The sequence below is a fragment of the Orcinus orca genome, chromosome X (assembly GCF_937001465.1).
Source record: "Orcinus orca chromosome X, mOrcOrc1.1, whole genome shotgun sequence".
NCBI classification, from domain to species: domain Eukaryota; kingdom Metazoa; phylum Chordata; class Mammalia; order Artiodactyla; family Delphinidae; genus Orcinus; species Orcinus orca.
The window spans coordinates 66,458,310-66,933,890 of record NC_064580.1 but is presented as its reverse complement, the minus strand read 5'-3'; the positions used below and the strand labels follow the sequence as shown (position 1 = coordinate 66,933,890).

The 475,581-nt window shown below is 38.0% G+C and overlaps 3 protein-coding genes, 1 long non-coding RNA gene and 3 pseudogenes across 20 annotated transcripts; 3 read left to right on the top strand and 4 right to left on the bottom strand.

Moving 5' to 3' along the window:
• The first annotated feature begins 4,841 nt into the window (after positions 1–4,841).
• On the top strand, positions 4,842–53,886 carry MAGT1 (magnesium transporter 1). Of its 2 annotated transcripts, XM_033406905.2 has the most exons (11): positions 4,982–5,127; positions 15,655–15,777; positions 21,333–21,502; positions 24,250–24,367; positions 37,538–37,678; positions 38,439–38,579; positions 39,093–39,182; positions 39,838–39,901; positions 48,020–48,094; positions 50,482–50,572; positions 51,855–53,886. In XM_033406905.2, the coding sequence occupies exons 3-11, from the start codon at positions 21,333–21,335 to the stop codon at positions 51,868–51,870; spliced, it is 906 nt and encodes a 301-aa protein (XP_033262796.1). In that variant the 5' UTR covers positions 4,982–5,127; positions 15,655–15,777; the 3' UTR covers positions 51,871–53,886. The 2 variants fall into 2 exon arrangements, with proteins under 2 accessions (XP_004280487.1, XP_033262796.1); XM_004280439.3 differs by lacking the exon at positions 15,655–15,777 and having other exon boundaries at positions 4,842–5,127.
• LOC105748557 (general transcription factor IIE subunit 2-like) lies at positions 27,848–28,672 on the bottom strand (annotated as a pseudogene).
• Positions 53,887–69,627: 15,741 nt separating the features above from the next.
• Positions 69,628–319,142, top strand: ATRX (ATRX chromatin remodeler). Of its 16 annotated transcripts, none has more exons than XM_033406896.2 (38): positions 69,628–69,864; positions 76,870–76,933; positions 91,259–91,317; positions 115,566–115,596; positions 122,599–122,711; positions 144,357–144,412; positions 145,316–145,368; positions 146,254–146,378; positions 149,413–149,526; positions 153,691–153,800; positions 155,452–155,519; positions 155,823–158,905; positions 162,189–162,261; positions 180,737–180,870; positions 181,325–181,501; positions 186,785–186,878; positions 193,403–193,505; positions 195,146–195,364; positions 216,123–216,264; positions 217,426–217,535; positions 218,570–218,716; positions 218,873–219,050; positions 225,086–225,223; positions 226,774–226,949; positions 228,320–228,437; positions 234,282–234,412; positions 236,358–236,446; positions 236,577–236,749; positions 255,538–255,691; positions 258,416–258,522; positions 264,380–264,488; positions 280,640–280,817; positions 281,435–281,629; positions 312,636–312,785; positions 313,628–313,753; positions 314,494–314,589; positions 315,103–315,231; positions 316,261–319,142. In XM_033406896.2, the coding sequence occupies exons 3-38, from the start codon at positions 91,308–91,310 to the stop codon at positions 316,537–316,539; spliced, it is 7,488 nt and encodes a 2,495-aa protein (XP_033262787.1). In that variant the 5' UTR covers positions 69,628–69,864; positions 76,870–76,933; positions 91,259–91,307; the 3' UTR covers positions 316,540–319,142. The 16 variants fall into 16 exon arrangements, with proteins under 16 accessions (XP_033262787.1, XP_033262788.1, XP_033262786.1 ...); XM_033406897.2 differs by lacking the exon at positions 91,259–91,317 and having other exon boundaries at positions 76,844–76,933; positions 155,823–156,874; positions 156,962–158,905; XM_033406895.2 differs by lacking the exon at positions 76,870–76,933.
• LOC117196834 (translation machinery-associated protein 7-like) lies at positions 163,574–164,521 on the bottom strand (annotated as a pseudogene).
• LOC105748556 (60S ribosomal protein L10-like) lies at positions 243,604–255,249 on the bottom strand (annotated as a pseudogene).
• Positions 319,143–339,085: 19,943 nt separating the features above from the next.
• Positions 339,086–347,542, bottom strand: FGF16 (fibroblast growth factor 16). The gene is made up of 3 exons (XM_004280436.3): positions 346,970–347,542; positions 340,861–340,964; positions 339,086–339,502 (listed from the first exon to the last, which is right to left on the bottom strand). The coding sequence occupies exons 1-3, from the start codon at positions 347,241–347,243 to the stop codon at positions 339,257–339,259; spliced, it is 624 nt and encodes a 207-aa protein (XP_004280484.1). The 5' UTR covers positions 347,244–347,542; the 3' UTR covers positions 339,086–339,256.
• Positions 347,543–397,873: 50,331 nt separating this feature from the next.
• Positions 397,874–413,048, top strand: LOC125963141 (uncharacterized). The gene is made up of 3 exons (XR_007474960.1): positions 397,874–397,972; positions 407,947–408,040; positions 412,944–413,048. It is a non-coding gene; the product is annotated as an uncharacterized LOC125963141 (long non-coding RNA).
• Positions 413,049–475,581: the final 62,533 nt, after the last annotated feature.

Genomic DNA, 475,581 nt, shown 5'->3' with positions numbered 1-475,581 from the left:
AAGAATTATTAATATGTAGATAAATATGTGATAAAGCAAATTTAACAAATTGTTGATTGTAGAATCTTGGCGGTGTGTGTTCAGAGTACAATTCTTTCACTTTGTATATTTGGATATTTTCATAATAAAATATTGGGGGAGGGAGACTTCCTGTACACCCATTACCAAGGTACACCACTTGGTAATATTTTGCCACATGTTTTCTTTGTGTGTGTGATTAAATACATGTACATAAAAGATGTATATATAAATGCATCTCTTTTTTTCTGAACCATTTGAGAATAACTTGCATACGTCATGTGTTTTTACCTGTTAATACTTCAGGGTTCATTTCCTAAGAGTAAGCTATTCTCTTACATAACCACAGTACAGTTATTAAATTCAGAAATTTTAATATTGAGACAGTACAGCTCATATTCCAATTTCACCAATTACCCCAATATCTCTATCCAGAATTCAATCCAGTTCCCTGTATTGAATTTAATTATGTCTTTTTTTTAAACATCTTTATTGGAGTATAATTGCTCCACAATGGTGTGTTAGCTTCTGCTTTATAACAAAGTGAATCAGCTATACATATACACACATCCTCATGTCTCCTGCCTCTTGCGTCTCCCTCCCACCCTCTCTATCCCACCCCTCTAGGTGCTCACAAACCACCGAGCTGATCTCCCTGTGCTATGCAGCTGCTTCCCACTAGCTATCGGTTTTACATTTGGTAGTGTATATATGTCCATGCCACTCTCTCACTTCGACCCAGCTTACCCTTTCTCCTCCCCGTGTCCTCAAGTGCATTCTCTACGTCTGCGTCTTTATTCCTGTCCTGCCCCTAGGTTCTTCAGAACCTTTTTGTTTTTTTAGATTCCATATATATGTGTTAGCATAAGGTATTTGTTTTTCTCTTTCAGACTTACTTCACTCTGTATGACAGACTCTAGGTCCAGCCACCTCATTACATGTAAGTTATGTCTTTAGTCTCCTAGAAAATCAAACAGTTCCTCGGCCTTTCTTTGGCTTTCACGGCACTAATTTTTTTCTTACTAAGGTAAACTTTATACTCTCAAGCTTACATATGAAGGAAGTGAGGTGCAGAATCAAGATTAGGCAATTGTAAGTGACAACTGGTAACGGACCTTCTGACTCCACAGGTCTGTGCTCCGTAATATATTTGAAGAGTACAGGCCAGTTATTTTGTAAAAGTTCCCTCAAATTTTGTGTGCTTGACATTTTCTCCTAATTAGATTCAGTTAATGCACTTCTGACAGGAATACTACATGACAGATATGTCTTCTTAGGGCATCTTATCAGGAAGCCTATAATATTAGCTTGTCCCATTATTGATAATGCCAACTTTAATCATTTGATCAAAAGGGTGACCTCCAAGTTCCTATAGTATAAAGTTACTGTTTTTCCCTTTGTCATTAATAAGTAACGTGAGGAATACATTCAGACTATGTATATATCCTGTTCTTTATCAAACTTCCACCCACTAGTTTTTGTATCCATTGATGATTTTTGCCTAAAAGAATTATTAGTATGAAAGTTGCAAAATGGTGATTTTCTAACTCTATCATTCCTTCCATATTTAATACTGAGTGTTCTACTATAAAGAGGAGTTTGATCTTCTCCCCTATTTATTTGTTCACTATCAGTGTGGATCCATGGATTCCATAGGTTATAATCCATTGCTATCATGATTTATTTTAATGCTCAATAGTCTCAGATGTTGTCAGTAGGATTCCCTTCAAGCTGGCTTATATGTCTTTTTTTGACGTCGCCATCATTTTTTTTGAGCACATCTTTATTTTCTGACACAAGGCTCATCTTGTACTTTCCCTGCCCCAGCACTGGAATCAACCATTTCCCTAAGGAGCCCCAATTTATTTCAGGGATGGCATTTAGCAACCTAGATTTGGCACTAGGTTTGCTCATTGATATTGGAGTGTCATTGCTTCTAGTCCTTCCTGTGAATAGAGCTAGGAATATATATCATGAATGATAAATTTATACAAATACTTCCAATTCCAGTCCAACCCCCAAAAGTTCTCTTTTACTTTCCCTCATTTCATATTTGTATCTCCCTTCTTACACAGTGAGAATCCTGGCTCTCAACATCAGTGTTTTTACATATTACATTATACACAATATATTTTCAGAATTGCTTTGCTCATATCACTATGAAAAAGAAATCTACCTAGTAGAGTTTAAGATTTGCTTGTAGTTGTGTTTTTTTCTTTAGACTAATGGTATGTAATCAAGGTACTGTGTTCATAAATTTTTCAGATTAGTTATTTTTTTTTTAGTGTGGTTTTTTTTCATTTGAAATAGAGCTGTGCTCCCTTTTTTCTGTTTGTATTCAATTTCAGTTTTTTAACCCATTCTTACTGATGTGATTTTTAAATGTTTAACTTATTTTTTAAATTGTGGTAAAATATACATAACATAAAATTTAGCATTTTAACCATTTTAAAGTGTATAGTTCAGTGGTATTAAGTACATTCACATTGTTGTACAACTATCACCACCATCCATCTCCAGAACTTTTTTCATCTTGCAAAACCATATGATTTGCTTTTATATTTTATTTTTAAAATATTAACATTATTTCAAAAGTCAAAACTATACAAACTGGTGTACTTAGAGAAGTGTCATTCCCTCATAACTTTTCTACTCCATTTTCTTCACCTTCTGTAGGTAACCAATTTCATTAGTTTCTGATTTAAGCTTTCTGTGTTTCCTTTTGCAAAATGGGCAAACATATATTTTCTTATTTCCTCTTCTATTTTACACAAATGTAGCATAATATGTATGTACTTTTGCACTTGGTTTTTTCACTTTAACAATAGATCTTGAAAATCCATATCATTTACAGAGCTCTTCCTCATTCCTTTTCTTTACAGCTGTGAAATACTCCATGGTATTTATGTACCATAGTATATTCAATCATTCTCCTATATTTGAACATTTAGGTGGTTTTGAGAATATTTCAATTACAAATAGTGCTGAAATGAACAAATTTGTGAGCATATATTTTCTTATTGTTGGAGTAGATTCCTAGAAGTGGGATTGCTGAATCAAAGGATAAATGCATTAGATATTAAGTTATCCTCCATTTTTCATTCCCACCAGCAATGTATGAGGGTGCCTGTTTCCCCACAGACTCAATGACATCATGTATTGAATTTTTGCCAAAATGATAGGTGAGATTTTTGTGTACTTAAAAAACTTACCTTAATTTTTTATTTGTTAAATTTACATGCAGTAAAATTCACTCTTTTTTAGTGTAGTCTTCTGAGTTTTGACAAATGCAAGCAGTGTGTAACCACCCCAATAATTAAGGAGAGAAAGGCTGTATCCTCACAAAAAATCTCCTTGTGTGGCCCCTTTGTAGTCAGTCCCTCTCCCCACCTCCAGCCCCTGATAGTCACTGATCTGTTCTCTACCTTTCTAGAATGTCATATAAATGGAATCATATGGCATGTCTCAGTGTCCTTTTTTAAAAAATTTCTTACTACGAGTGTCTGTAAACGTTTTAATTTTTTACATATCTCTAGATCACATCTCTTCAGAAGCAACTATTTTCCCTTCCATACCCATCTCTTTGTCTCTCCAACTTAATGAAATTATTTTCCTCTCCGTGTGTTTCTCAGCAGGGCCTAAAAGAATGGTCATATGATATTCCACAGCATCAAAATAAATCCAAATTACATGCAATTGGTTTTGTTGGTGTTTTCCCTCTTGAGTATATTATTCTTCTCTATTATCCCAGTTTTACAACCCACAATGGTAAACAGAACTGGGCCAAATAAGTGGAAAGTTCTGCTATGTAGGATTTTTATTATTTTTTAGATAAGGGAACTGGATATTTAAGAAAACCGATTATGACACAAAAACTTTAAAAAGACAGAAGTGCTTTCTTACAACCTTAGTGCTGCGTCCATCCCTCAAACAAAAGAACGGCAAGTAAAAAAAAAAATTTGCTGTCTATAACAGAAATTTAAGTACTTGTTGGTGCCTACCTAATAAACCTAAAGGTTTGCCATGAATAAACACTTTAGAATATAACTTTTGATGTCTGTTGTGTTCAGCACATGTGGCACAGTTCCTGGGACACACAAGGTATTCAACAAGCTCTTGTTCATTCACCTTTTAAAATATCCCTCAGTAACACTGTTTTTGCTTTCCTGCTTTTACCTATTTTTTGGCTGTGTTGGGTCTTCCTTGCTGTGTGCGGGCTTTCGCTAGTTGCGGTGAGCCTGGGCTACTCTTCGCTGCAGTGCGCAGGCTTCTCATTGTCCTGGCTTCTCTTGTTGCAGGGCACGGGCTCTAAGTGCGCAGGCTTCAGTATTTGTGGCTCGCGGGCTCAAGAGCTCAGGCTCAGTAGTTGTGGCACACGGGCTTAGTTGCTCCACGGCATGTGGGATCGTCCCCGCCCAGGGCTCGAACCCGTGTTCTCTTCATTGGCAGGCGGATTCTTAACCACTGCCACCAGGGAAGCCCCAACTTTCTTTTTATTTTTTTATTTGAAATACTTTGGAGGCCAAATAAGGGACTTGGATAGCTCCTATCAATCACGTGGCTAGGTCCAATTTTTCTAGAATATACACGAAAGAGGTGTTCAAAGAGTTCTAAAGAGTCTCCGGGAAAAAGTTTCTGTCGTAACAACCCTAAGCCAGCTTGGACGCTGAAAAGCCGCAATGCTTCACAACTGCGCACGCGTATTTGAAGAACCGCTAAGCCTGCCATCTTTACGTTTAATGAAAGGGGCGGTCCCTCATCCTTAGCGGACCAATGTAAAACCTCCAGATTGTCATTTTTCTATTGGCTAACAGAGACCAATTAGAAGTGAAACGTCTTTTAGCGGGCGTCTGGCTGTACAGCGCCCTGACGTAATGTGAGGGGACTACGGGCAGGGTTGAGCTGGACCAATGAGGAGGCGCGAGGGGGCTGGTTTGCCTGTTCTCACGCCCAACCCTCAGACCCAGCCCCAGGAAAGTTTCCCTTCTAGGAAGGAGAGAAGCGAACATGGCAGCGCGTTGGTGGCTTTGGTGCGTCTCTGCGACCGTAGCGGTGGCACTGCTGCTCGTTTACGGGGTTCCCTCAGCCTCTGCCCAGAGAAAGAAGGAGGTGAGGACGCTGTTTCCAGCAACACGGGCTTCTCCCAACGAGTGGGGCTTGAGAGGGTCTGTTTTGTCCTTCCCGATCCCTTTTCCCCGCCGATTCTGTACCTTTGGCGGCTCCAATTCCGCCGTTTTTGGAATTGTGGGGTTCGCGAGAGAAGAAACTGTAATACCTTGTCTTCTGGGACTGTAGAGTCTGAGAGTGGGGTGGGGTAGGTGACAAGCTGGCTTCTATAGGCCTGTGGATGTACATAGCTACGAGTTTTGACACTTCTTTGAGTATGGGCCCCATCAGGTGGTGGCGGGAAGTTCGACTTTAGGTCCAAGGGGTAGAATATCTGAGTCCTTCTTCTGTCAGTAGATGTAACTCCCTTTTAGACGTGTGAGAACTATATATTTTGTAGCATTTTCACTTCAGGAATGAGAGGAGTAAACAGAAGAGCGGAGCTATGCCAAATTTATTTCATTGTCCAAATAATTGATTCAAAGCAAGTTACCGGAGTGAAGCTCTTAAACCATTTGCAATGGTTTACCAAATATCAAGCGCGCCAGGCGCTGTTGTGAGAAGCTTAGTGTATATAAGTGAACAAAACTAAGATTCCTCCTCGTGGAATTTACTGACTTTGGCAAGTGGAGGAGATACAGTATTCTTTACTCACCATTAAGCAATCCAAGCTGAGGAATTTTAACATTGTTGTTTTGAAACATGTGTAGAGCCGTATGCTCTTAGAGCTTTACAGATTACTAGCAATTCTTTATGCTCTCTAATTTTATAAATAAGGAAACCCAAGTCCTAAACTTACACAGTTAACTGTTGCAGAACAAGGACTGAAATCCTAGGTCAGTCCGTCTTATGCTATTTCCTGTACATTCTGTGCCTCCTTTAGTACACGATACCTGTACAGGCACTTTTAAAATGCCATTTAAACATCTCCGATGCTTGTCAACTTGAGCTGAATTTAAGAGAACCTACCTTCTCTGTTTTTGAATATGTGTACTATTCCATAAGAAAAAAAATAAGCTAGCATATTAAAACGAGTTAATTAATAGATTGGCAAAAAGTAAAATTAAAAATATACAATTTTCAAAGTAATGGTGAAATGAGCAGGCTCATACACTGGAACTAGAAATCTATGTGCTTTTTTAGGAGGGTTCCAAGCCATTTTTACGTAGAAAACAAGATGTAAAGCAATACATAGTTTTATATTCTAGAAGCCTTTTATGTTTATATATATATATATATATATATATATATATAAAAGTGTATATATATAGAGAGAGAAACCTTTGTAAGGATATACAACAGTGGATATCTCTGGGTAGTTGGGATTGTTCATTAGGGGAACACTGTAACTTTTTACCTTATATGTTGGTATTGTCTAAATTTCTACAACCACCATTTTTTAATAAAACAGTGAAAAATGTTAAAAACTAGTATTTCTACCAGTTAAATTATTTATTCATTTAACCTCTCACTAAACTAGAAGCAGAAGAGCCTAGCAGGGGATAGATTACTTTCAAAAGGAATTAGCAATGAATTATGTACTTGATTTTTTATTTTTTAAACATCTTTATTGGAGTATAATTGCTTTACAATGGTGTGTTAGTTTCTGCTTTATACCAAAGTGAATCAGTTATACATATGACCCCATATCTCTTCCCTCTTGCATCTCCCTCCCTCCCACCCTCCCTATCCTACCCCTCTAGGTGGTCACAAAGCACCTAGCTGATCTCCCTGTGCTATGTGGCTGTTTCCCACTAGCTATCTATTTTACGTTTGGTAGTGTATATATGTCCATGCCACTCTCTCACTTTGTCCCAGCTTACCCTTCCCCCTCCCCGTGTCCTCAAGTCCATTCTCTAGGAGGTCTGTGTCTTTGTTCCCGTCTTGCCCCTAGGTTCTTCATGACCTTTTTGGTTTTTTTAGATTCCATATATATGTGTTAGCATATGGTATTTGTTTTTCTCTTTCTGACTTACTTCACTCTGTATGACAGACTCTAGGTCCATCCACCTCAGTACAGATAACTCAATTTTGTTTCTTTTTTATGGCTGAGTAATATTCCATTGTATATATGTGCCACATCTTCTTTATCCATTCATCTGTTGATGGACACTTAGGTTGCTTCCATGTCCTGGCTATTGTAAATAGTGCTGCAGTGAACATTGTGGTACATGAGTCTTTTTGAATTATGGTTTTCTCAGGGTATATGCTCAGTAGTGGGATTGCTGGGTCATATGGTAGTTCTATTTGTAGTTTTTTAAGGAACCTCCATACTGTTCTCCATAGTGGCTGTATCAATTTACATTCCCACCAACAGTGCAAGAGGGTTCCCTTTTCTCCACACCCTCTCTTGCAATTATTGTTTGTAAATTTTTTGATGATGGCCATTCTGACCAGTGTGAGATGATATCTCATTGTAGTTTTGATTTGTATTTCTCTAATGATTAATAATGTTTTATGTACTTTAAAATTGTTAACACGGTGGATTTTATGTTACGTGCATTTTATCTCAATAAAAAAATGTTTTTAAGGAATCAGATTCTAACTCCCTTCCCATCATGCCACTGTTCAAGACCCTTATCGCTCTTGCAAATCTCTTGCCATAACTGCCTAACTGGTCATCCTTGAACTCATCCTTCATAGTGTTGCCAGAGATGCTAAGGTAAAAAACTGACAACCGAAAGGTTAAAATAACCTATTTTGCAAAGTATAAAAGGACTCCTGTGGTCTGTCCCTGGTCTGCTTTTTCCAGGCTCATCTCAATTCAAGCTCCGCCCTCTACTGGCCGCATGGCTTGCGGGATCTTAGTTCTCCCACCAGGGATTGAACCCTTGCCCTGGCAGTGAGAGTGCCGAGTCCTAACCACTGGACTGCCAGGGAATTCCTGCCTTGATCTTTCTATACTCTCTTGCAAGTATCTATACTTGCTGGAGTATCTCCCTTCTTCTCCCTCACCCCACTCCCTCATTCACCTGAGGGTTCCTACTCTTCAACTCTTAGCTCAAACATTACCTTCCTTTTCAACTAAGCTTTTCCTGGTTCCCCTAGGTGAATTGAGATGAATTCAGCACATTGTATTGTCATTGTTTATATACCAGTCTTTCCCATTAGACTGTGAGCATCTTGAATACAGACACTTTTGTTTAACTGAGGTATAGTTGATTTACAATATTATATGAGTTTCAAGTGTACAACATGGCTATTCACCATTTTTAAAGATTATACTCCATTTATAGTTATTATAAAATATTGGTTATGAATACAGACACTTTTAAATTAATTCTTTTCACACCTAGCAGTATCTGTCAATAAACATCTAATTAATTAATTAATTAACTGTGTACATATAAAGTCAGCAATCTGTTCTTTCACTTGAGGGTTTGTTTAGGTTTCACAATCTAAAATTGGATTTTCTCATCAGTAAACAAGGAACAAACATAGGCTGGTAAAGTTGGTTTCGTTTTTATACCTTTCCCCTGTAACTGAGCATGTTTTGGACTTTTAAATAATGAGATTACTGTGATACTACTTAGAGACAGTTTAAAAATATAGACGTTCTGTTGCAAAATGCTTACAATTTTTGAAAACATTATTTTTAAAAAATCCCAGGTCTATCCACCATAGTAGATTTGACTTTAAATGGTAGGATAATGTATGATCTTATAATCTAAGTATTATGTTTTAAAAGACACCTCTCCTGTATAACTGAGTCACTTTGCTGTACAGCAGTAATTAGCACAACTTTGTAAATCAACTACACTTCAATTAAAAAAAATAGAGGGCTTCCCTGGAGGCGCAGTGGTTAAGAATCTGCCTGCCAATGCAGGGGACACAGGTTTGAGCTCTGGTCCGGGAAGATCCCACATGCCGCGGAGCAACTAAGCCTGTGGACCACAACTACTGAGCCTGAGCTCTAGAGCCTGAGAGCCGCAACTACTGAGCCTGTGTGCCTAGAGCCCGTGCTCCGCAACAAGAGAAACCACCAAAATGAGAAGCCCAAGCACCGCAACGGAGAGTAGCCCCTGCTTGCCACAACTAGAGAAAGCCTGCGTGCAGCAATGAAGACCCAATGCAGCCAAAAATAAATAAATTAAATAAATAAATTTATTTAAAAAAATAGAGAAGAACAACAAAAAAAGACACCTCTCCTAAATGAATATAATTAAAAATCACTCAAGTTCTTCATAGTTGTCTGTTGTTAAATGAAATGCTACCCTACTTATCGGATTACTTACACTCGTAACAGTGTTTTCACTGGAACATTGACTTATTCTCTAATATTTATTCAATGCCTTCTACATGTCATGCACTATGGTTTACATGCATTATCTCTAATCCTCACAATAACCCTGCAGAGTATTAGCCCTTTTTGAAAGGTGAGGAAACTGACACTGAGCAAGAGAGACGTTGGGGGTTTGCCTAAAGAAGCACAGCTGTAGAGGCTGAGCTGGGATTCTACCCCTTGTCTGACTCCAAATCGTATGCTCTCTGCTAGGCCACAAAGGCTTATTTTGCAGTGACTTATTTTATTTTTATGGTGAATTATTTCCCCCTCTGGTAGAAAGAAAGTTGCTTATTCTTGCAACTGGTGTCATTTTAGGGAGGCAGCATGATAAAAATGAAAAGGCATGGTCTTTGACAAAATTATCCATATCTCAAGACTTCCCTGGTGGTCCAGTGGGTAAGACTCTGAGCTCCCAATGGAGGGGGCCTGAGTTCGATCCCTCGTCGGGGAACTAGATCCCGCATGCATGCCGCAACTAAGAGTCCGCATGCCACAACTAAAGATCCCACATGATGCAAGGAAGATCCTGCATGCTGCAACTAAGACACGGTACAGCGAAAATAAATATTTAAAAAAAATAATAATTGACAATTCTTCACTTGTAAAAAATTATCCATATTTCTTGATCTACTTCTGGGAATCTGTAATAGAAAAATAATATGGAATATGGAAAAGAGTGTCGTTTTTTTTCTTTTCTTTGGCCACACTGTGTGGCTTGTGGGATATTAGTTCCCTGACCAGGGATCGAACCTGGGCCCTGTGAGTGAAAGCCCTGAGTCCAAACCACCAGACAGCCAGGGAATTCCCTGGAAAAGAATGAATGCACAAAGCATACTGAAACATTAAAAAATGGTCTTAATAATGCTAGGGTGGCAGATAGTTTTCCTCTCGTTTGCTCAGTTTTCAAAAAATTGTGTAAAATTTTAAAGATCATGTATGTTAATGCAACCCAAGTGATCTTTAGCAAGTTACTCTGAGTCTCATTTTCCTTATCAGTAGAATGGGAAAATGCCTATCTTCTTTTGTATTGTGAGAATTAAAGGAGATGAGGGCTGTAAAGTGCCTAATGCAGTACCTGGTATGTAGAAGACATTAGATGAATATTATTGATAGAAAATAAAATAAGCTTGTGTTCCTCTGCAGTATAAAATATTTTTCAATTGATCTTTTTATATTGTTTTTATGAAGCTTATTCAGAAAATAAAATTATCTGCATATTTTGACAAGGCAGGCAATTATTGGAAAAAACTTCTGTATTCTTTGACATTGCTTTGAGAAGTGATGCATGAAAGTATCACATGCGCAAAACCCCAGCAATTACTTAGAAAATACCTTATTACCAAGAACAAAAGGCTCAGTAGCATTGCAAAACAAACAAATTGAGACATCCTCCAAAAATAAACATCAAGGAGAGGGGACAGTGGTATATTTTAGCCCTGTGCAAGAAGTATGTGAACTGAGAATGGAGCAGATAGCATTTAAGGATTACAGATACTCTCTTCTCTGTTCACTGTCTTTCTCCTTCAGTCATTATCTGCCAATTATGTTTCCAGGTCTGTTCAGTCTCACTTGTAATTTAAGGATGGAGTTGAAAATTTATTCCTTAACCAGGAATTTTTTAAACTAACATTTGTAGGCTAGTGGATTATTAAGAAAGCTAAAAATATCAAGAATTTTTATGAATAAACCCTGATGGTCTAGAACACAGATATAATGAAATAAGTTTTGGGGGAAAGGGAGGTGCATTTTAGAGGAATTCAGACTGTTGATGCTTAGCTTTATTACTTCTGAAATTCAAAAGTAATCTTAATGGCAGCATCAGAATTTAGATTTAAATTATAGTGGATTCCTATATACCAGGGGTCCCCAACCCCCGGGCCACAGACTGGTACCGGTCCGTGGCCTGTTAGGAACCGGGACTCACAGCAGGGGCTGAGCGGCGGGCCGCCGGGCGGGCGAGCGAAATACAACCGCTCCTGATTGCTCGCATTACCGCCAGAGCTCCACCTCCTGTCAGATCAGCGGGGGCATTAGATTCTCATAGGAGTGCGAACCCTACTGTGAACCGCGCATGCAAGGGAGCTAGGTTGCGCACACCTTATGAGAATCTAATGCCTGATGATCTGAGGTGGAGCTGAGGCGTTGATGCTCTGCAAATACAGATTATCATTAGCAGAGAGCTTTGACTGTACGGAGACCATAATAAATCAATTGCTTGCAAACTCATATCAAAACCCTATCAGTGAGTGGCAAGGGAAAACAAGCTCAGGGCTCCCACTGATTCTGCATTATGGTGAGCTGTATAATTATTTCATTATATATTACAATGTAATAATAATAGAAATAAAGTGCACAATAAATGTAATGCACTTAAATCATCCCGAAACCATCCCCCGCCACCCCGTCCATGGAAAAACTGTTCCACGAAACCAGTCCCCGGTGCCGAAAAGATTGGGGACCACTGACTGCTATATGCTATCTTTGCTGAGTGATATTTAGTGATAATAGGAAAATTTGTAGTTGTTAAGGCTTAATCTATTTTGCTAGAGCTAATTGGGATACATATTATGCAAGCAAGTAGAATAAAGTTAAATTAGTGCAGTGTTGTGTTACTGCACTTTCTTGGTCCTCTTAATCCCTTGTAGTCCTAAAATTTTCATCGTACTTGATTATTACTAACAGAATTAGAGATATTAATTGACTTCCTGTTAGTGGGATTATTTTGTGGCCATAATAATTTAAAAGCTTCAAGAGAAGAGAAAGACTTTAAGCTTACTTAACTTTGTTGGTAAGCATTATATTTTAATTGTGAATATTATTACTCTTCTTTTTGTTTTATTTAAATAGTTGAAAGTAGAGTAATGTACTCCAAGAAGGGGAGATATCAATTGATTGTGAAAGTCTTTGCTTATAAATTTAATGTTTTTTCATAGTAAACTTTTATTTTGTTTTAAATAAATATATCCAGTGCAAATTTTAAGACTGGATGGGTATATTTTCTCAAATGTTTTTTAAAACTGTAGTGGAAAAAGTATTTGCAGTAGGAGTTGTTTCCAAATCAATTACTTTTTTGAGTTGAGCTCACTTGATAAACCTCCTACCTTTATGTACTATAGTCCCTGGAAAATATCTTTCCTACTAACAACTTTAAAGTATTAAATAGTAAATAGAAGGGCCTGAAGGTCACAGGTGATATATTAATCCTTTACTTCTGAAGGTTATGACTTTGGAAGATAAAGGAATATTTAGAGAGTGAATAGTGGGACTTAGTGTAGAGCCTATAGAGAAACAAAATTTTTATTTCTAAGGCATAGCTTTCAGTACCCAAACAATGGGCTCTTGACAACGAATAAGAGGCATCCTAAGGAAGAAGGTTCTTCAGTACTAGCGATTTACTCCGATCAAGAAAACTTTTAACTCAAATGTGAAAAAAGAGAAATTCCTTTATAAAATCATATAACAGAAGAGACAAAAGAAGACTAGTGAAAGAAGTGTCTAGGAATTATTAAGGTGTTTTATATATATATATATATATTTAACATCTTTATTGGAGTATAATTGCTTTACAATGGTGTGTTAGTTTCTGCTTTATAACAAAGTGAATCAGTTATACATATACATATGTTCCCATATCTCTTCCCCCTTGGATCTCCCACCCTCCCACCCTCCCTATCCCACTCCTCTAGGTGTCACAAAGCACCGAGCTGATCTCCCTGTGCTATGCGGCTGCTTCCCACTAGCTATCTATTTTAAGTTTCATAGTGTATATATGTCCATGCCACTCTCTCACTTTGTCCCAGCTTACCCTTCCCCCTCCCCATATCTTCAAGTCCATTCTCTAGTAGGTCTGTGTCTTTATTCCCATCTTGCCCCTAGGTTCTTCATGACCTTTTTTTTCCCCTTAGATTTCATATATATGTGTTAGCATATGGTATTTGTTTTTCTCTTTCTGACTTACTTTGTATGACAGACTCTAGGTCCATCCACCTCAGTACAAATAACTCAATTTTGTTTCTTTTTTATGGCTGAGTAATATTCCATTGTATATATGTGCCGCATCTTCTTTATCCATTCATCTGTTGATGGACACTTAGGTTGCTTACATGTCCTGACTATTGTAAATAGTGCTGCAATGAACATTGTGGTACATGACTCTTCTTGAATTATGGTGTTCTCAGGGTATATGCCCAGTAGTGAGATTGCTGGGTCATATGGTAGTTCTATTTTTAGTTTTTTAAGGAACCTCTGTACTGTTCTCCATAGTGGCTGTATCAATTTACATTCCCACCAACAGTGCAAGAGGGTTCCCTTTTCTCCACACCCTCTCCAGCATTTATTGTTTCTAGATTCTTTGATGATGGCCATTCTGACGGGTGTGAGATGATACCTCATTGTAGTTTTGATTTGCATTTCTCTAATGATTAATGATGTTGAGCATTCTTTCATGTGTTTGTTGGCAATCTGTATATCTTCTTTGGAGAAATGTCTATTTAGGTCTTCTGCCCATTTTTGGATTGGGTTGTTTGTTTTTTTGATATTGAGCTGCATGAGCTGCTTGTAAATTCTGGAGATTAATCCTTTGTCAGTTACTTCATTTGCAAATATTTTCGCCCCTTCTGAGGGTTGTCTTTTGGTCTTCTTTATGGTTTCCTTTGCTGTGCAAAAGCTTTTAAGTTTTATTAAGTCCCATTTGTTTACTTTTGTTTTTATTTCCATTTCTCTAGGAGGTGGGTCAAAAAGGATCTTGCTGTGATTTATGTCATAGAGTGTTCTGCCTATGTTTTCCTCTAAGAGTTTGATAGTGTCTGGCCTTACATTTAGGTCTTTAATCCATTTTGAGCTTATTTTGGTGTATGGTGTTAGGGAGTGTTCTAATTTCACACTTTTCCATGTAGCTGTCCAGTTTTCCCAGCACCACTTACTGAAGAGGCTGTCTTTTCTCCACTGTATATTCTTGCCTCCTTTATCAAAGATAAGGTGACCATATGTGCGTGGGTTTATCTCTGGGCTTTCTATCCTGTTGCATTGATCTATATTTCTGTTTTTGTGCCAGTGCCATTACTGTCTTGATTACTGTAGCTTTGTAGTATAGTCTGAAGTCAGGGAGCCTGATTCCTCCAGCTCCATTTTTCTTTCTCAAGATTGCTTTGACTATTTGGGGTCTTTTGCGTTTCCATAAAATTGTGAATTTTTTTGTTCTAGTTCTGTGAAAAATGCCAGTGGTAGTTTGATAGGGATTGCATTGAATCTGTAGATTGCTTTGGGTATTAGAGTCAATTTCACAATGTTGATTCTTCCAATCCAAGAACATGGTATATCTCTCCATCTATTTGTGTCATCTTTAATTTCTTTCATCAGTGTCTTATAATTTTCCGCTTACAGGTCTTTTGTCTCCTTAGGTAGGTTTATTCCTAGATAAGGTGTTATATTTGAGTTATCTAGAATATATCACATTCTTCAACCATTTCAGGAAGATCAGGTGGTGGTTTATTTTTAGGAATGGTGTATTTTTTCCTGTTGTGTATAATTTGAATTGCTTAATGTTTATTTAATTTCCCTGTGTAATTGCATAGAAATTATATAAGACGTAGTCCTTACCCATAAGAATTAAAATGTAGAGCAGTAGTACTCAAACTTCAGTGTATAAAGAATCACTTGGGGAACTCCCCTGGTGGTGCAGTGGTTAAGAATCCACCTACCAACGCAGGGGACATGGGTTTGATCCCTGATCTGGGAAGATCCCACGAGTCGTGGAGCAACTAAGCCTGTGTGCCACAACTACCGAGCCTGCGCTCTAGAGCCTGCGAGCCACAACTACTGAGCCCGCGCACCACGACTACTGAAGTCCGTGCACCTAGAACCCGTGCTCCGCAGCAAGAGAAGCCACCGCAATGAGAAGCCCATGCACGTGGCCCCCGCTCACCACAACTAGGGAAAGCCTGCGCACAGCAACAAAGACCCAATGCAGCCAAAAATAAATAAATAAAATAAATAAATTTTTAAAAAAGGAATCACTTGGGGTACATGTTAAAATTCCATATTCCTGGAATCCACCAGAAGCTAAAGAGCCCACCAGGAAGAGAAAGGGAAATCACAGCCTTGATTAAAGATTTAAAGGCATCAGAGGTGGTAAGTGATGCAGTATCTCACAACAACAGCCCTCAATGGCCAGTGAAAAAAGACTAACAGGAACTGAAGCCTTATAGCAGATTATTACCAACTGATTTCAATTGTTTTTCCCATAGCCCAGGCTGTTCCAGACATTGCGACTGCAACTGAATCTATTACACAGACTGATGACAAGTGGTATGCAGTCTTAGACATCACTAACACCTTCTGTGCCATCTTACTGATATTTGAGGATCAAGGTCAGTTCATTTTCAGGTAGCAAGGTCTCCTATATATGTTTATAGTATTCTCTAGGGGTACCTAAGGTCCCGTGCCATTTGCTACCAGTTGGTGAGTCAGGATTTAGCATAAGTTCCTCTACCCTTCCATGTTTAAAGCTTTCACTATATGGATGATGCCTTGTTGGCAAGTAAAAGCCTCAGCCTCAATGACCTTGGTGGTGGTGCTCTCATACTACAGAGGTAGCCAGGAGCAGTAGCTGATAAACCCGACGAAATCCAAGGGCCTGCTCACCAAGCAAAGTTCCTTGGGACTAAGGGAATGGATTTATAATGCTCAATTCCTGTCGTGGTCATGGAAAAACGGCTGTCTCTTTGGCCCACCAAACCAAACAGGAAACCCAGCACCTTATTGGACAGTTTTGGGTATTGGAGACAGTATGTGGCTCACTCAGGCATGCTGCTTGGTCTTTTTTATCAGCTAACCCTGCTAATCAGCATCCTTTGAGTAAGGCTTATGTAGATCTACTGAATCAAATTTACTGGAGGATGAAACCTAGAAGTCTGCACTTTTAACAGGCTCCTTTATACTAGCCACACTTTGAGAAACATGGACCTAGTAAGTGTATTATCCATTATGCTAAGGGCTTGCTCTGGGAAGTTTTGATTTACTTTATCACCAAGTCTTTCTTTTACATTGTGTTCCGATCGGTAATTAATAAAAATAGTTTTGAATACATAATAAGATTATAAAAGCTTAAATCAGACTGTGAAAATCCTTTTCAGTTTAGAACAGTGGTTCTCAAGAGGGAGTGGGGAATTTTACTTCCCAAGGGTTATCTGGCAATGTCTGGAGACATTTTTGGTTATTGCCAGCTGGTGATGCTACTGGCATCTAATAGGTAGAGGTCAGGGATGCTGCTCAACATGCAATGTGCAGGACAGCTCCCCACAAAAGAATTATCTGGCCCAAGATGTCAGTTACCCTGCTGCTGAGAAACCTTGGTTTAGAATGATCTGTTTGAATCCTAGCTCTGTGTCTTACTATGGCACTTTGGCCAAGTTGCTTAACCTCTCTGATCCTGTTTACTCAACATTTAAATGAACTAAAAATAGAGTATTTAACCTCATAGTGTTGTTCTGAGGATTGAATTAAATACTCATTCTATAAGGAGAGAAGTTGCTGCCTGACACATACGTACTAAGCATTCCAAATAGTAACTGCTATTTTCTCCATAAAATCAAGATGGGCTTACTTTAATATATATTAAAATGTTAAAAGATTAGGTCATTGTGAATAAGGATTATAGCTTCTAATTATCATGTCCCAAGCTATGTTCATGTACTTTTATTGTAAAAGTTTAAAACTAGTTCATTTTAAAAAAAATGAACTGAGAAAGTAACCTAATTAATTGCCTCGGTAATAAGCAGTCTTTTGAGGTAATAATCCCATTTATAAGAGCTTTAAAGAGAATTTGTAATTCCTTTGAACTAATTTCTTCTACTTGATAAGTTATTTGGGGATTGTATAGGCAGAAATCTGGTCTTTCCAGTCTGTTAATAAACAAGAAGAGGAATATAATACATTTTTTACATAGACCTATTCAAGACTTTGTTTAAGAAGACTCCACATGTTTACCACTAATTCAAAGCACATACATTTGTTTTATTGGAATGATCATATATCTATGTGGTTGAATAGAGATAGACTATTTGAAACTATACCTGTTACTGCTTTACATTTTTTTTTCTAAAAGAGCCCGAAATAGTATCTGTAGCCATGGTGAATAAAATAGGCAAATTATGTTTGAATTTGCTGGTAACTGTCAAATTTAATTTGAAAGTATAACAGAATTAATGACTGCTTTAGAATATAGAATGCATATTTTCTGTGAACTAATATTGTTCTCTTAGCCAAGAGGATCATTAAGTCTGTATCAAATAATAAGAATTCATTTTTTAGAAAAACTGAGTTTAATTTATGCAGCCTTATTTTAAATCAAATATCCCTATTCTTGACAATTTTTGGTAACTAATTCTACTGCTAAAGATGAACTAGCCTCCACCCCTTGTTCCTTGTCCTATCTGCCTTCTAGTTCACTCTCTTCCACTGCCTTTACCACCAACCTGTTTCCTTTTTTTTAAAATTGAAGTATAGTTGATGTACAATGTTGTGTTAGTTTTAGATGTACAGCACAGTGATTCAGTTATACACATATGTATTCTTTTTCAGATTCTTTTCCCTTGTAGTTTATTACAAAATATTGAGTATAGTTCCCTGTGCTATACAGTAGGTCCTTGTTGGTTATCTGTTTTATATATAGTACTGTGTATATGTTAATCCCAAATTCCTAATTTATCCCTCCCCCAACAACCTGTTTCCTATCATTCATTGTTCCACAAGTGTTGTTAATTATTTGTTATACCAGTCTTCTGCGAGTGTATATATTTCTCTGTGGGCTTATTTAGAGACTATATTCATTTTTCCATGTGTAGCATATTCATTTTGTGGCTGTTACTGGAATTACTTTATATCTGCTACAAAACTATTTTTTATGCCATCTTTCTCTATTGTTCATAGAAGTGTACTCAGGAAGTAAAATTTTTTTCAGTATTGCCTGAATTCAGGCATGCTTTAAAGGTAAGTCATGCATTTTTAGAATCCATGTTATTGTTGCCTTCCTGAAATTAAAAAAAAATCCCATTTCTATTAAGTGTTTATGTGTGTAATCGTCTTTTTTTCCTTATATGTTAATGATGCAAGTGAGTCCATTCCCAGCTGGGTTCTGTTAAATAGAAATTCAGTACACACTAACTGAATGCCTACTATATGGTAAAGTACTATGTGTGTCTGCTTTCTAGTAGCTAATAATCTAGAGAAGGAAACAGATATCAAATTGTCTTAGAATGATAAGTGCTATAACACAGGTAAAAAGTGTTGTGAAACATCTAGCAGGGGTGGGGGGATTAATATGCTTGTGTCCTGGTTCCTTGACCACCTAGGAAAACCATTTAGGGTCATTCAATTAAAACCCACTAAACCCACTAGACGTGCATTCTTTGAGAATTTTGTTGGGATGACTAAAGCCACAGAAGCCATTCTTATTGGTTCCAGGGATTATTTTTCTTAGCCTAAGTCTGAGGCAACTCATTTGCATTACTGACACCTATCTTTCAAAGAGTGCTATCTTTCTATTAGGTTCCTGATCCACTTCCCAACTGAAAAGGCACATCCTAACATCTGTTCTTTGATGATTGAATTTAATGAGAAGGAACTATTTTTAAAGTTTGAATGCCAGTGCCCTGGCCAAACTTCAGTGTAAGTAATGGGAAATGTAATTGGTCAAATGCTTCTGAATAGTGAACCACTCCATGATTTCCCAGCCCTTTACAAACATATCCCTGTAAAGAAGAACAAAACCATAAATTAGCATTAACTCTGCATTGAGATTCTTCTGCACTTCTTTTTTTTTATCTTTTCCCATCTTCTTACTACTCTTGCAAAGTTTGAACATAAGGGTAGAGGTGAGGGGAAGGATAAATGAATATGATTGCGTTTATTTCAAACTGAAATTCTCATTGACTAACCATGCTTCTCTTCCATTGCCTCATTGATGACTGGCTTTTAAAAAGAAACAAACAAAATGTAGCTCTTTCTTTGTGTAGACGTAAATTTTCATTTCTCCGAGTTAAATGTTTGGGAGTGCAGTTGCTGGATTGTATGGTTAGTGTATATTTTACTTAATTTTTTTTAACATCTTTGTTGGAGTATAATTGCTTTACAATGGTGTGCTTGCTTAATTTTTTTTTTGTTTTTTTGTTTTGTTTTGTTTTGTTTTGTTTTGCGGTACGCGGGCCTCTCACTGTTGTGGCCTCTCCTGTTGCGGAGCACAGGCTCCAGACACGCAGGCTCAGCGGCCATGGCTCAAGGGCCCAGCCGCTCCGCGGCATGTAGGATCTTCCCGGACTGGGGCACGAACCCGTGTCCCCTTCATCGGCAGGCGGACTCTCAACCACTGCGCCACCAGGGAAGCCCTGCTTGCTTAATTTTTTAAAGAAACTGCCAAACTGTTTTCCGGAGTGACTGTACCATGGTACATTCCCACCAAAAATGTATGAGAGACCCAGTTTCTCTACGTCCTCGCCAGAATTTGGTACTGTCGCTATATTTTGTTTTAGTAATGGGTGTGTAGTGATAGCTCATTGTGCTCTTAATTTGCATTTCTGTAACGGCTGATGATGTTGAACATCTTTTTGTGTGTTTCTTTGTCATCAGTAGATCATCTTCGATGAAATCTTTTCATGTCTTGCCTATTTTGTTTGTTTTACTGTTGAGTTTTGATAGTTTTAAAAAATATATTCTAGCTACTAATCCTTTTTAGATGTGTGGTTTGTAAATATTTTCTCCCACTCTGTAGCTTGTCTTCACATCCTCATAACAGGGTCTTTCACAGAGCAAAAGTTTTTAATTTTGATGAGGTCCAGTTTACCTTTTTTTTTTCTTTTTTATGAATCGTGCTTTTGGTGTCAGGTCTAAGAACTCTTTGCCTACCCCTTGATCCTGAACATTTTCTCCCATATTTTTTTCCTAATTTTTAAATAGTTTTCATTTTTACATTTAGGTATGTGATCCATTTTTAATTAATTTTTAAAATAAATTTATTTATTTTATTTTATGTATGTATTTTTGGCTGTGTTGGGTCTTCGTTGCTTTGTGCAGGCTTTATCTCTAGTTGTGGCGAGCAGGGGCTACTCTTTGTTGCGGTGAGCCGGCTTCTCATTGTGGTGGCTTTCTCTTGTTGTGGAGCACAGGCTTTAGGCACGAGGGCTTCAGTAGTTGTGGCAGGCAAGCTCAGTAGTTGTGGCTCGTGGGCTCTAGAGTGCAAGCTCAGTAGTTGTGGCACACGGGGTTAGTTGCTCCTCGGTATGTGGGATCTTCCCGGACCAGGGCTCGAACCCGTGTCCCCTGCATTGGTAGGCGGATTCTTAACCACTGCACCACCAGGGAAACCCCTTTAATTAATTTTTGTATAAGGTGTGAAGTTTAGTTTGAGGTTCGTATTTTTGACTATGGATGTCCAGTTGCTCCAGCACCATTTATTGAAAAGGCCGTCCTTTCTGTACTGAGTTGATTTTGCACCTTTGTGAAATATCAGTTAGCTATACTTGTGTAGGTCTGTTTCTGGCTCTTGTTTCTGTTCCATTGATCTATATGTATCTATCCTTTTATGTAGCTATATAATAAACCTTAAAATCAGGTAGAGTGGCTTTTCTCACTTTCTTTGGAATCTTTAGCCAATGAAAGGTTTTTTGATTTTATCTTATTTATTAAGAAATAAGTAATTCACAAAAAATGTGGTATTGCAATATACATTTAAATCTCATCATGAAATAATGTAATTTTAAGAATAATTATCATCATCAGGCACAAGTACTAAATTTAATTTTTAGTTCTTTCACATTTTTTATGTACCTCTGCTTATTAGTCTTGGTTTTAAGTAAGTTATCTAGCTAAAAGAAATTTTAAATGCCAAGTTGAGAGTATTAATGGCATGCTGTCTTTGTCTTTTTTTTAGATGGTGTTATCTGAAAAGGTTAGTCAACTGATGGAATGGACCAATAAAAGGCCTGTAATAAGAATGAATGGAGACAAGTTCCGTCGCCTTGTTAAAGCCCCACCGAGAAACTACTCCGTTATTGTCATGTTCACTGCTCTCCAACTTCATAGACAATGTGTCGTGTGCAAGTATGAACTTTCAACTACACTTTAAAAATTAAATAACTCATAAGATTTTAACCATATCTCAACCCCAGAAGAATGAAATTAGTTCAGTGGGTACATAAACAATTAATGTATATACGTTACTTAGAGTGTCTGTAGTAACACATAATAGTACTACTCTTTTATAGTCTTTTCTTGATGGTCCATATTATTGGGGGAGGGACAAAGAGCAAGGATAAAGTTTCATGGTAACCATCCTAGAAATAACATAAAAAAATCTAACAATCATCTTATAAATTGGTATCAACTTATATAAATGCGTGTCAATAGCATTGATGTAGTGTTTTTTTTTTTTTTTTTTTTTTTTTCCGCGGTACGTGGGCCTCTCACTGTTGTGGCCTCTCCCGTTGCGGAGCACAGGCTCAGCAGCCATGGCTCACGGGCCAGCCGCTCCGCGGCATGTGGGATCTTCCTAGACTGGGGCACGAACCCATGTCCCCTGCATCGGCAGGCGGACTCTCAACCACTGCGCCACCAGGGAAGCCCTGATGTAGTGTTTTATTATTTGTGTGTGCTTTCAACTTCATACTCTTGTTTTATCACAACAACCCCAGAAGGTACATAAAGCAAATATTCTCTCATTTTTGGAAGAAACAGGTTCCAATATGTTAACTGGTCTACCCAAAGCTATAGATATTTATTAATGCAATAATGGTGGCTACATCCAAAATTTGGAATTACAAGAGAACTTTTTTAGAAAACAAAGATGCATGATTTAGAGGTGTTTCTTTTTTCTAGATTATTTTGTAGTAATTTTAAACCTTAGAAATCGAGACTAATCTCACTTAAAATTTCATCAAACAATGGTTTGTTGATTTTATTTTACTATTTCTGAATGATCTTAGGAAAAAAGACATTTCTTTAAACAAAAGCACTATAGATAATTAAAAATAGTGGATACTAAAAAATAAAATCGCTTTTGCTTTTTGTTGTTTATTTACTTATATTTTTAGATCAGTATTGTGATCTGGGAATTCACTTTAAATGAAACGACAAAGTTAGCCTGTGAAAAACTAATTTAGTAAAATCTTGGAGGCTTTCCAAATTCTGATAGCCTGAGCCCATGTGAAGGAATAGACAGCCTTCTTTCAGAATAGTGTGTTATGCTACCCCAAGCCTTTCTAACTCTTTTTAAAGGATTTTCTCCTCAGAGGTAGGAGATAGTCAAGGGATTTGGTACCAGAGTGCTTTTTTTTTTTTTTTTAGGGATGGCTGTTATGCTGAGTATAAATTAAAAGTAAGTAGAAGAAGGAAAAACAATAGTAGGTATTAACTGTGAATAAACTTAAACTCTGGAATTACTCTATAATTCAGTCAGTTTACTCACTAGCAATCATGAGTATACAAAAATGTCAGGGAATGAACAAAGTCCTTCATAATTCTGTATTAAATGCAAATTAATGGAGTTCTTAATAACTAAAGTTTTTAATACTGTCTTACTTTTTACAAGACCAAATTGTAAATTAGCACATTTTCCTAAACTCATTCAAATAATTAAAACTAAGCAACAGCGATGTGTGTAATACTATATATTTGGTGCTATCAGGATGAAAAGTATAAGAAAGATATGCTATCCTTATCATCCGGCTAGGGAAATCAGTTCCACATATGAAAATTTAGCTGGCAATATAAGACAATTTATGATTAAGTACCAAATGAATTGTGTACATAATAAATGCTATAAAATTTCAGGAAGGACATATAAGAGGAGTGGTTAGGGTTGGCCTAATGGAGAAGATAGGACTTGTACTAGGGCTAGACAGATGGATCAGATTTACATAGCAGTAGGATATTCTGATTAGAAGCAATGATGTGTGCAAGGGTACAGAGATAGGCATAAAGTGCTGGAATTAAGAGATCCTGTTTGAGGTTGAGTTGTAGTAAGGCTATGTAAAAGCTAGATGCATTATTTGGAAATAGATGATAAAGAACTTTGAATAACCAGTGAAAGAGCTTGGAGACTGTTCTGAAGGTAATAGAAAAGCAACAATGGTTTCTGAGACGAGGAGGAGTATCAGGAAAGTAGTCATTTAGGAAGACTGATATATATTGCAATGTAAGAAGGATTGGAGGAGGAGAAAGTAGAGTTAGGGTTTTAATGTTCTAATTTCAGATATTAAGGATCTGACTTTAGATGATAACAATGAAAATAAATGGGGAAGGATAGAGTTAAAAGATAATCAGAAATGAAAAATTGTCAGATCTTAGAAACTGAAAGCATATGGGAGATCAGGGAAAAGTAAAATATGGCCTGAGGTTTCAATTAATCTCAATTCCTTAGATTCTTCTTCTTTTTCACTGTAATAATTCATCAGACTGTATTCTTACTAAGTAGCGTTTTGTACTTTAGATTTCTTAAATAGATTAATATTATAGTCTAATTTCTCTGGGAAGTACTTCAACCTTGTCTTTGAACTCTTAGAAGTAATTTAGGGTATTAAAAATTGGTATAGAAACAATCTAGTTAGACTTTCTTCCAGCGAATGTTGAAGGAACTTTGAGATAAGGAGTAGGCACAAAGTATGAAGCAGAGTCAAGTAATCACTACTTCATGGTGAAATCCCCAACACTTGGTATAAGGCTTCTCTTATGCCAAAACAGTGGCAGTGTTTTCCAAGGTTTGTCCTAACCCTGTCAGCAGAGCCTGACTTGCATTAGATTGCTTTAAAAAATGTTTTATATGTTATCTTCACAAATCCGATTGCATCCAGGCAAGCTGATGAAGAATTCCAGATCCTGGCAAACTCCTGGCGATATTCCAGTGCATTTACCAACAGGATATTTTTTGCTATGGTGGATTTTGATGAAGGCTCTGATGTATTTCAGATGGTAAGCTATTTGGTTTATTCTATTAAATAGAAATAGATAACGTATGGCTAATATGGAATACCTTTATTTCAATGGCTGCAAGAAGTTAAATAAGATTTGTCTTACCTAAGATCTAGAGTAGTTAATGAGATAAAAGCTAAACTTAAGCTAAACATGAAATGTAGTGGTCAATACTAGCCTATTAGAATATGGAAATTGGGTAGAAATCAAGTAACTTTTATGTATTTTTTATTGTGGTAAAATATAATAAAAATTACCACTTTATTTTTTTTTAAATAAATGTATTTATTTATTTATTTCTGGCTGTGTTGGGTCTTCGTTGCAGTGCATGGGCTTCTCATTGCGGTGGCTTCTTTTGTTGCAGAGCACGGGCTCTAAGCACGTGGCCTCCAGTAGTTGTGGCTCACAGGCTCTAGAGTAGTTGTGGCACATGGGCTTAGTTGCTCCGTGGCATGTGGGATCTTCCCGGACCAGGGCTTGAACCCGTGTCCCCTGCATTGGCAGGTGGATTCTTAGCCACTGTGCCACCAGGGAAGTCCCCCCTCTTTCATTTCTGATATTAGTAATTTGTGTCTTCTCTCTTTTTTCTTAGTTAGCTTGGCCTAGAGGCTTATTGATTTTACTGATCTTTTCAAAGAACAAGCTTTTGGTTTCATTGATTTTTCTCTATTGCTTTTCTACCTTCAGTTTCATTACTTTCTTCTCTAATTTTTATTATTTCTCTTCATTTACCTTTGGATTTAATTTGCTCTTTTGTTGGTTTCCTAAGATGGAAACTTAAATTATTGAGTTTAGACCTTTCTTTTTTTGCCGTATATGCATTCAGTGTTGTAAATCTCCCTGTAACCATTGCTTTTGCTGTATTCCACAGATTTGGATAAGTTCTGTTTCCATTTTCATTTAATTCAAAATACTTTTTAAGTTTTTTTTTTTTTTTTTTTTTTTTTTGGTGTTTGACCTTTCATTTCTCCAGTATCCCACCCGCATCAAATAAAGAAAAATACTTTTTAAAATTTACGAATATTTCATTGTTGTAAAGTTAAAGCCATAAAAATAATCAAATGGCCTACTATCATACCGTTAGAAGAAAAAAAAAAAGGTGTTCATGAGAGTTCCATATTAGAATACAAGTTTTCCTTAGGCACCTGTTTATGTATGCTATTCTGCTCTTTACAATAAATAATTAAATTTAAAAGACTTAATTCCTCACTTATAAGACCTTATTAGTTTACAAATTACATATTGACCTATGCTAAATTTTATACCGACCCATGCTAATGAATTCAGTACAGAAAACAAAAAACACTGCACTCAAGCAAACTACATATATATATATATATATATAACTTATATGAGAATTGCTACTCCAGCTTTCTTTTGGTTTCCATTTGCATGAAATACCTTTTTCCATCCCCTTACTTTCAGTCTGTATGTGTCTCTAGGTCTGAAGTGGGTCTCTTGTAGACAGCAAATATATGGGTCTTGTTTTTGTATCCATTCAGCCAATCTGTGTCTTTTGGTGGGAGCATTTAGTCCATTTACATTTAAGGTAATTATCGATATGTGTGTTCCCATTCCCATTTTCTTAATTGTTTTGGGTTTGTTATTGTAGGTCTTTTCCTTCTTTTGTGTTTCTTGCCTAGGGAAGTTCCTTTAGCAGTTGTTGTAGAGCTGGTTTCGTGGTGCTGAACTCTCTCAGCTTTTGCTTGTCTGTAAAGGTTTTAATTTCTCCATCAAATTTGAATGAGATCCTTGCTGGGTAGAGTAATCTTGGTTGCAGGTTTTTCTCCTTCAACACTTTCAATATGTCCTGCCACTCCCTTCTGGCTTGCAGAGTTTCTGCTGAAAGATCAGCTGTTAACCTTATGGGGATTCCCTTGTGTGTTATTTGTTGTTTTTCCCTTGCTGCTTTTAATATGTTTTCTTTGTATTTAATTTTTGACAGTTTGATTAATATGTGTCTTGGCGTATTTCTCCTTGTATTTATCTTGTATGGGACTCTCTGTGCTTCCTGGACTTGATTAACTATTTCCTTTCCCATATTAGGGAAGTTTTCAACTATAATCTCTTCAAATATTTTCTCAGTCCCTTTCTTTTTCTCTTCTTCTTCTGGAACCCCTATAATTCGAATGTTGGTGCGTTTAATGTTGTCCCAGAGGTCTCTGAGACTGTCCTCAGTTCTTTTCATTCTTTTTTCTTTATTCTGCTCTGCAGTAGTTATTTCCACTATTTTATCTTCCAGGTCACTTATCCGTTCTTCTGCCTCAGTTATTCTGCTATTGATCCCATCTAGAGTACTTTTAATTTCATTTATTGTGTTGTTCATCGTTGCTTGTTTCATCTTTAGTTCTTCTAGGTCCTTGTTAACTGATTCTTGCATTTTGTCCATTCTATTGTCCATTCTATCTCCAAGATTTCGGATCAACCTTACTATCATTATTCTGAATTCTTTTTCCGGTAGACTGCCTATTTCCTCTTCATTTGTTAGGTCTGGTGATTAGGTCTTGAGATTTCTTCTTTGACCTATGTGTTAATTAGAATTGTGCTGTTTAGTTTCCATGTATTTTGGAATTTTCCAGTTATCTTTCTGTTATTGGTGTCCAGTTTAATTCCATTGTGGTCTGAGGGCAGACATTGTGTGATTTCTGTTCTTTAAATTTGTTATGGTGTGTTTTATGGCCCAGAATGTGGTCTTGCTTGGCAAATTCTGTTGTTTTGGATGAAGTCTATAGATGTCAGTTATATCCAGTTGTTTAGATGGTGTTATTGAGTTCAGCTATGTCCTTACTGATTTTTTGCCTGCTGGATCTGTCCATTGGGTCTTGAAGTCTCCAACTACGATAGTAGATTTATCTATTTCTTCTTGCAGTTCTATTAGTTTTTGCCTCACATAGTTTGACACTATGTTGTTAGGCACATACATGTTAAGGATTGTATCTCTTCTTGGAGAATTGACCCCTTTTTCATCACGTAATGCCCTTTTTTATCCCTAATATCTTTCCTTGTTTTGAAGTCTGCTCTATCTGAAATGAATATAACTACTCTTGCTTTCTTTTGATTAGTGTTAGCATCGTATATTTCTTCCAGTTACTTTTTTTTCCTTCTACAATGATTTTATTATAAATATGTTCTTTTGAAATAAACAAATATTGCATTCAAGACTATCAGCAAACTTGTTCTAAGGTAATAAAAGAGGGAAAATGGAACCAGGAACCACTTAGAAGTAGAGATAAATAGCAAAGACACCTGCATGCCATGCTGACTGCCTTTCCCCCAAGAAGTAACAGGAGGTTAATGGGGACATCACATTTCTCATTAGCGCATTAATGAAAATGAGCTTCAAGTATGGTAATTTGCACTAGTTCTGTAAACTGAACTGCTCCTCTCCTTGGTCCTAAGAACTAGAATGGGAATACAGTCAGTCTTCGGATCCCAGCATCAACAACGAAGATCTTGACTTTGTAACTCTTTGCTCTCAGACAAAACTGTTCACTACTTGCCAGGAGCGATGTCAGAGTAGTCCTTCAGCACCCAGGCCAAGTGCTCATTGTGAGGCTTAAACCATCGCTTTTTCTGTGAAGCAGGCTTTTTCTTTCTCTGAATAGGGGCCACTTTCTTTGGTCCAGATTCCTGCATGGAAGAAATACCCTGTCACTTTAGATATTCTTCAGTTTTCTCCTCATCCATTGAATCCACGGTGACACTCCTTCACAGTTTCTGAAACTTCTCATCCACAGAAAACTGACAGCTCTTATCATTGAAGAAAAGAATTTTCTTCTTATCAGGAAGGTTTACAAATGGTATCTGGTTCCCTGAATCCTTAACTGCTTTCTGGGAATTGGGCAGTCCTTCCCCAATGTCTTCTAAAAGAATTCCTCCTAAGCCTTGCTGATCATGCTTATTTAAGAGCCTAAGTAGGACCTTCTTATCTTTCAAGTTGTACTTGGGCTTGAAGGCATACTTTCCATCTATTACTTCAGTTTTGGGATTACTGACTATTGCCTCAGTCATTAGCCATTGTTTCTGCTTGAGTCCAATATCTAAATGTTGTGTTTCATCCAAAATTTTAGTAAGAGGATGTGTATCTCGTTGCTAATGCCATGTTTTCATGTAATTCAAAATCTTAGCAAGAACGCCAAACTTATATCCAGAGTGTTCTGATAGAACTTTCGAGTTAAATGATCCATTGCTATGATCAGAATTTTGTTTAGAGCTTGATGATCCTCCATGTTCTAGCTTTGCTTTCTTCTTCTTTGATGATGATCATAATGACTCAGAAGATACAGCATGGTATGTTTCCTCCATCTATTTACTTTTAATCTATATATGTGTCTATTTTAATGTGGGTTTCTTGAAGACAACATATACTTGGGTCTTGTTTTTTGAACCACTCTAACAATTTCTATCTTTTAATTGGTGCATTTAGACCATTGATATTCAAGTTGATTATTGATATAGTTGGATTACCATCTGCCATATTCATGAGTGTTTTCTGTTTTTTGCCCTTTGTTCCTATTTTTGTCTTCCAATCTTTTTCTGCCTTTTGTGGCTTTAATTGATCATTTTATATGATTCCATTTTTCTCTCCTTTTTTAGTATATTAGTTATACTTTTTTTTTTTTGCTTTTCTTAGTTGTTGCCCTAGAGTTGGCAGAATACATTTACAGCTAATTAAAGCCCACTTTCAAATAACACTATACCACTTCATGGGTATCAAGAATACCTTATAATAACAAAATAATCCTAATCCCCCCTTCCATCCCTTGTATCATTTCTGTCATTCATTTCACTTATATATAGGCACATACACACACACACAATTGAATATATTGCTGGTGTTATTTTGAACAAACTGTTATGTGTTAGATTAATTAAGAATAAGAAAAACAAAAGTTTTTATTTTACCTTCACTTATTCCCTCTTCAGTCCCTCCCTTAATATATGTAGATCCAAGTTTCCAACCTACCTTATTTTCCTTTTCTCTAAAGAACTTCTTTTAACATTTCCTGCCTGGAATTCCCTCAATTTTTCTTTGTCTGAAAAAGTCTTTATTTCTCCTTCACTTTTGAAGAATAATTTCACAGGGTACAGGATTCTCTAAGTTGGTGTTGTTTTTTCCTCTCAACACTTTAAATATTTCACTCCACTCTCTTCTTGTTTGCATGGTTTCTGAAGAAGCATTGGATGTAATTCTTGTATCTCTTCCTCTATAGGTAAGAGGAAGAGAGATTCCTCTGACTTCTTTCAGAGGTTTTTTTTTTTTTTTAGATGTTGGGGGTAGGAGTTAATTAGCTTATTTATTTATTTTTGTTGTGTTGGGTCTTCGTTTCTGTGCGAGGGCTTTCTCTAGTTGTGGCAAGCGGGGGCCACTCTTCATCGCGGTGCGCGGGCCTCTCGCTATCGCGGCCTCTCTTGTTGCGGAGCACAGGCTCCAGACGCGCAGGCTCAGTAGTTGTGGCTCACGGGCCTAGTTGCTCCGCGGCATGTGGGATCCTCCCAGACCAGGGCTCGAACCCGTGTCCCCTGCATTAGTAGGCAGATTCTCAACCACTGCGCCACCAGGGAAGCCCCAGAGCTTTTTTTTTATCTTTGGTTTATTTGAGTTAAATTATATGCCTGGGCATAGTTTTATTGGCATTCATCCTGCTTCATGTTCTTAGAGCTTCCTGGATCTGTGATTTGGAGTCTGACGTTATTTTGGGTTATTCTCAGTCATTAAATATTTCTTCTATTCCTTTCTCTTTCTTCTGGTATTCCCATTATGTGTATGTTACACCTTTTGTAATTGGCCCACAGTCCTTGGATATTCTGTTCTGTTTTAGTTTCCTTTTTTTTTTTGTCTTTGTTCTCTTTGCTTTTCAGTTTTTGAGGATTCTATTGATAGATCTTCTAGCTCAGAGATTCCTCAGACATGTCCAGTGTACTAAGTCCATTAAAGGCATTCTTCATTTCTGTTACAGTGGTTTTCATCACCAACATTTCTTTTTGGTTCTTTTTAGGATTTCCATCTCTCTGCTTACATTAACCATCTGTTTTTGCATGTTGTCTACTTTATCCATTAGAGATATTAGTATATTAGTCAGTTTTGTTTAAAATTCCTGGTATGATAATTCCAACATCCCTTCCAAGTCTGGTTCTGATACTTGCTCTGTTTCTTCAAATTGTGTTTTTTTGACTTTTGATATCCCTTGTAATTTTTTTCTTCATAGCCAGACATGATGTACTAGATGAAAGGAACTGCTGTAAAGTGGCCTTTAGTAATGTGGTGTGAGGGGAGAGGGATGTTTTATAGTCCTATAATTAGATCTCAGTCTTTTAGTGAGCATATGCCTCTGGACTGTGAGCTTCACAAGAGTTTCTTAGTTTTTTTCCTCCCCTCTTAGAGGACAGGATGGCTGGAGTGAACTAGAGTTCGGTATTTCCCTTCTTCCAGGTCAGTTAGGCTCTGATAATACCCCAGCAGGTTAGGCTGTGGTTAACTAGTTTCCTCTGAGGACAGACCTTGTTAAGAAGAGCAGAGTTCTTTGGGGTATTTCAAAATGTTTTATTTTCCCCTCACCCTGACAGTAGCATGAGGTGATTTTTCTCCAGTATTTACTGTGGGAACCTAGTCAAGCTCCTGGAGGTAAATCTCACAATATTTTTACCCCCCTCCCCAAAACTGTGTGCTTTTGGAGTTTTTAACTCTCAGAGTTGTCCACACTGAGCCTCCAGTAATTTGTCAGTTACAGATCAGGTTTTCCTACTCTGGCAATGTTCCTGAGGCGGTTTCCACTTGTTGGTCTCTGCTCAGATAAGCCGTGACTCCCTGTATTTGCCTGTCTGTCTCTCCAATCTTGGGGGCAGTCGTTTGCCCTGTGTCTTCCTCTCTCTTAGGGAATCCCAGAAGAGTTGTCTGCTTTTCAGTTTGTTCAGGTTTTTACTTGTTAATATGATAGAGTAGCGACTTCCAAGCTCCTTACATGCAGAACTGGAAATCATAACTTTCAACTGTATTTTTAACTTCAGCATCTGTACTAGTTTTTTTTTTTTTAATTTATTTTTGGCTGTGTTGGGTTTTTGTTGCTACACGTGGGCTTTCTCTGGTTGTGGCGAGCGGGGGCTACTCTTCGTTGCGGTACGTGGGCTTCTCATTGCGGTGGCTTTTCTTGTTGCGGAGCACAGGCTCTAGGCGCGCGGGCTTCAGTAGTTGTGGCTCGTGGGCTCCGTAGTTGTGGCTCGTGGGCTCTAGAGTGCAGGCTCAGTAGTTGTGGTGCACGGGCTTAGTTGCTCCGCGGCATGTGGGATCTTCCCAGACCAGAGCTCGAACCCATGTCCCCTGCCTTGGCAGGCAGATTCTTAACCACTGTGCCACCAGGGAAGCCCTGTAGTAGTTCTTTCCCCTTTGCGTATAAGGGGACATAGATGCAATCAGTAGATTCAAGGACATAGATTGAGTTTTGTCTGTTTATAAATCTGTCTAACTCATATATTTGGACATATTTTACTCAACAATTGTATAAAACAGGAAAGGAAAGATTTGCGTATAACTTCTTGTTGTACACCTTTATATGAATGACTTCCCAATCCAAAAATTCATTATGTCCCAAATAAAACTCCTGTCTCTCCCACTTCCACTCAAACCCAGTCCTCTTGGGTTCTGTATCATTGGTGACACTTCTTTGTCATTCCTCTTTTTCTACAACATCCATCATCCTTTACTTCCAAGGCCTTCATCTTCTTTCATTTGAACTTACCATCCATATAATACTCTCTCGATATTGCCTGCCGTAACAGTTCCTAGAGGTTTTTTTCTAGAGGGTATTAATAAGAAAACTTGGGGGAAAATAAAATTTGGGAAACCTTAATTTAAACAAAATTAAATTTTATTTTTTACTTCAGGGTATCAAGAACTATGAAGGGTCTTGAGGTTTTATTCTACTTGCAAGCTAACAAGTGACCCTGCCACAGTTTCATAGATGCTCACAGATGACATGACACTCCTGGGTTGGAGTTAAAGGACTTTATTACTCACAACAACAAAATCCAAAGTATCAACACTTCATTGCGCTGGTTCCCTAAGCCCCACTTCCCATAGGACAATGCAAGGAAAACGAGTGGGTTGCATTATGGAAGAGGAACTCTAAGCTTTGGGAACCCAAATCTTCTATAAAGGCCAGTAAGCATGCATGCCCATTGCTTTGGAGGGAGACTCTGTTACTATCTTCTAAGGCTGTACAAACATCCTTGAGAAGATCATCCAGAACAAAGGCAGTCAGTGCCTCTGCTCACAAGACATGCATAAACATGAGAAACTGTTTTCCAACACAGGACTTCTCATAGACTTCAACATGCTGAAATGTGTTATTCCTTCCATTCTAATAGTGAGCTGTAATATGCAGAATTTCCCCAAGTATTGGACCACTTAATGGAGCATTTTAGTTGTATTCTATGGAACACACTTTTGGAAATAGTGGCATATAGACTAAAGCCAAAATTCCTTAGTCCTCCTCACTTCATGCCCTCTTTACTCCAAACACATAACCACCTTTCCCATATTAATATTATGTCATTGTTTTATTTCAACATTGTTGATCATTTCCTTCAACATAAAGTATCTTTTCTCTCTTGCTCCCTTTCTCTCCACTTTCAAAGTTCTGTTTACCCTTTAAGCCTCATTTCAGATATTCCCCTGAAGCCTTTTCAAATCCTCAAATATGAGTCAACCCTTTTTTTATATTGTCACACTACTTTCCTTATATTTCTATTTTATATATATATATATATATATATATATATCTCCAGATTCTATCTTATAGTAGAATTAACCCTAGAGTTGTTTGACAGTCCCTCTTAGAATATACTTACTTATGGGCAGAGCCAACATCCTGTAGCTATTAGTGCTAAGCACATAATAGATGTTCAGTAAATGTCAAACGGATGGATTAATGTTCCATTTTACAGTATGTCATCGTGCTGGTCATATTCTAGTCTCACACAGCTCCATAAATCAAAATCAGTATATTCATAAAACATGCTATAGCCTAAAAGGTTAGTGCATTTAGGCCTTTTTAGACCAAAGGAAACAATTTCTAAAGTTTAAGAACTGCTTTCTCATTCTCTACTATTAAAGCAAGGACTGTTTTGGAAATTAAAAATTGTAATTCCATTTATTTGAACAAGATACACATAAAGAATTTCTATTAGTGATTTGTAAAAATACAAAACCAATTTTCTTCTACGTCAAATACCTTTTAATATCAATGTTCATTTTAGAGCTATATTTAGAATTAGTGGTATAAGGATGGCAGTGTGTCCATCTGTGGAAGAAATTCAAACCTTTCTCCAAAGAACAATGTCATATGCCACAGTATACAAAAGCTAAGCATGGATGAAAAGTGGTACCTACCAAAACCAGTACATCTTATTTTGGTTCTTTAACATCTAAGGATTTTCAAAGCCTACAAGACTTTAAAAAATTTTTAAATTGAGAAAATAGGCATAACATGAAATGTACTATCTTAACCATTCTTAAATGTGGTTCAGTAATGTTCACTACATTCAGGTTGTTGTACAACCAATCTCCAGAACTCTTTTCACCTCGTAAAACTGAAACTCTTTACACATTAAATAATTCCTTATTCCCTCTTCCTCCAGCCCCTGGCAACTATCATTCTACTTTGTCTCTATGAATTTGACTCCTGTTGGTACCTCATATAAGTGGAATCATACAGTATTTGTCTTTTTGTGACTGGCTTATTTCACTTAGGATAATGTCCTCAAAGTTTATCCATGTTGTAGCATGCATCAAAATTTCCTTGCTTCTTAAGGCTGAATAATGTTGCACTGAATGTATATACCACGTTTTATTTATCCATTCATCTGTTGATGGACACTTGGGTTGCTTCCACCTTTTGGCTATTGTGAATAATGCTGCTATCAGCATAGGTATACAAATATCTCTTCAAGACCCTGCTTTCAGTTGTTTTAGATTTATACCCAGAAGTAGAATTCCTAGGTCATATGGTAGTTCCATTTATTATTTTTTTAGTAGCTTCCATATTGTTTTCCATAGTTTCTGTACCATTTTGCATTATTTTTGATTTTTTGATAGTAGTTGTCCTAATGAGTGTGAGATGGTGTCGCATTGTGGTTTTGACTTGTAATTCTTTAATGATTAGTGATGTAGAACATCTTTTCATGTGCTTGTTGGCAATTTGTATATCTTTTTTGAGAAATGTCTATCCATATCCTTTGCCCAGTTTTTAATCAGTTTGTTTGGTTTTTAGTTGTAGGATTTCTTTATGTATTCTGGATATTAGCCCCTTATCAGACATATGATTTGTAGATATTTCTCCCATTCCATTGATTGCTTTTTCACTCTGTTGATTGTATCTGTAGCCTACAAGATATTTTTACAAAGCTGATTTGGTATAAAGATGTTATACTAGTAATCATGGAAATACAAATTACAATAATGGTGATACACAATATTCATCCATTAGATCAGCTTTTGGCAAGAATGTGGGGAAACAGATACCTTCCTATGTCTCTGGGTAGGAGTGTAAATTGGTACAGCCACTTCTGAAGGCGAGTTGGCTCTATCCATTTTAATTTAAGATGTTTCTGCCCCATGAACTAATTATTCCATTTCTAGAGAAACACTCTCAGATGTATACAGGGAGATATGTACATGGCTGTTCATTACAACATCATTTTTAATTGGAAAAAAAGAACTAAAATACCAACAATAGCATAATTACTTAATAAACTGTGAGAGTGAGGTCAATATATATATACATACTGTCATGGATAGATCTCTCAAACATGGTTGAATAATAAAAAGCAAATTGAAGAATATTACAGTTAATGTGATACCATTTGTGTTAAAATAAAGCACATACAAAGCAATATTTTATGTTTTCTGTTGGTACATACACATGTATATGAATAAATTCAGAAAGGTCTAGAAATGGTAATAGTGGCTGCCAGAATGGACTGGAGTTGGTCCTCATAACCCTGTAATTTTTTATTTTTAATTTCATAAGGGAAATGGATTTCATATATTACCTAGTTCTTTTAGATGCATATATATATTTTAAATCCAAAGGAGGTACAATAGTCCCCTCTATCTACAGGGGATACATTCTAAGACCCTGAAACTGCAGACAATACCAAACCCTATATGTAACTGTATTTTTTCTTATACATGCATACATACCTATGATAAAGTTTAATTTATAAATTAGTACAGTAAGAGATTAGCAACAATAATAATAAAATGGAAGAATTAAAACAATATACTGTAATAAATTTATGTGAATGTGGTCTCTCTCAAAATATTTTGTTGTACAAATTTATCTTTTCCATCTTACCTTTTCTATCTTAATTAAGCACTTATCATTTACTGTGGCTGTAATTTTTGCAGTTGAGGTGGAACAGCAAAGTCAGCATGAATTTATCTTCCTTCTTCACAATTTCATGAAGATTCACTCTTACCATAGGTCTTAGCAACCTCAGCATATGATTTTTTTTCTTTCCTTATTAAGTTGAGAACTTTCACCTTTTCACTTAAAGGAAGCACTTTACAGCTTCTTTTGGGATATCTGAATTGCCAGCATCACTACTCTTGTGTTTGGGGCCATTATTAAGTAAAATAAGGGTTACTTGAACATAAACATTGTGGTACGAGGACAGTTGATCTGATAACCAACACTAAGTGACTAATGGGTGGGATATGCTGGACAAAGGGATGATTCACATCCTGGGTGGTATGGCGAGAGATTTCATCACACTGCTCAGAATGGCTGCAATTTAAAATTTTTGAATTGTTTATTTCTGGAATTTTCCGTTTAGTATTTTCAGACTGAAGTTGCCCATGGGTAACTGAAACTCTGGAAAGTGAAACTGCAGACAAGTGGGAACTGCTGTATAGCTAAACAAATACTGAAGAGTTTGGCCTAAAGTTTGGGCAGCAGTTTGGTGGCGTGAACACTATCCAGGGTGTGGTTCTTAAGTTTTGCAGACTCAAATTGAATTTTTAACAGTGTAGCCAGAATTTATCTAGCTCTGCAGACTTTGTATATACTCACCAAACCATAAAAATCCATGGACATTGGTAACCAAAGACCTAATCTTTTAATTCACCAATTCACCATATTTTACTGCCAAGGAGACCAAAATAATCATGTCCACTATCGGTATACCCTCTCCCCTTATGAGAATATCTAAAAATATTACTGTTAGAAGGGTTACTGTAATAAGTATAGAATCAAAGCAAGGGAGTGGGTTATTTTATTGGTTGATGTCTTAAGTTATAATTGTTTTATACAAGCCAATCTCCATTAAAGGATTACCTGCTGAGGGGACCTGAATGCTTGCATCCGTTGGTCAACATCTTTTCCCTGGACTTAGACTTTATTTTCCACAAGTATAGTTATATCACGTCAGGAAAGATATAATGCGGATGAGTAGGTCATAGATTCTTTACCTTAGCAATTCCAGTGTTATCTTCTTAAGAGTACCATGGTCTCATGACAGAGAACAGAGAAACGTGATGCTTATCACTAAACATTTATGAACCTTTTAGAATTGACTATTTCTCATATTGGTTATCATTTCGTATTGGTTTTCACTACAATAGAGCACTCTTTTATCCTGATCTTGTTTCCTCCAAATTGAGAATGTGCTCTAGGGACTTCCCTGGCAGTCCAGTGGTTAAGACACTGCACTTCCACTGCAGGGGGTGCAGGTTCCATCCCTGGTCAGGGAACTAAGGTCCCACGTGTGCCACATGTCACGGCCAAAAAAAAAATAGAGAGTGTGCTCTATTTGGAGCTTACCTAAGCTACATGAGACAATTTTAGTTCTCATAAATGTATTATGTTTTGCATAATCTCTGAACAGATTAAAGTGATTGCAGTATGGGAAATTTTCCATTCTAAAGGAGTAAAATGTTGGTTTCTTAGCTAGGAATTTATATTTGGTAAGTAAAGTGTGCTAGTTAAGGTCACAAGCAGCCTTCGGTTTGAATCCTGTCTCCATCACTTACCACCTTCCTTAGGCAAATCACTTAACCTACCTAAACTTGGGCTTCCTCATCTTTGTAAAATGCCTAAATTTCAAGATAATATTTGCTGTTAAGATTATTTTCTTGGTAATTTATATTTTAACGCAATACTTTTTATTCAGCTAAACATGAATTCAGCCCCAACTTTCATCAACTTTCCTGCAAAAGGGAAACCCAAACGGGGTGATACATATGAGTTGCAGGTGCGTGGATTTTCAGCTGAGCAGATTGCCCGGTGGATTGCTGACAGAACTGATGTCAATGTAAGTTTCCTTGCTTTGTACAGTAGAAAGTTACTTTGTCATTATCCACTTTGAATCTTTATGGGAGGTCCTAATTGGTCTTGTCCCCATATCACTGAGGTAGTGATAGTTTGTCAGTCCCTTCATAAGTAGCATTTAAGAGAATCATCCTGATGAAAGACTGACATTACAAAACATCCTCTATTACGTAGTCAATTCAGCATGGAAACCACTCTTTTGTTCTTGTTAAGCCCATGGACTATCTAGTTGTACTTAGCAAATTCTTCTTAATCTAAAAGATGTTATGTTGTGGAAAAAAATGGCTTTCAAAAAGCAAAAATAGGGCTTCCCTGGTGGCGCAGGGGTTGGGAGTCTGCCTGCTGATGCAGGGGACGCGGGTTCGTGCCCCAGTCCGGGAGGATCCCACGTGCCGCGGAGCGGCTGGGCCCGTGGGCCATGGCCACTGGGCCTGCGCGTCCGGAGCCTGTGCTCCGCGGCGGGAGAGGCCGCAAAGGTGAGAGGCCCGCGTGACACGAAAAAAAAAAAGCAAAAATAAATAAATAGATAAATAAAAGATGTTATGTTGTGGTTAAAGAGAATATTGTATCCATCCCATTTTCGGGTACATTGTAGACTTTTTCATTAGGATGAAAAGAAAAAGTGTAATTTTTCTTGAAAATGACCACACTAATTTTGATTGCTTTCATTTCAAAGTATTTTGAACTGTATAATTAATGGATAAAATTCATACTTTAAAGTGTTTTTCTCTCCTTTCCATTAGATTAGAGTAATTAGACCCCCAAATTATGCTGGCCCCCTTATGTTGGGATTGCTTTTGGCTGTTATTGGTGGACTTGTATATCTTCGAAGAAGCAATATGGAATTTCTCTTTAATAAAACTGGATGGGCTTTTGCGGCTCTGGTAAGTGAATTTTAGAAGAAAAATTGCTTGAATAAAACTAATATTACATTGTTAGGTGGCATTTTGTTTATTTCTTACCTGTGGGAAAAGATTTGATATATTTTTATTTTATACCTTAAAATCAGTTTGTTTCCTCCATTATCTCATTAGGATGGACAGAGCTTGAAGGAACTCATTGTACCCAGTTTTTATTCAACCTGAAAGACTGTCACCCCTACAAAAATCTCCAGTTCTTTTGAAAATATTCTTCTAAAACGGTTTTCAATATTCAATTTTAAACTTGTGTCAGTTTATTTATAATGTTAAAACAGTGTTTTCCTTTCAAAGTAAATATTATTGATTCTTGTGATCCTTGTGATGAAATATAAGCCTTTTATCTTTTATCGTTTATCTGAAAAAATTTATTTCATATATTACTTGAGAGGGTGCACTTTTCATACACCTATGAGTCTAATCAAGGTGGGAACAGCTATACCATGTTATATGAGTATTTCATTACTTTTTGTTTCCTAGTGTTTTGTGCTTGCTATGACATCTGGTCAAATGTGGAACCATATAAGAGGACCACCATATGCTCATAAGAATCCCCACACAGGACATGTGGTAAGGGAAAGTCCAGGATTTCTTTTCATCTTATACCAAAGTTAATCTTAATTATTATTATCCTGTGAGATCAGTGCCAGAGTATGAAGGAACTAGATTTAGTTTTGACTTTTCAATCTCTTTGTATTAATGAACTTCAATTGCTAAAAAGCTGTGCAGTACTCTTAAAAGTGGGAAGTTCCTTATCCCTTTTGGTAGTTCTTTTGAGTAAGGTGGCTAAGAATGAAAGTTAGCCTTCAACTAAATAGAATAATAGATGATCAAGTACTTGAGCATCTATCCTTTCTAGGCACTGTACTAGGTATTACTAGGTATAGTGATAAGAAAAACATAGTCCCTGTTTTCATGGAGTTTATTTTACTGTACCTCATGGTCTTCTACACTGAAAAACTAGTTTTCTCATATATTCTGTTGTTGAAAACACAGTATAAGTACAGTGAATAAGTACAAATAAATATAAGTACAAATAATAATAAATAACAGAAATAGCTTTCATTTTAATCAAACTTTTTACTGATGAATGCTACAGATCCAATGCTTACATACATCAGGTAAATTATTAATCTCATAGTGTTTGAAAGTAGTCAATTTTAGGATTAAATCACCAAAATTTACTGTATATTTAAAGATTAAATTTTGTCCTTTTTTCCCCCAGAATTATATCCATGGAAGCAGCCAAGCCCAGTTTGTAGCTGAAACACACATTGTTCTTCTGTTTAGTATCCTCTTTACAATAAGTTCTTGGTGCCACATTTTAATTTGTCTGTTTTCTTACATTCTTACATTCTGGGAAACCCAGAAACGCCTTTTTTAAAGCTCTGTACTTTGGTTGTAAATTGAGGCTACTTAGAAATTGTACTTGTAAATTGAGTAACTTAGATCCTCCAGTCCAGAATGGAATGTTTCCTTCTTACTGATATAATTTGAATCAGTCTACGATTTTAGAGAACAAGGTTCCTCATTGAGTAAGAAAACTGTAGTTACTCAAAGACAGGGTTTATTTTGACATTTTACAGCTGCAGCATGCCCTACGGAGAAATATTATTTCCTGTAAACTGTGCAGCTACTTTATATGTGTGTTGGCCCATCCTCTTGAATGGCAGGGCAGATTTTTACTTTCTCACATCTGAAAATTGATGTCTCTGTAAGCTGAAGAATGGGTAACAGTGATATCAGATAGGTAGCAGTCTACATTTCTTAGTATTACTGATCATAGTTTACCCACCTGAATGCATAAACAGTGACTCTGCGGAGCAAATCAACAAGGGGAATAAATGTAATGTTCCTAGAGTTGCGCTTCTCAGCCAAGGGGTCCTAACATTGACATACAGGAATCAATTGTAGCCCAGGCTGTTAGAGTATCTGCCCAGTGACTTGGTGGTAGTGTCATTTGCCCTGCCTTGTCATCCCATCATCTAGATGACTAAGAGGAGTTCCATTTTTTATAGTTATAGACATACTTCACACACAGTTTGGTTTTTTAATGTATTATAAGCATTTAATAAATTGTATATGGCCTTCAAAGTTACAAAAGTGCATGAGAATTACAGAGCAATAAGAAAATATTGGCAAGGAAAAGGAAAAATAGTCATCATTATCAATGTCTTTATAATGGATATATCATAATTCAATTATTCTCCTATTGGTGAATATTGGAAAGAATGTTTTCTTGGGTATAAAAATAATTGACAGCATTCCCTGGTGGTCCAGTGGTTAGGATTCCAGGCTTTCACTGCTGGGGGCCCAGGTTCGATCCCTGGTCAGGGAAATAAGATCCTGCAAGACACGCGGCACAGCCAAAAATAATAATAATAATTGGCATATCTCTGAATTTCCAGAAGTATGAAACAGAGTGTGTAAATCTGTCTATTGCTCTTCGTGTTTTGTCCAAATTGTTTTCCAAAAGGCTTTTGCTTAAATTTAAGGGTAGGAGGGACTTCCCTTGGCGGTCCAGTGGTTAAGATTCTGTGCTTCCAGTGCAGGGGGTGTGGGTTCAATCCCTGGTCAGGGAACTAAGATCCCACATAGCACGCAGTGTGGCCAAAAAAAAAAGGCGGTGGGGTAGGGAGGTTTGCTGCCAGAAATATATATGTGCCCTGCTTTCCCTGGCAAGTCCTAACCATCGTTATGTATTATTTTTTTAAACTGCTAATTCAGTAGGCAAAGAAATTGTTTAAATGTAGCTTGGACAATAATAATCAAAGTAACAAACATTTTTCCGCAATTCTATACTTATGCTTCCTTTTATACAAATATCTTTGCCTTCATCGTATATAATGTACTTTCTTCTACTGGCTCTTTTATTTTTTTATTGAAGTGTAGTTGATTTACAATATTTGTGTTAGTTTCAGGTGTACAACATACTGATTCAGTTTTTTTCAGATTATATTCCATTATAGGTTATTACAAGATATTGAATATAATTCCCTGTGCTATACAGTAAATCCTTGTTGCTTATCTATTTTATGTATAGTAGTTTGTGTTTGTTAATCCCATAACCCTAATTTGTCCCTCCCTCCCTCTCCTCTTTCATAATCATAAGTTTGTTTTCTATGTCTATGAGTCTGTTTCTGTTTTGTACATAGATTCATATATATTGGGTTGGCCAAAAAGTGCCTTCGGTTTTTAAGTAAAAATAAAAGACATTTTTCATTTTCACCAAGAACTTTATTGAACAAAATCTTCACCCTTTTGTTCCACTACTTTCTGCCATTTTTCAGGCAACTTCATAATTCCATCCTCCCAAAACTTTTTATCTTTTTGAGCAAAGAACTGTTCCAGGTGCCTTTTACAGTCTTCCAGGGAATTGAAATTTTTTCCATTAAGAGAATTTTGTAAAGACTGAAATAAATGGAAATCCGAAGGTGCAATGTCTGGTGAATAAGGAGGATGAATCAGAACTTCCCAGCCAAGTTGTAACACTTTTTGCCTGGTCATCAAAGAAACATGCGGTCTAGCGTTATCCTGATGGAAGATTATGCGTTTTCTGTTGACTAATTCTGGACGCTTTTCATCGAGTTCCGCTTTCAGTTGGTCTAATTGGGAGCAGTACTTGTTGGAATTAATCGTTTGGTTTTCCGGAAGGAGCTCATAATAGAGGACTCCCTTCCAATCCCACCATATACACAACATCACCTTCTTTGGATGAAGACTGGTCTTTGGTGTGGTTGGTGGTGGATCATTTTGCTTGACCCAAGATCTCTTCTGTTCCACATTGTTGTACAGTGTCCACTTTTCATTGCCTGTCACAATTTTTCTTAAAGACGGAACGTTTTCGTTACTTTTCAGTAGAGGATCACATGTGGAAATACGGTCAAGAACGTTTTTTTTGCTTAACTTATGTGGAACCCAAACATCAAAGCGATTCATATAACTAAGCTGGTGCAAATGATTTTCAGCACTTGTTTTGGATATTTTGAGTATGTCGGCTATCTCCCACGTGGTATAACGTTGATTGTTCTCAATTAATGTCTCGATTTGATTGTTATCAACTTAAACTGGTCTACCTGACCGTGGCACATCGTCCAGCGATAAATCTCCAGCACAAAACTTTGCAAATCACTTTTTTTGTTTTTATAAATTTATTTATTTTATTTTTGGCTACATTGGGTGTTCGTTGCTGCACACGGGCTTTCTCTAGTGGCAGCGAGTGGGGGCTACTCTTCATTGCGCTTCACGTGCTTCTCATTGAGATGGCTTCTCTTGTTGCAGAGCACGGGCTCTAGGGAGCACGGGCTCAGTAAATTGTGGCTTGTGGGCTCTAGAGCACAGGCTCAGTAGTTGTGGTACACAGGCTTAGTTGCTCCATGGCATGTGGGATCTTCCCAGACCAGGGCTTGAACCCGTGTCCCCTGCATGGGCAGGCGGATTCTTAGCCACTGCACCACCAGGGAAGCCCCGCAAACAACTTTTGACATGTTCGATCAGTCACAGCACCTTCTCCATACACTGCACAAACCGTTTTTTGCATTTCAGTTGCGTTTTTACCTTTCTTGAAATAATAAAGCATAATATGCTGAAAATGTTGCTATTTCCCCCATCTTCAGTATTAAAATGGCTACACAAAAATTCACCAATTTTGATTAGTTTTTTTTAAATGCATGCTGATATGACAGCTGTCACATACAGTCTAACAAAATTGTTTCAAATGAATAAAGACAACTAAGTGCTACTAGAGCCATCTTACGGAAAAAACCGAACGAACCTTTCAGCCTACCATATATATATATATATATATATATATATATATATATATATATATTCATTTATATGCATATACTCCCCTCCCCCACATTCTGTGATTTTGGTGTCCTGTTTTACATCTTCATGCTTAACCTTTTACTGTTTATTGTAGTTACAGTCACTTTTAAAATTTTTTAAATTGTTTTTTAAATCTATGTACTGGTTTATTATTATTTTATTTTATTTTATTTTTTTGCTGTACGCGGGCCTCTCACTGTTGTGGCCTCTCCCATTGTGGAGCACAGGCTCCAGACGCACAGGTTCAGCGGCCATGGCTCACGGGCCCAGCCGCTCCACGGCATGTGGGATCTTCCCGGACCGGGGCACGAACCCGTGTCCCCTGCATCGGCAGGCGGACTCTCAACCACTGCGCCACCAGGGAAGCCCTGTACTGGTTTATTTAAGTGATCTTAAACCCTTTTATATATTTGCCTTTCCTCTTGTGGTTTTCCCTTTCCTATAGATCCTTGCTTCTTTTCTATTTAGAGAAGACACTTCAATATTTCTTTTAGGGTAGGTTTAGTATTGCTGAATTCTTTTAGTTTTTGCTTGTCTGAGAAATTCTTTCTCTCTCCTTCTATTCTAAATGATAATCTTGCTGGCTATCCTGATTTCAGGTTTTACCCTTACAGGACTTTGAATATATCATGCCACTCCCTTCTGGCCTGCAAAGTTTCTGCAGAGAAATCAGCTGATAGCCTTATGGAGGTTCCCTTGTAACTGACTGTTTTTCTCTTGCTGCCTTTGGAATCCTTTCTTTATCTAGTTCCTTGTTATAATGATCTGCATTTCTATCGATAATCTTTCTTAATTCAGTTATTTTTATTACCACCTTTTTGAACTTGGGGTCTACTAGACTGGTGAGCTCTGTTTCATTATTTGTTTTCTCTGGGGATTTCTCTTGTTCTTTTTTTTTTTTGTGGTAGGCGGGCCTCTCACTGTTGTGGCCTCTTCCATTGCGCAGCACAGGCTCCGGTCGCATAGGCTCAGCGGCCATGGCTCACGGGCCTAGCCGTTACGTGGCATGTGGGATCTTCCCGGACCGGGGCACGAACCCATGTCCCCTGCATCGGCAGGCGGACTCTCAACCACTGCACCATCAGGGAAGCCCTCTCTTGTTCTTTAATTGGGAGTAGTTCTTCTGCCTTTTCATTTTACTTAACATTCTCTGTCTCTATGATTTCAGGAGAAACAGTTATCTTCTGTGGTCTTAAAGGGGTGTTTTTAAGTGGGAGCATCCCGGTGTAGACTATGTGTGTCCAACGTTTTTGCTGCGAGGGTGATTTTGGTGTGGATACCAGCCACGTCTTTCCTCAGGGTGTGCTGGTCATTATCCCCTTGATGGGGGTTTTGGTTGGTGTTGGAGTATCTAGAGACTATGCAAGATATGAGGTGGGCTTCCTCTCTGCTCCATGGCTATCCCTACCCTGTTAGGGGCAGGGTCTGCTCCCCAGTTCTTGGAATAGAAGCCCTGAGGGTCGGGTTCAATCAGGCTCCACTGCCCTTGAATGTGTGCCCTGCCCCATCGGAGGTGATTGCTGAAGCAAGTGAGGCCTATGCAGTCACAGAGGACTTATGTGCTGCCTGTGTAGCTATCCACAGTTCCGCTCAGAAGCAGTCCAAGGTTGCGTCCCTTTGTTGTGTTTGTCCCAGATCTAGTGCAAGGCTGTGGGGGTTGGAGCATTGTGGCTGCAGGAATTGAGGTGGCTGCACTGCCATGAGAGATCTGGGCTGCCTCTGTGGCAGTCTTCTCCCAGGACCTGTCTGTCCCATATCTAGAGCTAAGCTAGGGTGTGGAGTTGGCAGAGCCTAGGTGCCACTGCGATAGGAACGACTGTGTACACCTGGACCACACCCCAGGCCCTCCAGGCAGTCTTTGCATAGCTAGATGAGTCCTCTCCCAGGGCCTGTCTTCCTGAGATTTCAGCGCTTAGCTGCTGCATGTTCTTGTGGTACCACCCTAAGCAACCTGGTCTGTCTCTGCATAGCTAGACCAAGTCTTTGCCCAGATCTCGCGCCAGGCTGTAGGGTGGAGTGAGCACAGCCGGGGTGTCCGCCCCTTCCGGTTGGGGTTGTGGTGTGGTGACAGACATCAGTGCAGGGCTCACTCTGCCCTGATGGTTAGTAAGCCATCACTCGTGTGCTCCTTGCAAGTAGAGTCTAAGCTTCTGTAGCCCTTTTGTCTGTCCCAGCAAATTTCCTAGCAGGCAAGGACTGGGATGCCCAGACTGTGACATGACCTGCTCACTCCCCAGGGTGAGGATCCACCCATGCGGACCTTCTCTTCCTTACAGATCCCTCCAGGAGGAGTAGGTCCTGACCCAACGCCTTTTTTTTTCCTGACCTACCCGGTTAAGTGGAGATCTTCCTTTCAGTTTTGGTTGTATAGGATTTCTTCTGCCAGTGTCTAGTTATGTTTCCATGAGAATTATTCCACATTTAGATGTATTTTTGATATGTTTGTTGGGGGAGGTGAGCTCACATCCTCCTACTCTGCCATCGTGAACCCCAAACCTACTAGCTCATTTATTTCTTTTATTTAATTTTTTTAATTAATTTTTTTCAATTTATTTTTGGCTGCGTTGGGTCTTTGTTGCTGCATGCAGGCTTTCTCTAGTTGTGGTGAGCGGAGGCTACTCTTCATTGCGGTGCAGGGGCTTCTCATTGTTGTGGCTTCTCTTGTTGCAGAGCACAGGCTCTAAGTGTGCGGGCTTCAGTAGTTGCAGCACATGGGCTCAGTAGTTGCAGCACGTGGGCTCAGTAGTTGTGGCACGTGGGCTCAATAGTTGTGGGTCGCGGGCTCTAGGGCATGCGGGCTTCAGTAGTTGTGGTGCGTGAGCTCTAGAGCACAGGCTCAGTAGTTGTGGAGCACGGGCTTAGTTGCTCTGTGGCATGTGGGATCTTCCCGGACCAGGGATCAAACCTGTGTCCCCTGCATTGGCAGGCAGATTCTTAACCACTGCACCAGCAGGGAAGTCCCCCTAGTAGCTCGTTTAGTAGCCTAGTTCCTGTATGTTATGTAATACCACCTCCTCTCTTTTCTATTTAGTTCTCTCAGGGTAACATGTCATCATGATTATGTAATTATTTATTATTTATTGCTTGTATCCCCCCACTAGAGTGTAAACTTGTCCAAGGAATGGTCTGTATTTCCTCTAACTTTGTGACTCCAACTAATAGTGCCTCCCTATAATAGGCAGTAAAAGTATAATAGTAAAAGTTTAAAGAGTCTATAAATGAAATGAAACAATACATATGGAAGTGCACCATAGCTCTTGATAGCTGGACCTTGGTGGTATACTGTAAGATGGAAAGCTCATAGACCATGATACAGAAGCAAACCATTCCAAAAACAAAAGTCTCAACCATTAATCAGAGTACCTATAGCCAAAGCCTATAGAAATGATCAGTCTTTATGCTTACATGCATACAAAGAACCCCAGTAAGAAAAAAAATAATCACTGGAGAAGACAACTTGGCTAAAAAACAAAAAACATGAATGAGTTTATGCCCCTTTCTGTTTAATTATACCCACATGAGGTAGCATACAATATGCATGTGTATATGCATAATTAATATGAGCATTTTAAACTGCTGTTTGTATTCACCAAACTGCAGGGTGAGTCTCTCTTTTCTACTAGAACACATTCTCTTTGTTTCAAAATGTGCTTTTTCTTATTTTACTGTTCTGCCATGCCATGTGTTACCTTTTGCACGAGTAAGTCTATTTTGTATTTATATAGCTTCTATATTAAGCTGAATAAAAGTGAGGTTATGGCTCGCAGGATTTTCTCTTTTTATTAGAATAGGACAATTTAGGTAGTTTAGTAGTAATTTGTGCTTTAAAGGTTAATTATTGAAATTCTGGAAAATTTTGATAAGTTATTTTTCAAATAAAAATTAGTTGCTATTCTTTTTTTTTTTTTTTTTGCGGTACGCGGGCCTCTCACTGTTGTGGCCTCTCCCGTTGCGGAGCACAGGCTCCGGACGCGCAGGCTCAGCAGCCATGGCTCATGGGCCCAGCCGCTCCATGGCATGTGGGATCCTCCTGGACCGGGGCACGAACCCCTGCATCGGCAGGTGGACTCTCAACCACCGCGCCACCAGGGAAGCCCAGTTGCTATTCTTTAAATGGTGTACGTTTCAAGTGTGTTCTTTTTTGGAGGGTGGTTGAAATATTCAAAATGGCTATTTAACTTTTTTAAATGTGTATGAGATTGACGCAATAGTTGGAAGAATGTTCCAGAAGTTTATTTCAAAGTACAATTTTAGAGGAAAACTCATATTTCATCTGTGAGTTTAAATATCAGTTTTAAATACTGATATCAGACAGTATTTAAAAACAAATATCAGACATTTGTTTAAAATATCAGTTTTTATTTGTGCAAATAAAGTAATTTTCTAACCTTAATTTTTTATTTTATCTTCATAGTAAATAATTGTCATACTATGTAGACACCAGATTATGTAGTTATAATTTTTTATAATTGAGAGTAGAAGGTTTATATATTTATTCATTCTATATTATTCTAGAAATATTAAAGTTGTATGTTATTTTTGTCTGTGTGAATTTCTCCTTAAACAATTTTTCTAAGATGGTGGGGTTACCTTAGGGATGGTGCTTTTATGTGAAGCTGCTACATCTGACATGGATATTGGAAAGCGAAAGAGTAAGTCATATCATATGCCAAAATGTAGCAATTCTGCCTTTAATACAGAAAAAAGAATGTCCTTTTAATCACTTCCCCTCTTAGTTATATTATTTTACTTCTATATGATTATAAAAATAATATGTGCTCATTGTAGAAAATGTGGGGGAAAATAGGAGAATGAAACATTTCGGGGGAGAGTTACCCATTGTTCCACCATTGAAAAGCTAATAATTTTAACGTAATATAAGTTCCTTCCATTTATAAAAACATCTTTTCAACTGTATGTATAATACTTTGAATCTTATACCACCCCTTTTTAACCAGAGTTAAAATATTTCACTAATACTTTCCCATACATAATTTTTAATTTATAGTCTATACTGTAATTTACTTAACCAATCTGATTTTGTTAAGTGTTTACTTTTTTCCTAACTTTCATTATAATACTTATTTAGTGACTATTATGGTGCATATTAAACTTTATCCTCTTTCATATTAATTCCTTAAAGTAGAATGACTGTGTGGTCCTGTGTATGAGTATTTTCAATTATCTTGATGTTTTAAGCTGACGATGCCTAATTCTTTCCCCAAATATTTTAATAATTTAGATTCCTACCAGTGGTATTTCAGAATGCTTGTTTCACTGTAACTTTATCAACATTAGATAACCTCATTAAAAATGTGTATGTGTATATTTGCTAATCAGATAAGGGGGAAATACATTATTTTGTACTTCTTTGGTTATTAGTATAGTTGAATATTTTCTTAGATGTTTATTAGCTGTTTGTGTTTTCCCTTCTGTAAAATGTCTTTTGCCATTTACGTATTAGAGTCTTATTCCTTTTCCTATTGGTTTGCATAGACTTTTTATATATTAGAATATTCACACACTGATATTTGTTACAAAGAAATGCAAACAATGTAATTTATGTCTAAGAGTTTTACATGAAATCAGTCTAAGAGTTTTCTTTTTATGGTTAAAGAGTTAAATGTCATCAAAATTAACCTAGGTTAATAAATCTATTTACTTTTTCTTCTAGAAAAAAGATGATGACATTGGATTTTAAATTTGGGAGATATGTATTTTGCTGAATTGAAATGAATTTTTACATATTAGAAAAATAGAACTAATGTAACAATTTTTTATCTAGTCAATATACATCCTTTCATTCCTGACTTTTGAAAAATTGCCTATTTCAGTATTCATTATTGGGGAAAGGCCATCTGGGTACTACACTGCTGGCATGAATTTAAATTGTAAAACATTTTGGTGACATATATTAAAATAGTCACAATTTGATCTACTTCTAAGATTCTAACTTAATGAAATAGTCACAAATAGTAATAATATATATTTCTTTAGTGCCTATTATGTACCAAGAACTACCTGAAGCACTCTTAGATACGTGAAAAAAGTAGAGTACAAATATATATTCAGAGTGAAACTTTATATATACATGTATGTGTGCATTTGATTAGGGAAAAAAAAGACTTCTCCAAAGAGCATGTGTTAATACTCAGATATAATATATTTAACATTTACATTTTGGCCCCTAATCATATTGTGTGAAAATTTTAAAAGGAAAAAGAATTATTCTCTAAGTATAACAAAACTAAAAGTTGTTTTTGGTATCGGCCAATAAATATGGAGCTCCAGTTTCCCTGGAGCTTCCATTGCTGTAGCACACATGCTTTCCCACACCCCTCTCTCTATGCTTCTTAGCCAGTCTTAGTCCAGGGACTCAAAGAGCCTCATGTTATGGGAATCATACTTGAGCATTGTAGGGTCAGCATCTAGAGTTAAGGTTGGTAACTGCTATGCTAAACCAGAGCATGTGGGATTAATGGAGAGAGCTATGAATTTAGGACTAGGAATCTGGGCGGGTTTTTTCCCCTCATAATTCAAATGAGGAATCCATGTTGAAGGAGTTCCTCATACAAGCAGTGTAGTTACCAGTGAATGAATAAAATACTTTCAAGTAAGGCTTTCACAATGATATTGCCAGATGTCTTTAGGTGAATATTTATCAATAATAAATAAGATCATACTAAGAATTTAAAAGAAGTTTAATAACTGAGTGAGTTATTTTCTTGTCAGTCATAAAACAGTGTATTTAACACTAAATTCTTGACTGTGATGGCTTTAATGAAATTCATTATTTCATACAATTAAATTACACAAGTATGTAAATGGAACTATTCTATTATATTGTAATGGAGCAAATTAAAGGAGAAGGCAGACTGCTGAAGATATAAGAATGGGGATGAACTTCGTTGTACAGTTTAGATTTACCAGTAAATTAAAGCCCTTGCTTTTTACTCTTGGAAGTATAGCCTACAAGTTATGCTCTTGCTCTTTATTATGCTTAACATGCTCATTTTACTGTCCTTTTATTTTTCTGCAGTAATGTGTGTGGCTGGTATTGGACTCGTTGTATTATTCTTCAGTTGGATGCTCTCTATTTTCAGATCTAAATATCATGGATATCCATATAGGTATGATTATTTTTCATTTATATAGTGATTATCTATACTTACAATGATTAGAGTTGATGTTGCTTTATAGTATTTTTGACTGTATTGCCAAATTACTCTAGCTTCTAAAGCAAAGAGGTAGGCTTTAATTTAGGTATGTTGCATATAGAAATTAAAATAATTATGATACAATGAACAATAGCATGTGATTTCTCAGGAACATCATTCAGGGTTATTCTGACATCTCCTAATTTAACCTAGAAATCTATCAAACACATAATGATTAGGACATTTTATACCCTGTCTACTCATACAGTTCCTTATCTGCATACTTTACGTGTTTTTGAGGACAGAATTATTTTTCTAATGTTTTTTAAAACTTCTCACTCTACTTTTCAGGCTCTTTAGCTGGCATAAACAGAACATTTGATTAGAATCCAGTTTGTAGAGTGTATAATAAGAAAGAGTGTTTAAGAAGGTCTAATTGGCTTATAATGTTCATAGAGATCTCTAAGGCTCAGGGAAGACATTATTCTCCTGGTTATAAGTTCTTGGTTTTATTCTGTTACTAGCCAAAATAAATGTACCAGTACACAATGGGGAATGTTGTAAGTTAGTTTTATAATCTGAGTGCCATTTACTATAATTCCTATTCTTTTAATACAACATTGTCCTGTTGTATAAACGACTATGAACACTAAAGGTAAAGTATATCAAGTGATATTTTTGAGACACATTCATTCTTCGTATTTTTAACACAAGTTTTTAGTAGGTAATTTTGAAACACTCCCTGATCAGTTCATTATATTGTCACATTCCTAAATGCATTTTGATTAGTGAACAACTTAATCTTCTTTTGCATTTTCTGCAGAGTTACTTAATTTTAAGACCAAAACCTACTAGAACTTTGATCCTTGACTTATAATCCTCTAGCTTTATACTTTTATTCTTCTGTGTATGTACATTTTAAAATAATTTATCCCCTATAGAATACTAGCTGAGATACAAGGGTAATCTTCTGCTCCCCAGAAGCTGGGACTTCTGTTACGTATTTGATCACCGTGGTTGATTCAGTTATTAATTGGTGTCTCCAGGAGATATTTTAATTCGAAGTTATTTCTATTTCCTTTTCTCCTAAGACTACCTCAATATCTCAGTGTTTCTCACTTTTTGTGATTGATACTCAAAGTTTATTATACATGTACCCAAACATTCTTTGATCTGAAAAAATCAAGATATTTATTAGAAGTAAAGACTACTTTTCTTTCAGAGACTAATAGATTGGTATATATTTTTGTTTCAGCTTTCTGATGAGTTAAAAAGGATTCCAGAGATATGTAGACACTGGAGTAATGGAAATTGAAAAATGAAAAACGTGTGTGTGAAAAGAAGAATGCAATTTGTGTATTTTGTATTACCTCTTTTTTTCAAGTGATTAAAATAGTTAATCATTTAACCAAAGAAGATGTATAGTGCCTTAAGAAGCAATTTTCCATCAAAATCATGAAGTATTTGGATATGATTCTCCTCTTAACCTTCCCTTCCCAGTAAACTTTGTGGAATATTTAATTTAGTGGAATTAAATATTTTTTAAAAATTTTAAAGCTACTACTTCATTTTAGTTACAACAAGGTTCAAAACTGCTTTAGTTAACTTTTGACCATCTGATTTTTTATTATCTTATCCAAAGGTGTGGGGGGCAGTTCTGATAACAACATCAAGAATCCATTCTTAACTTTTCCATCTTTGCATGTATGTGTATACTTTGCACATCTTTCCTTTTGGGCAGAGAAATCATATGTGCTATGTGTCTTCTGAAAATGGAACACCATTCTTCAGAGTACATGTCTAGACTTTAGAAAAAAAGACTAGCCAGTCCTCCTCCATCTTTCCTCCTGAAATGCAGTGCAAACTATGCTTCTTGGTAGCTGTAGACATTAAGAAATATCTCTAAATGCAGGATTATGATTTCTGCATGAGTGTGGTATTAACTACCTGTATTTGGAAAGATTTCAGGCTCATTCTGTCTCCCTAGTTTTCTTTTATTTAAGGTGGGCGCCTTTCTAATAAAAATGTAGCTTAGTGCTAAAATCAGTGTAAATTTTAAATGGTCTAAAACGTTTCTGCAAATTAGAGCTCATCACTTATTTCATTTGTACCTAAGAGAAAAAGCTAGGTTCATCTGGTTAAGTTGATATCTGTATTACAGTTGCAACATATATAATTAACCCTTGTGTTTAGGAAAAGGACTCCCCTAGATTGGGAAAATAAAATCATGAAATATTAAGCTGTTGCCTGTGAATAGAAAGTAAATGTTTCTTGAAAGCTGTTCTGGTTTTTGCTATTATTTTAGCCTTCATTTTCTCACTTTAAGTGGAGAACAAAGTAATCATTTGAAGAAGTTTTGAGTTTTATCTTTTTTCTGTCAGTGAAAATAACCGTATGTGCTAACCAAATTTCTGTGAAGAATGGAAGTTGATGGTTATCATTAGATCTAGCTATAACCTCCCGCATAGTCATAAAGAGTATCCAGAAATGCCACTGTTAATGGAAATATGAGAATTCTGATAATGAAAAAAATGTTTAATAAATCTTAGAAGTATTATTACATTAAAATAATACTGTGACTGCCTGCTACTATTTACCATCTAATAACTCTCCCACGTGGTCTGGAAGTCTTATATAATAGAGGTTTGAAGAAAGAGATGGATATAATTGCCTAAGAAGAAATGTTGTATGTGGGGGTTTTGTTTTTGTTTTTGTTAGTAGATTTGGTGGGTGAGGGGATATTTACTCTCTAGTGGAGCCTGTTTTTGTTACTCCACTGTAAATTGTATGATTCTGGATTCCTTATCTGCTGTTCTTGTACTTGTCTCAGGCCAAGTAAATTTATGCTGTGATTCTTATGAGACTTGTATGAATATACCCTGATTTGTACATACTAACCGGGGGAATATTACTGCCATGTAAAATGTATAGCTCCAGATAATTTGCAACGAACATTGAAAGAATGACAGTTTTTTTGGTATTTGTTTTGTCTCTTAAGAGCACATTGTTCTTCTTTAAGGAGAGAAGTTGCATTCTGGCTAAAATCTGTAGAAAGCAGATTTACTACACTTAGAATAGTGTTACTTTTGTGGAAATGTTGAAATTAGCTTTCATCTGAAGTGCCTTAAGTAGACTCTTAATTAACTTTTCTAGCAATTGTTTAAATATTATTTGTTATGCATTTAAAAATACTATTTAAAATGACACATTGTAGTGACAAAGATAACCAAATGTCTGGCTGTTTGCTTTTTGATCATATCAATAAACTTTTACAATCTAAATTCTGAGTTTCTGGTTAACATCTAAGGAGAGGTGACTTTAAAACACTAAACTAGAATTGTAATATTAGGACGTACCATTTTGAAATTATAGTTAAATTTCTTATTGTCCTAATGACAGTGAATTTGATAGGCCAATTTACTTAGGTATTTCTGGACTGAGATACATTCTTCCAGGATTCCATACATTATCCTTCATTAATGCTGTCACCCATTAGATTAGTCAAAACAACCAAGATAAGTAAATGAATGACTGTTTTCAATGGTTCATTACATTTTGCCCTAGTCAGTGAATGCTGTGACTAGGTAATTCCCTTTTGGCACTAATTAATTTGAAACAGTTACCCAGACAGATTATCAAGTTATATAAGACTGGGCAGCAGTAAATTTGCAAATATGGAGTAGAAACACTGGATAGGAAGTAAAGAAATCTGGCTTTTAAACAGCTTTTGGTCCTTACTTTGTTTCTGTCTAGCTATGTGACCATAGGCAAATCAGTGAACCCCTCTGGACCTGTTTCTTTATTCTAATGTGAGTGCATTGGATTAAACCACCTCAGTGTTCCTTTCAGCACTACTGTTCTATGATGTAAAATATTAAAGATGTATTTCAATTTTGAATGGATATCATTTATGATATTCAGCTTTGGTGTTGAATTAGATCAATTGAAATGCAGGGTGTTTTGTAGTCAGATTTCGGAAGAAGCTATGAAATGCTTGTGGAAGCCATTATAGCTGAAAATTGTTTAATAATATGCATTGAAATATTTTTTTAGAAAGAATACACTTGAAACAATTATGTTAATATCAGATCTTGATTTAAGTGGGTTCTGCCCAATTTTGAGCAAGGATGAGATGAATAACTGTAATAGTATGCTAATATTATAGAAAGTCAAAACCAAAGGGACCTTAGATACCATTTAATCACTCCCTTCGTTTTGACTGCTAAAGAAAACCTGCCCTAGAGAGGTGAAGCAATTTACTGAAGGTTATTCCAAGGAAATTCCTACAGGTTTCCTATTTAGCTGCAAATTTCCTATGGATTAGGTTTCACTTCAGGATACAAATTACTCCCTGGAGAAATGGAAACCATAGTTAGTCTGTCTTGATTGCTTCCTGATATCTAGATTGCAGGGACTTAGGGAAAGGGGAATGGGGAGTTGTTGCTTATAATTAGAGTTTCAGTTTTGCAAGATGAAAATAATTCTGGAGGTTGGTTGCACAACAGTGTGAATGAACTTAACAGTACTGAACTATACGTTTAAAAATGGTAAAGAAAGTATATTTTATGTATATTTTACCACAACTCAAAATTAAGACAAATACTATTGCCTTGGCACCAACCCCATATTAGCATATCCTTACTGACACCACTTTGTATTTGATCATTGTCCTGAAAATGATTACAGCTGAATAGAGTATGACTCATGGTGGGAATGTTGGAGTATGGTCTTCAGGCTCTTTGGGTGACAATTTAAGAACATGCAGATAAACCCTGCCTTCAGAATCAGTGATGAGTATATTCCTATGAGTGCTTTATAAATAATGACTTCCAGCTGAAAAAAAGAAAAACAAACTAAGATGTGCTGGCTCCACCAAATACCCAGACTCAGAAATGATGCATTTGGTCTGAACCTTCCAGTTTATAATGCCTGGCTGTGGCTCTGTGGCTAGCAGTTGTACCTAGAGAACTTTGGGTCTGAAGTTCTTTTTATGATCATCAAATAAAATAAATGCAATATTTTCTCTCCCTCCAAACACAGCTTGAATATTATAGTTTCCTGGAAGCTTTCCTGACCTCCCAGTTTGGGTTTTATACCCTTCCTCTCTTCTTCGATGCATCTCTGTTATCCTATCTTGTAATTGCCCTGTCCCTCCCATAAACTGTAAATTCCTTGGGAACAGAGACATTGTCTTACTCATCTCTGTATACTCCTTTTCTAAAATGCATGCATAGTACACACTCAGTAAATTTTCACTGATTGAACAAAGAAAAAAGTCTTTACTCTCAAGTTGCAGTCTTGTGGTGGAAACAAACATGTAAACAAATGCAATCCTAGTGAGAAAATATGTTTTATATCATGGATACAGAGGAGGGTTTGATCACTTTCTTGAGGTTGGGTGGGAGGGGAAAGGAGAGGTTTCTGTGATGGGAAATGAAATTTTAAAGGATGATTGATTAGTTCACAAGATACATTTTTAAAGTACTGAAATGCCAAATTACTCTTATCAGTATAGTATCATTTTAGTACTTTTAAGAAAATCTCGTCAGAGTCATTTACATCCCAAATAATACCCAAAGAGTTACATGGTATGTGACAATTTCTAAATGAACAAAAATGCACTACTTTAAAAATATTCTTACCATTCTTATCCCTCTGCCTGTTTTACAAAGTCTTCTGAGGGATCTCATTTTAATGACCAATTCTCAAGTTATTAGTAACTCTGAACATCTTTTCTCTTATTTCTTAGTCATTTGTATATCCCTTAGAACCAATTTGGGCCTTCGTCTAATTCCAAAGGTCTTCCATAGTCTTCTTAGAATTGAGGTAGAGAAACTTTATGGAAACAGAAAGAGAAGATAGGGACTTCCTGGTGGCACAGTGGTTAAGAATTCGCCTGCCAATGCAGGGGTCACGGGTTCAATCCCTGGCCCGGGAAGGTCCCACATGCTGCGGAGCAACTAAGCCTGTGCACCACAACTACTGAACCTGCAAGAGCTCACACACCAGAACTACTGAGACTGCTTGCTGCAACTGCTGAAGCCCGTGCGCCTAGAGCCTGTGCTCCGCAAAAGAGAAGACACTGCAATGACGAGCCCATACACCACAACAAAGAGTAGCCCCCACTGGCCGCAACTAGAGAAAGCCCATGTGCAGCAATGAAGACCCAACACAGCCAAAAACTTAAAAAAAAAAAAAAGAAAGCAAAAGAGAAGATAGTAGTGAAATTTGAGGTAAAAAAGAAAAAAGATGGAGGCAGGTTTCCAGGACCCCTGAAACCCAAATGCTTCTCTTCCTCCATGGTTAGATTTCCTCCTCTTACCTCTCTTTCTTTCCCTCAAAGGTCAAATTCATTCTCACAAGTCTGACCCCTCCTCACCTCTTTTAATCAAGATTTTCTTCCTTATTCATTCTATTTGGAAAGCCAGACATACAAGGGATCCTTAATCCTAGTTCCTGGTCCTTTTGCAGGTGTAACAACATTTGAGGACATGTAGATGACTATGACAATTTTATCTCAGATTTTAATAAAATACCAATGTTTTGATAATATACAAAATACTAAAATATTAGTACAACCATTTTGCTCTAGTATCATACATATTATTGACAGATTCAAGTTCCAACAGCTTAGCAGAAGAAAGGAAGATGGAATTCCCTGATAGTGACTAGCTAGTTCTATCAAATGTTAATTCAAATTAAGATACTATCAGGAATAAATGTAATAAAAGATGTGCAAGACATATTGACTGGAAACTACAAAACATTGTTGAGAGAAATTAAAGAACACAAATAGGAACTTCCCTGGCAGTCCAGTGGTTAAGACTCCGCACTTCCACTGCAGGGGGCACAGGTTTGATCCCTGATCAGGGAACCCAGATCCCACATGCCACGTGGCATGGCTGAAATAAATAAATAAAGAACACAAATAAGGGATATACCCTGTTCATAGTTTGTGTGTGTGTGTGTGTGTGTGTGTGTCACACGGGCCTCTCACTGTTGTGGTCTCTCCCATTGCAGAGCACAGGCTCCAGACGCGCAGGCTCAGCGGCCATGGCTCACAGGCCCAGCCGCTCTGCGGCATGTGGGATCTTCCCAGACCGGGGCATGAACCCGTGTCCCCTGCATCGGCAGGCAGACTCTCAACCACTGCGCCACCAGGGAAGCCCCTGTTCACAGATTTTAAAATTCAATGTTCAGCTATACTCCAATAAAAATTCTTTAAAAATTTTTTTAAACTTTTAAGGAAATAAAAGAATTCTTTCAGTTGAAATGTGTATGAACCTTGAACAATAATAACCCTTTACAAGTTACTTCCTACAATTATAACACTAAGTAACATCAAAAATGAAATATGCTAAACTTTCTCAAAAAAATACAATTTAATGTTGTAAAGCTCTCAATTTTCATATCAACTCCAATAAAAATTATAGCATATTTTTGTGTGTGTGTGAAGGTTGAAGTTTATATGGAAACGTGAAGGGCCAAAAATAGCTAAGATAAATATTACTCAGCCATAAAAAGGACGAAATAATGGCATTTGCAGTGACATGGATGGACCTAGAGACTGTCATACTGAGTGAAGTAAGTCAGAGAAAGACAAATATCACATGATATCACTTATATGTGGAAGCAAATAAAAGGTACAAATGAACCTATTTACAAATCAGAAATAGAATCACAGATGTAGAAGACAAACTTACAGTTACCAAGGGGAAAGGGGGGAGGGGAGGGATAAATTGGGAGATTGGGATTGACATATGCACACTACTATATATAAAATAGATCACTAATAAGAACCTACTGTATAGCACAGGGAACTCTACTCAATACTCTGTAATGACCTATATGGGAACAGAATCTAAAAAAGAGTGGATATATGTATAACTGATTCACTTTGCTGTACAGCAGAAACTAACACAACATTGTAAATCAACTATACTCTAATAAAAATTAATTAAAAATAAAATGTTGCATAACAATCAAAAAACAAAACAAAACAAACAAAAAAAATAGCTAAGATAGAAAAATGACAGAGTAAACAGTTCAGAGGGCCCATCCCTCCGCAGAAACACTGAAAAAGATGTAAAGACTGCCAGAATCAACTTTGTTGTAACTCTGGAAAATAGGCAAAGGTTTGAAACAACAAAGTGAATGCTAAATCAGAAAAAGTTTCCTTTAGAAAAAGGAAACTTAAGCATGGTAGGAGAACTTTGTGGTGTTTTAGCCTCGCCCTGTCTCCCCATGTAGGTGTGGCAGAGTTTTGAAGATGGCATTCTGTGTTTCCAGTTTGGGTAGCTGGTCCCAAAGAGAGCAGAGCAGACCTTGTTTCCAAGAAATTGTGTTTGTCTGTTTTGACCTGTCTGTGGGTTCCCTAAGAAATGACACAAGAGACTTACCTCAGTTTTGCCCAGCTCAGAAATCATTCAGGACCGAAAAGCAGCTATCCTCAAAAATGTTAAAAGACAAATGAACAAGCCACTGCTGCCTGAGGCAAAACATTGCTGTTGTGGCAATCAATAGATGTGTCAAAAGTCTAGGAGTAAAAGCTGAGAAGAGACTTACTTTGGGAAACAGGATGCATGCTCAGAATAGACTTAACAGGATGCATGCTCAGAATAGACTTAATAGTTCTCTAAGCTTTTACCTCTGACTAATCTTTATGCTCAATGCAAGCAGGAAGTGAAAACTAAGGCAGAGTTGTAAACAGACTGGCTAAGTGTTGAAGGACTGTACCAAGACAGGGCCAATCTGCGAAGATTGAAAGAGGGTTTTTGTTTTGTTTTTTTGCCTCCAGATGTTTAAGGAAATCACTCTCATATCACTAGATGACCACTAAGCTAGTGAAACAGAGACTTCAGTGTCGACATATGACAAAGAATACAGTCTTTACACAAATAGTTTAGGAAGTTCACTAAGCAAAAACTATAACCTACAACATGCAGAAACAACAACTAATGGGAAAGGAGGAGAATATGATTTCCAGAGTTACCACATTATAATATTCAAAATGTCCAGTTTTCAACAAAAAATGATGCAGCACATGAAGGAATAAGAAAATATAGCTCATTCACAGTGGAAACATGGAAATTAACAGAAACTATACCTCAGGAAGCCCAGACATTGGACTTACTAGAAAAAGATTTTAAATCAGCTATTTAAAATATGTTCAGAGAGCTAAAGGAAATCATACCCCAAAAATAAAGGAAACGAGGTAAACTATGTATCACCAAACAGAGGATATCAATAAAGAAAGAGAATAACAACAGAATGGTAATTATATGAGGTAAAGGATGTGTTAAGTAACCCTATTGTGGTAAACATTTCACAATATATATGTGTATGAAATCATCATGTTGTGCACCTTAAACTTACACAATGTTATCTGTCGATTATATCTCAATAAAGCTGGATAAAAGTAAAACACATTACTCATGGGGAGAAAAAAGAGATATAAAAAAATAGAAATTCTTGATCTGAAAGATACATTAGTGAAAAAAGTTTACTAGAGGGCTTCAAAAACATATTTGAGCAGACAGAAGAAATAAATAGTGAGCATGAAGATGAGTTGATTACAATTATCCAATTGGAGAAGCAGGGAAAAAAAAAGAATGAAGAAAATTAACAGAACCTAAGAGACCTGGGGGACAGCATCAAACACACCAATATACAAATAATGAGAGTCCCAGCAGAAGAGTAGAGAGAGAAAAGACAGAAAGAAAAAATGAAGAAATAATAGCTGAAACCTTCCCAAATTTGATGGAAGATATGAGTCTACGCATCAAGAAGCTCATCGAACTCTAAGTAAAATAAACACGGAGATCCACACCAAGACAGACAGACAAAGAATTTTGAAAGTACCAAGACAAAAATGATTTTTCACTTTGAAGAGATGCTCAGTAAGACTAACAGAAAGGAATACACTCCAAAAAATCAATTAAACACAAAAGTAAGCAGTAATGGAGGAACCAAAGAACAGAGTATATATGACATAGAAATCAAATAGCAAAATAGCAAAAGTAAGTCCTTCCTTATCACTAATTACTTAAATGTAAATGGGTTAAATTCTCCAATAAGAAGATAGAGAACGGCAAAATGGATTTTTAAAAAACCCCACCATCCAACTATAGGCTGTCTACAAGAGACTCACTTTCATTTTTTTCTATTTTCTTTATTGAAGTATGGTTGCTGTACAATATTATATAAGTTGCAGGTGTACAATACAGTGATTCACAATTTTCAAAGGTTATACTCCATTTATAGCTCTTGTAAAATATTTGCTATATTCCCCGTGTTGTACAATATATCTTTGTAGCTTATTTTATTTATTTATTTATTATTATTTATTTAATTTTATTATTTAGTTTTGGCTGCATTGGGTCTCTGTTGCTGCACGCAGGCTTTCTCTAGTTGCGGCGAGCGGGGGCTCCTCTTCGTTGCAGTGTGCAAGCTTCTCATTGCAGTGGCTTCTCTTGTTGTGGAGCACAGGCTCTAGGCATGCAGACTTCAGTAGTTTTGGTGTATGGGCTCAGTAGTTGTGGCTTGTGGGCTCTAGAGCGCAGGCTCAGTAGTTGTGGCACACGGGCTTAGTTGCTCCGTGGCATGTGGGATCTTCCCAGACCCATGTCTCCTGCATTGGCAGGCGGATTCTTAACCACTATGCCACCAGGGAAGTCCCCTGTAGCTTATTTTATACCTAACAGTTTGTACCTCTTAATCCCCTAACCCTGTATTGTCCCTCCCCTCTTCTTTCTCCCCACTGGTAACCACCTGTTTGTTCTCTATATCTGTGAGAAGAGACTCACTTTAGATGTAGACACAAATAGATAAAAAATGAACGGATGGAAAAAGATATTCCATGTAAATAGTAACCAAAGAGAGCTGGGGTAGCTATACTAATATCAGAAAAAATAGACTTTAAGTCAAAAATTGTTACAAAAGACAATAAAGACATTATATATTGATAAAAGGGTCAATCCGTCAAGAGAATATGATAATTATAAACATATGCACCTAACAATATTGCCCCAAAATATATGAAGAAAATATTGATAGACTTGATGGGAGAAACAATTCTACAATAATAGTTGGAGACTTCAGTACTCCACTTTTAATAATGAGTAGAACAAGCAGAAAGGAGATCATTAAGGAAACAGAGTCCTTGGACAACACTATAAACCAACTAGACTGACAGACTTACACAGAACACTTCACCTAACAAAGGCAGAATTCACACTTTTATCATATGCACATGGAACATTCTCCAGGTTAGACTATATATTAGGCCACAAACAAGAATCAGTAAATTTTAAAAGACTAAAATCATACTAAATATCTTCCATGATTACAATGGAACACAACCAGAAATCAATAACAAGAAAATTTGGAAAATTCATAAATATGTGGAAATTAAACAGTATAATCTGAAACAATCAATAGGTCAAAGAAGAAACCACAAAGGAAATTAGAAAATATTTTGAGATGAGTGAAAACAAGAATATATCATACAAAAACACAGAATGTAGTGAAAGCATTGCTCAGGGAAAATTATACCTGTAAATGTCTACATTAAAAAGAAAAAAATCTCAAATCAATAACCTAACATTACAGCTTAACTAGGAAAGAAGAAACTATAGGTATAGAAGAAACTAGATATAGAAGATATGTAGAAGAAATTACACCCAAAGCTAGCAGACGGAAGGAAATACTAAAGATTAGATTAGAATGGAGATACACAAAATAGAGAATAGAAAAACAACAGAGAAAATCAACAAATGAAATATTGGCTTTTTGAAAATAGCAACAAATTATTAGGTTGCCTTAGGTTTAGACTCTTCAAAAATATTGCATAATTTATTAAACTCCCACTGGTTTATGAGAAGGAAACATTATTTCATTTGGAGCTATAAGATTAATCTCATTTGGTGTACTTTTTAAAATTGAGGTATAATTGACATATGATATTATATTAGTTTCAGGTGTACAATATAATGATTAAATATTTGTGGATATTGCAAAATGATCACCACAATAAGTCTAGTTAACATTCATCAACATATGTAGTTACCATTTCTTTTCATGTGATGAGAACTTTTAAGATTTATTCTTAGCAAGTTTCAAATATGCAATGCAGTATTATCAACTATAGTCACCATGGTGTACATTATATCCCCATGACTTATTTATTTTATAACTGGAAGTTTGTACCTGGTTTACTTTTAAATATTCTGTTCTCCCCCATAATTTTCATAAAGTGAATGGAGAGGTCGTTTTAATATATTTTTTATGTTAAAAAACCTAAACAGACCTATGAGGAAAAGTGAATTATTTTATGATTTTTAATTATATTCATTTTAAATGGACTTTATTTTTCGAGAAGTTTTAGTTTTATAGGAAAATTGAGCAAGGAGTACAGATCTTTCTCATATGCCGCCTAACCACCCCTCCAGTTTTCTCTATTATTTTATTTATTTATTTATTGGCTGCATTGGTTCTTCGTTGCTGCTCGCGGGCTTTCTCTAGTTTCAGCGAGTGGGGGCTACTCTTTGTTGCGGTGTGTGGGCTTCTCATTTCAGTGGCTTCTCTTGTTGTGGAGCACGGGCTCTGGGCACATGGGCTCTAGAGCGCAGGCTCAGTAGTTGTGGAGCAGGGGCTTAGTTGCTCCACATCATGTGGGATCTTCCCGGACCAGGGCTGGAACCCGTGTCCCCTGCATTGGCAGGTGGACTCTTAACCACTGCACCATCAGCGAAGCCCCTGTGTCAGGTCTTAGCTGCGGCACGCAGGATCTTTTTGTTGCAGCACTTGGACTCTCTTGTTGAGACGCGTGAACTCAGTAGTTGTGGCGTGCAGGCTTAGTTGCCCCGTGGTATGTGGGATCTTAGTTCCCTGACCAGGGATCGAACCCACGTCCCCTGCATTGGAAGGCGGATTCTTAACCACTGGATCACCAGGGAAGTCCCTCCCCTATTATTAATTACTTAAATTAGTGTGGTATATTTGTGACAATTGATGAACCTACATTGATACATCATTATCACCCAGAATCCGTAGTTTACATTAGGGTTCACTCTTGGTGTTGTACATTCTGTGGGTTTGGACAAATGTATAACGACAAGTATCTACTATTATAGTACCATACAAAATAGTTTCACTGCTGTAAAAATCCTCTGTGCTCTTCTTCATCGATCCTTCCCCCAACAACCCCTGACAACCACTGATCTTTTTATTGTCTCCATAGATTTGCCTTTTTCAGAATATCAGATAGTTGGAATCATACAGTATATAGCTTTTTAGATTGGCTTCTTTCCCTTAGTAATAGGCATTTAAGTTTCCTCCATGTATTTTCATGGCTTGATATCTAATTTCTTTTAGGACTGAATAACATACCACTGTCTGGCTGCACCACAGTTTATTTATCCATTCACCTACTGAAGGACATCTTGGTTGCTTCCAGGTTTTGGAAACTATGAATAAAGTTGGTATAAACATCTGTGTGCAGGTTTTGGTGTGGATGTCATTTTCCAATTCATTCGTGCATTCATTCCTGCAAGTGTGGGATCATATGGTAAAAGTATGTTTAGCCTTAGGCTTGGTAAGAAACTTTCCAAAGTGTCTGTACCATTTTCCATTCCTACCAGCAATGAATGAGAGTTCCTGTTGTTCCACGTTCTCATTGGCGTTTGTTGTTGTCAGTGTTTTGGATTAGCCATTCTAATAGTTGTGTAGTGGTATATCATTGTTCTTTTAATTTGCAATTCCCCAGTGACATGTGATGTTGAGCATTTTTTCATAAGCTTATTTGCTATCAGTATATCTTCTTTGATGAGGTGTGTCTTTGATTCTTTTGCCCAAGAAGAACCCAATCTTAAAACTGGGCTTTTGTTTTCTTATTGTTGAGTTGTAAGAGTTCTTTGTTTATTTTGGACATCAGTCCTTTATCAGATATGTTTTGCAAAGATTTTCTCCCAATCTGTGGCTAATCTTTTCATTATCTTAGTAGTGTCTTTTGCTAGCACCATTTGTTGAAGACCTTCCTTTCCCCGTTGAATTGCCTTTGGTCCTTTGCCTCAGATCAATTGACTCTGTTTGTGTGGGATTATTTCTGGCCTCTCTGTTCTTCCATTGATCTATTTGTCTGTTCTTTCACCAATATCAAACTGTCTTAATTTTAAATTCACATTCATTTTTTGAACAGGAAATACACCCACATGTATTTATAAAATATAAAAGGTGCAAAGAGTATATAGTGTAGTGAAGTTTCCTCCTGCCCTGGTCCCCCCACTCCCAGGTTATCTTCTCCAGGTAATCACTATTATTAAATATAATTTTCATTCTTTCAGAGTTATTTTATTTCTTATCCTCTCTCTTTCTCATTCTCACTCTGGCTCTTACTCTTGCTCTTCCTCTCTCCCCAACACAAATATTAAAATACAGTGTTATGCAACTTGCTTTGTTTTTTCATTTAACAATATAACTAGAAAAACATCTCATATATGTACATCTATACCTGCCTTTTTAAAAAAGTTTTTAGGGCTTCCTTGGTGGCGCAGTGGTTGAGAGTCCGCCTGCTGATGCAGGGGACACGGGTTCGTGCCTCGGTCCGGGAAGATCTCACCAGCCCAAGCGGCTGGACCCGTGAGCCATGGCCGCTGAGCCTGTGCGTCCGGAGCCTGTGCTCTGCAACGGGAGAGGCTGCAACAGTGAGAGGCCCGTGTACCGCAAAAAAAAAAAAAAAAAGTTTTTATTTGGTAAAAAAGCATGTAATATTAAATTTACCATTTTAACCATTTTAAGTGTACAGTTCAGCAGTGTTATGTATATTTAGATTGTTGTGATCTCTAGGACTATTTAATCTTGAAAAACTGAAACTTTATACCCATTAAAAACTAATGCCCTCTCCTTTACCCATCTCCCCAGTCCTTGTCAACCACTTTCTACTTTCCATTTATAGGATTTTGACTATTTAAAATACTTCATATGAGTGTAACCATACAGTATTTGTCCTTTTGTGAGTAACATTTTGCTTAGCATAATATCCTCAATGTTCATCCATGTTGTAGCGTACGAAAGGATTTCCTTCTTTGTTAAGGCTGCATAATATTCCATTTTCTTTATTTGTTCATCTGCCAATCGACATTTGGGTTGCTTCCACCTCCTGACTATTGTGAATAATGCTACAATGAACATCAGTGGGCAATTATCTCTTCAAGATCCTGCTTTCAGTTCTCTTGGTTATATACCCAGAAGTGGAATTGTTGGATCATATGGTAATTCTCTTTTTAACTTTTTGAGGAACCTCCATACTGTTTTCAATAGCAGCTTCACCATTTTATATTCCCAGCAACAGTGCACAAGGATTCCCTTTTTACCGTGTCCTTGCCAGCATTTCTTTTTTTTAAAAAAAAATTTATTTATTTATTTATTTTTGGTTGCCTTGGGTCTTTGTTGCTGTACATGGGTGTTCTCTAGTTGCCGCGAGCGGGGGCTACTCTTCATTGCGGTGCGCGGGCTCCTCATTGTGGTGGCTTCTTTTGTTGCAGAGCATGGGCTCTAGGCACGCAGGCTTCACTAGTTGTGGCATGCAGGCTCAGTAGTTGTGGCACATGGGCTTAGTTGCTCTGTGGCATGTGGGATCTTCCCAGACAAGGGGTCGAACCCATGTCCCCTGCATTGGCAGGCAGATTCTTAACCACTGTGCCACCAGGGAAATCCCTTGCCAACATTTCTTATCTCTTGTCTTTCTGATGATAGTCATTCCAACAGCCTGAAATAATACCTCATTGAGATTTTGATTTGAATTTCTCTTATGATTAGTGGCGTTGAGCATCTTTTCATATGTTTGTTGGCCATTCGTATATCTTCTTTAGAGAACTGCCTATTCAATTCCTTTGTCCATTTTTTATTCTTTATTTGTCATTGCTGCTAATTGTAGAAGTTCCTTATATATTCTGGATATTAACCCCTTATCACATATAGGATTTGCAAATATTTTCTCCCATTCTGTAAGTTGCCTTTTTACACTGTTGATAGTTTCCTTTGATGTGCATAAGTTTTAAAATCTGATATAGTCCCATTTATCTTTTTTAGTTTCATTGCTTGTGCTTTTGCTGTCACATCCAAGAAACCAGTTGCCAAATTAAATGACCTAAAGCTTTCCCCCTATGTTTTCTTCTAAGAATGTTACAGGTTTAGGTCTTTAAGCCATTTTGAGGTAATCTTTGTATATGGTATAAGTTAAGGGTACTACTTCACTCCTTTGCAGCTGGATATCCTATTTTCCCAACACCATTTATTGAAGAGACTATCCTTTCCCCATTGTGTAGTCTTGGCACCTTAGCTGAAAATCATTTGGCCATATATGCAAGGGTTTATTTCTGGGCTCTCTTTTCTGTTCCATTTTCTATATATTATGCCAATACCACACAATCTTGATTACTGTTGCTTGGTAGTATATTTTGAAATCGGGAAGAGTATGGTCTCCAATTTTGCTCTTCTTTTTCAAGACTGAGTTGGATATTAAGGTCCCTTGAGCTTCCATGTTAATTTTGGGATTTTTTTTCTATTTCTTCAAAGAATGCCACTGGGATTTTAATACAGACTTCATTAAATCTGTAGGTCTTTTTAGCTAGTAGGACATTTTAACAACAGTCAGTCTTGCAGTCCATGAGCATGAGATGTCTTTCCATTCTTTTTGTCTTTCTCTGATTTCTTTTAGCAATGCTTTATAGACTTCAGTGTGCAAGTCTTTCACAGCCTTTGTTAAGTTTATTCCTAAGTATTTTATCCCTTTTGATGCCATAGAAAATGAGATTGTTTTCTTAATTTCCTTTTTGGATTGGTTGTTGTTAGTGCATAGAAACACAAGTGATTTTTGAAAAATTTTTATATTAAGGACTTATGTGGTATTATGTTATATGGATAGCATAGTTTATTTCACCAGTCCTCTATTGAGGAACATCTACGTTGTTTCTAAATCTTTGATGTTACAATGTTGCAATGAATAGTCTTGTGAACAACTCATTTTTCACATGTAGAGTTTATCTGTTAGATAAATTCCTAGAAGTTAAATTTCTGGATTAAAGGATATATACGTTCAAAAATTTCATGATTATCACCAAAGCATTATGATTTTGACATAAGATAGTCAGAATTTGTGATGCTGTTTATTTAAAATTATGAGAGTACTTTTTCTTCTAACTTGCACTTTAAAGGTAATTTACCTTGTCTTTCTTCCAAAGCAAATAAATAGATTCACAAATCACACATTTATGTTCAAGAGTCCAAGAAAGGGGTCTGTGTTGATTTCTGTGGCAACTTGATGAAAAATGTGAAAGTGATGTGTACCAGTGAATTTTTTCTAAAATACAGCTGAAGGAAAGTATTTGAAAATTATATGTTGAAAGTGATCCCCCTATAAATACATCAGTAAAACTTTGTTAGTCATCCTTTAATGGCAAAGATATTCTTTATGATTCACAAATAGTGAGTTATTTTATACTTTTAAAATTGTGTGATTATAATTTTGTTATTAAGATGTTTTTCTATTTGTGGAATTTGCCATTTAAATCTGCTTAGTGTTGAGTCTTGTCCCCAAGAGCTCGTTTGAAAGTTGTGTGACGTCTTCTAATGGAGTGGATCTCCTTTCAAATTAACTGCATTTACTAACCAGGAAAACATAACTTCTGTAAATTGTATGTTTAAGTAATATTTAATGTATAAAAGACAAGAAGAAAATCAGTATTCCAGATACAGAAGGCTGGTTTCTACAGTTGGCAATGGTACTTCAGTATCTGAAAGATGACTTGAAATGTGTACAGGCTTCTCTTGATTAAAAAGTTGCCCAAGTCTATCAGATTATCAAAGTGTTCCATTCAAAAAATGCTCATCGCTTGCTATTCCAGTAGAAAGTAGCAACCTTGTCACCTAAACACAACAGGAGCTCTTGTAGATTTCAGGAAAAAGCAAGTAGAATGAACTTTATTTATGGCAGAATAAATTTAAAAATAAAACTTGAAACTATTTGATTTTAGAGAAGTGATTTGTGACTTGCAGAGATTACCAATAGACAATTAAATTATAGAACGTGAAAACTGGACAGGCTTTTATTCTATTTTTATTTATTTACTCTGGCCACGCTGCACAGCTTGTGGGACCTTAGTTCCTCGACCAGGGATTGAACCCTGGCCCTCAGCAGTGAAAGCGCAGAGCCCTAACCACTGGATGGCCAGGGAATTCCCTGGAAAGCCTTTTAGAGATGATACAGCCAAACCTCTGTAATGAGGTGGAAATAGACCTAGATTGGTTAGTTTGTGAGCCAAACATCACATCAGACTGGGGAAATGGTCCACGTGTGTGTTCCAAGCGGCAATTTATTAATATTGAAAAAATTGTGTGCAGATCTCAAGTTGGTCTTATGTTTTATATTTATAATATATATATATATATGTAAGCATGCTGGAATGATTAATATTATATATAAATCATCTAGGAAAGTAAAGAACTTGATGATAACCTGGAATATAGGAAAGAAAATGTATAGGATGGCCACGTAGATTAGTGGTTAAGAGTGTGGTGTCTGATCGGAATCTTGGCTCCACTACTGTGTGACTTTGTGTTTTGGTTTCCTCGTCTAGAAAATGTAGGTAACAAGCGGCTGTCTGACTCAAAGGGTATAAGGATTACATGAGACAATCTGGATAAAGGATTAGTATAGTGCTGGGTATATAGTAAACTCTCAATAAATGTAAATTGCTGTTCTTGTTTTGTCAGTATGTCAAAGAAAAGAGGACGGATTAAAAAGCATTTTCAGAATAAAGTCAAAATACGTCACTAGTACTTTCAGGTCAATGGGACTGAATTGGACCCCCTATGAAAAGGTGGAGGGGATCAAATGACGTAGACCGCCTTAGCAACAGGCCCCCAAAGAAGGTGAATTTCTGTACCCAATAGGCATCTGCGCTGCCGAGAAGGCAGCCAATGGATGATGGAAGGAGGAAGAGGGAGGACGCGCCAATTCTGCTGCCTGAGCCTCGGCCCAACAAAATGGCGGCGGCGGCGGCGTCGCTTTGTTTCCGCGGCTCCTGCGGAGGTGGCAGCGGTGGCGGCCTTTGAGCTGTGGGGAGGATCCAGCGCCAGCTGTAGTGACGACTAAGAGTCCAGTGCATTTCTATCGTAACTGGGCACCGGGGAGCGCAGAGTGGCGCCCTACGGTCGCTGAAGCCGACAAGGCGTTGAAGCGAAAACATGACTGCTGAGCCCATGAGGTAAAACACAACCCCGTCTCACGGATCCCAGTGGTTTCGGCCTACGCGCCTTCTGAGCCGGGTGTTTGGGAAAGCTTTGGCTTGGTGGGTTAGGCCTGTGTTTTGCTGAGCGGAAAGAGGCATCGTTTTCTCCTTAGGTGAGGAGGGTTTCGGGGTTTCGGCGGTAGGCTCCAACCCGGGGTGGGGGTGGGGGGCGCGGCCTGGCGTGTCGGGCGCTTTCTCCAGCCTCCCCGAACCGCGGAGCTTAGTTGGTCTCCTCTGTTTATTCTTTGGTGCTTGTGGAATTGAGACCCTGAAGTGGGAGGCGGTTTTTGGTATCCCGGTCTTTCTTCCTAATCTTTGGGCCTAGAGACTGCTAGGGGAAGAAGGGGTGGGGGTGAGGGGTGGGAAGAGGGGGAGGGGCGGTCGTGAGGATGTGAGATCCTGGGACGACTTAGTGGCGTTTGGACTGCTGAAGACGGGAAGTACCCCGTCCTTGCGGAATTTTATTTTTTTTTCTGCAGCCCCTGGGGACAAGCCCATTTTGTGGGGTGAACGGGTGGGTCTTGCCAGTATTCCTTATCTATCCCAGACCCTGAGGGGTATCCTTGGATTTACCTCTAGGCAAAGGGATACTAACGCAGGGTTTTGCTTCCAGAGGACCCCAGTATACTACTTTTTGTGTAGTCCAGCTTTAAATGGGTGGTAAGGCAGTCCTTAGATATTTCTCCAATTTATGGGCAAATTTTGAGCAAAAGTAATTAGACCTTATTTTTGTTTATTTATTTATATATTCCAAGAGGGGTGGGGAGCACGTTAACATGGGTTGATGGGAAGTAAGATCTATTGCAAGGAAGTAGTGCCTGGCAGGCCACCTCTTACCAATCAAGCACGTTTATATTAGGTTGAGGCTGCTTTTCTCTTGTGCTTCTGATTTGCCTCTTGATAGTGTCTAAAAATAATGGGTTGTTAATAAGAAATGTATACCACTTTTACACAGGTGGCTGGCTTGCTTTTCAGACAGTTTGACATTTGACTTTTCATCCCTTGTGAATTAAGTAATTTTTCTGCTCTGAGATGGATCCTTGGTGCCTAGTGGCAAAGTAAAATTACAGGGATCATAGATCACAATTGCATTCGTAGTTGGCAAAATATGCTTTTGAGTAACTATTAGGATGGTGTATATATGTGTGTGTGTGTGTGTGTGTGTGTGTGTGTGTGTGTGTGTGTATATGTACACATCATCTTAATAGTATATAGGTATATATGTTTTTAGAGCACTTTACCTAGTGTATAGAATTTGGGAATGAACCTATGATATTTATTGTGCCTATTTTTCTGCATTAACAAGCAGTAGATGGAAGATGTTTTCCTTCCTTTGAGGAAAAAAAATGCACTTTAGTTCTTAGATTATAGATCCCTAGTTGTGTAAGGATTGTGGCCTTGGTTTTTGAATTTGTGTTAATTGGTCAAAGTGCAATAAGCCTTTACGTAAGGGGTATTGGGCACATAAGAGGTACCCAGTACAACTTGTTGGTTAGTTATTATCAGGTGCCCATGTTCCTGTACATGAAGGGTGTACCTTACAGTTAAATATGACCTCTAGATTTTACTAAATCTCACAAAGTCTGCCTCTAAAACTGTAGCTTGAACTTGGATTTTCTCCCTTTCTTTAGGGTGAGCAAATTAATTATGTATAGACTTTCTGAATAGAATTATTCATTTTATGCCAGGGTCAGTTTTCCTTATGAGCCTTGAATTTTTGTTGATCTTAGTGGTAAAAGTAATAATCATAGCTAAAATTGAGTGCTTACTGTTGACTTTTACCTGTGTAATCGTGATTAATTCTCAGAACAACTCTATGGGTAGGTACTTGGTCTTCCCCTTTTTACAGATAAGGAGGAAACTGAGGCATAGAGAGATCAAAGAACTTGATCAAAGTTATATAGTTTGTAATTGGTGGAGCTGGAATTGAACCCAGTCTTGACTCCAGAGCTTATGTTCTTAACCACAGGCATTAATACCTCCTTGAGCTGCCAGATATAATGTGATTATGACCATTTTAATTTAGCCTAAGTATTACAATGGAAGAAGTTCATGTTAGCTACTATTGTCATTTGTTGTAGGTCTTTTGAGTTTGTAGGTGTTTATAATATTTTGTCTTTTATGTTCATATGAGATAGTAAGATAACTGAAGCATTTAATTCCAGGAGAATCTTAAGCTACGTGAAAACCCCCTTGCAAAGAACACATGTATAAATGTGAAGAATTAATTTAAAAAAGTGTGATGCTGATTATTTACTATGAAAGTGCTCCAAGTGGGTGTTCAGAAGAACTGTCTCAGTCTGAAGTGTCATTCATCTCAAGCCATAATTGTAGTTAAAGGATAATCTGACAGGTAATGCTTGAGTGAGTTGAACCCACAATACCAAATCACTCTTGATTCTCTTCTAATGTGAGGCAGAAATAATATGAACAATTCTATGAATTGTCATTAATTTTATTTTACACAATTGTTCCAGATTTTTTCTTTATCAGATCTTCTGTCCAGCACTTAAAAATAGGAGCAAAGATTAGTTTCTAATTTTTACTTACATTTATAAAAAAAGAACATTCCTAGGATTCTGTGGTAAAAAAATAGCCAAAAGGCAAGAGGGAGGAAAATAAATTGATGATTTGGCTAAATCATACAGTTGGCTCTGTGTTCCTCCACTCAGTACCAAGGATTTCAATCTGTGGTTGATTGAATCCGAGGATGCGGAACTGCTGATATGGAGGGCTGACTATGGGACTTGAGCATCTTCAGATTTTGGTATCTGTGGTGGGTCCTGGAACCAACTCCCCTCAGATACCGAGGGACAAATATACACTGAAAAATCAGTGGCTCAGTTTTCAAAGGTTTTGTTATTTTTTTTTTTTTTTTTTTGCGGTACGCGGGCCTCTCACTGTTGTGGCCTCTCCCGTCGTGGAGCACAGGCTCTGGACGCGCTGGCTCAGCAGCCATGGCTCACGGGCCCAGCCGCTCCGCGGCATGTGGGATCTTCCCGTACTGGGGCACGAACCCGTGTCCCCTGCATCGGCAGGCGGACTCTCAACCACTGCGCCACCAGGGAAGCCCTGTTATTGTTTTTAAAGAGTTTTTTGTTATTTATTTTGTTTTAAATAAGATTATTTCTTCAGTTTTTTGGCCTGAAAGATCAGCCTCTGATTGACAGGTAAACTTTCATTTATTTATTTATTTATTATTATTTTTTTGCGGTACACGGGCCTCTCACTGTTGTGGCCTCTCCCGTTGCGGAGCACAGCCTCTGGACGCTCAGGCTCAGCGGCCATGGCTCACGGGCCCAGCCGCTCCGTGGCATGTGGGACCTTCCCGGACCCGGGCACGAACCCGTGTCCCCTGCATCGGCAGGCGGACTCTCAACCACTGCTCCACCAGGGAAGCCCTCATTTATTTTTATATAAAGATCTTGGAGATTTGATGGAACTTGTCATTCTACTCCTTATGGCAATTGATTACTTGAAAAGCTGAAAGCAATATAACCAGTTATTGGTCTTAAATTTTTAAAGGTAGAAGTGGTCCTACTTGAGAGATGTTTGGAAAATGTCTTAGAAAATGTCTGTTATTGTGGTAGTTCACAATCAGTTGCATACTAATCTATTTTTGAAAAATGTTATCTGTGAAATATGTGCATTCCCACTGTGTGGAAATTATTAAGCCAGGCCTGTGGCAGCGGAGTACATGCAAATTTTACAAAGGGTTTTGAAAATATTCAAATGCCAGCTGTTTCCTTATGTTATTGGTGGGGATGAAAAGAAAGACATTTGTGATTTTAATTGTGATCAGGCCAGTTCTCATTATTGGCAACCCTTGGTATAGTTGACCATGAGCCTTCACTTTTATATTGTATTTCTAGGGATAAGATAAATGTAGTACTTAAAGGTATTTGTATATAGATTTAGGTGTGTGAAATATTTTTTTCTGTAAGAAATTGTGTGTATTTATGTGCCTATTTCACTTTTGAAATCTGAATAAATTTACGGATTGGGCGACAGAATACAGGCAATTCTTGGGTTTACATGAAGTCTTTTTCCTCCAGAGCTTGAATGTTCTCTTGGACATTGGCAGAAGCTGTTAAAATGGGTTAAGCCATTGGAAAATGATGTATAGCTCTTCCTTTAGGAATGTTGAATATAGCAGGGCAGTAAAAGGAGTGTCTAAGTAGGATCTCTCTGTACATGTATCCTAATGCTTGTCTTATTGGCTTGATAGCTGACATGCAGGATGATTAATCTCCATAGCTCTTCATCTGTAAAATAGGAGTAAGTTTAAAAGATACTGATAAAGCCTGCAGTTCTGGAGGAGATAACATGGTTATAACAGCGGTTCTTAAAAGACAGTAAACTAAAAGCTCTTTGGGGGTCTTTGTTAATTTTTAAGTGTTTTAGGAGTGTAAAGAGGTCCTGAGACTAGAAGTTTGAGAACTGCTGGTTGTAGAGGAATGAATGCTTAACTCGAGGCAAACCTGGGTGTTCTAGTTACAGCTCTGTTGCTCAACTGATTGTTGTGGACAAATCATTCATCTTTCTAGGCCTCTGCTTTGTCATTTACAGAATGAACTTGTACTAGATAGTCTACAAAGTTATTAAAAACATAATCCTGGTTATGTTAGTGTCGATCATTTTTTGACTTTGTTTGCCTTTTTGGGGGTAGGGAGAAGAAGTGATGAGGGAAAGTTTCTTTATTCAATGTATGCATATCTTTTTTGCCTTGAAGCGTACATGGTTAGGATACAGGTGTTTTGTTGCTAATATAATCTCATATACTGTCACATACACAGACATTTATTAGAACGGAAAAACTTTGCTGGGAAGTTCGTTAATAATTATTACGGCTCAGGATATGTTCTGTTTTGAAAAATTACTATATGCAGTGTATTTCTGCTCTTTTATGATTGGAGATGATACTTCTGAAAAGACGTATATTCTAGCTGATTGTGATTTTTGCCCTGGGAAAAGGTTCTGTGAATTTTGCTCTCTAGCCACTGTTTTCAGATCCTGTCTCTGAGACTTTGTCTCTGAGTTTTGGCTTGAAGTAGCCATTCTTGGTATCAATAGTCCAGCTTTCTTGTGAACTGTTACATAAAATATTTGTTTAAGAAATTTATTGGTATGGTAGTGGTGTTCATGTGTATATAGCCTATACTCCATATTTTGGAGGAATGCTTTATTAGTTGATCAAATACTTGAGTACCAACTAGGTGCCAGGCATTGTACTAGCGTATGCAAAGGGTAAAAGACAAAATTCCTGCCTCCTTAAAGCATTCTTAATCTAAGGAGGGAAATTGTAAGTAAATAAGCAGTTACAAAGCAGTGCTAAAATGGAGGTATATTGGTTGTGCTAGGGATCAGAATGAATGAAAGCCTAATTTGGGGGATGTTTAGGAAAGTTTTGCAGAGGAGATGGTATCTGTATTGGGTCTTGAAGGTAAGTTAGCAGTTAAGGGTTGGCTGTGATAAAGGGCAGTCCAGCAGAGGGATTAGTATGGCTAAAGATTAGGCTTATTTTCCACACAGCAGAGGAAATAAGACATGTTCACAAATAAATTTGAAGCAGGATATAAAGTGCTACATGCTGTGTTGGGTAAAAAGTGACTTGCTATCGGAGTTTAGAGTAGGAAGACATTTCTGATGGGGTCCAGGGAAGGCTTATAGAGAGGTAGCATTTGGATGTGACCCTTGGAGGATGCATCTGCTTTTAACAAAGAAGACTGGGGGAGGATTTCAGATGTGAGTTATAGCAGCCTGAGCAAAGAAATGTTGTATATATTAGTGTTTTCTAATTGAAAGGAGGTCAACTTAGACTTTTTAACTTTTTAACTCAGTTCCTGGGCAAATATTGTATAACCATGTATAACCATGTGCAATTAGTATTTTTCCAGGATATGAGATATAATTGACATATAGCATTGTGTAAGTTTAAGGTGTACAATGTGATGATTTGATATGTGTATATATTTTGAAATGACTGTCACAGTAATTACCTTTTTTTGTTATTGTTGTGGAGAGAACTTTTAAGATCTACTCTCTAGCAACTTTCAAGGATATAATACAGTATTGTTAACTATAGTCACCATGCTGTATGCTGTACATCAGATCTTCAGAACTTATCTTACAGTGCAGTTCATATGTTAACTTTGATTGCTCGATGATCTTGTAAAAGCCACATGTGCCCTTGTGACTGAGCCCGATAATTTTATGCTATCAAAAGCATAACCCATTTTCCTTGAAGATTGTGTAGAATTTAATGCACAGATTTTGAATGACTATGAGTGTTCAAAATGTACCATTAGTTGTCTTTATTTTGGTCATTTGTCAGTTGACTTTTGGGTGACATTTGATTTATAAAATCCAAAATCAAAAATAGTTTATTTTTGAGTAATACTGGATTTATTTTGCTTATTTGAATTATATCAGTTATTTTTTGGTTTACTTGATAGCATTCTAAACTTAGTTCTGCTATAAAACTTGTTTTGAAAAGTGAATTTGTTCCAACAAGATGGATGTATCGGGGGACAATTTGAGCATAAGACAAAATTTTCATTTGCTTATTTAGGATTTTGTCTGCAAGTTCAGGGCTCAGCAAACTATGGCCACCAAACAGTGCCCTATTTTTGTAAATAAAGTTTTGTTGGAACACACCCAAGCCCATTTGTTTACTTTGTCCTGTGGCTGCTTTTGTAGCACAGTCTCAGAGAGTTGAATAGTTGCAACAGAGACCTAATGGCCCACAAAGCCTAAAATATTTACTATCTGGCCCTTTATAGAAAGTTTGCCCTGGGTGAATGCAGGAAACTGCATCCAGCTGAACTGAGTTACATTAAAATACACGCATATATAGGCACATACCTCAGATATCTACCACATACCTCAGTTCACCCCTTGTGTTATGAACCACACCCATCCACACCTATTGTTACAATTTTCCATCCGATTTCAGATAACTCTCCTTCCATCACTTCACAGTAATTCATGAGCTGCAACCCTTCTGATGCCCACTTCCACAAGCAAACTTCAGGTCTTTTTCAAGGTAACGTGCCATATTTGTTGTTGTGCTTGTGTATTTCTTAATCACTTAATATGTGTAAACTGTGTAAAATTGTGCTACCATTTCTATTAGGTTTCTGTCTTTTTTTAAAAAATGTGTCACTGATGAAGTTTTTTCGGTGTTGTGCTTTTAACCCCGTTTTTCCCGTGAATCCTATGGTGTTCATTGCACAATTTTGCATTACCTGGTGATTTTTAGGAACTCATGTTATATTATTGCAGAACTGACTGTAATTGTCATACTGCAAAAAGTATTGATTCATTCAGCAAACATTTCTTGGGTTGTGTGAAGACTAAATGAGTTAATGGACACAAAACACTTAGGTAAGTGTGACATAATAATTACTCAAGTATTAGTTGTTACTAATTACTATTACCATTGCCAAGAACTGTTCTAAGTACTGCTTAGGTGAACAAGACAAATTAAATTAAGGCTCCCCATGGAGCTTACATTATACTTTACACTATACTTAAAAAAATCGGTACTAATTTACATTTTGGCTAGTAACTCTGTTCCCCCACAACAACAAAAAAAGATGTTTTGGTGTTTTTATAAATGATACTTAAAAAATGTCTATCCATGAGACCTTCAAGATGGTGGAAGTGTAAGAGGTGGAGATCACCTTCCTCCCCACAAATACACCAGAAATACATCTACATGTGGAACAACTCCCACAGAACACCTACTGAACTCTGGCAGAAGACCTCAGACCTCCCAAAAGGCAAGAAACTCCCCACATACCTGGGTAGGGCAAAAGAAAAAAGAAAAAATAGAGACAAAAGAATAGGGATGGGACCTGCACCAGTGGGAAGGAGCTGTGAAGGAGGAAAAGTTTCTACACACTAGGAAGCCCCTGTACTGGTGGAGATAGGGGGTGGCGGCGGGGAAGCTTCGGAGCCACGGAGGAGAGTGCAGCAACAGGGGTGCAGAGGGCAAAGCGGAGAGATCCCTGCACAGAGGATTGGTGCTGACCAGGACTCACCAGCCCAAGAGGCTTGTCTGCTCCCCCTCCGGGGCGGGTGGGGGCTGGGAGCTGAGGCTCGGGCTTTGGAGGTCGGATCCCAGGGAGAGGGCAGGGCTTGGCGTGAACACAGCCTGAAGGGGGCTAGTGTGCCACAGCTAGTCTGGAGGGAGTCTGGGAAAAAGTCTAGAACTGCTGAAGAGGCAAGAGACAATTGTTTCGGGGTGCACGACAAGAGGGGATTCAGAGAACCACCTAAATGAGCTCCAGAGACGGGCATGAGCCATGGCTATCAGAGAGACACCAGAGACGGGCATGAAACGCTAAAGCTGCTGCTGCAGCCACCAAGAAGCCTGTGTGCCAGCACAGGTCACTATCCACACCTCCCCTCCAGGGAGCCTGTATAGCCTGCCACTGCCAGGGTCCTGTGATCCAGGGACAACTTCCCCGGGAGAACACACGGTGCACCTCAGGCTGTTGCAACATCACGCTGCCCTCTGCCTCCGCAGGCTCACCCTGCATTCCGTACCTCTCCCTCCCCCGGGCTTGAGTGAGCCAGAGCCCTCTAATCAGCTGCTACTTTAACCCCGTCCTGTCTGAGCGAAAAACACATGCCCTCCGGCGACCTACACACAAAGGCGGGGCCAAATCCAAAGCTGAACCCCAGGAGCTGTGCGAACAAAGAAGAGAAAGGGAAATCTTTCCCAGCAGCCTCAGGAGCAGTGGATTAAATCTCCACAATCAACTTGATGTACCCTGCATCTGTGGAATACCTGAATAGACAACGAATCATCCCAAATTGAGGCGGTTGACATTGGGAGCAACGATATATATATTTTTTCCTTTTTCTATTTTTGTGAGTGTGTATGTATATGCTTCTGTGTGTAACTTTGTATAGCTTTGCTTTTACCATTTGTCCTAGGGTTCTGTCGGCCCCCCCCATTTTTTTTCTTTCTTAGTGTAGTTTTTAGCGCTTCTTATCATTGGTGGATTTGATTTTTGGTTTGGTTGCTCTCTTTCTCTTTTTTTCTTTTTTAAAATTTTTATTAATTTTTTATTTTAAATTTTAATAACTTTATTTTATTTTATTTTTCTTTCTTTCTTTCTTTCTTTCTCCCTTTTATTCTGAGCCGTGTGGATGACAGGATCTTGGTGCTCTGGTCGGGTGTCAGGCCTGTGCCTCTGTGGTGGGAGAGCCGAGTTCAGGACATTGGTCCACTAGAGACCTCCCAGTGCCACATAATATCAAATGGCAAAAATCTCCCAGAGATCTCCATCTGAACACCAAGACCCAGCTCCACTCAATGACCAGCAAGCTACATTACTGCACACCCTATGCCAAACAACTAGCAAGACAGGAACACAACCCCACCCACTAGCAGAAAGCCTGACTAAAATCATAATAAGGTCACAGACACCCCAAATCACACCACCAGATGCAGACCTGCCCACCAGAAAGGCAAGATCCAGCCTCATCCACCAGAACACAGGCACCAGTCTCCTCCACCAGGCAGCCTACACAACCCACTGAATCAACCTTAGCCACTGGCGGCAGACACCAAAAACAACACGAACTACAAACCTGCAGCCTGTGAAAAGGAGACCCCAAACACAGTAAATTAAGCAAAATGAGAAGACAGAAAAACACAGAGCAGATGAAGGAGCAAGGTAAAAACCCACCACACCAAACAAATGAAGAGGAAATAAGCAGTCTACCTGAAAAAAGCTTCAGAGTAATGATAGTACAGATGATCGAAAATCTTGGAAATAGAATAGAGAAAATGCAGGAAACGTTTAACAAGGACCTTGAAGAACTAAAGAGCAAACAATGATGAACAACACAATAAATGAAATTAAAAATTCTCTAGAAGGAATCAATAGCAGAATAACTGAGGCAGAAGAATGGATACGTGACCTGGAAGCTAAAATAGTGGAAATAATTAATGCAGAGCAGAATAAAGAAAAAAGAATGAAAATAATTGAGGACAGTCTCAGAGACCTGTGGGACAATATTAAATACACCAACATTCGAATTATAGGGGTCCCAGAAGAAGAGAAAAAGAAAGGGACTGAGAAAATATTTTAAGAGATTATAGTTGAAAACTTCCCTAATATGTGAAAGGAAATAGTCAAGTAGAGGAAGTTCAGGGAGTCCCATACAGGATAAATCCAAGGAGAAACACAACAAGACACATATTAATCAAACTATCAAATATTAAATACAAAGAAAAAGTATTAAAAGCAGCAAGGGAAAAACAACAAATAACATACAAGGGAATGCCAAAAAGGTTAACATCTGATCTTTCAGCAGAAACTCTGCAAGCCAGAAGGGACTGGCAGGACATATTTAAAGTGATGAAAGGGAAAAACCTGCAACCAAGACTATACTATCTAGCAGGGATATCATTCAGATTTGACGGAGAAATTAAAACCTTTACAGACAGGCAGAAGCTAAGAGAATTCAGCACCACCAAACCAGCTTTACAACAAATGCCAAAGGAACTTCCCTAGGCAGGAAACACAAGAGAAGGAAAAGACCTACAATAACAAACACAAAACAATTAAAAAATGGGAATAGGAACATACATATCGATAATTACCTTAAATGTAAATGGATTAAACGCTCCAACCAAAAGACAGACGGGCTTAATGGATACAACAACAAGACCCCTATATATGCTGATATGCTGGCTAAAAGAGACCCGCTTCAGAGCTAGGGACACATACAAACTGAAAGTGAGAAGATGGAAAAAGATATTCCATGCATATGTAAATCAAAAGAAAGCTGGAGTAGCAATTCTCATATCAGACAAAATAGAGTTTAAAATAAAGACTATTAGAAGAGACAAAGAAGGACACTACATAATGATCAAGGGATTGATCCAAGAAGAAGATATAACAATTGTAAATATTTATGCACCCAACATAGGAGCACCTCAATACATAAGGCAAATGCTAACAGCCATAAAAGGGGAAATCGACAGTAGAATCATAGTAAGGGACTTTAACACCCCACTTTCACCAATGGACAGATCATCTAAAATGAAAATGAATAAGGAAACACAAGCTTTAAATGATACATTAAACAAGATGGACTTAATTGATATTTATAGCACATTCCATTCAAAAACAACAGAATACACTTTCTTCTTAAGTGCTCATGGAACATTCTCCAGGATAGATCATATCTTGGGTCACAAATCAAGCTTTGGTAAATTTAAGAAAATTGAAATCGTGTCAAGTATCTTTTCCAACCACAACACGGTGAGGCTAGATATCAATAACAGGAAAAAGTCTGTAAAAAATACAAACACATGTAGGCTAAACAACACACTGCTTAATAACCAAGAGTTCACTGAAGAAATCAGACGAAATCAAAAAATACCTAGAAACAAATAACAATGAAAACAGGACGACCCAAAACCTATGGGATGCAGCAAAAGCTGTCCTAAGAGGGAAGTTTATAGCAATACGGTCCTACCTTAAGAAACAAGAAACATATTAAGTAAACAACCTGACCTTACACCTGAAGCAATTACACAAAGAGAATAAAAAAACCCCAAAGTTAGAAGAAGGAAAGAAATCATAAAGATCAGATCAGAAATAAATGAAAAAGAAATGAAGGAAACAATAGCAAAGATCAGTAAAACTAAAAGCTGATTCTTTGAGAAGAGAAACAAAATTTATAAATTTACTTATTTAATTTTATTTTTGGCTGCATTGGGTCTTCATTGATGCGCATGGGCTTTCTCTAGCTGTGGCGAGCGGGGGCTACTCTTCGTTGCGGTGCGCAGGCTTCTCATTGCGGTGGCTTCGCTTGTTGCGGAGCACGGTCTCTAGGCGCGCGGGCTTCAGTAGTTGTGGCCCATGGGCTCAGTAGTCGTGGCTCGTGAGCTCTAGAGCGCAGGCTCAGTAGCTGTGGTGCACGGGTGTAGTTGCTCCACGGCATGTGAGATCTTCCCGGACCAGGGCTCGAACCTGTGTCCCCTGCATTGGCAGGCAGATTCTCAACCACTGCGCCACCAGGGAAGCCCGAGAAACAAAATTTATAAACCATTAGCCAGACTCATCACGAAAAAAAGGGAGAAGACTCAGATGAATAGAATTAGAAATGAAAAAGAAGTAACAACTGACACTGCAGAAATACAAAGGATCATGAGAGATTACTACAAGCAGTGATATGCTAATAAAATGGACAACCTGGAAGAAATGGACACATTCTTAGGAAAGCACAACCTTCCGAGACTGAACCAGCAAGAAATAGAAAATATAAATAGACCAATCACAAGCACTGAAATTGACATTCTGATTAAAAATCTTCCAGCAAACAAAAGCCCACAACCAGATGGCTTCACAGGCGAATTCCAGCAAACATTTAGAGAAGAGCTCACACCTATCCTTCTCAAGCTCTTCCAAAATACAGCAGAGGGAGGAACACTCCCAAACTCATTCTACGAGCCACCATCACCCTGATATCAAAACCAGACAAAGATGTAACAAAGAAAGAAAACTACAGGCCACTAACACTGATGAACATAGATACAAAAATCCTCAACAGAATACTAGCAGACAGAATCGAACAGCACATTAAAAGGATCATACACCATGATCAAGTGAGGTTTCTCTCAGGAATGCAAGGATTCTTCAATATATGCAAATCAATCAATGTGATACACTTATTAACAAATTGAAGAATAAAAACCATATGATCATCTCAATAGATGCAGAAAAAGCTTTCAACAAAATTCAACACCCATTTAATGATAAAAACTCTGCAGAAAGTAGGCATAGAGGGAACTTACCTCAACATAATAAACCCATATATGACTAACCCACAGCTAACACCATCCTCAGTGGTGAAGAACTGAAACCATTTCAACTAAGATCAGGAACAAGACAAGGTTGTTCACTCTCACTACTATTATTCAACATAGTTTTGGAAGTTTTAGCCACAGCAATCAGAGCAGAAAAGGAAATAAAAGGAATCCAAATCGGTAAAGAAGAAATAAAGCTGTCAACTGTTTGTAGATGACATGATACTATACATATAGAATCCTAATGATGCTTACTAGAAAAGTACTAGAGCTAATCAATGAATTTGGTAAAGTAGCAAGATACAAAATTAATGCACACAAACCTCTTGCATTCCTATACACTAATGATGAAAAATCTGAAAGAGAAATTAAGGGAACACTCCCATTTACCATTGGAACAAAAAGAGTAAAATACCTAGGAATAAACCTACCTAAGGAGACAAAAGACCTGTATGCAGAAAACTGTAAGACACTGATGAAAGAAATTAAATATGATACAAATAGATGGAGAGATATACCATGTTCTTAGATTGGAAGAATCAACATTGTGAAAATGACTCTACTACCCAAAGCAATCTACAGATTCAATGCAATCCCTATCAAACTACCACTGGCATTTTTCACAGAACTAGAACAATAAATTTCACAATTTGTATGGAAACACAAAAGACCCTGAATAGCCAAAGCAATCTTGAGAAAGAAAAATGGAGCTGGAGGAATCAGGGTCCGTGACTTCAGACTATACTACAGAGCTACAGTACTCACGACAGTATGAGTACTGACACAAAAACAGAGATATAGATCAGTGGAACAGGATAGAAAGCCCAGAGATAAACCCACACACATATGGTCACCTTATCTTTGATAAAGGAGGCAAGAATATACAGTGGAGAAAAGACAGCCTCTTCAGTAAGTGGTGCTCGGAAAACTGAACAGCTACATGTAAAAGAATGAAATTAGAACACTCTGTAACTCCATACACAAAAATAAACTCAAAATGGATGAAAGACCTAAATGTAAGGCCAGACACTATCAAACTCTTAGAGGAAAACATAGGCAGAACACTCTATGACATAAATCACAGCAAGTTCCTTTTTGACCCACTTCCTAGAGAAATGGAAATAAAAACAAAAATAAACAAATGGGACTTCACGAAACTTAAAAGCTTTTGCACAGCAAAGGAAACCATAAACAAGATGAAAAGACAACCCTCAGAATGGGAAAAAATATTTGCAAATGAGGCAACTGACAAAGGATTAATCTCCAGAATTTACAAGCAGCTCATGAAGCTTAATATCTAAAAAACAAACAGTGTGCTCCAAAAATGGGCAAAAGACCTAAATAGCCATTTCTCCAAAGAAATACAGATTGCAAACAAACACATGAAAAGCTGCTCAACATCACTAATCATTAGAGAATTGCTGATCAAAATTACAATAAGGTATCGCCTTACACCAGTGAGAATGGCCATCATCGAAAAATCAACAAACAATAAATGCTGGAGAGGATGTGCAGAAAATGGAACCCTCTTGCACTGTTGGTGGGAATGTAAATTGATAAAGCCACTATGGAGATCAGTATGGAGGTTCCTTAAAAAACTAAAAATAGAACTACCAAACAACCCAGCAATTCCAGTACTGGGCATATACTCTGAGCAAAGCATAATTCAAGAAGAGTCATGTACCACAATGTTCATTGCAGCTCTGTTTACAATAGCCAGGACACGGAAGCAACCTAAGTGTCCATCGACAGATGAATGGTTAAAGAAGATGTGGCACATATATTCAATGGAATATTACTCAGCCATAAAAAGAAACGAAATTGAGTTATTTGTAGTGAGGTGGATGGACCTAGAGTCTGTCATACAGAGTGAAGTAAGTCAGAAAGAGAAAAACAAATACTGTATGGTAACATATATATGGAACCTAAAAAAAAAAATTGTTATGAAGAACCTAGTGGGGGACGGGAATAGTATGCAGACATAGTAGAGAATGGACTTGAGTATATGGGGAGGGGGAAGGGAGAGCTGGGAGAAAGTGAGAGAGTGGCATGGACATATATACACTACCAAATGTAAAATTGATAGCTAGTGGGAAGCTGCCGCATAGCAAAGGGAAATCAGCTCGGTGCTTTGTGACCTCCTAGAGGGGTGGGATAGGGAGGGTGGGAGGGAGGGAGACGCAAGAGGGATGAGATATGGGGATATATATATATGTATAGCTGATTCACTTTGTTATAATGCAGAAACTAGCACAGCATTGTAAAGCAATTATACTCCAATAAAGATGTTAAAAAAAAGTCTCTCAACAGATCGAAGATACTTCCTTAAGTTTCTAGTCGATGTCTCATTCATCTCATGTACTATTTTATTGAATGATTTTTTTGTGAATGTTTTTTATAACTGTAACCTCAGGAGGTGAACGTGATCCTACCTTCAGGGAGATAAAGAATAATCATCTCCTGGGACTCCCCTGGCAGGCCAGTGATTAAGACTCTGCACTTCCACTGCAGCAGGAGGGGGTTAGATCCCTGGTCTGGGAAATAAGATTCCACATGCTGTGTGTGGTGTGGCCAAAAAAAGAAAAAAGAATATCTCCTTTTTACTATATTTCAAAATTAAAAGTTTCCCGAGGGACCTCCCTTGGTGGCGTGGTGGTTACGAATCCGACTGACAGTGCAGGGAACATGGGTTCAAGCCCTGGTCCGGGAAGTTCCCACGTGCCGCGGAGCAACTACTAAGCCTGTGTGCCACAACTACTGAAGCCCACGCGCCTAGAGCACGTGCTCTGCAACAAGAGAAACCACTGAAGCCTGTGCACCGCAACAAAGAGTAGCCACTGCTTGTCTCAACTAGAGAAAGCCCGCACAGCAGCGAAGACCCAACGCAGCCAAAAAAAAAAAAAAAGTTTCCCCAAAATGGGAATATTGTCTTATATAACGTCAATATAGTTAGCAAATTTAGAAATTAACCTTGATACAGTACTGTTTCTAATCTACAGACCTTATTTACATTTTGCCAATTGATTCATAATGTCCTTCATAGCGAAAGACTAAAATATCATTTTTTCTGGTCCAGGATCCAGTTCTGGAATATGCATTGCATTTTATTTTCATGTCTGTTTAATCTTCTTTAATCTGGAGCAGTTCACCGTGCCTTTTTTTTGCCTTCCGTTTTTTGAAGAACACAGGCCAGTTAATTTGGGTTTGTCTGGTGTTTCCTTGTGTTTATGTATTTTGCTAGGGATAGTATGAAGTGATACGCCTTTTTGAGCACATTTTATCAGGAGGCACATCTTTGCTTTTACTATACTTTATTTTATTATTATTTTGTAAAAATATTTATTTATTTGGCTGTGTCGGGTCTTTAGTTGTGGCATGCGGGATCTTTAGTTGTGGTGCATGGGCTCTTCATTGTGGCATGCGGGCTCCTCTCTAGTTTTGGCGTGCGGGCTCCTGGGCACATGGGTTCAGTAGCAGCACGTGGGCTCTAGAGTGCTCGGGCTTAGTTGCCCCGTGGCATGTGGGCTCTTAGTTCCCCGACCAGGGCTCGAATCCCTGTCTGCTGCATTGGAAGGTGGACTCTTAGCCACTGGACCACCAGGGAAGTCCCTAGTATATTTTAAAAATGGTTTTACTTTTAATACTAATATTATCAGCCCACTTTAGAGATTTTGAAGCTAGGCTTGGTTAATTTCTGTAGAGTTAGAGAGAATTTGCCCACCTCTTATTTTTCTTGCCTTTCCCCTTTCCTCAGATACCCCCAACATTCAAAATCAAAACACCCTATTTATGAATTTTCATTGTGTTTTCTGAGTATCTCCTAAAAATAGAGAACTAAGAGTAAATGTTTCATATTACAGTGACTGGACCTGTTACTGTTAAGTATATGAAATAATGCATTTCTTTCGAAGGCTGCCTGTAGAGCATCCAACACAGCTTATTGAATATTTCAATTTAGAGATAGAAGGGAAAATATTTGATTGTACTAAATGACTTCAGGGCTTTTAAAAAATGCTCAACAAATCAACACTCTTTTCTCTTAAGGAATCCCTGAGCAGGCATTATCTTTATCTTAATAAACATTTAGTATTCCTCTGTTCAAGGAAATTTGTTATTTCTCACATGGGAAAAAGAGGTGAACTCAGACCAGTTTCCTCCTTTGAGGCGTTTACACTCCAGTAGGGAGTACTCTTGAGTTTTAAACAAGGAACTATAAGCTGAATGTGTTGCTCTTAAAGAGAAGTAAAACAATATTCAGTGGGTGAAGAGGGGAAAGAGAACCTTCTTTGAGCTTAGAGTTGTGGTCAGATGAGATTGGAAAGTCATCTGTGAATTATTTTGCAGAGACCTTCAAATTCTTGCTTAGGATTTTTAAAAATATGTATTTATTTATTTTGGCTGTGCCAGGTCTCAGTTGTCGCACGTGGGATGTTCATTGCGGCATGTTTAGTTGCAGCATGTGGGCTCTTAGTTGCGGCATGCTTGGGGGATCTACTTCCCTGACCAGGGATCTAACCCTGATTCCCTGCATTGGGAGCATGGAGTGTTACCCACTGGACCACCAGGGCAGTCTCTCTTGCTTAGGCATTTGCACTTTATCCTTATTTATAAACATGGGAAGCCCCTGGATGTTTTGAGCATGGGCGTGACAGATATTTGAGTCTGCTCAACTATACCAAATATACTGGATTCTGCATCCGTGGATTTAACCAAACTCGATTGAAAATATTTGGGGAAAAAAGTTCCAGAAAGCAAAACTTGAATTTGCTGCACATAGGCAACTATTTATTTACTTATTTATTTATTTTGGTTGTGTTGGGTCTTCATTGCTGCGTGCAGGCTTTCTCTAGTTGCGGCGAGTGGGGGCTACTCTTTTTTTGGGGGGGTGGCTACTCTTCGTTGTGGTGCACAGGCTTCTCATTGCGGGGTGGCTACTCTTCGTTGTGGTGCACAGGTTTCTCATTGCGGTGGCTTCTCTTATTGCAGAGCATGGGCTCTAGGCACGCGGGCTTCAGTAGTTGCAGTGCATGGGCCCAGTAGTTGTGGCTTGTGGGCTCTAGAGTGCAGGCTCAGTAGTTGTGACGCACGGGCTTAGTTGCTCCGCGGTATGTGGGATCTTCCTGGACCAGGGCTCGAACCTGTGTCCCCTGCATTGGCAGACGGATTCTTAACAACTGCGCCACCAGGGAAGTCCCCTGCTTTCTTGATCTTGCCACGTTCTTTGCCTCCTTTCTCCATTTGAAGCCTCTGCGTTTGGGTGGGGATGGGGTGTGGCATATTGATGAAATGAACTGTATTTAATCAGTGTGCCAAATAGAATGAAACATTTCTTGAAGTTCCTACTGGGAATTACTGATTTGGCCCATGTGAACATGGTGACTGTTATTGCAATTAAAAAATTCTGAATGTTACGCAGAGATCACTATTTATACATAAGGTAAAATGTAGGTCTTATTCAAATGTTGCTGCTTTATTACTCAAACTTGCATCTTTTTACCTGCATTAGAGCACTTATATCTTTGTATTCAAAACAGTAGACTGGAATTTGTTCAGTCCTCCATTGTTTCTTCATTGTTTTGGAAAGTTTGACGTTTTCTGACAAATTCTGAATAGTGTTTATTTGCTAAAGTAGGTACTGTTGGTACTGAGTCTAATAAAACCAGAAATACCTAGGTTCTGCCCTTAAGTGCTTTTAGAATAAAACTAAGCTAATAACACAAGACAAGAAGATATTTAGTGAATTGTATAAACATATTTTTCTGGCAACAAATATGGAGATAGGTTATACATGCACACTTATGAACTATCAATATAGATTTTTTTTTTTTGGTTGTGTTGGGTCTTCGTTGCTGTGTGCAGGCTTTCTCTACTTGCTGCGAGCAGGGGCTACTCTTCGTTACGGTGCGTGGGCTTCTCGTTGCGGTGGCTTCTCTTGTAGAGCACAGGCTCTAGGCACATAGCTTCAGTAGTTGTGGCACATGGGCTCAGTAGTTGTGGCCCACGGGCTCTAGAACGCAGGCTCAGTAGTTGTGGCACATGGGTTTAGTTGCTCCGCGGCATGTGGGATCTCCCCGGACCAGGGCTCGAACCCGTGTCCCCTGCCTTGGCAGGCAGATTCTTAACCACTGTGCCAACAGGAAAGTCCCAATACAGATTTTTTTTTTCTTTGCGGTACGCGGGCCTCTCACTGTTGTGGCCTCTCCCGTTGCGGAGTACAGGCTCCAGACGCGCAGGCTCAGTGGCCATGGCTCACGGGCCCAGCCGCTCCGCGGCATGTGGGATCTTCCCGGACCAGGGCATGAACCCGTGTCCGCTGCATCGGCAGGCGGACTCTCAAGCACTGCGCCACCAGGGAAGCCCCCAATACAGATTTTTAAAAAAATTATTTATTTTATTTTTGGCTGCATTGGGTCTTTGTTGCTGCACGTGGGCTTTCTCTAGTTGCGGTGAGCGGGGGCTACTCTTCGTTACGGTGCACAGGCTTCTCATTCCGGTGGCTTCTCTTGTTGTGGAGCATGGGCTCTAGGCACACGGGCTTCAGTAGTTGTGGCCCACGGGCTCAGTAGTTGTGGCCCATGGGCTCTAGAGTGCAGGCTCAGTAGTTGTGGTGCACGGGCTTAATTGCTCCGCGGCATGTGGGATCTTCTCGGACCAGGGCTAGAACCTGTGTCCCCTGCATTGGCAGGCGGATTCTTAATCACTGTGCCACCAGGGAAGTTCCCAGAGACATAATTTAGAAGTTTTTTAGTTTTATAAGTTTATTTAAGTGATGCCATATAATACATATGATTTTGCAACTTCCTTTTTCGGTTCAGTATTGTTCTGGGGATTTTGAGGTAACTTTAGATCTGCACTGTTCAATATAATAGCCATTAACTATCTGTGGCTGTTGAGCACCTGAAATGTGGCCAGTGTGAATTAAGATGTGCTGGAAGTGTATTTGCTCAGAGGATTTCAAAGACTTAGTACAAAAAAAATGTAAAATATCTTATTACTAATTATTTTATATTAATTACATATTGAAATGATTTGCATATATTGGGTTAAATAAGATTAAAATTAATTTCACCTGCTTTTTCTTTTTTCAAAATGTTTCTAGAAATTTTTAAATTATATTCGTGGCTTACATTATATCTCTGTTGAACAAACTGATCTGGAATGCTCACTTTTCATTTTATTAGTTTTGAGTTGAATGTGTATACTACAATTCATCTGTCTACCATTGGTGGGTATTTAGAATTTTTTCTAATTTGATGCTATTAAAAAGTGTTAGAACATTCTTAAATGTGTCTCCTTTGCACATATGCTGGAGTTTCTTTAGGAGGTCAATTTTATTTTTTATTGTAAGATGATTGCCAAATTGATCTCCATAATGGTTTTACTAATTTACACTTCCAGTGGCAGTTTGAGAATTTTCTTATTCTATAGTTGTTCACCCTGGCCAATGTGGTTTTGTAGACAACTATAACTTAACAGCTGAAGCAAGCATTGGTAATTCTTTAAGTGTGTCAGCTTATTTCTCTTTGTGAATCTTTTGTAATAGTCAGTGCACATAGCCCTTTTTTTCTGCACTATTTATGTTCTGAATAAATAAAAATTGATTTTAAAATTTAGCAGCCATGCTACAGATCCTAATAGGAGGCAGCTGCAATTCCTGCAACAAAAGCATATCTGTCGTTAAGTGCTGTTAGCGTGAGAAAAAACTTCTGGCATCTTTACATGATGGAATACTATACTGCCATTAAAAATTGTTTTAGGAAAATAACGATGCAGGAAAATATTCACTGTGTATTAACAGAGGGAAGAGGTTACAAAGCAGTAAAGTAACCATTCGATTTTGTTAAAAACAATGAAAATGCGTGCTAACATTTTCCCCTATGATTATCTCTGCATGGTGGGATTTTACCTGACATTTTATTTTGTACTTCACACTTTTCTTTATATTGCACTTTCTATAGTGGACTTATTAGGGAAGGAGGATGTGGAGGGAGTCCTTAGCAACAATCAGCTAAAACTTCCACATCTGGAATATTATTATAGGCAAGGGAGAGTAAATGAGCTGTAATTGTTCCCATTCTAGATATTAAATATCAGGCTTTCCTTAAGATACAAATGGACCCAACTATATTATTCTATACCCATTGTTTTTCCAGTATTACAGGAAGTTTTCCAAGAATTAGGGATTGTCATTTAACTTCAGTAAGAAGGCCATTTGCATTTGATGTGTTCTACTCTTGGGGAAAAGAAATAGTGGAAAAATGGATTATTCTCCAGTCCTTTGGAATAAAATTCAGACAGTTTGAGCTCCGGTCTCAACTTGCTTTCATTTGGAATTACCTCATGTATGGCTAGATTTGGGTTCAAATCCAGTTCTCTTTGTAACCTTTGGAACGTTACCCAACTTTTGCGTTGTTCTTTTATCTATGCAGTGGAGACAGTAATACCTAAATGAAAATCTTTATGAGCTGTATAGCATAGTGTAAGCGCTTAACAAAATTGAGTTGCTTTATCTCCTCCTTTTCTATTTTTCAGAGTGGATGCACTTAATAGCTGGAGACAGAACTGATTAGGTATCAATTTCATGAAAAGAGGTATGAGTAGCTCTGATGTACATATCAAAAAGTAGAGAAGTTACTTATAAGTTGATTCTGATTTTTCATACCTTCCCCCTCAGGTTTCTATCACCTGGAGCATTGAGTTCACTAGATTCTAAAGATAAACCAAACACTGTATTTTCAAAGATTATCTAATCTGTTTATATATCTTTTCCCCTTGGAATGATGGTTTTGTTGCTCTTGTAAAAACATTAATACTATCTCAGACCTTAATCAGCAGTTATCAAAACTCCATTTAGCTAGTGATTGCATTGCAGACTTTATCTGATTCCGTTTTTATTGATTAGGGACGTAAGCTTTATTTTTATCTGGAGAGATTTGCTTTTTATAACTCCCTCAAAATTGAGTAGGAGTCCACAAATTAAATGATTAGCTCAATGGCTTGTAGATGGGCTTCGTTAAAGCACTGAATGCTTAGCTATAGATATAGGAATTATGTGACTTTGTCTTCTCTCAGAAAACCTAGATTTTGTTTTTCTCCCCTTTCCTCTTTACCAAAAGAGAAATGAGAATCTTATTTAAATTGGATTTCAGTACTCTTTGCATTACAATATATAGGTATATAGATTCACTCTGATTCAAGTTGTAGAAGAAAATTGATTTTCTTACAATGGGCAAAGTAAAATTGCATTTCTGCTTCATCTGAGGATAGTTTGTTTTTTAACCTATTTAAAACTAAGTTCATTCCCTTTGAGCTAAAATGTACTTCATCCCAATAAAAACTTTCCAAAGGTTTCTTTTTTTGAGGGAACTTAGTATGCTTTTGTTAGAAAATAAAGATAGTGATATAATACTTGCACTTATTAATTTTTGTGTTAAAGTGAATAGAATATATTGAATTTAGATAGATGTGCCTCGAATGGAATAAATCTAAGTTTTTCAAATATTTATGCATATTTCTCACCCTCAACTGATTTTTATTTTCTCTTGATTCTGTATAAAACCATTACACCTTTCTCTTTTAATACAGGGAATATCCGTGGTTCAGTGTTTGCTTTCCCAAGGTATTCTTCAGGAAATTCCTGATTCTCTAGCAAACTTTGCTTTTTAAAATGGAGGTTAGCAGGTGTTGGAAATAAGGTTAAGAGTTTTAACCCTAAAGGAAACTGTATAAAAATTAGATGAAAAAAATTACATGTATGAGAGATTTAAAAGCATTAGGAAATTCACAGTTATAAGGATGGTTCCCCTTTCTTCCCTAGATTATTCCTGGGATACTTAACAGCCTTTCTTTACCATTAGATTGTGAGTTCCTTAGGGTCAGGTATTATGTATTTATTTTTTATTGCAATACTACGTACTCACAATATATTCAGCATTTGGTAAATATTGTAAAATGAATAAGTGAATCTTACTCCTCATGAATAAAAAGTGAAATCTGACTGACTTACGGTTAAAACTCTTAGGTCAGTTTGGGAAGAGTTTAAATGGAAGTTTTTCAGGCAAGTGATATTTGTGAAGCTGACCTGAATTGCCTTTGTTTTGAAATTTTAATGCTTTACAGATGCTTTAAAGGATTTTCCAAAAAGCTTGAACAATTAGAGAGTTATATCTCAACAAAGTTATATCTCTTAAATTAACAAGTATCTGATTTGCTTATATTATAACGTCTGGATTATAGCTCATCTTTCCACTGAGGCATCAGCCCACTGAAAGAAAGAGATTGATATGACTTTCAGATGTTAAAGTCGGACTGGAAAATTAGAAACTCAGGATGTTAGCCTTTTCTGAATCTCTTTTATTTAGTCTTGCGGAATGATAAGAAAATCATTTAATAGTTAAAGAAGATACGATATTTACCATTTATTATTTACGATAATACCATTCTGATAGCTGATATTAGTTTAAAATTTCCAGGATTGGATCCATCAACTGAAAGAAATGAATGAGGAAGTTTAACCAGAGGGACAAGGAATGATTTGTAGTTTTGGGTGGTAAGACTGTCATAGAGTTAGGTTACACATACAGCACAAGATACTCAGATGTTAGCATGAGTACACACAGACTAGGAGTGCTAGTCGTCTTGAGATAGGAGGATTAGAGTTGATGTTGAACAGGTTTGTTTGGTTATTTTCTACTCATCTATCAGAATGTAGAACTTACTGATTTTCTCTTGTTTCTTCTTAGTTGAGTCCTTTCTTCATGCTAATCTTCATATAACTTTAATATCTAAGCATTGTTTATATAATTAGTTCGCTTCTGATCAACTCCTTTTGGATTATTCTGTTTACTTCTATAAAGGGATGTTTTCTACAAAATTTAGAACGACTGTTCTGCTTTTTAACTCAAATAAGTTAGATCCAAGTTTTTGTGAAAAAAGAGATTGCCTCCTTTTTGCTTTTAGAGAAATGTTCAATGGTACTCAAGAGATTTTTAGTGGCTCTTTGTATTCAGTATACTTATTTATGAAAGACTAACTTTTAATATATCTTCTTGTTTTGGGACTCAAAGAAAAGGTCTTATATTTTAGTAGTGCCTTGTTTGTTGTGGTAAATTTTGGATTCTGTTTTCAGAAAAATAAAATTTATCTTCTAAGATGATTATTCTATGGTGCCCATGCTGGATATGCCCTGTCATCTCATATACTTAATTTTTATGTCCTTAGATGGCTAAGAGGCCTGAATGATTTTTTGAGATGATGTAAAAGAGATACCAGTGTTATTTCCTGTTTCAGTATTTTTTTTGTTCCCCTCCCTTTTCTTCTTTTTGTAAAGGAACAAAAATTTGTTGTATTCCCAGAAATTCTTCAAGTATAAGATGTTAATAACATTTCCCAAGGGTCAAGAGAAGCATGTGGCTTTAAAAAGTCTAGGTCTTTTAGAGGATACCTAGAGGAATCTCTGAAGAATTTAGAGGGTAGATACCATTTAACTTCCCTTATTTGCGGCACAAGTTTTATACCAGACTGTGTGGTACATTGATCCTTCCTATGTCCCACTATAAAATTACTGTTAAACAATTAATGTTAAATAGAAAGAATATTACAATAATAAGATTCAGGTAGAGTTGAAGGCTGGAAAAGTCTTATTGTAGATAACAAATTGTAAAACCATATTGTAAAACCTTGTGCTCTTGTGAACATGAAGTGTGGACACTTGATTCTTTTTTTTTTTTCCTCCGGTACGCGGGCTTCTCACTGTTGTGGCCTCTCCCGTTGCGGAGTACAGGCTCCGGACGCGCAGGCTCAGTGGCCATGGCTCACGGACCTAGCCGCTCCGCGGCATGTGGGATCTTCCCGGACCGGGACACGAACCCATGTCCCCTGCATCGGCAGGCGGACTCTCAACCACTGCGCCACCAGGGAAGCCCTTGATTCTTTTTTTTAATACTGAATGTGGAATTTTTCAGAAGCAGAGCTTCATGAAAGGCTTGATATCCTACGGTGAGATCCTGGGTAGAAGAAACTTGTGCTTTTTCTACATCATTTTTAATATCGTCAATCAGTGTTCACTGCTACTTGGCCTCCAAAGCACCAAAGTAGCTATCTAGTTTGACAGATGAGTTTTAAAAAGATATAGATAACAGATTTATTTTAATTTCTGTTTCTATTCCGTAGTTTTATAATCTGTGCTGAACCAAAAAATTCAAGCAGTATAGCAGATCGATTACTTCCTATTCACTGCTTTTAAAGCTAAAGATATTCAAGTAATATCCTCAGATCTTGTTAAAACTTTTAGTTTGAGTCAGTTTTTCCCCTAACTCTTGTTCAGGGTAGAAATTGTATGAAAGGTCTAAATTCTAGTGCAATTGCTGTCAAAAGATCTCTGAACAACTCAGCTAATGTCCAAGTCATTTTCTAAAAATTAACAACTTTATTGATGTAAATCACATACCACAGTCTATCCATTTAAAGGGTACAATTTTGTGGTTTTAGTATACTCACAAATCTGTACAGCCATCAACAGAATATTCATCGCTCCAACAAGAAAGCCTATACCAATTAGTGGTTACTCCTCATTTTCCCCCATATCCCTACCCCAGATCCTGACAACCACTATTTTATTTTCTATCTCTATGGATTTGCATATTTTGAACATTTCCTGTAAAAGGAATCATACAGTATGTGATCTTTTGTGATTGGCTACATTCATTTAGCATATTTTCAGGGTACATCCATGTTGTAGGATGACTCAGAACTTTACTCCTTTTTATTGCTGAAAAATATACATTCATCATTTCATGGATATTTGGTTTGTTTCTACTTTTTGGTTATTATGAATCATTGCTGCTGTGAACATTTGTGTATAAATTTTTGTGTGGGCATTTATTTTCATTTCTTTTTGGAATCCTGGGTCATATGGAAACTCTATGTTTAACTTTTTGTGCAACTGTCAAAACTGTTTTTCAGTTTTGTATTATTTTACAAATAGTAAAGTGTGCTTTTTTTTTTTTTTTTTTTTTTGTTGTGGTACACGGGCCTCTCACTGTTGTGGCCTCTCCTGTTGCGGAGCATCTGGACGCGCAGGCTCAGCGGCCATGGCTCATGGGCCCAGCCGCTCCGCGGCATATGCGATCTTCCCGGACCCGGGCACAAACCCTCGTCCCCTGCATCGGCAGGCGGACTCTCAACCACTGCACCACCTGGGAATCCCCAAAGTGTGCTATTTTATGTTCACATCAGCAGTGTATGAGGGTTCCAATTTTTCCACATCCTCACTAATACCTCCTGTTGACCATCTTTTAAATTATACCCATTCTGGTGGGTATGAAGTAATATCTTGTGTTTATTTTTACTGTGATAAAATATACATAACATAATATTTATCACTTTAACCATTTGTAAATGTGCAGTTCAGTGGCATTAAGTACATTCACAATATGTAACAGTCACCACCATGTGTACCCAAAACTCTTTGATCATCCCCAACAAAAAACTCTGTACCCATCTTGATAGTCTCTTTAATAAATGGTGCTGTGTCAATTGGATATCTACATGTGAAAGAAGGTTGGACCCATACTTTACACCATATACAACTAAAAATACCTAAATTTCAGAGCTAAAAGTATAAAACTCTTAGGAGAATACATAAGGACCTTGGATTTGTCAGTGGTCTCTAAATAAGATGGAAACAACACAGGCAAGAAGAGAAAAATATAGATAATACAGACTTCATTAAAATAAAAAATGTGTGTGTTAAAGGACACTATCAAGAGAGTGAAGACAACCCACAGAAATAGAAGAAAATGTATGCAAATCATATATCTGATAAAGATTTAATATCCAGAATATATAAAGAAGTTTTGCAACTCAGCACCAAAAGGACAACTCAGAAAGTGTACAAAGGACTTGAATAGAAATCCCTTTACTTTTTAAAAAAAAATTGTGATAAAATAACATAACATAAACCTTTTGAAGGTGTACATTTCAATAATGTTAAGTACATTTTTATATTGTTGTGCAACCAATCTCCAGAACTTTTTCATCTTGGAAAACTGAAACTCTGGGGACTTCCCTGGTGGTCCAGTGGCTAAGACTCCACGTTCCCAGTGCAGGGGGCCTGGGTTCAATCCCTGGTCAGGGAACCAGATCCTACATGCTGCAACTAAGAGTTCACATGCCGCAGCTAAAAAGATCCCGCATGCCGCAACTAAGACCTGGCACAGCCAAATAAATAAATATTTTAAAAGAAAAAATAACACAAACTCTACACCCTATAAACAACAACTCCCCATTTCCCTTGGCTTCCCTTTACTTATAATCATTGTCTTTATATTTAAAGTGGATTTCTTGTAGACAGCATATATTTGGGTCTTGGTTTTAGTCCTCTCTGACATCTGACTGTATCCACCTCACACTCTGACACACTCTCTTAGTTGGTGTACTTAGATTATTCACATTTTAAGTGAATTTTGATATAGTTGGTTTAATATCTACCATGTTTGTAACTTTTCTCTTCATTGTACTTGTTTTTTATCTTCTCCTTTTTTGTCTTTTTTAAAAATATTTATTTATTTATTTTATTTTTGGCTGCATCAGGTCTTAGTTGCAGGATCTTTGTTGTGGCATGTGGGATCTTCCGTTGCGGCGCATGGGCTTCTCTCTAGTTGCTGTGTGCGGGCTTCTCTCTAGTTGTGGCGCATGGGCTCAGTAGTTGCAGCGCGGGGGCTTAGTTGCCCCGTGGCATGTGGGATCTTAGTTTCCCGACCAGGGATGGAACCCACGTTGCCTGCATTGGAAGGCGGATTCTTAACCACTGGTCCACCAGGGAAGTCCCTTTGCCTTTTTTTTTTTTAAGTCTTTATTGAATTTGTTACAATGTTGCTTCTGTTTTATGTTTTGGTTTTTGGCTGGGAGGACCAGGGATCGAATCCACACCCCTTGCGTTGAAAGGCAAAGCCTCAACCACTGGACCGCCAGGGAAGTCCCTGCCTTTGTTTTGTTTTGTTTTTTTTTAACATCTTTATTAGAGTATAATTGCTTTACAATGTTGTGTTAGTTTCTGCTGTATAACAAAGTGAATCAGCTATCCTGCCTTTGCTTTTAATTGAACATTTATATGATTTCATTTTCCTTCCTCTTTTAACTTATAAATTATACTTCTTTAAACATTTTATTGGTTGCCTTATAGTTTGCAATATGCATTTATAACTAGTCTAAGTCCATTTTTAAATGACACTGTACCACTTCACAAGTACTGTAGATAGCTTATAGTAGTATTCCCAATTCCTCTCCTTATCCATAAGCTATAATTATCCAATGCATTTTTGCTGTTATTAGTTTGGACAGTTAACTATTAGGTCAGTTAAGAATAAGAAACATAGGGGCTTCCCTGGTGGTGCAGTGGTTGAGAGTCCGCCTGCCAATGCAGGGGACACAGGTTCGTGCCCCGGTCTGGGAAGATCCCACATGCCGTGGAGCGGCTAGGCCCGTGAGCCATGGCCGCTGAGCCTGCGCATCTGGAGCCTGTGCTCCACAATGGGAGAGGCCGCAACAGTGAGAGGCCCGCGTACCACGCACAAAAAAAAAACAACAAAAGAATAAGAAACATAAAAGATGTTATTTTACCCTCATTTATTCCTTCTCTAACGCTCTTCCTTACTTTATGTAGATGCATGTTTCTGCCCTATATAATTTTTTTTTATTATTATTTTTTGACCACGCCCTGCAGCATGCAGAATCTTAGTTCCCTGACTAGGGATCAAACCCGTGCCCCCTGCATTGGGAGTGTGGAGTCTTAACCACTGGACCACCAGGGAAGTCCCATATAATTTTTTTCTCTCTAAAGAACTTCTTTCAACATTTCTTGCAAGGAAAGTCTGCTGGCAACAAATGCCTTTGGTTTTTGTTTGTCTGAGAAAGTATTTTTCTTTTACCTTTGAAGAATCATTTTGCTGGGTACATTATTCTAGCTTGGTGGGGTTTTTTTTCCCCAACACTTTAAATAATTCATTCTACTGTCTTCCTGCTTGCATAGTTTCTGACAACACATAAGATGGAATGCTTATCCTTGTTCCTCTATAGATAAGATGTTTTGTTTTTTTTTCTCCTGGCTTTTTAAAAGATTTTTCTCTCTGTCTTTGGTTTTCTGCTGTTTGCATATGACATAGCTAGGTGTAGATATTTGCTATTTACCCTGCTTGGTATCCTGCTTCTGTGGTATCTGTCATTGATTTTGGAAGTATTTCCACCATTCTTTTATTTCAAACATTTCTTCTCTTTTCCTTCTTCTCCTTTGTATTCCCATGACATGTATGTTACAACTTTTGTAATTATTCTACAGTTATAGTTTTTCTGTTCCCTTTTATTTGTTCTTTTTTCTCTTTGCATTTCAGTTTGGAAAGTTTCTATTGACATGTCCTCAGCCTCACTGATTCTTTCCTCTTCAGTCTCATTGATCCTTTCCTTGACTATGTCCATTCTGTTGATGAACCCATCAAAGGCATTCTTTATTTCTTTTACAGTGTGTTGGATTTGTAGCATTTTATTTTATTTATTTGAGTTTTCATCTCTCTGCTTACAGTACCCAATTACTCTTGCACACTGCCTACTTTATCTATTGAGTCCTTATCATTCTAGTCATAGTTATTTTAAATTTCCCTGTCTGATAATTCCAAAAATCTGTGTCTTCTCTGAGTCTGGTTCTCATGCTCTCTTTGTGTCTTTAGATTGTGTTTTTTCTTGCCTTTTAGCAGGACTTGTAATTTTTTTGAAAGCTCTATGTGATATTTCTGGTAATAGGAAATCAAACTTTTAGTGTGAGATTTTATGCTAATCTGGCTAGGAATGGGGCTGTGTTTAATGTGTGCTGTAGCTGTAGGTGCTACAGCACACATTAAACACATTATTTCTTCTAGTTCCCTTGTCCTAGTTTTTTTTTTCCTTCCCTTTTGTCTTTGGGATTCCTTAAGAATTCCTTTTTTTTTTTTTTGTTGCGGTACGCGGGCCTCTCACTGTTGTGGCCTCTCCTGTCGCGGAGCACAGGCTCGGGACGCACAGGCTCAGCGGCCATGGCTCACAGGCCCAGCCGCTCCGCCGCATGTGGGATCTTCCCGGACCGGGGCACGAACCCGTGTCCCCTGCATCGGCAGGCGGACTCTCAACCACTGAGCCACCAGGGAAGCCCAAGAATTCCTTCTCAAACAGAGTCTGTATCTTGTAGCTTTCTCATTTATAATTCAATGTTACCATATTGGATCCCAGGAGTTGGAGAGGGAAAGTGATCTGTAATCTTATGAATTACATCTTTCTTTTTTAAGTGGTCCCTGGGCTGTGACCTTCAGAAATGTTTCTTAGCCTTTCCCCCTGCAACACTACTTAGGTGAGACAGGAAACCTCCAGGAGGCTGAGGTTGTCTAATTGCTCTTCCTCCAGGTACATAATGCTCTGGTAAAGTAGTTTACCTTGAGAGCATGACTTTGTTAAAAAGAGAATGCTCTGGGTGAGTTTTAATATGTTTACTTTTCCCTCCTCCTGCTCAAGGCACAAGAGGATTTTTTCCCCTCAGGTCTTCCTCATGAATACCTGAAAAGCTTGTGGCACTCCTGGAGGTAAAACCCAGGAAAGTGTGCCCAGCTGGGACACCAGGATTTTTTAACACTCAAGTTAATCTGTATTTGGCCTCCAATAATTCGTCAGTTACTATTGAAGTGTTTGCACTTCAGATAAAATGTGATTCTCTGTATCTGCCTGTCTCTCCTTTTTTTTTTTTCTTTTTGGTGATTTGTCCTGTGACCTCAGTTCTCTAATGGATCTAAGATAACTTACTGATTTTCAATTTGTTTATCTTTTTTCTTGTTGTGAGCATAGGAGTGAGGACTTCTAAGCTCCTTACCTTTTGTAGCTGACTGGTTAGTTTTTTTGTTTGTTTTTGACTTTTTAAAATAAATGAACCTATGTGAGATGACATAGCTATCTGTGGCTTTTTGGGGGTGCTCTCCTTTGTTTGTTACATCTTTCAGGTCTTGGTCTTTGTGAGGATCAGGTTCCAATTTCAGTTGGAAGTTTTAGGAATTGATTTTAAGATGATTTGTCTTATTGTTAACACCTTATGTTTAGTTACTGCTGCATTCAAATAAGGATAGTGTGGTAAGCTCAGTGGATTAAGCATGCACAGTAAAACTAGAGAACTTACGTAATTTAAAGCATTCATATAGTGTTTTTATTAAAAATTAAAGGAAAAATCAATGAGTGTATTCAAAATGATAACAAAGATAGCAATGAACAAAGATGAAAAACTTTGGAAAAGTATGCTGTAGTAACTGAAGGCACTTTGTGGACATCTTAGTTTATCCTTAGTCCTTTGAAGTGTTCTGACTTTTGAGGATTATCTACTAGTGTGATAACTACTTTTCTGTTCATTAAGTTATATTAGTCACTGTGCCTTGAGTTTTCTTAAGGGATGTGGTATAGGGTGGGCTTTGGTTAGAGACAGAATTCCTGATTTTCCAACGCAAGTGCAAATTATTTAATTCCCTTGCTGTATTTAGCAAATAAGTGCCTTTCTGAGCCTCAGTTCTCTGTAATAAGGAGGGAGGTTTCATGAGGTTTAAATCAGGCCAGCGTGTATAAAATGCATGTTAAAATTTGTCATGGTTATGTAAGGAAACCCAAGGCAGCGTAGACTCACTAAGAAAAATTCCACCTTTTACCCTAACACTTGATCTTCCAGTGGTTGATATTCATTGGCATAGTAGAAACCTGTATGGACCTTTATCACATTTGGGAGTAAAATTAAGGCATAAAAAGTTTATAGGGAATTAGGCTTTATATTATATGCTTACATAGTTAATATTGGGCAGCTGTTAAAAGGATTTCTTATAATTTTACTTGAATAAGGACATAAGTTAGAAGATTTTAAACACTTATATGAATACTAAACTTGTGGTAAATAAAGGAAGTGTAGAAAATCTGTTGGATTAGTGAAAAGCCAATTGTGAATTACTAGTTAATTTATAAGTGAAATTACAGATACTAAGAAATAAATGAACTGTATATTTTATAATGCATTATAAACACATATGATAATTTTAAACCTAAAAAAACACATGCACTTAGGAGTAATGCAGTGAATTTATGTCACAAAAAAACATTGTTTTTTTGAGGAAGGCTTGTATCGCTATGAACTTCCCATTTCTTTTCCTTTGGTTGATTTCTAGTTTCATGCCTTTGTGGTCAGAGAAGTTGCTTGAAATAATTTCTATAGTCTTAAATTTGTTGAGGTTAGTTTTGTGCCGTAGCATGTGGTCAATCCTAGAGAATGTTCATGTGCACTTGAAAAGAATGTGTATTCTGTCTTTTTTTTTGGATGTAATGTCCTGAAAATGTCAATTAAGTCTAAGTGTTCTATTGTATCATTTAGCATCTCTGTTGCCTTATTGATTTTCTGTCTAGAAGATCTGTCCATCGATGTGAGTGGGGTGTTAAAGTCTCCTACCATAATTGTATTCCCATCAATTTCTCCCTTGATGTCTGTTAGTATTTGTTTTATGTATTTGGGTGCTCCTATATTAGGTGCATATATGTTGATGAGTGTAAAATCCTCCTCTTGTTTTGATCCTTTTATCGTTATATAGTGTCCGTCTTTATCTTTCTTTACAGCCTTTGCTTTAAACTCTATTTTATCTGATACGAGTATTGCAACGCTCACTTTCTCTTCATTTCCATTTCCATGAAATATCTTTTTCCATCCCCTCACTTTCAATCTATGTGTGTCCTTTGCCATAAGGTGGGTCTCTTGTAGGCAGCATATTGTAGGCTCTTGTTTCTTTATCCAGTCTGCCGCTCTCTGTCTTTTGATCGGAGCATTGACATTTAAAGTAATTATTGATACATATGTATTTATTGCCATATTAAACCTTGTTTTCCAGTTGATTCTTTGTTTCTTCCCTGATCCTTTCATTTTCTTTTTGTGGCTTGATGATTTCCTTTTATTTTATGCTTGTGTGTTCTCCTTTTTGTTTTTTGTGAATGTATTGTGTGTTTTTGATTTGTGTTTGTTCTGTTTTTCAAGTATCTTAACCCCTTCCTCTGTCTGCTTGCTTTAGATACATAGGCTCAAACACATTCTTAAAAAAAAAACATGGGCTTCCCTGGTGGCGCAGTGGTTGAGAGTCTGCCTGCTGATGCAGGGGATGTGGGTTTGTGCCCTGGTCTGGGAGGATTCCACATGCTGCGGAGCAGCTGGGCTTGTGGGCCATGGCCGCTGGGCCTGTGCGTCCGGAGCCTGTGCTCCGCAACGGGAGAGGCCACAGCAGTGAGAGGCCCACGTACCGCAAAAAAAAAAAAAAAAAAACAGGAAAAAAACCAAAAACAAACAAACAAACAAAAAAAACAAAAGGAGCTGCATTTTCTTACTCTCCTTCCCCACATTTTGTGATTTTGATGTCCTTTTTTACATCTTCGTGTTTATCCTTTTGCTGTTCCTGGTGTTTATTATCAATTTCACAAATAGGTTTTTTTTTCTCTTTCTCTTTTTGATCTGTTTACTGGCTAATTAAAGTGATTTACTTTCAAATTTTGAATTCCTCCTTCCTATATCTTCTTGCTTCTTTAATATTTAGAGAAGATCTATCAATATTTCTTTTAGGATAGGTTTAGTATTGCTGTATTCTTTTAGTTTTTGCTTTTCTGAGAAGTTCTTTATTTCTCCTACTATTCTAAATGATAATCTTGCTGGGTAGGGTATTCTAGGTTACAGATTTTTCCCTTTCAAGACTTTGGATATATTTTTCCACTGCCTTCTGGCCTGTGGTGTTTCTGTTGAGCAATCAGCTGATAGCCTTATGGGGCTTCCCTTTTAATTAATTCTTTGTTTTTCTCTTGCTGCCTTTAGAATTCTCTCTTTATCTTTAACTTTTGCTATCTTTATTATAATATGTCTTGGTGTAGGTCTGCTTGGGTTCATCTTGTTTGGGACTCTCTGTGCTTCCTGTATCTGGATATGTTTTTCCTTCTTTAGGCTTGGGAACTTTTCAGCTGTAATTTATTCAAATACATTTTCAGTTCCCTTTTCTCTTTCTTCTCCTTCTGGAATCCCTATTAGTAGATTGGGATGCTATGTATTATCCCCTAGGTCTCATACTGCTTTCTTTTATTTTTCATTTGGTTTTCTGTCTGCTGTTTTGCTTCAGTAAATTCCATTATTCTATCTTCCAGATCGCTTATTCTTTTTTCTGCATTATTCATTCTGCTTTTCATTGCCTTTAGATCGGCTTTCGTCTTGGCAAATGAATTTTCTAATTTTTCTTGTCTCCTCCTTATAGTTTCTAGTTCCTTTTTACAATAATCTGCATTTCTGCCAATAACCTTTCTTAATTCCTTCAGTATTTTCATTACCTCCTCTTTGAAGTCGGTGTCTGTTAGACGGAAAAGGTCTGTTTCATTGTTTGTTTCTTCGGGGGAATTCTCTTGGTTTTTTAACTGGGAGTGGTTCCTCTGCTTCTTCACTTTGCTTATGTTTATCTTATTCTGTGAGTTTAGGAGAAACAATTATATCCTGTAGTCTTGGAGCCCTATTTATATGCGGGAGCATTCCTGCATAGGTCATATGGGTTTAATGATTTTTGGCATGAGGGCTGTTTTTGATTTGGATCCTTGCAGTCTCTTTCCTCAGTGTTTGCTGGCCATTATCCCCTTGATAGGGGGTGTGCAGGTGCGTGGCTTGTGCACGCTCCAAGTAAGGCGGGGGCAGTAGTTGGTTCCCAGTCGCGGGACCCTCAGCAGTGGCAGTGGTCTGTGCCCGCCTCTGGAGTCTGAGATGGCAGCGGCAGCTCATGCCCGCCCCCACAGCTCATGTAGGCAGTGCCTGAGAGTGTGTGTGGAGAAGGATGCTCCTATGGAGGCATGCCCCCCAACAATGTCGCCTTGCCTCTCTGGTGGGCCCAGACCTTCCACACCACACCCTAGCCCCTTCAGGCTGTCTCCATGCAGCCAACCCCAGTCCTCTCCTCTGTGTCTGACCTCCAAATCCCGAGGTTCAGCGCCCAGTCCCCACCTTCCCCAGTGGATGAGCATCTCAGACTGGGGAGTGCTGGGCAGCACTGTCTGTGCAGGTCTCTCTTTGCTTTGCCCTCTGTAAACCAGTTGCTGTGTTCTTCTTCGAGGCTCTGAATCTCGCCCTTTGTCCTGTCTGATCTCCCCACCAGTGAGGGAGCTTCCTAGTCTTCAGAGACCTTTCCTCTTTCACAGTTCCCTCCCAGGGGCACAGGTCCTGTCCCGATTCCTTTCTCTCTTCTTTTCTGCTTTCTTCTTTTGCCCTACCCAGTTACATGGAGATTTTCTTGCCTTTTTGGAAGTCTGAGGCCTTCTGCCAGTGTTTGGTAGATGTTTTGTGAGAATTGTTCCACAGGTAGATGGGTTTTTTTTTGATGTATTTGTGGGAGAAGGTGAGCTCCACATTCTACTCCTCTGCCATCTTGATCTGATCTCTGATTCTAATGTTTTAATTGAAGTATAGTTGATTTACAATATTAATGTCAGGTGTACAACATAATAATCCAATATTTTTGTAGGTTATACTCCATTTAAAGTTATTATAAAATATTGGCTGTATTCCTTGTGCTGTACAATATACCCTTGTAGCTTAATTATTTTATGTATAGTAGTTTCTACTTCTTAATCCCCTATTCCTATTTTGCTCCTCCCCTTTCCCTCTGGTAACTACTAATTTGTTCTCTATGTCTGTGAAACTGTTTCTGTTTTGTTGCATTCATTCATTTTATTTTTTGGATTCTACATATAAGTGACAACATGAAGTGTTTGTCTTTCTCTGAGTTATTTCACTAAGCATAATACCCTCCAGGTCCATCCATGTTTTTGCACATGGCAAAATCTTCATTTTTTATGGCTGAGTAGTATTCCATTGTGTATATATACCACATCTTCCTTATCCACTCATCTGTTTATGGAAATTCGGTTGCTTCCGTATCTTGGCTATTGTAAGTAATACTGCTCTGAACACTGGGGTACATGTATCCTTTCAAATTCGTGTTTTTGTTTTCTTTGGATATATACCCAGGATTGGAATTGCTGGATGATATGGCAGTTCTACATTTAGTTTTCTGCGGGATCTCCATACTGCTTTTTATAGTGGCTACACCAATTTACATTCCCACCAACAGTGTACTAGGGTCCCCTTTCTTCTGCATCCTCTCCAACATGGGTTATTTGTAGATGTTTTCATGATAGCCATTCTACAGGTACGAGGTGACATCTCACTGTGGGTTTTTTTAAAAAAAAATTATTTATTTGTGGCTGCGTTGGGTCTTCGCTGCTGCATGTGGGCTTTCTCTAGTTGCGGCAAGTGGGGGCTACTCTTCATTGCGGTGCATGGGCTTCTGATTGTCGTGGCTTCTCTTGTTGCAGAGCACGGACTCTAAACACGTGTGTTTCAGTAGTTGTGGCTTGTGGGCTCAGTAGTTGTGGCTCATGTGCTCTAGAGTGCAGGCTCAGTAGTTGTGGCTGTCAGGCTTAGCTGCTCCATAGCACGTGGGATCTTCCCAGACCAGGGATTGAACCCGTGTCCTTTGCATTGGCAGGCAGATTCTTAACCACTGCGCCACCAGGGAGGTCCCTCACTGTGGTTTTGATTTGCATTTCTCTGGTGACTAGTTATGTTGAGCATCTTTTCATGTTCCTGTTTGTCATCTGTATATCTTTGGAAAAATGGCTATTCAGGTTTCCTACCCATTTTTTATCTTTTTTGGTTTTTTTCTAATATTGAGTTATATGAGCTGTTTATATATTTTGGATATTTACCCCTTATCAGTCATATCATTTGAAAATATTTTCTCCCATTCTGTAAGTTGTCTTTTCATTTTTTTGATGGTTTCCTTTGTTGTGCAAAAGCTTTTAAGTTTAATTAGGTACGATTTGTTTATTTTTGCTTTTGTTTCCTTTGCCTTAAGAGACAGATCCAAAAAAAATTGCTATGATTTATGTCAAAGAATCTTCTGTCTTCTAGGAGTTTTATGTTTTCCACTGTTATATTTAGGTTTTTAATCCATTTTACGTTTTTTTTGTATATGTTGTGAGAATATGTTCTGATTCTGTTCTTTTACATGTAGCTGTCCAGTTTTCTTGCACCACTTACTGAAGAGACTCTCTTTTTTCCATTGTATATTCTTGTCTCTTTTGTGATAGGTTAATTGATCATAAGTGCATGGGTTTACTTCTGGGCTCTTTATTCTATTCCACTGATCAATGTGTCTGTTTCTGTGCTGTTACCATAATGTTTTGATTGCTGTAGCTTTGTAGTATAGTTTTAAGTCAGGGAGTGTGATACCTCCAGCTCTGTTCTTCTTTCTGAAGATTGCTTTGGCTATTCCGGGTCTTTTGTATTTACATACAAATTTTAGAATTATTTGTTCTAGTTCTGTGAAAAATGCCATTGGTATTTTGGTAGGGATTTCATTGGCTCTCTAGATTGTCTTGGGTAGTATGGTCATTTTAACAATATTAATTCTTCCAACCCATGAACATGGTATATCTTTCCATCTGCTTGTTGTCATGTTCATTTTCTTTCATCAGTGTCTTACAGTTTTCTGAGTATAGGTTTTTTACCTCCTTAGTGAGATTTATTTCTAGGTGTTTTATTCTTTGTTATGTGATGGTAAATGGGATTGTTTTCTTAATCTCCTTTTCTGATAGTTCATTGTTATTTTATGAAATGCAACAGATTACTGTATATTGATTTTGTATCCAACATCTTCACCAAATTAATGAGCTCTAGTAGTGTTTTTTGGTGGCACCTTTAGGATTTTCTATGTTGGGATGATCCTAATTAAGTCAATGCTTGGAAATAGTTGCATGCAAATTATGTGTGATAGAGATAATAGAATACAGTAATGAAAAAAAGAAGTATTGTGAAGATTTGCCCATTGAACTGAGATTGTTTAACAAGCTAGTTCCTCTCTAAAGTGATGTTGCAATTTTTATGATACCTTTTCATAATCCTAGTACAGGTTACATTGTTCATAATGCATTGTCAGTTGAAGACAATCTGAGTTTTTCTACCAACAGCTGTAGTTTCTTCAAACTTCTCTTCCAGTTTTCAAGAAAACTGTGTTTTCAAGGTGCTTTCAGTTTTTATGGTGAGAGATTTGCTGTCAGAAGTGATGACACAGTCTGGCTTGGCCATTGCATCCATTTTTCACAGTGCCAATCCCACTCCTCTTGCCTTCATGTATTCCTCAAAGTCTTTACTCTTCCTTCATATATTCATCAAAGCCATTTTCCTATTAGCTGCTGAAAGGTAGCCATGGTTGGCCTTGGGAACAGTGTCTTGTGTGGGAAGCAGGGCACTTGGTCCTGGGAGGGGTGCTTTGCCTTACCCCTTCTAACCCCTGACCCCCATTCTCCTGAGCCAGGAGGTGCAAACTAGCTCCGCTCAGGACTCCTCAGGTACTTCCTGCAAACTAAGTTGCTTTATTATTAAAATAATATGCTAGTTAAAATTAATTACATTTCCTTCAGACTTTAAGTTATTAGAATATTGTAGCTAAAGCTTAAGTTCCATTTGAACTATTTTCTGATGTATCTATATTGATACATATGGCTCTAGTTCATTCATTTAATTCATATATGGTCATCCATCATGTGAATGTATAATCTGTCTATCCTGTTTTTTATGGATAATTAGGTTATTTTCAAATTTTCTCTAGTACAAACAGTACTGCAGTTTGTACATGTCTTCATTCATAGCTTTAGTGGCCACATACAGCACGAGCTTTCTTTTAATATTTGCCTGATATATCAAATATCTTTTAAAAATTTACTCTTTTAATCATTTTTAAGGGTACAGTTCAGTGGCATTAACTACATTGGCAGTCCTTTGTAACCGTCCACACTCTCCATTTCCAGATCTTTTTCATCATCTCCAAAACAGAAACTCTGTACCCATTAAACAATAACTCTGCATTCCCTCCCCCCTCCAGCCCTCTATTGTGCTTTCTGTCTCTGTGCATTTGACTACTCTAGGACCCTCATCTAAGTGGAATTATACAATGTTTCTCCTTCTGTTGTGCCTGGTTTATTTTAGCTAGTATAATGTTTTCAAAGTTCATCTGTGGTGTAGCATGTATCAGAATTTCATTCTTTTTTAGCTAATATCATTCCTTTTATACCATGTGTATTGGGTTGGCCCAAAGATTTGTTCAGTTTTTTCCATAAGATGGCTCTAGTAGCACTTAGTTGTCTTTAACTTCATTCGAAACAATTTTATTAGATTGTATTGTGACAGCTGTCATGTTAGCATGCATTCAAAAAAGGATATCAAAATTGGTGAATTTTTTGGTAGCCATTTTAATATTGAATATGGATTAAAAAAAGCATTTTTTGCATAATATGCTTTATTATTTCAAGAAAGGTAAAAATGCAACTGAAATGCACAAAAAGATACGTTCCGTGTATGGAGAAGGTGCTGTGACTGAAAAAATGTGTCAAAAGTGATTTACGAAGTTTCGTGCTAGAGATTTCTTGCTGGATGATGCTCCCCGGTCAGGTAGTCCAGTTGAAGTTGACAGCGATCAAATCGAGATATTAATTGAGAACAATCAACGTTTCACCACATGGGAGATAGCCGACATACTCAAAATGTCCAAATCAAGCATTGAAAATCATTTGCACCAGCTTGGTTATGTGAATTGCTTTCACGTTTGGATTCTACATAACTTAAGCAAAAAAAAAAACCTTGACTGTTTCCACGTGCGATTCTCTACTTAAATGTAACAAAAATGTTCCATTTTTAAAACAAATTGTGACAGACCATGAAAAGTAGATACTGTATAGTAATGTGGAACGGAAGAGATTGCGGGGCAAGCGAAATGAACCACCACCAACCACATCAAAGGTCAGTCTTCATCCAAAGAAGGTGATGTTGTGTATATGGTGGGATTGGAAGAGAGTCCTGTATTATGAGCTCCTTCCGGAAAACCAAACAATTAATTCCAACAAGTTCTGCTTCCAGTTAGACCAACTGAAAGCGGCACTCGACAAAAAGTGTCCAGAATTAGTCAACAGAAAACGCATAATCTTCCATCAGGATAACGCAAGCCAGCATGTTTCTTTGATTACCAGACAAAAACTGTTACAGCTTGGTTGGGAAGTTCTGATTCATCTGCTGCATTCACCAGATATTGCACCTTCGGATTTCCATTTATTTCGATCTTTACAAAATTCTCTTAATGGAAAAAAATTCAGTTCTCTGGAAGACTGTAAAAGGCACGTGGAACAGTTCTTTGCTCAAAAAGATAAAAAGTTTTAGGAAGATGGAATTATAAGGTTGCCTGAAAAATGTCAGAAGGTAGTGGAACAAAATGGTGACTACGTTGTTCAATAAAGTTCTTGGTGAAAATGAAAAATATGTCTTTTATTTTTCCTTAAAAAACCGAAGGCACTTTTTGGCCCACCCAGTATATTAAATTTTACTTATCCTTTCATCTGTTGTTGATGGATGTATTGGTTGTTTTCCCTTTTTGCCACTTGTGAATAATGCTGTTATGAACATTGATGTATAAGTATCTGTTTGTGTCCCAGCTTTCATTTCTTTTGGTATATACTTAGAAGTAGAATTACTGGATCATATGGCAGTTCTATGTTTATCTTTTTGAGGTACTGCTATACTGTTTTTCCACAGTGGGTGCGCCATTTTATATTCCTAACAGCATCACACTCAGGGTTCCAGTTTCTCCACATCCTCACCAACACTTGTTATTTTCTTTACTCTTTTTTTTTGTGTGGGTGGGGGTTAATAGCCTCTTAACGGGTGTGAAGTGTTATCTCATTATGGTTCTAATTTGTATTTCCCTAATGACTAGTGATGTAGAACATCCTTTTGTGTGTTTATTGGATATCTGTATGTCTTCTTTGGAGAAATGTCTATTCAAGTCCTTTGCCCATTAAATTTTTTTTTGTTTAGCTGCATATTTTTATTTTTTATTGAAGTATGTTGATTTAAAATATTGTGCTACTTTCAGGTGTACAGAAAAGTGATTCCGTTTTACATATACATACATATATATACATACACATATATATGTGTGTATATAATGGGTTGCCCAAAATGTTCCTTCAGTTTTTAAGTAAAAATAAAAGACACATTTTTCATTTTCACCGAGAACTGTATTGAACAACGTAGTCACCGTTTTGTTCCACTACCGTCTGCCATTTTTCAGGCAACTTCATAATTCCATCTTCCCAAAACTTTTAATCTTTTTGAGCAAAGAACTGTTCCACGTGCCTTTTACAGTCTTCCAGGGAACTGAAATTATTTCCATTAAGAGGATTTTGTAAAGACCGAAATAAATGGAAATCTGAAGATTCAATATCCGGTGAATGCAGCAGATGAATCAGAACTTCCCAACCAAACTGTAACAGTTTTTGCCTGGTCATCAAAGAAACATGCTGGCTTGCGTTATCCTGATGGAAGATTATGCGTTTGCTGTTGACTAATTCTGGGTGCTTTTCGTCGAGTGCCACTTTCAGTTGGTCTAATTGGGAGCAGAACTTGTTGGAATTAATCGTTTGGTTTTCTGGAAGGAGGTCATAATAGAGGACTCCCTTCCAATCCCACCATATACACATCACCTTCTTCGGCTGAAGACTGACCTTTGGTATGGCTAGTGGTGGTTCATTTCGCTTGCCCCACAACCTCTTCTGTTCCACATTGTTGTACAGTATCTACTTTTCATCGCCTGTCACAATTTGTTTTAAAGATGGAACATTTTCATTACGTTTAAGTAGAGAATCGCATGTGGAAACACCATCAAGAAGGTTTTTTTTGCTTAAGTTATGTGGAACCCAAACATGAAAGCAATTCACATAACCAAGCTGGTGCAAATGATTTTCAGCGCTTGATTTGGACATTTTGAGTATGTTGCCTATCTCCCACGTGGTATAATGTTGATTGTTCTCAATTAGTGTCTTGATTGCTATCAACTTCAACTGGCCTACCCGATCGTGGAGCATCATCCAGCAAGAAATCTCTAGCACGAAACTTCGTAAATCACTTTTGACACATTTTTTCAGTCACAGCACCTTCTCCATACACGGAACATATCTTTTTGTGCATTTCAGTTGCATTTTTACCTTTCTTGAAATAATAAAGCATATTATGCAAAAAATGTTGCTTTTTTAATCCATGTTCGATATTAAAATGGCTACACAAAAATTCACTAATTTTAGTAAGTCTTTTTTAAAATGCATGCTGATATGACAGCTGTCACAATACAGTCTAACAAAATTGTTTCGAATGAAGTTAAAGATGACAGTGCTACTAGAGCCATCTTATGCAAAAAACAGAACGAACTCTTTGGCCAACCCCATATGTGTACATGTGTATGTATATGTGTATTATTTTTCAGATTCTTTTCCATTATAGGTTATTACAAGATATTCAGTATTGTTCCCTGTGCTATACAGTAAATCCTTGTTGTTTGTTTTATATATAGTGGTATGTATCTCATAATCCCATACTCCTAATTTATCCCTCCCCATTACCCTTTGGTAACCATAAGTTTGTTTTCTATGTCTGTGAGTTTGTTTCTATTTTATATTTAGATTCATTGTATTATTTTTTAGATTTCACACATAGTATTATATAATATTAGCCTTTTTCTGTCTCCGTATGATAATCTGTAGCTCCATCCATGTTGCTGCAAATGGCATTATTTCATTCCTTTTTTATGGCTGAGTAATATACCATTGTGTATATATACCACATGTTCTTTATCCATTCATCTGTTGATGGACAATTAGGTTGCTTCCATGTCTTGGCTATTGTAAATCGTCCTTTTATGAACATTGTGCTGCATGTATGTTTTTGAATTAGAGTTTTTGTCTTTTCTAGATATATGCCCAGGAGTGGGATTTCTGGATTGTATGGTAACTGTAGTTTTCATTTTTGAAGGAACCTCCATACTGTTTTTTATAGTGGCTGCACCGGTTTACATTCGCACCATCAGTATAGGAAAGTTCCTTTTTCTCCACATCCTCTCCAGCATTTACTATTTGTAGACTTTTGCTGATGGCCATTCTGACTGGTGTGAGGTGATACCTCATTGTAGTTTTGATTTGCTTTTCTCTAATAATTAGCAACGTTGAGCATCTTTTCATGTGCCTGTTGTCCATTTGTTTTTTGGAGAAATGTTTGTGTAGGTCTTCTGCTCATTTTTTGATTGGGTTGTTTTTGTTTTTTTTCTATTGAGTTGTATGAGCTGTTTATATGTTTTTGACATTAATCCCTTGTTGGTCGCATCACATGCACATATTTTTTCTGAGTCCGTAGGTTTTCTTTTTACTTTGTTCATGGTTTCCTTTGTTGTGTAAAAGGTTTTAAGTTTGATTAGGTCCCATTTTATTACTTTTGTTTTTATTTCTATTGCCTTGGCAGACTGACCTAAGAAAACATTGGTATGATTTATGTCAGAGAATGTTTTACCTATGCTCTCTTCTAGGAGTTTTATGGTGTCATGTCTCATGTTTAGGTCTTTATTTTACGTTTTTTTGTTGTATATGGTACGAGGGAATGTTCTAACTTCATTGATTTACATGAGGTTGTCCAGCTTTCCCAACACAACTGTTGAAGAGACTGTCTTTTCCCCATTGTATATTCTTGCCTCCTTTGTTGAAGGTTGATTGACCCTAGGTGTGTGGGTTTATTTCTGGGCTCTCTATTGTGTCACATTGATCTGTATGTCTGTTTTTGTGCCAATACCACACTGTTTTTATTACTGTAGCTTTATAGTATTGTTTGAAATTTGGGAGAGTTATGCCTCCAGCTTTGTTCTTTTCCCTTAGGATTGCTTTGGCAATTCCAGGTCTTTTGTGGTTCCCTGTTACTTTTAGGATTATGTGGTCTAGTCCTGTGAAGAATGTCATGGGTAATTTTATAAGGATCGTATTAAATCTGTAGATTGCTTTGGATAGTATGGCCGTTTTACCAATATTTATTTTTCCAAACCAAGAGCATGGAATATCTTTCCATTTCTTTGAGTCAACTTCAGTTTCCTTTTTCCTAGTTCTCAGTTTCCTTTTTCCATGTTTTATAGTTCTCAGGGTATAGGTCTTTCACCTCCTAGGTTTTTTTCCTAGGTATTTTATTTTTTTGTGTGCTGTTGTATCATATTATTTATTTTTAAAAATTATCTTAATTTTAAGTTTTGTTTATTTCTTTGGCTGCACCGTTCAGTTTGCAGGATCTTAGTTTCAGAACAACGATTGAACCCAGGCCATGGCAGTGAAAGCACTGAGTCCTAACCACTGGATCGCTTGGGAACTCCTTGGATGCTATTTTAAATCGGATTTTTTTTACTTTCTCTTTCTGATATTTCATTGTTAGTGTAAAGAAGTGCAACAGATTTCTTTTTTCTTTTTTTTAAAAAAATTATTTGTTTATTTGGCTGCATTGGGTCTTAGTTGCAGCACATGGGATCTTCATTGCTGTGTGCGAGATCTTCGTTGTGGCATGCAGGATCTTTAGTTGCGGCATGCGGGATCTTTTTAGTTGTGGCATGTGGGATCTAGTTCCCTGACCAGTGATCGAACCAGGGCCCCCTGCATTGGGAGCACAGAGTCTTAGCCACTGGACCACCATGGAAGTCCCCAGAAATGCAATAGCTATCTGTATATTAATCTTGTATCTTTCTACCTTGCTCAAGTCATTTATTAGTTCTAATAGTTTTTTTGTGGCCTCTTTAGGAATATTTGTATAGGGTATCATGTCATCTGCATATATTCACAATTTTACCTCTTCTCTTACAATTCAGATACCTTTTATTTCTTTTTCTTATCTGATTGCTGTGCCTTTGCCCATTTTTGTATTTGGTTGTTTGGTTTTTTTGGAGTTGAGTTATAGGATTTCTTTATGTTTTCTGGTTATCAATACCATTTCAGATATATGATTCAGAAATACTTTCTCCCATTTTGTGGATTGTCTTTTCTTCTCTTGATAGTGACCTTTGATGCACAAAAGTTTTTCATTTTGATGAAATCCAGTTTATTTTTTGTTGTTGTCTGTGCTTTTGGTATCATATTCAAGAAAGCATGACGAAATCCAATGTCATGAAGATTCCCCCTCTATTTTCTTTAAAGAGTTTCATAGTTTTAGCTACTATTTTTAGGTCTTTGATGCATTTTGAGTTAATTTTTGTATGTGGTGTGAAGCAGGCATCCACTTTATTCTTTTGCATTTGGTTATTCATTTTTTCCAACACCCCATGTTGAAAAGACTGTCGTTTTCCCATTGAATGTTGTTGATACCCTTCTTGAAAATCAGTTGACCACATATATGCAAGGCTTTATTTCTGGGTTCTCTATTCCATTGTTCTATATGATTGTCCTTTTGCCAGTACCATACTGTTTTGATTATTTTAGCTCTGCAGTTAGTTTTGTTTTTTTAATTTAAGTATAGTTGATTTACCATATTGTGTTAGTTTCAGGTTTACAGGAAGGTAGTTCAGTTTATATATATATATATATATATATTCAGATTATTTTCCATTATAGGTTATTACATGATATTGAATGTAGTTCTCTGTGTTATACAGTAAATCCTTGTTGCTTTTGCAGTTAGTTTTGAAGTCAGGAATTGTGAGTTCTTTAATTTTGTTGTATTTCACAACTGTTTTGGCTGTTCAAGATTCCTTGAGATTCATCATGAATTTTAGGATGGAATTTACTGTGTCTGTGAAAAAAACTGTTGGAATTTTGATAGGAGTTGAATCTCTAGATCACTTTGGGTAGTATTGTCATCTTAACAATATTTATTTGTGTCTTTAATTTCTTTCAGCAGTGAAAGTTTTCCTGTTTTGCGGCTTTCCGTAAGTCTTTCAATTCCTTGGTTAAATTTATTCTTAAATACTTAATTCTTCTTGATGCTATTGTAAATGGCATTGTTTTTTTTAATTTCCTTTTTGGATTGTTCATTGTTAGTTTGGAAAAATGCAGCTGATTTTTGCGTGTGAATTTTGTATCCACCAACTTTACTGAATTTGTGTATTAACTGTTAAGAATTTTTTGTGGTATCTTTAAGATTTTGTACATGTAAGATGTCATCTGTGGACAAAGATAAGTTTACTCTTCTTTTCCAGTTTGGATTATAATATGCTATTTTAAACAGTTGTTAAGTGAACAAAAATGTAAAGTTAATTACCAATGATTTGTTTGTAAAAAAGACCATTTTTGGTCAGTATACTCATGAACATATGTCCAAATTTTAGAGACTCTATATGGTCCATTGCTAGAAGACAGCCACCCATCTGTGTGAGCAGGTAGATGAATGGGGGAAAATGAAAAATAGTTTTTGTTTTGTTTTTGTTTGGCCATGCCGTGAGGCTCGTGGGATATTAGTTCCCCAAACAGGGATTGAACTTGCGCCCACAGTAGTGAAAGCGCTGTGTCCTAACCACTGGCCAACCAGGGAATTCCCGAAAAATAGTTTAGGATGTTACCATTGTGGAAGACTGGGTAATGCATACACAGGATCTTTCTTACAACTGCATGTGAATCTACGATTATCTCAAAATGAAAAGTTTAATTTAAAAAAGGCTAGCTCCTTTACACATATACTTCTCCAAATAATGCAAAAGAGGTGAAACACTAGTAATTTTTAGAACTCCACATTTCTCATGGAAGAAATGTTGTAAAACATTCAGGGTGAAGAAAATGGCCCATAGTTAAAAACACTGACATTAGTACTTAAAACTTGTCTGAAATCCAGTCATTTATGATATGGTTAGCTTACATTAGGAATTTAGAATTTTTTTGGTTCTCTTGAAGATAGGTAGATTAGATGTCATTGGTCATTTACATCAAGCCCATGTTGTAATTGTGTGTTTGTGAGTATGAAGGCTGATCAGATTCTTCTTCAATCAAGATTTTTAACTAATCTTAAGGATCATTTTAAGGACTTGTACCTAGAACCTAGAATTAAGTAATGTATAGTACTGGTGGAGTAAACGTCACATTTTGGTGGAGGAGGAAGAGAGTGACAGCCACGTCTGGATTTAATAAAAATAACTTAGAATAGTTCACAATTATAAAACTGATAAGTTAATGTGTGCAGTTTTGCCTTAGGAAAAGATCCTTCAATTTACAAAAGGGTTGATAAGTGTTGTCTTTCAAACAGTTTATTTGGTGTGTTTAAAATATCATTTCCACAAATAAGACTTAATTCCAAGGACCATCTCCAATGTATGACTCTAGAAATGAGGCAGATTTTAAAAGCTGACATCAGAGCTTTTATAAATGAATGAATATTTCCCTTCTAAATAGTCACCCTTTGAGGCCATACTGAAACCAATGATGATGTCATTCCTGAGGATACTTCAAGAACTCTCCTTTTGTAACCAATTTAGAAGACATGCAAGAAATTAAGTCTTCAGGAATACTTTGAATTTTGGCAAAAACTATTTTTAATGCACCTGATAATCTTTCATTATTCACCATACTTGACTCTAAATGACATTTGGCTATTTCCAAATATCACATCTGCCCTTAGAGAAGATTTTTCAAATGAGTGGGCAAATTTTTTAAGTATCAATTTTTTTTCACCATTGGACTTATAGCTGGTCTCATAATATATAATATTACACAAATATGTTCATTCCTAAGAATGCTGTCCTTCAGAGAACAAAAAAATTCTGATTGTATCCTCTTGTTTTAATTTTTTCATATTGAGGTACTATTAATGGGCTGCATTGATTTATCCATAGTCTTGACCTTGTTCAGCTACAGTATGAATTCATGTGATAGCTGGCTTTGTGGTTGGATTGCTGTGAATTCTAGGAATGAGTGCAATAATCATTATGCTGGTTTGCTGTGCTCTTTCATTTCTAAAGTACAGCGCTTTTGCTGTTTGGTAATCTGTTGATGAAACAAGATGTAGAATGACATCGTCCATTCTTATTTTTAGATTTTGGTTACCAGGAATATTGTGTGCCATTGGTTGACATGTAGCGTCTTTTCCTCTGGTTCCATTCTCTAATTGAAAATTAAGGATACTGAGTGACTTGATGATAATTTTTTTGTACATCTGGTTCATTTCCAAAGGAAGGTTATGGCAAAAAGTAGAAACCATACCCTCTTGGTACCTATATTCTAGAGTCAAGTTTGTTTTAAGATTATTTAAAACAACCCTCTCCACCAAAACAACCAAAATCCCACACACAATGTCTAGTTGCAGTATGCCTGTTAATTTCATTTCTTTTTCGTTCACTAAATATCTTGGGATCTTCCTAACCAAACGTAGAAAAATGGTACAGAGGGGCCACTGGGTTTGGAGCCCAGCACCCTGCTTGAATCAGGGTGGTATCTGGCCCATGAAGGCCTGACTGAGATGTTACCTGTTTCCTAATTTTTTTTTTTTTTTTTTTTTTTGCGGTATGCGGGCCTCTCACTGTTGTGGCCTCTCCCTTTGCGGAGCACAGGCTCCGGACGTACAGGCTCAGTGGCCATGGCTCAGGGGCCTAGCCGCTCCGCGGCATGTGGGATCTTCCCGGACTGGGGCACGAACCCGTGTCCCCTGCATCAGCAGGCGGACTCTCAACCACTGTGCCACCAGGGAAGCCCCTAATGTTTTAATGTGCATTCTTTTGATGATTAGTGAGGTCGGTGTGCTTTTTCTCCCATTTTTTTTGGTTACACAGTTATATTCCCTTTTTAAAAAATTTTTTGTCTTTTATTCATTTATCTACTGGGAATTTAGTATTGTTATTATTTTTTGGCCATGCCACATGGCATGCAGGATCTTAGTTCGCCCACCAGGGGTCAAACCCGTGTCCTCTGCAGTGGAAGCATGGAGTCCTAACCACTTGACTGCCAGGGAATTCCCAGTATTATTTAGTATAATAAGAATCTTTCTCTCTTTATTTTCAGATGAGTTTGCCTATTAAATTTTGGTTATTTTTTTGGAGGTTGCATGCAGAAGTTTTATTTCTTATGTAAAGTTTTATTACTTACATACATTCTTTTTTTTTTTTTTTTTTGCGGTACACGGGCCTCTCATTGTGGCCTCTCCCGTTGCGGAGCACAGGCTCCGGATGCGCAGGCTCAGTGGCCATGGCTCACGGGCCCATCCGCTCCGCGGCATGTGGAATCTTCCCGGACCGGGGCACCAACCCGTGTCCCCTGCATCGGCAGGCGGACTGTCAAACACTGCGTCACCAGGGAAGCCCTACTTACATACATTCTTGAATTCCTTTCTCTATTTTGCATTTTCCGTTGAGGTGAAATTCACATAAAATAAAATTAACCATTTAAACCATTTTAGTATATAATTTAGTTTTTAAAGTTTTTACTAAATTCACAATATTGTACAATTGTCACCACTTTCTAATTCTAGAATATTTTTATTGCCCCCAAAAGATAACTTATACCACCCAATTTCCCCCTTCCTTTATCCCCTGGCACCCACTAATCTACTTTCTGCCTCTGTGGATTTGCCTACTTGGACATTTTACGTATATAAATGGAATCATCCAATATGTAGGAATTTGTGTCTGCATTTTTTTTTTTCAGTATGCAAGCCTCTCACTGTTGTGGCCTCTCCCGTTGCGGAGTACAGGCTCCAGACGCACAGGCTCAGTGGCCATGGCTCACGGGCCCAGCTGCTTTGCGGCATGTGGGATCTTCCTGGACCGGGGCACGAACCCCTGTCCCCTGCATCGGCAGGCGGACTCTCAACCACTGTGCCACCAGGGAAGCCCTGTGTCTGCATTGTTTAGCACAAAGTTTACAATGTTCATCCGTGCTTAGTATAGATGAATATTTCATTCCTTTTAATTGGGGTATAATATCCCATTGTCTCTTCATCAGTTGATGGATATTTGGGTACTTTTCACTTTTTGGCTGTTATGAATATTGCTGCTATGAACTTTTGTGTTTAGTTTTTTGAGTGTGGGCATATGTTTTCATTCTCTTGGGTATATATCTAGGAGTCGAATTGCTGGGTTATTTGGTAACTCTGTGTTTAACTTTTTGAATTACTACTAAAATGTTTTTCATACTGACTCCCATTTTACATTCCCACCAGCAGCGTACGTAAGTTCCAATTTCTTTCCATCCTTGCCAACCCTTATTTTTTAAAAAATTATTATCATATCCATTCTAAAGAGTGTAAAATAGTATCTCATTGTGGTTTTGATTTATATTTTGCTCTAATGATTAATAATCTTGAGCATTTTTTCATGTGCTTCCTATTTGTGTATATTCTTAGAATTGTATATCTAACTTCTGTTTTTTATCGAGGTATAGTTGACTTACAAAGTTGTGTTGATTTCTGCTGCACAGCAAAGTGATTCAGTTATAAATATATATACATTCTTTTTTAAAAATATTCTTTTCCATTATGGTCTGTCATAGGATATTGAATATAGTTCTCTGTGCTATATAGTAGGACCTTGTTATTTATTCATTCTATATATAAAATCTTACATCTGCTACCCCCAACCTCCCATGCTATCCCTCCCCCAACCCCCTCCCCCTTGACAACCACCAGTCTGCTCTCTATGTCTATGATTCTGTTTTTGTTTCATACATAGGTTCATTTATGTCATATTTTAGATTCCACATATGTGATATCATGTGGTATTTGTCTTTCTCTTCCTGAGTTACTTCACTTAGTATGGTGATCTATAGTTGCATGCGTGTTGCTGCAAATGGCATGATTTTGTTCTTTTTATGGCTAAGTAGTATTTCATTGTATATATGTACCACATCTTCTTTATCCATTCATCTGTCAGTGGACATTTAGGTTGTTTCCATGTTTTGGCTATTCTGAATAGTGCTGCTATGAACATAGGGGTGCATGTATCTTTTTGAATTATTGTTTTGTCTGGATATATGCCCAAGAGTAGGATTGCTGGATCATATGGTAATTCTGTTTTGGCTTTCTGAGGAACCTCCATACTGTTTTCCACAGTGGCTACACCAACTTATATTCCTACCAACAGTGTAGGAGGGTTCCCTTTTCTCCACACCCTCTCCATCATTTGTTATTTGTAGACTTTTTAATGGTGGCCATGCTGACTGGTATGAGGTGGTACTGCATTGTAGTTTTGATTTACATTTCTCTAATAATTAGCGATGTTGAGCATCTTTTCATGTGCCTGCTGGCCATCTGTATGTCTTCTTTAGAGAAATGTCTATTTAGGTCTTCTGCCCGTTTTTCAGTTGGGTTGTTTGGTGTTTTGTTGTTGAGTTATTGTATATCTAAGTTGTTTAAAACCCATTTCAAATTGGATTTGCCGTTTTACTGTTTAATTGTAAGAATTTTTTACATTATTAAAAGGGTATATATTTTATAAAAGGATTATTTTATTATTTTTTATTTTTTTTTATTTTTTTGCGGTACACGGGCCTCTCACTGTTGTGGCTTCTCCCGTTGCGGAGCACAGGCTCCGGACGCGCAGGCTCAGCGGCCGTGGCTCACGGGCCCAGCTGCTCTGCGGCAAGTGGGATCTTCCCGGACCGGGGCACGAACCCGTGTCCCCTGCATCGGCAGGCGGACTCTCAACCACTGTGCCATCAGGGAAGCCCTATAAAAGGATTATTAATGCTTTTTCAGATATATGATTTGAAAATAGTTGTCATCAGCTATGTGGGTTGTCTCTTCACTTTCTTGATGGTATCTTTTCATACACAGAAGTTTTGAATTCCAATGAAATAAGTTTTATCTGTTTTCTTTCTTGCTTTTCAGTTTAGGAAATCTTTTATTAGAAATGGGGTATATGTTTATTTTCTGCATTTTAAACTTTTAAGTTTTTTTTTTTTTGCGGTACATGGGCCTCTCACTGTTGTGGCCTCTCCTGTTGCAGAGCACAGGCTCCAGATGCGCAGGCTCAGCGGCCATGGCTCATGGGCCCAGCCGCTCCGTGGCATGTGGGATCTTCCTGGACTGGGGCACAAACCCGTGTCTCCTGCATTGGCAGGCGGACTCTCAACCACTGCGCCACCAGGGAAGCCCTAAATTTTAACTTTTTATAACCCTGTTTGTTGGATTACAGATACACTTATTACATAACTTAATAGGATATGCTGTGATAATTTAGTTATATAAATATTTCCATGGGAATCTGTGAGCTCTTCTAGGTCCTGTTCTATTCATCTTAGTGTTGGTCATTTATACATTTATTCTGTTCTAAGCAGAAAATAGAATAATAAACAAAAGAACTACTGAAGGCTTCCAGAGACTAAGTGCTCAGGAAATATATTTGATACATTACTGGATTATTATTTTAAATGATGTAAAGCAAAATCTCATACTACCAGCATTTTCCTTGAATAGTACTTTTTAATGTTTTAATTTATTTTATTTAAGTATAGTTATTTTACAGTGTTGTGTTAATTTCTGTTGTATAGCAAAGTGATTCAGTTATACATATATGTATATAGATGCATTCTTTTTCGTATTCTTTTCTATTATGGTTTATCACAGTCCTTGAATTATACTTTTTTAAAAAAAATTAATTTTGTATTGGAGCATCGTTGATTAACAATGTGTTAGTTTCAGGTGTACAGCAAAGTGATTCAGGTATACATATATGCATATATATACATTCTTTTTCATATTCTTTTCCATTATGGTTTATCACAGTCCTTGAATTATACTTTGATTGTAGATAAGTGTACAGGTAGATTTTGTTACTCATGTTTTCATATCCTCAGTGAAATAAAGAAAATTCATTTTCTTTAATTCTTATTTTAAGTATGCATTCTTTCAGACCACTTACAGTGTAGATATATTTTCAGTTTGTTAAACTTTATATTTAATTTAATATATGACCTGGTAAGTTAGGATATTCTTAAAATTTTTATTTTGACAGTGAAAGCAAGTTGAATACATTGGTGCAGAAGCTTCATGACTTTCTGGCACACTCATCAGAAGAATCTGAAGAAACAAGTTCTCCTCCAAGACTTGTGATGAACCAAAGCACAGGTAAATTGAAAAAGGATGTGTAACATCTTCTAGTCTATTTTCCATTTATTTTTGAGCAGGTGCAGTTATTAAAGTCTTTAATAGCCCCTGTGTATCTAGTAGTTAGATAATATCTGATACTTGAGATTTTAATTCAGATAAGTAAAAAGTATAAGGTTTTATGGTTATAGGTGCTTAGAGAAGCATATACTTAGGGTTTTGTGTGTAATAGAAATGCTTTATAGAGGTGGGTGATGAGGTTATCTGTTTAAAATAGTATTAGAAGTTGTAGGAATAGTACAGAAATATATTATCCTAGAAGTTATGCATGTATTACGAGTTACATTTTTATATTGTTTGATAACTTCTTTGAGTAGATTTGGTACATAAATTTGTTTTTAATAAAAAACAACATCTCCTCTCTACCTCCATTTTTCCTTTTTAAAAGTATCTTGTATCATATATGATGATTACCATCATTTGTTTTGAGGTTTTTAAGGGTAGCCACATATATAAGAGGTGAATACACACACACACACACACACACGCACACACGCACACACGCACACACACGTACTTGCACACAAACACAATATGTACAAAAAGGGTGAAGAGTGGTAGATCACAGTGAAAAGTTCAGCCATATGTGTAATTAGAGTACCAGAAGGAGAAAAGAGAGAATGGGTCAGAAGCTGAATTTGATGAGATATTCACTGAGCATTTTCTTTTTTTTGTTTAAAGATTTATTTATTTATTTATTTTATTTATTTTTGGCTGTGTCGGGACTTAGTTGTGGTGTGCCGTCTCTTTCATTGTGGTGCTCAGGCTTCTTTCTAGCTGTGGCGTGAGGATTTTCTCTTCTCTAGTTGTGGCGCGCAGACTCCAGGGCTCTGTAGTTTGCAGCATGCAGGCTCTCTTGTTGAGGTGCGCAGGCTCTCTTGTTGAGGTGCACAAGCTCAGTAGTTGTGGCGCACAGGCTTAGTTGCCCCATGGCATGTGGGATCTTAGCTCCCTGACCAGGGATCGAACCTGCATCCCCTGCATTGTAAGGCGGGTTCTTTACCACCAGACCACCAGAGAAGTCCCTCGCTGAGCATTTTATAAAAGTGAAGAAAGACATCAAGCTGTAGATTCATGAAACACTATGAACCCCACGCAGGATAAATAGAAAACTACAACTATGAATATCATAATTAAACTCCTAAAGAACGAAAACAAAGAGAACAATCTTAGGAGCAGCCAGAGGAAAAATGTCTTTGCTTTTTGAATGTTGAATGTTCTGAACAACAGTAACACTGATAGCTCATTTGACGACAGGAATTTTAGAAGCTGGATGATGAAGAAATGATTTATTTAAAGTGAGAAATGAAAATAATTGCCAGAGTCAAAGTTTTCTCAGTGAAAACATCTTTGAAAAGTGAAGGTGGAGTAAAGATAAAAAGTGAGAACTTGATGTCAGCACACCGACACTAGAGGAAATAGTAAAGGGTTTTCTTAAATGAGAAGGAAAATAATTCGAAATGGTGACACCAAAATACAGGAAGTTACAAATAACAATGGGAGGGATAAATAGGTGAATAAAATGAAATATGTACTTTTATCTAATCCACAGTCCGTAGTCTTAATTCATAAATTGCCCCAACAGTGTTTTCATAGGTAACTTCTCGCCCCGCAAGTCCAGGATCCAGTTGAAGATGCCACATTGTAAATAGTTATTTGGTCTTTAGCCTTTTCATATCTGAAACAAGCTGGAACCATAACATTTATCAAATGTACAGATATATTATTTTGGTGGTTGTCCCTCAATGTGGATTTGTCTGATTAGTTATAATTAGATTGGGATTTTTAATTTTTGGCAGGATTGCCATGTAAGTGGCATTATGTTCTTGTCCATGCATCATATCACAAGGTACGTGATGTAATCTCCCCGTTTATTGGTGATGTTAACTTAGGTTACTTGGTTATGGTTGTTTTTCTGGGTTAAGCCACTGTAAAGGTATGATTTATTCCTTTGTAACTAATTTGTTGAAGATTACTTTGAAATTAACTTAGGTTTTTTTTTTTTTTTTTTTTTTTTTTTTTTTTTTTTTTTTGCGGCACGCAGGCCTCTCACTGCTGTGGCCTCTCCCGTTGCGGAGCACAGGCTCCGGATGCGCAGGCTCAGCGGCCATGGCTCACAGGCCCAGCCACTCCGCGGCATGTGGGATCCTCCCAGACCGGGGCACAAACCCGTGTCCCCTGCATCGGCAGGCAGACCCTCAACCACTGCGCCACCAGGGAAGCCCCCTTAGGTATTCTTTTCATCATCAGAAGTGAGCTTTTATGGTTTCTTACTGCAAATTACCACAAACTTGGCATCTTAAAACAACCCGGATTATTTATTTATTTATGGCTGCATTGGGTCTTCGTTGCTCCACGTGGGCTTTCTCCAGTTGTGGCAAGCGGGGTCTACTCTTCGTTGTGGTGTGCAGGCTTCTCATTGCAGTGGCTTCCCTTGTTGCGGAGCACGGACTCTAGGACTCTAGGTGTGCGGACTTCACTAGTTGTGGCATGTGGGCTCAGTTGTTGTGGCTTGCGGACTCTAGAGCGCAGGTTGAGTAGTTGTGGCACGTGGGCTTAGTTGCTCTGCAGCATGTGGGGTCTTCCTGGAACAGGGATCAAACCTGCATCCTCCACATTGGCAGGTGGATTCTTAACCACTGCACCACCAGGGAAGTCCCAACCCAAATTTATTATCTCATAGTTCTGTAGGTTTGGAGTCTAGGTGGATTTTGATGAGCTCTGCTAAGGGAATCACAAGGTCTAAGTCAAAGTGACAGTAAGACTATGTTCCTTTCTGGAGACTCTGTGGAAAAATCCATTTCCATGCTCATTCAGGTTGTTGGCAGAATTCAGTTCATTGTGGTTGTAGGCCTGAGGTCCCCATTTCTTGCTGACTATTGGCCAGGATCCTCTCAGCTCCTTAATTTCCTCTCACATGGCCCCCGCCATCTACAAAGACATCAAAAACATGTGTCTTCCTCATGCTTTGAATTTCTCTGACTTATCCTTTTGCTTCTCTGCACCTTCTGCACGAGCTGGAGTCATTTTTCTACTTTAAAGGTCTCATGTGATTAGACTAGACCCCCTCATTCTCACCACTTCCCAGTGAGCTCCCATTTTTAAGGTCAACTGTGCCATTTTACATAGCAAAACCATGGGAGTGTTATTTCCTCACGTTCACAGGTTCTGAAGATTCGGGATCATGAAATCTTGGGGACCATTCCTAGAAATTCTGCCTACACCACATCCATTCACGATTCTTGTGGCTCAATTATATGTTACTATGATGGGTTCAAAATCATGATGTTCTGATCTATCATTCCTCCTATGTTTTAGTTGGCATATTACTATAAGGGAGAAGTTTACATTTCTATGCTCTGTATTCATTTGTTTATATTAGTATATACTAATTTTTTTCTTTTTCCATGAACATTTTCTTACTGTCATTATTTTAATATCCAAATTGTACCAGTATTGGCTAGTGGGAACCCCTTTTGTATGGCTCCTGCAGACCTTTTCACAAGTCTTCATCAACCTTGAGCACTTTCTTACTTTCTGCTCTCACAAGATGTTCATTATTTACTTTGCACTGTCCCTTCCCCAGCCATGGAATCAGTTATTTCTCCAAGGAGTTCTGATTCCTTTTAGAGGGATATGGTATTTAGAAAGCAATATCTGGGTGTATGATGTGCTCATTGCCGCCAGGATGTCTGCTTCCAGGCCCTTTAGCAGAGAAAGCCAGTATATGTGTTATGTTTTCATGCACTGATATTGATACTTTTAATTTTACTTTGGACTACAGACATCATTCTAGTCTTCCTCTTTTTGTATTTTAACTTCTTACTGCAACAGAAAGATGGCTCCCATTATCCTCAGTTTATGTACTCAGTTTATCAGTCTTCATTGTATCCACGTGGTTTCAAATTTGCAAACCAAATCATCACAATAAAGAAACCTAACTAGTGTTAAATATTTGTTTTAAGTTCCTTTTGTCTTTAGAATGAAATCATAGTGTCACAGTTCTATATTCAGTAGTTAGTTGGGGAGTTCTGCTTCTGGTAGTGGCAGAGTAGCTCTTTATGGATAAACAGATATCTCTCACAGATACCAATTATTAATTCTGGCCAAAATACTGAACACAATGATGTGAGGAAACTGAACAGTGACACAAAGCAGACACAAATTGGAGTAGGGTCAACCCATGGAAGAAAGAAGTATTAATGGCTGAATTCCCAATTGTTAAGCCTTTTTTCCTTAGGAAAGGTGCCAGTTAGCTCCATCAGTGGAATTTAAGACTTGGATAGCTCTGTCCTTCTGGATATGCTGTTTGAGCTTGCAACCCCACTACTTCTGATAGCCTTCTTGCGACTAAGGTTGAACCAGCATAAAACTCAGCATTTGGTCCAAGGTGGTGGTGTAGGAAGACCCTGATCTCACCCCTCCCCACAGACACACCGAATTTACAGCTACGTAAAGAGTGATGCCTCTTGCAGAAGAACTGAGGTCTGATTAAACAGCTTCTCCACAACAAATGATACAAGGACCACATAGAGATTGGTAGGAGACACAGAGAGAGAGTATTGATGGGAGCCCCACTTCAGTGTGGTGTACTGCCGTGGCGAGGGATATCACTAAGGGGCCTGTGTACAGACCTGCCTCCCCTGGGGCACAGAGAAAAAACAGTGGTTTAAAGGAGATCTAGACTGTACATGAAGGAAATCCACTTACTAACCCTAGAGTGTCTGCTAAATGGGCAGGGAACTGCTGGAACTATCTCCAATGTTGAAGGTGCTAGAGAGCACCATTTTTTGTGTTCCTCCTTTACCTTGATAGCACAAGTGGGAACATAGTCCACGTTCTCTAGCTGGCCTTCCAAGGCCACCTCAGCATACCTCTGGCCCACACAAGCTATAGGCGTCCTACCAAGGCAGCCTGAGTATACAGTGCCCCAGGACCCCCTGGCTCATGACTTATTAGGCTCCAGCCGGCTTGCCAAAGCTGCCTGGCACACACAGACTACACAGGGGATGCTCTTAACTGAGGTTATGCCTTCAAGACCGGGAGAGGTACCTGTTTTGCCTGATGTATAGAAAGAAACACAAAGTCAAACAAAATGGGGACAGAGGAATATGTTCCAAGTGAAAGAACAAGGTAAAACTGCAGAAAAAAATCTTAATGAAATGGAGATAAGTAATTTACCTGATAAAGAATTCAAAGAAATGGTCATACAGATGCTTACCAAACTAGGTAGAAGAATGGAGGAACACAGTGAGAACTTCAACAAAGAGAAAATATAAAAAAGAAACAGTCAGAACTGAAGAACACAATATTGGAAAATACAGTAGAGGAAATTATAGTTGATACAGTAGAACACATCAGTGATTTGGAAGACAGAATAGTGGAAACCACCCAATCAGAACAGAAAAAAAGAAGAATTTTAGAAAGTGAGAGTTTAAGGGATCTCTGGGGGGCTTCCCTGGTGGCGCAGTGGTTGAGAGTCTGCCTGCCGATGCAGGGGACGCGGGTTTGTGCCCCGGTCTGGGAGGATCCCACATGCCGTGGAGCGGCTGGGCCCGTGAGCCATGGCCACTGAGCCTGTGCGTCCAGAGCCTGTGTTCCGCAACGGGAGAGGCCACAACAGTGAGAGGCCCGCATACTGCAAAAAAAAAAAAAAAAAAAAAAAAAGGGGGATCTCTGGGACATCAGGAGTACTAACATTCTCATAGTAGGGGTAGGGGTCTCGGATGGAGAAGAGAGAGAGAAAGGGACAAAAAATTTACTTAAAGAAATAATGTCTGAAAACTTCCCTAGTCTGGGAGAGGAAACAGACATCTAGGTACAAGAATCACAGAGTTCCAAACAAGGTGAACCCAAGGAGATCCACACCAAACATGTAAGTAAAATGGCAAAAGATAAAGTGAGAATTTTATGGGCAGCAGGAGAAAAACAACTAATCATATACAAGGAAAATCCCATAAAATTATTAGCTGATTTTTCAGCAGAAACTCTGCAAGCCAGAAGGGGGGGGGTGGCATGATATATTTAAAGTACTGAAAGTAAAAAAACTTCCAACCAAGAATACTCTACCTGGCAAGGTTATCATTCAGAATTGAAGGAGAGATGGAGTTTCCCAGACAAGCAAAACCTAAAGGAGTTCAGCACCACTAAAATGGCCTTACAAGAAATGTTAAAACGTATTCTTAGGTGGAAAAGAAAAGGCAATAGTTAGAAATAAGAAAATATATGAAAGAAAAAAATCTCACTGGTAAAGGTAAATATATAGTAAATCAGCCACTTACAAAGCTAGTAGGAAGGTTAAAAGACAAAAAGTAGTAAAATCAACTATAACTACAATAAGTAGCTAAGGGATACACAAAGTATAAAGTTGTAAAATATCATGTCAGAAACAAAATGTTGGGGGGGGTAGTAAAAATGTAGTACTTTCAGAATATATTTGAACTTAAGCAACTGTCAGCCTAAATTAAATCAGTGTGTGTGTGTGTATGTGTGCGCACGTATCAACCTGATGGTAGCTGCAAACCCAAAACCTGCAATAGATAAACAAAAAATAAAGGAGCCCAAACATAAAGAAAATCATCAAACTACAAGGGAAGAGACTTCCCTGGTGGTCCAGTGTTTAAGAATCTGCCTTCCAACGCAGGGGACGTGGGTTTGATCCCTGGTCAGGGAACTAAGCTGCCACATGCCACGGGGCAGCTAAGTCTGCGTGCTGCAACTACTGAGCCTGTGTGCCGCAACTAGAGAGCCCACACGCCACAACTAGAGAGAAGCCCGTGCGCCGCAGCTAAGACCCAAGGCAGCCAAAAAATAAATTAATAAAATATTTTAAAAAAAACTACAAGGGAAGAAACCAAGAGAAGAAAGGAATAGAGAATAACTATAAAAACAAGCAGAAAATAATTAACAAAATGGCAATAGGTAAATCCTTATCAATAACCAGTTTAAATATAAATTGACTAAATGCTCCAATCAAAATAGAGATGGCTGAATGGATTAAAAAGCAAGACCCATTTATATGCTGCCTACAAGAGACTCACTTCAGATCTAAAGACAAACAGTTGATACTGAAGGGATTGAAAAAGGTATTCAATGCAAAAGGAAACGAAAAGAAAGCAGGGGTACTAAACAAAATGCTACAAAACCAATGCATCAACGAAGAAATCAAAGAGGAAATTTAAAAATACCTTGAGACACATGAAAATGGAAACACAACTTTCCAGAATCTATGGGATGCAGCAAAAGCAGTTCCAAGAGGGAAGATTATAGTGATACAGGCCAACTTCAAGAAAAAAGAAAAATCTCAAATTTAAAAAAATGTAGCTTTACATTTAAAGGGACTAGAAAAAGAAGACCAGAACAAGTCCTGACTTAGTAAAAGGAAAGAAATACTAAAGGTCAGATTGGAAATAATGCAACTGATAGCTCGTCTTCTTCCTCTTAACAGGGTCTTTTGCAGAGTGAAAGTTTTAAATTTTGAGGAAGTCTAATTTATAGATTTCCTTTTGAGGATCATGCTTTTCTTACATATAAAGGAGCTAGAAAAAGAAGAGCAAACAAAACCCAAAGTTAGTAGAAGGAAATAAACCATAAAGATCAGGGCAGAAATAAATGAAATAGAGACTAAAAAATAATAGAAAAGATCAATGAAACTACGAACTAGTTTTCTTTTTGAAAATGTAAACAAAATTGAAAAATCTTAAGTCAGACTCATCGTGAAAAAAAGAGAGTCCAAATAAATAAAATGAGAAAGGAAAGAGGAAAAGTAACAACTTATACCACATCAATGCAATGAATCCTAAGAGACTATTGTGCCAACAAATTGGACAACATCGAAGAAGTGGATAAATTCCTAGAAACTTACAATTTTCAAGACTGAATCATGGAGAAATACAAAATCTAAACAGACTGATTACTAATGAAATTCAATTAGTGATCAAAAAACTTCCAACAAACAAAAGTTGAAGAGCAGTTGGCTTCATAGGTGAATTCTATCAAACATTTAAAGAAAAATTAATAGTTATAACTTAGTATGGTGACAGATGATAACTAGACTTGTAGGGGTGGTCATTTTATAACGTATAAAATATTGAATCACTATGTTGTGCACCTAAAACTAATATATTAAGTTAATTATTTTTCAATTAAAAGAGTTGAATGGAAACCTGCATTCTTGATGAGGCATAAAGGAATTTAGGGAGACCACAGTAGGTTTAGTAAAATGAGAGGGGAGATCCCACCTAGAAGAGAGCTACAGTTTGGGAGCTCTGGAACCTGCAAAAACTCTTGCCATATCTGGTTGATTCACAAGTGCAGCCCAGATTCTAGGTAGCCCAGTTAGGGCTAAAAGAACAGAATAAAGCTTTCAGCTGCTTACACTAGAGGGTATATATTTTGGGGTTTGATTTCAGGTAAGTTGACTATCCGCTATTAACAAAAATAACAACTGTAACAGCATGCAGTGTTTTCACTGTATCTTTAAAAATGTCCAGTACCCAATCTGAAATAAAAAGAGGAAATTGTGACTCATGTTCAAAAGGAAAGGCAAGCAGTAGAGACAATCCACATATGTCTCAAATGTTGAAATTAGCAAGCAAGAATATTAAAGCAGCTATTGCAACTATGCTTTAGTATAATAAAGCAAATACATTTATGTTGAATGGACAGGTAAGAAATCTCAGTACAAACATAGAAAATGTAAAAAAGAACCAATTTGAAATTCTAGAACTGAAAAATAAATTTCTGAATAACAAATCATTGTTTGTACTTAACAGGAGATTAGAGATAGCTGTAGTAGTGTCAGTAAATTTGATGATAGTCTAATAGAAATTATCCAAAATGAGAATAGAAAACATTGAAAAATAAAAAGTGTGCAGAACACTTGCTCTTCAGATCCTTTCCCCAATAAATCTGTGTAGTTATCCACCAAATACATGTAAAGAATAGGAATGTTTAATGATAGAGAAAAAAATGTTGATAGAAACTCTCAGTTGGCCCAGTGTTTTGTAGTTAGCTGTATACTAATCTTGCATATACTTTGATACATTTTTACCTTCTTACTTCATTTTTGTGGTGCTATTTTAAATTCCCTGGTTTTTAAATTTCAGATTCCAATTGTTCATTGCAGGAATTCACTTATGTTTTTTATGTCGACCTTGTATCCTGTGAACTTGCTCTAGGTAGCTTCTTTTTCATCTTTTAGATTTATTGGAATTTTCTACCTAATCTGGTTGTCTGCAAATAGGGTCACGTTTATTTCTTCCGTTCCATCTCTTTGCCTTTTAATTCCTTTTCTTGCCTCATTATGCTGGGTAGGACTTTCTGTATTTTCCATTATTATGTTGAAGAAGAATGATGATAGCAGACATCTTGGTGTTTCTGATGTTAGTAGGAAAGCGTTCAGCTCTTTCACCATTAAGTATGATGGTTACTGTATAAGATTTTTGTAAATATTCTGTCAAGTTGAGGAAGTTCCCCTCCCCTAGTTTTCTGAGTTTTTTCCCTAAAGTGGTATTTTTATTGAGATGGATGTAGATTCATATGCAGTTGTAACACACACACAGCTCTTACACACTTTTCCCAGTTTCTCACAATAGCAACATTCTACAGAAGTATAACATATTGTCGGTTAACCACGTTATTGATATCTACCAATCTGATTTAGATTTCCTCAGTTTTACGTGTACTTTTGTGTTTTTGTTAAGTTCTATACAGTTTGATTACCTTGAGTTGATTCATGCATCCACCACCACAGTCAACATGCAGATTCCTTATCTTGCCCTTTTATAATCATGCTCAGCTCCCTACCTCTACTCCTACCTGTGCCTAACACCTGGAAATCACTAATTTGTCCTCCATTTCTAAATTGTTTTTCATTTTAAACATGTTCTATAAATGGAATCCTATAGTATATGACATTTGGGGATTGGGTTTTTTCACTTAGCATAATTCCCTTGGGATTCAGCCAGGTTGTTGCATGTGTCAATAGTTCTCTCCTTTTTATTGCAATGTGTAGTTTTCTATGGTATGGATGTACCACAGTTTAACCATTTACCCATTAAGGGACATCTGGGATGATCCCAGATTTGGGCTGTTACAAATAAAGCTGCTGGTAAACATTAGTGTACAGGTTTTTGTGTCAACATAAGTTTTCATTTCTCTGGGATAAATACCCAGGAGTGCAGTTGGTGTGTCATAGGATGGTTGCATGTTTTTTTTTTTTTAAGGACACTCCTAAATTGTTTTCCAGAGTGGCTATACCATTTTATATTCTCACAGCAATGTATGAAGGATCAATTTCTCTGCATCCTCTCCAGCATTTGGTTTTACCACTATTTTAAAAAAAATTTAGACATTCTGATAGATACCTAATGATATCTCAGTGTGGTTTTAATTTGCATTTCCCTAATGACTACTAAAACTTTTAACACCATTATTGAGATATAATTTACTTACAATACAATTCACCAGTTTAAAGTGTACAATTCAGTAGTTTTTAGTATGTTCACAAATACATGCAGCCGTCACCACAGTAAATTTTATAATGTTATTATCACTTGAAAATGAAACTCTGTACTCTTTAGATATCACCCCCTACCGCCAGCCTTAAGCAACCACTAATCTACTTCCTTGTCTTTATAGATTTCCCTATTTCAGACTTTCTTATGAATGGCATTCTATTACATGTGGTTCTTTGTGACTGGCTTCTTTCACTTAGTATAATGTGTTTAAGGTGTATTTATGTTGTAGTGCATATTAGTACTTCATTTCTTTTTATGACCAAATAACATTCCTTTATATGGATATACCACATTTGTTTGTTGATGGACAATAACATCTTGTTTCTACCTTTTGGCTATTATGAATAATGCTACTATAACATTTGTGAACAAGTTTGTGTGTGGCCATATATTTTCATTTCTCTTAGGAGTGGAATTGCTGAGTTATATGGTAACTCTGTTAAATCCTTTGAGGAAATATCAAACTGTTTCCCAAAGTGGCTACACCATTGCACATTCCCCCCAGCAGTGTATGAGGATTCTGATTTCTCTGCATCCTTGCCAACAGTAGTTGTTATCTGACTTTTTAATTTTAGCCATCGTAGTACATGTGAAGTCGTGTCTTATTATGGTTTTGGTTTTCATTTTGCCTAATGGTTAATGATGTTGAGCATCTCTTCATGTGCTTATTGGTAGTTTGTATATATTCCTTAGAGAATTATCTATTTAGATCCTTTGCTCATTTTTAATTGGGTGTTTGTCTTTTTATCATTGATTTATAAGAATTCTTTATATATTCTAGACTTTTATTATGATAAAACTACACAATATAAAATTCACTATTTTAACCAATTTTAAGTATACAGTTCTATGGCATTAAGTACATTCACACTGTTGTGTAACCATCACTACCATCCATCTCCAGAACTTTTTCGTCTTCTCTACCTGAAACTCTGTACCCATTAAAATCACTAACTTCCCAATCCCCTTTACCCCCAGTCCCTGGCAACCACTATTCTACGTTCTTTCTCTATGAATATGACTACTTTAGGAACCTCATATAAGTGGGGTCATACGGTATTTGTCCTTTTGTGTCTGGCTTATTTTACTTGGCATAATGTCTTCAAGGTTAATCAGTGTTGTAGCATGTATCAAAATTTTCTTCCCTTTTAAGGCTGAATAGCATTCTGTTGTGTATATGTATGTATTTCTTTAATTTTCTTGATGATGTCCTTTGAAGCACAAATGTTTTTAGTTTTGATAAAGTCCAGCGTATCTATTTTTATTCTTGTTGCTCATACTTATGATGTCATGTCTAAGGATCTATTTCTAAATCTGGGGTCACAAAGATTTACCCCAATATTTTCTTGAAAGAGTTTTATAGTTTAGGCTCTTATGTTTAGGTTTTTAATGATGCATTTAGAGTTAATTTTTGTATGTGGTGTAAGGCAGGTCTCCAACTTAACTTTTTGCGTGTGGATACACAGTTGTGCCATACTGTTTGTTGAAAAGATTATTCTCTCCCTTCTGAATGGTCTTGGCATGCTGTTGGAAATCAGTTGACCATAGATATATGGGTTTATTTCTGAACTTTCATTTCTTTTTGACTGATTTTTATATCTGTTCTTTTGCCTGTAGTACACTGTACTGATTATAGTTGTTTTACACTAAGTTTTAGAATCTTGAAGTGCGAGTCTTCCTATTTTGTTTTTCCTTTTGAAGGTTGTTTTGACTATTCTGGGTCCATTTTAATTCTACATGAATTTTAGAATGAGCTTGTCAATTTCTACAAAGAAGTCGAGTGAGATTCTGACAGGGATTGCCTTTTTTTAAAAATTGTAGATCAATTTGTGGAGTATTACCATCTTAATGTTGTCTTCTATTTCATGACCATGCAGTGTTTTACCACTGATTTAAGTCTTTAATTTCTTTCAATGATGTTTTGTAGTTTTCAGAGTATAAGTTTTTAACTTCTCTTGTTAAATTTATTCCTAAGCATTTTATTCTTTTTGATGGTATTATAAATGGATTGTTTTATTTTCAGATCATTCTTTGCAAGTGTACAGAAATACAGTTGACTTCTGTATATTGTTCTCACATCCTTCAACCTTTCTGAACTCATTTACTAGTTGTAATATTTTAATGGATTTCTTGAGACTTTCTCTATTCAAGATAATGTCTCCAAAGACAGTTTTACTTCTTCCTTTTCAGTCTGGCTGCCTTTTATTTCTTTTCTCTTGCTTACTTGCTCTGGCTAGAATCTCCATTACAATGTTAAATGGAAGTGGCAGGAGAGGATTTCCTTCTCGTATTCTGATCTTAGAGCAAAAGCATTCAGTCTTTTACCATTAAGTAAAATACCATTGGGTATTTTGTAGCTTGCTGTGGAAGTTTCCTTTATTAAGAGTTTAAAAAAATAAATTATATTCTTTAGAGCAGTTTTAGGTACACAGAAAAATTGAGTGGAACGTACAGAAATTTCCTATTATGTGTCCACACACATGCACAGCCTCCCCCACAACCACAGTTGTACATCTGTTACAGTTGATGAACCTACAGTGAGTGACAAGTCATTATCATCTAAAACCCATAGCTTGCATTGGATTTCACTCTTGATGTTGTACATTCTAGGGATTTTGACAAATGTGTAATGACATCTATCTATCATTATAGTATCATACAGGTTAGTTTCACTGTGAAACTGTACACCTCAGATTGGGACTTGAACTCAGTCCCACCTCAGATGGGACTAAAACCCAGTTGTGCCTCAGATGGGACTTGAACGTGCAACCTCTGGCTTAGGAGGGGACTCAAACCCTCCCAAGCTGAAACCGCACACCTGGTCTCAGGACTCAGTGAAGCTCAGATTTTTATGTCTCAGCACAGAAGGAATTCAGCGAGAGGCAAAGTGACAGGCAAGAAGTAGATTTATTAATGTAAGATGCATGTGAAGTATACAAGCAGGCAGGCAAGAGGGCTGTGCCCTGAGAACTAAGTTGGCTACATTTTTACAATCAAAGGAAAAGTGGGAAAGGAGAGAAGACCACCTTCTTCCTCTTCCTTTGTAAAGATGTTGCAGGAAAATGGGGTGCAAGAGGATGGTCATGTTCCAGGTCTCGGGTGAGTTCCTGGGATGTGCTGCCAAGTGAAGGTCCCTGGCTTCGTGCAGGAAAGAATTCAAGAGCGAGCCATAGTGAAGTGAAAGTAGGTTTATTGAGCGAGATACACGTTCCGTAGGCAGAATGCAGTTCATCTCAGAAGGTGAGAGAGCAGCCCTGGGAGCTACACAATCCATAAGGTGTGGGCCACCTCAGAAGTAGAGAGGCCCTGGGGTGTGGGGGGTGTTTATTTTTTATGGGTTTGGTAATTTCATAGGCTAATGAGTAAGAGGTTTATTCCAACTATTTTGGGGAAGGGGCGGGGATTTCCAGGAATTGAGTCACTGCCTACTTTTTGGCCTTTTATGATTAGCCTAGGAACTGTCATGGTGCCTTGTGGGTGTGTCATTTAGCATGCTAATGTATTACAGTGAGTGTATAACAAGGCTCAAGGTCTACTGGAAGTCGAATCTTCCACCATCTTGGGCCTACTTGGTTCTAACCAGTTTTTGTCATATCCTCAATGGCTCTCATTCTTTTAATGGTTGTGCCCTGCCACCCTCCCTCCTGTCTCAAGTGCACTAAAAATCCTCTGTTCCATCTATCCATCCTTCCCCCTGTCCCCGCCCCCAAATCCATGGCAACCATTGATCTTTTTCTGTCTCCGTAGTTTTGTCTTTTCCAGAACGTCATATAGTTGGAATCGTACAGTATGTAATCTTTTCAGATTGGCTTTTTTCACATAGTAATATACAATACATTTAAACTTCCTTCATGTCTTCTCATGGCTTGGTAGCTCATTTCTTTTTAGAGCTGAATATTATTCCATTGATTGGATGTAACACAGTTTATCCAATTCACCTTTTGAAGGATATCTTGGTTGCTTCCAAATTTTGACAATTATGGGAAAAAAGCTACTTACGAAGGTGTTTTCTTTTTTTTTTTAAGGTTTTCAAAATAACATTTATTTCTTAAAAGTTAACATGTGCGTAATAGGAAACCAAAGAACACAAGAAGCAAAAAACAAAGTCATCCTCCATCACAAGCAGTTTACCATTTGATGTGTCCTTCTAGGTCTCGTTTGTGTATTTAAACACAACTAAGCATCCATTTTTATGTAATTAAGATCATACAGTTATGTATCATGCTTTTTCACACATCATGAATATTTACCATTTCAAAGTCCCAAAGTTATGAGTATTTTGATAACCAAAAATACACTATACCAACTCAATCTGGAAGGAAAAAAAATGTAATCCTTTTTTGGTGACAAAAACTTCAGAAAAGACAAAAATGGCAACAGGCCTCTAGATAAAGATATTGGCAGAGTTATGATTAAAATACTACATTCCCTTAACGTTCAATTAAAAATGAGACATAAAGCAACAGCGTACCCAAAGTATAATGCTTTTAAGAGGATTCATTATCTGATCTAAACTATTAAAGTATTAGCAAGGAGGTATGTTTCCACTGAATTACTTAACAATGTATTCCTATAGTACAGCTAAGAGATGCACACACATCAATGGTTATCATCAAAATATAAAAAGGAACACATCCACGTACTTCCCTCCCTTTTATACTGCCTTCTGCCCCTCTGCTGCCAACCTAATGAACAAGTCCTGGTGTACATTTCTCAGATGGTTTAACAATTCCATGTCCAAGATGCTACTTTTTTACCAATTATAACAAAGATACTTACAAATTGGTTAATTCACTAGCTCTACTTTTTATCATACATTGTCACCTCAGGACTCCTAAAAAGCCTAGATGTTGCAAAATAATGAATGAACCTTGTCCATAGTAAGCATTGGTACTTTACAAAAATGCACATTTAGACCTATGGTTATAACCTAAAACTGTCTTCTAGATATGGAGATATTAGCTAAGAGCCCTTCCCTTCACCCTTCCTCTTACCCCTCCTCCAGCATATCAGCAACTAAGTACAGGACTATATCTAGCTCCAAGAGGTGGATTAACATAGACGCTCCCAGAAGACACAGCCCTTCCTAAAAACCAACAAAAGGGCATTTATTAAGGGGTTATTTTACTACCTCTACTTTTAATATACTTTGGGCATTAGGACTTGCTTATTCTTTGATACACAGCAATATTAACTAAAACACACAAATAGAACACTGGTTAGACAATCTGAACTTGTCTAAAGACTCATGGGCACAGATCCCTTCTCTGTACTTCCTTCCTGTCTGCTCCCGCCTCCCCACCACCCAGTGAATAGTCAGCTTACTCTACAAGACTCAAGTTTAACAATTTCCACTCCCCAATACAACCATTCCTATGAATTAACAGGAAAAAAAAACTTAAAAGGTGTTACTTTTAACTCTCTATTTTCAACATATGTTGTGTACTTTTACACATCTAGAAAGATTAGATGTTTCAAATACAGATTTAACTTTGTCCACTATGTATACACGTAGTAGCACTGAAGAAACTGCACACAAAGGCTATAGTCACAAAATGTCTCCTAAACAGGAACACTCTGGCCTAGAAGCTTCCCCTTCTCATCTCTATCAACCCAGTGGACAAGAATAATAAGCAACTGTAATGCTTAGAGGGGATTTTAACAATTTTACTTCCTCCAGTTGTTTTCAGAAGTCTTTCCTATGAATTTTAACACGAAGTGTACACAATGTATTTATCGGCTATTTTTGTCATACACTGGCAACCTCTTTAACATCTAGGAAGACTAGATGTTGTAAATTTGGACCCTCTGTCCTTTATGTACACTATGTACACAGCCAAGTAAAACAAAATGCAGAGACACACCAGACAATGGTTAGTCTTGGTATAAAGCCCTTTACACTTTCTTCTTTCTCCCTGAACCAGCACAAATAAAATAATGTGTACTGCTCAGAGATGTGGTTTGATCATTTTGATCACTCCATTTCTAAAAGACAGTATTTCATATGAATTTTAACAAAAGGATATATCTACAAAATATGTTACTTCACTACCTCTACTTTTAACATACTTTGTGCACTTCTAAACATCTAGAAAGACTAGATGTTTCAAATAAGGACTAAAGTTTGTCCACTATATACACAGTAGTGTTGAATAAACTACACACATGTAACAATGGTTAGGTCTGAAAGTGTCTTCTACATAGGAACATTCTAATCTAGAACACTTCATTTCTCCCAGTACCTCCTTTCTGCCATCCATCCAACATTGGGCAAGTACAGGCACAAGTGTCACTTAGATGTGATTTACAATTTCACTTCCAAAGGCCCTTTTCAATGAATTCAATGAAGACGGCCTTTCAATGAATTTTAACACAAAGTGTACAAAATGTGTTAGTTTACTAACTCTACTTTTGTCATACATTGGCAACCTCTTTAATATCTAGAGACTAGATATTATAAAATTGGGACCCATTGGTCCAGTATATACAAAATATATACAGTAAAGTTAAACAAAATGCATGTAACATATAGAGCAATGGATAAGTTGAAATGTTCTAGTACCTGCTAGCAAAACATCTTTTGCAGTCTTCCCTCCCACCTCCCTAAACCCAATGAACAAGCACAGAGTATACTGTTCAGAGAGGAGGTTTAACAATTCCATTTCCAAAGACAGTGTTTCCCATCAGTTTTTAAAAGCTATTTACAGGAAGCATTATTCTACTAAAACTACTTTTAAATACATCAAGCACTTCTAAACATCTAGAAAGAATAGATATTTCATATAAGAACTTACTTGTCCACTATGTACACAGCACTGTTAAATAAAATTGCACACATGTAACAATGGTTATAATCTGAGGTATCTTCTAAATATGACCATTTGGCCTGAACCATTTCCTCCCTCACTTCCTTCTCTCCACCGCCAATCCAGTGGACAAGTACATGCATATGTAATGCTTAGAGGTGGCTGAACAAATTCATATCCAAAAGTCATTTACAGAAGACAAGCTTTCCTATGAATTTCAATAAAGTATACAAAATGTGCTAATACACTGGCAACCCCTTTAACATCTAGAGACTAGATGTTGCAAAACTGGGACTCAATTTGTCCATTATATACACTATATACACAGCAAAACAAAATGAACATACAATAAATGGTTTTGTCTGAAAATGTCCTGGTATGAACACACTAGCATATTACCTTTTGCAATTCTTTCCCTCCCTCCTCCAAACCACTGAACAAGTATAGACAATAGTATACTGCTCAGACAGGTGGTTTAACTTCCCAAAGACAGTACTTCCTGTGAATTTTAGCAAAAAGATATTTACAAAGTGATATTTTACTACCTCTACATTTAACATACGTTGGGCACTTGTAAACATCTAGGTGGACTAGATGTTTCAAATAAGGACTTAATTTGTCCACTATATACAGAGCAGTACTGAATGAACTGCACACATGTAACAGTTATAATCTGAAACTGTCTTCAAAATACCAGCATTCTAGCCATTCTAAGACCAACCCCCTTCTCTCTCTCCCCCCCACCAACCCAGAGGGCTATCATGCTCAAATTTTCAGAAGACAATCCTTCCTAGAAATTTTAACACAAAATGTACAAAATGTATTATTTACTATTTTTGTCATACACTGCCAACCTCTTTAACATCTAGAAAGACTAGATGTTGTAAATTAGGACTCATTTGTCCATTATATACACTATATACACAGCAAAGTGAAACAAAATGCAGGAACATAAAAAAGACAATGGTTAACCTTGCCTCACTATAAACACACTGGCACAGAGCTCTTTGCACTTCCTTCTCCTCCCCGCGACCTTGAACCAGTGCACAAACAAACACAGTGCATACTGCGTACTGTTCAAAAAGGTGGTTTGGCCCCCCCTCCCCCCACAAAACAACATTTCATACGAATTTTAACAAAAAGATATTTACAAAATGTCTTTTTACTACCTCTACTTTGAACATATATCAGGCACTTTAGAAGATCTAGAAAGACTAGATATTTCAAAAAAGTACTTATGGTCAACTACACATACAGTAGTAAGGAGTAAAATGCACACACAAAACAATGGTTCTAATATGCAAATGTTTTCTGTGACCAGTCTGGCACAGAACCTTCTTTTCTTCCTCCTCAACGTCTTCCATTCCATGTCCTCTAACCCACTGAACAAACGTGGACCTCTGTGGCTCCTGATGTTGCCTCTAGAGGTGGTCAAACAACTCCATTTCGAAAAGTCATTTCCAGAAGACATTTCTTTTCTACGGTTTTTTTTTAAAGAAACAAATGGGCATTTACAAGACATGTGACTTTAACTCTATAATACGTCGGCAACCTCTTCACATCTAGAAGGCCTATATGTAGAGAAAAGTTTTCTTTCCAAAGGTTGGGGGGAAAGTTGAGAGCAGCTTTTTCATATTATATACACAGGCCTTCTATAAACGGCCAGTAAATCTTCCCAAAGGGTGGCTGGCACTTCCTGTTGGCCGCGTGTGGTACGTTATAATACCATTTCTATCTTCCGACATCGAGGTCTTGGTAGAACGATGACCAACTGCCCGATGACCCGCTAACGTTCCACCCATTGTCGACCGGGGCTCCGCTCACCTTCCGGGCCTGTTAAGGCCTTTGTCTGTCATTGTCCGGACGATGTGAGGTCTCGTCCAACTGGGGCAGAGAGGTCACCTCAGTTCCCGGATATGCGTGGGCTCCAAGGCCGAAGGGTGGCTGAGCTGGCGTCCACATAGAGCCCCCTTCCCGGGCCCTCGAAGCTCTAATGGCCCTCCGCACTGTTCCAGTGGCCGCTATTTTTCTCACCCTGCCACGCCCAACGCCCAAAGGCGCGACGTCCTCCGTGGCGTGACGGCGTGACGGAGGCTTGCCTAACCCCTGCAGCGTGGGGTCAAGAGACCCGGCGGTGGGTGGGATCTGGGCTCCGAGGGGCCGCCGCCATTAGGTCGCGGAAGTGGCGGTGCGGGAGCAGTTTGTTGCTGCTTCCAGGCTCGGGCCCTGCCAGTGGGCGGCTGCGGCGAGGGCTCTGGGGCTCGGTAAGACACAGCCTGAGCTTGTCCCGGGGGCCCCCCAGTTCACCTGCCGACCAGAGGCCGGAGGGCCTGGAGGGCCCTGGAGGGCCCCGGGCTAGAAGGCCGCGATCCGCTTCTCACCGCGCTCTCTGCCGGAACTCGAAGGTGTTTATATAAGTAAAAATATTTAAAACCATCTGTGTGCAGTCCATCTGAGTGGACTTTATTTTCAACTTATTTGGGTAAATATCAAGGAGTGTGATTGTTGGATCATGTGGTAAGAGTTTGGTTAATTTTGTAAGATATTGCCAAAAGTTGCTGGACCATTTTGCATTTTTTTGAGCGGTGAATGAGAGTTCCTATTTCTTCACATCCTTACCAGCATTTTGTGTTTTCAGTGTTCTGCATTTTGTCCATTGTAATAGGTATATAGTGTTATCTTATTTTTTAAATTTCCAATTCCCGAATGACATATGATGTGGAGCATTTTTTCATATGCTCATTTTCCATTTGCATATATTTGGTAAAATGTCTTCAGATCTTTTGCCTGCTTTTAATCATGTTGTTTATATTATTATTGTTGAGTTTTGGGTTTTTTATATATTTTAGATAATAGTTCTTTATTAGATATGTCTTTTGCAAGTATTTTCTCGCAGTCTGTAGCAGAAAGACATGTCTTCCATTCTTTTGAAGTTTGCTAGTATTTTATTAAGGACTTTTACATCTGTATTCATAAGTGATGTTGGTCTTTTTGTGGTATCTTTTCTGGTTTGGTACGATACTGGTCTCATTGAATGAGTTGGGATGTGTTCCCTCCTTTTTTACTAGAAGAGTTTGTGAAAAATTGGTGTTAATGCTTTTTTTCTTTTTGAACGTTTGGTGTAATTTGGTGGTGAAACCATCTGGACCTTTGCTTTTCTTTGTGGGTAGTTTTTTGATTACCAATTCAGTCTTTTCAGTTATAGGTCTATTCACATTGTCTCTTTATTCTTGTGTCAACTTCAGTAGTTTGTGTGTGTTTAGGAATTTGTCCATTTCATTTAGGTTATCTAATTTTTTGGCATACAGTTGTTCATGATATTTCTTTATAATCCTTTTATTTCTTTAAGGTAAGTAGTGGCATCCTCTCTTTAATTTTTCATTCTAGTAATTTGAGTCTTGTCTCCTTTTTTTCTTGGTCCATCTAGCCTAAGTTTTTTTTTTTCAGTTTTATTCATCTTTCCAAAGAACTTATTTTGGTTTTGTTGATTTTTCTCTATTGTTTTCTATTCCCTGTTTCATTAATTTCTATTCTAATCTTTATTATTTCCTTCCCTCTGCTTCCTTTAGGAAGTTGTTTTTCTTTTTTTAGTGTCTTATGGTAAAGGAAAATACAGTTAATGTGATTTTATTTTTAGTAGAAGATGGAACTTAAATGTTCTCCTAAGAGAAAAACCTTGAACAATTACAGTAGGAAATATTTTGATTACAAACTGCTCTTTTCAGAAATGCTGTTTCAGAAGGGATTAGCGTGTCAAAAGAGAGTGATTTTAATCAGAAAACTCTTTTTTTTTGGTTTTTTACATGAATTTCTTTTTAACATCTTTATTGGAGTATAATTGCTTTACAATGGTGTGTTAGTTTCTGCTTTATAACAAAGTGAATCAGTTATACGTATACATATGTTCCCATATCTCTTCCCTCTTGCGTCTCCCTCCCTCCCACCCTCCCTGTCCCACCCCTCTAGGTGTTCACAAACCACCGAGCTGATCTCCCTGTGCTATGTGGCTGCTTCCCACTAGCTATCTATTTTACGTTTGGTAGTGTATATATGTCCATGCCACTCAGAAAACTCTTTTTTAACCAAAGCAATATTATTTAAAAAAAAATTTATTGGAGTATAGTTGATAGAAAACTCTTATATTTTAATGTGAGTAAAGTACTACCAATACTGCCATACTACATAGTTTGAAAAATAGGTTCATGGAATCGTAGGTATTGGTGTTCTATTTGATAATGCACCAAAGAGATAAATAATGTTTTTACTTCTTCTCTTTTAAGATAAAGTCAGTGGTTCTGGAAATAACTCTGATATGATGGAAAACAGCAAGGAAGAGGTAAGAATAATTTGAAGCATTTAAAAGATATTTATTAATTAATGCTAATCAACTAGAGTATGTCATCAGGTTGCTTTTATTTAATACATGCATGTGTTTGAGTTTACTGTTATACCCAAGTATTATTACAGTACTTCATTTTGGGTCGTTGTCCACTTTTTGATGGTGTTCATTGTTTTTGTTATTGTTGTGGCTTGCTTCAGCTGTATAGCTAAAGTCAGACAACTGAAGGCTTGCTAACAGATAGGTATTTGAGTGTTATTATATTGCAACAGTGGTGCCCAAGGTGGTTGTTATGGGCATGACCCCATGGTTCTGAGATCTTTCAAAACTGAGTATTTTAGAGTCTCTTAAGCAGTATTATTGGAACCCATCCTGAGGTCCTTCACCTGATACCCCAGCCTACACTACAGTTTTAGGATTCTTCCCACCTAGTGTAAAAAATTGAATCCAATAAAATATACTGATTATATTGGCAAAACCAAGGTAAATTTAGTATCTCAAAGGAAATCGTGGAAGGTATTCTGTGCCATATGTTAGGATAGAGAAAGTGACACATGTTTAGATCCTTAAAACTCTCTGCCCCTGTTGGGATCTGATTACCTCTACACCTTTGTTTTGTCTTTGTTGGCTTAGGCCGAGATCATGATATAGCAGTGTATCATCTTCTGTACCTCAAAATTCAACAGTAACAATTTAATGAAAAAAATTAATCTTAAATCAAGGAAACTTGAGAGTAAATTAGAATTAGTTTTTGAAGTTCCTTTTAGAAAAATACTTTAGGCATAAAAATTATATCTCATTCTATCACTATATTAGACATCTTGGTATAGGGAAACAGTTAATTGTAGGGATGTTTCTCTGAGAGTTTTACTCACCTTTGTATTTATTTCTCGCATTTAGGGAGCTAGCTCTTCAGAAAAATCCAAATCATCAGGATCATCACGATCAAAGAGGTTGGTTGATGTTGAAGGGAAAAATGTTACTTTCTTTTTCAGGTTGTTTTATTTTCTTTTTCTTAGAATAATCTTTTTTTCTAAACTTAAAGCACTCTGTTCTCAGTAAACTATTTTATACAAACATATATATTTTTAAAAGGGCAGTATAGTATAATGAATCTCTTGTATCCATCACTTGACTTTTAATTTTAATTAAAAATTTCCCAGGAGGGGATTTATTATATATTAGTGGCCCTGGCAATATGTAGATAATTTGTCAGATAATATATGTGCTTTAAAAACAAGGAGAAAAGGGGAAATGAAATGTTGAATGCCTCATGAGGCAATCTGAGTTTTTTAGGGTTATATGAAATTGTCTAGGATGGGGACTGGTAGCCATCATAGTTATGAGGAAGTTATAAGAAGATCAAAGAGTGGTTCAAATACTTGTCTGTGTTAAATTGTCAAAGTGAATTGTACGTAACAACTGAAACTACTTCAAAGCATAATGTAATGCATAATATAACTGTGGAGTGTAGTTTGTATTAGAAGTTTGCAATTTATTCTATTGGACTTTTACTTTTTTGAACCAGTGGAAATGTCTCTTAATAATCACAGCTTGCTTGTTATTAACTTATTCCCTAAAGTAGTGATTCTTAAATAGGAGTTCCCTTTAAAATCTTCCTCATAGCTTTTTCAGAATGCACATGCTCTGATCCTCCCAAGACCTACTAAATCATAATATTCAGTTATATGGTATAGAGATGTATGCTTCCCTAGGTGATTCTGAAATGTATCCCTGGTTAAGAGCCACTGCTTAATCTAAACATGTTATTTATGTTACTTGGGTGTTTTTCCAATAGCAGAAATGTCCATAATTCTGTGGACTTAATTCTCTCATAGGAAACCTTCAATTGTAACAAAGTATGTAGAATCTGATGATGAAAAACCTTTGGATGAAACTGTAAATGAAGATGCTTCTAATGAAAATTCAGAAAATGATATTACTATGCAAAGCTTGCCAAAAGGTAAAGTGTATTAATTTTTCATATGAAGTTAAAGTTGAAATGCATTTTTAAATGTCATTACTATAAAATTGGAACTTGATTACTTTAAGCTGTGTGTGAAGGACCAAACCTAATATTTTGATAGTGATGGTTTGGAAATGTATTAGTATGGTAATGATAATGTGTGTTACTGAGGTTCAAAATTTAGAATATTCAGTCAGGTTTGATAAGAAGAAGACTTATTTTCTCTTTCCATTGGGTTTTAGAAAAGGGATTTTATTTTCCAAATTATACTTGAATGTGGAAGTTGGTTTAAAAATTTAGTATATTAAGTTTTGGTTCAGTAAATTTTAATGTGTTTGCTTTATAGAAAAACATAATGAATACTCTGAAAACTTCTTAAGAAAACATTTAAAGTCTAGTTTAGTCTTACTGCATTCTTAAATTCCCTAAGACGCAAAGCTGAAGTTACCTATTAAATTTGACTTAGGTATATTTCTTGTAATTATCTTTTTAAAAATGCCTTGTTACATTTCCTCTCAACCGTTGCATTTCTAACATTAAAAGTGCATTGATTAGATTGGGGCCTGGGCAGGGGTGGGGAGGGGGAAGCCAAATGAAAATCTTGGACTTTTCATAGCCCAAGCCTGAGAGCAGTGTGATTACATGATGAGAGAATGACAAGGGTCTTGGTAATTTCATAGTGTTTCAGAAATCAACAGTTTAGATTTTTCTCTTTATTGAATAATATGTTTAAAGGCTCTTAGCAGATTTTTCAAATTTATTCTCACAGATCATTTACAGCAGTGTTTACTACTTTATTCTCTTTCTCTACTTATGCTTATGTGACACATTTTTTGATTATGGAAATTTAAAAAAATGATGAGTTAGGAGAATAATACATTGCTTTACTAGGACAAATTGGGAGTTTTAATAGATGAGAAATGAAATGAGGAAAAGAAATGAATGAGAGAAAGAAGAGAGAAGGAAAATTGATGGGCCTACCATTTACTTGGCTTTGAAAATCATCTGTGACAATTTTATGTAATGGTTTTGGTGGCCTACGGCAGAAACAACTAACATGGGAGTCTGAGTCCCATAGGCAGTGACTCACTTTGGATTATTACATTCTCAGTGGTTGTCACTGGGAGTCCTTATGATGGCCACTGGGTGAGCTAAGAACTAGGAATTCCAGTCTTTGTTTTAATGATATTGTGGAAGAGAGTTAGTATGGGATGTTACGAACCTGAACTAAGTGTAATTGTCTCCCACCAAACCAAAAATAGACCTGTTTCATAAGGTTAAATTTGATTGATTATAATTATTGTTATCATACTATATTGAGTATGTGTAAGTACCAGACTCTTAAAAAGTTAACTTATTTAATCCTCAAAACAATGCTGTAAGGTAGTTACTGTTTCTATTTGTAGAGATGAAAGAACAAATTCAGAGCTCAAGGAACTTTTTCAGCTTTAAATTGAGAAGCTAAGATTTGAACCCAGGTCTGCCTGAATCCAAAGCTAGTGAGTGCTCTTTCCACTCTGCTGCTTTGCTTCCATTTAGAGAAGAATCTTCAGAAAGAAATCTGGTTTTTTTTGGTTAACTATAAATCTTTAGCTTTTTTCAAATGCCAGGGCTTCTCTGAGAGTATATATGTGAAATGGTTGTTGTGAATAAAGATTTTTTCTGTGTGTGGAGATTATTTATATTTACCAGTTTGTAAAAACTCAATCCTCTGTGCCCTATTTCCCCCCTTTTTTCAGAGACTCAGAAGTTCATTTAAGTAGGTGCTATACCTTGCTAAAACTTGCTCGCTAAATAACATAGACCCATGTTTCAGGGAGACAGCCCCTGACAACTACCAGATTTTACAGTTGGCCCTCCGTATCCGTGGGTTCCGCATCTGCATATTCAGTCAACTGCAGATCAGAAATATTTGGGGAAAAAAATTCTGGAAAGTTCCAAAATGCAAAACTTGAGTTTGTTGTTGGCTGGCAACTATTAACATAGTGTTTACATTGTATTAGGTATTATAAGTAATCTAGAGATGATTTAAAGTATACAGGACGATGTACGTAGGTTATATATGCAAATACTATGCCATTTTATTTAAGGGACTTGAGCATCCACGGATTTTGGTATCCAAGGGGTCCTGGAACAAATCTCCCATGGATACTGAGGGATGACTGTACTTTCTTAATTGTTGTCAGTAATGCCCAATTACTAAGCCCAGCAATGTAGGTAAATGTGAGACCTGGACCCTTTTTACTATGCCCCTGCTTTATTTGCTCTTGAGAGATTAAAATGAAAACTTAAATTAGCAACCTCTCTCCTCAGTTCACATGTTTTATAGCTAAGAAAATACATTCTTTCTAAAAGATTTCCATAGGGACCAACAATTGATCTCATTCTGCAATTTATTGTCATAGCACTTGAGCTTAAGTATCTTAAGGCAGTCTTTGTTTAAAACTCTTTAAGGACTTTGCAGGGTACTGAAACTTGGATGTATTATTTGGGAAATGCCACAGAATAGGTATAGCAGTAATAGCAGAATTAACTTCTCACATTGTCCCCCACTATCCTCCCCCAAAGCAATATAAAACAACCCCTTAAAAATCTTTTTCTGCATTTATGATTTGGCTTATGAGAAGAATAGGATGTCTTTTTAAAATTTTCTCTTCTGATCCTTTTGTTTTTTTAAACTGTGGAACTTAGCATGGATGTTCATATTCAGAACAGCTTTTGTGATAGGCAGTATAAAATTCAGAACTGGGCTAAGGCTTTATACTTTATTCACACATTTCTGTTATGAATCAGTACATAATACTGCCCCCCCCCATTTTTATGAACTATATTCCAAAAAGTAATCTGTTGACACCTGGCCCTTTTACTATTTCCCTGTTTTATTTATTCTTGAGAGGTCCTTATACAAATACTGAAAACTTGAAAGAAACAAAACTATGTACCAGCAATGTTGGCTTTATCTGAACTGAAGTCTTGTACTTCACTTGCACATTTAATATGTGTAATGGTTTTTTAAATGAAATCATTCTAGGTACAGTGATTGTACAACCAGAGCCAGTGCTGAATGAAGACAAAGATGATTTTAAAGGGCCTGAATTTAGAAGCAGAAGTAAAATGAAAACTGAAAATCTCAAAAAACGCGGAGGTAAATACAAGTGAAAATGAAAACATGAGTTTAAAGTGCTGTTTATGACCATATTGGAAAATCTGATGTGCTTACTAAAAATACCTCCACTTTTCTGCCCATTGTTTTTTAAAAGCACTACTTAAAAATAACTTCTGTTTCTTTCTGAGCTCTGAAGCAGAAAAGGTTAAACACCATTTATCAAAATGCCTTTGCCTTCAGTGGCTATTAAGTTATCTCAAGAAGCTTACTATTTCCTTCTTACACATGTTAGTTCTGTAATGCTTATATGCCAGAATACCATGTGTTCCCTCTCACCCTGAAAGAATTTTAGATTTGGATAAAATCTTGCCTGTGGCCTTCAGGTAACTTTATACATATCTAAAACATTGTTTCACAGAGTGATGGACATCTGCATTAGTGTCACCTGGGGTGCTTATTAAAAATGCAAGTCCCTTGACTCCACTCATAACAATTTAGAATTTCTGAGGATGATGTCAAGACTCTGCCCCAGTTTGTTCTTATGTGCGTTCAAGTCAGAGATCTATTGATCTAAGGATATCAGTGCAGAGATGAGTAGGAAGGAGATGGGAACTAGAGCTAGTAACCTTCCCTCCATCTGTCTGAGCCGCCTTTCCCTTTGTATGTCTACCCTCACTTATACACACAACCATTGGCTAATCATCTGTAGAAAGTTAGCATAAGGAGGATTCATTTAAAAATTTACGACAGTGGAGTATGTGTCCCACTTGTTTGTGTGTGTTTAAAATAGTACCTGTATGTATTTTTTGGGCAGATTAAGAGAGTCAGAATCCATTACTGTAGGAAGAATGAATCTCTAAAAGATAGAACATGACACTAAGTTTCTAAATAGAAGTGTAATGGAAGCGTGTCTGTTACATATTTATCATGTACATTGTGAAATTATAGCATAGTTCTTGGTGAAATTTTGTGAAGATTTTAATTTCAGTGCTATGTGATATCTTGATGGTACTAGTAAAATATATCTGTGTTTATAGTATATATACACATATGTGTATATACACATATATGTATATATATGTGTGTGTATGTGTATGTGTGTATATATATATATATATATATATAGGTTTTCAGATTCAATAATTCATTAGATTGTTAGAGAAAATCAAGGAAATGTTGTTTAGTCTTTTGTCCACAAGGGGGTGTTCTACCCCTCTCAAGCATAAGGAAGATTCATTGAGAATCTAATTCATAGTAAGGAAACTGCCATTGCAACAACAGAGCTCACCAAAGCTAAGTAGTATTTAAAATAAGAGAATCTGCAAGTAGAAGGTGATGATAAGGACCAGTAGTAAGAGTTTCTTCTTTTTATTTCTGATTATGGGTCCTCTAGGGAAGACAGATAACTAAGTGTATTGTGTCAAAATTAATATCTAATTGGTGGCTTTTGGGGAGGGACTCTGGAGCAGTCAGTGTCTCAAATGTGGATAACAGCTAAAAGGAGAATAAAAAAGAACCACAGTCATTGGGGAGGGTGTTTTTAGTGACACTTTACTATGCTGCTGGTATTTGGTCTGAGCTGATATGTCTCTGGAACATTTTATTGAGTGTTCTGTGTAAGAATGTTTATATTGTGCTTAAGGGAAAATGTATGTTTATAGCCATATAATAGCACTTAAAATCTTTCATGTTAATTTTTGTCTTAATGATTTTCTACATCTTTAAGCTGTCGGAAATCACACAGGAAATTTAACTATGTTTACTCATGTACACATGTACGAATAAACTAGTGATCTGAGGTACTGAATTGCTAGTTAATATTCAAACTTCCTAGGAAAGTTAGTTCTAAAATTGAATTCTAATATAGGAAACTGTCAAGAAGGTAAACTTTATACATAAAATAATCTTATAATGATTTGAAACAAAATTAAACACAAAGATATTGATCATTTCAGGAGCCATTGTTTTTTAAATACCATAGCCTATTTTGATATCCTTTCCCTAGTTTAATTGTTAGAAAACATATTTTACACCTAATTTTTCTATATGGCAGAATAATTTTGTTCTTTCTTTAAAACTGATAAAATGTATTGAGCTCAGAATTGAAAATGCCTCTTTTCCATTTATATACTATATATATTATAATCATGAAGATATTTCATAGCTAAAAATAAAAATTTAAAACATGCATGCATAGAAACAAGTATGTATACTAAAGTACCACTTGAGCATTTTACAATATTTGTTTCAGATCTCACTTAAATAAGATCTCACTTAAACTAATTGGTTTAGTCCTACTCTCATCTATATATCCTTCCTTTCACACCTCAGGTTGTGATTATTTGACGTTTGTATGCATGTGTGGTGTTTCCATGCATGTTTTTATATTTTTCTTTACATATTTTTATTCTTACAGCATTTATTTTTCATTTAAAAGTATACAAAGTAGTATCTTGTATATATCCTTTTGTAGCATTTCTCATCCAATATTGATTTTGACATCTATTCATATCAGTAAATGTACAATCTAGTTTTTTTACTTTTTGCTCTTCTGTAGAATTTAGTTGTATGAGTAAACCACTATCCATTTTCCAAATGTGAAATTATTTCTAATTTTCATTTTCAGATTTTTCAAATTTGCTAATTAACACTGCAATGAATATCCTTTATATGAGTCATTGTGCACAGATGGGAGAAAGTCTCCAATGGATCACCTAGTTTTTTTAAATTCTTGAGTGATATATGTGCAAAAGCACATAGAAGATACTTAATATTATCTAACAGTGGATGAGCATTCAAACTCTAGCTTTTTGTTACCTTGTTTATATGAATGCAATCATTATTTGACATGAAAAAGCACACTGTATATTTATTTATGTTAAAAGAAATACAGAATATATGAATACTCAAGATCAAAACTAATGGAGGAGAATATGATTTAAAGGAAAATATTAGCAGCTTATATAGTAGGTCTTCAAATTCTCTGTATTTTCTGGAAAAGTATCATGGTGCCCTTATACCTTGGTTAAACTTTTTTAACTTATGCAAATAAAGATATTTGTGATAATGCTTGGGTCCATGGTGCTTTGGATCTTAAAACTAAGAAAAACACAAAATAGAAAATTAAAAGGTGAGAAATGTATTTATTGTTTTGTCTTTTATTTAGGGATAGAGACAGTTTTTTTTTCTTTTTTTAAGTCATTCACCTTTTTTTTTTTTGGTGAATGCAGGCATTTTCACTGGCCTCTTTTGAATCATAATCTACCATCTTATTTGGATCAAGGTCTTGGTTGCACATCAGAGTCATCTGTAAAACTTAAAAAAGAAAAAAGTGTCCAGGAGATCCCCATTCAGTGGGTTAGGGGTGGGAATGGCTGTCCCTGTTTTTAAAAGATTCTTTGGCTGATTCTAATGTTCAGCTCAGATTGTGAAGCACCGTGCAGAACTATGGACGAGAGTGAGGCAGGAGAGGTCCCCTTTATTCTTGTGTAGGTTATCTTCCATCTGTTTTTCTGCAGAAACTGTGGAATGGGGCTCTGTCAAAACGCAGCCATTCTGAAGTTTTGCTGTCAAGATAGATATACCTGCAAATCTTATTTGTCGTTATTTGGAAATAATAGACAGTGCCGATATGGAATAGACATAGAAAAAAGGCAGGTTAATGGGGATTGTGGATAGTATTGAAGGGACTCTTAGGAAGGAAATTGGTAATATAAAGTTAGCAGGTTTTCACATAATATTGAAAGGATCTGTGTAGACAATTCCATTTTGAGAATAAAAACTTTATGGCATACCTAACTTAAGTACAGGGTTACAAAAGAATCTATTCCATATATTTCACTTCCCCATTCTTTAAGAACTGATCCTGAATTTCTTTGTGAAGCAGTAGCAAAATGAAAAAGAGCTCTTGACCCCTATTTTTAGAACTTTTTTATAGAGTCTCTTCATGTTATATCAAGTTGTTGTAAGAAACAGGGTTTGTATCTGTAAAAGGGAGCAAATTAGCTCTGCAATTTGTCAAGGTTGTCATTTTTTTAGTAAGTCTGTAAAATTATTAACCTTTGTATTTGTGTCCAAAATGTCATTTTCTCAAGGATTATGAGGTATTTAATTTTCAATTCGAATGTTGGGAAATGCTGACTAAAGTATATATCTTTTTGTACGTGTGTATATGTGTGAATAATGGTCACTCCTTTCTCCTAGAAGATGGGCTTCATGGGATTGTGAGCTGTACCGCTTGTGGACAACAGGTCAATCATTTTCAAAAAGATTCCATTTATAGACATCCTTCACTGCAAGTACTTATTTGTAAGGTATGTAATGATCTGTTGATAATTAATTCCACAAATATTTGAATGCTTAACATGTGTCAGACTTTTGATGCACAGTGATGAAGACGGAAATGGTCTCTGCCATTGGAGGACATATAATGTAGTGGGGAAGACAGACATGAAAGGCCCAATAAGTGCTATGATAGGGGAGTTACTGTGTACTTTGGGAACACACAGGAAGCTTTTGTAATTTGGAGTTGGGTGGTGGGGGGCTTTATAATGGAGATGATGTAGGTGGTACCTGAAATATAAATAGGAATTAGCTTGGCAAAGTGGGATTGGTTCAGCATATTCTAGGCTAGAGGCAACATGGTATTCAAAGGCTCAGAGGTGAGGGAGAGTGTGGTGTCTTGGGAAACTGCAGAGTATATATGTGTGCACACATATGTTTTACAACATTCCCTCTTACATAGCCTAATTACCCAAATCTGAACTCTCCATGTGGAGCAGGGTTTTGACATAATTTGGAGATAATAGAATTAAAAATGTTTCATATGTATTGAAGATAGTTTTAACAGTCTGTGTAAACTTTTTTTACAAGTAATACCTTGGAATTAATTTTAAATATCTATAATATCAAGGTTATCATTTCCCTAACTCATATTACTGCTAAAATTAATCCTTTGTTAGTTTGCTTCCCAATAAAACGCCTCCTTGAATTACAGGGGCAGACCAGACTTTCCTTAATTAGAGTTCCAGTTCTAGATCTTGTATGAATTTTTGGTAGATGTAGACCTCCTTAAATGTACTAAATTTACTCCATCTTTTAGTAATTTGTGTCCTCCTTTCCTTGAATTCATTTCAGCCAGGAGCCTGTTTAGGGTACATGTTGTAGCTTCTAGTTTTAAATTGTGACAGCTGAATTTTATATTGTTGGGTTTGTAATGTGCATTGCTTTTCTCTTTTCTTACATACGTGATTGGTTTTTTTTTTTAAGGGCCAGTCTGTTGTGCCTAGCCCATTTCAGTAATCAGTAGTTTTCATCAGTGGGCATGGAACCTTCCCTTTTCTCCAGTCCCAGTGAAAAAGAATTTAAAGTCATTCAGACTTGGATTTGAATACCAGTTTTGCCTCTTCCAGTTGTATAACTTCAGGAGATTTAGTTACATATTAATGAACCAAAGCCTTTTCTCTCAAATTGGGCTGTAATACCTCCTACCTTGCACAGTAGGTATTTGAGATTTAAAGATAATATGGGTTAATGTAGGATACTGTTGCTCAGCTCTATACATAGTAGCTGTTTATATATGATGACTAGTAAATTATTATTAACTAATAGCAACATCTAATACATTTTTATGTAGATCTTTGGTAGCTAGTCATATGAGATCAGAAATTTGCTTTACCAAAATCCTTTATCAACTTTTATGTAAGGAAAAGTGGTACTTGATGATATGGAAATCTATTTCAAGGAGTTAATTTCTTGAGCTATTCCTGTGTCTGGAAAGTACTCGTAGGGGTAATACAGTGTTATTGCTTTGATTCTCTAAAACACACACAAACACACACACACACACACACACACACACACATTCCCTGTACTTTTTTAATGACTTAAAAAATAAAGTTTTTCTCCTTTATGAATGTTAACAGTTTTGAATAAATTTCCCCTTTCCCTTTTCTTTTTTAATAGAATTGCTTTAAATATTACATGAGTGATGATATTAGCCGTGACTCAGATGGAATGGATGAACAGTGTAGGTAGGTAATAAATCAAGATGAACTAAAATTCAGTGTTGTCTGCTTTTTGAGGCGAAATTCTTACATAGTCTGTTACTAGATCTATTTTTTATAGTATCATCATTGATATCTTTCGTGAAAGGTTGTTCTTTTCCATGAAGTCCTTGGTTTATGTCTTTTAATTTTCTAATAAAGAATAAGTAAATGACCAAAATTACTTTGCTATTAAAATTGCTGCCAGGAAATTTTAAATTGCTTTAATACTGTAAAGGTTTAAAATGTGTTTCATTTCAGAATAATATTTTAATCTTTAAATAATTTCAGATGGTGTGCAGAAGGTGGAAACTTGATTTGTTGTGACTTTTGCCATAATGCCTTCTGCAAGAAATGCATTCTACGCAACCTTGGTCGAAAGGAGCTGTCTACAATAATGGATGAAAACAACCAATGGTATTGCTACATTTGTCACCCGGAGCCTTTGCTGGATTTGGTCACAGCATGTAACAGCGTATTTGAAAACTTAGAACAGTTGTTGCAACAAAATAAGAAGAAGATAAAAGTTGACAATGAAAAGAGTAGTAAAGTATATGACCATACACCCAGATTTTCTCCAAAGAAAAACAGTTCAAATTGTAATGGAGAAGAAAAGAAATTAGATGATTCATGTTCTGGTTCTGTAACCTACTCTTATTCAGCACTAATTGTGCCCAAGGAGATGATTAAGAAGGCAAAGAAACTGATTGAGACTACTGCCAACATGAACTCCAGTTACGTTAAGTTTTTGAAGCAGGCAACGGATAATTCAGAAATCAATTCTGCTACAAAGTTACGTCAGCTTAAGGCTTTTAAATCTGTGTTGGCTGATATTAAGAAAGCTCATCTTGCGTTAGAAGAAGATTTGAATTCAGAGATTCGAGCTTTGGATGCTGTAAACAAAGAGAAAAATACCAAAGAGCATAAAGTCATAGATGCTAAGTCTGAAACAAAAGTACGAAAAGGGGAAAAACCCTGTGCTTTGGAAAGGAAGGATTTTTCAAAATCAGAAGCTAAACTGTCAAGAAAGCAGGTAGATGGTGAGCGTGTGGATCAGAGTGTTGCAGTAGAGGAACAAAGAGCAAATAAAAATCCCAGTGGTGAACATAAAAAATCTGATAAAAAAGAAGAACCTCAGTATGAACCTGCTAACACTTCTGAAGACTTAGACATGGATATTGTGTCTGTTCCTTCCTCAGTTCCAGAAGACATTTTTGAGAATCTTGAGACTGCTATGGAAGTTCAGAGTTCAGCAGATTATCAGGGAGATGGCAACAGTGGAACTGAGCAAGAACTGGAGAGTTCTGTAAAATTAAATATTACTTCAAAAGACAACAGAGGAGGTATTAAATCAAAAACAACAGCTAAAGTAACAAAAGAATTATATGTTAAACTCACCCCTGTTTCCCTTTCTAATTCCCCAATTAAAGGTGCTGATTGTCAGGAAGTTCCACAAGATAAAGATAGCTATAGAAGTTCTTGTCTGAACCCCAAGCTGGAGAACTGTGGACTTGAACAGGAAAAGAATGATAATGAGCATTTGGTTGAAAGTGAAGTTCCATTACTTTCAGAAGAATCTGATCTTCGAAGATCCCCACGTGTAAAGACTACACCCTTGAGGCGACAGACAGAAACCAACCCTACAACATTTAATTCAGATGAAGAAAATAATGACACCGTTAAGGAGAAACAAAAACTATCAGTTTCAATGAGAAAAAAGGATAAGCGGAATTCTTCTGACAGTGCTATAGATAATCCTAAACCTAATAAATTGCCTAAATCTAAGCAGTCAGAGACTGTGGATCAAAATTCAGATTCTGATGAAATGCTAGCAATCCTCAAAGAAGTATCCAGGATGAGTCACAGTTCTTCTTCAGATACTGATATTAATGAACCTCATACAAATCATGAGAAGACTTTGTATGATGTAAAGACTCAAACAGGAAAAGATGATAAAGGAAAAAGGAAACGAAAAAGTTCTACTTCTGGCTCAGATTTTGATATTAAAAAAGGCAAATCAGCTAAAAGGTCTATAATTTCTAAAAAGAAACGACAAAACCAGTCTGAATCTTCTAATTATGACTCAGAATTAGAAAAGGAGATAAAGAGTATGAGTAAAATCGGGACTGCCAGAACAACAACAAAAAGAGTTCCAAATAAAGAAGATTATGATTCTTCTGAAGATGAAAAACACAGCAAAAAAGGAATGGATAATCAAGGTCAGAAAAGTTTGAGGACTGCCCAGGAAGGATCATCTGATGATGCTGAAAGGAAAGAAGAGAGAGAGAATTTCTCTTCAGCAGAAGGCATAGTTGATAACGACAAGACTCTCATGGAATTGAGAGATCGACTCTCTAAGAAGCAGCAGCCAAGTGTTTCCTCAGATGGTGCTGATAAGCTTTCTTCTGGGAAAGAGGAGAGTTTTAATTCTCCAGAAGACAAAAAGGTTGCTGAAACTAAAGAAAAGAGTAAGTATCTGAAAACCAAAATGTGTAAGAAAGTACAAGGTGGCTTATCTGATGTTGCTGAGAAGTTCCCAAAGAAAGAACAGAGTGATGAATCCTCTGAAGATGATAACAAGCAGAGCAAAAAGGGAACTGAAGAAAAAGAAAAGAAAACTACAGACTTGAAGAAAAAAGTAATTAAGATGGAACAACAGTATGAATCATCATCTGATAGCACTGAGAAATTACCCGAAGGAGAAGAAATTTGTCATTTTCCTAAAGGCATAAAACAAAGTAAGAATGACACAACTGATGGGGAAAAGAAGAGTAAAAAAATAAAAGATAAAACTTCTAAAAAGAAGGATGAATTATCTGATAATGCTGAGAAGTTACCAGGGAAAAGAGATAGTTGTGATTCTTCCGAAGATAAGAGGAGTAAGAATGGAACATCCAGTCGAGAGAAGAAAAGGTGCAACTTACCTGAAAAGAGTTCAAGGAAGAGACAAGATTGTTCATCATCTGATACTGAGAAATATTCCATGAAAGAAGATGGTTGTGATTCTTCTGATAAGAGACCAAAAAGAATCGAATTAAGGGAAAGAAGAAATTTAAATTCAAAGAGAAATACCAAGGAAGTACAAAATGGCTCATCATCTTCTGATGTTGAGGAGAGTTCCGAAGATAATAAAAAGCTGAAGAAACAAAGAGCTTCAGCTAAAAAGAAGGCAGGCAATATGAAGGAGAAAATGAGAAACTCCCTAAGAACAAGCACTAAAAGGAAGCAGGCTGACATTTCTTCCTCATCTTCTTCTGATATAGGAGATGATGATCAGAATTCTGTAGGTGAGGGGAGCAGTGATGAGCAGAAAATAAAGCCTGTGACTGAAAATTTAGTGCTGTCTTCACATACTGGATTTTGTCAATCTTCAGGTATGAGAAAATAAATAGAAAATTTGTACTTTCTCCCTCTTGAATAACTACATTGTTTAATTTTCTCTGAAGTCAATCAAACGCAAGGTTACTTACTGTTTAGGAAAACACCATTTAAAAATTCTTTATAGAGATTTACTAGAAACTCTTTCTCCATTTTTTGGTCATCATTGGGAGGTATTTGCAGCATTGTTAGTATTCTGTATCAGTTATACCAAGTGTGTTGGGTAAATTTATCAATGTTTAATGCTTTTATTTGGAGTAATGAAAAGTAATTTATGAAGGAAGATCAGACTGGTGCTAGTAGTTCAGTAGATATTTATTCAAGTAATGGAGATGAGTGCTTGGTATGGATATAATGTGTGTGAAAGTTTTAACTGCTTTGCCATTCATCTGACTTTTTAAATTGGGCAGAGTAACTTTGTGTCCTATGAAATCCTCAGAAAAATTTAAGTTTATTTATTGAAACCCTTTGCTTATGCTCATCAATTTTTTTCTAATGACATGAAAAGATATTTCCATTTTTAACACTAACAAAATAGAGGAAGAAAGAAATCCAGAAAGTAGGTGGATTACCCTACCCTGATGAGATAGAGCACTAGGACAATTAGGGTTTGGGTCAACCGGTCAATAATATGCCCCCCCCAAAAAAAAATTAAAAATATTTATCATTATGGCAGTTCTTTAAAAAAAATCAGTTGTATAGTAAATGTACACTTGTTGGTCATATTGTCTTTTTTTTTAAGTCAGTAAAACCCATCAGTTAACCAGGGACACTTAAAATTAATTTTAAAATACAAAGTAGATTTCTTATGTAACTGTTTTCCCAGCACAAGCAAAATGTTAAAAATTTTTCCTTTCTTTCCTTTTGTTGTGATTTTCCATTTATCCCAGTTGGATTTTAGTGGAATTCACTTGAATCTTGATTTTTAGTAAAACTTTAAATCCCTTTTTTGGAGCTCCAGTGAGTTGGTTTGAAAACCAAGTGGGATATGCATGGTATACTCATTTTAATGCTCTGCTATATCAGATACCTAGATGGAGTTCTGCTTGTATGGCTGTTTTAACTACAGGTCCGCAGTCCCTGATATTCTTGGGGCTTAATGTATTTCAGGATTTTCAACTTTTTTGTTTTTAGGAAGGTAATACAGAGTAGTTATCATATATTATATAGTAGCCCCAGTACGTCCTGAGGCCCCATAATCAAACACATTAGTATTTCTGCAGCAAAACATATGAACGTTTACATGTAAGAGGAATAAACAGTTCAGATTAGATTTTGCTGCCAAATGAACTTTGGCACCACCTTACAAAACTTTAAATTTTGAGAACTTTTTGGATTTTCAAATTGTGTATGAGATTGTGGACTTGTATTCAAAACATAATATAATAGTTGCTAAATTTATTTATTCTCCCAATATGTCCAACTTAATTTAGGTGACAGTTTTTATGAGCTCTTAAAAAGCCTCCCCTGCTCCCATGAATTTAGAGGATTCCAATTTATTCAGCAATAGTTGGGTATCCTGTTACAGGGTACAACATTTTCCTAGAAATTGTGGCATGGCATGACCAACCAAGATGAAGAACACGATCCTAGGAGGTTATAGTCCAATGAGCAAGATAGACATAGATAAGTCATTTTTAAAAAAAAATACCAGAAGAAAGATATAAAACTAAAATGGGGCTGTGTGATAAATAGCAAGTGAGCCACTTAATATAAACATTGGAGGAAGACTTAAAAGAACGGGTAGCATTTGAACTTGACTTTGAAGGATGGGTAACATTTTCAAAGGTGTAGTAAAGAGGAACAATGGTAATATCACTAGTAATATTTCATTTGAAGATTGGTCTGTTTGAATGAGGTATTTATTGTGAGTTTGCTAAGATATTGTGAGATTTATTATTGCCTTTCTATATTTAGCATATTTCTATCCTGAACCTGTAGGTGTCTGTGTTCCTTATGGGATTTTTTTTCTCCAATATTTTCCCCCAGTATTTTATTATGAAAAAATATTAAATATGCAGAAAAGTTTCTACAGTTAACATTGTACTGTATTTGCTTTATCACATACTTATCTGTATATCCTATGTATCCATCAGTGTACCTAACTTTTCCCCCCTTTTAACTGTTTATTTTGAAATAATTATAAATTCACAGGAAGTTGCAAGAAAATGTACAGGGAGGTTTTGTATGCCTTTCATTAATTTCCCTCCAATGGTAACATCTTTCATAATTATAGTGCAATCTCAGAACCAGGAAACTGAAGATTTATTCAGATTTCACCAGTTTTACATGTACTCCTTCATTTGTGTGTGTGTGTGTAAGTATAGTTCTGTGCAAAATTTGTATCACGTGTAGCTTTGTAAATATAACCACCACAGACAACCAACATACTGAACTTTCATTACCACAAGTTCCTTTGTGCTACCCCTTATGCACACTCCCTAGCATATCTCTATTCTTAACCTGTGGCAATTGTTAATCTGATTTCCATCTCTGTAATTTTGTTATTTTGAGATGGAATCATGAAGTGTGTAACCTTTTGAAATTGTCTTTTTTCACTCAGTGTAATGCCCTTGAAATCTTTGATGCATTTGAAAGTAAATGGTAAACATTAACATAATTCTCCCTGGTTACTTCAGCGTATATAGTGTTAACTAGAGTACAGTGTTTAAGTTTGTTTTTGAGGCAAAATTTACATACAATGAAATGCACAAATCTTAATCTCTTTATAGTTTTAATCAAAGGATAGAAACGTTGCTTTTTGTAAGGAAGTAAGTTTTACTGTACTTGAATATATCTCTGGATGATTCTACTCCTGGATACCATACAAATTCAGGTATATTTTAAAATTATTTGGTACTACCAAGTATTAATAGCATTTTAAAAAGTTCTTCAATGATACAGGAAAAATTAGACATCTGTTAACTTTAAACTTAAAATGGATCACTACAAAGCTTATTTTAGCCACAAACTTATGCTAATATGGTGGTGAATGATAAAAGATTTGTTACTGCGAAGGATGAGTTTTAAAATTCTTGTGCTCTGGGAAGGAACTTTGAAATATGTAACATCCAACTATTTATTATTTTGCTGCTGACACTTCTTAAATTCCCCATTGTACTTTCCTTATAAATCCTTTTTATTCATGTTTTGGATCCCAGAGTATACTTTAGAACTCACTAGTTGTTTTAAAGTTTTTGGCTTTCAGTTTTATTTTACATGGTTTTACTTATAAAGATAATTTAAAGCTAATTTTAAGTACACTTTTGTTCCTTCAAGGAGATGAAGCCTTATCTAAATCAATGCCTGTCACAGTGGATGATGACGACGATGACAATGATCCTGAGAATAGGTATGAATCCATCTGTAAGGACTTTAAAAAGATTATAACACACCCTAGGTGTGGGCACAAACAGCAGCAAGGGAACCACAAGCAGGTTTAAAAACCAGGAGTGCCTGCCTTAGAAAGACTCGCTCACAGTCTTCCTGCAAGTTTGAAAGAAAGGCCAGAAAATGGGCTAAAACTCAGAAACCTTAAAAGAAATATAAATAGTAACACACCTAGCATAGGGTGTGTTATAAATACAGCACTGTCAATTTTTATGTTTCCCTGTAATTTAGTGATAGTTTTTTGAGAATATTTTAATTTTGACAGATTATTTTATTGGTAAAAGTAAATCATATCTCAATAAATTGGTGACAACAGACATCTCTCTCCTCAATATTTGATTATTGTTTTAAATTGCCATCCAGTGTGGTGGTCCTATTCATTAAAACCTGTTCAAAGTGAAAAAGAGACTGCTAAGATGTTTAAGATTAAGAAATTGCTTTCAAAATAAGTATGAATTTGCAAAGTATCTAGACTGATTTAGATTTTAACAGTTTGTCAAATAAAATAGAAGTAGACAGTATGATAGTATTAATTTTAATACTTAATAGGTTTATATGGGAACAGTGTAGCCTGTACAGATTGACTTAACTAAGGAATAGCTGGGAGAAGAAAAAAAATAAAGATACACCCATATTCTAGCAATGAGGAATAAAGAAAACAAAGGTATTAAAGAGTATAACCATAATGTTTTTACATATTTTTTAAACCCTTCCTGGACTATAGGATCCCCCACACTCATAATCTTCAACGAGAAGACAGTGTGGTATAGTGGATGGAATTTTGGAATAATGGGGATAAGAATATCTGACTTCTAGTTCTAACCTTTCTGTGTGATCGTGGGCAAGTGACTTAACTACTCTTTGCCAAAATTTTCTGTTCTTTAAAACAAAAGGGTTGGATGAAATGTTTTCTGATTAATTCTAGCACCAAAAAATCTATAATAGACTTGAGGTTTTACTACATAGTACTGTATTAACCATCCATTTATTCCTAATAGTAAACTCTAATAATTAAGAAAACATGAAGATAAACATGTAATTTTTGTGTCATAATTTTGTAAGGAATTAACTTTGAGTTGGTAAATACTGTGGGGCCAGCTGTCACTCTAGCTGTTTTATATCTTGCTGGTGCTGATAGATTTTTCTGTTTCAAAGATCAGCATTCTCCTAATTAACAGGAGGGCGTTTTTATTAAGGTGAATGAACAATTTTATTTTGCACTTTTGAATAGAGCTTAATCACAGATGCAAAGACTCAGATGCTGCTTTACCTACTTATTTTTTTTTTTTTACAAAAGTTTATTCTTAAATGTACAATAGGTTCCAAGACAACACTTCATTCTAGCTATAGGTGGCAACAGATGTTATGGCAGGGAATCCAGATGTTTAATCCAGATGTTTAAACAGGAATGGAACTAAGGATCATCATTGCCTCAGGCACAAGGAACAGCTTACTTTTTGCCATATTTCTTAATTCCGCCTGTTGCCAGGGGGCCTTTCCCCGCGGCCTTCGCTTTTAGCTCCTCGAGTTTCTTTTGCTCCTCCTTCTGTTTCTGCTTGAATGCCTTATCTTGTCCATCTCCTTGGCTTGCTTCTTGGGCTGTTTCAGGGGCTTCTTCTTGCCACCTGCATGCGACACGAGCACGCTCAGCCTGGCCCCCGCCGGGTCCCGTCCCTCTCCGCCCCCTACCTACTTATTTTTTAATTAAAAATATATATCCAATTATTTTGTGGGATCGGGGTCGGGTCCATAATGGAATGGTGAAGGCATACATTTTATTCATCAGGCATTTTATATAGTATATGATATGATCACAGTGAGATTATGAAAGCATTTAAAATTTTTTTCTCTTTTAAAATGCTTTAATTCCTCTTCATTTATTTATGCTACCATTTGCTTTCTTGTAAATCTTAAGGCCTCAAATGTTATTGAAAGGCTAATAATGTTTAAAACATGCTATATCCTAATTTACTTATGAGTTAGAATCTTAATTTCGTATTTAAACACCAAATGAGTGTCATTAAGGTATGATAATTTTTTATTTGTGTTAGAGCTTGTCAAAATATAAATATCATTTTTATCTTTTAAGCTACTTGATCATATCTCTCTGTAACTGGCAATTATTTTATTGAAAGGTATCTTTAATTCCATCTTGCATTTGTGATTAAAAAATACAGCCCTGTTGAGTACTTTTGAGAAGAATTGAATTTTACCTTGAGCATGTTTTTCTTTATATTCAGTTTAGTGTGCTTTTATAAAATATGCCATTAATAACTTGTTTCATATCCAATATACCAATGAGGTATCTAATACCCATGGGTTATCTAATGATGGGGATACAAATACCTTCTTGAATTATTTTGGTATAGACAGCGTACTTGAGCATATTTGAATATGCACTAAGCAACTTTTAAAAATTTGTTTTCAGATCATGATAAAGTCTTGGAATTATTTTTACCTTTCACATTTTTGAGTAGGATGGATGTATTTTGGTAGACAGCATATTGTAATTGTGTATAAATTTGTACACAATTGTGTAATTGTGTATAAATTTCATATGCTTTGCCTTTTTAGCAGTATTGTAATACATTTTCAGTGTTAATGTTTATGGAGAGGTAAATAGTGTATTAATGCAAATGGTTAACTATTTGGATGCAATAAATTTCTGTAAAACTTTTTGCTTGTTCAAGCATTTAATTTTAATTATAATCCATCTTTTCATGAGAGTTGAAAGAATTTGATTGAACCAAGCTATGTAGGCTAGTTTGTAGCCAAAGAAGTTTTGATATTTCTAAAATTGACGAAGTAATAATTCCCAAAACATATGTACTTATATATGACATATTTACTTATATATGTGTGTGAAAGTTTTACAACAGATTTCACCATTATTTATCTTTTCTGTTTTAAAGTTATAATAGCTTTTGAGGTCATTTAAAGAACTTAGTCATGTCCTGAATATTTCAGTAGGTGTGAATAAATAAGTTTATGTTATTTTAGTGTATTTAGTCTATTATGTATTTAGTCTATTATGTAGTATCATTCATATTTGAAAGTAAATGTATGCTGTTGTGAGATAGAGTGGTCTAACTTGTAAAGTAATTTCTATTTAATTGCATTTATTTAATAAACAATGACAAGAATTATAGGTTGAATAACAGGTTAACTTTTACGATTTTTTGACTGAGCTTTTTAGAAAAAATTAAATAGTGGACGAACTTCATACTTTCAATTTTGTATAACTGAGAATTTACTTCAAATTTTATAGCTTAGACTTTATGTACTTTTTGAAAGGGAGAATAATAATATAAAACAGTTTGTCAGGTTATTTAAATTATACCCGTAATTTTAAAGTCATTTATTTGAATGTGCCATTATGTTAATGTTGCCTTTCAAATACCTGTTAGTTATGTTTGAAATTGGTTCTTTCATTGAAAGGATATTTAATGTCCTATATTTTAATACCTGCACTGTGAATTAGCCTCAGTCATAAGATGGTAGTGTATTCAAGTTCAACAGTGATAGTGTTGAGGATTATTAAACCAGGCTTTGCTTTAGGGGTTGCATACTAAAACAGTCACTGAAGAATCCATTCCTCCCAAAAAAGAAATATTTTAAGAATATTCTTCATTTGTATTTTTACAGGGCGTGGAAAATATTTAAAACTGAGCTTTTAAGAGGAGAAAACTAGATTGCTACATTTTTTTCTAAATCAGCATTCTTTTTTTTTAATTCCAATTTTGTTTAAAAGCTGAGGTTTGTATATGGATACCCTCTCCTGCCACACAGATACATGTATTTACTTTGTAGTTGAAAAATGCTTAGTTGGGTCTACAAATACCGCATAATTTTTCTCATAATTTCTCTCTCAGTGGGACTAAATGATTTTTTTTTCATTGAAGCAAAATTTGATTTAGAGATTGCTTGAAGAAATTACCCAATGTTAATAGAAGTTCTGTTTTTTTTTTTATAAATTTATTTATTTATTTATTTTTGGCTGTGTTGGGTCTTCGTTTCTGTGCGAGGGCTTTCTCTAGTTGCGGCGAGTGGGGGCCACTCTTCATCGCGGTGCGCAGGCCTCTCACTGTCGTGGCCTTCTCTTGTTGCAGAGCACAGGCTCCAGTCGCGCAGGCTCAGTAGCTGTGGCGCACGGGCTTAGTTGCTCCGTGGCATGTGGGATCTTCCCAGACCAGGGCTCGAACCCGTGTCCCCTGCATTGGCAGGCAGATTCTCAACCACTGCGCCACCAGGGAAGCCCAAGAAGTTCTGTTTAATTATTGTGGGACTACACCGTAGCCTTCAAATTTTCCAAGTATTTTATCATTTGGTAATACTTTGCTTTTCAGACTGGAAAACATGCAAATGATTATTTTTTTTCCCTACTAGCTCGGTGTAGGTATTCTTTTATTTTTAATTTAATTTAATTTTTTAAACATCTTTATTGGAGTATAATTGCTTTACAATGGTGTGATAGTTTCTGCTTTACAACAAAATGAATCAGCTATATATATATACAAATGTTCCCATATCTCTTCCCTCTTGCGTCTCCCTCCCTCCCACCCTCCCTATCCCACCACTCCAGGCGGTCACAGAGCACCGAGCTGATCTCCCTGTGCTAGGTGGCTGCTTCCCACTAGCTATCTACCTTACGTTTGGTAGTGTATATATGTCCATGCCTCTCTCTCGCTTTGTCACAGCTTACCCTTGCCCCTCCCCATATCCACAAGTCCATTCTCTAGTAGGTCTGTGTCTTTATTCCTGTTTTACTCCTAGGTTCTTCATGACATTTTTTTTCTTAAATTCCATATATATGTGTTAGCATGCAGTATTTGTCTCTCTCTTACTGACTTACTTCACTCTGTATGGCAGATTCTAGGTCTATCCAACTCATTATAAATAGCTCAATTTCGTTTCTTTTTATGGCTGAGTAATATTCCATTGTATATATGTGCCACATCTTCTTTATCCATTCATCCGATGATGGGCACTTAGGTTGTTTCCATCTCTGGGCTATTGTAAATAGAGCTGCAATGAACATTTTGGTACATGACTCTTTCTGAATTATGGTTTTCTCAGGGTATATGCCCAATAGTGGGATTGCTGGGTCATATGGTCGTTCTATTTGTAGTTTTTTAAGGAACCACCTTACTGTTCTCCACAGTGGCTGTATCAATTTACATTCCCACCAACAGTGCAAGAGGGTTCCCTTTTCTCCACACCCTCTCCAGCATTTATTGTTTCTAGATTCTTTGATGATGGCCATTCTGACGGGTGTGAGGTGATATCTCATTGTAGTTTTGATGTGCATTTCTCTAATGATTAATGATGTTGAGCATTCTTTCATGTGTTTGTTGGCAGTCTGTATATCTTCTTTGGAGAAATGTCTATTTAGATCTTCTGCCCATTTTTGAATTGGGTTGGTTGTTTTTTTGTTATTAAGCTGCATGAGCTGCTTATAAATTTTGGAGATTAATCCTTTGTCGGTTGCTTCATTTGCAAATATTTTCTCCCATTCTGAGGGTTGTCTTTTGGTCTTGTTTATGGTTTCCTTTGATATGCAAAAGCTTTGAAGTTTCATTAAGTCCCATTTGTTTATTTTTGTTTTATTTCCATTTCTCTAGGAGGTGGGTCAAAAAGAATCTTGCTGTGATTTACCTCATAGAGTGTCCTGCCTATGTTTTCCTCTAAGAGTTTGATAGTTTCTGGCCTTACATTTAGGTATTTAATCCATTTTGAGCTTATTTTTGTTTATGGTGTTAGGGAGTGATCTAATCTCATACTTTTACATGTACCTGTCTAGTTTTCCCAGCACCACTTATTGAAGAGGCTGTCCTTTCTCCACTGTACATTCCTGCCTCCATTATCAAAGATAAGGTGACCATATGTGCGTGGGTTTATCTCTGGGCTTTCTATCCTGTTCCATTGATGTATCTTTCTGTTTTTGTGCCAGTACCATACTGTCTTGATTACTGTAGCTTTGTAGTATAGTCTGAAGTCAGGGGGCCTGATTCCTCCAGCTCCGTTTTTCGTTCTCAAGATTGCTTTGGCTATTCGGGGTCTTTTGTGTTTCCATACAAATTGTGAAATTTTTTGTTCTAGTTCTGTGAAAAATGCCAGTGGTAGTTTGATAGGGATTGCACTGAATCTGTAGATTGCTTTGGGTAGTAGAGTCATTTTCACAATGTTGATTCTTCCAATCCAAGAACATGGTATATCTCTCCATCTATTTGTATCATCTTTAATTTCTTTCATCAGTGTCTTATAATTTTCTGCATACAGGTCTTTTGTCTCCTTAGGTAGGTTTATTCCTAGATATTTTATTCTTTTTGTTGCAGTGGTAAATGGGAGTGTTTTCTTGATTTCACTTTCAGATTTTTCATCATTAGTGTATAGGAATGCCAGAGATTTCTGTGCATTAATTTTGTATCCTGCTACTTTACCAAAGTCATTGATTAGCTCTAGTAGTTTTCTGGTAGCATCTTTAGGATTCTCTATGTATAGTATCATGTCATCTACAAATAGTGACAGATTTACTTCTTCTTTTCCGATTTGGATTCCTTTTATTTCCTTTTCTTTGATTGCTGTGGCTAAAACTTCCAAAACTGTTGAATAAGAGTGGTGAGAGTGGGCAACCTTGTCTTGTTCCTGATCTTAGTGGGAATGCTTTCAGCTTTTCACCATTGAGGACGATGTTGGCTGTGGGTTTGTCATATATGGCCTTTATTATGTTGAGGAAAGTTCCCTCTATGCCTACTTTCTGCAGGGTTTTTATCATAAATGGATGTTGAATTTTGTCAAAAGCTTTCTCTGCATCTATTGAGATGATCATATGGTTTTTATCCTTCCATTTGTGAATATGGTGTATCACAATGATTGATTTGCATATGTTGAAGAATCCTTGCATTCCTGGAATAAACCCCACTTGATCATGGTGTATGATCTGTTTAATGTGCTGTTGGATTCTGTTTGCTAGTATTTTGTTGAGGAGTTTTGCATCTATGTTCATCAGTGATATTGCCCTGTAGTTTTCTTTCTTTGTGACATCCTTGTCTGGTTTTGGTATCAGGGTGATGGTGGTCTCGTAGAAGGAGTTTGGGAGTGTTCCTCCCTCTGTTATATTTTGGAAGAGTTTGAGAAGGATAGGTGTTAGCTCTTCTCTAAATGTTTGATAGAATTCGCCTGTGAATCCATCTGGTCCTGGGCTTTTGTTTGTTGGAAGATTTTAAATCACAGTTTCAATTTCAGTGCTTGTGATTGGTCTGTTCATATTTTCTGTTTCTTCCTGATTCAGTCTTGGCAGGTTGTGCATTTCTAAGAATTTGTCCGTTTCTTCCAGGTTGTCCATTTTATTGGCATAGAGTTGCTTGTAGTAATCTCTCATGAGCCTTTGTATTTCTGAAGTATCACTTGTTACTTCTCCGTTTTCATTTTTAATTCTATTGAGTCTTCTCCCTTTTTTCCTTGATGAGTCTGGCTAATGGTTTATCTATTTTGTTTATCTTCTCAGAGAACCAGCTTTTAGTTTTATTGATCTTTGCTGTCGTTTCCTTCATTTCTTTTTCATTTATTTTTGATCTGAGTTTTATGATTTCTTTCCTTCTGCTAGCTTTGGGGTTTTTTTGTTCTTCTTTCTCTAATTGCTTGAGGTGCAAGGTTAGGTTGTTTATTCGAGATGTTTCCTGTTTCTTAAGGTGGGCTTGTATTGCTATAAACTTCCCTCTTAGGAGTGCTTTTGCTGCATCCCATAGGTTTTGGGTCGTCGTGTCTCCATTGTCACTTGTTTCTAGGTATTTTTTTGATTTCCTCTTTGATTTCTTCAGTGATCACTTCGTTATTAAGTAGTGTATTGTTTAGCCTCCATGTGTTGGTATTTTTTACAGATCTTTTCCTGTAATTGGTATCTTGTCTAATAGCGTTGTGGTCGGAAAAGGTACTTGATACAATTTCAATTTTCTTAAATTTACCAAGGCTTGATTTGTGACCCAAGATATGATCTATCCTGGAGAATGTTCCATGAGCACTTGAGAAAAATGTGTATTCTGTTGTTTTTGGACGGAGTGTCTTATAAATATCAATTAAGTCCATCTTGTTTAATGTATCATTTAAAGCTTGTGTTTCCTTATTTATTTTCATTTTGGATGATCTGTCCATTGGTGAAAGTGGGGTGTTAAAGTCCACTACTCTGAATGTGTTACTGTCGATTTCCCCTTTTATGACTTTTAGTATTTGCCTTATGTATTGAGGTGCTCCTATGTTGGGTGCATAAATATTTACAATTGTTATATCTTCTTCTTGGATCAATCCCTTGATCATTATGTAGTGTCCTTCTTTGTCTCTTCTAATAGTCCTTATTTTAAAGTCTATTTTGTCTGATATGAGAATTGCTACTCCAGCTTTCTTCTGGTTTCCATTTGCATGGAATATGTTTTTCCATCCCCTTGCTTTCAGTCTGTATGTGTCTGTAGGTCTGAAGTGGGTCTCTTTTAGACAGCATATATATGGGTCTTGTTTTTGTATCCATTCAGGCAACCTCTGTCTTTTGGTGGGAGCATTTAGTCCATTTACATTTAAGGTAATTATCAATATGCATGTTCCTATTCCCATTTTCTTAATTGTTTTGGGTTCGTTATTGTAGGTCTTTTCCTTCTCTTGTGTTTCTTGCCTAGAGAAGTTCCCTTAGCATTTGTTGTTAAGCTGGTTTGGTGGTGCTGAACTCTCTCAGCTTTTGCTTCTCTGTAAAGATTTCAATTTCTCCATCAAATCTGAATTAGATCCTTGCTGGGTATAGTAATCTTGGTTGCAGGTTTTTCTCCTTCATCACTTTAAATATGTCCTGCCAGTCCCTTCTGGCTTGCAGAGTTTCTGCTGAGAGATCAGCTGTTAACCTTATGGGGATTCCCTTGTGTGTTATTTGTTGTTTTTCCCTTGCTGCTTTTAATATGTTTTCTTTGTATTTAATTTTTGACAATTTGATTAATATGTGTCTTGGCGTATTTCTCCTTGGATTTATCCTGCATGGGACTCTCTGTGCTCCCTGGACTTGATTAACTATTTCCTTTCCCATATTTGGGAAGTGTTCAAGTACAATCTCTTCAAATATTCTCTCAGTCCCTTTCTTTTTCTCTTCTTCTTCTGGAACCCCTATAATTCGAATGTTGGTGCATTTAATGTTGTCCCAGAGGTCTCTGAGACTGTCCTCAGTTCTTTTCATTCTTTTTTCTTTATTCTGCTCTGCAGTAGTTATTTCCACTATTTTATCTTCCAGGTCACTTATCCGTTCTTCTGCCTCAGTTATTCTGCTATTGATCCCATCTAGAGTATTTTTAATTTCATTTATTGTGGTGTTCATTGTTTTTTGTTTCATCTTTAGTTCTTCTAGGTCCTTGTGAAATGTTTCTTCCGTTTTGTCCATTCTATTTCCAAGATTTTGGATCATCTTTACTATCATTATTCGGAATTCTTTTTCAGGTAGACTGCCTATTTCCTCTTCATTTGTTAGGTCTGGTTGGTTTTTATCTTGCTCCTTCAACTGCAGTGTGTTTTTATGTCTTCTTATTTTGCTTATCTTACTGTGTTTGGACGTCTCCTTTTTGTACGCTGCAAGTTGGTAGTTCGCCTTATTTTTGGTTTCTGTCCCCAGTGGCTAAGTTTGGTTCAGTGGGTAGTGTATGCTTCCTGGTGGAGGGGACTAGTGCCTGTGTTCTGGTGGATGAGGCTGGATCTTGTCTCTCTGGTGGGAAGGTTCACGTCCGGTGGTGTGTTTTGGGGTGTCTGAGGACTTATTATGATTTTAGGCAGCCTGTCTGCTAATGGGTGGGGTTGTGTTCCTGTTTTGCTAGTTGTTTGGCATAGGGTGTCCAGCACTGTCGCTTGCTGGTCGTTGAGTGAAGCTGGGTGCTGGCTTTGAGATGGAGATCTCTGGGAGATTTTCGCCATTCGATATTATGTGGAGCTGGTAGGTCTCTTGTGGACCAGTGTCCTGAAGTTGGCTGTCTCACCTCAGAGGCACAGCACTGACTCCTGGCTGTGGCATCAAGAGCCTTTCATCCACACGGCTCAGAATAAAAGGGAGAAAAAGTAGAGAGAAAGAATTAGTAGAACTAGGAAGAAAGAAAGGAAGGAAGGAAGGAAGGTAGGAAGGAAGGAAGAAAGAAAGAAAAGAAGGAGAGAAGGAAAGGAGGGAGGGAGCGGGATGGTGGGAGGAAGGAAGGAAGGAGGGAAGGAAGGAAAAAAGAAAAGATAAAGTAAAATATAATAAACTAAAATATAGTAAAGTTATTAAATTAAAAATAATTATTAAGAAATAAATTTAAAAAAAACAAAAACGGACGGATAGAACTTTAGGACAAATGGTGGAAGCAAAGCTATAGAGATAAAATCTCATACAGAAGCATAGACATACACATTTACCAAAAGAGGAAAAGGGGAAAAAATCATAAATCTTGCTCTCGAAGTCCACCTCCTCAATTTGGGACGATTCACTGTCTAAAGGAGGGAAGGAAGGATAGAAAGAAAAAAGAACGAAAGAGAGAAGATAAAGTAAAATAAAATAAAGTTATTAAAATTAATTATTAAGAAAAAAAATTAAAAACAAAAACGGATGGATAGAACCCTACGACAAATGGTGGAAGCAAAGCTATACATAACAAAATCTCACACAGAAGCATACACATACACACTCACTAAAACAGGAAAAGGGGAAAAAATCATAAATCTTGCTCTCAAAGTCCACCTCCTCAATTTGGGATGATTCGTTGTCTGACATTCATATATTCCACAGATGCAGGGTACATCAAGTTGATTGTGGAGCTTTAATCCACTGCTTCTGAGGCTGCTGGGAGAGATTTCCCTTTCTCTTCTTTGTTCTCACAGCTCACAGGGGCTCAGCTTTGGATTTGGCCCTGCCTCTGCGTGTAGGTCACTGGAAGTCGTCTGTTGTTCGCTCAGACAGGACGGGGTTAAAGGAGCCGCTGATTCGGGGATTCTGGCTCACTTGGGCTGGGGGGAGGGAAGGGCATGGAGTGCGGGACGGGCCTGCGGCGGCAGAGGCTGGCGTGACCTTGCACCAGCCTGAGGCTCGCCTTGCGTTCTCGCGGGTAAATTGTCCCTGGATCCCAGGAACCTGGCAGTGACAGGCTGCACAGGCTCTCCGGAAGAGGGGTGTGGATAGTGACCTGTGCTTGCACCCAGGCTTCTTGGTGGCGGCCGCAGCAGCCTTAGCGTCTCATGCCCGTGTCTGGGGTCCACGGTTTTAGCCACGGCTCGCGCCCGTCTCTGGAGCTCCTTTAAGCAGTGTTCTTAATCCCTTCTCCTCACGCACCAGGAAACACAGAGGGAAGAAAAAGTCTCTTGCCTCTTCGGCAGGTCCAGACTTTTCCCAGGACTCCCTCCCGGCCAGCCGTGGTGCACTAACCCCTTCAGGCTATGTTCAAGCCGCCAACCCCAGTCCTCTCCCTGCGCTCCGACCGAAGCCCGAGCCTGAGCTCGCGGCCCCGCCCGCCCCGTCGTGTGAGCAGAGAAGCCTGTCGGGCTGGTGAGTGCCGGTCCACACCAATCCTCTGTGCAGGAATCTCTCCGCTTTGCCCCCCGTAACCCTGTTGCTGTGCCTCCCCCTTGGCTCCGAAGCTTCCCCCTCCGCCACCCACAGTCTCCGCCCACGAAGGGGCTTCCTAGTGTGTGGAAACCTTTCCTCCTTCACAGCTCCTTCCCACTGGTGCAGGTCCCTTCCCTATCTTTTTGTCTCTGTTTATTCTTTTTTCTTTTTCCCTACCCAGGTACGTGGGGGCTTTGTTGCCTTTTGGGAGGTCTGAGGTCTTCTGCCAGCGTTCAGTAGGTGTTCTGTAGGAGTTGTTCCACGTGTAGATGTATTTCTGGTGTATCTGTGGGGAGGAAGATGATCTCCATGTCTTAGTCTTCCGCCACCTTCCCGGAAGTCATAGGTATTTTTTTGATGCAGGGTCTGTGCTGTTAATCCAGCATATTTTTGGAAGTGATTAATGATTCCTGGATATTGTTCATGCTAATAAAGATATTTGATGATTGTTTACCTGATTTCAGCAAAGATTAATGGCATGAGTATATCTCACGTTCCTTTGACATATGACTTTGGTTTCTATTTTAAACACTTTTCCAAATGTTCATCTTCTATACATGACTTTATCTGTTCTCTATACAAATTTGCTGAATCTGGAATAATTTTTTTCTGTGAATTTTCTTTCATGATGGTCCTATTTGGTTAGCAAAATTGCTTTAGTTCTCCTTTATTGGGTTTGAAAAACAAAGGTAGCTTTTTAAATGAGTATTTTACTTGTTTCATGTTTGAGTAAGGGTTTTAAATGTCTGGCAATTTTAAGGTAATTCTTGTTCAATTTATTTTGTCTTTATAGTGCAGGTAAGTATTGTAACTCAAGTATAATACAGGTGTCTAGACACTGGATAGGATCTATTTTTAGATATCTAAACTGGTTACAGTTGCCACCAGCTCTCTCTTTTATGCTAGAATTCCCAGCAATGAAAGAAATATGGTCATTAGTGGTGATCTCTCTGCTTAAGATGTAAATATTATGTTCAGCCTTCTGTTCCTATTCTCTATTCTTTGGTGATACTGTAATGGGACTTTTAGATGAGAAAAGCACCCCCGCCCAAAAGGAGAGTTTGGATTTTTCTAGTGTTAGCAAAAAAGGTTCATTTTTCTGACTGTATTGTCTTTGTCTTTTAGTTTGATTTTTTTTTTTTTTTTTTTTTTTTGGTACGCGGGCCTCTCACTGTTGTGGCCGCTTCCGTTGCGGAGCACAGGCTCTGGACGCGCAGGCTCAGCGGCCATGGCTCACCGGCCCAGCCGCTCCACAGCATGTGGGATCTGCCCGGACCGGGGCACGAACCCGTGTCCCCTGCATCAGCAGGCGTACTCTCAACCACTGCGCCACCAGGGAAGCCCTTTTACTTTGAATTTTAAAAATAAAATTGAGACACATAAGTCTTTGTTTTTACTTTTCAGTTATAAAAATATTGAACTATTTAGTATGATCTTTAGTATGATCAAATTTTCTAAATTTATATCAATGTTAATAAATTTTTTCTTGTTAAAATTTCCTCTAAAGCTGACTTAGATTTTTACATAAAATCAGGGAATACACATTTTGTAATTTGAGCCCATGTATAAATTCTTAATAAACTGTGGGTTCTTGATTTCATACAGCTTTTATTTTTGTACTCCTAAGACTTTTTTTAAAAGTTATTTGATATTAATTTTACGAAAACAGTGATGTTTTTCATTAACTGCAAACATTGTAGAACATGTGACTTAAAAAATAGTTTCATACTGTTGTTCAGCTTTTTGGTTATTTAGTGACGTCATCATTGTTTCATGAATAGCACTGTCTTTAGGTGCAGATCATTATGCCTTGGTTATAGTTTTTCATAGAACGGTTTATATCAAGGTACTAATTTGGGGAAATCCCTGGCGGTCCAGTGGTTAGGACTTCATGCTTCCACTGCAGGAGGCCCAGGTTTGATCCCGCAAGCTGAGTGGTGCTGTCAAAAAAAAAAAAAAAGAATAATTTTGAACCAAGGAGTTAAAAAATCACTAATACAGATTTTGAAGATGAGGAATTCCATTGTAATTCTGTGATTGATTTTTTTTTTTTTTTTTTTTTTTTTGCTGTGCTGTGCGGCATGTGGGATCTTAGTTCCCTGACCAGGGATTGAACCCGTGCCCCCTGCATTGGGAGTGCAGAGTCATAACCACTGGACCACCAGGGAAGTCCCCGAAATGTTTTAATTCTCAACCTGAAGTATGTAGCATTTGTTAAAACAAAGCCTCCCTCCCTACTAGAAGAACGTGTGTTCCTCACAAAAAATATTCAACGATTTTTGGACTGTAGTCATTTGAATTGTTTTACATATCAACCTTTTATATATGGTATGATGTTTTAGTACTACATTTACTTACACAGTTTTTTTTATCTCGAAACTTATAATCTTATTCAGAATTCTCTGTTTTAACTATTGTGATATTGTGCACAGAATGTAAAAAGAAATTTAAAATTTTGTCACCTGTGTGTATGGGTGCACAGTATTTTGGCCTTCTAAAAATGTATTTTTCATTTAGCAATTTTCTTCAAGCCTGTTTTCAGAACCTCTTAAAAGATAAAGCAGTAGATTGTAGGATATATTCAAGATGACCTGTCAGTACATTTTAGAGATGGTGCATACTGGCCGAAAGATGTTTAGAACTCTTTCAAAAAAAATTTTTTTAATCAAAACTTGAATTCTTTCATTTCTAAATCAGTGAAATACAGATAACTTTAAGAATGTGACCTTAGTCTATTGCCCCAAGCACTCATTAGCACGGTAGTAGTGAATTAGTAGAGAATATAGCACTGGCATAGTAAAATTAGTAGCAGATTGGGGTTCAGGATCTTAGGTACTACTCCTGGCTTTGACACTAACTAGCTTTGTTTCTTTGGCCAAGTCATTTCCCCTCTTTAAGCCTGTTTCCTCATCTGTAAAATGACAGAGTTGGACTCTAAGGTCCCTTCTTCTAGCTCTAACATTTTGTGTTGCTTTTGTAATGGCTGTTTCTCTACAATTCCCTGGTGCAAGAGATCTTTCTCTTGATCACTCCTTTCTTAGAAACTCAGTGTTTTGAATTCTTGATTTACCTACCAGCAAGAGGCAGTTTACTTTCTTTTCCTGTTTGAGCGCTTAAACAAGAGGCATTACTGATTTCCTTTCTAGATAGGATCAGAATTACTAAAGGCTTTCTTGGCTCGCTCGCTCACTCGTGCTCTCTCTCTCTCTCTCTCTCTCTCTCTCTCTCTCTCTCTCTCATTGCTTGTCTGTCTTTGCATTGTTGGGCTCATTCCTTATTTTAGTTTTGCTTTATTTTAGTAGACAAAGGTGGAAGGTGTAATAAGGCATTATCGTATCTTGGTATTCATTATGTGATTTAGAAGACTTAGCTTGTTCGAGTTTTGCAATTCTTTTATTTATTCTTTCATGCACCAGTTCCGATCATTGTTTGTTTGTGGGTTTTTACCCTCCCTCCCATATTGTTTTGCTTTCTTCCCCTCTCCCTTCCCTCCCTTTCAGGAAAATGGAGGACTGGCTCCATTACTTCCAGCTCTGCCCAGGTTTTCTGCCACAAGAGTGGCACAGCCTGTGCCTCTAATGCTTCTGATAGAGTCGTGACTGCTTTGGATGCTACACCTGCCCCAAGATGTAATGTTGAGCTTTGAGATTCCAGGGGCAGTACCTTGTTGCTTGGATGATTTTCTCAGAAACAGAATCAACTAGGGATCATGACTATACATCCATCACATGCATACCAGCACGGGTCCAGCCGAGGCCTCCAAAATGATGCTTTGCCAGCCTCAGCTGGTTCTCAAGTGATGATGTCCTTGAAGTCTCTGTGGCCTGTGACTCAAGAGTTAAGGTAGTGGAGTTTCCCTTAAAGCATCTCACAGCAGGCTCTGTAGATGGGACACATCTCACCTCAACATGTTTGCTGAATACTCAGGTTGAAGGTCAGCCTCAGCCCTTACTTAGGTCCTTCAAATTAAGTTCTAACTTTGAGGTGTTGGCTATGCGATAGGCTAGGTGTGTGATACAGTAGGTCTTTGACATATTGGACATGAGCCATCAGCCATAATTTATGCAAAATAATTTAACTTTATTATTCTTTTTAGGGCTTAATGTATATGGCTGTACATTAGGCTTTCCTTTGCTCAAAAGGTGTTAGAGGGGAAATTTAAAACATCTTAGTGAGGTAAAGCTTAGGGAGTCTCTATCACTCTGTATAACTGTCAGTTTGGAGAAAAATGGGCATTCTCTGAAGTTTGTAAATTTTTTTTTGCTTCTAAAGTATCTGTGATTGTTCTATATATTATGGTCTTACTGAAGGTTGTTGCTAAATCAATTAATTCTTCATTATGTGGATCTCATTTTATTTTCCATGACTTATGTGATTATTTTAAGTTGGTATAGAATCTTATTGTTTTATATATTTCATAGTTCTTCATGACAGTCTAGAACTTTAGTATTTGTAGGTTTACATATTTTGACTTTCCATTTAGTAGACATATTAGGAGTCTAGAGTTTGAAAGAAGAAATATTATGTGGTTTGTTAAAGTTAACAACCAAGTCTTTACAGATTATACAGAATTTAAGACATTTTTTGAACTTGTAAATACAAACTGAAATCAGGTGATTGAACTAAACTTTAGAGTAACTAAATTAATAATTGTATTTTTGTTGGCTATTATTGTACCACCCAAATGGGTATATAAGATCTTGTAACTGCAAGTAAACTATGTTTTCCTATTTGTAACCTATTATCCAGTGCTTCATATTATATGCACACTCGAGCACGCACACACATTTATTCATTCCAAAACAGTGTTTTTACTCAAACTGGCTTGAGAAAGTTCTTCCTTGTTCATGGGAAATGATAATGTGGTGTGTATTAAATATGATTTTAGAGTTTTTCCAGAAAGATGCTTTTAATAAATTTAAAGAACCACTGTTTATTTTGAAACTGTTTCCTAATTTGTGGAGGGTGTGTTTGTTTGTTTTATAAAATGATAAAAATAAATGATATTTGGGTTTAAATTTTTTTCTTGACGAAATGAAAAGTTGGCAACCCTATATTAGTCCCCATTTTTAAAATGTTTACCGTGTGCAACCGAAGTCAGCAAACCACTGATGTAGAAGTTTAAGAGCAACGAAGACTTAATTGCTCAACTCGAGTAGGGTTTTTTTTTTTAATTTTTAAAATTTTTGATGTGGACCATTATTAAAGTCTTTTATTGAATTTGTTACATTATTGCTTCTGTTTTATGTTTTGGTTTTTTTGGCCGTGAGGCATGTGGGATCTTAGCTCCCTGACCAGGGATTGAACCCGCACCCCCTGCATTGGAAGGCGAAGTCCCAACCACTGGAACACCAAGGAAGTCCCCAACTCCAGTAGGATTTAAATTGGAGTGATCTAATTTTAGCAAATCAAGTTGGAAACCCTCAGAAAAGCTAACTCATCTGTGGTTTCCTCTTGCAATTGGTAACTCTCCACGTTGTGTAAATATTCCTTATCTATCTGGTTAGGGGGGAAGTACCAAAGGGCATATAACAAGCATTTATGGAAGTGATTAGCTATTTTGTTTGCTTCAGTCTGTTTAGGTGCCTTTGCTATATATCTTTGAGTATAAATAGCAATGAACAATGTATCAAATAAAGTTAAGGCATTAACATGCATTGGCATCTCCTACCATTGAATGTATTCTTGATTTAAATGTGAGTGCTTGTTAAGAAATAAAAAGAGGAGTTTCAAATCCAAAAATAACAAAAGTTTCATAATTCCAGTTGCAAGTTTTTGACTGAGCTAGAGTTATTCTTGATTGCAGAGTAGATGTTTATCCACATAGAAGTTAGTCCATGGAAAACCAAGAATCATGTCAACTTTTGAGCCTTTCTGTAAGGTATTCCTTTGTTAACTGTGATTTATGAATTTATATCAAAAGCTGCAAAACACTTCGTCTTGCACAAAAACTGCTTTTATCGTACACTTTCAGATATCTTCCTTTAGTGCAAATATGGAGATTTTTTAGGAATATATTTTATTTTAACATAAGATGGTATTAAAGAATTATTTTCTCATGCTTTTAGCAGTTGATTTTTTCATTAGCAAATTGGTCTTTGAGGAGCATCTTGAAAAATTTTGATATGTTTGAGGCTAATGCACTATCTACTTCTTTGGAAAGTGGAAACTCATTTATGGTAGTTTTTGTTCTTTTAACTATGTATGTGGTTAATAGCACTCTTGCCCCTTCTCTGCCCTAGTTTGAATATTATTAGGGATTTTTGATTGCTTCACTACTTATGTGTTGTATTCTTTCATTTGGTTAGAAGAATTTATGAAGCAAATTGAAATTTAAGGGCCAAAATATTATCCACTAGTTTGAGGTACTGTTTCACAATAAAGTGGTTTATTACACACTGATTTTATAAGAAAATGTTTTGCTGTTGAATAAATCCTCTCATGTGGAGTTCAGTGTTGGAATGCCATTTGTCTGAATGAATTGATTTACCTTTGTGGGCCTGTCTTGATATTGTAGTTGTTGGATGGTGGCAGCAGAGCAAGTGTCGGATTGGAAAGTTATCCAGCATGAAGTTGGAATTGGTCAAAATAGTTAGTAGAAATGTCCCTGAGATTTTTCACTATATTGCAGAATTGTATAGAACTGGGAGAAAATCAGTGCTAAGAGCATTTTCAAAACTTTTGGTTGGTAGTTTAGGTTAAAATATGGTTTTGATAGCCTTTTCTTTATAATAAAATATCTATTGACACATTTATTTCTATTTTGATACACATAATTCTTTTTGTTTTTAATTTGTTACACTTCACCACCAAATATATAGTTTTTATTGTCTTTTTACTCAAGAATTGCCAAGAAGATGCTTTTAGAAGAAATTAAAGCCAATCTTTCCTCTGATGAGGATGGATCTTCAGATGATGAATCAGAAGAAGGGAAAAAAAGAAGTGGAAAACACAATGAAGAAAACCCTGGAGATGAGGGTGAGCTCCCCAAAGAGAAGTATAGGATGTCATAATTATTTGACCAATTCAGGCGTTGAAGACTGTCTGACCATGAAATCTCTTAACACATGCATTTGAAGTTTATTAAAATGTTGAAAACTTTACTACCTTTACTCCGTTTGAATATCTGGTAATAATTGTGCAAGTTTTGTCAGTTACTGCCAATAAACAGATGATTTTAAAGGAAAATATTTTTTATCTTTTAAAAAAATCTATAAATGTATACTGGTGATATTTAATCAATATTTAATAATAGTAATAGATCAAGTTTGATGTATGAGATAGCCTGTTATCACCAATGCAAGCCAGATAAGTACACAGCTCTGATCAGTTCCATAAATCATGATAATTGTCAACAAACAAAATATGTAGTTTTACAACATTTTAAAGGAAAAAAGGCTGAAGGTTTTACTGATTTGTTTTCTCCATTTAGAAGCAAAAAATCAAGTCAATTCTGAATCAGATTCAGATTCTGAAGAATCTAAGAAGCCGAGATACAGACATAGGCTTTTGAGGCACAAGCTGACTGTGAGTGATGGAGAATCTGGAGAAGAAAAAAAGACGAAGCCTAAAGAGCACAAAGAAGCCAAAGGCAGAAATAGAAGGAAGGGTAAGACATTTTAATTCTGATAGCAAGGAACATACTGGTTTTATAAACTAAGTATAGTTGTGAAATTTAAGTATATTGGCTCCAACAGTTGACCACCTATATTAGGTGAGTATCAGCACACTGACAACAACTATTCTGAGAGTGAAATAAAGAATTTAGAGTGGGAAGATAACCCAGAAACTTGAGAGATGACACAAAGACTATTTTTGACCTTTAGTAGTCATATACATTTAGATTAAAAAGACAAAGAAATATGACAATAAATAAAATATGCATTAAAGTTATGTAGAAAATTTAAGACTGCCTGTAAGTGCAGGAAGAAATAATGAGGAAAGATAGAACATACAATTAATTTGGATAGATTTATGCAAGTTTATATGTAAAACTTTAGCCAGATTAAATTTTTATTACATTAAAAGTCTGAGACCTTCTGCACTGAGTTACTTACCTGTTTCCAGCATCATGGTAAACATCGAGGATACAAAATGAATAAGGAAATCATTGTCTTATGTGATGGTTTTCAACCTGACTACACATGCAGTTAACTTGGATTTAAAAATATACCTATGGCAGGGCTGCACCCCAAGCCAATTACAGCATAATTGGTGGTGGTGGGACCTATGTATCCATATGTTTTAAGAGCATCTCTGATATGATTTGGCAGTCATTGGTTTAATAAGAATTATTGACATTAATATTATACGAAATTATAGTACCATGAGGGTTGTCTTGTATAACAGAGGTATTATAAAGTGTGGCACTGAGAGGATTTCTTTAGCTTCTTGGGGGCTAGGGGTTATCACCAGAGAAGACTTCACAAAGATGAAGAATTTCACCCAGCAGATCAAGTTCTAAATGGGGAGCAGGTAGATGCGTTGTGAAGATGTATAATATAAGCAGGGAAAAAATTATAAAAGCCTCTGCAAATTGTTTAGCACATGGTGGAGGGGATGCAATTGATGTGGTATAGTTGGAGTATAGGAGGGAGTAGGGAAAGGAACAGCAGGAAATTAGGCTGGGCCAATAAGACAGAGACCAGATACTAGAGACCTTTGTAAGCCTGTGTTTCTCAAACTGAAGTACTTGGCAGTGGACTCATGGGTATATCAGGCTATAGAGTAAACATGGTACATCTCTTTGGTGTGTTCATTTTACTTGAGAGTTGGTGGAGAGCATTCTTATATTAAGTAATCACATATATTGAGGAATTAAATGTGAACTTTTCCTGAGAATTTCGGCTAACAAGAAGTTTAAAGAAAGTTTTTTCTTCTTTGGGGCAGATTCTGAAGACTTTACTAGCCAATTCCTGTCGGGCAGATTAACTCTTCTTTGCCACTAGGAATAAGAAAGCATTTTTGGAAGTGTCTGAGAAGTATAGTAGGCTCTATAGGATGGAGAGCCATTGAAAGGTTTAAATTTTTTTTAATTTTAAAAATTATTTTTATATCATAGCTATATTGAGACATAATTCACGAACCATACAGTTTACCAGTTTAGTGTATAATTTGTTTTTAGTGTAGTCACAGAGGAGTGCCACCACTTTTTAAAAAACTTTTTATTTAAGGTATATATACAGAAAAGTGTGCATTTCATAAGTGGATAGCTTGATGAACATGTATGGCACCTCAAGACACAGGACATTCGTTACCAGCACTCAAGAATCACAACTTCAGCACAACCACTCATTTTTTCCATTGAAAGATTTCAACCAAGGTTGTAATACGTTCAGATTAGTTGCCTGTTATTCTGTGAGACTGAAGGCTTTGAATCCATTTGAAGGATATTGCCATAGTTGATGTCAAGTGTGGTTGTTCTGGTATAAGTGTAATAGTGAGATTACCCAGTGGAGCTGTAATGTTGTGCAAATAGAGGGCTAAGGAAAGAATCTTGGAATCCTGAACATTTAAAGGGCTAAAGAGCAGCAGCTATCCATTAAAGAAGAGGAGGAAGGTACCCCCCCCACCCACACATATACTTAATATTTCATGGATATTTTCATGTAGACAAATAAATAATAGTACCTCATTTTGTGAATGCTTTTCTCATAAATTTCTTTGCAGCCTGAGTACAAGCCAGTCTTTCAGATTCTATAAAGGAACTGAGTGATTTAGCATTCTATAAAGGAACTGAGTGATTTAGCATAACAACATGATTTCCTGTGCATCTTCAACAAAAGGAGAAATACTGATTTTGCCTCTGAGGCTTAGCTCAGGAATATAGAGTCCTTTAGTGGGCCAAATACATTTGAAATGCTTTATTGAAACCCAAGTTTTCTGTGACCTGTGTTTCCATTGTCTTCTTCTGTGGGTAACTTATTACCCAGCTGTTTTGTTTTTTTTTTTTGGTTCGTTTGTGTAGAAGGGAGTAAACTAAAATCCCATCATATTAATTTTTCTAATGTAGGTTATGATCATAGTGATTGATACTACATTTGGAGTTGCATGATTTTCCAAGTTTTGCAAACTCTGGTGTCCCTGTATTGTCTGGAAACTTAATGTTGGGTAATGGGGAGAAATCAAAAGCTAATAGCTGAATTATAATATTAAATCAAGTGTAGTATGTGGATTTCAATTTTCACCTAAATTTTTAAAAAGTTATAAAAGTTATTTTGGTGATAATTTCAAAAGTGTAGTTATTGATTGCCTTTATAGTATATGATATTAAAATTGATGTTATTTTTCTCATGCATTATAGTGGTATTTAGTTATGTAGGACAGTGTCCTTATGCTTAAGGGTTAACTGTCATGATATCAGCACTTAATTTCAAATAGTTCAGTGCAAAAAAGGGTGTGTATATGTTTAGGGAGAGATAAAGCAAATGTGCTAAACTTAACAGTAAGTGAATTTAGGAGAAAGGATACATTCAAAAATTCTTTAAAACTTTTGGTAGGTTTGAAAATTTTTAAAATAAAATGTTTGATGAAAAATGAATACTAGACTTAAAATTGTATTTAATTACAGGAGAAGTTTGTGTGTGCATGTGGACACCTGTGTTCTCCCAAATTCCCAGTTGCTTAGCAGTTCTTTTTTACTATTGTTTTTTTTTATTGTGGTAAAATATACATAACATAAAATTTTAACCATTTTTAAGTTTTTGAATTAATTCAGTAGCATTAATATATTCACATTGTTGTGCAACCATTAACACTATCTGTCTCCAGAATTCTTTCATCATCCCAAGCTGAAACTCACTAAACACTAATTCCTCATTCCCTTCTTCTCCCATAGCAAGTCTTTATATTATTTATGCCTGCCTATGTTTTTTTTAGATAGAATAGACTTTTGATTCTGAGGTCAGCTCATGATATTCTAAAAATATTTTATTTTGACATAATTTTAGATTTATAGAAATGTCAGAAAAATAGTGTGGAGTTCCTATATACCCTTCACCCAGCTTCCCTAATTTAATACCTTACACTTACTACAGCACAACAATCAAAACCAGGAAATTAACATTGATGCAATACTATTAGTTCAACCAGGGTTTGACAGACTACACCTGTAGGCTAAATCTGACCTTCTGCCTTTTTTTATAAGTAAAGGTTTATTGGGGCACTGTTATACTTATTCAGTTACTGCTTTCATGTGTTTACAGTGTCAAAGTTGTGTAGAGATGAGTGGTTGCAACAGAGACCATATAGCCTACAAAGTTGAAAATACTTACCGTCAGACCTCTGACCTCTGATGTAAACTATAGATTTTATTTGGTTATCATTATTTTTCCCACTGATGTTCTTTTACCACTTTGGAATCCATTCTAGGATCCCACATTGCATTCACTTGTCTCCTTAATCTACTCCAATCTGTGACAGTTCCTTTGTCTTTTCTTTCATGACCTTGACACTTTTGAAGTCTGTTATCAATTATTTTCTAGACTGTCCATCTATATGTATTTGTCTAGTGTCTTCTCATGGTTAGATTTAGGTTATTAGGCATTTTGACAACAGTACTACAAAAGTGATATTGAATCTTTCTCTGTATCATACCAAAGGTGTATGATGACAATATGTCTTATTACTGGTAATGCTAACCTGATTTAAGTTGCTTAAGTTGGTGTCTGCTGGATTTTTCCACTGTTAAAAGAAAAACTATTTTTCTGTTCATATTTAATATCTTGTGGGGAGATACTTTGAGACAATGCAAATATCCTGTTTCTCATCCATACTTATGCCCACTAATTTTAGCATCCAACTGCCTGAGCAGTTTTTACTGTGATGTATGTGTAAGTGGTGATTTTCAGTTTCTTTCATTACTTCTAGGAAGAGTTGTTTCCCCGTTTATTTATTTATTGCATTGCTTATATTAATATGGACTTATAGATAGATACTTATTTTATTCTATGAGTTATAATCCAGTTGTTCATTTTGTTGCTCACATTGTTCCAGCTTTGCTTATTGGGAGCTTCTCAAGTTGGATCCTGTGTCCTTTGAATATATCCCCATCATTTTTTGAGCACTGCTTTACTTTCTGGCACCACAAGATAGTCCAGGCTCATCTTATATTTTCCCTGCCTGGCTTCCTCTGGCCAGAAAGATATGGGTATTCTCCTGGGGTTTCAGATGCCTGTGTCTTAGTGGCAGTTTTGGTACAGAAAAATAAAATTTTGGAGAGAAAAAATAAAATTGGGAATTCACCTTATATTCTTGTGATATGCAGGGCTCTGCTCCTTTTCCCAGTGCTGTGGCTAGAAATGCAGTCCTCCCAGAGTTTTGCTGTCAGCACCCTCTGCATAGTTTTGGAATTCAGCCGGCCTTCCTGTCAAAACCAGGAAAGAACGGAGGAAAAAATAAAACACATGACATTCACATCCCTCCACAATTTTATGGGGATCATTATTCAGGTTTTGATTTCAGTCCCTAGTCTGCCTGCTCTTGTTTCCTTTTCACAGTTCTTAGGTTGTTATTTTATGTATTCTGTCTATAGTTTTCAGTTGTCATAAATGGCAGAGGGTCTGTAATCGCCCTTATTCCACCTTGGCCAGCCTACTTTGCTTGTTTTAAATAACCAGAATTCTTTTATTGACAGGCAATTTCTCATTTTGTCAATTCGTATGCAATTAATACTTACATTTTAATGTAGAATCATAATTTTATAACCATAGTTGGATTTTACTTGATTTTTTTATAAATACCATTTGTGTCATTAACTGGTCTAATCTATATGACATAATATGTACTACAGATATTATTCTCATAATACTCTAAGTTTTAATGTGAAGTTACTGACAAATTGCATTTCTATTGGGAAGTATTTAATAACTTTTAATATATATTTTTATTCAAGTGAGCAGTGAAGATTCTGAAGATTCTGATTTTCAGGAATCAGGAGTTAGTGAAGAAGTTAGTGAATCTGAAGATGAACAACGGCCAAGAACACGGTAAATATATAGTATTTTCTAAAATTTTAGGAATTAATCTGAATAACCATGCTTCAAATTATTTGTAGAAAGTTTGCTGTTACTAATAAAGTAAAATATTTAACATTTTGATTTGAAACTAATTATTAAAATTATTAATTTAAAAATAGTATGTATAAACATGCTATATATACTTGAATTGTATGTTCTAAATTAGGTGGACTTTCAGTGTGCAAAAACACGCTTAACTGTAATTTTTCGTTGTTGTGGTGAGAAGTTGTGGTAGGTAAGAGGCTCTGTAGACAAACTACTGCACTCTAACTCCTGGCTTTACTACTTCCTGTTTGTATGAATACTCTGTGCTTCAGTTTCCTCATCTGTAAAATGGGGGATTACATTATTATTTACCTTATTGATTATTGTGGGCATTAAATGAGATGGTGCATGTAAAGGACTTATAATAGTGCCTATTTGGTAATTAGTAAGTGCTCCATGAATGCTAATTATTGCTGTTTGTAGTACTACTAGTATTATAGTAATTAAGATGTGTTTGTTCTCTCAATACACATAGCTACTGATCTAGATTACAAGTTATTTAAAATTTTGCTTCCTTCTTAGCATAGTATTTTAGATAATAATAACCGTTCTAAGAAATTTTTATTTCCTCCAGAATAATATGATACTTCTATCAACTTACCAATTTGTGTTTGTGTGAGTGTATATATGTATATCTACATAGCTGTTTGCACTTGTAAATTTTAAAATATTTGAGGTTGTTTTAGATTAATACCAGGTTGTGCCTGGAGTATAGTAACATACTGTACTTCAGGGAAATATAAAATAACAATAGGATACAATGAGAATTTTAAAGCACTGAGATGGAATTCATATAGCACAAAATTCACTATTTTAAAGAGTAGAATACAGGGATTTTTAGAATATTCACAAAGTTGTGCATCTACTACCACTATCTAATTTCAGAACATTTCCATCATCCCAGAAAGAAATCCTGTACCCCTTAGCTGTCATTTCCCATTCTTCCTGCTTCTCATCCCCTGGCAAAAACTAATCTATTTGTTTATGGATTTACTTATTCTGAACATTTCATATGAATAGATTCGTAAATATGTGTCTTTTTTATGAATGGATTTTCTCAGTTAGCATAATGTTTTCAATGTTTATCCAGGGCTGTAGCTTGTTTCAGTACTTTATTCCTTTTTTAAAAAGTATTTTATTGAAGTATAGTTGATTTACAATGTTGTGTTAATTTCTGCTATATAGCAAAGTGATTCAGTTATACATATTTATATTCTTTTTTGTATTATTTTCCATTATGGTTTATCACAGGATATTGAATATAGTTCCCTGTGGAACTTGAGTATAGTTCAAGTAGGACCTTGTTGTTTATCCATCCAATATATAATAGTTTGTGTCTGTTAATCACAAACTCCCAAGTCCTTCCCTCCTTCACCCCCTCACTCCCCCTTGGCAGCCACAAGTCTGTTCTCTACGTCTGTGAGTTTGTTTCTGTTTCATAGATATGTTCATTTGTGTCCTATTCTAGATTCCACATATAAGGGATATCATATGGTATTTGTCTTTCTCTTTCTGACTTACTTCACTTAGTATGGTAATCTCTAGGTCCATCCAAGTTGCTGCAAATGGCATTGTTTCACTTTTTTGACGACTGAGTGATATTCCATTGTGTGTATATGTGTGTGTGTGTGTGTGTGTGTGTGTGTGTGTGTATGTACACACACACCCACCACATCTTTATCCATTCATCTGTAGACGGACATTTTAGGTTGTTTCCATGTCTTGGCTATGGTAAATAGTGCTGCTAGGAACATAGGGGTACATGTATCTTTTTGAATTATAGTTTTATCTGGGTATATGCCCAGGAATGGAATTGCTAGATCATATGGTAACTCTAATTTTAGTTTTTTGAGGACACTCTATACTGTTTTCCATAGCAGCTGCACCAATTTACATTCCCACCACCAGTGTAAGAGGGTTCCCTTTTCTGCACACCCTCTCCAGCATTTATTATTTGTGGACTTTTTAATGATGGCCATTCTGAATGGTGTGAGGTGGTACCTCATTGTAGTTTTGATTTGCATTTCTCTAATAATTAGTGATGATGAGCATCTTTTCATGTGCTTTCTGGACATCTGTATGTATTCTTTGGAAAAATGTCTATTTAGATCTTCTGTCCATATTTTTGATGGGGATTTTTTGTTATTTTTATTGAGCCGCATGAGCTATTTGTATATTTTGGAGTTTAATTCCTTGTCAGTCGCATTGTTTGCAAATATTTTCTCTCATTCTGTGGGTTATCTTCTCCTTTTGTTTGTAGTTTCCTTCACTGTGCTAAAGCTTTTAGGTTTAATTAGATCCCATTTGTTTATTTTGGTTTTATTTTCATTATTCTAGGAGGTGGATCTGAAAAGATGTTGCTGCAAGTTATGTCGAAGAGTGTTCTGCCTATGTTTTTCTCTAAGAGTTTTATAGTATCTGATCTTACATTTAGGTCTTTAATCCATTTGAGTTTATTTTTGTGTACGGTGTTATAGAATGTTGTAATTTCATTCTTTTACATGTAACTGTCCAGTTTTCCCAGCACCACTTATTGAAGAGATTGTCTTTTCTCCATTGTATATTTTTGCCTCCTTTGTTGTAGATTAATTGACCATAGGTGCATGGGTTTATTTCTGGGCTTTCTATACTGTTCAAATGATCAATATTTCTGTTTGTGTGTCAGTACCATACTGCTTTGATTACTCTAGCTTTGTAGTATAGTCTGAAGTCAGGGAGCCTGATTCCTCCAGCTTTGTTTTTCTTTCTCAGGATTGCTTTGGCTATTCAGGGTCTTTTGTGTCTCCATATAAGTTTAAAAAATTTTTTGTTCTAGTTCTGTGAAAAATGACATTGGTAATTTGATAGGGATTGACTTGAACCTGTAGATTGCCTTGGGTAGTACAATCATTTTGACAATATTCATTCTTCCAATCCAGGAACATGGTATATCTTTCCATCTGTTTTTGTCATTTTTGATTTCTTTTATCAGTGTCTCTTGTGATTTGATGACACTCTTTAGTGTTGTGTTTGGATTGCTTTTTCTTTTGTGTGTGTGTATCTATTGTAGATTTTTGGTTTGCAGTTACCATGAGGTTCTGATATAACAGTCCATATATATACAAGATTGTTCTAAGTTGCTGGTCTCTTAGTTTCCAGAGCATTTCCAATATCCTGCATTTGTACTCTTCTCACGATTGCTGATTTTGACATCATATTTGTGTGTGGTTGACTTCCTACCTTCACTGTATGTTTGCCTTTACCAGTGAGCTCTTCCATTCATAATTTTCTTGTTTCTAGTTGTGGCCTTTTCTGCCTAGAGAAGTTGCTTTAGCATTTGCTATAAAGGTGGGTTTTGTTGTATTGAATTCTCTTAGCTTTTGCTTGTCTGTAAAGCTTTTGATTTCTCTGTTGAATGTGAATGAGAGCCTTGCTGGGTAAAGTATTCTTGGTTGTAGGTTTTACCCTTTCATTACTTTAAATATATCATGCCACTCCCTTCTGGCCTGCAGCGTTACTGCTGAAAAATCAGCTGATAACATTATGGGGATTCCGTTGTATGTTTTTTGTTGCTTTTCCCTTGTTGCCTTTAATATTTTCTCTTTGTCTTTAATTTTTGTCAATTTGATTAATATGTGTCTTGGCATGTTCCTCCTTGGGTTTATCCTGTGTTGGACTCTGCACTTCCTGGACTTGAGTGTTTCCTTTCCCATGTTAGGGGAATTTTAAGCTCTTATCTCTTCAAATATTTTCTCAGGCCCTTTCTCTCTCTTCTCCTTCTGGGCCCCCTATAATTTGAAAGTTGGTGCATTTAATGTTTTCCCTGAGGTCTCAGACTGTCCTCCTTTCTTTTCATTCTTTTTTCTTCATTTTGTTCTGTAGCAGTGATTTACAGGAATCTGTCTTCCAGCTTATTCATTCTTCTGCCTTATTTATTCTGCTATGTTTTAAAATATATATATATATATATTTATTTATTTTTGGCTGTGTTGGGTCTTTGTTGCTGCACGCAGGCTTTCTCTAGTTGCAGTGAATGGGGGCTACTCTTTGTTGCGGTGCTTGGCCTTCTCATTCCAGTGGCTTCTCTCATTGCGGAGCATGGGCTCTAGGTGTGTGGGCTTCAGTAGTTGCAGCGTGTTGGCTTAGTAGCTGTGGCTCACGGGCTCTAGAGTGCAGGCTCTGTAGTTGTGGCGCATGGGCTTAGTTGCTCCGCGGCATGTGGGATCTTCCCAGACCAGGGCTTGAACCCATGTCCCCTGCATTGGCAGGTGGATTCTTAACCACTGTGCCACCAGGGAAGTCCTTATTCTGCTATTGATTACTTGTAGTGTATTTTTCATTTCAGTTATTGTGTTGTTCATCTCTGTTTGCTCGTTCTTTAAATCTCCTAGCTTTTTGTTAAACTTATTTCTTGTATCTTCTCAATCTGTGCCTCCATTCTTTTTCTGAGATCTTGGATCATCCTTACTATCATTAACTGAATTCTTTTTCAGGCAGATTGCCTATCTCCACTTCACTTAGTTGTTCTTCTGGGGTTTTATCTTGTTCCTTCGTCTGGAAAATGTTTCTCTGCCATCTCATTTTGTCTGTCTGTGTTAGTGTTCTCTGTTCCGCAGACTGCAGGATTGTAGTTTGTCTTGCTTCTGGTGTCTGCCCTTTGGTGGGTGAGATTGATCCAGGGACTTGTGCAGGCTTCCTGTTGGAAGGGACTGGTGCCTGCCCACTGGTGGGTGGAGCTGGGTCTTGTCCCTCTGATGGGCAGGGCCATGTCAAGGGGGTGTGTTTAGAGTCGGCTGTGGGCTCAGGGGGACTTTAGGCAGCCTATCTGCTGATGGGTGGGGCTGTGTTCCCACTCTGTTGTTTGTTTGGCCTGAGGCATCCTAGCCCTGGAGCCTGCAGGCTGTTGGGTGGGGCCCGGTCTTGTTGCCAAAATGGTGACCTCTGGGAGAGCTCTTGCTGATGAATATTCCTTGGGGCCTCCGCCACCGGTGTCCTTGCCCCCCATAGTGAGCCATAACTGACCTCCACCTCCCCAGGCGACCCTCCAAGACCCACAGGTTCATCTGATCCAGTCTCCTATGGAGTCACTGCTTTGCCCTGTGGCCCAGTGCACATGAAACCTTGTGTGCGCCCTCCAAGAGTGAAGTCTCTGTTTCCCCCAGTCCTGTGGAGCTCCTGCTCTCATGCCCCGCTGGCCTTCAAAGCCAGATCCTCTGGGGTCTTCTCTTACTGATGTCAGATCCCCAGGCTGGTGAGCTTGATGTGGAGCTCAGAAGTCTCACTCCTGTCAGAGAACATCTGTGATATAATTATTTTCCTGTTTGCCGGTCACCCTCCCAGCCAGTATGGGATTTGATTGTGTGGTGAAAACACCCCTCCTCCTGTCTCAATTGTAGCTTCTTTGGATGTAGAACATCTTTTTTGGTAGTTTCCAGTTTTTCTTGTTGATGGTTGTTCAGCAGTTAGCTGTGATTTTGATGTTTCTGTGAGAGGAGGTGAGCTCAAGTCCTTCTACTCTGCCATCTTCTCTCTTCCCTCATACCTAAATCCTAGAGTAAATTTCTAAAAGTGACATTGTTGGGTTAAAGTTTTGCAATTTTAGGACTTTTCATATATATTTTCACGCTATCTTATAGAAGTCAGTTTTTTCATCTCCCAGCAGAGTATGTAAATAGCCATTTCCTCATTCTTTCAACAATAAAACAATGAGCAGTCTATTAACTAGAACGTATATCTTAGGGGAACTACAATCCATTTTGAGTTAATTTTTCTGTATGGTGTAAGATAGGGGTCCAGATTCATCCTTTCGCATGTAGATACCCAGTTGTCTGAGCACCGTTTGTGAAAAGACTGTTTTCCGTATTGCATTGTCTTGACCTCCTTGTGGAAAATCAATTGACCATAAACATAAAGTTTTATTTCTGGACTCTCATTTCTCTTCCATTGATCTGCATATCTATCCTTTATGCCAGGAACGTACTGTCTTGATTAATGTAACTTAGTATACCAATTCCTAAGCGCAAAAATACATTACTCACCACAAATTGTTGTTACTGTTTTTGTTTTAATTTGTGTGAGCTGGTATGAAGAAAATCATATCTAAGTTTTGTAATCTGTTTTTTTTTTTAATTTAAAGAGATGGTGAATATTTTTCATGTGTATATTGACCATTTATATTTCTAAAGGCCCTCCATCCATCTTATTACTCATATGCTAAACCTCCCCCTTGAATAAATTAAAATGTCGACTGGATTTCTGTTTGATTTTTTTTAACTTTATTTTTTTGATCACTGGATTTCAAATTAAGGGTTCTCCTTTTTGAACCTAGTGAAGGTTTTTTTGGCTCTTTGATTTTTCCTTTATCTTTTTTAGGAATGTACACACAGGTAAAGCAGTTCTAAAATAGTTCATAATTTACTTAAGGAAATTCATCGTGAAGTATTTTATTTTGCATTTTAAATATTCTTTAGGTCTGCAAAGAAAGCAGAGTTGGAAGAAAATCAGCGAAGTTATAAACAGAAAAAGAAAAGGCGACGCATCAAGGTTCAAGAAGATTCATCCAGTGAAAACAAGGTAGTAAATAATGAGATTTACTGTGTGCGCTTGGAATTATAACTGGTACAGTAGACCATTGTAAATATGTTATTACATCTTCTGCATTCCATTCATTAATTAAATTCTCATTTATTTTTTTTTATTTATTTTCTTTTTTTAACATCTTTATTGGGGTATAATTGCTTTACAATGGTGTGTTAGTTTCTGCTTTATAACAAAGTGAATCAGTTATACATATACATATGTTCCCATATGTCTTCCCTCTTGCATCTCCCTCCCTCCCACCCCCCCATCCCACCCCTCCAGGCTGTCACAAAGCACCGAGCCAATATCCCTGTGCCATGCGGCTGCTTCCCACTAGCTGTCCACCTTACTACGTTTGTTAGTGTGTATATATCCATAACTCTCTCTCGCCCTGTCTACTCATTTATTTACATTTTAAATTTTGTGGAAGAATTGACTTACTGAAAGTATAAATATGCAGAAGTATTAACTTTGATATATTATCAATATTTTTCTTTTCCTTAACTGAATCTAATGGAAGTTTTAAGCTGTTCTAATTCATTATTTCCATTCTTAGGGCTATAGACTTGATGTGAAGTATTCTGTCTGAAGACATAAAACATAATGACTCATGTGATTGAATTTCTTTTACCAGTGAAGTCAGTCAATTTAAGTTTCTTGTACAATATATAAGCAGAATTATTTAGAGTACAAGTTCTCTGTAATGTTTTGTCAATCCTGTTCTCTTTTGTGGGGAGTTCATTTTTTTAATGAACCTTTTAACCATTTCTAACGTGCAATTCAGTGGCCTTAATTACATTCATAATTGGGAACTCTGTACCCCTTAAACGGTAACTCCGATTCCCACCTATCTGCAGCCCCTCATAACATCTAATTCTAATTTCTGTGTCTATGAATTTACCTGTTTTAGGTATTTCATACAAATGGAATCACACAGTATTTGTCCTTTTCTGTCAGGCTTCTTTCATTGACATAATGTTTTCATGGTTCATCCACGTTGTGGCATATGTCAGAATTTCCTTTCTTTTTAAGGCTGGATAATATTCCACTGTATGTATATATCACTTTGTGTTTATCCATTCATCTATTGATGGATGTTTGGGTTGTTTATACCTTTGGCTATTTTGAATAATGCTGCTGTGAATGCAGGCGAGTCCCTGCTTTTAATTCTTTTGGTTATAATCTGAGAAGTGGAATTGCTGGATCATATGGTAATTCTGTGTTCAACTTTTTGAGGAACTGTCACACTGTTTTCCCAATGCACCAGCCTTCCAGTTTTTCTACATCCTCACCAACACTTTTTATTTTCTGTTTTTTTTTTAATAGCCATGCTAATGGGTGTGAGTTAGTATCTCATTTGTGGTTTTGATTTAAATTTCCCTAATGACAAGTGATGTTGAATATCTTTTTATGTGCTTATTGGACATTTCTGTGTCTCCTTTGGAGAAAGGTCTGTTCAGTCCTTTGTCCCCTTTTTAGGGTTGTTTTATTAATACTCTTCTGTATTACAAAGTGTAATTCTGAAGCTTTTCAGTACGTTTTCTTCCACCTTTTCTTGGTATGTTAATTGGAATTTCAAGTGGACAAATTAGAAAACTTTATAGTATTAACCTTTGATCGTTTAAATTCCATAGAGTAATTCTGAAGAAGATGATAAAGAAGAAGATGAAGAAGAAGAAGAAGAAGAAGATGAAAATGATGATTCCAAGTCTCCTGGAAAAGGCAGAAAGAAAATTCGAAAGATTCTTAAAGATGATAAACTACGAACAGAAACACAAAATGCTCTTAAGGAAGAGGAAGAGAGGCGAAAGCGTATTGCTGAGCGGGAACGTGAGCGAGAGAAATTGAGAGAGGTAAACCAATTTTTATTTATGATTTTTTAAATATATGACCTTCATAGATATACTTTAGTATTTCAAGAATAGGATGTTGTAATCAACCACAGATTTTTAGTTACAGTTACTTTTTCCTATTAGCAATATTTTATGCAACTTATAAATCTTCATTAGATTATATGAATTGGGTACAGAAAAGAGTTGAGATTCTTGATCACCAGAGTGATTGTGTTTTATTTGGAGTAGAAAACTGTTAAGAGGTTATTGCTTAAATCCATAAAGCATTTCAATTTTTTGAATAAACTTTTTCTTGTAAAAAATTTTAAGCACAGGTACAGGCAGAAGGAATAGTGTTATAAATCTCCATGTATCCATTACCCAGCTCCAATAATTACTAACACGTGGCCAGTTTTGTTTAACCTATTCTTTTGCCTTCAGATTATTTTGGAGAAGTCTCAGAAATCATATAATTTTGTTTATATATAGTTCAGAATATATTGTTGAAAGATAAGGACTTTTTAAACATTACCATTAGTGCCATTATTACACTTAAACTTTAACAGTAATTCCATAATATCATCAAATATCCAGTTAAAATTCAAAATAATTTCATTTTCCTCACAAACATGATAGTGGTTTTGAAAATAGTTGGTGTGAATCAGGATCCCAAGAAAGTCTCACTACATATTGTGTTGCATTTGGATACTTATGTTTATGTTTATCCTTAAGCTAATACCACACTGTCTTGATTACTGTAACCTTATAGTAAGTCTTGAAATCCGATACTGTAACTTCTACAACTTTGTTCTACTTTTTTATTTATTTTTTTAAATTTTATTTATTTATTTATTTATGGCTGCGTTGGGTCTTCATTGCTGTGCGCGGGCTTTCTCTAGTTGCAGTGAGCGGGGGTTACTCTTCGTTGCAGTAAGTAGGCTTCTCGTTGTGGTGGCTTCTCTCATTGCGGAGCAGGGGCTCTAGGCGTGCGGGCTTCAGTAGTTGTGGCACATGGGCTCCGTAGTCGTGGCTCACGGGCTCTAGAGCACAGGCTCAGTAGTTGTGGAGCATGGGCTTAGTTGCTCCGCAGCGTGTGGGATCTTCCTGGACCAGGGCTCAAATTGTGTCCCCTGCGTTGGCAGGCGGATTCTTAACCACTGCTCCACCAGGGAAGCCCTGTTCTACTTTTTTAGAGTTGTTTTGGCTCTACTCAATTATTTGCATATGGTTTAGTATCCTCTTGTCAATTTTTAACAAGAATCTTCCTGGAACTTTTATTGGGATTGTGTTGGATATTTAGATTAGTGACATCTTAACAGTATTTTGTTTACTGTTACATAAATATAGTATATTTCTCCATTTATTTCGTGCTCCTTTTATTTCTCTTAGCAATGTTTTATGCTTTTCATTGTACAAACCTAGCACATATTTTGCTAAATTTATCCCTAAGTAATTTATATTTTCTGATGTCATGGTAAATGAAATTTTAAGTGATTTAAAGACCTTGTGTTCTGTGACCTTGCCAAATTCTCTTATGAGTTCTAGTAGCTTTTTTTGTAGATTCCTGAAGATTTTCTACATATTCAGTCATGTTGTCTATACACAGAAACCATTTTATTAATTTCTTTCAAATTTATGGTTCATTTCTGTTTTTAAATTATAAAAGGATAGTTAATTTTTTCAAATGCTTTTCTTTTTATAAATTTCTTTCTTTCTTTTTGGCTGCGTTGGGTCTTCGTTGCTGCGTACAGGCTTTCTCTAGTTGCAGTGAGTGGGGGCTACTCTTTGTTGTGGTGTGCGGGCTTCTCATTTTGGTGGCTTCTCTTGTTCTGGAGCACAGGGTCTAGGGCACGTGGGCTCAGTAGTTGTGGCTCGCAGGCCCTAGAGCGCAGGCTCAGTAATTGTGGCCCATGGGCTTAGTTGCTCTGTAGCATGTGGGATCTTCCCAGACCAGGGCTTAACCTGTGTCCCCTGCATTGACAGGCAGATTCATAACCACTGTGCCACCAAGGAAGCTGTCAAATGCTTTTAAATGTATCTGGTGATCTAGAAAATTAGTCTTGAATTGCTAGAATAAGCCTTGCTTGGTCATGGTATATTACTCTTTTTATATATTGTTGTATTTCTTTTGCTATATTGTTTCAACAGGAGTTTTACCTCACTGTTAAGGAGACATGTTGGTTTGTAAATTCCTTTTCTTGTAATATCTTTCTGTTTTTGCTATCACAGTAATACTGTTCTCATGTAAAATGAGTAGGGAAGTGCTCTATCTCCTCTTCTTTTTTTTTTTTTTTTTGCGGTACACGGGCCTCTCACTGTTGTGGCCTCTCCCATTGCGGAGCACAGGCTCCGGATGCGCAGGCTCAGTGGCCATGGCTCATGGGCCTACCTGCTCCACGGCATGTGGGATCTTCCTGGACCGGGGCACGAACCCGTGTCCCCTGCATTGGCAGGCGGACTCTCAACCACTGTGCCACCAGGGAAGCCCTCCTCTGTCTTCTTAAAAGAATGTTTGTAAGATAGATATTATTTCATTCTTAAATGTTTGATAGAATTCTCCAGTGAAGCTATTGGTCTGATGTTTTCTGAGTTTTTAGAAAATTTTAAACAGATTCAGTTACTTTAATAAATGTTGGGCTATTTAGACTTATCTGTTTCTCCTTAGGCCTGTTTTGGTCAATTTTGTCTTTAAGGAATTTGTCCATTTCATTTATGTAGTCTAATTTATTGATGTAAATTTGTTCACACTATTCCGTTATTAAGTTTTTTGTTTTTTGTAGACACTGTCATGATATCTCATCTTTCATTTGTGTTATTGATAATTTGTCTTTTTTTTTTCTTGATTAGTCTCTCTAGAGGTTTAGCAATTTTACTATCTTTTCAAAAACACCAGCTTTGGATTTAATTTCCTCTATTGTTTTCACCTTTTTCTAATTCATTGGTTTCCATTCTATTTTTATGTTATCACTCTTTCTTTGGGTTTAATTTGCTTTTTTACCAGCTACTTAAGGTGAATTTTGGATCTTGCTCCTTTTTTAATATATACATTTAAAGGTATAAAGTTCCCCACTCTGCATACTGTTTTAAATGCTGCAGTGTATGAATTTTGATGTTTTCCTTTTACTCTGTTCAGATCTTTTCTATTTTTCTTATGACCCAGAAAATGATGTATCTTTCTGAATGTTCCATGTATATATTCTGCCATTGTGGGGTGAAATAGTCTATAAATTTCAATTAGGTTATGATGGTTTATTACATTCAGGTCCTGTGTATCCTTTTTTTTTTTAAGTTAACACTTAAAAAAGTGTTTATTTAGGCTGCTCCAGGTCTCAGTTGTGGCATGTGGGATCTTTTTTTTTTTTTTCTAGTTGCAGCATGCGGACTCTCAATTTGCAGCATGTGGACTTCTTAGTTATGGTATGCAGAGTCTTAGTTGCAGCAGGCGAACTCTTAGTTGTAGCATGCATGTGGGATCTACTTCCCCGACCAGGGGTCAAACCCGGGCCCTCTGCATTGGGAGCATGGAATCTTATCCACTGGACCACCAGGGAAGTCCCAGGTCCTGTTTATCCTTAATGATATTTTGTCTCATATTGAGAGAGCAGTGTTGAGGTCTCCAACTATAATTGTCAATTTGTCATTTTCTCATTGCTCTTCTCTCAGTTTTTGCTTATAGTTTGTTATTAGGTACATGTACATGTATGATTGTTATGCCTTTCTTGTGAATTGACCCATTATCAATGAGTAATGTCCCCTTTTACCTCTGGTGATTTTTCACCATCTGAAATCTACTCTATGTGATGATAGTATATAGTATAGTCACACCATCTTTCTTTTCAAGCATTTTACTATGAAAAGTTCCAACATACTGCAAGGTTTACAGAATTTCACAGTGATTTCCCATAAACTCAGGTCCTAGATTTTCTGTTAACATTTTACTATACTTGGTTTGTTACATTCCTATTTATCTACTAATCTCTCTATCCATCATTATATTTTTTATGCATTTCAATGTCAATTGCAGACATCATTTCACTTAACCTTAATGCTTTAGCTTGCATGTCATTAGCTAGAATTCATATTTATTTAAAATTTTTATGTAAAATTTATTTTGAGTGAAATGTACCAATTTTAAGTGTACATTTGCTTTTGACATACCATGGAATGCACACATCTACTGTATGTATTTTTGTGTTTTTCTTCAGCTTGCTTTTTTTCCTTTTACTTAATGTTTCGAGAGTGTTCTGTCCTCTCTAGGTTGTGTCTGCTCTTGACTGTGAAACAGCTTATCTGTTGAATGGATGTACCACTGTCAATCCTCCCCTCCCCAAATCTTCTTTTGAGGTACAGTTAGGTTATTCCAACGTTTTCACTAAATTGGAGTATCCTGTTACATATTGGCATGACTTCTTTTGTTTGTGCTTCTTTGGGTTTTTTAAAAAAATTTCTTACTATTTTAACTATTTTTAAGTACACAGTTCAGTGAAATACATGTTGTGTAACCATCATCACCATCCTTTTTCATGACTTTTTTATCATCCTAAGCAGAAACTGTGTACCCATTTAACAATAAATTCCCATTCCCCCTTCTCCCTAGTCTCTTGTAACCTCTCTTCTACTTTCTGTCTCTATGAATTTGGCTATTCTAGGTACCTCGTATGAGTGGAATCATTCAGTATTTGTCCTTTTCTGTCTGTCTTATTTCACATGGCAGAATGTTTTCAAGATTCATTCATGTTATATCAACTATCAGAATTTAATTTCTTTTTAAGGATGAACAGTATATTCTATGCATATACAACATTTTGTTTATTCATTTATCTGTTGATGGATACTTAGGTTTCTTCCACTTTTTGGCTATTGTGAATAATGGTGCTTTGAACATGGATGTACAAGTATCTCTTCAAGTTCCTGCTTTCCAGTCTTCTGGGTATATATACAGAAGTGGAATGGTGGAAGATATGGTAATTCTTGATGTATTTTTTGAGGAATCACCACAGTGTTTTCCACAACAGCTGCACCATTTTATATTTCCACCAGCAATGCATACAGGTTCCAATTTCTCTACATCTTTACAATATTTCTTTTCTTTTTCTTTCTTTTCTCTTCTTTCTTCTCTGCCTCTCCCGTCTTTTGTAATAGCCAACCTAATGATTGTGAAGTGGTATTTCATTATGGTTTTTTTTTTTTTTTTTTTTTTTTTGCGGTACGCGGGCCTATCACTGCTGTGGCCTCTCCTGCCACAGAGCACAGGCTCCGGACGCACAGGCTCAGCGGCCATGGCTCACAGGCCCAGCCGCTCTGTGGCATGTGGGATCCTCCCGGACCGGGGCACGAACCTGTGTCCCCTGCATCGGCAGGCAGACTCTCAACCACTGCGCCACCAGGGAAGCCCTCATTGTGGTTTTGATTTGCATTTCCTTAATGACTAATGATGTTGATCATCTTTTCATGTGCATATTGACCATTTGTATATTTTTGGAGAAATGTCTATTCAAATCCTTAGCACATTTTAAAATTGTGCTTTTTTCGTTATTGTTGTATTGTAGGGGTTCTTTATATATTCTGGATATCAGTCTCTTATCATATATGTAATTTGCAAATATATTCCCCCATTTTGTGGATTATCTTTAATTCTATTGATAAGTATCCTTTGCATAAAAGTTTGAAATTTTGATGAAGTCCAGTTTATCAATATTTTTCATTGCCTGTGCTATTGATGTTTTATTTAAGACATCATTGCCAAATCCTTTGTCATGACAGTTTCTTTCTTTGCCATTTTGTATAATCCTGTTAATATGCTATTGAATTTGGTTTGCTAGTACTTTGTTGAGGAGTTTTGAATCTATATTAATAGAGAATCTGTAGTTTTCATATAGTTTATTTGTCTGAATTTTGAATCAGGGTAATGCTGGTCTCATTGAATGAATTAGAAAATATTCCCTCATCTTCAGTTTTCTAGAAGAGTTTGAGAAAAATTGTCATTATTTTTTAAATGTTTGGTAAAATTCACCAGGGAAGCCCATCTGGCCCTAGGCTTTGTTCTTTGTTGGAAGTTTGATTACTGATTCAGTGTTCTTAACTAGTTTAGCAGTCTGTTCAGATTTTGTTTTTTTCATGGGTCTGATCTGGTGGTTTGTGTTTCTAAGAATTTTTCCATTTCATCTATGTTATCCATTTTGTTGTATAGTTGTTCATAGTATTCTTTCATAATTATTTTTATTTCTGTAAAATTGCTAGTAATGTCATCACCTTTATTTCAGATTTTAATAATTTGAATCCTCTGTCTTTTTGTCTTACTCATTCTAACTAAAGATTTGTGAATTTTATTCTTTTCAAAGAACCAACTTTTGATTTTGTTGATTTTCTCTTTTTCTAGTGTCTGTTTTATTTCTGTCTGCTCTAATCCATATTATTTCCTTCCACCTGCTAGCTTGGGTTTAGTTTGCTCCTCTTTTTCTACTTCTTTAAGGTGTAAAGTTAAGTTATCAATTTGTGATCTTATTTCCTTTCTAATGTGTGTGTTTACCACTATACATTCCCCACTTAGCACTTCTTTTGCTGAATCCCACAGGTTTTAGTATTTTGTGTTTTCATTTTAATTTGTCTGAAGGTATTTTCTAATGTCCCTTGTGGTTTCTTATTTGACCTATTGGTTATTTAAGAGTATCTTGTTTAATTTATGCATATTTGCATTTTTCCCATTGTCCTTTTGTTATTGATTTCTAGTTTCATTCCACTGTGATTGGAGAAGATAGTTTTTTATGATTTTATTTATTTACTTATTTTTAAGTGGTCAGTAAAACCTTTCATTTTATTTATTTTTTTATTGAAGTATAGTTGATTTTTATGATTTTAATCTTCTAAAATTTATTAAGGCTTGTTTTGTGCCCTAACATGTGGTCTGTCCTTGAGAAGTTCCATGTGCACTTGAGAAAATTCGTACTCTGCTGTTGTTGAGCAGAGTGTTCTGTGTGTTAGGGCTAATTGGTTTACAGGGTTGTTCAAGTTCTGTGTTTCCCTGTTGATCTTTAGTTGGCTTGTTCTATGCATTATTGAAAGTAGGGTGTGATGTCTCCAAACTATTATTGTAGAACAGCCTATTTCTCCTTTCAATTCTGTCAGTGTTTGCTTCATATAATGTGGGACTCTGTTTTGGGTGCATTTATGTTTATGATTGTTATATCTTTTTGATTAATTTACTCATCTGTTAATATATATATATTTTGCCTTTTGTAATTGTTTTTGACTTAAAGTCTATTTGTCTGATGTTTATATAGCCATCCCAGCCTTCTTAGTTGCTGTTTACATGGAATATCTTTTACCATTCTTTCATTTTCAACCTATTTGTGTCTTTTGATCTAAAGTGAGTCTTTTGTAGACAACCAATATTTGGATCATTTTTTAATGAATTTTAGCATTCTGTACCTTTTGATTGGCGGTTTAATCCGTTATATTTTAAGTAAGTACTGATGAGTAAGGATTTACTTCTTCCATTATGCTATATTTTATATGTCTTACTGCTTTTTTGCTCATCATTTCCTCCATTGCTTCCCTTTTTTTTGTTTGTTTATTTCATTTTTTGCAGTGACACATTTTGATTCCCATCTCATTTTCTTTTGTGTATCATATGTAGATATTTTCTTTGTGGTTAACATGGGATTACATATAACATCCTAACATCATAATGATGTAGTTTAAATTGAATGAACTTGACCTCAGTCATGCACATAAATCGTAGTCTTTTAGAGCCCCATTCCCCCCTGTATATAATTCATGTCACAGATTTTGTTTTTATACATTTTATGCCCCAATAATATATATTTATAATTACTTTTTATGGTTTTGTCTTTTAAATCCTATAGAAAGTAAACCTGGAGTTACAAACCAAAATTACAATAATACTGGGTTTTATATTTGACTGTGTATCTTTTCCATACATCTCTAGTTCTTTATACATCTTTGAGTTACTATATAGCATTTTTTTCATTTCAACCTGAAGGCTTCCCTTTAGTATTTCTTGTAGGGTAGGTCTATTTTTAACGAACTCTCTCAGTTTAGGAATGTCTTGATTTCTCCCTCTATTTTGAAGGATACTTTTGTTTGATATAAAATTCTCAGCTGACAGTTGTTTTCTTTCAATACTTTAAAATATATTATTGCACTGCCTTTTGGCCTTCAAGTTTCTGATGAGAAATAAGCTGATCATATTATTTATGATCCCTGTATGTGACAAGTCACTTCTCTTTTGCTACTTTCAAGATTCTCTCTTTCTTTGTACTTTGAAGTTCTGATTATAATGTGCTTAGTCTGGGTCTCTTAGTTTATCTCACTTCAAGTTTGTTGTGCTTCTTGGATTTCTAGATCCTGGTTTTTACTCAAATTTGGGGAGTTTTGGCCATTATTTCCTCAAATAACCTTTCTGCCCCTATTTTTCTTCTCCTTCTTAGACTCTCATAATGTATATATTGATCTGCTTGATGATGTCCTACAAGTCCCTTGGTCTCTCAGTTTTCTCAATTCTTTTTTCTTTCTGCTCCTTAGACTTGATAATTTCAGTTGACATCTTCATGTTTGATAATTTTCTGCCTGCTCATATCTGAATCCTTTTTGAATTTTTAATTTTACTTATTGCCTTTTTCAGTTCTTTTGACTCCTTTTTATAATTTCTACTGCTTTGTTGATAGTCCCATTTTGTGCCTACATTGTTTTCCTGATTTCCTTTAGATTGTCCACAGTTTCCTTTGGGTTTTTGAACATATTTTAAGACAGTTACTTTAATGTCTTTGTCTAATAAGTCCATTGTGGGGGACTTATCAGGGATGGTTTCTGTTGTCTTATTTTGTTTTTTTGAACGGGCCATGTTTTCCTGTTTCATTGTTTGGTTTGTGGGTTTTTTTTAATTGCATTTTGGGCATTTGGCTATTATAATGCAGTAACTCTGGAAATTAAGTTCTCTCCCTTCCCAAGGATTTGCTGTATTTCTTTTCTTTAGTTGTCATAGTCTGATTGATATGAGACTCTCCCCATTTATTTTTGCAAAGTTTGTTTATTGTTTTGCATCATTACTGAATGCTCTTTTCCTTTCACTAATGTTCTGTTAATGTTTTGAAAGAGATTTCCTTGAATGCCTGATCTTTTCCAGTCTTTGTAGATTGGCTCTGTACTGGGGCACTCCTTCAGTACTTAACAAGACTTGCAATGAAGCTAAAGGATCACTCTGAGGTTAAAACTTAAGGGCTTTTCAGGTATTTTCTGAGCATGTTTCTTACCTGGGCATACACTTGGTTTTATAATTCTTCTGTCTATTTTGCTGGTTTTGAATGTCCTAAATTCCAAGAGTCTCATCCTAGCTTCGTCTCTGGGCCTTAGGTGGTCAGTTACATGTCTCCACCTATAATGTCTTGGCCCTGACAACTGTGGGTTTATAGTTGCCTTGTAGCTTTTTTTTTTTAAGCATTTTTTTCTGCTTTTTCCCATCAGAATTTCAACTTAGGTGAAACAATGGTAAGAGTTTTATGTCATTCCTTTGGTTATCCCCAGGCAGGTTATAATAGATATACACCATAATTTGCAAATAATTTCTGCTGTGCTCCCTCTATTTTGAGGGAGGAAACTGTCAACCAGGCTGCTGCTGCTTCAAGAATAAGACCATCACCTCACTAGGAGGTAGTGGGATAAGGGCAAGTAAAAATACCATAAAACTTTCCTACCATTTTAAAGATGGCCTATCTCTGGTCTCTACTGAATGCCCTGTGTTATGCATGAAGAGTATACTCTACCTTGTTTGAAATTGAATGCCTTCCAGACCTATATGATAATTGGGAACTATTTAGCTCACAACTTCTTGGTCACACTTTGTCTGACTTTGTGGAGTTTTACTCCTCATGTGCATTTTAATATTCAGTTAAGACAGTGACTCCCATTTTGATTTCTGGAGGTCTTTTTGTATAGTCCTTTTCTCTCTGTAGTTCTATGTAGTTTCTCTCTGTAGTTTTTCTAGCCATCTCAGCTTGACTTCTGTCTCCCCAGCTCAGCACAACTCCAGTGTTCTGCTTTGGATACCCTCGATTCTGGAATGTGCCTTCAGGCAGCAGTCAAGGGGGAATAGGGCCCTCCTTATTGGTTTTGCTTCTCTCAGGTATCAGTGTCCTGCTGGTGCCTGTTATTCAAAGTCCAAAAATGTTAGTTTTGTATATTTTGTCTACTTTCCTAATTGATTACAGCAGGAGGGTAAATTTGGTCTCTAGTACTCCATCTTGCATTGTGATCCTGAATCTCCATCAGCAGAAATGGGGCTCAGCCTTTTCAGTATGTTGCTTAAATGGTTCTGCTTTCATTTTTTCTTTTCCTTTTTCAATTCAGACATGGGATACATTTCATGTCCTTATTTATTATTCTTTGCTATAGCTTAATTTATCATTTCTCCTAAATTCTCCCATTTCATTACTATTATTAGTTATATAAACTTTACTTAAATTGTACCTTGAGTGCATAAACACATGCACTTAGTCACTAATAAGTAGACAGTTTTTTTATAAGTTGTCTTCTCCTCCATTCAGGATGAAGATTCACTAATCTCCAATCCTGAAGATAGTGCTTAATAGCTAAAATATCACTTATGAATATATGGTTCGAAATTCTTAAAGCCTTGTATATTAGTTTACTACTGTGCATTAAAAAATACCACAAGCTTAGCTTAAAACAAGACAAAGTTATTATCTCACAGTTCTATAAGTCAGGAATTTGAGAGTGGCTTAGCTGAGCCTGGTCTACTGGGTCGTCTGCTCAGTGTCTCACCAAGTTGAAATTAAGATGTTAGCCAGAGCTGCAATTTTCATCTAAGACTTTGTTGTTTTCTAGCTCACATATTGGCAGAATCCAGTTCCTTGTGATTGTATCAGTGAGGTCCTTAGCTACTAGAGACTTCTCACAGTATGGCAGTGTGCTTGTCTTGGAGACCAGAAGAGAGCATCTCTTACCCTTCGGTCTTTTAAAGAGCTTACCTTGATCAGGTCTGGCTCACCTAGGAGAATGTCCCTTTTGATTAAACCAAACCCAGCTGATTAGTGGCCCAATTATGGGGATGATATCTCATCATAGTTACAGATCTCAGTCACACTCAAGGGGATGGGATTATACCAGAGGGTGGGAATCTTGGAGGCCATTTTAGGATTCTGCCTACCACACCTTGCAAATAGGACAAGACATTCAGAGAATTTTACATTTTGGCTAAAGGCTTTGCCCCAGCAATATGAAGCTGGGACACATCCAAGCTAGAAAACAATAAAAATTTAGTGAATACTTAGTCTATGCCTAATACTTTTTATTCTCTGCCTTATTTAATCTCTGCAACAACCCCATGTGGGTTATTTATAATCTTTCCTAATTTGCGCATGGAGAAACTGAAGCTAAGAGGGTTTAAGTAACTTGTTGAAATGGAGCTGGGATCTAAATGGCTTGTGCTATTTATACTCCACCACACTTTATCCTAGTATTAATCTTGATTTGTATATAATTTCAGTTTTATATAAGTGAAGTATCTATCCAGGTGATTTATTACAAATTTGTGACTTATTTAACATTTTTTACATGCAATAATGGTACTGTAGTTATGATTTTAAAAAGAGAGTGTCGTTTTTTTTAGAAGACTACTATTTAGCTTCATTTATTGACTTTTTAATTTAATTTTATTTTTTACATCTTTATTGGAGTATAATTGCTTTACAATGGTGTGTTAGTTTCTGCTTTATAACAAAGTGAATCAGTTATACATATACATATGTTGCCATAACTCTTCCCTCTTGCATCTCCCTCCCTCCCACCCTCCCTATCCCACCCCTCCAGGCAGTCACAAAGCACCGAGCTGATCTCCCTGTGCTATGCAGCTGCTTCCCACTAGCTATCTACCTTACGTTTGGTAGTGTATATATGTCCATGCCTCTCTCTCGTTTTCTCACAGCTTACCCTTCCCCCTCCCCATATCCTCAAGTCCATTCTCTAGTAGGTCTGTGTGTCTTTATTCCTGTCTTACCCCTAGGTTCTTCATGACATTTATTTTTTCTTAAATTCCATATATATGTGTTAGCATACGGAATTTGTCTTTCTCTTTCTGACTTACTTCACTCTCTATGACAGACTCTAGGTCTATCTACCTCATTACAAATAGCTCAATTTCGTATCTTTTTATGGCTGAGTAATATTCCATTGTATATATGTGCCACATCTTCTTTATCCGTTCATCCGATGATGGACACTTAGGTTGTTTCCATCTCCAGGCTATTGTAAATAGAGCTGCAATGAACATTTTGATACATGACTCTTTTTGAATTATGGTTTTCTCAGGGTATATGCCCAGTAGTGGGATTGCTGGGTCATATGGTAGTTCTATTTGTAGTTTTTTAAGGAACCTCCATACTGTTCTCCATAGTGGCTGTATCAATTTACATTCCCACCAGCAGTGCAAGAGTGTTCCCTTTTCTCCACACCCTCTCCAGCATTTGTTTCCAGATATATTTTTTAACATCTTTCTTGGGGTATAATTCCTTTACAATGGTGTGTTAACTTCTGCTTTATAACAAAGTGAATCAGTTATACATATACATTTGTTCCCATATCTCTTCCCTCTTGCTTCTCTCTCCCTCCCACCCTCCCTATCCCACCCCACCAGGCGGTCACAAAGCCCCGAGCTGATATCCCTGTGCTATGCGGCTGCTTAACACTAGCTATCTACCTTACGTTTGGTACTGTATGTATGTCCATGCCTCTCTCTTGCTTTGTCACAGCTCCCCCTCCCCCCTCCCCATATCCTCAAGTCCGTTCTCTAGTAGGTCTGTGTCTTTATTCCTGTCTTACCCCTAGGTTCTTCATGACATTTTTTTTTCTTAAATTCCATATATACGTGTTAGTATACAGTATTTGTTTCTCTATTTCTGACTTACTTCACTTTGTATGACAGACTCTAGGTCTATCCACCTCATTACAAATAGCTCAATTTCGTTTCTTTTTATGGCTGAGTAATATTCCATTGTATATATGTGCCACATCTTCTTTATCCATTCATCCGATGATGGGCACTTAGGTTGTCTCCATCTCCGGGCTATCATAAATAGAGCTGCAATGAACATTTTGGTACATGACTCTTTTTGAATTATGGTTTTCTCAGGGTATATGCCCAGTAGTGGGATTGCTGGGTCATATGGTAGTTGTATTTGTAGTTTTTTAAGGGACCTCCATACTGTTCTCCATAGTGGCTGTACCAATTCACATTCCCACCAGCAGTGCAGGAGTGTTCCCTTTTCTCCACACCCTCTCCAGCATTTATTGTTTCTAGATTTTTTGATGATGGGCATTCTGACCAGTGTGAGATGATAGCTCATTGTACTTATTTTTTTATTTTTTTTAACATCTTTATTGGGGCACAATTGCTCTACAATGGTGTGTCAGTCTCTGCTTCACAACAAAGTGAATCAGTCACACATAAACACATGTTCCCATATGTCCTCCCTCTTGCGTCTCCCTCCCTCCCACCCTCCCTATCCCACCCCTCCAGGCCGTCACAAAGCACCGAGCCAATATCCCTGTGCCATGCAGCTGCTTCCCACTAGCTATCTACCTTACTACGTTTGTTAGTATGTATATGCCCATGACTCTCTCTCGCCCTGTCACAGCTCACCCTTCCCCCTCCCCATAACCTCAAGTCCGTTCTCTAGGAGGTCTGCATCTTTATTCCTGCCTTACCCCTAGGTTCTTCATGACATTTTTTTTCTGAAATTCCATATATATGTGTTAGCATACGGTATTTGTCTTTTTCTTTCTGACTTACTTCACTCTGTATGACAGACTCTAGGTCTATCCACCTCATTACAAATAGCTCAATTTTGTTTCTTTTTATGGCTGAGTAATATTCCATTGTATATATGTGCCACATCTTCTTTATCCATTCATCCGATGATGGGCACTTAGGTTGTTTCCATCTCCTGGCTATTGTAAATAGAGCTGAAATGAACATTTTGGTACATGACTCTTTTTGAATTTTGGTTTTCTCAGGGTATATGCCCAGTAGTGGGATTGCTGGGGCATATGGTAGTTCTATTTGTAGTTTTTTAAGGAACCTCCATACTGTTCTCCATAGTGGCTGAACCAATTCACATTCCCACCAGCAGTGCACGAGTGTTCCCTTTTCTCCACACCCTCTCCAGCATTTATTGTTTCTAGATATTTTGATGATGGCCATTCTGACTGGTGTGAGATGATATCTCATTGTACTTTTGATTTGCATTTCTCTAATGATTAATGATGTTGAGCATTCTTTCATGTGTTTGTTGGCAGTCTGTATATCTTCTTTGGAGAAATGTCTGTTTAGGTCTTCTGCCCATTTTTGGATTGGTTTGTTTGTTTTCTTGTTATTGAGCTGCATGAGCTGCTTATAAATTTTGGAGATTAATCCTTTGTCGGTTGCTTCATTTGCAAATATTTTCTCCCATTCTGAGGGTTGTGTTTTGGTCTTGTTTATGGTTTCCTTTGCTGTGCAAAAGCTTTGAAGTTTCATTAGGTCCCATTTGTTTATTTTTGTTTTTATTTCCATTAATCTAGGAGGTGGGTCAGAAAGGATCTTCCTGTGATTTATGTCATAGAGTGTTCTGCCTATGTTTTCCTCTAAGAGTTTGATAGTTTCTGGCCTTACATTTAGGTCTTTAATCCATTTTGAGCTTATTTTTGTGTATGGTGTTAGGGAGTGATCTAATCTCATACTTTTACATGTACCTGTCCAGTTTTCCCAGCACCACTTATTGAAGAAGCTGTCCTTTCTCCACTGTACATTACTGCCACCTTTATCAAAGATAAGGTGTCCATATGTGCATGGGTTTATCTCTGGGCTTTCTATCCTGTTCCATTGATCTATCTTTCTGTTTTTGTGCCAGTACCATACCGTCTTGATAACTGTAGCTTTGTAGTATAGTCTGAAGTCAGGGAGCCTGATTCCTCCAGTTCCTTCTTTCGTTCTCAAGATTGCTTTGGCTATTCGGGGTCTTTTGTGTTTCCATACAAATTGCAAAATTTTTTGTTCTAGTTCTGTGAAAAATGCCAGTGGTAGTTTGATAGGGATTGCATTGAATCTATAGATTGCTTTGGGTAGTAGAGTCATTTTCACAATGTTGATTCTTCCAATCCAAGAACATGGTATATCTCTCCATCTATTTGTATCATCTTTAATTTCTTTCATCAGTGTCTTATAATTTTCTGCATACAGGTCTTTTGTCTCCTTAGGTAGGTTTATTCCTAGATATTTTATTCTTTTTGTTGCAGTGGTAAATGGGAGTGTTTTCTTGATTTCACTTTCAGATTTTTCATCATTAGTATATAGGAATGCCAGAGATTTCTGTGCATTAATTTCGTATCCTGCCACTTTACCAAATTCATTGATTACCTCTAGTAGTTTTCTGGTAGCATCTTTAGGGTTCTCTATGTATAGGATCATGTCATCTGCAAACAGTGACAGCTTTACTTCTTCTTTTCCGATTTGGATTCCTTTTATTTCCTTTTCTTCTCTGATTGCTGTGGCTAAAACTTCCAAAACTATGTTGAATAAGAGTGGTGAGAGTGGGCAACCTTGTCTTGTTCCTGATCTTAGTGGAAATGCTTTCAGTTTTTTACCATTGAGGATGATATTTGCTGTGGGTTTGTCATATATGGCCTTTATTATGTTGAGGAAAGTTCCGTCTGTGCCTGCTTTCTGCAGGGTTTTTGTCATAAATGGTGTTGAATTTTGTCGAAAGCTTTCTCTGCATCTATTGGGATGATCATATGGTTTTTCTCCTTCAGTTTGTTAATGTGGTTTATCACATTGATTGATTTGCGTATATTGAAGAATCCTTGCAATCCTGGAATAAACCCCACTTGATCATGGTGTATGATCCTTTTAATGTGCTGTTGGATTCTGTTTGCTAGTATTTTGTTGAGGATTTTTGTATCTATGTTCATCAGTGATATTGGCCTGTAGTTTTCTTTCTTTGTTACCTCCTTGACTGGTTTTGGTATCAAGGTGATGGTGGCCTCGTAGAATGAATTTGGGAGTGTTCCTCCCTCTGCTATGTTTTGGAAGAGTTTGAGAAGGATAGGTGTTAGCGCTTCTCTAAATGTTTGATAGAATTCGCCTGTGAAGCCATCTGGTCCTGGGCTTTTGTTTGTTGGAAGATTTTTAATCACAGTTTCAATTTCCTTGCTTGTGATTGGTCTGTTCATATTTTCTATTTCTTCCTGATTCAGTCTTCGCAGGTTGTGCATTTCTAAGGATTTGTCCATTTTTCCAGGTTGTCAATTTTATTGGCATAGAGTTGCTTGTAGTAATCTCTCATGATCTTTTGTATTTCTGCAGTGTCAGTTGTTACTTCTCCTTTTTCATTTCTAATTCTATTGATTTGAGTCTTCTCCCTTTTTTTCGTGATGAGTCTGGCTAATGGTTTATCTATTTTGTTTATCTTCTCAAAGAACCAGCTTTTCGTTTTATTGATCTTTGCTCTCGTTTCCTTCATTTCTTTTTCATTTATTTCTGATCTGATTTTTATGATTTCTTTCCTTCTGCTAGCTTTGGGGTTTTTTTGTTCTTCTTTCTCTAATTGCTTGAGGTGCAAGGTTAGGTTGTTTATTCGAGATGTTTCCTGTTTCTTCAGGTAGGATTGTATTGCTATAAACTTCCCTCTTATAACTGCTTTTGCTGCATCCCATAGATTTTGGGTCGTCGTGTCTCCATTGTCATTTGTTTCTAGGTATTTTTCGATTTCCTCTTTGATTTCTTCAGTGATCACTTCGTTATTAAGTAGTGTATTGTTTAGCCTCCATGTGTTTGTATTTTTTACAGATCTTTTTCTGTGAGTGGTATCTAGTCTCATAGTGTTGTGGTCGGAAAAGATACTTGATACAATTTCAGTTTTCTTAAATTTACCAAGGCTTGTTTTGTGACCCAAGGTATGATCTATCCTGGAGAATGTTCCATGAGCACTTGAGAAAAATGTATATTCTGGTTATTTTGGATGGAATGTCCTATAAATATCTATTAAAACCATCTTGTTTAATGTATCATTTAAAGCTTGTGTTTTCTTATTTATTTTCATTTTGGATGATCTGTCCATTGGTGAAAGTGGGGCGTTAAAGTCCCCTACTATGAATGTGTTAATGTCGATTTCCCCTTTTTTGGTTGTTAGTATTTGCCTTATGTATTGAGGTGCTCCTATGTTGGGTGCATAAATATTTACAGTTGTTATATCTTCTTCTGGATCAATCCCTTGATCATTATGTAGTGTCCTTCTTTGTCTCTTCTAATAGTCTTTAAAGTCTATTTTGTCTGATATGAGAATTGCTACTTCAGCTTTCTTTTGGTTTCCATTTGCATGGAATATATTTTTCCATCCCCTTGCTTTCAGTCTGTATGTGTCTGTAGGTCTGAAGTGGGTCTCTTTTAGACAGCGTATATATGGGTCTTGTTTTTGTATCCATTCAACCAATCTGTGTCTTTTGGTGGGAGCATTTAGTCCATTTACATTTAAGGTAATTATCGATATGTATGTTCCTAGTCCCATTTTCTTAATTGTTTTGGGTTCGTTATTGTAGGTCTTTTCCTTTTCTTGTGTTTCTTGCCTAGAGAAGTTCCTTTAGCAGTTGTTGTAAAGCTGGTTTGGTGGTGCTGAACTCTCTCAGCTATTGCTTGTCTGTAAATGTTTTAATTTCTCCATCAAATCTGAATGAGATCCTTGCTGGGTAGAGTAATCTTGGTTGCAGGTGTTTCTCCTTCATCACTTTAAATATGTCCTGCCAGTCCCTTCTGGCTTGCAGAGTTTCTGCTGAGAGATCAGCTGTTAACCTTATGGGGATTCCGTTTTGTGTTATTTTTCCCTTGTTGCTTTTAATATGTTTTGTTTGTATTTAATTTTTGACAGTTTGATTAATATGTGTCTTGGCGTATTTCTCCTTGGATTTATCCTGCATGGGACTCTCTGTGCTTCCTGGAGTTGATTAACTATTTTCTTTCCCATATTAGGGAAGTGTTCAACTACAATCTCTTCAAATATTTTCTCAGTCCCTTTCTTTTTCTCTTCTTCTTCTGGAACCCCTATAATTCGAATGTTGGTGCGTTTAATGTTGTCCCAGAGGTCTCTGAGACTGTCCTCAGTTCTTTTCATTCTTTTTTCTTTATTCTGCTCTGCAGTAGTTATTTCCACTATCTTATCTTCCAGGTCACTTATCTGTTCTTCTGCCTCAGTTATTCTGCTATTGATCCCATCTAGAGTATTTTTAATTTCATTTATTGTGTTGGTCATTGTTTTTTGTTTCACCTTTAGTTCTTCTAGGTCCTTGTGAAATGTTTCTTCCGTTTTGTCCATTCTATTTCCAAGATTTTGGATCATCTTAACTATCATTTTTCTGAATTCTTTTTCAGATAGAGTGCCTATTTCCTGTTAATTTGTTAGGTCTGTTGGGATTGTATCTTGCTCCTTCATCTGCTGTGTGTTTTTCTGTCTTCTCATTTTGCTTATCTTACTGTGTTTGGGGTCTCCTTTTTGCAGGCTCTATGTTCGTAGTTCCCCTTGTTTTTGTTTTCTGTCCCCAGTGGCTAAGGTTGGTTCAGTGGGTTGTGTATGCTTCCTGGTGGAGGCGACTAGTGCCTATTTTGTGGTGGATGAGGCTGGATCTTGTGTTTCTGGTGGGCAGGTCCACGTCTGGTGGTGTGTTTTGGTGTGTCTGTGGACTTATTATGATGTTAGGCAGCCTGTCTGCTAATGGGTGGGTTTGTGTTCCTGTCTTGCTAGTTGTTTGGCATAGGTTGTCCAGCAGTGTATCTTGCTGGTCGTTGAGTGAAGCTGGGTGCTGGTGTTGAGATGGAGATCTCTGGGAGATTTTCGCCATTTGATGTTATGTGTAGCTGGGAGGTCTCTTGTGGACCAGTGTCCTGAAGTTGGCTCTCCCACCTCAGAGGCACAGCACTGACTCCTGGCTGCAGCACCAAGAGCCTTTCATTCACACGGCTCAGACAGGGAGTTCGAAGTGTATTGGTCATTTAGGTTCCTGAGACGTCCTGTGAGTTGGTGCAGAACATTTATAAAATCTCACAGTAACGCAATTTCAGGGACGGAAGGACAGTAAGAAAGTCTCCATCTGTGGATCCAGTCTCTTTTATCCTAGAGTCCCCAAGGACGGGATACTTAGCTGACTTCTTGGGGAGCTTCATCTCTGGGAAAACGCTGCCCGGTTGCCACCTTTGCAGGCAGATGTGAGGGGGAACGTCTCCTCTTCCTCTCATCCCCCTCCCCCACCCCTCGGCTACAGTCTTGGGTGTTTCCTTGCCTCTCTCCCGACCTCTCAGATGGGCAGAGGACAGAGAAGGGACATGAGACCAAAAGTACCCTCTGGAGGGCAAAACACCCCGGGGATACATGCAAGCCGAGAGTGGGAGCACCTCTCGAGAGTGTCCTTTTAAAGAGACATTCTAAAACACTTACAGATGAAATAACAATCTTGCTTGGGTTTGCTTCAAAATCATTTATGGAATCAAAGGAGGTGTAGAACGGGTGCGAGGCTGTCAGTGAAACAGAACTGGCCAGAAGTTGATAATTTTTGAGGTTGAATAATGGGTAACAGGGCTCATTATGCTACTGTCTACTTTTGCTTATGTTTGAAAATTTCAGTAGTGAGTATCAAATAATCCATTCGTTTCTACTTACAGTTCTAAATAAGGCAAAGAATACCAGCTAATATTTTATCCTTAAGCAGCACATTGTCTACAGTTTAAAATCATGAATCTTTATTGATTGTCATGGAACCATAAACCTGTTTATACAAGTATTTCATTTATTAAAGTAGTAATGCATAGTGGTTAAGAGCATGGACTCTGGAGCCTAACCCTCTGGGTATAAATCTTAGTGTTGTGATACTTAATAGTTGTATGACCTTGTGTAAGTTATTTAACTTCTCAGTCTCTCATTTTTTTTTCATATGTAAAATGGCAACACTTGTACCTAGCTTATACAGTTCTTGGGTATACTATGTAATGGATAGATAAGAAAGCAAAAAATATATACAGATACATGTATTCATATGTATTTATATCTATTTAAGTTTTCTTTCAAATAAGAAACTTGAGGTAATTGTTTCCCTTTTGCATTTGGAGGTTATTATATGTTCTTGTCATGCTTTCAAGCCTGAGTTTCTCAAACCAGTGTTTCTGAAAGTTTTTCCCTTTCACAACACATATTTACAGTGTTTTTCAATTGGAGTCTTCTGGAATCTTGGGTGGGACAGTTCTTGTTTGGGACTGTCTTTCACATTGTAGAACATTTATATTTACCTTCCCCTCTGCCTACATTAAATACCAGTCCTAACCAGTCGTTGTGATAACCATAAGTGCCCTTGCACATTTTCACATGTCCTGTAGAAGAATAGAAAAATCCCGTTTGGGGAGCCAAATTTTAATGGTGGTGCCATGGATTAATTTAGAGTGCTACTTTTGTCACATCTCTACCTAAAACGTGTTGAGATGTTCAAGGTGAGAACCGATGAGCTAAATCAGCGACATTATCACAGTGATTCTAAGTCTTATGGAGGTTTTTGATTTTGGACAACATATAAACCTGTGATCTGTCCTGGTCTTACTGAACCAGAATATTGGATGTATGGTATGGAAGTAGATGTGTCTGTATTTTGCAAAATTTCCCTTAGTAAGACTCATACTCCTCCATTGCTTGAAAGATTTCTTTGTGCTTAACTATAATTGTCTTTCTTGTAGGTGATAGAAATTGAAGATGCTTCACCCACTAAGTGTCCAATAACAACCAAGTTGGTTTTAGACGAAGATGAAGAAACCAAAGAACCTTTAGTGCAGGTTCATAGAAATATGGTTATCAAATTGAAACCCCATCAAGTAGATGGTAAGAAACTATTAGATGATTAAAGCATTTTTAGTTAAATTTTACCAATATTTGGTGTCCCCTGTGTGCCTCACATTCTGCTAAGTACTGGAGTTACTTCTACTGGTGAGCAAAACAAATATGATCCCTGCCCTTATGGAGTGCATAAGCAAATGAAGAAGAACAAAACTGGACAATTGCAAAGAAAATGAGTATTATGAAAGGGGAAGTGTGCACCTCACAAATGGGTATATATAGCAAGTGAATTTCACCTAGTCTGCAGTGGTTGGCTAAGGGCAGCTGTGGGGTAGGGAGAGGTACAGTTAGCTAAAAGCCTTCTTCAGGAAATGCTTTTTCAAGTATGTTTGTTAATAATATTCCTACATTGGTTTTGGAAAGATACCAAATTATCCCTATCCCCTGCTTTGTCAGAGTGGAATCAGTAAGTCAGTTTTGATTGTGTATATGAATGAATTCATAAGGGAAGTTCTATAGTTCCTACTCCTTAGGTAGCAAGCCCCTTTATTGTTCAGTTTTTAATGTTGAATAAAGGGAGAAATGATGAATTATCTCCTGGATTTTTTTTTCCTGATTGACTCAAAAAACCTGAAAGTATATTTGATAGGAATCTATTCTCCCTTTGGATAAAGTTTCTATTTTAGATTATTCATATGTCTCTTTGGACCATCCTAGGGAATGGAGAAGATCTGCTGTGATAGCTTAGAGGAGTGAAAGTTACCCTCTTGTGTGCTTGTGTTCACATTTTTTTCTATTTAACCTTAGTGTGTGGGGGGGGGCGTAAAACAAATCTCATTTACATTTAAGAGATTTTTATCTCTTTTTAAAAAATTCTATTTCTTAGAAGTTTTGGTTATGTTTTTGATGTGTTTATGATGGAAGATTTATTTTATTTTATTTTATTTTATATATTTATTTGGTTGTGCCAGGTGTTAGTTGCGGCAGGCGTGCTCCTTAGTTGCGGCTCTTTGGCTCTTTAGTTGTGGCATGCGAACTTTGGTTGTGGCATGCATGCGGGATCTAGTTCCCTGACTAGGGATCGAACTGGGGCCCCATGCATTAGGAGTGTGAGTCGTAACCACTGTGCCACCAGGGAAGTCCCGACGGAAGATTTTTTTTTAACTTGAGCCTTTAAATTGAGCATAACGAAGCTGTCATTTTTAGGTGTTCAGTTTATGTGGGATTGCTGCTGTGAGTCTGTAAAAAAAACAAAGAAATCTCCAGGTTCAGGATGCATTCTCGCCCACTGCATGGGCCTTGGTAAGACTTTACAGGTAAGAACATGAAGGTGTTCTGTTCTTGTGCATTCATTAATTTAAGAATATGTATTCTTTTATGTTCCAGCACAGTTGTAGGAGCTGGAGATACAGCAATGAACAAGAATAACAAGATTTCTCCCTCAAGAAGCTTATATTCTGGTGGGGGAGAGAGATTTTAATCAAATAAAATAAGAAATATGTACTTTCAGATAATAAATGTTAAGGAAGAATAGAGAGGGAAAGCATCTTTTAGGAAGTGATCTTTGAGCAGAGATCCTAATGAAGTGAAGGTGTAGGGTTACAGGCATAGCCAGTAAAACTGCAAAGAGTCTGAGGTGGAAATGGAGTTCCTTTACAACACTGTTTTTTTTTTTGGCCGTGCTGCGTGGTTTTGCGGGATCTTAGTTCCCCAACCATGGATTGAACCTGCGCCCTTGGCAGTGAAAGCACCGAGTCCTAACCACTGGACCGCCAGGGAATTCCCAACTTTTTATCAGTCTGTGATCCTATAGTAATGAGAACATAATATATTTTTCACTATTAAAATACTACATTTCTGAATGCAGGAAGTTGCAGGAAGACTGCAGGAGTTGTAGCAGAGATGTGGAATTAGTTTATATATATATATAAAATTTCAAGCCATAAGACAATTACTATAGATTCAGTGAGTCAGAACACTACATGGAAAAATACTCGGTAACATAATTCTCTTCTAAATGGGCAGTGGTATTTTCTGAAGATCGTAGGGATGTTCTCTGGGGACTAGGGACTTAGTAGCTGCTTTGGTGTGGTTACTTTTTATATTCATATTATTATTACCGATCATAGAATCATGGAGCTTTAGAGTTGGAAGGATCTTATATATCATCTAGTTGAAGTCCCTTATTGTACCTATCTCTTTCCCTGTTGACCTTTGGTTGGTTGCTTTATTGTTTAAAACAAAAAACAAAACAAAATCCAAAAACCCAACTATTGTAAGTTTGCTCAATTTATTAACTTGTTTTGCAGATATTTAAATGAAGGTGGCAACTTAATTTGTTTTCTTGTAGGTGGTAAGCTTTCTTCATACGGTTCTTTTGTGTGACAAATTGGATTTCAGCACAGCTTTAGTGGTTTGTCCTCTTAATACTGCTTTGAATTGGATGAATGAATTTGAGAAGTGGCAAGAGGGATTAAAAGATGATGAGAAGCTTGAGGTATCATATTTAGAATGTTTTCTATTATCAGAATAACTGCATGAAATTCATATAGTAAAATAAAAAGATTTTTAATTACCAATGATGCATATTTCAGTGGGGATACTTAGTATTCATACATTCCTACCTTAAAAAATCTTTATTTCCTCACAAAAGGTCTCTGAATTAGCAACTGTGAAACGTCCTCAGGAGAGAAGCTACATGCTGCAGAGATGGCAAGAAGATGGTGGTGTTATGATCATAGGCTATGAGATGTACAGAAATCTTGCTCAAGGAAGGAATGTGAAGAGTAGGAAACTTAAAGAAATATTTAACAAAGCTTTGGTTGATCCAGGTAAGATATTAACAGGCACTGAGATAAACAAGTTGAATGAAAAATATGCTTATATTTAACAAATACTAATTGACCAACTACTGAGTAGCTGGTTTTTGTTTATCATTCAGGTTTTTGCCTTCTGTTTCTTAGTATAATTTCATTAAGATGAAATCACCCTTAATATTGCCAGATGTTCAGAATTCATTTGCTGAGTCTGGAAGTGTTTGAGGTTTTCAGGGGAGACCTTGTAAATGATTAAAAATTCACCAGGTACCTGTGTCACAATCACAGATTCTTCTGACTGTCTGAATATTAGATGATTACAAGAGCTCTCTCCATACTCTGAAAACAGTTCTTTACATTTCTTTCCCAACTTTATGTCATTAGAAGAATTGGCTGCATTTTTTCTGTCTTTTAAATAGTCATCACTGTGGAAGGTTAATATTTGCAATGCTGTCATTCCTTCTAACAGTAATCTTCATGATGCAAGATCCAAATATTTGATTCTTACTTGCGACTTGTAAAAGCAGCAAGTTGTATGATCCACAGAACCAATTAATATTTAGTTGTTTGTATTCTATATTTTTTCCTTATCAAACTTTATTTTGTCATATCTAATTACTTTAAGACACTGTTGAGGCTTTAGATGTTTGTTGAGAAAGTCCAATTTTTCACTGCCAAAATAATTTAGAATTATTTAATCCAAGTATTATTTAGAATCCTTGGCTTTGCCCCTTTATAATTTTACTTTTAATTTATTTTTTCAGCTTTATTGAGGTTTAATTGAGAAGTAAAATTGTAACATAATTAAAGTGTACAATGTGATGATTTCATATATGTATACACTGAAAGAATAACCCCCTTTGAGTTACACATCATTACCTCACTTAGTTTTCTTTTTCTTTTTTGTTCAGAACATTTATGCTCTACTCATTTAGCAGATTTCAGTTACAATACATTGTTATCAGTTGCCATGTTATTACGATGTTATTTATACATTAGGTCCTCAGACCTTATAAATCTTATCACTGAAAGTTCGTACACTTTTGCCTCTTTTTTTTAGATAATGATGTAATTAGCATGTACCAAACTAATTGCCATTGTAAGTGTTAAGGCCTAATAATAAGTTTATCATTTTCTCATGATTAAAATAGTCGTCTAGAAGTCCTGTGGTTGTTTTGTTGTCAGAGAGCTATGAGCTAGTGAATAGCATGTTTTTCAGAAGGTTTCCTTGGAACAGTTTAAACAAGTTTCAGATGCTTAATATGGTCATCATGAGGAAATGAATTAAAAAGAAATTAAAGCTCATAACATGAAGAGTAATGTTTGTTATTTCCATGTAAGTCATTTAGTGACATTTAAAATAATTATTTTGGAAAGTTTTGTGTTTTCTTTGTTTACAGAAAAGTTGAATGATAGTAAAGAACACTCCCATTTACCTTGAACCCAAATCCCACACTGTTCATCTTACATTGCCATGGCAGATTTGTCAAAACTAAGAAATTCGTATATTATTAACTAAACTCCAAACTCTATTTGAATTCTACCAGTTTAATATTACTGTTCACCTTCTGTTCCAGGATCTCATCCAGGGTACCACATTGCATTTAATTGTAATGTCTCCACAGTCTCCTCTGGTCTGTGACAGTTTCTTAGTCTTTCTTTTATTTTCTGTTATCTTGTCAGTCTTGTGGAGTACTGTTAAAGTATCCTGTAGGATGTTCACTAGTATCTGTTGTTTTTCTTGTAATTAGACTGGGATTATAGGTTTTTGAAATAATGTACTAGAGGTGTAGTATCCTTCTCCTTATATTATATCAAGGGTAAATTAGATCCACATGACATCACTAGTGATGTTAATTTTCATCACTTGGTTAAGGTAGTGTTTGCCAGGTTTCTCTGCTGTAGAGTTACTGTTTTCACCTGTGTCTGTTCTTTGCTGGTCACTAAGTCTAGCCCATCCAAGTGGGGGGAGGGCAAAAATTAAGCTCCATCTATTATAGTGGGCTACACTTAAATTTGGAATTTTTCTTTAATTTTTCTTTAAGAAAGATTTGTCACTTCTTACCCATTTATTTAATCAGTCATTTATATCAGGATAGATTAATTATCTATTATTAGTTTATATGTTAGAACTAGCACTGTATTATTTATTTTGTTGCTCAGATTGTTCCAGTTTGTCCACTGGGAGCTCTTTCAGATTGGTTCCTGTATCCCTTTGATGTTTCATCCTTTTGATTTTTTTGAGCACTTCATTACTTTCTGGTAGTATGCTCTAGGATCATGTTAATTTGTCCTTGCCCCGGAGTCCATCATTTCAACAAGGAACCATGCGTGGTTCCTTTCACTGAAAAATGGTGTTTACAAACCAAGATCTGGGCACTGGGTGTGTTTGTTGCTACTGCAGTGTCATTGCTTCTAGGTTCACTCAGCAGACAGAACTAGGTGATAGGTCTACGAATCCAGGTATATACACAAATCTATCTGTGTGTGTGTGTGTGTGTGTGTGTATAAACATAAACTTGATGTCATAGTGATATATTTGACTCTAATTCAGTATCATAGGGTTCATTTTAGTCTTTTTTTGTTATTCTGTTACTTGTCTTTTTCAACAGTGAGAATCTTGGCTTCAACCATCCACTATCCATTTACTTATTTATTCAACCTCATCTTATATGTAAAGTAGTTTTAGAATTATTAACCTATACCCTCGTGAGAAACAAATTTACCAACTAGAGTACAGTGCTTATGTATGATTGCTTTTGTCTGTAGCTTTATAATTTCCAAGCATCATTTTCTAAAGTTACATAGGTCAGTTCCTTCATTTTATTTGCATACATTAAAGTTTATTCTTTGTAATGTAGAGTTTAATGTTTTTTTTAAAAAATTGAGGTATACTTCATTTACAACATTATGTTAGTTTCAGGTGTTCAGCATAGTGATTCATTATTTTTACAGATTATACTCTATTAAAAATTATTACAAGATAATGGCTATAATTCCCTGTGCTATACGATATATCCTTGTTGCTTATGTGTTCTATACATAGTGGTTTGTATCTTTCAGTCTCATATCCCTATCTTGCCCCTCCCCCCTTCTCTCTCCCCACTGGTAACCACTAGTTTGTTTTCCATATCTGTGAGTCATTTTCTGTTTTGCTATATACATTTGTTTGTTTTGTTTTTTAGATTCCACATGTAAGTGTTATCATACAGTATTTGTCTTTCTCTGTTTGACTTATATCACTAAGCTTAGTATTCTCTAGATCCATTCATATTGCTGCAAAGGGCAGAATTTCATTCTTTTTTATAGCTGAGTAACATTTCTCTGTGCGTGTGTGTGTGTGTGTGTGTGTGTGTGTGTGTGTGTGCGTGTGTGTGTGAGAGAGAGAGAGAGAGAGAGAGAGAGACATTTTCTTTATCCTTTCATCTGTCGACAGTTGGTTTGCTTCCATATCTTGGCTCTTGCAATTAGTGGCACTGTGAACGTTGAGGTGTGTATCTTTTCAAATTATTGTTTTCAGTTTTTCCAGTTATATCCCCAGTAGTGGAATTGCTGGATCATATGGTAGTTCTATTTTTAGTTTTTTGAGGAACCTCCTTACTGTTTTCCATAGTGGCTGTAACAATTTATATTCTCACCAACAGTGCACAAGGGTTCCCTTCTCTCCACATCCTCACCAACACTTGTTATTTCTTGTTTTTTTTGTTTGTTTGTTTGTTTTATCATAGCCATTCTGATAGGTGGGAGGTGATATCTCATTGTGGTTTTAACTTGCATTTTCCTGATGATTAGTGATGTTGAGGAGCTTTTTATGTACCTGTTGCCCATTTGTATGTCTTCTTTGGAAAAATGTCTCTTCAGATCCTCTGCCCATTTTTAAATTATATATTTTTTTGCAAGCATGTATTTTATATTGCAATATTTGGATGTTCCCAAGACCACTCTCAGGTTCAGTAATTCACTAGGACTCACAGAACTCAGAAAAGCCTTTATACTCATGGTTATGGTTTATTACAGTGAAAGGATACAGATTAGAATCTGCCACAGGAAAAGGCACATAGGACAGGGCCCAGGAGAGTTCCACACCCAGTTTGTTAGTGGAATCGTGCAGGCAGCACTTACTTCTCCCAGAAGTGATGTGTGACAATACACGTGGAGTATTGCCAACCAGGCACACTCATCCGAGCCTTGGTGTCTAGAGTTTGGGCTTGGTCACATAGACATGGTTGACCACCCATGCAGGTGATCTTAGTCTCTAGCTCCTCCAGAAGTTGAGAAGATGCCACATGACCAAAGCTGCTCTCCCTTCACCCCACATCATGTTAGCATAGACTATCTGATGTGTCCCAAGCCATCCAGGTGAACAGAGATATTTTTATCAGGTCAGACATTCCAGGAGTTTAGAGGTTACCTCCCTAGAGGTGGAGGCAAAGGCTAAACTTTTCTTTGGGCCAGATTAATCCTTTACTTTACTACATATATGTATATGTAGATAAAAATCACCCTGTTTGAGGTGGTGGTTTAAATACAAATGGGATAATAATATAGATATTGAAACTCTTCTTTTTGTTTAATAATACAAAGAACATATTTGGCATATCTTTCAAGGTTATTACATAGAAATCTACATCATTAATTTTAGTTCTGTGACATTCCATTATAGCATAGTTTTATTAACCCCCTTTGCCAATCTTCTAAGTTGTTTCCAATTTTCCACCCTAAACAAACAATACTTCAGAGAATATTTTATGTATCTTGGGGTACTCGTGGAAGTATATCTTAAGGATAAATTCCTAGAAATTGAAATTTGGGTCAAGGGTGCACATATTTTACATTTTAAGAGATACTGTAAAATTGTCTTCCAAAATGTTTGATACTAATTTAGACTTCCACAAAGAGTATATGAGAGTACCTGCTTCACCACACCCTCATGAACACTGAATATTAGGTGGTAGAAATCATTTAAATCACTTGTGTAAGAGGTAATTTACAAAGCAAGATACATATTTTAGTTTTTAGAAAGTCGATTAGTAATTTAAAAATGTCTTACTATTCATGTAGCCCCATCTAAATACTGAATAGCAATTGTGTTATTTGATCAGGCATGCTGAAGCAGTTACTTTTGAAATCATGTAGAAGATGCATTTTCTATAATGCCTAACATATAGAGGATAATTTGACAACTGCTATTGTTTAAATCAATATTTAAGTAATTTGTGTGTATGTTAAGCAGCAAGCAAATTGTGTTTATAGGATACTTTAGCAAAGAATACATATGGTTATTTTCATAAAATAATAATATGTATTTCTTTTGAAAGAGTCACTCTCAGCTATGAGATCTTTTACAGCTTGGAAAGTGTTTTCCCCCCAACCCCAATACCCATGTAACAATCAGTTTAGCGGTCCTTTATCAGTTAAATTTTTCCCCAGCAATGGGTATTAGTTATTAGGAATAAGTCAAATGGGAAATACTACTTGGCCTATTGTGATTTACATATTATTTCTTAAAATGTAACTTTTGAAATTTGTCATTTCATGTATATATAAATTGCTCTTGGTCTCAGTTGATAGGTTTTTTTTATTTTTTATTTTTTTTTACATCTTTATTGGAGTATAATTGCTTTACAATGGTGTGTTAGCTTCTGCTCCACAACAAAGTGAATCAGCTATACATAAACATATCAGTTGATAGTTTTAACTTGATACATTAGTGCTGAAATGTATCTTTAGATACTGTTTTTCATTTGTAAAAGATATTATTTTTTTCAGATACCCCAGATCTCTTGGGATCTTTTCATCTGTGTGATTATTTCTATTCTTGCCTATTTTTGTACTCTCAGAGAACCTTAAGTACCATCCATAGTAGTACTTTAATACTCTAATAAAATTAATACTAGTGAGAGCCACATTAACCATATACAGATAAAATATAACTTATCAGGATGTTGTTTTATCTTTCCACAAGAGCAGCACTGTAAAACGATTAACTTAACTTAAATGGATTATATTTTTAGTTTTATTATATGTTAATTAAATGTTGTTTTTTCTAGGCCCTGACTTTGTTGTCTGTGATGAAGGCCATATTCTAAAAAATGAAGCATCTGCTGTTTCAAAAGCTATGAATTCTATACGATCAAGGAGGAGGATTATTTTAACGGGAACCCCACTTCAAAATAACCTAATTGAGTGTGAGTCAATATCTGTAGTTACGCTATAGAGTATTGGCATTGCCTCAGATATATTTTTGCCACATCGCCATCTGCCTATCTTTAGTTTATTCTAGTATAGTCTCTGACCATGAACTACATAGGTCCATTCTTAGTCTACTGTGAAAGTATACCATTCATTTCAAGTGGAATGGGGTTTTTTTTTGTTTTTTTTTTTGGTTTTTTTTTTGTTTTTTTTGCGGTACACGGGCCTCTCACTGCTGTGGCCTCTCCCGTTGTGGAGCACAGGCTCTGGACGCGCAGGCTCAGTGGCCATAGCTCACGGGCCCAGCTGCTCCACGGCATGTGGGATCCTCCCGGACCGGGGCACGAACCCGTGTCCCCTGCATTGGCAGGCGGACTCTCAACCGCTGCACCACCAGGGAAGCCCATCAAGTGGAATGTTTTATAAATATAAATGGTAAACCACAATCAAGAGGTGTGCCATTATGAGTGTTCAAATACAAATATAAAATTTAAAGTATATGCAAGGTATCAGAAGTCTTAATGATTGCTTAAAAAATACAAATGCATTTGTGACTATTCAGGAGCTATTGTAATAAAATATATCCAGTTTTGGAGGAGGTACTGATAGGAAATTGAAAAGAAATGCTAAGCATGAAAGTTTTAGGAAGGTGGAGATTGGAGGAGAGCTATGTTGAATTGATGTCAGGATACAGTTTGCTGAGGCTGAGGATAGATGATGTGAACCCAGGGAAGTGACTTGTGAATTTCCCTTATTTTCATATGTGTGTGATGACACTAAAGAGGGAACATGAGTTACTCAGCAAATAACAAATTGAAATTTCCCATTGTAATCTGTTCTAATAGCTTTTTGTTATTTTTATGTTATTTATATTCTTTTGGTGTATTTATAGTTACTGTTTTCTGTTTTATTATTCGTAATACTGGTTATTGTCTCACTTTGTCCTTGTTTATATTTATCTATAATATGTATCTATATTTTATCTTTATTTTTGTCTGTTCCAGTTTCCCCCTTTTCTGTTGCCCCATTTATAGACTGTTGCCCTGTTTCACATTGTGGTCCTGTGTAGTATAGGGCAACTGATTACTCTGTTAAGGATTTCTGGAACTAAATCAGTTAATACAAAATTTGATATAGTAGTTTATTACCTGATTTTATTATTTTGATTCAGTATCTATGTTTTTTTCACGAGATTCCCTTGCTGACCATAAAATCATGGTTAGAATTATAGAGCAGTTGTTTTATACTCAGTATCTATTAAAAAGACTAGTGAGTTCAAATAAAATGTTCTTTGGTGTTTTCTTAAACATTCATGTCTAGAATTTTGGGATGGGTTTTATTTGAGTTTCTCATCTGATTTAGGTAATCCAGTTCTAAATCATACTGATAACCAGTATTAGTCTACACTCAGTTTGGTGTTCTTTCTTTGTAGCTTAATTGTAATGCTTCCATGGCATGCCTTTTAGACACGAGCATTTTATCAGAGAATTGTTCTCAGTTCTTTTAGCCATTACTGTTGTTAATGAACTAATATCTTCTTTCTTAGATCATTGCATGGTTAACTTTATCAAAGAAAATTTGCTTGGATCCATTAAGGAGTTCAGGAATCGATTTATAAATCCAATCCAAAATGGTCAGTGTGCAGATTCTACCATGGTAGATGTCAGAGTAATGAAAAAACGTGCTCACATTCTCTATGAAATGTTAGCTGGATGTGTTCAGGTACAAGTACATTCCACAGTAATAAAATATTGTTACTTTGGTATATTGCAATCTCAAAATGTTTTCTGAATTCAAACTTTGTGTTTTCTTTCTCCTTTCAGCATGTATCAATAGTTTTATAGTTAAATCTCTTTGCAGTCTCTTCCAAAGTTTATGCAACATTGAACTTTAAAAAAATTGCCTTGAGAGGTTTAGAACATAATTGATTAATTCATTTGCTGGGTGTATAACTTCATGTGTTAATATGTTCATGTTTAGATTTTCTCATCCTTAAGATAGGGAGTATGTAAAAGGAACACAGCTATTATGATTAAGAAATTTCTGTGCTCACCTAATTCTATAGTATAGTATTCCAAGCCTCATTTGTTTGAAATGGTTTTAGGAAAGGCAATTATGAATTATGAGTGAAGCCATATTAATGTAATCCTGAAGAAACAGTTTTATTAATTCCAAGTACATACAGTAACCTTAATGGGCTAATAGTGTTGTTTACACACGGATCTTCAGTAAACCTTTGTTAAAATGAGTAGATAAGTATGTAGAGACTGACCAGTTGGTGAGTCTGCATTTTATCTTAGTTCTGTATTTTTCTTAAGACACTAGATATTAATGGTAGCAAAAAAGATGTAACAGATGAGACAGGCTATCATTTTGACTGAATATACTACCATTACGTAAGGTGAAATCATCCTGTTTGTTCAGGTTAGCCAGAGGTACTAGCAGGTACTGTATTTCTGTATTACTGCTGCTACTTAGGCAGCGTTTTTCTTGTTTAGGTAGTCATTTGTATCTAGCACATTAGTGTTCTTTCTTTCCTGTTCCTATGTTAAATGGTTTCAAGAGTGCCTATACTTGGCTTGTTTTCTCAGTTGGGCAAACATTCCCCCTGACATTATGTGTTATCCTCTGGCATGTTGGCACATCTTACCCAAAGGATAACCCAGACTGCATCAAACTTTGATTCAACGGTTTTACTGTATGATTAAAGCAAGTCTTTTTGCTAGCACTACCTACTATATCCCCTCCCCACCTTTTTTTCTTTTCTTTTTTTCTATATAGAGGAGACCATTTGAAAACCTAAATTGCTCACTTGGTAATATGGCCACTTCAATTTAAAACCTGCCTGGTGTGTTGCAGTATCTTTTTACCAGTGCGTCATATTGTATAGTCACATGAAATACATTAACTACAATTATATGGGATCATTGTGTGATTAAAGAGGGTAAATATGTTTAAGTAAATGTTTTCTTATATGTCTGGTACCTATTTATTTATGTACATTTTTTTAGTTGCAAGCAATGATAATTCTTAGAACAGTTAGTTACTGTCATATATTTAACTAATTTTCATTCTCTTTTTATTAATTGCAGAGGAAAGATTATACAGCATTAACAAAGTTCTTGCCTCCAAAACATGAATACGTGTTAGCTGTGAGAATGACTCCTATTCAGTGCAAACTCTATCAGTACTACTTAGATCACTTGACAGGTAACAAATACACTTAGCTTATTGTTTTCTCTCTTAAAGCATTCTTTTTCTGAAGAATGCTGTCTTGATAATTTCACCATGTCAGTTGTTCTTTTGCAATTTTGCATTTGCATAAAATGGGTATGTTTATATTGTAAAAGCACAAAATATTTCTAATTAAAAAAACTAATATCCAAGATAAATAAAATTCCGGTGTATTATTAAAAAATATCCAACCACATTAATAATAAAAAACCTGTAAATCAAATTTATGAAATCATTTCTTAGGTATCAAATTGACAAAGTTTGAAGGGAAAAAAAGGCAAAATACAAAGCAGCGCACACATTATGTCCCAATGTTACAGTAAAAATATGCACAAATGCCTAAAATACACAAAAATGTTAATAATAGGTTATTTTCTGGGTGATAACATTATGCAGAACTTTATTTTGTACTATTTTCTATGTGCTTTTTAAAAATACAATGAACAGATATTGTTTCATCATCAGTAAACTCGTGTGTTTGTGTGTGTCTGTGTGCCCAAGGTTGTCACTGTTCACAGAGCAAAACTTTAGTTTCTGTTTGGTCTGGAGTGATTTTTTTTTACTTGTTAGTCACTTTATTCTGTTACCTTTCCTCCGGTGATGCGCCAGATTTATTTAGGAGCTACAGGTTAGAAGGTACCCTTCAGCCATTGTGGATACAATAGTTGATCAAAAAATAATGGAGGGTGGAGGTGTATACACACATATTAGAATGATACTTCCTATCCTATCAATAGTTAAAGTAATACTCTTTGTGACAGCAGTGCATTTTAGAAAGTAGAATAATGATGATAGTCCTCAACAGTTGTTCTGCTTTGGGGAAAAGAGGATTTGAATGTTTGTATTTTATAGAAATGTTGTTTTGCTGTATTATAAAAACAATTTTCTGACTGACTTTTGGAAGGAGATCATTTCCAGCAAGGCATACAGTTTCATTTGTATAGTAATCATAAGCTATTAGATTTATTGTATCAGTACCATTCTGTTTTGAATGACAAAAATTGCAGACATGATTAAGTAACCAAATGTAGAAATTCCAATGAGAGAGAGAAAGAGAGGGATTATCAGACCTATCTTTCATTAATCTCTGAGTAATAAAGGGTACTAAATTTGGTCATTTAATATTTTCTCCATTTGAAATTTTGTTTTATTGTGAGGAATGTACTAGATGTTTTCAATTATTAAAGAATCAGTTGTCTCTAATAACCAACAGCAAAATGTTAATAGCTCATATATAGATATTAAAATGTACTCTTTTTGAGAGCAATGCAGTATTTAAGAATTAAAGGGACCTCATTCTTTGTGACTTCACTTGATAGGAGTATATATCTAAAGTACTAATTGCCAATGCTTCTAAACGCAGAAAGGTATAATTGCTAAATTATTATCTGATGCCATGAATCTTTCAGTCATGAGAATGTCTTGGGTTTTCCCCCTGCTAAATGTGATGTTTTATTTTCCTTAAAGTTAACCTGAGTTAATAGCCCCCTTAAAAAAACGTCCATAAAAGGCTAAATGGATTATATTAAAGGTTACTTTATCTTGATTCTCACTACAAACCATCAAAGTGTTTCTCCCAAAATGTCATTCACCTATCTCACTTGCATTTAAAATGTTTGGTATTTTTTCTGTTACATATTCCAGAAATTCTTTTGTTTCTATATTTGACTCTTTTTATATTTGACTTGGCTTTTAAAAGTTCACATAAATTTTGCTTTTGATACTAGCAACAATTTGATGTTAATTTTAGTAGTGATAATTTATAATATATTTAATATTTATAGAATTAAAGTCATGAGAGGCTAAATTTAATGAATTTCAAGAAAATTAACATCCTCTTAATTTTCCTTTGTTCTCTAAAAAGTACAATCCTGCAGTCTTCCTTTTTACCATCAAGTGTCAGAAGTTTATATTTACATGTAAGCCTCTGCCTTCAGTAAACAACTTTAGGTTTTACAAGTGTGAATACTTAGTTTTCAAACAGCCTGATTTTAAGCTTAAATCAGTATTAAAATCCATACACTGTCTTAAGGAATGCAAAAATGGAGCACATAAAAAGACAGTCCACAAATTGGAAGAAAATATTTGTAAGTCACTTTCCTAAAAGGGGGATAATATCCAGAATATATAAAGAACTCTTACAACCTAACAACAACAACGAAAAACCAAACAAGCCAATTCAAAAATGGGCAAAGTTTTCAATAGACATTTCTCCAAAAAAGATATACAAATGACTGATAAGCACATTAAAAGATGCTCTACATCATCATTAGTTATTCAGGAAATGTAAATTGAAACCAAGAGATACCACTTCACACCCAATAGGATGACTATCAGATAAAGAAAGATAATAAGTGTTGGCAATGATAAGGAAAAACTAGAACCCTGGTGCATTGCTGCTAGGAATATAAAATGGTACAGCTCCTGTGGAGAAGGTAGTGTGGCAGTTCCTCAAAGAGTTAAACAGAGAGTTACCATATGATCCAGCAATTCCACTTCTAGGTAGAATTCCACTTTCAAAATAATTGAAAGCAAGAACTCTAATAGATACTTACCCATTCATGTTTACATAGCATTATTTCATAATAGCCAAAAAGATGGAAGCAATCCAAGTCTTCATCAAGTAATGAATAGATGAACAAAATATGATATATGCAAACAATGGAATATTACAGTCTAGAAAGAAATCCTGACATGAACAGATCCTGAAGACATCATGTTAAATGAAATAAGCCAGACACAAAAGGACGAATCCTGTGTGATTACACTTAGAGGTGACTGGAATAGTCAGATTCATTTAATGGATACAGAGTTTCTGTTTAGGATGATGGAAAAAAGTCTTAGAAATGGAGAGTGCTGATGGTTGCACAACATTTCAGTTATACTTAATGCCACTGAACTGTACTCTTAGAAATAGAGAACAGTAATATCCTTTTGTCTCTAAAAATGAATGGGTCTAAGTGCCACACATTAGAGGTTGAGTCAGTGGTTCTGGAGTAGGGCTCAGGCAGCTGCATTTTTATAAGCCCTCTAGGTGATTTTGATGTACCCTCTGCTTGAGCATCACTGCTCTAACTGATGCTCAGTATGATTGGCCATCAGGGAAATGTAAATCAAAGCCAGAACAAGATACAGGCATACCTCAGCTTCTTAAGTGTTCAAGTGAAAGGAAGACTCACTTGTCATTATATATTTACTTGCCCTTTTTTGTGCTTGTATTTCCAAATAAAGCCATTTGGCGTCAAAACATTTTTTTTTAGGATAGAATGATTCAATAATAATTGTCAATTCTCTTTTGTATAGAGAACATTTTTCTGTGGATGTTTATTTGGCTAACTTATTAATATATTCTTTTTATGTGGTTCCCATTCCTCACAAAGAATAACAACTCTAACACATATCAGTACTGTAGGTAGAGGAGACTTCAGTTTTTCCCCTTTAACATTCTACACTAGCCAGTTAGGCTTAAAAGTCTTATGAAATTTTTTTATAATAGAAGATGTTTATGGTATATACAAGAGTAGTTCCCACCCACCAAAATAAAAATTGACTTTTTAATCAGCCTTTCTTGGAGAATAAATGGTAGTTGTTTAGCTTACTTTTTTTTGAAATCTCTCATTTCTTCACATTAATTTAAAAAACTCATAAGGCTTTCAATATTGGATAGAACAGCTAGGCAGAAGATCAGCAAGGAAATAGAAGACTTGAAAAACACTTATGAATCAACTAGGCCTAACTGGCATCTGTAGAACAGTCTGTCCAATAGGAGCAGAATACACATTCCTCTCGAGTGCACATGGAACATTCTCCAAGATAGACCATATTTTAGAGCATAACACAAGCCTCATTTAATATAAAAGGATAAAATCCACACAAAATATTTTCTTTAACCACATTAGAATGAAATTACAAACCAATAACTGAAGGAAAGTGAGAAAATTCACAAATATGTGTAAATAACATGCTCTTAAGTAACCAGTGAGTCAAAAGAAGAAATCACAAAGGAAATTAGAAAACATTTAGAAGTAAATGAAAATGAAAACATAAGATACTAAAATAGGGGATGCAGGTAAAGCAATGCTTCCAGGGAAGTTTATGGCTGTAAATGACTGTATCAAGAAAGAAGATCTCAAATTTATAACTAACTTTCTACCTTAAGAAACTAAAATAAGAGCAAACTGAACCCAAAGCAAGAAGGAAGGAGATAATGAAGACTAATCAGAAATAAGTATAAAGGAGAAAAGGAAAACAGTAGAGAAAATTATTGAAACCAAAACTTGGTTTTTTGAAATAATCAAGATAATTGATAACTCTTTAGTTGTACTTACAAAGTAATAAATAGAGCAGATACAAATAACTAAAATCAAGAATGAAAGAGCATTACTACTGACCTTACAGAAATAAAAGAATTATAAGGAATGCTATGAACAGTTGTATATCAAGTAATTAGATGCCTCATTTTCACAGCAATGATTTCTGTCATACACAGTGGAAATACCTCTATCAGGCAAAATAATCAGTATCAGGCTTTTATGCATTTTTATTCATATTTCATATCATTACTGAATATACTCTTGTCCCTCATGGAGACAAGACATTAATTATCAGTGAATTTACATCTTTTAAAACTGTGGACAGAAAAATGTTATTGCTTAAATGCTGTTTTTTAAAAAAGTCAGCTTTGGGCTTCCCTGGTGGTGCAGTGGTTAAGAATCCACCTGCCAATGCAGGGGACACGGGTTTGAGCCCTGGTCAGGGAAGGTCCAGCATGCCACGGAGCAACTAAGCCCATGCGCCACAACTACTGAGCCTGCGCTCTAGACCCCGTGAGCCACAACTACTGAGCCTACGTACCACAGCTATTGGAGCCCGTGCGCCTAGAGCCCATTCTCCACAACAAGAGAAGCTGCCATAATGGAAGCCTGTGCACTGCAATGAAGAGTAGGCCCCGCTTGCTGCAACTAGAGAAAGCCCGTGCGCAGCAACGGAGACCCAATACAGCCAAAAATAAATTTAGTAAAAAAAAAAGTCAGCTTTGTTCTTCTGTTTTACCCTCTTGATGATTTTGTCATATTAATGAAATGTGCATTCATTTAATTTTCACTTCATTTTCATATGAAAAATATAATCTTGTTGAAATTACTCTGGGCAAAAGAAATCTATTTTTTTCAACAGGAAAAATATAAGTTTTAGAAGTAGTTTTTTTGGTGTAAGAATAATTGGAGAGAGTTGCTAAAATACTGTATACAGAGAGTGGCTTTATCTAAAGCAGAAGTTTGTCATCTAGGGTCTATGGTTAGAATCTAGGACCTGAATAAGAAAAACCTGAATAAGAAAAAAATTACGTTTTCACTAACCTCTATCAAAAATACAGCATTTTTCCAATTATTAATATAGGCAACAAACCAAAGTAGTATTAGTGTTAATTGTGACTTTGTTACCAATAGAAATCAGAAATATTTCTATATATTATTGTCATTACCGATATCTCAAATTTACCTTTATCAATGCTTCAGAATTTCAGGCAGTTGTTAAAATTACTGCTGTAGTTTGTTATTTAATGCATTAATAAGGTACACATACCACTATATCAAAAGTTTGTTTTTAAACATCTTGATAATTTCTGTATAATGGGTTTCTTTTGTTATCCTATTTATTTTATATGTTTTGAAATTTTCTGAGAAAGAGGGCCTATAAGATTCTCTACATGGGCAAAGGAGTCCGAGGCACAGATAAAGTTAAGGCCCTAATTTAGAAACACCTTGGATGAATTAGAGAATTCTTATGTCTTAACATTAACTCTTTTTTTCTTTTGATCAGGTGTAGGTAATAGCAGTGAAGGTGGAAGAGGAAAGGCAGGTGCAAAACTTTTCCAAGATTTTCAGATGTTAAGTAGAATCTGGACTCATCCTTGGTGTTTGCAGCTGGACTACATTAGCAAAGAAAATAAGGTAAATCAACTAACCTAAAGTTGATCAAAAGGTATCTTCGGAAGCAGAATAACTTTAGGAAAAAGGTTGATCTGTATAGACGTACTGTATATTCAAAAATTTTTTTCTTTTTGGTACAGTAATTCAACTTATTTTATTTCTAGTTAATTACTATATGTTTGAATGCATTGTGATTATGGAAGGATTGTTAAATGTTAATCTTTTTTAAAGATTTTATTGAAATATAGCTGATTTACACTGTTGTATTAGTTTCAGGTGTACAGCAAAATGAATCAGTTATATGTATACAGATATCCACTCTTTTTTAGATTCTTTTACCATATAGGTCATTACAGAGTACTGAGTAGAGTTCCCTGTGCTATGCAGCAAGTCCTTATTAGCTATCTGTTTTATATATAGTAGTGTGTATATGTCAATCCCAATCTCCCAATTTATCCCTCCCCACCCTTCCCCATGGTAACCATAAGATTGTTTTCTATATCTGTAACTCTATTTCTGTTTTGTAAATAAGTTCATTTGTACCCTGTTTTTAGATTCCACATATAAGTGATATCATGTGATATATGTCCTCTAACTTACTTTACTCAGTATGACAATCTAGGTCCGTCCAGGTTGCTGCAAATGGCATTGTTTCATTCTTCTTTATGGCTGAGTAATATTCCATTGTATATATGTGTCACATCTTCTTTTTCCATTCGTCTGTCGATGGACGTTTAGGTTGCTTCCATGTCCTGGCTATTGTAAATAGTGCTGCAGTAAACATTGGGATGCATGTATCTTTTTGAATTATGGTTTTCTTCAGGTATATACCCAGGAGTGGGATTGCTGGCTCATATGGTAGCTCTATTTTTAGTTTTTTAAGGAACCTCCATACTGTTCTCCATAGTGGCTGTACCAGTTTACATTTCCACCAACAGTGTAGAAGGGGGTTCCCTTTTCTCCACACCCTCTTCAGTCTTTATTGTTTGTAGATTTTTTGATGATGGCCATTCTGACTAGTGTGAGGCGATACCTCACTGTAGTTTTGATTTGCATTTATCTAATAATTAGTGATGTTGAACATATATTCATGTGCCTTTTGACCATCTGTATGTGTTCTTTGGAGAAATGTCTATTTAGATCTTCCATGCTTTTTTTTTTTTTCCATGCATTTTTTGATTGGTTTGTTTGTTTTTTTGATATTGAGCTGCATGAGCTGTTTGTATATTTTGGGGATTAATCCCTTGTCAGTCTCTTCGTTTGCAAATATTTTCTCCCATTTTGTGGATTGTCTTTCTGTTTCGTGTATGGTTTCCTGTGCTGTGCAAAAGGTTTTAAGTTCATTAGATCTCATTTGTTTATTTTTGTTTTTATTTTCATTACTGTAGGAGGTGGGTCAAAGAAGATCTTGCTGTGATTTATGTCAGAGTGTTCTACCTATGTTTTCCTCTAAGAATTTTTATAGTATCTGGCCTTACACTTAAGTATTTAATCCATTTTGAGTTTATCTTTTGTGTATGGTGTTAGAGAGTGTTGTAATTTCATTCTTTTACATGTATCTGTACAGTTTTCCCAGCGCTACTTATTGAAGAGGCTGTCTTTTCTCCATTGTATATTCTTGCCTCCTTTGTCATAGATTAACATCTTGCATAACCATAGTAAAATGGTCAAAATTAAGAAATTAACATTGGGTTAGTACTATTAACTAAACTATAGACGTTAATTGGATTTCATCAGTTTTTGTACTTACATCCCTTTTCTTTTCCTTGATTCAATCCAAGATTTCACATTTTGTTTATTATTCATATCTGTGACGTCTCCTTTATTTTTTCTAATCTATGATAGTTCTTCAGTTCTTCCTTATCTCATAACAATTAACTTATCCTTAAATGAAATAAACATTATTATAATTTCCAGTATAAATTGATATAAATTCTTAAAACATTCATCTTTTTTTTTTCTCTAGGGATATTTTGATGAAGACAGTATGGATGAATTTATAGCTTCAGATTCTGAAGAAACCTCCATGAGTTTAAGCTCTGATGATTATACAAAGTAAATTGAATACTTTTTGTGCCCTGTGTTGACATGTTTAAAATCCGTACTTGCTGATCATCCTCTAATAATTGGCACTTGTATCTTTCCTGTGTTTTCCTAATACTTTGAATTTGTTCTTTTTTTTTAGAAAGAAGAAAACAAAGGGGAAAAAGGGGAAAAAAGATAGTAGCTCAAGTGGAAGTGGCAGTGACAATGATGTTGAAGTGATTAAAGTCTGGAATTCAAGATCTCGAGGAGGTGGTGAAGGAAATGTGGATGAAACAGGAAACAATCCCTCAGTTTCTTTAAAGCTGGAAGAAAGTGAGTCTGATAAATGTTATGTTTATCATGGAACATTGATTTAGAAAATATCATGTCATTGTAATGTCAGTGCTTTTTTCAGTTATTAATTATCCTCACTGGTTGGCTCAAAGGAATATCTTTCCTCAGTTGGTAAGCATCTAGGATAATCAGATACAAGTAATAACAAATATTTGATGAATGTTGAATTACAAGCAAGCCATTGTGCTCTCTCTGGTATTTAAGAGGAAGGGAAAAAAGAAAAACTAACATTTATTTACATGTATATGCCTAAACTCTGTATTATTTTCACTCCATGTGTTAGCTAACTTAATTCTTGAGCAGCCTCGCAATGCTGTTATCTTTATTTTTATAAATGATTGGTAGAAGTGGGATTCAGACCTAGATATAGCCCATTTCAAACCCACCAGGGTAATTTCACTTAACTACTATATAAATAAGTGGAAGCATTTCAGATGATAAACTATGATTACAATTCATTTTATACAGTAAAACTAGTTTCATTGGTTTAGTCTTTTTCCTTTTTAATTCTTCATAATCTATATTTATTGTCTCTAGGTTTCCCCTGTGTCAGGTACAGTTTGTCATATGTTTTGCTTTCTCTTTCTTTCTTTCTCTTGTGCATGAGTGTATACTCAGTGAAAGTCTTCCATTGAACTTCCCAATGGCTAAAGTTATCTTTACTCATATCTACATTTGAAGGTTTAGTGTTCAGGCTCTGTATACTCCTAGTGCAGCCTGACTGGGTGTTTAGGAACTCCAGTGCTGGGAACAGATATCTGAATATTTGAAATATCAAATATCTGAAAACAGAACAGTGTAAGTAACTCTAAATATGTGGCATTTGGGAATCATGGAGCAAAGCAGTAGAGACCATCTGAGAAGAGATGTGAATGCCAGCTAGGTGAATGATCCTGTGCACAGACAAGCTTAGCTGGTCTCATGCCTGCAGCTGAACAAATTTGGTGATTCCTTGATAAACATTTCTCTCTTCAGTATCTCCTTGAACTAGACAGATGGCAGCCTAACCACAGACCCTGGCTTACTTCTCTAAGAAATCAGGGGAATAGTAAAACTTAAACTACAAAATTTCTTTTCTTGTTTTTCTCTTCTGTTACCCCATAAAGGCAGTTTATTATCAGCATTCATCTTCCAACTAGATTTAAAGTATGCTTTTCTAAGAATAGTAAAGGAATGGTTATAGTTTAATTTAAGGTAGTGGGAAGCTCCTGTTATCTCCTCCCCTGGTCTCCTGACCTGCATTTTCACTTAAGTTCTCCTCAGTCTCTCATCTCGTAATTAGAAATAAATAGCTTAAAGTTTATGTGTTCCTGGGAATGGTTTTCTTAAAATATTCTTAATTTTTTCTCATAACTTATGGTTAAGAGAAAAGAGAGAGTAGACTAACCAGTGTGTCTCATACTGTGCTCTAAATGGATTACATAAAAGTATGCTGAGGTATTGATGTGTTCATCACTTGGAACTGTAGATGGGGTCTTATGCAGCTGGGTCACCTTCAGAAATGAATAGCATCTTCCAGTTTTCCTGGTGTGCTATTGTAAGTACTATTGCTTTCCATATATGCCATAATATGAAAAAATTTGAAAAGAACTGGAGAAGAGAGTAGGTTGCTACATGTTATGAACTTAAAAGCAGACAGGGAAGGCTGTGGGTTCCAAATGACAAACTTTGCCTACTTTTCTATTGTGTTTGTTTCATTTTAGCTCTGTGCAGTCAAATAGAAGTCATTCATAGATGGATATATTTTTATTTATTGTAGCTATCTACATGTATAGTTGATCAGAAACATTTTCTAGAACAAATAGATGATAAAAATCTATTTTTGTTCTTTACATCTAGATTAACTCTATATAAGGCTGAGTAGATCATAGTACATGATCATATATACCTGGTACTATGTAAGTGTTAAAAATAAATCACTTTTTCTTTTTTTTTTTTTTTTCTCACTGTGCTGCGTGGCTTGTGGGATCTTAGTTCCCTGACCAGAGATCCAGCCTGGGACCCGGCAGTGAAAGCTCCGAGTCCTAACCGCTGGATCGCCAGGGAATTCCCCTTACAAATCACTTTCTTATAGTAAATGTAAGAAAACCTAAATAGGAAGTATTAGAGAGCCAAAATGTTGCACCTGGAAATTGAAATGGATATTAAATAAGTAGATGGCTATAACTGAGCTATGATTTTCACTGCATACTTCACTTTCACTTCAAAGAGTTTATGCTTAATTCTTTTGCGGTAGCTTTCTGAACTTTTTGAGAAGCAACACCTTGAATAAGTCATTTACGTTTACCTTACAGCATCCACATCTCTGTGTTTTAGTTTAGTATCGTATTAGGACATCTTATGATGAGGAAATGACTGTATATTAACTACTTCAAAATATTTGATTTATTATTTCAGCATAAGCATACCTTGTTTTATTGCACTTCACAGATACTGTGTTTTTCACAAATTGAAGGTTTCTGGCAACCCTGTGTTAAGCAAGTCTATCAGCACCATTTTTCCAACAGCAATTGTTCACTCCATATCTGTGTGTCACATTTTGTAATTCTCACAGTATTTGAAACTTTTTTGTTATTATTATGTTTGTTATGGTGATCTGTGATCAGTCATATTTGATGTTACTATTGTAATTGTTTTGGGGAGCCATGAACTACACCCATGTTAGACAGGCAACTTAATTGATAAATTTTGTGTTGTGTGGGTTCTGACTGATCCACCGACTGGCCTTTCCCTTGTCTCTCTCCCTCTCCTCAGGCCTCCCTATCCCCTAAGACACACAGTATTGAAATCAGGCCAATTAATAGCACTACAGTGGCCTCTAAGTATTCAAGTGAAAGGAAGACTTGCTTGTCTCTCACTTTAAATCAAAAGCTAGAAATGATTAAGCTTAGTGAAGAAGGCGTGTCAAAAGCCAAGATAGGCCAAAACTAGGCCTCTTTGCCGAACAGTTAGCCAAGTTGTGAATTCAAAGGAAAAGTTCTTGAAGGAAATTAAAAGTGCTATTCCAGTGAACACACAAATGATAAGAAAGTGAAACAGCCTTATTTCTGATAATGGAGAAAGTTGTGGTCTGGATAGAAGATCAAACCAACCACAACATTCTCGTAAGCCAAAGCCTAATCCAGAGTAAGGCTTAGCTCTCTTCAGTTGTATGAAGACTGAGAGAGGTGGGGAAGCTGCAGAAGAAAAGTTTGAAGCTAACGGAGGTTGGTTCCATGAGGTTTAAGGAAAGAAGCCATCTCCATAACATAAAAGTGCAAGGTGAAGCAGCATGTGGTAATGTAGAAGCTGCAGCACGTCATCCAGAGGAATCTAGCTAAGGTATTTCATGAAGGTGGCTACACTAAACAACAGGTTTTCAGTGTAGACAAAACAGCCTTCTATTGGAAGAAGATGCCATCTAGGGCTTTCATAGCTGGAGAGAAGTCGATGCCTAGCTTTGAAGCTTCAAAGAACAGGCTAAGTCTCTTATTAGGAGCTAATGTAGTTGGTGACTTCAAGTTGAAGCCACTGCTCATTTACCATTTGGAAAATCCCAGGGCCCTTAAGAATTATGCTAAATCTGCTCTGCCTGTGCTCTATAAATGGAACAACAAAGCCTGGATGGCCTCACATCTGTTTACAGCATGGTTTACTGAGTGTTTTAAGCTCACTGTTGAGACCGACTGGTCAGAAAAAAAAAAAGATTCCTTTCAAAATATTTCTGCTCATTGACAGTAATTCTAAAATATTACTGCTCTTGGTCACCCAAGAGCTCTGATGGAGATGTAAAACGAGATTAATGTTGTTTTCAAGCCTGCTAACACAACATCCATTCTGCAGCCTATGGATCAAGGAGTCATTTCAACTCTCAAGTCTTATTATTTAAGAAGTACACTTTGTAAGGCTATAGCTTCCATAGACAGTGATTCCACTGATGGATCTGGGAAGAGTCAATTGAAAACCTCATGGAAAGGATTCACCATTCTAGGTATCATTAAGAACATTCATGATTCATGGGAAGAGGTCAAAATATCAACATTAACAGGAGTTGGGAAGAAGTGAATTCCAACCCTCATGGATGACTTTGAGGGGTTCAAGTCTTCAGGGTAGGAAGTCACTGCTGATGTGGTGGAAATAGCAAGAGAACTAGAATTAGAAGAGCCTGAAGATGTGACTGAATTGCTGCAATCTCATGATAAAACTTTAATGGATGAAGAGTTGCTTCTTATGGATGAGCAAAGAGAGTGGTTTCTTGAGATGGAATCTGCTCCTGGCGAAGATGCTGTGAAGATGGTGGAAATGACAACAGAGGATTTAGAACATTTCATAAACTTAGTTGATAAATCCATTGCAGGGTGTGAGAAGATTGACTCCCATTTTGAAAGAAATTCTACTGTGGGTAAAATGCTGTCACACAGCATTGCATGCTACAGAGAGATCGTTCATGAAAGGAAGAGCCATTATCGATTCAGCAAACTTCATTGTTGTCTTATGTTAAGAAATTGCCACAGCCACCCCAGTCATCAGCAGCCACCACCCTGACCAGTCAGCAGCCATCAACATGGAGGCAAGACCCTCCACCAGCAAAAAGATTATGACTTGCTTCAGCGAGACGATGCAAGCATTTGTTTAGTAATAAAGTATTTTTAAATTAAGGTATATACATTGTTTTTTAAGACATAATGCTATTGTACACTTAATAGACTACAGAATAGTGTAGACCTGAATTTTATATGTAGTGGGAAACCAAAAAATTTGTGTGACTCGCTTTATTGTGATAATTCGCTTTATTGTGATGGTCTGGAACCAAACCTGCAACATCTCTGAGGTATGCCTGTGTTTTCAGAGTAAGCTTTATCAGTGAGCATTATATTTGAAAACAAACATAGAGTGGACTTGGATAGGTTACGGCACAGGAAGACCCTATGCTCACCTCCTCCCCTGAGCACAGTGATCTACACCTAAACACAATGCATTTTCTCTTGAAGAAGATCTGGGGGCTGAATGAACTGGTGCTGCCAATAGAAGAACCACATAGAAACTGGTAGGAAAGTCAGAGACATGGTATCCATGGGAACCCCTCCTCTTTCACAGTGATCTACAGTAGGGAGATGGATTGCTGAGGGATCCAAATGCAGACACACTCACCCTGGGACACAGTGAAAAAACTTTAAAGGCACCTACAGTATATGTAAAGGAAATCTGTTTCCTAACCCTAGAGTTTCTGCCAAAATGACAGGGAACTGTTGGAGCCCTTGCCTGGGTAGGAGGCAGTGGTGATCACTATTGTTTGGAGTTCCCTCCCCAGACTCCTCCTGCCCCATATCTGCTCCAGCTCCAGCCGCCCCATCAAGGCAGCCTATGGCCCAGCACTCTTCAGGGACTGCCCCTGGACCAGGTCCTCTCCAGCTCCAGCTATCCTCCTAAGGCAGCCTTGGGTGCAGTACTTCCCAGGGGGCTACCTCTGGACTGGGCCCTCCTCCAGGTTCTGTGATCCCACCAAGGCAGCCTCGGGCATAGTGGTCCCCAGGGATTAACCCCAACTGGTGCCCACTGCAGCCCCATCTGGCCTGGCAAAGTCTCTAGGCACAAGTATTCTACACAGGGAATGTTCCCACACAAGGCCTCTTCTTCAAGATCAGGGGAGGTAGCTGTTTCACCTAATTTATAGAAACACAAAAGAAGATCAAAGTAATGAGATAGAGGAATATGGTCCAAACAAAATAACAAAATAAAACCCCAGAAAAAAATAAACGCTAATGAAACAGATAAGTAGTTTACCTGATAGAAGAGTTCAAAGAAACAGTCATAAGCGTGCTCACCAAACTCAGGGAACGATTGGAGGAACTCAGTGAGAACTTTAACAAAGACTTAGAAAATGTAAGAAAGAATCAGAACTCAATACAGTAACTGAAATAAAGAATACACTAGAGGGAATCAGAAGCAGATGAGATGATACAGAAGGGATAAGTAATCTGGTAGATAAAATAGTAGAAATCACCCCATAAGAATAGCAACAAGAAGGAAGAATTTTTAAAAATGAGAGTTTAAGGGACCTCTGTGAAACATCAACCATACTAATATTTATATTGTAGGGGTCCCAGAAGGAGAAGAGAGAAAGGGACAGAAAACTTATTTGAAGAAATAACGGTGGAAATCATCCGTACCTAGGGAAGGAAACAGACACCCAGGTACAGGAAGCATAGAGATCCTAAACAAGATGAACCCAAAGAGACCCATACCAAGATACCTCATAATTAAAATGGCAGAAATTTAAGAATAAAAGAGAATTTTAAAGACAGCAAGAGAAAAACAGCTAATCATATACAAGCCAAACCACATAAGCCTATCAGCTAATTTTAAAGCAGAAACTTTGTGGGCCAGATAGGAGTGCCATGATGTATTTAAAGTGCTGAGAGGATAAAAACTTACAGTCAAGAACACTGTACCTGGCAAGGTTATCATTCAGACTTGAAGGGGAGATAAGGAGTTTTTCAGACAAGCAAAAACGAAAGGAGTTCATCACCAATAAACTGGCCTTACAAGAAATATTAAAGGGTTATCTTTAAGGGGAAAAGGAAAGATCACAACTAAAAATAAGAAAATATATGAAAGGAAAAAAAATCACTGGTGAAGGAGAATATATAGTAAAGGAATTGAATCAGTCACTTTAAAAAGCTAGTATGAAGGTTTAAAGACAAGTAGTAAAAAAAATCAGCTGTAACTGAAGTAAGTAGTTAAGGGATACACAAAATAAAAAGAAGTAAAATATAACAACAAAAAATAAAACGTGACAGGCGAGTGAAAATGGAGTGCTTTTTTTGATTGATTGACAGACAGGAAAGTAGGATTTATTGGTGGGCATGAGCAAGGAATGGACAACAACACCAAGGCTCTTGTGAGTGCAGGGCCTGCCATTTGTCCAAGGGGCTGTGATTAAGGATGTATTTAACCCCACAGCCAACTGGGTTAAGTCACTTTTCTGCCACCACATGTTCAAATTCATCGACTTTAAACTTAGTAAATCCCCACTCTTGGACATGTGAATCTTCTGGTGGCCAGGGAACTTGAACTTGGCCCTGTATAGGGCCTCAACCACATGCTCCTTGTTCTTCAGCTTGGTGGGGATGGACATGATGACTTGACAAGTGTGTACTGTGGCCACTGTGCCCTGGGGCTTTCCAGAGGCACCCTACATACCTACCCAGAGCTTGTCAGCCTCAGCACAGGAGAATGTCTTGTTGATGTGGATGATGTAGAAGGGGTGGAGATGTGTTTGGATGTGAAAACCATCTTTGCCACAGCTTTTCACCATGTACTTGTTGGCAGAAATATGGGCAGCCTCCAGTGGAGAACTGCTCATACTCATTTGACACCATGTAGCCACAGAGTGGGAACTTTTGCCTTCTTCTACCCCAGGTAAAAGATGTGGATCTTGGCATCAGGGTCACCTTGGCAGAAGCAAGACTCTGGGTACAGATTGTTCTTACAATACTAGTAATACCAGGCATGGCAGCAGCCCATGGTGACAACAGGATTTTCAGAGGCATGCTGAAGGGAAAGAGCAAAATGTAGTGCTTTTAGAATGCCTTCAAACTTAAAGTGACTGTCAGCTTAAAATAATTGGGTATATATATATAGGTTGATGTATATACACATACATACATACATACATACCCATACACACACCTCATGATAACCACAAATCAAAAACACCTACAATGGATACACAAAAAAATAAAGAGAAAGGGATCCAAACATAAAACTAAAGAATCCATCAAACGATAAGGGAAGAAATGAAGAGAGTAAGACTGGAACAGAGAAGAACTAAAAACACAACCAGAAAACAAGTAAAAAAAAATGGCAATAAGTATATACCTGCCAATAATTATTTTAAATGTGAATGGACTAAATGCTCCAATCAAAAGACATAGGGTAGCTGAATGGATAAAAAAGCATGACCCATCTATATGCTGCCTGTAGGAGACTCACCTCAGATCTAAAGACACACATAAACTGAAAGTGAGGGGATAGAAAAAGATATTCCATGCAGATTGAAAAGTAAAGAATGCTGGGGTGGCAATACTCATGTCAGACAAAATAGACTTTAAAACAAAAACTATAACAAAAGACAAGGAAGAGCATGCCATAGTGTAAATGGAGTCAATCCAAACAAGAGGATATAACATTTGTAAATATTCATGCACCCAACATAGGAGTGTCTAAATATATAAAGAAAGTATCAATGGAAATAAAGGGAGAAATTGACAGTGATACGGTAATAATAGGGGACTTTAATACCCCACTTACATCAGTGGATAGATCATCTAGACACTAAATCGGTAAGGAAACACTGGCCTTAAATCTGGTATTTGACCGGATGCATTTAATAGATAAATATAGAACATTTTATCCAAAAGCAGCAGAATACATATTCTTTTCAATTGCACATGGAACATTCTCCAGGATAGATCACGTTAGGTCACAAAATGGAACATTGTCCAGGATAGATCACATGTTAGGTCACAAAACAAGTCTTAATAAATTTAAGAAGATTGGAATCATATCAAGCATCTTTTCAGATCACAGTGATATGAAACTAGAAATCAAGTACAAGAAAAAACTGGAAAAAGCAATAATATGGGGAGGCTAAAAATCATGCTACTAAACAAGCAATAGATCAACGAAGAAATGAAAGAGGAAATAAAAAAATACTTTGAGACAAATGAAAATGGAAACACCATTACAAAATCTATGGGATGCAGCAAAAGCAGTTCTAAGAGGAAAATTTATAGTGGTACAGGCCTACTAGAAGAAATAAGAAAAATGTCAAATAAACCATGTAAACGTACATTTAAAGGAACAAGAAGAAGAAGTAAAGGCAAAACCCAAAGTTTGTGAAAGGAACGAAATAATGAAGATCAGAGTGGAAATAACTGAAGTTGAGTCTTTAAAAAAAAGGAAAATTCAATGAAACTAATGTGTTGTTTCTTTGAAAAGATAAACAAAATCAAATATTTAGCCAGACCCATTGAGAGAGAGCTCAAATAAATAAAATCAGAAATGAAAGAAGAGAAGTTACAACCAACACCACCAAAATACAAAGGATCATAAGAGACTACTATGAACAATTGTGTGTCAACAAATTAGACAACCTGGGAGAAATGGATAAATACCTAGAAATGCACAATTTTCCAAGACTGAATCATGAAGAAATAGAAAATCTGAATAGATCTATTACTAGTAACAATATTGAATCTGTAGTTTAAAAACAAAAGTCCAGGTCCAGATGGCTTCACAGGTGAATTATCTCGAACATTTAAAGAAAATATATTTTCCAAAATATATTTTGGAAAATATATTTTCCAAAAAAGTGAAAAGGAAGGAACACTTCCAAACTCATTTTATGAGGCCAGTGTTACCCTGATACCAAAATGAGACAAAGACACCACCAAAAAAGTCTACAGGCTAATGTCCCTGATGAACACAGATGCAAACATCTTTAACAAAATATTAGCAAACTGAATTTTAAAATGCATTAAAAGGATCATACACCATGATCAATGAAATTTATCTCAGAGGTACGAGGATGGTCTAACATCTGTAAATCAATCAATGTGATATACCACATTAATAAAACAAAGGATAACATCAAATGATCATCTTAGTAGATGCAGGAAAAGCATTTGATAAAATTCAACATCCATTTATGATGAAAACTTTCAACAAAGTGGGTACAGACAGAACGTATCTCATCATAGTAAAAGCCATTTATGAAAAACCCACAGGTAATATACTCAGTGGTGAAAAGCTGAAAGCTTTTCCTCTAAGATCAGGAGCAAGACAAGGATATGGATTCTCACTAGTTTTACTCAATATAGTATTGGAAGTCCTGGCCCCAGCCATTAGGCAAGAAAAAGGGAAAAAGCATCCAGATTGGAAAGGAAGCAGTAAAACTGTCACTATTTGCAGATGACATGATACTATATGTATAAAACCCCAAAGACTCTACCAAAAAACGATTAGAACTAATAAATTCAGTAAAGTTTCAGCATAAAAAAATATACGGAAACCTGTTGCTTTTCTGTACACTAGTAATGAACTAGCAGAAAGAGAAATTAAGAAAACTTTCCCATTTACAATTGCATCAAAAAGAATAAAATATCTAGGTTTCAATTTAACCAAGGCACAGGACCTATACTCTGAAAGCTATGAGATATTGAGGAACAAAATGGAAGATGACACAAAAATAATGGAAATATACTTAGTGCTCATGTATTGGAGAGTCAATATCATTAAAATGTTGATACTACCAAAAACCATCTACAGATTCAATGCAATTCCTGTCAAAATACCAGTGGCATTTTTGACTGAATGAGAACAATCCTAAAATTTGTATGGAACAGAAAAGATCCCGAATAGCCAAAGCAATCTTGAGAAAGAACAAAGCTGGAGATAACATGCTTCCAGACTTGAAATTATACTACAAAGCTTTAGTAGTCAAAACAGTATAGTACCAGCACAAAAACTGACACATAGATAAATGGAACACAGTAGCAAATTCAGAAATAAACTGAAGCTCATATGTTCAATTAATCTACAACAAAGGGGGAAGGAACATACAGTGGGGAAAAGGCAGTCTCTTGAAATAAAATGGTGTTGGGAAAACTGGACAGCTATATGCAAAAGAATGAAACTGGATCACTTTCTTACACCATATACAAAAAGAAACTCAAAATGGATTAAGGACTTAAATGTAAGACCTTAAACTTTAAAATTCCTAGAAGAAAATATAGGCAGTACGCTCTTTGACATGGGTCTCAGAAATATTTTTTTTTGAATCTGTTTCCTCAGGCAAGGGCAACAAAAGTAAAATTAAACAAATGGGACTACATCAAAGTAGTCCCATTTGTTTAATGGGACTAAATGGAGAATATATTTACATGTGATATATCCCATAAGGGGTTGATATCCAAAATATATAAATAACTCATACAACTCAATATCAAAAAACAACCAGACTAAAAACTGGGCAGAGAACCTGAATAGACATTTTTCCAAAGAAGACATACAGATAGATGGTCAACAGGAACATGGGAAGGCCTTCAACATCACTAATCATCAGCAGAATGCAAATCAAAAGCACAGTGAGATACAACCTCACACCTGTCAGAATGGCTGTTATCAAAAAGCAAGAAACAACAAGTGTTGGTGAAGATGTGGAGAAAAGGGTACTGTTGTGCACTGTTGGTGGGAATGTTAATTGTTGCAGCTATTATGAAAACCATGGAGGTTCCTCAAAAAATTAAAAGTAGAACTACCATATGCCATATGATGCAGCATTTCCACTTCTGGGTATTTATCTGAAGAATACAAACACACTAATTTGAAAATATATGTGTACTCCCATGTTCATTGCAGCACTGTTTACAGTAGCCAAGATATGGAAGCAACGTAAGTGTCCATCAGTAGATGAATGGATAAGGAAGGGGTGTGTGTGTGTGTGTGTGTGTGTGTGTGTGTGTGTGTGTGTGTGTGTGTGTGTGTGTGTGTGTGTGTGTAATGGAATACTACTCAGCCATAAGAAAGAATGAAATCTTGCCTTTATGGCAACGTGGATCAACTTGCAGGGTATTATGGTAAGTGAAATAAGTCAGACCAAGAAAAACAAAGACTGTATGATTTAACTTATATGTGGAATGTAAAAAACAAAACAAACAAACTAAACTAAATAGGAGCAGACTCGTTGATATCTAGAGCAAACTGGTGGTTGGCAGAAGGGGGTGCATCTTGGGGGGATGGATGAAATAGGTAAAGGGAGTTAAGTGGTACAAACTTCCAGCTATAAAATTAATAAGTCACAGACATTTAATGTGCACATAGGGAATGTAGTCAGTAATATTAAAAAATATGGTGATGGATGATAACTGGTCTTATTGTGGTTATCATTGCATACTGTATAAAAACATCTAATCACTGTGTGGTGCACCTGAAGCTAATATATTGTATGTTAATTGTAATGCAATTTAAAAACAAAATGTATATAATTTATTGTATGGATATAATCTTTTGTGATAGAATCTTGGTATATGATATAGGACCATAATATTAGCATTAACATACCATATTTATTCATTCAACAAATGTTTATTGTGTTCTTACTATGTGCCTGGGACAGCTCAAGAAGCTTGGGTTATATCAATGTGCAAAATACACTTACAGACTTTACCATTCTACTAGTACTACTATTTATACATATAATATTTTAATGATGTTCTACCTTTATTTCTAAAACTACAGTGTAGGTTTTTAAAATTTTATTTATTTATTTTTGTTTGTGTTGGGTCTTCATTGCTGCACACAGGCTTTCTCTAGTTGCAGTGGGCGGGGCTCTAGTTGCGGTGTTTTTTCTTGTTGTGGAGCACAGACTCTAGGCATGCGGGCTTCAGTAGTTGTGGCACGCGGGCTCAGTAGTTGTGGCTCGTGGGCTCTAGAGTGCAGTCTCAGTAGTTGTAGCGCACGGGCTTTGTTGCTTTGCGACATGTGGGATCTTCCCAGACCAGGGCTTGAACCCATGTCCCCTGAATTGGCAGGTGGATTCTTAACCACTGCACCACCAGGGAAGCCCTACAGTGTAGTTTTTTAAGGAATCTCCATACTGTTCTCCATGGTGGCTGTATGAATTTACATTCCCACCAATAGTGTAGGAGAGTTCCTTTTTCTCCACACCCTCTCCAGCATTTATTATTTGTAGACTTTTTTATGATGGCCATTCTGACTGGTGTGAGGTGATGGAGGTTCCTTAAAAAGCTAAAAAATAGAGATACCATATGATCCTGCAATCCCAGTCCTGGGCATATATCCAGAGAAAAACATAATTTGAAAAGATACATGCACCCCAGTGTTCATTGCAGCACTATTTACAATAACCAAGACATGAAAGGAACCTAAATGTCCATCAACAAATGAATGGATAAAGAAGATGTGGGGTGTGTGTGTGTGTGTGTGTGTGTGTGTGCGCGTGCATGTGTGTGTGTGTATACATAAACACACACATACATATGTATACAGTGGAATATTACTGAGCCATAAAAAAGAATGAAATAATGCCATTTGCAGCAACATGGATGGACCTAGAGATTATCATACTAAGTGAAGTAAATCAGAAAGAGAAAGACAAATACCATATGATATCATTTATATGTGGAAGATCAAAAAAGAAAAATGATGCAAATGAACTTATGTACAAAACAGAAATAGACCCACAGACAGAAAACAAACTTATGGTTACCAAAGGGGAAAGGGGAGGAGGGATAAATTAGTTTGGGATTAACATATACACACTACTATATATAAAATAGATGATCAACAAGGACCTACTGTATGACACTGGGAGCTATACTCAATATTTTATAATAACCTATAAGGGAAAAGAATCAGAAAAAGAATATATATATATATGTAACTGAATCACTTTACTGTACATCTGAAACTAATACAACATAGTAAATTAACTGCACTTCAATTTAAGAAAAGGTAAGAAGAGTTAAGGGGTGAGGTGGTAGCCTGAAAAGGGGGTGGAGTCAGGAAAGAGTTTCAGTTTTAGGAGGTGGTAAGAAGTATCTCTGATTCTTTGGTTCTGCTGGTCTTTTACTTTGGGATACATTTTGAAGACATTGATGATGGTGATTGATTGATTGATAGATGAATTTATAGCCTAATTCTTTCAGTCATTCTATTGATTCAAAAATACGTGGTACATATCAATATGCTGACACCAGAAATCAAAGGAAAAGCAAAGGGGCCTGGTCTTCAGAGGTGCTTGGTCTGGTGGGGAGTGTTCTTCACTAGACTGGCAAATATGTTGCATTTCCAATAGCACCAGTGAGTTTAGTAAGCATAGAAACATCTGTGCTACCTAAATGGGATGGGGAGAGTATTTTTTAAGTTGCATTTAACAATAATCTGCATTTCCAATGACTTCTCCCAATATTCTTGTGTAGTAGAATTCTGGTATAAAATAAAGTTCGAAAAAATAAAATAAAGTTCGTTATTATAAGAAAAAAAACTACAGTGTATCTTGCTGCAAATACGGTGTTTAAATATATATTTAAATTGCTTGAAGAAATTAGGGGTAAAAGTGTTGCTTTCTATTTGTTTGTATTTCCTTTGTGCCTTGTAAGCATTTTTTGATATCCAGAGTGGATATTTAGAAGTGGCTTTGATTTATTAATTCACTGTTACTTGTCATGTATGCATACACAGTACAGAGTTATAACAGGAGGAATGATTAATCCATGTCGATGATGAAGTAAGAATATTCAGCATGAAATATCTATTTGTAGGTTTTAATTATTTATTCAGGATATTTATGAACTGGAGTAGCCCATATTTTTCTGGGTCACTTTTTTTTTTTTTTCCGGTACGCGGGCCTCTCACTGTTGTGGCCTCTCCCGTTGAGGAGCACAGGCTCCGGATGCGCAGGCTCAGCGGCCATGGCTCACGGGCCTAGCCTCTCCGCGGCATGTGGGATCTTCCCGGACCGGGGCACGAACCCGTGTCCCCTGCATCGGCAGGCGGACTCTCAACCACTGCGCCACCAGGGAAGCCCTCTGGGTCACTTTTTATTTTTTTTAGAGATTACTCTGTTGTGATTATATCCAACAGGATTACAGTTAGAATGAATGTATTGTATTTGCACAGAAATTGTCACCTGTGCTAAGCTTTTACACTTCTTATTTAGCTGCCACATTTGTACTATCTGCCAGCTTTTTTTTATAATTGCTTACACTTTTACCGTGTATAAATTACCTTAATTAAATTGGGTAACCATTGCTGAAGTTGTGTTCAGTCTGTGGAACTGCAAAATTCCCAAAGGCACTGATTATTTGCCAGTTGACTAATTGTAGAAAGGAATTTTAGTTAGCATATGCTTGATAAGCTACGTGTCAGGATTCCTCAAAGCTACCCCCTGGTTTGGTGATTCATAGGACTCAGCATATATAGTCATATTCAGGACTATGGTTTATTACAACAGAAGAGTACAAAGCAAAATCAGGAAAGGGAAAAGGCACATATTGGTCAAAGTCCAGAGGAAACCAGGCATAACCTTCCAAGAGTCCTATCGCAGTGGAGTCACACAGGATGTACTAATTTCTGCAGCAGCAAGTTATGGCAGCAGCAAGTTATGTGAAGTGTTGTCTACCAGAGGAGTTCATTAGAGACTAAGTACCCAAGGTTTTTACTGGGGACTGGTGACATAGGCACTTTCTGCCTGGCTCTTACCAAATTCCAGACTCCCAGAACGAAAACAGGTATTTTCTTTCTAGGTGCCTAGATGAGGTGCAGCAATCCCTTCTTCTCAGGGAAAGTTTAAAATCAGTGCAGGGAACGGTTTACCATTCAAGTTCCCAGACAACAGCCAAGGGTCACCCTCTTAAGAAGGCTCTTCTAAGATGAAATTTTTGTTGACTCTTGAAGGATAGTAAAATATGCCTGGAAGTTGGTCAAGAAAAGAGGGGGAGAACGTAATATAAGACATTCAAGGAAAGGCATGGAATCGTGAAAATATGTGGTACATTTAGGCAATAGTTTATTGTGGTTTAAATACAAATGCATAATGAGCTCTGTAAAAGTAATGGAAATCACCAGGACCCAGCCTAAAAAGAAGGAACCGATAAACAGTAAGTTCAAGAAAGTATGCTATGGAAGCTCTAGGGATAGGCTAGTCTTGAGAGTAGCAGCTTTGGTTTTCACCTACTCAGGGGTAAGATTCAAGGCCTTGAGCGCTCTATAAGGTGGAGAGTTCTTAGAACTCAGATTTAAGCTGAATCTGTTTAACATAGGTACATACTCCATAGAAGAATAGGATAGAAAAAAATTTTCCCATCAATCCAGGGAGATGATAAGGAGATGACAAGGAAGCTTATCTGTGTCACCCTGGGCTGTGGGTTTCAAAAATAGTTTTCTTGGATTCATAATCATGGGCTTTCTCTCACATGGTTTATGGTTTGAATTTACATTATTTACATAGTCTAAAAATCTCAAGCTGAAATACTAACCTCAAAAGTAATTCTGGGTTGGTGATCCCCTGGAGCATCTGACAGAAGCAGATGCAGAATCACTGTGGAGTTGTATGATGTCAACCCAGGCTACCGAGGATTCTCTCATATTACAGCTACATTGAAAGTGAAATGACAAGAAAAAGTTATAGAGTACCTAAAGAAGCAATCAACATTAGGAAAAGTTAGCAACAAAATAAGTTATCAGTCAACCTGACAAAGTTAAAACAAACAACATGATCAGATTGTCAAGAACCACAGATATTAGAACTATTTGATAAGAATATAAAGTAGGTATGTTTAATATGATATGAGTCATGAGCATAATTTTATAACAGAAAATTTTAAACTTAGATGAAGTAGACAACATTCTAGAAAAATACAACACTGAGGCTTCATTGCAGTTATTTCACAGTAGCCAAAAATGAGAAATAATCTAAATGTCTATGAATAGGAGAACTAATAAATTATGGTATATTCATGCAGTGGAATACTATATGGCAGTTAGAATTATTGAATAAGTCTCACTTTGAGTGGAAAATGAAAAACTCCATTCAGTGAAAAAGTAGGTTGTAAAATTGTACAAACAGTATGGTACCATTTACATACAGTTTAAAAACATGATACATAATTACAGTTTACTAATACAAATGTAGTGAAAATGTAAAAACAACATAAATAGTAAATATAAAGTTTAGGGTTTTATTACTTTTCCAAAAGAAGGGGAGAAAGAAGAGAACAGTATTGGTTAGGGTCACATATTAGGCTTCAGTTGCATCAGAAGTAGATTTAACGCGTTTTAAAATTTGATGAAGATGGGATATGGGAACACTGCTGTTCTTTATATTCTATATACTTTTCTGAATATGTAAAATATTTTATAACAAAATATATAAAAATTTAAAGTACTTTGCATTAAAAGGCAATTGAGAGAAGATACAGAAACAGGTTAAACCTGTACATTCCTTATTTTAAACTGAACTGTTTATATCTTTCATAGATTATTTTGTTATTCTCTTCTTACACCTTTTTTTTTAACATCTTTATTGGAGTATAATTGCTTTACAATGGTGTGTTAGTTTCTGCTTTATAACAAAGTGAATCAGTTATACATATACATATGTCCCCATATCTCTTCCCTCTTGCATCTCCCTCCCTCCCATCCTCCCTATCCCACCCCTCTAGGTGGTTACAAAACACCGAGCTGATCTGCCTGTGCTATATGGCTGCTTCCCACTAGCTATCTGTTTTACGTTTGGTAGTGTATATATGTCCATGGCACTCTCTCACTTTGTCCCAGCTTACCCATCCCCCTCCCCATACCCTCAAGTCCATTCTCTAGTAGGTCTGCATCTTTATTCCCATCTTGCCCCTAGGTTCTTCATGACCATTTTTTTTATATTCCATATATATGTGTTAGCATACAGTATTTGTTTTTCTTTCTTACTTCACTCTGTATGACAGTCTCTAGGTCCATCCACCTCACTACAAATAACTCAGTTTTGTTCCTTTTTATGGCTGAGTAATATTCCATTGTATATATGTGCCACATCTTCTTTATCCATTCATCTGTTGATGGACACTTAGGTTGCTTCCATGTCCTGGCTATTTTGAATTATGGTTTTCTCAGGGTATATGCCCAGTAGTGGGATTGCTGGGTCGTATGGTAGTTCTATTTTTAGTTTTTTAAGGAGCATCCAAACTGTTCTCCATAGTGGCTGTATCAATTTACATTCCCACCAACAGTGCAAGAGGGTTCCCTTTTCTCCACACCCTCTCCAGCATTTATTTTTTGTAGATTTTTTGATGGCCATTCCAACCGGTGTGAGATAATACCTCATTGTAGTTTTGATTTGCATTTCTCTAATGATTAATGATGTTGAGCATTCTTTCATGTGTCTGTTGGCAATCTGTTTACACCTTTTATAATCAAAGTTTGTGGGGAAAGTAAGAGCAAAATGATTTAACATGATATGGTGATGCTGGGATCAATCCTTGTTTGAGTTTTCCAGAATTCTAGTAGCACAGTGAAATGTTGCCGGCCCCTAAGATCTTTTCTCCCTTGATCTCTACGTGAGTCAGACTCCCTTCCCTTCTTCTTTTCCTCTCTTCCTCTCTCTTTGGGTCTCTAGGTCTTTCTCTTCTGGTCCCTATCTCTTGGGGTATGCTTTGGGGGTTATACTGTCTCAGGACCTGAGGGGCTTCATCTCTTTGGGTCTCTGTCTTTCTGAGCCCTCCTGCCCCCACGTTCTGTTTCTCATACTAGCACTTTCTCAGGGTCTGTCTCTTGCTTACTGTCTCACTTGTTGCCCCTCCCCCATGTCTTTCTTCCTCTGTGTACATATGTGTATGTTTATATGTGCCTTTGTGTGTCTTTCTGATTCTCTGTCTCTTTACCTCCCTCTTCCAGGGTCCCCTCTACCTTACCTCCCCCATCTTGTGTCTTTCTCTCAGAGTATAGAGCTCTTTTTCTCCTAGGGTTGTCTTTTTTCTCTCTCTCCTTCTGTGTGCGTGCGTGCGTGTGTGTGTGTGTGTGTGTGTGTGTGTGTGTGTGTGTGTTGCACCCATCTCCCACATCCTTACCAATCTCTTTCTTTCTCACTCTCTCCCTGGGTTGGTTGGTCTATATGTCTTTCTCTTAATCTCTGTCTTAATCCCTCTCTGGAGTCTTTCAGCTTCTTCCCTTATTTGCCTACTTATTTATGTTTCATTTATTTTGTTTAGGTAAAGCTACTTCCTCTTCTAATCCAAGCAGCCCAGCTCCAGACTGGTACAAAGATTTTGTTACAGATGCTGATGCTGAGGTTTTAGAGCATTCTGGAAAAATGGTACTTCTCTTTGAAATTCTTCGAATGGCAGAGGAAATTGGGGATAAAGTGTAAGTTCTTTTCCTATTTTTATTATATGAACATTTTGATAACATTTTTATTGTTTAAACAATTTAAAGCAATCTATTTTGTTTTCTTCTTTTCTAAAGATGTAATTTCATGGTTAGTGTAGTGACAGCTATCTTCCTTCTTAGTCACTGTTTCTGAGTACATATTCTGGTTATTTCTTCAGTGCTGTTTTCCCCTTCTGGCTATAGTATCTTGAACTTATTTCCTTGAGCCAAGTCTCTAGTTGATGTTTGTATTTCATCACTTTCAGAATCATTTTTCAATCCATGCGGTGTGGCTTCTACCCTATTACTTTACTGAGTTTTCCCCCCTAAAGTCACTTAATGACCTTCTAATTTCCAAATCTAGTGGACACCTCTCAGACTTTATTTCACCTCTTTGACTACTCTCTTTATTATTTCTCCTTTGTTTTTTGTTCCTGTTTATTTTACTTCTAGCATTTGTGCCCCCTTTCCCTTCCCTGGATTCCAACCCCCAATCTTATCCTTCATTTTATTATTTAAAAAACATACTTTTAAAGTTTTGAACCAGACCTGCTGTTTAGGCTTTTATAAGATCCCAAGTTCTGGTCATAAAATATTTTAAAAATATAATGCTTTTAATATAACCATTTTTTTGTTAAAAAATTTAAGCACTTTAACATAAGGCTAAAATAAAACAATCTTCTATCTTAAAAAAATGTCAAATTTAGTTTCTTTAACTTTCCTGGAAAGAGGTAGCTCTGTTATATTTTCATACCACCTTTTAATATACCTCTACTCTACACTTAACACATTCTGATGTACTTGTGTCTTTTCGCTGGATAGTGAGTTGTTTGAAGACACAAACTGTTTTATTTCTTTTTAATTAACTCCTTCACCTGGCATCTAATAAGTACTCACTGTAAGTTATTTTTGTTACATATTGCCACTTATACAGAAACAAGTAGTTCAGATAAGGGGTGATGTTGGCTTGGAATGGAGTAGTAGTAGTGGAGATGAAGGGTATGTTTTGGAGTAGAAACAACAGTACTTGGTAGATTTAATGCAGGGCAGTAAGAAGGAGAGAGTAGTCAAAGATGACCCTCAGGCTTTCCCCCTAAGTGACTGGTAGATTATGGTGTTATTTACTAAAATGGAGAAGATTAAGGGAGAAGTAAGTTTATTAGAGGTAGTAAGGAGTCCTGCTCTGGCTTTGTTAAGTTTCCAAGGCCTATTAGATGTCCGTGAGAGATGTCAAGTAGAAAGTGGATATTTGAGCTCAGAGTTCCTGAAAGACCAAGAGAGATTAATGCTCTAGACATGCTTATGCTTTTTTATCTATTAACTTCTGTAGTTCAAAGTTAATTTTTATTGGATACCATACAAGAATTTTATGAGTATAGGGGAAATTTTAGTAGTCTTTTAATTTCCTAACCAGTTCAAGAATCTCTTCTACCATGTTCATCATGGATGTTCTCCTGATCTCTCCTGGGTAGAATATTTTGCATCTCAGAAGGCTCCCTATAGTTGAATACTTCAAAGTGTTAGAAAATGGATCCTTATCTTTAGTTTATACTCTTCCTATAGCTATTTCCCCCCCTGGTCTAAAATAGAATATATCTACTGCTTTTTAAAAATACTGTTATAATGATCATTTTTAGTTATTAACCCAACTGATAGGTGTTATCAACGTTAAGACTATAAAACTGCATTTCTGGAATTGTGATTACCACTATTCTTTATTTGTCCAGCATTTCATTATGGAAATTTTCAAACATAACAAAAAGTAGAAAGAATTTTTAGAGTGATTACCTATATACCTGTCTCCTAGAATCTATACTATATTCTATATTTTATCATACTTCATTTATTACATATCTATCCATCATCCATCTTATTTTCCTGATGCCTTTCAAAGTAGGTTGCAGACATCACTACTACTATTTCAATTGTCTCTTCAGATAATGGTGGGTTTATCTCTCGTCACTTTTAGCTTTTTCTTCTCAGTTGTTTTATCTGTTCTTTATATGGCATAATTTCAGTCCTGACATGGTCTTGAATATACTTCATTTTTTTAGCACTTATCTCAAAATATGGTCACAAACACTTCAGCTGAATTTTTATTAACACAGAATTATAGTGACGCTGGTTCTTGTTTATTCTGGACCCTATCTTTCCATTCCTGCAGTCTGATGGAGCAGTTTTCCAACATCCAAATAACACTATTGGTTCATATTGACTTGTGGTCAACTAAGACTTTTTTTTTTAAGAAGAACTTTTGTCAAATCAGATTCTTCTATTCCCTATTTGTGCAGCTGAAGCTTAGGCGGAAATTCATTTTTTTAGCATATGAATATCCAATTTTGCCAAGACCATTGTTAAAAATACTAATTTTTTCCATTGAATTGCTTTTGCCTATTTGTCACAAACCAATTAACTATAGTGTAGCTTTATATCGGGACTATATTCTGTTCCACTGATTTGTGTTGGTCTCCTCAGTACTACACTATTTTGATTACACTAGCTTTGTGTTGAAATCATGTAGAGTTAGGCCTCCAACGTTTTTCCTTTCAAAATTGTTTTAGCTACTCTGTGTGCTTGGCATACCCATATAAACTTTAGAATCAGCTTTTTAATTTCTACAAATTTCTAATTTTTAATTCTTTTGGATATTTACTGAGGTTTAGATTAGAATCATGTTGTTTGTGAATCTTCTAATCCATGAATACTAACTTGTCTTTTTAGCCTTGTTTTCAGCCAGTCTCTCATATCTCTGGACCTGATTGAAGATTTTCTTGAATTGGCTAGTAGGGAGAAGACAGAAGATAAAGATAAACCTCTTATTTATAAGGGTGAGTTACATTTGTATATCATAATTTTAAAAACATTCATTTAAACATATCGTATACACATTTTAACAATAGAAGAAAACAATATTACCCAGACCCACAACCCTAATATATCTATTTTTTCTGTCCTTTCTTTTTGTCCTTATCCATATAAATGTGGTGTTTGTTGCTGCAGTTGTAGCAAAATTTTTTTCGCTGTTTTTTTTAAACAGCGTTATTGAGTTATGATTCACATATCGTGCAGTTTACCCATTTAAAGTGTACAATTCAATGGTTTTTAGTACATTTTCAGAGTTGTGTAACTATCACCATAGTCAATTTTCAAACATATTAATCAACACCAAAGAAACCCTGTACCCTTTAGCTATCGCTTTGCTAACCCCCTTTCTACCTCTTTACCCCTAAGCAATCACTAATCTACTTTGTTTGTATGATTGACCTATTCTGGATCTTTCATATAAATAGAGTCATATAATATGTGGTCTTTTGTGACTGGCTTCATTCGCATAGCATGTTTTTAAGGTTCATCCAAGTTGTAGCAAGTGTCAGTGCTGTATTCCTTTTTGTGGCCTAATAATATTCCATTTCATGGATAATACCCACATTTTGATTATTCATTAATTAATAGATATTTGAGTTGTTTTCTCCTTTTGGCTATTGTGAATAGTGCTGCTATGAACATTCATATACAAGTTTTCATTTCTTTAAACATCTGTTTTTAATTCTTTTGAATATTTAGTTAGGAATGGAATTATTGGGCCATATGGCAATTCTAAGTTTAATGTATTGAGGATCCACCAAACTCTTTTCTACACTGGCTGCACTATTTTACATTCTCAAGAAGTAGTGTTCAAGGTTTCTGATTTCCCCACATCTTTACCAACACTTGTTTTTGTTGTTGTTGTTGTTGAATTATAGCCATCCTCGTGGGTGTGAAATGGTATCTCATTTTGATTTTGATTTGTATTTCTCTAATGACTAATAATGTTGACCATTTTTTCATGGCCATTTGTATATCTTTGGAAAAATGTTTATTCAGGTCCTTTGCCCATTTGTCTTTTTGTTATTGAGTTGAAAAACTTAAAAAAATTATTTTTAATTAAAAAAACTTTTTCTGCATACCAGGCCCTTATCAGATACATGCCTTATAAATATTTTCTCATTCTTTTCATTCTCTTGGTAGTATTCTTTGATGCGGAAAAGGTTTTCAGTTTGATGAAGTCCAATTTTATTTTTTTTTCTTTTGTTACTTATGCCTTTAGTGTTATATCTAAGAAACCATTGCCAAATCCAAGTCTATGACTATTTACCCCTATGTTTCCTTCAAAGAATTATATAGTTTTAGCTCTTACAGTTAGTTCTTTCATGCATTTTGAGTTAATTTTTACATTTAGTGTGAGGTAAAGGTCCAACTTCAGTCTACCAGTTGAGAAGACTGTTCTTTCCCCATTCACTGTTCATGGTACCCTTGCTAAAAATTAGTTGACCAAAGAGACAGGTTTATTTCTTGACTCTGAGTTTTATTCCATTGATCTGTATGTCATTCCTCATGCTAGTAGCAGTCTTGATTACCTTTACTTTGAACATAAGTTTTGAAAGTGTGCGTCCTCCTACTTTGTTCCTCTTCAAGATTTTTTTGGCTATTCTGGGTCCCTTGCAATTCCATATGAATTCTAGAATTAGCTTGTAAATTTTACCAAGAAGTCAGCTTGGATTCTGATAGTGATTGCACTGAATCTGTAGTTCATTTTAGGAAGTATTGCCTTCTTAACAATGTTAAGTCTTCTGATCTATGAACATGGGATGTTTTACCATTTATTTAGGTCTTTAATTTCTTTCACTGTTGTTTTATAGTTTTCAGTGTATGCATTTTGCATTTCTTATGTTAAATTTATTTTATTCTTTTTGATAGTATTGTAAATGGAATTGTGCTCTTTTAGTTTTAGATTCTTCATTGCAAATGTATAAATTAAGTTTTTCATAATAACTCATTTATTAGTTCAAATAGTGTTTTGTGGATTTTTAAAGGATTTTCCTTATACAAGATCATGTCATCTGCAGATAGAGATAATTTACTTTTTCCTTTACAATATGGATTACTTTTATTTCTTTTTCTTGACCATTTCCCTCCTTAGAACCTCTAGTATGGTGTTGAATTAAAGTGACAAAACCAGACATCCTTTTCTTTTTCCTAATCTTAGAGGGAAAGCATCTGATCTTTCACCATTCTGTATGGTGTTATTTGTATTTTTTTCATAAATATCATTTATCATGTTGTGGAAGTTCCTTGTATCAGTATTTCCAGTTTTTTGAGTGTGTTTTTCTTATCATGAATGTGTATTGAACATTGTCAAATGATTTCTTTGTGTCTACTGAGATGATCATGTGGGGGTTTTATTTTTATTAATTCGTTAGTTTTAGATTTTTTTTCAGGAATAATTTATTCTTATATACTTTAAGATGTATCCTAAGACTTTTAAACTTTTTTTTTTTTTTTTGTGGTACGCGGGCCTCTCACCGCTGTGGCCCCTCCCGTTGCGGAGCACAGGCTCCGGACGTGCAGGCTCAGCGGCCATGGCTCACGGGCCCAGCCGCTCCGCGGCACGTGGGATCCTCCCAGACTGGGGCACAAACCCGCGTCCCCTGCGTCGGCAGGCGGACTCTCAACCACTGCGCCACCAGGGAAGCCGTAAACTTTTAATATTATTTAAAAGGAAAACAATTGAAACACATCCTGTTTGTAGGAATATCATTAATAAAACTAGATCATTTATTCCAGAAATCCTTAATATTTGAATCTTGTAGGATATTACAGTCCTTAGGACATAAACAAAATTTGACTTGATGAGACATACTTACTTTTGCTGTTTTGTTTGTTTGTTTTAGTCCAAATTCTCAAAGGAGTAGATTTTTTTTTATTGAAGTATAGTTGATTTATAATATTATATTAGTTTCAGGTGTATAGCATAGTGATTCAGTATTTTTGCAGATTATACTTCATTAAAAGTTTTATAAAATAATGGCTATAATTCCCTGTGCTATACAATACCCCTGTCGCTTATTTATTTTATACATAGTAGTTGGTATCTTTTAATCCCTTATGCCTCCTTTACGCCTCCTCTCTTGCTTCTCCCCACTGGTAACCACCAGTTTGTTTTCTATATCTCTGAGTCTCTTTCTGTTTTGCGATATACCTTTGTATGTGTTATTTTTTATATTCTACATATAAGTGATATTATACAGTATCTGTCTTTCTCTCTCTGAATTATTTCACTAAGCATAATATTCCCTAGGTCCATCCATGTTGCTGAAAATGGCAGAATTTCATTCTTTTTCTTATGGCTGAGTAATATTCCTCTGTGTGTGTGTGTGTGTGTGTGTGTGCGCGCGCGCGCGCACGCGCACCACATCTTCTTTATCCATTTGTCCATTGATGGACACTTGGGCTGCTTCCATATCTTGACTACTGCTGTGTACATGTATGTGTGTACATGTATGTGTTTGAATTAGTGTTTTCAGGTTTTCTGATATATACCCAGGAGTGGAATCGCTGGATGATATGGTGGTTCTATTTTTAGTTTTTTGAGGAACCTCCATACTGTTTTCCATAGTGGTTGCACCAGTTTACATTCCCACCAACAGTATACAAAGGGTTTCCTTTTCTTCACATCCTCGCCAACATTTGTTATTTGTAGATTTTTTGATGATAGCCATTCTGGCAGGTGAGAGGTGATATCTCATTGTGAATTTGATATGCATTTCTCTAATAATTAGCTATGTTGAACATCTTTTCATGTCAGCCATCTCTTTGTCCTCTTTGGAAAAATGTCTGTTCAGGTCTTCCACCCATTTTTTGATACTGTTGTTTGTTTGTTGATATTTAGTTGTATGAACTGTGTGTATATTTTGGATATTAACCCCTTGTTGGTCATATTGTTTGCTAATATTTTCTCCCATTATGTGGGTTTTCTTTTCTTCTTGTCAGTGGTTTCCTTTGCTGTGCAAAAGCTTTTAAGTTTAACTAAGTACAATTTGTTTATTTTTGCTTTTATTTATTTTGCCTTAGGAAATAGATCCAAGAAAATATTTTTACACTTTATGTCAAAGAGTGTTCTCTTCTAGGAGTTGTATGGTTTCAGGTCTTACATTTAGGTCTTTAATCCATTTAAAGTTGATTTTTTTATACAGTGTGAGGAAATGTTCTAATCTCATTGTACGTGTAGCTGTCCAGTTTTCCCAGCCCCACTTACCAAAGAGACTGACTTTTCTCCATATATATTCTTGCTTCCCTTGTTGTAGATTAATTTACCATAGGTATGTGGATTTATTTCTGGGCTCTCTATTCTGTTCCATTGATCTATGCATCTGTTTTTCTGCCAGTACCACACTGTTTTGATTACTGTGTAGCTTTGTAGTATAGTCTGAAGTCTGAAAGGGTGATACCTCCAGTTTTGTTCTTTTTTTCCTCAGGATTGCTTTGGCAATTTGGGGTCCTGTGGTTCCATATGAATTTTAGGGATTATCTATTCTAGTTCTGTGAAAAATGTCCTGAGTATTTTGATGGGGATTGCATTAAGTCTGTAGATTGCTTTGGGTAGTATGGCCATTGGATCAGAAGAATTAACATTACTAAAATGACCATACTACCAAGAAGCATCTTTTAAACTAACGTACTGAATTTAACTAAAAAGTTTGCTGAAAGACATAAATCTCAGTGTTGTCAACTTGTTTTATATTAAGACTCTAGGGTGTGATGATATGAATTTTGCTTGGAGTGGAAGTAGTAGTATTATGTTTGCAGTTAAAGAATTAGAATGAAAAAAATGAGAATGGAAATTATGTATGATAAAATATAAAAGGGTCATAAGTACTTTATCCATTGGTGTTTTAGTATGAATGTCAGGCTTGGGTAAAATTTTACCGCACTGTGCAAATGTTGACATGTCTGATCAGTGTTTAACTTATAAAATCACAGTTCTTTACTTGTTCATACATGTTCACAAATATGTAATTGTCATGAAATAGGAACATATGCTGATATTTGTGGCTAAATCATAGAATATTTTTTGGCACATAAATAGGCATTCTGTAAATATTTGTTCAGTGAATGAATAAACGTGTTCTATGTCTCTGGTTTTTATCTGTTTAGTATCAACTTGTTGATAACAAGGTGGGAAACCTGGTCATTTATAGATTTAATTAAAAAGAAGCTTCATGAACATAATACAGCTTAATCATACTTTTGAAAGTTTTATAGGATTCTAATCAAGGAAATATTTTCAGACATTTACATGTAGATGAAATACTTTTGAAAAGTACCTTTGCTATTCAATATCTGTTGGAAGGAAATCTGTAGTGAATTTATTTGTAATATGATGAATTATCCCTTGATTTAAAAAATTTGTCTTGCTATGCAAATTGACTATATATGACCAACTTTTTTTTTTTAATTTTTAAAAAATTTTTGGCTGTGTTGGGTCTTTGTTGCTGTGCGCAGCCTTTCTCTAGTTGCAGTGAGTGGGGGCTACTCTTTATTGCAGTGCACGGGCTTCTCATTGTGGTGGCTTCTCTTGTTGCAGAGCATGGGCTCTAGGCACCCAGGCTTCAGGAGTTGTGGCTCATGGGCTCTGGAGCGCAGGCTCAGTAGTTGTGGTGCACGGGCTTAGTTTCTCTGCAGCATGTGGGATCTTCCTGGACCAGGGCTCAAACCCGTGTCCCCTGCATTGGCAGGTGGATTCTTAACCACTGTGCCACCAGGGAAGGCCTATGACCAGCTTTTAAATGGCAAGCAAGGAAGAAAATCTTTTAGTACTAGGATAACAATATATATCTCTTTTTTCTTTTCTTGTTGAATTTTCAGGTGAAGGGAAGTGGCTCCGAAACATAGACTATTACCGTTTAGATGGTTCTACAACTGCTCAATCAAGGAAAAAATGGGCTGAAGAATTTAATGATGAAACTAATGTGAGGTAGGAAGCATTTCTGAATGTATAGTTTTTAAAAAATCATTTTAAATCTACATATAGTAAAATTTACTCTTTTTAGTGTCTACTACTATAATTTTTGACAAATGCAAGATGTAGTCAAGATATAAAATGGTTTCATCACCCCTTAGGAAATTCACTTATGGAATCATACAATTTGTAGCCTTTTCAGTCTCACTTTTTTCACATGGCAAAATGCATTTGAGATTCATCCACATTGCTGCATATGTCAATAGCTTGCTCCTTTTTATTGTTGAGTAGTATTCCATTGTATGGATGTGTCCATTGTATGGATGTATGGTTTGTTTTCATTATATGGACATATTCGTTGTGTGAATGAGTAGCTTGTTTAACCATTTCCATTTGAGAGACATTGGAATTGTTTCCAGGTTTTGAAATTAAAATTGAAGGTGCTTTAAACATTCATGTATAAGTTTTGTGTGACCATAGATATTTATCCAAGTGAAATGAAAATCCAGGAGTGCAATTGCCAGGTTATATGGTAAATTTATGTTTAGCTTTGCAGGAAATTGCCAAACTGTTTTCCAAAGTGGTTGTACAATTTTGCATTCCCACCAGCAATGTTATGAGGGTTTCAGTTGTTCTGCGTCCTTGGTATTATCATATTTAAAAATAAAAAAATTTACCTATTCTAATAGGTATGTAATGGAATCTCATGTGATTTTAATTTGCATTTCCCTAATGTTAGTTGATGTCAAGAATCATTTTATGTGCTTATTGGCCATTTTTATATCATCTTTGGTGATACATCTGTTAGAGTGTCTTAAGGTTAACGAGGTATTCTTGATCTCTTTACTTACTGTAATAATTTGAATAATATACTTTAAACAACTGCAGGTAGAGGTTGTGTTATATAGGTGATGTTGCTTTTAACTATCAGCAATTACATACTTGAACTGCATTTGGAAGAGAAAAATTTATGTGTATACATACATATAAACATTTGCGCACACACATACACGTTGAAAGCATTGCCTTTAAGAAAGTGATGAAGAGATGGGGTTAGTTTAATGCAAAGATGGCTAAGATATGACTTACTAAATGTTCTAAAGTATGAAAGGTATTATATTTTGTGTGTAAAACGTGTTTTAATTCTAACAGAGTCCTGAACTACACCTGGGGTTAAAACTAGGGAAATTCCAGTTAGACCATAGGAGGAGTATATTCTTATTAGGTATTTAAAATCTGTAGAGTCTGGGAGAGCTTACAAAGGGATTGTTCGAGTACAGTAAAGTTACTTTAAAAATGATTACATAACTTTTTAAAGAATAAGTACATTTTTATATTTTGTTTGCCATGTTTTAAACAATTATCATTTGTGCATGAGTGTAAAGAAGTAATTTTATTGAGTTATCCTAGTCTAATTTGTCAAATTTAATCTAAACGTTTGGCTTGCTCAGTTTCCCAAATTTGTAAATATCGTAATAGCATATGATTTGTCCCATAATAGTCATATTTGATAACTAGTAGGGAACAGCATTGAAATGTGGATGTTGAGCTGTCAGCTTGGCTTTTTCACTAACAAATTAAGCCTCCTAAACATATGCCAGAAAGTGTCTCTGATTCAGATTCATCATGTGTGTGTATATATATATATATATATATATACACACACACACACACACATATCTCACACACACACACACACACACACACACTCCATGGATTTGAGGGGTTACTCTTGAGTAGCTAAATCTGTAAACTTGTCTGGATTAAATTCACAAATGTGAGAGATTATGTCTGTTTTTCTACCTATCTTCTGTTTTCTCATGACTCAGTAATGTTCAGAAATAGAATATAAATATAATTCTGTTCATTGTTAACCAGTTAGAAAGACACATTAAAATAAGTTTTAAGATAGTGACTTAATGTTGTCTTATGTGGCGAGGAAGCAGTTTTAACAGTCTCAGGGCCTTTTTTTTTTTAGTTTATTTTATTTAGAGTCAAAGGAACTTACAAAGACCATATAGAGAGGTACTGTGACCCTTTCACCTAATTTCTCCTAATGGTTACATCTTACCTATGATATCAAAACCAAGAAATTGGCACTGTTTCAATGTGTGTGTATATCTATGTTTTTTTTAAATCACATATGTAGAGATTCCTGTAAGCATGACTGCAGTCAAGGTACAGAAATATTCTATCACCACAGAGATTCCTCTCTTTCTGACCTTTTATAGTCATACCCATCCTGACCACCAATGTTGCCACAATCCCTAACTCCTGGCAATAACTCATTTGTTCTCCATCTTTATAATTGTCATATCAAGACTGTTATATAAATTATATCATAGTATATGTGACCATTTGAGATTGGCCTTTTTCACTCAGCATAATGCCCTTTAGTTTCGTTCAAGTTGTTGTGTATATCAGTAGTTCATTCCTTTTTACTACATAGTCGTATTCAATGGATTGGATGTACCAGCTTGTATAATACAAACTGAATGTCTACTGCAGGGCATTTTGTTCATTTCCAGGTTTGGCTATTACAAATAAAGCTGCTATGAACATTGTGTACAGGTTTTGTGTGGACCTAAGTTTTCATTTCTCTAGGATAAATGCCCAGGAGTGCAATTTCTAGTTTACATGGTAAGTGATTATTTCATTTTTTAAGAAACTACCAAACTGTTTTACAGAGTGGCTGCACCGTTTTACCTTCCCTTCAGTAAAGTGTGAGAGATCAAGTTTCTCTGCATCCTCACCAACGTTTGATTTTATCACTGTTTTTTATCTTGGCTGTTTTCATAGGTGTGTAGTGGTATCTCGTGGTCTTAATTTGCATTTCCCTGATGGCTGGTTATTTTGAACATTTTTTTCATGTGTTTATTTATCATCTGTATATGCTCTTTGGTGAAATGTTTCTTCACATCTTTTGCCCATTTTCTAACTGGATTGTTTGCTTTTTTATTGTTGAATGTTGAAAATCCTTTATATAATTTAGGTATGAGTAATTTTTCATATGTGGTTTGCAAATATTTTCTCCCAGTCTATGGGTTGTCTTTTCATTTCCTTCACAAGGTCTTTCACAGAGCAAAACTTTTTAATTTTGGTGAAATCTAGTTTGTCAGTTTTTGTTTTAGTCATGCTTTTGTTGTCAAGTCTAAGAATTGTTCCCTAAGCCCTAGGTCCTGAAGATTTTCTCCTGTTATTTTCTAAAAGGTTTATGGCTTTACGTTTTATATTTAAGTATAAGGTGCATTTTAAATTAATTTTTGTATAAGATGTGAGATTTCGGTTGAGTTCACTTTTCTTTTTCTTTCTTTTTTTTTTTGCCTGTGGCTGTCCAATTGCTCCAGCACCATTTGTTGAAAAAGCCATCCTTTCTCTACCAAATTGCTTTTGCATTTTTGTGAAAAATCATTTGGCTATACTTCTGTGGGACTATTTTTTGGTTCTAGTCCATTGGTCCATATATCTGTCCTTCTGCCATTACCACATAGTCTTGATTATTGTAGCTATGTAATAGGCCTTAGTATCAAGCCAATATCTCCCACTTTATTCTACTTTTTCCAAGTTGTTTTAGCTAGTCTAATATCTTTGCCTTTATATATAAATTTTAGAATCCTCTTGTCTAATCTATAAAAATCTTGCAAGAATTATTAGAAATTGCATTACTCCTGTCATCAATTTGGGGAGAATTGATATCTTTACTATATTGAGTCTCCCATGAACATAGTATCTCTGTTTATGTAGATCTTTGATGTTTTTAATCACTGTTTTGTAATTTTCAGCATGTAAGTCATGTATATGTTTTGTTAGATTTACACTTAAATATTTCATTTTTTGGGAATTGTAAGTGATATTGTATTTTTAATTTTACTTTTCACATGTTCGTTGGTAGTATGTAGAAATGCAGTTGATTTTTGTGTTGATGTTTTACCTGTGATCTTGCTGAACTCATTTATTTGTTCTAGGAGTTTGTTTTATAGATTCCTTGAGATTTTCTAATAGATCATTATGTCATCTGCAAGTAAGGATAGTTTTATTTCTTCCTTTCCGATCTGAATGTAGTTTGTTTCCTTTTCTTGCCTTGTTGCACTGGCTAGAACTCCAGTAACATGTTGAATAGCAGTGATGAGAGTGGACATCCTTGCCTTCTTGATCTTAAGAGAAGAGCATTCAGTGTTGATAACTGTGATATAGCTGTAGATTTTTTGTAGATACTCTTTATTAAGTTGAAGTTCCCTGCTATTCATCTCTATTCCTAGTTTGCTAAGAGTTTTTACTATGAATGGATGTATAATTTTGTCACATGCTTTTTCTTTCTCATTTAATTTGATAAATATTTTTTTTCCTTTAGCCTGTTAACATGGTATATTACATAGCTTGATTTTCAAGCTGAACAGCCTTGCATCCCTGGAATAAAACCCATTTGGTCATGATGTATAATTCTTTTTACATAGTGCTGGCTTCTATTTGCTAATATTTTGTTGGGGAATATTTATGAGATATTGGTCTGTATCCAGTTGTTTTTATACTTTGTCTAATTTTGGTATCAGGATGGTATTGGCCTCATAAAATGTGTTGAGAAGTGTTCCCCCTTCTGTTTTCTGAAAGAGATGTGTAGAGTTTGTGTTAATTAATCTTAAATTTTTGGTAGAATTTGCCAGTGAAACTTTCAGGCCTTGGAAATTTCTTTTTTTGTGAGTTTTTAAATCATTAATTCAATTTCCTTAATTGTTATAGGACTATTCAAATTATCTATTTCATATTGAATGAGTTGTGATAGTTTGTGCTTTTTGAGGAATTGGTTCATTTCAAATTTATGTATAGAACTGCTCATAGCACTCCCTTATTATCCTTTTTTTTTTTTTTTTTTGGCGGTATGCGGGCCTCTCACTGTTGTGGCCTCTCCCGTTGCGGAGCACAGGCTCCGGACGCGCAGGCTCAGTGTCCATGGCTCACGAGCCCAGCCGCTCCGCGGCATGTGGGATCTTCCCAGACCGGGGCATGAACCCGTGTCCCCTGCATCGGCAGGCAGACTCTCAACCACTGCGCCACCAGGGAAGCCCCCCTTATTATCCTTTTGATGGCTTTAGGATCTATAGTGATAGCTTCTGTTTCATTCATGGTATTGGTAATTGTGTATTCTCTTGTTTTTGTCAGTCTTGCTAGAGATTTGTCAATTTTATTCATCTTTTCAAAGAACCAGCTTTTTATTTAATTGATTTTCTCTATTTTTTCTTTCTGTTTTCAGTTTCATCTTGTTTTGACTTAGTTTGCTCGTTTTCTACTTCCTTGAGGTGGAACCTCAAATTACTCATTTAAGACTTTTCCTCTTTTCTAATATAAGCATTTAGTGTTGTAAATTTCCCTTTCAGCACTGCTTTAGCTGGCATACAAATTTTGATGTGTTTTATTTTCATTTCCGTTCAGTTCAGTGTATTTTTTCTTTTGAGACTTCTATTTTGAGTCATAGCTAGAAGTATAGTGTTTAATTTCCAAGCATTTGGAGATTTCTATTATTTTTCTGTTACTGATTTCTAGTTTGATTCAGTTCTGTTCAGAGAATATACTCTATGATTTCAGTTTTTAACTTTGTTATTTTTTGTTTAATGGATCAAGATATAGAACATCTTGGTATATCATACATGGGCCCTTGAAAACAATGTATTTTTTGCAGTTGTTGACCAGAGTTTCCTATAAATGTTGATCAGATCCTGTTATTTAATGGGGTTGTTGTATTCTTCTTTATGTCCAGTTGGTTATTGATTTTTGAGAGAGGAGGTTTGAAACCTCCAACTATAATTGTGGATTTGTCTGTTTCTCAAGGTTTTTACTTCTCATATTTTCAGCTCTGTTGTTTACTGTATACACATTTATGTCCCTCACTATTACTTATAATTTTCTTTGGTCTGAAACATACTTTATTTCATGCTAATATAGCCACTCCTTTATTTTGATTGATGTTTACTTGTTATATCTTTTTTCATCCTTTTACTTTCAACCTACCTATTTTGTTATATTTGAAGTGAGTTTCTTGTAGACAGCGTATGGTTGCATTATTTTTTTTTTTTACCCATTCTGTTAATCTCTTTCTTTTAAATGGTGCATATAGACCATTTACAATTTTTTTTACTGAGGTATAATTGGCATATAACATTATATTAGTTTCAGGTGTACAACCATGTACATTTAATACAGAGCCTGAGGCTGCCATTTTAGTTTTTGTTCAGTTTGTTCTATTTCATTCTGTTTTCTTTTGCTTCTGATTTCTTTTCCTACCCTTCCTGTGGGTTACTTTTACAATTTCTGGAATTCCATTTTGATTCCTCTATAATGTTTTTTAGTGTATCTTTGTATAACTTTTATAGTGGTTGTTCTAAGTATTATACGTACATAACTGATCATAGTCTACTGGTGTCATCATTTTACCATTTTGATTGAAGTGTAGAAACCTTTGCTCCTTTTTTTCCCCTTTATAATTATCTTAAATGTTTTCTTTACATAAATAGATTAGGAACCATAATAATTTTTTCTTCACCCATCAAATATAATTTAGAAAACTTAAGAGAAGGAAAATCTATTTTATTCACTCATAATTTTTGTTCTTTTCATTTTTGTTTCCTCCTTCCTAATGTTTCATATTTCTTTTATAATTTCCTTTTTAAAAAAAAGAAGAGAACTTCCTTTAGCCATTCTTTTAGGGCAGATCTACTGGCAACAAATTTTCTGAGTACCCTTATTTGACAATTTGTTGATTTTCCCATCATTTTTGAAGAATATCTTAACTGGGTATAGAATTCTGCGTTGGCAGTTCTCTTCTTTTAGCACTTGAAAAATGTGCCACTTCCTCCTAGCCTCCATGATTTCTTAAAACTGGCTATTTTTACAAGTTTGGCTTTTTTATATTCTACATGTAAGTGATACCATAAAATCCTTGTCTTTGTCTCACTTATCTCACTTAGCATAATGTACTCATGGTTTATCTGTTGTCACACATGGCAAGATATCCTTCTTGGCTGAATAATATTCCATTGTATATATATCCCACATCTTTTTCATTCATTCATCCACTGATGGGCACTTAGGTTGTTTTGGTATCTTGGCTGTTGTGAATAATGCTGCAGTAAACACGACTGTGCAGATATTTCTTTGACATCCTGTATTAATTTCTTTTGCGTATATACCCAGAAGTGGAATTGCTGGATAATGTGGTAGTTCTATTTTTAATTTTTTGAGGAACCTCCATGTTGTTTTCCATAGTGGCTGAACCAATTAATGATACAGAGAATATTTTATTATAATCATCAAACTTGCTAAGAGGCTAGAACTTAATTTATCCAACCACTAAAAAGAAATAATTATGTAACCTCGGAATTTAGTTGTCACTACAATGGCAATCATATTACAATATATAAATGTATGAAATTAACATGTTGTATACCTTAATTTTACACAAAGTTATTATGTCAGATATATTTTAATTTTTTAAAAACCTGCTGTTTTTCAAATTGGCTTTTTCTCCTGTCATTAAGATCCTGTTTCTCTCTCACTTCTTTCAAGAGTTTTTCTTTATCTTAGATTTTAGAAGTTTGACTGTGGTGTGTCCTGGCATGGATTTCTTTGGTTTTACGTTGTGTTTCATTCAGCTTCTTAAATTTCTACATTTGTGTTTCTTGCTAAATTTTGGTAATTTTCAGCTGTTATTTCTTTGAATACCTTTATAGCCTGTTCTTTTTTTCTCTTCTCCTTTTAGGACTCTGATGACAAGACTGTTACATCTTTATTATAGTCCTATAGGTCCCAGAGTCTCTGTTACTTCTTTCTTTTTTTTTTTTTTGATTTTTGTTATTCAGATTGGGTCATTTCTGTTCTTCTGTTTTCAAAGTTCATTGAATCTTCTCTACATTCTACTGTTGAGCCTATCTATTGAGTTTTTTGTTACTGTACTTTTCAGTTCTCAAATTTCCATTTTGTTCTTCTGTATGGGTTGTGTTATAACTCCTGATTCTCCACTAGACCTCCTTTGATACCAACCCAGTAGTGGGGGAGAGGATTTTTCTTATAACCACTGGGTGGGGGTGGATATCCTGGATCCCTATGTGGTCTTATCTGACACTGCTGGGCTGGTGGGAGGACTTGGTTAACTCAAATGTATCTGACAGCACTGTCTGGCAGTATGCCTTGTTACAACTACATGAGGGTAGAAGTTTGGGCTTCCCACTCAGCCTTTAGTGACAGGGGTGGAGGTACACTGCATTTTTTCTGTACCATTTGGCTGGAGTCAAATGGTTGTTGTTTTAAAGCTCTCTGTCTTACTAGTCTGCCTTTCGTTTGGTCCTTTTGCTAGAGAGAGAAGACTTTTCTTGGAGATTTATTTTGACAGCACCCACTGATATTTCCAGATTGCTGGGCTCTTCAACACTCAGTCTGGAATATATGAGGCAAAAAGAAAGCCTGTGGAACTCACTGCCATGTTCTGTCTTAGGTCCCAAGCCAGTATGCTTCCTTCTCCTCACTTTTCAGAAAAATCTTATGTTCACTTTATATATAATATCCAGGCATTTTAGCTGTACTTATGGCAAGGAATAGGGAACAGCATGTCTGTTCCATCTTTCCAGAATTGGAAGTCCCAAGATTACACTTTTAAAGAATTATATCTGTCTTAGAGTAAACATATGCATGTACTTGTGTTGTGTATGTATGTCTAGAAGTGGGATTGCTATGTAATAGGTATGTGCATATTCAGCTTTAGCTTATACTGCCAAAACATTTTTCCAAAAAGGTAGTACCAATTTGCACTCCAGCTAGTAGAGTACCTGTTTCATTTGTTATCTGTCCTCACTATCAATTGATGATGTCTGTTTTTCTTTTTTTTTTTTTTTTTTTTGGCGGTACGTGGGCCTCTCACTGTTGTGGCCTCTCCCATTGCGGAGCACAGGCTCTGGACACGCAGGCTCAGCGGCCATGGCTCACGGGCCCAGCCGCTCCGCGGCATGTGGGATCCTCCCTGACCAGGGCACAAACCCGTGTCTCCCACATCGGCAGGTGGACTCCCAACCACTGCGCCACCAGGGAAGCCCCTGGTGTCTGTTTCTTTAAGCCGTTGTCATAGATATGTAGCAATAAGGCTTCATAGTCTTAATCTGTATTTTCCTCATAACTAATTCACAGTAGTTCATAGATGTCAGTGTTGAAGCTAAAACATAAAGGTTTCAGAAGACAAACAGTATGGATTATTCTCCTGATTTGTAGTGGGAAATTTTTCATAAACAGGGCACACAAACTGCTAACAATAAAAGGAAAGATTGATAAGGTGAGCGTCATTAAAATTAAGAACGTCTGTTCAGATTTTCACACTAGGAACTCTGGTCTGCAGCACCCAGGGCAAGGCTTCTGCACACCACAGTCTACGAGCAAGTGAAACTAGATGAAGCACCAAGGAAAAGAGAAAAAAGCTGTGTGGCTGACAGGGTCTTCGTGCCCCGGCTGGGTGTCAGGCCTGTGCCTCTGAGGTGGGAGAGCCAAGTTCAGGACATTGGACCACAAGAGCCCTCCCAGCCCCACATAATATGAATCAGTGAGAGCTCTCCCAGAGATCTCCATCTCAACGCTAAGACCCAGCTCCACTCAGCGACCAGCAAGCTCCAGTGCTGGACACCGCATTCCAAATAACTAGAAAGACAGGAACACAGCCCCACCCATTAGCAGAGAGACTGCCTAAAATCATAATAAGGTCACAGACACCCCAAAACACACCACCAGACACAGTCCTGCCCACCAGAAAGACAAGATCCAGCCTCATCCACTGGAACACAGGCACCAGTCCCCTCCACCAGGCAGCCTACACAAGCCACTGAACCAACCGTAGCCACTGGGGGCAAACACCAAAAACAACAGGAACTATGCACCTGCAGCCTTCAAAAAGGAGACCCCAAACACAGTTAGTTAAGCAAAATGAGATGACAGAGAAATATGCAGCAGGTGAAGGAGCAAGGTAAAAACCCACCAGACCAAACAAATGAAGAGGAAATAGGCAGTCTACCTGAAAAAGAATTCAGAGTAATGATAGGAAGGATGATCCAAAATCTGGGAAACAGAATGGAGAAAATACAAGAAACGTTTAACAAGAACGTAGAAGAACTAAAGAGCAAACAAACAATGATGAACAACACAATAAATGAAATTAAAAATTCTCTAGAAGGAATCAATAGCAGAATAACTGAGGCAGAAGAGCAGATAAGTGACCTGGAAGATAAAATAGTGGTAATAACTACTGCAGATCATAATAAATAAAAAAAGAATGGGGCTTTCCTTTTGGCGCAGCGGTTAAGAATCCACCTGCCGATGCAGGGGACATGGGTTGAGCCCTGGTCTGGGAAGATCCCACAGGCCACGGAGCAACTAAGCCCGTGTGCCACAACTACTGAGCCTGCGCTCTAGAGCCCGCAAGGCACAACTACTGAAGCCTGTGTGCCTAGAGCCCGTGTTCCACAACAAGAGAAGCCACCTCAATGAGAAGCCCACACACTGCAATGAAGACCCGATGCAGCCAAAAATAAATAAATTGAAAAAGAAAAAAAGAATGAAAAGAATTGAGAACAGTCTCAGAGACCTCTGGGACAACATTAAATATACCAACATTCAAATTATAGGGGTCCCAGAAGAAGAAGAGAAAAAGAAAGGGACTGAGAAAATATTTGGCGAGATTATAGTTGAAAACTTCCTTAATATGGGAAAGGAAATTGTCAATCGAGTCGAGGAAGTGCAGGGAGTCCAATACAGGATAAATCCAAGGAGAAATATGCCAAGACACATATTAATCAAACTATCAAAAATTAAATACAAAGAAAAAAATCTAAAAAGCAGCAAGGGAAAAGCAACAAATAATATAAATGGGAATGCCTGTAAGGTTAACAGCTGATCTTTCAGCAGAAACTCTGCAAGCCAGAAGGGAGTGGCAGGACATATTTAAAGTGATGAGAGGGAAAAACCTACAACCAGGATTACTCTACCCAGCAAGGATCTCATTCAGATTTGACAGAGAAATTAAAACCTTTACAGACAAGCAAAAGCTAAGAGAATTCAGCACCACCAAAGCAGCTTTACAACAAATGCTAAAGGAACTTCCCTAGACAGGAAACATAAGAGAAGGAAAAGACCTACAATAACAAACCGAAAACAATTAAGAAAATGGTAATAGGAACATACATATTGATAATTATCTTAAATGTAAATGGATTAAATGCTCCCACCAAAGGACATAGACTGGCTGAATGGATTAAAAAACAAGACCCATATATATGCTATCTACAAGAGACCCACTTCAGACCTAGGGACACATACAGACTGAAAATGAGGGTATGGAAAGAGATATTCCATGCAAATGGAAATCACAAGAAAGCTGGAGTAACAATTCTCATATGAGACAAAATAGACTTTAAAATAAAGACTACTACAAGAGACAAAGAAGGACACTACATAATGATCAAGGGATCAATCCAAGAATAAGATATAACAATTGTAAATATTTATGCACCCAGCATAGGAGCATCTCAATACTTAAGGCAAATGCTAATGGACATAAAAGGGGAAATCAACAGTAACACAATCATAGTAGGGGACTTTAACACCCCACTTTCACCAATGGATAGATCATCCAAAATGAAAATAAATAAGGAAACACAAGCTTTAAATGATACATTAAACAAGATGGACTTAATTGATATTTATAGGACATTCCACCCCAAAAGAACAGAATACATTTTCTTCTCAAGTGCTCATGGAACATTCTCCAGGATAGATCATATCTTGGGGCACAAATCTAGCCTTGGTAAATTTAAGAAAATTGAAATCATATAAAGTATCTTTTCCAACCACCACGCTATGAGACTAGGTATCAATTATAGGGAAAAAACTGGAAAAAATACAAACGCCTGGAGGCTAAACAGTATACTACTAAATAACCAAGAGATCACTGAAAAAATCAAAGAGGAAATCAGAAAGTACCTAGAAACAAATGACAATGAAAACACGATGGCCCAACACCTATGGGATGCAGCAAAAGCAGTTCTAAGAGTGAAGTTTATAGCAATACAATCCTACCTCAAGAAACAAGAAACATCTCAAATAAATAACCTAACCTTACACCTAAAGCAATTAGAGAAAGAAGAACAAGAAAAACCCAAAGTTATCAGAAGGAAAGAAATCATAAAAATCAGATCAGAAATAAATGAAAAAGAAATGAAACAGCAGCAAAGATCAATAAAACTAAAAGTTGTTTGAGAAGGTAAACAGATTGACAAACCATTAGCCAGACTCATCAAGAAAAAAAGGGAGAAGACTCAAATCAACAGGATTAGAAGTGAAAAGGAGAAGTCACAATGACACTGCAGAAATACGAAGGATCATGAGAGATTACTGCAAGCAACTATACGCCAATAAAATGGACAACCTGGAAGAAACAGACAAATTCTAAGGAAAGCACAACCTTCTGAGACTGACCCAGGAAGAAATAGGAAGTATAAACAGACCAATCACAAGCACTGAAATTGAGACTGTGATTAAAAATCTTCCAACAAACAAAAGCCCAGGACCAGATGGCTTCACAGGCGAATTCTCTCAAACATTTAGAGAAGAGATAACACCTATCCTTTTCAAACTCTTCCAAAATATAGCAGAGAGAGGAACAGTCCCAAACTCATTTGAGGAGGCCACCATCACCCTGATACTAATACCAGACAAAGATGTCACAAAAAAAGAAAACTACAGGCCAGTATCACTAATGAACATAGATGCAAAAATTCTCAACAAAATACTAGCAAACAGATTCCAGCAGCACATTAAAAGGATCATACACCATGATCAAGTGGGGTTTATCCCAGGAATGCAAAGATTCTTCAATATATGCAACTCAATCATTGTGATACACCATATTAACAAATTGAAGGATAAAAACCATATGATCATCTCAATAGATGCAGAGAAAGCTTTCTGCAAAATTCAACACCTATTTATCATAAAAACTCTCCAGAAAGTAGGCATAAAGGGATCCTACCTCAACATAGTAAAGGCCATGTATGACAGACCCAGGGCCAACATCGTTCTCAATGGTGAAAAACTGAAACCATTTCCACTAAGATCAGGAACAAGACAAGGTTGCCCATTCTCACCACTTTTATTTAACATAGTTTTGGAAGCTTTAGGCACAGTGTTCAGAGAAGGAAAAAAAATAAAAGGAATCCAAATCGGAAAAGAAGAAGTAAAACTGTTCAGTGTTTGCGGATGACATGATACTATACATAGAGAATCCGAAATTTGCTACCAGAAATCTCCTAGAGCTAATCAACAAATTTGGTAAAGTAGCAGGATACAAAATTAATGCACAGAAATCTCTGGCATTCCTATACATTAATGATGAAATATCTGAAAGCGAAATTAAGGAAACATTCCCATTTACCATTGCAACCAAAAGAATAAAATACCTAGGAATAAACCTACCTAAGGAGAAAAAAGACCTGTAGCAGAAAACTATAAGACAGAAAACTATAAGACACTGATGAAAGAAATTAAAGATGATACAAACAGATGGAGAGATATACCACGTTCTTGAATTGGAAGAATCAACATTGTGAAAATGACTATATAATCCAAAGCAATCTACAGATTTGTGCAATCCCTTTCAGACTACCAATAGCATTTTTCACAGAACTAGAACAAAAAATTTCACAATTTTTATGGAAACACAGAAGACACCGAATAGCCAAAACAATCTTGAGAAAGAAAAACGGAGCTGGAGGAATCAGGCTCTCTGACTTCAGAATGTACTACAAAGCTACAGTAATCAAGACAGTATGGTACTGACACAAAAACAGACATATGGATCAATGGAACAGGATAGAAAGCCCAGAGGTAAACCCACGCACATATGGTCACTTTATCTTTGATAAAGGAGGCCAGAATATACAATGGAGAAAAGACAGCCTCTTCAATAAGTGGTTTGGGGAAAACTGGACAGCTACATGTAAAAGAATGAAATTAGAACACTTCCTATCACCATACACAAAAATTAAACTCACCATGGATTAAAGAGCTAAATGTAAGGCCAGACACTATAAAACTCTTAGGGGAAAACATAGGCAGAACACTGTATGACATAAATTACAGCAAGATCCTTTTTGACCCACCTCCTAGAGACATGGAAATAAAAATGAAAATAAACAAATGGGACCTAATGAAATTTAAAATCTTTGCACATCAAAGGAAACCATAAACAAGTCAAAAAGTCAACCCTCAGAATGGGAGAAAATATTTGCAAATGAAGCAACTGACAAAGGACTAATCTCCAAAATTTATAAGCAGCTTATGCAGCTCAATATCAAAAAAACAGCCCAATCCAAAAATGGGCAGAAGACCTAAATAACCATTTCTCCAAAGAAGATATACAGATTGCCAACAAACACATGAAAGGATGCTCAACATCACTAATCATTAGAGAAATGCAAGTCAAAACTACAATGAGGTATCACCTCACACCAGTCGGAATGGCCATCATCAAAAAATCTACAAACAGTAAATGCTGGAGATGGTGTGGAGAAAAGGGAACCCTCTTGCACTGTTGGTGGGAATGTAAATTGATACAGCCACTATGGAGAATAGTATGGAGGTTCCTTAAAAAAACAAAATAGAACTACCATATGACCCAGCAATCCCACTATTGGGCATTATACCCTGATAAAACCATAATTCAAGAAGAGTCATGTACCACAATGTTCACTGCAGCAATATTTACAATAGCCAGGAGATGGAAGCAACCTAGGTGTCCATCAACAGATGAATGGATAAAGAAGATGTGGCACATATATACAGTGGAATATTACTCAGCCATAAAACGAAACGAAATCGTGTTATTTGTAGTGAGGTGGATGGACCTAGAGACTGTCATACAGAGTGAAGTGAGTCAGAAAGAGAAAAATAAATACCCTATGCTAACACATATATATGGAATCTTAAAAAAAAAAATGGTTCTGGGCTTCCCTGGTGGCGCAGTGGTTGAGAGTCCGCCTGCCGATGCAGGGGACAAGGGTTCGTGCCCCGGTCCGGGAAGATCCCACGTGCCGCGGAGCGGCTGGGCCCGTGAGCCATGGCCGCTGAGCCTGCGCGTCCAGAGCTGGTGCTCCGCAACGGGAGAGGCCACAGCAGTGAGAGGCCCAAGTACCGCAAAAAAAAAAAAAAAAAAAAATGGTTCTGACGAACATAGGGGCAGGACAGGAATAAAGACACAGACATAAAGAATGGATTTGACGACACAGGGAGGGGGAAGGGTAAGCTGGGAAGAAGTGAGAAAGTGGCATGGACTTATATACACTACCAAATGTAAAATAAATAGCTAGTGGGAAGCAGCCGTATAGCACCAGGAGATCACCTTGGTGCTTTGTGACCACGTAGAGGAGTGGGATAGGGAGGGTGGGAGGGAGACGCAAGAGGGAGGGGATATGGAGATATATGTGTACATTTAGCTGATTCACTTTGTTGCACAGCACCAACTAACACAACTTTGTAAATCTATTATATTCCAATAAAGATGTTAAAAAAAAACGAGAAATATAAATTCTTGTGTTCCAACGTAGCAGGTTATCTATCAGTTTTTTTTTTTTCTTGAATACATTCTTCCTGGAGCCCTCTGTCTACTTGATCATATTTTTCTTACCTCAGTACCTAGCATCTATCTAACTTCTCTTCTTACATTTGTTACATTATATTGTAATTGCATATCAGTCTCTGCTACTACACTCAGCGCCTTGGGCAGTGCCCTTCATTTTGATGCAGTTAGTGCTCATAACAGTAGTGAACAGAATATATTTTTTTGAGTTGTACGTAAATTTTCTACATTTACTGAGAAATCTATCAATGCGTTGAATACATTTTAAACATGTGGTTTCCATATTTATCTTTATTCCTAAATAGACTGTTTTGTTTTACTGCAGTAAGATTCTTCTTGTGCATGTAAATCATCAACCCAACTCCTTAGACATGTCTTTTTTTCAGTGAGTGAGTAATGAATTCTCTGAACTCTTGATTGTTCATAAAACTGCCTTAGAATAAAGAAGTCATATCATAAATATATGTGTAGCACTCATTACTAAACATTTATTTTGTATTTTCATTTTCAGAGGGCGCTTGTTTATCATTTCAACCAAAGCAGGATCTCTTGGAATTAATCTGGTAGCTGCTAATCGAGTGATTATATTTGATGCTTCTTGGAATCCATCTTATGACATCCAGAGTATATTCAGAGTTTATCGCTTTGGACAAACTAAACCTGTGTATGTATATAGGTTCTTAGCTCAGGTAGGTTTATCATTTACATTCTCTCTCTCTCTCTCTTTTTTTTTTTTTTTTTTGCGGTACACAGGCCTCTCACTGTTGTGGCCTCTCCCATTGTGGAGCACAGGCTCCGGACACGGAGGCTCAGTGGCCATGACTCACAGGCCCAGCCGCTTCACCGCATGTGGGATGCTTCCGGACCGGGGCACGAACCCTTGTCCCCTGCATCGGCAGGCGGACTCTCAACCACTGTGCCACCAGGGAATCCCTACATTCTCTTTTTAATATTGAAAGATTGGGTGGAACTGATCATATTGGCATTTTAGTTATTAATTTTTTGTCCTGAAGTTATGGAAAGTAAGACTTAAATTACATAAAGACAGTTTATAGTGATTGTTGAGAGCTTATTGTATTCCATTGGAAAGGAATTAAACTGTTCTCTTGCATTCTTACATCAGTAACCTCCTAAAATCTTAATTCTCTCATGAATTAAACAGCATTGTACATAAAATTTGCTTCATGGCAGTATATCACTATGAAGTTCTGCTGTTTTGTAGTAACCAATAACCTATATTTCTTCATGATTGTTTCATGTTTACAAAATTTATTTATTTGCATATTGTTCATTCTTTTTTGCAAAGGGAACCATGGAAGATAAGATTTATGATCGGCAAGTAACTAAGCAGTCACTGTCTTTTCGAGTTGTTGATCAACAGCAAGTTGAACGTCATTTTACCATGAATGAGCTTACTGAACTTTATACCTTTGAGCCAGACTTGTTAGATGACCCTAATTCAGAAAAGAAGAAGAAAAGGGATACTCCCATGCTGCCAAAGGTAAACATCTTTAAATTGTTAGCTTAAAAAAAGAAACTAACGTGGACCAAGGAAATTTTATTCCTACTATGAAAGTTATTCATCTAAGGCTATATTTTAGAATTTTTCAAAGAGAATAAAACTGTATTTAAATGAGAGGTCAATTCTCCACATAACACCACAAAAGATAGTATAATCTGAAACACATATTTTATGCCAAATAAAAAATTCAGCCCTGCAGAAAAGGGTTTCTGAGTAGAAACCTTAAAGGAAATAGTATGGTTCTCTTTTAATAATCTCCAGTAGAGGGCATACATAATTTTAATAATTATATATGAGATTTAATTGTCTCTTCCTTAACATTTTTTGTTGTCATATAGCAATTAAGAATCAGCAAATAAAAGTGTCTCCTACTTGATATTTTTCACTGTCATAAAGTAAGTAGGACTTTCACATTTCCAAGTGTGAAAGTCCTCTCATTTTATAGCTGGGGAAACTTAGGGTCAGAGGCATTCGATGACTTGCCCAGTTTTTACCTAATAAGTGGCAGAGACAGGAATAGTATCTACATGTGTCTTCTGGTCCATTGTTCTTGGATAAGAAAACAGTATTTAATATTAATATAGAAATTTAATATGGTAGATACCATTTTGACCCTACTGAACATGTGAGAAAACTATGTTCTCTGATCTAAATAAAGAGTTTATATATTTAAACCTATTCTAATTATCTAAAATGTAATTTTGGGGGGAGATTATTGGGGGAGGTGCTGTTCCTGTTGTCTTGGTTTCAAATTTAAGCACTTAATGTTCCATGTAGCTGTTAAGAGAATTGGGAAAGCAACTACTGGGTTACAGTGTCACTTTACCAAACTTCAGTCATTTGTAAAGAAAATTCAACAGTATCTTAGTTCTTCATATGGTTGGAACATTTAATTAAAACAAAAGGTAATATAAATAAATATATTTCTAACATTAATATAAATCAGTGATTTCTCTAATTATTTTTCAATGTATATAAGTCAATTAAAGTAACATGAATATTTAGCATTTGGGAAAATTTTTTAAACATCCTTTGTCTATATAAGCAAATATTTTGTTTTTGTAATCAATGAACTTTTCTTCCATTTAAAGTTTACTGATAGAGCATTTAGGAAAGAGGTTTTGTGACAGTCTCTATCAAATCTCTTTGATAATGGCTTAGGGCCACATGAAGGTTAAAATCTATTGTTTTTATAATACTTTTTAAAGAAGAGTCATTTCACTTTCCATGTTACAAAATACTAAATTGATAGTGATTTGGCTTCCTTTCTTAATTATATTATTATAGAATGTGAGTAGGGGTCTTGAATAGTCTTCAGAAAATTTTCTGTGCACAAACAGATTTGTTTGTGTATCTTTAAAAGCAGACAAACACAAATGGGCTCATACCATACATACTCTTTTACAACTTGCTCTTTTCACCTAGATGTTTCTTGAACATCTTTCCATATTGGTACCTATATCTCTACTTTAAAAAAAAAACTGCGTAGTATATACTTGCCTTGTTTTATTTAACTCTTATATCCCTAACACCTTTCCTATCAGGTACTTAATTTTGTATGGCAAAGAGTATTCTTTAAAGACTTCCACACATTTATGTTTATAATTTTAAAGATAGTGAAGTTTCCTTTTTCAAATTGAGACTGATTTTATATTTAATTAGCCTCTTTCCTAAAATTAAACTTAACTTTAAACTTCAATTTTCATGAGAAATAGCCCATGATTAGTAATATTTCTCATAGGAAGCTACCATTCCAAGTTGAATAGAGATAATTGCTGGGCTTCCCTGGTGGCACAGTGGTTGAGAGTCCGCCTGCCAATGCAGGGGACATGGGTTCGTGCCCCGGTCCGGGAAGATCCCACATGCCGCGGAGCGGCTGGGCCCGTGAGCCATAGCCGCTGAGCCTGTGCGTCCGGAGCCTGTGCTCCACAATGGGAGAGGCCACAATAGTGAGAGGCCCGTGTACTGAAAAAAAAAAAGAGAGAGAGAGATAGTTGCTTTGAAGTTATTTGTTATATGGTAAATGTCTGATTGTAGGAAATCTGTTTAATTTAATAAACATTTACTGATTGTTTGCTGACTTTGAGGTGTATTGTGAAGGTGTATTAAGAAGAGCAAGACATTGCCTAAGCTTTAAAGAAGATTTAAAAAATCCAGCAGTAAAGAAATGCTATTTAATTGTTACAGGATATCTGGAAAGAAACCATCTGTTTTATAACTTGGCACTCTGAGTTGTCAAAGGTGTCATGTTTTTTCATTTATATACTTTACTTACTGTATTTTGTTTTTGGTGCTATGACCCTTTGCCCATGAAAAAAAGGAAAAGGAATATTGAATGCTACTTTAATGCAAAGTGCTTCAACTCTCCCACGCCTCTTCCCAAGAGGAAAATAATAGTTAACTTACTGATTTCTTACTGGTTTCATACTCTGTGCTAAATAATTAGTTCAGGTTATTTTCCTTAATCTAGCAGCAACTGAAAAGCTGTTAGTGCTGTTCTCATTTTTGAGATGAGGAAATTAAGGCTTGGGGAGGTTTATGTAACTTATCCAAGTTTACACACCTAATTAGTGGTAAAGCTGGCTTTCAAACCAAGTCTGCCCAACTCAAAAGCATGTCCTCTTAATCATTATACGTTATTGCCCCCAAATGGAGATTAGAAAGTTAATTCTAAGTACAAGAAACAAGGCAGAGGACTTGGGATTCCCAGAATTTGATGATATTTAGAATGCTTTATTTTATTTTAAATAAAGGTGGATTTTAAAATATAGAATGCTTTCACAGTCGGTACCATTGGGTGATGTAACTATTGTTAAGATTGTATAATATAACCAGTTTAGCTCACGGCTTGTGAAGTTGTAAATTCCTCAAATTTATAGAAAGCTTTAAAGTTTACAAAGGCCTTTCTCACGTATACTCATTATCTCAGGAAATTGAAACTTAAGAGAGTTTGTGATTACCCAAGGGTACATGGCCAATAAGTGTTAGAGCTAGAACTTGAACACAGTAGTTTTCAAATTGTATTCCAAAGATCCTCAGGAGATTTTCAGAGGTGCTCCAGGGCTACCATGTGGCTAAGCAAGTTGGGGAAGGCCAGATGGGCAGCACTCCAAGCTCTGCATCCCATTTCGATCAGAGTCCCTCTCCTTTTATCAATTTTATGTATTGGGCTGCAACATAATATTTTATTTAAAAAGAGGACTTTTTTAGTTTTAAAAAAGCTTTTAAAAAGTTTTTAAAACACTGTACCATATAATGATGGCTTACTATCATAGTAACTAAGAATTGTTAGGGATCTAAAAGGAAATACAATAGGATGTATATGAGATTTACCTGAAGGAGTAAATTTTTCTCTCCACTTGGAGAGAAAAAAGTAACATTCTTAAAAGCAAAAGAATGAAGTGCTGATGTGACTGGTACTGAATGTATTCACTATAGCATATGGTTAAAAAATGGAGGGGGTGCATTCAGGTACAGTTTTAATGGAAAAAAATCAGACTGGCCCATAAGTGATGGTTAGTATTTAATTGGATTAGGTAAGAATAAGGTGTGAATATAGAATGAAACAGTTTGGGTGAAAGGAAAGGGTAAGAATTTATGTACCAGACTCAAGCTATGATGAAGAAATTGGCCAGATGACGAGTTGAAATTGGATAGGTAAAGGTAGGACCAGCTTTTGGAGAGACATTAAAGGTAAATGGAGGCATTTGGATGTAAAATAGTATTCACTGTAAGTTCATGAATGGGGCTCTTTTATGATGAATGTGGGCTTTTGGAAAATTAGTGTGGCATTAAAATGCAGGATGAGGACATATAATAAGGTGATGATTGTGGAGTGAAACAGACATTTCAAGGAAATAAATGATGGAACTCAATCACTGATGATAGACTATACCTTTTGGTAGGCAGTGAAAAACCTTTAACCTAAGTAATGAAGCTTATTTATTTATTAATTGGTTAAAAACTTTGTAGGTACCTGTGATGTGCCAATTATTGTGCTGGTTAGTAAGGATACTTTGGTAAATAAGACTAGGTTCCTGCTCACAAGGAGCCTACAGTCTAAATAAACATACCGTAACAATAAAAATTATGGGTCCTGTAATAGAAATCTGTATAGGCACCCTGTACAGGAAGGAATATTCAGTTCTTTCTTGGAAAAGTTGGGGATGGGGAGCTGACATTAGGGGACTTGAACTGATGTTGAAAATAGACATGGTAGCTCTGTGCATCGCTATGAGGGCAAAAGATGAAGGCCCTTCAAGGGGAGGAGCAGAAAAAAAGAAACATGTGCATAAAACAGCATTGCAAGTTTTAGGAACCTCAGGTAGTTAAAAATAAATAATGGCGTGTAAGGAGATAGGGGTGTACAGTATAAGGGTGGGCATGGGAAGAGGCGAGAGAAAGACTGGAAAGGTAGATGGGAATCAGATCGTAGAAGTTAGAGAGCTTGGACATTGTGTTACAGGCTGTGGGATCTATTTAATGATTTTAAACAAAAGACCAACATCAAATTTTCATTTTAGAAAAATCACTTAGGGTGTCAGTGTGCAGGATGGATTGGAGAAAAGAAAATGGATAAGATACTTGTTAGTATGCTATTAAAATGATCCGCATGAGAGAGGTAATGCAGGCCTGGAGTAAGGTGGTAGCAATGGGGATAGAGAAGTACCAGGCATGATGTAGGTACTCAATAAATGTTAATTTTGTTCCCTGGGCTTGTATTTAGAATTTCATTTAACTTTGCCCAATACTATTTGATTTTCATTTCCTTTAATGGGATTTTGAAAATTAGTTCTCTCTGAAATGGGTACAGTAGATGTTTTTTATATTTGCCATGAAGGATTTCTTGGTGTTTGAACCTGCTCTTATTTAAAGACATTTCAAAGTTGGTTCCTACTATGTTATAGTACAATTGCAAACACCTGCCCTTTTATACATATTTTTTAAGATGAAAGACTGCTAAAAATGGTACATTTTCACTTCCCCCTTAACTTGTTATTATCTAAATAATGATTAAGTTGCATGCCTTTTTGAGTTAACTTTTCTTTGTCCTTTGAAAAAGTATTCATTTTCAACTTACTTGATATGTGATTATTATCTCTTTCTGCCTCATCACTTCCTTTTAAAGTCATTATTATATAACTCCTCTTCTGTATTTCTGTTCTTGTTTACTTTCTTTTACTTCTTCACTTTCTAATTAGATTTACTATCTCAGTTTATTAACCACTTGACTTTTTCTTGTCTTTTTATCTCTGAAGTTCTTTAAAGGCAAGAACTGTACTTGCTCCTTTTCTTTCATCCATAGTGAATAAAGCAGTATTAACACTTTTATATGGCCTTTTTAGTCACCTTTATAGTGATATTTAACTGTATTTTTTATTGTTCCATATTGATCCATATATCATTGAAAATCGGTGTTAGAATTTGACTTACTTTTGCAAGCAGTAAAATTGAAATGAATCAGGTATGTAAAAGGAAGAGAATTGGAGCTTTAATTCATGTCTTCAGTTCTATATTCAATCAGCTATCTCAGCTCTATTCATCACTACACCCCATGAATTATATTGTTATATCCCCTCATTGGTTTCTTGCTGTTGTTGGTGTTGTCGCTTTTTCCTTTTTGAAATATAATGGTCTTGTAGTTCTGTGGAACCATATTTTAAAATATATTGATTTTAGGGTCTCCTGTATCATGGCTACCAAATGTCTGTGCATTTCTTCAGTTGTTCAGGGTAATAATGTTCCTCAGACATTTTGAAACTTCAACATGACCTAAACTGATAAATACTTTAACACAAGTTTCTAGTGATAAAGATTTGGTGACTGATTCTTAACTGTTTGTTTTTTTAATATTAAAGTAATATCTGACCTCTGTTAACGTTTATGTAAATTATGTTAGGGGAAAGTACCTCTTCTGGTAATAAACTTATGAATTATATAGATATCAGAGATAAAAATCTTGGTCAAGGTCATTTTTCGTAATATGCTTCAGTGGGTATACAGCCTAAGCTCTGTACCCTTTAGTAAGAAAACAAAAGTCAGTAAAATTGGCATAGAAATTTTTTTTGCACTTCCCTTTTCCAGCATTTACTACCTATGTCTTTTTAAATATGGACTGCATGTTGATAATTATAGGGAAAACAAAATGGGGATTTAAATTAAAATACCTAAAGTGAGGCTTTACTTCCTCTACCCTGATGTTGTGTACAATTTTGTCCCTTTGTCTTTAATCCTTCATTCAAGTTTTAATACCTCATAGCATAGTTTACTGAACAGAGGTGTTATTGTGCAGTTTTATTAGCCAGCAGATGGTAGTATAAGGTTTTACCTTTGTCATTCTTAACATTAGAGAGAAATATACTCCATTAAAATAATTTGATGTGAAGTATAAAATAGCTAATCAACCTATTTCAGGAAGTTGCATGCATTTACCTTTAAGAATAAAGGTTCGAAAGGACCCATTTAATTGTAGGGTGAGTATTAATAACCTATAGCATATTAACCGCATGGTGGCACATGAACCCAATTTTTGTTGACATGTACCTCTAAGGAGCTATGCTCATAATTGAAGCATATATGAGGTTTGATGTCATTATCTCCTACTTCTCTGCCTCTTTTATCACAAGTTTAGTACGTTTATTATTTACTACAAGTTTTAGTATTGTTTCTATATTTGTATTCACTAGCATAAAAATGATTATTATTCATCTGAATAAGAATAGACCACCAGAAATCATGCTAAACTCTAGAAAAATTGTTTTAATTCTACCATTTCTTTGTAGGTTGTAAAAGTCTCCTATTCAGTATTTGCTGGGATGGTTGATGCCCAGTAAAAAGAGCAAATGGTTTAAGCCCTGTCCCTTTTGCAAGTAACCTGTCAATCACCCTTTTTTGGGTGTAATTTTAGACAAGCCACATAAGCTTTCCAAGCCCCACTTCCCTTAAGAAGATAAGAAAACAGTAGTACCTACCTCACAGAAGAGATAATCCATGTAGAGCACACTGCCTAGCACATAGTAAGTGCTCAAATGTTAGCTGCTATTTTTGTTTCCATAATCATCATTAATATTGCCATTATACTTGGTTCATTTCTCTGAAACCAGTATAGACTTAAATTTGTGGAATTTCAGAGGAGTCATATGAGGTCCTGATCCTTAGAAGGTTTAGCTTGACATATGACAGATCAGTAGAAGACTAAAATCATTTAGAGGCCAGAGGCAATAAATAATCCCAGCTAGGCTGCAGAAGAGATAGGTATTTGAGGCTTTAACTCCCTTAGAGATCAATTATAATAAAGAAGAGGGAATATGATAATATTTAATTACTAGACATTGATAATCACTTCCAGTGATGTTAGCATGCATTTGACTACAAACTGTTACTTTTTCTAACATTCAAGGATTTTCCCCCTTAAATAATACATAAAACTTTAAAGGAATTGTCTGCCTCACAGCCAGCTGTGATACCAGTGTAGTAATTTTTAAAACTGAAGGGTTGCTTCTAGTATGCTTTCTCAAACTACAAAATAAATACATGTTAATAGACTGACATGATTTTTAACAGTGCTGTTTTGTGTCTTAACTTTGATTGTATCACCTTATAACACAGGAAAAACTAAGGAGCCAAAGTCAACAAGTATTTTAGGGAGAACATTTGGGTTAAAGAGGTCATGGTACCAATGATGGCCCTAAATGGCAACCTCCCTAACTCAGGCAAGCTGTTTTACAAATCACTGCTAATGGAAACATCAACACAAATGAATTGTCTTGCTGGCAGAGTTGGGGGTGGAATGTGAGATTCCATTGCGGGGGTGGAGAGGGGTTGGGGGAGTGGAGGCAATTGGGGATAGACTTAAGGAAATGTGTCTCCTTTTGAAGCACTAGAAATAGCCACTACTATGGATCATGGAAATTCTGAAATTGAAAATACCAGGTTTATATTTAGTAAATGCTCATTGAATAAATGAATTAAGTAGTAGAAACTTTTTGGTTTTATATACAAATCCAAAGATGTATCTGTTCTCTCTAGGTTATATGCTTCTTACTAGCCTATGCAGGCAGGGATTGTATTAGTATATCTTCATCACTGTATCCCCAACTCCTGGTATAATACCTAGCACATAGCAAATAGTCAATAAAAGTGACAATGAACAAATAAATTTTTGTCCTAAAATTGCAAGCTAAGACAATGGTTGACATGCCTTGGACTAACCTGCATTTATATTTGCCTGACAGCTTGATAAAAAATGCAGATTCCTGGCTTCATCCAAGACCTACTGAATCAATTTCTTGATGTGGGACCTAGGAATCTGTATTTTTAACAAGCTCTACTGCTGCTGTGAGTACAAGGTATATAGGAGTATGATTCGCCTTTCTAATTATTATCAGCTAAATCTTTGAATTAAGAAGAATAATGAACAGTAGCTAATGTTTGAGTGCTTTTTATGCTAGGTACTGTATTTTTTTTTGATAAAAATTTGACTTTTATTATTGCTTCCAAAGTCAATTAAACATGGAAATTTTGGACATAGATTGAACACAATTTTTACCTAACTCACCAAAGACAAAGGTATTTTTATCTGACTGCTGGCATTTTTAAAAGGCATTCCTTCCCCTCCTACCCACTAAGGAAAAAGTCCTCATGCTACCAAATGAGGCAGTGTTTCTGAACCTGTGACTTCTGCCCTTAATTTAGTTGAAAGTGAGAACAAATTAATTTATGTTTCCTTAATTCCAAACAAGGATGCGAAGCAAGCTGGTAACTATTTTATGCCTGGACCTGGGTTGGAGTTTTAAGGAATTAGGCAGAAGGTGAGTGTGTGTGACATTTAATCTGTCTTAAAGATCCTGAAAGTTATTCCTAGCTCTTGGAAATTATGAAAAAAGAAGGGAGTGAAAACAGAGTTCAAACCCTCTATTCATAGGATAAGAGGAAGAGGAGGGAGGGAGGGAGGAAACCGACTTTCATTCACTTCACAAAAATGTATTCTGTACCTGCTGTGTGCCAGTCACTGTTCAAGATCCTGGGGCTATAGCAATGTATAAAGCAGACAAAAATCCCTGCTCTTGTGAAGCTTCCATCGCAGTGGGGGTGGGGAGAGACAGACGATAAATAAGGTAAATACATAAAATATAGAGTGTGACAGTTAAACCAATGCTATGAGAAGAAAAACAGGCATGTGGTTCTGAAATGTGTGTATTGAGTGCATTTCGGAGATTTTATTTACTTTTATTGAAGTATAGTTGATTTACAATATTGTGTTAGTTTCAGGTGTACAGAACAGTGATTCAGATATATGTAAATATTTGGGTTGGCAAAAATGTTCCTTCAGGTTTTTCTATAAGTCTTATATATTCCTTTTCAGATTCTTTTCCCTTATAGGTTATTATAAAATATTGAGTATAGTTCCCTGTGATATACAGTAGGTCCTTGTTGGTTATCTATTTTATATATAGTTGTGTGTATATGTTAATCCCAACGTCATAAATTATCCCTCCCCCCCATTTCCCCTTTGGTAACCATAAGTTTGTTTTCTAAGTCCGTGAGTTTCTTTCTGTTTTGTAAATAAGTTCATTTGTATCATTTTTTAATTTTTTTAGATTCCACATATAAGTGATATCATATGGTATTTGTCTTTCTCTGCCTGGCTTAGTTCACTTAGTATGATAATCTCTAGGTCCATCCATGTTGCTGCAAATGGCATTATTTCATTCCTTTTTGTGACTGAGTAATAATTCCATTGTGTGTGTGTGTGTGTGTGTGTGTCGCATCTTCTTTATCCATTCATCTGTCGATGGATATTTAGGTTGCTTCCATGTCTTGGCTATTGTAAATAGTGCTGCAGTGAACATTGGGGTGCATGTATCTTTTTGAATTATAGTTTTCTCTGGATATATGCCCATGGTTTTCTCTGAATATATGCCTAGGAGTGAGACTGCAGGATCATGTGGTGGCTCTATTTTTAGTTTTTTAAGGAACCTCCATCCTGTTCTTCATAGTGGTTATACCAATTTACATTCCCATCAACAATGTAGGAGGCTTCCTTTTTCTCCACCACCCTCTCCAGCATTTATTATTTGTAGACATTTCGATGATGGCCATTCTGACCAGTGTGAGGTGATACCTCATTGTAGTTTTGATTTCCATTTCTCTGATAATTAGCAGTGTTGAGCATCTTTTCATGTGCTTTTTGGCCAGTTGTATCTCTTCTTTGGAGAAGTTTCTATTTAGGTCTTCTGCCCAGGTTTTGATTGGATTGTTTGGTTTTTTGATATTGAGCTGTATGAGCTGTTTGTATATTTTGGAGATTAATCCCTTGTCAGTCACTTCATTTGCAAATATTTTCTCCATTCCGTACGTTGTCCTTTTATTTATGGTTTCCTTTGCTATGCAAAAGCTTTTAAGTTTAATTAGGTCCCATTTGTTTATTTTTGTTCTTATTTTCATTGCTCTAGGAGACGGATCCAAAAAGATATTCCTGTGATGTATGTCAAAGAGTGTCCTGCCTGTGTTTTCCTCGAAGAGTTTTATAGTATGCAGTCTTACATTTAGGCCTTTAATCCATTTTGAGTTTATTTCTGTGCATGGTGTTAGAGAATGTTCTAATTTCATTCTTTTACATGTAGCTGTCCAGTTTTCCCAGCAGCCAGGTACTGTATTAAGGGCTTTATTAGCACTGAATCATGTAATCCTTATAGCCACCTTACAAAGCCAGTAGAGTTTATTTCTATTTTATAGGTGATAAAATTATGACAGAGAGAAGTGGTGTCACCTGCATTTGATCTTAGTGCAATGATTCCAGACCCCATGCTCTTTAACTACTACACTCTACTATGCTGCCATTAATATGTTATGTGAATAAACTTGTGAAAATAGTAAAATGAGGCAGTCTCCTTTGCTAGGACTTGACACTTTCTTCTTTTTATATCCAACTTTTTTCCATTCAGATATAATTGACATATAACATTATGTTAGTTTCAGATGTACAACATAATGATTTGATATATGTGTATGTTGCAAAATGATCACCACAATGTCTAGTTAACATCCATCACCATACATAGTTACAATTTTTTTTTGATGAGAACTTTTGAGATCTGTTCTCTAGCAACTTTCAAATATACAATACAGTATTAACTATAGCCAACACCCTGTACATTATATCACCAGAACTTACTCATCTTATAATTGGAAATTTGTACCCTTTGACAAATATCTCTCCATCTCTCACACACACACCAGCTCCTGTAAACCATCAATCTACTCTGTTTCTATAATTTCAGCTTTTTTATGTTCCACATATAAGTGAGATCATATGATATTTGTCTTTCTCAGTATGACTTACTTCACTTAGCATAAGCCCTCACCATCCATCCATGTTACAAATGGCAGGATTTTCTTTTTTTATGGCTCAGTAATATTCCATTGTATGTACCACATTTTCTTTATCCATTCATCCATGGATGACACGTAGGTTGTTTCCATGTCTTGGCTATTGTAAGCAATGCTGCGTTGAACATAGTAGTGCAGATATCTTTTTCTTTTTGGATATTTGAATTTTGTTTATTTTTTTATACAGCAGGTTCTTATTAGTCATCCATTTTATACACATCAGTGTATACATGTCAATCCCAATCTCACAGATATCTTTTTGAGTCAGTGTTTTAGTTTCCTTTGGATAAATACCCAGGAGTGGAATTGCTGGATCATACGGTAGTTCTATTTTTATTTTTTTCAGGAAGCTCCATACTGTTCTCCATAGTGGCTGCACCAATTTACATTTTCACCAACAGTGCACAAGGGTTCCCTTTTCTTTACTTCTTCACACTTCCTTTTTAATCAGTGCTGTGAGTTTATGGAAAGGCATTTGCAATGTTATCAAGGTGTGTAATACTGGAGAGTATAGATTTCATCTTTTAGTTACTGCAAAATCCTAGAGTGGCAAAGCTGATTCCAGTCCTCCTTAATTATCTTTGATGTTGAATTTATTGATCTTCAGTCCTCAGTCAGTATAGCATGGTGGTTAAGGGCAAGAGCACTCAGACAAGATGACCTGGGTTTGAATCTTGACCATATCAAGTTATTTTACTTTTCTGTGCCTCAGTTTCTTGATCTGTTGTTCTGAGAAATTGGTGTCCATTACTCCTCAAAAATCTCATCCTCTCCATTTTTATTTTCATCTCCTTCTGAGACTGTTATTACTGAATGCCTGCCCATCTGCTTTTAGCTTCCATATCTTTTAGCTTTTCTTTTGCATTTCCTATTTCTTTATCCTTTACTGCTGTCTTCTGGGAAAGTGTCTCAGTCTGATCTCCAAACTCACGAAGTTATTCTTCAGCTGTACCTCTCCTGCTATTTATACTATACATTATTTATTTCAATGATTATTTTTATCCAAAATATTTCATTTTGACACTTTTAAGATAATTTTTATTTGAATTTCATATTGGTAATGCCTTCCCTTATTTCCTTAAGTACACCTATCATACTTATTAATTTGAATTATTTTTCCCGTAACTGTGCTTTAGATGGCATATGATGCCCGTTGTGTCACCCCAGTGATATTGCACACACATGTCTGTGTCTATAAGTTCCTGAACTTCATGTTTCCTTTTCCCTTCTGTAGTTTTTCTGCAGGTTGATTTTCAGAGAGGGGACCAGCAGCCCATTCTGATTCGCAATCTTAGAGATCTCATCAGTAACATGGGGGTTAAAAATAGTATGTACTTCAGACAGTTATTATGACAAATTTGATATTTCATTTGAAGTTCTTAGAACAGTGTCACCATGCATTTATGCATTCAGTTTAGCTTTTTTTAAAAAATGTTCTTTTTATTATCATTATTTTATTTATTTATTTATTTTTAACATCTTTATTTGAGTATAACTGCTTTACAATGGTGTGTTAGTTTCTGCTTTATAACAAAGTGAATCAGCTATACATATGTTCCCATATCTATTCCCTTCTGCATCTCCTCCCTCTTGTGTCTACCTCCCAACCCTCCCTATCCCACCCTACTAGGTGGTCACAAAGCACCGAGCTGATCACCCTGTGCCATGTGGCTGCTTCCCACTAGCTATCTGTTTTACATTTGGTAGTGTATATAAGTCCATGCCACTTTCTCACTTCGTCCCAGCTTACCCTTCCCCCTCCCTGTGTCCTCAAATCCATTCTTTATGTCTGTGTCTTTATTCCTGTCCTGCCCCTATGTTCGTCAGAACCATTTTTTTTTAAGATTCCATATATATATGTTAGCATAGGGTATTTATTTTTCTCTTTCTGACTCACTTCACTCTGTATGACAGTCTCTAGGTCCATCCACCTCACTACAAATAACACGATTTCGTTTCGTTTTATGGCTGAGTAATATTCCACTGTATATATGTGTCACATCTTCTTTATCCATTCATCTGTTGATGGACAGCTAGGTTGCTTCCATCTCCTGGCTATTGTAAATATTGCTGCAGTGAACACTGTGGTACATGACTCTTCTTGAATTATGGTTTTATCAGGGTATAATGCCCTATAGTGGGATTGCTGGGTCATATGGTAGTTCTATTTTGTTTTTTTAAGGAACCTCCATACTATTCTCCATAGTGGCTGTATCAATTTACATTCCCACCAACAGTGCAAGAGGGTTCCCTTTTCTCCACACCCTCTCCAGCATTTATTGTTTGTAGATCTTTTTGATGATGGCCATTCTGACCGGTGTGAGATGATATCTCATTGTAGTTTTGATTTGCATTTCTCTAATGATTAGTGATGTTGAGCATCCTTTCATGTGCTTTTTGGCAATCTGTAAATCTTCTTTGGAGAAATGTCTATTTAGGTCTTCTGCCCATTTTTGGATTGGGTTAGTTGTTTTTTTCGTATTGAGCTGCATGAGCTGCTTGTAAATTTTGGAGATTAGTCGTTTGTCAGTTGCTTCGTTTGCAAATATTTTCTCCCATTCAGCGGGTTGTCTTTTGGTCTTGTTTATGGTTTCCTTTGCTGTGCAAAAGCTTTTAAGTTCTTAAAGTCCCATTTGTTTATTTTTGTTTTGTTTACATTTCTCTAGGAGATGGTTCAAAAAGGATCTTGCTGTGATATATGTTATAGAATGTTCTGCCTATATTTACCTCTAAGACTTTTATAGTGTCTTGCATTACATTTAGGTATTTAATCCATTTTGAGTTTATTTTTGTGTATGGTGTTGGGGAATGTTCTAATTTCATTCTTTTCCATGCAGCTGTCCAGTTTTCCCAGCACCACTTATTGAAGAGGCTGTCTTTCTCCATTGTATATCCTTGCCTCCTTTCTCATAGATTAGTTGACCATAGGTGCATGGGTTTATCTCTGGGCTTTCTATCCTGTTCCATTGATCTATCTTTCTGTTTTTGTGCCAGTACCATACTGTCGTGATTACTGTAGCTTTCTAGTATAGTCTGTAGTCAGGGAGCCTGATTCCTCCAGCTCCGTTTTTCTTTCTCAAGATCGCTTTCACTATTTGGGGTTTTTTGTGTTTCCATACAAATTGTGAAAATTTTGTTCTAGTTCTGTGAAAAATGCCAGGGGTAGTTTGATAGGGATTGCATTGAATCTGTAGACTGCTTTGGGTAGTAGAGTCATTTTCACAATGTTGATTCTTCCAGTCCAAGAACATGGTATATCTCTCCATTTGTTTGTATCATCTTTAATTTCTTTCATCAGCGTCTTATAGTTTTCTGCATACAGGTCTTTTTTCTCCTTAGGTAGATTTATTCCTAGGTTTTTTATTCTTTTTATTGCAGTGGTATATGGGAGTGTTTCCTTAATTTCTCTTTCAGATTTTTCATCATTAGTGTATAGGAATGCAGGAGATTTTTATGCATTAATTTTGTGTCCTGCTACTTTACCAGATTCATTGATTAGCTGTAGTAGTTTTCTGGTAGAGTCTTTAGGTTTTTCTGTGTACAGTATCATGTCATCTGCAAACAGTGACAGCTTTACTTCTTCTTTTCCAATTAGGATTCCTTTTTTTTTTTTTTTTTTTTCAGAGTTTAGGACTTTTAATTTGTCCCAAAGTTGCTAAAGCAAAAATCATGATAAAACATTCTGCTTTCCTTTATAACCCACCAACGCAAAAAAACAAAAACAAAACCAAAAAACTCCGTAGGAAAAAAATGGTTTTGTACATGGGAGGAAACAATATAAATTCAAAACTTACAGATAAGGGTTAGCTCTATCACTCATCTCTTTAAAAAGTTTATACGAACATCCAGTCAACACCAACAGGGTTATCTCCCTTGAAATGTTATCTATACGGATTTCCAAGTAGACCACAGGGCTGTATACTGTCTTGGAATGTCCTCAGAAGGCTCTGCCATTGAGCAGGTAACAGAGTAAAAACCTCAGAGTCCTTTCTTTCAAATGGAAGAGGGGAAGACAGGGATAGAAGAAACTATTCGAACTTCGTCTTCTTTCCTTGTGGCTTGTGGTCTCCTCCTCCTCCTCCTCTGCCTCCTCGGAAGCCTCCTCGCCCTCCAAAGCCTCCCCGGCCTCGGCCTCCAAATCCACCTCGGCCTCCTCCTCGGCCACCGAAGCCACCTCGGCCTCCTCCTCGGCCACCGAAGCCACCTTCACCCTTAGGCTTGGCCCAGTCCAAAGTAACTTTGTTTCCATCGATTTCACCATCTTCCATGGCCTCCTTGGCAGCTTTGGCCTCTTCCTCGCTGTTGAAGTCTACAAAACCAAACCCCTTAGAGGATCCAGTCTCCCGGTCAGTGACTATCCTTGCACGAACAGAGCCGTCAAACGACTCCTTTAATGTCTCTTCTGTAGTATAGGATTCCTTTTATTTCTTTTTCTTCTCTAATTGCCATGGCTAAAACTTCCAGAACTGTGTTGAATAATAGTGGTGAGAGTGGGCAACCTTGTCTTATTCCTGATCTTAGTGGAAATGTTTCAGTTTTTCACCATTGAGGACGATGTTGGCTGTGGGTTTGTCATATATGGCCTTTATTATGTTGAGGTAAGTTCCCTCTATGCCTACTTTCTGGAGAGATTTTATCATAAACCGGTGTTGAATATTTTTGAAAGCTTTTTCTGCATCTATTGAGATGATCATATGGTTTTTATCCTTCAATTTGTTAATATGGTGTATCACAATGATTGATTTGTGTATATTGAAGAATCCTTGCACTTAGGGGTTAAACCCCACTTGATCATGGTGTATGATCCTTTTAATGTGCTGTTGGATTCAGTTTGCTAGTATTTTGTTGAGGATTTTTGCATCTATGTTCATCAGTGATATTGGCCTGTAGTTTTCTTTCTTTGTGACATCTTTGTCTGGTTTTGGTATCAGGGTGATGGTGGCCTCTGCAAATGAGTTTGGGACTGCTCCTCCCTCTGCTATATTTTGGAAGAGTTTGAGAAGGATAGGTGTTAGCTCTAAATGTTTGGTAGAATTCACCCGTGAAGCCATCTGGTCCTGGGCTTTTGTTTGTTGGAAGATTTTTAATCACAGTCTCAATTTCAGTGCTTGTGATTGGTCTGTTTATATTTTCTATTTCTTCCTAGTTCAGTCTTGGAAAGTTGTGCTTTTCTAAGAATTTGTCCATTTCTTCCCAGTTGTCCATTTTATTGACATATAGTTGCTTGTAGTAATCTCTCTTGATCCTTTGTTATTTCTGCAGCGTCTGTTGTGACTTCTCCTTTTTCATTTCTAATTCTAATGATTTGAGTCTTCTCCCTTTTTTTCTTGATGAATCTGTCTAATGGTTTGTCAATTTTGTTTATCTTCTCAAAGAACCAGCTTTTAGTTTTATTGATCTTTGCTGTTGTTTCCTTCATTTATTTTTAGTTTATTTGTGATCTGACTTTATAATTTCCTTCCTTCTGCTAACTTTGGGGGTTTTTTTGTTCTTCTTTCTGTAATTGCTTTAGGTGTAAGCTTAGGTTGTTTATTTGAGCTGTTTCTTGTTTATTGAGGTAGGATTGTATTGCTATAAATTTCCCTCTTAGAACTTTTGCTGCATCCCATAGGTTTTGGGTCGTCATGTTTTCATTGTCATTTGTTTCTAGGTATTTTTTAATTTCCTCTTTGATTTCTTCAGTGATCTCTTGGTTATTAAGTAGTGTATTGTTTAGCCTGAATGTGTTTGTATTTTTTACAGATTTTTTCATGTAATTGATATCTAGGCTCATAGCATTGTGGTTGAAAAAGATACTTGATACGATTTCAATTTTCTTAACTTTACCAAGACTTGATTTGTGACCCAAGATATGATATATCCTGGAGAATGTTCCATGCGCACTTGAGAAGAAAGTGTATTCTTTTGTTTTTGGATGGAATATCCTCTAAATATTAGTTAAGTCCATTTTGTTTAATGTATCATTTAAAGCTTTTTATCCTTGTTTATTTTCATTTTGGATGATCTGTCCATTGGTGAAAGTGGGGTGCTAAAGTCCCCTACTATGGTTGTGTTACTGTCGATTTCCCCTTTTATGGCTGTTAGCATTTGCCTTATGTATTGAGGTGATCCAATGTTGGGTGCATAAATATTTACAATTGTTATATCTTCTTCTTGGATTGATCCCTTGATCATTATGTAGTGTCCGTCTTTGTCTTTTGTAGTAGTCTTTATTTTAAAGTCTATTTTGTCTTATATGAGAATTGCTACTCCAGCTTTCTTTTGATTTCCATTTGCATGGAATATCTTTTTCCATCCCCTCACTTTCAGTCTTTATGTGTCCCTAGGTCTGAAGTGGGTCTCTTGTAGACAGCATGTATACCGGTCTTTTTTTGTATCCATTCAGCCAGCCTGTGTCTTTTGGTTGGAGCATTTAATCCATTTACATTTAAACTGTTTATCAATATGTATGTTCCTGTTCCCATTTTCTTAATTGTTTTGGGTTTGTTATTGTAGGTCTTTTCCTCCTCTTGTGTTTCCTGCCTAGAGAAGTTCCTTTAGCATTTGTGTAAAGCTGCTTTGGTGGTGCTGTACTGTCTTAGCTTTTGCTTGTCTGTAAAGATTTTAATTTCTCAGTCGAGTCTGAATGAGATCCTTGCTGGGTAGAGTAATCTTGTAGATTTTTCCCTTTCATTATTTTAAATATGCCTTGCCACTCCCTTCTGGCTTGCAGAGTTTCTGCTGAAAGATCAGCTGTTAACCTTATGGGCATTCCCTTGTGTGTTATTTGTTGTTTTTCGTTTGCTCCTTTTAATGTTTTTCTTTGTATTTAATTTTTGATAGTTTGATTAATATCTGTCTTGGCATGTTTCTTCTTGGATTTATCCTGTATGGGACTGCCTGCACTTCCTGGACTTGATTGACTATTTCTTTTCCCTTATTAGGGAAGTTTTCAGCTATAATCTCTTGAAATATTTTCTCAGTCCCTTTCTTTTTCTCTTCTTCTTCTGGGACCCCTATAATTTGAATGCCGGTGTGTTTAATATTGTCCCAGAGGTCTCTGAGACTGTCTCAATTCTTTTCATCCCTTTTTCTTTATTCTGCTCTGCAGTAGTTATTTCCACTGTTTTATCTTCCAGGTCACTTATCCATTCTTCTGCCTCAGTTATTCTGCTGTTGATTCCTTTAGAGTTTTTAAATTTCATTTATTGTGTTGTTCATCAGTGTTTGTTTGCTCTTTAGTTCTTCTAGTTCCTTGTTAAACATTTCTTGTATTTTCTCCATTCTATTTCCAAGAGTTTGGATCATCTTTACTACCATTACTCTGAATTGTTTTTCAGGTAGACTGCTTGTTTCCTCTTCATTTGTTTGGTGTGGTGGGTTTTTACCTTGCTTCTTCATCTTCTGTGTGTTTCTCTGTTATCTCATTTTTCTTAACTCACTGTGTTTGGGGTCTCCTTTTCACAGGCTGCAAGTTCATAGTTCCCATTGTTTTTGGTGTCTGCCCCTTGTAGCTAAGGTTGGTTCAGTGGGTTCTGTAGACTTCCTGGTGGATCGGAGTAGTGCCTATGTTCTGGTGGATGCGGCTGGATCTTGTCTTTCTGGTGGGCGGGACCACATCCAGTGGTGTATTTTGTGGTGTCTGTGACCTTATTATGATTTTAGGCAGCCTCTCTGCTAATGGGTGGGGTTGTGTTCCTGTCTTGCTAGTTGTTTGGCATAGGGTGCCCAGCACTGTACCTTGTTGGTTTTTGAGTGAAGCTGGGTCTTAGCATTGAGATGGAGATCTCTGGGAGAGCTTTTGCCATTTCATATTATGTGGAGACGGGAGGTCTCTGGTGGACCAGTGTCCTGAACTCGGCTCTTACACTTCAGAGGCACAGGCCTGACACCCCTCCAGAGCACCAAGACCCTGTCAGCCACATGGCTTAGAGGAAAAGGGAGAAAGAAAGAAAGGAAGAAAGAAATAATCAAATAAAAAGAAATAAAGTTATTAAAATAAAAAATTATTAAAAATTTTTAAAAAGTAATTAAAAATAAGAAAAGAGAAAGAAAGAAGAGAGCAACCAAACCAAAAAACAAATCCACCAATGCTAACAAGTGCTAAAAACTTTACTAAAAAAAAAAAAAAAACGGACAGACAGTACCCTCAGACAAATGGTAAAAGCAAAGCTGTACAGACAAAATCACACAAAGAAGCATACACATACTCAGAAATAGAGCAAAAGGAAAATAATATATATATCTTTCGGGAAGTCTGAGGTCTTCTGCCAGTGTTCAGTAGGTGTTCTGTAGGAGTTGTTCCACATGTAGATGTATTTCTGATGTATTTGTGTGGAGGAAGGTGATCTCCACATCTTACTCCTCCACCATCTTAAAGATCTCCTCCTCATTATTTTATATGACAGTGTTTTAGCCGTCTGTTTTTTTTAGTTGTAATTATTTTAGGCTGCATTGGGTCTTCATTGCTGTGCGTGGGCTTCTCCAGCTGCGGCAAGCGGGGGCTACTCTTTGTTTCGCTGCGCAGGCTTCTCGTTGCTGTGGCTTCTTTTGTTTCAGAGCATGGGCTCTTGGCGCACGAGCTTCAGTAGTTTCAGCATGTGGGCTTCAGTAGTTGTGGTGCGTGGGCTCAGTCGTTGTGGCACATGGGCTAGGTTGCTCTACGGCATGTTGGATCTTCCCAGACCAGGGATTGAGCCCGTGTCCCCTGCATTGGCAGGCAGATTCTTAACCATCGCGCCACCAGGGAAGTCCCAGCTTAGCATTTTAAAAAATCTGTAAAGGGCTCCTCTGGTGGCGCAGTGGTTGAGAGTCCGCCTGCCGATGCAGGGGACACGGGTTAGTGCCCCAGTCCGGGAAGATCCCACATGCCATGGAGCGGCTGGGCCCGTGAGCCATGGCCGCTGAGGCTGCACGTCCGGAGTGTGTGCTCTGCAACGGGAGAGGCCACAGCAGTGAGAGGCCCACGTACCGCAAAAAAAAAAAATCTGTAAAAAGGTGACTTGGATTCAGACTCCAGCTTAAGAAAACTGTTTTGATATGCTAAAATAGAGAGCTAACTTGGGCTAAAAAGGGTATGGACCCATCTTTTAGACTTTGGTCTGTCCCAGAATTCTGCCACATAGTCTTGTGTTGTCTGTTTCCCTTATCATAAAGACAGTATGTTTATTTTTGTTTGTTTGTTTTGCGGTACGCGGGCCTCTCACTGCTGTGGCCTCTCCCGTTGCAGAGCACAGGCTCCGGATGCACAGGCTCAGTGGCCATGGCTCACGGGCCCAGCCGCTCCGCGGCACGTGGGATCTTCCCGGACCGGGGCACGAACCCTTGTCCCCTGCATCGGCAGGCGGACTCTCAACCACTGCACCACCAGGGAAGCCCCTATTATCTCTTTTTATCCTTACAGTGGTCCTATTAGTTACAGGTGGTATTACCCCTTTGTAGTAAGGGAATTGGTTCTGAGAGATTACCCAATTATTAAAGAGCAAAGTTAGAATTCCAAAAAAGGTTTCTCAGAAAACTAAAAATAGTACTACTATATGACACAGCAATTCTACTTCTGGGTGTATATCTGAAAGAAATGAAAATGTTAATTCAAAAAAGTATGTGCACCCCAATGTTCATAGCAGCATTACTTACAATAGCCAAGATATGGAAGCAACCTAAGTGTCCTTCAACAGATGAATGGATAAAGGAGATGTGGTAACATATGCACAATGGAAAACTACTCAGCCATAAAAAAAAGAATGAAATTTTGCCATTTGCAACAACGTGGATGGACTTGGGTATTACACTTATTGAAATAAGTCAGCCAGAGAAAGACAAATACTGTATGATGTCACTTATATGTGGAATCTAAAAAATACAACAAACTAGTGAATATAACAAAAAAGAAACAGATTCACTGATATACAGAACCAACTAGTGGTTACCAGTGGGGAGAGGGAAGTGGGGAGGAGCAAGATAAGGGTAGGGGATTAAGAGGTACAAACTACTATGTATAAAATAAAAAAGCTACAAGGATGTATTGTATAGCACAGAGAATATAGCCAATATTTTATAATAAGTAAAAGTGGAGTATAACCTTTAAAAATTGTGAATCACTATGTTGCACACTTGAAACTTATATTGTATATCAGCTATACCTCAATTAAATATAATAAGATAAAAATTCTTTAAAAGAGAGAACGGGGAAAAAGTCAAACAAGGCACTTTATCTTTACATAGACAAAATTTTTTACTAATTTTACTGCTCTTTGTGCTTCAATCTCTCGTAAAATATTGGGTGGGCCAAAAGGTTCGTTCAGTGTTTTCCATAAGATGGCTCTAGTAGTGCTTAGTTGTCTTTAACTTCATTTGAAACAATTTTGTTAGATTGTATAGTGACAGCTGTCATATCAGCTCACATTTAAAGAAAACTTTTCAAAATTGGTGAATTTTTGTGTAGCCATTTTTTTGTTTTGTTTTAACTAATTTATTTATTTTTAAAATTTTATTTGTTTTGGGCTGTGTTGGCTCTTCGCTGCTGCGTGCGGGCTTTCTCTAGCTGTGGCAAGCCGGGGCTCCTCTTCATTGCAGTGGGCAGGCTTCTCATTGCAGTGGCTTCTCTTGTTGCAGAGCATGGGCTCTAGGCACGTGGGCTTCAGTAGTTGCAGCACGCGGACCCTAGAGCATGCAGACTTCAGTAGTTGTGGCGTGCGGGCTCAGTGTTTGTGGCTCGCAGGCTCTAGAGTGCAGGCTCAGTAGTTGTGGTGCACGAGCTTAGTTGCTCCACGGCATGTGGGATCTTCCCGGACCAGGGCTCGAACCCATGTCCCTTGCATTGGCAGGTGGATTCTTAGCCACTGTGCCACCAGGGAAGTCCCTGTGTAGCCATTTTAATATTGAAGATGGAAGGAAAAAAGCAACATTTTCAGCATATTATGCTTTATTATTTCAAGAAAGGTAAAAACGCAACTGAAACGCAAAAAAGATTTGTGTAGTGTATGGAGAAGATGCTGTGAGTGATCGAACATGTCAGAAGTGGTTTGTGAAATTTCGTGCTGGAGATTTCTCACTGGACAATGCTCCACGGTCGAGTAGACTAGTTGAAGTTGATAGTGATCAAATTGAGACCTTAATTGAGAACAATCAGTGTTATACCATACGAAAGATAGCTGACATACTCAAAATGTCCAAATCAAGCGTTGAAAATCTTTGCACCAGCTTGGTTATGTTAATCGCTTTGATGTTTGTGTTCTACATAAGTTAAGTGAAAAAGACTTTCTTCACCATATTTTTGTGTGCGATTCTCTACTTAAACATAACGAAAACGTTCCATTTCGAAAACAAATTGTGATGAGCGATGAAAAGTAAATACCGTACAATAATGTGGAATGGAAGAGATCATGGGGCAAGCAAAATGAACCACCACCAACCACACCAAAGACCCGTCTTCATCCAGAGAAGGTAATGTTGTGTATATGGTGGAATTGGAAGGGAGTCCTCTATTATGAGCTCCTTCTGGCAAACCAAACGATTCATTCCAACAAGTACTGCTCCCAGTTAGACCAACTGAAAACAGCACTTGATGAAAAGCGTCTGGAGTTAGTCAACAGAAAACGCGTTATCTTCTATCAGGATAACGCAAAACAGCATGTTTTTTTGATGACCAGGCAAAAACTGTTACAACTTGGCTGGGAAGTTCTGATTCACCTGCTGTATTCACCAGATATTGCACCTTCGGATTTCCATTTATTTCAGTCTTTACAAAATTCTTTCAATTCTTTACCAAAAAAAAAATTCTTTACAAAAAAATTTCAATTCCCTGGAAGACTGTAAAAGGCACGTGGAACAGTTCTTTGCTCAAAAGACAGAAAGTTTTGGGAAGATGGAATTATGAAGTTGCCTGAAAAATGGCAGAAGGTAGTGGAACAAAACGGTGACTATGTTGTTCAATAAAGTTCTTGTTGAAAATGAAAAATATGTCTTTTATTTTTACTTAAAAACCGAAGGGGGCTTTCTTGGTGGCGCAGTGGTTGAGGATCCGCCTGCCAATGCAGAGGACACGGGTTCGTGCCCTGGTCCGGGAAGATCCCACATGCTGCAGAGTGGCTGGGCCCGTGAGCCATGGCCGCTGAGCCTGCGCGTCTGGAGCCTGTGCTCCGCAACGGGAGAGGCCACAACAGTGAGAGGCCTGCGTACCGCAAAAAAAAAAAACAAAAAAACAAAACGAAGGAACTTTTTGGTCAACCCAACAAATTGATCTTCACATATATAAATTGCTTTGGCTTACCATGCTTTCATTTAGGTAATGAGAGGTATCCTATGAGCATCAGCTAAATTTTTTTTAAATATGTACATTCTCAGGACAAGTAATAACTTATTGGTCCTTCTATAATTATGATGGCCATATATCTAGAATTTTCTAGGACAATTCTGATATCAGATAATTTGTCCTGTCAAATTTGTTTCATGAATTTTTCAATAGGAAGACTTGGTTAAGGTGTAAAAACTACTCTCTCTGTATGGGAATACATTGTTTTTTAAAGTGAGGGTCTGCTTTAGACCTTTAGAAAAGGTGTTGAAAGTAAGAGTAAGTGGTAAATTAACACCTAGTAGAGTCTTTTCTTGGTCCCAGTTAGCTGTCCAAGAGAAGAAAATATTTTGGTGAAGAAAGTGATTAAATGCTGTTAGATGTTACTGGTAGATGGATCGGATCAGGTCTGAGAAGTGACCATTAGATTTAGCAATGCAGAGGTCATTGGTAAACCAGGCACTTTGCTAAATACTTCCTGTGTAATAGTTAGTCTCCATAGTAATCCTGTGAAGTAGATACTTACTAGGCCCATTTTGCAGACCAGGAAACTTAGATCCAGAGAGATAACTTGCTCAAGGACATAGGGCTAATAAGTGTTAGAGCTAGGATTTAAACCCAGTAAGACTCTAGATCTGCACTGCCCAGTACAAAAGCCACTAGCTACATGTGGCTATTTACATTTAAATAAATTAAAGTTTTAGTTCATCAATCACACTAGTCACATTTCAAGTGCTCAGTAGGTACCATATTGGATAGTGCAGACTCAGAACGTTTCCATCATTGCCCAGAGTACTGTTGGAGCAGTACTCTAGAGCCTGTGATTTTAACCACTGTGATTTATATATATATATATATATATATATATATATATATATATGTATGTATGTATGTGTATATATATATATATATATGTGTATATATATTCTTTCATTTAAATTCTGCCAGTAAACTTTCCTCTGAAAATCAAAAGACTGGTACAGGTCTTCTTTTGTTATCAAATCAGTTGATTCCCACAAAATTATACTGATGTTTATATTTCATGCAGTCTGGTCATACATAAAATTGTTGTCAAGAGAAACATGGTAAGCATGGCTATATGTCCTTTCAGTTTTTTCCATTTTCATTTAGGGGAGTTCAGAGGACATAACTAATATGTTGAAGTGACAGTGATTCTGAATTAGTATAGGTACTTGAGTGCCACAGTATCTGTGTATTAATATCCTAAAGTGTGTAACTGAGGTTGGCTGGTTCAAATGTGTCTTGTAAAACTTCCAGGAGTAGGGACAGTGGGAAATTGAAGCTGTGATGCTTTTAGGGGAATTAAGTAGGTGAATGTCTCACTTCTGTCTCTTCAATTACTAATGTTTTCATGACTGAGCTTTTTACATCAAATTTATTACTTTGGACCCTTCAAGGAATATAAATTGTGGGAGAGATTTGGTCAATATAAGAATCATTAGATGGCCTTATTTATGTCATTTTTAAAACCATTTTATATTTTAATGTTTTCTTTCTCTTTTTTATCAATCATACTTTTTTTTAAAACATTCATTTATTTATTTACTTTATTACTTATTTGGCTGCACCAGGTCGGGTCTTAGTTGCAGCACATGGGATCTTTAGTTGCAGCATGCGGACTCCTAGTTGCAGCATGTAGGATCTAGTTCCCTGACCAGGAATCGAACCCAGGCCCCCTGCATTGGGAGCGCGGAGTCTTAGCCACTGGACCACCAAGGAAGTCCCTGATGTTTTCTTTCTTTAAATGTAATTTGAACTGCTAAATAACTGCTTTCCCTCTTATTTTCATATATTTTTTAGAGCACACCTATGGTTGAGTTAGAGGATGTAACAGTGTTAATAAATTAAAGAGATGATGTGAACTCCAGATTGTATAGCATAAGAATTGAGTTGAATTCAGGCTCTACTTGGAAAGCTGCAACCTCTAGAGTTACTACAGTCATATAAAATGCAGAATGACACTCTTTACCTCGCAGTGAATGGCATATGTCATGTATAAGAATTGTAATGGATCACCAGTTTTTAAAGGTTAAATGCTAAATATAGTATCTAGTTCTTTAAATGTTAAATTGAGTATAAAACATTTTTATCAAAGGAGATTCTGGCTTTTACCCTCCACCAGTGTCAGTTTGGCAGGGCTGCCTTTTCTTTCCTTGAAAGTTACAAGTTCTGTAGTTGTCACTATCTTATTCATACCTACAATTTGAGAATCTGGATATATTTATCAATGCTCTTTGGCAAGGGTTATGTACTCTTGACCTAAAAATCTGATATGAGGTGGTATGTGAACTTCATTCAATAGCTCTCTAGTTACTCATCAAATATGTTGCATTTTTTTCTTGTGTAGTTTGGGAAGAAAGAGGCTTTAAATTTGAAAATAGAAACTTTTTTGACCAGGAATATTGTTTATTTATTAAGAATCTAGACTTATTTAAGTAATAAAAGGAATTTTTTCATAGCTTTTTTGAGTGGGTCCTGTGACACTTAAGTATTCTAGTGACATTTTATTTCCAGATATTATGAAACTCAAGTTCAAAGTGATGGCAAGCAAAATATTTTGAAACATGGCAAATCCTTGCCCCCACCTCTAGGCAAAGTCTTGATTGTTTTTTAAAAATTTTATTTTCAAGGTTGAATTTCAGAATTAATGAAACGGAAATTTTTGTCAGCTTACCAAATACTTTAAACTTCTAAATAGATTAACTTAAACTTGTAGTTTATCATTAATTTTATTTTATTAATTGAACTAGTCATTTTGAAGCTCAAACTAATTTAGGTTGTTAGCTAGAATATAGACCATGCTTTTCCCAGCTTGTAAGCTTTTTCACTTATTTAAGGAAAAATAAAGTTTAGACAAAGAAAAGTAAAGGTACACATTTGGATGTAATTTAAACCTCATTTTGATGACTGTTGGCCTAGTGATTATAGATTCTGTTCCAGTATTGTTTTCAATAATAGTGTTACTATAGCAACTAATATAAATGCATGCTTCAAGGGGAAAAAACAAAAAACCTCTCCACGATTATATTGTATATTGGGATGAAATTTTTCTTTATTAACTTTTATAACTTGCTCTAGATTTTGCAAAACTTTTTCCCAAAGAAATATTCTGAAGATCTTGTTACAAATACTTTTTTGCCCTCTTAATCTCATCAAGTTTCTTGTATTGACAGTATGCTGCAATTAATTTAAATGGGAAAGATGTAGAAACAGTTTGTATCAGAAATCCTGTATCTTCTTTCTGTTATTTGTGTCTTACACAACACTCTGGAAGAAAGAAAGATTTCTGCTTTCATGCTTCTGAAATGTATAAATGAATCTTGTTCCTATAAAAGTCAGTTAACTTTTATGTAATGTCTTTTCTTTGTTAAAATGAAGATAGTGGTAAACATACTCGTCTGAGTCCTTGAGTATTGTCGGCATATTATTGTATGAACAAGTGGTTCATATAATAATACGTTAAAATTTTTTTAATTAATTAATTTATTTTTGGCTGCATTGGGCCTTTGCTGCTGCGGCAGGCTTTTTTCTAGTTGCGGTGAGTGAAGGCTACTCTTCGTTGCAGTGCACGGGCTTCTTTTTGTGGTGGCTTCTCTTGTCGCGGAGCACAGGCTCTAGGCGCGTGGGCTTCAGTAGTTGTGGCTCATGGGCTCTAGAGCAGAGGCTCACGGGCTTAGTTGCTCCGTGGCATGTGGGATCTTCCCGGACCAGGGCTTGAACCTGTGTCCCCTGCATTGGCAGGCAGATTCTTAACCACTGTGCCACCAGGGAAGTCCCTAAAATTTATCCATTAACCTATTTCATTACAGATTTGGTAATAATTAAAAACTAGAAGTGGCATAAATGTCTTGATAAACTCTGAAGAGAATAATTAAATAGATGATAAAGTGTATCTATATAATGTTCACACCTTGCAGCCATTAAAAACAATGAAAGTTTGTATTTAATGTAAAATAATGTTCATGGAAAGATATTAAGGCAGAAAGGTAGGTTTTAAATATAGTACAATCCCATTTTTATGTGAAAATGTGTGCACACACGTGTGTTAAGTGTAAATGTGTGGCGGGATATACAACAAATGTTACCAGTAGTTATCTCTAGTTTTTATAATAGATATTAACATCGTTTCCATTAAAATTTTTAAAAATTCTTTGAAAAGAAGGGAGTGCTGTAGCCAGTAGTAGCAATATGATTGATTTTTTGGCTTGATGTTAGCAGGGAGGTAATGTTTTAGGAAAAGGGTCCAAATTTTTTTAATGATAAAAAGCTAAGTCACATGCACTTTTCCTCTGACTTGTTGACATTTTAGTTGACTGTGGGTCAAAATGAAAGTTATTGCATGGGCAGAAGCTGAACCTCTATCATAATCTGACCTTAAAATTAGGCAATCATGTTTGACTTGATAGCATAGATCTTAAATCTGGAATTGGTGGGGAGAAGATATTTAAAGGTTTTAGAATGGGATTTCCTGAAATGAATATCTCCTGAAGATGAAAATGGTAAAAATAGTTCATGTCAGGTTCAGGCTAAGCATGAACTGGCCTTTCACAAGTTTTTGTCTAAGAATTGTGTTTGTTTCAGTTTTTATATTTTCTTTTATTAAAAAATTAACACATACTTGTTTTTAAAAACTTCAGAAAGAACAAAGGTGTTAAAAAGAGAAAAAAATAGACCTACTTAAGTTTTTCCTTCCCCTGGAATCCTTTAGGGAATTTTCTTTTTTTAAGAGAATAGATCTGGGAAATAGAGGGCACTATACCTCAAGAAAACAGTCATTCTTTACAGTGTGATAGAACGATCACTGGATAGGAGTCAGGAAATTTATCTTCTAGTCCCAGCTAGTCCTTAGCTCTGTGATTGGAAAAAGGTTACTTTGCCTCTCTGGACATCAGTTTCTACCAATTGCAAGATGATAAGTTTGGACTTTGAAATTACAGGATGCTAAGGACTAACTTGATAAAGCTCCCTGAAATCACAGACACTTTTTAAAAGGGTGTATATGGGTGTGTTTGTGTGTATGTGTGTGCATGTATGCACACTGCATACATGCATTTCTGGAAAGGTTTTTCTCTAACCATAAAAAGTAGTTAATGTATGGATCGTGGTATTTATAATTGAGAAATAAACATTACACTTGATTGACATAGTGTTTATTTCCAAATAATTGGGTATTTCATTTATTCCTGCTATTCTTATCTCATCCTGTTACATATGTGATGGTAGAATATTTCATCCATGTTTAACTTATAGTCATAACTAGATTAAGTTATTATCCAGTATTACGGAGAAACCACACAGCTGAAAAATAAATTCAGTTCCTAGCACACAGTTCTCCTGGTCTTTCCCTTAGGTTGCTGTCTTAGAGAAATGAAGTGATTTTTGACTATGGTTAAGAACATCACCTATTGTTAGACAGAAGTAAAATTAGGGACTATCTATAGAACATTTCTACCTTGTAATTTATTTGGTATTTTGTAGAACAGCTGACTTTCCTAATTGTACTTGGCATGGTCACTTGCTAAAAATATTAGTCAATGTTATCTGGTTTTATTACATACCTCTCTCCTGAGTCATGCTTGGGGGGTAAGCATGGGAGACACACATCTAAGAAAGCATTATCTTTTAACAGAATTTAATTCAGACTGCCCTATCTCCCTGCCTGCCTGGTCAGTAACTCCGAACTTTGGAGATCTATCTAGTGATGATAAACCTGTTCTATATGTCATAGGCCAGAGAAGTCAGCTTTGATGGCAGACTTCTACACTGGTGCAGGAGAGAAATGTTTACTTAACATTTTAAAAGAATAAACTTATTAACATATATGTGTTCCACCAGTAGACTTTCTTGAGCCCTCTTGCTTGTATGGTCTTTTAATGTTTTCAACGAAAGAAATAGCACATGCCTTCAAAATGAATTATAAAATCTCAATTACAGCTGTATGCATTAAGAAAATCAGTTCCTTTTCTTTCGTGAAATTATGAAGTGATTATTTATTGAGGTAGCAAGATAAAAAGTTTGTTAACATGATGCCAAATATCAGAATGTTTGGAATTGGTGTCAGCATTTGCTCTTGTACAGAAAAAAACTTAGGGCCTCATGAGCTGAATTTTTCATCTTGAGTTATTTAACAAACATTTGAGCCCCTACCCTGTGTTGGACGCTATACTCTAGGTATGGTTGAAGATGTAAAGACAAAATTCTTTTCATAGACAAAAGTCTATGCTAAACTTATGGAGGCATTAAGCATTATTAGATGCAGATTAAGTTTAAATTTAATGTGCTATATACCTCGCTGTACCTTCCTTTGGCCAGTCAAATATTATTTACGTTCTTTCACTAAGTTCACACTCAATTTAGAAAGTGTGTTCTAAGGAAACTTGCTGTTAGAAGCTATGGAAAATCCTTTTGTAAAGTGAATTACTTTGCCTTTTATATATCCAGGTTTTCATCTTTTATTTCTTAATAAACAACTTGTGAATATTTTAATTTTTTATTAGCAAGTAACATACCCATGGTTCACTTTAACCCCCTGCCCCCCAAATCTCCGTTTGTGTGTGTCTCTCTCATAATCATAATCACACAGAGCAGGAGTTTGGTGTTCTTACTGAGTATATAAATGATCCCAATTTTTAAGCTTTTAGTTTTTTTAACCTTAAAAGACTGGCTTAAGACATTATGACTTTTAAAAAAGACACTATGATAATAAATTGACAAACAGTGTATATCAGTTTAAATTTGAACCATGTGTCCTTACAGTGTAATTTATATTTGACCTTCTTACAATTGAAATATAAGGATTGTATGTTCCAGTTAAACTGTTCTGTAGCTGTTTTGATTAATTTAAATTTAGTTTTTGTTAGTATAGTGGTTGGTAGCTGAAGTGATTATGAAAATAAAGTTGTTAAACATGTAAGAACAGGAGTAGCCATGATTTTTAGCACATTCATTCAGTGTTATCTCTGAGTTAAGCAGACTTCTGTTAGCATTTTTTTATCAACTCAGAACAAAGCACAAAACAAAATGCATATGAAAAAGTTAGAAAAAAGTTGGAGGAAAAAACCTTGAAAGATGAAAAGTAGTCATTAAAAAATTGAGCCCCTAAAACATGCTATATAAACATAACATTCTTACGTAAGAGGCTGGTGTTGCATGTATTGTGAATGTTTTCTAGGTAATTTATCATATATATCAGAAATATGTATAGCAGCCAGTTTCTAGCTTCTAGTCTAACAGTAGACCAAAGAACTATGGAGATATGATCCAGAGGGAGAAAATAATTATTATTTCAACCCCTCTAAACAGGACACCATACTTGCAGAACTTCTTCAAATACATAAAGAACACATTGTAGGATATCATGAACATGATTCTCTTTTGGACCACAAAGAAGAAGAAGAGTTGACTGAAGAAGAAAGAAAAGCAGCTTGGGCTGAGTATGAAGCAGAGAAGAAGGTAGTTCATTTGAAATGCTTTTTTTTTATGTTAGTCATTTAAAAGAACAGTGGGGGAAGAAAAACGTCACATTTGGAACAGGTAGTAATGTAGTGAATCTTCAGGAACAGAGTCTCCAAGTAGGAGACTCTGTTTATGGGCTTTTCGGTACCTTTGGTGATAGAGTGGGAGGAGAGGAGAGAAGAAAATATTTTCCCCTTAAAGAGTAGTAACCTCATTTCTGATTAGCACTTGCTAAATTGAGAGATTAGTGGGAAGCTATATATTTAGCATCACTTAACTTCCATCAACACCCTCACAGTAGTAACAGACATATAGGAGCTTAGAGTTTGGAGGTAGGAGTAAATGTTGCTTTTAGCATGTGTACCATGAAATCTAAGTTTTGACTGATTATCAGAACACAGAAAGACTCCATTATTAGACATTAGTGTCAATCTCCAGCAGCAACTTTATTTAAAATAGTTCCACATCTGTTTTAAACACCACCCCCACTTGAGCAAAAATATGCCTGAGCATATGGGAAACCTTATCCTAATGCCTGAATCCTTTTTAAACTCATTGTACCAAACTTCTTTAACGTTGTGATTTTAGTAGTCTCATCAGAATTCTCTGAGTTGCCCCATTCTGTGGGAATTATCAGAAAAAGAGTACACCTTTAGGGGTTAAAGCTTTCTATGTAAGAAGATCTTGGTTTCGGGTGAAAAGGGTGTTTTGTTTGTGTGTGAAAGAGTGTTAATAATTTCCTAGATCTGAGAATGTGGATTTTTTTCTAAACCAGTAGGTGATGTAGAATTTCAAGTTTTAAATCACAATGTGGAAAGTGCATATTTTTTTGTTTTTAGGGACTGACCATGCGTTTCAACATACCAACTGGGACCAATTTACCCCCTGTCAGTTTCAACTCTCAAACTCCTTATATTCCTTTCAATTTGGGAGCCCTGTCAGCAATGAGTAATCAACAGCTGGAGGTATGTTGTGAAGTACAAAAGTAGTTTAACTTGAATTAAAGGCAATTTCAAATGCCCTGTTGTTGAAGGTTCCCTATGCTGGAATATCACATTCTCCAAAAGATTACCTCTGAATAGACCAAGAAAGTTTTCTTTTATTTGTTGACCTTTTTGAACCAGCATAGTATAATAAAATGTGGTTTGTTCAGAGCACAAGGGAATCAGGCCTTGAATTAATGTAGTTTGAATAATTTTAATTAAGGAACAATAGAGCAGCTGACTGGCTAGGGAAATAGCACTTTCTTCAGTTATAAAATATTTTGAATAAACAGGATAAATACACACATTGATTTATATTCTAATGCAGTGTAGATGCAACATTAAGTATACGATAATGCACAGTATTTTGAAATAAGTAATTGAAAACTAGAATCAGTTATGATTTAAATAAGAAGGACTAGGTTTTAATATACCAATAATTTAATAATTTAATCTGTGGTTTTCTTTTTAAAATGTGCTTATGGAGTCATTTAAATTATTAAAATATTGGTGCAATAGAACCCAAACTTTTATCTTCCTAACAAGACCCTCACTGATGAGTTTTACTCCATTTTATTGATGCTGAATTTTGCTGTTCTTTTCAATTATTTAAAGAGTTTTAAGACCAAGTGCTATAAATTGGCAAGAGAAAGGATCCCTATACTTTAAAACTATGCTGTCTTTTACATGCCCTTATAAAGTTATTTCTTGCATTCTTCTAGGACCTCATTAATCAGGGAAGAGAAAAAGTTGTGGAAGCAACAAACAGTGTGACAGCAGTGAGGATTCAGCCTCTTGAAGATATAATTTCAGCTGTAGTAAGTTAATTGGCAGTTGTTTATTCCAACTTGCAGTTTGTGTTCTCCCCCCTCCATTTGTTTTAATTTTTAGTTGTTGTTTGACTCACTACTTCCATGGGGAAAAGAGCGTAATCCTTATAACGTGATTTGCAACAGTAAAATACTAATAAACTGGATAATAGTGCCAAGCTATATGTAATTCAGTTTTACCTGGATGTTGGCACAAAAGAGAAATGTAAAATCTAAGAATTTGGAAATCAGTTAATCATAGAAATGTGTGCATTGTTTACATAAATGTACTTTAATTACCAGTTGCATGAATTAAATCCAAATAGTTTTATTCCAGACATAGGTAACCTTTGTACAATAGTGGACAACTTAGTACCCGGCTTTTACATCATTGTCTTCTTTAGAAAAGAGTAAAGGAAAAGGAAAAAAAAAAACTTAAAAAATCCTCAGTATCTTTAAGTACCTTAATTATTTTTTCTCAACTCTACTGCAATAAGGAGTAAATAGAAACTTTTCTTTTAGTGGAAGGAAAACATGAATCTCTCAGAGGCCCAGGTACAGGCGTTAGCATTAAGTAGACAAGCCAGCCAGGAGCTTGATGTTAAACGAAGAGAAGCAATCTACAATGACGTATTGACAAAACAACAGATGGTAAGAATTTGGACTATCTCTAGGTTATGTTTAATTTTCTTGAATTTATAATAATCGGTTTGTGTGACATCTGTGTCAATAACCATTCCCTCATATGGACGGATGGATGGTCATTGGTTATTCCCAGAGAAACTTTATCCAAAAACCTAGTAATGTCAAATAAAGGTAATGTCTTTTGTTGCAAAGGAGCAACAACTTCCCAAATGGGTCTCCTTGAAGTTTACATAGACTCTCTTCCCTATAATTTTATTTTCGTATATTCTGGACATCTAAAAAAGGATTTTTGCCAGACTTTTTACCACATTTACTATTTTAAAACAACTTCCACAAATATGTATACTTTTTAATATATTTAATTTGAGATAAAAAGTGGAGCTATAAATGATACATGACACAGGTTCCTACTAAATTATGTAATTCTTTAAAAGACTAGCATATTCCAGGATCCTTGATCATCTTTCCTAGCATGGTCTTTGCCAGCCATCTGCCTTGCACTGGGAAATTTCAACTCTTGACACAAGGGAATCAATTTCTGTGGCATGAATTTTACTTAGAAAGCACTGTAGAATTATGTGGTTTTAAATTATCTTAGGAAATTTGAGCCATTCCAAGTAGGAATTATTCCCACTGCAAGTGCCTTTTCCCTTGGGTGTTTGTCACTAAAACTGTTTGTCTGTCATCAGGTGAAATATTCAAAAGAATGACAAAGAAAGGAGACTTGACAAAAAAGTGCTGTAACTAATACTTGAGACTAATCACAGTGCAGGATGGGTTACTATGGCAACTAACCTAAATGCTGCTTGCACTACAATAGTCAAGTCATTAAGAGAATTTAGCCCTAAATGGTGTTACTAACCGGTTTCTACAGTAATGGTCCTGTGAATGCCATCAAATTAGTAATGGTGATAACAATAATGTGTTTCCCTTTTGGTATGGTACCCCCTTAACAAATTGATTTTAACTCAAAACTTGATACTGCCTCTTTGAGACAGGTCATGCACTTGTAACAGCTCTCTTTTCTCTCTTTAGTTAATCAGCTGTGTTCAGCGAATACTTATGAACCGAAGGCTCCAGCAGCAGTACAATCAGCAGCAACAGCAGCAAATGACTTATCAACAAGCAACACTGGGTCACCTCATGATGCCAAAGCCTCCAAATTTAATCATGAATCCTTCTAACTACCAGCAGATTGATATGAGAGGAATGTATCAGTCAGTGGCTGGTGGTATGCAGCCACCACCATTACAGCGTGCACCACCCCCAATGAGAAGCAAAAATCCGGGACCTTCCCAAGGGAAATCAATGTGATTTTGCACTAAAAGATTGCTAAAATCATAGAAAGATCTTTTATTTTTTTAGGAATCAATGACTTAACAGAACTCAACTGTATAAATAGTTTGTTCCCCTTAAATGGCAATCTTCCATATTAGTTTTAAATTTTTTTAATAGGGCATACCATTTCTTCCTGACATTTGTCAGTGATGTTGCCTAGAATCTTCTTACACACACTGAGTACAGAAGATCTTTCAAATTGTTTTCAGTGAAAACAAGTCCTTCCATAACAGTAACAACTCCACAGATTTCCTCTCTAAATTTTTATGCCTGCTTTTAGCGACCATAAAATTGTCATAAATTAATGGATTTATGAAAGAATACAGATTTATATATTCATTCTTTACATATAAAAACACACAGCTGAGTTCTTAGAGTTGATTCCTCAAGTTACGAAATACTTTTGTATTAATCCATTTCTTGATTAAAGTGATTGAAATGGTTTTAATGTTCTTTTGACTGAAGTCTGAAACTAGGCTCCTACTTTATCGTGTCTGTGACTGAAAATTAGAAACTAAGGGTTATCTTTGACACAGAATTGTGTGCAATATTCTTAAATACTACTGCTCTAAAACTTGGAGGAGTCTTGCAGTTATCTTAGCATTGTATAAACAGCCTTAAGTACAGCTTAAGAAGAGAATTCCTTTTTCTTCTGTAGTCTTTCTGCCATTTTTTATTTTCAGTTATACGTGCTGAAATAATTACTGGTAAAACTTCAGGGTTGTGGATTATCTTCCACACAAGAATTTTCTCTCTCCTGGCACTAATATAAAGCACATCTCTTAACTGCTTGGTGTCAGTGCTAGTGCTTCATCCTGTTGCTGGCAGTGGGATGTGGACTAACAAAATCAAGTTCTAGCATTTTAGGAGGTTAAGGATGATGTTGTGGTTGTTAGCTTCACACCCTGTTTTATAAACAACATCAAAATGGCAGAACCATTGCTGACTTTAAGTTCACATGAGGAATGTGCTTTAAAACAATTCCCAGTACTGTCAGTATTGTGAAATAATTCCTCCTAAAGATAAGGTTCACTGGCTTCTATGCTCTTTTCTCTCATCAGTATGTTCTTTTTTCCCAACTACATTTTCTTACGTAAATTGTTTCAAAGCTCGATTTTTTTTTTCAGTTTAGATCTGTGAGGCAATTTTCTGATCAAAATTAATTAATCTCTAATGCCCTTTTATGAGGTTTTACTAGAAAGTCATTACATTGTCATTTTTCTTAATCCAGGCCTGTAAAAATGACTTATAAGCTTATTCATGTACAATTTGGTTGCTTGAGTTTCTTAAAGAAAAAGATTGTTAGACTATGAGAGTCAACTCAACATGGCAAAACTATTTTTGAGATGGTGACGTAACATGTAGTGGAAATGGCCAACGAATTCCAAAAAAGAGAAAGCTGGGTGGAGGATTTGCTCTAGGTATCACTGGATTAGAATGAGGAATGAGTTTAACATTAGCTAAAACTGTTTTGAATTGTTAGGATGATTAAGAGATTTCCACTTTGATCATGAAAAACTAGTGGTAAACATCCAAGAGTACTAAGTTTGTCATATAGAATTTTGAGGTTTGGTGGATCCACCCTCCACCTTCCCGTGGTGAGTTATCACTAACAAATTCCATGTATTTGGATATTATGCCAGCCATATAATCAAGTTCATTCAATTGGTGTGTGTGGGGGGGTGTTTTTACTTTAGAAGAAATGAAAGAGACAAGATTTATGAGATAAATATTTGAAGACAGTATACTTTGGCCAACTGTTATCAGTTGGTATTTCTACAAGTCCAGAATACTTTAAACCTGATTTACTAGACCTGTGAACTTTCATCATGGTCTGATTGCTTGCTCAAAGACATAGGTGTCAAAATTTTAGGCAACCTTCTAAACCTTTTTCATCATTAATGAAACTATGACTTAAAGGATAATACATAGAAGAATGATTTGGAAATAAGAAAGTTTGAGATAAAACTTGGACCACTTTGCATACTCTTCTTCACTTGACATTTTAGCTACATAATATGTACTTTGAGTATAACATCAAGCTTTAACAAATATTTAAAGACAAAATCACATCAATAAGATACTAAAAGGCTCATTTTTATATTTGTTTTAGATGTTTTAAATAGTTGCAATGGCTTAAAAAATGACGATTTAAAATGTTGCTTGTAATACAGTTTTGCCTGCTAAATTCTCCACATTTTGTAACCTGTTTTATTTCTTTGGGTGTAAAGCGTTTTTGCTTAGTATTGTGATATTGTATATGTTTTGTCCCAGTTGTATAGTAATGTTTCAGTCCATCATCCAGCTTTGGCTGCTGAAATCATACAGCTGTGAAGACTTGCCTTTGTTTCTGTTAGACTGCTTTTCAGTTCCGTATTGAGTATCTTAAGTACTGTAGAAAAGATGTCACTTCTTCCTTTAAGGCTGTTTTGTAATATATATAAGGACTGGAATTGTGTTTTTAAAGAAAAGCATTCAAGTATGACAATAATACTATCTGTGTTTTCACCATTCAAAGTGCTGTTTAGTAGTTGAAACTTAAACTATTTAATGTCATTTAATAAAGTGACCAAAATGTGTTGTGCTCTTTATTGCATTTTCACAGCTTTGAAAATCTGTGCACATATTGTTTCATAGAAAATGTATAGCTTTTTATGTGCTATTTAATGGTGGTTCTTTTGCACATTTAGTTATTTAATATTGGGAGGTCAAGAAGTTTGGTTTTTAAATCTGTTATATACTAAATTCTGTAAAAGGAGATCTCAAACCTCAAAAATAATTTACATCCCAGGAAGTCTATGTGTGTTTGTGTTAGTTTTGGTTGTCTGTGTGTAATCCAGTACCATTTCCTGCTTCCCAGCTGCTGCGTCACTCATTTAAGTCAAGCAGAGCTACAACTCCACACTTGATACAAAAGCTGCTTACTATCCCGGAGCAATAGCAGGTTGATGGAAACCTTGTTACGTGACCTCCAAAGAAGGTGAATATTTTGTAGTCTTCCCTTAGCTATGCCCATTCTCCCTCTAGTATCATAAAATCAGATACATATTTCTGTACCCTAAACAAAACTTTAAAGAATTAATTACATACCCCAGTAAAAATCGTTTCCTTTGAGGGTGGCATGTTGTGAGATATTTTAACAGTAAAATAGGTCATCCTTTTACGTGCTTATTTCACGAAAAATTATGTTCAGGTTATTCCCCACCTTAGTTCACCAGACTTAATCTCAAGTGACTTTTGGCTATCTCCAAATAAAATCTACCCTTAGAGATGAAAATTCTTCCACCGTTGATTTTTTTTTCAAAAGTATGTAATCTTTGCCAATCTCAAAGGAGTGACCAGAAATGCTTTTTGTCTGTGCAACATTTTATATATGCTGTTATATGGAAGTGAATAAAAATTTAAAAGCCAAAATATATACTGTTTCTAAGCTCAGTATCTGCCAGGTAACCAAACTGCCCACATCACTCATGTTGGATCTAATAAGGGAATGGCCTTTGCGGCCCCTAGTTTTACTCCCTAGAGTATGTACTACCATAAAATTTCTATACAATATATACTGCCACCCTCTCTTTGGAATAACCTTCCTGAAACCATTGTGCCTACTTGGCTGACTATGGAAATCACTCTTCCTCCCCCCCACTCTAGGGATCTGTCTTTCTGATAGTGACCACTGCATACCTTCACCAAGGGATGTGTGACAAGGAAGGCAGCATATAAATTGACACCTCTATTAAAAACAATAAAGATAAAGCTTTAAAGGAATGAAAGGGTGAGACAAATCCTAAAATACTCCTCTTTTAATACTCAGAACTGCCACATTTTCCAAGCAGTCTACCCAGCAGCACTCTTCCGCATTCTATTCCTGAACATTATGCCCTCACTTCTCCTCCCTGATAGAAACACGTTAAGGGAGGGGGAGCTTGGCTCCAATCTCCTTTGGGTAATCATATCAGATGACTACTGAGAGACTTCTACCTATTAAGTAGACTCAGCCCCCTGCCTATAGTTCTCACATCAGATATGTGCTGGTTTTCAAGAAAGGTGACGAGAGATGACTTATCAGATGCAAGGATGGGATTTGTTTCAGGTATATGAGGAGAAAGTGTAGTATTGAAAGAAAAAGAACAAAGGTTAGAGAAGGATCGGGAAAGACAGACTAGATTGGAGTGGATTGATGGAGGACCTTGAAATCCTGAATGAGTAATTCAATACGGAGGATAAGGGTTTGTGAGGGAGCAGATGTGTTCAAAGTAGCAGGTAAAGATAGTGATTTGGGCAGGGGTAATTTGAATGGTTAGGTGAAGAAAGATTGCAGACAGGAAGATGGATAATTAGGCATTCAGTGACCAGACTACTGACAATTTTAAGGACAAAAGGCACAGTCATCAGAGCTTGTATAGGATAGTGAACTTCTTAAATTGTAAGAAAAACCTTATTTCCTTTTACCCTTCCCCAAGGAGCCCAATTTGTTCAGGATTTCTGATTTTACATGCAAAAGTTCACTTACTCTTTGTTTACCCTCTCAAACATAGTGATAAATGCATTAGTGGCATTCATGTTGTTTCACAATTTTTCGTTACTCCTAATTAACCCGTATACATTATTTGCAGAAAGTGAGTTTGGTCCATTTAAGTCGAGTGTAATTCTACATCTTTCCTCAAGCTAACTCTTCAAAGGGCTAAATCCATTCCTGTTACTTTTCCTTGAGACCCATCCATTCCAAGGGCTAGTATCTCAGTTGGTAATGTTATATTTATAATCTTCCCTTGTTATTTTCAAAGTGCTTTGTGCTTATTACGTGTTAGCCTGTGTACAACATATCTGTGAGAAAAGTGAGGAGAATAGTTACATTTTCCTCGTGACAGTTAAGCTAAAAGACCAAAATCAAATCTATTGGCACTTAGGATGCAGAAGACATATTCTAGTCAATTTATCTGAGCCTTTCATGTCTCATTTGGAAAATGGGACTATAATAATACCTTACTTTCTTGAAGGCAGGAGACTGGACCAGGTGATTTCTTGAGGTCCTTTTCAGCTCCAAGAGTTAGGGTTTAGCTGTGAGCAAAGCACAGTTTGAAGCCAAAAGGCAATGTTTATCTAAAGTTACACAGTAAGTTTGTGAACAATTAGAAATCCCTTCCCTTTAGCTAACCCTCTCCCCTACTAAGCTATACCTTTTCTTTTCCTCTGCTTAGAAAAATGAGAGGTCTGACAGGCGTTTTAATGACAAAGCAGGTAAGTCAAGTTGTAATTGGCTCTAATTACCACTTCCACAAGCTGTAACCTCCTCTATCTTTTGCCCAGGGGCACTCTCAGAGCTGTGTTCCTTACTGCTTCTGGAACTCTGCAGAAAATGAAAAAACATGTTTAAGGATCTGATTCTTATAGCTTTGTCACCTGATTGGGTTATATATTATACATGACAAAACATCAAGATAAATATAAATCCGCTTTTGTAAAGTCAGCTTTTAAGCAAATAATTGGTAACTTCCCATTTGATTGTTCATAACTGTAAAGCCCAAATTAGGCCGATATTTAAATTGTCTGGTCTGGACAAAGTTTATAGTGAGTAGGAGGCAATATTTGCTTATATTGACTCTTACGTAACAACGCATATGGCATACTTTTTGAGATGTAGGTTTTATAATAGTCAAATCTTGTGACAAAAACTACAAAAACTAATAGAAGAGTGAAATAGTGATCATTTTTTTCTGTAGCTGCTTGTCCCCACCTGCCAGTAGCAAAGCAGGTAGAAGCTTGTGTCTGGCCCGCTGAATACATTTCAATGAAAACAAAACCAAACAAAAAAGAAAAAGAAACATGGTTAATATAAATCATTTGAGGTATTGTTCGTTCATTACCAGCTCTTGGTAGGTTTTCAATAATATACAGCATAGAGGTTGGCCTTCAAAGGCTTTAGTGATACAGGCTTGCTTGGACCCTATCCTTAGCAAAGTAAACCTATTTTTCTATTAGCAAGTGATTCTGTCCTATCTTTCCATATCTTGCACACTCCACCGTATGTGCTAAGCTCAAATGAAGTACCTGCCTGCAATTTTTTTCCCTTTCTCCAAACTATCATCTCCCCACACCTCACCACACACACATCCCTTTATATTCTAATACCTCAGTGTCTGTGTGTGTGTAGGGGAATTATAGAATTATAATTTTTAAATTATCATTTAGAATTATAATTTATAATTGTAATTATAGAATATTCTATAATTATAGAATAATTATGGGATAATTATTCTATAATTATAGAATTGTAATTTATAAATTATACTTTATTATAATAAATTATACATTAGAATTATAATTTATAATTATAATTCTATAATTATAGAATCATACAGTGCTAAAGATGGTAGGGGTCTTAGAGACCCTGTAGCCTATCCCTCTCCCTTTATAGTCGGGAAAAACAAAGGTCCAGAGAGGGGAAGAGATACCCAAGGGCACCCACGTCTTCTAGCCTCTATTCCACTTCTCATTCCACTCTGTTCAGATGCTTCCTATTACACTTGTATTCCAATTCAATTTTTTTTCAATCTGTCAGACCACGTTAAGCAAATTTTCAGAATAACTGGTACTGAACTAAACTTTAAAATGAGAACTGTTTGTGGGAAGTAGAGGGGTATGTGAACCAAGATGACGGAAACAAATTCCTGTGTGATAACTGTACAATGGGATCTTTATTTGTTTCTTCTTTCACCACACTCAGCACAGTTTAGACCAATAGGATCTGGAAGCACTGTTCTGCTTTCTGGATCTCAGTGTCCTTCAGAGCCAAGGATGGAATAATTCAGCCTTCCTCAGATGAGGTAGATTGGTGTACCAAGTACTTCAAAATCCTCTATTTCAAATGAGAAATGCTGCTGTATTCACAAGGGAACAAAACAGAAAGTTCTGTGTTAGTGTAGTGACATCTGTCAGGATAGGGGCAACTAACTATTCTTGAGTTATAGAGATGTGCCAGAAGGATCATGAATAGTCATATTTCCAAAGAACTAAGAAACAGCAAAATGATCTTAATATGCTAGAATTTGGGAGCCAGGTTCTATTTTTATAAACTTGGACAAGTTACTTCACCTCTCTGAATCTTCTCTCGCATAGCAATATTTATTGAATGCCTATTATGTGTCAGGCACTATGACTAGTCACTTTTATAATTGTGTTTTACAGATGAGGAAATAGGTTTAAAATAATTAAATTATTCACTCAGTGGCACATGACTAACTGGAAGAGGCAGGATTCTGTTTTTGCCATTGAACAAGCTTGTTTTCAGGGCACTTCCTTCTGTCTCTCTTCGGTGGTGCCTAGAGGGTTTAGCTTTATCCTTTCATTTCCTTCTGTGATCCAAATAGAAGTGTCTGAAAAATCCAGTGTGAGTACTTTGAAATTCTTGTTTTAAGATATCAGAACTCATTTTTAATACAGTGGCTTCCTCACAAGTCCAATTAGGCACCAATTGAGAATCCTAAAGATAGAACTATTCTGAACTAAGTTTATTTTTCATTTTTCCACCTGGTAAAGTCTAGGTACCATTCAAGCAAGGCCTTAAAAGAGCTAGAATATGGACATGCAGAGACTGAGGAGAAGGGCATCTCAGAGGAAACAGCAAACACAAACACAAACACAAACACATGTAGGCAGCAAAGAACAGAACTCAGGATAGTTCTAGGAAATGCCATGCTTCTGTACTTGTGCACAGAAGGTCAAAGCCCCATTTAAGCCAATAGTTTCTGGAATACACAAATTGTAATTAAATGGCATGGTAGGCTGAATAATGATCCCCCAAAGATATCCACCTCCTAATCACAGAACCTGTGAATGTTAAGTTACTTGGCAAAGGAGAATTAAGATTACAGGAATTAAGGTTGCTAATCAACTGATCTTGAAATGGGAGCACCTCCTGGATTATCTGGTGGGTCCAATGTAATCACAAGGGTCCTTAAAAGTGGAAGAGGGAGGCAGAGGTAGAGTTACAGGCAGGTGTGACAAGGAACGAGAGGTTCAGAGAGATGCAATGCTGCTGGCTTTGAAGGTGGTTGGAAAGGGTCATGAGGCAAGGAATGTGTGTGGCCTTTTTCCTGGTGGTGCTCGGAAAGGCCAAGGAGAAGAATTCTCACCTAGAATTTCCAAAAGGGAACGCAGCTCTGCCAACACCTTGATTTTAGCCCAGTGAGACCTGCTTCAGACTTCTATCCTACCTGCCGAACTGTAAGATAATAAACAGGTGTTGTTGTAAGCCACTAAATTAGTGGTGATTTGTTACAACAGAAACAAGAAACTAATCAAATGGTTATTTGTGTGATTACTTGATTAATGTCTTGCTCCCCTGCTAGATATGTGAGCTCTTTAAGGGCAGAACCCTGTCTATTTTGCTCACTTTAATATCCTCAGCACCTGACACAGAAAAAGTATGAGATAGTTTGATGAATTGGTGTGTGAATGTCTTGGTGGTCATATATTACCTGAGAAAATTATGGCAATGTCAATACCATCAATGTCTGTTTCTGTGTCCCTAAATGTATATGTATGTCTGTTTCTCTGCCTTTTTCTTTGGGTCTCTTTGTCTTTCTCCTTCCCCTTCTTTAGTCGCCCTTCTCTCTTCCTGACTTCTTTTTTTTTAATATAAATTTATTTATTTATTTTTGGCTGCGTTGGGTCTTTGTTGCTGTGCGTGGGCTTTCTCTAGTTGCGGTGAGCTGGGGCTACTCTTCGTTGCGGTGCACGGGCTTCTCATTGCAGTGGCTTCTCTTGCTGTGGAGCACGGGCTCTAGGTGCATGGGCTTCAGTAGTTGTGACATGTGGGCTCTAGAGCACAGGCTCAGTAGTTGTGGCACACAGGCTCAGTTGCTCCACGGCATGTGGGATCTTCCCGGGCCAGGGCTCAAACCCATGTCCCCTGCGTTGGCAGGCAGATTCTTAACCACTGCGCCACCAGGGAAGCCCCTCTTCCTGACTTCTGTCCCTATTTCTTAATTGGCCATAACAAAGAACTGAAGTACATCTTGTAATTCTCTATTATGTTTATGGAATAAGGTCATATTCTGTTCATGGTTTTTAAAAAGAAATAAGTTATATAGTTCATTGCACTGAAAAAATTGCTTTCTACTCAAGGGCCCCCTTCATTTATTACCTGTTTAATCGACATCAGTGGGTGAGTGACCCTTGATAGAAATTTCTCATTTCTGACTTAGGAGGGTGTATAGAAACCAGGGGCAGAAACATCCCACAGAAGCTATGCCTTTGTACCTGATGGTGGGAACTCATTCCCTGATTGCATGGCCCACATTAGCCAGATAACATAATTTCCTCTCTTCTGAGAGGAAATTGTTTGACCTTGTGTACTTAGAAGAAATTGAATCCCCCCTTAGGATCAGAATTATTTAGTCTTTTCCCTGGTTCCATCTGCCGGCTACTGAGTTTGATCATAAAGATGTTTAATGTTTGAATGGTATGCACTTGGAATCCTGAGGAAAGCATTGGGCCTATTGTTAATCCACAAAGCTCAGCCTGTTCCATGAAGTAGAATGGCCTAAGGAAAGGTAAAACTTTTGGTGGGAAAGTCTTGAAATTTCTAATGTTCAAGAACATTTAGGAAAATCTTCATTCCTAGAATTGAAAGGACCTGTGCTAGTCCAGTGCTTCTCAAATTTTAATGTATGTGCAAATCACCCAGGGAGCTCATTAAACTTTAGATTCTGATACAGTAGGTCTGAGGTAGGGTCCAAGAATTTGCATTTCTAACAAGCTATCAGGTGATGTTGATTCTTCTGGTCCAGGGACCACACTTTGAGGAGCAAGAGGACAGCGGATCTAGGACAATCAGAGCTAGAGTATCTGCATTCTGCATAGGGGAACCAGAAGGTGGTCATTTCTAGAACCAGAGCCTCACAGAAGGTGTCTGAGCGCCCCTCTCCTTTCAAGCAGATGGAGGGCTTAGGTCTCTCATATGCTGGGCCCCCAGAATCAGGGGCTGAGGCAGAGTACAGCGAGTCTGGCCTTCCCTGTGTGTGTGTGTAGGGGGTTAAGGAAAGTGAGGCAAGCACGTGTATTAGGGTAATTAACCCTAGCTGCCACAGAGACAAAGCTCAAAAGCTCAGCCAAAGTACTTGCCTGACCCCTTGCTGTATGCGGGCACACATACTGAAAGACAATTTGAAAACCATTATTGAATGAATAGAAAAATGTCCAGAATGATATACACCAGAATGTTAAAGATGATAGGGAATTTTGTTTTCTTATTTTTTGCTAATCTTTATTTTCTGATTTTTCTGTAGCAAAAAAATACTTGTATAATTTTTCAAAAGCTACTTTTAAAAAAGGGCACATCTATCACTTTTACAATAAGGAAAAAGGTTTGCCAAAAGCAAAACAAACCCAATCATATCCTGCATGTGCGTTTTGCTTAAATAATAATAATAATCTAATACTTATCAAGTGCTTACCATACTCTAGTTACTGTTCTAAGTGTTTTAGAAATATTATCTCATTTATTACTTGCAAGAATCCTGAGGTAGTTACCGTAATTTTTCCCATTTTTCCATTGAGAAAACTGAGGCACAAAGAGGTTAGGTGACTTTAATTAATTTTGAATAAAAATGGCAAAGCCAGAATATGAACCCAGGCACTGATGGCTACAGAGCCTGTGCTCTTAAACATTACTTTATATGACCTCCATTAAAGTACATACATAGCATCTTTTTTAGACCTCGAAGTCTCTGCTACCCTAAAAATAAACACAAAGTGTTCTTTATTTACTTCTTCCTCAAGCCATGGCCCTATCTCCCTTCTTCTCTTTTCTGCTAAACCTCTTGAAAGCGTGGCCTGTACTTGCTGCCTACAGTTCCCCTCACCATTCTCTTCATTCCTCAGGTCCAGCAATATGCCTTCTACTCCTACTCCTCCACAGAAGATATCAATACTTTCTTGACAGGAACCCATGATATCCAAATCACCATAACCATATAACTTTTTCTCAAAAAGAAAAGCCCACAACTCTATGGACTGGAGTCACAACAAAGTCATGATCTCTAAATTCAGCTGTCTAGAAACCCTTCTAAGTGTCCCTAATCAGCTGCCTACTACCTTCCTCTCCATGCTCAGGAGATGGTGCCTCCCAGTTCACTTTGAATGACAAGAGCATCAAGTCAGAACTTCTCGACCACCTTTCCACCCAGTCTCCTTCAAAAACTTACCTTTCCTTTTCCCTTCTCTCGTGTTTCAGTGTCTCCCTTCTGTCAATAAATGAATTCTTCCACCTGTGCTATGGAGCCAAGTTCCTCCCTCTTCCTTAGAGATTTGGCTCCATCCATCATCCCCTCTTTCTCCTATACCTTCCTTCAACCTCCAGCTCCCCAACTCTGATCTCTTCCTGATGCGATAACTGCAGTAGCCTCTTGGTTAGTCTCCCCACCCATACAATCCATCTTCCACACTGCAGTCAGAATGATCTTATTAAAACACAAATCTGACCATGTTACATTTCCTTAGGTTGCTTCCCACCATATAGCTCATATAGTACATTTGCCACTAAACTCCTAAAAGTGATCAAAACTGCTAGAGGGCTCGGCCTCATTAGCCTAGGAGTTCTGCCCTTCTCATCCAGATTTGCCTTGAGGAGCAGTGTGCGTGCAGGTCGGGAGTGTGGGGCAGGGGTGGGGGTGGGGACTCGTGATTGTTTTCTCTGTCAGTTAGCCTCAGGGTTTTGAGTCATTACTGTGCAGTCAATCACCATATTACACTATTACACTGTAAGCCCCCACCCCGTCAAGTCAAGTCAAGTCAAAGAAAATTTGTTAGCACCTACTCGGTACCCTGCACTGTGTTGGATATGATAAAAAGTTACAGAGAACTTGCTGGTCTAGATCCTGGCATTAAGAAGCCTATGTATGTGTGTGTTTATGTCCCGTTTATGAAGTATCTTTATGCCAGGCACTATCCTAGGTTATTTACACCCATAATGTCATTTAGTCCTGTATTATTGCCACCTTTTTATAGATGAGGAAACTGAGCCTTGCCAAAGGTCACAGAAGAAGAACGTGGAACACACGGGTTTCAAATCCAAGTCTGCCACCTGCAAAGCCCCTTCTTTTTCTTTTATGGCACTTCTTGCAACCTGCTTGGAAAGATAGAGCTGATGATCTTGATATGAAGACAGCACACTGGAGCAGTATACGATCAGGTGGTAATGTGTGGTATAGGTAAAAACAAAATGATGTGATACAAAGAGTCTAGGATTGATGTTCAGTAAACTATGGAGCCAGTTTTGATTCTGTCACTAATTAGGTATGTGCCCTTAAATATATTACCCTCTTTGGGTGTCAGTCTCCCCATCTGAAGAAATGCAAATGGTTTTTAAACAAATAGAAAGATGCTTAATCTCAGTCATAAAATGCAAATGAGCTAAAACAAATACAATTTTCATCTATGTTTCATTGGCAAAGATAAAACAATTGTTTATTTTGTTGACAAGATCATGGGGAAACAGGCACCCTCATAAATTATTGGTGGTCGTATAAATTGGTACAACCTCACTGAAGGATAATTTGGCACTAACTACTGAAATTTAAAATGCTCATCACATTTGTCCCAGAACATTTCAGTTTTAGAAATTTATCTTACAGATATACTCACATATGTGCACAAAGATATATGTTTAAGTATATTCACTTGAATGTTGGTCATAGTGACAGAAGACTAGAAACAACCTAAATGCCCATTGATGGGGGACTGATTAAATACTGTAATGGCCTCAAGGCACTATAGATAATTATACATGCCCACTGTAGAAAAGTTAGAAAAATATAGAAGATAAAGATCATAAAAACCTACTGCTCAGAGACAAGTGCTCAACATTTTGTCTCCTTTACCTCTATTATTTTTTCTATTCATATTATGTATGTATGGTATATTTACATGATTGAGATCATAGTGTAATACAATTCCATATTCTGCTTTTCCCTTTAAATTATCCTGAGAGAATATCTCTATGTCATTAAAATATTTATCATGGACTGCAGAATGATTGATCACAATAATGTACTGTAATTTATAGCTATTCTTCTATTGTTGGAAAGTTAGTTTTCTTTTTCTTTTATAAATAATGTTGCAAAGAACATCGATTGCATTTTAGAAGAATTACTGGGTCAAAAAACATGAAAAATGTAAAGTTCTGGATTTATATTATCAAGTTGCATCATCAGTATTTTCTCAACAGCAGTATATGATTGAAACTAGTTCTCTGCACCCTTGCTGGTTTTAAGTATTATTATATTTTTAAAAACTTTCTTAATTTCATAAGGAAAATATATTTCATTGTTTTGCATTTCATTAATTACTTGTGAGGTTGAAGTATGTTGCTTATGATTTTTACAAGTTGTATATCTTCTTTTGTGAATTGTCTGTATATTTTCTTTACCCATATTCGATTGGAAGCTTAGTGTTTTTGTTATATATTTGTATGGGTCCTATAGTCAGTATGTTAATGATAATAACTTTTTAAAATTTTATGGCAAATGTTTCCCCAGTTTTTTTAAGCTTTTAATTTTATTATTTTTTTTATATTTAGCAGTTAACAAACTTCTTGATTTTTTTCCTTAATGATTCCATCCTTTACTTGTATGTTTAGGAAGTTCTTTAAGAACTAGAGAAATTTGGACATATTGAAAGGGAAAGGCTATGTGGAGGAGTTGGAATCAAGCGTGCAGAGGAAGGACATAACTTTCAGAGATGGAGGAACACTATCTGAAAGAGGAAGAAAGGGAAAATGAGTCTAAAGCCTGCTTGAAAAAGATTAAAGGAGACCTAAATAAATGGAAAGACGTCCCATGGTCAGGGACTGGAAGATTTAATATTATTAAGATGGCAACACCCCCCAAATTGATCTACAGATTCATCACAATCTCTATCAAAATCCCAGATGGTTTCTTTGTAAAAAATTTACAAGCTGATCCTAAAATTCATATGGAATTGCAAGGGGCCCAGAATAGCCAAAACAGTCTTGAAAAAGAAGAACAAAGTGGAGGACTCCTACATCATGATTTCAAAACTTACAAAAAATCTACAGTAATTTTGATTGTGTGGTACTAGCATAAGGATAGACACATACATAGATGGATAGAATTGAGAATGGAGAAGTAAACCCATACATCTATGGTCAATTGATTATCCACAAGAGTGCCAAGACTATTCAGTGGGGAAAGAATAGTCTTTTCAGCATACGGTGCCATGACATTTAGTATACACATGCAAAAGAATGAAGTTGGGTCTCTACCTCATCCCATATACTGTGTCCAGAATATATAAAGAAATCAGTTTTTTCTTTTTAAGTCTCTTATTTGTTTCTATTTCATCTTATACTCTTTTTTAAAATTTATTTTACAAACCCTTGTGTCGAAGGCTGACTTTCAATAGATTGTGGCAAGGGAGCTGCTCTGCTACATACGAAACCCTGACCCAGAAGCAGGTTGTCTACGAATGGTTTAGCACCAGGTTCCCCACGTATAAAGAAATTTTATAATTCAATAATAAAAAGACATAAAACTCTATTAAAGATGGACAGATAATCTGAATAGACATTTCTCCAAGAAAAATATACGAATGGCCAATAAGCACATGAAAAGATGCTCAACAGGAAAATGCAAATCAAAACGACAGTGGGATGCCATTTCACATCCACTAGGATTGCTACAATAAAAAAAGATGGAAAATAACAAGTGATAGTGAAGATATGAAGAAATTGGAACCCTCTTACATTGTTGGTGGGAATGGAAAATGGCACAGCCTCTTTGAAAAAGTGTTTGGCAGTTTCTCAAATGGTTGACCATAGAGGTACCATATAACTCAGCAATGCTATTCCTAGCAATTCTATTCCTATAAAAAGAAAGGCAGTATTAACACATGCTGCAATACGGATGAACCTTCAAAACATTATGTTACATGAAAGAAGCCAATCACAAAACACCACATATTCTATGATTGCATTTATATGAAATGTTCAAAATAGGAAAATCCATAGAGACAAAGTAGATTAGGGGGTCACCAGAGGCTGGGAGGAGGAAGTAATGAGGTTTCAGAGTTTTTGTTTGGGGTGATGAAGAATTTTGGAAATAGAAAGTGATGATGGTTACATAACACTGTGAATGTAATTAATGGCCCTGAATTGTACACTTGAAAATGGTTAAAATGGCAAATTTTGTTATATATATTTTACCACCATAAAAAATTAAAAAAACTGTTTTCTTTAAAAGAAAAAGGCCAGGACTTCCCTGGTGGTCCAGTGGTTAAGAATCCACCTTCCAGTGCAGGGGACGTGGGTTCAATCCCTGGTCAGGGAACTAAGATTCCACATGCGTGGACAACTAAGCCCGCATGCCACAACTACTGAGCTCACGCACCTCAACAAGAGAGCCTGCATGCCGCAAACTACAGAGCCCACGTGCTCTGGAGCCCTGCGCCACAACTAGAGAGAGAAAACCCGCACGCCACAAGTAGAGAGAAGCCCGTGTGCCACAGCGAAATATCCTGTGAGCCGCAACTAAGGCCCAATGCAGCCAAAAAAATTAAGAAAATTTAAAAAAAGAAAATATACAAATGGTCAATAAAAGAAAAAAAGAAAGAAAGAAAGAGGCCAAACTAAACAATACCAAAAAATGAATGCTAGGAAGCCACTACTAGATGGCTTAGGTCTTAGTAAAACATGAGGGAGGTTTCATCTACAGAGAGAGACCAGAGAATGCCTGATCTGGAACAGTCTGGAGCTGAGAGCTAGAGACGAATGGAGATTTGTAATATCTCACATGAAAAATGCAGTGTTTGCCACCTATTTTCTTGATAAGAATTCCTTGGGGACTTAAATATACAGATCAGTGATTCTCAAAGAGTAGTCTAAGGATTCTTGGGGGTCCATGAGGTCCTTTCTTTCCTAATTACAGATCTAGGAGAGGCCAGATTTTCTCCCCATATTTCAGCCAAAAGAACATATAGCAACAAATTGAATGCAGAAGCAGATATAAGAATTCAACTGTCTGCTATTAAGGCAGACATCAAAGAGGTTTGGAAAAATGTAAAATAATACCACTCATTAAATTTTTGAGAATAGAATTACTTTTTTCATAAAAATGTAATTTATGTTAATGTTAATGGGTTTGTTATTTTAAATTAATTATTAGATAATTAAAATTGCTGAATTTTAATTTCTAATATGTTAAATACCAATAGCTATAATCCAAATAAATAAAAGCTCTTTGAGGTCCTACATAGTTTTTAAGTTTGTAAGGGCTCCTCAGATCAAAAAGTTTGAGAAACATTGATATAGATAACCAAGCCTTTCAGCTGGAAATTCTGATTTAGGAAGTCCCAACAGAGCCCAGAGTCTATTTTTAGACAATTTTGCCAGATGCTTAGAAAAAAAGTTTGGTTAACACTAAGCCAGTATAAAGCTGTTTAGATGTTAGGGATTTTTATGATAGGCTACGGTGAATGCCAGACAGACTCAAAACTAAATGAATAAAAGGCCTGTTAAGTGGGAAAAGGCTGGTCTGTTTGAGATTGATGTGACTGTATTTGTAGTGGAGTCATTTGATGACCCAATTTTCATAGCTTTATCTAGCAATGTTGGCAATCCAGGAGCAGAAGCAGAGAAAGTGGGCACTTTAAACTGAGTTGGATGGAGCTTTGGGTGTGGGCTCTCCAAGTTATTCTGTCCTGTATATATACATGACATTCAGATTGTACATTGAGGAGGCTGTGCCCTGGGTTTATATTGGAAGAGAATTGTGGGATCTATTGGATGTGGGTATAATAGCTTAAGGGGCAAGCATGGAGAAACCTATAGGGTATAGTGTTAGGTGAGGTTAGGATGGTATGATGGGTTTTGGAAGCTTGGAACATTTACAACTGGTGGGACACAGGGAAATTGGAAACAGGGCAAGCATGCATCTGCCACCACGAGTTTACTAGGAGTCTAGTGTGTGGCATGTTAAAAAGGACTGGGATGGGGCTCAGAGTGCATGACTATAAGGAAGAGAAATGAAGAAGGAGGGTTCTGGATATGTGGGACCCGGGTGAGGCTGTCTATTCATGGTGTGGTCATGGGAGCCTGCAGAAGGGAGTCTCCTGTGACCATAGGATGCACTGCTAAAATATAACTAAAATAGAAGTTGGATGAGGGCTGACAGATTCTGTTGGTTTGCTTCATTAGGTACATTAGACAGTGGAGTTTCCAAGTGGGTACTCTCATTATGTGTTCTTAGTAAGAGGTTGGCATGTGTATGGCATGGCTGTCTCATGTACCACCTTACCTTCTGGTACCTGTCCTTTGTAAAACCCCAGCAAAATCATACATATGGAGAGGGGGGTGGAGTGATGCATATGTTCATTCCGAGATATGTCTTCAAATTAATACTGCTACTAATAAATAATGAACTAAATGTAATAGCGATAGCAAACATTTATTGAGCGCTTACTATGCACCAGGAACAGTGCTAAGCACTTTACACTTTCAATACATTATCTTATTTAGTCTTCATAGCAATTGCCCTTGAGGTAGGTTCTGTATTTATTTTCACCTTACAGGTGAAGACCCTGTGGCTTGCTACAATTGAGCCACATCACATTCTCATAGTTTTTTGATCATGCCTAACTCCTTCCTGCCTCTGGACTTTTACATATTCCTGTTCTCTATCCCTGGAAAGCTATTCCTACCCTCCTAGTCACCCTTCAGGTCTCACCGTAAGAATCATTTTTTCAGGAAGCCTTCCCCTAATCCCCTTAAAAGGTTATGCCTGCCTTGCTATATACTCTCATAGCACCTTGTACTCTTTCTTTATGGCACGTGTTACAATTTGTAGGTTTACTTGTTTATGTCTGTCTTCCTGACTAGACCATATCAGGAGGAGAGGAACTACACCTGTCTTATTTACTGTTATGTCTCTAAAGATGAAAAAATGCTCAACAAATACTCGTTGAATTAATGAATTAATTAATGAATTTGTTCAGGGTCAAAGAGGAAGTAAAGGAATCTGGATATAAAACAAGGTTGGTCTGACTTCAGGACCTGAAGAACATGTTACCTGCATGTCTTGTGCTACATTGCAACGATAAGGAACAGAGCTGAGCCCATACTTCGTCTGGGAATTGGAAAGAGATTTAGAGGAGCAACAGCCTGTGCTGGGTTGCAAGAGTTGGGTATCTCTGCAGTTGACACCAGAGCCCTGGTGTAGAGGCCTATTAGAAAGGTCTTCCATTTTCTCTTTTGAGAACAGAAGGAGCTCTAGGAATGACAAACTAAATTATGTTCTGTTCCTCCTGCTGAGCAAGGAAGTTAGTTAGATGACTGACCGTGAACGTGTCTTTCCAAAAGAAAGTGTCCTTCCTCACTGATCGCTTTCTCCCTAACATCCCACATTCCTCCTCAGCAGCTCCCTGTTCTGGGAAAAGGCAATGCAGCTCCAACTACTCCAGAGAGAAGGAAAGCAGCAGTCCCCGAAAGTCAGCTGAAGAGTCAGGGAGAGGAAGGCTAAACCCGTGCTTTAGGCAACTTGGACAAAGCCTGTGTGACTTGTGGCCCCACTAGAGCCCTGAGCCTGATGGATTTCTGACTATGTAGCCAGGGATTCAGTGGCTGAGCACCACAGTGACTTGAAGGTAAGATAAACTTGGGTTCTTTTATTATCTTAAGCCTTTGATTAAAGTCCTCTGGGGAGGGAGTCTGCTCTGATGGTTCTGATAAGCTCCTTGTGTCTGGGCCTGGTGGGTTCAGTCTCTGATTGTTTTTTCAGCATGAACAACATTTTGCTGTGGCAGTAGGGGTGAAAAGAGGGCTGGAAGGGAGGGGAAGGAGAATCTTGTTGCCATCAGAACTGCTGTCAAGGTTGGCCCTGGGTTGAGCTTTGTGCAGAACCACTGAGCAGTGAAGCCAGCCCAGCTCTTCCCTCCCCTCACTCCTACCTCCCTGTTGCCAAACTTACAGCTATCTCTTAGATGATAGGAGTCAAAGATTTCACACATAAAATCTATGTCTTTGAGAAAAACAAAACTAAACTAAAACTCAGTCAAGGTTTCACACAGGATCGCAGTGGCCACCAGTTCTTATGCCAAATGTTTTGAGGCTGTGGAAACTCCTAGGGTAGTGGTTCCTAACATGTTGGGGGATCCTCTGAGAACCAATGGAAGATCAAATGTACACACACATAAAAATTTGCATACTGTTTTGGGAGTTCAGGTCCAAAGGGCCTTCCATGGACCATTAAGGACCTTGTGAACCCCAAGTTTGGAAATTCTGGTGTACAGTGTTTTTCTTGGCCTGGAATAACAGTTGTGTAGCACTTCTAGGTCTTATATCCTCTTTCTCCTAGGACACGATATGTGCCCAGGAGAAATCTGGGGGTCCCGTGGAGTATGTAATTAGTAAATAATGCCACCACATTCGGTCACTTTTATTTAGCATTCACCCTGTTCCATCCAAATGATGTAATATCCTTCTCAAGACTTTGTCTAGCCTCTGCTTAAACACTTCCAGTGACAGGGAACTGAGTATCTTTCTTAAGATACAGCCTAGTTTGTCATTGTGCATATTTAAGTGTACTGGGAACTTAATAGTTCAGATGATTCTTGTATGTAATGCATTTGGTTTCTCTAGCCCGGCATTTGCATCATATACATATTTGCTAAAGGTGTCTATGTCTTTGTCCATTCATTCATTTACTCATTCTTTCTTTCAACCAACCATTCATTTATTCAGCAACCATTTCCTAAGTGTTTGTTTTGTTCCAGGAACACCCTAAACACTGGGAGGGGATGAAAAGATGACTAGTAAACAGTCTCTGTGCATGTTTTCATTCAAAACCAGAGGTCCAGAGCTTGCTACTCTACAATTCCCTCTAGGTTGGCACAAAATCCATTACTTTAGCACTTTGGGGATACAGTGTCAATCAGCTGCTGATTGCTCTAGTGGTACTAGGTCATCCATCTTACATTTTAATTTCCAGAATTTATCTTTTCCCTCTTTTTGACCGTGACAACAGATGCCCACTGACATTTGCTGGCAATGTGCCCCATTCATTGTTATTCCTAAAGCTCAGTACAAGAGTGCCTCCCCTATGAACCCCTTCTGCATCTTGGGACCCTTCTTCTGTTCTTTTCCCCTCTACTTCTACCCAGAGGAAAAAGGTAAGGCCTGACCCTAGGATTTGGAATCTTTGCCTTTTCATTACATTGGCATTTTCATTGTAAATCCTACCCTGTGTAGTATGGTGCTTGTGGCATTGCCAGGCCCATGTCAACTGCCTCACTAGAGTAACACTGGCCCTACTCACAGGGAAGTGCCAGCTTCCTATTGGTTAAAACAGATCTCACTTATCTCACAAGCCCTCAGAAGTTGGGGCTGTGTATCAGAAGTTCTAGGTAGCTGACCATAGAGAATATAGGTAAAATTTTGGTTTTAAAATAAAGGTGTGATGCACATTCAAAATGTGATAAAAAATGTCACACGGCTGATTTTTACCCTCCTTCCAGAGACCTCTAGATGTGGTGTTTCTTCCCTGTAGCCCAACACAGACATTGCCATCAGCCTCTTGGCTCTCTAAATCCTCCTGTTGGTTCTCCGCAGCGGGCATTACCCCTTTCAGGGAACTTTCCCTGCTCACCCCAGCCCTGTGTGATCTCTGCCTTGGTGGTTCCGTGGGCAAGCATTCTAGTCTGTGATCACATACACTGTGCAACTTAGCACTTTCTATCAATCATACAGTCGTATTTGCTCTTTGATGTGTGTATGCTCATACGTGTGGTTTATCTGTTGGGTACTTAGATTTGGACGAACTTTTATAGAGTTTTTGGTTTTGATTTTTAAGTGAGCCGCTACCTAAGCTATTTGTTTTACCAATCAGTTGGGGAAATAGTGGATGTGACTGAGGAGCACCAGGAGGAACGATCCTAAACCCAAAAACTTCTCCCACCAGTACTTCATGGTGCCTGAGTACTCAATGAGACTTTTATTCCTTTGGTTCTTGTTTCCAGACAGCATTTGCTTTGAAAATGTAAATAACCCTATACTCCCACCTCAGTAAATATCAGTCAAGAGGCCAGGGATTTCAAAGCAAGATATCTCAGAGGCTGCTCTGGAGAAGACGGAGCTCCAAGAATGCCTTCCCCACTTCAACTACAGCCACTCTTATTTTATGGACTGAATTTATCCTAAAACTTTCTTTATAGACAATTCAGATGCAAAAAGAATTCTTCTTGAAAACCATTCTTTTAGGGCACTAGATTTCAAACTTTATTGTGCATAGGAATCCTCTGGAAGGCTTGTTAACATGCAGATTGTTGGGCCCCACACCCAGTGATTCTGATTTGGCAGGTCTGGGGTACGACCTGATCTCTTACATTTCTAACAAGTGCTCAGATGATGCTGCTGGTGAAGAGACCATATACTCTAAGAACTGTTGCTCTCTAGGAGAAACACTGGCAGAGAAGGGGGCTGGGGGTTTGGAGAGGGAGTGGGAGAACACCTCCAGAAGGGAAGCTGACTGGTTCAAAAAAAATCATTCTCCCTATTGATTGTTATTTTTTTTGAATCCCGTCATCTTCATATGTTAAGTAAGAAGCCACCAATTAGGGTTTCTGACCTTCAGGCTTTGGGCCCTAACCAAATCCCAAAGGAGGGTTTCTCTATGCTTAGTCCTAAGCACAAACGGGTGCTTCCATAAGGGCTGTTGGTCCGGGCCTTCCTGAAGCTTTGATTCACCACTAAAGTTAAAGTCATAGAACCAGAAGGAACTTCAGATAGGGCCCCTAGATAATGCTAATATTGTAGATAGTGGGTCACCTAGCCTAGGCAGTGTGATGCCAACATCAAGAGATTCTAATTAGTGAAAGAAGCTAACCAACCTTCTAATTCTAAGTGTACAAATGAATAGAATTAGACAGTGGTTACAATATAAAGACAATTTTATTGCCAATAAAAGCCTTTACTAACTCATTTATCCTGTTTCAGTAGGACCTTATTCTTTCTGATGAAAATCCAGTCATAGCATCTCTCATTAAAAATAAAATTATTTTGAAATAAATAAATATATAAAATAAATAGCATATACATTTCATAAATAGTTTGTCCTTATGCACAGTATCCATGCTTACATTTTAATATCATTTTCTTACAGCCTACCCCATCTCCCACTTCCAATGGCAGGGAAACTGCATGTCAGGACAGATGAGAAATCTGCAGAGCCAGTGCAGGGATGGCTTGCAGCAGGGCTGTAGCCCCAAGGATTTTCTTAATGAGACTTCTCCAAAGCTCTGTAGGTAGCATCTATGGCAGATTCCTTGGTCTTTCATTTACCCACTGTCAAGGTATTTGGGTAGATTGTGGGGCAAGACACCTCTGGCCCTTGGCGGGGACCCCATTCTTTCTTGTGCCACCTCAGGGGAAAGAACATGAGTAAAGAAAAAAGTATATACAAGATTCCCTCTAGACCTCCCCCTCCCCCCACATCCCTCCCCAAAATAACCCAACCTTGATATACACTTTGAACAACAAGGGAACAGCTGGGTCGAGTTGAACAGTAAGTGCTTCTCTGTTATCTAAATTGATAGGAAAGAAGATTGAAAAGCTATGAATATAGTGCTTCCAGAGACAACTGTGGCCCCAGAGTATATAGGTCACAGAGGTCACACTAGGGGTCCGTTACCTATAGCGGAACAGGTCTCTGGACATGGAGGGCAACTTAGAAGGATCTACTGGCCTGGGTAAAAAGTGAGTGAATTTCTGGTGTCGTTTAGTCCTGTATCCCTCCCGGGGTGAGCCGTCTTTATTCAGGGCCACATAATACTGTCTCTCCGAGTCCGAGTGTTTGTACAAGGTGGAGGCATAGGTGTTGTACCAGTTTTCTTCAAACTGTTCCCGGAAAACACATTCACGTGTGAGTTTCTTCTGTGAGGGTAAGAAAATAAAGCAGAGCCCATTATATGACTATTTCTCCCATCCCAGCTTGCTGGTGGAGAAACTAAAATAGTAATAGCACATTGATATTAGAATATTTCAGTCCTATCTCCCGGTATTCCTGAGGCATCTTCTTTCCAAACAGCACAAAACAGCCCTGTCGGTATCACTTTCACCCTCTTTTGTGAGCCACGCAAAAATGTTTCCAGTGATATTTTTTCTGAAGGCAGGAGACTGAAAGAGATGGGCTCACCTGGCACTTTGAGCCTGAGAATTTCTGCTATGGCCTCCCAATGCCCCGCTGGCACCCCTGAGTTTTCTCCCTATTTAGGGCTAATGATGTTCAAATCCACTGAGATTGCAGTCAACTATGTCAACTGACAGGCAAAGGCCTCAGATCTATATAAAGCTCCATGGGAGGTGAGCTGTGATCTCTCCTAATGAAGGGTCTCAGGCCTGTCAGTTGGAAAGCTCAGAAAAGATCTCCTTGAAAAGTTCCTCCAAATCTGGCTACTTCAAGCTGGCAGCTCCTGGGTCTCTTGCCTCTGTCCCTTCTCACACTTGATCCAACCACCATACTACTTGCTGGGGTTTTGCCGATACTGAGTGCTGGGGACAGGCCTATCTCTTAGGTGTCAGGGAAGAATGTGCTCTGATTTCATGGGGTGCAGGCAGCCAGAAAGTATGCTCTGTGACTCAAAAGCCAAAGCCAGGAGTTGGGATCCTCTGAAAGGGTTAAGATCAGCAAAGTCACCATTCCCCAGCTCTGGGCTGGCTTCCAAAATAGTGAACATGCACTGCAGCCAACCCAGTTCTAGCTGGGGACTTTAGGGCTGTCACCAGACCCTGGAACCCTCACTCTTCATTTGTTTGTTTATTTTGTTTGGCTTTTGGGATTCAGCTGAAGCAATCTGGACATCAAGGACTGTGTCGTTAATCTCAGAATCCTCAATCTGAAGGCCAGCTTTACCATTGCCTATTTTTGTGCCAGCCAGTTGGCTACTCCTCTGGGTACCCATCACAAATAAGATGTGCTCCTTGGGAGAGTTAATGCCCCAAACCCTTACCATCTACTGACAAACCAGTACAGCTTCCTATTATTATCAGATGAGCTGGCCCTCTAATGGAGAAGGTGAAAGCAAATGTACTACAGAAAAGCTTCTGTTTTGATGGAGGCTGAATGAGTGAAAGTGTTATGTAGCAAGTTCCTGGGCAGTCAAGAACTGACTAGAAGACACTAATCCTTTAAAGTTGACAAAAGTGCTTTCAAGTGCTAGATGAATGTTTTGCCTTACATTGTCCAAACACTTGTGGTAACAGCTTCCGAGGACAAAAAACCTTAAACTTACCGACCCATAGAGTTCTCCTCGCTCGTTCATTCCTAAATACAGGCCAGAGTCCACTCCCCGGATGCTGATCAGCCCCACAGCCAGGCTGATAAACTCCAGAATTCCTAGAGCAAAAAAGTGAATGCCATTTCCATCACTGATATCAAGCTAAGAGGAAACTGTTCAGGTGACATGAGCTACTAGTCCTTTATGCCCAACTGGAGGCCAGCTCTGTGTGCCTTTGGTGAATTACCTGATGAAACCATCTTTTGCAGCAAGAATGGAACCTCAGAGAAGACACTGAGTCTCTCTGGGCCTCGGCATGTCCATATGTAAAAAGGGGGACATAATCTCTGCCTTTATTCAACACTCTTAGGCATATTATAAGGAAAAGACCATGAGAAGCGTTTGGCTACAGAAGCTCCATAATTACAAGGTACTATTGCTGTTAAATACCACCGTTTCAAGAACTGGGAGGGCAGCTTTCAAAATGAAAGAATGTGGCCAGGTTTCTGTATCTTCCCAAAGTCACTTCCCTCCTCCCCAGAGCACACAGCATTACCTTGCTGTCCTCTAGGCTGAACTTGTTTTGCAGCCTCTTAGCTCCCATGTCCTTAAAGCCACATGAGGCTGTCAACTGCCTGTAACTGACTCTAACAAAGGCCACACGGGCCACTCACAAAGTTTGTTCCTCCAGCCTACGGCAGGAAGCAAAACTTGGCCTGGTGAGAGCTTTCTCCTCAAAAGTACTCTTGGCCAGTGCAGCCTCAGGCTTACCTCTTGAGGATTTTAAATTTATCTATGGCAAAGAGTTGGCAGGTAGTATTAGACTTGATACTGATGTGAGATGTTGCAGCTTTAAGGGAAAAGGGAAGATACTCAGAAATGTCCCTCTAGCTGACAAAGTTAGAGGTGAGGATTTGAAAAACTTTTCATTTACCCAGGAGCAGTAAGGGGGAAAAAAGAAATTGACTACTAAGAGGGAAAAAAGAACCAGAACTGAAATCCTGGTGATACTGAAGACTTCACAGTTTTGTTCTAAGATAGCACATCTATTATTTGGATACAGATGTAATGGTCAACTAGATTTCTCTTTGATTTTCTCTAACCATGTTTTTCAACATACAGACCAAAACGTGATACTATTGACTCACACAGGCATCCAAAGGTATGAAATGAGCTCATATCTGGCTGTCTTTCTCATCCAAAAATGTAATTCTTAAGGGTAATAATATTCTATGTAATCTACACAGGGAGTGGGACTGATTCCTTAAAGATCACTTTAAAAAATTAAGTGGGCAATTGTGAAATCAGGTTCAGAACTCCAGTGGGAAGTCTCCTGAAGAGCCCCAGTGACTTGGGCTGGTGGGTGGGCAATCAGGTATGGAAGCTTTTAGGGCACACACACCTATTTGGAGAATGTAACGCTCTTCTGCTGCCATTGTATAGAACACTCAGAACGTGGCCTTTGTCCTCTAGCATTGACATCCTCCAAGCTTTAGTCTCAGTCTGGTTGTTACTAACTCTTGTAGTACAAAAAAAGAGTTTTGGGAAAGGATATTGACACAAGATGGTAAGAGGGGAAGGGAAAATACCTGGTGCCAAGTAGGGCTTAAGCAGATACTGATTTAGTGGACCAAAACCTTTAGTTACACTGCACAGGTTCTGATTTTGGTTCTGCCCTGTTTAACATTTTAATAAATGACTTATAAAAGGACATAGGGGGACTGTTTACCCTAGTTCCAGAAGACATACAGCTGAGAGGGCGACAATAAAAACCCAAAGAGATTTCAAGAGAATGGAAAAATGGGCTGACTCCAACAAAATAAGCTTTAATTAGAATAAATGTAAAGTCCTGCACTTTGGTCCCCAAACCAGTTACCCAAGATATTTTGTGTTTGGGGTTTTGCTGGGGGAGGGCAAGCCTCAAGTACAGTATGAGTCAATCATACTCCTTATTTCATGGCCTATTATCATAATTGGTCTGCGTAAAGGCTTTTTTATTTATCTATCTCTTTCTTTTTATTTCCATAAGCTTCTCCCCCTCTCCTCCCCCCTTCAGGCAACCACGTATATTTTCTTGAAAACATGGACTGTTCTTTTGTGTTTTCATGCATTTTTGCTAAATGCAAGTCTGCTCAGCTTTGGAATGGGGAGACGTGGCTTAGCAAAACATGCACAACAATGGAGTACAGAATTTGATTGAACAAGGTAACCTCAGTATGGCTGATTCACGAGATTATTAAAAAGCTAATGTGAAGCTAGTCATGTAAAAATTAAAAATTGCTAAAAGCTAATGTAAAAAAATAGAAAAAAAGAAAAAACACTAATGTGATCTAAGGCTGTATTGATCAAGATCTAGTAACTGGCATAAAGGAGGGGATTGCCCCATTCTGCTCTGCCTCAGATCACAAGAGTGCTGTTTTTAGTTCTACTGTGTTTAAAGAGGGCTATGGAAACACAGGAGGGTGTTCAAAGGAGAGTGGCCAGTATGGCCAGGAAACGAGAAGCCAGGTCATGATTCAGTTCTGGGTGCTAAACTTTGAGGGATACCAACCCGCTGAAGACTTCTGTTCTTTGCTTAGGCAGCTTACTTCTGAGCTTCTGAGTCTTAGTTCCCTCATTCTCTATCTCATGTCTCTGACCACCCTGAGCTCATTAAGTAGCAGAGGGTAGCTTGTGATCTCACCATCCAAAACCTGGTATGAGAACAAATCATGAAACCCAAGAGGTGTGGCCATTTGAGTCACCACCGTTTTTCTCCAGCTCTCTGTTAACCCTGATGCCAAAGGACAGATCATAGAGGAAGTCACTTGGGTTGTGTCCAGTAACAGGGGTCTCCAACAGCTGGAATCATCCCTGCCCAGCTGTCTTTGGGCATCATTTCCCTTTGCCAACTTTCCTATTAGCTGGATTCAAACTGTGGGAACCCAGTGGCACATGATGATGGAACAGATATTCCTAAACCTTCTCCTGAATTCCAGCCAGCATGAAGGGAGAGAGAAAACAAGCCATTTTTACATTTTCCCAACTACAGCTGGAGAGGGGTGTTAACAGCAAAACGTTGAAGCAAAGTATTAAGTAGACAAAGTTTGTCCTCAGTACTTTCAACCCCTTCAAAGCCCAGGACCTCCCTCTCCCCTGCCTCATTTGACCTGTCCACCTCAGGTTCTGGCCTGTGTTCGACAGTTTCCAGACTCTTCTCTTCTTACACCTTTTGCCCCATGGCTTCAGTGAAAACAGATCTGTTCTGGGTCCCACTGCTTCAGAACCCAGCTAGATGACTGGCCTAGTATGTCATTTAATCTGGCTCCATAACTCACCCGAATGCCCTCAGCCATCCTTTCAGCCTTTCAGGGCCAAGACAGTGCTGTTTTGGCACCTTGCCAAATAAGAACCATATCGCTCACAAACCAAAGCAGCTGCGCGAGCCTGTTCCATCCCACCTGGCGGGAGGCCTCTCCTCCAGTCTGGCTCCCAAGCTCCGCTCTGCCAGCCCACAGGTGCCCCTCAGGAATGTCAGGATCCCTGTGAACCTTATGTAAATGCCACCAGCCAGCCAGGCGGAGAGTGAAATACTCCTGGCTACTGATTGCAGAATGGGGGGTGTGGGGGAGGGGTGTGGGGGAGGGGAGGGGAGGGGGAGCATAGGCTGTGCCAACAGGTTATTATTTGGAGTCGAGGCTGCTCTTGGGCTCAGCCTGACTCATTCTGAACACATGGATTCCAGGGTAATCCTTGGGGGCCCTGCTCTCCAATTACAACAAATAGCTATTTACTTTACATGGCCTTTGGAGACTACCTCCTCCCCCCAAGCAGAAATCTATAATATTTTATATCTTAAGTCTGGCCTACTTTACCCTGCTGGAATGTTGACTGCTAAAGCACTTATGGAATGTTAAAGTTTCGATTTATTGAATACCCTGGCTGATTAACTCAAATGTGGAGGGAGGAGAGAGTTAGCAAACTCAAAACGCCACCTCTTTCTCTGCCAAAAGCTAAACTGAGAAAGAGTAAATGTGTGCTTGCAAGTTGGCAGGGGACGTTACAAAGACACAGCTTTGACCAGTTATCATTTCCTTTACAGGAAATACACGGAACTGCCAGGAAGCCAGGGAAGGAGGAAAGGGAAAAGGTGATGCAGAGGTGGTCTCAGTCAGTATGTGTGTGTGTGCGCATGCACTTAAGGCAAAACCCAAAATGAAACAGTTAAGCAGCAGTGAAAACACTCCTTCCTCCCGCCAGTTTTATTTCCTTTGGTTTCTCCTTAAACTTAACACCCTTAGCAGACCTGGGAGATGAAAAGAAATCAAGATGTGTCCTTAGGGAGGTAATTAAAGACCACTTATCCCAAGAGCCTATTACTACTTTATGTTGACCTTGTAGGTTACTGGGCTTAGTTTAGGCACAGAATCAGACGAACACTTGTAGCTGCTGGGAGTCAAGCTCACAGTTTCTCCACCTCTGCTGCTCCCACCTCACATTTCTCCATCATTTCAGAATTTTTATTCTACATCTCAGGAATGAGCTACCCCAATATCTTTAGGCCATTTCTGGGAGTTTTGGGAGGCTCTGAGGCCAGGGTGGGAGTCCCATTCCTTCCGAAGAGGAACAAAAGGGGACTGCAAAGTCACTAGTGATGGAAGGGAAAGGAGCTAAGTTAACCCTCCCTCTCCCCTCACCCCACCCCACCTTGTCACCCTTTTGAGGACCTGCTGCAAGTTTATACAGACACCTGCACCCCTCCATTACCCCCACCCCACACACAACCTACTGTACTCCAGCTCTCCAAGTGCATTTTTCCAAGATGACATAGACCTCATTAGGGTTCCTGCTTGCTCCCAGCAAGGAAGACCAGCCCTGGCCCCAAGTTGTTTGCTAGACTTAGCCTTGCCCAGGAACAGGCCTCTGCCCCTCTCCCCATCCACCCCAGGCTTTTTATGGTGCACTGGGGTGCAGCTCTAGCAAGGCACGGGGAATAGGAGGATAGGGAGGTTTGGGGGAAGTGAGGGAGGATGGGAAAAAGAAGGGAAGAGTATCACGCCTGATGGTAGGCAAAGCCTCTCACTGGCTTAGATGGTGTCTTTGGCCCATAGGGTCCTTGGGAGGAAGCAGAGGGCATTGGGAGATGCGGGGACCCAAAGAAGGGTAGCTGTCACAGCATCAAAATAACAGTTTAGTAGAGGATAGGAAATTGAAACTGAAAATGGCCAAATTATTGAGGAGTGAACACATTCGCTTAGAAACCCAATGATCTCTGTCCCAGGTCAAGGTTTATACTAATTGTGTTCTGTATGTGAGACAGGCAGCTGTGCCCTTTGAACAATCTGCAGAGTGGCAGGCAGAGAAAATCCTGGATGGAGGCTGGGTGTCTTCTGCCCTGGGCCCAGAATACACCTGTTTTGGGGCCTGGGAGTGGGCCTAGAACGGTTTCCTCACTGAGGCAAGGAGTCCAGAGGTAGCTCCGGCAAAAGCTTCCGCAGGGCTTGTGCCCTTACACAGTAGCCACCGGGAGGCTTTCCTACTTTCTCTAATACCCAGATCCCGCCGTGCTGTCTGGGTTGTACCTCAACACGGGCAGAGCAACACAGAGGTAGGCAGGTGCCACGGCTGCCGCGTCCCCGCGGGTCAATATCGACTCGGGCGCGGACCGTCCACACGCCGTATCCACGGCCCACGAAGGCTCCAGCTTCAGGTAATCTGCCGCGACAACCCAGCTGCCCTGGAGGCTCAGCCTCACGCTGTAGCCACGGTCCCCGACCTCCTCGGCGGATGCTCCTACCCCTCTCCCAGCTCCACCTGCAGCGTCCAGGTCCCAGAACAATCCTCTAGCTCCCGGGGGAGGGAGGGTGGAGTGGGGAAAGGAGAAGCCGCACCTCAAGGCGCCCCCGCCTCCTCCCGAGAGTGTCTGAGGGTGTCAGGCGCCCCGACGCCGCTGCGCGGCTCAAGTCCGCACCGTCGCGTCCCGCCTGCCCCGCGTCCCCGTCGGCCTCCCGCCTCGAAGGGCTCAGACGGCGCCGAGCCGAGGGGCGGGGGGGGGCGGTCCGCGGGCCCCAAGCCGGAGCCTCGAGCCGTCGGCTCCCCAGTGCGCCGTCTGCTCGCCTCCCGTCCCTCCCGGCCGCGTCCTCACCGAAGCGGCTGTGGTCGTGGCGGGTGCCGTGCACCGTGCCGTTGGGGAAGATCTCCAGGTGGAAGCCGGTGCGGCAGTAGAGCTGGCGGCGTCGCAGGATCCCCTTCAAGTGGGCGAAGTCGGTGGGCGAGCCGCGCTGCAGCTTCCCTTCGATCTGGCCCAGGCGCTCGTTCAGGAAACCTGGGGAGTCAGCTAAAGGCACGTTCCCCAGAGACGAGGAGAAGCCGTGCAGATCCCAGTCCAAGGAAGAGAAGACCCCCCCCACCTCAGCCATGGCGGGGTGCGCGGGGCCGAGTCCGGGCCGTGGGGCGCGAACTGCCTCTCCCCGCCGCGGGCGCGGGCGACTCGGCGGCGCTCGCTTGCTAGCTCGCTCCGCGCTCTGCCGAGCTGCAGTCGACGTCTGTTCTTGTCCAAGGAACTTCTCAGCGGCGGGGAGCGTGGGGCAGCGCGCTCCTGACCTTGCGCTCAGTCAAAGTGCCGCTTCCCCTCCGCATCCATCTCCCCAGGCCTCTCATAGCTGGCTTCGTCGAGCTATCAGATGCAAACGGCACTTTATATACATACCCACTCCCCTTACATTGACATATTGGATATTTAAATACAAGCCACACCTCAATGGCATCCCCTCGGAGATTGGTGTGTGGGTTCTTTTTTTTTTTTTCCTCCTCGTATCCTTTTGGCTCTTTTTAGGAGAGGGGGGTGGAGTGGGAGAGAGCGAGCGAGCTTCACTCCCTCTTTTATTATGAAAAAATGGCAGGAAAAAGCTACACAGTGCAGTGAGGCATAACTGCTTTTGGCAGGTTTTTCTGAAACTGCTGATGAAATAACGGAGCCCAGTGCGTGGAGGCTGTTGGCGTCCACTGCCACTCAGGCCTGTTGCGCTGGGGCAGCACCCACCTCCCACGCGGCCTGCGGCTGCTCGCCTTTAGAAAGTGGCGTGAGACCCGGGCTGGGGCGTTCACGCGTTCGTGAGCCTCTCTTGTTCCCCGGCCGGTCGGAGGCTGCAGAAGGGGCGCCTGGCCTGGGTCAGTGGCTCCCTGGTTTCTTTGTTCTGTTGCCCCCTAGTCCCACTCCCCACCTGTAGGTCGGCAGGGGGCTGAGGAAGTGAAGAATTCGGAAACGCATGCAGTTGCAAAGCGTGGGATTGGGGGTGTTGGTGGTTCCTGTAGGCACCCAGGCTGGGGGCCTTAAGGGGCCTTAAGGGGCCTGGGAGGAGCGGGAAGCCCCACGGAGGAAAGAAGGCATTTTTTTAAAAAGCGACGTTACAGCTTAGGAAAAGGAGGGGGGGAGTAAGAAATAGAAAGCGATCTTTTTGAAAAATGATCTCCTCTGGCTTTCTGGGCGCGCTTTTACTAGGCTCTCGAGAGCAAGCTTGATGAGACCATTGGAAGTCTGGTGGGGGGTTTTCCCCACCTCTTTTCTTGTTGGAAACAGGTGTTTCCTCGCTCTGTCCTGTGCCCTCCTCGGAGATAGTCTATCAGGAAGAGCGGCAGTTGGGGCGGGAACTGGAGGCAGCCAGGGCAACGGGCAGCGTTGAGAAGACCTGGGGAGCAGGTGCCCGGCCTGCCCCGCGCCCCGCGCCCTTAGCCGGCACCAGAACCCTGGGGCCTCTCTCGGGGCCTCGCGCTCAGCGTCCTGCTCGCCTGCCTATTAAACTACGTTGTCTGCAGTTTGCACCCCCATGGGGGCTCTGGCTACCTTCCCTGGCTCCGGCTCCATCAGGAGAAACTGAAAGAGCGAGCACCCCATCCCCGCCACTCCTTTGCAGCGCCTCCTGCTGGAGAACCCGTGTCTCGCGGCGAGTTGGAATTCAGTCTCCAGGAGAGGAGAAAACTGACTCAGCTCAATTCAGTTAGTACAATTTGAGGTCCTGCTCCTCAGCTCACACGGGCACCCTGTGCTCAGTCTCCAGAACTGTAGCAATTCTTGGTTTGGAACATCGTGGCTTGGTTCTGGTGTGCCTCCCTAGCTCAGACAGAACCTTCAGAGCCAAGCACAAGGTCTGGCACGTGGTAGGTGCTCAGAAATCATCTTCTGGTGTGCACCCAGTAGTGGGGAACACAGATGCAAGTAATCTTCCGACTCTACAGGACAGAAATGCAAAAGATGGTGTCTGTATTGGAGTATTTACGGATGAAATGGCAGGCTATTAACGATTTGCTTTAAAATAATCTAGAGTGAGAAAGCAGGAGGAATGGAGGTTTAGATGAGATAATAACATTGTTCATGTTACTAATTATTGAAGCTGGGTGATGGGTACATGGGTGTTCATTATATATGTCCTCTAATCTCTCTATAAACACACAAACGTGAAATTTCCATAATAAAAGCTTTAAAAAATGGGACTGACATGAAACAACAAAGAAATCCTTCTTTCCTTCTTCATTCTTCCCTTCAAAGAGTTTGTGGATTTAGTGAGGAGGTGGGGAAGGTGGAGCAGAGGTTAAGCTAAGTGTATAAATGACTAGAATGCAGGCAGTTTAAGGTGCATAGTACTGTGTGGATTCAGAAAGCACAGAGAAGGTTGATCTGGGGGTTTAGAGCCGGGTTCTGGACCAAAGTGGCCTTTGTGATGGATGGGCCTTGAAGGGAAGATGGGGAAGATCTTGCAAATTCAGATGGGCCACTTCCAGGAAGGGGAAAATAGTAATGAAGCAAGTGGAAAAATTTTAATTGGTAAAGACTAATTCCTGGGGGTTTTGGTGAATGTCAAATGAAATAATGTTGATGAAACTGCTTTGAGAAGTATGTGATGTGAAGGAGTTAGATGTCTCTATGATTATATAAATTACACATTGATAATGGTCAAAGCCCATTTCTTCAACAGTCACTTCAGGGAATTTCTACATTCTTTGTCCCCCAATATTCCCAAAGTCACCAATTGCAGTTGCATATCTGGAGTCCTACTTGTCCAAATGTTAGAGATATAAGCATCCCATTGCCCTTCTTGGGTTCTTTTTATTTTCATTTTTTTAAACATCTTTGTTGGAGTACAATTGGTTTACAATGGTGTGTCAGTTTCTGCTTTATAACAAAGTGAATCAGCTATACATATACATATATCCCCATATCTCCTCCCTCTTGCATCTCCCTCTTTTGAGATTAAGCTGACTGATAATTCTGTTTAAGTAATGTTTCCATGAAGTATCCCAATTGACAGAGCACTTTCATGAAAGTTATTTAATTTTCACAACCTTGTGGAGTAGGCGGTACCATTATCCCTATTTTAGAGGTGAAGTTAAGTGACTAGCACAGAATCATATAGCTAATAAGGAGCAGAGTTGTCATTTAATCTCAGCTCCACTGGGGGCAATTTACTCTCAATTTATGGGCCTTGGGATTATGCAAAGATTGGCATGTGAAGGACAGTGAGATTTCAGAATATTTTTGTTTATCGAATATCCTCAGCAGGACACAACCCCAGGGCAGCATTGTGCTGGATGCATGGGATGAGAGGAAAATGTACATAAAAAAAGAAGCGACCCTCTCTGGATTCGGGATGTCACTTGTAAAGTGAAGATAACTGTACCCCTTCACAGTGGTATTACGAAGACGAAATAAAATAACTGTCCCCGATGCAGGGGACACGGGTTCGGGCCCTGGTCCAGGAAGATCCCACATGCTGTGGAACGGCTGGGCCTGTGAGCCATGGCCGCTGAGCCTGCGCGTCCGGAGCCTGTGCTCCGCAATGGGAGAGGCCACAACAGTGAGAGGCCCGTGTACCGCAAAAAAAAAGAGAAAAAAACTGATGGAAAGTGCCCAGCATTCTGTCCAGCACACGGAAGATAACTCAACAAATCTGAGGTTCCGTCTTCCTTTCCCAATATCTCACAGGGCTAATGTGAAAAATTAAGCAACCTATGTGGAAAGGACATTGAAAAATAAAACTCCATTAAAAAAATGGGAGTTCTGACTCAGGCTGTAAGTGACCAGAGGCTGAGGGCAGCCTGCTTTTGATCTGTTCCTTGAGGAAGGAGGTGGTGAAGCTAATACTGCTGATGCTCACCTCTCCCTCCCCCTGCCGCAACAGTACACCTCGGAGAGGGGAAAAGATGTCTGGAATTGTTGCTCTGCCCGGTTCTTCAGCTTATAAATGTTTTTTCCTTCCTAATACATTTTCCCTGATAACGGACAGCAGGAGCTGTATTGCTTGGCAAATCCAGCAGGAAGTGCAGTTAACTCCATCACTTGCTCCAGTTTATTTAGTACTTACTTTGGGTTAAGCATTGCCCTGGGCGCTTTACGTGCATTATCTCCCTAAGCCTTATAAAAACTCTAAGGAAGAGTTTTGTTTTGTTTTTTGTTTTTTGGCCACACCATGCGGCTTGTGGGACCTTAGTTCCCCAAGGGATTGAACCCGGGCCCTCGGCAGTGAAAGCGTGGAGTCCTAACCATTGGACCACCAGGGAATTCTCTAAGGCAGTGGTCCCCAATCTTTTGGGCACCAGGGACCGGTTTCGTGGAAGACAATTTTTCCACAGACCGGGCGGGGGTGGGGAGAGATGGTTTCGGGATGATTCAAGTGCATTACATTTATTGTGCACTTTATTTTTATCATTATTATTACACTGTAATATATACTGAAATAATTATACAACTCACCATAATGCAGAATCAGTGGGAGCCCTGAGCTTGTTTTCCTGCAACTAGATGGTCCCATCTAGGGGTGATGGGAGACAGTGACACCCGAGGTGTGTTGCTTATGTCCAGTCTGTTCTGTGATCTCGTTTTGGTTGCTGTCACTGCAGAAAACCCTGCTTCACAAAGATAGGATGCTGGAAATGGAAGCAGGCTTTTCACTGCTTTTGCGGCAATCTCGGGATATTCCGCCTTGACTTTAATCCAGAATGTATGGAGAATTGAAGTTGCCTCAAACATACTTTTAAGGCCACCGTCATTTGCGATCTCAAGCAGTTGATCCTCTTCTAGCATGGACAAAGTTGATTCACCCGGCTTATTGACAAATGGGTTGCGGACCCATTCCTTCCCAGTTCGGGGGTCTTTTGTTGTTGGGAAGTAATGCTCAAACTCTTTTGAAAGCTGAGATAGGTGATCATGCACCAGCTGGGAGAAAGAAGGCCCTGGCTCAGTCTCTTTCAAAATCTCTGCTCATGTTTGAAACATGTCAGAAATCCCAGTGTTCACTTGTTGCCCCCATAATTCCAGTTTGGCTTGGAATGCAGCCACTTTATCTGCCCACTTGAACACAGTTGTCATTCTCCCCTGAAGTGACAGATTGAGTTCGTTGAGCAGATTGAATATGTCACACGAGTAAGCAAATTTTGCGACCCATTCTGTGTCACTGAAATGTGCTGCCAGTGGTGACTGTTTTTTTAAAAGAAATCTCTGGAGCGGCTCTCATAACTCAAAAACTCTGGCCAGTGATCTACCTTTAGAAAGCCATCTCACTTCTGTGTAAAAGAGAACACGTGTGTGCTCTTATATGTCCATCTCCTCACAGAGCTGCGCAAACAGAGGTGAGTTAAGAGCATGTACTTTAATGTGGTTAATAATTTTAATCACATCCTGCAAAACGTTAAGTTCAGGTGACATTTTTCATCTAGCCAGCATTTCTCTATGGATGACACAGTGCGTAGACTCACATTCAGAAGAGACCTCTTTGACCCGAGTAGTGAAACCAGAAAGCCGTCCAGTCATGGCAGCTGCTCCGCCCGTGCGTATACTGACACAAAATGACAAATTCAGTTTTCCTGATATGTAATCATTCAAAGACTTGAATAGTTCTCCAGCTGTGGTGTTGGTTGGCAACAAAAGTGCACATAACATATCCGCATGCACATCCTCCTGAAAAATATATCACACAAACAAGCATTGTTGCCTTGTTGTCAACATCAGTAGACTAGTCAACCTGGATTGCGTACCACGGTGAGTCATTAATCCTCTCTAACAATTGTGCCTCAGTATCCTCTGCTATTTCATCAATTCGTCTAGTTATGGTGCTAGCCGAAAGAGGAACACGTGCCACCTTTTGAACTGTAGCCTCTTCTAAAAGTTCACGACAAAAGTCCTTAGCAGCAGGCAGGATCAACTCTTCACCAATAGTAAAGGACTTCCTAGCTTTAGCAATGTGGTTAGCCACTAAGAATGATGCTCTCAGAGCAGACACATTTGATGAAGTGGTGGCCTTCAATAATTGCTTCTGTTCTTCGTGTTTTTTCTTTGGAAAAACTCCAAAGGCTTGTCTTTTAATGCAGGGTTCTTGGTCTCACATTATACAAAGTGGGCTTGGAGAATGTGAATCACCTGTTGCAACGGACCCGTAATTTAAGTAGGACTCTTCGTATTTTCTTTTAAATGCAGCTTTCCTTTTGTTGGCAGTCTTAGAGTCTTCTGCTGTCTCATCATTTGGTCTTTCCCCCTTTTCAAAGAATCTCTCCAGCGACGTCTATTTTTTACTCATTTTGGCTAGGGTTAGCTTGTGGGCTTACCAAGACTGTGACTGAGACAAGCACGCAGTGCGGGAAAGAGGCGCGGACGGAAGTGGTAAATAAAATAATGGGCGGGCCACGCGCGGACTAAATTTCTTTTTTTAAACAGCTTTATTGGAGTATAATTGCTTTACAATGCTGTGTTAGCTTCTGCTCTATAACAAAGTAAATCAGCTATACACATACATATATCCCCGTATCTCCTCCCTCTTGCGTCTCCCTCCCACCCTCCCTATCGCACCCCTCTAGGTGGTCACAAAGCACAGAGCTGATATCCCGGTGCTATTCAGCTGCTTCCCACTAGCTATCTATTTTACATTTGGTAGTGTATATATGCCCATGCTACTCTCTCACTTCGTCCCAGCTTACCCTTCCCCCTCCCCGGGTCCTCAAGTCCATTCTCTACATCTGTGTCTTTATTCCTCCTGCCCCTAGGTTTATTAGAACAATGTTTTTTTTTTAGATTCCATATATATGTGCTAGCATAGGGTATTTATTTTACTCTTTCTGACTTCACTCTGTATGACAGACTTTAGGTCCATCCACCTCACTACAAATAACTCAATTTCGTTTCTTTTTCTGGCTGAGTAATATTCCATTGTATATATGTGCCACATCTTCTTTATCCATTCATCTGTCGATGGACGCTTAGGTGGCTCCCATGTCCTGGCTATTGTAAATAGAGCTGCAATGAACATTGTGGTACATGACTCTTTTTGAATTATGGTTTTCTCAGGGTATATGCCCAGTAGTGGGATTGCTGGGTCATATGGTCGTTCTATTTTTAGTTTTTTAAGGAACCTCCATATTGTTCTCCATAGTGACTGTATCAATTTACATTCCCACCAACAGTGCAAGAGGGTTCCTTTTCTCCACACGCTCTCCAGCATTTATTGTTTCTAGATTTTTTTTTAACATCTTTATTGGGGTATAATTGCTTTAAAATGGTGTGTTAGTTTCTGCTTTATAACAAAGTGAATCAGTCATACATAAACATATGTTCCCATATGTCTTCCCTCTTGCGGCTCCCTCCCTCCAACCCTCCCTATCCCACCCCTCCAGGCTGTCACAAAGCACCGAGCCAATATCCCTGTGCCATGCAGCTGCTTCCCACTAGCTATCTACCTTACTATGTTTGTTAGTGTGTATATGTCCATGACTCTCTCTCGCCCTGTCACAGCTCACCCTTCCCCCTCCCCATAACCTCAAGTCCGTTCTCTAGGAGGTCTGCATCTTTATTCCTGCCTTACCCCTAGGTTCTTCATGACATTTTTTTTTCTTAAATTCCATATATATGTGTTAGCATACGGTATTTGTCTTTTTCTTTCTGACTTACTTCACTCTGTATGACAGACTCTAGGTCTATCCACCTCATTACAAATAGCTTAATTTCGTTTCTTTTTATGGCTGAGTAATATTCCATTGTATATATGTGCCACATCTTCTTTATCCATTCATCCGATGATGGGCACTTAGGTTGTTTCCATCTCCGGGCTATTGTAAATAGAGCTGCAATGAACATTTTGGTACATGACTCTTTTTGAATTTTGGTTTTCTCAGGGTATATGCCCAGTAGTGGGATTGCTGGGTCATATGGTAGTTCTATTTGTAGTTTTTTAAGGAACCTCCATACTGTTCTCCATAGTGGCTGAACCAATTCACATTCCCACCAGCAGTACAAGAGTGTTCCCTTTTCTCCACACCCTCTCCAGCATTTATTGTTTCTAGATTTTTTGATGATGGCCATTCTGACCGGTGTGAGGTGATACCTCATTGAATTTTGATTTGCATTTCTCTAATGATTAGTGATGTTGAGCATCCTTTCATGTGTTTGTTGGCAATCTGTATATCTTTTTTGGAGAAATGTCTGTTTAGGTCTTCTGCCCATTTTTGGATTGGGTTGTTTGTTTTTTGATATTGAGCTGCATGTGCTGCTTGCAAATTTTGGAGATTAGTCCTTTGTCAGTTGCTTCGTTTGCAAATATTTTCTCCCATTCTGAGGGTTGTCTTTTTCTTTTTTTTTTGGCGGTACACGGGCCTCTCACTGTTGTGGCCTCTCCCGCTGTGGAGCACAGGCTGCGGACGCGCAGACTCAGCGGCCATGGCTCACGGGCCCAGCCGCTCCGTGGCATGTGGGATCTTCCCGGACCGGGGCACGAACCTGTGTCCCCTGCATTGGCAGGGAGACTCTCAACCACTGCGCCACCAGGGAAGCCCTGAGGGTTGTCTTTTCATCTTGTTTATGGTTTCCTTTGTTGTGCAAAAGCTTTTAAGTTTCATTAGGTCCCATTTGTTTATTTTTGTTTTTATTTCCATTTCTCTAGGAGGTGGTTCAAAAAGGATCTTGCTGTGATTTATGTCAAAGAGTGTTCTGCCTATGTTTTCCTCTAAGAGTTTTATAGTATCCAACCTTATATTTAGGTCTTTAATCCATTTTGAGTTTATTTTTGTGTATGGTGTTAGGAAGTGTTCTAATTTCATTGTTTTACATGTAGCTGGCACGGACTAAATTAAGTGTTGGATTCTGACTTAAAGGCTGCCACCAGATGCAGCTGTATAATTGAAGTACATCAACTCACTTGCCACTATAAATGCTGCCACCAGATGCAGCTTAATTGTCACTTGCTACTCACTGATAGGGTTTTGATATGAGTCTGCAAGCAATTGATTTATTATGGTCTCTGTGCAGTCAAACCTCTCTGCTAATGTTAACCTGTATTTGCAGCCACTCCCCAGCACTAGCATCACTGCCTCAGCTCCACCTCAGATCATCAGGCATTAGATTCCCATAAGGAGCGCGCAACCTAGATCCCTACTGTGCAGTTCACAGTAGGGCCCGCGCTCCTATGAGAGTCTAATGCCGCCTCTAATCTGACAGGAGGCGGAGCTCAAGCAGTAATGCGAGCAATGGGGAGTGGCTGTAAATACAAATGAAGCTTCACTCACTCGTCTACCGCTCACCTCCTGCTGTGCAGCCCAGTTCTTAACGGGCCACGGACCAGTACCATTTGGGGACACCTGCTCTAAGGAGTAGTTTTCTTCCCATTTTGCAGAGGAGGAAACTGAGGCCCAGAGATATTCAATAACTAGTAGCAGAGGTAGGACCTCTGATCTTAAGGGATAAATTTTTGATCTTAAGTTCGAACCTAACCATGACACTACACTGCCTCAATCTATTTACTTCAAAAAGAATTTGTATTTCTTCTTTGTCTTTTGTTCCTGTCTCCCCTCTCCTTCTTTCCTTGTAGGCAGTAGTATAATGCAGCAGTTGCACATTCCATCTCCGGTGTCAGACAACCTGGGTTCAAATCCCAGCTTAAAGCCATTCTAGGTGTTGGAGCCTCAGTTTCCTCTTCTGTACAATGCAATGATGATGGTCCTCATAACCTCATAGAGATGCTATGAGGTTTAAGTGAAATAATATACAGAATATACTTAAAACTGTGCCTGGCACATATTAAGTGGTCATTGTTCTTAATATTATTTACATCCTATCTGGCCCCAGTCATATTTCCTCCCCAGGTTCCCTCAAACTATGCTCATATTTTCCTAAGGGAGAAATGAACTGGATGAGAACACTGGCCTAGTCACCCCAAAGCAATCAATTCCAATCCTATTACTCTTTCTGTATGATATTGGGCCAGTCTTGTTCTCTCTGGGTTTTAGAAGGCCTGTCTCAGAAATGGGGTCACCAAACTGTCACCTCTGTGTGGGCAAGCAGGGAGTGAGGGAGTGGAGGTCTGGGAGAAACAGGAAATTGCTCACCTGTAGAGTTTCATTTATCGAGCATCCTAACTACCAGGCATTATCTGATTGCCTTACATTTAACTCACATCACACCCCCACAAGGTAGATATTATCATTCCGATTTTTAACAGATGACAAAACTGAGGGCTTGAGAGGTTAAGTAACTTGCTTAAGGTCACACAGCTTGTATATGGTGGGGCTAAAATTCAAACCTGGAGAGTAACTCCAGAGACCATGCTGTTGGTCACTACACTACTCTGAAGAGCGTTGGGGCCTTGTTCAAAAGAGAAAGTATTATATCATGACACAATCCTCTTCTGGACAGGGAAAACCCAGGTTAAAAGAGCAATACCACTCCCACTCCCCGCCCAGGTGATTTGTTGCTAGAGTTTGTGAAATCTGCAAAAAGTCAGACCACCTTCCAATCTCCCCACCCCCGACTCTAGGGCCCAGAGAGGAAAGGCAATCTCTTTGGTTTGAATGAGCCCCCTTCTTACCTTTCCGGTCAGTCTCCTGCAGTGACACTGAGCCACAAGTCTCCTTTGTCTCTGCTGTCATTCTTCTCTGGGCCTACCTGTAATGGGGGTGGGTAATGGACCATTTATTCTGGCTGTAACTTGCCATTAGTCGGCAGGTGATGACATCTTTGTGAAATGATCTGTTAGTTCTCTGAGAAGAATGGGACACTGTGGAATGTGGCTCTAACCCTGGCAATCTGGGTCACTTCTCAACCTGGTGTATGTGACTGTGAATGTGGGTACAATGGTGGCTGTGTGTGTCTGGGGCTGGGTGTTGGGGGAGAAATATGGACAGAGAGCATGACTGTACTGGTTTTCTCAATACAAATGTGTGCTTATGTTTGTGTTTGTGACTGGATGCAGAAGAGTTTGCATATGTCTGTGTAACAGCAAGAGTTGTGGGTTTACGGTGTGAATAAGTGGATTTAAGTATGTGAATCTACCGGCAGCCTCTGCTAATTTGTGCGAAGATATATGATGGCTGTGAAGCTGAGCTCATTTGAATCTAAAGTCATTTCCTTTTTTTTTTTGCGGTACGCGGGCCTCTCACTGTTGTGGCCTCTCCCGTTGCAGAGCACAGGCTCTGGACGCACAGGCTCAGCGACCATGGCTCACGGGCCCAGCCGCTTCGCGGCATGTGGGATCTTCCCGGACCGGGGCACGAACCCGTGTCCCCTGCATCAGCAGGCGGACTCTCAACCACTGCGCCACCAGGGAAGCCCCCCCCCTTTTTTTAAACCCAAGGTGATTGTTTTGGTCGCACAGCCTGAGGGCACATTCACATCAGGAGATAGGAAAACCAGTTGGGGGACTCCTCTGAGGGCCCAGTTTCCTTGGAGCCTTGTTGAGGTGGCCTTATAGAATCTCTTTCTTACATAAACCAAGGAACAAAACAGAGTCTTAAGATCAGATCTTTGCTTCCTGGCCTCTGATTAGCAGGACCTCCTCCCTGCTTTTCCTCTTTCTCCCTAAAGCTATGGACTTCATCTTGTTTCTGCGAGGGATTTGAATCTCATCAGTTACACTCTGATTTCTGGGAAATGGAGCATTATTCACTGCATTTGAAGATTTAGAAAGGGACTAACAGTTCTGTCCTGCTCTCAGAGCTGCTGGTGCCACAAGCACAGGTTACAGAACCCTTGGCAAATTAAAAAAAAATGTTGAAGGGTACAAAGCATGGAACAGAGTTAGCAAGGAAGTGTAGTTCAGTCAGTAGTCACCTGAGCAAGTCACTAAGGAGAAATGTACATTCCGAGGGGGTGGATTTTGGTCCTAGCTCTAGCTCAACTCACTGTCTGGGGCTTTGGCCAGATTATTTCTCATCTGTGGGCCTCCGTTTTCCTAGGTATGAAAAGAGGGAGCTGGACTAGATCTGTCTTCTCAAACTTTTGTTTATTTCTTAACTGAAGTAACCCTAATGGCAGAGGAGCATGGGTGGAGGAGAGGGGTGGATGGGGGTAATCCAAAGCAGCCTACTGCAAGGTCAAAGTGAGCTTGAAGTGTCATGTTTTATCCTAAAAATGTGTTCAAAATTTGCATTCCCTTCCATGATATAGCCATATTTGTTTTGATAAAGAAATGGTTTTTTTTTTTTAGAAGATGTTGGGGGTAGGAGTTTACTAATTTTATTTATTTATTTTTGCTGTGTTGGGTCTTTGTTTCTGTGCGAGGGCTTTCTCTAGTTGTGGCAAGCGGGGGCCACTCTTCATCGTGGTGTGCGGGCCTCTCACTATCGCGGCCTCTCTTGTTGTGGAGCACAGGCTCCAGACGTGCAGGCTCAGTAGTTGTGGCTCACGGGCCTAGTTGCTCCGCGGCATGTGGGATCCTCCCAGACCAGGGCTCGAACCCGTGTCCCCTGCATCAGCAGGCAGATTCTCAACCACTGTGCCACCAGGGAAGTCCGATAAAGAAATTTTTTAAATTTCTTATACTGAAGTAAAATTGACACTCTAAGAACATGCCATGTTTATCCTGTGACTTTGTGGACCCCCTTGGCACACTGCCATGGATCCCCAGGGGTATGCACACTCTGGTTTAAAAGTTTGGAAGTAAATGATTAAGATTCCTTTCCGCTCTAACACTCTGGCTCAATGACCTGGGAATACCTGTGGTGTCTTTTGTAACTGCTCCCCAGGATGCTAGAGAGTTTTTTTTTAATGGCTCCATCTGAGCACTCCATTTTCTAGACAGTTATGCAAAAGGAATGGAAACCTCTGATTTTTTTTTTTAATTTATTTATTTATGGCTGTGTTGGGTCTTCGTTTCTGTGCGAGGGCTTTCTCCTGTTGTGGCAAGCGGGGGCCACTCTTCATCGCGGTGCACGGGCCTCTCATTATCGCGGCCTCTCTTGTTGCGGAGCACAGGCTCCAGACGCGCAGGCTCAGTAGTTGTGGCTCACGGGCCTAATTGCTCCGCGGCATGTGGGATCCTCCCAGACCAGGGCTCGAACCCGTGTCCCCTGCATTGGCAGGCAGACTCTCAACCACTGCGCCACCAGGGAAGCCCTGAAACCTCTGATTTTGTTTCTAGAACAAGCATCTCCAATATGTCTTTGCTGAGCCCCAAGTACAGGCTCAGGCTTATGCTAAGTTGTCCTGGGGATTCTTATGGCACTACTGTGGCGCTTAATCTAGCTTCCATGAAGCAATAGGGGTTAAGAGTTTGGTGAGTTAAGTAGTAAACTGTGGGCTGTGGATTTTAAGTGCAGCAAGAGTTTGAGAAGTAGAACATAGATGTGCTTCCTGGAGGAGGTGATAGGATGATAGTTCAGGTAAATGGAGTAGAGGGAGAGGGACAATCCAGCTGGGAGGAGGGCAAGAGTAAAGGTCTGGAGGCTGTCAGGATCATGGCCTGCTTAGGTTGGGGCCAGAGTCTTGCTCAGTGGCAGGAGACACAGAAAGCTGAAATGGGGTCTTTCTCCCCCTGGGCATGAATTATTAGCTACTTATCAGTTCACTGTCTTCTTTTTAAGGAGGTTGTGACTAGGGCTGATCCCCTCTCTTGCAGGGAGTAGGAAATCCCTGGAAAAAACCAAAACAACCTTCCAAAAGGGATTTGGGGGAGAGAGTGGAGGATAAAAAGATATCTACATGACCTCATATACTATCATCCAATCCAATCTGTGATTAGATGTATGCTTATTCTGTAAGCCATTTGATTTCTATTCTTTGGGGTGCATGTTATTTCCTCTGGTTTTCTTTAATTTACTGGTAAAAATTCCCTTCAAGGGAGGCTGGATAGTACCTGCACAGCGCATGTGGCTCAGGGCAGCCTAGGGCGCAGGGGAGCTCCCAGCCCCTGTCTGCACCACCTCAGAGCAGAGTGTGAGGGCCAGAGTGAAGGAACCTGCCTAGGACCTGCTGGTGGCTGGGGTTGGTGATGCCAGCATTGCCTCAGAGCCTAAGGAGAAACACACCCAAGGGGAGCAGAGTTGGTGACAAGGGGAGGTTTCAACAATAGGCCCAGGTAGAACGAGGTTGTAGGCCAGTGGTCACAGGACCAGGGAGCCAGGCAACAGGCAGTCACAGGTGGCCCTGAAGGGGGCACAGCCAGCATCCTGGGAGCCTGGTGGCGGGGTTCAGATAAGGTCTAGGGAGCAAGCTGGTGTCAAGCAAGTGCAGTTGCAAGTGTCAGGGACACATTACCAATAGGTTACAAATCCAGAAAAAGTAAAAATATTAACGTGACTAACAGAATTAAGGAGGTGAAGGAAGAGAAAATAAGCAGAAATGAATAAGTGCTGATTTTTTTAAAATATTGAGGCATGATTGACATACAAAAACCTGTACATATGTAAATATATACAACTTTGGTGTGTTTGGGGATAAATGTATACCCATGAAACCATCACTACAATCTATGCAATAAACCTATCCATCGCCTGCAAAAGTGTCTTCCTATCCTCTTGATTTCTTTATTATTATTGCTATTATTTTTTTGTCATAGGAACACTTAACATAAGATCTACTCTCTTAACAGAATTTTAAGTATACAATATAGTATTATTAACCATAGGTGCTACCCTGTAGAGTAGCTCTCTAGGACTTATTCATCTAGCATAACTGAATGTGGAGTCCTTAATCTTTCCTACCAGGGAGCCGATTTATAACATCTAAAATTGAAATGTATAAATTTAAAAATTCCAAAGTACTTCAATTGCCATAAAGGACCCAGGTTGGGTAGGCATTGGAAGGATTGGCAAAAAAAAAACCCTCTCCCCTCAGTGTTGGAGGAACTTAGAGACCTAGGGAAACTACAGGGCCTCGGATATAGAGGAAGTAAGACAGCAGCCCAATCGCAGGAACTGGGTACAAAGCACGTACCTGTACAGAAAGGAAGGGACAAGACCCCTGTTACTGGAACTGAAATTATGAGCTCAGAGCAGGGCCAAATGCCACTCACTTGAGCCTCAGCTGGTAAGGTATGGATGGAGATATCTTATACTTCCCCCTGGTTCAGGACAGAATGAATCCCAGAGTCCAGTTTTTGTAGAAATGGGGGAAAAACCTACCAGTGAGGGTTAGGTGGCCTTAGAAGGGCCATGGAGCTGGACAGGTCATCACAGTGCCACCCAGGCAAGCTCCCATAGCCATACTACTGTTCAAAATCTCTGCCGCAGGATCCAGAGACATATGTTTCCTCATCACCCCCTGCCCCTGTCCCCCTTGACACCACCCCAAGAATGGAGCACCGAATTGTCGTTTCAGGGCGTTAACTTCATTGGCTCTTGACTGTCTGGACCTCCCCAAAACCAGGCCTTTCTTGATTAGCATTTCAGGCCCACAGTGGAGGATGAGGTCACCCTGGTGTGAGATGAAATGACAGTATCATGACTTGGCTGGCCATAAAACAACTGCTTTTAAAGCTAAATTTTGTAATCTCATAGTTTACCCAAGGGGTTGTGTAATTCAAAGCAATGACCATGAAGCTATTTGTAAAATTCTGACTTTCTTCTGAACCAAGTGTGGATTAGGGGATGGTTATGGTGGTGTGGGGGATGGAAGAGCTGAGAGCTGGGGAGACAAGCAAGGCCCAGATGGTTCAAGGGTGAGACCAACACTCATGGTTTCTCTTAATGTGATAGGGGTCTCCTCTTCTGGAGATATAAAAAGCTTTGTCTTTTCAAGTGCCTTGAAGATTTCCAAAGCAGAGGGTGCTTAACCTACTGACCCCAACCTGGAAAAAAATAGTAAGAGAGAAAGAGAAAATCCTAGCAGGAATTGCTCAGCCTCCTAAACCATAACTGGGGCCAACTGGCTGCTTGCATGGGGCAAGATGTCTTGCCCTCCAGCAAGGGTTTGGGGCTGGGCCAGCTGATGGTCTTAAAATTAGATACACACAATAACTGGTGGGTCTCAGGCTCTCTCTGAGTCCAAGAGTGAATTTGTGGAAGGTGTGAAATATCAGGTAAAGCATTGATAAGCAGTGGAGTGTACTGGATATAGAATCAGATCTGAGTTTGACTCCTGGTTCCATCCTTGGCTGTGTGGCTTTAGGCAAGGCAGTGAGTCCTCTCCAATTCTGCCTCTTGCTGTAAAATTGAAACAATAACTGAAGCTACCTCTTAGGTGATTTTGAGACTAAAATATGACTATACATATTTATCTGAAGCTCTGACAGTGAGTTAGTAACACAGTTTTACTGGGTTATGTATGCCAGGGACCCTGTGGTTCTACATTATTGGGTCTTTTGATTCTTTTTTATTTCCATGATTGCTGACTATAGTGAAGTTTTTGAGAGGTGGGTTAGAGTGACTTTGAAGCAATAGAGGACTGTTTTATGAATGCATGCTTCTTGCTTGTTTGACTTTTCCCCTTCTATCCACCCATTATCTTTTTAAAGGATGAGAAGCAGCATGGTGTGGAGCAGAAAGAGTCAGACGGATGGGGATTGAACCCCAACTGTGCCACTTACAGGCCATAGAACTCCAGATAAGTCATGTTAATGTCTCTGAACTTCATTTTCTTTGAAGGATTTTTTTTTTTAAGAATCAAAAGAGATAATGCGTGTAACATGCTTGGCACTTAAATATACAGAGAAGTTTTTATTCTCTCAATCATTGTTCAGAGATTTTAGATTTTTAAAGATGTGTGGGTTAGCTAAGGCTGTGAAAGGCTTATTCATACTCCACGGTTTCAAGGATTTGAAATGTTGATTTTTCAAGAAGATCCACTTTGAGAAATTATGCCACAGAAACATCCTTCCCAATGAATATGCAGACTCACAAGTTGCAGGTCTTCTCACCTGACATCTAGAGACCTAGTTTGCTCACGTGACAAAGACTGCTGTTTGCTACTGAGTTCAGTATCTTCCCTTCAGAAGTTTTGTGGCTCTTGGGATTTTTCAGAACTTTCTGGAGGTCCTACCATAAGGGCTCCTTCTTCTTCTTCTTTTTTTTTTTTTTTTTGCGGTATGTGGGCCTCTCACTGTTGTGACCTCTCTCGTTGCGGAGCACAGGCTGCAGACGCGCAGGCTCAGTGGCCATGGCTCACGGGTCCAGCGCTCCGCGGCATGTGGGATCCTCCCGGACCGGGGCATGAACCCGTGTCCCCTGCACCGGCAGGCGGACTCTCAACCACTGCGCCACCAGGGAAGCCCAGGGCTCCTTCTTTGTATTTTTTATTTTCCCATTTATTTATTTATTTATTTATTTATGGCTGTGCTGGGTCTTAGTTGCTGTGCATGGACTTCCTCTAGTTGCGGCGAGCGGGGGCTTCTCGTCGTTGTGGTACGCGGGCTTCTCACTGCAGTGGCTTCTCCTGTTGCAGAGTACGGGCTCTAGGTGCACGGGCTCAGTAGTTGTGGCTCGCGGGCTCTACAGCGCAGGCTCAGTAGTGTGGTGCACGGGCTTAGTTGTTCCGCGTCATGTGGGATCTTCCCGCACCAGGGATCGACCCCGTGTCCCCTGCATTGGCAGGCAGATTCTTAACCACTGAGCCACCAGAGAAGTCCCTCTTTGTATTCTTAAGGTCCTGTGGTGAACCGACGTAAACAAATTTGGTCCTGTACAATTATTAGGTTTTGTGAGTAGATCTCGGTAGTCACCAATAGTGGGAAGAAGGTGAAGGGTTTAGCTACCTCCCCACAACCCTGCTGCTGGTTTAGAATAAAAGCAAGCATCACACCCAAATCTGCCACACATGTAAATATTTATTAGCAAGCAGGTACAAAACAGTCATAAAACCTGTTCTAGAAGCTCAGTGATACTTCATATCTCTGTCCTTTTTGGTTCTTCTTGTATGAAAGGTTCACCTGAGGTAAATGTGGTAATATCCCAGCCACAGATTCAATTAACCATTTAGTGGGGTCAGGGGACCAAGAATTATCTGCAAACAGCAGCAGGACCCAGGACCCTTTGGGAATCAGGTCAAGAGTACCCTCCAGGGGCTTCCCTGGTGGCGCAGTGGTTGAGAGTCCGCCTGTTGATGCAGGGGACACGGGTTCGTGCCCCGGTCCGGGAAGATCCCACATGCCGCAGAGCGGCTGGGCCCATGAGCCATGGCCGCTGAGCCTGCGCGTCCGGAGCCTGCGCTCTGCAATGGGAGAGGCCACAACAGTGAGAGGCCTGCGTACCGCAAAAAAAACACAAAACAAAAAAAAAAAGAGTACCCTCCCTAAAAAGTAGAGACTACTAGATTTTAATACTCTGTTCAAGCAAAATATTCTAGTCTGTCCACATATTTTGAATACCACTAATTTCACCAATAAGAACCCAATTTTAACAACCATTGTATTCAATATTAGTTAACATGCCTCTGTTTTCTCCAATGAAAACTTATTTCTAACATTTATTATGCTAATTATCATAGCCTCTGGTATTACTAGGAAGTAATGATAGTTGAAGCAGATAGCTGTAGTAGCCATCTCTGGAGCGCGGCTTTTGAGTGAGAGGTCTTGATTAAGGTAACCCTACATAGAGTATATATTTAAACTAATCACACAGAACATCACACTGTCTCTGCTTTAGTATTTTAAAGTAAATTACAGACATCATAGCAGGTGCCTCATTCTGATGATCCTGGAATCAATAGAAGTTGAAGAAGCAGAAAGTCTTTAGGGTTTCAATATGAGTGAAAGAAGAGAAATATGAAATCAGTACCATGAAGACTGCTGGAGAATATCTTCCTCAAAATAATTCAAGAATTCCAGCTCTTGCCTTTGGCTTTCCTGAGGCTCCTTGGCTTCTGCCATGTTTTTTTCTTCCCCAAAAGGCAACTGTTGCTCAGTATGTGGACAGTTTCTGGAATGTTAAGCACTCAGTAGTTGGGCTCTGCTAGGATTAAAGATTTCTTACCTCTGAGGCTTCTCCTCTAGAGAGTGGAGTCTGATCTGGGTGGAACCCCCAAATGCCAGATGTCTTGTGGTGACAACTGCTGGTGGCTGATTGCTAAAGAACAGGGCTGTGTACTTTTCAACTAAAAGAGGGAGCCACATGCTTATGTGCAGTTCAGGATTCCAGGCATGTCTTCAAGGAAGGAAGAATTCCACTGAGGCACATGCCCTCTGCTTCTATAGTTCCTTCACTGGGCTGCAATGCCATCTCCAGGACCTTTCCTTCAGTGTATTAAGCCACTGGCGGATTTCCCTAACTTAAAAGTGAGTGCAAGATAAAAAGGAATGAACTATCGAAACATGAAACAACTTGGATGAATCTCAAGGGTATTAGGCTGAGTAAAAAAAGTCATTCTCAAATGGTTGCATGTTGTATGATTCTGTTTATATAACATTCTTGCAATGACAAAATTATAAAAATAGAGAACAGATTAGTGGTGGCCAGGGTTTAGGGAAGGAAGAGGGAGTGAGGCAGGTGTGAGGGATGAGGGCAACATGAGGAATCCTTGTGGCAATGGAACTATTCAGTGTCTGGACTCTGGTGGTAGATACACAAACCTACACAGGTCATAAAATAGCGTAGAATGAAACACACACATACACACACAAATAAATACAAGTAAAACTGGAGAAATCTGAAAAAGACGGGTAGATTGTATCAATGTCAATGTTCTGGTTGTGATATGGTTCTACAGTTTTACGAGGTGTTGCTGTTGGGGGAAACTGGATAAAGTGTACAAGAGACCTCTGTGTTATTTCTTACAACTATATGTGAATCTACAATTATCTTAAAATAAAAAATTTAATTAAAAAATCAGGAGATTTGTGGCAATGGTTGGAGAGCCCTGGGCATATATTAAAACACATTAAATTGTACATTTTAAGTGGGTGAATTGTATGATATGTGAAGTATATCTCAATAAAGCTGTTAAAGTGGGTGCAAGGATCATCAGGGAAGCTAAGGAGTCCAAGGTAAATTACTGGCCCACAAAGGATGACCCTGACGGTGGAGTTGTTATTTTGTTCAAGAAAACTACAAGCCTCTGCCTTCTCAGCCTTTCCCAGTTCCCCGCCCCCCCGCCAAGCCAGTCCTGAATGGGGTATGGGGACGCCTCAGCTGCCTCAGCCCACTGGTGACTGGAGTGAGCCACAAGAAAGTCCCAAGTACCTTGCAGCCCTCTTATGACAGCCTTTTTCTATTCCCCACTGTGTGGCTCGGTTCATCTGCCTGGGTTTTGGTTCTCTGCTTGGACTAAGGCCCACTTGGTTGAGACCTTGATTCCCCACCTGGCTCCGGCCAAGTTCCTCCCCTGGAGGCTAAATGCTTTTTCCTGTCCTCTCCTGCCAGTGGCTGAGGTTCAGCTGTGAATGAATTCAATGCTACCATCTGTCTAATTTGGAGGGTTGCGGCCTGCTACCTAAGTTCTCTGGCTGTGATTGGGAGGGAGGTGCTCCTGGTCCTGCCTTCCCTCTGGGACCCCACATTCTGTCCCTAATGGACCCCAGATATCCACATGCCTTTTAGCCAAGTTGCGTTGTCCTGTTCCACTGCTTCCTCCCTCAGGGCCCAGCCTCAGTAGTCAGTGTGGTGACTCCTAGTTCTCCTCTCACCCGGTTCTAATGTCTTCCTCCTCTCCACTGGTCCATATTGCATGTCTCACACCTAAACCCACTCAAGTGACAGTAAAGTGTAATCTTGTTATCTTGCCCATTCTGCAAAGAGCACACCCAGGAACTGTTGATACTAGCTGCCCTGGGTGAGATTCTAATGCTAAAAGCAACATGGACAGAGGAGTGTAGAGCAGGTGGAGCTGCTTGGTCCAGCCTTCAGCCCAGCACCTCTCTTTCCAGAGGAAATCCCCGTGGAAAGCTACAAATCAGCTACAATGATTTGGCAGGACCATTCCAGGGAAGAGACTTGTGTCCTGTCGGTGGTAGCTCCTTTTCTAAAGAGAGCCTGATGCTCTGAGTCCCATCCCAGATGTCCTGCAATCACACCTCTGAGCTCCATAATTTCTGACAATGAGCTTGGGTTTACCTTAGTTGGGCTTAAGGAGTTTATTTATTTATAATTTTTATTTTAAAAAAATTAATTTTTTATTGAAATAAACCTACAGACATAGAAAACAAACATGGTTACCAAAGGGGAAGGGGGGAAAGGATATATTTATATATTCTCTCTATATATATATTTATATATCTATATATAAAATAGATAAGAAACAATGACATACTGTATACCACAGGGAACTACACTCAATATTTTATAATGTATAAGGGAAAAGAATTTGAAAAAATATATCTATGTATGTATATGTATAACTGAATCACTTTGCTGTACACCTGAAACTAACACAACATTGTATTTATTGATTTACTGGTTTATTTATTAGGTGAAGTGATTTTTTTTTTTAAAGAAGGAAACTTAGCTGAGCTGTCATCATCATAACTCATCACCCTCAAGCAAATGGTTAGGCTGAAAGGACAGTCTAGAGACAACCAACTTTATCCCTAAAGTGGATAGCTGGGTAAGATTGGCCAGCAAGACTTGACAAATTTCTCATCACTCAGCAAGTTGCTCTTTGACATCTGACAACAGGAGTCAGTCATGGTGTATTATTAAGAGGACAAAACCTGAAGACTTTGATTCATCATCTACATCTATATTCAACTGTCACTTTTGCTATTATCAATATTTCTGCTTCCTCACAATTTGCTGTGTCTCTCATTTGTTGTGGCTATGAAAACAATAAACACCCTTGTAAGGATTAGTCTGAAGTAAAGTAAATTGGCTCCTAGAAAGATTGTTTTATGAGTAAAGCCTGAAAACTTCACTGTATGGATGCTGACATCTATTTTGACTTCCTCGAGGCTTTTTTTCCCTTCTCACTTCTTTATTCTCTGCTTTGTTCCAGATATATGAGGTTGCCAAAGAAGTGACCTCTAGATGAGTCAGGTGTTAGTCTGTTTGGTTCTGGAGAGTGGGTCTTGCCTTGCTTCAGCAGTTTTATTGTTGTCTTTGACCCCCTTCTCCTCTGGGGCCAGTGAATCCCCACTGCTATGGGTCAAAGGCAGCTGTCAGGTTGTAGAGCTGTAGATGTAGTTTTAGCCCAACTGTCTAGGTGGACCTGCCCCAAGGGGGTAGTCTCTAGGGCCATCAGGAAGGGGCCTTTTTGTTTTGGTAGTAGATGGAGGTTAGGAAATGTGGCATCTTTCTTTTGAATATAATGAGACCATTTGGTATAGACATTTTCCTGCTAAACTGTCTCTGTTCAAGTCCCCTGGGGAATGGCAGAGGGAACTAACATCTGTGAAATACATGGGTCAAGCAGCATACAGGCTGGGCTGGCCCAGCAATTCCTTCACAACCGTTGAAGCCCGAGGCTACAGAGCCTGGGCCAGCACGTCTGGGAAAGAAAGAGGGGCAGGCCCAAGGGAGACCAATGAGAATGAATGTGTGTGTGTGTGTGTGTGTGTGTATGTGTGTTCATGCACCTAAGACAGTGCAGAATGAGGGAAGGGAGAGAGGAGAAAGGGAGAGAGGAGAAAGGGCCCTATAACTTAGGGTCCCAAAGCATCCTGGGATGGCATGTTGTTCTTTTTCAAACATTCTTTCAGCCAACCTTTTTTCTTCCACATCTTTCCCTCAGCTTCTTTCCTTTTTCTTCCCCACTTCTTCCTCTCCTTGTCTCCCTTTCCACCCTTTTCTCACTCCCCTCCTTCCCTCTCTCCAGGATAGTGAAGGACATCTGGACACTCGAAGTGGCCCAATGCTGGAGCAGCATCTTTGAAAACAGGAGACTGTAATCGCACTGCCTTTTTCCTCTACAGTTCAGGATTTCTAGTGCATCCATTCAGGCCTTTTCTGTGTCTCTCCTTCCCGTTCATTTTGTGAGGCTGAATGAAAGCACATGAGCTGCAACCTTCTCCTCTGATAACCCTGTTTCACTGCATTTTTCCCTGACTCACTGGGGAGAATCACACATCTTTTTGGATGGAGCACTTGGCTGGAGGCAGAGGACCTGGCTCCCATTCCCAAGCTCTACTCTATACTTTTGGTGTGACCTTGAGCAAGTTCCTACCCTCTTTGGGGCCTTAGCTTCCCTTTCAATAAATTTGATAAATGGAAAGGAAAACCTTTGGAGCCCACACTCAAAAGTGATGCTAATTAGAATACTGGGGCTTCTAAGATCTTCCTAGCCCTTGCCCCACCCCCTCCTTACTATCTCTCCTCCTCCCAGGAAGCAGTTACTTAACCGAAAAGCCACACCCAAGGGTATGGTCTGAGTAGAGGGACTGAGTTATTTTTCACTTCTTAGTGTAAAAGATATAATCACAGAGAGTTACCAAGCAAGAAGAGGGCAGGGGTAAGGTTCTAGAAGTGTAGGAATTTTGTGGATAAAGGCAAACAGTTAACCCCCTGACCTTTCCCAAGCCCCTCCACTCACAGGTCCAGGATGAAGTGTTTGGATTGCTGTTAAACTCAGAGTTAGGCCTGGAAGCAGGCTGGTTTTGGGTGGTAGTTGGGGGTAGGGAACTGTCAGTCTGAACAAAACATACTTGACTGTACTGTGTGGGGATCTGTGGGCCCAGTGCCTCTTTCCTTATGACTGGGCACCTAGCAGCAGGGTTGTGGGTCTTTGGTTTGTCCAACTGTGAAAGAAGCAAGAATGGGAGTCTCCACAAAGGCCTGCAGCTGCCTTCCAAGGAATTTCAGTGTATCTGGGAGCACAGAGGCTGAGTCATATTTTGGGAGAGGATTGTGTTTTTATACCCGCAATACAGGGTGTTGCCATAATATTAATCATTATTATGGTTAAAAACAAATAAACTCATCCTGAAGTTATGACAAATCTGTGTCTTGGCTCTTTCTTGCCCCTGCATTGTCTTTCTTTTAGCTCCTGCCTTAGGGAACCAGAGTTTAACTCCATATTGCCAGACTAGGCCACTGTCTTCCTAATATCATTTTTAGGGATGCAGTAAAGTACCTAATTAAAAAAAAACCTCCACATCTATTTACTAAGACCTACAAGTCCACTCTGTCAAAATTCAAATGCCTCATTAGTTACTTCGATTTTTAATATTAATGGGCTTTTACTATTGTTTCCTGAGAGAAGGAGATGGGCTGAAAGGAGAGACCATGAGGGTACTAGACACCTGGCCAGGGAGAGATCACCCTCAAGGGAAGAGAAAGGCATACAAAGGGGATGTTGGAGCACTGCAAACAAATCACCAACCTGATGGTTTTTCCACAAACTATTTGTAGACAGAGGTCATGGCTACCACTGCAGGGGTCTGTTCCTGGGGCGGGGGTTGGGAGGTAGAGGGATGGTAAGGGGAGGGAGGTAAAAAGAAGATGCACTTAAGTTTAATGAGCCATTTTCCCAGCATGGGCCTCAGGCCCTGGTTCTAGAGTGACAGACCCTGGCCTCAAAAAAAGGAGAGAGACGACTGCCTGCTCATGCATTTGGGCCAGTTTAGGCTGAGCCCCTGGGCACTGGGCAACTTCTGTGGGTCACACTTTGGCTGTAGGACCTCTGGTTCCCACTGAGTTGAGAGAGCTGAACCAGCTTGGGAACTTCTAGGTATTTGAGGGGAGGAGGAGAGTGTGTGAAGACTTGGGCTGAGTGACAGACCTGAATGTTAGAGAAAAGTGTGCCCTTAGATGTAGCCCATTCTGCCAGGCTAGACCCCCCTCCAAGCCTGATTTTATCCACTGACCCAGAAATACATTCTCCCTTTTTCTGGACCCCACTCTATCTTGAACAAATAATAAAAAACAGGCTCAAGTGGCAGGGGAGGGGGTGGTGGTGTGATGAATTGGGAGATTGGGATTGACATATATACACTAATATATATAAAATGGATAACTAATAAGAACCTGCTGTATATTAAAAAAAGAACAAAACAGGCTCAGTGCTACCCTACGTGTCTTTCACCTGGGCTTAGATGAAAGCTAGTGTGCAGAGTCTCCAGTTATGGTCTCAACAAACATTTTTCCTATCATAGTCTTCACTGCTCTCCTACATCTACCTTCATTTGGCTTATGGCAAAAGTGACACCTCCTCAGAGGCTTTCCGTCACTTCACTAGTTTGATAGCTCCTCCAACACCTATAGCCGTATCACTCTGTTTATTGTCTTCATAGCACCTATTACTACCTCAAATTGCCATTTGGTTATTTGGTTGTTTCTTGTCCCTCCCCATCCTCCTGTCCCGTGTACGCCCCATGAGAGCAGGCACCGACTGTGTTTGGTCCCCACTTCATCCCCAGAATTGAGCAGGCCTCTTCTCTGTCTCCTGAATACAACATACATGTGCTCACTTTGTACCTTTGCTCAAAGTATTTCCCATCTCTGGAATGTATTTTTCCCTGTTTGTCCAATCCTTCTTGTCCTGCAATGCTGGACTCAAGTCCCACCTCTTCCCGAAAGGCCCCCTTGATCACCTCAGCTCACAGAGAGCTTTTCCTTCTCTGATGCTATAGCCCTGTCTTTGCTATGTATTTTGCTAATTCTTTCTTTACTGTCATGTATTCCTTCCCAGTTGTTTCCTTTGCATTGGTCTTACCTCTCCAAGTAGATCGTGTCCGCAGTACTTTGTGCTTTTGATCTGGTCTAGCTCTTCTGTCTTACTTTGGAATAAAAATGAGTTTGCTCTTATTCAGTGATACAAAGGATGCATCAGGACACAGGAAACAGTTTATCTATGTGCGGTCCAAGGAAGACAAGCAGCCCTTCTTTCTTTCTTTCTTTTTAACATCTTTATTGGAGTATAACTGTTTACAATGTTGTGTGTTTCTGCTGTACAACAAAGTGAATCAGCTATATGTATACATATATCCCCATATCCCCTCCCTCTTGCATCTCCCTCCCACCCTCCCTATCGCACCCCTCTAGGTGGTCACAAAGCACTGAGCTGATCTCCCTGTGCTATGCGGCTGCTTCCCACTAGCTATCGGTTTTACATTTGGTAGTGTATATATGTCCATGCCACTCTCTCACTTCGTCCCAGCTTACCCTTCCCCCTCCCCGTGTCCTCAAGTCCATTCTCTACATCCAAGCAGCCCTTCTTTAAATGCAGATTCCCAGGTACTATCTCCAAAGGTTCAAAATGTGTAGTCTGGGGTGGGACTCTGGAATCTGCATTTGAAAGAAGATCCTTCTGATGCACAAAGTTTGAGTGCCTGTGATTTAGGGAGACTCATCTTCATCCTGGCTCAGTCACTAACCAGCTATGTGACTTTGGGTGACTCACTTGTCCTCTCTGGGCTTTTATTTCCTCACTGTAGGATGAAGGGGTTGGGCAATATGACCTTTCAGTTTTAAAAATCAGCAAGTTTATATTCTGTGAAATCTTGGAAGGTAAATTCCTTGGCTTACATATCTTAGAATCTTAATTACAGCATATTCAAGTGTAGTACCTTAAATGTAGGAGGTGCTTAATAAAAGCCGATGAGTGACTGAATGGAGTGAGTGGCTGGAAGGCAGGAGAGGGGGGCATTATGACAATTCAGGGACAATAGTGTAGTGAACCACATTACAGGCCTGGGTTAGAATCCCAGTCTCTGCCAAGTCATGTGATCTCTCCAACTCTCCATTTTCTCATCTGTAAATTGGAGGTGTTAATAGTACCTACTGTATAGGGCTGTTGGAGGATGAAATGAGATAATGTCTACAAAAAGCTTAAAGCTTAGCACAGTGTCTGGCACATAGTAAACAATACCTTTTTTAAAAATACCTTTGTTTTTAATTAGGTCATCCCAATGAGGAGCAAATGATTGATTTCCAATGAGGCAGAATGTGAACTTCAACCATATCCTAGACTCCTCAGGTCTCCCCCTTTCCCACTGGCCCACAAGTTAAAGGGGAAGAAAATCAATGTTTTGGGAAGCTCACAGAGGCCTGACTATGAGGGCAGGGCCTGGCAGCCTGGCTGATCTGACAGCCATAGCTGTGAGGACCTGACTTAGAACTTGGGAACGATGGTCTGGGATCTTGGAACATGCTATACTTTATCCATGTACCTTATCCGTGGGCTGGGAAAACTGGGGTGTCAAAGCATCATGATGTTTATCATCAGCGATATGGAGAGAGTATGGGTTTTGGAGTGAGAACATTTGGGTTCAAGTCTTAGTTTTTGCAGGAAGCGTTCCTTGACCTTGCAGTATCCCACCTCCCTATCTGGGTCAGGTGCCTTGTCTCTTCCTCCTCACAGTGCCTACTATTTCCCTTATCATGGTATTTGCTTCTGTTGTCACTACCTTCCAACTGTCATCCACAGTAGACTGAGCTCTTTGAGAGTGAGGACAATGTCTTGACCATCTCTGTATCCTGGACAAACAGCATATTGCCTGAGTGGAGCAGATGTGCAGGAAATGTTTATAGAGCTCAATTCAAGTGATGAGCTGACGTACTGTTGAATTTAGCCATTGATTAGCTTTGGGCAAATTAACTAACCTCTTTAAGCCTATAAGAGGAGGATGGATAAACAATTTACCAGGGTTATTGTGAGGCCCAAGCACTTTGTAACCTCTAAGAGAATCACAGTTACTGCTTTTCAGGCCTCTTACCTGCCCCTTCCCTCCCAGCCCTGCTGACCTTTACCTAAACCTGTTTACCATCGCTTTAGGACTCTACTTTCTGTTCTCTAGGCTATTTTATCTCCAAATCTGGAAAAGGATTCCATGCTAGTGTGTTAAGGGCTGTTAATTGGACGATATATTTACATTTCAACAGGGAGCTTTCCCTGCTTCAGGAGGAATGAGTAATGGTGGATTCCAGGTGCTCATTCAGGGGAGGGCTAGGTTTAGTTGCTGTTGTTAGGGGGCCTCATAAGGCATTTCTCAGATTGCCCTGGTAGGGGGCCACTTACTTTTCCTCTGCCTAGGACTTGCTCTGCAGCACACACTGTGGTTTGTGTGCAGAAAATGCCTGAGGTGTCTAGGACCACCTTGGGGTCTTCTCTTGTGTGAGGCCTCCGAGAGCACAAAGAACCAATTTCTAGCAATTTACCTGCTCCTTCCCTGAGTTTTGAGTCACACTGACTCAAGAGGCCTGATGAGCTCTGTTCCAGGCTTGGAGATCAGACCTGGGGCTCAGAAAAGCCATTAGTCTGGAAAGATTATTTCTGCTAATCCCCCTAAGCAGCTCCTGAGGCTTTTCACATGCTCACAGAATAGCCTGGGGCCTAGTGTTAAACTCCTTTGGAGAGAGGTGTAATTCCTAGTTAAAAGTTCCTCTGGTGCTATTAATGTTGAACAGAAATAAGTTTTGTGCCTGAAATATCAATGCCAAGGATCTCATGTGTGTTGAGGACCGGGGTGGGGGTGAAGGTGAAGGGGTTACTGGCTGAGGCTAGTTTGTAAGTACGTACAGGGCGAAGGGGTGGGGGAATGTTCTTTTGTGGGTTGTGGGCATAAGTGTGTATTTTGAGCGTGCATGCGCTGTATTCATGCTCTGTGAATTTGCCCTTTGGTTATTTTCAGGATTCTCTACTTTAAGAGTTTGCTATGAAAAGAAATGTTTCTTCCTTGCTGCCTTATATGTAAGTAAAATCACCGCCTAATCTTCTTAGAGCATTGTTCCTGATTGTGTTGAGGTCTGACAATACCCAGGGCATGATAGGTTGCCACTCTAGGTATCAATGTTCTCCATTCAGAATGTGGGGACCTTGGATAAATTTGGGGAAAGTGACCCAGGAGAGGTTGGATCAGAGGACCTGAATTTGCCAGGGGCTGTTTGTCTTGTGGCTGGTAGGTTATCGCAGGGCTTGCCTTCCATTTCTACTTGTCTGCCTCTTGCTCACTTCTCCAGAGGAAGACTGAAGAGGGAAAGAGGTGAGCATCACCTCCCTTCAGTTGGAAAATGTCTCATTTCCCAGTCTTTGTAGGATCAGTGGTCAGCAGGTTGCCCCACACTCCAGCCCCTGCCAGGAGCGCTGATGAAGCCTCCACCCATATTTGTGTATTGGAATTGTACCCTCTCTCTGTGGTAGATTCAGATAGATCTTTTCTCTGAATGGGGCAGGCTTAATATATAAATGTGGATACTAATGTTTTTGATGGGCCAGGAGGGGATTGACAGGTGATTTGCTTTCAGTGCAGTGGGATTGTAGGTTAATTCCTTCTTGGGCCAAGGGCATCAGAACAGGAGCTCAGAGCTCTATTGGCAGCTGGGGTGGGGGTTGGGAGCAGGCTAAGAGGGACAGGATCTCCTGATGAGGGTACTAGCTGCCAAGTGGGAATCTGAAGGCCAAATCGAGCATTCACACCCCATTGTGACTGAACAGTGTTTTAAAACATTTGAATTATTTCCCCCATTTAAAAATTCAGAAACTTGAAAGTAATAGGATCACATAACACTGGGCAAGTTGCCTGCTTAATAGTACTCAGTTATACTGAGTAGTGGCTACCACATTTGGGCAAAATCTGTACTTTCCAGTTTGCCATAGTCCCCCATTTCCTTATCAGTTGCATTATACCCTGTGTGCTTCTCTCACTTAGACTACCTGTCTGGCTCCTATAGACCAGTTTGTGATCCCTGAACTTTGAACACTCATCATGGTGGAATAGGCCTTAGGGGGAGATTCTGCTGCAGGGGATGGGAGACCAGATGAGTAGTAGGGCTGGAAAATAATGAGAAAGCCTGAAAGCCTGAAAGGGGCAGCTGGAGATCATGATTTGGCATCCTGTCAGGCAGAGGAATCACAGCAAAAGGGAGCCCAGAATCTAGCATCTTGTGAAGACCCGGGCAGGAAGCATCGAGGGAAGGAATATTCTGCAAGTAGGAGGATAGAGCCAGACTGTTTGAGGCCAAGTGACTCCACCATAGTCCTACATAAACTCTCGATGACTTCCCTTTGTTCTAAGGATAAAGACAAACAGCCTTACTATGGTCAGCAAGGTGCTGCATGGTTTGGCCTGATGATGTTGAAGTTTATCTTGAGCCCCATACTTCTAGAAAACCCCTTATCCTTTTGTGACTCTTTTGTGTTAGGAGAAATGACTAACAGCAAAGGACCACCCCACCCTCACAAATTATAAGACAAGACCCTCCTTAACCCTTTCTAAATGACTCAGATAAGCTCCACCCCAAGTTTTCTCCATTTATTTTGATATAGTCCTCATTCATGAACATTCTCCCTATTGCAATAGCCTGAATAAAATCATCTCCTTAACTGTCTGTTGCATTTTGTCTTTCAGGGTTTTGGTGCCATGATTTGAGTGGGATTGGACCTCACCTTCAGATCCATATTTACTCCACCCAGGTAATAAGGCCTCTCAGAGCCGCTTGTGCTCCTCTCCTGACTGGTGGGTGATCAGAGGACCCAACAGTGAGTCCAGCTCCAGATCCTCGGTTTCAGACTCTTGTCTACTGTTAGCACTCTAAGGATTTGATTTTGATTATTTTTGAGTGTTTGCTTGATCTCTGGTGCTGGCTTCTTTTGGTTTCATTGTCTGACCATTCAGTGATCTCTGTAAGTGGATTACAACTCTTGACTTATGATGGGGTTACATTCTGATAAACCCACTGTAAGTTGAAAATATTGTAAGTCAATTATGCATTCAATACACCTAACCTTCCAAACATCATAGCTTAGCTTACCTTAAAAACATGCTCAGAACACTTACAAACTACACTTGGGCAAAATCATCTAATAGAGCCTATTTTATAATAAAGTGTTGAATATCTCATGTAATTTATTGAATACTGTACTGAAAATGAACAACAGAATGCTTATAAGTGTATCAGTTGTTTACCCTTGTGATTGTGTGGCTGACTGGGAGCTGTGGCTCAGTGCCGCACATGAAAGGGTATTGCACCACATATTGCTAACTCAGGAAAAGATCAAAAATCAAAATTCAAAGTATGGATTCTTCTGAATGCATATTGCTTTCATACCATCATAACGCCAAAAAACGTAAGTCGAACCATCATAAGTCCGGGACCGTCTGTAATGGTTTATAGAGATCTTATCTCTGTTGGGTGAAAGATGATGGTTAGTCTTTTCTATTTTGAGCTCAAATCAATTAAGAATTCCATGCCCATCAGGAAGAGAATGGCTGTTTAATATGTATTCTGTACATCAGGAAGAGAATGGCTGTTTAATATGTATTCTGTACATTGTAATATTGTAATCTGTGTTTACACTTGACCCATGACAAAACTTTAGAATTAAAGCAATAAGCTGTCTTTCTATCTATGTCTGTCTGTATGTTTATATGTAATTCAGAAAGGCCTTTACCTTTCATTGTGTGATCATGTAATATTTTTCTACTTCTGGATGGTATTACCAAATTAGATTGTAAAATCTCTTAAAGGAGCTCTATTCTGATTGGCTTAGAGATAAATAAGTGCTTGTATAAATTGAATGTTCTTAGAATTCCCAGAAATTAAGGAATTGTATTGTATTAGACACTTTCAATATGCTAAACAGAAGTGTTTTTACAGAAACTAATTCAAATATTTTAAGAATTCAAGTTCACATAATTTAGATAAATATAGCAAATGAGAGTAGTTTAATATTTTGATTTAATAAAATGAGCTATGCTTTTTCTTATTTATCAGTGTTGAATATGCTACAAGCATACATAATTATTCTACTTGGGTATGTTCTTCCTAAATTTATATAAGTTTACTAATCAAATAAGCTAGTATTACTTCTATTAAGTGTTTAAGATTATGAAAACTGTAAATTTGTGTTTAACCAAATCAAATCATTATTCTGACAAACTCTATTTCAAGAGTAATTATGCTTTGTAGCATGTTAGCTTGAAGATAATTTCCAAAAGATTTAGGTAACTTAAAACCTTGAACTGATACTAAATCGACTTGATTAATGGATATTCATTAAATACCTTAGATCATTTCCAAGATAGAATACTGAAATATTAATTACTAAGCATAATTTTAAGTTTATATACCTTTGTTTCTTATTTTTACATACTACAGAGAGGCTATATATACTTTGCAAATTTAATAAATGTGTTGGTTTTTGCTACTTTGAAAAGTAATGTAAGGGTTGTATATGGATATAGACAGTTGTAGAAGGTTTGTGGAAAGGGAATTTATTTTGTTGAGTTCAAAGCTGGCTAAGGCTCGATGTGCTTGTTTATAAGATTTTCAAAAAGAGCTTTAGTGTTAAATATCTTACTGAGGCAAAAGTAGAATTGGATTTTCTCTCTGTTAAAACATCAATTTTTTCTTGGATTATTGGTCTGCTCTTTTTTTAAAAATTTATTTATTTAAAAATGTTTTTTGGCTGTGTTGGGTCATCGTTGCTGCACGCAGGCTTACTCTAGTTGCAGTGAGTGGGGGCTACTCTTCATTGTGATGCGCAGGCTTCTCACTGTGGTGGCTTCTCTTGTTGTGGAGCACGGGCTCTAGGCACGCGGGCTTCAGTAGTTGTGGTGCATGGACTCAGTAGTTGTGGCTCACCAGCTCTAGAGCACAGGCTCAGTAGTTGTGGAGCATGGGCTTAGTTGCTCTGTGGCATGTGGGATCTTCCCAGACCAGGGCTCGAACCCGTGTCACCAGCATTGGCAGGCAGATTCTTAACCACTGTGCCACCAGGGAAGCCACTATTGGTCTGCTCTTAATAAGAGGTTGTAAAAGATTATTCTTTACTTTCTGTGTAATCTGTCTAGAAGTCAAAGATTCTGTGTCTTGCTAGAGTAACCTTCTATGGTTTATATTGACTTTTTGATGTCCTTGATTATTTAAGAAAGCAAAGTATTTCCCTTCTTAGGAAAGAGCTATGGTTCTTTACAATCATGTTACCTACTATGTTTACTTTCCAAATCTTTTATTGTCTAGTTGGTCAAATAGGCATCCAAGTACTGTTTTTCAGTAACCCATGAGCCTATTTTAAGTGTTCAAATATCCTGACAACTTTTGATATTTTGGATTCCCCAAATCTAACCCTAAATGATATCTTTTGCACCTACAATTGTCTTTCAGATTTCCCAAAGGGCCCCTGGGGGAAAAAAAGAATTTGTTCTTTTATCTTGTAAAATAGAATTGCTAGAAATAATTGGGTTTCTTTGATATATTACTATTGATGAGTTGCATGAGAAGAGTGGTTAAATCAGAGGAGATCCTCAGCCTTCTCTAGGTTAAAAGTGGTATAGGTAAATGTTATTAATTTAAATATTTCAGAAATTGTATGCTGTAGGGGAAATTCTTAGAGAATCGTCAATGTCCTTGCTGTCCATGAAATGTTTCTATTTGTCAGAGTCCTAGTGTTGCTTTGCCTGATAATAGAAATCAACAGTATAGTATTATCAGTCATAATTTCAGTTTTTTAAAAATGTTAATTTGGTTGTAACTTTGCTTATTTAATTTGAATATAGCATCTTCTAAGCCAATGATTGTTAATTGGGGATTCATGTCACTTAGCCATGGAGTTTTATTAATATAAGCCTGTTTAGGACCTACTCTAGACTTGTAGAAACTCTTTACTTGATATTCTTCATATATTCTTGGTATATTCCAACAATATCCTTAACATATTCATGCATGTTATGTTAGGATTACTATGTTTGAGTAATTTTTCTTTGTAAAGATTATGTTAATCCTTTTTTTAATAACTTAGATGCAACATACACTCTTCTTTGAAAATTGTGTTAATCATTATGTTTATAGATATTTTTAAACTTTTTGGGGGATTGACTTTATTGTCTTGTTTTGCATGCCACAGAAACAACCAAATTTCCTTGACAGTTATTTTATTTTTGTAATGAACTCTCATTAGATCTTTCACTTTTGAGAATGATCAGTAGTAAACTACAGCTAATGTAAGTCTTTTGTAATCTACAGATACTTTAAAAAAATGTTTTAATTTGATGCTTCCCTGAAAGCATTTGCAATCAGCTACAGGCCAGAGTGCTTCACCTTCAACAAAGGACTGTCTCAAAGTTCCTTTGAAAAGGACTATTCCAGGTACTACTGGGTACAGAGTTCTGATGGCATCATTTAAACCACTTTGAGATGTACCAATATACTGAGTTTGAATTTCCAGAACTCCAGTCAGAAAACAGATGGGTCCATGAGATCACTAACCAAGATTACATGGAATAAGAACAAATACATAAACCTGAATGAACAGATGAGGGATGATTGTGGGTTATTGTGGGTTTTTTTGCCATGCCGTGCGGCTTGTGGAATCTCAGTTCCCTGACCAGGGATTGAACCCAGGCCATGGCAGTGAAAGCCCAGAATCTTAACAACTAGGCAACCAGGGAACTCCCAGATTGTGGGTTTTGTTTGGAATACTACTAATGTTTTAATGTTCTCTTTCCCAGATATATAAGGAACCCTCTTTTCTTTTGTCTTAATTATCTATAACACAAGACAATTTAGTAGACTATGCTTTTGTAAACAGAAAGGAAATATTTATAAATGATATCTTATTCATCCTGTTTAAACACTCCAGAATTCTGAAACCTTTATTCAGTATTTTAATTTTCATGGCAATATGATAATTTGCATAGGCTCAGTAAGAATCTGTTGTCCTGGTTAACACGAGGTGATTGGAAATGTTGCTTATGCAACCAAGGTCTTGCCCATACAACAAAGGCCTTGCCCAAATGCTATATTTGAGAATGATGCTCACTGAATCAGATATGACCAGATGCTTTTTAGGAACTTGGATTGACTTTATGGAACCAATGATTACACAGCTCTCTTGGGGAAACTTGTTTGGTACCTGGTTTACAGGGTTCCCAGTCTTCCAGGTGAGTAAGGAAAGTCATTTCCTGGCAGGCCAGGAAAATGGGATATTTTGGAGACCTTGGAAAGAGAGGAATTTGCCTAAATTTATAGGTACTAAGGTGAAATCTGGTGGTGAAGTTCTTGATTTGGCCTCCCAGACTCAGGGCTTTTAAAATTCCAATCTGAGGTTCCTTATGAAAACTTCTAGCAAAGCCAGTTTAAGAAGCCCTAAATAGTAACTTATTCTTTCTGCAACTATGTAAATAATTAGATCAAATCTAATGAGAACAGCCTATTTGTGTGATCAAGAATAATCTTTCTCTGAGATTATCTTTCATGCAAAATGGGGAGATGGTAGAGGTAAATTTTGTGTTTCAATAGGAAACTATCAAATCCTTCTGGGTTATCAATTCCTGGTCCTGTTTATTGTCTTTGAGCTACTTTGCATCTCTTTGTAAATTGCAAGCAACTGATGACTATGAAAACTCTGTCTTGTCTGGTGGAGATTTAATTGACTTTTCCTCAACCATGGTAAACCAGTTTTGACACCTATCTGCAAACTGGACTGGATCATGTTAATTGTCAATCCTTACCAAATTTTCAATTCTAGCTTCCTTCAATATCTGACTACAACCCTCCAAATTAACTTTCTAATTTTTCTTCCTCCCCTTGGCTTGGTACACTGAGAACTAAAACCTGACTATTGAAACTGTAGCTTGCCTTGCAGCTTGCCCTTTTATCTAAGATCTGAAGCAGATCTTCAAGCTAAAGCCTAGTAACTTGATACAAACTTGGAAGAAGACATCACTGCTGCAGACAATGCATAGGTCCATTTTCTCCCTGAACAAGCCACTGCCTGGACCATTAAAGAATTTGAATGAAATGTTTGAGTCATGTACACCCTTATATGAGAAGTAACTAAGATTGTGGGCAACATCACCAAGAGTAGCAACATTCTAGTTTCAAAAAACTCAATGAGTGGTGCTGTATAACCGAGATCTTTCTCTACTGGCCTCTTAGAATCTACTGGTCTGGTTACCCTAAGAATTCAACTCCTTTATACAACCTTTTATATTAATATTTCTCTTTTTTTCATTTTACATACCCCTCTTTAAGGATGCCTAATCTTTAGGATCCTAAAACAACTGATCTTTGCCACCACTCCTCAACAGATGGTTCAACAATTTTGCATAAAATTATGCAAAATTGCATAAAATAGCCTGAGAGACTACTTCTCAGGCCCTGTTTTACCCCATTCAGGAGGTTTGTGGCTGCCTCTGAGTGGTTCAGCAATGAATGATATTTATTTATTTATAACAAAAGGGTGGAACTGATGATGTTGAATTTTATCTGAACCCTGTGCTCCTGGAAAGCAATGATAGATAAGAACTCTTCTAACCTTTTAAGACCCACCTCTACCCTTCCTCAATGACTTCCCTCTTTTATAAAAAACCTTGTTTCCTTCCTTTTTTGAGATGTTCCTCATTTACGAATATGCTTCTTATTGCAGTAGATTGAATAAAATTATCTCCTTAATTGTCCAGTGCATTTTTTCTTTTATAGGCCCTTACCTTTCTTTCCAGGCTTATCACCTAATTCTCTCTCCCTTGTTCACTATAATCAAACCACACTGGCCTTTTTGTCCCTAGAGCAGGCCTAACTTCTCTCTGATTTAGAGCCTGTGAACATGCTGTTCCCTGTACTGGAATGTTCTTTTTCACCCCTCCCTCTCATCCAGCTCAGCTCAGATGTTACTTCTTCAGATAGGTCAGAGTGCCCCCCTCCATTATTGTTTCTCATAGTACAGTTGATCTTCATTATTTGTGGGTTCTGTATTTGTGAATTAGCTTACTTGATAAAATTTGTTTCTAACCTCAAACTCAATACTCATGGTGGGGTTCTGGTTCAAAGTGGTGATGTAGGATGATCCTGAATTCACTTCCTCCCATGGACACACTGAGTCTACAGCTACATATGGAAAAATTTCCTCTTAAAAATCCTAAAGTCTGGCTGAGTGATGACTACATATTGGGCAAATGAGAAGGAAACCACATCAAAGCAGGTAGGAGAGGCTGGGATAAAATCTCACCATAAACCCCATCCCTGGCTCAGTGACCCATAACTGAGAGAGAACTCAAAACCTGGAGCTTCTCCCTGAGGAGTGAAGGGTTCAAACCTCACATCAGTCACCCCAACTTCTAAGACAGGCACTTGAGAGATAAGCCCCTAAAACATCTAATTTTGAAAATCAGCAAGGCTCGTGTTCCAAGACCCACAAGATGGTAGTGATCTGAGAAATGCCTCCTAAAGGGCTCAAACACTTGGGCTCACCCACCCCAGAGTCCAGCTCTACCAGATCAGAGGGAGCTGATCATGCATAGCCTTAAAATGAAGGAGGCTCACCTGCTTACATTAAAACTTCAGCCTGAGGGGCAGGCATGTAATTTGGCACACACATCTAGGATCCTGCTGGAAAACTCTCTGGGGATGGAGACTTATGGGTGACATCTTCACACTCTCCCTTTGCTGTGCTCCTGGAAAGAAGCATTTACACATGTATGGTGCCCCAACTTTTGTGGCTGCCACCCAGGGGATGCCTCTTGATCACCTGGCTCTGGAGGCCAGGGTAACTTGCATTCCTGGTCATATGGGACTGTAATAATCAGTATCACCCAGAAAGGAGTTTATACCCCTGTCTGGTACCCCAGGTTTTTTGACTCCTAGCAGGGGACACCTATACATTGTCTGGCTCTGGTGGCCAGTGGGGCTTGCACTTGTGGGTCCCTCAGGACTGTAACCAATGGAGAAAGAATTCTTAAACAGCTACCACCCACAGGTACAGCAAGAGGCAACAGACCCAAGAGCTCAATCTTTCTGTGAAGTAGACCTATTAGCTAATCATCATGACTGTGGCCTGAGTGGTAGGCTTCTAATTAAACATGTATCTAGGGGCTGACTGTAACTCTTCCCAGAGACCTCAGAGGGTGGATGCTATCTTTACCCTAACCCTCTGGTATCCTCCACAGAGCCAGTGTCTCCTGGAGGAGAGTTTTACATGCATCTGATGCCAGCATTTTGTGGCTGATGCCCAAGGGACACTCCTTGAGTATCGGTCTCTGGTGGCCAGAGGGGTTTGTGTTCCTGGGTCTCACAGAACTGTCTCAATCGGAGAGGTGGTTCTTGGCAGGCTACCACACCCAGGGCACTGCACAAACAGTGGACTAAGGCACGCCCCACCCCCCCACCCAGTCTTTCTGTGAAGGAGGCCACTTTGCTTCTCCTGGAGCTTTGGACTGATGGTAGTCTTCAAGTGTGGCACATATTTAGTGGCCTATGGAGCTGTTTTCAAGGAACATAAGCTGTGGACACCATCTTTGCGCTTTCCCTCTGCCTTGCTCCAGCTTTCCAGTATCTCCCAGAAAGGAACTTATACACCTCTCTGGAGCCCCAAGTTTTATGACTGCCACCCAGGGGACATCTCCAAGATCACCTGGTTCTGGCAGCCAGTGAGTCTTATGCTTGTGGTCCCTCAGGACTGTATATATTTGCATACTTCTAAAAGCCGCTGCCTGAGGGTCCGGCTTCCAGTTAGCCTGAATCTAGGCGCTGAGATCCTCCCTTTGGGACACTGACAGGTCTTGGCACATCCTCAACTACTGGAAGCTATTAAAAATATAATCTAATGCTTTGACAAGCACAGAGATCTGAGAGACGACAAAGGGCTTGGGCAGGGCTGAATAAAGAGTTTCATCTTCTACATGAGAACACTCCTTCAAGACTGGCAGAGGGGGTTGTTTCATCTACTGCATAGAAACCCGCACAGAGAGTCAAGAAAAGTGAAGAAACATAGCAGTATGTTCCAAATGAAAGAATAAGATAAAAATATCAGGAAAAAACATTAATAAAATGGAGATAAGTAATTTACCTGATAAAAAGTTCAAAGTAATGGTAACAAAGATGTTCACTGAACTGCAGAGAAGAATGGATGAAAACAGTGAGAACTTCAACAAAGAGATGGAAAATATAATAAAGTACTAAGTAAAAGTCAAAGAACTGAAGAATAAAATAACTGAACTAAAAAATACACTAGTGGGGTTCAACAGCAGACTAGATGAAGCAAAAGAAAGGATCACTCCGCTCAAAGACAAGGCAGTAGAACTCACCTAATCAGAGCATCAAAAAGAAAAAGAGAATGGAAAAAAGTGAAGATTGCTTAAAAGACTTATATGACAACATCAAACAGACGAACATTTGCATTATAGGGCTCCCAGAAGGAGAAGAGAGAAAGGGACAAAAATATTATTTGAAGAGATAGTGGTTGAATGCTTTCCTAACTTGGGGAAAGAAACATACATCCAGATGCAGGAGGTCCAGAGAGTTCCAAAAAAGATGAATCCAAAGAGACCCACACCAAGACACATTATAATTAAAATGTCAAAAGTTAAAGATGAGGAAAGAATATTAAAATCAGCAAAACAACTTGTTACATGCAATGGAACCCCAATAAGACTACTAGCAGATATTTTCGGCACAAAATTTGCAGTCCAGAAGGGAGTGGCATAATATATTCAAAGTGCTGGAAAAAGAAAAAAAAGGCTTCCAACCAAGATTACTGTGCCTGGAAAAATTATCATTCAGAGTCGAAGGAGAAATAGAGTTTCTAAGACAAGCAAAAGCTAAAGGAGTTCATGACCACTAAAATGTTGAAGGGACTTCTTTAAGCTGAAAAGAAAGGGTGCTAATTCGGTTAACAAGAACACATAATGAAAGAATGAACCTCACTGGGAAAGTAAATACATAGTAAAGGTAGCAGATTAATTAATTATAAAGCTGGTGTGAAGGTTAAAAGACAAAAGTAGTAAAAATCACTATGATTACAATACAGGCACACCTCATTTTCTTGTGCTTCACTTTATTGTGCTTCACAGATATTGTTTTTTTTTTCTTTTTTTCACAGATTGAAGGTTAATGGTAACCCTGTGTTGAGCAAGTCTGTTGGCACCATTTTCCCAAAAGCATTTGCACACTTTGTGTCTCTGTGTCACATTTTGGTTATTCTCCCAATATTTGAAAAATTTCATTATTATTGTATTTCTTATGGTGATCTGTGATCAGTGATCTTTGATGTTACTCTTGTAATTGTTTTGGGGCACCACAGAACATGCCCATATATGATGGTGAATTTAATTGACAAATGTTGTGTGTGTTCTGACTGCTCAACTGACTGTCCATTCCCCCATCTTTCTCCCTCACCTTGGGCCTCCCTATTCCCTGAGAGGCAACAACATTGAAATTAGGCCAGTTAATAACCTTACAATGGTCTCTAAGTGTTCAAGTGAAAGCAAGACTCGTTTGTCTCTCACTTTAAATCTAAAGCTAGAGATGATTAAGCTTCTTGAGGAAGGCATGTCGAAAGCTAAGATAGGCCAAAACTAGGCCTCTTGCAACAAACAGTTAGCCAAGTTGTGAATTCAAAGGAAAAATTCTTGAAGGAAATTAAAAGTGCTACGCCAGTGAACACACGAATGATAAGAAAGTGAAACCGCCTTATTTCTGATTTGGAGAAAGTTGTCGTGGTCTGGATAGAAGATCAAACCAGCCACAACATTCTCTTAAGCCAAAGCCTAATCCAGAGCAGGGTGCTAATTGTCTTCAATTCTATAAAAGGTGAGAGAGGTAAGGAAGCTGCAGAAGAAAAGTTTGAAGCAAGCAGAAGTCGATTCATGAGGTTTAAGGAAGGAAGTCATCTCTATAACATAAAAGTGCAAGGTGAAGCAGCAAGTGGTAATGTAGAAGCTGCAGCCAAATATCCAGCAGATGTAGCTAAGATAATTAATAAAGGAGGGCATGCTAAACAATAGAATTTCAAAACAGACTTCTATTGGAGGAAGATGCCATCTAGGACTTTCATAGCCAGAGAGGAGAAAGCCAGTGCTGGGCTTCAAAGCCTCAGAGGACAGGCTGGCTCTTTTTTTTTTTTGCGGTACGCGGGTCTCTTACCTCTGCGGCCTCTCCCGTTGCAGAGCACAGGCTCCGGACGCGCAGGCCCAGCGGCCATGGCTCACGGACCCAGCCGCACCGTAGCATGTGTGATCCTCTCGGACCGGGGCACGAACCCCCGTCCCCCACATCGGCAGGCGGACCCTCAACCACTGCGCCACAGGGAAGCCCAACAGGCTGACTCTTGCTCGGGGCTAATGCATCTGGTGACTTGAAGTTGAAGCCGGTGCTCATTTACCATTCTGAAAATTCTAGGGCCCTTAAGAATTATGCTAAATATACTCTGCCTGTGCTTTATAAATGGAACAACAAAGCCTGGATGACTTCACATCTGTTTACAACATGGTTTACTGAGTATTTTAAGCTCACTGTTGAGACGTACTGGTAAGAAAAAAAGATTCCTTTTAAAATATTACTGCACCTGGTCACTCAAGAGCTCTGATGGAGATGTACCACGAGATTATATTTTCATGCCTGATAACACATTGTCCATTATGCAGCCCATGGATCAAGGGGTCATTTTGACTCTCAGGTCTTATTATTTAAGTACACTTTGTAAGGCTATAGCTGCCATAGATAGTGATTCCACTGATGGATCTGGGCAGAGTCAACTGAAAACCTCCTGGAAAGGATTCACCATTTTAGATGCCATTAAGAACATTCGTGATTCATGGGAAGAGGTCAAAATATCAACATTAACAGGAGTTGGGAAGCAGTTGATTCCAACCCTCATGGATGACTTTGAGGGGTTCAAGTCTTCAGGGTAGGAAGTCACTGCTGATGTGGTGGAAATAGCAAGAGAACTAGAATTAGAAGTGGAGCCTGAAGATGTGACTGAATTGCTGCAATCTCATGGTAAAACTTTAATGGATGAAGAGTTGCTTCTTATAGATGAGCAAAGAGAGTGGTTTCTTGAGATGGAATCTGCTCCTGGTGAAGGTGCTGTGAAGATGGTGGAAATGACAACAGAGGATTTAGAACCTTTCATAAACTTAGTTGATAAATCAATTTCAGGGTGTGAGAGGATTGACTCCCATTTTGAAAGAAATTCTACTGTGGGTAAAATGCTGTCACACAGCATTGCATGCTACAGAGAGATCGTTCATGAAAGGAAGAGCCATTATCGATTCAGCAAACTTCATTGTTGTCTTATGTTAAGAAATTGCCACAGCCACCCCAGTCATCAGCAGCCACCACCCTGACCAGTCAGCAGCCATCAACATGGAGGCAAGACCCTCCACCAGCAAAAAGGTTATGACGAGATGATGCAAGCATTATTTTAGTAATAAAGTATTTTTAAATTAAGGTATGTACATTGTTTTTTAAGACAGAGCGCTATTGTACACTTAATAAACTACAGAATAGTGTAGACATATCTTTTATATGCACTAGAATGCCAAAAATGTCACGTGACTCACTTTATTATGATATTCAATTTATTGCAGTGGTCTGGAATCCCGTAATATCTCTGAGGTGTCCCTATAGTTAATAATACTGTATTGTATACTTGAAATTTGCTATAAAAGGATCTTAAGTGTTCTCACCACACACAAAAAATAATGGTAACTATGTGAGATGATGGATGTGTTGTGGTAATAATTTCACAATGTATACATATATTAAATCATCACATTATACTCCTTAAAAATCACATTGGACAACCTAATATATACAATTTTTATTTGCAGTCATACCTCACTAAAGCTGGTAAAGTCTTTTAGAAAATTGAAAAAAGAAAGAAAGAAACTAAGTTGCCACATCTCAGGAAATCCCTCAATTCTGGGCAAATCAGAATGGTTGGCCAATCTAAGTTTGCATTTACCTTACCCCTCAGATAAGTAAATTTGAGCTACTAATCCCTGAAGCCAACAGGGATCCTCCAGTCAAGATCCCTCAAATTGTTCTGGGAACACCATTTCTTTACCCATTATCAATACTACTGCATCTTAACTATTTCTGGGATGTACTGTTTTTATATCTAAGTAGTCTGTCTCTCTCTCTCACACACACCACCCAAAAGACTCCCCTATTTCTCACAAGTACACAATTCACAGAGTAAGAAGCAATGTTTGACTTATCTGCTCTGGGTCTGTTCTCACTGCTTCAGATCTAAGCTTCATGGCCTTTATGACTTCTGGGCAGGGATTTTTTTATTGTTGTAATTTTTAAAACTGAGATAAAATTTGCCATTTAAAAGTGATTTCAGTTTTTTTTTTTAGTATATTCACAATGTTGTACAACCATCACTCCTTCTCATTCCAGACCATTTCCATTACCCCTCAAATAAACCCTGTATGTGGGAAGAGATCTTTAAGGTCTCCCTCCACCATTGAATAAACCTGTTCTTCAAATGTGATAATAATGATAAAAACAATAGTTCCTGCATTTTCAATTGTTTATCTAATAAATGGAAATGGGATATATCAATCTAACATGTTGGGTCCCCTTTGCAACCAAAGAGCTCACATTTGAGGGTAGAATAACGAAAATAACGATTTCCTACATTACATAATATAAGCAATAGTATTAACTGCTTCCACTTATATGCTGCTTTACAGCCTAGAAGGGGTTCTCACATACTCCCTCTCTCATACAACTCTCAGACTCATGCAAGATCTCACAGCTGGTCAAGAGCAGAGCCAGAGCAGAATCTCTGGCTTGACTCCTAGTCAAATTCTCTTCCTTGACTTTATGCTGCCTCTCTGGCTGGGCTGATTGTTGGCCTAGCCAGTGTTTATAGAGTCAATCTTCATTTTGATATAAAGTTGATTGACTTCTGATAGGACTATAACTCCTGAGCTTAGTGTTATTTGCCTTCTCAAACTCCAACCAGGTAGAGAGGCAACTGAGGATGACACCCAAAAGGGAGTTATAGCCCAAACTGAAGGCCCAACTTGGCACCTCCACCCTGAGGACAAGGGGAACATATACGCAGGGGAATAGATATCATTGGAAGAGCTCTAGTCTCACCTCTTCAGAGGTCACCCATACTAAGATATACTCACTTATATTTCCCCCTTAATCCTGGGATTTCCTTATTCCCTCCTAGAGGTGTTAAGTAGGAGAAGCCAGACCATGTGGTAATAATGACATTGGACCCTCATATCTGCACCAGGCTTTGTGTGGCTTTGTAATCCTCTTAATGACCCTGTGAGGTAGATTAACATCATCCCCGTTTAAAAAAAATTATTTTATTGAAGTATAGTTGATTTACGATGTTGTGTTAATTTCTGCTGTACAGCAAAGTGACTCAGTTATACACAGGTATATTCCATTTCATATTCTTTTCCATTATGGTTTATCACAGAATATTGAATATAGTTCCCAGTACTATACAGTAGAACTTTGTTGTTTATCCACCCTATATATTATAGTTTGCATCTGCTAATCCCAAACTCTCAATCCTTCCCTCCCTCAACCCCCTCCCCCTTGGCAATCACAAGTCTGTTCTCTATGTCTGTGAGTCTGTTTCTGTTTCATAGAACATCATCCTCATTTAACATAAAAGGCAATCAAGACCCAGAGGAGTGACAAGAAATTTTTTTTTTTGTCCCACAGTTAGGTGGAAGAGCCAAGAGTCAAAGACAGGTGTCTTGACGGGGACACGTGTTAAATATTCAACTCCCATCCTGTTAAGACTTGACTAGAGGATTAGTCTCCTGGTAGTCTTGTGATGGTTAGCTATGGGCTCCCTGGGCCCCAGGAAGTTATATCTTTTTATGCTCCCAGCCCCGAATTCCAAGGCACCCAGTGCCTTGATATTGCCTACTTAACCCACACTTCTCCCACACCCCTAAATCTGGTCTTTCCCAGAAAATTTTACATAGAGAATTAAAATAATAAAATTATTAAATATATTCTAAGCAGCATTTTCAACCTCCCACTTCACCTTTGAGCATACCTGCCATTCTATCTGGGGTCTTGACAATCATACTTCTTTCTGCTGGTTTATAAAGGGTCAGGGAGCCTCTCCAAGTTCCAAAGTCCTTACAAGAGGAGGCAGTCAGACTTGAAACCGATAACTGGTTCTGTTGTTTAGTTCATGACTAGAGACCTGGCTCCAGCTCTGGCTCTTGGCTGGCCTCTGTGAACAGAAAGAAGGAAACTCGTTTTTCATCCTTTCTTTCCAAAGTCCGATCTAACTGTCTGCACGCAAATTCCATGACAGTGTTAGGCGCTTTAGGCGCTAGCAGGTGGAAAGTGTTTCATTCCTGATGGGAATTCCTGGGCCCAAATCCTAACCCCTCCTTCCCTTCTCACAGAAACTCACAGGCCCCTGCTCTCCAAATGCCCCAACATCTCCTAAGCAAAGCAAACAGAATCCTAGCTCAGCCTGGCCCCAGCAGCGTCCCCCTTAATTGCTGACTGCTTACCTGAATTAGGAACCAGGGCCACCAGGAACTGATTGAGCTTAGCTTTGTGGGGCAGTGGTAAGTACCTTGGGCTGGAAATGAGCAGCCCAAGACTCCTAGGTCCACCTCTATCTCAAATCACTCCTTGTGAGGCCTAAGTTTTCTAATCTAGAAAGCAAAGGTAATAGTGTCTTCCTAGCCTGCCTCTATAGGGTGTTACACAGAAAATGAAAAATCCTTTTAAAAAATGACAGAAAGTATGGAACAAGTTTGTTAAGCCCACAATCCCTCAGCCCCAGTCCCAGGGCACAGTCAACCCCTGGGACTGGAGATAAGAGTGCTCCAAGCAGGACAATGGATCAGTTAAAGCATGCACTGCCTTCCCAGAACCTTCCACTCTGTTCCCTGAATCTGAAGGTTATTTAAATTGATGCTGTTGCACGTGGCATGTGAAGACTGTGTGTGTGGAGTGCTTCACAAGCAGACACGAGAATGGTCTGGGCATGAGTCCATATGTGTATGAGCAATCATTGGAGTAGGGGGACTAGGGATGCCAAGAGGCATAATGACTAATGTGCCTAAAGTGTATGAGTCACATCCATGTACAAAGCACAGCAGTGCCCATCCTCACTCCCTCACCCAGCCCTCTTTTCTACCTGCTATTAACTCACTCCTCCATCAAGACACCTTTGCTGAGGCTTGTGCAAGGAAAACATCCCCTCTCATTGTGATGCTGGCTTAGCGCCAGTCTACAAAGACAGCCAAGGAGCCCAGGCTCTGTCCTCCAGGAGCTCATACCTGTAATGGGAGAAAGAGACACTCACAGACTTGAAGACGTGACTCGCTGTTTAAGACATGTTTGATCTGAGCTACGTAAGGGACATCTAAGTGGAGGTTTCACGAACCAATGGAATATCTGAAGCTCCAGAAAAAGCACCAGAAAAAGGTAAAGTCTGGAGGTAGAGATTTGAGACTCATCTTGAAAGAGATCGTTGTTAAACCAAGGGAGTAAATAGGATTTGTCAGAGATATGAGGGATACCTTCTAGAGCAAGAATGGAAGAGGGTCAAGAAAGGGCTCCTGGGCCCAATTATTGTGAGAAATGAGAGGAAGAAGTCGGATAGTTCAACCAAGGAGACTGAGAAAGAACAGTCAGAAAGCAGAAGGAGAACCAAGAGAATGTCATCATGAAAATCTAGGGAAGACAGTTCTTAGAAAGAAGGTAAGCACAGAGAAAAGTGGTCAAGGAAATGAACACAGAATAAAAACTACTTGATTTGGTGAGCTTTGAAAGAATTAAGCCTTAAGGGCAAAATCTAGGCAGCAGAGAACTATTATCTGAGAGGTAGGGTTGTCAGAGCCGGCATCCAGGTTTGAAAGATTTGCAGACCAATGACAGGATGGAGGGAACAGCCAGATTCTTACATGAATAGCAACGTCAAGCAGAGGACTTTCAAGGAGAGGGAGATATCAAAGTCACCTTAGATTCCTTGGTCTCCCTCCTGTTTTCTTCCAATCTTATCCCACTTCCTGTCCTGTTCTATCCTGTTTCTAATAGATTACATTGAACTTGACTGAAGAAATATAGAACCATAGCAAATATTTGCCCTCTGATACAAGCTGGGATCTCCCTACTGTCCAACACATTTTCTAGGCATTTCATGTTCTCTCTCCAAAACAATGGTTTCAATTCTTGTCCACTTTCCTTAACTCATTGGCCTTCACCTATTCTTTCTTGGTAGATGATCTCATCTGCTATATGTACCTACAAGATAGTCTTATCAGACCCAAACTCCTTCCACTCTACCTCAGGTATCTCAAACTTTATACCCTTGTTCTCACTCTTTTCTTTCCTCCTGTCTTTGAGGAGAACATCAGTGCCCAAATCAATGCCTTCAATTCAATTACCCCTAGTCTCCCTCCAGAGCTCTGCTCCCTCATTTTATCCCTTCTCAGATTGATTTAAGTGTGTGCATCTTGTCTCCCCCCAAAAACTCTGAGCTCCTTGCATCAGAGACTGTTACACTGTTCCGCAGTTTCCACAGCAAAGCTTATAAAGAACAAATGACTTGAGAGAGCAACCTGATTTCAAGCATTCAATACATTACAAATCCTTGGAAAACCAGCTTCTGAGAAGCAGTTTAGCATAGTTGTTAAGAGCACATACTTCTGAGCCAGATTACTTGTGTTAGAATCCTGTTTCCATCATTACTAACTGTGTGATCTTGGACAATTCACTTTTTTCAAATTTCCAAACATATATAAAAGTTGAAAGAATTTTACAGTGAATACCCATATATCTACCTCTAGATTCTACCATTAATATTTTACTGGTTGCAGACATCAGCACACTTGCTCCTAAACACTGTAGCATGCATGTTATTAACTAGAATTTAGAATAATTTGTATTTAACTTCTCTGTGCAAGTTTCCTCATCTATAAAAAACAGGGATAATATTAGTAGCTACTTCAAAAACTTTGGGGGAGGGTTAATACAAGTAAACACTTAGAATAGTGCCTGCATATAGAAAGTAGTCAAAAAAGTTATTACTGTTTTGAGACTTCCCCGGTGGTGCAGTGGTTAAGAATCCGCCAGCCAATGTAGGGGACACAGGTTCGAGCCCTGGTTCGGGAAGATCCCACATGCAGTAGAACAACTAAGCCCGTGTGCCACAACTACTGAGCCTGTGCTCTAGAGCCCATGAACCACAACTACTGAGCCCATGTGCCACAACCACTGAAGTTCATGTGCCTAGAGCCCGTACTCTGCAACAGGAGAAGCCACTGCAATGAGAAGCCTGCACACCACAATGAAGAGTAGCCCCCACTTGCCGCAACTAGAGAAAGCCCATGTGCAGCAACGAAGATCCAATGCAGCCAAAATAAATTAATTAATTAAAAAAAATGTTATTACTGTTTTACCCCAACAAATCCCACGTATTCAATTGCTCCTAAGAGAAGCAGGTCAGTGTGCCAGTATTGCATCTCCTCCTTCCCCCCTTATTGCCACATACACACAAATTCATGAATTGTCTTCTAGGTCTTCTGAGGTCTCCACACCAATAGGAGTTTATCCTTTTCCCCCAAAGAGACAACTTCCTTCAACCTTCACACCCCTAAGCACTCAGTCACAGTGGCCTGAAGCCATAGAGCTTCCTCTTGCCTGTGTGACTCCTTTTTCATCTGTCTTTGCTGAATCATGGTTAGGGTCACTTGGACAGAACACTTGCAAAGGGCTACAGCAGTCTTTGTCAAAGGAAGTGTCTTTCTTCTACACCATATTGCCCTTGATTCTGTTTCAAATCACAGTCCAATCTAACTTGAAAAAAGAGGAAAAAACTGACTGGAATATTTGCCCTGTAAGCCAAATAAGCAACTTAGGGTAGCAAGGAGGGGAGGGTAAAGATTATGACCAAAGGCATTCCTCCCCTCTCCAAGAGGAGCCATGTTGCTGAAGAGACTTGCCTAACAATCCAATCACACAATCCACCTAATTACCTGAACAGTTTTCTCTCTGGGCCCCGTTGCCACACTTCTTGACCAAGCAAGCAGAATTCTGAGATGGTCTGCCAAGATTTCCCGCTCCTGGTATACACATCTCCCACTTATTCAATCAAACATTAATTTAGGTGGTGCTGTGAAGAGATTTTGCAGATTCAATTAAAGTCCCTAATCAGTTGACTTTATTTTAGGGAGATTATCCTGAGTGGGCCTGACCTAAGCAAGTGAGCACTTAAAATAAGTCAGAGACATTCAAATCAGCATAGGTTATCCTATTGGTCTTGGAGAGGCAAACAGTTATGTTATGAAATGCCTGTGGAGGAGGCCACATGGCAAAGACATGGGAGGCAACCTATAGTAACTGAGAGTGGTCCCCAACCAACAGCCAGAAAGAAAATGGAGACCTCAGTCCTACAACCACAAGGAAATACATTCTTTCCAAAATCAGTGACCTTAGAAGAGGACACAAGGCCTCAAATGAAACTGCAGCCTTGATGTCAGCCTGGTGATACCCTGAACGGAGGACCCAGATAATCTGTACTTGGATCCTGACCCATGGAAGCTGTGGGATAATAAGTTTGTGTTGTTTTAAGTCACTGAATTTGTGGTAATTTGTTACACAACAGTAGAAAACTAATACAGTGTGGAAATTCCTTCTTTTCCCTTAGGTCAGTGAAGACAAGTTTGGAATTTGTCAGAAAGAGTTTTTACCAGGAAACCAAGGGCAAACAAAACAACACAGATCCAGGTAATTTTATACAACATTGAACTCTGACCGAAGAGTAACTCAGACAAGTTGGTCTGTCTGACATAGCTAATGGAACATAACATCCCAGTTCTTTCTTCTTATACCTTAGCAATTCCTGGGGTGAAGGAGTCAGTGCTAAAGCAAGCCACTGAGACACAGAACCTCAGGTTCTGGGCTATGTCCTTTTTCACTTCCAAAGTCTACCTAGTCTTCTTTTTTATTGCTTTATTTATTTTTATTGAGGTGTAGTTGATGTACAATATTATATAAGTTTCAGCTCTACAACTTAGTGATTCACAGTTTTTAAACCAAATATGTCTTTTGTTGTACTACAACTCAAAGCCAATACCCTGTTGTTTGTGGTTCAGCTCCTCAATCATTCATCAGGTTTGTAAAGAAGGAAGAAAGCAAGAAAGTAAGTAAACATTTATGTGGTTTGTCAGGATGCTTTTTTTTTTAACATCTCTATTGGAGTATAATTTCTTTACAATGTTGTGTTAGTTTCTGCTGTATAAAAAAGTGAATCAGCTATATGTATACATATATCTCCATATCCCCTCCCTCTTGCATCTCCCTCCCACCCTCCCTATCCCACTCCTCTAGGTGGTCACAAAGCATCGAGCTGATCTCCCTGTGCTATGCAGCTGCTACCCACTAGCTATCTATTTTACATTTGGTAGTGTATATATGTCAATGCTACTGTCTCACTTCGTCCCAGCTTACCCTTCCCCCTCCCTGTGTCCTCAAGTCCATTCTCTACGTCTGTGTCTTTATTTCTGTCCTGCCCCTAGGTTCATGAGAACCATTTTTTTTTAGATACCATATATATGTGTTAGCATACAGTATTTGTTTTCTCTTTCTGATTTACTTCACTCTGTCTGTCATACAGACAGACTCTAGGTCCATCCACCTCACTACAAATAACTCAATTTTGTTTCTTTTTATGGCTGAGTAATATTCCATTGTATATATGTGCCTCATCTTCTTTATCCATTCATCTGTCAATGGACACTTAGGTTGCTTCCATGTCCTGGCTATTGTAAATAGTGTTGCAATGAACATTGTGGTACATGACTCTTTTTGAATTATGGTTTTCTCAGGGTATATGCCCAGTAGTGGGATTGCTGGGTCATATGGTAGTTCTATTTTTAGTTTTGTAAGGAACTTCCATACTCTTCTCCATAGTGGCTGTATCAATTTACATTCCCACTAACAGTGCAAGAGGGTTCCCTTTTCTCCACACCCTTTCCAACATTTATCATTTCTAGACTTTTTGATGATGGCCATTCTGACTGGTGTGAGGTGATACCTCATTGTAGTTTTGATTTGCATTTCTCTAATGATTAGTGATGTTGAGCAATCTTTCATGTGTTTGTTGGCAATCTGTATATCTTCTTTGGGAAATGTCTGTGGTCTTCTGCCCATTTTTGGATTGGGTTGTTTCTTTTTTTGACATTGAGCTGCATGAGCTGCTTGTATATTTTGGAGATTAATCCTTTGTCAGTTGCTTTGTTTGCAAATATTTTCTCCCATTCAGAGAGCTGTCTTTTCGTCTTGTTTATGGTTTCCTTTGCTGTGCAAAAGCTTTTAAGTTTCATTAGGTCCCATTTGTTTATTTTTGCTTTTATTTCCATTTCTCTAGGAGGTGGTTCAAAAAACTTGGCATAGAAGGAACGTACCTCAACATAATAAACACCATATATGACAAACCTACAGCCAACATCATTCTCAATGGTGAAAAACTGAAACCATTTCCACCAAGATCAGGAACAAGACAAGGTTGCCCACTCTACCACTATTATTGAACATAGTTTTGGAAGTTTTAGCCATGGCAATCACAGAAGAAAAAGAAATAAAAGGAATCCAAATCGGAAAAGAAGAAGTAAAACTGTCACTGTTTGCAGGTGACATGATACTATACATAGAGAATCGTACCAGAAAAGCACTAGAGCTAATCAATGAATTTGGTAAAGTAGCAGGATGCAAAATTAATGCACAGAAATCTCTTGCATTCCTATACACTAATGATGAAAAATCTGAAAGAGAAATTAAGGAAACACTCCCATTCACCATTGCAACAAAAATAATAAAATACCTAGGAATAAACCTACCTACCTAAGGAGACAAAAGACCTGTATGCAGAAAATTATAAGAGACTGATGAAAGAAATCAAAGACAATGCAAACAGATGGAGAGATATACAATGTTCTTGGATTGTAAGAATCAACATTGTGAAAATGACTATACTACCCAAAGCAATATACAGATTCAATGCAATCCCTATCAAACTACCTAGTCTTCTTGAACAGAAAGGCCCTTTCTGTTTTTGTTCTGGAGGTTTCTGAACCCTGTCTTTGGAGTTACATACCTTCCTGCATCAAAGTTGCAGTCACCTCTCCAGCCAGTCAGAGATTTTCAGGACTCTTGCCACTGGAAATCTTATCTTCTATTCTGGCCTAGTCTGCCCTCTGGTCTGTGGACCATTGACTGAAGCTTATTCATCAGCCAGTTTGTAGATTTGTGCTCTTTACTGAAGTGGAAACAACTGCCAATTGAAGCTTCATGGAGCTACCTCCTTATTCCCTACTTATAAGATCAAACGTGCCTCTAGAAGCTGCTTTATTCTCTTGGAACAAGGTGACATTCTTCAACTCCAGTCTCTGAAAAAAATTCCATGAAAATTCCCTAAGATCATGCTCAGAAGGTACAATTCCAGTTTGTATAATATTTTCCAGGATAAATAGCAATGTACAATCACCAAATTTCAGAGCTAAAAGGGACATTAGAGAGCATCTAACTCTGTGGTATCTAAACATGGCTTGTCAAGAGAATACACTGGGAAGTTTGTTTGGTACAGATCCTGTGTCCCACACCCAGATGTCAGCATTCAGGACACCTAGTGTACAGTTCAAGACTCTGTCCTTTCAAAAATGTTTCCAGATGATTCTGATGCTCAACTAGCTTTGCAAACCAATGCTTCTATTCTTCTTCCTTCCAGATATGTGGCATTCTTCTTCTATACCACTGTGAGTTACAGCACTGTCAAAGGCTGTCAGCTCTACCCTGGGCTCCATTCACTGTCATATTACTTTTTGAAGCCATGAATGGTAAAAGCAATGGTTAGCAATAATGATTTTAGAAAGAAGAAAGATATTTAATCCTCACAAAACTCTGTGGTGTGGGAGTATTATTGTTTCCATTTTATAGATGAGGAAACTGAGGATTCAGCAACTTGTTCAGGGTCACATAGATAAGTGGTGGACTGAGCAATGGAAAGAAAGTTCTCCTAAGTCTATTGTTCCTTTTGCTACTTCCCTGATGACTTTATTAGCCAAGTGATGGTGACTTCCCAGTGAGACTGGGGAAAGGGCTGGAGTACAAGGGAATATCAGGCAGGGACTAGGGACCAAGGCAAGGGAACCTAGGGAAGTGGTCCTCAATCTGGGATGTTTTTTGCCCCCCAGGGCAGGGGTCCCCAATTCCCAGGCCACGGACTGGTACTGGTCCATGGCCTGTTAGGAACTGGGCCGCACAGTTGGAGGCAAGCAGTGGGCAAGTGAGCAAAGCTTCATCTGCCACTCCCCATCACTTGCATTACCACCTGAACCATGCCCCCCTCCCCCCACTGTCCGTGGAAAAATTGTCTTCCACAAAACCGGTCCTTGGTGCCAAAAAGGTTGGGGACCGCTGCCCCAGGGGACATTTGGTAATGTCTGGAGACATTTTAAATTGTCACAACTGGGTCAGAGTCTGCAACTGGGTAGGGGGTGCTATTGGCACTTAATGAGTAGAGGCCAAGGATGCTGCTAGACTTCCTATAGTGCACAGGGCAGCCCCCCCTATATACACATATGCACACCAGTGAATTATCTGGCCTAAAACGTCAAGAGTGCCAATGAAACCTTGGCCTAGAGTGTAAGAAAATGGTCGAAGTTAGGGGTAATATGCTTATTCTAGCTAAAAATAGGGAATAAGGTAGAAATGAGGTAGAAATAAGGTAGAAAATAAGGCCAGAGCCCAGGCACCGCAATGCCCAGCCCCTGGCCAAAGGGGTCTCAGATATACTGTGGAGGTCTTTTGCTAAAGAGTCCTAAAAGTGATGCAGCAATTCTCCTTTTGTCTGGAACTTTTGAAAGGGGTCTTTAGAACCACAGTTCCCATCAGTTTTAGAACAGTTCACACTACTATGAGTGAGAGTAACTTACCCTCACAAAAGAGAGAAGACTCAGCAGAAAGGGACATGGAGAAAAAAAGCAGAGAAACAGAAATAGAGACATGGGCAGCATACAGAGAGAACAAGCTTCAGAATATGCACAGGAAATAGCCAAAAGAGATTCTACTTGGATACTCACAAAATAAATCATGTAACTGGGAAAAAATTAATCTAAGAAAGACATGTTTCTGAGGTAGGAGGAAGCTGAAGAATGCCAGGGCTGAGAGATATCTGGCCTTGCTAACCAATGAGCCAGGGGTTGGCCTTAACCTGTGGCGAGTTGCAGAGGTCATTCTGGTGATGCCTGGACTGTCCCAAGGTCCAACTGGGGCACAGGGAGATCTGGTTCTCTAGCCAGGGTTCTAGTCATTAGGGAAAATACCCTGACCTAGGCAGACTGGCAGTGGGAGGCCTAGAGAAGATCTTGAAATATGATCCTGGAGAATCAGCCAGGATGATTAGTGAAGACCGGTGAAAGAAACTAAATCTGGACTGGAGCAAGCGTGAGGAGGGAAATGATAGCAACCTGCATGTATTTGGACTGTGTAAACACAACTAAATGGAATGGATGGGGTGGGGGTAGCGGGATCATAAGCAAGAGGGTGCTGAATCTCAGAGGAAGAAGGGACCAAACAGGGATTTAAGGACACTAAAGACCATCTCTACCTGCATTCCAAATGTGTTTGGGCTGGTCCCGCGTGCCAAAATCAACTCTTGCTTGGTCAGTGGAGAAGGTAAATCCCAGGTCATGATCATATTTGTATCAGACCCTACCACCCAAACTTTCTTTATCCAGAGTTGTCTCTGGAATATAGTAAATTCTCAAGGCAATATAGTTCTCTGGGGAAGGAGAGGTCCCTTCCAGGTAAGGTGGACACAGAAGGCTTTACAAAGGTCAATTGCTTGACTCCATTTTTGAACAAATCTTTACTAAAGACCAAAATGTACAGAAGATTGTTCTAGGAAATGTTGGGAATACAGAGGAAATGTTGGACATTTTCCCTGTCTTCCAATAGTGTATAACATCCTTCAGGAAAACATGTCAACAGAGCCATACAATGTTAGTTGCATCACTGTTTATCACTGATAAAGGCAGTCAGTACATGCAAAGAAGTCCTAGGATGCCCAGACAGTCTGACAGTGAGGGCACTGAGACCTAACGTCCAGTGAGACTTCTTAGAGGGGCAGGGCCTTGAATGATAACTAAGATTTAATGAGGCTGAAAGAAAAAAGGAAGGTTAGTTTAGGGGAACAGAACAACCAAGAACATAGTTTGGGTGTAAAACAAGATCTTACTAAGGAATAAGTGTGGGAGGATGCTTCCTGATGACACTCAAATCATTCTCCAAAGGTGACCACAGAACAGATTACTTACCATTTCTGCTTACATATAAGGTCAGCTTTCAACCAATCCTTTACTAAGTTAGATAAAGCCTTCCCTGACTTGGCCCTGTGCTTATTATGACTTCCTTTCCACAATGACCCAACTGGCTGGCTCCTTAATATGGCTTTCTGATAGCTGGATTATCTTCTACCTTCTGGGATTACTAAATGAATAAATATTTGTCTAGCTGTGTTAGGTCAGGACACCTAGAAAGGCCTGAGTGATTCAATTTCAATACACATAATGTGGAGATGTGTTCCACGCCTGCCTGGGGAATGTTAACAGATATGAACCCCAAAAGGAGCTGTGACTACATCTGAGAGCCAATTTAAGGCCTCCAATGGAAAGGAGGAAGAAAACCCCATGCCCCTTCTAAATCTGTCTGGTATTTGTAGCCACCAAGTTACAGGAGCTGCTTTTGACTGTTTTCACTATCAGCACAATGAAAGGATGTTAAACTACTTAGAGGAAGGTGGTACTTTTCTTTGGCACCTGAAAAGTCTTACTCTCAATGGAAAATCCTTATTATACATTGAGTATAGTCAACACTATAGGACAAGTGTTACTATAATGGAAAAGGGAAACAGACTGATGGTCCCTCCTACCACAGTCTGCAACCTCTTTCTGTAATGACCTGCCTGGCTCCCTGCCCAGGTATTCCTCTGTGCCACACAGCCACAGGCACTTTGTTCATTCATTCACTCATTTAATTTTTCATTCAACAATTTTTTACCAAGCACCAGCACTGGGATATCAGGTACTGGGGATCTAATCAAATGAAAAAAATCCTAGTCCCTGTTCCCCTGAAGCTTACATTCTGCTGGAGGAGACTGACATTTAAAAATCACACAAATAAATATATACTTATAACGTGTGATCAGTACTATGAAGGAAAAGACCAAAGTACAGTTGATTCTCATTATTCACAGTTGTTACACTCTATAAAGTTGCCGCCAGGGGCTTCCCTGGTGGCGCAGTGGTTGAGAGTCTGCCTGCCGATGCAGGGGACGCAGGTTCGTGTCCTGGTCCGGGAAGATCCCACATGCCGTGGAGCGGCTGGGCCCGTGAGCCATGGCCGCTGAGCCTGCGTGTCCGGAGCCTGTGCTCCGCAACGGGAGAGGCCACAGCAGCGAGAGGCCCGCATACCGAAAAAAAAAAAAAAAAAAGTTGCCGCCAACACTAAATTAGTGAATCCTGAACCACTGCTCCCGGCGAAATACAGACTTAAGTTCCTGTGAGCCCCTGGTCACAATGCTTTTATCAACTGATCAACACATAGCTTTGTTTTATGTGTGTCTCTGTTTAAAGATAGTTTATTTAATATAAGTTGTTGAGTCATGAACATTTAACTCATGGCCAACATCACTGTAACTCAAGCCTGAATGAAGCTTATCAAACACATATTTTTTCTGTAAGACGTCACAATCTTGTGCTTAGGAACACTAGACAGCACTTCAGCACTATGCATGAAGGCCATTTTAAATAGCAAAATCACCAACAAAAAGCACATAAAAGGGGAAGAACATGGCACTAAATAGATTTCAAATAGGACTCTTGTTTACAAAATGAGAGCTGAAACAAAAGGCAGAGTATTGCCCTGTTCAACCTCAGCTGGGAACACATGCCTTGGACAACTCAAAATTCTCACTGCTCTATGCCTCTTCATGAATGATTGCCAAAATGGCATGAATATTTTAAAATTTTTAAATTCAATTTATTTAAATTTTAAAAAGTTCACCCATTTCTCCTACCCCCACCATCCACCTCTTGCAGTCACCATCTGTTTTCTGTACCTATGAGCTTTTTTTTTTTAATGATTCCACATGTAAGAGAGATCATATGTTATGTGTCTTTCTTTGTCTGACATTTCAGTTAGCATAATGCTCTCGAGGTCCATCTATATTGTAGCAAATGGTAAGATTTCATTCTTTTGTATGGTTGAATAATATTCTGTTGTATATACATATACACAATTTCTTTATCCATTCATCCAATGATGGACACTTCGGTTGTTTCCATGTCTTGGCTATTGTAAATAATGTGGTGATGAACATGGGGGTGCAGATATCTTTTCAAATTAATATTTTCATTTTTTTCAAATAAATACCCAAAGTGAAAATGGTAGATCATATGGTAGCTCTATTTTTAATATTTTGAGGAACCTCCATACTGTTTTTCATAGTGGTTGCACCAATTTACATTCCCACCAGCAAGGGCAGGAGGGTTTCCTTTTCTCCACATCCTCCCTAACACTTGTTATTTCTTGTCTTTTTGATACTAGCCATTCTAAAAGGAGTAAGGAGATATCTCATTGTACTTTGATTTGCATTTCCCTGATGATTAATGATGTAGAGCATCTTTTCATGAACTTGTTGACCATCTGTATGCCTTCTTTGGAAAAATGTCTATTCAGATCTTCTGCCCATTTTTTAATCAGATTTTTTTTTACTATTGAGTTGTATGAGTTTTAAAATATATTTTGGATATTAGCCCCTTATCAGATATATGATTTGCAATTATTTTCTGTCATTCAGTAGGTTGCCTTTTCATTTTGTTGATGGTTTCCCTTGCTATGCAGAAGGCTTTTAGTCTGTTGTAGTCTCACTTGTTTATTTTTGCTTTTGATGTGAGATTTAAAAAATAATCACCAGGAACTATGTCAGAAGGTTTTCTTCTAGAAGTTTTATAGTTTCAGGTCTTATGTTCCAGTATTTAATCCACTTTGAGTTAATTTTGGCATATGGCATAAGATGTTCAGTTTCATTCTTTTGCATGTGGTTATCCAAACCTCTCAACACTATTGAAGAGACTGTGTTTTCCCATGTATATTCTTGGCTCCTTTGTCATAAACTAATTGGTCATATATATATGTTTTTATTCTGGGCTCTCTATTCTGTCCCACTGATCTACATGTCTATTTTTATGCCAATACCACACAGTTTTAATTACTATAGCTTTGTAATATACTTTGAAACCAAGCATTGTTATGCCTCCAGCTTTGTTCTTTTTTCTCAAGACTGCTTTGACTATTCAGGGTCTGCTGAGCTTCCATACATATTATAGGATTATTCTATTTCTGCAAAAAGCTCCATTGGAATTTTGATAGAGATTGTATTAACTTTGTAGATTGCTTTGGTTAGTATGGATATTTTAACAGTATTAATTCTTCCAACCCATGAGCGTGGAATATCTTTCCATTTATTTGTGTCTTCAATTCCTTTAATTAATGTCTCATAGTTTAGAGTGTACAGGTCTTTCACCTGCTTGGCTAAATTTATCACTTGGTGTTTTATTCTTCTTGATGCAATTGTAAATGGGATTGTTTTCTTGATTTCATTTTCTGATAGCATGTTATTAGTGTATAAAAACACAACAGATTTATGTATATTGATTTGTATCCTGCAACTTTAGTGAATTTGTTTATTAGTTATAATAGTTTTTTTTAACATCTTTATTGGAGTATAATTGCTTTACAATGGTGTGTTAGTTTCTGCTTTTTAACAAAGTGAATCAGTAATACATATACATGTATCCCCATATCTCTTCCCTCTTGCATCTCCCTCCCTCCCACCCTCCCTATACCACCCCTCTAGGTGGTCACAGTTATAATAGTTTTTTGATGGAGTCTTTAGGGTTTTCTATATATAATATCATGTCATCTGCAAATAGTGACAGTTTTACTTCTTCCTTTCCAATTTAGATGCCTTTTATTTCTTTTTCTTGCCTAATTGCTTTGGCTAGGACTGCCAATAATATGCTGAAAAAAAGTGGGGAGAGTGGATATCCTTCTCTAGTTCCTGATCTTAGAGGAACTGTTGAGTATGATGGTAGCTGTGGGCATCTCATACATGAAATGTATTATGTTGAAGTCTGGTCCCTCTATACCCACTTTGTTGAGAGTTTTAATCATAAACAGATGTTGAATTTTGTAAAATGCTTTCTTTGCATTTATTGAGATAACCATATGAATTTTAGCCTTCATTTTGCTAATGTGGTGTATCACATTAATTCATTTGCAGTTGTTGAACCATCCTTATATCCCTGGAATAAATTCCACTTGATCATGGTGTATGAACTTTTAGTGTATTGTTGAATTCAGTCTGGTAATACTTTGTTGAGGATTTTACCATTTATGTTCATCATGGATATTGGCTTGTAATTTTCTTTTCTTTCTTTCTTTTTTTGGTAGCATCCTTGTCTGGTTTTGGTATCAGTGTAATGCTGGCTTTGTAAAATGTGTTTGGAAGGGTTCACCCCTCTTGTATTGTTTGGAAGTATTTGAGAGGAAATGTTACTAATTCTTTGGTTGGTGGAATTCACCAGTGAAGTTTTCTTATCCTGGACTTATATTTGGGGGGAAGTTTTTGAATACTGATTCAATCTCCTTACCAGAAATAAATTTGTTCAGATTTTGTATTTCACCAAGATTCAGTCTTGAGGGGTTGCATGTTTCTAGGAATTTATCCATTTCTTTTAGGTTGTCCAATTTTTGGGCATATATTGTTTATAGTAGTCTCTTATGATCCTTTGTATTTTTGTGGTATCGGTGGTAATATCTCCTCTTTCAATTCCGATTTTATTTATTTGTGTCCTGTCTACTTTTCTTGCTGAGTCTAGCTAAAGTTTTGTCAAGTTTGTTTATCTTTTCAAAAAAGCAGCTCTTAGTTTTATTGATTTTTTTCCTACAATTGCTTTAGTCTTTATTTCATTTATTTCTGCTCTAATCTTTGTTATTTCCCTCCTTCTACTAACTTTGGTCTTAATTTGTTTTTCTTTTTCTAGTTCGTTGTGGTGTAAAGTTAGTTGTTTTTTTTCTTTTTTTCTTTTTTTTACATCTTTATTGGAGTATAATTGCTTTATAATGGTGTGTTAGTTTCTGCTTTATAACAAAGTGGATCAGTTATACACATACATATGTTCCCATATATCTTCCCTCTTTCATCTCCCTCCCTCCAACACTGCCTATCTCACCCCTCTAGGTGGTCACAAAGCACTGAGCTGATATCGCTGTGCTATGGGGCTGCTTCCCACTAACTATTTATTTTATGTTTGGTAGTGGATATATGTCCATGCCACTCCCTCACTTTGTCACAGCTTACCTTACCCGTCCCCATATCCTCAAGTCCATTCTCTAGTAGGTCTGTGTCTTTATTCCTGTCTTACCCCTAGGTTCTTCATGACATTTTTTTCCCTTAAATTCCATATATATGTGTTAGCATACGGTATTTGTCTTTCTCTTTCTGACTTACTTCACTCTGTATTACAGACTCTAGGTCCATCCACCTCATGACAAATAGCTCAATTTCGTTTCTTTTTATGGCTGAGTAATATTCCATTGTATATATGTGCCACATCTTCTTTATCCATTCATCCGATGATGGGCACTTAGGTTGTTTCCATCTCCGGGCTATTGAAAATAGAGCTGCAATGAACATTTTGGTACATGACTCTTTTTGAATTCTGGTTTTCTCAGGGTATATGTCCAGTAGTGGGATCGCTGGGTCATATGGTAGTTCTATCTGTAGTTATTTAAGGAACCTCCATACTGTTCTCCATAGTGGCTGTACCAATTCACATTCCCACCAGCAGTACAAGAGTGTTCCCTTTTCTCCACACCCTCTCCAGCATTTATTGTTTCTAGATTTTTAGATGATGGCCATTCTGACTGGTATGAGATGATATAGCATTGTAGTTATGATCAGCATTTCTCTAATGATTAATGATGTTGAGCATTCTTTCATGTGTTTGTTGGTAGTCTGTATATCTTCTTTGGAGAAATGTCTATTTAGATCTTCTGCACATTTTTGGATTGGGTTGTTTGGTTTTTTGTTATTGAGCTGCATGGGCTGCTTGTAAATTTTGGAGATTATTCCTTTCTCAATTGCTTCATTGGTAAATATTTTCTCCCATTCTGAGGGTTGTATTTTCGTCTTGTTTATGGTTTCCTTTGTTGTGAAAAAGATTTGAAGTTTTTTTAGGTGCCGTTTGTTTATTTTTGTTTTTATCTCCATTTCTCTAGGAGGTGGGTCAAAAAGGATCTTGCTGTGATTTTTGTCATAGAGTGTTCTGCCTATGTTTTCCTCTAAGAGTTTGATAGTTTCTGGCCTTACATTTAGGTCTTTAATCCATTTTGAGCTTATTTTGGTGTATGGTGATAGGGAGTGATCTAATCTCATAATTTTACATGTACCTGTCCAGTTATCCCAGCAACACTTATTGAAGAGGCTGTCATTTCTCCACTGTACATTTCTGCCTCCTTTATCAAAGATAAGGTGACCATATGTGCGTGGATTTATCTCTGGGCTTTCTATCCTGTTCCCTTGATCTATCTTTCTGTTTTTGTGTCTTGATTACAGTAGCTTTGTAGTACAGTCTGAAGTTGGGGAGACTGATTCATCCAGCTCCACTTTTCGTTCTCAAGATTGCTTTGGCTATTCGGGGTCTTTTGTGTTTCCATACAAATTGTGAAATTTTTTGTTCTAGTTCTGTGAAAAATGCCACTGGTAGTTTGATAGGGATTGCACTGAATCTGTAGATTGTTTTGGGTAGTAGAGTCATTTTCACGATGTTGATTCTTCCAATCCAAGAACATGGTGTATCTCTCCATCTATTTGTATCATCTTTAATTTCTTTCAACAGTGTCTTATAATTTTCTGCATACAGGTCTTTTGTCTCCTTAGGTTGGTTTATTCCTAGATATTTTATTCTTTTTGTTGCAATGGTAAATGGGAGTGTTTTCTTGATTTCACTTTCAGATTTTTCATCATTAGTGTATAGGAATGCAAGAGATTTCTGTGCATTAATTTTGTATCCTGCAACTTTACCAGATTGATTGATTAGCTCTAGTAGTTTTTTGGTAGAATCTTTAGGATTCTCTATGTATAGTATCTTGTCATCTGCAAAGAGTGACAGCTTTACTTCTTCTTTTCCAATTTGGATTCTTTTTATTTCCTTTTCTTCTCTTATTGCTGTGGCTAAAACTTCCAAAACTATGTTGAATAAGAGTGGTGAGAGTGGGCAACCTTGTCTTTTTCCTGATCTTAGTGGAAATGCTTTCAGTTTTTCACCATTGAGGACAATGTTGTGTGTGGGTTTGTCATATATGGCCTTCATTATGTTGAGGAAAGTTTCCTCTAGGCCTACTTTCTGCAGGGTTTTTATCATAAATTGGTGTTGAATTTTGTTATAAGCTTTCTCTGCATCTGTTGAGATGATCATATGGTTTATCTCCTTCAATTTGTTAATATGGTGTATGACGTTGATTGATTTGCATATATTGAAGAATCCTTGCATGGAATAAACCCCACTTGATCATGGTGTATGATCCTTTTAATGTGCTGTTGGATTCTGTTTACTAGTATTTTGTTGAGGATTTTTGCATCTGTGTTCATCAGTAATATTAGACTGTAGTTTTCTTTCTAAGTTACATCCTTGTTTGGTTTTGGTGTCAGGGTGATGGTGGCCTTGTAGAATGAGTTTGGGAGTGTTCCTATCTCTGCCATATTTTGGAATAGTTTGTGAAGGATAGGTGTTAGCTATTCTCTAAATGTTTAATAGAATTCGCCCGTGAAGCCATCTGGTCCTGGGCTTTTGTTTGTTGGAAGATTTTTAATTACAGTTTCAATTTCAGTGCTTGTGATTGGTCTGTTCATATGTTCTATTTCTTCCTGATTCAGTCTTGGCAGGTTGTGCTTTTCTAAGAATTTGTCCGTTTTTTCTAGGTTGTCCATTTTATTGGCATAGAGTTGCTTGTAGTAATCTCTCATGATCTTTTGTATTTCTTCAGTGTCAGTTGTTACTTCTCCTTTTTCATTTCTAATTCTATTGATTTGAGTCTTCTCGCTTTTTTTCTTGATGAGTTTGGGTAGTGGTTTATCAATTTTGCTTATCTTCTCAAAGAACCAGCTGTTAGTTTTATGCATCTTTGCTATCATTTCCTTCATTTCTTTTACATTCATTTATGATCTGATCTTTATGATTTCTTTCCTTCTGCTAAATTTGCGGTATTTTTGTTCTTCTATCTCTAATTGCTTTCGATGCAAGGTTAGTTTGTTTATTCGAGATGTTTCCTGTTTCTTAAGGTAGGATTGTATTGCTATAAACTTCCCTCTTAGAACTGCTTTTGCTGCATCCCATAGGTTTTTGGGTCGTCGTGCCTCCCTTGTCATTTATTTCTAGATATTTTTTGATATCCCCTTTGATTTCTTCAGTGATCACTTCGTTATTAAGTAGTGTAGTGTTTAGCCTCCATGTGTTTGTATCTTTTATAGATCTTCTCCTGTAATTGATATCTAGTCTCATAGCGTTGTGGTCAGAAAAGATACTTGATATAATTTCAATCTTTAAAAATTTACCAAGGCTTGATTTGTGAACCAAGATATGATCTATCCTGAAGAATGTTCCATGAGCACTTGAGAAAAATGTGTATTCTCTTGTTTTTGGATCGAATGTCCTATAAATATCAATTAAGACTATCTTGTTTAATGTATCATTTAAAGCTTGTGTTTCCTTATTTATTTTCATTTTGGATGATCTGTCCATTGGCGAAAGTGGGGTGTTAAAGTCCCTTACTATGAATGTGTTACTGTCGATTTCCCCTTTTATGGCTGTTAGTATTTGCCTTATGTATTGAGGTGCTCCTATGTTGGGTGCCTATATGTTTATAACTGTTGTACCTTCTTGGATTGTTTCCTTGATCATTATATAGTGTCCTTCTTTGTCTCTTCTAATAGTCTTTATTTTAAAGTCTATTTTATATGATACGAGAATTGCTACTCTAGCTTTCTTGTGATTTCCATTTGCATGGAATATCTTTTTCCATCCCCTCACTTTCAGTCTGTATGTGTCTCTAGGTCTGAAGTGGGTCTCTTGTAGACAGCATATTTATGGGTCTTGTTTTTGTATCCATTCAGCCAGTCTGTGTCTTTTAGTGGGAGCATTTAATCCATTTACATTTAAGGTAATTATCGATATGTATGTTCCTATTCCCATTTTCTTAATTGTTTTGGGTTTGTTATTGTAGGTCTTTTCCTTTTCTTGTGTTTCTTGCCTAGAGAAGGTCCTTTAGGATTTGTTGTAAAGCTGGTTTGGTGGTGGTGAACTCTCTCAGCTTTTGCTTGTCTGTAAAGGTTTTAATTTGTCGATCAAATCTGAATGAGATCCTTGCTGGCTTGAGTAATCTTGGGTGCAGGTTTTTCTCCTTCATCACTTTAAATATGTCCTGCCCGTCCCTTCTGGCTTGCAGAGTTTCTGCTGAAAGATCAGCTGTTAACTTTATGGGGATTCCCTTGTGTGTTATTTGTTGTTTTTCCCTTGCTGATTTTAATATGTTTTCTTTGTATTTAATTTTTGACACTTTGATTAATATGTGTCTTGGCGTGCTTCTCGTTGGATTTATCCTGTATGGGACTCTCTGTGCTTCCTGGACTTGTTTAACTCTTTCCTTTCCCATATTAAGGAAGTTTTCAACTATAATCTCTTCAAGTATTTTCTCAATCCCTTTTTTGTCTCTTCTTCTGGAACCCCTATAATTCATGTTGGTGCATTTAATGTTGTCCCAGAGGTCTCTGAGACTGTCCTCAGTTTTTTTCATTCTTTTCTCTTTATTCTGCACTGCAGTAGTTATTTCCAATATTTTATCTTCCAGGTCACTTATCAGTTCTTCTGCCTCAGTTATTCTGCTATTGATCCCAACTAGAGTAGTTGTTTTATTTTTATATTTCTTTTTTTTAAAACATCTTTATTGGTGTATAATTGCTTTACAATGGTGTGTTAGTTTCTGCTTGATAACAAAGTGAATCAGTTATACATATATATATGTTGCCATATCTCTTCCCTCTTGCAACTCCCTCCCTCCCACCCTCCCTATCCCACCCCTCCAGGCAGTCGGAAAGCACAAAGCTGATATCCCTGTGCTATGCAGCTGCTTCCCACTAGCTATCTACCTTATGTTTGGTAGTGTATATGTGTCCATGATTCTCTCTCACTTTGTCACAGCTCACACTTCCCCCTCCCCATATCCTCAAATCCATTCTCCAGTAGGTCTGTGTCTTTATTTCTGTCTTACCCCTGGGCTCTTCATGACATTTTTTTTTCTTAAATTCCATATATATGTGTTAACATATGGTACTTTTATTTCTCTTTCTGACTTACTTCACTCTGTATGACAGACTCTAGGTGTATCCCCCTTATTACAAATAGCTCAATTTCGATTCTCTTTATGGCTGAGTAATATTTCATTGTATATATGTGCCACATCTTCTTTATTCATTCATCCGATGATGGGCACTTAGGTTGTCTCCATCTCCGGGCTATTGTAAATAGAACTGCAATGAATATTTTGGTACATGACTCTTTTTGAATTATGGTTTTCTCAGGGTATGTGCCTAGTAGTAGGATTGCTGGGTCATATGGTAGTTCTATTTGTAGTTTTTTAAGGAACCTCCATACTCTTCTCCATAGTGGCTGTACCAATTCACATTCCCACCAGCAGTGCAAGAGTGTTCCCTTTTCTCCACACCCTCTCCAACATTTATTGTTTCTAGATATTTTGATGATGGCTATTCTGACTGGTGTGAGATGATATCTCATTGTAGTTTTGATTTGCATTTCTCTAATGATTAATGATGTTGAGCATTCTTTCATGTGTTTGTTGGCAGTCTGTATAGCTTCTTTGGAGAAATGTCTATTTAGGTCTTCTGCCCATTTTTGGATTGGGTTGTTTGTTTTTTTCTTATTGAGCTGCATGAGCTGCTTGTAAATTTTGGAAGTTAATCCTTTGTCAGTTGCTTCATTTGCAAATATTTTCTCCCATTCTGAGGGTTGTGTTTTTGTCTTGTTTATGCTTTCCTTTGCTGTGCAAAAGCTTTGAAGTTTCATTAGGTCCCATTTGTTTATTTTTGTTCTTATTTCCATTTCTCTAGGAGGTGCGTTAAAAAGGATCTTGCTGTGATTTATGTCATAGAGTATTCTGCCTATGTTTTCCTCTAAGAGTTTGATAGCTTCTGGCCTTACATTTAGGTCTTTAATCCATTTTGAGCTTATTTTTGTGTATGGTGTTAGGGAGTGATCTAATCTCATACTTTTACATGTACCTGTCCTGTTTTCCCAGCACCACTTATTGAAGAGGCTGCCCTTTTTCCACTGTACATTCCTGCCTCCTTTATCAAAGATACGGTGACCATCTGTGCGTGGGTCTATCTCTGGGCTTTCTATCCTGTTCCATTGATCTATCTTTCTGTTTTTGTGCCAGTACCATACTGTCTTGATTACTGTAGTTTTGTAGAATTGTGTGAAGTCAGGGAGTCTGATTCCTCCAGCTCCATGTTTCTTTTTTTAAATTTTTAATTATTTTATTTTTTACTCTATGAATTGCCTTTGCAGCATCCCATAGGTTTCAGTAGATGGTGTTTCCACTTGCATTTGTTTTGAGGGTTTTTTTTTAAATTCAATTTTTATTTGTTTTATTTATTCAATTTTGGCTGTGTTTGGTCTTTGTTGCCCAGTGCAGACTTTCTCTAGTTGTGTCGAGCAGGTGCTACTCTTCACTGCAGTACACAGACACTACTCTTCATTGTGGTTCGTGGGTTTCTCATTGCGGTGTTTTCTCTTGTTGTGGCAGCTCCGTTTTTCCTTCTCAAGATTGGTTGTCTATTCGGGGTCTTTTGCATTTCCATATAAATTGTGAAATTTTTTGTTCCAGTTCTGTGAAAAAAGCCAGTGGTAGCTGGATACGGATTGCATTGAATCTGTAGATTGCTTTGGATAATATAGTCATTTTCACAATATTGATTCTTCCTATCCAAGAAAATGGTATATCTCTCCATCTATTTGTATCATCTTTAATTTATTTCATCACTGTCTTATAATTATCTGCATACAGGTCTTTTGTCTCCTTAGGTAGGTTTATTCCTAGATCTTTTATTCTTTTTGTTGCCATGGTAAATGGGAGGGTTTTCTTAATTTCACTTTCAGATTTTTCATCATTAGTGTATAGGAATGTGAGAAATTTCTGTGCATTAATTTTGTATCCTGCTACTTTACTAAATTCATTGATTAGCTCTAGTAGTTTTCTGGTAGCATCTTTAGGATTCTCTATGTAGAGTATCATGTCATCTGCACACAGTGATAGCTTTACTTCTTCTCTTCAGATTTGGATTCCTTTTATTCATTTTTGTTTTCTGATTGCTGTGGCTAAAACTTCCTAAACTATTTTGAATAATAGTGGTGAGAGTGGGCAACCTTGTCTTGCTCCTGATCTTAGTGGAAATGCTTTCAGTTTTTCACCATTGAGGATGATGTTGGCTGTGGCTTTGTCATATATGACCTTTTTTATGTTGAAGAAAGTTCCCTCTATGCCTACTTCCTGCAGGGTTTTTATCATAAATGGGAGTTGAATTTTGTTGAAAGCTTTCTCTGTATCTATTGAGATGATCATGTGGTTTTTCTCCTTCAATTTGTTAATATGGTGTGTCACATTTATTGATTTGCATATATTGAAGATCTCTTGCATTCCTGGGATAAACCCCACTTGATCATAATGTATGATCCTTTTTTTCTTAACATCTTTATTGGAGTATAATTGCTTTACAATGGTGTGTTAGTTTCTGCTTTATAACAAAGTGAATCAGTTATACATATACATATGTTCCCATATCTCTTCCCTCTTGTGTCTCCCTCCCTCCCACCCCTCTAGATGGTCACAAACCACCGAGCTGATCTCCCTGTGCTATGTGGCGTCTTCCCACTAGCTATCAATTTTATGTATGGTAGTGTATATATGTCCATGCCACGCTCTCACTTTGTACAGCTTACCCTTCCCCCTCCCCATATCCTCAAGTCCATTTTCTAGTAGGTCTTTGTCTCTCTGCTTTTTATTTATTACTTAAAAATTTGTTTTAGTTTAATAACTTTATTTTATCTTACTTTTAAAATTTTATATTGTCCTCTTTCTTCCTTCCTTCCTCCCTTCCTCCCTTCCTTCCTTCCTTTCTTTCTTTCTTTCTTTCTTTCTTTCTTTCTTTCTTTCTTTCTTTCTTTCTTTCTTTCTTTCTTTCTTTCTTTCTTTCTTTCTTTCTTATTTTTCTCCATTTTATTCTGAGCCATGGTGATGAAAGGCTCTTGCTGCTCCAGCCAGGAGTCAGTGCTGTGCCTCTGAGGTGGGAGAGCCAACTTCAGGACACTGGTCCACAAGAGACCTCCCAGCTACACATAATATCAAATGGTAAAAATCTCCCAGAGATCTCCATCTCAACACCAACACCCAGATTCACTCAATGACCAGCAAGCTACAGTGCTGGACACCCTATGCCAAACATCTAGCAAGACAGTAACATAAGTGTATGATCCCTTTAATGTGCTGTTGGATTCTGTTTGCTAGTATTTTGTTGAGGGTTTTTGCATCTATATTCATCAGTGATATTGGCCTGTAGATTTCTTTCCTTGTGACATCTTTGTCTGGTTTTGGTATCCAGGTGACGGTGGCCTCTTAGAATGAGTTTGGGAGTGTTCGTCCCTCTGCTGTATTTTGGAAGAGTTTGAGAAGGATAGGTGTTAGCTCTTCTCTAAATGTTTGATAGAATTCGCCTGTGAAGCCATCTGGTCCTGGGCTTTTGTTTGTTCGAATATTTTTAATCACAGTTTCAATTTCAGTGCTTGTGATTGGTGTGTTCATATTTTCTATTTCTTCCTGGTTCAGTCTCGTAAGCTTGTTCCTTTCTAAGAATTTGTCCATTTCTTCCAGGTTGTCCATTTTTTTGGCATAGAGTTGCTCGTAGTAATCTCTCATGATCCTTTGTATTTCTGCAGTGTCAGTTGTTACTTCTCCTTTTCCATTTCTAATTCTATTGATTTGAATCTTCTCCCTTTTTTTCTTGATAAGGTGGCTAATGGTTTATCAATTTTTTTATCTTCTCTAAGAAAGAGCTTTTAGTTTTATTTGTCTTGGCTATTGTTTCCTTCATTTCTGTTTCATTTCTTTCTTATGTTATCTTTATGATTACTTTCCTTCTGCTAACTTTGGGTTTTTCTTCTTCTTCTTTCACTAATTGCTTTAGGTTTAAGCTTAGGTTGTTCATTTGAGATGTTTCTTGTTTCTTAAGGTAGTATTGTATTGCTATAATGTTCCTTCTTAGAACTGCTTTTGCTGCATCCCATAGGTTTTGGGTCGTCGTCTTTTCCCTGTCATTTGTTTCTAAGTAGTTTTTGATATCCTCTTTGATTTCTTCAGTGATCTCTTTGTTATTAAGTTGTGTTTTGTTTAGCCTCCATGTGCTTGTATTTTTTTATAGATTTTTTCCTGTAATTGATATCTCATTGCAGAGCATTGTGTTCGGAAAAGATACCTGATATGATTTCAGTTTTCTTAAATTTACTAAGGCTTGTTTTGTGACCCAATATATTATCTATCCTGGAGAATGTTTCATAAGCACTTGAGAAGAATGTGTATTCTGTTGTTTTTGGATGGAATGTCCTGTAAATATCAATTAAGTCCATGTTGTTTAATGAATCATTTAAAGCTTGTGTTTCCTTATTTGTTTTCATTTTGGATGATCTGTCCATTGGTGAAAGTGGGGGGTTAATGTCCCCTACTATGATTGTGTTACTGTCAATTTCCCCTTTTAGGGCTGTTAGTATTTTCCTTATGTATTGCGGTGCTCCTACGTTGCGTGCATAAATACTTACAATTGTTAAATCTTCTTCTTGGATCTATCCCTTTATGATTACATAGTGTCCTTCTTTGTCTCTTGTAATAGTCTTTATTTTAAAGTCTATTTTGTCTCATATGAGAATTGCTATTCCAGCTTTCTTTTGATTTCCTTTTGCATGGAATATCATTTTCCATCCCCTCAGTTTCAGTCTGTATGCTTCCCTAGGTCTGAATTGGGTCTCCAGTAGGCAGCATATATACGGGTATTGTTTTTGTTTCCATTCAGCCAGTCTATGTGTTTTGGTTGGAGCATTTAATCCATTTACATTTAAGGTAATTATTGATATGTATGTTTCTATTCCCGTATTCTTAATTGTTTTGGGTTTGTTATTGTAGGGCTTTTCCTTCTCTTGTGTTTCCTGCCTAGAGAATTTCCTTTAGCATTTGTTGTAATGCTGGTTTGCTGGTGCTGAATTCTCTTACCTTTTGCTTGTCTGTAAAGATTTTAATTTATACATCAAATCTGAATGAGATCCTTGCCTGGTAGAGTAATCTTGGTTGTAGGTTTTTCTCCTTCTTCACTAAAAATATGTCCTACCACTCCCTTCTGGCTTGCAGAGTTTCTGCTGAAAGATCAGCTGTTAACCTTATGGGGATTCCCTTGTGTGTTATTTGTTGTTTTTCCCTTGTTGCTTTCAATATTTTTTCTTTGTATTTAATTTTGATAGTTTGATTAATATATTTCTTGTGCTTCCCTGGTGGCACAGTTTTTGAGAGTCCGCCTGCCGATGCAGGGGACACGGGTTCGTGCCCTGGTCCAGGAAGATCCCACATGAGCCATGACCGCTAAGCCTGCACGTCCGGAGCCTGTGCTCTGCAACGGGAGAGGCCAAAACAGTGAGAGGCCAGCATACCACAAGAAACAAAAACAAAAACAAAAAAATATGTTTCTTGGTGTGTATCTCCATGGATTTATGCTGTATGGGACTTTCTGTGCTTCCTGGACTTGAATAACTATTTCCTTTCCCATATTAGGGTATTTTTCTACTATAATCTCTTCAAATATTTTCTCAGTCCCTTTCTTATTGTCTTCTTCTTCTGGAACCCCTATAATTCGAATGTTCATGCGTTTAATGTTGTTCCAGAGATCTCTGAGACTGTCCTTAGTTCTTTTCATCATTTTTTCTTTACTCTGCTCTGCTGTAGTTATTTCCACTATTTTATCTTCCAGGTCAGTTATCCGTTCTTCTGCCTCAGTTATTCTACTATTGATCCCTTCTAGAGAATTTTTAATTTTATTTATTTTGTTATTCATCATTGTTTGTTTGCTTTTTAGTTCTTCTAGGTCCTTGTTAAACTTTTCTTGTATTTTCTCTATTTTATTTCCAAGATTTTGGATCATCTTTACTCTCATTATTCTGAATTCTTTTTCAGGTAGACTGCCTATTTCCTCTTCATTTGTTAGGTCTGGTGGGTTTTTACCTTGCTCCTTCATCTGCTGTGTGTTTTTCGTCTCCTCATTTTGCTTAACTTACTGTGTTTGGGCTCTCCTTTTCACAGGCTGCAGGTTTGTAGTTCCCGTTATTTTTGGCATCTGTCCCCAGTGGCTAATGTTGGTTCAGTGGGTTGTATAGGCTTCCTGGTGCAGGGGACTAGTGCCTGTTTTATGGTGGATGAGGCTGGATCTTGTCTTTCTGGTGGGCAGGTCCACGTCTGGTGGTGTGTTTTAGGGGTGTTTGTGGCCTTATTATGATTTTAGGCAGTCTCTCTGCTAATGGATGGGGTTGTGTTCCTGTCTTGCTAGTTGTTTGGCATAGGGTGTCCAGCACTGTAGCTTGCTGGTCGTTGAGTGAAGCTGGGTGTTGGTGTTGAGATGGAAATTTCTGGGTGATTTTTGCCATTTGATATTATGTGGAGCTGGGAGGTCTCTTGTGGACCAGTGTCCTGAAGTTGGCTTTCCCACCTCAGAGGCACAGCACTGACTCCTGGCTGGAGCAGCAAGAGCCTTTCATCCACATGGCTTAGAATAAAAGTGAGCAAGAATAGAAAGAAAGAAAGAAGAAAAATAAAATAAAATGTTATTAAAATAAAAACTAATTATTAAGAAAAAAATTTTAAAAAGTAAAAAACAAAACAAAACAAAACGTATGGACAGAACCCTAGGACAAGTGGTAAAATCAAAGCTATACAGACAAAGTCACACACAGAAAGATACACATACACACTCACAAAAAGAGAAAAAGTGATGAAAAAATACATCTTTGCTTACAAAGTCCACCTCCTCAATTTGGGATGGTTCGTTGTCTATTCATGTATTCCACAGATGCAGGGTACATCAACTTGATTGTGGAGATTTAATCCACTGCTCCTGAGGCTGCTGGGAGAAATTTCCCTTTCTCTTCTTTGTTCGCACAGCTCCCGGGGTTCAGCTTTGGATTTGGAACAGCCTCTGCATATAGGTTGCCTGAGGGAATCTGCTCTTCGCTCAGAGAGGATGGGGTTAAAGGAGCAGCTGGTTCGGGGGCTCTGGCTCACTGAGGCTGGGGAGAGGGAGGGGTACAGATCCGGGGTGAGCCTGCGGTGGCAGAGGCTGGCGTGACGTTGCAACAGCCTGAGGCATGCCGTGTGCTCTCCCAGGGAAATTGTCCCTGGATCACGGGACCATGGCAGTGGCGGGCTGCACAGGCTCCCGGGAGGGCAGATGTGGACAGTGACCTGTGCTTGCACAGAGGTTTTTGGTGGCGGCAGCAGCAGCCTTAGCGTCCAATACCCATCTCTGTGGTCTGAGCTGATAGCTGCGGCTCGCGCCCGTCTCTGGAGCTCCTTTAAGCATTGCTCTTAATCCCCTCTCCTCGAGTGCCAGGAAACAAAGAGGGAAGAAAAAGTCTCTTGGTTCTTCGGCAGGTCCAGACTTTTTCCCGGACTCCCTCCCGGCTAGCCGTGGTGCACTAACCCCTTCAGGCTGTGTTTACACTGCCAACCCCAGTCCTCTCCCTGCAACCGACCAAAGCCGGAGCCTCAGCTCCCATCCCCCGCCCGCCCCAGCGGGTGAGCAGACAATATTCTCAGGCTGGTGAGTGCTGGTCGGCACTGATCCTCTGTGCGGGCATCTCTCCGCTTTTCCCTCTGCACCCCTGTTGCTGCAGTCTCCTCCGTGGCTCCGAAGCTTCCCCCCTCCGCCACCCGCAGTCTCCGCCCGCGAAGGGGCTTCCTAGTGTTTGGAAAACTTTCCTTCTTCACAGCTCCCTCCCAGTGGTTGCAGATCCCGTCCCTATTCTTTTGTCTCTGTTTATTCTTTTTTCTTTTGCACTACCCAGTTACGTGGGGAGTTTCTTGCCTTTTGGGAGGTCTGAGGTCTTCTGCCAGCGTTCAGTAGGTGTTCTGTAGGAGCTGTTCCACGTCTAGATGTATTTCTGGTGTATCTGTGGGGAGGAAGGTGATCTCCACGTCATACTCTTCCTCCAGCTTGAAGCTCCTCCTCCTGTTTTATGATTTTGATGTCACATTTTACATCATTTATATTGTGTATCCCTTAACTGATTACCAGCACACCTCAGAAATATTATGTGTTCAATTCCAAAAAAGTGAGTCACATGATTTTTTTGGCATTCTAGTGCATATAAAAATTATGTCTACACTATGCTGTAGTCTATTATGTGTGCAATTGCACTATGCCTAAAAAATAATGTTCATACATTAATTAAAAATACTTTAGGCTGGGCTTCCCTGGTGGCGCAGTTGTTGAGAGTCCACCTGCCAATGCAGGGGACGTGCATTCATGTCCCGGACTGGGAGGATCCCACATGCCACGGAGCGTCTGTGCCGGGAACCGTGGACGCTGAGCCTGCACGTCCGGAGCCTGTGCTCCGCAACGGGAGAGGCCACAACAGTGAGAGGCCTGCGTACCACAAAAAAAAAAAAAAAAAAAAAAGAACTTTAGGTAATTCCCTGACTGTCCAGTGATTAGGACTCGGTGCTTTCACTGCAGGGGCCCAGGTTTGATCCCTGGTTGGGAAACTGCGATCCTGTAAGCTGTGTGGCACAGCCAAAAAAAATGCTTTATTACTAAGGAATGCTAACTATCATCTTGCTGAGGTGAACTGTAATCTTTTTCCTGGTGAGGGGTATTGCCGCCATGTTGAGGGGTATTGCCGCCATGTTGATGGCTGCTGACTGATCAGGCTGGTGCTTGCTGATGACTGGGGTGGCTGTGGCAATTTCATAAAATAAGACAACAATGAAGTTTGCTACATCAGTTGGCTCTTCCTTTCATGAACAATTTCTCTGTTGCATGTAATGCTGTTCCTGTCCAGGAAGTTTTCAATTGACTTTGCCCAGATTCATGAGAAGAATGACTATGTATGGCATCTATAGCCTTACAAAATATAATTCTTTTTTTTTCAATATATGATTTTTTTAACATCTTTACTGGAGTATAATTGCTTTACAATGGTTTGTTAGTTTCTGCTTTATAACAAAGTGAATCAGTTATAAATATACATATGTTCCCATATCTCTTCCCTCTTGCATCTCCCTCCCTCCCACCCTCCCTATCCCACCCCTCTAGGTAGTCACAAAGCACCAACCTGATCTCCCTGTTCATTGTGGCTGCTTCCCACTAACTATCTGTTTTACGTTTGGTAGTGTACATATGTCCATGCCACTCTCTCACTTTGTCACAGCTTATCCTTCCACCTCCCCATATCTTCAAGTCCATTCTCTAGTAGGTCTGCGTCTTTATTCCCATATTTGTCCCTATGTTCCTCATGACCATTTCTTTTTTATTTTTTCTTAGATTCCATGTATATGTGTTAGCATATAGTATTTGTTTTTTTCTTTCTGACTTACTTCACTCTGTATGACAGACTCTAGTTCCATCCACCTGACTACAAGTAACTCAACTTCGTTTCATTTTATGGCTGAGTAATGTTCCATTGTATATATGTGCCACGTCTTCTTTATCCATTCATCCGATGATGGACACTTAGGTTGCTTCCGTTGCCTGGCTATGGTAAATAGAGCTGCAATGAACATTTTGGTATGTGACACTTTTTGAATTATGGTTTCTCAGGGTATATGCCCAGTACTGGTATTGCTGGGTCATATGGTAGTTCTATTCGTAGTTTTTTAAGGAACATCATACTGTTCTCCATAGTGGCTGTACCAATTTACATTCCCAGCAACAGTGCAGGAGGGTTCCCTTTTCTCCACACCCTCTCCAGCATTTATTGTTTCTAGATTTTTTGATGATGGCCATTCTGACTGGTGTGAGATGATATCTCATTGTAGTTTTGTATTTCTCTAATGATTAATGATGTTGAGCATTCTTTCATGTGTTTGTTGGCAATCTGTATATCTTCTTTGGAGAAATGTCTATTTAGGTCTTCTGCCCATTTTTGGATTGGGTTGTTTGTTTTTTTCTTATTGAGCTGCATGAGCTGCTTGTAAATTTTGGAAGTTAATCCTTTGTCAGTTGCTTCATTTGCAAATATTTTCTCCCATTCTGAGGGTTGTCTTTTGTTCTTGTTTATGGTTCCCTTTGCTGTGCAAAAGCATTGAAGTTTCATTAGGTCCCATTTGTTTATTTTTGTTTTTTTCCATTTCTCTAGGAGGTGGGTCAGAAAGGATCTTGCTGTGATTTATGTCATAGAGTGTTCTACCTATGTTTTCCTCTAAGAGTTTGATAGTTTCTGGCCTTACATTTAGATCTTTAATCCATTTTGAGGTTATTTTTGTGATGGTCTTAGGGACTGTTCTAATTTCATACTTTTACATGTACCTGTCTAGTTTTCCCAGCATCACTTATTGAAGAGGCTGTCTTTTCTCCACTGTATATTCTTGCCTCCTTTTTCAAAGATAAGGTGACCATATGTGCGTGGCCTTATCTCTGGGTTTTCTATCCTGTTCCATTGTTCTATAGTTCTGTTTTTTGCCAGTACCATACTGTCTTGATTACTGTAGCTTTGTAGTATAGTCTGAAGTCAGGGAGCCTGATTCCTCCAGCTTCGTTTTTTGTTCTCAAGATTGCTTTGGCTATTCGGGGTCTTTTGTGTTTCCATACAAATTGTGAATTTGTTTGTTCTTGTTCTGTGAAAAATGCCAGTGGTAGTTTGATAGGGATTGCATTGAATCTGTAGATTGCTTTGGGTAGTAGAATCATTTTGACAATGTTGACTCTTTCAATCCAATAACATGGTATATCTCTCCATCTATTTGTATCATCTTTAGTTTCTTTCATCAGAGTCTTATAATTTTCTGCATACAGGTCTTTTGTCTCCTTAGGTAGATTTATTCCTAGATATTTTATTCTTTTTGTTGCAATGGTAAATGGGAGTGTTTTCTTTCTTCCTTTTATTTATTTATTTATTTTTTTTGCGGTACATGGGCCTCTCACTGCTGTGACCTCTCCCGTTGCAGAGCACAGGCTCCGGATGCACAGGCTCAGCAGCCATGGCTCATGGGCCCAGCTGCTCTGCGGCATGTGGGATCTTCCCGGACTGGGGCACGAACCCTTTTTCCCTGCATTGACAGGCGGATTCTCAACCACTGTGCCACCAGGGAAGCCCGGGAGTGTTTTCTTGATTTCACTTTCCGACTTTTCATCATTAGTGTATAGGAATGCCACAGATTTCTGTGCATTAATTTTGTATCCTGCTACTTTACCACATTCACTGATTAGCTCTAGTAGTTTTCTGGTGTCATCTTTAGCGTTCTCTATGTAGAGTATCATGTCATCTGCCAAGAGTGACAGCTTTACTTCTTCATTTCCAATTTGGATTCCTTTTATTTCTTTTTCTTCTCTGATTGCTGTAGCTAAAACTTCCAAAACTATGTTGAGTGAGAGTGGTGAGAGTGGGCAACCTTGTCTTGTTCCTTGTTGCGGACTTTTGCATCTATGTTCATCAGTAATATTGGCCTGTAGTTTTCTTTCTTTGTGACGTCTTTGTCTGGTGTTGGTATCAGGGTGATGTTGGCCTCCTGAAATGAGTTTGGGACTGTTCTCTTCTCTGCATATATTGGAAGAGCTTGTGAAGGATATGTGTTAGCTCTTCTCTAAATGTTTGATAGAATTTGCCTGTGAAGCCATCTGGTCCTGGGCTTTGTTTGTTGGAAGATTTTTTTTTTAGCATCTTTATTGGAGTATAATTGCCTTACAATGGTGTGTTAGTTTCTGCTTTATAACAAAGTGAATCAGTTATACATATACACATGTTCCCATATCTCTTCCCTCTTGCATCTCCCTCCCTCCCACCCTCTCTATCCCACTCCTCCAGGTGGTCACAAAGCACCGAGCTGATATCCCTCTGATACGCGGCTGCCTCCCACTAGCTATCTACCTTACGTTTGGTAGTGTATATATGTCCATGCCTCTCTCTCGCTTTATCACAGCTCACCCTTCCCCCTCCACACATCCTCAGGTCCATTCTCCAGTAGGTCTGTGTCTTTATTCCTGTCTTACCCCTAGGTTCTTCATGAGTATTTTTTCTTAAATTCCATATATATGTGTTAGCATACGGTATTTGTCTTTCTCTTTCTGACTTACTTCACTCTGTATGACAGACTCTAGGTCTATCCACCTCATTACAAATAGCTCAATTTCGTTTCTTTTTATGGCTGAGTAATATTCCATTGTATATATGTGCCACATCTTCTTTATCCATTCATCTGATGATGGGCACTTAGGTTGTTTCCATCTCCGGGCTACTGTGAATAGAGCTGCAATGAACATTTTGGTACATGACTCTTTTTGAATTATGGTTTTCTCAGGGTATATGCCCAGTAGTGGGATTGCTGGGTCATATGGTCATTCTATTTGTAGTTTTTTAAGGAACCTCCATACTGTTTTCCATAGTGGCTGTACCAATTCACATTCCCACCAGCAGTGCAAGAGTGTTCCCTTTTCTCCACACCCTCTCCAGCATTTATTGTTTCTAGATTTTTTGATGATGGCCATTACGACTGGTATGAGATGATATCTCATTGTTGTTTTGATTTTCATTTCCCTAATGATTAATGATGTTGAGCATTCTTTCATGTGTTTGTTGACAGTCTCTATATCTTCTTTGGAGAAATGTCTATTTAGGTCTTCTGCCCATTTTTGGATTTGTTTTTTTTGTTTCTTTCTTATTGAGCTGCATGAGCTGCTTGTAAATCTTGGAGATTAATCCTTTGTCAGTTGCTTCATTTGCAAATATTTTCTCCCATTCTGAGGGTTGTCTTTTTGTCTTGTTTATGGTTTCCTTTGCTGTGCAAAAGCTTTGAAGTTTCATTAGTTCCCATTTGTTTATTTTTGTTTCCATTTCTCTAGGAGGTGGGTTAAAAAGGATCTTGCTGTGATTTATGTTATAGAGTGTTCTGCTTATGTTTTCCTCTAAGAATTTGATAGTTTCTGGCCTTACGTTAGGTCTTTAATCCACTTTGAGCTTATTTTTGTGTATGGTGTTAGGGAGTGATCTAATCTCATACTTTTACATGTACCTGTCCAGTTTTCCAAGAACCACTTATTGAAGAGGCTGTCATTTCTCCACTGTACATTCCTGCCTCCTTTATCAAAGATAAGGTGACCATATATACGTGGGTTCATCTCTGGGCTTTCTATCCTGTTCCATTGATCTATCTTTCTGTTTTTGTGTCAGTACCATACTATCTTGGTTACTGTAGCTTTGTAGTATAGTCTGAAGCCAGGGAGCCTGATTCTTCCAGCTCCATTTTTCATTCTCAAGATTGCTTTGGCTATTCGGGGTCTTTTGTGTTTCCATACAAATTGTGAAATTTTTGTTCTAGTTCTGTGAAAAATGCCACTGGTAGTTTGATAGGGATTGCACTGAATCTGTAGATTGCTTTGGGTAGTAGAGTAATTTTCACGATGTTGATTCTTCCAATCCAAGAACACGGTATATCTCCATCTATTTGTATCATCTTTAATTTCTTTCATCAGTGTCTTATAATTTTCTGCATACAGGTCTTTTGTCTCCTTAGGTAGGTTTATTCCTAGATATTTTACACTTTTCATTGCATGGTGAATGGGAGTGTTTTCTTGATTTCAGTTTCAGATTTTTCATCATTAGCATACAGGAATGCAAGAGATTTCTGTGCATTAATTTTGTGTCCTGCAACTTTACCAAATTCATTGTTTAGCTCTAGTAGTTTTCTGGTAGCATCTTTAGGATTCTCTATGTATAGTATCATGTCATCTGCAAACAGTGACATCTTTACTTCTTCTTTTCCGATTTGGATTCCTTTTATTTCCTTTTCTTCTTTGATTGCTGTGGCTAAAACTTCCAAAACTATATTGAGTAAGAGTGGTGAGAGTGGGCAACCTTGTCTTCTTCCTGATCTTAGTGGAAATGCTTTCAGTTTTTCACCATTGAGGACGATGTTGGCTGTGGGTTTGTCATATATGGCCTTTTTTATGTTGAGGAAAGTTCCCTCTATGCCTACTTTCTGCAGGGTTTTTATCTAAATGGGTGTTGAATTTTGTCAAAAGCTTTCTCTGCATCTATTGAGATGATCATATGGTTTTTCTCCTTCAATTTGTTAATATGGTTTAGCACACTGATTGATTTGCGTATATTGAAGAATCCTTGCATTCCTGGAATAAACCCCACTTGATCATGTTGTATGATCCTTTTAATGTGCCAGTGGATTCTGTTTGCTAGTATTTTTTGAGAATTTTTGCGTCTATGTTCATCAGTGTTATTGGCCTGTAGTTTTCTTTCTTTGTGACATCCTTGTCTGGTTTGGGTATCAAGGTGATGGTGGCGTTGTAGAATGAATTTGGGAGTGTTCCTCCCTCTGCTATATTTTGGAAGAGTTTGAGAAAGATAGGTGTTAGTTCTTCTGTAAATGTTTGATAGAATTCACCTGTGAAGCCATCTGGTCCTGGGCTTTTGTTTGTTGGAAGATTTTTAATCACAGTTTCACTTTCAGTGCTTGTGATTCATGTGTTAATATTTTCTGTTTCTTCCTGGTTTAGTCTCGACAGGTTGTGCCTTTCTAAGAATTTGTCCATTTCTTCCAGGTTGTCCATTTTATTGGCATAGAGTTGTTTGTAGTAATTTCTCATGATCCATTGTATTTCTGCAGTGTCAGTTGTTACTTCTTTTTCATTTCTAATTCTATTGATTTGAGTCTTCTCCCTTTTTTCCTTGATGAGTTTGGCTAATGGTTTATCAATTTTGTTTATCTTCTCAAAGAACCAGCTTTTAATTTTATTGATATTTGCTATTGTTTCCTTTGTTTCTATTTCACCAAATATAATTCTTAAATGATAATGCTTGAGAGTTGAAGTGACTCCTTGATCCATGAGCTGCAGTATGGATGTTGTGTTAGCAGGCTTAAAAACAATATTATCTCATTGTACTCTCCATCAGAGCTCTTGGGTGACCAATAGCAGTAATATTTTGAAATTACTGTGAATGTGCTTAAGCATTTCTAGCTTTTGATTTGAAGTGAGAAAAGTGTGACTCTCCCTTTCACTTGAGCACTTAGAGGCCATTGTAAGGTTACTAATTGGCCTAATTTCAATATTGTTACCCCTCAGGGAATAGGGAGACCCCCCCCCCCAGGTGAGATAGATAGACGAAGGAATGGCTGGTTGGTGGAGCATTCAGGACACACACAACATTTATCGAGTTACTTCACCATCTTATATAGGCACTGTTGTTGGTGCCCCAAAACAGCTACAATAGTAACATCAAAGATCACTGATTGGATCACCATAATCAATATCATAATGAAAAAGTTTGAAATATTGACAGAATTATCAAAATGTGACATAGAGACATGAAATGAGCAAATGCTTTTGGAGAAATGGTGCCAATAGGCTTGTTCTGATGCAGAATTGCCACAAACCTTCAATTTGTAAAAAACACAGTATCTGTGAAGCACAGTAAAGCAAAGGACAATAAAACAAAGTATGCTTGTATAATCACCATGCTCCATGTTAGATCTTCAGAACTTACTCATCTGATAACTGAAAGTTTCTACTCTTTGACCAAAAATCTAAGTGTCCATGAATGCATGAATGGGTAAAGAAAATGTGGTATAACTGTAAAATGGAATATTATTCAGCTATGAAAAAGAAAGAAATTCTTCCATTCATGACAAATGGATCGACCTGGAGGGCATTATGTTGAGTGAAATAAGCCAGACATGGAAAGAGAAATACTGTATGCTATTGCTTATATGTGGGATCTAAAAAAATCGAACTCACAGAACCATAGAGTAGAATGGTGGTTGCCCGAGGCTGAGGGTGGGGAAAGTGAGAGATGGGGGACTTTCAATGTTAAAAGTGAAAATGTCTTGGGTCTATTTTCCCTATATCAAGTTGCCCTAAAACTAGCAACCCTGTTAGCAGATATGGTGACAGGGCCTGAGGAATGCTTTACAACCCTTTGGTTTAGATGAAAGTGAAATCTTGTCCCTAATTGGGATAGGAGAAAACCATTCAGAAAGGAAGCCAGAAGGAAAAAATTCTGAGAGATACTGGGCAATTAAAGCCATTGTCAAGATGCTGGTGAATGAGAAACTGTCAAGGATGACAAGGAATATCTTCTGGTTGTAAATGTGGGCCTTATAAGTGATAATCCATAGAAGATAAAATTTTTGGAAGCCAGAGCAGTTTTGCTTCAGAGCATAAGGACTGCTCATACAAACTAAGAGATGGGGAAGAACTAGATTCCTGGCTCTCTGAGTGTAGAACTAGATCAGTGGCTCACTCCATTTTGAGGCTGACAGAGGTTATCACACCTAGATCTGAAATGGTCAATTGAAGTTAAATTTCCTTTAGGACCTGTGTTCAAGATAAGGCATTAATTCGAATGTTTACAAAATGCTTAGAGTGTGTTAGGGATAAAATGATAAACAGGATTGACGTGACCTTTACCTCTATGGCAGGTAATCATTTAAATGCTACAAGAGAAGTATGGGACCTCAGAGAGAATATAGGAGAGACACCCAACATACCTTGTGAATCTGGGAAAGCTTTCCAGAGGAAATGAAGTCAAAGCATAGGCCTGGAGGACAAATAAGTGTTATCTAGGTGATCAGATGGAGGACAGGCATCCCAGGCACAGGGAACAGCATGGGCAAAAACAAGGGAGAGAACATATGCATTTGAAGAATTATGGTATGGTCCAGTATAGCTAGAGTAGGTTGTAATTCTCCAAGTATGATACACCAACCATTTGCACCAGAGTTACATGGGCTGTTTCTTAAGAAAATGAAGAGTCCCAGACTTACTATATCTCTGTGGTGGGATCTGTAAATCTGCATTTCAATTTGTTTCCTTGGTGATTCTGATGCACTATAATGTCCTATATAGTCTATATGGCAAGCTTCTATACATTCATATATCAAGAAAAATAATATGAATGTGAATGTGTGTGTGTGTGTGTGTGTGTGTGTGTGTGCGTGTGTGTGTGTATTTAGGAGCTAAATAGAAGATTAGAGAGGGATTCAGACACCACATTTTTGAAAGGCTTCTCTCAAGTCTTTATCATAAGTCAAAAGACCTTTCCTAAGGCCAAGGCCTCTAGGGCTCAGCCACTCCAGGCCTCTATGCTGGGCTGAGTTGATTAATATCTAGGTACACTTGCAATCCATTTAGGGCACACTGGTTGAGCAGCTCTGCTGTTGACCATGATAAGGAGTACAGACTTTGTTTAATAGGCAATGGGGATCCACTGAAAAGTTTTAGGGAGAAAGTAACTTGAATTGATTTGTTGTTTAGAAAAATTATTCACTTTACAAGAGACTGTATTAGAGTGGGGACAAGATTGAAGATGGTGAGATATTTTAGGAGAATATTGCAATAGCTAAATTCTTCAACTTATCTGGCCTGATAAATAAAAATATATGGTTTTATTCCATGATTAGAGGTTAACAACACTCTTCTCATCCCCCGTTTTCTTTATGCCTGATATAATCAGGTACTGTCATGAGTATCAGGAGCTGCAAGGAAAATATTTTGTTCCATATTTGAATTTAACTGATTATGGTGGCAAACATTCTTTCTCACACCTGAAGTTTCTTAAATTGGAAATATAAGAAACTGAAGATAACGGAGGTCTTCCCTTATGGTTGGCACTGGGTTCTGTCCATGGGACCCCCTTCATTGAATGGGAGAGGTGAGATCAGAATCTCTGAGATGGAGTGCAAAGTCAGAAGTCAGGAAGATGCCAATTGGTGCATAAACCTGAAGAAGCAGAAGTGCCAGAAGACAAGAGATAGCTGGCAATGGGAAAAAAGTACCCAAGGTAAATGGGGCATATTCTGGCTGACTTTTGTCCTGCTCTACCAGTTCCCTTGGGATCTATGGACACTGATTCCTTGCTTCTGTGGATGGTAACCCAGACTAAGGTAATCTCAAGGGAACAAAGGGATCTGCAGAGGGCAGTGGTGTATGAACCTAGGGATTTGAAAAGCTACTTGTCTATGAAGCATTTCTCATTTGGGGAGGGACTGATTCATGTGGGGAGGAACCTGGTTCCTGGAGATGTGTGGTGTCATCTGACCTCGTGGAGCCTCCATGGCCTGCTCAGGGGCAGTCTTCCCACCCTAATTAAGACTTTTGCTGCAGGTAAAAGAAACAGTTGCTGCTATCCTGAGTAAATTAGTCACAATGAAGCCTGCTCCTCATTCTGTCTCCTGGCTTCCCATAAATGCCTGAAACCCAGCCTTGGAGTTGGTATGTACTTTTAATTATTTCAAGAGCTGGCATCGCTTGCCTCATAGTAAAAGTGTCATGAAATTACTGTAAGGTTGCATGAATTTGAGTCATAAATCTTATTCACTTCGGCTACATCTAATACCTTAATTCACTAGAGTATAAAATGCCATTTACACTGGTTCATAGTTCACTTAATCATAATTAAATGACCTCAGAGGGCAGTAATTCATTGAGGCTCTGGCTTTGATGTGACACAAATAACAAATTTGGTTTGCCATGTGGACAGGTTCTTCCACACTTTTACATTGGCCACGGACCTCATGGAGCATATAATGTTGGCTTTTTGGTGTGGGCATGTGCTCTGGTTACACGGAACATCTGGGCTACAGATGTGGTTGGAGGGACCAGCTAAATGGTCCCTTTTGGAATTTTGTTGCACCATCTTCAGGACCCTCTAGGACTTCCCTTTGTCCTTTCAGTTCTCCAAAAAATGAGTGTTTGCCCAGTGTTAAGCCTAGATAAGAGATGATGAGGGCACTTCCTTTTTCACCTTCTCATCCTTGTGTTATTCTCTTTCTAAAATGACTAAGGGATCATTGGCTCAAGGGCTTTCAGACTTTACGTCCAGGTGTAAGGCTCCCTAAACTCATGTCCCTAATCATGATATGTTTCCTGGGATCCAGATCCTCAAGACCAACAGCTCTAGGTGTCGTTACCATTAGGACACTCCACTTAATTTGCACAACTTTGTTGTCTTCCCATCAAAATGGATTTCTCTTGTTTTCTCCATCATCATCAGTGGCACTACCATCCTTGTGAGCTCCCAAGTTCTAACCCCTGAAGCTCTTGGTAAGTACAATAGTTCCTCCAAACCCCAAAGATATTTGTGCCCTAATATCAGAAGCTTTGAATATGTTGTTACATGAAAAAGAATTAAGGTTGCAGGAATTATTAAGGAATTAAAGTTGCTAATCAGCTGACCTCTGGATGGAGAGAGTCTCCTAGGTTACCTGGTGGGCCCAATGTAATCACAAGAGTCCTTAAAGTGGAAGAAGGAGGTAAAGGGAGAGTAACAGGCAGATGTGATTAAGAACAAGAGATTCAGAGATGCAGTGCTGCTGGCTTTGAAGGTGGAGGAAGAGGGTCATGAGGCAAGGAGTGTGGGTGGATTCTAGAAGCTTCAAAAGGCAAGGAAAAGTATTCTAGCCAAGAACCTCCAAAAAGGAAGGCAGCTGGTTGACACCTTGATTTTAGCTCAGTGAAACCCACATCAGACTTTGGACCAACAAACTGTAGGATAATACATATATGTTTTATTTATTTATTTATTTTTTACATCTTCATTGGAGAATAATTACTTTACAATGGTGTGTTAGTTTCTGCTGTATAACAAAGTGAATCAGCTGTAAGTATACATATAGCTCACATCCCCTCCCTCTTGCGTCTCCCTCCAACATTCCCTATCCCACCCCTCTAGGTGGTCACAAAGCACGGAGCTTATCTCCCTGTTCTATGCGGCTGTTTCCCACTAGTTTTCTATTTTATATTTGGTAGTGTATATACGTCCATGCCACTCTCTCACTTCGCCCCAGCTACCCTTCCCCCTCCCCATATCCTCAAGTCCATTCTCTAGTAGGTCTGTGTCTTTATTCCTGTCCTGCCCCTAGGTGCTTCAGAACCTTTTTCTTTTTTTTTTTTTTACATTCCATATATATGTGTTAGCATACGGTATTTGTTTTTCTCTTTCTGACTTACTTCATTCTGTATGACAGTATCTAGGTCCATCCACCTCACTACAAATAACTCAATTTCATTTCTTTGTATGGCTGAGTAATATTCCATTGTATATATGTGCCACATCTTCTTTATTCATTTATCTGTTGATGGACACTTAGGTTGCTTCCACGTCCTGGCTACTGTAAATAGAGCTGCAATGAACATTATGGTACATGACTCTTTTTGAATTATGGTTTTCTCAGGGTATATGCCCAGTAGTGGGATTGCTGGGTCGTATGGTCATTCTATTTTTAGTTTTTTAAGGAACCTCCATACAGTTCTCCATAGTGGCTGTATCAATTTACATTCCCACCAACAGTGCAAGAGTGTTCTGTTTTCTCCACACCCTCTCCAGCATTTATCATTGGTAGATTTTTTGATGATGGCCATTCTGACTGGTGTGAAGTGATACCTCATTGTAGTTTTGATTTGCATTTCTCTAATGATTAGTGATGTTGAGCAATCTTTCATGTGTTTGTTGGCAATCTGTATATCTTCTTTGGAGAAATGTCTATTTAGGTCTTCTGCCCATTTTTGGATTGGATTATTTGTTCTCTGATATTGAGCTGCAAGAACTGCTTGTAAATTTTGGAGAATAATCCTTTGTCAGTTTCTTCATTTGAAAATATTTTCTCCCGTTCTGAGAGTTGTCTTTTCGTCTTGTTTATGGTTTCCTTTGCTGTACAAAAGTTGAAAGTTTCATTAGGTCCCATTTGTTTGTTGTTTTGTTTATTTTATACACCAGGTTCTTATTAGTTATCCATTTAATACATATTAGTTTATATATGTCAATCCCAATCTCCCAATTCATTACACCACCACCCTCCACCACTTTCACCCCTTGGTATCCATACGTTTGTTCTCTGCATCTGTGTCTCAATTTCTGCCCTGCAAACCAGTTCATCTGTACCATTTTTCTACGTTCCACATATATGTGTTAATACATGATATTTGTTTTTCTCTTTCTGACTTACTTCACTCTGTATGATAGTCTCTAGATCCATCCAGGTCTCTACAAATGACCCAATTTCGTTCCTTTTTGTGCCTGAGTAATATTCCATTGTATATATATATATATACCACAACTTGTTTATCCATTCGTCTGTCGATGGGCATTTAGATTGCTTCCATGACCTGGCTATTGTAAATAGTGCTGCAATGAACATTGGGGTGCATGTGTCTTTCTGAATTATGTTTTTTTCTGTGTATATGCCCAGTAGTGGGATTGCTGGGTCATATGGTAATTCTATTTTTAGTTTTTTAAGGATCCTCCATACTGTTCTCCATAGTGGCTGTATCAATTTACATTCCCAGCAACAGTGCAAGAGGTTTCCCTTTTCTCCACACCCACTCTAGCATTTGTTGTTTGTAAATTTTCTGATGATGCCCATTCTAACTGGTGTGAGGTGATACCTCATTGTAGTTTTGATTTGCATTTCTCTAATGATTAGTGATCATTAGATCATTAATGATTGATCATTAATGTGATCATTAATGATTAGCTGAGCACCCTTTCATGTGTTTTCTGGCCATCTGTATATCTTCTTTGGAGAAATATCTATTTAGGTCTTCTGCCCATTTTTGGATTGGGTTGTTTGTTACTAAGCTGCATGAGCTGCTTATAAATTTTCGAGATTAATCTTTTGTCAGTTGCTGCATTTGCAAATATTTTCTCCCATTCTGAGGGTTGTCTTTTGGTCTTCTTTATGGTTTCCTTTGCTGTGCAAAAGCTTTGAAGTTTCATTAGGTCCCATTTGTTTATTTTTGTTTTTATTTCCATTTCTCTAGGAGGTGGGTCAAAAAGGATCTTGCTGTGATTTATGTCATAGAGTGTTCTGCCTATGTTTTCCTCTAAGAGTTTGATAGTTTCTGGCCTTACATTTAGGTCTTTAATCCATTTTGAGCTTCTTTTTGTGTATGGTGTTAGGGAGTGATCTAATCTCATACTTTTACATGTACCTATCTAGTTTTCCCAGCACCATTTATTGAAAAGGCTGTCCTTTCTCCACTGTACATTCCTGCCTCCATTATCAAAGATAAGGTGACCATATGTGCGTAGGTTTATCTCTGGGCTTTGTATCCTGTTCCCTTGATCTATCTTTCTGTTTTTGTGCCAGTGCCATACTGTCATGATTACTGTAGCTTTGTAGTATAGTCTGAAGTCAGGGAGCCTGATTCCTCCAGCTCCGTTTTTCGTTCTCAGCATTGCTTTGGCTATTCAGGGTCTTTTGTGTTTCCATACAAATTGCAAAATTTTTTGTTCTAGTTCTGTGAAAAATGCCAGTGGTAGTTTGATAGGGATTGCACTGAATCTGTAGATTGCTTTGGGTAGTAGAGCCATTTTCACAATGTTGATTCTTCCAATCCAAGAACATGGTATATCTCTCCATCTATTTGTAACATCTTTAATTTCTTTCATCAGTGTCTTATAATTTTCTGCATACAGGTCTTTTGCCTCCCTAGGTAGGTTTATTTCTAGATATTTTATTCTTTTTGTTGCAGTAGTAAATGGGAGTGCTTTCTTGATTTCACTTTCAGATTTTTCATAATTAGTGTATAGGAATGCAAGAGTTTTCTGTGCATTAATTTTGTATCCTGCAACTTTACCAAATTCATTGATTAGCTCTAGTAGTTTTCTGGTAGCATCTTTAGGATTCCCTATATATAGTATCATGTCATCTGCAAATAGTGACAGCTTTACTTCTTCTTTTCCGATTTGGATTCCTTTTATTTCCTTATCTTCTCTGATTGCTGTGGCTAAAACTTCCAAAACTATGTTGAATAAGAGTGGTGAGAGTGGGCAACCTTGTCTTGTTCCTGATCTTAGAGGAAATGCTTTCAGTTTTTCACCATTGAGGATGATGTTGGCTGTGGCTTTGTCATATATGGCCTTTATTATGTTGAGGAAAGTTCCCTCTATGCCTACTTTCTGCAGGGTTTTTATCATAAATGGGTGTTGAATTTTGTCGAAAGCTTTCTCTGCATCTATTGAGATGATCATAGGTTTTTTCTCCTTCAGTTTGTTAATATGGTGTATCACGTTGATTGATTTGCATATATTGAAGAATCCTTGCATTCCTGGAATAAACCCCACTTGATCATGGTGTATGATCCGTTTAATGTGCTGTTGGATTCTGTTTGCTAGTATTTCATTGAGGATTTTTGCCTCTATTTTCATCAGTGATATTGCCCTGTAGTTTTTTTTTCTTTGTGACATCCTTGTCTGCTTTTGGTATCATGGTGATGGTGGTCTCATAGAATGAGTTTGGGAGTTTTCCTCCCTCTGCTATATTTTGGAGAGTTTGAGAAGGATAGGTGTTAGCTCTTTTCTAAATGTTTGATAGAATATGCCTGTGAAGCCATCTGGTCCTGGGCTTTTGTTTGTTGGAAGATTTTTTTTTTTTTGCAGTACGCGGGCCTCTCACCGCTGCGGCCTCTCCCACCGCGGAGCACAGACTCCGGACGCGCAGGCCCAGCGGCCATGGCTCATGGGCCCAGCTGCTCCCCGGCATGCGGGATCCCCCTGGACCGGGGCACGAACCCGCGTCCCCCGCATAGGCAGGTGGACTCTCAACCACTGCACCACCAGGGAAGCCCTGTTGGAAGATTTTTAATCACAGTTTCCTTTTCGATGCTTGTGATTGGTCTGTTCACATTTTCTCTTTCTTCCTGATTCAGTCTTGGCCGGTTGTGCATTTCTAAGAATTTGTCCAATTCTTCCAGGTTGTCCAGTTTATTTGCATAGTGTTGCTTTTAGTAATCTCTCATGATCCTTTGTATTTCTGCAGTATCAGTTGTTACTTGTCCTTTTTCATTTCTAATTCTGTTGATTTGAGTCTTTTCCCTTTTTATCTTGATGAATCTGGCTAATGGTCTGTCAATATTGTGTATCTTCTCAAAGAACAAGCTTTTAGTTTTATTGATATTTGCTATTGTTTCCTTCATTTCTTTTCCATTAATTTCTGATCTGATTTTTATGATTTCTTTCCTTCTGCTAACTTTGGGGGTTTTTTGTTCTTCTTTCTCTAGTTGCTTTAGGTGAAAGGTTAGGTTGTTTATTCGAGATGTTTCCTCTTTCTTGAGGTAAGATTGTATTGCTTTAACTTCCCTCTTAGAACTGCTTTTGCTGCATCCCATAGATTTTGGGTAATCCTCTCTCCATTGTCTTTTTTTTTTTTAACATCTTTATTGGGGTATAATTGCTTTACAATGGTGTGTTAGTTTCTGCTTTATAACAAAGTGAATCAGTCATACATAAACATATGTTCCCATATGTCTTCCCTCTTGCGTCTCCCTCCCTCCCACCCTCCCTATCCCATCCCTCCAGGCTGTAACAAAGCACCAAGCCAATATCCCTGTGCCATGCGGCTGCTTCCCACTAGCTATCTACCTTACTACGTTTGTTAGTGTGTATATGTCCGTGATTCTCTCTCGCCCTGTCACAGCTCACCCTTCCCCCGCTCCATAACCTCAAGTCTGTTCTCTAGGAGGTCTGCATCTTTACTCCTGCCTTACCCCTAGGTTCTTCATGACATTTTTTTTTCTTAAATTCCATATATATGTGTTAGCATACGGTATTTGTCTTTTTCTTTCTGACTTACTTCACTCTGTATGACAGACTCTAGGTCTATCCACCTCATTACAAATAGCTCAATTTCGTTTCTTTGTATGGCTGAGTAATATTCCATTGTATATATGTGCCACATCTTCTTTATCCATTCATCCGATGATGGGCACTTAGGTTGTTTCCATCTCCGGGCTATTGTAAATAGAGCTGCAATGAATATTTTGGTACATGACTCTTTTTGAATTTTGGTTTTCTAAGGGTATATGCCCAGTAGTGGGATTGCTGGGTCATATGGTAGTTGTATTTGTAGTTTTTTAAGGAACCTCCATACTGTTCTCCATAGTGGCTGAACCAATTCACATTCCCACCAGCAGTGCAAGAGTGTTCCCTTTTCTCCACACCCTCTCCAGCATTTATTGTTTCTAGATTTTTTGATGATGGCCATTCTGACTGGTGTGAGATGATATCTCATTGTAGTTTTGATTTGCATTTCTCTAATGATTAATGATGTTGAGCATTCTTTCATGTGTTTGTTGACAGTCTGTATAGCTTCTTTGGAGAAATGTCTATTTAGGTCTTCTGCCCATTTTTGGATTGGGTTGTTTGTTTTTTTCTTATTGAGCTGCATGAGCTGCTTGTAAATTTTGGAGATTAATCCTTTGTCCGTTGCTTCATGTGCAAATATTTTCTCCCATTCTGAGGGTTGTCTTTTGGTCTTGTTTATGGTTTCCTTTGCTGTGCAAAAGCTTTGAAGTTTCATTAGGTCCCATTTGTTTATTTTGGTTTTTATTTCCATTACTCTAGGAGGTGGGTCAGAAAGGATCTTGCTGTGATTTATGTCATAGAGTGTTCTGCCTATGTTTTCCTCTAAGAGCTAGATAATTTCTGGCCTTACATTTAGGTCTTTAATCCACTTTGAGCTTATTTTTGTGTATGGTGTTAGGGAGTGATCTAACCTCATACTTTTACATGTACCTGTCCAGTTTTCCCAGCACCACTTATTGAAGAGGCTGTCCTTTCTTCACTGTACATTCCTGCCACCTTTATCAAAGATAAGGTGTCCATATGTGCGTGGGTTTATCTCTGGGCTTTCTATCCTGTTCCATTGATCTATCTTTCTGTTTTTGTGCCAGTACCATACTGTCTTGATATCTGTAGCTTTGTAGTATAGTCTGAAGTCAGGGAGCCTGATTCCTCCAGCTCTGTTTTTCGTTCTCAAGATTGCTTTGGCTATTCGGGGTCTTTTGTGTTTCCATACAAATTGCAAAATTTTTTGTTCTAGTTCTGTGAAAAATGCCACTGGTAGTTTGATAGGGATTGCACTGAATCTGTAGATTGCTTTGGGTAGTAGAGTCATCTTCACAATGTTGATTCTTCCAATCCAAGAACATGGTATATCTCTCCATCTATTTGTATCATCTTTAATTTCTTTCATCAGTGTCTTATAATTTTCTGCATACAGGTCTTTTGTCTCCTTAGGTCGGTTTATTCCTAGATATTTTATTCTTTTTGTTTCAGTGGTAAATGTGAGTGTTTTTGATTTCACTTTCAGATTTTCATCATTAGTGTATAGGAATGCAAGAGTTTTCTGTGCATTAATTTTGTATCCTGTTACTTTACCAAAGTCATTGTTTAGCTCTAGTAGTTTTCTGGTAGCATTTTAATGATTCTCTATGTATAGTATCATGTCATCTGCAAACAGTGACAGCTTTACTTCTTCTTTTCCAATTTGGATTCTTTTTATTTCCTTTTCTTCTCTGATTGCTGTGGCTAAAACTTCCCAAACTATGTTGAATAAGAGTGGTGAGAGTGGGCAACCTTGTCTTGCTCCTGATCTTAGTGGAAATGGTTTCAATTTTTCACCATTGAGGACGATGTTGGCTGCAGGTTTGTCATATATGGCCTTTATTATGTTGAGGAAAGTTCCCTCTATGCCTACTTTCTGCAGGGTTTTTATCATAAATTGGTGTTGAATTTTGTCGAAAGCTTTCTCTGCATCTATTGAGATGACCATATGGTTTTTCTCCTTCAATTTGTTAATATGGTGTATCACATTGAATGATTTGCGTGTATTGAAGAATGCTTGCATTCCTGAGATAAACCTCACTTGATCATGGTGTATGATCCTTTTAATGTGCTGTTGGATTCTGCTTGCTAGTATTTTGTTGAGGATTTTTGCATCTATGTTCATCACTGATGTTGGCCTGTATTTTTCTTTTCTTGTGACATCTTTGTCTGTTTTTGGTATCAGGGTGAAGGTGGCCTCATAGAATAAGTTTGTGAGTTCTATATTTTGGAAGAGTTTGAGAAGGATAGGTACACATTCTCTAAATGCTTGAAAGAATTTGCCTGTGAAGCCACCTGTCCCTGTGCTTTTGTTTGTTGGAAGGTTTTTAAAGACAGTTTCAATTTCAGTGCTTGTGATTGGTCTGTTCATATTTTCTATCTGCCTGGTCCAGTTTTGAAACGTTGTACTTTTCTAATAATTTGTCCATTTCTTCCAGGTTGTCCATTTTATTGGCATAGCGTTGCTTGTAGTAATCTCTCCTGATCCTTTTACTTTTGTGGTGTCAGTCGTTACTTCTTTTTCCTTTCAAATTATGTTGATGGAAGTATTCTCTCTTATTTTCTTGATGAATCTGGCTATCGAATTATGTATTTAGTTTATCTATTCAAAGAACAAGCTTTTAGTTTTATTGATCTTTGCTATTGTTTCCTTCATTTCTTTTTCATTTATTTCTGGTCTGATCTTTATGGTTTCTTTCTTTCTGATAATTTGCAGTTTTTTTTGTTCTTTCTCTAATTGCTTTAAGTGTAAGTTTAGGTGGTTTATTTGAGATATTTCTTGTTTCTTTTGGTAGGAGTTTATTGCTATAAACTTCCTTCTTAGAACTCTTTTTGTTGCATCCCATAGATTTTGGGTTGTCATGTTTTCTTTTTCTTCTTCTTTTTTCTTTTCTTATTTTTTTGAATTTTATTTTATTTATTTATTGTTTTATACAGCAGGTTCTTATTACTTATCTATTTTATACATATTAGTGTATATATGTCAATCCCAATCATTGTGTTTTCATTGTCCTTTGTTTCAAGTTATTTTTTGATTTCCTCTTTGATTTCTTCAGTGATCTCTTGGTTGTTTAATAGTGTATTGTTCAGCCTCCATTTGTTAGTATTTTTTACAGATTTTTTTCCTGTAATTGATATCTAGCCTCATAGTGTTGTTGTTGGAATAGTTGCTTGATAGTATTTCAATCTTGTTAAATTTACTGAGGGTTGATTTTTGACCCAAGATGTGATCTATCTTGGAGAATGTTCTATTTGCACTTAAGAAGAAAGTGTATTCTGTTGTTTTTGGATGGAATGTCCTAGAAATATCAATTAAGTTCATCTGCTCTAATGTGTCATTTAAAGCTTGTGCTTCTTTATTCATTTTCTCTTTGGATGATCTGTCCATTGGTGAAAGTGAGGTGTTAAGGTCCCTTACTATTATTGTGTTACTGTTGATTTCCTCTTTTATGGCTGGTAGCATCTGCCTTATGTATTAAGGTGTCCTATGTTGGGTGCATAGATTTTTACATTTGTTATACCTTTTTCTTGTATTGATGCCTTGATCATTATGTAGTGTCCTTCCTTGTCTCTTGTAATAGTCTTTATTTTAAAGTCTATATTGCCTGATATGAGTATCGCTACTCCAACTTTCCTTTGATTGCCATTTGCATGGAATATCTTTTTCCATCCCCTCACTTTCAGTCTACATGTGTCCCTTGGTCTGAAGTGGGTCTTTTGTAGACAGCATATATACGGGTCTTGTTTTGTATCCATTCAGACATTCTGTGTCTTTTGGTTTGGGCATTTAATCCATTTACCTTTAAGGTAATTATTGATATGTATATTCCTATTACCATTTTCTTAATTGTTTTTGGTTTGTTTTTGTAGGTTTTTTCCTCCTCTTGTGTTTCCTGCCTAGAAAAGTTCCTTTAGCATTTGTTGTAAACATGGTTTGGTGGTGCTGGATTCTCTTAACTTTTGCTTCTTTGTAAAGCTTTGGATTTCTCTGTCAAACCTGAAAGACATCCTTGCTTTGTAGAGTAATCCTGGTTGTAGGTTTTTCCCTTTCATCATGTTAAATATGTCCTGCCACTCCCTTCTCGCCTGCTGAGTTTCTGCTGAAAGATCAGCTGGGAACATTATAGGGATTCCCTTTTTATAAAAAATTAATTTATTTTCTTGTATTTATTTTTTTGGTTGCACTTTGTCTTCATTGCTTCAGATGGACTTTGTCTAGTTATGGTGAGCAGGCCCTACTCTTCATTGTTGTGTGAGGGCTTCTCACTGCAGTGGCTTTTCTTGTTGCGGAGCACAGGTTCTAGACATGTAGGTTTCAGTGGTTGTGGCACACGGGCTAAGTAGTTGTTATTTGTGGACTCTAGAGCACAGGTTCAGTAGTTGTGGCACGTCGGCTTAGTTGCTCCGAGGTGTGGGATCTTACCGACCAGAGATCGAACCCGTGCCCCCTGCATTGGCAGGCAGATTCTTAACCACTGTGCCACCAGGGAAGTCTCTGGGAATTCCCTTGTATGTTACTTGTTGTTTTTCCATTGCTGTTTTTAATATTTTCTATTTGTATTTAATTTTTGTTAGTTTGATTAGTATGTGTCTCGGCATGTTTCTCCTTGGGTTTATCCTGTATGGTACTCTCTCTGCTTCCTGGTCTTGATTGATAATTTCCTTTTCCACGTTGGGGAAGATTTTGGCTATAGTCTCTTCAAATAGTTTCTCAGACCCTTTATTTTTTTCTTCTTCTTCTGGGACACCTATAATTAGAATGTTGGTGAGCTTAATGTTGTTTCAGGAGTCTCTGAGACTGTCTTCATTTCTTTTCATTCTTTTTCTTTATTCTGTTCCATGACAGTTATTTTCACTAGTCTGTCCTCCACCTTTCTTACCCGTTCTTCTGCCTCAGTTATTATGTTATTGATTCCTTGTGGAGTATTTTTAATTTCAGTTATTGTATTGTTCATTACTGTTTGTCTGCTCTTTATTTCCTGTAGGTCCTTTTAAAACATTTCTTATATTTTCTCTATTCTGTCTCTGAGATTTTGGATCATCTTTACTGTCATTACTCTGAATTCTTTTTCAGATAATTTGCCTATTTCCTCTTCATTTTTTTGGTCTTGTGGGTTTTTTTTTTTTTTTTTTTTTTTTGGTATGCGGGCCTCTCACTGTTGTGGCCTCTCCCGTTGCGGAGCACAGGCTCTGGACGTGCAGGCTCAGTGACCATGGCTCATGGGCCCAGCCGCTCTGCGGCACGTGGGATCTTCCCAGACCAGGACACAAACCCATGTCCCCTGCATCAGCAGGCGGACTGTCAACCACTGCGCCACCAGGGAAGCCCAGTCTTGTGTGTTTTTATCTTGCTCCTTTGCCTGAAAGATATTTCTCTGTCTTATAATTTTGTTTAGTTTACAGTATTTGAAGTCTCCTTTCCCTAGGCTGTAGGGTCGTAGTTTCTCTTGCTTCTGTTCTCTGCCCACAGTGGTGTGGTTGGTCCAGTGACTTATGTTGGCTTCCTGATGGGAGATTTTGGTGCCTGTGTTCTGGTGGGTGGAGCTGAGTCTTGTCCTTCTGATGAGCAGGGCCGTGTCAGGTGGTGTGTTTTGGGGAGTCTGTTAGCTTAATATGACTTTAGGTAGTCTGTTTGCTGATGGGTGTGTTTGTGTTCCTGTCTTGTTTGTTGTTTGGTTGAGGTGTCCAGCTCTGGGAGCTGCTGGCAGTTGGGTGGAGCTAGGTCTTGGTTAGTCTTTCCTGGGGCTGGGAATTCTCTTGTGGTCCAGCATCCTGGCTCCTTGCTCCCACTCCAGAGCCTCAGACCCGATTTCCCCTCAAGGAACCAAGACACTGCAAGTTGCTTGTGCTGGCAATAAAGGGGATTTAAAAAGAAAGACTAACAAAACCCCAGACAAATGGTAAAAAGTAAAATCAAACAAACAGAAACAGAAACAAGGAACCATGCACACATACAAAAGAAACAAAAACTTAACCAAATAAATCAAAAAGGAAGGGAACAGCCAACCAAGCAAAAGAACCCCAAAAGGAAATCAAAGAATTAAAAAGAAACCTGACAAAATCACAGAACCAAAAAACAAAACCAAAGCAGAGTGCCAACTGAAGAATGAAGCAAAGAAACAAAACCAACAAAAATGATTAAAAAAAGAAGAAAACAAGAAATGGGAAAGAAGACAGAATAACAGAAAAGAAATGTAGAAATAGAATTATAAGAAAAATAAAATAGAAAGTATATTAAAGAAAAATAAATGCAAGCAAAACCCCAGAGAAATGATAAAAATAAAATGAGACAAAGAAAAACAGAAACAAGGAAACACACACACAATTAAACAAAACAAAAACAGAGCCAAATATAACAAACAGCTAGAAAATATCCAGACAAATAGAAGAACTCAAAAATGAAATCAAACAATTAGGATTAAAACTAACAAATACACGTATCCTAAAAACAAAATCAAAGCATTGTGCGAACTGAAGAATAAAGCAAGGAAACAGAACAAACTGATAAAAATGATTAAAAAAGTAATAATCATAGTAGAATAAAATAAAATAAAAAGGGAAGAAACACAAGACAGCAGAAAAGTAAATTAGAAATGGAAATAATAAAAAAAGAAAAATATATGAAAGAAATAGAAGAAGAAAAAATAAGGGAAAAGAACACAGACAACAGAAAATAAAGTAAAAATAGAAATATTTAAAAAATAAAAATAAAAAATAAGTTATAAACATGGGGATCCCAAAAGACTAAATAAAAAATACTAAAACAATAATAAAAAAATAAACAAATAAACAAAAAAAAAGAAAAAAGAAAGCCCCCCCCCAAAAAAGCCAGAACCAATAGCAGAATGAATCAAAACATAATAAAATTAATAGTAAAAATTATATTTTCCTGGGGTCTCTGCTGTAAGTGTCCTTGCACACACCATGAGCCACAGCCCACTTCTGCCTCTGGGCTGGTGCCTGGACCTGCTGTGGGCTCTGTGGGGAGCACTCAGACTCTGATCTGGCCCAATTCCTGTGTGTGCTTGCCCCCAAAGTCCACAGCTGCTGGAGCTAGACCGTTTTCATTTGTGGGAACACTCATTGTCTACTCAGATATTCCATAGACACAGGGTCTACCTAACTGGTTGTGGGGATTTAATCTGCAGCTTGTACAGCTGATGGAGAGATTTTCAATCTTCTTCATTAGTCGCCCCATCCCTGGGGCTCAGGTTTGGTTTTTCTTTTGGTGGTACACGGGCCTCCCACTGTTATGGCCTCTCCCCTTGTGGAGCACAGGCTCCGGACATGCAGGCTCCAGATGTGCAGGCTCAGTGGCCATGGCTCATGGGCCCAGCCACTCCGCAGCATGTGGGATCTTCCCAGACCGGGGCACAAACCCCTGTCCCCTGCATCGTCAGGCGGACTCTCAACCACTGTGCCACCAGGGAAGCCCCTCAGGTTTGGTTTTACCCTCACCTCTGTATGTGGTCCACCCACAGGAGTCTGGTCCTGAGTCTGCCTTGGAGCTCTTGGGTCTGCTCCTATGAGGATAGGGTGCAGGCATGGTGTGACTGCTTGGATCATGGGAGTCCCAGTGGTGCCAAATGCACAGGGAAGCCGGCAGCCATGGGTGCAAGAGATATGGCCCTAGTGAAGGCCTTTTTTCATGCCCGGCATAAGGTGTGTGAGGGCCAGCCCTGGCCAGGCTTTTTCTGGTGCCCAACAGCAGGCGCATGAGGGCCAGTCCTGAGAGGGCTTTATTTTTTTTTTAATTGCCCTGCAGCTAGCACATGAGGGCCAGCTCTGAGGGGGCTTGTTTTATTGCTCAGCAGCCAATGGGCAAGAGCCAGCCTTGAGTGGGTTTCTTTTATTATTGTTGGCAAGCGTCAGCATGTGGGGAGATAGAGGTTACCATAGTAGCTCCTCCCCCTGCGTGTGACTCAGCAGTAGTGCCCTGCTTCCATGGCAGTCTGGCCTTCCTCTGTAGGCATTCCCTGCTGTGGATTTCCTCCCTCCCCTCCCCTCAGTCCATCTCCCCACATCCAACAACAGTTCTTGCTCCAGGCCTATTCTCCAATCCCCACGCACAAGCTCCCAGCCTCCTTGTACACCTGTGAACACACGTCCCAGTCTGGGGCACGTAGGGCCTTGGTACAGACCATCTGCATATTTCTCACTCTGTCCCATCTGCCACAGATTGGCCACTTCACCCTCTTCTGACAGCCTCAAATGCTTCCCTTCTGTCCCAATCGATTTCCCAGTCAGGGAGGGGGTTTCTGCAAATTCGGGAATCTCTCCTCTGCTTCAGCTCCCCTGCCCCAGGGTGCAGGTCCTGTCCTGCTTCCTTTCCTCCTCCTTCTTCTTTGTTTCTTCTGTCATACCTAGTTATGCAGGGATCTTTATAGTCCTTTCCAGTGTTCAAGGTCTTCTGCTAGTTTTCAGTTGGTGTTCTGTGTGAATTGTTGCATCTATAGATATATTCCTCATACATCCTTGGAGAGAGATGAACTCCATGTCCACCTACTCCTCCACCATCTTGAATTTCTCCTTCTTTTTAAAGGCTGAATATTATTAAATTAGTGTGGTCCATTTGTTAAAATTTATGAACCAATATTGATACATTGTTATTAACTGAAATCCATAGTTTACGTTAAGGTTCACACTTTGTATTATAGAGTTCCATGGGTTTTGACAAATGCATAATGTCATGTATCCAACATTACAGTATCATACAAAATAGTTTCACTGCCCTAAAAATCCCTTTTGTTTCACCTATTCTTCCCTCCCTCCTCCCCCAATCCCTGGCAACCACTGATCTTTTTTACCATCTCCATAGTTTTGTCTTTTTGCAGAATGCTATATACTTGAAGTCATACAGTATGTAGCCTTTCCAGATGGGCTTCTTTGACTTAGAAATATGCATTTAAGTTTCCCTTTCCCTTTTGTTGGCATTTGGCATCACAAGCAGGCCAGAGGCAGACCTGAGTATACCCTCAGGGCCTTCTCCCACTTGGGATTTCTGCTAGGCATTGTTTTTGGAAGACTTTTGAATAGTTTTTCATGAGTAACCCAGACAGGATGGGAAAATAAGCAGACAATAGTGCCAGCCACTGGATGTGTCTGCCTAAATTCTAAATAACAGCTGTGGTAGATTGTTTAAGTAATTGTTCCTAATGAGTCATGCCTCCCGGGATCTATGCACTTTTATGGTTCTTTCCCACATTGATGCTTGGCCAAATATCTTGCTTTGGCCATTGGAATATTAGCAAATATGACACAAACAGAAGCTTGCAAAATCCTTGTGATGTGTGGTTGCCATCTCTTGCTCCAGGAAACTCTTCTGCCACCATCTGAAATATACCACACTTTGAGGATGAGAGATCTTGAGGACGAGTGACCATATTGAGAAGCCCATCTGACAGGCAGTACCCACTGCCACACATGAGGAAGGACATCTTAGACTATCTAGCCCCAGCTGAGCTATTTGATAGCTATAGCCACATGAGTGACCCAAGAGAATCCAGCAGAAACAACACCCTGCTAAGTCTAGCCCAAATTCCTGATTGCCAACATTTGTGAGCGTAATTAAATGGTTGGTTTTTGTTACTAAGTTTTGAGGTGGTTTGTTACATAGCAATAAATAATTGCTACAATAGCTATCTAAATTTGAGTTTCCTGTTATGGGTCATTGATTAAAACTGGTCTGCCTGTAAATGTGCTGCCAGGACCTGTCTGAGTACACAGAGAAGAGTAATTAAACACTGAGGGAACCAAAAATTTACATTCTTTTGAAACTAGGAAATGCTGTTCTTAAAGATGTCTCATTTTTTTGAACTCTGAAAATATCTTCCTGCTAATTTGTTTTGTAACTCTTTAGTCATTTGATTTAAATCTCTATAAATTCTCCCTCCCCACTTTAAAGAAACATCCTGTCAAATACCCTTCTCCTAGGCAGCTGGTGATAGTTCCAACTTCCCTTAGAATTAATATGGTTTTCCCAGAGATGGCAGCATCATGTGTACACTCACCTTCATGGTACTGACTTTATGTCTATGACAACAAGGTTGTTTGTTTTTGCCAACTTTTTTTAAAAAAAAGTACATCTTTTAGATACTGTCATTTAAAGTTCTAATTATAATTATTTGTCGCTATTGTCTTTCTGCTTCCAAGTGAGGGCAGTACTATAGCATAGCAGTTAAAAGAACACACCTTAGAGTCAGACTTCGTGGGTTTTTATTGCAGCTCCCCTACTAACTAGCTGTGTGACTTCAGGCTAGTTATTTAACTTCATTGTCCTTCAATTTCCTCACCTGTAAAATGAGCTTTATAACATATCTCCTAAAGCTGAGATGATTAAAAATATATAATTCACATAAAGCACTTATAATAGTGCCTAGCATATATTTCCAATCAATATTAGCTGTTTGTTATTATGTAATATGGACAGGGTCTCAAAGCCTAAAGGCAGCTTCCTGCTGGACCAGGCTTCTCTTAGAGAGAACTTTTAAAAATTGGGTATTTATTAAGACCCTACATGGGCAAAAACCTCTGCTAAGGGTTTAAAAACAGAACTTTTGTAGGGAGTATGACCACCTGACATTCTGTTTCTATGCCAAGGCCACTGTTCGATTAGTCAGTGGATGTGTCATTATAGATTATTTGCTATGGGCCTGCTGTGGACAATATGGAAAATCACTTCATGCTACACTTTCCCTTTCCTGGTGTTCCCAGGAAAAAATTAAATAACTGACAAAAGTTTTCTTTTTAATTGTTTGATTTCATTCTTGGTTTCTTTTGTTTGTCTGGTTGTTCTCTTGCCTTTTGTTTTATTTGGTTCTATTTTTGTTTCTTTTATGTGTGTGCATGTGTCCTTGTTTCTGTGTGTTTGATTTTACTTTTTACCATTGGTCTGGGGTTTTGTTAGTTTTTTTTTTTTAAATCCTCTCTATTGCCAGGACAAGCGACTTGCAGGGTCTTGGTTCCTTGACAGGAAGTTGGGACTGAGGCTCTGGAGTGGGAGTACCGAAGCCAGGATGCTGGACCATGAGAGAATTCCCGGCCCCAGGGAAGATTAACCAAGACCCAGCTCCATCCAACCACCAGCAGCTCCCAGTCCTGGACACCTCAACCAAACAACAAACAAGATAGGAACAAAAACCCACCCATCAGCAAACAGACTACCTAAAGTCATATTAAGCTAACAGACTCCCCAAAACACACCACCTGACATGGCCCTGTTCATCAGAGGGAAAAGACTCAGCTCCACCCACCAGAGCGCAGGCACCAGTCTCTCCCATCAGGAAGCCTACACAAGCCACTGGACAAACCTCACCACCAGGGGCAGAGAACAGAAGCAAGAAGAGCTATAACCCTGCAGCGTATGGAAAGGAGACTTCAAATACTGTAAACTGGACAAAATGATAAGACAGAGAAACATCTTGCAGGCAAAGGAGCAAGACAAAACCCCAAAAGACCAAATAAATGAAGAAGAAATAGGCAAACTACCTGAAAAAGAATTCGCAGTAATTATAGTAAAGATGATCCAAAATCTCAGAAACAGAATAGAGAAAAATACAAGAAATGTTTAACAAAACCTAGAGGAACTAAACAGCAAACAAACAGTAATGAACAATAAAATAACTGAAATTAAAAATACTCAGGAAGGAATCAAAAGCAGAATAACTGAGGCAGAAGAATGGATAAGTGAGCAGGAAGACAGAATGGTGGAAATAACTGCCACAGAGCAGAATAAAGAATGAACAGAAATGAGCACAGTGTCAGAGACCTCTGGAATATTAAGCACACCAACATTCAAATTATAGGTGTACCAGAAGAAGAAGAAAAAAAGAAAAGGTCTGAGAAAATATTTGAAGAGATTATAGTGAAAATTTCCCCAACTTGGGAAAGGAAATAGTCAAGTCCAGGAAGCACAGAGAGTCCCATACAGGATAAAGGCAAGGAGAAACATGCCACGAAACATAGTAATCAAACTAACACAATTTAATACAAAGAAAAAATATTAAAAACAGCAGGGGAAAGGCAAAAATAACATACAAGGGAATCCCCAGGGACTTTCCTGGTGGCACAGTGGTTAAGAATCCACCTGGCAATGCAGAAGGTATGGGTTCCATCCCTGGTCTGGGAAGATGCCACATACCTCGGAGCAACTAAGCCTGTGCGCCACAACTAAATGAGCCAGTATTCCACAACTACTGAAACCCAGGTGCCTAGAGCCTGTGCTCCACAACAAAAGAAACCACTGCAATGAGAAGCCCATGCACCACAATGAAGAGTAGTCACCATCCACCATAACTAGAGAAAACCCATGCACAGGGATGAAGACCAAAAGCAGGAAAAAATAAATAAATAAAATAAAATAATTTAAAAAAGGGAATCCCCAAAAGGTTTCCAGCTGATCTTTCAGCAGAAACTTGGCAGGCCAGAAGGGTATGGCAGGATATATTTAAAGTGATGAAAGGGAAAAACCTACAATGAAGATTACTCTACACATTCAAGGATGTCATTCAGGTTCGACAGAGAAATCAAACGCTTTACAGACAAGCAAAAGTTAAGAGAATTCAGCACCACCAAACCATGTCTACAACAAATGCTAAAGGAACTTTTCTAGGCAGGAAACACAAGAAAAGGAAAAGACCTACAAAAAACCCCCACCCAAAACAATTGAGAAAATGGTAAAGGAACATACATATCGATAATTACCTTAAATGTTAGTGGATTAAATGTCCCAACCAAAAGACACACACTGGCATAATGGATACAAAAGAAGACCTATATAGATGCTGTCTACAAGAGACCCACTTCAGACCTAGGGACAAATACAGACTGAAAGTGAGGGGATGGAAAAAAGATGTTCCATGCAAATGGAAATGAAAAGAAAGATGTAGTAGCAATTCTCATAACAGAAAAACTAGACTTTAAAATAGAGACTATTACAAGAGACAAGGAAGGACCCTACATAATGATCAAGGGATCAATACAAGAAGAAGGTATAACAATTATAAATATCTATGCACCCAACATAGGAATACCTTAATACATAAGGCAAAGGCTAACAGCCATAAAAGGTGAAATCAACAGTAACACTATAAGAGTAGGGGACGTTAACACCCCACTTTCACCAACAGACAGATCAACCAAGCAGAAAATAAATAAAAACAAGCTTTAAATGACACATTAGAGCAGATGGACTTAATTGATATTTCTAGGACATTCCATCCAAAAACAAAAGAGTACACTTTCTTCTCAAGTGCACATGGAACATTCTCCAAGATAGATCACACCTTGGGTCACAAATCAAGTCTTGGTAAATTTAAGAAAATTGAAATCATATCAAGCATCTTTTCCAACCACAGTGCTATGAGGCTAGATACCAATTTCAGGAAAAAAAATGTAAAACTACAAACAAATGGAGGCTAAACAATACACTACTAAATAACCAAGAGGTCACAGAGGAAATCAAAGAGGAAATCAAAAAATACCTGGATGCAAAAGACAGGAAAACAAGATGACCCAAAAGCTCTGGGAAACAGCAAAAGCAGTTCTAAGAGGGAAGTTTATAGCAATGCAATCGTACCTCAAGAAAAAAGAAAAATTTCAAATAAACAACCTAACCTTACACTTAAAGCAACTAGAGAAAGAAAAACAGAAAACCCCAAATTTCAGAGAAGGAAAGAAATCATAAAGATCAGGTCAGATATAAATAAAAAAGAAATGAAAGAAACAAGAGCAAAGATCAATAAAACTAAAAGCTGGTTCTTTGAGACAATAAATAAAATTGATAAACCATTAGTCAGACTCATCAGGAAAAAAAGGGAGGAGGCTCAAATCAACAGAATTAGAAATGAAAAAGGAGAAGTAACAACTAACACCGCAGAAATACAAAGGATCATGAGAGACTACTACAAGCAACTCTATGTCAATAAAATGGACAAACTGGAAGAAATGGAAAAATTCTTAGAAAAGTACAACCTTCCAATATTGAACCAGGAAGAGATAGAAAATATTAACAGACCAATCACAAGCACTGAAATTGAAACAGTGATTAAAAATCTTCCAACAAACAAAAGCCCAGGGCCAGATGGCTTCTCAGGTGAATTCCCTCAAACATTTAGAGAAGAGCTAACACCTATCCTTCTCAAACTCTTCCAAAATATAGCACTCCCAAACTCATTCTACTAGGCCACCATCACCGTGAAACCAAAACCAGAGGAAGATGTCACAAAAAAAGAAAATCACAGGCCAATATCACTGATGAACATAGATGCAAAAATCCTCAACAAAATACTGGCAAAGAGAATCCAACAGCACATTAAAATGATCATACACCATGATCCAGTGGGGTTTACCCCAGGAATGCAAGGATTCCTCAATATACACAAATGAATCAATGTGATACACCATATTAAGAAACTGAAGGATAAAAACCACATGATAATTTCAATAGATGCAGGAAAACCTTTTGACAAATTTCAACAGCCATTTATGATAAAAACTCTCCAGATAGTAGGTATAGAGGGAATCACCTCAGCATAATAAAGGCCATATATGACAAACCCACAGCCAACATCATTCTCAATGGTGAAAAACTGAAACCATTTCTTCTAAGACCAGGAACAAGACAAGATTGCCCACTCTCACCACTATTATTAAACATAGTTTTGGAAGTTTTAGCGACAGCAATCAGAGAAGAAAAAAAACTAAAAGGAATCCAAAAAGGAAAAGAAGTAAAACTGTTGCTGTTTGCAGATGACATGATACTATATATAGAGAATCCTAAAGATGCTACCAGAAAACTACTAGAGCTAATCAATGAATTTGGTAGAGTAGCAGGATACAAAATTAATGCACAGAAACCTCTTGCATTCCTATGCACTAATAATGAAAAATCCGAAAGAGAAATGAAGGAAACACTCCCATTTAACATTGCAACAAAAAGAAAAAAATATCTAAGAATAAAACTACCTAAGGAGACAAAAGACCTGTATGCAGAACTATAAGACATTGATGAAATAATTAAATAATAATTATTTATATCATTAAATATATTAATAATAATTATTATTATTTACTAATAATTAAAGATGATACAAATGGAGAGATATACCATGTTCTTGGATTGGAAAAATCAACATTGTGAAAATGACTATACTACCCAAAGCAATCTATAGATTCAATGCAATCCCTATCAAACTACCAATGACATTTTTCACAGAACTAGAACAAAAAACTTCACAATTTGTATGGAAAGACAAAAGACTCCAAATAGTCAAAGCAATCTTGAGAAAGAAAAATGGAGCTGGAGGAATCAGACTCCCTTACTTCGGACTATAATACAAAGCTACAATAATCAAGACAGTGTGCTACTGGAACAAGAACAGAAATATAGTTCAATGGAACAGGACAGAAAGCCCACAGATAAACCCACACACATATAGTCAGCTTATCTTTGACAAAGGTGGAAAGAATATACAATGGAGCAAAAACAGCCTGTTCAATAACTGGTGCTGGGAACACTGGACAGCTACATGTAAAAAAATGATTTAGAAGACTCCCTAACACCATACACAAAAATAAACTCAAAAAGGATTAAAGACGTAAATGTAAGACCAGGAACTAAAAAATTCTCAGAGGAAAACATAGGCAGAACACCCAATGACATAAATTACAGCAAGACTTTTTTGACCCACTTCCTACAGAAATGGAAATAAAAACAAACAAACGGGAAATAATGAAACTTCCAAATCTTTTGCACAGAAAAGGAAACCATAAACAAGACGAAAAGACAACCCTCAGAATGGGGGAAAATATTTGCAAAGGAAGCAACTGACAAAGGATTAATCTCCAAAATATACAAGCAGCTCATGCACCTCAATATCAAAATAACAAACAACCAAATACAAAAATGGGCAGAAGACCTAAATAGTCATTTCTGCAAAGAAAACATGCAGATTGTCAACCAACACATGAAAGGGTGCTCAACATCACTAACCATTAGAGAAATGCAAGTCAAAACTACAATGAGGTATCAGCTCACACCGATCTGATTGGACATCAAAAAATTTACAAGCAACAATTGCTGGAGAGGGTGTGGAGAAATGGGACCACTCTTGAACTGCTGGTGGGAATGTAAATTGATGCAAACATTATGGAGACCAGTATGGAGGTTCTTTAAAAAACTAAAAATAGGGGAGGAGAGGGGGAAGATGGCAGAAGAGTAAGGCACAGAGATGACCTTCTTCCCCACAGATACATCAGAAATACATCTACACGTGGAACAACTCCTACAGAACACCTACTGAATGCTGGCAGAAGACCTCAGACCTCCCAAAAGGCAAGAAACTCCCCATGTACCTGGGTAGGGAAAAAGAAAAAGAAAAAACAGAGACAAAAGAATAGGGACGGGACCTGCACCAGTGGGAGGGAGCTGTGAAGGAGGAAAGATTTCCACACACTAGGAAGACCCTTTGTGGGTGGAGAATGCAGGTGGCAGAGGGGGGAAGCTTCACAGCCGTGGAGGAGAGCACAGCAACAAGGGTGTGGAGGGCAAAGCGGAGAGATTCCCGCACAGAGGATCAGTGCCAACCAGCACTCACCAGCCCGAGAGGCTTCTCTGCTCAACCGCCGGGCGGGTGGGGCTGGGAGCTGAGGCTCGGGCTTCGGTAGGAGCGCAGGGAGAGGACTGGGGTTGGTGGCGTGAACACAGCCTGCAGGGGGTTAGTGCACCACGGCTAGCCAGGAGGGAGTCCAGAGAAAAGTCTGGACCTGCCGAAGAGGCAAGAGACTTTTTCTTCCCTCTTTGTTTCCTGGTGTGTGAGGAGAGGGGATTAAGAGCACGGCTTAAAGGAGCTCCAGAGACAGGAGCGAGCCACGGCTGAGAGTGCGGACCCCAGAGACGGGCATGAGATGCTAAGTCTGCTGCTGCCACCACCAAGAAGCCTGTGTGCGAACTCAGGTCACTATCCCCACCTCCCTTCCAGGGAGTCTGTGTAGCCCGCCACTGCCAGGGTCCCGGGATCCAGGGACAACTTCCCCAGGAGAATGCACGGCACGCCTTAGGCTCTTGCAATGTCACGAAAGCCTCTGCTGCCACAGGCTCGCCCCGCAATCCGTACCCCTCCCGCCCTCCGGCCTGAGAGAGCCAGAGCCCCCGAATCAGCGGCTCCTTTAACCCCGTCCCGTCTGAGTGAGGAACAGATGCGCTCAGGTGACCTACACGCAGAGGCAGGGCCAAATCCAAAGCTGAGCCCCGGGAGCTGTGCGAACAAAGAAGAGAAAGGGAAATCTCTCCCAGCAGCCTCAGGAGCAGTGGATTAAATCTCCACAATCAACTTGATGTATGCTGACTCTGTGGAATACCTGAAAAGACAATGAATCATCCCAAATTGAGGAGGTGCACTTTGAGAGTAAGATTTATTATTTTTTCCCTTTTTCTCTTTTTGTGAGTGTGTATGTGTATGCTTCTGTGTGAGATTTTGTCTATACAGCTTTGCTTTCAACATTTGTCCTAGGGTTCTATACGTCCTTTTTTTTTTTTTTTACTTAAAAAATTTTTTTCATAATAATTATTTTAATAATTTTAATTTATTTTACCTTACTCTATTTTATATCCTTTTATCCTCTTTCTTTCTTTCTTTCCTTCTACTTATTCTCCCTTTTATTCTGAGCCATGTGGATGAAAGGATCTTGGTGCTGCAGCCAGCAGTCAGTGCTTTGCCTCTGAGGTGGGAGAGCCAAATTCAGGACACTGGTCCACAAGAGACCTCCCAGCTCCATGTAATATCAAATGGCGAAAATCTCCCAGAGATATTCATCACAACACCAACACCCAGCTTCACTCAATGACCAGCAAGCTACAGTGCTGGACACCCTATGACAAACAACTAGCAAGACAGGAACACAAACCCACCCATTAGCAGAGAGGCTGCCTAAAGTCATAATAAGTCCACAGACACCCCACAACCAGCCGTTGTGGACCTGCCTACCACAAAGACAAGATCCAGCCTCATCCATGAGAACACAGGCACTAGTCCCCTCCATCAGGAAGCCTACACAACTCACTGAACAAACTTCAGCCACTGGGGACAGACACCAAAAACAACGGGAACTACGAACCTTCAGCCTGCAAAAAGGAGACACCAAACACAGTAAGATAAGCAAAATGGGAAGACATAAAAACACACAGCATATGAAGAAGCAAGATAAAAACCCACCAGACCTAACAAATGAAGAGGAAATAGGCAGTTTACCTGAAAAAGAATTCCGAATACTGATAGTAAAGATGATCCAAAATCTTGGAAATAGAATAGACAAAATGCAAGAAACATTTAACAAGGACCTAGAAAAACTAAGGATGAAACAAGCAATGATGGACACCACAATAAATGAAATTAAAAATACTATAGAAGGGATCAATAGCAGAATAACTGAGGCAGAAGAATGGAAAAGTGACCTGGAAGATAAAATAGTGGAAATAACTACTGCAGAGCAGAATATAGAGAAAAAAATGAAAAGAACTGAGGACAGTCTCAGAGACCTCTGGGACAACATTAAATGCACCAACATTTGAATTATATGGGTCCAGAAGAAGAGGAGAAAAAGAAAGGGACTGAGAATATATTTGAAGAGATTATAGTTGAAAACTTCCCTAATATGGGAAAGGAAATAGTTAATCAAGTCCAGGAAGCACAGAGTTCCATACAGGATAAATCCAAGGAACAACATGCAAAGACACATATTAATCAAAGTGTCAAAAATTAAATACAAAGAAAACATATTAAAAGCAGTAAGAGAAAAACAACAAATAACACACAAGGGAATCCCTGTAAGGTTAACAGCTGATCTTTCAGCAGAAACTCTGCAAGCCAGAAGGGACTGGCAGGACATATTTAAAGTGATGAAGGAGAAAAACATGCAACCAAGATTACTCTACCCATCAAGGATCTCATTCAGATTTGATGGAGAAATTAAAACCTTTACAGACAAGCAAAAGCTGAGAGAGTTCAGCACCACCAAAGCAGCTTTACAAAAAATGCTAAAGGACCTTCTCTAGGCAAGAATCACAAGGGAAGGAAAAGACCTACAATAACAAACCCAAAACAATTAAGAAAATGGGAATACGAACATACATATCGATAATTACCTTAAATGTAAATGGATTAAATGCTCCCACCAAAAGACACAGACTGGTTGAATGGATACAAAAACAAGACCCATATATATGCTGTCTACCAGAGACCCACTTCAGACCTAGAGACACATACAGACTGAAAGTGAGGGGATGGAAAGAGATATTCCATGAAAATGGAAAGCAAAAGAAAGCTGGAGTAGCAATTCTCGTATCATACAAAATAGACTTTAAAATAAAGACTATTAGAAGAGGCCAAGAAGGACACTACATAATGATCAAGGGATCGATCCAAGAAGAAGATACAACATTTGTAAATATTTACGCACCCAACACAGGAGCACCTCAATACATGAGGCAAATACTAACAGCCATAAAAGGGGAAATCGACAGTAACACATTCATAGTATAGGGGACTTTAACACCCCACTTACACCAATGGGCAAATCATCCAAAATGAAAATAAGGAAACACGAGCTTTAAATGATACATTAAAGAAGATGGACTTAACTGTTATCTATAGGACTTTCCATCGAAAAACAGCAGAATACACATTTTTCTCAAGAGCTCATGGAACATTCTCCAGGATAGAGCATATCTTCGGTCACAAAACAAGCCTTGTTAAATTAAAAATAATTGAAATTTTATCAAGTACATTTTCCGACCACAATGCTATGAGACTAGATATCAATTACAGGAGAAGATCTATAAAAGATACAAACACATGGAGGCTAAACACTACACTACTTAATAACGAAGTGATCACTGAAGAAATCAAAAAGGAAATTTAAAAATACCTAGAAACAAATGACTATGAAGACACAACGACCCAAAACCTATGGGATGCAGCAAAAGCAGTTCTAAGAGGGAAGTTTACAGCAATGCAATCCTACCTTAAGAAACAGGTAACATCTCGAATAAACAACCTAACATTGCACCTAAAGCAATTAGAGATAGAAGAAAAAAACAACCCCAAAGTTAGCAGAAGGAAAGAAATCATAAAGATCAGGTGAGAAATAAATGAAAAAGAAATGAAAGAATTGATAACAAAGATCAATAAAATTAAAAGCTGGTTCTTTGAGAAGATAAACAAAATTGATAAACCATTAGCCAGACTCATCAAGAAAAAAAGGTAGAAGACTCAAATCAATTGAATTAGAAATGAAAAAGAAGTAACAACTGACACTGAAGAAATACAAAAGATCATGAGAGATTATGACAAGCAACCCTATGCCAAAAAAATGGACAACCTGGAAGAAATGGACAAATTCTTAGAAAAGCACCAACTGCCAAGACTGAATCAGGAAGAAATAGAAAATATGAACAGACCAATCACAAGCACTGAAATAGAAACTGTGATTAAAAATCTTCCAACAAACAAAAGTCCAGGACCAAATGGCTTCACAGGAGAATTCTATCAAACATTTAGAGAAGAGCTAACACTTATTCTTCTCAAACTCTTCCAAAATATAGCAGAGGGTGGAACACTCCCAAACTCATTCTACGAGGCCACCATCACACTGATACCAAAACCAGACAAATATGTCACAAAGAAGGAAAACTACAGGCCAATATCACTGAAGAACATAGATGCAGAAGTCCTCAAGAAAATACAGTATGGAGGTTCCTTAAAAAACTATAAACGGAATTACCATGTGACCTAGCAATCCCTCTACTTGGCGTATACCCTGAGAAAACCATAATTCAAATAGAGTCATGTACCAAAATATTCATTGTAGCTGTATTTACTGTAGCCAGGAGAAGGAAACAATCTAAGTGTCCATCATCGGATGCATGGATAAAGAAGTTGTGGCACATACATACAATGGAATATTAGCCATAAAAAGAAACAAAATTGAGTTATTTGTAGTGAGGTGGATGGACCTAGAGTGTGTCATATAGAGTGAAGTAAGTCAGAAAGAGAAAGACATATTCCATGTGCTAGCACATATATATGGGATCTAAGAAAAAAAATGTCATGAAGAAACTAGAGGTAAGACAGGAATTAAGACAGAGACCTACTAGAGAATGGACTTGAGGAGTTGGGGAGGGGGACGGGAAAGCTGTGACCAAGTGAGACAGTGGCATGGATATATATACACTTCCAAACTTAAAATAGATAGCTAGTGGGAAGCAGCCACATAGCATAGGGAGATGAGCTCAGTGCTTTGTGACCATCTAGAGGGATGGGATAGGGAGTGTGGGAGGGAGGGCGACGCAAGAGGGAAGGGATATGGGAACATATGTATATGTATAACTGATTCACTTTGTTATAAAGAAGAAACTAACATACCATTGTAAAGCAATTATACTCCAATAAAGATGTTAAAAAAAAACTAAAAATAGAATTACCATGTGACCCAGCAATCTCACTACGTGGCATATACCCTGAGAAAATCATAGTTCCAAAAGGGACATGTACGACAATGTTCATTGCAGCACTATTTACAATAGCCAGGATATGAAAGCCATCTAAGTGTCCATCATCGGATGAATGGATAAAGAAGATGTGGCACATATATACAATGGAATATTACTCAGCCATAATAAGAAACTAAATTCAGTTATTTCTAGTGAGGTGGATGGACCTAGAGACTGTCATACAGAGTGAAGTAAGTCAGAAAGAAAAAAACACTGTATACTAACACACATATATGGAATCTAAAAAAAAAAAAAGGTTCTGATGAACCGAGGGGTAGGAGAGGAATAAAGACACGGATGTAGAGAGTGGAGTTGAGGACACAGGGAAGGGGAAGGATAAGCTGGGATGAAGTGAGAGAGTAGCATTGACATATATACACTACCAAATGTAAAAAGATTGCTAGTGGGAAGCAGTTGCATAGCACAGGGAGATCAGCTCGGTGCTTTGTGACCTCCTAGAGTGGTGGGGTCGGGAGGGAGGGAGGGAAACGCAAGAGGGAGGGGATATGGAGATATATGTATACATATAGGTGATTCACTTTGTTATACAGCAGAAACTTATGCAACATTGTAAAGCAATTATACTGCAATAAAGATGTAAAAAATATAACTGACAAAGATGAAAGTACAGGCTATGATAGAGGACAGTCTATGCTAAGTGCCAAGTAACAGTAAGTGTTTCAGAATTTCAGAGAAGTGAGAGATTTGTGAGGCTAAAAGAGGGAAGGCCGACTTCCTAGAAGAATTAACACTTGAAGCTGGCCTTGAAGGATTTATTAGATAAAAAGGAGGAAGGAAGCCGTTCCATGCAGGTTGCAATCTAAGCAAAGCCAGAAGCTGATGTGGCTAAGTGAATTCAGATAACTGTGAAGAGACCATTAAGGAATGTACCAAGGGCCCTCAACTTGCAGTGTTTGGGTTTTCCCCATATATACCCCACTTTTGCTCTTCTCTTCTTCTGTTACTTGTTACTTCTAGCACAACTGGTTCTCTCCAAAGCCTCTGCCTTGTAAAAAAGTGTTGTGAGATTTTATTTAGCCTTTCAGGTAGAAAGGTTGTTCAGCCCAAGTCCAGGCTCCCTAAGGGCTGTTACAAAGTTTCTATCTGGCCAGAAATATTCTGTGCGTATTCAAGCATGTATTTGCTGTACATTGTATAAAATGAAATGTTCTAGGGAAGAAGAAAGACATGGCTTTCTGTAAGAAGTTTGTGGCGGAAGTGAAATTCTAAAGTTGATAAAAAATATGCTGGGATCTTTCAGAGATGATTTTGAGCAGCCTAAGGGAAATTAAGTTTTTATACAGTTATGTGTTCCAAGGGACAGGGAAATTAGGTAGGAGGGAAAACAGGTGGATAGAAGATCTGGCAAGAAAACAAAATCATGGGGTTTCTTCTGTAGACGTTTTGGGGCATCCAGCCTAGGTAAACATATGGAATTGTGTTATGGTGAAAATTTTTCTTTATCCACTGAAACAGGGTGGAAACAGAGAAGACTCAAATGGAACTGAAAGCAGTTCTTTTCCTCTGTACAAAAAAGATGCAGGACAAGTACTTTGGAGGTTCTGAAATCTAAATAAGGGCATACTAAGAAGGCCACTCATGACTTTCTCTCTTGCAATTTCTAAGAATATGAAGCAGCAGAAATTTCACAGTCACAAAGCAGATGGTTCTTCTTTCCTTTATATTACAGAGCTCAACTTTGCTCTGAACCCAGCTCAGATACATACAGTGATTTTTTTTCAGCAATTATTATATCAGACCTCCTGGTCTTTCAGGCATTATGTGTTCAACTCGCTACTGAGGACCATAGACGTTGCCAGGCCCTTCTCTTGTCAGGAGGTCATAGTACTTTGGCACATCCTCTTCTGGCTCATTAATCCTTCTTTTAGTGTTTCTATGCTCCCCTTCTCCTAATGGGGACTTAGGAACCCTCTGCTTCTTTCTCCAGGTACTGTAAGAGTGTGCAAGCTCCTGCAAGGCTGCCCTCAGGCCCACCTGCCTTGCCTCCAATTTTAGTCCTAACTACTCCATAGTTTTCACACCATATTTTCTAAGCAGCAGGAGCTTCAGAGGGCTACTCTAGGGAAGCAAGGCACAAGCCTTAGTTGTTCTTTTATTCCCCTAAACCTACCTGCAGTCCTCTTCCTGCAGCCCCATGTGGGGGTTTCACTCCTATAGTTCAAGACAAGGGAATCATTTCTCAATTCCTTTCCTTCCATCTGTCCCCATCTTTTCCTTCTCCAGCCCCAGAAGGCTTATCTTTTTCCTACGGGGTGGGAAGTTTCCATATGTTATAACTTACTATCTCAGTTCTACAATTTATTTTATGGTGAGTCCTCCAAGTTTGGTTATTGAAATTTATTAACTCAGCTTTTTACAGTTTTGAGAATAACCCTTTTTCTCTTTAAAAGGCTGAATTTCAAGATTGTTGTCTCTAAATGGACTTCCAAAAGCCTAGTTACAAATTTGAAGCTGAACAATGACTTTCATTTTAGGTACCACCTGCCTTTCTTCTTTAGAAGAAATCATAGTCACTGGGTTCTAGGCTTAAACACAGAAGGTCTAGGCTAGTGGTACTCAACTAGGGTTGATTTTGTCCTCTAGGAAACATTTGACAAAATCCGGAGATATTTTTGATGGTTACAACTAGGGGTTGGTGCTACTAGCACCTAGTGGGTAGAGGCCAGGGATGCTGCTAAACATCTTGCAATGCACAATACAACTCTCTACAATGTCAAGAATGGTTAGGTTGAGAAATCCTGGTCTAGGACCATGTCATTAATGACCAAGAAGGGAAAACCTACTGAGTGATATTTAAAAATGTTACCATGCTGGGCTTCCCTGGTGGCGCGCAGTGGTTGAGAGTCTGCCTGCCAATGCAGGGGACACGGGTTCGTGCCCCGGTCCGGGAGGATCCCACATGCTGCGGAGTGGCTGGGCCCGTGAGCCATGGCCGCTGAGCCTGTGCGTCCGGAGCCTGTGCTCTGCAACGGGAGAGGCCACAACAGTGAGAGGCCCGCGTACTGCAAAAAAAAAAAAAATGTTACCATGCTGCTTTTACCTTGAAAAGTCTAACTTCCTGAGGAGCGACCAAAGTCTAGCAGAGTCATTGTGCTAAACAAATAAATGCAAATGTAATGTAATGTGATATAGGGGTTGAGATCTAATCAAATTGATACTAGCAGTTTTTTAAACCTCACTCTTCACTGTAGCCTTTAAGCTTATGAAACACTCTGCATGACAGTCTCTAGGTCTATCCATGTCTCTACAAATGACCCAATTTTGTTTATGGCTGAGAAATAGTCCATTGGATATATGTACCACATCTTCTTTATCCATTCCTCTGTTGATGGACATTTAGGTTGTTTCCATGTCCTGGCTATTGTAAATAGTGCTGCAATGAACATTGAGGTGCATGTGTCTTTTTGAAGTAAGTCAGAAAGAGAAAAACAAATATTGTATATTAACGCATATATGTGGAATCTGAAAAAATTGGTATAGATGATCTTATTTACAAAGGAGAAACAGAGACGCAGACATAGAGAACAAATGTATGGATACCAAGGGGAAAAGGGGGGGTGGGATGAATTGGGAGATTGGGATTGACATAGATACACTATTGATACTATGTATAAAATAGATAACTAATTATAACCTACTGTATAGCACAGGGAACTCTACTCAGTGCTCTGTGGTGACTTAAATTTGAAGGAAATCCAAAGAAGAGGAGATATATATATATGTATAGCTGATTCACTTTGCTGTACAGTAGAAACTAACACAAAATTGTAAAGCAATTATACTCCAATAAAAATTAAAATAATAAACTTATGAAACAGTAACGAGTGATTTGTTAGTGTTAAGCTTTTTCAATTTAACAAAAATTACGTCACAAGTATTGTCTGTGTTCTAAGTTGTATCCACCAACCCCCATCTGCCTGAAAGTCTTCTCATAAAAGTCACACGCTGGCAACACTGTCCAGTTAGTGGGGGCCTTCTGAATGGTAAGCATAAATGGCTAGAAAGTACTAATCAGCCTTGACAGTGTTGGACTTGGTAAATTCACGTGTATAATACGATAACAAATATTATGGCTAAGATGACCATATAATGTATCTCCCAAATTGGAACATATTTGAGTGTATATGGGGGTGCTATTGAATAATCATTTCAGGACAATAGGTATAAACTGGGACCACCCAGAGCAAATCTTAGCCATAACCCTCTTAAAGGTGACTACCAAAAAATATCTAATTAATTCCTCATGAAGCGTTAGCTGCTAACAGCTTACAATGTTTCTCCCTCTAGAGGGAGTTGTGTTTTCACATGGGGCTTTAGGAGACCACAGAGCCTTTAAGATCTAAAATAACACAGTTGTGGTGATACTAGGGTTGACTAACAGTGGTGAAATTGAGAACAAGAAATACCTTTCTGGGGCTCTTCAAATTCTACTAGCCAGGTGGTGACATTTTCTGCCAAGTTTTTTGGGGAAGTCAGGATTTCTGGGCTCCTTTGGAACCCTTCTTTGATGATTACTCTTTTCTTTACAAATGAATCATTCAAAGTGACCATATAACTGAAACAGGCATGTCACCTTGACTAATTAGTGCCAGAAGATGCCCAGCTTGCAAGTAAGGTAGGTAGGTGGCATTTGGTTTCCAGAGCTAATTTAACACCAGCAGATGGAGCTAAAATGTAGCTTCTCCCTCTTAAAATAGATATTCAAATTTTCCTTAAAATCAGAGACTAGATAAATGTAGGCATATTAATTGCCCTGGAAAGTTCATATGAGGGAGATGATTGTCACCATTTAACTCCCTTGAACAGAGCTTCATCTGAAACCTAGGTGCAGCTTCCACCCATACATCCAGGCTCCTTTCAAGCTAAATCAGGTTTCTTCCAGTTGGAATCTCACTCATAGGAATGTAACTAAAGCACAGAAGATTTTCGCCTCATGCTCCAACTGGGAGGCAAAACTCAACAAAAGATCTATCTGTGTAGCTCAGTGACAGATGATTCTTTGCTACTTCTTGGGGTTTTCTTCCCAGCAGAGTACCAGTCTCCCAAGAAAAAAAATTATTTCTTCTCAATTTATGACTCTTTCTTCATAGACATATAGAACATTAGTGCTTGTAGGGCACTTATCAAGCATGCAGACCAGTAGCTTTCTATTTTTAGCATTAGAACAATATATTTTTCAAATGGAATCTTTTGTGGAAGCCTGATATATAAAACTGATAGATGCTGAACTGCTCTGTTGAAGTGTGTTTTGTAGATCTCTGCCTTTTTGGCCTCTCCTGTCTTTCTCATCAATGAGGTAGCCCTTGAGCCATGAGCTCAAGCCATGTCCTTGAGTCTGAACCTAGGGCTCCACAGAATAGTTTGAAAACTGTGACTGCTTTCAAACTCTCTCATTTACATACCAGGAAACTGAGTCTAGTGAGGGAAAATGCTCAAGGGTATGAAAGATGGCTGGAAAGCCCAGCTAATCTGGTCAGCAGGGCCAGAGTCTATGTGCATGCAGAGTTCATGTGCATGTACGGAGCATGTAATAGAGCTCTAGTTCTCTGGAACCTCTGTTGAATGGAAGTTGATGTTCACACAGGTCCTATCTTACTTATAACAATATTTGATATTCCAGTAGATATCATTGAGTTCATTCCCCTGGGAGAAGTATAACCTCTCCACTTTTGCCAAAGATACCCTTGGGGAAGTACCTCATGACCATCTGATATATCCCACATCTGGGTATATGTGGTGCATTCTTGGTTTGGCCCAAGGAAATTTGTGAAGTCTTCCACTTAGCTTAAAGAATTCTAATCTTACCTTTCCATGACTCCTTCTCCTCTAGGCACTTGGACCTTTATGCTAGGAGAAAAAGACCTGTTTATATTATTCAGGCCAAGACGCTCCCTTCAGCCGTTCTATCTTCAACTAAATTGAACCTTTTTGTTCCTTTTACATAATGCAAGCTCTCCATCCTTTGAACAGAGATGCCATTCCTCATAAGCCCTACATTTTTGGGAAGGAGACCAAGACAGAGATCTAGAGATTTATGCTTTCTCATTGAAGAAGGAACCCGAGGTTTTGAAGTGGGGGACTCTTTTGCCAAAGTTTAGTGGGGAAACAGGCTTTAAACCAGTATGCATGGCCCAAGACATATATATGCCATGGCAGGCATTACACTAAAAAAAACTTTGTCAGGTTCTCAAACATGATGCCAGGTGATCTTAGGGTCTCAGGTGAGTGGTAACCCCCACAATATGAATGGTGCCATTTGGAGCTGTGCAACCCTGAGGTACTAAAGATGACCTTAATTAAACTTCTGAGAAAGTGCATTCTAACATGGATGTGTTTGTGTGAACAAATCATGATTATTAGAATCAAAATGGTCCTGAGAGTTTACCTAGTTCAACCCGGTGATTTTAAAATGGATGAATTTTAAGATGGATGGATTTTAAGATGGACTTTAAAAGCCCAAATAATAGAAAGGGATTTCTTAAGGTCACATACATGGTGACAGAATTTGGACCAGCAACCAGGCTTCCTAAGTCCCACCGATTGCTCTCACCAGTGTGTATGCTGCTCTTATATATGTATAAGACCATGAGGCCAGCTCCCTAGTGAGAAAAGAAGTTCCATGAATGGCACTGAAGTGTTTGCATTCTTAACTTGTTTTTTGAAGGGTGAGGAGCAAGGTGAGGGGGTTTCTAGAGGAACTGGTGTACACAGAGGGTCTGGGAAACACTATCTGGTTTCATTATATCAACTCAGGAAGACCTAGGCTCAGGTGAGTGCTGGAGCCTTTGCTAAGAATAAGGTGAATGGAAAGATAAGCTCAAAAGTTTAATAGGAAAAATGTGAACATTGAAAAAAAATCTACCTCATTGCTCAGCAAACTCTAAGGCTACCTTCAGTGCTGGTGGATAAAACCCAAATGCTGGCAGATTTTCTTCTCATCACAGTCAGACTTGAGCACCCGCAATAACTTAACATACTGAAATAATACAATTAAGCAGACTCCTCATGCCCAGCTTCCAGTCTCACTCACTTTAACAAATATAATTTGGGTGACATCATGAAAAACAACATTCTTCTTGTGAGTGGATGTAGATTACAAGAAAAATGATCACATGGCTTAGCCTTGGCAAGCAGAAAGAAAGCACTAAATTTGGCCCTTATGAAAATGTGTTCTGTAAATGGCTTGCACTTACACAAGTGATAGGGCTTGTTCAATACAATGTGTGTTTGTGTGTGTGTGCGTGTGTGTGCTTGCATGTATGTGCCCAGGCATGTGACTCTGCCTAGCGTCCCCTTAATTCTAGGTCATAGATTTACAGGTGTCAACTCTCAAAGCAGCCTTATTTATCCCAAGTCCCTTGTTCTACAGATGATAAACACTGAGAATGAGAACTGGGCAGTGACTTGTCTGATGTCATGCAATGCATTAATGACAAAACCTGGGCTAAAACATAAATCTCCTGACTGCCAGTTCTGTACTCTCCCCTCTCTCCCTTACTTAGCACTTGGCTGATGTGATTGGGACACTCCTCCCAGGAGCCACCATAGTCAACTTTTGCCCTACCTCTGTAAAATCTATCTCTTTATTTTCTTTAAACAGTGGCTTTTGCCTGTTTTCCTGGAAACAATGTCTTGAAATCCCTGTCCCATACCAACAAGGATTGTCTGAAGCCTGGAACTGGCCTGTATTAAGCAAAAGCCTCTACCGCTCTGGCGACAAATCCCTGATGAGGCAGAAAGGTGAGCAGGAGAGCAGTGTGCATATAGTCACAAGAGGCTGTATGATGAGTACCCCAAATTTGAAGGCATATGACTCTTTGAAGTAGATGACAGTGGCAGAAAGTGAGTTTGGTGTGACCACTGTGACTGATTAATTCAACATTTATTGTCAACTTTATATCAGGTACTGTGGTATAGTGGAAGAACACAGCCTTTAACATCTGAATGTACAATTGAAATTCTACCTGGACCACTTGCTAGAGGTGGTATCTCAGTCAAGTCAACCCAACTCCCTGAGACTTAGTTTCATTTATTAAATAGGAATAGTAATAGTATCTACTTTCTAGGGTTGTTGAGAGGACTTTAGATAAAATAGTATATATTAAGTACCTATACAGTTTTTGGTATATAGTGAGTGTGGAATAAATTTTCTTAACCTGCTGTGTGGAATGGATAGATGAAGATGTAGTCCCAGACTTTAGGGAACGTACAGCCTAAAAAGGGAAATAAGCCATGTATTCAAATGACTATTACATTTTTTTTTCGGTACGTAGGCCGCTCACTGTTGTGGCTTCTCCCGTTGGGATGTGCAGGCTCAGCGGCCATGGCTCACAGGCCCAGCTGCTCCGCGGCATGTGGGATCTTCCCGGACCGGGGCACGAACCCGTATCCCCTGCATCGGCAGGTGGACTCTCAACCACTGTGCCACCAGGGAAACCCTGTTACATGTTTTTATAATTTTGATTACTTTTCATCTCATTATAAGAGGCAAACACTACTAATTACCTACTTAATAGGGAATTTCTTAATTCCTTAATTTCTCCTGTACTAAAACTCCTCTGAATTTATTTGGGGACGTGATATGCCCATTTAAAAATTTTGATTTCTTGAGAGGGTTTGTAGCTAAAGGTAATCATGTGATAAAGTTCTGGCCAATGAGATGTAAGTGGAAGTCTACAGCGTGAGGCTTCTGGGAAAACGATAGTTTTCTTGACAAATCTGGTTGACTTGCTCCATTTAGTCTTTTCTCTTTCCATCCTGGAATGCATATGTTATGTCTAGAGTTGTAGCAGCCATGTTGTAACATGAGATATTGTGGAGGCGGCTGTATCTGCTCTGGACTGCATACCATCAGACTTCTGGTGTCATGAGAAAATAAACTCGTTTCTGGTTTAAGTCACTGGATTTAGGTTTATATTACGTGCAGCTGAACACAATTCTAACTGACACAGTAGAGTTTCAGAGATTTTTTTTCATGCATACTGGAATTTTCCATTAGAATTTGAGGAAGTATAGTAATTATTCTCTAGAAAACCCATGCTTTTGGAGGTAGCTGGGCAGTTTCATTTGAGCCAGAACTGATAGATGTTCTCTGACCAGGTATTTTAGCTGTTATTCCAATAAGAAGGATTTCATAAGATACAGAAGGTCATTGAAGCTCATGTTTGGGGTGTCTATCATCAGTGGGTCCACTGACAATAGGAATTTTGTTGTAGTGTCATCTTTGTTCTGGGTGTACTGATAGGTTCAGTATGGGAGGTAAAAGGTGAGGCCATGTCCTAGCTAATGAACAGTCCAGTAATAATGGGGCTAAACAATGAAAAGAGAGGTTCATTGTTTAAAGTATATTGATGATGGAAACTAGTGTATGAACAACAGGGAACACTCTTGGAATTGTCTGGCTTTGTCTCTGACCAGCACTCCTAGGGACTCAAATCTTTTCTGAGGTGCCTTTGTGTCTCAGATTGTGGGGTGCCAGTATAAGCATCTGCCTTCAGGATAGCTTTTGCTGTTTGTACCTCCTTTATACTCCAAAGAGTATAGTCTAAGGTAGAAAGGACTCAGTGCCTGAGGAAGGCACAGAGAAAGGGTATGGGAATTTAGATGATGGGGAAATCCAGAAGACTTCTTGGCAACGGTGACATTAGAACTGGAACTTAAAGGATGGACTGTATTTGTACATTGGTAAAAGGTAGTGGGAGTGGGGAAAGGATATCCCAGGCAGAGGGGAAAAGAGTGAACAAAAGCAGAGGTCGGAAGTGTGGTCTTGTAGGATGAGTTGGGCTGATACTTTGGGATTTTAGAGACATTAAGGAAACCTCAAAATGACCTTATGCAGCCTCATTCAGCTCTGGAGTTTTCCCTGGGGTTGACAATCCATTCTCATGCTAGGCAGCATGAAAATCAGATATGTCACTCCCTTCCCCATTCAAAACCACCATGGCCTCTCCTCACATTTATAACAACATCCACTTTCTACACTATGGAGTTAAGAAGAATATGTAGATATTATTTTTAACACTCATATAAATTCTCTTTGAGGAGAGGTTAACAAAACACTGAAGTCAGATTCTAGAAAGTTCAGATTAAAAAAACTAGATGTCAATGCTCAGCAACATTTTAGAATTGATTAGTAAACTGATGGATTGTGAGGATCCAGAACAGGGAGGGATCACTAGGAGCCAGCTTACCAAAGGAAGTCAATTTCTTCTCTGGATGTGGTTACTTCTAGAGAGAGAGAACTCTTTAGTAATGATGTATATTGACTTCAGTAAATTTTCTCTGTGACATCTTTGTGTACAGAAAGCAGAAACATGGGCTGAATGATGGAACAGTACAAGAGTAATAATTTGAGCCCCCAACTCTTTGATTTATGTTTTTATGTCTGCCTAAAGGAGATCTCTAGTGCCACACTGGAGTTGGTCTTTTTCTAGTCAACATTTTAATCAAGGATATGGATGAAGACATAGACAGTGAGCTGATCAAATTGCAGATGACAGAAAGCTGGGAGAAAGTGAATAGGCTGAATGTCAGCATAAAGATATAAAAAATAATTGGACAGGCTGGAATAACAGGTCAAAAAAACACAATGACACTAAATAAGAACAAAATAGTTCCTGTTTTTGCAACTGCAAATGTCTAGGACAGGGAGATCTGACTGGATTTCAATTCTTGTAGCTAAGATTTGGGAGTTGTAATTGACAACAAACTCACTATGAGCCAAAATTATGACATGGATTCTAAAAAAAGCTACTACAATCACAGGCTTCTTTTTCGGTATGCAGATCAAAGGAGGGCTAGCTCCAGGATAACGTAGATGTTGAGAGACTTTCTACCCTTGATTTTCAGAGCACTGTACTCTACTGGTTCTCCTACTGGTGATTTTTACGTCTCACTTGAGAACTTTTAACTTGTCTCTCTCCCCCTTCCCAAGTTTTATTGAGGTATGATTGGTAAATAAAATTTGCTTATATTTAAGGTATAAAATGTGATTTTTTTTACATCTTTATTGAAGTATAATTGCTTTACAATGGTGTGTTAGTTTCTGCTTCATAACAAAGTGAATCAGTTGTACATATACATATGTTCTCATATCTCCACCCTCTTGCATCTCCCTCCCTCCCAACCTCCCTATCCCACCCATCCAGGTGGTCACAAAGCACCAAGCTGATATCCCTGTGCTATGCAGCTGCTTCCCACTAGCTATCTACCTTATGTTTGGTAGTGTATATATGTCCATGCCTCTCTCTTGCTTTGTCACAGCTCACCATTCCCCCTCCCCATATCCTCAAGTCCGTTCTCCAGTAAGTCTGCGCCTTTATTCCTGTCTTACCCCTAGGCTCTTCATGACATATTTTTCCTTAAATTCCATATATATGTGTTAGCATATGGTATTTGTCTTTATCTTTCTGACTTACTTCACTCTGTATGACAGACACTAGGTCCACCCACCTCACTACAAATAACTCAATTTCATTTCATTTTATGGCTGAGTAATATTCCATTGTATATATGTTCCACATCTTCTTTATCCATTCATCCAATGATGGACACTTAGGTTGTTTCCATCTCCTGGCTACTGTAAATAGAGCTGCAATGAACATTTTGGTACATGACTCTTTTTGAATTATGGTTTTCTCAGGGTATATGCCCAGTAGTGGGATTACTGGGTCATATGGTAGTTCTATTTATAGTTTTTTAAGGAACCTCCATACTGTTCTCCATAGTGGCTGTACCAATTCACATTCCTACCAGCAGTGCAAGAGGCTTCCCTTTTCTCCACACCCTCTCCAGCATTTATTGTTTCTAGATTTTTTGATGATGGCCATACTGACCGGTGTGAGATGATATCTCATTGTAGTTTTGATTTGCATTTCTCTAATGATTAATGATGTTGAGCATTCTTTCATGTGTTTGTTAGCAATCTGTATATCTTCTTTGGAGAAATGTCTATTTAGGTCTTCTGCCCATTTTTGAATTGGGTTGTTTGTTTTTTTGTAATTGTGCGGCATGAGCTGCTTGTAAATCTTGGAGATTAATCCTTTGTCAGTTGCTTCATTTGCAAATATTTTCTCCCATTCTGAGGGTTGTCTTTTTGTCGTGTTTATGGTTTCCTTTGCTGTGCAAAAGCTTTGAAGTTTCATTAGGTCCCATTTGTTTTTTTTTGTTTTTATTTCCATTTCTCCAGGAGGTGGGTCAAAAAAAATCTTGCTGTGAGTTATGTCATAGAGTGTTCTGCCTATGTTTTCCTCTAAGAGTTTGAGAGTTTCTGGCCTTACATTTAGGTCTTTAATCCATTTTGAGCTTATTTTTGTGTATGGTGTTAGGAAGTATTCTAATTTCATTCTTTTACATGTAGCTGTCCAGTTTTCCCAGCACCACTTATTGAAGAGGTTGTCCTTTCCCCACTGTACATTCCTGCCTCCTTTATCAAAGATAAGGTGACCATATGTTCGTGGGTTTACCTCTGGGCTTTCTATCCTGTTCCATTGATCTATCTTTCCTTTTTTGTGCCAGTACCATACTCTCTTGATTACTGTAGCTTTGTAGTATAGTCTAAAGTCAGGAAGCCTGATTCCTCTAGCTCCATTTTGCGTTCTCAAGATTGCTTTGGCTATTCAGGGTCTTTTGTGTAGCCACACAAATTGTGAATTTTTTTGTTCTAGTTCTGTGAAAAATGCCAGTGGTAGTTTGATAGGATTGCATTGAATTTGTAGATTGCTTTGGGTAGTAGAGTCATTTTCACATTGTTGACTCTTCCAATCCAAGAACATGGTATATCTCTCCATCTGTTTGTATCATCTTTAACTTCTTTCATCAGTGTCTTATAATTTTCTGCATACAGGTCTTTTGTCTCCTTAGGTAGGTTTATTCCTAGATATTTTATTCCTTTTGTTGCAATGGTGAGTGGGAGCGTTTCTTGATTTCACTTTCAGATTTTTCATCATTAGTGTATAGGAATGCCAGAGATTTCTGTGCATTAATTTTGGATCCTGTTACTTTACCAAAGTCATTGATTAGCTCTAGTAGTTTTCTGGTAGCATCTTTAGGATTCTCTATGTATAGAATCATGTCATCTGCAAACAGTGACAACTTTACTTCTTCTTTTCCGATTTGGATTCCTTTTATTTCCTTTTCTTCTCTGATTGCTGTGGCTAAAACTTCCAAACTTTGTTGAATAAGAGTGGTGAGAGTGGGCAACCTTGTCTTGTTCCTTATCTTAGTGGAAATGCTTTCAGTTTTTCACCATTGAGGATGATGTTGGCTGTGGGTTTGTCATATATGGCCTTTATTATGTTGAGGAAAGTTCCCTCTATGCCTACTTTCTGGAGGTTTTTTTTCATAAATAGTTGTTGAATTTTGTTGAAAGCTTTCTCTGCATCTATTGAGATGAACATATGGTTTCTCTCTTTCAATTTGTTAATATGGTGTATCACATTGTTTGATTTGCATATATTGAAGAATCCTTTCATTCCTAGGACAAACCCCACTTGATCATGGTGTATGATCCTTTTAATGTGCTGTTGGATTCTGTTTGCTAGTATTTTGTTGAGGATATTTGCATGTGTGTTCATCAGTGATATTGGCCTGTAGTTTTCTTTCTTTGTGACATCCTTGTCTGGTTTTGGTATCAGGGTGATGGAAGCCTTATAGAATGAGTTTGGGAGTGTTCCTCCCTTGGCTATATTTTGGAAGACTTTGAGAAGGATAGGTGTTAGCTCTTCTCTACATTTTTTATAGAATATGCCTGTGAATCCATCTGGTCCTGGGCTTTTGTTTGTTGGAAGATTTTTAATTACAGTTTCACCTTCAGTGCTTGTGATTGGTCTGTTCATATTTTCTATTTCTTCCTGATTCAATCTTGGCAGATTGTGCATTTCTAAGAATTTGTCCATTTCTTTCACGTTGTCCATTTTATTTGCACAATGTTGCTTGTAGTAATCTCTCATGATCTTTTGTGTTTCTGCAGTGTCAGTTGTTACTTCTCCTTTTCCATTTCTAATTGTTTTGATTTGAGTCTTCTCCCTTTTTTCTTGTTGAGTGTGGCTAATGGTTTATCAATTTTGTTTATCTTCTCAAAGAACCAGCTTTTAGTTTTATTGATCTTTGCTATCATTTCCTTCATTTCTTTTTCATTTATTTCTGTTCTGATCTTTAGGATTTCTCTCCTTCTGCTAACTTTGGGGATTTTTTCCTTCTTTCTCTAATTGTTTTAGGTGCAATTTTAGGTAGTTTATTCGAGATGTTTCCTGTTTCTTAAGGTAGGATTGTATTGCTATAAACTTCCCTCTTAGAACTGCTTTTGCTGCATCCCATAGGTTTTGGGTCGTTGTGTCTTCATAGTCATTTGTTTCTAGGTATTTTTAAATTTCCTTTTTGATTTCTTCAGTGATCACTTCATTATTAAGTAGTGTGTTGTTTAGCCTCCATGTGTTTGTGTTTTTTACAGATCTTTTCCTGTAGTTGATATATAGTCTCATAGTGTTGTGGTTGTAAAAGATACTTGATACAATTTCAATTTTCTTAAATTTACCAAGGCTTGATTTGTGACCCAAGATATGTTCTATCCTGGAGAATGTTTCATGAGCACTTGAGAAAAATGTGTATTCTGTTGTTTTTGGATGGAATGTCCTATAAATATCAATTACGTCCATCTTGTTTAATGTATCATTTAAAGCTAGTGTTTCCTTATTTATTTTCATTTTGGATGATCTGTCCATTGGTGAAAGTGGGGTATTAAAGTCCCCTACTATGAATGTGTTACTGTCGATTTCCACTTTTATGGCTGTTAGTATTTGCCTTATGTATTGAGGTGCTCCTATGTTGGGTGCATAAATATTTACAATTGTTATAACTTCTTCTTGGATTGATCCCTTGATCATTTTGTAGTGTCCTTCCTGGTCTCTTCTAATAGTCTTTATTTTAAAGTCTATTTTCTCTGATATGAGAGTTGCTACTCCAGCTTTCTTTTGGTTTCCATTTGCATGGAATATCTTTTTCCATCCCCTTACTTTCAGTCTGTATGTGTCTCTAGGTCTGAAGTGGGTCTCTGGTAGACAGCATATATATGGGTCTTGTTTTAGTATCCATTAAGCCAGTCTGTGTCTTTTGGTGGGAGCATTTTATCCATTTACATTTAAGGTAATTATCGATATGTATGTTCCTATTCCCATTAATTGTTTTGTGTTTGTTATTGTAGGTCTTTTCCTTCTCTTGTGGTTCTTGCCTAGAGAAGGTCCTTTAGCATTTGTTGTAAAGCTGGTTTGGTGGTGCTGAACTCTCTCAGCTTTTGCTTGTCTGTAAAGGTTTTAATTTCTTCATCAAATCTGAATGAGATCCTTGCTGGGTAGAGTAATCTTGGTTGTAGGTTTTTCTCCTTCATCACTTTAAATATGTCCTGCCAGTCCCTTCTGGCTTGAAGAGTTTCTGCTGAAAGATCAGCTGTTCACCTTACGGGGATTCCCTTGTGTGCTATTTGTTGTTTTTCCCTTGCTGCTTTTAATATGTTTTCTTTGTATTTAATTTTTGACACTTTGATTAATATGTGTCTCGGCATGTTTCTCCTGGGATTTATCTTGTATGGGACTCTCTGTGTTTCCTGGACTTGATTAACTGTTTCCTTTCCCATATTAGGGAAGTTTTCAACTGTAATCTCTTCAAATATTTTCTCAGTCCCTTTCTTTTTCTCTTCTTCTTCTGGAACCCCTATAATTCGAATGTTGGTGCATTTAATGTTGTCCCAGAGGTCTCTGAGACTGTCCTCAGTTCTTTTCATTCTTTTTTCTTTTTTCTGCTCTGTAGTAGTTATTTCCACTATTTTATCTTCCAGGTCACTTATCCGTTCTTCTGCCTCAGTTATGCTGCTATTGATCCCATCTAGAGTATTTTTCATTTCATTTATTGTGTTGTTCATCATTGTTTGTTTCATCTTTAGTTTTTCTAGGTCCTTGTTAAATGTTTCTTGCATTTTGTGTATTCTATGTCCAAGATTTTGGATCATCTTTACTATCATTATTCGGAATTCTTTTTCAGGTAGACTGCCTATTTCCTCTTCATTTGTTAGGTCTGATGGGTTTTTATCTTGCTCCTTCATCTGCTGTGTGTTTTTCTGTCTTGTCATTTTGCTTATCTTTCTGTGTTTGGGGTCTCCTTTTTGTAGGCTGCAGGTTCGTAGTTCCCTTTGTTTTTTGTGTCTGTCCCCAGTGGCTAAAGTTGTTTCAGTGGGTTGTGTAGGCTTCCTGATGGAGGGGACTAGTGTCTGTGTTCTGGTGGTTAAGGCTGGATCTTGTCTTTCTTTTGGGCAGGTCCACGTCTGGTTGTGTGTTTTGGAGTGTCTGTGGACTTATTATGATTTTACGCACCCTCTCTGCCAATGGGTGGGTTTGTGTTCCTGTCTTGCTAGTTGTTTGGCATAGGGTGCCCAGCACTGTAGCTTGCTGGTCGTTGAGTGAAGCTGGGTGCTGGTGTTGAGATGGAGATCTCTGGGAGATTTTCACCATTTGATATTACGTGGTGCTGGGAGGTCTCTTGTGGACCAGTGTCCTGAATTTGGCTCTCCCACCTCAGAGGCACAGCACTGACTCCTGGCTGCAGCACCAAGAACCTTTCATCCAAACCACTCTGAATAAAAGGGAGAAAAAGTAGAAAGAAAGAAAGAAAGAAAGAGGAGAAAATAAAATAAAATAAAGTAAGATAAAATAAAGTTATTAAAATAAAAAATAATTATTAAGAATTTTTAAAAAAAAATTAAAAAAGAAAATGAAACTAAACAAAATAATAAATAAATGGACGGATAGAACCCTAGGACAAATGGTGAAAACAAAGCTATACAGACAAAATCTCACACAGAAGTGTACACATACACACTCACAAAAAGGGGAAAAGGGGAAAAAATAATAAATCTTGCTCTCAAAGTCTGCCTCCTCAATTTGGGATGATTCATTGTCTATTCATGTATTCCACATATTCAGGATACATCAAGTTGATTGTGGAGATTTACTCCGCTGCTCCTGAGGCTGCTGGGAGAGATTTCCCTTTCTCTTCTTTGTTCGCACAGCTCCCGAGGCTCAGCTTTGGATTTGGCCCCGCTTCTGCATGTAGGTCGCTGGAGGGCGTCTTTTCTTCGCTCAGACAGGATGGGATTAAAGGAGCAGCTGACTTGTGGGCTCTAGCTCACTCAGGCCGGGGGGAGGGAGGGGTGCGGATGCGGGGTGAGCCCGCAGCGGCAGAGGCCGGCGTGACGTTGCACCAGCCTGTGGCGCACCTTGCTTTCTCCCAGGGAAGTTGTCCCTGGATCACGGGACCCTGGTAGTGGTGGACTGCACAGGCTTCCCGGAAGGGAGGTGTCGATAGTGACCTGTG

Coding starts and splice junctions, on each gene's coding strand:
- MAGT1 (XM_004280439.3), top strand. CDS start 5,026: ATGGCAGCGCGTTGGTGGCTTTGGTGCGTCTCTGCGACCGTAGCGGTG. Junction 21,503..24,249: donor AGACAATGTGTCGTGTGCAA/GTATGAACTTTC, acceptor GATTGCATCCAG/GCAAGCTGATGAAGAATTCC. Junction 24,368..37,537: donor GCTCTGATGTATTTCAGATG/GTAAGCTATTTG, acceptor CTTTTTATTCAG/CTAAACATGAATTCAGCCCC.
- ATRX (XM_033406891.2), top strand. CDS start 76,876: ATGAGCTGCAACCCTTCTGATGCCCACTTCCACAAGCAAACTTCAGGT. Junction 122,712..144,356: donor TGTGATGAACCAAAGCACAG/GTAAATTGAAAA, acceptor TTCTCTTTTAAG/ATAAAGTCAGTGGTTCTGGA. Junction 158,906..162,188: donor TGGATTTTGTCAATCTTCAG/GTATGAGAAAAT, acceptor TGTTCCTTCAAG/GAGATGAAGCCTTATCTAAA.
- FGF16 (XM_004280436.3), bottom strand. CDS start 347,243: ATGGCTGAGGTGGGGGGGGTCTTCTCTTCCTTGGACTGGGATCTGCAC. Junction 340,965..346,969: donor CCACGACCACAGCCGCTTCG/GTGAGGACGCGG, acceptor TTTTTGCTCTAG/GAATTCTGGAGTTTATCAGC. Junction 339,503..340,860: donor GAGGAGAACTCTATGGGTCG/GTAAGTTTAAGG, acceptor TTACCCTCACAG/AAGAAACTCACACGTGAATG.